At 39.5% G+C, this 567487-nt stretch overlaps 3 protein-coding genes, 3 non-coding genes and 2 pseudogenes across 11 annotated transcripts in view; 6 read left to right on the forward strand and 2 right to left on the reverse strand.

The window, feature by feature from the left end:
- The first annotated feature begins 39232 nt into the window (after positions 1-39232).
- PLCB4 (phospholipase C beta 4) lies at positions 39233-484169 on the forward strand. 6 transcript variants are annotated; one of them, XM_056121270.1, is made up of 39 exons: positions 39233-39524; positions 205352-205411; positions 310671-310769; positions 343376-343456; positions 344518-344577; positions 346174-346317; positions 368453-368532; positions 371215-371268; positions 377473-377554; positions 379664-379764; positions 380395-380452; positions 387955-388063; positions 392648-392858; positions 394087-394180; positions 397214-397293; positions 397983-398067; positions 401253-401343; positions 404755-404850; positions 411986-412086; positions 413999-414034; positions 418496-418637; positions 419261-419345; positions 419641-419765; positions 421776-421827; positions 427341-427443; positions 429486-429650; positions 432538-432742; positions 449913-450001; positions 450811-450961; positions 457854-457903; positions 458044-458109; positions 467802-467917; positions 469270-469345; positions 470963-471138; positions 473470-473571; positions 476704-476761; positions 477231-477317; positions 480485-480521; positions 482625-484169. In XM_056121270.1, exons 3-39 carry the CDS (start codon positions 310686-310688, stop codon positions 482711-482713), a joined length of 3621 nt encoding a protein of 1206 aa, XP_055977245.1. In that variant the 5' UTR covers positions 39233-39524; positions 205352-205411; positions 310671-310685; the 3' UTR covers positions 482714-484169. The 6 variants fall into 6 exon arrangements, with proteins under 6 accessions (XP_055977245.1, XP_055977250.1, XP_055977248.1 ...); XM_056121271.1 differs by lacking the exon at positions 39233-39524 and adding an exon at positions 39641-39781; XM_056121272.1 differs by lacking the exon at positions 39233-39524 and adding an exon at positions 64936-64955.
- LOC130030835 (uncharacterized) lies at positions 124795-124895 on the reverse strand (annotated as a pseudogene).
- LOC130030901 (U1 spliceosomal RNA) lies at positions 164272-164428 on the forward strand. Its single transcript, XR_008793561.1, has one exon. It is a non-coding gene; the product is annotated as a U1 spliceosomal RNA (small nuclear RNA).
- LOC130030844 (U1 spliceosomal RNA) lies at positions 363152-363315 on the forward strand. The gene has a single exon (XR_008793519.1). It is a non-coding gene; the product is annotated as a U1 spliceosomal RNA (small nuclear RNA).
- LOC130030932 (uncharacterized) lies at positions 471502-471696 on the forward strand (annotated as a pseudogene).
- A 31386-nt stretch (positions 484170-515555) lies between the features above and the next one.
- LAMP5 (lysosomal associated membrane protein family member 5) lies at positions 515556-534202 on the forward strand. Its single transcript, XM_056121622.1, has 6 exons — positions 515556-515814; positions 516349-516521; positions 516894-517025; positions 517163-517268; positions 519009-519197; positions 533340-534202. The coding sequence occupies exons 1-6, from the start codon at positions 515751-515753 to the stop codon at positions 533516-533518; spliced, it is 843 nt and encodes a 280-aa protein (XP_055977597.1). The 5' UTR covers positions 515556-515750; the 3' UTR covers positions 533519-534202.
- Positions 534203-546869: 12667 nt separating this feature from the next.
- PAK5 (p21 (RAC1) activated kinase 5) overlaps positions 546870-567487 on the reverse strand; it is a 340402-nt gene continuing 319784 nt past the window's right edge. The window contains exons 7-10 of the mRNA XM_056121629.1: positions 566249-566375; positions 553550-553675; positions 551435-551569; positions 546870-549055 (exon numbers count right to left, since the gene is read on the reverse strand). Of these exons, the coding sequence (XP_055977604.1) occupies positions 548900-549055; positions 551435-551569; positions 553550-553675; positions 566249-566375 (544 nt within the window). The 3' untranslated portion in view covers positions 546870-548899. The remainder of the gene's footprint in view (positions 549056-551434; positions 551570-553549; positions 553676-566248; positions 566376-567487) is intronic.
- On the forward strand, positions 556619-556832 carry LOC130030929 (small nucleolar RNA U3). The gene has a single exon (XR_008793577.1). It is a non-coding gene; the product is annotated as a small nucleolar RNA U3 (small nucleolar RNA).

Below are 567487 nucleotides of genomic sequence, written 5' to 3' on the forward strand. Positions count from 1 at the left end.
AGGGAAGCTTTGTCATTTCCAACTGATGGCTTCAAGAAGCCCCAGCATACTACTTTAGGCAGGACATAATGAAAAAGACAAAGAAACATATGAGAAATACTTATAGACAATATATAAGTATTTATATAATATCAGCGAGGGCTTGAAATCTTTTGTCAATGTTCACTGCTTTTCAGACAAAATATTTTGGTAACCTTAAAATTCATCTATTGAAGTCTATGTCCTATCACTTTCCCTTCAAATATGATTGTATTGAATGATAGAAGTACATGGGCCATGAGTGGGTTAACGTAGTGAAGATGAAATAAGAAAGCCAGCTTGATCTCTTTCTTTCTTTTTTTTTAAAAATTTTTATTAGTGAAACACCATGAGGTACAGTTGTAGACTTACAAGTTTTTGTGCTTGGGTTTCGATTATACAATGATCAAATACCCATCCCTCTACCAGTGCCCATTTTCCATCACCATGGATCCCAGTATCCCTCCCACCCCATCCCTCCCATCCCACCCTGCCTCTGTGGCAGGGCATTCCCTTTTGTTCTCTCTCTCCTTTTGAGTGTTGTGGTCTGCAAAAGAGGCGTTGAGTGGCAATCATGTTCGGTCTACAGTCTACCCTCAGCACGCATCTCCCATCCTGGGAGGATCCTCCAAACACCCTTTATTTGGTGCTTCCTTCTCTATCTGAGCTGCCTTTTCCCCAGGCATGCCCGGCTGTCCTCTAAGTCATGGAGTAATCCTCCTGGTACTTATCTTGGCTATTCTTGGGTATTAATCTCCTTATTTTGTTACTTTATGTTCCCCAGATGAATGCAATCTTTTAATGTCTATTCCTCTCTCTCTGACTCATTTCACTTAGCATGATACTTTCCATGTAGTACCACTTGTATGTAAATTTCATGACTTCATCTTTTCTAACATAGTACTCCATTGTGTTGATGTACCAAAGTTTCTTTAACCAGTCATCTGTTCTTGGGCATTCAGGGTTTTTCCAGATTCTGGCTATTTTAAAGAGTGCTGCAATGAACAAACAAGTGCAGATGTCATTTCGACTATACTTTTTTGCCTCTCTGGGATATATTCCCAGGAGTGGTATTGCTGGGTGAAATGGGAGATCAAATTCTAATTTTTTGAGAATTGTCCCTACTGTTTTCCAAAAGGGTTGAACCAGCCAGCATTCCCACCAGCAGTGAAGGAGGGTCCCTTTCTCGCCACATCCACGCCAGCATTGGTTGCTTTTGTTCTTTTGCATGTGGGCCAGTCTCTGAGGTGTGAGATGGTATCTCATTGTGGTTTTGATCTGCATCTCCCTGATGATTAATGATGTAGAGCATTTTCTCATGTGCCTTTTTGCCATTCAGATTTCTTCTTTGAGAAAGTTTCTGTTCATTTCATTGCCCCATTTTTATGGGGTTGGATGTTTTCTTCTTGTGGAGTTCAACCTGTAATTTATATATCCTTGATATCAAAACCTTGTCAGATGTGTATTCAGCAAATATCCTTTCCCATTCTGTAGACTGTCTTTGTATTTTGGTCACTGTTTCTTTGGAGGTGCAGAAGCTTCTTAGTTTAAGAGTCTCATTTATCTATCTCCGTTTTCACTTGCTCAGCCAGTGGCGTGACATCTTTGAAGATACCATTAGCTTCAATGTCATGGAGGGTTTTGCCAACTTTGTCTTCAATGTACCTTATGGATTCCGGTCTGATGTTGAGGTATTTAATCCATTTTTATCTTACTTTTGTACATGGTTGTTAGATAGAGATCTGAGCCCATTTTTTTTTTGCATGTTGCCATCCAGTTTTGCCAGCACAATTTGTTAAAGAGGCTTTCCTTACTCCACTTCACATTTCTTGCACCTTTATCAAAGATTAGATGATCATGTGATTGAGGGGAGAAGTCAGTATATTCAATCCTGTTCCATTGGTCTATAACTCTGCCTTTGTTCCAGCACTATGCTGTTTTAATTGTTGCTGCTTTGTAGTAGAGTTTGAAGTTAGGGAGGTTGATTCCTCCCATTTTCTTTCCACCAAGAATTGCTTTAGCTACTCATGGGGGCTTATTGTTCCATATGAATTTTAGGAGTGTTTGCTCCATTTCTTTGAAGAATGTCATGGGTCTCGTTACAGGGATCGCATTAAATTTGTACAATGCTTTGGGAAGTATTGCCATTTTGACAATGTTAATTCTCCCCACCCATGAGCAGGGGATATCTTTCCATTTTCTCATGTCCTCTTTTATTTCCTGAAGTAGCATTTTGTAGTTTTCTTTGTACAGGTCCTTTACTTCCTTAGTAAAGCTGATTCCTAGATCTCTTTCTTCCAGGAGTAGATGCACTGAGAACTTGGGTGTGTGCAGTGTGCATTCTCGACAGAATCAACTTTTCTGCTACCCTGATCTTGAACTTGCAGCTTCCAGAACTGGAAGGAAGAAATGCGTGTGTATGTTTTTATTAACCTTGCAGTCTAAACTTTGGTATAGCGGCTAATGGAAGATAACTATCTTTACAGTCACTTGGACACCCAGAACATCAAAAGAGTCTTGAAACAGGCTGGCCATCTGGGAGCCCAGGAGGAGTAAAAAGGAGAGAAAACAGATTGGTGAACACATACTCATCTATTGGTGATCAAATATTTACTCTGTCTTTCTTCCCACACAAGTACATATTCTCATTGTGAGGTACATAGTGCAAAGTATCATCCTATCATATGCAGCTCAGTTCCAGAATAGCAGATGATGGCAGAGGCCACAGATCTAGCGTGGATATTTAAGGCCTAGAGATCTATTATATAAAGAGATAAATTATCTCCAAACTTCCATAACACATATTTATACAATGATTCAGCAGAGATCCAATCCAAACTTCTCTTCAAAAAAGGAATTACCACGAGAGATGCACATAGAAACAATGAGACACTGCTTCTCAGACATGGAATAATGAACCCCGTACCCACCCAAATGTCCAGAACAAAGAGGCACGTTTTTATAAGCTCTAATTCTGTGTTTATGGAGCAACCCTTATTCACATTCCCCATGTCCCCAGATAATCCCTGGAAGAATCTGATTTTGTTCTTAAATTCCCATGACCATATCTAAGGTATTCAGAGAATATTGCTGCTTTCTTATGGAAAGAAGAATTTTATAGCTAGATTCTAATGCTGCCATGTTCAGATCTCTCAAGTTTGCATTGCTTAATTTTGTTTTGTGTTTGTTTCCCAGAATTTATTCACTAAACAGGCAAAGCACAGGGTACAGTGGTTTAAAAACACAGTCAAGTTTTTAATGTATCTTTTATTTTAGAGGAGACAGATTGAAGATTATTTCAAGTTCAAACAATCCAAACTTTCTCGGTCCTGGCTCACACTTTTCTTGGCAATGCAATCGCTTCAACAAAATGTCTAGTGTTCACGTCATTACATACTTCTGATCCTTAACATAGATCTCAACTCTGTTTACGAAAAACAGATCACTTGTAACCTTGGCCCACAATTTTTGTTTTTAGAGTGGAGGAGGGACACAGCCACAGTGCTTAGGCTCAGGGCTGACTCCTAGCTCTTCGCAGAGGGGCGATAGGACATCAGGGGTTGAACCCTGGTCAGTCATATGAAAAGCAAGCATCTTGCCTATTGTATTATCTTTCCAGCCTGTTCAACTTTCTTTTTTTGTCAATACCAGCTACTTTGGGGAGCTATAAAGTCATAGAATTAGGTGGGGAAAAGATAAAACCATTCATTTGTTTTAGTTTTGTCTCTGGATAAATCACTTATATCAATTATGAGACTGCCTGTAATTTTTGTAAACATAAAAATTTTTGTTGCTTTTACTATATAAGTGTCCAGCTTAATAGTAGGAATTCTCTTTATTCATCCTGATATTTTCTTTAAAAATAGTTATTTATTGTAGATGCTTATCTTGCTAAAATCCATCTGCATTTGCCAATACAACAAAAGTACTCACTTTTTCACCTACTTTCCCTAGAATAGCTTTGAGTGTCTTGTTCCCAAACTAACAACAGTGCCACCCAGAAAGCTATGAAAATGAAAGTTTTCAGTTCAGATCTACTAGATCAAAATCTCTGGGCATGGTGTCAATGATCTGCCACAGTGAGTAGAGAACCATTGCTCTACAAAAACAAGGACATGTTTTCCATGTTTTGAAGGGTGCTGCCTTATTTGGTTAAAACAAGGCACACATGTTGATAGAAGAATAACAAAAAGCTTAATAGATAAAGCGAGGCAAGCCATCTTTATGTTAAAATTATTATATGCAGTTTGGAAGCAACATTGGTAATATTCAGAGCCTATTCTTGATATAGTACTCAAAAGTCACTTCTGGTGGTGCTCTGATAACCATATGGTACTGGGGATCAATCTGAATGTCCAGCATTTGCAAAGTACATGCACTAGCCCTTTATGCACTTTTTCCAGATCAATTTGCAGACTTTGAGAAACCTACTTTTGAGTTTCTTGACTAAAATTTCTTAGGTAAGAATTGCAGGTTCATTGGCATAACCCTATTCTTTTGTGTTTTTTCCTACTTACACCTGGTATTGATGATTTCACTGTAGATTATGCCACTTGTAGGGTCCCCTTATCTCCTTGGGATTCATTTTCCCCTATATTATCTATGATCCAAGGGCTACTAACATTCAAGAAATATCACACCTTTGGTTACTAAGCAATATGTATGACTCAGACCTAGTTAAACCTACTAATCTAATCCTGTGACATAAGCAATTCTTTGGGCAAGGATACATAACTCAAGCACGGTCACTGAGAATCCATTCAGAGCCAGTGACTGAGATTTGGCACCAAAGGTCACAGTTGTCTGCTCACCTCCACAGTTCCAAGCACAACGCCTTTTCAAGTTAGACAATAAGGCTTTTGTCGCGACCAAGTCTATGAATTCCAGTGCCTTAACAACAAAAATGATAGTTTTGTAATTGTTTTGTTTCAGAAACAGAACCTAGGATCTCATACGTGCCCAGCTTGTGTTTCAACATTCGACTACCTCTTTGGTCATGCTCCATGTTTTCAGACAGCAGCTCATTTTCTGCACAGTAATTAAAGAACCCAGGTGTCTTCTGCTTCTTCCTCTTCTTCCTCTTCTTCCTCTTCCTCCTCCTCCTCCACCTCTTCTTCCTCTTCTTCCTCTTCTTCTTCTTCTTCTTCTTCTTCTTCTTCTTCTTCTTCTTCTTCTTCTTCTTCTTCTTCTTCTTCTTCTTCTCTTTAGTTTGCATTATAGTTTGCAATACAGGTTATCGTGTATGCCACTTTACCTACTTTTAGCACTCAATTATTATCCAGAGTCTTTGTTTTCAACTATCATTGTCATACTCGTCCCTTCTCTATCCTAATTTCCCCCCAATAACTTGTAGCAAGCTTCTGACAGTAGATCAGTCTTCCTGGCCCTTGTTAATACTTTGACTGCCACTTATTTGTTGAGTGATCTTGGGACACACACTTCAACATTCAGATAAAGCCTAAACTTTAAACCTAAGTACAGTATATAAATCACAATTGTGCTCTGGCATCCCATATTGTTCCCCAAGTTGGCCAGGCGTGATCCCTGAACACCAGGCCAAGAGTAAACCCTGAGCACAGCCAAGTGTGGTCCAAAATGAAATACATAAATAAGTAAACTCATACACCTCACATATGATAAAGGAACCAGAGTACAAGGTGAAGAAAATTAATTTTCTGTAGCAAATTGGGGATACTGGCTAGCTACATGAAAAGCAATGGAATTGGACCATTATCTCGCATTGTGCTCCAGAGTTAATTCAAAATGGATTAAAGACTTAAATGTTAGACTCAAATTCATTGAAGACAGCATCAAAAATATTTTATGATAGTTAGTTCAATGATCTACTCAGGATTCAACTCCAATGGCAAGAGAAACTAAAGTAAGAATAAATGAAATGTCTGGAGGGATTGTGGTCAAGGATTAAGGAATATGCCTTGCACGCGTCCAACTCTCAAAACCCAGCACTCCATATTGCTCCGTGCATTGCCAGTAGAATTCTGGTGGCCTAGATAATGCCTGGTATTGCCATGACAGAGCAGCACTACATCATTTGTCCCCTGAATTAAAGAGTCTTCCTGGTTGGCTGAGAAGCCCAGATGGGTTCCCAGAGCTCTCTACAACCCCCTTCAAAAAATAGAATCAAACCAAAAATAAGTGTTCTACACTAAGAAAGGAAAAATTACTAACAAAAAAGACATCTTTAAAAAAAAGACATCCTATTAAATTTAAGAAAATAGTTTTATTTGACAAATAGTTAATTTAGAATGTCTACAAAATATTCACAAAACTCAATGACAATAAAAGCAACTCTTTACAAATGGCAAAAAGATACATGGATATTACTTAGAAAAAGGCATATAGTTGACAACTATATAAAAAATAGCTCGATTTTAATGACAATCAAAGAAATGCAAATCAAAATGATAATGAGCTATCCTCTCCTACCAGCGAGACTGGCCCTATCAAAAATGCCAGGAAGCAAGTGTTGAGGGGATATGGAGAAAGAACTCTCTTTTTATTGTTGGTGAGATTGTAAAATGGATTAATCTCTAAGGAAAATAGTGTGCATATTTCTTTAAGAAAATCACTTGATCACTTGATACCCTGTTACTCATTGATTTACTCGAGCAGGTGCCAGTAATGTCTCCATTCATCCCTGTTGTGTGCTAGCGTAGCCCAATGGCATCTGCTTGTTCTAGGAACATGCAGAGCCTCAAACCGATCATTCAGGGTCTTGATGAAGAAGTCTGACCAACTTGTAGGTGGGCGTCCACACGATCTTTTGACGTCCTGTGGAATCCAGTCAGTAATGGCTCTAGTCCAGCGGTTGTCTCTAAACCTCATTACGTGTTCAGTCCATCTGATTTTTGATGCCTTGGCAAATGAGACAGCGTCCCTAATTATTTTATTTTAAGAAAATAAAATATGAAAATATCGCTACAATATGATCCAGAAATCCTATTCCTAGGTATTTATTTGAAGAATACAAAATCACTAATGAGAGAAGATATATACATACCTATGTTCATTGCAACAGGATCTGGAAACAACAACTATGTACATATATTGCCAGGATCTGGAAACAACATAGGTATCCCACATTAGCTGAGTGGATAAAGACAACGATGTTCAATGGTGTAATGGTTAGCTCTCTGGACTCCAAGCACATAAAAAAAAGTATACGTACACCATGGAATACTACTCAGCTGTAAGAGAAGATGAAATATTGCCTTTTGCTATGACATAGATGGAACTGGAAGGGATCTTGATAAGTGAGACAAGTCAGAAAGATAAGGACAAATACTAAATGGCCTTCCTTTCATGTGGTCCATAATGAAACAAACATAAGGAACGGCATGTCAAGTAAAAATTAGCCCTTAGAACTCTGGTCACCAGTAGGTGAAAGGGCTAAAAGAATCTAAGATATCAACTGTAGAGACTAGCAGAAACAAAAAAATGGGAATAAAGAACAAGAATCAATTCTGTAGATCACCAGAAGATCAAATCAGGGTAACATCAATATTATTCAAAATCCCTAGTGCAATAAATTTCAGAGTTAAAAATGTAAATAACAAAAGTGTTGGGGGGTTATATAGTACAGTGGGTAGGGTTCTTGCCTTGCAAGTGACCAACCCAGATTCTATCCATGGTCCCACTTATGAACCCCTGAGCATTGCCAGGAGCATAGCTGGTGTGTGGCCCCCAAACAAAAGAAAAAACAAAATAAAACAAAACAAATTTAAAAAAGCAACAATAAAAAAGACTGTGGAAGTCAATGAGCATTGGAAAAGAAGGGAGTATCAAAGTGGTGTGAACAAGGAGATAAGTGTAGAGTAAACTGTTTAAACTCGTGTATTATAAACCATTTGAATTGAATACCACAAGCTTTTGATTGTATACTGGAATTTTGAAAGAGGGTGAATGTGCTACAGGGTTCCAAATACTAAAAGAACAGTGATGTCTGTTTCTGGTTTCCTGGCTAGTATCATTATGCTCTGAAAGATGACTTTATAATTTTTCTTATTGGGCCTAAAATACTGAGCCTGCCTTAAGTCCCAAATTTCCAAGAGCCTCCACACTTCTGTCTTCTTGTCTGGATGTTTACATATTGTATATTGTCAGGTATATCTCCCAGCTGTCAACTGCCCCACTGGCCTCAACTTGTTTATTCTCCCCTATGATTAGCCCTGGAGTGGGTAGACCAGACCATGACTTCTATCAATCGCTGAGCCAACAAGCAAAGGCCTCTTCCACTGACACTTTGCCAGGGTTACCCAGAATCAATCACAATGTTCTTATTAGTTCTCATCTCTTGGTTCCTCCATATTGTCTTAACTATGTTCTACTGCTTGAGCTCTGACATGTTTATTGGCTACAGAAGTGCCTGAAGTCTCCTTGAATGACCTTTTCCACTTAAATTTTTGAACCCCCTGAAATTACACTTTTATGGATGTGATCCTTTGATTCACATTAAAATATAAATTCCCCATGGGAGACACCCTATTAAGCTTTGCAGGGAATTGCCAATTTACATCTTAATGTGAGTGAGGTTATTGAAAAAATTTTCCCTTTCAAGCAATTTTTGGTGAGGGTGAGGGAAAGGTAGAGAAATCATGATCATCAGATAGAGAATTATGTATGAGTTTCGGGAAGATTACTGTGGAAAGAGAGCAAGAATGCAAGAATGTTTAGTCTGTAGCATTTAGTTGAAACTTGGCTCAAATGCTTCTTCCAAAATCACAAGTAAAATTTCATGCTTTGTTTTCCTCATTTGAGATTGAACTTTTACTGGGTTATTTCTGATATTGAATGATAAAAAATGGAAAACAGAAGGATTAATGGGAAATGTAGATACATTCTTCTAAGAAAAATTCCTCAGCACATGAAAGATGTAAGGTGTGCAACATAATGGTTATATGTGACACATAAAATGGACTCTTGCCGTTCATTTCTCTTTTGGGTATCTTCCCCTGGAAACAAAAACATTCATTCAAAAATTGTATGTGTGCATTACCTGTATGCATTGCAGCATTAAGTACAATATCTAAGATTTGGAATCACCTAGATGTCCAAAGACAGATAAGTGAATCATGAAGATATGGTATATATACACAATGGAATACTACACAGCTGCTAGAAATGATAAAATTATAAAATTCAAGGCAACATGATTGAAGTTGGAAGACATACTGTTAAATGAAGTAAGTCAGAAGAAGAGGAGCTGGGGCCATAGTACAGCAGGTAGAGCATTTGCCTTGCATATGGCCAAATCGGGTTCAATTTCTTGGAATCCCTTATGGTCCCCTGAGCTTGCTAGGAATGACTTCTGAGCACAAAGTCAGGAATAATCCCTGAGTATCACTCTGTGTGACTAATATCAGTCACTGTCCTCCCATTGTTCATCGATTTGCTCGAGCGGGCCCAGTAACGTCTCCATTGGAGACTTTATTGTTACTGTGTTTGGCATATCGAATACATCATGGGTAGCCTGCCAGGCTCTGCCGTGCAGGCGAGATACTCTCGGTAGCTAGTCAGGCTCTCTGAGAGGGGCGGAGGAATTGAACTTCGGTCGGCCATGTTGGCTGCATGAAAGGCAAACGCCCTACTGCTGAGCTATCGCTCCAGCCCATCACCCTGTGTGACTAAAAACACAAAAAATAAAAAATAATCTCTAAACAAATGCCATAAGGAGGATAAACAAATTATGATATATTTATATGTGGTATTTAGAATAAGCTCCCGGGAGAGCACAAGGCAGAGTCTCCTACCCTGTGTCTGACTATCCTCGCCAGGGCCCAACAGCTGAAGACCTGCAGGCCCCAACCAAGGCCTTACTGGGGCCACTCTCCACACACTTGGATAAGCCTCAGACATAACAAAACTGGCAGAGGAACCCAGGTGTGTGGGACCCGGGGCTGAGATCTCCAAGCCTGCACGGTTTGGGACTGGACCTGTCAGTAACTAGACAGTTACACCCTCCAACTGCCGTGTAACCCCAACAAAGGCCAGGATCCAGAGATTATCACAACAAGCTCCCGGGAGAGCACAAGGCAGAGTCTCCTACCCTGTGTCTGACTATCCTCGCCAGGGCCCAACAGCTGAAGACCTGCAGGCCCCAACCAAGGCCTTACTGGGGCCACTCTCCACACACTTGGATAAGCCTCAGACATAACAGAACTGGCAGAGGAACCCAGGTGTGTGGGACCCGGGGCTGAGATCTCCAAGCCTGCACGGTTTGGGACTGGACCTGTCAGTAGCTAGACAGTTACACCCTCCAACTGCCGTGTAACCCCAACAAAGGCCAGGATCCAGAGATTATCACAACAAGCTCCCGGGAGCACGCGGCCTGCGGCCGAGCGACTATTCATTTACTTTTCTCTAAATTTTCAGGATACCTTAAATATCCTTAAATATCCAACCCACATGGCAGAGCCTGGCAAGCTATCCGTGGTCTATGCCAAATAGACCAAATTGATATGCCAAATCCAGTAATAAATGGATCTCATTTCCCTAACCCTGGATATGCAGAGTCGAGAAGGATATGGAAGGAGAGGCTGATAAAACACCAAGGCAGACATAGGCTACCAAAACGCAGAAAAACAAAAATGATTGTCTGTACTTTTAATGCTCGTACCCTGGCATCTGCTGCATCCATTGAAGACCTTATGGTACAAGCACGAAAGATCAAGTACGACATCATTGGTCTGACCGAAACGAGAAGACATCAATTCCATCATGCTGTTTTCGACACTGGAGAAGAACTGTTCCTTGGAACATGTGATAAAAGAGGCGTCGGTGGTGTCGGTATCCTTGTCAACACAAACTTAGTCACGAGCATTGATTGATTTGAATGCCTAACAACCCGAATCAGACGATTACACTTGAATAAATGTGGCTCACTACCGGCAGTTTCTATCTTTGTTGTCTATGCACCAACATCCAGTTATGGTGAAAGAGAAACTGAGAAATTCTACATGGAGCTAGAGAAGTTCTATAAAGAAGATCACACCTTCTACAAGATCATTGTCGGTGATTTTAATGCCAAGATAGGACCAAGAAGATCAGTCGATGAACTCCACATTGGAACCCATGGCCTGGAATGGAACGAACAGGGTGACAGACTGTCTGAGTTCATCATGTCAACCAAAACCTTCCATGGTAACTCACAATTCCAAAAGGCTGAATCTAAACGTTGGACATGGGAGTCTCCCGATGGACAGTTCCACAATGAAATAGACCACATCATATTCAATCGGCGGTTTTGCCTAACCGATGTTGCTGTTGTCCCAAAATTCCAAACGGGATCAGACCACCGTCTTCTTCGTGCAAAATTCTACCTCACAGAACGAGGAGAAAAGAATGCAAGGTTTAAGAAGAGGACTCCCAGAACAACCACCAACTGGGAACTCTTTGGCTCTGTTGCGGCAACATGGGAAGATGCCGTCATTGACAACATTGATGAAGAATACGATCGAATGATTCAGCACCTCCATGATTGTGCAAGGAATGCCAAGAGAGAGATAACCACAAAAAACCGTCTTTCTTCGAACACTCTTGAACTTATTCGCCAACGTGGCTTGGCACGTGCCTCAGGCAACCACAAGCAAACGTCCGAACTGGCAAAACAGTGCAGAGAAGCCATCAAGGATGACTTCAAAAACAGGAGAGCAGCAGTACTGGTAGATGCAGCAGAAGCTGGAAAAACATTCGTAATGCCCGCCTGTCCTTCACCAACTACAAAACCAAGATGACTGCCCTCCGACATCATGATGGATCTATCACATCTTCCAGAAGGGCAATGGAGAAGATTATTCATGACTTCTACTCAGATCTCTTTAATAGCCACATCCACTTGCCCACATACCACATACCACATGATGGATATGTCGTTCCCAATGTTCTCCCTTCCGAAATCCAACATGCCATCTCGTCTGTAAAGAAACAAAGAGCACCTGGCCCAGACAAGATCAGACCTGAACACCTGAAGAACTTACCATCAGTACTCATCAATACATTGGCTCGACTCTTCACACGCTACCTGTCTGAATGCAAGGTTCCATCCCAATGGAAAACCAGCAAGACTGTACTACTATACAAGAAAGGAGACATCCACGACATTGGCAACTATCGCCCAATCTGCCTATTGTCTGTCATCTACAAACTATTCACTCGAGTCATCCTGAATAGGATTAGCAGAACACTAGATGAAGGACAACCATGTGAACAAGCTGGATTCCGAAAAAGATTCAGTACCATCGACCATATCCACACAGTAACCAAGCTCATTGAGGTATCTCGGGAGTTCAAGATGCCACTCTGTCTAACGTTCATTGATTTAAAGAAGGCCTTTGATTCTGTTGAGATGGAAGCGGTCATAGAAGCCCTAGCCAATCAGGGCGTACAAACTCAATACATCAGGATCCTTCGTGAGCTCTATTGCGGATTCACTACCAAGATCTCACCATTCTACAAAGAAGTAATCATCCATATCAAGAGAGGGGTTCGGCAAGGTGATACCATTTCACCAAAACTCTTCAGTGCCACCCTTGAGAACATCATGCGACGGCTGGAATGGGAAAACATGGGAGTGAAGATAGATGGTCGGCAACTACACCACCTCCGCTTTGCTGATGACATCGTTCTAATAACACCAAACATCAACCAAGCGGCACAAATGCTGAACGACTTTGACCGTTAATGTGGAAAGGTCGGACTACAGCTGAATCTTGCGAAGACAATGTTTATGAGAAACAGCCTTGTTCCTGACGCTCCATTCGCTCTCAACGGAACCACCATCTCCGAATGCAACAGTTATATATACCTAGGTCGAGAAATCAACATGATGAATGACCTGGCACCTGAGTTGCGCAGGAGGAAGAGAGCGGCTTGGAATGCCTTCAAGAGCATTGAAGAAATAACTAAAAGGACAAAGAACCTCCAGCTACGAGCACATCTCTTTGATTCCACTATTCTTCCTGCATTAACATATGCCTCAGAGACCTGGACCCTACGAAAACAGGATGAGAACACTATTCGGGTCTCTCAAAGAGGAATCGAAAGAACTATGCTTGGAATATCACGATTCACTCAAATGAGAGATAGAATCCGGAGTTCTGATCTTCGTCAACGCTCCAGAATCAGGGACGCTGTCTCATTTGCCAAGACATCAAAAATCAGATGGGCTGGACACGTAATGAGGTTTACAGACAACCGCTGGACTAGAGCCATTACTGATTGGATTCCACGAGACATCAAAAGATCACGTGGACGCCCACCTATAAGATGGTCAGACTTCTTCGTCAAGACCCTAAATGATCGGTTTGAGGCTCTACATGTTCCTAAAACGAACAGATACCATTGGGCTACGCTAGCACGCAACCGAGATGAATGGCGACGTTACTGGCACCCGCTCGAATAAATCGATGAATAACGGGGATTAAGTGATTAAGTGATTAAGTGATTAAGTGATTTAGAATAACTGGATGAGGGAATACAAGGGATGCACTGATCAACCTTGGCCCCAGACTGTAGGGAGGAGAAAGAAAGAAAGAGTGGAAGGGTGGAGGAAAAAAATCCAGCTACAAAGTTGGTATTAAGGAATGATAGAACCAATATCCAAACCTCAGAGTCAACAATACTGAAATCAACAGACCCAAAGTTTAACAACCAAACTTTGAAAATGCCTGTCCTGAGGGCAGACTGTGGGAGAGAAAGATATGGAAGGGAACCTGGCAACACTGGTGGTGTGATCAGAGCTACAATATTATATGTCTAAAACTCACTATGAATAACTCTGGAGATCACAGTGCTTTAATTAAATAACATGGAGGAAACAAAACAAAGTGGATTTTTCAAAAGCAGTTGACTTCTCTCCTGAGACCATTTGGTCATTCCATTTTGGGGACTAGCCCTAATTGCTCATCTTCCTAAATGCAATATCTATGGCACATATAATAGATCAATCTCAAAAGACTAATGCGGGGGTGGAGTGATAGTACAGCAGGTAGGGCTTTGCCTTGAACCAGCCGGCCGGGGTTCAATCCCTGGCATCCTATATGGTCCCCCAAGCACTGCCAGGAGTAATTCCTTAGTGCAGAGCCAGGAGTAACCCCTGAGTATCGCTGGGTGTGACCTAAAAGGCAAAAAAAAAAAAGACGAATGCTTGGTTCTCTATCTCACTTTGGTGTCATGAATGGTAGACTTGTTTCAGTGATTACAATATTTTATGCATCATCTTCATCTCTCCATCTGCCCCGTTACTTTTTAGAATCATATAATTTTCCCTTTAGACATTCTAGGTCATTTCTTTGTAGGTAGTTTAATTCTGAGGCACTTTGGAAAAGTGTATTCATGAGAAACCAACCAGTCCTTTTCTCAAGCATTTTGCCTTTTTAATTCAGAAGAACATTTTTTTTCTCAAACGCAGTGCTTTGGACAGCTGTGTGGGCAACTACCTAAATATTTAGGTACTCTACTCAGTTTTTCAGTTTTTGTTCTTCTAATTACTAGGGGTCTTAAGGAGCTTGCTGGCATATAGAAATAAAAACAAAAAGTAGCAAACGAATCAACAGTGATCAGTAATTTGTGGTTCTATAGGGAGGACTGGGGGACGGGGAGAGGGAGAATTGGATAAAGGCAGTACAATGATCCAAACCCAGTTGCAAGTTAAATAGAGCTAAATAAGTACTGAGGAAACTAAAGAGAGCAGTATGATTTCTAATACTGCTTTATGGAGTGATTTATGGAACATTTGAATGTTGTTGAGAGAGTAGATCCTAAGATTCCCTTCTCTTTACAAGGAATATGACATTTCTTCTTCTTCTTCTTCTTCTTCTTCTTCTTCTTCTTCTTCTTCTTCTTCTTCTTCTTCTTCTTCTTTTTCTTCTTCTTCTTCTTCTTCTTCTTCTTCTTCTTCTTCTTCTTCTTCTTCTTCTTCTTCTTCTTCTTCTTCTTCTTCTTTTCATCTATACAAAAAAAGTATGTAAACTGACTTGGTAACCACTTTCACAAATGTTGGTTATTATTCCCTGCACAATATACAAGCTATATACTAATTATGTCTGATTAAAACCAGGAAAAATACTGTTGCACTCTCTGTGTGTTAGGTTGTATATTTAAATCCGTAACTCCATTGCAAACAAACTTACCAGGAGTCAGAGAAACTTATTAATTTGAAAAATACTGCTAACACTTGAAGATAAATTAAAAACTATGAAAAAAATCTAACTAAATCATAAGTGAAAATGATCTAACAAATTCTCATTGTATAATTCTTCAGGAATAAATCACTTAGTAAAGGTGTTACACCTGTGGGGGAAAAGGCAGTTCAGATAGAGAAGGGACCACGAAGTAGAGGACGCTTGGAGGACCCGCTCGGGATGGGAGATGTGTACTGAAAGTAGACTATAGACCGAACATGATGGTCACTTAATACTGCATTGCAGACCACAATACCCTAAAGGAAAGAGAGAGAGAGAAAGAGAGAGAGAGTAAAAATAGAATGTGCCTGCCACAGAGGTGGAGTGGGAGGATGGGGTGTGGGTGGTGGGAGGGATACTGGGAACATTGGTGGTGGAGAATGGGCACTGGTGGAGGGATGAGTACTTGATAATTGTATGACTGAAATGTAAGCATGAAAGTTTGTAAATCTGTAACTATATCTCACAGTGATTCATTAAAAAATAAAAAATTAACAAGCAAAATGATGCTAAGGATAAGAGTTCAATATACACTGAGGCTGAGTTTTTTGTTTCTTTTCTGTTGTTGTGTGGTCACACGTGGAAGTGCCCAGGGATATATCTCTATATATTTTAAACATATATTTGAAATATATGTAGCATATACATATATATGTATAAATATATGTTATGACACGTATGCACACAAACAAGAGTGATATGTCTTATAATATAGGCACAACAATAACTCTTGGGCCATATAATACAGGCCAATGTGTCTGGTACATTCATCATATACCAGAGGTGGAACAGACCACTTGATTTCCCCACCTCTATCTAAGCTAAGGTAGTAACCATAAAGTCTCAGCATTTTATTTCATCAAAGGTGTATCTTCCCCTCATACAAACTCTCTTTGAGGATCTTGTGAATTCCCAGGGCGACACACATAGGTCCAAGTGGCAACTGAGGAATCTCCAGCTTTCACATGATGGCTGAGAGATTTTGCAGTCAAGAAGAGAGACTTGAACTTGCATAATTAGATTGACTGCTTCTGACATCTGATCCTAATATCCATTTATGAATTCTATCTTAAGGTGTTTAATATTTGTCATGATTTACTATATTTGTCTTTCATTTTTTACATATCTCTAGTAAATATTTTCAATATTAACTTCTAAAAAGATAACACTTCTTTGAATCTGTTGGTGTTTTAAAACTCTTGATTCTTGAGTTTCTTTTTTTTTTTTTTTTTTTTGGTGTGGTTCTTTAAATTCGATCCCTGTGGGATCATCTTCATTCCAACCTCTCCTGAATTGAGAACATTTCTTTACAAACAACCTGCCCATAGGGTCTGTGTTCATGAGCTCTAACCTCTGGAGTTTCTTTTCCTTTTATCATCTTTTTAGTGAGATTTGAAATTTTCAGTTGGGAAGAATTTTTTTGGCAGTTCAAAATTTGCTCTGTAGCATGAACAGTTAAAAGCTTGTGCTTACTTGGCAATAACTATCTCCTCAGAAAATCTGACTTATGATCTTTTTTTCCCACAATCAGTTTCATGTGACCAATAGCCACAATCAATGTCCTTCTTATTTCTGATTTATATGCCTGTTTCCTTTCATTGACTCAGTACATTCCCATGAGCTTGAGGCTTTAGGGATTTGTAAGAAGGATACGTTCTTTGGTCTTCACTGTGTGTCCTTTTGTGCAACTGAGAACGGGATGTCACACTCAATCTTCTCCTTCCCTGGAGTTTCTCAACCTATAAGTTTAACCTGTATTATATTATATAATATTTTCAGCTCCATGTATTTCTTTAGAGACTGGGAGATTCACCTTTTGCAAACTTTGAGAGTGCTGAGTTTCTCGAATCTATATTCTCTTATTTTACTTTGTAGATTGGTAAATTTTATCTGAGCTTGTAGCTTCATGGTAACACTATTATCAAATATAGCCCAACCAATTCACTGCAACCAAGTAGAACTAAAGATCTAGTTTCCAATTTCTTACGAATTGATCTAAAGTTGATAAGGCCTATTTGTCTCCTCTGTTAGGCAGACTGTTAACTCTGAAAGGTATGTGTATTTTAATCCCCTGAACCTGAGACAAGGCTATTTCACGTGGCAAAGGGGAATCAATACTGCAGAGGGAAATAGATTATTAATCCTCGAAATTCACTTGTATCACTTGTCATCCCGTTGCTCACCGATTTGCTTGAGTAGGCGCCAGTAACATCTCCATTCATCCCTGTCACGTGCTAGTGTAGCCTAATGGCGTCTGCTCACTCCAGGAAGACAAAGAGCTTCAAACCGTTCATTCAAAGTCTTGATGAAGAAGTCTGACCATCTCATAGGTTGGCCGCCAGGTGTTCTTTTGACGTCCTGTGGAATTCAGTCAGTAACAGCTCTAGTCCAGCGGTCATCTCCAAATCGCATTACGTGTCCAACTCATCTGATTTTTGATGCCTTGGCAAACGAGACAGCGTCCCTGATTCTCGATCGTCGACGGAGGTCGGAACTCCGGATTCCTTCTCTCACTTGAGTGAAGTGTGATACTCCAAGCATAGCTCTTTTGATTCCTCTTTGGGTGACCTGAATAGCGTTTTCATCCTGTTTTCGTAGGACCCAGGTCTTTGAGTGTATGTTAATGCAGGAAGAACAGTGGAGTTGAAGAGATGTGCCTGGAGCCAGAGGCTCTTCATGCTCTTAAAAGCTTCTTTGATGCTCTTGAAGGCATTCCACACTGCTTTCTTCCTCCTGTGCAGTTCTGGCACCAAGTCGTTACTCATGTTGAGTTCTCGACCCAGGTACACATAGCTGCTGCATTCGGAGATGTTCGTTCTGTTGAGAACAAATGGAACATCAGTAACTAGTTACCTAATTATTATTAATTATTAGTTAGTCTGGAAAGATATGGATTCACAAATGTAGGGTCAAAATTGTTTGTTAAAACGGTTGTCAAAGAACTTGAGAGATACATACAATTTCTATTTCTGCTGCAAAAAATTATCCCAAATTTATTACTTCAAAGTTTTAAAAGCTGGTTATAATTATAATTATTATTCTAATTATATAAGTATAATTATATAGTATATAATATGCTATATTATAATAATACATTATATATTAATATTATTATATATAATATATTATGTATATTATATATATAGCACTGTAGCACTGTCCTGCCTTTGTTCATCGATTTGCTCCAGCAGGGCACCAGTAAAGTCTCCATTGTGAGACTTGTTGTTACTGCTTTTGGCATATCGAATATGCCACAGGGAACTTGCCAGGTTCTGCTGTGTGGGTGGGATATTTTCCGTAACTTGCCAGCTCTTCAAGAGGGATGGAGGAATGGAACTCGGGTCAACCACATGCAAGGCAAACACCTTACCCACTGTGCTATCGCTCCAGACAAGCACAGCGGTAGGGCGTTTGCCTTGCACGCAGCCAACATTATATATGTATATTACATATATATATGCTATCGCTCAATATTATAAGTTTCCAGATTTTAAAGGCTAACACATTCCTTAATGTGTGGTGCCCATTCTTCCTTAACAAAGTCAACAGGGGCATGAATAGTTTTTCTGTTGAATCTCTACAGCTCATTCTGCATCCCTCTTCCGCTTTAAACAACTCACATTACTAGACTAAGGTCACAAAGTTATGAAAGACAATTTAACAAATGTAAGTTTGAGGATTGGTTAACTAGTTATTAATTATTAATTATAATAATTATTATATATTATAATTATATATTTCATCTTCTTCAATTTTCCTCTTCTCCACTAGCATCCTTACGTGGAGGATGATTGAGGGGGGAAAGGAAGTGTTTCCTTATTGTCCTTCTCAAAAGCAGAAATCTCGTGTAATTTCTTTTGGTTGAAGGGTATCCCTATGGTCTTGCTGAACCAGGATTTGCTGCTGATGCTTCACACTAAGGAGCTATTCATTAGAATGCTGGTTAGTGTATTGTTTCCTTGGGGAATTGTTCAACATCAATCTCCCTCTATCCACTGAGGATTCCTTAGAAGGCAGCAGTAAAGTCTCTTTTTGCTTCTGTCGTGTCACTGAATTGGGCATTGCAATACTGAAAGTAACTACATGGTTTGCTCCCTTCTCTAATTTTCCTGCTTCTTTATGCATTGATGCCCAGCATCTCGGGCTGAAGCAATAGCACAGCGGTAGGGCGTTTGCCTTGCGTGCAACTGCCCCGGCTGAGCAGGGTTCGATTCCTCTGCCCCTCTCCAAGAGCCCAGCAAGCTACCGAGAGTATCTCGCCTGCACAGCCAAACCTGGCAAGCTACCCGTGACGTATTCAATATGCCAAACACAGTAACAACAAGTCTCATGATGGGGATGTTACTGGGCCCGCTTGAGCAAATTGATGAACAACAGGAGGACCGTGACCTCAGCATTTCATTTGGTGCCCAAAGCACTATCAGGAGTAACTGCTGAGTACAGAGCCAGGAGCACCACTGGGTGTGGCAGGAGCTAACAAATAAGCAAAACACTGAACAAGCTAAAAGTAGTGAAAAAAAGATTCCTATACCTCTTTTGTAAACCACAACACCCAAAAGTAGAGAGAGAACAGAGGGGAATGCCCTGTCACAGAGGCACGGTGGGATGAGGGTTGGGGGGTGGGAGGGATACTGGGATCCGTGGTGGTGGGAAATGGGCACTGGTGGAGGGATGGGTATTTGATCATTGTATAATTGAAGCCCAAGCACAAAATTTGTAAATCTACAACTGTACCTCATGGTGTCTCACTAATAAAAATTAAAAATAATAATAATTAAATAAATATTAATTTTTAAAGTAAAAAAACAAGATTCCTGATTTATCATTTATTGAATTCTTGTAAGTGCCTGGAGCTAAGAAGTTAGATGGTTAATTCTATGTGTCAACTTGGCTTGGCCTTGGCCTTGTCAAATGCAACTCTGGATGTCTGAGGAAATTTCTACACAAGATTAACATTTAAATTAATAGACTGTATAAAGCAGACTATAGTCCATAATGTAAAGGGACCTCATCCAGTCAATAAAGACCTCAATAGAATAAAAGGCTCAGTAAGAGGAAATTTCTTCTGTCTGATTGCCTGAGCTGGGTCTTTGATCTTTAAAACCCTTCACACTAAGACTGAAACATCATCCTGGGTTTCAAACCTGCTTGTTTTGGAAACTTATACCTTCAGCTCTCTTGATTCTGAGGCATTTGCAGACATAGACAAGAACTCTATGTTGGCTTTCCTGGGTATCTCATTTACTGACTACAGATAATGAATTTTACCAGTCTCTGAGATTGTGTGAGGCAGTCCTTAAAAATATATATCACTGTATCACTGTCATCCCATTGTTCATCGATCTCCTCGAGCAGGAACCAGTAATGTCTCCACTCATCCTAGCCCTGAGATTTTAGCAAGTAGCACATTGGAGGCTCTTTCTGGGTCAGGGGAATGAGACCCATCATTGTTACTGGGTTTTGGCATATTGAATACATCACGAGGAGCTTGCCAGATTCTGCCATGTGGGCAGGATATACTCAGTAGCCTGCCGGGTTCTCTAAGAACTAGAAAATAAGAGGTCGGGAGCTGGGTTTTTTAGTCCCTGGGTCTTGACCATTTATGGGATAACATGGCTTAGGGGGCAGTTGGTGGGTGTAATACCTACCTACAGGAAGATGGGGGATCTGGGTTGAGGAGGCCCAGTCCCAATCTGAGTAGGCTTGGAGATATCAGTCCCTTACTTATATAAGTATATATGTATTTATATACTTATTTATCTCTATATATTGTTTCTATTTCTGAGGGAAACTCTGATTAATACAATATTGTCTTTCATTTATTCTTTATGACAGTCCAATGTGTAGGATGATTTCATTATTACTCCCACATGAAAAAAATACAAATTTGTAAACTCATCAGACTCAAGTCACTGAGTTACAGAGAAATCCAGGCAGCAGGGACAGAGAAATAGTACAGAGGGCAAAGTGCTTGTCATGCATGAGGCCAACCCAGGTTTGATCTCCTGCATCCCTTGTGGTTCCCCCAAGTATCACCAGCAGTAATTTCTAAGGAGAGAATCAGGAATAACCTGTGAACATTGATAAGTGAGATCTAAAAAACAAACAAAATATTAAGAAAAATCCGGGTGGGCCTATCTCTAGAACTACCTAGCCAGCAATTTCAGGTTATAGGCAAGAAGAAAGAAAGAGCTGAAAGAATGTCACATGGGAGGAAAGAGGCATTTCCTTGAGTAACATATGATGAACTGAGATAAAGGGAAACTCCCTGATCAGGGATTCTAGATTCAAGAAACCACCTTGCCCAGGGACCCTCTGGGTTTTGCAATGAGTCATGCTGTGGGTATAACTTGCATGAGAGAAAATAAACATTACTGCAATTTTTTCAGAAGATTACAAGAAAAATAAAGTAAGTAATGTTATGTTAATAAATATTCTTGGGGATAAAATATTGCTAAGGAATGCTTTATTCAGCATTCACATAATCTGTTATCATGTTTGGGCGTTGAATTAGTCCTGATTTTTCCTGGTGTCAATATAGTTGTGCAGAAACTAGAGTTAGAGAAGATAACTTATAGTCACTGCATATATTCTCTAAAACTGCACCTGGAAAACACCATTGTATGAGTGACTTCTTCCTCTGTGTCTACATTTAATTCAGTTTAATTCATTTTTGTTTCTATTTATTCTTCTTTTGCTAAATTTAGCCTAAGGGCTAAATCTACCCAGTCTTAATGGCCATAATCAGTTGTGTCTGGCTCACTGAAAAAAGGGTTGCTATGCCCTCATGGAAATGGCATTAAAGTAGAAAAAAAGAAATGGACCAAAAGCAGCTCAAGTTATTAAAGATGAGGAGATGAAGCTAGAGTCATGCTTCTTTGGAAAAACATCAACGCAGTGTTAAAAATAGTGAGGGGCAGTGGCCAAAAGATGTTATCTTTCCCAGATGCCATTGCCAAGTCTCCAGATCTGCATATGGGGGCTAGGAACAATAGGACCACCTTCAGAATCAGTACAGAAGCTAGTGATGTTTCAAATAGACTTTAAAGAAAAATCCAAACCTTTGCCATATCCTGAAAAGAGTTTCTAAGATACTATTTGAGATTCTCAAAACTTTGTGTGGGAGTTCAAATCTTTATTATTTTTAAATGTAATGAATTTGGGATAAAGTGCTAATACAGTGAGTATGATGCTTGCCTTGCATCTGGTCAACCCAGGCTCAGTACTTGGCTAGCCGTTTAGGCCCCTGAGCCCCACAAGGAATGACTCTTGAGTCACTCAGAAGTATGTCCCCAGTGTTGCTGGGTGTGTCCAAAAAGCAAACAAACAAAAAAAGAATTTATTTATTTTTTCAGGTATCTGAGAGGGATTCCATTACCATTACCAGTAGTTTATCCCTTCAAATATCCTTTAAAACTAAATTCCAGATATTTTCTTTCTTTTCTTTTAATTCCCTATATCTTGATTTGCATAATTTGAGAATGTCACTTATGTTAACTTAATATTTTTTTTGGTGCAGGTTCTCTGTATTAAATATTTCCATTAAAGTTCACCTTATTTTCCATGATAAATTCTGGTTTCAAAAGATCGTTTTGGAAATGTCTCTTTTCAGTATCATAAATTTGAAATATTTCCTCATTTATTTTCAAGACTCAGAGTTAATTATTTTCAAATATCTGTCTCTCAATCTACCATATGGCGTATTTTAGCTTATATTTCATATTTATGTTCAAGCTATAGATTTTTTGCACTCAAATCTATATTTATATTTGACATAATGCAATTTACTAATTGGCAAGCATTAGTCTACTCTAGGAAATTCTTCAACAGATTTTTCAGTGTGTGTGTATGTGTATGTGTGTGTGTGTGTGTGTAAGGTCTCAGCTCAGGAGACCGGAGGCTTCTTTCTGATTCTCCACAAATTGGGCAGGTGACTCAAAGAAAGGGCTATAGATGCAGTACCAAGGATCATATGGGCCACCCTTGGGTTTTCAGGGACTTCCAGAGCCATACCTTGCTGTACTTGGAGGACCATGTAGTGCTGAAATTGAGAACAGACTGTAGGCATGTCTCTACTTATTACATTAGATACTTTATTCCTTCTAAAGCCCAGTACCAATGAATGAATCTTCAGATGTGCCACAATGAAAATTTCACCCTCACTCTGAAAAGCATAAGACTTTGCTTTAGCTCACAGATAGAGCAAGTACTTGAGCCCCATGAAAATGAAAAGCCTTGTGAGTGTCAACTACAATTTCACTATTACTGAAGCTCATTACACTTACTGTTTCCTTCACTTCCTTTCACCCGGTCATAGACGAATCGTCCTCTTCATTCACACCCCCAAAAGATTGTTCAAATTTTACTCCTCAGAATCTAGGACTGTATTTCTTAGCTGGTGTGGCTGAATTAAAGATTTTGAGATATGGAGCTTAATTTAGATGATCTAAATAGGTCCAGTATATGTACTGGACATCCTGTGGCTGACTTTGAAAATGAAGGAAAGGTGCCATGAACCAAGGAACAAGTCTGCCTATGGAAACAGGGCTGGTCAAGGGTATAGATTCTCTATGGGAGAATCTCCCACAGACAATTGACTATGGGAGTATGCTCTGAGGGGAACTGAGTTCTGATTAGTCACCTTTTTCTTTTAGTTTTCCACACCCAGCTGTGCTTTGCTGGCACAGCCCTCTGCTATCCGTCCATTTCTCCACTCCCTTGATGTCACCTTTAAAAAAAATTTTTTAATTGAATCACTGTGAGATAGATCCTTACAATGCTGTTCATGATTAGGTTTTAGTCATACAATATTCCAACACCTACCCCTCCATCAGGGTACATTTCCCATCACCTGTCCCTAGGTTCTCTCCAGATATTCCCACCTCCCTTTCTCTACCTGCCTCTATGGCAGGAGATATTCTTCTCTCTCTCTCTCCCTCCCCCCCGCACTTGGGCATTATCATTTGCAATAGAGATACTGAAAGGCTGTCATGTGTCCTCTGATGTTATCTTGATTTTACTTCAGTGAGACCCATTTTGGATCAGAACTTCGAGATGATAAAAAAAAATACGCTTGAGACTACCATAAGAAATTTGTTATGAGAGCTACAAGAAACAACAATCTTCCTCTCCTTTCTTTTTTTATTTTTTAGTAGATAGTAGCATTGTAACACTGTCCTCCCATTACAGAGTTGGTTTCGTCTCAACCACATTAATGATTCTGTGAGAATCAGCCAAAATCTTTTTGGCCTCCAAATTTATTGGAACAAAGCATTATAGCACTGTCCTCCCATTGTTCATCGATTTGCTGGAGCGGGCACCAGTAATGTCTCCATTGTGAGACTTGTTACTGTTTTTGGCATATCGAATATGCCACAGGAAGCTTGCAGAATACTCTCGGTAGCTTGCCGGGCTCTCTGAGAGGGGTGGAGGAATCGAACCCAGGTCGGCCGCGTTCAAGGCAAATGCCCTATCCGCTATGCTATGGCTCTAGCCCAGTAGATTGTAAGTATACACATTTAATATTTTAAAGTTTTTCATTAGAATTTTGAAATTGTTGATTAAAAAATGAAGCTTCTCGCCTACTCCAGATGGAATCCCAGTGACCAAGAGCTTCCTTAAGCAAGGCCCAGGTATACGGCTTCCAGGACTGACTCTCCAGGCCACACAGTGGAAGAGGACCCAGGCTATTTCTCCTTAGGTCCTCACCTGCCAAGTAGACTGGCTGTCACACTCACAATTTGCCTCTGGGAACCATCTTAGAGCACCAACAGCTGTGGACCTGGACACAGCGGCAAGTCCTAGAAGATACCACAGCAAGGGAGGTCTCTCTGGGCCCCATACTGGGCCAATTTCACTGGAGCATCCCAGATGGAGTATGTGAATTTTCCCTGCCTACTCCAGATAGAATCCTGGTGACCAAGATCTTCTATAAGCAAATCCCTTCCCCCAGTATGCTGGTTCCAAGACTAAATCTCCAGGCCACATGGCAGTGGAGGACCCTGGCTGCCCCTCCCTGGGTCCCCGCCTGCCCAGTAGACTGAATATCAGGCCCACAGTTTGTCTCCGGGCGCCATATTAGTGCACCAACAGCCCGGTCCAGAGACTCCTAATGAATCCCAAAATGGATTAGTGCCATACAGAGATGTCTCTGAAACCCAACCATTTACAATCTAGAAATTTACATTTACAATCACAGTTGTATGAGCTCTCGTGATATTCAAAATGAGCAATGGAAAATAAATTATCTAGCATTTGTCCCTGGCAGATAGGCTTGAATGGTGGTAAGAAATTTTGAGCAAAACATAGCACTGCACTGTAGCATTGTCCTCCTGTTGTTCATCTATTTGCTCGAGCGGGCCCAGTAACGTCTCCATTGTGAGACTTTGTTGTTACTGGGTTTGGCGTATCAAAATGTCACGGGGACCTTGCCAGGCTTTGCCATGTGGGCAAGATACTCTCGGTAACTAGCCGGGCTCTCCGAGAGGGGCGGAGGAATTGAACTTGGGTGGGCCAGGTCAGCCGCATGCATGGCAAACGCCCTACCCGTTGTGCTATCACTCCAGTCCAGCAACACATAATGCCTAAAATTAGAGAAAGAGAGAGTATTGGGGAAATTTTCTGCCATAGAGGCAGGGTGAGGACTCGGATGAGGGTGGTGGAAAATGTGCACTGGTGGAGGGATGGGCATTCCCTTATTGTATGGTTGAATATCAAACATGAAAGCTTTGTAACTCTGTCTCACAGTGATACAATTTAAAAAAAATAAAGTAATGTGGAGTTCATGCCCAATTTAATCAGCTTAATCAATGGTTGAACACATAGCAGCATTCCTACATTATTTTTAAAAAATGAAGCCTCAAATATAGAATGATATCTCCTTCGTGTGGATTTAAAAATACACAAAGTAGCAACAGAGAGTCAAAGGGAACACAATGGGAGAACTCATCCTCAACCAAGTTGGTGTGGTGGAAGGGGCTAGAAAGAGGAGCATTTCATCCCATTGGAATGGTAGGTTTGTTTGCATGAGGAAGCAGTCTCTCAGTGCAGAAGAACAGAAGAAAGAAACCCTGCCTCGGGGACATGGAAGGGAGCAGTGCTGGGGGCTGGATTGCTCAATTGGTAGACTGCATTCCTCATATGTAGGGACCCTTAAATTCTTTCCTGTCATCATATGCAGTAATCCCAGGAGCATAAGCATGGGCTGCTGTGGCTCTTGTGCCTACCCTGAATGTTGACTGAGTACAGATTACTGCTGGGCTTGAACATGGAACTATCAAGGCCTGTACTTCTGGTCAAGTATCACTGGGAAAGGCCCCATGCTCTCCAGTATCTCTTAAATGGGTTCTAGATATAAATACAAACAATAAAATCACAAAATTGGATTGACATAGTAAGAAGCACAAACAAAAAAAGCTCTTGATCTAATAACATGGGAATAAACATAGAAAATGCTATTAAGGAAAGCAAGAAAAATAGTGTATCTCTGGTGATTTTGTTTTCGCTCATTCAACTTGGTGGGCTTGTATGTGTTTTCCCCATTAAACCAATGTGTTTAAAGTCTAGTGTTCTCACTGTGTTTGGGGTGAGTCTTTGTACTTAGATCCCCAGGAAGATGCTGAGGGATAAGGTTTGGGTTCCTTTTTCTCTTCTCTTCCTCTCTTCACCAAATGTCAGGGAATATAACCATGAGCCACATGTAATTTGCTGAGTTGCTCTGTTGTGCAGCTTCATATGTGGCTCCGAGCTTCAGAAGTTGTGCATGGGCTGGTTAATATGGTGCAGGTTAGGTGTGGAAGCTGCTGGAACAAGCCAGAAGGGAGCATCTCTGCCTCCCATTCTGGAGAAGATTCAGCAATGTCAGCAAGATACTAGCTTCACCTGAAATGGTGGAGCAGCAAGCAGCTCAGGAGATGCTTAGACTGTTAAAAAAAAATAAAAGTTAAGAAATATTAGCAGATGTATGGAAAAACAAGCAAGGAAATTTAATTTTTATATAACTAGTCTCTAAAGTAAGGAAGCAAAAAATATAACATTTTAAAGTTATAATACAAGAAAATTTTCTATTTATAGCTTTGAATCTAACACTTTAGAAACCAGGCTATCTCTCATCAATAAATATTATTCCTGTTGGAAAAACATGCTAGTACTATTATTTTACTTCAATGGTAAATGAAGAATCCTTTGGGAATCTGGGTACAAATATTAATCACCCTTTAGGGGCATATATTATATTGGCCACAAACTGCCATACAGCAAGCTGGATGTTGAAAGCAAAGCTAACCAAGTGCTCCAGAAGGGTTTTAAACTGTCAAATGATTGTTTAAGTTAACAGCAAAAAAAAAGGACAGATATCTTGACATACAATCATTAGAAAATACGATTTCATAATCCCTTAGAAAATATATTATTAGATGAATAATGTCCAAAAACAAACCTATGAATAGAGAAAGTAAAGCAATTGGACTTCTGTTGGGCTTACTTAATATAAAAAAATAAAATAAAATGCCAGTTAAAATGTAAAATGTAGGGATAATGGAAGTTGAGAGTAAGAGAAAATATTCATAACAGTGAATTCAAAACTTTTAGGATCAGATGTCAAATATATAATAAACCAAGTAAATGAGGCATAAAAGTGAGTATAAATTTGAGACTATCAATATTAACACTAAGAAAAATAATGTAAGCACTTAAAATTTTGGGTTGTGGAAGGCAGGAGGAAAAGAAGCAGGAAGGATATGGGAACATATTACTTTCACTTCTTTTCATAGCTAGAAATTATAATTCTATAGTTGTAAAACTTGTTGAATGTCATGCAACATGTCCAAGAAACCAGAACAACTAAAAAAATTTAACTTATCTACATTTATCAACAGAAGTACAAAAGTAGATTACATTTTTAAAAACAAAATAGTGTGGAGAAGAAGCAATGCATATAAGAAAGAATCATGGGAAAGGTAAATAATATGTAAAAATATAATGAGTTATTCTCTGTATAAGAATGCTTGGGATGGGTTGGCAGTCCTTACTCTCATCGTATATTCTGTTCACATGTTTTAAATTTTTATCTTTTCCTTGTTTTGCTTCCTTTTAGAATATATACCATTGAATTTTTTCCAAGAAAAAAATGAGTTTGAATTTTGATTTTGTTTTCCAGTGTTTCACAGCCCTTTGGGGTGAACTAAATATGCTCCAGGATAATTCAAAGACAATGAGTTTTGTGCTATAAAATTAAAATGTGCAGAGTTCTTTAGGGAAACTTAAGAAGCTTACATTTTTCTGGATGAGTTAGAGAAGGTGAGTCTTGAATGAAAAGAAAAATGATTTAAAAGGTATTTGTAAATAGAGTCAATCAATACTACTTAATGACTGCTTCTGATATAATGTGAGAAGCAAATAAGGTCTTGTGCTTCTGGTGTCAGTTACTCAGTGGAGGTTTCAGTTACTCAAGTAGATCACATGATCATTCATTTCTAGTTCAGCAAATATTTTTAAGTATCTCAGTATATTCCAAGTCTTATATTAAACCATAGGTGTGGTTGCTTTTGTGGAATGTTCCAGCCATGTGCAGGTCACTTTGACCCTTTCTTAAATATTGTTCAAAGCACTAGCTTACCTGGGGCAATGGCATATTAGCTGCCTTTACACAAGCAGAGGTGTGACATGGCCTTGATGTGCACTGGTGTAGTAACTCTCTCTGTTAGCTCTGCCATGGCCATCAATCAGATCAATGTCAACCAGCCAAGATGAACACACTCATTTCTCATTACATTAAGATTATCTTGAAAGTGGAATATCTAATGCCACTCAGACCTTCAAACTACATCCAGTGGAGGTCAGTGAAAGATTAAGACAAACATGTAAAGAGACAAACATGTGTGAACTGTCCAAGCCTAGGGTCACCTGCCTATATCAGTGATCCCAGAGGCAGGTCATTTATTCAATATTATGTTGCTCTCCCTGCCAGTGACACATGAGTCACTATTTAAGTAGACTGAAATGTTAAGGACAGTCTGCACATTAACATTCAATAGGTACTTGAGGAGCTAAGACTGGTGTGTTTTATATAGTCAATTAGCAAGCATCAATAAAGGATAGAAGTCGTGACAGTTTATATTCTATTTTTTTGCCACGTTGCCCTTTACATCTAAAAGACCCTAAGCCTTTTTATTCTATGCCTTTTGGGGCCAACATTGGTAAACATTTTGCATTCTAAGACTTTAACTGTTTTACTAAGTGGAATATCCCCAATATCCCCACCTTGGGGGTATCCAGCAGGGCCATATGCTTTTCCTGTATATTTGACCTAATTAAGAAAATACTGTCTGCATGAGATAAGTCTGGTGACTGCTGCTTCCTCTATAACTCAAGCCTATATGATGATTTTACACAAATTGGATATAAGTTATTCTGTTTGGGCTATAGACACAGCCCACTGCAGATAGAAGACTTGACAAGGAACATTTCTCAGTCACTGTTTGCCCCATTCCATGGGTATCCTGCTTCTGGTGCAGTGAGTGATCTGTCCTTGCACAGGGAATGACTCTCCCAAAACAAAGCTCTTTAATATCATGTGGGTAGTAGAAACTCAGTCCTCTCAGTGACTAAGTAAGCATATGTTACAAAACCTAATGCTTTTTTAAAAATATTTTGTTTATTTGTTTTTTGCATCATACCCAGCAATGCTCAGAGGTTACTCCTGGCTCTGCACTAGGAATTACTCTGGGCAGTGCTTGGAAGATCATATGGGATGCCAGGGATTGAACCCGGGTTGGCTGCTTATAAGGCAAATGCCCTACTTGCTTTACCAGCTCTGCTTTCTTTTGTAAAAAAGAAAGAAAGAACTATAAATACAAGGAAAAAAGTGCATTTGTCCAAGAGGTAAATTCTAGGTTTTAGAATATTCTCTCAGGATTGAATTAATTTTGCCTTCGTTCTTTAGTTGTTAGGTATTACTGCAACAATGCACCTGCCACTTCTGAAGTGGAAATTGGGGTCCCAGAATAGTATAAGTCATCATGCTAAGCGAAATGAGTCAGAAAGAGAGGGATAGACATAGAAAGATTGCATTCATCTGGGGGATATAAAGTAACAAAGTATGAGATTAATACCCAAGAATAGCTGAGATCAGCACCAGGAGGATTACTCCATAACTTAGAGGCCAGCCGGGTATCCTAGAGGAAAGGGCTATTCAGATAGAGAAGGGAGCACCAAATAAAGGATGTTTGGAGGATCCTCCCAGGAGGGGAGATGCATGTCGAAAGTAGACTATGGACTGAACATGTTTGCCACTCAATGCCTCTTTTGCAGACCACAACACCCAAAAGGAGAGAGAGAACACAGGGGATTGCCCTGCCACAGAGACGGGGGGATGGGGGGATGGGGGTGGGAGGGATATTATCCATGGTGGTGGAAAATGGGCACTGGTGGAGGGATGGGTATCTGATCATTGTATAATTGAAACCAAAGCACAAAAAATTGTAAATCTACAACTTTAAAAAAAATAAAATAAAATAAAGGGGAAAAAAAAAAGTCAGGGGTCCGAATCAGAGTTTGTTATAAAGACCCTCTGAATGAAACAAAATGAATGAAATGTTGGTCAACTAGTTGAAATGATTGCATCATATAATTCTCTAAAGTGAAAAATTATAAAAATCCATTATTTTTTTATCTTCCCTAGGATGAATTCCAACAATAAAACTAATTGAAAAAGAAAGGCCAAATACATTTATTTCTGTATGTGGATGAAAATTTTGGGCATCCCAAGACAGAGAGGAACAATAAATTTAACTGAATTGTAAATTGTACTTCTGTTGTGTTTTCAACCACATGGAGTCAGTGAAGAAAAGAACATTGAATCTTGTTGAATGTACAATTGATATTTATATTGTAAGTCAATGCATTTTTCTAATCTTGTGGCATCATAGCAAAGATGGCAGAAACAAACCATTGTATTTACAAAACTGATTTGTTTATATTTAAAAAATAGAGAAAATATAAAAACATGCTATTAGGTCAACAGCTCAGCTGCCTGTTAAAAAAACAAACATATATAGTATATATTATGTAACTGTATATATACATATATGTGTAATATATACTATAAATATATCTTTGTGTGTACATATATGTGTTTGTCCCAAATGATCTCATTTTATTTTATTCAATCTTGTCATAAACATGAAGTAAGTAGGAATAGTGCAGTCATTTGTAAATCATATCCCACGGGTTAAATGTTGGCATCCATGTTTGAGATATTCTAGTTTAAATCTAACAGCATGTCTTCCTCATACTTCAAAAAAATGATTACAAATGTTTCAGCATCATAAAAATAACTTATTGTTCTTTAATTTATTGGGTAAATCCTTTATTTTTTATTCAGAACTATGTCACAATTTTTGTACTTTTTTTGCATAAAACACTTTTGAGTTGAGTTTAACATGACACTGAATAATTTTATTTCCACAGAACATAAGGAAGACCCATTAACACAAGTAATGAGTTCTTAGTCAACTTATTACATGTTCTAGAAATAAGGAATAAACGAAGGAGAATATCAGGTAATGGATCAGCTTCTAAGTGCTCTTTTATTTCAAAGTTTAAATCTTTACCATCCCAGTAGATGCTATCAATATATTTTCACACATTTGTTCTGTGATATCCTCATCACAATAAACAGGAATAGACTATTATTTACAAGTTTATAATATAGATGAGTCTCACAGACAAAATGGAGATTAAACAAAGGCAGCTATACAAAATAAGAGCATGTGATTTCACTTACAAAAAATTCAAAAACAGGAGTTGGAGAAATTGTATAGGGGTCTGACTCCAATTCACATACCTATACCATGTCCCCCAGGCTAGGTTTCCCAAAAAAAATGTATTCCAAAAGAAAACAAAGAAATTCTGTAGTGTTAGAAAGATGATTACTTGTGGCACTGGTGGGTCAGTACTAAGATAGAAGGGGCATTAGGGAACATTTTGGGATGCTGAGTATGTACTGCATCTTCATTCAGAATATGGTCACGTAGTTGTTTTATATAATAAAAATTCCTCACAGTCTCAGTTAAGAATTTCTCATTTTATTGCATATATTATTTTTCCATAATCATAACAAGTCATCAATGACATCCTTCTCATCACCATCATCATAACATGTTTGAACCTCTGCACTCTAGTCTAGAAAATTCTACTTCTTTGTTTCTTTGTTTGGGGCCACATCTAAATTTTCTCAGGTCTTACTCCTGGATCTTCACTCAGGGATCTGATTCTGCACTCGGGGATCACAACTGACAGGCTCCAGAGACCAAATGGGGTGCTAGGGACCAGGTTGGGTTGGCCACATTCAAGGAAAACACCCTACTTGCTCAGGTTCCTAAAAGATTCTACTTTTTAAAGCCAAGGTCTTTGGGATAGAATTAAAGTCTTGTCCCCGTTGTACTTTGCTTTCTGCTTTCTGTTTACATTCCCACTAACAGTTTAGTAAAAACTTTAGTGTTTTTTGGCTTTTCTGACTCTCATTAGATGCTACAAAAATTTAATTCTTGACCAATTATTCTTAGTCTATTTTTCTTTGGTTCTCAATACCTCTACAAGCGGTTTAGGTCCTCATTAAGCAGTAGAACAAGACTAAAGGTTTGGGAGGAAAAACCCCAAGGCCAAGGTGGTGGACATCAGTCTGTGAATGTCCCTCTTTTAAAGATGTATGTCCCTAATTAAGGCAAACTGGATAAAATTGGCCAGTAGTGATCTTTTTCATTCACAAAGGACAGCTGGTAAAGAGCTAGGTGGAAGTGTGATTAATGTATCCTGTTACATCAGGATGAGAGATGGGCTGTCCTTTTATAAAACAAATATAATGTGATCTTTTGCAAATACAGTTGTGACTGTTGTTGTGTGGGCCCTTGTTTTTAGCCGCCTTTTAAATCAAGAGAGAATAACAAGGCTATAGATTTTATAGGAAGTTACATTGATAGTCTGTTCCCTAGTCTTTCTTGTGGTGATTGTTAATCCTCACAATAAGACGTTGACTCAGAATTGAGAATTATAGCCTGAGCTGGAGCACAAAGGGGTGTTCGTATGAGAGAGAGAGAGAGAGAGAGAGAGAGAGAGAGAGAGAGAGAGAGAGAGAGCGCCTCCAGAACTGGGTCCAAGTATCTTCCTTGTGACAGAAGTCTCTTCACTTGTTTTTTCCCTTTCCTTTCAACCCTTTAGCTTGGCAAAGCAGGGCAATTTTCTGAATTTTCACAGTAGTCATTGTGGAAGCCTGATAGGTTTAAGTTTTCATGGCTGTTCCCCCTAATAGAGGATTTTGCCAGTCAAATGACCCCCATCAGTAAGAGGTGTGGGACGGGGGCCATCATAGAGACAAACATGGACTTGGAATAAAAGGAACTGAGCCAAGGATTGGGAGAAGGATAGAAGTTTAGAGCTTGAGAAAGCTGTTCAAGGATCTCAAATATTCTTTCATGGCAGAGAAACAGTATTGGGACACTTGCCATAGTGTGTCATCCGTCCTTTAGCCAGAGAAACCACCACAGTGAACAAAAAAAAATCACAATGGTCAGAGGTCAAAGATGGAGACTTCAATCCTTTTCCTTCTTCTTCTTCCTGCAATAAAGAGGGGAGACTTGAATGGAAGTGGTGCAGGGGGCAGGAGAGGACCTTTTAAAGGGCCAGAGTCTGTGACCAGTCTTCCATTTCAAGGAATACAGAGTTCATATGGAACCTATAAGAAGATAGGGAGAAAATTAGACTCAAGCCAAGCTTGGAGTAGAAGAGTTAAAATAATCTGAGTTTTAATGTGGAAAATTATAAAATAGGCCGGAGTAGAATCACAGTTGCTGTATTCTTTGAAAGGATTCCTTCCTTTGTGCTTTTAGTCCTCCAGGCACTTTACCCCTGTGAGAGTTCTTTAAAGTGTTTTCAACCCCTTCCCACTGCGGCACCCTTCAGACTGTTTCATTTCTGTGCTTCTCTTTATTCTGTTCGCTATGCCCCAGTCTCATGATGTGACTCCTGTTTACAAATAATTTTCACCTTCAGACCCATAGATTAGCCTGGGTAACCAGTGGGGAGGACATAGAAACCCTAGTTGAGAAAAGTTGCTCTAGACCGTTAATCAGAAACTCATCTTCTAATAGGCTCATATTACACTTGTCTAAGACCCAAGCCCTTTTCAAAAACTTATACCTCCTGGTTTCCTGCTGCCTTTGTCACCTCAGTTCCTCTCACTATGCTGTCCTAGGCTGTTCTCCCCCTTTCTGTTTCTTGAACAAGTAAACTCTCATCTCAAGACTTTGGCTATTCTCTCTGCTGAAAACAATGATTCAGTCACATCTCTCTTCATTTAGATCTGCACTCAATGTTACATCCTCAAAAAGTCTTCCTCTGACCTCTACCTAATAGAGTACTCTACTCCAACTTCAGAAGACTTATTTTATTGCTTCTCACCATAGTTCTCAAGTCAATGTATTATACTTTTGTGGGAAGTGAGGGGGAAGTGAACCCGGCAGAGTTCAGAGCTTACTCCTGGCTCTGTGCTCAGGGTTCACTCCGAGTGGTGCTTGGGACACCACATGTGGTGTTGGGATTGATCCTGTTGCAAGGCAAGCACCTAAATCCCTGTACTATCTTTCCCACTCCCAATATGATCACAATCATGATCATCCTGTTGTTCGTCCATTGCCTTGATCAGGCACCAGTAATGTCTCCATCTTCCTAGCCCTGAGATTTTAAAAGAACCATATTCAATGCTCTTTCAGGGTTAGGAGAATGAGACCCATCATTGTTACTGGTATTTGGCATATTGTGTACGACATGGGAAGTTTGCCAGACTCTGCCTTGCGGGCAGGATACTTTCAGTAGCCTGCCGGGTTCTCCAAAGGAAAAATGAGATAATAAGATGTCACGTGGCCACATTCAGGAGCTGGGTTTTATAGTCTCTGCGTCTTGGCCGTTGATGAGACCAACCTGGCGCTGGTGGCAGCTGGTGGGTGTGACGCTTACCTACTGGAAGGTGGGGGATCTGGGTGGAGAAGGCCCAGTCCCAATCCAAGCAGGCTTGGAGATCTCAGCCCCGGGACCCGCATGCCTGGGTTCCTCTGCCAGTTCCTTCATGCATGAGGCTTGTCTGGATGTGTGGAGAGTGGTCTCAGCATGGCTGTGGCTGGTTCTGGAGGTCTTCAGCTACTGGGGCTCTCTTAGGTGGGGGGAGGAAACTCAACCCGCTTCCCTCCAAGGGGCCCCAGTGAGGACAGCCAGGCACGGGGGGCAGGAGACTCTGCTGTTCTCTTCCGTGAGCTGGGTTTTATAGTCTCTACATCTTGGCTGTTGATGGGACCAACCTGGCACTGGAGGCAGCTGGTGGGTGTGACGGCTACCTACTGGAAGATGGGGGATCTGAGTGGAGAAGGCCCAGTCCCAATCTGAGCAGGCTTGGAGATCTCAGCCCTGGGACCTGCATGCCTTGGTTCCTCTGCCAGTTCCTTCATGCATGAGGCTTGTCAGGACATGTGGAGAGTGGTCTCAGCATGGCTGTGGCTGGTTCTGGAGGTCTTTGGCTGCTGGGGCTCCGCTCCGGGGCGGGGGAGGGGGCAGAGGGAAACCCAACCAGGCCCCCCTCCAAGGGGCCCCAGTGAGGACAGCCAGGCATGGGGGCAGGAGACCCAGTATGATATACCTTGAATATGCCATTTATAGTTTGCCTCCTCTGACATAAGGGCACAGATATGCCACGTTTGTTTACCTCAAAATCTGCCAAGAATAGTTCTTGGCAGACTGGGGAGATAGGTCAAAGGACTGCAGTGCATGGTTTACTTGTTGGAAGCCCAAGTTTGGTGCCCAGTACCCTAGGGTGCCCAGAACACCCTGCAGGAAGTAACCAATGTGTACTGCTGGGAGTGGCCCCCATACAAAAGCAAAGACAACTTGGCACATAAGAGATGTTAAAAGTTATTTTCTTGAATATATTTAAGGGGTTACTAAAGATGGGGGGGGGAGAAACTTCCACACAGAATGGGATTGAATGGAATTGAATATAAGCATTTAATGTGTTATATCGTATTGAGTTGAGATTCCTTAATGAACTCAATATTAGAATAGAATAACAACAAAATATTGCCATGTAGTGTTCTGTCTTCCTATGGGTAAATTAGTTTATTGTAATTATAAATTATAATCATAAAGCTTCAGCATATCCTAGAGTAGGGAGACCAGTTTGATGACCGATATTGTATTGGTAGACTGGCATGGGGGGGAGGTGGCAAGGGGTACAAAGTCCATAAGAAAATGGCTCCTACATTGCATCCTCGTCCCTTCCTATCAAAAAGTGAACTTATTAATTTTCCAGGATTTGAACCCGAAGATAACCACTACACTACGGAAACCTGGCAAGTTACCCGTGACGTATTCAATATGCCAAACACAGTAACAACAAGTCTCACGATGGAGACTTTACTGGGCCCACTTGAGCAAATCAATGAACAACGGGAGGACAGTGACAGTGACAGAACCCGGAGATATGGCTCCCATTGGACAACAGGGCATTAGCAAATGAAAGTGCAAAATGCTATTTTGAATGGGTGCTTTCCCTTCTTTGTAGCTGGGAGTCAGGAGGTCAGCATGAGAGGAATCAGTCAGAGGAGCACCCAGTTTTCCCTGTCCTCTAAAAGCTCCGTGCTCCCCATGCCCACAACTGCAGGAAGGGACTCAGCAGAAAACGGTGGAGCAACCACTAGTTCCAGCTCAAGGCTGATTCACAGAATTGTGAACTAGTGAATCACGGTTGCCAGTAATTTTGGTGTAGCTTTTACTAAGACTAGTTAATTGATACAATATGTTTGGGTGTAGTAGGCACTAACTTAAGAGGGACTGTTAAAAATGGCTGAGATCCATGGATGACAGCTTCCAGCTCATCAGTTCATGGGTGATGGGTGGGTGGGGACAGGGGATACAGGAAGATAGCTAGGAAAACGTGGAGAACTGGGTTTGAAACTAACTACGTTACTTATTGGCTGTGCTACTTGGGCACATGGCATAGCCTTCCTAAACCTTAGTTTTCTCACATAGGATATAAAGCACTGTAGCACTATCCTCCCTTTGTTCATCGACTTGCTCGAGCAGGCACCAGTAATGTCTCCATTGTGAGACTTGTTACTGTTTTAGGCATATTGAATACTTCATGGGTAGCTTGCCAGCCTTTGTCCTCTCCATAGCTTGCAGGACTCTCCGAGAGGGATGGAGGAATAGAGCCAGGGTCGGCTGCGTGAAAGGCAAATGCTCTACCCACTGTGCTATCACTCACTTCTGGAAGAGAAAGAAAGTATTTTTTACTATTTAAAAAAAATAGTAAAAAAGAAAAAATATATATGTTTTAAATCCCAAATATTTGGGCAGGAATGGGGGGGGGGGGAGGGGGTTGCCAAAGGCAAGAAAAACTCAGATAAACTAAAGTAGCAGCTTTGTATAGTACAAAAGACATGGAACTACTAGTCCAAACAACCGTCCCTTCCTCAGTAACTAACTACATGTGGATATAAAGAACAGAGCAAAATCATTGTCCTAACCCGTTGCAACTCAACCAGAAAAACCGCAGATCAGACAGGGGAATTTGGTTAGAAATGCAGAATCTCAGGTTCCCAATCCCAAACCTGAAGAATCAGAACCTGCTCTTTTACAAGATGTCCAGGTAACCCACCGTGCACATAAAGTTTAAGGAAAGCTGTCTTAGCATCCGAAGCCCTTCAAAATCGCCTGATCATGAGGACTTCGGAACACGGAAGAGTCACCCAGCTTTCCTCTGAGATCTGGGAGAGGAAACTTGGTCTAATCTATTTTTCTTGGCTTCCTCACTAGCAGACAGGCTTAACTGCTTAGGAGGATTTTGTTTTTTTTCCCCTCTTTCCCCTGAGCTAAAATTGCAGTTTAGCAGCTGGGGAGTGTCCGCGGGTTTTCAGCGTTTCCAGCTTAAGGATGACCAGTTGCAAGAACTTTTGTTCACCCCCTCTCAGTCTGCTTGGGAATTCCAGGATGTGGCACGCAGGACCCCGTCTTTAGCATCTACCCCTGCCTCTGCCCTTCAGGGCCAGGACAATTCTTCGCGCCCACATTTCCCCTCAGTTCCCTCACTGCATGGGCGACCCGGCACTAGGTCCTCCCGGCCAGGCGGCTGAGCATGCCCAGTTCAGCTGCGAGCGCGGCCCCAGTCCCCAACGCGCAGGTGCCACGTCTCCGGGTTTTGGTGGCCGCCGGCTGGGAGGAGGCGGCAGAGTGGCCTGGGGGCGGGGAGGGGGAGGGGGCGAAGGGAGAGTCCTCCGGGGAATCCTGGAGCTGATGGTCGTTAAGGGTCCACACAAAGAGTGATGCCAGCCTGCACCCCATTGGAGTCTGTGGGGTGAGAGTGATTGGGACCACCAGGGCGCTGGGGCTGGCACCAGCCGGACACTGACTGGCTGGGGAGCGCGCCTGCATCCCAGGGATCAAAGTCTGGGATGCATTTGGGGAAGACTTTTTGGAACCACCGATCGCCGAGGCTCCCGGTAATTCTCACCCCCCCGCAACTCCCAAGTGATCATAGGAGTTTTAGGATCACACGAATTAAAATCAAAACGCGTTTTCGAGCCGTGGCTGGAGCACTGCAAGCACTTTGCGTTTATTAAACAAAAACCCAAACACGAACTAACAGTCCTCGTCGTCGAGGGGGATTGGGGTACGTTTTTCCCTAGCGACCCCTTCGCGCTTTGCCCCCGCCCCGGTCCCCGGTCCTCGGCGGGCGGCGGCTCTGCCACCCGAGGGTGCTACTTCTGCCCGACAAGCTCCCACGCCCCGCGCCACCTACCCCAGACTAGGGGCACGTGCCGCGGCGCCGGGACCTCCAGGAGTTGGCGGGTGGGGTGGGGGGGGAACGCGGGGGGAGCGAGGAGACCCCGGAGTAGCGCGCCCCCCGGCGGCCTCCTGGGGACGCTCCACCCACCGTCTCCCCGAGGTCCCCCCCCCCCCTCCTCCGCCACCTGGGCCGCCCATCGGGGCCGCCAGGCTACGCCCGGGGCCCTCCCGGCGCCCCCCCCCCATCCTGCTCCGCGGGCCCGCGGGGGACCGGCAGCCGGCCCCTGCCCACCCCCAGCCCGGGCCGGCCGCGCCGCACTGGGCATGCTCCGTAGCCCGGGCAGGTTGGGGCTGCGAGGCGACAGCTCGGGCTCTCCAGCCGCCGGGCGCGATCCGAGAGGGCCACCCGGGGCAGCGGCGGGGGCCGAGCGACGCGCGCGCGGCGGAAACGCCACCCCCGGGCCCCGGCCCGCGGCGGAGGTGAGCACCGCTCCGGGGAGGCGGGGAGCTGGGGTGGGGGGGTGTGGGGAGCGGGGGGCGGGGGCAGCCGGGGGGCGGGGCCGGGCGCGCCCGCGGGGGGGGGGGTCGGCGGCGGGGGGAGGGGTCGGCGGCGGTGGCGCCGGCCGCGGTAAGTGAGCGGCACCCGGCGCGGTCGCTCACACCCCCGCGCGTCCCCCGCGCGCGCACACTCGGGCTTCTCCCGCATCCCCCGGCGGCGCGGCCAGGCAAAGTGACAGGTAGGAGAAAGCTTTTTTTTTTTTTTCTCTTTTCCTTTCTGCGCCCGGGTCCCGCCGGAGGATGCTCCCGCCGCCGCCGGCGGCTCGGGTCCCGGTGCGCGGGTGGCCGTGTGGGACGCGAGCGCGCGCGCCCGGATGCCCGGGCCGGGGCCGGTGCAGGTGCCGCGAGGCGGGCGCCCGGCGCGCTGGGGACCGTGCTCCACCGCTGCCGCCACCACCGTCCCTGCCACCCGCACACTCGCTCCCCACTTCGGGCTGGAAAAAGCCGGGCTCGACGTGCCTACGATTTCTTCGGGGCTGGTGGAAGTAGTTGGCACCGTGCGACGCATAGAAATGTGTATGCGTGGGGGATCCTCTTAACCTCGTGTGTGTGTGTGTGTGTGTGAGTGTGTGTGTGTGTGAGTGACTGTGTGTGTGTGTGTGTGTGTGTGTGTGTGTGTGTGTGTGTGTGTCGGGGAGGTGGGTGTAGAAATGATGGACCGTTTCCATTTAACCAACCCGGACAAGCGCTCTTTGGGGGCAACGTTGGGGCCTCCGAAGAGCTTGTACACTATGGGCAGGGAAGGTGATCTTATTTTCAGAATCTTTTGAAAGTTGCCCTTTTCTTTAACTTATTAGATCCTGGCTATCTAGCACCATGCTTCCGACTGTAGACTTTGTAGGCAGTGCGGTAAGAAATGTGGAATCTGGAATTCTCCAATTTTCAAGTGTGTGTCTAAGTGCAACTTCAGAAGGATAAAACTATCACGCAACTAGCATTTCTTTTCCCTAGCGGGAAAGGAAGAGGGAATTCCCTTACATTTTCATAAGCTTCCCTTATATTGGAGAAATGACCTTTTTTTTTTTTTCCCTTTTACACTTGTGATTCCAGCTCTAGTTCTACTATTTATGCTTTCATTTGAACCAAAACAGTCGTGGAGGCCGCTTTTTTTTTTTAAATAAAACAAATGTGATGAGTAATGATTTATAAATTATGAGTTTGTAGAGAACTATTGATTCTGTTTAGTTGACAGTAATGTCATTCAGACATGTGAAGAATCAAGTTTCTTTCTTGAAAGAGAAATCAGATTCATAAAGTTTACATGATCAGAAAAAAAAAAGCAACTGGTGACTACCTGGGCAGCCTAGGAGGAGTTAAGAGACTGAGGGCCTGAGTTTTAGAAAAGATTTTTTTTTTTGCTGTGTATGCACAAAAGATTTAACTTTATACCTAAATTGTTTCCAAGGTTCTTGATTTCAAAAATTTGTTTGAAATGAGTCTGGTATTATATAGTCTTAAACTTTAGTGGCCTAAATTATGGAACCACGCACAACAAAAATCTCCCTGGCCAGGGGCATGTGGCTTAATCTTCCATTATCCCCGTTATGTAATCTAGAATGCTGTTTTTCATAAGATAGTGTTGCATATTTTTCAGCTGGTATTTTTGATCTGTTCTGTCATCTTACCTTTACTTTGTAGAAATTTAATAGATGATTTCCAGCAGGGAAGAACACCTGTTTTCATTAAAAAATAAATCAAGTTTTAAATGAAATAGCGTATTTTAATTTTTTGTTGGGGTCCATGAGACTTTGTGCTGCCAAAATTGCATGTAACTTCATATGTAACATTGCATACTAGAGCCAACCTGTACCAATTACCCTTTCCACTTTCCTTCAATTATTATCTGAAATTAGTTTTGATTTAGCTTTGATGATATCACTACCCAGCTCTGCATTAATCATTGGTGAAAACACTATTCTACAAGCAGTTGTCAAAACAGAATTTCTAAGACTCATTTGATCATTGAGTATACAATTTTATCTTCAAGCTAATGCTACCTTTATTTTATGAATGCACACCCCCGCAGAAGAGCTTTGTTCTGAAATACTCTTTTTCTAAGTTTTACCTTTTTGTATCTGAAATGTGAGGGATGTTAAAGGACTTAACATCTTTGGAATCTTGAGGAGGTGTGTTTTTGCTTAATGAGAGAGTGAAATATGCAAGTTCAAAAAGTGCTATGCGGCTAAGGAGATGTTTTTGCAGACATGGATTTAAAAAAATCTGTATCATATCTTTAAAACATATTACCCCAGGCAGAGAACTAGCCAGTACCAAAAAATATCACCCCCAGCAGAGAACTCCCCTAGCCAGTACTGTCTGTTTGATCTTTTCTGAAAACAAATCCAACCATCTTTAGATTAATGTATACTTCTGACTTTTGGCAGTGCAGGACAGTTATATTTGGCAGTCCAAAACGAGCGTGATATTCATTTGGGGGGTTGATTTATTAGGAATTGAAATGATGACTAAGTGTTTGCCTACTTTATTCATTCTAACTCATCCTCCAAGTTAAACTTGATAGAATTGAGCCTTACTGCTGCTGTGTGGTTTGCCTTGAACTGAAAACACTGGACACCATCATTCTTGCCAGAATGGGATACAAGTGAAGTCAGATTCTGAATTTTGCATCTGCATTGTCAAGTTTCAGGTGTAGCTGGCAAATTCAAACATCAGAACTAATAAATGGTTTTTGTGTATCATCCAAAAATGCGTTAGTAATTAGCTGCTCAGTCCAATTTAAAAAATAAAGTTAACCTTTGGGATCAGAGCACATAGAAACACTTGCAGGAAAGAAAGAATTCTAGCCTTCAAGTTCTTCACAAATGGCCTTTAGAGTGAATACATATTTTTGAGGAAAGAAAAAAAGAAAACCAAATTACTTAGGTCATTACAAAATTATTGTCTTTTGTTACTGCTTGTAAAGTAAGGATGAAACAGCATGTTTTTTTAACACTGGTTGTCCAGGATTTTTAATAAACTGTCTAAGTGAGCCCTGCAAAGCCAAAATTTATGCAATTGATATGCAGAATGAGGTCAAGGACTAATGAGGACACTTTAATGATCACAGTTGGCATTTTTGTCTAGACTGGAGTTTCTAAAGCCGTTGCATTCATCTCATAATATAAACGTATAGGCCATATTTATGTCTGTCAAAAGAACTTTTCCACGTATTGAGAAATTTTTAATAGAGCTTTTCAACTCTGTGTTAGGTAGCCACAACTTTCTGTGATTGCTGATGTTCAAAAGTTTGCTGAGTTTGAGAGGACATTGCTTAATTCTTGTTGTTATCGTTCCTATTTTTGTTTCCTTGTAGCATTCAGGAAATAAAAGAACCTTCTGTAGGTCTTCTGTTCCTTAGTATTTGGTTTTCTGTATCACAGTTTTGTATGTGTGAGTGTGATAAAGTCTCCCTCTTTGAAGTAAAACACTTCCTCAAGGTGTAATATTATTTATTTAATAATGCCTTAGAGTGAGAGAAAAGCATTCCACATTCAGAGGCTATGAATCTTTTGTTAATCTAATGTAAAAATTGGCTTTCCTTCACCTCCCGTAGAGCACACTACTAAATAGATAAGTGAGATATTCACAGTATCCTGGTTAGAATGAAGCATTCTTTGGAAATAACAACCTAGAGTCAAAGGCCCATTTCACTCAGTCACAACAACTATTTCCAAATTCCACTTTTTCAAAGCCTGTTGGGGAACCTCAGGTTTTAGGATGTTTGTCAAAAGGTGAAGGTGTGACCGAGGTTTGGAGAGGAGATGAAAGCAGTGATGCCCTGCCTCTCAGGAGATGAGGATGTTCCACAGGATGAGTGACCAGCAGAAATATTATTTTCTCTGCATGAATTTCATTTACTTTTCCCTTTGTTTTCTTTGAGATATCAAAATACTTGACCATAAGTCAGAAAGTTTTTCTTTGAATACCTCTCTTGCCTACTCTTGCCAACTGGCCATAAAACCTTCAACGAGAAGGTTGAACCCCATGTGCACATAAGATAGTGTTATCTTTTCCTCTTAGCCAGGACAAGATTCTTCACAGCTCTTTTCCCATGAACCTTTGGTACACCAAGGGCTAGAAACTCCACCTCTAGCTACCGTGCTGCAACTACTTGAAGATAGATTGTCCTTCTGGAAGCATTTCCCCTCACACTCCTGAACCAGTCAAGGATGATTTTGGCTCCTGACATAAGTGAAGTAGCCATTTCCTTAGAAGAGGAGGAAGAAAGTTGCGCAATGTAATTTATTATAAGCAGCTCATTTAGAGAGATGAAATCACAGACAGTTAGATTGCTATTTGACATTTTGCTCTTTCTCATAGAAGAGGAGTTCTTTACCTCAGGTTCACCACATAAGGGTCCGAAGATGCGGTTTGTTGGGTCCAGGAATGTAGCTGATAAATGAATGACCTTATTTTAGCTTACTTCCAAATGACAGTTGAGGAAGATGTTAGAGTCACTGTTGATTTTGGCATTTAATGGCTTGAGAAAGAAATGTGTGTGTGTGTGTGTGTGTGTGTCCAGTTTAAAAAACAATTTTGATAAGTATCATTCAATGTAATGGGTTTCTTTTTTTATTTTCTGCACTTAAAATTATGCTGAGACAGAAGGATATGTAGCCTGACTCCTTAAACTGAGCAGCACAGCCCACTTTGGGGTGGTGAAGCATTGAATGTTCACACTGCAAAGAATGCGCCACAACCAAAAATCAACTGAAAGTCAGCCACATAATAAATTTAACTTGTTTCTCAAAGTGCTTATCTGAATTTCATTCCTTTGGCAAAAAAAAAAAAAAAAGGTGTGACAAAGAGCAAAAGTTGAGTTTAAGAAGTCCTGGTCTAGGGAGCCTGGAGCAATAGTACAGCAGGTAGGAGCTTGCCCCGCACGTGGCTGACCCAGGTTCGATTCCCACCATCCCCTGAGCACCGCCAGGATTACCTCCTGAGTGCAAAGCCAGGAGAGTAATCCCTGTGCATCGCCGGGTGGGAACCAAAAAGGAAAAAAAAAAGGAGTCCTGGTCTCCAGATTCCTCCATAAAGTAAGGTCTGTGTGCTGAGATTTTCAGGCATTATAATCAGGCCACATGTGAGCTTGAATCCTTACTATCCTTATATTAGCTTTGTGGCTCTGGGTGTCCACTCTGGGCCTCCATTGCCCCATTTGTGAAATAAAATAATGGAATAAGAACAAAATTCTTCTGGGAAGATCCTGGTCATTGAGTTGCTACTGCTGCTGTTGGTCTTTCTCTTCTGGACACGTCTAGAATTGCCACTAACCTAGTCATTCTCCTTCATTGGGGCAAATGCCATTGACCTAGCCACACAAAGTAGCTGAGTTAGTTTTCCATTGAACTTTAAGAAAGAGACATTTGTTCTGCTGCCCTGAAACCTCTTTGGACCAGTAGGAAGTGGAGATCTTCTGCATTTAAGTCTGTGACTGCAGTTGAGCCAAGGGACCTAAAATTATCTCACCTTTAGCCTCAAAATTATGAGATTGTGGACTTTTGAAATATAGTTTAGTGAGCCAGTTGCTTTTCCCAAGTGTCTCCCAACTAAACATTAGAAGAAAAAAAAAAGGATCACATGAAGGACTCGAGGCCTGCAGAGAGTGAACAATTTCCTTGAATAGTTTGGGGAGCCCTGGTTTTTAGCAGGAGGCCCTTCTGGCTTCAGTGGAGGCACTCAGCTACTCTTCTTCTCTGGGTTCCATTGTAATAGTAACAGTAGTAACAGAAAAACAAACTTTTCTGGTTCATAAAATGTTTCAGGCCTCTTAATCTTCCTGGTATTGTGTGTGTGTCTGTGTGTGTTTGTGTCTCTCTGTCTCTCTGTCTCTGTGTCTGTGTGTGTGTGTGTGTGTGTGTGTGTGTGATTATTAGCGAGTGTTTTACATTTGGACTGGAGTGATAGCACAGCGGGTAGGGCGTTTGCCTTGCACCCGGCCGACCCGGGTTCGATTGCTCCGTCCTTCTTGGTGAGCCCGGCAAGCTACAGAGAGTATCACGCCCACACAGCAGAGCTTGGCAAGCTCCTCGTGGCATATTCCATATGCTAAAAACAATAACAAGTCTCACAGTGGAGATGTTACTGGTGCCTGCTCCAGCAAGTCGATGAAGAACAAATCGACGAACAATGGGAGGACAGTGCTACAGTGCTACAGTGCAGTGCTTCTCTCATTTTCAGAGAAATGGGAAACCCAACTTTCTTCTCATTGCTCGATGTCATTGAAAAAATATTTTGAAATAAAGAAAAATGAAAGCCCTTGTCATCCCTAGGAGCGGCCAAACAAAATATGTGTGTGGAATGAATCCCAGGAGCTCGCCCTTGGAGTCTTGGTCAGCTCTGAAGAGCCTGGAAATTGTGCATGCTGGGAAGTGTCAGGATGTGTCTTCCAGAAGCCTCAGGGTCTTCTCGGTTCAGACCCCATTTCCCTGTGCAGATTTATTAAACAGCTCGGTTCTGCCACAGCGTTTCAGTGCCCATGATCTTAGATTCTGAGTCTGCCTGGCTTTTCTTTTCCTTATTTTTCTAATACACAGACTGGAAGAAGGCCCAGTAAAGTCTTCACTTCCATTGCACAGTGCTCCTTCGATAGAAGGGCACCCAAACGTGGTGCGGGGGACTTCTTTGATGGGGAAAAGACGGAGGGGTTTGTTCTTGATCTCGGATACTGATCCATGAACAACTGTAGATGCCCACGTTCGGTAACTTGGACTTACGGAATATAGGTTTGTCTCTGCAGCTGAGTGTCAGAGTGAATCGTCTCCTCAGCAGACTTCCTCTCCTTCTGGCTCCTAAACAAGAGAGCCCATTGGGTAGAGTGAAAGTGATGCCCCTTTGGAGAGGAAAGGTTTCTTTTACATCTGCTAATACACTGTCATTGGACACGTCACCAATCCTCCCTTTAGAACTTCTGTTAATATTTTGTTTTCAGTGGTTTTAATTAACAAATAAAACAAACTTTCCTCTGGACCTTTCAACTAGTGTTTAGGGGGCTTGGGGCGCACTCTTGGGGATTCTTTATGTTTTGTGTTTTTTGTTTGTTTCTGAGCCATCTGACTGTGCTCAGGGCTTACTCTCGGCTCTGTGCTCAGGACTCACTCCTGGATTTGTGCTCAGGGTTTACTCCTGCCCTGTGCTCAGGGATATCACTCCTGGTGGACTCGGGGGAATCGTATGAGATGCTGGGGATTGAACCCATTGTCTGCCATGTGCAATGCAAGTGCCCCGCCTGCTGTACTATCTCTTAGCCCTAGTTCTTGGTGATTCTTGATCAGCTAAGCTGAACTGTTCAGTGCTAGGGCCTGGGGATGCAGTGCTGTTTGGGTCCTCTGATGCCAGGGATACTGGTGCCACCGCTGAGGTACTTGGTAGTCCCTGGAGCCATACCTGGTGATGCTCAGGGGACCATGTGGTGTAAGGTATCAAATAGTACTGAGCACATGTGAGGCATGCATCTTTATCCTGGTACTCTTTATTTAGCCTATTTGCATTGGTTTTTCAAATTATGTATGTGATACATTACTATGCTTCAGTTGAAGTGAGAATGCAGAAATACAGAAGCAAAATGCAAAATGCTCTTTTCCACCTACATCCATTCCCAGATATAACCATTGGCAACAGCTGAGAGTGCCTCCTCTCTCTCTCTCTCTCTCTCTCTTTCTCTCCCCCCCTTTTCTGATCCCTTTGGGTGTATTACTTTTTATTTAACCATTCTTCTTCTTTCACTATTGGAAACTGAAAGGTATTTGTACATCAGCCTTTGTGCACACATGTGAGAATTTCTAGTGAAATTCCTAGAAATAGATATAGCTGGTCAAAAGAATATGCATGTTTTACATTTTGAGAGAGTACTGCCAGATTGCCTTTAAAATAAGGTCCCCATGGAATCTCTATCTTGCAGAACCTTAAATTATAAATGTATCCTTTAATTGAAGTATGCCCCACATTGTCACATTGCTTCACAAATTCAGTCAGATTTCAGTGAGGCACAGAATACCAGGAAATGACTCCAGATATAGTTAATGTCTTAAAAATTCCTTGAAAATGTAATGTGTGGTGAAAGATATTTTTTAGAGGCCAATTGAAGACTTTGGTAAAGAGAGATAGAATCAGGGTTCAAATTCTGTGTCATGATCCATTTGGCTAACTGGAAAGCTCCTGAACATCAGACGGTTCAGGGACATAAGTAAGCACGCTTGAATATATGGACAGAGAAGTGAGAAGCTGCATTTGCCAGTGAAGGTTGGCATCTCATTGGTTTATTTCATTGTCAAGCTTTCTGCCCAGGTATATGATGGTTTTAGACTTTGAAATAACTATTCAGCAACCTCTTTTGCCTTCTATTTAGAGAATTAGAAGGATCAGAGATAATGCTGTTTTGTTATCTAATAGGTACCTGAAGTTTTGAAATGATATTTAGAAACTCTGCTGTATTTAAATTTAGAGAGATACTAGGAAAACTAGAAATCTAGGTCACCGACTCCCACAAGTTTTCACAAATGAGAGCTTTGAAAACCGGGATTGTTATTCATTTGAAATATTATTCCTTTATTCTTTGACCGTTGTGACGTTCCTTGAAGGATTAAGAGCTACACACCACACCACCACAATATCAGGATGAGCAAAGTTTGCTGCGGATCAATAATTGCAGCGGATGAAATAGTGCTGTGTTTCCAGAGATGGATTCAGTTCGTTCATCTGCCTCACTAGCGATCTTTTTTTTTTTTTTAATTCTGGCTAAGTTGGCAGTGACATTCAAATTCTGATTGTATGCCTTCTGCATGTTTATTTTTACAGCACACTGAATTGTAGAAACACAGTAGGATTCAGTCATCTTTCTTGGCAATGGATCCTCGCGTATTCAAAAAAAGCGTGTGTTCGGTTTTCCTTACGGTCATGGTCTAGCATTTTTTTACAGTTTACAGATCATTTCCTTTGATAATATCTGTGAAAGCCACAGTGGAGAGCCCCACCTGGTCACTCTTTAACCTTGTGTCATTCAGGGCTTGCTGGGGAACAGATGGTACGTGTCAACTGAATCCTTGGGGAAGAGCTTAATCGAGGACCCTTTCGAGGGTGTGGGTAAGTATAAGGAAAAACAACCAGGGGGTGCTGAAGAAGGACTTAGCAACAGTGGGGAGCTATTCCTGCTCCAGGAAAATCATGAGAAGGGCCTCCTGGCAAGAACAGTGTCCTTTGGTACACGGGTACAGCCAGCCTCTGATACTCTGCACAGAGACATCAGGTGGTAAATATGCCTACCTCTGCCTACCTCTTGCCTCTGCATTCTGGCTGGTACTTTTCATTTGTTGAACCCAGACAAGAGTGAGGAAGCAGCAGTGGAGAGGGTTAGTGAATGGGTCTGGGGTTGAAACAGCAGAGTCTACCCCCTGACCCTTTTAGAGCAGAGGTTGTGTGTGGGTGAGAGACCAGGCCAGGCTGAAAAGCCTATGGTCTGATTTTGTGGACATACAAGAGAAAACTGTAGTTGGAGGGATTATGTTTCAGTTGCAGTTGGGATGTTCTTTAGCACCACATGGCTGCTATCAGTAAAATTTGTGGTAGGTCTTAGAGTATTATTAACGTTTTTTTGAGTTCATTTGTAATAAATACTATTTCTTGGAAAATGTAGAGAATGGGGAACTTTGTGTACTTATCTGAGGAACCAAAGGTGCGGTCTCTAAGATAGGGATTCATAAAAACTGTCAACATGGAGTTAGTACCTAAGTTATAATTCCTGTGCTTTTAGTATTTTATGAAAATATTTTATCTAAAATGTCAGTTACCTGGAGGAAGAGATTAAAAGGAAATTAAGGTTATTAACAGTAATTTTCCTTCAAAGAAGTCAATTTAACGGAATCATTAGCATCACCATGTAGAAATGAACAAGCTATATTTTTCACATTTGTTCAGTTGGGCAGTGAGTCTCCAAGACCTCAAGCTCATTTATTCTCTAGTTTTCAGGGCCTTGCTGTTTGAAAAGGGGAAGACTGTTCAGCTTGGTTTGTGTACTTGTTCTGAATGAACAAACAATGAAACTTGATTAGAATAATAAAATCATATTGCTGGAAGGAATCTGAGTTCATCTCATCTCCACATTTTATGGTATGAGAAATTAAGACTGTGGCTATTAGTGATTGCCGCTCTGCAGATTACCAGAGTTGGTAATTTTGGAGAAGTCATAACACTTCTCCATCCTGAGGGAATTTCAGGAGATTGTTCATTTTCCCTCTTCCCCTTACACAGACTCCTAAATTCCCTGGTTCCAAGGGCTTGGTTGTTGTCTCTATATTGTTTTATAGGTAAGTGCCCTGGAACTCTGTGGACATCCTCTTCTGCTTCCAGTCTCCAGTGGTATTTTCTGGCTGTCTCTGTGTTCGTTGTTCTTGACTCTTCTCACTGATTTTCTGTACAAGTTTGTACCTCTATTCATTCATACCGTTTTGTAGTTACCTGCTCGTGATGACTTCCGTATCTCTGAACTCTTGTCTATGCTCTAGTTATAACTCATTGTTTGCTGCAGATCTTGATGTCGAAGTCCATTGTGTATCTTTTATTTTTTATGTTATTTTTCTTATGTTTTATTATTATCTATTTTTTAATCGAATCACCATGAAATATACAGGTTACAGAATTGTTCATGATTGGGTTTCAGTCATATAATGTTCCAACATCTATCCTTCACCAGTGTACCTTTCTTACCACTGGTATCCCTAGTTTGCCTCTTGCCCGCGCCCCCCATCCCGCGCCTGCCTCTATGTCATTCTCCTCCACCTTCTCCCTCTTCATCCTCCTCTTCCTCTTCCTCTTCTTCCTCCTCCTCCTCCTCTTCCTTCTCCTCCTCTTCCTCCTCCTCCTCCTCCTCCTCCTCCCATTTCTACCTTGTGGTTTGCAATAATGTTACTAAAGGTTATCATGTGTATCATTCTACCTCCTTTCAGCATTCAGTTCTTGTCTAGAGTGATCATTTAAAACTATTGTCATAGTGGTCCCTTCTCCAGCCTAACTTCACTCCTCCCTCACTTGTAGCAACTTCCAACCACGGACCAACCCTCCTGACCCTCATTTCTACTGTCTTGGCATATTATTTTCACACTGTGGTTTTCTTTTACATCTGCAAATGAGTATGATCATTCTATGTCTGTACATCTGCCTCCGAACTCATTTCACTGTGCATGATACCCTCTACATCCATTCACGTATAAGCAAATTTCATGACTGCAGTTTTCCTAACAGCTATGTAGTATTCCACTGTGTAGATATGCCGTAGTTTCTTTATATAGTCATTTGTTCTCAGGCACTTGATAACCCTTGTCTCATCCTGTGTTGGAAATCCTCCTGAAGCTGGTCAAGCCACCAATCTGTTAAGTCTCTACTACTGAGATCTTGCATTTCTGTCTAATCCCTGATCTTCTTACCTCTGCTGCTTAAGTTGATGTCCTTAAGGTTTCAGGCCTTGATTGTTTAGTAACCTTGGAGTTTCCCCACGGCTTTCCTATTCATTCAGTCACTCCTATATGGTACTGACTGTTAAGTATTAGGGGCTATAACAGTGAACAAAGTTGAAGTCTTTGGATTTGCAGTTTGCAGGAGGAGCTAGATAAACAGCTATTCAATAAGTTGAAATTTTGGGGCCCCTTTGTTCCTCTCTCCATACTCACCCAAGTAATTTGCACAAAAATATCTTATGAGAGCATTACCTTTAAATTGCTTTGGCAACTTCCCATTGCTTCCAGAATGTTCAGTTTTCCTAATTTGCCAAATACAAGCCACCTACAACTGAACTTCTACAATGAAGGATTTTTTTATAACTTTATATATGGCACCTCAACTAAGCTATATTAAAAATTCCAGTAACACAAATACTGTGGGCATAGTGCTTTTGCTAACTTTGTACTCGACCCCTTCCTTCAACTGGCTGAGTTCTGTAGGCTGTTAGTCAGGTTACCATCTCTGAAACATCTTCCTTGGCTTTAGCTTTGGTCTTGGAGCTTTACCTTAGTCCTGTTAGTGAATATCTTCCAAATTTTAGCTGTGGCAGGACTTTCTTGGGAGAAGGAGGAATCTGTACATTTCACATATGAAATAAGTGTCTCTGAAATAATTAAGAAACTCAACACTTTTATTGCAATGTCTGCCTATTGGGCAAATTAGGAAAGCAGTCTGATGAATAAGCAGGAGAGGTGCCATGTTTAAATAAGTTTGAAGCCATCTGCAGATTGATGACATGGGGAAAAGGTCTTTCATGATTATTTATACCATCCATTGAGAAGTAGCATACCCACAAGAAGTGATTCAATTTGGAAAGATTATCAGCAATTTGAGAAATTTTTTTTTTGCTAAAAGTGACTGATACTTCAATGTGTGAGTGTACCAGAATTAGACAAGACCTTTCCTTGAAGGTAGTTTATCATTTATAGTTGTTGGACATAATCTCGCATTGGTTTTATGAGTTTGATCGTAAGCAAGTGTTGTTTATTCTTTTCTTAAAGAGCATCCGAGCCCTCAATCTAAAAAGTTTACTTATTTGGAACTTGACTAGAAATTTGGGGGGAGAAACCATTTATTTAATTAGATTATTTTGATTAAACAGAGCTCTTGGTAATATGTTTTATTGATGAGTTTATTTGGTATTTATTTTCTCGTTGCATCTCTCTATTAAATGATGTGTAAATTCATGAGTGTGAAAGGGAAAAAATATTCTGTTGAATATTGTTTTTTAAAGAGCATCCTTTGATTACCAAAATCAGAGAGAGGATTTCATTGCTGATCCTTAAAGCGCTTTGATGTGTTTTAAAACTTAAAGAATATTTTTGTTTTGGGGGTTTCGCACCTGGGGGTGGTCAGAACTTACTCCTGGTTCTTAGCTGAGGGATCACTCCAGGTGGTGTTCTGGGGACTATATAGGGTGCCCGGGATTGAACCCCATTCTGCTGTGTGCATGGCAGGTACCCTGACTGCTGTGCTATCTCTCTGTCCCCTTTTGATTGTTTCCTAAAAAATCTTATTAACCATACCTGCTTTGGGGAACCCTGTGGTCCTGGGGATCGAACCCAGATCTCCTGTATGTAAAACTTGTGCTTAGCCCTAGAACTATCCCTCCAGTTTTCAGCTTTGATGCCTCTTTACTGTGCCCTTCCCAAGCTTAGCTTGTCAGTCATGTGTAGAAGGTTTTTCTTAGGAATTTCCATCTTCCTGATTTCTCATTTTTCTTTGACTACTATATAGAACAAGTATGATGTTGGTGATTAGATATATCACTATTCAATTTCGAATGGAGACAACATTTAGAGGGATTATAGTTTCGTTGTTGTAACTGCTGGACAGTTTCATGGTAACACTTTGGAATTACAGATAGAAAAGATTTCCTTTGATTTAGAGCCTTTTTGGCCCTGGGAGGCCCTCTGAGAATCATACGGCTGGCCTCATTCTGTCCATTCTTCATTCCCTTTGAAAGAATTTCAAAGTAACTGGTTTAAAGTTCTTCCCCATCTGTCAGAAGTTACACCGAGATTTCTCAGCTACCAGAGGGACAGGAGGAAATTTCAAAGTGCAGATGGTTTGGTTATTAATGCCTATCCTGAAAGTGACTCTGAACCAAGCCCCCCTGAACTGTTTTGTCATGATAATTTTAATTTTCTCAATTTTCATGTATATACCTGATAGACCAACAGGTTTTACCTCAAGGTTGATAACTAGGAGGAATTAACTTTACTCTGAAGAACAGCAAATGCTCTTTTCTAACCTAGAAATGTACTTTTTGCCAAACCCATGCTTTCCCAATTCTGTCAGTAGAGTGACGACATACAGAGCATATATCTTCTGAATATGCTATCCGACCTAGAATGGATCTACAGAAATACATGTGCTCATGTGAAAACAGCTCTTGTTTTTTTAAATTCCCGAAGGAAGGTGATGCAAAGCATGCGGTACTACTCATTCCATGCTTTCTACTCTTACACAGTGTGTGGCGTGTGTGTGACCATCCCCTCCCTTGTACCATCCCCTCCCCAGTACCCTCCCCAGTACACACACCTCACACATATGCACTCATACATACACACTCTCCTCCGACACAAACTGTCAGCTCTCAGGCCACCCTGTAGGATGATGGAATTTGTGAAAAGTCACACTGTAAAGAAAATGAAGTCAGTTCTCTGATATTTTTGAGTCTTTACAGGTGACTTTGAGATATTTTAAAATGGTAGGATTTCCCAGGATACCTGTAGGTCAGGCCTCACGTCCAGCGCCTTTTAGATTTAAGCAGCGTGTTCTGGACCTTTCTAAATGACTGTGACCCAGTTTAATTCTCTCAGCCATTCTGTAGGTTTAATGCCCACGAATTGACACACAGAAAACTGAGAGAAGAAAGCATGTATCACAGGTTGCAGATTGTTCGGTGCCATGGACAGACTTCAGACGGAATTCTCCTTCTTTGATGCTGCACAGCTATTTTTCTGCCTCTGTGCTCAGCAAAATGTGTGGGCATACTTCTTCCTGCTTCCTGGCCGAATGAAGCTGTGATTTTTGTTTCCGAGAGGCAACATGGCTGCTTAAATATTCCCCTCTTAAATCTGCCCTGAAGCCAGATATGCATATATAACCCAGTTCTGGCCAGTGAGATGTAGACACATTCATTTATGCGGGCTCATCTAGAACCTGACTCCAATGGTTAGCTTGGGTTGGGGTTATTATAATGAGGACCACATACCGAAGGAAGACAGAAGCAGAAGTAGAGGAGGCCCAGTTTCTTGATGATTTACTTGAGTGACTTCATTTTCTCTGACTGCTAGTTAAAGTGAGCCTTTGATAAAGGTGCTTTAGTTTTACTTTTGGGTTTGGGGGAGCCACACCCAGCATGCTCAGGGGCTATTATTCTCAGCTCATGATCAGGGTTCAGTCCTGGCAGTACTTAGGGGACCTTGCAGGACAGAATATTGAATCATGCAAACTGTGTGCTTCAGCCCTTTAAGTTATCTCCCTGAGTCGGATTAAGTAGTTTTGGTGGGTGCCGGGGACCGAATTGTGTCCCTTCAAAATTCACATGCTGAGGCCCTCAATCCTAGTAACCCAAAATGTGGCTGTATTTGGAGATAAGACTTTGAAAGAGACAAATACGTTTAAAATGATACTATTAGATGTATCCAATCTGACCAGTTGTCCTTATAAGAAGAGAATATTAGGACACAGGCATGGAATGGGGGATGTGCACAGGCTTATAGATGAAAGGGCATGCGAGGACTCTGTGAGGTGGTGGCTCTCTCTGCACCAAGGAAAGTTCCTGGAAAACAGGCCTGTGGACACCTTGATCTTGGACTTCCAACCTGCTCAGCTGTGAGAAAATAAATTTCTGTTGTTTAAGCCACTTAGCTTGTGGTATTTTGTTATGGCAACCCAAGCAAAATGAGTACAGTGGGGCTTCTTTTCCATGCAGATGAAAGCACTTGCTCCCTTTATGGAAAATCAAAACAGGTATTGCAGATCAAAATGAAAAATAATAGCAATGATTGGAGTAATTAGATTTTTTTTAAATGAATGCTGTTCCCGTAGCACTCATGAGATGGTGGTTTGTTTGACTTTGGATGTCTGCCCTCCATGGGAACATCAACACTCAGAGGCAAGCACTCACCTTTGTGCATGCTCATGTATGCTACTGTGCCACTCCGAGCTTCTGTAGGCTGAGGTTCCCTGTTTTGATTCCCTTCCCTAACACAGCACTTAGCGTTTTGTAGAAAATGTGTGTTATTAAGAGTGCCCCACAGATATGTTGTACTTGTTTTCTTGAATAAATGATTGAATAGAGATATCTGGCAGTAATTAAGAAAAAAGAACAATCAAATCAGTGTAAAAAACAGAGCACATATGTGCTTTATCATGTCAAAATTATTTTGATATAACATGTATTTTTTGTTTCAAAAGGTGACTTTTGGCTCGGTTTGACTTAGTTTATAGGATATTTGCTTTCATTGACTTTTGTGTCAATTTGTTTATTGCCAAGGATAAAGTAAATCTTATATTTCCTTTACTTTGTCTACTTCGGAGAGCCCGGCAAGCTACTGAGAGTATTCGCTATGCCAAACACAGTAACAACAAAGTCTCCAATGGAGACGTTACTGGGCCCGCTCGAGCAAATCGACGATCAACGGGAGGGCCTTTACCTTTTTTACCTTTTACTTTGTCTACTTAGGAATCTATCCTCTTGTCCATCCTTGTGAGTGTTACATCCCCCCCACCTTTTTTTTGAGGAGTCTTAGGGATGAAATATGTCAAGTGAGCTGAAATAATTTTCCTAATTTAGGAGCTTGAATCACTGCCTAATTTATACTTTGATTAGTAATGTGTGCTTATTGAGTTTCTTGGCTATCAATGTCCTAGGATAGTTTCTGTACCACTGTCTGTAGCACTGTCCTCCCATTGTTCATCGATTTGTTGTTCATTGATTTGTTCGAGCGGGCACCAGTAACATCTCCATTGTGAGGCTTGTTGTTACTGTTTTTGGCATATTGAATACATCACTGGGAGCTTGCCAGGCTTTGCCGTGCCATGGGGGCGGGATACTCCCGGTAGCTTGTCAGGCTCTCTGAGAGGGGTGGAAGGTAGTTTTTAAAACATAGTGAAATTGTTTTTGTTTTTTCTTTTTTTCACTATTAAGTAGTCACAGAAATATTTTTATTTCTTTTTCATGAGCTAGTGCTATTGTAATATTCTTTCGTGTAGAGAGTAAATTTTATGAACTATGACTAAGTAAAACATAGTTTGTTGCTTGATTGGCTGCTTTTAAAACAGGACAGTACTGCTTTCATAGATAAATCACACAGGCAGATATATTTTGTTTAAAATAGTCACACCAGAAAGGGACATAGTTACTGTATAGATTGGGGTAAAAGAACTAAGAGGCTTTTGGTTCCTTTAGATGTGCAAATGAAATTTCAGTGACCATATAAAATCATATGATTTATTTGAATAAACTAATTTTGAACCATTTGGATATTTCTTTTTAAAATTTTTTTTTGATTTTTGGACCTTATCTGGAGGTGTTCAGGGGCTACTCCCAGCTCTGTGCTAAAGGATCACTTCCAGCAGTGCTTGGGGGACGTGCTTAGACCATTGTGCTCTCTCTCTCTCTCTCTCTCTCTCTCTCTCTGTCTCTCTGTCTCTCTCTCTCTCTCTCTCTCTGTCTGTCTCTCTGTCTCTCTCTCTCTCGCTTTCTCTCTCTCTCTCAGGACTGAATCACTCACTTTTTCAAGCAAACATTCCTAACTCATTCCTAATTTTCAAATAGTTTTTGTGTAGCCTTTAAAGACTTTGTAGGCTCTTCATCCAAAGTCTCCAATGGAGACGTTACTGGGCCCGCTCGAGCAAATCGACGATCAACGGGAGGGCCTTTACCTTTACCTTACCTTAGGCTCTTCATAGTGTGCTGCTATAGTGCATATATGAGAAAACCACATGTTGTTCTACTTCTCTTCTTTGTTTCATGATTTTGTTCATAATATTTTTGGATTTGTACATATTCTGCTGTTTCCAAAATTGGTATCTCAGCATTGCATTTTTTAGCATTCATTATTAAGTTGTATTTTACTCTCAGATTCCATGTGGGTCATATTATGTGGCACAGTGGGCATCAACGCCTTGCTGACACAAACTTTCCTGGGTTGAAAATATATTGATCTTGACTATAACCTTTCTTGACATTTAGGATAGTTGACTAGGCTCTGAATACATAAAACATTGTAATTGTAAATGTCTTTTCCCATAACATCCTTAGTGATATAAAAGTACTATGGAAAATTGTCAAGATACATGAACATTTTATATAGAGATTGGCTGTATACAACCTAGACTTTTGAGAAAGCACATAAGAAAAAGACCTTATTTTCTGAAGGCTCCCTCATCACACTGAAGGTTGGGTTTACAGGTCCAAGGTTGTGGCTCTGGTTATTATAACCACAATATTTAAGGAGTGTATTTTTCATTCTTAGAACAAAATAATATGTTTAAAATATTTTTGGAGAGACATTATAAAATGTGCTCAAACAGTGTGATTTATTTTGGAATGTCATTGGTGATATGAATTGTATTATCATAGAAATTTTTACTGTATCTGCTTCGATTCAGCCCAGTTGACCTTACAAAGAATTGGACAGAGTCAACGTGACAGAAGAGTGATCATCTGAAACTCGTTTTATCTAGATTGAAAGTGACAGATTTTATAGCTAAAGATTAGAAAATAATTTTCTAATTGCTCTCAAGTGTATTGCTTCAGTATTTTGGGTAGGAAAATCGTATTTTGAAGTGCTTACTGAAAAGGTATAGGTCCCTTCCACTGGAAGAAACTCATTTGGGAGACTATTTAACAAGAGACTGCCAAGTGTGTGTTGTGTTGTCCTAGCATTATTACTTACTTTATCAGTAACTTTGAACCATTGTCTTTAACTTTTCTTCCTCATGGTTATTTTTAACATTAGTCTGATCAGATGGCATCTCAGCATATAGGTAAGGAAACTGAGACCCACTTAAGTGTTGACTTAAGTCATTTGACTGTTGAGCTGTATAATTCTTAAATCTAAAATTAGTCCCAATTCAAGATCCCATTTTCTCTTTCTCATTCCACATGGTCTTTCCTCTCTGATACCATGTGTTTTGTACTGAGTTGATGGTTCTAGATTGGAGCACTGGTAGTAGGAATCAGCCTCTAGAAAGAGAATTGGGAGAAGTTACAACTAACTGTCCACTTGTCCACATTATACCCGCCAACATGGTATCCTATAGTAACAGATTTGTTTCTCTTTTCTTATATCCTAAGTGAAAGGAACAGGCTCGTAGATGTTAATATTTATTATTTTATCATCGTGAAGTGTTTCTGTTTGTCTTTTCTAATACTTGTGTTGAAGTCTATATGTATTATACTAATAGAGCTAGTTCAACTGTGATTTGCTAACTGTTCACATTGCATAACATTTTTTTTCAACATAATAATGTGTTTCTAAAGTGTTATCTTTTTGTTGACAAATAGCTTTATTATTCTCATGATAATTATTTTTATATTCATTCTAACAATTTCTGTAATTTGGATGGAATGTTTATTTCACTTAAAGTAGCTATTAGATTGGTTAAATTCTGTAATAAATGTTTATGGCATTTGGTTTTTCTGTGTCTTTTAAGATTTCTTTGTAATTTTTCTATATGCTCTTAGTTTCCTTTCTAATAAAGATAATATTGTTTAGAGGGACTCTGTGTTGGTTTAACTGATTTGTTGACTGGGTCACACAGTACAAAGAAAGTAGAAAATAGTTTCATTCCTCTCCCACGTCTATTTTGGGTGATGTTATTAGCAGTCTCCATAGCCTCGAAGTCATTGTAAAATTTGGAATAACCTAATTTTCAAATCTTAGATGAATGCTGTACAGTTTAAGTCAAATTCCATTCCTCCTTCTACTATTTAGCCTCTCCTCCTTTCCACCTTCAGGACTGAGCCCTAGCTTGGTGAATTAACTATGAGCAATTTCCAGTTTCACTCTCCTGTCTGAATTTCCTCTGTTTCTTCCAGAGTTGGCAGGGGGTAACAGTATGGCTGATATTGTTTCACTTAACTGGTGCTCCCGGAGTTCCTGAACATCTCTTCCTCATATAAACCCTGATTAGTTCTGTGCAGAGCCCACCGCCATAAAGTGGTTACCGGACATGGTCAGTGTAATTCTAGGGCCTCTTATTACCTTCAGCACTTGTTTTCCAGTAATGCATGATTGAGTGCCCTGACACCCTTTCTAGATAGTCCATTTGTGCAGACACCTCTCAGAGACATTGAAATTTACTACCCTGCATGAGGTTCACTTGATTCACAGCAATGTTCAGATGATGGCACTGTTAAACTTTCAAGAATTGCTCCTTGTCAGTTTTGCTTAGTCCCTGTTGCCTTGTCTAAGATTGCTACAGCATCACCCTAGCTGGAGGGTTCCGATCTCACACATGTGCCACAGAACAAGCAATAAATTTGTGTGCAAAGACTAGCAATTCATCCACAAAGAGAATATTAACATCTTGATAGCCCCATTGTATGATGGCTATTTGGGGTACTTGGTTTGAACTGGATGCGAGGGCAGGAAATTCTCTTTGTTCTTGAGAATTCTGCTTGAATAAGTACTTCTCTACCATACAAGATTTTCTCATACTGAGAATCTGCTGGGGGTGGGGGTATGTTGACCTCTGTCCTGGCTTGACCATGTGCTGCGAGTCTTGTGTGATTAAGTGAAGGAAACTTATCACCTATTCGCTTATTGTCTTTGGCTTTGAGATTTTAGCTGAACTTGGAAATAATAGATTTCTCATTATACTTTTGTTGTAAAGAATCTAGAAATTATTAGCTCAGTCAGCAAGATGCATAGATAAATATCATATCTTCATTTACATTTATAACTGTACACATATTACTAGAAACTATAATATACTTCCAACATAGTAATACGAATACTAAGTATAAAAATCGATTCAGTAATTAATGAATAAATTTGTGGTGATTATAGGATATTGGATTTTTTTTTGCAAAGTAAAGATGACTACTATAATGAGAGGGATACAGATTCTATTTTTAACACTCATTACTGATTTGGTTAAACAGTTGATCACTTAAGTGGAAGAAAATGTAATTTAAAACTGTTGTTAGCTTTGTCAAACTGGTGGTTAAATTGTCCAATGTAAGTAAAGCCTGACTCTACATTAACTTTTACCTCTGGTTAAACAAGAATATCAGGGCCAGAACGATAGTATGGTGGATAAGGTACTTCCTTTGCATGCAGTTGACCTAGCACCTCTAGGAAAGACCCCTGAAGACTTCCAGGTGTGTCCGCAATCTCTACCCCAGAATCCCCCCAAATACCCCAAAACATCAAACCCAGAGCAGTTCAAATAAATCCATAAATTATGGATTTATGTATATATGTATGCTTACATAGACTTGTCTATATGCTAATGTATAGACACATTATAAATATGTATTTTATTTTCCTAATATAGCTCAGGTGAAGAGCTGACTTCTGATGGGGTATTAAGTATATTCTAAGAGTTCATTAATGACACAAAGAAAAATAATTTGAAACAAAAACCAAATAATTTTCCCAATTTTTAGAATACAGCACTGTAGCACTGTCCTCCCATTGTTCATCAATTTGCTCGAGCGGGCCCAGTAACATCTCCATTGTGAAACTTGTTGTTACTGTGTTTGGCATACTGAATATGTCACAGGTAGCTTGGCAGGCTTTACCCTGTGGGCGAACTTGCCGGGCTGTCGAGAGGGGCGGAGGAATAGAACCTGGGCCGACCCGGTCGTCCATGTGCAAGGCAAACTCCCTACCCGCTGTGGAACGTGTATTGTACAATATATTAGTGTTCATTGGTAAACTTATTTTGAAGCATAAAGTAACCTAAAAGATTTTTATTTGATTTTGTACTAAAATATCATATATGGCACTACAAAAATTCATTTTAAAGTTCTGAACTTTATTCTTTTCCCTTTTTCTTATTTTTTGTGTTGTTGGGGAATCAAACTGGCCTCACTCATGCAGTGTATGTATTCTGCAACTGGGCTGTATTTCCCACCCTGAATTCTCTTTCCTCTAGTTATCGCTGTACTCTTAAAATATATTAATAACATGGATCGTTCATTGTACTGTCACATTTTATGTGAATGCAAGAGAATATTCTACCTCCAAAGTCATGTTTTAAAAAGTAAGTTTGAAACAAAGATATTACCTAATCATGACGAATATTTTGGAGAATGACCGAAAAGCACAAAAATGGCAGAAGCACCCTTAATTTGGGTGTAAATGGTAACCATTATCGACCAGAATGAGAAACACCAGATTGCTTTTTGTTTATTGATATTTTTCCCTATGAGTTATGAGAGATTAGTCTTTTTATGGCAGAAATTCCTTTGATCTATATTTAATCAACTCATTATTTTTCTATAAAGACAAATAAGCATTTCTTTCCTGGCTAGACCATATGTATAGAAAATTGTACTGAGATTGTAACCAGTATAATGACCAATCTGCTAAATCTAACTTCTCAAACTATTTGCAGGATTTTTTTGCCTAAGTTTTGGGAGCCTTAGTTGGAAGAATTACTGTAAGATACGGAAAAAGAAACTAGGAAAAAGAGATGATGCATAAGAAAGTTGATGTACAAGAGGTATTTTGATGCAGAAACTCATTTTTAAATCCATCTCAGGAACTGCTTATGGCAGTTCATTTAGTGTGGACCTCAATATTTCATTTTGTAAATGGAGCAGTGTCTGATTGTGGGGGTCAAATGCAAAGAGGAATACAAGTGCTCTGACCTATTTTTTATAGTTTACTTTAAGCACGGTAAGCATTCAAGGAGTTCTGATTTGCTAGAATGCTTGGAGTTTTCAAACAGGTTTAAAAGGGGAAGTTCTATAGAGTTCTGCTTTAAGGAATACTCTAGACTGTAAGAGTGTCTTCATTCTGTTGACCAGAGAAAAATGGAGTGCAGTAGAGCATTACTCATATATTTTTTCTGCATCACAATCGAGTATTGAAATGGTTACTGAAACAAATTAAAAGAATATTTGTATTCAGATAATAAGATGATATTACTTGAGTCACATACCATCATGGTAAGGTATATAAATGGTTAGCTGGAAAAAAAATTAAAAGAATGTTTATCTTCAGATTGCTAATTTGATCTTTATTTGGAATAAGATTTGAGGTAACATAGATATATTTTTTAAATTCATGGTGCTGCGGAAGGCTTCCAAGGCAGTGCTAACGGGACTCTGGGACCACACCCATGCACACTTGTCTCAGTAGCTCCATGCTAGGGTCTTGGATGCAGCGTTGCTTGGGGTCCGGGGCTTGCAGGGCTACATCATGCTACGCATGGGAGGCTGTCAGACAGCACTTGTGTTAGTTACGCCGTCTAACCACTGTACAATCTCCCGACCCAGGATTTAATATTATTAGAGTAAATCATTATGGGAAATCTTGAAAAATAGACAGCTCATATAAATGAGGAGAAAAAGTAAAACACATTCGATCATGTAAATATTCCCAGATAAATTAGATTTCTAACACACTTTTTAATTTTTAAAGTTTAAGTGGTTTTTAGCTAGCTGTCTAGATATAAATAACACACAAACTGCTTTGTATTGTTTAAAGGTGACAAGAAAAGTTATCCTAAAATGGCAGAGCCAAGAAACACGTGTTGAGATTTATAAACTGCAGCTAACTTTTCTGTTTATGTGCAGACGTCATAGACTCTGCGCATATTGTGGAAAAATAATTGCCAAATGTTTCGGGGGTGGTATGTGTATTTCTTTTCCATGACAATTTATGAATTTGTTAAGTGAGGTTTCCTTGGATTCATAACAGTTTATTTCATTAAGATGTTTACTGAATAAATATTTTCACTAATTTTCATCAACTTCAAAGAGGTATTATTTATTCAGTGAAAAGTGCTACAGTTTGTTGCAAACTGCATCTATATTTCCCCCTCTCTACCTGGAATATTTTTCCCTTTAGGTTCAAAGACATCTGCCTTTTACTGTTTCCATAGATCTGACGTCTGTGTGAAAGCTTACCCACTAACCAGGATATCCAGAGTCTTGATTTCTGAGAGAAATAGAAGCTATTGACTCATGGGCTTGTTGTGTATCATAGTTAAGGTTCTACAAGGACATAATAACTTTTATTTTTGGCTTTTTGGGTCACACTCGGTGATGCACAAGGGTTACTCCTGGCTTTAAACTCAGGAATCACTCCTGGCGGTGCTCAGGGGACCATATGGGATGCTGGGAATGAAACCCTGGTTGGCAAACACCCTACCCGCTGTACTATGACTTCAGCCCCAAACATAGTAACTTTTTAAAAAAATTCTTTTATATACAACCTTTTGTAATACCTGACAACTGTAAAATAAACTAGAGGAGATCACTGTGTCATACCAAACCACACCTGGTATATGACAGAGACAAACAGTTACTGTGCTTGCGGGTGCCAAGAACCACTTTCTGTGTCTGTCTCAGGCCATAAAATGGAAGATTATTGATAACATTGCTTCAGCTAAGAATGCATATGATGCATATATATTAGAATCAGGAGTAAACTCTGAGTGCTCAGAGCTTTCTCCTGGTTCTGTACATAGGGAATCACTTTGGCTGGTGCTAAAGGCACTATGGGGTATAGGGGATCTAACCTGAGCCTCATGTATGCAAGGAAAGCACCTTACACACTGTGCTGTCTCTCTGGCCCCAAGAATATTTCAGTAAATAACAGACTAAGGACACAGCATGTCTGGTAGAAAAGTGAGAGCAGACATTCCTGGTCCGGCATATCAGATTAGTTCTTACTAGACATGTGACCTTCACAATTTCGTTTTCTCCTCTTAGCTAGCCACCATCTTAAAGGGGAAAGTAGAGACTAATTGGGCCTCTGTGTGTGTGTGTGTTTGTGTGTGTGTGTGTGTATACAAGACAGACATCGACAGAGACAGAGGAGATTATAAAATACTGGATAAAAAATGTCTAACAAACAATCCTAGTTAATAACAGGGCATGTGTGTCTAGATTAATAAAATATTGAATGTAAAGTATCTCATATGTCATCTAGCTCTTAATCGCTGCTTATTAAGTACAGCTTTTTTCTCCCTTTCTAACATAGATATTTCTGTAGATATTATATCATCTGATGTTATTGAATAATGATGCAACGTACTTTTCTGGAATTGATAGATTTGTAAATTTTGAGGATTGTGTACTTTTCATGAAATCTCTTGGAAACGTTCTGTGTATGTTGTTCTGCTCCTTCATTTGTTCAGCATTAACGTTATACACCAACTTTCCAAAGTTCTTGTGTATATTCTAGCAAGAGAAATCATCCAGTAGGTGTGAAACTTAAGTTTTTAAATTCCATAGAAGGTATATTCCCAAAGCACTGAAGATGCCTACAGATCTGAATCAGCACAGCCCTTCCCCCTTGATGTTTGATTTTCCTCTTGTTCTTATTTATTGTTTTTTTTGTCTTAAATGTTTTGTTTTGAATGTTTTCTCTAGCCAGACCTCTAAAGGTTTATTTTTCAGTGTTGAAACTCAGAGGTTTTGAAGACTCATACTTTGGAAGATTCTCCATTTCTTGATTATTGAAATAATACTGTTCTCTTATTTTTTGTCACCGTTTTCTATTTCCCTCAGATGACAGAGCAGTGATCCATCAGAGGAGGTCACAGGGTAGAATGATGTGACTTGTTGTTTCTAATGGTTTCCTGATGGCTGTTCTCCCTTAAGCATATTGACCTTTTAGTGTTGAGGCATCCTCTTGACAAGTGAAAACTGTTGTTGAGGTCAGTGATGATTATGTAATTATGTTATTGCATGGTTATATGGAGCATCACAGAAAGTAAAACTAGGAGCAGCTGTTCAGAGTATGGAGAGGGAGAGATAAATCACATCTGATATTTGTTAGAATAGTTTTGGTGGTGAATTATAGAAAAGTAGCTGAAAATAATGTAAGTTTGTCACACCTGACATGAAATACAGGGTTAGGAATCCAAGTATTATGATTGGATGCAGTATTTCCTCAGGCCACTAAAGAAATTTAAAAAAAAGTCTGTCTTTCCATTATGTTTGTTCCCCACTCTGGGTTATGAGGTGACTCTGTATCCCCCAGCTTCTTGTCTCATTTCCCAGGAAAAAAGAGCACGGTTTTTTCCAAACCCTCTCTCAGTTGTCCTTATTCATAACTCTGTCACCTGGCCATCCCTAGGTGCTTGAGAATCTTGGAACAAACCATTTTAGGTTGGCATATTTTCATCCGTAAGAAAATCAAGATGATGAATGTTAATGAGAGCAGGGCTTCTTAAATCTTTTCTGCTGTTTTCTCCAAACGCTTTTGCCTGCGAAATTTTTTAAATTAATTTTTCCCTTTATTACACATACTGTGATTTATAAGCACTTTATTTATAAACACTGGGATTTAAAGAGTTGTTCATGGTACAGTTGCTTCAGGCATTCAGTATTCCAACACCAATCCCACCAACATGTGACCTTCCCTCCACTATAGTTTCCTTATTTTACCAACCACTCCCCAAACCTGCCCCCTTAGCAGGCAAAAATAATTCATTTTATATTGCTTGTTACAATGAAATGGCACATTAAATTATCAAAAAATACTCCAGTAAAAGAAAATTTGTGAAAATCATTATATCTCACCATAGAGCCATTTGTCCATGTTTGAGGGTTTACTCAGCTCTTTGTTGCTGTTGAGCCCTCTGTGCTATTGTTCATTGAGCATAGTTGGCATCTATATTCCTTACCCATCTAATTTCGTGTGTTCCTATTGGGATGTATTGTAGAATTTGGAGGAGCTGCATAGCACTAATGTGGCTGCATGCTCCAGTAACTCCAGCATAGGTATCTGGGCCATGATTATGTATGATGGCGGTTGTGGGATTGTGGGTGTAGCTTCAAGGGCTTTCATAACAACTGTATCATGCTGCTGGCTTGGCAGCAATTGTAGGGTGTCAGTGCAGCTGTCTGGGCTTTGGCAGGGTGGGGACTCGGTCTTCTCCCCTTACCCCTGAGAGTGTCCCAGAGTTTTTAGCTAGAAGACCAGTATACCTGTGAATTTTTGTGGCTTGTCTTGCATCTCTTTTGAGATTTAATTGTGAGTCTGTAAAGCTGGGCTATGGATTTGCTTACGTGGTGGCAGTTGTGGGTGTGACTGCCGGGGCTACTGGAGGTATGAGAGGTGGGGGTAGACTGCCCACTGCTACCCTGAGAAGATCCCAGAGTTATTGCCTGAAAAAAGTTTATAAGATTCTGGTCTGGGTATACAGGTATAATAAATAAGCATATGAATCAATACATTTACTGATACAAATATATGAATACTGATATATTTACTAATATTTAAATAAATACTTTCATTTTTTACTCAAATTATTTTAAAGTTTACATTGTTACATGACTGTATATAGGTTTGCAATCCATCGTTTAAGGGGCTGGAGGCTAGAGAAAGAGTGATAGGTATCATACTTCGTTATTTTGATCATTTTTAATGGCCTTAGAGCTCATGCTTTACTGAGTATTATTTTGTATCTCATCCATGTTAAATATTTGGCATGTGACAATCATAACTTTTAATATAGGTACTCCCTGAGGTTTTTTTTTTTAAGTTTGAGTTACATCACCTTCTCTCTTTTATGAAAGATCCACTCTGGTACCTATTTTTGCTAACTAAAAGAAAACCAAAGGAGAATTTCCACTGTAGGTAAGAAAAAGTGAAATTGGAATTTTATGCCATTTTAGCTTATGAAAGTTTTCACAGAAACCTACTTTTGATGGAAATATCTATGCCATACCCACTTTGACAAAACTGGACCTCAAATTATGACTGTGTGAATGAGAGATATTAGACGCTGAATGAAAATTAATGGAGGTTCTTATAGTTTAGGTAGTGCATTGCTGGAATTGAGACTTTTAAAGTGAAAACAGAATGTTGTTTAGCTGACTTCGTGCAGTTCATAATTAGTACCCACAGACTATCTTCTTAGGACTTTTTATCATTTTACGAATAAATTTGGAAGTCAGTATTCTAAAGTTGAGTGGCTCTGACCTTCCCATAATACTTCCTTTCCAGCTTTTATATGTTTATCCATTAAAATAGATAAATTTTCTTTTCAGAATTTGGCATTGTTTCTTTTTTAGAAAGGGAAAGGACTATGTTAGGCCAGGAAAATTTGAAATAGGAAATCATCAACCATGTGTGTGTATGCGTGTGCGTGTGTGTATGTGTGTGTGTGTGTGTGTGTGTGTGTGTGTGTGTGTGTGTTTGAACCATCAGATCTTGTGTTAGGATCAGAGTTGTATCTTGTGCATATTCCATTCAAAGAGAACCACAATTCTTTCTTACCCCTGGTTTGTTACTCAAGCAGCCTTGGAATATGTTTCCACCTGGTTTTTCCCTAAATCATGACATAAATTCTACTTTTTAAGTTTTGTCCAGGGTTAGATTTCTTGTCTTGTTTCCTGGCATGTCAGTGAGTCAAATTCTGAAGCTGTTAGCATGATTTTATTGGTTCTGTGACTTTCCTTGCTTGTCGTGAAAACTGAATTCTAGCCTTATATGACTTGCTCTTTCAAATTCTAGCCAAATGAATGGTCTAATCTATGGAGTCTCCTTCTTTTTTTCTGTTCCCATTGACAAATCACTCAGGTTGCAAATCTATTAGTTTGTGTGGTTCGAAGATTTGCAACAACAAAGGATTTATTTTTTAAATGGTCTTCTTGGATCTATTGTTTAGAAAACTATTTAGCTCATGAAATCGATCATGTTGATATTAATCACAGGCCATCCATTTTCCTACTTAAATTCGAGACATATTTAACTTCTAACACTTCCGGACAAGTATGAACTCATTTTCTGTTATTTGAGTCCTTAATTCAAACTGGAGTTACTTGAAATAACAAACAAATAAGGATATATTATTGCAGGTATGTATATGTGTATATATATATACATATATACTTATATATATCTCAATTTTCAAAATATTGAAAGAAAGCTTCAAGGCCATTATTACTTAATTTTATAAACGTATTGCCACAAACTGCTTATTTATTTATTTTTTTATTTATTTGCTTTTTGGGTCACACTAGGTGATGAACAGGAGTTTCTCCTGGCTTTGCACTCAGGAATTACTCCTGACAGTGCCCAGGGAACCATATGGGATGCTGGGAATCAAACCCGAGTCGGCTGTGTGCAAGGCAAATGCCCTACCCACTGTGCTTGCTCCAGCCCCAGACTGCTTTATTTTTATAGGTGCCACACTAGTAGTGCTTGGGGTGTGGGGCATGTAGGACTATTCATATGCTAGGCTTGTACTCTGCCACTGGTAGCACACCCCCAGTCATCAGATTGTTGACTGTTTAGTTACTCTAGTGTGAAATGTTATGTTCAAGTTTTTTGCTTAGCTCCCTACTTTTTCTCTTTTGTGGTTTGGTCTGTTTAGAAAAGAAGGTTGTAATATCTATGATCTGTAGATTTCACTCCACATTTTTACACATAATTTTCATTGCAGGTCATCTCTTATGTGTTTCGTTATGAAAAAAAATACCACATGACGTTAGTTCCAACCATTGACCAGTCCTCCTAACCCCATGTACACTGATGGAGGGATAGGTGTTGGAATACTGTATGACTGAAATCCAATCATGACCACCTTTGTAAGGGTATATATATCACAGTGATTCAATAAAAAAGTTAAAAAAAATACATGAGTGTAGAGCAAAGGTATCTTGTTTTACTTTTTTTTTTAAAATTTTTATTAGTGAGACTTCATGAGGTATAGTTGTCACTGTCACTGTCCTCCCGTTCATCGATTTGCTCAAGCAGGCTCAATAACGTCTCCACTGGAGACTTTGTTGTTACTGTGTTTTGGCATATTAAATACTTCACGGGTAGCTTGCCAGGCTCTGCTGTGTGGGCGAGATACTCTCGGTAGCTTGCCGGGCTCTCCAAGAGGGGCAGAGGAATCGAACTCGAGTCAGCCATGTTGGCTGCGTGCAAGGCAAACGCCCTACCGCTGTGCTATCAAGTTTTGTGTTTGGGTTTCAATTATACAATGATCAAACACCCATTCCTCCACCAGTGCCCATTTCTCACCACCCAGTATCCCTCCCACCCCCCATCTCCCCCATCCCACCCTGCCTCTGTGGCAGGGCATTCCCTTTTGTTCTCTCTCTTATTGGGAGCTGTGGTTGAGCAAAGGTACCTTTGTCCATCATTAAGTTACTAAATGGCAATACACCTTGCATCACTGAATTACTGAGACACCTGGTGAGTTTTGTTTCATCTGTGGCTTTTTCTCATTAACAGTCCAACTGGATTGTTTCAAAGCAAATTCTTAACATATATTTCTAGATGGCCAGTTATTTCTGGATGACTCGAATTGAGCCTCTCCAAAGAGTCTCATCCCAGTTGTTGTTACTATGCTATAGTAATTCTTTGACTCAAAATTTGTGATGTTCATTTATGGTTCATATAAATTATCAATTTGTCTTGGTTTTCTTTTGTTAACTGAGTTTGAGCAGCTATAATCTTTACTATTCTGTGTTCGTAGTGAGAGGGCCAAAGCAATGTGTACTGACACCTGAAGAAAAGCAAACCTGAGATTCTTTGGGGATACCTGTTTAGGAAATTGGTGTTGCTTTGAAAGAAGGAGGTTCCAGAGCTAAATATGGTCAAGGAGGGCTGTATTCTACTTTACTAATCAAAGGCCTAGATATTGCTGTAGGTCTCACCTTCCTTACAGTATGATGTTGCAAGACATTTATTAAAGGTTAGAAAGAACTTTTAGGGGCTGGAGAAATAGTACAGCAGATAAGCTTTTTCCTTACCCTCATTTGATCCCCAGCACCCCATAAGGTCCTCCGAGCTGGCCAATTGTGATCCCGGAGTACAGAGCCAATAATAACCTCAGGGTACTCCTGAGAGTGGCACAAAAACTGAGAGAAAAAAAGAAGAAAGAACTTTTTGTATTTGTAAAGATAGCAACTCAAACTAATCAGAAGAATTGCCATGTGGTGTGTTTGACAGATTCTTCTAGACTGATGTCTGTGAATTTATGTTTTGCCAGTCACTTCAAATTCTTGGATTTATTGTGAATCAGAAATTTTGGCCATTGTTTCTAAATCTATGTATCATTTCTGTTGGAAGTTGAATTCCTTTATACATAGACCCAAACAGATCAGGCTCAGAATAGGTACACATTCTTTTTTTTTCTTTTTCCACCACCCGGTGATGCACAGTGGTTTCTTCTGGCTTTGCACTCAGGAATTACTCCTGGTGGTGGTCGGGGGACCATATGGGATGCTGGGAATCTAACCTGGGTTGGCCTCATGCAAGGCAAATGCCCTACCCTGTATGCTATCGCTCCAGCCCTAGGTAACACATTCTTACACTCATTGTTTCACTGCTTTAATTTACTACCTTCCTTGACAAGTATATGCAGTTAAAATACTGGAATAATTTAATCTATACCTGTAGATCACTTTGAGTAGGAAAGTCATATTTAGTAGTTTTTAGTGGCTGGTAGTTTTCTGTATCTGTTTTGGGGGATGGTACTTGACCAAATGGGATGGGGGTTCAATAACTGTACCAGGTCATGTGACACTCTTTGGGTCCGGTGGTGTTTTGGGCCACTAGAATTACTTCCGTGATGCTATGATTATAGGTCCACTCCCTTGCAGTGCTTGAGGTCCGCAGAGCTAAAACCAGTCATGCTTCAGAGGTCATTCTGTTCTGGGCATCGAACTCTGGGCCCAATGCATGCAGGGCATATTCCTCTGATCCTATATGTTACTTATTATTGGAAGTAATAGATGTAAAATAAAATCAGAGGGATAATATTTTTAACTTTACCTTTGTTTCGACCTCAAAGTCTTAGCTGAGAAAATAGAGCCCATACATAGATCTATTGTCCTGGATGATAAAAAAATGTTCATGTTCAGTAGAAGGAGATAATATCTGTTGATCTGTTATCTGTAGTTCTTTTTCCAGTATAGACTAATACCACCTCTTCAGATTTTTCTTTCGGGAAAGTAGGGACAACAGTGGGTTTTATGCATTTTCATTAAGTTACTGATTTCATGGAATTTAATAAAATATTTGAGTTGATGTTATTGGGAGAAATGTAAATTGAATTAAATATTTTAATTCAAATTTGAAAAATTTCCATCTATTTGGACCACTTTCATTTGATTTTTCCCATTTATGCATTAGTAATCAGATCAGATCATTGAACTTAAAATATTGAAAATACTTCATTCAGGTAGAAATGAAGGCATACTTTAAGCCTTCCTTGAACGATTCTATTTGTTTAACATAGTAAGTGAATCATAACATTAGATTATAGAAGGTCTCGAAAGTTCACCCTTAACTACTTTCTGAGTTCATAACCTTCTGTTTAACTCCACTGGAAAAGATATTTTCTCTATGCTCTGGAATTCTGAAATGCGTTCTTTGGAAAAGTAGGTGGCTATGCATTTTATAATTTGTGACATAAAAGCTTCTGTTATCTTGACTAAAATGCACTTTGAACTAGTAGATCAAGAAGCATTTTTTAATGCTGCTGCGCTTGCTGTGGCAAGTTGAAGGAAAGCCTCAGATTTTGCTTTGTAAATTCAATATTGATATTGCCAGTCTTTTAAAAGGATGACTATTTTGAGAGAATGGTTGATGTCTGCAGCTGTCTAGACATGTGATATGTAATAAGTGAAATCTGTTGGTTGATTTTTTTATGGAAATAGATTATTTTCAGCCTCTGTTGATAAAATATGTTCTTTTTCAGTGAGTCCCACCATTATTGGAAGTCCCCCACCCCCAAGTTTGGAAGTGTAAAAGGATCTTTGGCCAAAGTTGTCATTATCTTGTATTGTTTGCTTTGACACTTTGTTTTCAGAGTGTCAGTTGTGTTTTGCTCAATACTTTGTTGACTGTAACAGAGTTATAAGCATTTTCAGGCTTCTGGAACCTTTTTATGTATGTTCTGTATAGTCTACAAGAAGTTTTTAAATTTCATTGCGTTCCGGGGTAGCAGTTTCTTTTGATCTGGTAACATTTCTGTAATATAGACCACCATCTGCCACCTCTCATACTGACACAGCTGTGCCTAGAGTCTTTGATTCTTTGTTTTTGGAGGAAGGGGCACACCTAGTGCTACTTGGCGCTACTCCTGACTCTGTGCTCAGGGGTCACTTCTGGCAATCCTGACTGCATACAAGACCTGCGTGCCTTCAACCCTATACTATCCTGGCCTTAAGCCTTGGATTTTGATGAGTGTGTCATGTCTTGAGTACCCTGCAGACACTGGGGAAGGTTTTATGAAGCTGTTTGTGGGGAGATGTGAAAGGGGGCTGGTGGCGTCATCACCTCAAGCCATTGGATCTCTTCAGAGATTTGGAAGTATTCTGAGATTACAGTGATCAAACCTGACTTTGAACATTATCTTTCAGTGTTTCCCTACAGTCCTTTGGGAGAGTGTAAGGTTTTCAGATACTTAATGATTTCTCGGTAGGGATGTTATGGCTTGGAAATGTACATCCTCTATTTTGTAATCACAAATATGTAATCTTTCTTTATTCTTCTGCCAGATTCAAAAATATTGATTCTGACCTCCAGATTTCAATGCACACGCCCCTCTCATGGGCCTCACTTGTCAGGAGTTTCTCAGCTCTCTTTTGACAAGCTCCCAAAGTCAGCCACCCATGTGCTACTTATAAAACACCACCTGCCTTTATGTAAACGGGGGGAAATGATGATATGCTCAGATCATTGGAACTTTAGTGTGAGAACAAATATGCTTTCTAGTTTGTATTGAACACAGGTTTTTCCTTGAAACTAGAATGATAATTGATCTTAAGTAAGCATAAACAATTTGTATTATACACATCAGCTACAAGGCAGACGTTAAGAAAATGTGACTGGAATTCTACTTTCCCTCCATCTTAACCTACTCCTCCTCGTTAACTTCCTTCTCCTCCTCTTCTTTTTCTTACTCTTCCTCCTCCTCCTCCTTGCCATCGTCCCCTCCTCCACATTTTTAGAAGATGATATTTCTAATTCTGTACTTTACACTTAGAATCTAATAAAACTGGCTGCCTCTGAACAGTTTAACATTTCTGATTCTTAACTGCTAGGACTATTGGCCTGTTTTATTTGTTTTCTAGAACAAATAGGCTACGAAATATTATTTATTCAGTTTAAGCTTATTGTCTGTTCTTCCTGTGTGCTGCTTCCCCACTTGGGCACACACAGCAGCTGTGTGACCATCTGTGCCAACGTGTGTGTCAAATCTGGGACAAGGTTTCCAAACCTATACATTGTCTTTAATCTTCATCTATATAGATGTGAACAACCAGCAGGCCCTAATGGGTGTTTGGGAGACAAATTTTTGGTGGTCATTTTTGTAACCCTTAGTAGAAATAATTCTGTAGAATTGTTACAGAAGTTGGTGTTACCTTTGTAATATGCTTATTTGCCCTAACATAGCCTTTCATTCATTGCTAGTTTTTAGCTGACATTTTCCTTTTTTTTTCAGTTGTCCATAATCTGAAATATTCTGAGTAGCAGTGTGAATTTTACATAGTTGGGTTAAGGCTTTTGGAGAAGCGAGGACACTTATTTCACTTCATTGATTTATACTGCTTACAGATTGGCATGGGCTGGAGCCATAGCACAGTGGGTAAGGCGTTTGCCTTGCACGCGGCCAACCCTGGTTCGATTCCTCCACCCCACTCGGAGAGCTCGGCAAGCTACTGAGAGTATCTCGCCTGCACAGTAAAGCCTGGCAAGCTCCCCGTGACATATTTGATATGCAGAAAACAGTAACAAGTCACACAATTTGTTGTGAGACATTACTGGTGCCCGCTTGAGAAAATCAGTGAACAATGGGAGGACAGTACTACAGTGCTACAGATTGGCTTAAGAGTTACAGGAGAACTTCATGCTTTAATGGACAACATTTTCCTAGGTTTTCAACTGTAGAGTCTACATTTTGAGTGATTTTTACGTGAAGGTATGATGCCAAAGTATTCAAGTTCAGCCTTTTCTATTCCTAAGGGTCTCATATAGAGTTGTATATGTAGACAACGAAGGTGGAACAGATTGTGTAAAATCACAGAGGAAGAAAAACCTGTGTTTCAAAAGTGTTAATAGTGGCAGTTGAAGATATAACTGACATGATATAAGTTAGTGTTTGCAGAGATGAGGTATCAGGGATTTAATGTTTCTGCTTCTGTAGTTTGTTCTGTTCTGTTTGTATAATATTTCCTCTTTTAAAATGTGGAAAAAGTCATGTATGCATGAGTTTATTAATAGAAGTTTTATGTATGGAAATGTATCTGAAATGTTTTAAGTCCTTTGGGGGAAGAAGTATTTAGCAAACATAAAAAAGTACTTAGGCTAAGAATTTCTTTCAGTTGCCTATCGTTAATATATCTCAGTATTTTTCTAAATTGAGCCTTATATCTTATATGCACATAAAACTGCTTGAGCTAAAAGATAAGGTATTTTTGGTATTAGCCTTATGCAACTTGTCACAGATGATTTGATTTAGGATCTCCACATATTAGCCATATTTTCTTGTATTTAAAGACATTATTCAATAAGCATTATGAATACAAAGGAAAGCTTTGTTCACAAAACTTTACATGAATTAGCCACCAGACTGTCATATCTATCTGAATTATGAAGGTATTAGAAGTTAGTACTTGTTGTAGTAATGCCACAAACATTCTTTTGTGGCATTCAGTTGTCACTAAAGTCCAGCCTTCTTTTGGACTTTGTAACACATTGACATGTATCCTATAGACTAGTACAGGGAATGGCTCAAAATTTTATAGTTCCTTTTACTTTTAAAACTTATTTACCTTAGTGGTCTTTATTATTTATGCACATTAAAATTTATTAATTTTAAGTGCAATGCTAAAATTATTACATGTTGAAAAAATTATAAATTTAAAAGTTTTGTATTTTTCAACACAAGGCAATTTTGACAAAAAAGAGTAGTCAGATTTTTATTTTATTTATTTAATTATTTTGTTTTGGGTTTGGGGGCTATAATTGGTGGTGCTCAAGCTTCTTCTTGGCTCTCTGCTCAGTGGTCACTCCTAGAGGGATTTTGGGGGACCATATCGGGTGCTGGGTTCAAATCTCAGTTGGCCTCATGGAAGGTGAGCGCCCTGCCAGCTCTATGATCTCTCCAGCTCCAAGAGTAGCACTTTAATATTTTTTTGCAAATCACAAATTTTAGCTTAGTAGAGATACCTAGGTTATCTTATTGGCTTCTGCAATTATTATAGTGATAAGCATATGAGACTTTCTAGAAAACTCCACCTATGAGAGAATAAGAGTGAATGAAGGCATGTATTCTCATAGTATCATTATAAAAATAGTCTTGATCCCATGCACTCCCCGGCTTTATCTTGGGGACCACACTTTGAAAACTGTTGCTGTTATACTAAATCCCTAGAAAAGGACTTTAGAATGTTCTTTGTCACACTTAAATTCTTAATGCCAGAAAATTCTCTTACCACCTATTGAGTTTGCTTGTAGTGAGAAATTAATTTTAAAGAAAGCATAATTCAACAGTGTCTTTTGGTTCTATCTATAGAAACCTAATTGGCCCAATAGAAGCTTGTGGGGTAGAAGTAAATAAATAAAAATATATATTCATATATATAAGTATTGGTAATTAGAATCACAATTCTTTATATTTGTAATAATTGCAGTGGGCAATTACCAGATTTGGAAAATGTTTGTTAGAGTAATTTTTATGAAATGACAGTGATTATTCATTATAATCATTTATTACTTATTCACTTGATTGTTTTTCTCTTGAGCATCTGTAAATTATTAAGGCTCTGACTTATTTCTAGGGTAGGCTCCACTGGACTTAGCTCTAGGTATGGTTTGTGCGTAGTGTTGCCCTTATTCTCTCTCTCTCTCTCTCTCTCTCTCTCTCTCTCTCTCTCTCTCTCTCTCCTTAGAGTGTTGGATAGTGATGGAAGTTTAAAGACAAAAGTAACAAAATAAGAGACTAACATCCGAGAACAGCTGTGATCAATACCAGGTTGTTCATGCCATGGCTTAGAGGCTATCTGCACACTCTACAGGTAAAGGCAGCTCAGATAGAGAAGGGAGCACTGAATAAAGGGTGCTGGGAAGATCTGCCCAGGATGGGAGATGCCTGCTGAAAGTAGTCTATGGACGGAACATGATTGCTACCCAATGTCTCTTCTGTAGACCACAGCACCTAAAAGGAGAGATAGAACAAAAGGGAGTGCCCTGCCACAGAGGCAGGGTGGAATGGGGGATGGGAGGTGGGAGGGATACTGGGATTGGTGGGGGTGGAGAATGGGCACTGGTGGTGGGATGGGTACTCGATCATTGTATAACAGAAACCCAAGCACAGCAACTTGTAAGTCTACAACTGTACCTCCTATACCTCATGGTGTTTCACTAATAAAGCAAAAACAAAAACAAAAATAAATAAATAAATAAAGACAAAGTAGAAACTTGTGGTATTTCTTAAGGCACATGCTTGATGTTGACCCACCATTTCAGTTTACATGAATAAAGCACATCACATGACAAGTTCAGTGGTACTCTGAAAAAGGAAAGTTTATACATTTACTTACATTTCGTGTTCCCTGTGCTCCAGCCAAACAATGGGCTCTTTGCTTTCTGTCTGTCATCATTTTCTTTTTCTTTTTCTGTAACATTATCCCCTTGAACTTTTCATATCCTAACATTCTGTACTGTAAATAAAAGCTGCCTTTTCATGGTGATTTCCTTAACTCTCAATCCTTAGTCTACTACCATACATTTTTAATGTGTCTTTTTTTTAAGAACTTCCAGTTTTTATCTTGTATGATCACACACACACACACACACACACACACACACACACACACACACATTTTAGCTCCCCACATCATAGCAATAGCACAGCGGGTAGGGCGTTTGCCTTGCACGCGGCCAACCCGGTTTCAATTTCTCTGTCCCTCTTGAGAGTAACGTGCCTGCACTGAAGAGCCGGCAAGCTCCTTGTGGCATATTGGATGTGCCAAAAACAGTAACAACAAGTCTCACAATGGAGACGTTATCGGTGCCCACTTTAACAATGGGAGGACAGTGCTACAGTGCTACAGTGTCAGCTCATAAAAGCCCCCTGCTTTCTGCAGGTCCTATTTTGTGCCACTCTTCTTTTTTCTTTTCTTTTCCTTTTTTTTTAAATGAATCATCATAAGCTACAGTTACAAAGCTATTTATGATCAAGTTTCAGTCATACGGTATATAGATACATATTTTAATAATATAATTATTTTTCTTGTCCTCAGGTTCCCTGCCACTCCCAATCTACCCTTGGCAGGCATAGAACAAATTTGTTTCCTATTGCTTGCTCCAAAAAAATGTAAGAAATTGAAGATGGAATTATCAATCAAAATATAAATCAACAAAAGTCATTTTGCAGTGATTGATTGTTACGTGATTTTACCCATGTAAATAAAGAAATTCAAATTATTTCATACAATATACTATACTGTCTGTTCTCATGTACATAAGTAAAATTTCAGTTTTGGCATCTAAAATACATTGCCTTAAACTTTATTTTGTACTTGGAGTTTATGGTGATGATCATCGTATCTTCCCTGTTTATATGGGAAGCTTTTCATTTTTTCCTACTCCTTGATCAGGCACGTAACCAATTTAAAATTATACACACACACACACACACACACACACACACACGTATGTATCATATCCAAAAAAAAAAAGAATGAGTAGAATTGTGAGAAACTAAATCAATAAAAGTCAGTTTGTAATGATTAATTGCCACATGTTTTGTTCACATATTTTAATCTAGTAGAAGATAATCATAGGCACATTAGTGAGTGCCATGTTCAATGCCACATGATGGAGAATTCCTCCTGTCCTTTTAAGGAGTCTTTTTATTGCTTCTTGCAAAACTGGTTTTAAGGCTATGAATTCCCAAGCTGTTGCCCTGTCTGTGAAGCTCTGTATAGTTCCTTCAAATCTGAACGATAATCTAACTGGGTTGTGAGGTGTTCATTCCATTGAGGTTTCGTACTGTGTCCTCCCCTCCTCTTGTAGAGTCTCGTTTGATTGATTAGGGGCTTTTCTTTGTCTGTAAGTTTCTTTGTATGTAAGTTCAAGTTATGAACTTGCTGCATTCAGTATTGTCTCTATTTTTGGATTTTGTCATTTCAAGTATAATATGTCTTGGAGTTTTCCTAACTGGCTCTATTTTCACTGTAACCCTTTAAAGTTCTTGGATCTGGGTGCCTAAAATCCTCCTCGGGGAAGTTCTTATCAATGATTTATTTCATTGTTGTTCTTTCATCACATTTGCCTTCCTGTTCTTCAGGGACTCCGATGATTCTAATATTGTTCCTCTTGAAAACATCCCATACTTCTCTAGTGTGTACTGTGCTTCTTTTCAGACCATTTTCCACCTTTTACTGTTTCCTAGGGGCTTCCTCCTCACCTTGGAGCTCCCCAGTCTTTTGCTCAGCTTCTATTGTTATGCTGTTCTGAGCTTCTGTTGACTTTTAAAATTTTACTTACCATGTTCTTTATTTCTGTCATTTCTGACTGTAGTAGTTTTTTTCATTTTGACTCTCATACTTTCTTTTCCTTTCTTTTTTTTTATTAGTGAAACACCATGAGGTACAGTTGTACACTTACAAATTTTCATGCTTGGGTTTCAGTTATACAGTGATTGAGTACCCATCCCTCCACCAGTGCCCATTCTCCATCACCAGTGATCCCAGTAACCCTCCCCCTAACCCATCACCCCACCCCACCCTGCCTTTGTGGCAGCACATTCCCCTTTTCTTATATTTTCTTGTGCTTTGCCAACTACCTGTACTATTATTTATTTGAACTCATTGAACACCCTCATCATGGTGTCACTAAAGACACTGTCTGAGAATTTACTGATGTTTTTATGTCTTGGGTGATATTGTTTGCACTCATTGAGCTTGGTGGGCTTCCACAGGTTTCCCCATCGGTGTTCTAGTGTTCTTGTTGTGTTGGTTGATGGTGAGTCTTTGTAGTGACCACCCCTCTAGCTCCACCTATGAGGATTCTCAGGGATTGAGTTGGAGATTGCTCTCTGTCTCCTCCGTCTGTCTTCAGAAAATGACAAGAAGAATCACTGTGATCAGCATGATTTGTTGAGTAGATCTGTTGCACAGCTGTGTTAGAGGCTGCGTACTACAGGGGCTGTGGTGTGGGTCCTTAATAAGTCGCAGTATGGAGACTGCTGGACCCTCTCAAAGCGGGGACTGTGCCTCCCTTTGAACTTTGTCTCTGTTCAGGAATTGGCCTGGTGAGATCAGTTGGAGGCAAAACTTACTTGGGATGGTAAAGCAGCAAGCACAAGATCAAGCACTGTATAACTATATTATGTTCCTTGGAAAAGGTCTTATTTCTTAATTTTTTGCTTTTTGGGTCACACCTGGCGGTGCACAGGGGGTTAATCCTGGCTATGCACTTAGGAATCACTTCTGGCAGTGGTCAAGGGGCCATATGGGATGCTGGGAATGGAACCTGGGTCGGCCACATGCAAGGCAAATGCCCTACCTGCTGTGCTATTGCTCTAGGTCCAAGGTTTTATTTTATTTTTATATTGTACTAATATCCAGTTGTACAAATACAGTAAAAATGGTTGTACTAAGAGCTGGAATTAATAAATAATGAAAATAATATTTCAACATGAAAATCTGATAAAGATAGTACAATTGTTGAGTTAGGTGCTGATTGTATTGGTATAATAAAAGTAATTTGATGAGAACTCAGTAATTAGAAAATGTTTATCTACAATGTTAGGAATATCTTTAAAAAGAGATTCCACTTACAAAAACAATGCAACTGTACAAATTTAACTTCCTAAAAATGTATATAGGAACTAAGTAAGGAAAGCTATAAACTTAATTATAGCACACAAAACCATTTAAGTGACAATATTTTATAAAAACTTGTGCATGGTATCAAGTAATATTACATCAACTTATATATCAAATTTAGTGTCAGTTATATAGAAAATGATAATAGTGATTATTTCAAATAGGTAGAGAGATACTTTGTTCTTAATAAGCTAAACTCACTGTAATAACTTCAAAATATCAGTTTTGCTCAATTAATGCAAATACAATGTTGTCTCATTCAAAACTCGGGAACTTGCCAAGTTGATTCTAAAGTTTATCTGGAAGATTGATCCTATAAAATACTTCAAGATTTTGAAGATATATTTATTAGGATACTTGGTATCTCAGATGTTAAAGAACATTCATTGTAAAATATTGATGAAAGTAGAGTGATACTGGTATAATACTGCATTGAGTATAATATAGAGTCTATACTTAGGTAAGCGCCTATGGTAATGCAGTATGTGGTCACTGTCACTGTCACTGTCACTGTCACTGTCCTCCCATTGTTCATTGATTTGCTCGAGTGGGCCCAGTAACATTGTGAGACTTGTTACTGTGTTTGGCATATCAAATATGTCACAGGTAGCTTGCCAGGTTTTGCCGTGTGAGGGTGACATACTCTCGGTAGCTTGCTGGGCTCTCTGAGAGGGCGGAGGAATCGAACTCAGGCCGGCCGTGTTGGTCGCATGCAAGGCAAACCATTTCATATTGGTGGGAAAGAGATGAATTATTCAATAAAAGATGTTGAGACACCTGGCTAGTCATCTGGAAAACAAAAAAGAATGCCTACCATGTAACTCACCCAAAAATAATTCAAGAGGAAAGGAATTGTAAGTGTTAGAAGATATAAATGTATAAGCATTATATATAGATGGATGTTTTTATAGTTTTGAGCTAGGAAAGGCATCTCAAATAGAATTCTTGAAGGAAGGAGTAAAGAAAAATCTGCATACAATATTTAATCTTTTTATTGTAGTTTAATGTATGGAAAATCATTTGAGGAACAATATTTCGTGAAAATATATGCACGGTATCAAATAATATTATCTGTATATCAAATTACACGTCAAATTTGTGTCAATTACATACGAACTGATGCTATTGATTATTTCATAATGTGATCACCAAAGGGCAGTAGGTTCAGCAAAGAGCAGAGGCCTCACATGTTAAGTGCTCGTACAATAACTCTTACTCAACAAGATGAAAATCTTCCTAAAGTCAAGGGAAAAACATAAACATGTAATTGATAAAATAATGCATAGGGATGTGCAATTAGAAAGATGTGCAAGCTGCTCTCAGTCAGAAGTGAAAATTAAATCATTCCCAGCATAGTTCAGTATATAAAATGATATCAAGTAAAGCAATGTCTCTTTCCAATCTGTCGTGGTGCTAATGTAGCTTTTCTCAAACTGTGACAGGGATCATTTTTCCTGTTCTGCGTTTGAATGATACATGTGTAAAAGACAGTAAAATATGTCACCGTGTATTTAAATAAAGTATTCATCAGATGTCAAATTCCCATGAGTGTTTGTAATGTTTGCTTTCAATCTCTGCACTAATTGTTTTGAACCAGTAAAAATTATAGTTTACTGTCATTCTGCGGGCCATTCTTTGAGTAGCACTGCTTGAATGTACTGAAGTAGAAAAAATGATATCGTACGACGAATCTTCATATAGTTACAACCCAGCTTCAACTCTTTCTCTCAAGGTCAAACTTGTTTCTTCCTTTGCATCTGATGTGCTATACCTGTGGGAAGGATGATTAAGAACTTTTGCAAAATAAAAAGGGAGAAAGGCAAAACAAGTTTAAAGGAACACTTACTCTCCCATTTAACAATGATTTACTTCTTTTGGGGGGCAGGAGCCCACTGGGGGAGTTGCTCCATGTGCTGGTTGGGGAGACAGTCTGTGCCAGGGCCTGTATTCAGAGCATGTGCTCTAGCCCTCTCAGCCATCTCTTCAGCCTTCATTTAAAATTTATTGATTGCTCTCCTACATTAGGCATGGCTGTTCAAGGATCTGGAGCTTCAGAAGTGAATTAAAAAGATAAAGGCTCAGCTTGATGCTTATATTCTAGTGGGGGAGACAGAATAATAAATCAGAATTACATGATAATTGATAATTATTACAGGGAAGAATTAAGCAGTGAAGGGAAATAGAGGGCACAGTGGGTCTGTGTTAGAAAGGATGGATAGGAAAGGCTTCTTTGAGAAGGTCTTTAAGTCAAGATCTTAAGATGCTAATGGAAGAATATGTGTCTCTTCTGGGGCAGACCTCCTCAGTTTATTCTGGGGTGGGTGGCACATACAAACACAAACTCTGTAAGTCGGAAGTGGTGCTGTTGCAACCCCACTTGTAAAGGAAGAGCCAGGAGACCTTTTTCGATGGAACAGTGGGACAGAGTATTGAAACATGAGACCGGGAGCGGTAGGGCAGACTAGGGAGGGTCTTACAGGCCGTTGTGAAGATTGATTCATTCTGAGTGATACATGGAGACATTGGAGGGATTTGAACCTGAGTAGTATGATGTTACTTATAGAAGACTCACTTTGCTTACTTTGAAACCAGATAGTTTTCTGTTTTTATTAAGTCGATTCATATGAGGTCTGAATGCAAATAAAGGGGCAAGTACAGAAGTAGGAAATGTAGGTAGCCAGCTGTAATTAAAACAAGGAAACCCATAGATGATATTGATTTAGAAAAGCATGCATGGGCAATAGAGGTGATCTAAAGCAGTCAGATTTTTGTTCTCTTTTGAATAATGAATTAATAGAATTTGCTCATGGATTCTCTGTAGGATATGAGAAAGGGAGAGGTGATTCCAACTTTGAGGTTTGTCTATCTGGAAGGATAGAGTTTCTGTTTTCTAGAATAGAGGAAGAATGTATTATTACCACATTGAATGGCAGGAGATTGAAAGTTAGCTTTGGCTGTGTTAAATTTGAGACTTTACTAGACTTCTAGTGGGAATGTGAAAATGTGTGGTAGAGATTATGAGCGAGAGAGACAGAGAGAGAGATGATAAGAGCTTAGAATTCATAGAGAAGAGGTCTGGACTGAAGGGGAATGAATCTAGGAGTTGCATGTCTGAGTGAAGCTACTAAGGGATTGCAGATGAGAAACCTAGAGTTCTGAGTACAGAACACTAGAACAGAGGCCCTTAAAGGACAGTGAGATTAGGAAGAATAAACATTCAAGATAAAAGAGAATGATAATGAAGTAGGAGGAGGAAACTGGGGCGTGGGTATAGGAAGCCAACTGATTAGTGTTGCACAGAGGGCGGAATAATCAGAGGGCTGTCAGGGAAGAAACAGAGACTTCACCAACAAGAGTCTGACCAACAGGATACATCCGCCGGGGTTTCTTATTGATGTATGAATTGTGAAGCATGGAGATGTTGCTGCTGATGCTAATTATTGTTATTTTAAGAATTCAAAAGGAACAGTCTCTTTTTGTCAGGAATGAATGTCAAATATATACCCTACCATTAAAATTAGATATAGCAGCCAAAAAGAGAAAGAGAAATAAACTAAAATTACTGAAAAACCATTTCTCCGTGTCCTGTCAGATAGTTTGAATTAATTACAACGCTGTTTCATGCAGATGCAGCTGTCCTAAATGGGATGTCGCATTGACAGGGCACATCTAGGGGGAGAAGGGCTGTGAAGAGAGTGGAGAGCGAGGGGATCCAGGAGGAAGATGAGGGTTTCTAACAGTGGACACTAGGACCCTCATAGGAAACAGAGAACCAGGTGCTTGGTCTACTTTGTTGAGTGCCTAAAAATACATGCTACCAGAAAAAATGTTAGCTGCTTTGAACAGTAGCTTTGTCCTGAATAGACTTGAAAACGCATTCATTCTTGGTGGATGAATAGGTTTCCTGATTCCTAAAACAGTGGACCAGGCTCACCTTTAAGGTAAACAGAAGTTTGACTTATGTCTCTGGGGACTAAAACATATTTTTTAAATGGTGCTACTGAAAGTGTGACCACATTTATGTCAAAGTTTCTTCTACAGGTAGTGATTAGATGAAAATTATTCACAGCTGTGCTACCTGTCTCTAGCAAATAGTGATAAAACATTAAGATTAAAGTTTTAAAATATAACTTTAGGGCTGGAGGGTAGGATGCTTGCTTTGTACCAGGTCCACTTGGGTTCAATCTCCAACATCTCGTATGGTCCCTGGCACACTGCTGGGAGTGATTCCTGAGTGTAAAGCCAGGAGTTACCTCTGAACATTGCTGGGTGTGTCACCCAAAACAGATAGTTTTCTGTTTTTATTAAGTTGATTCATGTGAGGTCTGAATGCACAAGTTAAGCAGAAATTAATATCTTGTAAATTTTTTGTCCTTTTTGCTATGGACACAAATGATCATTTCTTGATTGAATGAACGATTTTGAAACCTTCTCTCCACCCCCTGCAACCCATGAACAATACACACATTCTAGTGCTTATCGAATTATGAAAGCTGGGTTCAGATAAAGTAACAGGAGCATTTATTTTTCTGGCCACCGCCAGGAGTTATTTGGAAAACAGGCAGAACAAGTTAAAGTGCAAGCTTGATACAGTGGAGAGGAAGAATTTTTTGCCAGGCACAGATGGAGTAAGTTCATTCTCACATAAATATTATCTCTTTCATCCTTCTAGGACTGAGATGTAGTCATTGTCTTAATTAACTCAGGGAGTTTTCCATTATGGCTCCAAAACCCAAGTTTTCTCTCTGGAAACCCTCAGATGCTCCACATGGCCCTTCCTCGCAGGGTGACCTTCAGCGGGCCTCTTAGCCCACTCAGTCCTCAATATTGGGAATTAAGGCTATGCAGGGGCATGGTCTCTTTCTTCCAGGTTATGTTATTTTTATCTGTTTTTCAAACTTATGGACAAGTCTTAATAGAAAAACTTAGCATTTTTTAAAATTATTTGTAAAGAGGCTGGAGTGAGAGCTCAGTGGGCTGAGTATTTATTTTTTGTGTAGAAGGTCTGGGTTTGATTCCTGGTACCGTATGATACCCTGATAACTAATTGGAGTGACCCCCAAGCACTAAGCCAGGTTTGACCAAATCAACAATAACAACGATGAAAATAATAACAACAACAACAACAACAACAACAAAGCCCTCAATAAAACCAATCAATCAACCAGCCAACAAAACAAACAATCATACATGTGCATTTTCCTTAAGGCTGTCAGTCTTCCACAGGGTGTCAATTTGTAGAATAGTTTGAACCCTAGCATAGAAGATGAACACACCCTCAAGGCTAACATGCAGTTAATCTTTCAGTGATTTCATTGGAGGTTGTAGATGAAAATATTTTTACATTAAAGGTTACCATTGACAAAATTCTGAACTCTTACCATCATTTATTGCAGTAGAACTTAGATCTTTCAAACATATGCTTTTTAGATTTTCCCATTGATGCAGGCATTATTGTCTCAGATAGACATCTCTCTCGAGCTATGATTTTTCCTTTATTTACACTGCCTTCTGGGGGTGGAAAAAAAATAAAGAGACTGAACAGTGTTTAGATTATCTCTACACATTTAAGATTTCTTGCAAAGGTTCTGTGTCATGGCTGGCATCTGTGAGGATAAACAGGAAATTAGAGACGCAGAGGTTCTTCTTTATCTTTGCCAAGGCTGGACTTCTTTGCTTCATTTATTTTCATAGAACACCAGAAATCTGAGAATGGTGTTTAAGCTGACCACATTCCTTTTATAGCTGGTCCACACGTGGCAGTCTGCAGATTTCCAGGTCTTCCTACCCTGTTTTCCAAATCAGCAATATCATACCAAGTGTGTTTTCATTCCTAAATGATTTAAAAGAAAATTGAATTGAACTTTTGTGGCTTTTTTTTGTCATTCTAAAACAGAACATCTGTTTTGCCTAATGACAAAAGTAGTATGCATGTTAGTCATAGAAATTTGAAAAATCTTTATCTTGTGAAATGCCACAACCCAGAGATTACCACTATTGAGTTTTTTAATGCTATCAAATAAATTCTTTCTGAATCTACCTGTGTTCATTGAGTAATGGTATATTGTATGTCTGCCAAACTATTTCTGAATTAGTAAGAATGCTAAGGAGCCAAAGTGATACTATGGTGGGTCGGGCGTTTCCCTTGCACATGGCCAACCCAGGTTTGATTCCGGACATCCCATATGGTCCCCTCAGTATCACCAGGAATAATTCCTGTGTAGAGCCAGAAATAACCCCTGAACATGACTGGTGTGGCCTCCAAACAAACCAAACAAGGAAATGTTAAGAGGTGTTCTAGAGAGAGGGATAAAGCTTTCCATGGTCACATGTTTGGAAAATGCCAGTGGATCATAAATCTAGTGTTGTCATAGATGCCTTGGTCAGGGTCAGGTCTTCCCAGGGCTGTCTTCTACCTGGGAGTAATTTCAAGCACATCTCTCACTTAGTAGACCAGGAAACCTCTTTGGCTACCAGACATGCTACTGACATTCCTTGGGAGTGTCCTGCAAATGGCAAAGCAAATTGCATTTTGCCCTTGTGTGCTTCCTAACATTGAGTTCTCATGCTTTGTAACCTGCCTTTTTCCTCTGAGGATTTTATGAACAAACATATTATGCTTAAAAAAATCTTTTTTTTTCCCAAAAGTTGCATGTTTATTTTTAATATATTCCATTTATAAAGATTCTATAAAGAAAGTCGGGGTCTAACTCACGTGAGAGATCATTTTAGCCCTTGGTGATCGTTTTGAAAGGTCCAGTGGTATAAAACGTTAATATTCATTTTGTTTTTGCCCTCCTCCCACCCGTTCCCACAAACCTTTAATTTTGGACAACTGCTGTTGAAGCTTCTAGATATGCAGTTCCCAGAGTCACTGCTGACTTGTTTGCTTTGGAAAGACCTGACAAAAATAGACTGCTTCTAATGCAAATGGCTGATTTTCTGCAGTGGGTGGGCAGTTCATTTAAGAATAGTGTTTCATTTATTGTATTGTAAAAATAGCGTCTTCTAGAGGAATGGTCTACTCCTTATAACTCTCACTGGATTTTCTTCTGTACATAAATATTAAGTTCTAGAATAGTGTATTGCCTTCCCAAAGTATTTTTTTCTAGGAAGAAGGAATGTTTAATGTTTCTTAAAGTCCACTAATGGGAAAAGCTAGTAACATGCATGGTAGCATGTTTTCTTTATATTTTTTTCTCTAGCATGTTACTCCCATTAAAGGAAGATAGCACAATGGGTAGGGTATTTGCCTTGCACACAGCCAACCGAGGTTCGATTCTTCCGTCCCATTTGAGAGCCCGGCAAGCTACTGAGAGTATCCCGCACACACGGCAGAACCTGGCAAGCTCCCTGTGGCGTATTCGATATGCCAAAAACAGTAAGGACAAGTCTCACAATGGAGGCATTACTGGTGCCTGCTCAAGCAAATCGATGAACAACAGGAGGACAGTGTGACAGTGCTACAGTGCTACACTTTCCCTAAAATTTAGACCAAATTGAAAACTAGTCATCACTTTGGGTGTTCCTTCATCTCTTATATTCCTTGTCACAAAAATATTCTTGGCCATGAAGGTTTAACAGCTAGGGCCATTCCTGTCGGTTTTGAAGTGTTGAAAACCAAAGAGAAATGTATTTGTCCTTTTGAAATGCATTATTACGAATAAGGATTTCTATCCATTTTAGAGATCATTGAAATAAACACCTTTTCTTTATTGTTTCACCCTGACTGATGCTGTTAGTTTTTTTGACGTGCACAGTTTACTTTTCAAATTTTATAAACTGTGTTGTACTCTTTTCTTTTATAAACAACATATCTGGAACAGATCTGGAACAAATTCATAGACTCTTCTCCTCTCTATTTCCTGGGCAAGTGCATCACTTTTAAAGACTGGAACTGAAAAACCTAATACATTCTTTTGGCATGGGGATTCCTTATCGGGATATGCAAATTTCTGCAAGGAAAACTTGAATTTGCATGCTAAAGCTCTCACTATAATTATAACAATTTCCTAGCCCCACCTTTACAAAATTTTATTCAGCTTCTCAGTGTGCTAAGTATAAGGTTTCTCCTTCCCTCCAAGACAGGTCTGCTGAAAAAGTGACTGCAGAAAAATCTCATGCCATCTCCTGCAAGCAATTAAAAGGCTACATTTAGGGTTTGAAATGCCTTGATATTGGGGGCAGAGAGTGATGGTACTGAATGCCTGAGTTGTCATCCACTAGCTTATTCTTAAGAGAACAGTTAGTGGACTCACTAGAGAAAATGAAAGTTTGCTACTCAAATTTTCCCTTTTCTGAGGTCTATATTTACACTTTCATTATTTAAATTGTAATAAGACTTAAAATGCCAGAACTATTTGAGTTGAAGTCCTCTGCTTCTTTCGCTCATGCTAGCTTGCTGCTTTGAATGTTTTCTCAGATAGCAAGACAAACACTGGCAGACCCCAAGAGAACATTCTTTTGAGGACCTCACTGGATATTGAGAAGGGGCACTTCACATTCTGATAGTTCAGATCACAAACAAAACGTGTCTTCTCCATTCCAAGGAGGTTTGCTGTCTTCTACGGAAAGCATGCTGTTTTATTAACTTATATTTTTTACATTCCTGGTGTACATGAAAAATAAACACCTATTTTTTTGGTCAGAAAATATAGGAATTTTTTTCCAACATCCCATATGGTCCCCTGAGCGCTGCCGGGAGTGATTCCTGAATGCAGAGCCAGGAGTAACCCCTGTGCATCGCCGGGTGTGACCCAAAAAGAAAAAAATATATAGGAAATTATTGTATTATTGTATTTGGCAAAACCATACTTATTTTCTCCGTGAGTTCTTAGTTTTCTAATAATCCAAATTGGTAAGTGCTAAATTTTACTTGTAATAATAATAAACTGAGTTGCTAAATTGCTAAGCAAATATACAAGTTGTTAAAATGTATGTCAAAATAATAAACCAAGTGGTTAAATATGCTAAATTGTTAAAATAATGTCAAACTTACTTAAACTTCCACTTTATTCTGAACATTTGCCATTCATTCTGACAAATATCTGTATTGCATTTATGTAAAATCCTGGTTGTGGGGAATCTTCAATAATCGGACACTAAACCAATTCTATCTGGGTCGTGTATTTGGAATTGTGTGTCATAGAGTAGGGTAGGAGCAATAGCACAGCGGCTAGGATGTTTGCCTTATATGCTGCCGACTGGGCCGACCCAGGTTCGATTCCTCCGGCCCTCTCGGAGAGCCCGGCAAGCTACAAGGAGTATCTTGTCTGCACGGCAAAGCCTAGCAAGCTGCCCATGACGTATTCAATATACCAAACACAGTAACAACAAGTCTCACAATGGAGACATTACTGGGCCCGCTGGAGCAAATTGATGAACAATGGGAGGACAGTGCTACAGTGCTACAGGAGTAGGGTACAAAGGGAAGGCTTAAATCAAGTCTCTGGAGTCACTTTTGCTAAGGATGTGAAATCTAATCTGGAAGGAATGACTTCTATTGGAGGTGCAGATTTCTAATGAGATAATCAGGGATTGACATAGAACTAAGATCCATTAGTTACTTGGTAGATAAGCATATGCTCGGAGCTAAGAGGAGGGACTATAGGTGTACTGCTTAGTTTGTGTCTAGGCAGAACCAATTTGAGTAGTAACCAAAGGAGGTAGAAAATGAATGAAACTGCACAGGTTAGAGGGGAAGGTGCAGATTGAATGTGTTAGGGATGGTACTGGTAGTTTGAGCTCCCTACTTTCAGAAAAAAGTGTTCATTACAGCACTTGAAATTTGTTAGAAGTACAAAGACTCCCTTCTTTCTTTTCTCCTATTCAGCAAGGAATTGAGTGAGGACTCTAATGCAAACTTAACCATGAGAGGAAGAATATCAGGTTCTGTTTGTGCATCAGGGGAGTCGTATCTTAGTGCAGTGCCGAGCTGAGATATTCACAACCCTCTGGACAAAGGCATTGTCCAGGGCAAGGTCTTAACCTCATGTCACCTGGAACCCTCCTAGCTTGTTTTCACTGCCTGCTTACCCAGTCACAGACAAGTTTCTGGAACCATTCATTGCACCCAGAGTGAATTAATAGAACTTCTTAAGATGCCTGAGAAGTGACATTTTTTTCCCTTTATTTTATTTTATTTTTTTTTTACAGTTGTAGATTTACAATTTTTTGTGCTTTGGTTTCAATTATACAATGATCAGATACCCATCCCTCCACCAGTGCCCATTTTCCACCACCATGGATAATATCCCTCCCACCCCCATCCCCCCATTCCCCCTGTCTCTGTGGCAGGGCAATCCCCTGTGTTCTCTCTCTCCTTTTGGGTGTTGTGGTCTGCAAAAGAGGCATTGAGTGGCAAACATGTTCAGTCCATAGTCTACTTTCGACATGCATCTCCCCTCCTGGGAGGATCCTCCAAACATCCTTTATTTGGTGCTCCCTTCTCTATCTGAACTGCCCTTTCCTCTAGGATACCCGGCTGGCCTCTAAGTTATGGAGTAATCCTCCTGGTGCTGATCTCAGCTATTCTTGGGTATTAATCTCCTACTTTGTTACTTTATATCCCCCTGATGAATGCAATCTTTCTATGTCTATCCCTCTCTTTCTGACTCATTTCGCTTAGCATGATACTTTCCATATTGTACCACTTGTATGTAAATTTCATGACTTCATCTTTTCTAACAGCTACATAGTACTCCATTGTGTAGATGTACCAAAGTTTCTTTAACCAGTCATCTGTTCTTGGGCATTCAGGTTTCTTCCAGTTTCTGGCTATTGTAAAAAGTGCTGCAGAGAAGTGACATTTCTTCCCGTGCAAATATGCTCCTGTAAAAGGACACGCTTCCTTCTGGCGGCCTTGATCAACCTCACATTCAAGGCTTGGGAACAGTTAGTTGCATGGAGAAAGTTTCTGTGACAGCTACTGGTGGCTGATATTTGCCAATGAAGCCCTTCAGAGACTCTGAACTTCATAAAATCAGTCATCCCAATTTCACCTGCCTTCTTTTCGTTACTTGCTGAGCATTTGTTCTACAAAGAGTACCATTTGCGTACTCTTATTTTACTTGATCAAAGGTAAAGGACTTTGTATTTTTTTCTCTTTTCTAGTTACTTCTTTAGTTTAGGTAGTGAACCAGATTCTAAGGGCTAGGTTCTGAAAGGAAACATTGAGTCTATAGAACAAAACCTTCCTTAAACCTTACTTTGTTCATTGTTTATGTTCTCAAGTAATAAATTTATCATAGTGCTCACGCTTGAAAGAATGAAAGTCCAAACGATGTATTAAATATAGGCACATAAGTAGGAAATAGGTAGTAAGTGTAGGAAAAAGTGTATTTCCATATACAGCTCTTTAATAATCTTATTAATTTGAAATGCCTCCAAAATTTTGTACTATGAATAAAAGACTTTAACAAAACTTTTTATAGTATAATTAAAATTTCATTTCATTAAATTTATGTGATTATTTTATTTTTGCGAACTATTGACGGGTGTGACTCTTTAATTCCAGCAAATACTTAATAGACTGTTTAACATTGAAAAAGTTCATCCTGAATTATAATTTTTTGAATTATAAATTTTTAAGTTAAAAAATTTTTTGACTCTTATACCTTACCCTGGCCTTTTTCTGCCTGCCTCTTTCTCCATGCTGCTATGGCGTCCCAGAGACACTGGCTTGACTCTTGTTCGAATCTGTGCGTGTCCTTCCCAATGCAGAAACTTGCCATGTGCAGCTTCCTCTTTTGTGAACATGTCTTAGAGTTTATTTCCCTACCTCTTTCTATCGTTCATGCTTCCTGCGCCAACCTATCTGCCTAGAGAAGAATTCAATGTCCACCTCTTCTAAGACATGCCTCTTTTTTCTTGCCCTGCTTTATTTTATCCACATAATTTTTATTACCTGTCCCTTATTTCTTTATTTACCTGAGGCTTCTTCCACTAGAAGAAGATCAAGTCCTTCAAATATTTTGTGCTTTGGGGGCTGGAGAGATAGTATACCTGGTGCTTGTCTGTCATTCAGCAGACCTAGGTTCGGGCCCCAGCACCTCTTATGATTTCTCAAGTGCTGCCAGGAGTGATCCCTGAACACAGGGCCAGGATGGAGGAAGACCTGAATACCTCCCTCCCCCAACAAACAAACAGAAAATTGTACTTTGTTCAAAGTCTTGGTTATTTCACATACCAAATTTTCTAGGAGCATATTTAAAAAGCAAAAAGTAAAAAGTCAGATGATAAGTTTTTAAGCCAGTATACCTATAATTTCTACCTATTACCTATGTAATCAATATAAAAATACTGATATATTTTACTGTTTTCTCCAAGATTGTCTGGAACATTTGATATGTAATATACATATGAGCAGATCTCAGTTTGAATAACCACATTTCAAGTGCTCCCTAGCCAGTAGGGGTTGGTAGCCATTCTATGGGATAAGGTTGACTTAAAACAATCTAAGAATAAATGAATGAATATTTGCTGAAGGGACGAACATTATGTATTTTGAAAAAAATTTCCTTTATGGTATTTGTTGAAGTAATAAAAACCTCAGTTAAATTAAGAGTAAAATGAAGTTCCCCTGAAGGGTGATTTTTCTATCAGGAAAAAACAAGACGATAGCATAAATCATACTGAAACACTCATGCGGTATTTACGTGGTTTAATATAAATGCCTCTTTTATGAAGGGACTTGTAGTAATATCCTACTAGGTAATAAGTGCGAGAAAAAAGTAAGACAAAAGTATACAGTATGTCTAAGTTCTGATCAGTTGGTAAATCACTTGATGCCTGTGGAGGTGGTATCTTATTCAGACAGCTAGGTTTATCATGGATTAAATTTCCTGGCATATTAAATTAATATTTTTATTAATATTTAAACACTTAACTTCAGGCTGGAATAATTCTATTTGTAGATCACCCATTCACTTTTTATTGAATGCATTTAGCATTGTGCTAAAGTGCTAACGAGAGGAAATATTTGCTCGTTTTAATGTATATTCACTAGGTTAGATTCTTGAATTTCTTGCACTCATCTCTAAGCAATATTTTCTGTGCATTGAGCTTCTAAATGTATATGCCGTGTGGTCTTTCCTTCGTTTTCAACTTATAATTGGCAAGTTCCCATAGGAGAAAATCATTATTGGTGCTGTAAAAGCACTTCTTATCTGTCACATTTGGGAAATGAAACTTTCGTAGAGGTCAAAAGAAAGCGTGCCCCCAATTATGATGATGACTTGTACATCACAAATAGTTTAATAGCTTGGAACCTTTCTTGGTCTCCCTTTCAGAGTAAAAAGAAAAAGGGAAGAAAAATAAAGAACCACGTTATTCACTCATTAGCTCTTTTACCGTATAGTTTCAAGAAGAATGAAAAGAGCCCATTTAAATGCTTTTTTAATCAACATCTCTCTGTGTGCATTGTCTCTGTGATTTGCCACCATTTAAATTATGTATGCCCACACGTTTATTAGTTCACCTTTATTAATTGGTCAAGGTTAATGTCTACATAATGAGTGGAAGATAATTAAAGATTCGTTGCCATCCTTCTGCTCATGTTTACTCAGTGTTGTAAGTTTTATAGCTCTTCCTGTAGTGTTTCCTTAGGAGTTCTCTTTACCACAGAACCAGTTTTTAAAACACAGACCACGCTTCTGCCTTAGGCAGTGTAAGAAGTTTGTTTCTTAATCTTTCAGCACATGACAGCTTATTAGGGAGATCAGATGATGTGCCTCTCAGAAGCCCAGGGTGTGTTTACAGACACTGTGGAGTGTGGGGTGATGCCAGCTGGTCAGACACGTCACCTGGCTGTAACCCTTCCCTTCAGCAGTCTGCTGTGGAGGGCTGTGGGCCACTGGCCTCTGTGCTGATTCTGGGGTCCCAGCAGCAGAGCCGTGGGTGCTGTCCTGAGAAGGATGCCCCTTGCTCTCTATTTGATGTCAGGCTGATGTGTGTTATGGAATCTTCCAGCCATGGAACTTGTCCAGGTTCATGTGCAGTTCCAGTAAGTGGTCCACAAAGCAAATAACTTGGGACCAGGGAAATAGCATGGGGTTAAGGGTGCTTGCTTTGCAGATAGATGGTCCTCCCCAGTTCCATCTCTGGCAATGATCCATTGAAACATATGGTTCCCCAAGCACGGATGGGTGTAATCACCCCCAATAACCATCCCCCCAACTCCCACAATGGATATGAAGATCATTTTCAAATCCCATTTTATCTGAACTTGGTTGGCATGCCCCTTTTTAAAACAGCCCTCCCCCCAACATCTTCTTGCCATCATTCTTTCTCTCCTTCCTAGCTTGTAGTTGTCATTCTCTAAGCTAGTTCCCAAATTTCTCTCCCCTCCCTCTGCTTGATTCCTTTTTTCAGGGCCAGTATTCCCTTAGCGTTGCATTTCCCTCCAAACTGGCTTCCTCACATCCTCCTGCCTTCCTTTGCCAGTTTTCCTCCTCCACCCATCGTCTGGTGAGCAGGGATCTGAATCCATGGGTCTTGGTGAACATCTTCCCTGGTTTCTCGTTGCCATGGGCAATAAAACTAGAGTCCTGTTCTGAGCGAGTTGGCTCTACCTGCTGCAGTGCCTCCCTGGTGCCCTCAGTGCCCTGGCCTGAATGTGTGGTTCCTATTTAGCAGGGTGAGCTGCTGTTCCTGGCTGTGTGCCCGCCTCTGTGCTTCCTACCTCAGGAAGCCTGTGCTTTGCTGCGGGGAGCCCAGGAAACCCTCCACTTTACCATTGCCTTCCTGAAGCCTTACTCGTCTCTGATTTTCCCTTGCTGGTCTTGATGATCTCGACCGTCTCTTTCGATCTCTTGGAAAAACTGTTCCTTTTGTGGTGAGTCATCACATGTCATCGAAGACCCTATCAGATAGTATCCAGAAGGCAGCATGGTTTCAGGCCGTTTAGCCGTGCCCCCTCACTGTCCCCTGCATCTCCTGTGTCCAGAAAGCATTTGACATGCTCAGCAAATGGAAAAAAATACTTAACTCCTTGACTTGGATTATTTCTAGCTTTCTGCCTCCTACTTGCCCACATCCCTGTTCTCGACATCGGGGTTCTTTGTTGGGTTTCTGCACTGCACCAGCACCTTCGGTGATGAGAAATCCTCTCTCCAGATTCCTGACTTCTCCTGAGTGTGCAGGATCTGCTTCTGTGTTGCTCCACCTGCTCCCTGTTTTTGCCCTAGTTTCTCATCATTTCCGTGAAGGGTTTCTTCTGTGCTGCAGCTTCTTGTAGTTTCAGGAGTGTCATTATGATGCTGGCTCCAGAGGTCTGGTCCGATGTATGTTTCATCAACATGCAGAAGCTGACTTATTGTGCAATTTCTTAGGACAGACAGGTCAGTTATTTGATTGAACACACCCTAATAAAGAGTGCTATGAGAATGTTCTGAAATGTTGTTTTGTTCTGAAGTTTATTCCTGTGAAAGACAAAGACGTCATTGCAAGTGGATACAGCACTTTGATGAAGAGTTTTGCATAAACTGTGCCCAACACAAGCAACTGCAATAAAGATGGGAAAAGGAAATCAGTTTTTGGAAAAGAATATATACATATGTCATTATGTTAATTATTTCAATTTTCCACACTTATATGAAATTCTTTGTCAGTAGAGCTTCTTCCTGAAACCAGATCTTTGTCTATTAGATTATTGTTCTCTAAACCTTGAGAATACAATTTTCAATATTTGCTAGAAGGATTTCTGTCCTTTTTTTTAGGATTTTTTTTCTGAAAATGTTATTTATGTTTGTGCCAGTATTTTCTTTTCTTTTTTTTTAAAAAATTTTTATTAGTGAAACACCATGAGGTATAGTTGTAGACTTACAAATTTTTGTGCTTGAGTTTCAGTTATACAATGATCGAGTACCTATCCCTCCATCAGGGCCCATTCTCCACCACCACTAATCCCAGTATCCCTCCCACTCCCCACCCCCCACCCCACCCTGCCGCTATGTGTGCCAGTATTTTCACTTAGAGATAAAAGTATAAAGCATATTCGTTGGCTTCTTGGTTATGGACAGATTACCTAGTTAAATTTTTGGTGCTTTTTTGTTATAAAAATTTTTGTTGCACCTTCTCACTAACATAGACAAAAGGAACGTGAAAAAAACTTTTATGGTGTTTTTATTGGGAGGGTTGCACCTGGAGATGCTAAGGGATTACATCTAGCTCTGCACTCAGGAATTATTCCTGGTGGTGCTCGGGGGGTTTTTTTTGTTGTATTTAAATATCACACTGGCTGTTGCTCAGGGACCAGGTGGTCCTGAATTTTGATTTTATGGCTCCCTCACGAAGACAAAACATTAAAGCTCATTATACTTTTCTTTTCCTGTTTTTTGTTTCCTCAGTGGAAAAGGGGGCATGTATTATAAATAATTTTAAAAGTTTATTAAAACATAAATTAAAATTTTAATAGTGCTATATCACCACAAAACATAAGTACTATAAAATAATGTCACATCCGTCATATAAGACCTATGTTTTATAAAATTTGGGTACTTTGGATATATAACTCTAATTGTTTTAATGTTAGAGTGTGATTATTTTCTACACATTTTAAACTTTCACATGGCTTTTATTCTTTCCATACTTTTCTATCATATAAGACTATAACATTTCAGAATTATCCTATCTCTTGAATTTTTTTTTTTTTTGTCTATTACTTTAAAATGTCTTTAGTCACTGTCACTGCCCTCCCGTTGTTCATCGATTTGCTCGAGCGGGCCCAGTAACGTCTTCATTGTGACAATTGTTACTGTGTTTGGCATATCGAATACATCCCGGGGAGCTTGCCAGGCTTTGCCATGCGGGTGAGATACTCTTGGTAGCTTGCTGGGCTCTCCGAGAGGGGTGGAGGAATCAAACTCGGGTCGGCCATGTTGGCCGCTTGCAAGGCAAATGCCCTACCTTTGTGCTATCGCTCCAGCCAAAAATGTCTTTAGTAGCTCTTGAAGATGTGATTACTAAGAATTTGCCCTATTATAATGTAATTCAGAAGAAAACACAAATTAGTTGTATGCTCCTGATTTAAATATGCACTATTTCAGACAAGAGAAATAGGGAGATAAATTATGAGTAATGTTATATAATGTATACATTTGAAAATCAAATACATTTAAGGAAAGACTTAGTTTTGCTTGCTTTATTGTTGGCCCAAGTTTGGAGACTAAAGCATTTACAGACCATTAACCGTGAGACTTTACTCTTGAGAGCACTTGTCGTAATGAGCTGTCAATTATTGTGCATCTAAGTGTAGATAAAGGGACCATTGGGCTTGTAGTTTAAGAGCTAGTATTTATAAATTTTCAGGAATTGAATTATAGATGTGGTGGTCCAATGCATTGTTACTGCATTGTGCAATTGTCTGGATATATTTTCTGGTCTTCAGAAGGTTCTAACGTCCGCTTAACAATGAGAAATAGTCAGAAATGTACATTTGAGCTTATGTCTCATAGTCTTTCTGTTACTCAAAATGAATTTTGAGAAATATAGTTTTTTAAACCGACTTATTTATCAGTATTTATTGATTAGTAATTTATTGTGTGCAATGAATTTCAGCCAGTACTTTGGAGTGAGAGAGAAAAATTGAATGGTGTGACAGTGTCCCAATAAAATTGTATTCCTAAGCACTGAAATTTGAATTTTATATAATTATAAAAGTATAATATATTTCTGTGTTGAATATTTCAATCACTTAAATAGGTACAAACTTATTTTAGCATATGGTCATTATTGAACAGATGGATGGCAGACTGGATTTGGCCCATGGAGTTGCCAACCTCTTACATCAAATATAAAACAACAATAAAAAGAAATTAAATCCTTTTTAGATTTGAATTTCACAGTGGGATTGATGAGTTAAGGCAAATAAAGCAAAGAAAGTATTTTGCTTATTGAGTAGTCATTTGATACTTTATAAATAGTGAATGAAAGGAATTATCTAAGAAGGAAGAAAAGGTAAGAGAAAATAGACATAGTGGAGTTTCAAGTCCTGGGGGACAAAGGATTCAGTGTGATGACTAATTCACAAAGTCACATAGAAACTGCCCAGACAACAAGCAAGATCACTTATGCAGCATTCGTGGAACTGAACATTGTGTGGACCACTGCATTTTATGTGTCCTTTTATATACAAGCATTATTTTGCAGTGTTAGTTGATAAATATTTTTGTAATTGACAGTTCTTCTATGCTCTGAATTGATTTTATAAGAGTATATTACTCGTGAAGTTTTATATTAGTTATAGAAATAGAAGGCTTCCCTGGAAATACACTACAAGTTAAGCCTCTATAAATAAGATTTTTTAGAATGTTAAAACCAGCCTCATTCCTGCTTTCATGGGCAACTCTCTGAATGCCTGGAATGCTCTCAATTTGATCCATTCACAAGGCATGTCTCTTGATGGTAATTCTGCTTTCAGACCAATGAGAACACCGTGATCCAGATTTGCTGCCTTCCAGAGCAAATGCTGGACTTACTATAATAAAAGTAAAGCCCTGGGACACAAAGTGTGATACCTGTGAAGTTGTTATTTTCTGTAAAAGTATTTTCATGAAGTTAGAAAAAGTTTATTCAAGATCATCCTATCTGATATTATAGTCTTGGTATATGACTTAATATGTATGAAAATATGTGTGATACGTGTGGTCAGAAGAAAAAAATGAATTTGCTGTTGTTTTTTTTTTAAAAAAACCTTTTGTCCCCTTATTTTCCATTGCATAACTTAACAACTTGTAGGATAAAGGGTGTTCTGATGAGAAAGCCAAACATAATTGTGAAAACATACACAAAGTGCACAAATGAATACATAAAAATAGGTTAATACCTTACACTTTTAGATGAAATTCATGGTGTAAAATTTACTAATTATAGATAGGTACAAAGAAGAAATTGTGTGTGTGTATTTATATTTATCTCTTTGGGGGCCACATGTGCTCAAATGTATGCCCTGGTCCATGCAGTGCCACAAATTGAACCTAGTGCCTCCTGCATGCAAGGCATGTATATTAGCCTGTTTAACCTATGTCACCAGCTCAAGCATGTATATTTTTATGATCTAGCCATAAACAAATAATAACTGCTTTTGGAATACCTTTCAGTATCTTCTGTTTGTTGCTATACACATATGCATGCATACTTATTTCGTAGGTTTATATTTGTTACTTTTTGACTGTGGGTTCTGCATATTGTGAGGCATTGAGGACATAGATAGAAGTCAGAATGTTTTCCCTTTTTCAGAAGTTTAACTTGTTCTAGTGGGAGGACATAAGCAGTAACCAACATGCCTCTGGTGAAAGTGAGTGCTGTGAAGGAAAATTAAAAAAGACCAGTGTGTGATTCAGGGTGTGTTTCTATATTGTTTGTGTGTGCATTGTGGATATATATTATGTAGCACTGTGCACTGTCCTCCCGTTGTTCATCAATTTGCTCGAGCGGCCACCAGTAATGTCTCCATTGTGAGATTTGTTGTTATAGTTTTTGATGTATCGAATACGCTAAGGGGAGCTTGCCAGGCTCTGCCGTGTGGGCGTGATACTCTTGGTAGCTTGCAGGCTCTCCAAGAGGGACGGAGGAATTGAACCCAGGTCGACCTCATCAAGGCAAATGCTCCACCCGCTGTGCTATTGCTCCAGCCCATATATTATGTGAGAGTCAAAATAAAAAGTTTATACTCCTCTACTCATTTTTGTATTTGCTTTTGTCCTAGGAACCACAACAGTAAGAAAATAGTGGCCGGGGCCAGAGCTACAGCAGGTAGGGCGTTTACCTTGCAGGAGGCCGACCTGGGTTCAATCCTAGGCATCCCATATGGTCCCCCAAGCATCACCAGGAGTAATTCCTGAGTGCAGGGCCAGGAGTAGCCCCTGAGCATTGCTGGGTGTGATGCAAAAAGCAAAAAAAGAAAAAAAAAGAAAGAAAGAAAAAAAAGAAAATAGTGGCCCTATGGGTCTCTTGCTGTGCTTAGCAGATATGATACGGGGGTCACGCATAGTATCCTGGCTGAGTGATGATGGAGGCCATGCAGTGCTAGAGATGAAATCTGAGACCTCACACAAACAAGGCATGAGCAATATCCCTTGACCCACATCTGTGGCCTATAATTTGCACTTTTAACTTAAAGAACATATAACATGAAAATTTTTAGTGTCACTAAACATGCCCTTAAACAAGCATTATTTTAAATTGCATACGTTTGGTCACACAAATATTATTTACTTAAGTAGTTATTCATTAGCACAATTTTTCTCTTCTTAAAGCTATTATGAGCACGAGTTATAAGGAATATTTTACACACACACACAAACAGGCACACACACACACACATGTGCACACATCCTTGGGATGAATTCCTAGAAGTGGAATTATTCTATTAAAGAGTAATCATGCATTAAGGTTTTTGGATAAGTACCTAAAAGATTAAAATATTATGCAGTTACTTCATTGTACAGTTTGTTTTCCTTTCTCAGGTCCTGTTAGTCTTTCTCCTTTATTTTCAAATTTAAATCCAAGCAAAAGTAGGTTTGTATTGCCCACATTTAGAGATATCAGCACTATGATAACATATTACTTTAGTGGTGAATTTATATTTTGTTTCTGAGATCAAATTCTCTTTTTTGGGTGAGAGGGCTAATACACTTATAATTGCATCATTGCACAAGCTAACAGAGTCCTATTTGTTGCTTACTCTGTTGGTATGAAATAAAGACAAAAAGACATCAAAACACAACCAACCAGTGGCCTTGGAAATTTGAGAGGGTGAATGCAAGTTTCAACATGTTGTTTCATTTGCTTTATTTTTCATGGTCTGAAAAAAGCCTTAGAATATTGAACTCTATTACAAAGAAAGTATTAAGACTGGGGAGGAGAAAATAATTTCATTCTTCTCACTTGTCCCATGATGGATTTTATGTTTCAGCAAAAATAATGGATTTTAAATGAGTATTTCTCAATTTTATCTGTGATGAGTGGTAAATATGTTAACCCTCATAGATTTTCATTTTTCTTTTTTGGGACTACATCTGACTGTGCTCAGGACGTTTGCCTGACTTTGCTCTGAGATATTGCTTGTGGTTGTGCCAGGGATTGAATTGAAGTCAACTGCATGTAAAGCTTGCATCTTACCCCCTGTACAATCTCCATCTTGCTCACTTGTTTTCTTTCAGGGGACATTATATATATAATACCAGTTTTTGATATTTTACCCATTCTTGTCATATTCACTGAGTGCCAGATTACCTCTTTAAAATTTTAAACCAAAGATACTAGGTGATTAGAGTTCTGGTCATTTTCAGGCATCAGAGAAAGGGTCCTGGTAGAGCAGCAGTTTCCAAAGTCTGAATCAGGTAGGCACATTGTTAAAATGCAGATTTGGGTTCACCAAGTCTGGGGTCAGACATAAAAATCTGCATTTCTAACGAAGTTCTCAGGGAATGCTGGTGCTGCTTATCTATGAACCACAGCCTGAGGAGCAGAATATCGACTCATGGACATCATGAGTTCTGGAGGGCATCTTTGGTTCAACTCTGCCCGCCACACAAGCCCCTGAAACCAAGGGCTCGGAAATGATTCAGTTTCCTGATGTGTTCTTTCTGTTCTTCATTCTCCATGCTGCTCACTCTGAGAGAACTCCCCTTTGATGACAGATAACTTAGATTTTCTTCAGACTTTCATGTATGTTCTAAGTTTGCGGGCTGGAGCGATAGCACAGCGGGTAGGGCATTCGCCTTACACGCAGCCAACATGGCCGACCCGAGTTCGATTCCTCCGCCCCTCTCGGAGAGCCCGGCAAGCTACCGAGAGTATTCGATATGCCAGACACAGTAACGACAAAGTCTCCAATGGAGACGTTACTGGGCCCGCTCGAGCAAATCGACGATCAACGGGAGGGCCTTTACCTTTACCTTATCTAAGTTTGCATCAATGTTATATGTAGGTTTTGGAATCAGAACACTGTGAATAAATATTTTAACTAGAACAGTTTGCCTCCCCAGATCGCCTCTGATGGTTGTCCTTGAGTGTTTTGTACTCCATCAGATCTCTTTGAAAATCATTGAGGTAGCATTGTGAGTGGGTAATTAGAGCAAACCTTTTCCCTTGAGTACTGTTCAAAGTATTGTCATAAAATATCCATAGCATAAATGGACCACTTAACTATTTTAATGTACAGTTTATGGCAGTAAGTGTATTCACATCATTGTGAGACCATCCCCATTGATCATCTCCCAGAAATTTTGCATTTGCAAAATTGGAACTCTCTAGCCATGAAATGGTAACTTCCCGTTCGTTTCTTTCCTACCAAGTTTGGCAACAGCCATTGCGTTTTCTATGACATGAACTACTCTAGGATCTGCATATAAGTGGAATCAAAAAAGAATTTGTCCTTTTGTGGTTGTTTCATATCAATTAGCATCCTGTCCTCAGTTTTCATAGTGTGTGTCAGAATTTCCTTCCTTTTTGAGGTTGAATAGTAGCTCATTCTTTGACTATAAGACATTTTGTTTATTCATACATTGATGAATGAGTAAACAGTTGGCTTGCTTCCATCTTAAGGCTACTACAAATAATGCTGCTAATAATATAGATACGCACATTTCTCTTCGAATTTCTGCTCTGGCAGTTGAATTTTGATGCCCAATGTATGACTTCTTACATGCATGTTTTCTTATCTGAGTGAGTGCTTTCTCTGGCCATGTGTGATTTGCTCTGCCCATGTGAGTTTTGAAATCAGTGGTGACCTTCTCTTGAGAATAGCAATTGGTATTCAAATTCTCCAGCTTCCCTTGGCCCTCTGGTGGATATCTGCCCTATCTTACAAAGTTTTCCATTAAAGTTAAACCCTCGTCACCCGTAGTGATTACTTACTCAGTGCCTGGTATTTGCTTCCATCTCATTTCTCCTTTGTCTCATTGGTATTTTCTGGATCACCTTCAAATAACCTATTTGTTCATGAGTCTTTGACTTAGGGCATGCTTCAGAGGAAGCCCAGGTGAGAGGATTCCGGTAAATAGCTATTGATGCCCAAGAGATGTCCTATTTTTGAGCAACACCCACCTTGGAATTGGTTTTTTAGTGATATGCAGCTGCCGTTTCCATTCGGCAGATGTTCAAGAGGGGTGCACCTGTTCACATCGGTCTTTGAACCTTGTTGATGTAACATTTTAAGCATAAACGGTATTTTCAAAGCTTGCTCTTCCTCTTTATTGCCTCTTAACTCATTGACATATTCTCCTAATTTAATTACCATATATGGAGCTAGATCCCAAAGAAAGAAGAAAAACAGTTCTATGAGAAATAGATCTTTCGTTGATTAAGATTGTTGTTTTCTATATATAGATGTGTACTTCGTGCTTCTGCTACCTTGTTTGGCCTCTGAAGCTCGTAGTGGTATCTAATTTGTTATATTTGGCTCATTTTGACATTCTCTATTGTATTTTAAATATAACATTATGTATTTAAACAGCAAGCCTGAATATAGTTTCTTATTTCAGAATTACTGCTCAAAATGAAAATACAGTCAGGGGTGTAAGTCAACATTCAGCTTCATCATTTTGAGGGGAACCTGTATTTTCCCGAGTTGTGAGCTTTCCATTGATCTTTGGTAGATTTTTGTGTCATACCTAATTAGAGTTAGCAAAGAAGTGACCTAGTTTGAGCACTTCTGGGGCCAAGCCAAGTTCAGGAAGCTATCACAAAACTCTGATATAGAGTACGTTCTAGGCTTATCATAGACTTGTCATTACAGTGTTCCCTCCCTCCCTCCTTCCCTCCCTCCCTTCCTTCCTTCCTTCCTTCCCTCCCTCTTTCCCCTTTGTTGCTGGTCTTGGGACTTAGGACTTTGCTGGTCTTGGGACCTAGCTCTGTGCTTAAGGATCACTTCTGGCAGAGCTCAGGGGACCATATAGTGTTCTGGGTCTGCTGCATGTAAAGCAAGCCCCCTACCCACTGCACTGTCTCTTCAGCTCCAGGAAAGTGTGCTTCTGAAGACTTCCTGCTAACTAGCACTGAGATTAAACCAGCAAAAAATACTTAACTATCTATTTACTAGCACAGTAGATTTTGGAACATTCATGCATGCATGGATGCATGCATACGTGCATCAGAACATTAGCTTAATCCTTTTTTAAAATTTAAAATAATAGAGTAATTGATGTGTTGCCTACAGTAAACGAAGTTCTTTCAAAGTAGTAAGCAGTATCAGCTACATAAAATAGTATTGCTTCAAGTATTTCATGTTTAAAATCATTGAATATGTGTCACAGCAGATATATTGAGATTCTCCCCCTCCCCCATGAAGCCTGTGAATGATGTTTGCATTATGACAGGCGTGTTCCCTAATTGGGACAGACTTACCTGATTTTATATGTTGGAATATTGTAAAACTTCTCTGTTAACTCTCCAAAAAGGTAATGATTTGGGCAAAAATATTTTCCTGCAGGATAATCATTGAAGTTGTGATCATAAAAATAAGAAATTTGTATACAGCTCAATAAAACCAAACTTGGTCCTTGTTTTACTATATTAGCACAGAGCATTGTATTATTACATCTATCAAAATGCAAGGGTTGATTTGTATAAAAAGATAAGGCTTTTCTGCGTGAAAGGAATTTTTAAGATTTCCTGGGGAGAGAGCCTTTTAAGTCTCTTGCCTATCCTTTAACTGTAGGCTTCGTGGCTGGTATGTAATAGCATTGTGTAAAATTATATTAAGTTAGAAGATACTCAGGAGTGGTATTAATAGCATGTCTTGACATTTTTTCATGATTCAAAGAGCATATTACTGACTGTGATCCAAAGTGCTTAGTACTGAGAATGATACCTGAGTATGACTAATTTTTTTGTAGCTTATCTATCTATTGATCCAGTTATTTGATTTATTAACCTATCACATAACTGATCTCTCCATTAATCTTTCTCCTTTCTCCCCTTTCTTAATTCCTGTTTCCCCTCCCCGCCTTTTCCCCTTCACCCTCATTTTCCTAGTTCTCTGTCATGGAGGGGGGAAGGGAACTGGGCCACCCTTGATGTGCTCAGGGCTTACTCCTGTTTCTGCTCTCAAGAATCATTCTTGACAGACTTGATGCATGTAATGTAGTACTGGCAATCAAACCTGGGTTGGCCTTGTGCAACCCAAGTGTCCTACCTACTGTATTATCTTTCTAATCCCCCCCTTTTCTTTATTTACTTAATGTCCTTCTTCTAAACTGAAATATATAAGCTAAGGCCAGAGTCAGGCGATCTTAGAAAAGGAGAGTTCAGAATTAGGCTTTGGCCTCAGGCCCTGGCTGATAGGATCTCACCTTACTACAAGCTTCCCCCCCCACACACACACTCTCCAAATTGAATGAAGGGATGAGACAGCTTCTTTCAGTGGCTTCTTGCAGTGCAGATGATGGCTCAAGGCATACAGCAGGCCCATGATATAGTTTAGTGGTATGCACTTGCCTTGCATGTATGGGGCCCTACGCTTAATCCCCAGCACCACATACACACACAAAGACACACACAGACACACAGACACACAGACACACACACACACACACACACACACAGTCTCTACATCAGTATGCCTACCTTTGGTTTCTGGCTTTGCCACTTCCTGTCTGTGTAACCTTGGGTGACATATTTAAAAATCACAATACTTCACATTTTTTATATTAAATAATAGCATAATTGTACCTACCTGCTCTTAGGAAGATCAGAAGAGATAATATATGTAAATTGCTTAGAGCAGTGCATACTAAATGCTCTATGTAGAATAGACTTATCATAACAATCAAAATCTACCTTGTCTTTACATAAGATAGGCTGGACTCTTTTCCTCTATCCCAGTTTGCTTCCTCTATCCATCATCAGAGAGTTCAATCTGTTATTATGAAATGCATAATTACCTGTCAAAATTACAGGAAGAAGATGACTTATATTAAAATTATTTAAAGGATAATTTGCCACAGAGAGAGGGTGGAGGGCCACTGTAAGTTGAGGGAACTGTGTTTGGTAGGAAAGAGCAACTTGGTGCACCACAGTTAATTTGCTGTGATTGATATGCAGTTCCTTATGAGGGGATAGCAATAATGGAGGGAAGTGTGATCCCGCACCTCTGTATGTAACACATACTGTCTCTTATTCCCACCATTGTGGTGATTCCTGTGTATTGTTCTAGTGGAGCAACAATGATTCTCCCAAGGTATGGGGTCTAATTCCTGGGAATGCTTCAAGAGATGTGTGCATTGTTGAACTCAGTCGATTTTTTTTCTTCTAGTGATATGTGCTTCCTTCTTTCTTTATGTTAATACCATTTAAGGTGGAGACCTGTGTATCCATTGGCTAAGCTTTGGGAAATAAAGTGTTTGCATTTTTGTGTTAGAATTTCATATTCAAGCAACTTGGTTAGTGTATTGAACCACCGATGGAACTTTCAATCTGGTTTTGCTTTTGACCAAATGTGGAACCTCTGAAGCTGCCCTCTTTCTATTACTCATATTTCTTTATCTGTGACATTAGAGCATTGGTTTGGGTTCCTGTGGGCCCCTTTAGTCTTGTGAAAGTAACATCTGTAGGCTTCTTTTTCTGGTGACCTTTAAAACGTTAAATTAAAGTACACAGAAATACAAAGGAAATGATTATATTGAAATACAGATAAAAATATAGTAAATATATTTATAGCATGATATATATGTGTATTATATTAACATATTAAGTAATAATGGCTGTTATGTTTAATTATTGATGAGCATTACAGATATTTTGCAATATCTGTAATACTAATGTGATATGAAAATAGCTGGAATTTCCTTTGGAAGTCAAGTCATAGGTTCTAGAAAAACTGTTACGATTTTTATGTGCTATTGTAGAAAATGCCACACTTTATTTAGTGGTTCATGAAAAAATCATGAAATTACTTTTCCCATCCAAGTTTGTGTATCTCTGAATATATCTGTACACCTCTTTTTAGATGTCCATTGAAATCACATTATCCTTGGACTAGTGACTTCTAAGATGTTTCATTTTCTGATTGTTTGGGTATAAATTAAGTAAAATAGACTAAAAGATATCTTAATTGAAGAGTGCAATGCCATTTTCCAACACCCTTAATAACAAGTTATAGAGATGTAAACTATGTGTAGCTCATCTCATTACTCATATTCTTCAGTCCATAAAGTCTCCAATAAGCCATTACTACTAATGAAATCTAGGTTTAGGTTCCTGTGAATCTCTTGCCACAGCATTTTCATCAGTTGATCAATATGTCTACTTTTAGTTTTGAAACATTTAATATAAATTTTTGATTCATTCACATGAAACTCACAACTGGTACTACAACTGGTGCCTGAATCAAGCTTATGTAATGCACATTTTTTATAAGGCAAATCAGATCTTTCTATGCTTAGGAAATAACTGTACATGCAAATATTTCTCCAGGGGACCTTTGGGCGTAGATGTGAAATGCTGAATTGTGTGTGTGTGTGTGTGTGTGTGTGTATGTGTGTTTCTAACCTTGCTTTAGTTATATGACATCTTAAAACAAGATTACAGAATAAATCATTGTAGTAGACTTTTTTCAAATAGAACTAAATAAAAATTAATGTGTAAGATTGTTCTCTGAAAGGGATTAATTCCTTCAGAGAAGAATGGAAAAACGGAATTGACAATTGATTTGTATCAGATTATTTTAATCTAATGAATTTAGTTGCAGAATACTCAAATTTATCTAAAAGCTCAATATCTAAAGCAGTCAGGCTCTCCACTTCTCCTATACCTTCTGTCCTTCACCAGTTTTACCAAGACTTATGAAAAAAATCACTGGGCTAGATTTCCAAGGCCATTTTGCTATGAGGTCACGTTTTGGTCATTGGAAATGTCTTCACTGACCCTCATACAATTCTGAACCTATTCCTCCACCAAATTTATTTAAGAATTGATTATGATGAATTTAAATGAATCATTTAAACCTTTTATTTTATTAAAAAATTAAAGCAGGGTATTTTAATTTAATTTATATGCATGTATAATTAAATAAAAATATCTAAAAATATTTAATTTATTGATATCACCTTTTTCCAGAAATTATAAGAATTTTAAATCATGGTTTTGTTAATAGAGTTACCATAGTGTTCAAGTTTATTGTATTGATGTACAAGGTTATAAAATACCACCACAACCAAGTGCCCTTAAACATCCTCCCCTGCTCCCTGTATCAACTCTGATTTGACCATCCTTCCTCCCTATTATCTTTTCATTAATTGTGGATTAACGGTTGCATGTTCATTGTATACTGTTACCTCCCTTACCACCGCCCATGTGCTGGAGACCCACCATCTATGTTCCTGAGTTACTTCCAGTCATGTATATTCATTCCTTTCCATTCTTTCCACAACTATGAGATTCTCACTGCTGAAACTCCTCAACCTCTTCCAAAATGTGAAAGAAACTGGGGTCCTTCCCAACAGCTTCTATGAACCTTCTTATTTAAAACAGGCGAGGTTCGCTTAGGAGCTCATGTCTTTGTTCAGCCAACCTAGTCTGGATATCTTGTACCTAGGACTGAGTTTAAACCGTGAATTTCAACCCTACATGAAGTGTTGAGATCCCCCAATCCTACATGAATCTTACATGAGTGTGTGTGTATTGTGTGTTTGTGGGGGGGGGTCATAAAATTTTTGTTTCAAAATGAAATTTATTATCATTAAATGTTTTTTTTGAATACCTATTGTATGTACTTGGGGTTATGAAAATTTTCCTGGGCAAAAAAGAGTTAGTGAGTAGAAAGAGTTTTAGAAACCCTGATCTAATGGACTGATCTGATCCCCTAGGATTGAAACCAGGAATGACATCATTACTGCTCATGTCTGAAAAGTTAGGAATCAGTGCTCTAGCCTTACAATAAATCATTTACTTCATACACATCCAGTGTTTTCTTGTCCTTTCTTGTGTTGTCTTGCCTACTTTGCTTGAAAATTGACATGGTAGAGATGCTGTTCTCCTCAGAGAAATGTATTTTCATGATTGCATTTATAGAAATAATAAAATAACAAATAGCATGTATTTAAAAAGTCTTGAAATAAACTTCTAGTTAAAGGCAAACTGTTATTTGATGTATAACCATTGTTATGTGATTTTCCTTAGTCATCAATGCATGAAAACTAAGAAGATAATATGTAAAGACTATTCTTTGAAGGAGATTAATTCCTCTGAAAAGAGAGTTGGGAAGAATGGACTTGACTGTAGATTTGTATCAGAATATTTTAATCTAATGATTTTAATTGTAGAATCTTCATATTTATCTAAAATAGTGGTACTTTTTTAGTTTTTAGTGAGGAAATATTTGATCATGGGTATGGGTATTTCTGTCCCTTAGAGAAAAAAATAGGATTTTTCTCTGAAATGTTAGTCACTGGTGATAGAAAATTATTTCCATTTTTAAGACGAATAGCTAACTAAGATCTGGTTAAGAACACTACCTCTTTCTCTCAGCTGTCTTAATATTAACTTAGTAGACCATAGACCATTCCTTCTCACATGTGGACACATCATTATAACTCTTGCAAATTTAGAAAACATTTCTAAAGAAAATGCAATCTTGTAAACTAATACTATCTTAGTAAAACAAAATTCTGTTGTTGGATGTCCAACAATCAGAGATTTTGAGATCATTGAGTTTTAGTATGTCCTAGATTTTAAAATTTAGAAATGTTTCTCGACTGATTCTGTTATGAACTCAAATTTGAGAACCACTCATATAGGCAAGTAGGTAGATTACAGTTAATCATCTTAACATTTCCAAAGTAACTTAATATTTTCCTACTCAGTAATTTAATATTTCTTATAAATTTATAGTTTTAGTATAAAAATGAGTACTTTTAACTTCAATTTATAATAACTATAATTTAATATCTTTCTAATAAATGACATTGTATTACCTTTTTTGTTTTCTTCCTTCCTCCCTCCCTGTTAACCCGAAAACTATGAAGAAATATCACAGTGAAGCAGCTGACCATCCTTTGTGTTAGAGGAAATTGGAAGGAAACATTTTTTTAAGATAGCATATCCACAAAGGTACAAAATTAGAACTTTGCTCTTGGTTCCTGTACTGCCTCTACTGTTTCTTGCACTCACAAACACTATATTCTTTGTGCCTAAGAGAAAAAAAAAAGAGGTCACAAATAGTGCTTTCCAGAAGTTCATTGTTACTTTCAGGTTTTTTACTTTACTAGTGATTTATAAGAACATGCTAGTTTAGAAAGAGAAATGAGAAAACTTTTGGATCCCATCTAATCATCCTCCTTCCGTATTCACTCTGGTTCCCTCCAACTTCCTTGTACATGATTTTTGTTTGTTTTATATGAAAAAAATATTATTGAAAGGAAGTCTCAATCACTTGTCAGAAGATCTTACTCAGGACTGCTGGTTGAAATAATTTTTCCTATTATTTCAAACTTGAGAGCTAGAAATTTAGACATCATTCTGGACACTGCATGTCCAGAACTGAATTTTTTTAAAGGCATGTTATGAATGTTAGGGAACGAGCGGCTTTTGCTAGTAAGTACATAAGTACTGCTGAAGGATAACTGCTCTTTGCAGAGACAATGGCATTTGAGATGTGGACATAACTATTTTGAACTATAGCATTTTAGGTCACTGTATTCTATTTCAAGAGGAAAGGTTAGACTAGGAAGAGATTGTCAAGAAGATATTAGTGAGAGTAAACCAGCCACTTTTATTTTTCTGTTTAATAAAACTGAAACTCATGGTCACCGTTTATCAGTTAAGCATTGGGTATGGAATGTCATAGGCCCATATCTCTTGGCATTTCTGCTAAGTGTAGGGAATGAGGAAGTGAAATGATTTGCTCAAGGAGACATGGAGGCAGCCACACCAGAATTGTAAAGGAGATCTTTCTTTTATCTTTTTTTTTTTTTTTTTTGCTTTTTGGGGCTGGAGCGATAGCCAACATGGTCGCACACAGCCAACATGGTCGACCCGAGTTCGATTCCTCCACCCCTCTTGGAGAGCCCGGCAAGCTACCGAGAGTATCTTGCCCGCGCGGCAGAGCCTGGCAAACTACCCGTGACATATTCGATATGCCAAACACAGTAACAAGTCTCACGATGGAGACGTTACTGGGCCCGCTCGAGCAAATCGATGAACAACGGGAGGACAGTGACAGTGACAGTTGCTTTTTGGGTCACACCTGGTGGTCCTCGGGGGTCACTCTTGGCTCTGCACTCAGGAATTACTCCTTGCGGTGCTTGAGGGACCATAAGGGGATGCTGGGGATTGAACCTGGATCAGCCACATGCAAGGTAAAAGCCCTAACCACTGTACTACAGCTCCAGTGTCTCTTTTATCCTTTGAGATAATAGCTTAGGAGAAATTTTCAGTTTTGAGTGGTGTTATATCTTATACTGTGCTAATAGATATCACTAGATCTTTATACAGTATTTCTGAGTTTTAAAAATAGTTATTATAAATGTATGCTGTGGGGGGCTGGAGCGATAGTACTGCGGGTAGGGTGTTTGCCTTGCACGCGGCTGACCCGGGTTTGATTCTCAGCATCCCATATGGTCCCCTGAGCACCACCAGGAGTAATTCCTCAGTGCAAAGCCAGGAAGTAACCCCTGTGCACCGCCAGGCATGACACTCCCCCCCCAAAAAAAAAGCAAAAAAATGTATGCTGTGATGCTTAGGAAATTTGATTCATATTTTTTTCCTTCTGGATTCAGACCTGGCTCATGGTTATTCCATTGTTCTATGCTTTGGGGTAACTCTTGACCTTGCTCGAGCGACCATGGGGTACCAATGACTGCAGCCAGGCCTTCTGTATACAGAACATCTGCCCAGTCCATGAGCTGTCCTCTCCAGTCCTAAAATAATTTCTAATAGTCATTTGGTTGATAGGTTAAATTCTTGATTTCTAAAATTTGTTTTCTTCTTGGTGATACAAAAGTGCCTTTTTAAAAAAATTACCTGTGTTTAGAAATACTTTAAAAATAGGTCAAAGATGGAGTTTTATGTCAGTACAAGTTCTGGATTACACAATTTATGTCCCTGCAAATTTTTAGCAAGCCTTCAAGTTGGACAAGAAACTTCGAGATCCTCTCTGCACATATGACAAGTGAGGAAATTAAGGCCTGGGACTGTGGTGATTTGCTGAGATTCACAGAATAAATGCCAAAGCCACTTTCGAGACTGGAAATTAGCGTTGTATCCTAAAGTTGAGTGCATTTTCATTTTGGTGCAGAGAAAAAAAGAAAACTAGGTAGAGTTTGTACAACACAGGTTCACACATCCCTCATGACTAATCTATTTTCAGAGCTGTGGGTTAATTACTCACAGTGAGTTTGCTTGGCTTTTCCCAAAGCTGGCTTGAGACATGGATGGCAATGCTACTAACTAAATTTGGAGGTTTCCCAGAAAGCTCCACTAAAGGAGTGGGAAAGTGAGATAAAGAAGGATAAACAGCCAACAAGGGATGTGCTGATAGCTGATCCCACCATGGGCATTGAGGTTCCTGTCTGCTGGAATACTACCTACTGGAGAACAGGTAACATGCTGTAGAAGAGCTTAGTGGAGGAGAAGGGAGTTGAAGTCTTTTTCGCCAACTGTCTGAGGGCTTCTGGAAGTTTAGGCACTAGTCCCAGAAAGTCCCACAGTCAATGATGCTGGATTTCTCAAGAGCCAATACTTTTCCTGTGCTTCCTACTCTCTCTTCTTACCACTTTGACCTAGGGTATTTCACATGCCCTGGTTCTCACATTCCCTGAACCCTGCTTGGTAAGAAATTTTTTTTAACTCTTTCCAACCTTCCAGCTCTTTCCTGACTGTCCCACCATCTTTGAGCAGTTTGCTCCCTAGACAGAACTGGGTGAGATAAAATAGCCAGCCAGGGATGTTATGAAGATAAAAGGTAATGAAGTTTAAATTGTATTTGAGCCGGCAGATACTCACATAGGATGCAGGATGTATTAACCAAAAAAGGGGGGTATAGTTATTAAAGAAGAACTTTTTGGGGAGGCGTTGGTGTTTGGACTTCACTCAGTGGTGCTTGGGACTTTCTCCAGGCTTTGTATTCAGGAATCAATTCTGCCAATGATCATGGGACTATATGCAGTGCAGGTGATAAGCCAGGTTGGCTGTATCCATGGCAAACACTAGACCCTTGCACACTTGATCTGGACCTACAAACAACAACAACGACAACAAAAACAAACAAAAAACACTTTTGGGGTGTTCCTTAGGTACAATTGGTAGCTTTTATTACATTTCCAGTTCGGTGGGCAACTCCATTTAAACAAAAAATTAAAAATTAGAAGCCGTGTCTTATTCTGATTATGCATGCAGTTAATTATAATATATTTAGTTCTATAATATATTTAGTTCTATATGTAATCTGGTCAAACAGAGTAAAGCAAATCTATCCATTTGGACATGTCAGAGATTTCACTGAAGGAGTATAATTTCAGTTAAATTTTATCCTCTTCATTCCTATACTTTCTTCTTAACGGATGATAATCCACCTTAAAAATTAAAATAAACAGGTAAGAAAGATTTTTTAGGCCATTTAAATTAAGGCACTAGCAGCAACAGTCACTCATTCTATACACTTATTGATTCAGGCACTTGGCAAAACACCATGGATTCAGTAATAGATATCATTTTATTACTGCTTCCAAAGAAACCACAGTGTAGTTGAGAAAATAGAAGCCAAACAAATAATTATTTGAAACATTAAAGTATTAGAAGTATATGAGGGGAATTCTTTTGTATTTCAATCGGAATATAGTTAAGTCTTTGAGGAAAAGACAGAGAGGCTGATTAGTGAGAGACAGTCTTCATAGAGCAAGTGTCATTGAGTAGCCTTGAAGGACAATAGTTAGTTTACCAGTGAGGAAAAAGAGATATTGGATGAGGGAAGTGTGGGATTTCCTGGTCGTCAAGAATCACTGAGGTGTCTGACTTTTTTTTTTTTTGCCAGAATCCTGGTGGATTTTGGAAGAGTGCCTGGACTTAAGTACAAAGAACAGAAGAGTAGTTTCATTTTTAATTTGTGTCACTTAGAAGCAATAGATGGCACGCACTCTCAAAAGCAATTAGACATGGGCCAGAACAATATTACAGTGGGTAGGATGCTTGCCTTGAACACAGGTCACCCATGTTCAATTTCCAAACCCCACCAGAAGTGATAGTCCCTTAGCACAGAGCCAGGAGTAAGCCCTGAGCAAGTGTTCCCCTGCCCTCCCTTCCCCTAAATTGTAATATACCATCTTAGACAAAGAAAAACAAATGTTTCTAAGATTTGTTAGACATTCAGTGTATTCCTGGCTCTGATGGCGCATATGTTCTAAATAATGAACAACAAATGCCTGAACATCTTAAAGTATGGGGCAAGACCCATTAGTATCTTTTATTAATATGTGCTCAGATTTATGTGTGCTTGCATCAAAATTTTCTCTAGAAAATTAATTATCTTGCATCATTTTGTCACTACTTAAAATTTCAAAGTGTAATGGTTTGCATGGCAATTTATTGGGTCGCCTTTTCAATTACTGATGGAAGTGCTAGCATTCCGTTTTTTTCTTGTTGTGTTTTGTAGAGTATATCAGAGCTGCTAATCACAAGAGATACTTACCTTATTTCTTCTAATTCTCACTTTTAAGTCTTAGAGATTAGTAATCTTGATACAGTGAAACAGGTAATTGGCCAAGTGTTATTTTGGTGAGATGTTTTATTAATGCCACAGTTGTAGATACAATGAATTTCTGATTGCTGCTTCCTAAGTAGGGCACTGATAAAGAAGAACTCTGCAGTGGTAGGGGCCAAATGCTGAGATTATACAAGAGTTTTGTGCCAAAGATTTTAGGATTAGCTTACCCTTGAGTTGTTCATGTTAAAAAATGGTCAAGAACTGAGGTTTTTGAGTTTCAGACAGGAATAAAGTCTAACCAAATCTCCAGGACCTAGAGTAGGAAGGTTCAGAAATGAGCTATACTTTTTTTGCCATGAGGGGCGTGTACTTCTGCATTCTTTGTGAATCTGCTTCATTATTATGCTACCTGTCTCTATTTTTGTGTTGTTTCTTGCATTGTGGCATACGACACTAACCTCACTGACTGAAGCAGCAGCCCTGAATGGTTCTCCATCAGGCTTCTGTGGACTCACTTGGCTCAGCTGAACAGTTCTTTTACTTCTTGTGTTATTATTTGGGGCTGCAATGATCTGGGGCTGTTTCGAGTTGCTCTCCAAGATTACTCTCTCACGTGGTAGGAAATCGAAGGTGAGAATTTGGTGAGAATTTCAGTGGAAACACTCTTCTAAGTAACCTTTTACACAGGATTTCTTACATGGAGACTGGATTAAAAAGATGGAGTTTTACAAATGTTCAATAGTAAAATTTTCTTATTTCAATAAAACCTCAACACCAAAACCTCAACACTGGTTCACCATATCAGATGAACCAGTCCCAGTGCTTTCAGTTAGCAAAAGCAGTCCGTTTCCAGTTTGTGGAAGAGGAAAACAAATGATTCTTTCGACAGAAAGTTCAAAACATATGTTTTTGGAAATTAATTGCACATGACTTAATATGATGAATTTGTCCTTTACCCCCACCCCCAACATTATTCATATACTGTTCATCATCAGCTGACTGTAGCCTTTGTGTTTCTTAATGCTCTAAGTTCAGATCCTCCCAAGAGGCATTTGTATTGTAGCTAGCTGCCTGGTCATAATTTAATGTTGAGAGAGCAAGTCTTAATATTAAGGAATGGCTTTGTTTTTGCTTTTGGGGTCACACCCAGAGATGTACAGGGGTTACTCCTGGCTGTGCACTCAGAAATCACTCCTGGCGGTGCTCAGGGGACCATATGGGCTGCTGGGAATCGAGCTCGGGTCGGGTGCGTGCAAGGCAAACGCCCTACCCACTGTGCTATGGCTCCAGCCCCAAAGGAATGGCTTTGAGGGACCGAGACGGGAGGAGTTATTTCAAAGGAATTGTGATCGGGGTAAGCAATGGCAGATACATAGAACATTAGCGCATTGAGGATCATTTGAAATAACCTCTGAAGCTGCAGATTTCTTCTGTTGTTTCACAAAGCTGATTGACTTCTCTTTGGCCTAATTTCTTCCATCATTCTCTGTGCTATTTTGTTTGTTGGAAGCTGCACTGTTTTTAAGTGACTCTTTCTTGCCCCCATGTTCTCCCATGTCCCTGTGACAGGAAGGTTCCCTTCTCTCTCCATAGCTGTCATTTAACTTCTAACTTTCTCTTCAGATTTCAGCTTAACTATCACTTCTGCAGGGGGTCAGAGAGTCCATCGGGTGCTCTCATCCTGTTCCACGACCATTTCTTCTGTCACACGAAACGCCATTTGCATTTTCTGGGAGATGCTTGGACCAGTGGTGCTCATGGTTTAGTCCTGGTTCAGCACTCAGGGATCACTCCTGGCAGTGCTTGTGGGACCAGATGGAAGTGTCAGGGATTGAACCCAGGTTGGCCACATGCAAGGCAAGTGCCCAGCAAAGTATGTCTCCAGCCCAGTTTACAGTTTCTTTATGTGGCTGCTTGATTACTCTCTTCTCCTCACTCTGGGCTCTGTCATGCAAGGGAAAATTTCTTTTTCTCTTAGGCAGTGACTGTGCAAGGCAAATGTCTGTTGTTTTCATGAGTTGAAAATTTGTGGTAGTTGCTTTCACAAAGTAAGGAATAATGAGAGGTGATATTTATCTTCAAGAGAGATGTTCCAAGTAGCCTGTTTGAGAGACCATGCAGGCCTGTTTTGTTGGACCACCTGCCCAAGCAAAAGCGTTGCCTTGTGTGCAAGTGAGGTCCTGTCATTCTCCATTTTCTAGTCGTTTCATGGCAGTTTCTGAGAAGGGGCAGGACTACCTGTCTGCAGATAGACTAAGTGTCTGATTAAATGCCACCTTTTTTCTATTGGATTATACCACCATGTGGCCCCCATTCTATATCCAGATTTCTCAGTGATGACCAAATTGTCTAATTGTGAGCCTACACTGCTTGCCCCATTCTTGCTTATTCTCCCATGAAGCCAGTGTCTTGTTTGACTCCATGTCAGCAATCAGTAAGATTAGAAGCTGGGGTAAGACAGACTGCTGAGCATAATTGTTATCATGAGTGAACTTTAATCATCAGTTTTGGGTTCAGTTTTTCTATGATTGTCTAAAAACAAAGTTAATGGTAGAATAAAGATGGTATGAAAATAAAGAATGAGAAATAACTGAGACATTTTAATGCAGAGATTCAGTATCCCTTGAATTCTACTGATTTTTGGTTCTACATGTTTAGAGATGAAACAAAGATGGAGGGAAATGATTTCAATTTTTCTCTCTGAGGTACTTCAATTCAGTAAATATACCTAGGATACTCCATGTCAAACAAAGAATGGGAAAATGGGCACAGTCACAGTAGGACTTGAGGTTTACACTTTCCAGGAAATTTGCCATGTACAAGTGACATGAGGTCTTTAAGAAAGGCTCAGAGATAGTGAGCCTTGGTAGGGGCTGAACAGGGCCTGGGGTTTGTGTCAAATGTTTGTGTAAGGTGAGTGGAATTTTTAAAAAATTTTTATTAGTGAAACACCATTAGGTACAGTTGTAGACTTACAAATTTTTGTGCTTGGGTTTCAATTATGCAATGATCAAATACCCATCCCTCTACCAGTGCCCATTTTCCATCACCACGGATCCCAGTATCCCTCCCACCCCCAACCCCCCCTCCCACCTTGCCTCTATGGCAGGGCATTCCCTTTTGTTCTCTGTCTCCTTTTGGGTGTTGTGGTTTGCAAAAGAGGCAGTGAGTGGAATTTAAACTAAAAGTTTCTGTAGCTGAGTGACATTCGGAACAGCAGCACAGAGGGAGAGAACGAACAGTTAGACTCGGAAAGCTTCCTGTATGAAAGTTTAAGTGAGGTCATGAACAAACTAGGGTTCAGTGTTTCTGCACACCAGAGCAGCGAATGCCTGCAGGGTAAGAGTGAATAGTTAGAGCGGAAGGCTCTGCAGAGACCCACAGCAGTTGAATGAGCCTCCTTGGGGTCAGGGTCTAGAGCCTGAATGCTTGCAAGCGGCGCAAATCACATCCCCAACCTGTACTTTCCAAACATTATTTTAATGGCATTGGGAAAGCTGGTTTTGATGAGGGAGAAGTGGGAGGCAGTGAGGTTATCTGGGGGCTTATTATGGGTGACACCAGAGGGGTGTCCATCTGAAGCAAGCGGGAGGAGAAGTAGACAAAATAAATCTCAGTGGAAAAATTCATAGAACTTCATGGTAGATTCACAGTGGGGAGATACAGAAACAGGAACAGAAAAGGAATGTGGAGCCTGGTCAGTGGAACATTAGTGTTGAGATCACTCCACCATGTAACGAGCGGATGTTCATATTAAAATGAATGGCGCAGGGGAATGAAATATCTTAGGAGCAGTGGCAGGCGATTGAAAGTCAGTTGAAAGAAGAAGGCTGGAGATGTAAATCCAAACATAACCTGCACTAAATAAACCCAGTGAACAAAGAACACAAGTTGAGGTTTTACTGGGTATTTAAAGTAGTTAAGTCAAAAAAACTTCTGTCCTCAAATACTGGGATCCAGCTTATCTATAAAATCTTTGTTCTTCATTCAGATCCCATTCTTTACTCATATCCCCAATTTATCTTTATCCTTAGATCCCTTTATCAGCATCTTAGCTCATGTATCAGTTTCTATTACCATCATTCCTATCTGCTGATCCAGTCACTGTCTCCTTCATTGGGTCCTGAAGTTGCTTCCTAGCTATTCTTCCTGTTAAAGCTCTTGCCCATCAACAGGCTTTTTTTCAATTCAACACCCTGAGTGCCCCTTTCTATACGCAAGATATGTCACTCTGCTTCTTATCCTCACCTCATTCCGAACATAGCCGAGGACTTTATTAGGGCCTTTGGGGCTTGACCTGATCCTTCCCTTCCCTTTGAGTTCAGATGTTCCTGCCTCCCTTGTTCACTTCTGGCTAACCAACCACCCTTGTTAGGGCTTTGCCTGTTCTGTCTTTCCCTGGAAAGCTTGTCTTTTCTGTGTCTATAGGACTTACTCCTCCATCTTTTGCAAGCCTTGGTCTTTTGGGTTCTTTGTTTATCCTTCTGTTTAACATTGTCATTGCCCGGACCCCAAATCTCTTTCCTTCCATTCGTCTTTTCCCTTCAAGCCTTTTAGTGTCTTCTGCTATCCAGAGAGAAGTTCAGTAAGAGACAGGGGATTTCTGTCAGTATTGCTCACGGTGGCATTCTAAGAACCTGAAGCAGTGCCAGGTACTGAGCAAATAAACAGATTTCATGAATTTCAAGTAGAACAGCAATTTCCTTAAGATCTGCTATCAGTTTTTTCCTTTATATTCAGAGATAGTTAGTACTCAGTCAACACCGACTAAATGAATCTGAAATGTAGAATCCTAACATTGCACATTATCTAATTCCAGAAATTTCCATTGCTAAACAGAACATAGAGGAAATGATGAAGGAGGTGTGTTGAAGAGTGGTTTTGCTTCTTTAAGCCGACCTCTGGGCTACAGAATTTACATAGCTATGTGGAAATTCTTTCATTATTTCTATGAATATTAATTGGGTGTTATTTAAAAGTTTGACTCCTAAGCTCCCAGCTGATGTTGTACACAAATGACTGGGCCTATACTATGTTTTGCCCTCTGTTCTACAGGGTACAAGAAATGCTGGGCCTAACTGTAACTGTTCATAGTCAGTTAAGGAATAACATTGGCAGGAAAAACAGTCAATTCAATTGTGGAGTCCTGGTGGCAGTGGTTTATGGTATCTGGGAAATAGCTGCCTGGGCTCCTTTCCATAAAGAAATCTTGAGGGACCAGAGCCATAGTACAGTGGGTAAGGCACTTGTCTGGCACACAGCTGACCTGGGTTTGGTCCCTGACACCGTTTGTGGTTCCCAGAGCCTCTCCAGGAGTGATCCCTGAGCACAGAGCCAGGAGTAAGCCCTGATTATCACCAAGTGTAACCTACTCCCAAAAGTCGGGGGCGGGGGGAGGTGAGGGGAAATCTTGATTTGTTTATCTAGTAGGCACTTTTTCTCAATAAAGGAATAAACAACCCTGTGTGATCCTATTAGATACAAAGAACTTAAAAAGAACTGTAATAGAATTATTTTATTTGGAAGTCTTGACTTGCGAAGTCCTTTTGAAGTTTGCTTTCTGTTTATTTGATACCATTTTTTATTTCTTCCAAGGAGATGTAGATGTCTTTTGAAAGAAGGCATGAAGGAAAAAATAGACCGTAGAAAGCAGGAATTCATGAAAGTTGAGCAAGCTTACAAAGGACAACTCCTCCAGGATGCTTGGCTGCTACTGCCTCTTTAAGACTGAGCTTTGGGAGAACTGACTACCATGTACCTGGTCCTGCCATTGGTGTGGTTTGTGAATGCCACAGGGAAATGGCTAGGTTCATATTTAAGGGCGACTTTAGAAAGACGTCCAGACCCCAAAATCTAGGAAACATCAGAGGTAGATTATGTTTTGCTTAATATATGGATAAAAATTACCCTTAAAATTGATATTTTTCTGATTTGTGAAAAGATTGTATGACCCTTGTTTTCGAGTAGAGTGTCTAAGGGATTAAAAGACAAAATAAAAATAAAAGCTCAGAGAAAAAGGCAATGCACATAGATAGAGTAATATAATTCATGTGACATTCCCTAAGGCCGCTGCTTACATTTGGCAGTATGTTTAAATCAATGGCCAAGCTATTTTACTACTCACCCAAAATGTGCTAGCATATATGGGCTGTAAAGACGTATGAAAAGGAATATTAGAGATATGATCTTTGTAGGTTTAAGACATCCTTATCTAGACTTGCACTCATTTTGGTGCTGATTCAAAAGGACAGCTTCTGGGGTAACCAAAATAGTGAACTAGGTGTGCAAGGTGAAAGTGAACGAGGAGCAAATTTCTCTGTTGAGTTTTGTGATGGATGTAGGAAATTAGACCTCATGGAGCTTTAAAGAATGTCCTTGGCTATCTTTATTTACTACATTGAAGAAGGGATGTTTGTTATATAGCACTGTCCTCAGAGTGAATCCTCCATTTCAACAAGTGACTTAAATGTTTTTCTCTAAAGAGTAAAAGATATTTCTCAGCACATTTTCTCTTATTAGGAAAAGAAAACCATTACTGCATCCTACTTTTTTCTCTCTTTGTCTTTTATATGCTGAGCAAGTACCTTTACTTCAAAATATGTGGGTCTAAGTTCACAAGGATTACTCTTATTTAGAAATATATAATTAACAAGATTCTTTTTTCTTGTTTTCTTCTGGGATTGGTTAGCATCTGATTGGTCTATTTTTTATGTTAAACAACAACTAGATAGAAGATGAAGAAATTATATAGTAAAAATTACTCATACTGCATAAAATAATGTATCTTGCTTGCCCTTCCAACCATTCATCCATCTATCCATCCAGTGTTTACTGATCACTTAATAAGGAACAGACTTTATAGTGGAGTCTGAATCTAAGCTAGAATAGGACATCCTTCCTGAGAAAAATGATAGGCATTTGTAGTGGAAACATGTTCAAATCAGGAACATCCTATCTTATGAAGGTTTTGTAATATGTTTATATGGTTCAGATACATTTTCAGAAAGAAGTTTGGTCTCAACTGATTTGTGAAGGATCAATTGTAGTAATCTGGATCAGTTCAGTGTTTTTTTGCTGGAATGTGATTAGGAGTAAGAAGAAGTTTCTGGGAGAAGAAACTCCATGATCTAGTGATCACATTTTGCACGACAGTTCTCTTTACAAAGTCTCAAGTTCAGAATTCCCTTAATTCAAGCAATATTATACAGGGGAAAAAAAGTGGGTATTTCCATTAATCAGCTAACATGGTGCCACCCTGTGGCCACTTTGTAAACAGTCTGAAGTTCCCTCAGCCCACGCAGCATTGAAACAGATTCCTGAGAAAGTTTAACACTTTGTGCAAACTTACATTGATTCCAGTTCATGCAAGATCCTTTTCATGCTTTTAGATCAGGTTTTGAAATGGCATAATTCAAGTTAATATCAAGTAGAACCAAACTATGGAGAGTTCAGAGCACTCGCTCGTGACTCATTTGGCAGGATCTGAACTTGAGCAGGGATAGTGCATGTACCTGATAATAGAAGCGGGCTAGGAAGAAATAGAGCGGGGAGTGGCAGGAAAGGAGGTGGATAAGGAATGGATAAGGGCGCTGATTATCACAGACTTGGGAACCGTGCCGAAAAAGGAATGACTGGGACAGTACTGCTACGCATCCGTTAAAGGTGCTAAGAGACAAGAAAGTTGAAACTGGACTGAGGCTGTGGCTTTCAGATGTCTGTGAGCATTCCTTTCTCCATTTCTTTACTTTTATTGCTTTTTGCCACACCCGGATGTGCTCAGGGCTTATTCCTGGCTCTGTTCTCAGGAATCATTCCTAATGTGGTATCAGGTATGAGGACTAAAACTGGATTGCCTTGTGCAAGGCAGGTACCATGCCCTCTGCACTATCTCCCCAGCCATATTTTTAATTAGACTTTATTTTAAATGTTAGTAACTTTCATAAGATCAAATTTTGTTAAGAATTTTTTGCTAATTTTATTCATCTGGATTTTTGTTGTTGTTATTGTTAAGATATCTGGATCAAACTTGGTGGTGTTTGGGGCCCCTTGGGGACCTGTCCAGAAGATGCTTAAGGGACAAAGAGGTGATGCTCAGGATCTAACCCCTGACCCCCACACGCAGAGCATGTTCTCCAGCACTTTGTGCCTTCTCCTAGATCCCCTTTGTTTGTTTTGGAATGTTCATCTGCTCTCTTGAAAGATAAAATAATATATATGACTGAACTAGTGAATAGAGGCGTTGGGAACCTGACATGAAGTAGACAGAAGTGAAATGGATTTCCTTCACGTGGGACATCATAGAGCCTTAAAAATGTGGCTGTGTGCTAGGATATTTAAAGATAAAGTAAGGTATTCACTAGTCCCCCAATTTCTCTGACCATGAAGTTAACTTTGTTCTGAAAATAGTTTGTGCAGCCTCAAGTCTGGTCTTCTAAGGAATGTGCACCCGCTATATGTTGCCACACCAACGCTGAACAACAAACAGCCACAAAACCTAAGTGGAAAATTTAAGTGAAAGTCGATGCTTACATAGCTTGCAGATTCAGACTGGGCATCTGACCTCGATGTGGACTTGGATGATTTCAGCTAACCTCACTCCTCTGTTTGTGGTCACTGGGAGGCTGGAGAGGCAGCTTGTCTGATCTTCACTGGGTTTATAGAGTCTTCAGAGCTCAGCAAGCTTCAGGCTTATCAAGGATGACTTTAGTTAAGAAGACTGGGATGCTTCTTCACAGTCATATATGTTTCATCCTCAAGCATGCCAGGCATAGCTCTCCTGGATACAACAGAAGAATAAGAAAAGCAAGTTTAATGGCACATGTACTTTTTCTGTTTACTTATATCTCATCCTACTGGCCAAAAGAGGCCCCACAGCTAATCCCAGAGTGGGAGGACACTAAAATAACATGACAGTGAGTGTACACGGATGTTTCAAGGATATAGAGAGGGAGAACTGTTCTCTCTGTCTGTCTGTTTCTATCTCTGTCTCTGTCTCTTTCTCTATCCCTCTGTCTCTGTCTCAGTCTCTCTCTCTCTCTCTCTCTCTCTCTCTCTCTCGCTCTCTCTCTCTCTCTCTGTCTGTCTCTTTCAGGTTTTGGGCCATACTCTGCAGTGGTCAGGGCTTACTCCTGGCTTTGCATTCAGAGATCACTCCTGGCAGACTTAGGGGACCATATACAGTGCCAGGGATCAAACCCAGGTCAGTTGTGTGCATGGTAAGCACCCTACCCACATTCTTCTGCTCTAGCCCACAGTCTGTCTTTCATAGTGAGCTGTCATGCACCTTACCTTGAGACTTTCTGGATGAGATCACAGTCAACTGAAGGCAGGAATGAAGTCAGCTTTTTTCTTGATGCTATGGTCACAGACTGTATTTTTAATGTTGAGAAGCAGTCTCACAAATAGATGTTTGGGCCTTTTCAAGTGAGCGGAGTTCATCTGGTTCCCATAGTAACTTTCACTATCTTTGTAGCATCATCTCAGGACTGGAAAGATTGTGGGTATCAGCTAGTTGTTGAAAACCATACCCCTCAGAACTTAATTGATCAGTCTAAATCTCTGTCCATAGCTAGAAGCAGAGCTGATGCTCGAACTCAGATCATTTTCTGAGTCACTTAGTTTTTATGACTTTTTTCTTTTTTTTTTCTTTTTGCTTTTAGGCCACATGGGCCTACTCTTGGCTCTGTATTCAGAGATCATTCCTGGTGGACTCTGGGGGCCATGTGGGGTACCAGGGCCTTGAACTCGGGTCAGCCACATGCAAACATGCAAGGCAAGTGCCCCACCTGTTGTATTATCTCTCCAGCCCCCATCACTTAGGTTTTAGATACTTCAAAATAGTTTTTGTTACGGGCAATAACAGGGATGGAAGTGACTGAAATCTGTTGGCATTTTTTTTTTCATATAAACAAATCACATTCCTTCTTCAAAGACTAGAACATAAATACTTTTAAAAATAGATGTCTTTGGAGGGGCAAAATTAAACACTGAGTTACTGTGATGGCTGAAAAGACTTTCTGTTTTCCTATCTGTGAATATTAAAAAAAAAGCAAAATATGGAATGCTTCATGAATTTTCTCATCATCCTTGGGCTGGGGCCATGGTAATTTTTGTATTGTTTCAGTATTAGTATCTAACTCTGATGGGAGATCCATGTTGATAATTTGTTGTTTCTAGAATTTTTCTCTTCTCCCCTTTCCCTACCCCAAACATTTCTTCTGCATCAGAGAAGTCCACAAGGGCTTTTGCGAAGAGAGTCCAAACCTTGTGTTCTAATTTCTGTCTCGTCAAAACAGCGGATAAAATCATTATGGCAGATCCAGCCTTCCAGGATGGAAACTATATTAACACCTAATCTGCTTGACAGTGCTAGGGAACAATTTGTTTCACATTAGTCAACTTCTGATCATGAATTTCTACCTACTTAAGCACTCCTCAACTAAACGTGCTATTTTGTATGATGGAAAATACTTCCAGAATCTTGCACAAATCCCTCTGATTTACTACATAGAGAATAATTGTTACGTCTCAGTTACTTCCTTTTAGTTGTCACAGAACAACATGCTAAGGAAGTTGAAGACATTAGGAAGTCAGTATTTTATTAGAGGCTACTGGCTGCCTTCCATCAAACTCAGTTTTGACAGATCTGCTTTTTTCAAACTCGCATTTTATTTTCAGACTGCTTCTCTATACTATCTCATTGTCAGATGTATTATTCATACATCAATTCTGTGATCGTCTCTTCTGCTGCACATTACAGGGAATATTTTCTAGGCTCCTTTGCTTTTGGTGATCTGGGTGGGTGTGACCAGTGGGAGGCACTGTTGAATGATTAGGGATTTGTAAGGGAGGGGAGTTTCCAGGAAATAGCTGTATCTATCCCCAAACTTCTCCAGTTACCAGACCTCTCTCCTCTCTCTCTCTCTCTCTCTCTCTCTCTCTCTCTCTCTCTCTCTCTCTCTTGTTTTTTTGGGTCATACCCGGCAATGCACAGGGGTTACTCCTGGCTCTGCACTCAGGAATCACCCCTGGAGGTGCTCAGGGGACCATATGGGATGCTGGGAATCGAACCCAGGTCGGCCGTATGCAAGGCAAACACCCTACCTGCTGTTCTATCTCTCCAGCCCCAGACGTCATTCTCCTAGCTCTTCTAGTTTTGTCAGGTTGGCCTCGGTCTTTGGACTCCACAACACCATTTTCTTCTAGGATTCTTTCTGTCTTGTCAAGCTAGTCACTGTCCATCCTTTAGTCCCTGTTCCTGTCCCCACTGAAGCTGCATAGCCATCCCCATTCCATAACAAGTCCTCTGCTTTGGAAGATCTAGTTGCCATTTTCTAGTTGTCATTGACTACTGATGGTAGTTTCGTGAACAATATCTTTCACATTCTGATTTGTCTTTTCTTGAAATCCACTGTGAGCACACCAGCCTGCTTGCCCTCTTCATTTTATTGACTATGACATGAAAATGCAAACTTGACTGAAGTCTAGAACAGACTGGCTTAGCGCTTAGACTCTGGTGTTCAACGTCTTGGATTCCGTTCCCAGTTACTCCGCTCATTGGCTCTGTGACTCTTAACTGCTCTCAGACTCACTTTTTACTTTTTAAAGCTAAAAAATCAGTCAGTAAAATACCAGCACTCTCAAGATCAACCTCCATGGAGAGGAAAGGAAGGAATCTAAAATGGTAAAAAGGAAAATTTGAACACTGTTAAGTTGCAGTCTTAATCGAAACCTTTATCAGCCCCTCAGGGAGATCATGCCTAGGCTGCTCATTTACTCACCAATCCTAATGCGGATGGCAATGGCTAGGGTCACGAAGCTTGAGCGTGGCTGAAATAGCTTTGTCCAACTGAGACCAGTGATTTGCATTTCTCTTTCTGCTGCAACACTCCCAGTAACAGTTGCACCAGGTCTTCTCAGTCCTGAAAAATGTTCTGGTTATTACACGATTGTCCTCGACACAACTCCAGGTGTGTAGCTGAGGAAAAGGAACAGTCAGTCATGAAGTGTTTCCCTTGCTGCCTTATACTTTGTGGATGTGCAGCCGTTTTATTCATGGATCAAAATTCTTTCTAAATGGATTTAGTGATGTTAACTATGTGGAGAAATATATTTTGTTTGGTTTGGTTTGGGGACCATACCTGGTGATGCTCAGGGCTTACTCCTGCTCTGTGCCTGGGGACTACTCCTGGCAGCCTCATGAGACCATGTAGGGGGCTTGGGATCAAACCTTGCTCAGCAGCGTGCAAGGCAAACCCCCCACCTGCTGGACTATCACTCCAGCCCCACTATCTGGAGAAATCTTACTGACATCTGTGCGCGGCCCTTGCTCTTGAAGGTCCAGGAAAATCTGTACAAGTGCTTGGTTGGTAATAAGGTTCTTCCACTTGGATGGTGTTAAGCACCTTTATGCTTTTGTATGAATGCTCATGTGACATATTTAAGTGGTGTCTTACCTACATGTTTTTCATCTTTGTTTTTAAGATTCAAAATATTTTGCATTGAATTGGGTAAGAATCGATAGAACTTTGTGTGTGTGTGTGTGTGTGTGTGTGTGTGTGTGTGTGTGTGATCGCACGTGTGCGTGCACATGCACATGCAGTTATTATGTAGCTATAGGAGTACTCATGCATTGTCTTATCCATTCTCAAGATGACTCACAAAAGTTCCGTGATTTCTAGGTCTAGAGACCTGAGCTGAGTTAGATTAAATGATCTGCTAATTTCATCTAGCCAGGAAGTGGCAGCTGACCTCTGCCATGGAGGCTACAGTCTCGGACTTAAGACGAGCCTCCACGTTTTGGGGGTTTGTTTTTATTTCCATACCTGGCAGTGCTGGGGGCCACTCCCAGAGCCCAGAGTTGCTGAGGGACCCTAGGCTCTCCCTGAGTTCTCCCCAGACCTCCTACCTTGGAGGCATGTGTTCTTGTCCTTTGAACTCTCTCTCCAGCCCCTTCGAGCCTACACTTCTAAGGACACGTTTTTAACAATTTCCACAGCAGGAAGGAAAACCTTCTCCTCTGAAAATAACTCTAGCAATGTGTAGGTGTTGTTTTGGTAGAAATATTTCAGCTGCTACCATAAAAATCATCTCCCAAATGGCTTTGTGAGAGCAAAGCTGCGCAGGCGGTGCTTGTGTTTATGATGGGAACCTTATGGCTCAGCCACAACACAAATGATTTGTTCTCCTGGCCTCGTTGGCAAAGTGATTTAATTTCTGGATCTCCCCACGGAAAGAGCCTAAACAAATCAGTTTTTTTTTATGATTGGTTGTTTAAACAAGAGCCACCAGGTCGAGTCAACATGAGAAGCCAGGTTATGTTTTCATTTGCTGAGTGATGCAGTAAGGAGAGGCATAAATGCAGAGGGAAATCACTTGGAATTTTCAGTTCCTTAACGGTGCCTCTCTGCTCCCCCTCAGGAAGCTAAAGCCCTATAATCCAGTTGGGTTGTCTAGGTAAGGAGTGTTCATCATAGGTACTGAAAGACAGCAAATTAGCTCAGTTTAAAAAACAAAACAAAACCAAAAAAAAAAAAACCTAAATAAAAGTAATGGATTCTGTAGAAAAAAAATTTTTTTTTCCAAAATAGGTATGTAGTACTAAAGGAAAGTCTGGGAAGATAGAAGGTGAAATTATCCTAAAATTATGTTATGATGAGCCATAGTAGTTTTGACGTGTGTGTGTGTGTGTGTGTGTTATAACTGGTAGTGTTTGAGGGATCATGTTGTGTTAGGAGTTATGCAAAGCTAATATGTTAGCCTTTTGCACTCTCATCCCCGCCATAGTTTATACGATTTTTTAACAGAAAAGTGTAAAATAATAAAATTAGCGAGAGGGGATTTCATGGAATAAAAATCTGGCGTTAGGCAGACACGCCATGATTTCACAGTAGATCTGGAGCCCAGCTGCCTAACTTTCTGTTGCATGGCCTAATCATGAGGCTTCCATTTTCAAGGTCATTCATACGCCACTTTAATTTGGGTTTCACGTCCACAGTTCATATGTGCAACAGAATGAAAGTGGAAGAAAAGAACCCTCTTGGTTGGGACAGCTTCCTCAGTTTCTGCAGCTTTCTGGACATTTACACTCATTCCTACTTTACTGACAAATATGTTTGGTCACATTGTCATACCTTGACAACACAGAGCCTGGAAATGTCACCTCCGGTTGAGCCCACCTGAGACTATCTTCCTGATGAAGAATAGCTACTGAGTGATAAAGAGCAGTTTGGGCTTGTGATTACCAGCAGTTAAGATTGTGATACTAGGTGTGTCTACTAAAAACTTAGATATGTTGGAATTAACATATAAATGTGAACTTTTATAATCGTTGTTCTTCGGTAAACCCAGATGCTTTGAAACATATAGAGCTCTCCAAAGCAATTCACACTGGTTCCCCTTACTGAAGGAAATAATATTCACAGTAATATGTTTTGTCATTCAGTATTCATCAACCACTATGACTTATATGTTCTTCCAGAATTTATCAGGGTCTGAGCATGAATGATTTTTCCCATATTTATTTGGTCACAACCCTACCTTCCAGAGCGATAGCACAGCGGGTAGGGCGTTCGCCTTACAAGCGGCCAACATGGCCGACCCGAGTTCGATTCCTCCGCCCCTCTCGGAGAGCCTGGCAAGCTACCGAGAGTATTTGATATGCCAGACACAGTAACAACAAAATCTCCAATGGAGACGTTACTGGGCCCGCTCGAGCAAATCGACGATCAACGGGAGGGCCTTTACCTTTACCTTTACCTTTAACACTTCAAGAAAGAAAATGGTATCTTGAAAAACCTAATTTGATATATGTTATCCTGAAGTATTCATTAGCAAGGCATGCTCAGGATAGCTACTGAAAGCATCAATATTACTTAAGCCGTTACTGCGTAGGATTATTCATAAAGTTCCGTACTTTGAATCAATAAGCTTTTGTTATTATTCACAGTTCCTGGGTTGACTGGATAGTTCCTGTGGTCTTGATGGTGATCACTCATTGTACATCTGTGGTGAGTTGTGGATTGGGTGTTTTTCTGATCTTGGCTAGGTGTGGTCACTTGATTGTATGCATTTGGGGGTGATTATTGTAGGTTGACACTCAATTAGGTAGCTGGAATTTTCTCCATATGACTTCTTCATCTTCCTCACTCCATTCTGAGTTTCTCATGGTGATTCCATGGTCCACGAGATAAAAGGGAAGTGCAGGAGGCCTTTGGAGTGCAAGACATGGAATGAATACAACCTAACGTCTGCCAAAGCAAGTCACAGAATTGACCTGGATTAAGTTGAGGATATAGACGTAATTTTTTGTTGAAAGTAGTTACAAAATCACTCTGTGGAAGGGGTAGATGCTGAAGGAAGTAGAGAAATGGGATTATTTTAATAGTCAATTTCTTTGGTAGAAAAATTTAATCTGCAGAAATACTTGATCTTATTCTGCCACTTTTCTTTCTTTTTTCCTCTCAACATACCAGACAAAACTTCAGTTATTGGACATATTAGCACCTCTGTGGTGGAATTAAACCAGTTATGTTTATCTATGGGCTGGAGCAATAGCACAGTGGGTAAGGTGTTTGCCTTGCACATGGCTGACCCTGCGGACCCAGTTTCGATTCTTCTGCCCCTCTTGGAGAGCCCGGCAAGCTACCGAGGGTATCTCACCCGCACGGTAAAGCCTGGCAAGCTACCAGTTATGTATTCGATATGCCAAACACAGTAACAAGTGTCACAATGGAGATGTTACTGGGCCCGCTCGAGCAAATCGATGAACAACAGGAGGACAGTGACAGTGTTTATCTAACTCAGAGTGTTGGAATACCTGAAGTTTCACCATCAGACTTTTGAGTAGGCGGACTCAGTGATACCACTTGCCATATTCATCAAAACAGCAGAATCATTCTGTTTCCTATGTATTGTGTAGTTAATTTTGAAGGAGTACAATATGTTGCTCAGATATCCATAATGAACTATAACTGTAGTCCTATTAGACTATAATTCATATCTTCCCACTTGCTCCTCTCACCTTTGTGCCTCATAAACATGTAAGACTAATAAAAAGAATGTGGTGACTAAAGTGAAGTGGTTTGAGCCAGCCAGTAACAAACATCATGGGGAAAATTTGTTGTTCATTCCCCTATTTTAGTCTGATTAAGTGTTCTATACATATGTATTCTGGAAATAAATATCAACACTTTAAAATAATTATGGATTTTAGGAAGATCTTTATATGCATTCAGTGTCCTTCTGTTATTTATCATGGACTTTGGTACTTAATCATTTAAATTTGTTAAAGGAGGTGCAAAGGGGAAGATGAGATACTTTATCTTGATTGATAAGGTCTTAATTTGGGTCCCATTGCAGCCTTCTGAAATGTGCATAATTCTCATTCGTAACTAAGGCACATGGTAACAATTCTGTGAAAGTTTTCAGGAAATCATGTAAAGATCACAAAGATCACTTATAATACCTACCGTTGCCTTGCAATTAACCGTGTGTTGGGTATAGTTCTCAACAGACAGCTAACCTGTGAGATGGCTGCTATTATAATCCCTCTTCTAGGTGATGCAGTGGAGGCGTGATAAGGTTAAGTAATACACATCAGTACTGCAGTGAAGTTTGCACATGGTCACCTCGTAGAATGGTCTTGCCTCGAGAGTCAGGTTGCCTCGAAGCCAAAGAACTGCTATAGGTGTGAGTACTTGATTGCTTAGAACATAAAAGAAGTAAAAGGTGTAATTTTGTAAGAATCGAAGGGATAGCACACTTCTTTAGATTTTGAAAATTAACTCGAGCTCTTAAGAAGAGCCTGCCTTGGCAATTTACATAGTCATTTCTTGTAGGTACATTTGACATTTAAAAGAAATCAGATCGTATTATCTGTTCTTTGAGGGATTACTGGGCTCTCAGCATCTTGAAGGTTACATTTGCAATCAGCATTAATTTCATTGTTAGCCGCTTTCCTTCACATTAGTTATGGGGTGGGGTTTTTTTTTTTTTTTGCTATTCCTTGTTTTTTAGTCTAACTTGATTCTAGTGGAAATGGTAATTTGTGATATTAAATGGTGCACCTCAAGATCATTGTTTAGGAAGCTGTATAAACCACAGAAAGTTACTTTGGAACTTGGTTAAATCTTGTGGATTGCTAACCAAGAACCAGTGAATAGTAGCCCCTCTTCTTCCCAATCACTTTAAACCAAAATACCTATTACACTAGAGTTGGGGAAGCTGGCACATGCCTGGAAGAGAGAATGGTTCCCCTGTGACCTTTATGATTCATCTGAGGCAGTTAGATTCAACAGCATGAACAAAGTGAGACATTCTCCTGCAAGACACAGATAGCAGATCTCATGAAGAAAAGGAAAAGTAAGTCCTGCCTATTTTTAATTTTTGTTTCACTCCAGAGAATGTGGATTGTGGCTGCCATAATACAATTCCATAAATTTTGTGGCTTATAAACAGCAGTCCAATTTGTTTCTCATAGATCTGGAGGCTGAACGTGAGCTCAGGGTGTCTGCAGAGGTAGGCAAGAGCCTTTTCTAGTGGCAATCATCTCTGTATTCTCATGTGGTGAGATGGGCAAAGGAGTTTTCAAAGAAGTTCTCTGCAGTTTCTGCTCTAAGGGCACTAATTCCCTTCATAATGATTCACCCTCATGACTTCAACATCTCCAAAAGGCCCCACCTAGTAGTATTTTGGGGCGTTAGAATCTTATTGTGTTGTTCTCTCTCTCTCTCTCTCTCTCTCTCTCTCTCTCTCTCTCTCTCTCTCTCTCTCTCTCTGTGTGTGTGTGTGTGTGTGTGTAAGCACAAATTTAGACAATAGATACCTTCAAGCATTTTTTTGTTTGGAGGGTGATGCTCAAACAAAATTCCTGGTATAATAGCAGAAATAGAAATTCTTTCTGTATGCCAGGTGACATTTTAGAATACCTATACGTGGGAGTGATCAGGGGACCATGTGATGCTCAGGGGTTGAATTTCTGGAATTCCTTCATTCAAAGCATGTTCTTCAGGTTTTGAGCTGTCTTCCTTCCATCAAGTATATTATAAAATAGTTATTGTCTAAAGGGGTTCTCATTTATATAATAAGTCATCTACTGAAACAATATTCAAGAAAAGAAGCAATCCTGGCATATTCCACATGAGTTAGGTAGGATGTAAGACTATTGGAGGAACTCACTGTAAATATTCTGGTTGATATTATGCGGACAGTGACAGTGACAGTGAATATGTTGATAAGGAATATCAGCCTTGTTTTTAAAGCGTGGTAGTAGGAATATGGGGATCTGTAAGTTAAGAGAGAAGGCAGCTATCAAGGATTTCAGTGCACTACATCTTAATTTCTGGCTTCAAGAGAATCACATGGGTTTAAAATAGACCTTACATGTCTAGTTCAAATTTAAGAAAAACAAAATAACTTTTTTTTTGCCTATATACGAACCCATGATGGGGTTGGGGGGAGAGCTCAAATGAGTGAGGTGAATGACTTAGATACACAAGGCCCTACACATGGACCACCAAGCACTGTGGGGTATGACCTTGGTGATCCCCTCTACTAACAGGGCAGAACACTATGTTATTCTGACCACCCAGAATGATTATTGTGGGGGATTGCCCTTCAGCATAATTGGGGAACGCTTCTCAAAATGGCAATAAAAAATATCTTTACTTATCTACTATGTGAAATTCTTTCTGTATGCCAGGTGACATTTTAGAGCCTGGCTTGTAGCAACCTACTGGTGCTCACAGTGCCCTTTGAAATAGATGCTGTCATTACCTCAGTTTTTAAAGTAGAAAAGGCACAACGACCTTAGGTAACTTGCCTGAAATCACACAGGAAGGTAGTTGGAAAACTTATGCTCAAACCCAAGCTGTTTCAGTTGCAAACTGTTGGGTTTCCCAAATATAAGAAATTTAGATATTACCCTCATGATTTTTGCTATGGCTATATTCCATCTCTATTATTATTTAATATTCTTTACTTTAAAAAGGGCTGGAACGATAGCACAGCAGGTAGAGCGTTTGCCTTGCACACAGCCAACATGGCCGACCTGGGTTCAAGTCCCCCGCCCCTGTCGGAGAGCCTGGCAAGGTACCGAGAGTATCTCGCCTGGATGGCAAAGCCTGGCAAACTCCCCATGACATATTTGATATGCCAAACACAGTAACAACAAGTCTCACAATGGAGACATTACTGGGCCCGCTCAAGCAAATTGATGAACAATGACAGTGACAGTGACTTAAAAAAAACCACAAATCAATGAATATTAAGAAACCTTAAGTCGTTACCTTAAATGGAGACTCTTATGTGCCAAACATAATAGAGACATCTTATAAAAATTAAAATTAAAACCTAGTAGTGTTATTTATTGCTACATGAATGCCAGTGGCTAACATACACTCTAGGGGGAAGAAATAAGAGCGTGAGAGGTTACCTCTGAATTTTCTGTAAAATAATTAGAAAATGCCACAAATGAGCCTTGCTTTGTACAGTATACCCATAAGTTGAACTATCACAGCACTTTATGTCTCTTTCACATTCATGTTGGAGATCATTGGGAATAATGTGTTTTATTTGTGAACAAAATAAGATTCTTTATATGTGCACTCTCTGTGCCAAATAATAGGATTATTGTGTCTTGATTATGGTGAGTAAATTAAAGGTGTCTTTTAATTTTCCAATTTGGCATAAATTGTGAGACTTGGTATGTTTTCTTCTAATGAAGAGGCATTTTTCTTGTAATTCACAGGTTTTTATAAAAGTAGTCCATGGACATAATTAAGACTCATCAATGCAAACAATAAATTAATCTACATCTGAAGGCTTTACTGATTATTGGATCACATCATTTCAACATATTCTGATTATGTTTTTATGATGCCTTTTACATTATATGAATTCATAATCAAAATGATTCTGTTAGCAGTGTCTTTTCTGCCTGGTGAGCCTTGAAACAGAAAGAGCCCAGCTTGATGAAAGTTTTGCTGGACTTAAAGAGGGTGAATGAGACTGGCTTCATCTTGCTGAGCATCTGTATTTCTGTTTTTAAATATTCTTGTTAAATACTGTCACTGTCGCTATCCTCCTGTTGTTCATCAATTTGCTCGAGCGAGCCCAGTAACATCTCCATTGTGAAACTTGTTACTGTGTTTGGCATATTGAATATGTCTTGGGTAGCTTGCCAGGTTTTGCCGTGAGGGCGAGATACTGTCAGTAGCTTGCCGGGCTCTCTGAGAGGGGCAGAGAAATCAAACCTGGGTTGGCCAGGTCGGCCACGTGCAAGGCAAACACCCTACCTGCTGTGCTATCGCTCCAGTCCGTTAAATACCATATATCAAAATTAAGGATTAGAAATGCAAATAGACAGTAATATGGCTTGTGTGGCTGGCGAAATACTCCATGTGTTTTTTTTTTTGCCAGGTGCTGGTAAATCAGAAACCCATCAGATGTCTTTTCGGCCCAATTAGTTGATTAGGGAGAGGGACAAGGTGGGTATGCTATGAGGAGACATTTGAACATCTGCTCACACTGAGGGTGCTGTAAAATGTGTCTCCAAGGCGCCACCATTTTGTTCCATCCAGGACAGTATGGTGGACTGTATTGACCACTCTTTTGGCAGCCCACTTATGCTTTCAAATGTCATCTTATTAGTGTGCTTTGATGGATTTCATCTGATTAGTCATTGTGACCTGGGTTGGTCTTTTAACACTTTTTTGCTGTGACTTAAGTACATGCAGCTTGTAGTTAGTTAATTCTATCCAGGGTTAAATTTAAAAAACCTCAACAACACTGGTGGCAGGATAGATGATGGAACATTGTATGTCAAAACCCCAACTATGAATAAGTTTTGTAACTCGTGGTGCTTTAATAAAATAAAATTTGAAGGGAAATAACAAATAAACCTCAACTAGTCTGGGCTTTGAGAATAAGATTAGGGCTAGGATAGTTAAATCATCATGGGCTGTGTCTGATTAATATAAACCTGCTATCTGACAGAGTTGATTTCATGACAGGCACTTAGTGAATGCCATGACAAGTCAGTGAAGGGACAGAGTTAAATGGGGCACTTTCATTTTTGTTCTATGAGGATGTTTTTGGTGACAGGAAATCATGACAGAGTTCCAGATGTGTGTGTGTTTGTATGTGTGTGTGTGTGTGTTTGTATGTTTGTGATAATTTCCTTAAGAAATAGAATCAGGGCTCAAGGATGTAGCTCAGAGGTAGATCACATGCTTTGCAGGCATGAGAACTTGAGTTTGACCCCTGGCTCCACCCTACAACATGAAGTGTAATCCTCAGTGGCACTGCTACTCAAACCCTGGCCATTGTGCAAGTGTATGATCTCAGGCACACCAGAACCAAGTGTGTGTGAGCACTGCAACTGAGTGTGCAAGCACCAGACATTGAAAAAATAGAAACTATAAAGGGAAGGAAAGAGAAGGAAGAAATAGAATCAGTTTAAGTTTTTGTAACTAAAAAAAAAAATAAGCAGGCACTTATTTTGGAATGGCTGATTTCCCACAATAATAGTATCCTTGATTGAAAAAGATGGTCACAGGCTATTTTAGAGATGGTGAAAAAAGATAGTAATGGGTTCCGTTCCATTCCATTTTGTGTCTGCTTAAGAAGAAAGAAGTAGCAAGGCTTTTGAATAGTGAGAAGTCATGTGGCAAACAGCTTTCTTCCACATAGTAGGTCTCCAAGATTGGTAGAATATGGCTAGGAAATAAGGTCTTTTCTCTTGGGAAATTATGAATGCTGGCAGCTTGAAATAGTCTGAGAAAGACTGAGGAGTGTCAGGTGTTCAGATAGTTTTTGTTAGCGAGGAGAAGGATCTAAGGTCAGTGAAAGTAAAATAAGCCAGAGTTGCATTAGCAAGTAATCAAAGAAATGACGGCTGGGACAGAGGGAGCTGATATGCTCTTGGCATCTACTGTGTGTCAAACCTTGTGATGAACATACTAATATAAATTACTTTTGAGTCATCTGTTAATTGATATTTTATAGTTTTAAATAGACTATTATCACTATTTTGCAAATAAGGAAATTGAAGTCTTTAAAAAGCTCTGTAATGAATCAAAAGTCATAACACACTGGAGCAATAGTACAGGGGGTTAGGGTCTTATCTTGTATGTGGCTGGCCGGGGCTGGAGCAATTGCAAAGAGGGTAGGGCATTTTCCTTGCATGTGGCTGACCCAGGTTTGATTCCCAGCATCCCATATGGTCCCATGAGCACCACCGGGAGTAATTCCTGAGTGTACAGCCAGGAGTAACCCCTGTGCACTGTCGGGTGTCACCCAAAAAAGAATGTGACTGGCCTGGGTTTGATTCCCAGTACTGCATATGAGCACCACCAGGACTGATTCCTGAGAACAGAGCCAGAAGTAAGCCTTGAATACCTCTGGGTTTGGCCCCCAAACAAAAGACAAAAACCATCAAACAAACACACATACATTAAGTATATTAGAATGAGGGTTAGACTCCAGTCCTCGCTGATTTGGAAGCTCTTCCCTCAGGTTAAACATTTCTTTACTTTTCTTACGGTTGTTTTCTATACTTAGCAATTATCCTGAGTTGTTCACAACTTTTTACTGTTTTTATTTTTAAAAACTTAATTAATTAATTTGGGCCTGGGGCGATAGTACAGTGGGTAGGTGGCTAGTCTTGTACACGGCTGAGCCGGATTCCATCCCTAGAATCCCATATGATCCCACAAGCACTCAGGAGTAACCCCTGAGCATCACCGATGTATCCCCAAAGCAAAAACAAAACCCAAATTAATTAATTAATTTTTTGTTTTGGGGCAGTGTCCAGGGCATTTTTCTGACCCTGCCTTTAGGGCTTCCTCTGGGTGGTACTCAGACTATATGAGGTGACGGTGATCAAACACAAATTGGCAGCATGTAGGGGAAGTGCCCCAAACACTTTACTATTTCTCCAGTCCCAGATTTTTACTGTTTCTAAAGAAGAGCTCTATTCTTACAGAGTAAGTGGTGTTGGTTTGGGGACTCAGTGCTTTGAAATTTAGCTGTTGTGCTTCCATGTGCTAAATTGGAAGGCCTCCCGTGGTGGTGTGGTGTGACTGTCGAGCGTTCCAAATCCTCACTCTTAGAGTGTGGTCCCTAGATCAGCAGCATGGATGTCACTTGGTCCTTCTGAGCACAGTGCTCACCCCCACCGTCAGACGTTTGAATCACAGTCTGTGTTTTTAACAAAACTTAGAAGCTCTGGTCGAAACTCCTGTGATAGATAGATAGCAGTTGGTGTATTGTACAAAAGTAGTAAACATCAATAAGTTGTTATTATTTTAGCATACTGAGTAGTATATACCATATACTCTGTGTTTTATGTTTATTTTTTTTAATTCAATTTTTCCAGTATCCTATTAAAGCAGGTATTTTTGTACCTCTTCTAGAGATAAGAAAAGTAAACCTTGGCAAGGTTAAGTAATTGTTCCAGAATCAAATAGCTCGGATGTCAGCCCACATATATCCATTTCCAGCCTGATGCTCTTATCTACCATTTCATACTGTCCAGCATATTCCACTCACCAGAAGCTGTTTTTTTTTTAAACTGGTGCTGATAGAAAAATCTGACATATAGCACAGAGCATCGCCAGATTATGTCATCTTCTGTGAAATGAATTTATTTTATTGTCTCTAAGTGGGGAGACAAAAATGAGTTTGTTGCTTGTATAATAGCTGGCAATGTTTTGTCATACTTTGAATGTTTTTATGTGGAGTAGAACAAAATTCTCAAAAGAATTTAGGACATTTTTCTGGGTATAGGTCCTGAGGCTCCCAGGCAGTGTTCAGGAGGTCTCTCCTGGTGATATTTGGCCAAATGGGCCAGAAAATTAAGTGTTAAGGCCCAGCATTGTAGTGCTACCATAGAGCTACCCTGGTGAGAATCTGGGGCGTACAGTGCCAGGGATCAAGTTCAGGAGCTTGCTCATGCAAACTCCAATATACTCCCAATTTGTTGAGCTCTCACTCTGGCTTTAGGATACATTTATTTTGGGTGGGAGAACTCTGTAACTTCAGTTACAACTGGGTCAACTATTCAGTGTGAGGTGTTGAGGATATTCTGCTTCTTGAGCCCTCTCAGGTTATTCTGGTTGTCCTCAGGGGTCTGAGTTAAATTCAGCAATGCTTGGGGACCTTGTAGTATTGGGTATTGAACTGGGTTGGGGTGCATGCAAGGCATGAGGCTGTTTGTCCTCCCTTCCAGCCCCTCCCCCCGCTTCCCCCAGGATACACTTTTAATGTTCTGTAGATTCTGTCCTAGTTTTAGTTTTAAAGTAGCTACTATATTTATAAAGTTTAATTCAGTTATGCCGATATTATTAATGATAATCAGCAATACAGTAAAGACTGTGCAGTATAGCCAAGATTAGGAGTTAAAGGAGCAATGATGAACATATAGGTTCATATTTATTTTTTTCTTTATTTCTTGGAAAAATGTTTTTGTCAGATATTTTGGTTTCATGACTCTAGGAGGTGGATAAAATAGGTGATCTGAGTTGGCTTTTTTTTTGTGAGAATTTCAACTCTATTACTTAAAATAATGTTATGTGTTGATTTTTTTCCCTGGGAATAAAAAGTTCACTTCACATTAAGAATTAGTCTTGAGCAAGGTTGGATGGACCAGGAACTCTGTAGTGTAATTGTTTTGGTCTTTAATCCATAAACTGACAAAAAAGGGAAGTGCAGTATGTGACAATTCTGTGCCTGGAAGTTGAAGGGCCTGCGTATGTGTGTTCTTTTATCAGCACACAGATCTTCCCTGTGGTATGCTGATAAATGTTTCACAGTTGACTCTAAGAAAGAGAGTGGATAAGCTTTGTTTGTATAGCCTGCCAATTTCCCTGGTGTAAATACTCCCTTCGGGACTTGGGGTGGTAAGAGACACGTGGTTGTTTTTTCGCTGGCAGTGCAGGTTGGTGCTGAACATCCAGTTTGGCACTGAACATCCAGATTAGCAGCCAGATTAGGAAGGGGAGAGGTAGGGAGAGCAGGCAGCAGAGACAGGTTAACTAAAGGATGTTCCCAGCACCAAGAAATTTAGAGCTAATTCTGAGCAAATTATTATTAACAGAATCTCAAAGTATCTCCTTACTGAAACTACTGAGACGAAAACAATTACTAAAAATGAAAGGGAGGAGGGATCATCACTGAAACAGAAATGATTAAAGCCCAGATGTTAAGATCGCCAAACATGGTGATATTGGGAGCAGGTCCAAAGAAAATCTTGAGTTTGTCCCTCCTAGATTCACAGCAAACAGAGGCTGTTCTGCTCTACATGAGCTTTCTTTACATGGAAAAGAGAGTTGTATTTGGAGGAACATGATTTGTTCCCAATTTGAACTTTGTATTATTTCTTAAAAAATGAAATATGTTTTCTAGGTATTTCCCCCATAATTTAGCTTCATGGCATGCTTATTTTTTGGTTGGCAATTAGCTATTATAAATATGAATGATAATTTCACCAAGTCCTGTGTTCACAGATTTATCTGTGTAGACTGTTCCCGTTGATTCCTCAATTTGAAAATTGAAAACTAGCACATTCGTATTTACTCTTGTCATCCCTGGTCATTTCATATTTCCATATTATTGAAATAGTCATTGGTTCTGTGTTTATTTTATTTTCCAACCTAGTAAGATAGAACTTTTGTTGTTATGGGGCCACCCCAGCGATGCTCAGTGGAAACTCCTGGATCTACACTGAGGAATCACTCTTGGTGGGACTCGGGAGACCATATGAATTGAACCTGGGTTGGCCGTGTGCAAGGCAAGAGTCCTGCCCATTATACTGCCCTTCCAGCCCCTATTGGCATAGAACTGGAATATAACTTTAAATAAATATAAGGTGTCTGACCATTTGAATACATTTATATTACAAAATAATTACTATCATAAGTTAGTTAATATGTCTGCTATCTTACATAGTCACTGTGTGTGTGTGTGTGCGCACGCACGCACACGCTCATTAAGTAAGATTTGTAGCATTTGCATTTACTGTAACTGTTTGGCTTTTATTTCATATTTAAATAAATGCTTCAGGGGCTGGAGTGAGAGTGCAGTGGGTAGGGTGTTTGCCTTGCACAAGGCTGACCCAGGTTCGATTCCCAGCATCCCATATGATCTCCCGAGCACTGCCAGGAATAGTTCCTGAGTGCAAAGCCAGGAGTAACCCCTGTGCATCACTGGGTGTGAGGCTTCAAAATCCAGAACAAAGTAAGTATCAAAGCGAGAAAGCCTAACAAAATTAAATAGCAGAATTAAGAAAAACCACCTGGTTATTAGAAATCATTACGTTAAATGAAATAAACTCACTCATTATAAGGACATTATATTTTGAAGCTGAGTCATCTTAGAACAAAGGGATTACAGGCAAAGACAAACTAAAACTCAACAGTGATTGTTATTAACATGAAAGTTGCAGCAAGATTTTACTTTTAGCCATGCTCTGTACTATGTAAATAAACATGTTATTTCACAATTTAAGGCTCCTGTTAAGTTGCTTGTTTTGGGGTATTCTTTTGGCGGAGAGGTTAGGCCACACCCAGGGGTGCACAGGGGCTGTTCCTGGCTCTGTGCTCAGGAGTGACTTCTAACGGTATTTGGAGGACTATGCAGTTCTGGAGATGGAACAGGGTCCACTGCATGCAAGGCAAGAACCAGAACTCTGTGCTATCTCTCTGACCCCGTTTCATTTTGTTTTTGTCACGAAAGGTCCTTATTAAATAGAGACAGAACAACATTTCATCAATATAGTATGGAATTTTGATGGATATTGCATATTTATTTATCCAGATCTTTGGGTTTTAAATTTCTTGTTTTTGGTTATGCAGTCTTATGAAGTTATTATTTTCCAGATGAACCAGCTAATTTTTCTCAGGGAAACTAAACTACTTGTTCAAAATCACATCATTCCGTGTCTCCTGAATCATTTATTTAAAGTTTTTTTTTTGCTGTATATTATAGTGGTATCTTCAATAGAGAAATGTACTTATAGATTATCTATATTTATGTTTGGTTTTATTGGGCCACACCCAACTGTGCTCAGGTAAGTTTACACCTGGCTTTGTGCTCAAACCAAGGTCAGCCACATATAACGCATATGCCCTACATGCTGTACTATTTTTCTGACCCCAGATTATGTTTAGGAGCTAAAGAAACAATTTTTAGAAATGTGTTGATTATCTATTTTAGAATTAGAGAAGAATGACTCATTTTCTGAGATTGTCATCTTTAAACGAACATGGTTAGAGGAAGAACTTGTGCTGGAGTAGTTGGGTTTGAAAAATTTGGACAGAGAGTTGACGTAATTATCTCAGTGAGGCAGCTGTAAGCCACTGTTCTCTTCTGTTTCTAGCATGAATGCCCACTTCACATATAATGAGCAGGAGACTTCCTGAGGATTGTTGGGAATTGAAGGACTTCAGGATTTTATAAAAATGGAAACATGATTTTCAGCGAGACATTTTACCTGTGGTTTGCTCAGGGCATGGTGTTCAGTTTCTTCTTTAAAGTCTGCATGTAGACAGGTGAATAAAAAGAGCTCATCTGGATATGAATGGCATAATGCACTTTAAAATATAGTTACAGAATTAACATAGGGACCACACACAATATGTGTTATACCACTTGATCTCTTGAGCCCAGCTTTCGGTGGCTTTTTGGGGGTGGTGGTGAGATGATAACATCTTATTCTGCATTTGGGTCACTCTTGGTGGACTGGGAAGATCATATGGGATGCTGGGGATTGAACCCAGGATGGCCACATGCAAGGCAAATGCCTACCCGCTATACTGTCTCTTCTAGCCATGAGTGGTGTTGTTAATGGTAATTCTTGGATGAGTTGGCAGTATTATGCCTGCGGAGAATATTCTGTGGGACAATTTCTCAGGTCTGACATTCAGGGGCAAGTGGGTAATGATACCAACACAGGGTAGCTATTATCACTGCTAGAGATTCAAAATAAAGCATCTTGTTTTTTGAGGGAAGGCCCTGTGATATCCCATATTTTTTCTAACAATGTGAAGTCTGTAGGAGTTAAGTATCTGTGTCCTATGCTCCGTTCCATCTGTTTACATTAGGCAAAAATACTTAGCTTTATTGTATTGAGAAACCAAGAAATTAATCGTTTTGTGATTTTTGAGATTGCAATACAAGTTGGACAGATGGGAAGCTTGATACTTCGACAACTCATAAATGTTGTGAAATCTCATCACAGTGTCATGTGAGTTGATTAAAAAATGGCAAGTGGAACCTAACTACAATTGTTAGCATTTCCTAATCTCTCATAAAATGATTCCCCTCTGGATGTCCTTCAAATTAAGGATCCTGTGGCTAAATGCATTTGGGAAATAATGCTTGAAAAACTGACTTTAATTGATGATGAATAGGAACATATTACAAAGAGAGAGATCCCGCAGTGTAGGATTCAGTTGACTTGAGTGAATATTGACCCTGCTAAGATTTCTCCCTGGAATGTTTTGCAAAACATTTTACGTTCCCTGGCCCAGTTTTGGAAATGTTGAATTTTTGTTGTTGTTATGGTTTTATTTTTTTTGTTATGGATGGATAAGCCCAGGAAATTACAAATAAGTGTATGTATGTATGCCTTAGCATTTAAATTTGAGATTGAGTTAAAATTCTTGTTTAAAGTATTGCGTTGCACACAGCTAACTGGGGTTTCATCCCAGACACCACACATGGTATATTCTTAGCACCACCAAGAGTTATCACTGAGCACAAAGAGAGGACAAAGCCCTGAGCACAGGTGGGTATGGGTATGACCCCCAGTCTGAAAGCCAAACAACAAAATTCCCGTGTATATAAAATGGAATTCTTTATATTTTACTATATTTCCCAGAGTGTTAATCTTCAAAACTCACTTCCGATACTAACTTTTCTTTATTTTTGTCTATATAGTCCCACCAGGGCTGGAGCGATAGCACAGCGGGTAGGGCGTTCGCCTTACAAGCGGCCAACACGGCCGACCCGAGTTCGATTCCTCCGCCCCTCTCGGAGAGCCCGGCAAGCTACCGAGAGTATTCGATATGCCAGACACAGTAACAACAAAGTCTCCAATGGAGACGTTACTGGGCCCGCTCGAGCAAATCGACGATCAACGGGAGGGCCTTTACCTTTTTACCTTATATGTCCCACAACCAGGTACTTAATTTTTAAAAGAAAAATCATTCCCTCGACTCCTGTTTTTTTTTTTTTGTGGGGTTTTTTTTTTTTTGCAACTAACTGAATGTATTTCCTGAATTGGGCACATTTATCCTTTCCTTTATGCTTACAACTCAAATGCTTTGTTGCCTTAGAGAAAAACTAAAGGTTTAAGAAAAAGTTCAGGTGCAGACTCCCAAACCATCCTCTTCCCATTCATATCTCCCAATCTCTGATCAAGTATGAAGTGTTTCTTCTTCTGTTCAGGGTCTATTATTTCTGGGCAGCTCTTCAGCAGAATGCCTGTAAAAAGCATTTGCTATATTTGTTGTTCTGCTTAGAACAGAGGCAAGAGTCTCTCTCGGGCACTCTGGATATTTTGTTGTGTCTATGGGTACTCTTGGTACAGCCTCTAATTTTGTGGCCGAGGGGTGGGACCTTTGGCAAGAGGACTAATATATTCCATTCTCTATCTACGTGGGCTCGCTTCTCCTGAAGTCTTGCCCCCCACTTCCCTTCTCGAAAGACTGAGCTTTCCTTCCATCTGGATTGTTTTGCATTCCTCAGCCTGCCCCTGACATGCTCTCAGCAGCCTGTTATTAACCGGCTGAAGCCGAAATCCTACTCCCTCCTTTCCAGGTAAGAGAATATATTGTAAAATGACAGTGAGTAGAAGGCGCAATTGACAAAGGCGTGAAGTTTTGGTGTTATGTCTCTCGTAGCTTACAGTAGGGCTCTTGCAATTTTATTTATTTTTTCCATTTTTCTTTTTTTATTGACTCACCGTGAGATAGATCATTATGAATCTGTTCACGATCAGGTTCCAGTCATATAATGTTCCAACACTCATTCCTCCACCAGTGTACAATTTTATTTTTGTAGTATCTAAAGGTATGCAGGTAGAGGTTTATGGTGTGGTAGGAAATATTTATGTCTTTCTATTTTTCAGAGCACTCAAGCTTTTCATGTTTTATTTGTTGACTGTTATTTTTTTGTTTAGTTTTTTTAGGAAAATAAGAGAGAAACATAAGAGAAAATTAAGTCAGTATGTATCAGATGCTGTTATTTGTGGTAATCCTATAGATATGTATTTATTTCGATGTATCCTTTAATAAAAATCTCCCTCAATCTAAATATAACTCAAATAGATTTTTCAGTGAGGCTTAAATGATATATAATTGACTAGAAGAATTTTTATGTGTATGTAATTTCACAATTTCCACATTAAAAAGCTTAACTATGTATAAAAAAAACTTAACCATGTGCATGAGACAGGGATATATGAGAAATCTCTATGCCTTTTGGTATTGCTGTGAACCTGAAACTCCTCCAAAAATAGTATAATCTATTAAAAATTTAGCCAGCCTCTTAAAAATATTTTCTGTGAATATCTAAATGATAAAAATAGCTCAAAAAGTGTTAACCAATTTTTCCATCATGCATGAATTGTTGCAAAAATAAATTTTTTTCTTTTTCATAATTAGCAATAAGAATGTGGGACATTTCAGTGTTTTAGCTTTGATTACCACTTTTTCAGATGGCAGTATTGTCTCATAAATGTTCCATTTATTGCCTTCAAAAGTTAATCAGACATTATGTGAAATTATTTTCTGAAATACACGAGTGGAAATTAATAACTTAGAAAGTTTATTTGTGTACTTGGTAATCATTTTAAAAAGTTTTTCATGTAATTACACATATTCATAGACAAAGCAGTGATGCTGAATTATGAAACTTGCAACTGGTACGGAATAATTGGCTTTAGGTTGTTTTTGAAAACATATTTCATTACATGTGTACTTTATCAGAAATATTTTCGTATCTTTAAAGACATAGGTTATTTTGAAAGAATAACTAAAACATTTTACATTTGTTTAATCCATGACCTGTCAGATAACTCCATGTAAAACAGTACTACGACGACTAAAGGAAAGAAAATGTGATCATTAAGATAACTTCTACGGGAACAGAATGCAACATGCTGTGGCTGCTTTTAAGGGGAAGTAAAGAATTTTGCAGCTGTCTCATTTATCTGAAACAAGAACAGTGGCCCAAGAACTCCTTTGATAGGTTTACATTTTCTATGCATTTTACATTGAGGAACATTTGCGTGCAACAAAATCCGCTCTCCTTGGATACACAAACTATTTCTAGACCCATTGGAGAATAGGAAACTTTCAAGTGCTCAAAGCAGGTCCAGCTGTGTTGTGGATTTATAGATTCTCCAGGGACTGCAGGCTTCATGCAGTTCTCTTACCTGGGTGAGGGCCAGGTCTGAAACATTGCATAGAGGAAGTAGTTATCAGGGGATGGTGCCTCCAGAAGGTGTCCAGGGTTCAGTACTGCTTTCCTGATATCTAGCCTCTAATTCTGAAGTTAAAGTTGCACCTAAGTTTTTGAGATTTGGTTGACAAGGTTGTTGTAGGATCATTCCATTGCTTCTCGTACTTTCTTGTGTATGGAAGTCATCTGCGATTTGCCTAAGTGACAAATTTGCACATAGCTAGTGTGGGATAAAGTCTGAGATTCTGCATTGCTCATAAATTCTCACTACTCATGCTGCCGATGCCGGAACCATCCTCTGAGTAGCAAGAACAGCCACTCAAATCAGATAACTGCCCCAGCTATTATTCTTTTTCACATAATGAATGTTGTCTAGTCAATATGAAGCAGTCAGTTTGCAAAAGCAGTTTATGAAGCAGTTTGCAAAGCCAGTGACAAAGACTCTGATTGAGGTGAATTGACTTGCTGAAGAGATTGCTTCTTCATAGATGCTGAAACTCATGAAGTTTGAGCTGTTGATTGCTCGGGAAGGAGCTTGTGGCATTGTAATGCCTGACAGGCTTCCGTAGCTGTGCTTTTCTGGGACTCATTACTGTTGGCAGCCCTGTACCTTGCCTCTGAGTGCAAGGTTCTGTATTGCCAGGGTCCCAGAGGTCATGTCCGCTCCTTCCATTTACTGTCACTTCTCCCCTTCAGAAGCCTTTTGATGTGTTCCTGGGTTTGCTTTGTGTCCTGCACCTGAGTCTTCTAACAGCATCTTCTGCCCATCCTGACTCGCAGGTGCCCCACTTCAGCGCACTGTGTATATAAATATAGAAACTTTGTCTGTGGGGAGCTACTTCTTTCCTTCCCACTTAAGACGCACATTTTTCTAAGTAATTAACCAGTTTGGGGCAGTTGCTTTTTAAAAACAAAGAGCAGCATTTTCGTTTCTCCTTTTGTTAGATTAAAAAAATTAATATACTTCCAGGGTTTGGGATATCATATGAACTCTTAAAGGGAGTAGGGAATAGTGATGTGGCTATCAGAATCCTTCAGTAATTTTGGATGTTTGCTTTTGAATTTGGGCTACTCTTGGGGCTACTCAGGGCTCATTCCTTGTTTTGTGCTCCGGGATCACTCCTGGCGCTGGTAGGGGACCAGATTGGACTCTGGGGATCAACCCTGGGTTGGCCCCATACAAGGCAAGTGCCCTGCCACCTATAATATCTTTCTGGTCCCTTACTTTAGTAATTCTTTTCCCATTTCTTTTCTTTCTTAGTATTGATCTGGGGAGGGAGGGGGGGGTGGGGGTGTAGGATGGGAGATTTGCACAAATAGTGATCTGAAAGGGTATTTTTTGCCACATATCAGTGATTTACCATCTAGATTTCACCAGTATAATTTATTTTTCACGTTTCTGTCTGTTCTTATTCATTTATCCATTTTTTCACCATCTTATATTTGATACATTCAAAAATAAACCACAGGCATCAGTTTGCATATTCCAAATTGCTTGTTATTGACTAGAGTTCAGTATTCGTTGACAATTTTTCACATAGATTTATGTACAAAAAAGAATATATCCTTAATTGGACCTATGTGAAGATTTGAGATACGGATGTACCTGTGTAAATTACTACCTGGAAATACATAGAACATGTATCAGTATAACCTGAGACAGTTGCCTCCTGCCCATTCTTGATCCTTATATTCTTTAGTAAATCTTACCCCTAAAGTGGGGAGTGTCACAAAAGAGGTGATTGTGACCAGTATACTTTTTCCAGACTATTTTAATCAGTTATATTTCATTATTTCATGCAAGGTAACTTGCTTGGCAGTAGATATTGCAGGTGCAGAGGACGTGACTCAGTGGTGGATCACATGTGATGATGTCATGGGTTCGGTTCAAGCACTACAGAAAAGCTAGATTTCAACACTTTTTGAACTTTTTGACAAACTAATATTTAGTTAGGAGGCACTCAAGATGTTATTTCAGATGCTGGTTTTTATTCTTTGTTGTTCTTATTGTTTTGAAGAACTGGGATGGCGCGCTTTTTTGTCATTCTGAGGTCATACTCTTTGGGTTGTGGAATTACATATATTTGTGAGGGCTCTACTACTTCAGTTGTAATGTTTTCACGTATATAGGTGTGATTTTGAGTTCACACACTCTTATAGTATCAGGGATCCCATACATTGCTGCCGAGACTTTGTTCTTCGTTTGTGGGTGGCACCAAGAATCAAACTCAAGGCCTCATGCTTACAGAGCAAATGCTTTTTGTGACTGGGGTATCACCCCTTTGGTCCCAAGGTGAAAATTTGAACAATGGTAACTTAGACCAGTGTTTTTCAGGTTATACAAACCCATGGACCAGCACAGTTCAGTGGAATGGCACTGGTCCATCTACCTGTAGTTGAAACTTTTTGACTTAAATGATTTTGTTTTTTTTTTCTTGGTTTTGCCTGTGTCTTGGTTAATTCATAGTATTTTGGGAAATGGCTGGCAAGGTCTTGCTAATAAAGATGTAGAGACCTGGAGATTGTGTTCTTTGAGGTCCTCACCTAATTTCACCTAATTTCTCGAGATTCTGAGAGGAAAAAAAATCTTTCAGGCTAGCTGTTTCCCGTGAAGATTTCATTTGAGCTTGTATTTACCTCATGATTTAGCCTGGAAGGTATATTGGTTCTTGCTGCTTCTTCAGGCACAGAAATCTCTGTTCCTGTGATCATCCTAATTCCTGACATTCCATTTTTGTGTGCAGTGGTTCATGGCAGTTTTACCTTCAATTACTTCACAAGGGACAGGGTTGAATGTTTTATTCCCTGATATGGCAACACAGAGCTGAGTGGAGCATCTACGATCCCAATAGCAAAGCCAGCCTCTCAGAATGGCCTGTAATGAGAGAGTAAAAAAAATGTCTCTTTTGCAGCCACTCTAGCTAAAAAGAGATTGGTCTTTGATGTGTTTATTTGTTGTTTGTTTGTTTGCTTTTAATATATAGCAGGAAAGTAACATAGCAGAAAGGTTGTGGAAGCAGTTGAAGCAGTTCATTAAGTTGATGAGGACCTATAAAGTATTCAAATTGAGTTCTTTGAATATGCTATAGCACTGTAGCTCTGTCCTCCCTTTGTTCATCGATTTGCTTGAGTGGGCACCAGTAACATCTCACAACAAATTGTGAGACTTGTTGTTACTGTTTTTGGCATATCGAATATGTCACAGGTAGCTTGTCAGACTTTGCCGTGCAGGTGAGATACTCTCGATAGCTTGCCAGGCTCTCTGAGAGGGGTGGAGGAATCAAACACAGGTTGGCCGCATGAAGGCAAATGCCCTACCAGCTGTGCTATCGCTCCAGCCCTTGAATGTGCTATAAGACTAAATTTTATTTATTTGTTTTCACTAGTTTCTTTCTCCAATGGATTATGAGGCTAGTGTCCAGAAAACCCACACAGATCCTTTTGCTATGTCAAAAAGCTGTTTTTGACACATTTTGCTTTTTCATTGAAAACCAAATTATAAGCAGGGAGATTATTCATAAGCAGTGGTTATTTTCAGTGTGAAAAATTCATGTCCTATAATCCAGAGTTAAAAATACTATGCAGTAGATGCACAGGAGCTTCTTCTTATAGTCCTCAGCTAGAATATCGCCTAACAATTGAAAGTGATTTTTTAAATTTATTTTTTCATATTTTTTATTTTTTATTGAATCACCATTAGATAGAGCACTATAAAATTGTTTGTGATTGTGTTTCAGTCATACAGTGTTTCCACATCCATCCCTCCACCAGTGTAATTTCCCAGCACCAGTGTCCCCAATTACCCTCCTGCCTCTTCAAGCCACCAGTGACCCCAGCCTACCTCTATGGCAGGCCCCTCTTAACTTTCTCTCTCTCTCTCTCTCTCTCTCTCTCTCATTTTAGTCATTATGGTTTGCAATACAGATGCCGAAAAGTTATCTTGTATATCCTTTTACCTGTTTTCAAGACTTAGTTCTTGTCCAGAGTGATCATTTACAACTGATATTGTCATAACGGATCCTCCTTTATCTTAACTACCATTCATCTCCTACACCCTTGACCAGTCCTCCTGGTGATTTTTAAAAGTACATAGTTTAATATATTTTGTTTTCTTGATTGCAAAGAAATGTAAGGAAATATTCTAGCCGTTTTTAAAAACGTTGTCTAATCAGAAGAAACAAAATGAATAAAAAATTAGACAGATATATATTTAAGAAATGAAATCAGAGACAGATGATCAGCAGGAGCAATATTCTGTTAAAACCAATATGTAGACCAGAAAAAAACTTCCTCACCTGCGTGTTTACTCTAGTCTTGTTTTCTCAGATCTAATTTATGGTTTGTTTTTCTCTGCGGTAAGAGAACAGAGTAAGTCTTCACTAGTAAAGACTTGCTAAAATCAGTACTGACAGAATAACTCAAAGAGTCATTTTTTAAAAGAAAAACAACTTGGGTGACAGAGAGAGCTCAAGGGACTCGAGCACATGGATGGCACGTGCAGAACCCCACATGTGTTGTCCTGCTTCTCATGCCTTCCCACACTCCAAACATTGGTTGTGAAGACCAAGTTCCGCTAGATAACACAATAATACCAGTTCTCCATAGTAACACAATAACAGTGAAAAACAAATTTAGGTTATAAATCTAAGCAACTTTTTAAGGAGTAATGATACTGTAACCCTTCTATTTATTGAAATGTTTCATTTAAAAACATAACTGGTATATATGCGTATATATCTGCATATAGGTAAATGCAAATTTAATATCTGACAGCTGAGTTGCCGTTACCGCTTTTGGTGCATGAGGGTGCATGAAGATGGAACTTCACACTTAGAAGGCAGGTGCTTTGAGCACCCAGAGAATCCATATTGACAGAAAGCTGACTATGATTGCCTTTGATCAACAGCTCGAAAGAGTAGACGTGCAAAGGGCTCAGAATACCTCTGGGCCTAATAGAAAGGTTTCAGATTTTTATTTTGGTTTTGGTGGCACTGGTGTGCACATGTACGGAGACACAAAAATAACGTCTCATGGTGGACACACATTATTACATGCAAATAAAAATTCAGTTGTTAGGGGGCTGGAGAGATAGCACAGCGGGTAGGGCGTTTGCCTTGCATGTGGCCAACCCGGGTTTGATTCCCTGCATCCTATGTGGTCCTCCGAGCACCTCCAGGAGTAATTCCTGAGTACATGAGCCAGGAATAATCCCTGTGCATCGCTGGTTATGACCTTAAAAGCAAAATAAGTAAGTAAATAAATAAATAAATAAAATGAATTCAGTTGTTAATCAACAGTTAACTTTTTAAATAAAATCCACTGAATTCTTCACAAAGTTGGAGATGATCTTAGGGATGATCTGATTTTCTCAGGAGAAGCTTATATGGTAAATAGGAAATTTACTTTGGCTTTGTTGACAGCACAGGGGTGCGGGGAGTACAATTATTTTCTTATTGTGGAAGTAAATGGGTGATTTTTAAAGTCATCAGTGTGTTACCACATTAACCCTGTTGTAAGCATCAACATTTGGTAGAGGGGAAGAAGCTGGTAAATGCCAAAAATAGATTAGTGTTTAGTTTGCTACAATTTGAGCTTTGGAAGCCCATGGGATTGCTCTTCGTCTAGGAATTATTTCCTCCTGTTGACAAACCACGGAATCCTGTTTTTGAGGTAAAAAGTAAAGTGACTTTCCAGAGTTTACTGGAACTGAAAATGCTGGAAGAATATAGTTTATTAGACAGAACATCCTGGAGATGGATGATGAAAGAGCAGGTTGGTGTGGAGAATGAGATCACGTAGAATTAGCTCTTCTCCCCTAGTTCCTTTTATTAACCAGTAGTTCTTAAGGTTGCCTGTGCATTAGCATCTTGCAGAAAATCTGTAAAAGTGCACATTTTTTGGGACCCCCACCTCAAGAATTTCTGATCCAGTAGGTATGGGTGGGGGCTGGTATATTACAATTCTAGCAAATTCTCCTACCATGCTAAATGCTGCTGCTCTGGGGACCACATGTTGAGATTGTTGTATATCCTAGTCTTTCAGACCCATCATTTCACATAGTTCTTGAACAGTTTCAGGCACAAATTAAGTAAAAAGAGGTCTAGTTAATTTGTTTCAGAAGCTAACTATCAACGATAATAACAATAATAAAAGCCAAAAGAAAAGAATCATGATTCATGGAAAATATGAACAAATTATTCCTGCTTAAGATAAGTTTGTATATGGACGAGTTTTTCTCAATATCTAGGCTATTAAGTAGCATCTGTATTTCTGGCACTCATTTTATCATTTCCTTTTCTGTAAAAGTGTGTGCAGTATTATATTTTAGTGCTAAATAACAGTGTCATCAGTTTAAAATTGTACATGACTCTCTACTATTAGATAACAAAGACAAAGATAAGAATTGTGAGAGAAGTAGAGAGTGAAAGAAGAGATTATATTAAAAGGTAGAGAAACAAGAAAATAAAATCATAATAGAATAAAAAATTCCCCCAAAGGAGAGGTAACATTAGTGTTTGACAGATTAATAGTTGAGGAATTTAGGAGGAAAGGAAAGGTTTAATGAGAAGGAAGTTAATTCTATTAATTAAAAGAGAACAATATAAAAATAACTTGAAATATGAAATAATGCCAAGTAAAATGGAGAAAAAGCCAAATCAAAACAGCAGTTACTTATTTATTTTTTTTCTTTTTGGGTCACACCTGGCGATGCGCAGGGGTTACTCCTGGCTTTGCACTCAGGAGTTACTCCTGGCGGTGCTCAGGGGACCATATGGGATTCTGGGAATCGAACCCAGGTTGGCCGCATGCAAGGCAAACGCCCTACCTGCTGTGCTATCCCTCCAGCCCCAAAACAGCAGTTATATTTATATTAACACAGCATTGAGAAAACACAATGCAATCATATAAAGAGCGTTGAAAAGGGAGGGAAGGATCTTCAAATTATTGTCTCATATTTGTGGGACAAAAGTTCAACTCTCAAGAAGCAGAAACTAGTTGCTCAGTTGTTCAGTACTGTAAAGGATATACCTGTATAGATCTTATGCAGGAGGCTGATCTGGAAGGCAAGTGAGCAGAAAAATGCCTCTCCAATGATGTTCACATCCTGATCCCTAGAATTTGTGAATATCAGCTTACATGGCCAAAGGGACTTTGCAGATGTGATTAGTTTAAGGAGTGATTTAAGGTCGGGAGATGTATCTGGGTGGGTCTAGTACAAAGATTCAGAGATTCAATAATTACAAATGTTTCTATAAAAATGAAAGGGGAAGACAGTATTTGAGAAGATATGAGAATGGGAACAGAGATCAAGGTGGTGTTGACACAGAAAACCCAGAATGCAGAGCACATTGGGTAGGAATCTGTGGAATCTGAACAAGGAAGGACTTCATTCTCCGTTAGTGGCTTCAGGAAAGAGGAGCTGGTAGCCAGCCTTGCAAGACCTATTTTAGAATTCTGACTTCCACAGACATAAGATAATAGTTTGCATTGTTAGAAGTTCACTAAATTTATGGCAGCACGTTCTAACAGAAAAAGGAAACTTGGTAGGGGGAATATAAGGTTGAATAGAGAGACCTTAAGTTTTTTTTTTTTAGTTTTCATTTAAAAAATTTTTTTTCTTTTAGTAACTTCCTCACGGTGATTCAATAAAATTATAAGAGAGACCTTAAATTTTGTCCGAACTCACAGCTTGTTAAAAGATACACACAAAAATCTTTCCATTTTTTTTTGCATAAAGTTATCAAATGACTATATTGTGAAGACAAAGTATAACCACAACTTTACCTCTCCTTTGTTTTCTGTTTCTAATTGCTCAAATCCAACAATATGGCACAGTTAGACTAAGGACTTAAGAATGGGTAAAACAATGGAATAGACTCTTCTAACGCAATACTCCCCTCCAGACCGTGAACCATCTGGCCTTTAACATGCTCCTGTATTTCTTGTGAGGATACACAAAAAGCAAAGTGTAGTCTACTGTTTGCAACCAAGTCATTCAGAAACTAAACTTAAGGGTAGCTTTTTCTTTCATTCTAAATAATGGATAAGGTCACCAAGAGGATGCATAGATCCGTCTTGATAACCAGCAGGATTAAGTCATTATTTGAGAATAATGCATGCATGAAAAGACCTGGTAATGCGCTAAATGTTAAGACTGTTACTATAACATGACAAGATACATGGTAATAACTTTTTAAAAAGACACAAATAAACCTGATTTTATTCTTAGGACAAGTTGATAGACAAAAGAGGAGATGAAATTAATTAGTCATGTTTGTAGAGACAAGTAAAATCTCTTTATATTCAGTCAACAACTTTGAGTAAAGGATCTATCTTCAAAACACTAAACAAGAGACAGAAAATAAGAAAATAGCTAGAGAAAGACTACAGGTCAAGGTGCTTGTTTTGCAAGTGGCTGTCAACCCTGTTTTGATTCCCAGCACTGCATATTCCCCGAGCATCACCAGGAGTGATCCCTGAATGCAGAACAAGGAGTAAATCCTGATCTCTACCAGGACTGGCCCCCAAAACGTATGCACACATGAAAATGAAGAAGGACATACATATGCACATATGCTAGGGTTCTCACACAGAAAAAATTACAATATCACTAGGAAGACAGGAAGAGAAGGCTAAATGTCTAATTAGTATTTTTATCTCTACGAATAAAGTTGAATATTTATAGTTTAATGGCATGTGTTTAAAAGACAGAAGGAAGGACAGAGATTTAATCTAAGTAGTCAGTAAGCAGATGACAGATTTTTATGTTGAACCTTCAAGAACAGGTATTGTACGTACCCCTTTTCTAAATTGTGCCAATTTAGAGACAGGGTACGATATTCCACTTGATAGAAGTTGTTCTGGTGACTTTGTTCCACTGGTGGAATCTTGAGTTTTTAATTGATGACAACAACATAATCAAATCTACATAATTGACGATTTTTTTTTGGTCATAATATGAACAAAACAACCCTGTCAGTTATGGGAGTAAAAGGTTGATATTTATATACCACTGGGGCTTCAAATTAGGACAAGAGAAAATGGTTACCATTTCCCACAATAGTCTAATTTATGTTATACAATTTTACAAATAAATGTGGATATATATATGCAGATATTTAAATGCAGATATAATCCTGAGATCTTAACAAAATGTGCTGCTTCTGGTGCACAGTTAGGTTTGAGGCCTCAAACTAAAGACGTGGCAGCAATGATGCTGGGTCTATGGCTTTTGACATGCACCTATGTGAGCATCCCAAAGAACTCTGGCAAATGCTTCAACCAGAATGTGCCCAGCTACTGCAGAGAAATACGTACAGCCTCCAGTGAACATCTGCGCAGGCACTGCAGCCAAAGTGTGCAGTCCCCAGTGAGCTTAACGACCAGCTGTACAGGCACTGGAACCAAGTGTGTGTGATCCTCAGGCATCGAGACAACAGTAGCAACGAACAGAAGGAGGCGGGGGGTGGGGTGAGGGTTCACATAGATTGTGTTGCTTTTATGTAGATGGATCATGTTACTTTTTTTGTAATAGATTTTATATGAAAGGATCATGTGTTTGTCTAGTTTTTGCCTTTCAGAATGTTTCTGAGATCCTTCCATATAACTGACTGGTTTTTGTTTTTCCCTAGTATTTGTCATTCTCCTTACTATTTAATTTACTAAAATAACTTTTATTGTTTGGGTGTGTGTGTGTGTGTGTGTGTGTGTCTGTGTCTGTGTGTCTGTGTGTGGAGTGGGGGCCGCTTGGGATTAAACCCAGTGCTTCCTGCAGCTCAGCCACATCTCCAGCCCAAGTGATAAATTTTTAAGAAAAATAGAAACTCTGGCATGAGTAAGTTATGAGTATTTTTCAAAGTTGGGGGGTGGAGGGGAAAAACCCTGTAATAGGGCTTTGGTGTGAGCTCACTTGGCCATAGCCCGAGACCTATGGTTTTGTTCTGTGCAATATATAAGAACCTCTGGGGAAAGCTATGGCATAAGGGACCCAAGAGAAGGGACCCACTGAGCACATGAGAAAGGCCGGAAATGGACTAGAAGAGTGAACTCGCAGTCAGAGACAGACAGGTTTTGAAGAAGGCTCAGATTCGGGAGGAGTCAGTGGAGGCAGAGATGAGACATGATCACAGTGTTATCCTGGCACCAAGCCGAATGCAAAAATCAACCAATTGAAGCCAGTGCAACATGCTTTAAGGAAAGCTGGGATGAAAAAGGGGGACTGGGACAGCATGCGAAAAAACTCGTAAAATACAAACAAACAAACACTAGTTAGTAAGGGCTGAGTAATATAAAGAAATTTGTCTTTCACCCCTCTGAAATCCTGGATGTGTTGAATGGTGTTACTTGCTGTAGAAATAAAATAATTGTTTGGGCAGTTTGTTTTACAGAATTTTATCCTGTCGAGCAGCTGGCTGGTTAAACTGCTGCTGTTCATGTATGTCATATCGCAAGCCAGAGTCCCTGGGGCTGGACTGAGCCAGGGGCAAGGTGCCGTATAAATTTCAGTGACTCATCTCTAGTGTCTAAAATAGCAGCAGGCTAAGGGTCAAAGTGCAGCAAAGAAAGGAAGTCTTGAAATATGTTCTTGAAAGCAAAATCAGAGCTAGTGGCCGCAGTTCTGTTTGTTAGGCTGGGGTGGAGAGAAAGGCATAGCGAGAGATAAGGGGTTAGGAGAAAATGGAACAGAAGTGTGCTATATATATATTGAAAGGCGATCTGTTGTATGTGAATAAATCTTGGCTGTCTGCAGACAGGTCAAAATGGCCATAGGCTGAGGCCTCAGAAATAGCACAGGGATTCAGATACTCGCTTTGTGTGCTCCTGACCCTCGGTCACTTTCTACTGCTCATGTTCTTTTGAGCACTGACATGGGTGATCCCTGAGTACAGAAACAAGAGCAAGCCCTGAGCACTGCTGAGTGTAGCCTAAAGTACTCCCCCCCCCAAAAAAAATCAACAAACGAACCAACATAGAAACCAACATGACTGTAGGCATACCTTTGGACAGATATGGATGTGTTTTTAAATAAGGTCCAAGCAAGGATTCAGACTCTTAAGGGAATAACTGTTCAGGTTTTCATTGATTTTCGTCTGCTCTCCCTTCTTCCTTTTCACTAAAGGAAAGCATTCCTCTCATGGCATTCCTCTCATCTCTTCAGAATCTTAATTTGATACATTGGCCTCTGGTATAAAAAACATTCCAAGTGCTAAACAGATTGAAAGCATATTTGTATGATCAGTTGATAGGTAACTAAAATAGTTTTTATGATGGTTCACTGGGTTCTAAAACTCAAAAGAAGTTCAGAGATTTGTGTGAGATTTTTATACTTATCTACTGTTTTGGCCAAAAGGAATTATCTACTCAGTGCGTAGTGAATGAAAAATTAGAATAAGACTGATGCTAAACCTGTTTTATTTTAGTATTAGGGAATACTGTTACTTATCCTTCGAGTCTTGGGTTAATTTTTTCAAACACTACTGATACTTATTTCAAATCATTTTTTACTTACATTTAATCATTTTTGTCCAGAGCTATAGTTATGTATTTTTTCTGTTGTTTACTACTAAATAGTGCTAGATAATTCAGAATAAATTACTTCATTCTTAGGGACGAAACTTAATGCAAATTAAGTTAAAATTCTAAACCGCATGCATATTTTTGCTATGTGTAGGAATGTAAAATATATCCCCAATTAAAGTAATTAGAATGATAAAAATATAATGATTACGATAAAAATTTTGTAAGGGAGTAGAATTATGAGAATAGAATAATCATGTTAAAGAACTTTTGTACATTTGATTGATTATTCATCATTGCTGTGGACGGAGAGATAGAGCATCAGGTAGTCAACCCAAGTTCAGTGGTGACACCATAGATGATATCAGGAACCCCACCAGGAGTCATTCCTGAGGACAGAACCAGGAGTAAGTCCCGAGGACTGGCATTGTGGCCCCCAAACAGATGAAAATTATTGTTTTTATAATTTCCTTGTTCCTTTCCCTGTTGTTGTGGCCCTTAGGTTATTCAAAGACTGCACACTTGACTGTAACACACAATTGTGGTGTACAGAAATGCCGAATCACTGTGGCAATGCTGCCAAGGGTTACACTTGACATTGTTAGATGGTTGGTACTCCCGAGTCATCTTATGCCTTTCTTCCTGGACAGAATGTGTTCCACCCTTTCCATTCCTGCACCCCAAGCCACATCCCTGGACACAGAATTTACTTATTTTATGTGGAGACTCATGGATAGCAAATCTATAGCTTGTTTATTTAGACTTTTGCCTATCTAAGTGTTGTAGAAGTTGTTTTACTTAAAATGTTAGCTTTGTGACATGCCAGAAATGACATCTTTAACAACTCTCTTGAGTATATGAAGCAAAACATTAAGATTATTATCAGCGTCAAGTGGACTTCCAGTTGTATTGTTTTTCAAGATTCTTCTAGAGGGCTGGAATCCCAGAATTTGGAGGATCACAGTTATACTACAGTCAGGGGAACCACTGAAAAAATTTTGAACTGGGAGATTTACCTGGAAGGTCTGAAAAGGTATTTTGCTGCCCAGTGGAAGATGAATGTAGCGTGACAGAGGCATTGGCAGGGATGAGAAATTAGGAGCAAGTTGGTGGGAAACTAGGAGCATTTGAACAGTGGGTAGAATTTTGTAGTCATTTTTAATGATTTATGTACAATTTTCAATGTTTTTAGCAGCAGGTAATGGGAAACCTTTGATTTAATTTGATTTAAATCAGTGGTTTTCAACTTATTCACACCTGGGGACTGGCACCATTACCGCGTTACAGAGGAGCAGTTGAAAATCACAAGTTGAATTAACAGGAGACTTTATGTCACCTAATAAGAAACTCCCAGGTCAGCAGACTGCAGGATTGGTTCATGACTCCATCACTCTGGACTCCGTGTTCCCCTCATGACAAAAAATGTCTGGCACTGGAGCAGAGGGCTCACCCGAACAAGTGTGGACCAGTCAAGGCCAGTGCCAGTGGCTCGGGAAGACCATGGTTGACTGAAACTAAAGGCTGCTGCCAGAAGCAAATGGGGAAGGACTGTGGGAGACACCAGCCTCAGCTGGAGCAGAGCAGAGAAGCAGGAGCCAGAACATGATGGGGTGAGACTTGGGATTTGATGGATTCCCATTGCCTGGAGAGAGAGTGTACACAGGTGGGATGAATGCAGGGAATCACCCTCAGTTTCTGATCTGTTCCCCCTATCGGTTTGGAGGCCTTTTTCTGAGGTGAAGATCAGAGTGTGGGTGTATGTCAATGGGCAGAATATCATTCTCCATCTTCAGTGGATATCCAGGTCCTAATTTCTAGATTTCTCAATGTTAACTTCAGTGACACAACAGATATTTTAGTTATCATGATTTAATAAGTGGAGATGACTAGATTGTCCTGAGTAATTCGAGAGGGGGGGCAGTCTAATTACAGGAGTCCCTAAATAAAGAAAGAGAGGGGGAGAGGGAGAGAGGGAGAAAGAGAAGGAGAGAGTGGGGGAGAGAGGGAGAAAGAGAGGAAGGAAGAGGGAGAGGGAGGGAGGGACAGAGGGCAGAGGGAGAGAGGGAGAAAGAGCGAGGGAGAGAGGATGATCTGGGATGTTGGGATATATTGTAGGAGATAGCTGACATGTGAGGGGAGTTTGCTGATTCTGAAAATGAGAAAGGGAACCACTAGTCAAGGAATGTAAATGGCCTCTGGGTTCTGGGAAGGCAAAGAAAAAGTTTTCCTCTCTGCCTCTTACCTGCTGCACTTTCCAGAATAGAACACAGCCCTGCAGACACCTGGACTTTACCTTGGTGAAATTTGTATTGATCTTCTGGCCTGTGGCACTTTAAAAATTTACCTTTTGGGTCCAGAAAGATAGTGCAGGGGATAAGTCACTTGCCTTGGCATAAGGCCAACCCCAGTTTGACTCCTGGCACTGCTTATGACCCACTGAGCACCACCAGGAGTGATCCCTGAACACAGACCCGGGGACTAAGCCCTGCGCATAGTCGGGTGAGGACACAAACCAAACTGAAAAAGCAAACAAAATAAAATCAGAGCAAAGAAATTTAATTTTTCTAGAGAAAATCTTGCAGTTTCTTGCAGCTTGAATTGATTGAAACTAAAGGGTTTCAGGGAAATAAGTCTGGGCGAGAAGAAACATACTGGATGATCTTACTCATCTGTGGTCTACAGAAAAACAAAACAAGGTAATAAGCTGAAAGTGTCGATGACAAGCCCTTGATCTTGAATCGCAGAACTGAGATCTGGCACTGGCAGAAGCGAGGAGGGAGGGGTAGGAAAAGCGTGACTAGAAGGGACAGGGACAGTGGGGAAAGGTCTTAGGTCCTTTAGTGGTAGAGAAAGTGCAGTCATTTTGTATATCAGTAGCATTAAAGTTAGCACTATGAGAAGCATAGTACTTAAGCTACAATAAATGTAAATTTTTAAAAATTTTATCTTTAATTTGCCAAACCTGACAGTCGAATATTATCATTTTGTGTAATTTGTACCAAATCTATGAACCAAAGATGCTGTCTGAAAATTTACCTTCCTAGGGCTAGAGCAATAGCACAGTGAGTAGGGCATTTGCCTTGCATGCAGCCGACTGGGTTCGATTTCCAGCATCCCATATGGTCCCCTGAGCACCGCCAGAAGTCATTCCTGAGTGCAGAGCCAGGAGTAACCTCTGTGCATCACCAGGTGTGACCCAAAAACAAAAATTACTTTCCTGTCTTACCAATAATTTTTTTTAATTCTGAAAAAATATTAAAGAAATTGTTTGAAACTTCTAGGTGTGTGTGTGTGTGTGTGTGTGTGTGTGTGTGTGTGTGTGTGTGTTTAATGAAAATAATAGAAAACTAATATGGCAGGTTTGTCCAGGTTTTCTACTGAAGAAGAAGTACAAATGTGAGCCATCTGGGGTTGTAGATACTTGAATCTTTTTGAGAATAGCTTGCTTTAGTAATTGAGAGAAGGTAATTAAGAAGGGGCATTTTGTTTGAAGCTTATTTGTTTTCATTAATCTTCGAGTGAAGGGTTGGAGTCAATGATCTTAGTTCTCTGCAGCTTGAAATTCTGGCATCATTTGCCTTGCAGAAGTAAAGAAAACTCCAAATATGTCGCTACCAACACAGTCTGTTCACCGATGAGGAAAAAAAATCTGGAGAAGCACCTGCAGGAATTGCTGGCAAGTTTAGGAGCACAGCATTCATTAGAAAGTGTGATTATGGACTGTGCTTCCAGGGTCTCTTTTGGGAAAGTAGCATTTCTAAATGTTAATCGGAAATCACTGTCTGTTGCTGAGATCCCTTGTTTTTGCATCAAGGCAAATGTAGTAGCAGGTTCTTCATGGAAGCCAGTGTTGTGAAAATCGTAGGGGCCAAATGCACATCGTGATACAAATCTCCTTGTGTCCTGGCTGCGCCGTGGGTTATCACATAAAATAATCTGTGGTATACTAGAGAGCTCTCTTATTATAAACACCAGGACTCATTGTTCAGAGATTCAAATCTTAACAGGTACAATCAGCTACTGGGTGGAGAAGTTTTTGATTAGAATGCTGGTGCTCCTGTTGGGATTCTTGAAGCGCTCGAGGCCCCCTCCCGTCGATCGTCGATTTGCTCGAGCGGGCCCAGTAACGTCTCCATTGGAGACTTTGTTGTTACTGTGTCTGGCATATCGAATACTCTCGGTAGCTTGCCGGGCTCTTATTAGGCCGTGCTAGTATAGGGTTGCTCTAGGACAGAATATATGCAGTCTGTCCTCTTGCTTCAACTCAGATTAAGTGAGTGATACCAATGGAAAATCCCCTTCTGCGTAGGGGGAGAAACTGCAGTTTCTGTTTCGACACAGATGGGCATGCTGGCTAATTGCCGGAGAGACTGCAGGCACTTCTGCTGTCAGCTCATTCCCTGCCTTAAGACTGACTGCATGCCCATTCTCATTCATTTAAGATCCCAAGTGCAAATTCTGTAGGGGAAAAGGCTATTATTGGGGGGTGTGGAGGGGGGAGCCATAGTACAGTGGCTTGCGCGTTGGCCTAGCACCTGGCCAACCCGGGTTCGATTCCCGGCATCCCATATGGTTCCCTGAGCATCACCAGGAGTTGGTTCTTAAGTGCAGAGTCAGGAGTAAATCCTAAGCTTCACCAGTTTTGACCCCTCCCCCCCAAAAAGGCTGTTATTGTGTCAGTGAGGGAATCTTTTGTAGCGTTATTCCATCTAGATCAGCAGCTCTTGCTCTCTACAATGGATGTTTTCATTCTAACAGAATTCTTTTTTTTTTCTTTCCTTTTCTTTCTTTCCTTTTTATTTTTCATTGAATCACTGTGAGCTAGACTTACAAAGCTTTCATGTTTGAGTTTCAGTCATACAGTGATTGAACACTCATCCCTCCACCAGTGTATGCTTTTCTCCACCACTGTCCCCAGTATCCCTACATCCCCCCCATCCCACCCCTCCCCCTGCCTCTATGGCAGACTGTTTCCATCTTATTCTCTCTCTACTTATAGGCATTATGGTTTGCAGTACAGATACTGAGACACCATCATGTTTAATCCTTTATCTACTTTCAGCACACGTCTCCCATCCCGAGCAATCCCTCCAACCATCATTGACTTTGTGATCCCTTGTATAACCCATCTGCCTTCTCCCTCAGCTCATAAGACAGGCTTCCAACCATGGAGAAATCTTCCTGGCCCTGTCTTTATACTGCCCTTGGGTTCTAAGAGAATTATTGAAGCACTTGAACAGTATTTCAACATGTATCCTTGAGCATGTTATCCAGACATTGGCTTGGGTGAGACTCATGATTATAAAGCCCACTGTGAATGGGGCAGGTAAACTTCAAGGCACACATGTGCCTGAGTCTGTGGCCGGGGAACATCATATAGAAATTATGACCTGCACTAATCTTAATAGCTGATCAAGAGTAAACTATCAGAGATGCCAAAATGGTTACTATTTATCAAAGGCTGCCTGCATTGTTTACTTTTTTGCTTGTTTGCTTACTTTTTAAAAAATTCTTTTTTCTCCCAAGAAGTGCGCAGGGGACCTGGTTGCTGTTCCTGATAAGACCCAGCCAACTGGACAGAGGGTTCAATACTAGAGCTACGTGATGTGGCATTGCTTGGGTCCAAGCCACTTCTTTTCATCAAGACATGCGTCTCTAACCTCTGAGTTTCTGCCCTAGCCTTGTCAAATCTCTTTGACCTTTCCGAACTCTCCCAGAGTTGCTTATGATTTTAGTCTTATCAAGGAAGACTGACACTGATCCATTTATTTTCTGCAGACAGGCTGTCATTGTCAGGGGGCATCAGCCAAAGGAGTCTCAGGATGACAGGCATTGTTTTCACTTGTCATATCAATCACCATTCATGGTCTATCCCAGAATGAGTCTTGATGATACCCAACAATTTGAGAGCTTCCTTGTGGAGTATTTGGTTAAATATTTTTCCTCTGACCCTTCTAGGTGTGGGTGATCATTCCAGGCTGCTCACACAAAACATCTTACACTCAGTGGCTTATAAACAGTAAACATTTATGTTTTTGAGTCTTGGAGACTGGGATGTCCAAGATCAAGTGGCCAGTGGATTTGAGAATATGATGAGAACTTTGTTCCTGGTTTGCAGAGGGCTACATCATCAGTGTGTGCAAGTGGAGGCGGGAAAAATCTCTTTCAAACTGTAAGGACTATTCCCATCATGAGGACCCCACCCTTGTGACCAAATCTAGCACTAAATCTTTATTTTTCGGAGTTCTCGCCATGTAAAATATCATCTTAGTGAGCCAGGCAAAAATGTCAGAATTTGGGAGTAAACCATGTTTAGTCCAGAGCAGTCTCACTAAGACAAAAACTTAATATGTCTATATGAAATGTTCTCTAGAGGTTCTTAGAATAACACTGACATAGTATTTCAAAAGAGTGCCTGTTCATTAACCTTTTCCCCTAAATAAAGGGGATAAAGAGTAATAATAGAAAGAATTTTTTTTTCAGATCTTGGACTTACTTCCTGAAGTGATTTTGAGCAAGGAAAGATGGAATAAGAAATTAATTTGATACTCACCTGGCAGGGAAGAACCATGATCATGAAGGGGGTTTTCCCAGGGCAAGGCTTATCCATTGCACTCCAGATGTGCTGATCCCCACGATTTCCCCAAATGTGGGAAACATAACTGCACAATTAATGGGGGACTGCATTTGTGTTCTCTTCTGGGGGAGGGGGGGATAAATTTATTTGGAAAAACTGTTAATCTTTGTTTTGTTTTCTTCCTCTGACAGCAGTTCACTCCAGGCAGGTTTTGACAAAACACATTTTGTGGAAATGAATGAAGTAGTGGCTTGAGAAACTAGCAATTCCAAGTTTGAGAATTGATTATTTAATAGTCAGCTTTGGGCTCCAGGTTCAGTGTTGCTTCGCCCCACTTCCTAGAAATAAAGGGTTTGGAGTTTCTATTATTATTTACATCAAAAGGAGAAGGCCGTTTGGAAAGGAAAAGTGATGTAAGTCACTTGCATCTGAAACTCTTAGAGTTAAGGGAACTCTTCAATGATGACTAGTCTGGAAAGGACCCGTTAAGCCAGCCAGTAGTACGAAAGGAAATTTACTCTCTTTGAGCTCTAAAAGAGAAGGCTAGTGGGAATTTGTCTATTTGTCCATGAACCTCACCCAAGACTGCCTCTGTGTCCCTGGGTTATGACAGAAGAAGTGTTTGTGATTCACTTGGGCTTTTCATGGGCCTAACAGATAGTGACTGGAAGTGCTTGACTGAGAGGCATGGAGTTGGCCTGCCGCATCAGGGCAGTAAGCCCTCATTAGAGTGACCACCTGTCCCCTCCACCACCCCCAAGTAGGCAATCTTAGCCATGAGACAGCTTTCAAACAGTTCAGTTGGTCACATAGGGCGGACATACCCTGGCCCTCTGCTGTGAGTGGTAAGCTCTTGAGGGGGTGCTGTACTCAGTTGTCTCCTGAACCCTGTCTCTGTTTTGAGGCAACATCAGGCTGGAGGTCCATGTGAAGTAAAAAGAACAACCACTTCATTTTCATGACATCCAAAATTGCTTATTTAAATTCCTGTTTGCCAGGAGGAATATGTTTGATTGAACCAAAGGTTTTGTTCAGTAAGAAATTCAGGATAACATACCTTTAGGACCAACAGGCTAAATTGTTCTGCCTCCCCCGCCCCGCAAAAAAAACAAAATGGAAGACTGTATGTGTCTGTGATTTTTCTGTGTGATCAGGGTGCAAAACTTGCCCTGTTCTTGGAGGGTGCTTTTCACATAAGTACAAATGGTTGCCCAAAGTTTTTGTAGTGCCTGACCTAAGTGTTCTGTACAGCCGAGTCTAAGTGAATTCACCCAATTCACACATACTCTGTGCTGTTGCGTATTTCCTAACCAGGTGGTCTCCAGGCATGTCAGAGTGACTCCAGATGGAATCATTGAGCCCATTTTGACAACACAGCAGCATGAACTATTTTTCTCCTTCTTCCTACCTTACTTTACAGTTTGGTTAAGTAATGAGTGGGTTAGTGGCTCCTCCAGAACATATTAGTGGAAGCAACCTTTGAAACAAGAACGAACAGGTGACATATACTGTGATCCCTCAGGGGAGATATAAATCCTTTCTCCCACAGCCATTGAAATAAAAAAGAAAAACTTTGCTGAATTTTTGACATGAAGTTTTAGGGCACTAGGAAAATGGACTATCAAGACAGCCATTTATATAGACAGTAATGCTGGACTAATCTAATTGGTCATTACTTAAAAATTCTCTGGCAGTTGCAATTAGAGACTGATGAGTAATATTTGAAGTGTTTCTTAGGAGTTTGAGATATTTGATACACAGGTATATAAAGTTATATGAAAATTGAGTTCAGTTCGGAAAAATGGAATTTCACTTTCCTGTTCATGTATATTACTGAGAAACATGAGCTTGACTTCAAATTGGACATTTTGATTTATGTCTTGCAAATCTTAGGCTGAACCACAGGAATTTGATGTTTTTGTTAGATAAAATGATTGAATGTTGATAACAATGCTTCATATTAATAACTTATATCTTTGCTCTTAATTTCTTGATATAAATTCTCTGCAAGCCTCTTAATCTGTAGTAAATACATTCATAAACTGAAAATCTGCTTCAATATGAACCATCCTTCCTGCTCTTTTTTGCTGGTTCATATTTTTTCTGAGTTTCCTTTAAAAGATGTTAAGGGCTTAGAGCTATAGTATAGTGGGTAGAGAATTTCCCTTGCAAGTGGGTGACCCAGGTTCAAACCCTGGCATCCTACATTGTTCCCCGAGCACTGTCACGAGTAGTAACTGAGTGAAAAACCAGGAGTAACCTTTGAGCCGTGCCGGATGACCCCCTAAAGATAAACTAAAAAAAAATAGGTTAAGTTAATGTTAAAAATCTAAAGCAACTGGAATGTACTAGGGGATAGGAACTTTCAGAGAGAGAATGAAGATAAAGATGGAGGACTTTCTGTTTCATGGACTGGGTCAAACTCCCAGCATCTTTTGCAATAATTTTGGGGACAGTCCTTCATTAAAGATGATCAAGCATTATTGTGATAAAAATAAAAATATGGAAAAATGGTCAGCATTCCTTACTTTTTCCAGCGTGTTTTTATTTTAATTTGTATTTTTTTTTGTTTTTCATCATATCCATTGCTTTATTTGGTTCAGAATGAGATCAAGAGAGATCAAAATTGTGCGTGTGTGTAAATTTTTTTCACCTTAGAAAACCTTCGAAAGCACTTCTGTTAAAGTTCTAGGTGAAATAAACCCAGACGGTGAATGCCATGTGGTGATGTCACCGAATGCACTAGATTTGGGAAGCCATCCATAATTTCTTTAGTTATGAATAAAATTATTCAGAGTGGCAATGTTTCTATGACCTTGGTTTTATGCTGTGTTTTAAAAATACTAATTAGCATCAAAAGAAATCATTCCAGGGTCATCATCCAGCATCTTGCCTCAAAACAAATTTTTATAAGGAGGAAAGAACATTTTTATTAGGAGGAAAGAACATTTTTCTTCGAACTTTTTCAGAAAGCATTACTACTGTGGACTGATTTATGGGCTATCAGGTACTTTTATGTATTATTCTGTACTTATAACGCATACCTCTAGCCCTGGTTTTATTAGAAAGATCAGTATTGTGACAGTTATACTTGCTAATTTATGTATTGCTTGCCCTACTTGTAAACTGCTCTCTTTTCTGTTGAAACAAAATCACATATAGGTGAAACTTGCTGACCTTGAATGCTTTGCTTCTTTGTGGTCAGTCTTCCTGGAAAGAAATTCCTAATAAATAGAAGCTGCTAAGTTAAAATGCAATGCTTGACTGAAAGAACCTTTTCTAGACAATTTTGAGGTGAGATTTTAGCAAATGCAGATATTTATCCAGTCTTGTTCTTAGAATTATTCTTCACTCCTTTCCTTTTCTTGCACCAACATGGTATGTTGGTAAATCCTGTTTGTTGTACTATCAGAATATACCCACACAGAACATACTACCCTTCTTAAAAACTCATATTAAAAAAAGTTGCATTCAGTGTGGTCACCAGAGACTGAGCCACAAACTCCTTTTCCTGGATTATTGCTCAGTTTTCTACCAATCTTGTAGGTATAACTACATATGGTACGTATGACTACATATACATATATATTCACATATAGATGAGTGTATATATGTGTGTATATGTGTGTGTATATGCACACACTATGGATTTGTGCTGAGCTAATATTCACAAGGTTATATGTTTTGTTTTATGGGTTCAGTTTCATACTGCTTCAAATGTATGTTGTTACCACACTACACCTGCAACGGTGTCACTATGCCTCCAGTCTAGTGCATTGAACTCCCTTTACTACTTGAACTCTCTCTCCTCTGCCCACTGGTAACCTCAGTTCTGTGGTCACAGTGTAGGTATTTGCTTCATTTGCAAATCAGAAGTTTTATGGGGTGGGGGTGGAGGAGCAGTAACTGGTGCTTGGGGTCCTGAAGGTCCTCTCTGAAATTTTCATCCCATCAATCTTTAAGTTGAATTCCAAGTCCTGAGGTTATGGTGCTGCTTCATACCCTGTGGTGCCAGGGATTACCTCAAGGCTGCACCACACATGAGCTTCAGGGAGCCATAGTATCTGGGTTGCACACATGCTAGGCATGTGCTCTAACCTTTGTACTCTCTCTGGGCTTGCACTCTCTGAGTGTGGACTGTAACATCTCAGCCTGCACGGTCTAACCCTTTGTCATCTCCAGTTGGCTCACTCTGCTCAGTCACACTGACTTCTCGGCACTTCATTGTACACACAGGCGCGCTTTCACTGGAGGGGCTTTGCTTTGGCTGTTTCCTCTCTCAGGAATGCCTTTCCTTTCTCCTCTTATCTACATGGCTAAATCCCGTACTTCCTGCAAGTTTCTGTTTAATTATAAACCTTCCCTTTTATTTAACCCTTGTTCTTGACTTAACATTTTCCCCATTATGATACTTTTTACATTTCAACTTACCTTTTTTTTTCAGTTGTATGTCTCTGTATACTCCACATTAATACCACTATTGAAAGTCTAGATTCCATTTAGCTCCATACAGTTGACCCTCTTGCCCATTTTACCTCTCCCCACCCCCCTTGCTCTTGTGAACCATCACTCTGTTTTCAGAATCTGTGCGTTTAAGTTTGTTTTGTTTGTTCATTTTCTATGTTTCTTCATCTTCTGCACATTTGTTTTCCTCTGATATGTTTCACCTAGTAGAATACCCTCATAGTCTATTCATGTTGTCACAAATGGCAGAATTTTGCCATTGTTTTCTAAATGAATAGTGTTTCATTATGCATATATATCTTCTTCCATTCAATACACATTTATCTTGTTTCTAAACCTTAGCTATTCTAAGGAATGCTGCAGTGAAGTTAACAGCACATATCTTTTCAAACTGGTGGGTATTTTCTTTTTTATTCCTTGGATAAATTCCCAGTAGTGGAATAGCTGATCATATGCTATTTCTATTCTTAATTTACTTTAGAAATCTCCACACTTCTTTTTCCCCATGGTGGTACACCCATTTACATTCCTGCCAGTAGTATGCAAGAATTCACAAACCTTTTCCATATCCTCATCAATGCTTGCTATTTCTTGTCTTTTTTGTAATCGCTGTTCTGATTGACATGAAGTAGTAGTTCTTTGTGGGTTTTACTTTATTTCCCAGTAAGTGATACTACACTTTTTTTTCACATATATGTTATTCACCTATCTGCCAATATAGTGAAATATTTATTTAAATCCTCTGCCCATTGTTCAGTCCAGTTGTTGGACTTTCTGTTGGGTCCTGTAGATTGATTCATAAGGTAAGGTAAAGGCCCTCCCGTTGTTCATCGATTTGCTCGAGCGGGCCCAGTAACGTCTCCATTGGAGACTGTTGTTACTGTGTCTGGCATATCGAATACGTCACGGGGAGCTTGCCAGGCTCTGCCATGGGGGCGAGATACTCTCGGTAGCTTGCCGGGCTCTCCGAGAGGGGCGGAGGAATCGAACTGCGTGCAAGGCAAATGCCCTACCACTGTGCTATCACTACTTTGTATATTATCCCTCTATCGGACATATAATCTATCTATTGATTTTAGTGTTTACTTTCCCATTTCTAGAACTTATGTGTCATGGGGTAGGTTTGTTGACAGATGTGCCCCAAGCCCCTCGAACAGTGTCTTAAAGAGTGCCTTAAAGAGTCTTTAAATGCTTGTCAAATAAATTAATGTTCATGCAAAGGTGATGTATCAAATCTTTAGATTTAGGAGATCCTAACGTCATATTGAATTGGGTTCAGGCTTCACATTTTATGTAGATGTTGTTGACATATATTAAAAAAGTCATAAGAAAACAGCAAATGGCCAAAGTCATTGGCACCGTGGATTTTTGACTCTCAGACTGATCTTACAATGGAGTAGTGGGTGCTAGGAGGGGCCCTTCAGACATTGGTGGAAAGAAGTGTGCTCTCTGGTGATTGGGTGTGGCATTGAAATAATGCATGCATGGGAAGTGTAACTAACAATATTATAAATGCTGGCACTTCGATAAAAATGGATTTACAAAGCTAAGAACAAGTATTGGTTATGACCCATTCATACTGTTTTGTTCTGTTACTGACAGATTAGCCTCTACCAGCACAATCTAGAAACTTATATCTGATTTACGAGGCTTTTGGATTGGGGTGAGGCTCTTTTCAGGAAAAAGCCATTTTAGCAGCCATGCAAAATAATCTTGCACCTTTGATTCCACTTCTCTGAAACCAGCTGATAAACTGAATAAAAATGGCTGGGCATTGTAATTTCATGTAATGTTGCAAATAGTCCCTGAGGTCACGGGCTCCTGTTCAGCTCACTTTTCTGGCCTTTCTGTCTGACCATTTGCATGCATTCTGGGTGTGGGAAAACCTTGGGTGAACTCACCACTGCCTTTCTCCTGTTGACGGTGAGGCCCCTTTGCAGAGACCAGACCCTATTCTCTTGCCCATGTTTTTCCTGCGTGTAGCTTGAATCATTTAGTCATCTGACGCTTCTCTTCCCAACCTCCTTATCTAAATCATTTCCTGACTCTCTGTGCCTCCTGGTAAGGTTCAGGGAAGCCTAGAGGAGTTTAACCTTCTCTTCTGCTCTAAGATTTGTGTTCAGGCTGGCCGCCAGTCCACTCAGATGGCATCTACCCTGTTGCTCTAAGCACTGAGTCAGTGTTCTGGCCTTTTCTCTTGCTTCCTGCCATTTCCTTTCAGGTAACATTTATTTCAGTGCTATGAGAAGACTTGCCACTTGGCTCTTTAAGAAATAACCAGGGCACCTTCCCGTCCAAGTCTTCTCTATCTCCTCATCATTTGAAGATCCCACACTTCTGCACTACTCATTAAGACTGAAATTACTCTACTTTCTTTCCTCTGGTGTTCTTCAGTTAAGGCTAACAAAGATCTATCTTGACTTTCATACCAGGCTACGGCAGGCCAGGATTGTATATTCTTTGTTGCTTTCTGAGTCTTTTTGTAATGAGCTACTCTCTCTAAAGGCTATTTCATCAGAGCATGTAAGGTTACTGGTCGGAGGGACTCTAGATATTAAAAAGAAATGTTTAGTCTGAAGCTTCTCTAAGCCATACTTTTTTAAGTGTTTAGCCCCTTTATCTTCCATAAATATTATTGTCACTTTAGATGAAATACACAGATTTTAATTTAAATTCTAGTCTCCATAGATAAACCCCATTTAGTCGTTTGTCCCTTTAAATGTACAAAAAGTGATTGAAAGGAGTTTAAAAGGGTGTGTGATCCTAGCTACCTCCACTATCCTCCATACATATTTTTATGATAGCATTATGAAGTCATTTAGAAATGAGCCTTGTACTTCTCTATAACTTGATCTAAAACAGCTTATAAATGCAGCCTTGGTAATAAATCTCAATGCATACCCTTTGCTACTTAGTCAAACTTTCTCTCAACCACATTCAGGTATATAAACCATGTAATATACATACATGCATTCATCCATTTCAGCAAATATTTATGAAGTGCTAGTTTATGGAGTGCCAGGTACACAATATGACTAAATCAGACAAAAGACCTCATCCTCACTTGGCTTACATTCCAGGAAATGGAAGAAGACATACAGCAAACTGGCATCCAATGATAATTGTGATAGATGGTGATAAAAGTCATAGCACTATAGCACTGCCCTCCCGTTGTTTAACGATTTGTTCGAGCAGGCCCAGTAACGTCTCCATTGTGAGACTTGTTGCTACTGTGTTTGGCATATCAAATGCGTCACAGGTAGCTTGCCAGGCTTTGCCATGTGGGCGAGATACTCTCGGTAGCTTGCCGAGCACTCGAGAGAGGCAGAGGAATCAAACCTAGGTCCGCCTGGCCGGCTGCGTGCAAGGCAAATGCCCTACCCGCTGTGCTATGCTCCAGCAAACAGTAGCAAAGGAGATGGAGAATGCTGAGGCAGGAATGAGGGAGAGTATCGTGTAAAGTGAAATGAGTAAGAAAGAGAGGACGGACATACATAGAAAGATTGCACTCACTTGTGGAATATAAAGTAACAGAAGGCGAGACTTACACCCAAGAGTGGTAGAGATGTGTACCGGGAGGATTGCTTCATGGCTTGGAGGTCAGCCTCACATACTCAGTGAAAAGGCAGCTCAGAGAAGGGACCACCAAGTAAAGGGTGCTTGGAGGACCCACTCAGGATGGGAGATGCAAGCTGAAAGTAGACTATAGATCGAACATGATGGCCACTCAATGCCTATATTGCAAATCACAGCACCCAAAAGGAAAGAGAGAGCAAAAGGGAATGCCCTGCCACAGAGGTGGGGTGGGGTGGAGGGGATGGGGTGGGGGTGGTGGGAGGGACACTGGGAGCATTGGTGGTGGAGAACAAGCACTGGTGGAGGAAAGGATACTCGATCATTGTATGACTGAAATGCAAGCATGAAAGTTTGTAAGTCTCTAACTGTACCTCACTGTGATTCATTAAAAATAATAATAATTATTGTTATTATAATAAAGTAAGGTGTTTTACAGAGGCAGTGAAGAAAATGAACTCTTGGTTATCTACCTGACGATCATTCTTGGTAGAGAACCATAACACTAGGAGTGTGACTGTCACATGCAAAGAGCAGCAGGAATATTTTGCAAGTGGGAGAAGGTGAGGAAGAGCATTAATTGAGTGCAAATGTAGAGATATGGGGATTCTGGCTTCTTCTGTCTTTTAGAGGATGGTTTCTCATCTTAAAATATCTGCAGTAGGGGCTGGAGCAGGTACAGAAGATCCAGCAGGTAGTGTGTTTGCCTAACATCAGGCCAATCTTGGTTTGATCCCCAGAAACCCAGGTGGTTCACCGAGCCTGCCATGAGTGATCCCTGAGTGCAGAGCTAGGAGTAGGCCCTGAACACTGCCCTGAAACTAATAAAATGTCAGCTGTAATTGAAGTGGATATTCTGGATATTTCTTCATGGGGAGTCGGGTGCTGTCCCTGTCTCCAGTTGTGATAAGGAGTAATGTCCCAAGACATTTCTAGTTGACCTCTGAAGTGCCAAGTCACAACTGGTTGAGAAGCACTGTTCAAAAGTGGAGGCAGGACTTCAATCGTGAGAATGGTTCTTGTCGTTTCAGAATGCTCCTTTGGCTACTATGTTCAGAGTTATTCGAAGGTGGGCACAGGTCAGAGCAGGGAAGCTGGAGAGCTGGCAAAAATACAGGAAAAAGAGCATGCGTTGTACCAGGCTGGCATAGGCTGGAGTTGGTCAGGAGTCATTCAGTTTAGAAGATTTAAGTGAAGAACCATCACAGTTTGTAACACAGAGAAAGGGCAATAAAATAAAGCCATAAGGATTTGGTCCTGAGCGCAGAGTACAGGCAGGGCACAGGGTTCTAGGGACATCTGATGTTTGGTTCAAATCTGTTGTCTTTGTAAACACTGACCATGCTCTGCTTTCCCCCTTAAAATAACCTGACAGCTGGGTAGGTCCCCTCCAAGAACACAGATGGACATTGAGTCCCATAGAGATAAGTGACTTCCCAAATGCCCACAAACTACATAGGTGTTTAATCCAGAAACTTCTGGCCACCAACTGGCTACTCCTTGATGCACTTGGAAATGATTTTATTTGCTTTCCGAAGCCCTCACCATGAGGTCATGATATAGTATTGTATACCGTGAGAGGTGAATTCAGTTGAGTAATTTTCCATGAAGAGAAATTCTCCTAAATGCTAAGATTTCAAATGGAGATAGTTATGCCATTTGCATTTGATAGCAGGATTAAAGCAAATGCCAACCTCAGGAAGCATTCAGTAGAGTTTTAGAAAGAGAAAATAAATACCTGGCATAACAGGAACTAAGCTTTGCGATTAGTTTTATTTTAAGTGTCCCGAGTCACCATTTCTCAAAGTCTGTCCTGCTGAGCCATCCTTACCCCTGCCAGTGATGTGGCCAAATCATACTTAGAAATGCATTCTGATTCCATCTTCTGTGGGATCTACTGTGTATATCAGCAGACTATTTGTCTTCCTCAATTATTAATTATCTCAAAAGTATGTCGTTCATTTAATCTCCCGTGTTTGGTGTATTTCTGCAGACTCCTGTGCTCTGTGTCCTGGCGTTACCCCTGCATAATCACTAGGTGTACATGTCCCCGATACTGGGTCTGATAGTAGCAGGGCCATTTTGTTCCATTTTCATTTTGCTACTGAACCTGTCTGACCTTTTCTGCTATGTGCCTGCCCATCACACCCTGGAACAATGAACTGAATGCATTTTCTTGAAATGGACTGGGATACCAATGCATTTTATTGAAATGAACTGGGAGACCTTTTGCATCCTCTGGCCCCTAAAAGCAGGTTCTTTTTCTCTTTCAATTATATAATCTGTGTTTAAACTGGGATTCAACGGGGTAATTGAAAACCAGACATTATCAGCAGTTGGAAGCAAGGAGTGGGTGGCAGGGAGCTGTGCACCGTGATTGATTCTGTGGGTGTTCAGGACATCTGAAGGTGATGTGAGCTAAACCCCTCTGAAGAGCTGCCCGCAGGCCCTTCTGCTGTTATGAGTTACAAAGCATACTGGTGGCTTAACTTAAAATTATAGAGAACGCTGCTGTTTCTCTCCTTTCCAAGAATAATTGATGCCAAGGGATCTGTGTTAGGAGGTCTGTGATAGTTTCTCCTTGATGAAGACTTGGCAGGCCAGATTCCTGGGCATGTATTTTATGCGTTCCACAGTGTCATGGATTCAGAAGGGTTGTTTTTAGTTTCATGTTCTCTTGTCAACAACTTGAAATTCTTAATAACAAGGGATCCCATGTTTAGTTTTGGCAGATTATTATGTAGCTTGTCATAGTCCTAAAAGCTGGCCTGCAAGTCTTCATTTCAGAGTTTCCAGGAATTTGATTTCAGAGTTTTCCATGGTGATGCAAAGTTTTTGCAACTGAGGGAATTTCTTTGATAATGGCTGTTACCCAACATAAGTTGGAGTCCATGCAATACCTGGAGGTATTCTGGCCTGGTGGTGCTCAGGGGTTACCAGTGATACATGCCATGTTGCGGGGTTGGGTGTTGAGGGAGGTGGTGCTGAGGACCAAATTCAGAGCATTGCATAAGCCTCCCTTGAGAATATTTAAAAGCACTGTCCTCCTGTTGTTAATCGATTTGCTTGAGCAGGCACTAATAATGTCTCCATTGTGAGACTTGTTGTTAATGTGTTTGACGTATTGAATATGCCATGGGGAGCTTGCCAGGCGCTGTCATGTGGACAGGATACTCTGTAGCTTGCCAGGCTCTCCAAGAGGGACAGAGGAATCGAACTCAGGTTGGCCACATGCAAGGTAAATGCCTTATCCGCTGTGCTATTGCTCCAGCCGCAAGAATATTTAAAATGGAAAACTGAAACTTAAGCTTATCCTTTATATGCTCCAATTTAGGGTTTGAGAACTGGAGAATTCATCCATTGGCATATGAATAAAGAAACACATAGTTCTCATTAGAAATCCTATTTAGGAGCAGAGGTAGAGGCACAGTTCTCATAATTAGCACTGAAGCTCAAAAGGAAGTTGGGTGGATCCCTAGCTTTTTTTAAGGTTCTACTCTTCTCATTGAAACCAGTGCGAAACGTCTGTGTAGGATTTTAAAACAAGAATCTTATAGCATTTAAAATAGGTGTACATATAAAATCAACTTTCGGTTAAAACACAAAAAAGTTTTCAGATGATCGCATTACCAAGGTGAAGGTTAGCTATGGCATTTCATTCATTTATTGCACAAATATTGATTGGTCACTTGTGACTAGGAATTGTTCTAGAAGAAGAGAGTTGGTAGTGATTAGAATTAGAATTTCCCCTCCAAGTGGCTCTTGTGACAAAGATTTGAGTGCCCATTTGTAGTGCAGGTAATTCCAGGAAATAATGGCAGAAGAGTAGGGAAGTGAGACAATGAATAGAAAGGAAGCCAGTAAGGAGTATGTTATGGAGAAAGTTACCTCTATGGACAGCCAAGGATATAATTACCTAAGGCTTTCTGGAAGATATTCTACCATAGACCTTCACAAATGACACACACAAGGATGCAGGCTCCCTTCTGTTTCAAGTTGAGGACTTCAGGAGGATTTCTGGTATATTCTCTGTACAAGCAAAGAACAACATACCCTTGCTCTAGAAAGCTGTGCTAAAAGATTAGGAAATGCCAGGGGCTGGAGCAATAGCACAGCGGGTAGGGCATTTGCCTTGCATGCAGCCGACCTAGGTTCAATTCCCAGCATACCATATGGCCCCCTGAGCACCACTAGGAGTAATTCCTGAGTGCATGAACCAGGAGTAACTCCTGTGCATCGCCGGGTGTGACCCAAAAAGAAAAAAAAAGATTAGAAAGTGCCAGGAACATGGGGGTGAAGAATGATCCAAGTGGAAGTTGCCATTTTGGGTAGGATGGTGGAGGAGGTCTTTCTGATGGTATCATTTAACCAGAGATCTGAATAAAATGAGAACCACATGGATGCCTCAAGTGACGGAAATAAGGGCACACATCTTAACTGAGAACATGTGAGGGGATTTTCAGATGAGCAAGAAATTGGAATTCATCATGAGGAAAAAGGGTTGACTGAAGCAGCAGAAACATTTTGCTGCACGCTGAAAGTAGATTATAGACCAAACACGAAGGTCACTCAATACCTCTTTTGCAAACCACAGCACTCAAAAGGAGAGAGAGAACAAAAGGGAATGCCCTGCCACAGGTGTGGGGTGGAATGGGGGAGTGGGGGGGTGGGAGGGATGCTGGGAGCATTGGAGGTGGGGAATGGGCACTGGTGGAGGGATGGGTACTCAATCATTGTATAACTGAAACCTAAGCACAAAAATGTGTAAGTCTACAACTGTACCTCATGGTGTTTCACTAACAAAAATTTAAAAAAAAAATAAACATCTTGCACCCACCTCATTATTTGTTCACTGCCAGTGACTGCATAGTGGGGTGATGTTGTGCAGTAGGAAACTCACTGACAAGCCCAAGAGAACCAGAGTATGGGAGTTTGACTTGGTCTATTTTAGTTTTCTAATAGAACGTATAGAATCTGGTTTGTGTTTTCCTTTAAGAAATATCTAGAAACAATCAATTCTAAAATATAGAATCCATAATAAACAAAAGATGAGAATATATTGTGATTGGGGGAGTTTTATTATGTTTGTGAAAACCTGGTAATTTAGAGGTTGTATTTGGTCCTGTGATGGCTGGTGTTATCTTTTTAAATATCTTGATGGTGTATTTTTTAATATCTCATTTATATTTTCATCAATATTTTAGATTTTCTCACTCATAGACCTTTAATGGTTATTAAAATTCTCCAAAGCAAAATTGGAATTTTCATTAAAGTGAAGAAAATAGTATCCTTGAACATAATTTTTTTGGTAGAAAACTAGACCAGAGTGATAGTATAGAGGATAAGGTATCCGTCTTGCACCAGTCGACCCGGTTTTGACCCTCAGCATTCTATGCATGACCCCCTTGAGCACCACCAGGAAGGATCCTTGAGCACTGAGCTAGGTGTAAGCCCTTTTCACCACCAGATATGTCTCCCTAAAAGTAGAATATCTATATTCCTTTCAATGTATATTAATTATTAAGTTGATTTTCATGATTTCAAATAACTGATTTTAAGGGAGAGAAATATCACTATTGAGAAGATTAGGAAGTGAAATGTAAAATGTTATTTTCTTTGACTTTTGGGGACTATACTTGGCAGTGCTCAGGGCTTACTCCTAGCTCTGTGCTCAGGGATCACTCATAAGAATTCTTGGGGTACCACATGTCATGCCACAGAACAAACCTATGTCAGCTAAGTGCAAGGCACGTACCCTGACCAATGTACTCTCTCTCCAGCCCCAAATACAGCTTTTCATACTAAAAGATATGGTTCTCATTGTATTTGTTGGAAGAACAAGGCAAGGACTATTGTTGCTGATGAAGTAGTTTAATAGAATAACTTCAAAGTCACTCAAATTTTCTAACCAACACATAGACATTATTGTTTACAATGTTCCTGTTTTGCAGATGTTACCTCCAGTATGAAATAGCTGAAGTGGGTATGTTTTTCTGTAAAATTTTATTTAATCACTTTAAAATCAACATATGCTCATCTTCAACTCATGTAGTTATTTTAATAAAACTCTCTCTTGTAAGCCATCCTGAGAGAATTAACAGGGATCAGAAAAGGAAAATGCAGAGTGCTTATTAAATATGACACCTTTGTTTGCTTGACAGTTATTTTAAGCATTGTTCTCAAGCTCATTTGAAACATTATATATCTGTGTGTGTGTGTGTGTGTGTGTGTGTGTGTGTGTGTGTGTGTGTGTGTGTAAGTAGCATGGCCACAGATTATAAAGTGTAAGTAAAGAAGGAGATGGCAAGATCCTATCCTAGGGCCATGTTTGGAACGTTGGTTTTACTCTGCAAACGCTTTTATTTTTATTTCAGTTTTTAGGTTAGAGAAACAGGCTTCTAAACAAAACCCAACATTTTCTAGCACAAAAGGGAATTCAATGAAAAATTGCTGTTTGCATTAACTGTCCAGTTATTTATGAAATCGTAAGTCAGATTCTTTTCAGCTGGGTCTTGGACCAACCTGGTCCTCACACTTTAATGTGGATATGAATCACCTGGGATCCTGTTCAAATGCAGAATTTGCATTTAGTGCAATCCTCGAGATAGTGCAGATGTCTTCGTTTGCATCCACCTTATAAATTCCCAGGATTTTGCACAGCTTGCTTTAGGATTCACCTTGCTTGACTGCAGGGGAAAACGATGCCTTGGAGAGGGTTCACTGCTGAGGGATCAAAAAAAAACATGAAGGAGTTTTTTTTTAGAGGTAAAGTGTGTCTGAAATTTTTCCTGATACAGAAAACCATTTTCATACTAATGGGACTCCTGAGGACCTATATATCCCCAGAATCAGATAAAAGTGAATTGTGTCAATGGAGTTAGTCCTTGTTTTTTTGTTTTTTTGTAGTCAGATTTGGGAACAACTAAACTGCTGCTTCTGTGGCCAAACCTAGTTATTCAGGGAGGATTTCTCAAACTTTAGGAGGTTCTGATGTAACTGAATTTGAAATCATATTAGAGGGCATCAATTGTTAATGACTTCAAATGAACGTCATATGAAGCCTTGCACAGAGTGTGAAAAGAAGCTTCAGTTTTGAGCAGTGAGGAACTGCTGGTGTTAAAGTGAAGAGATGGCCGAGACTACAGAAGAATGTCGGGTAGTAATTATAAAGACAAAATTTTCTTCTTAGCAACAGTCTGTGCAAGGGAGGTGGGGCAGCAGCTTGGAATAGCAGAAGTCCCCACAGAGAAATCTATGTGCAGACAGATTCAAAAGCAATTGAAACAAGTTTGCACTAATGACTTTGGGGACCAGAGTGCCCCTATAATGGAAGAGGAGGGCCTTATTATCAGGGGTGACCTCTAATTTGCAATTGAAATGTCTCTTTAGGCATGTAAATGGACACCTGGGTGGGAGGATTATATAATGTGTGTGGTACTCTGTATACTTCTTACTGCAAACTTCGGATAGAAAAAAGTTTCTCTTCTGCTTCTTACCAGTTCAGTAGTGGTTGATGGCTTTTGCTGGTGTGCAGAATTCAGCCTTTGCAAAGATCTTGCATTTTCAGGAGAAATTGAAAGACAATAGCTATTATTATTGATAGGGGGTAAAGAAGGGTTAAAGAAAATCATGGATGTGAGGAACAGAGAGAAATACAGTGACCTTGAGCAGGTTATTATGTCTAGCATCAGTTTACTGTAGTGAAATAATAATCCCTCCTTAAGGTACATTGAAGCTGATATTCGTGAAGTAGCTAAGAATGTTTGATAGGTAAGTTTTCAGTAGCTGGAGTAGTTATTTTAGAAATTTAGCTTGAGATATGGCACATGATTAGATATCAAGATGAGAGCTAGAGTTGTGAGTTATATTTAAGCTTGAATTTAATCTATTGGATATAATATCAATGAACAGGTGTTATAAGAATACAAGATGTCAATAAAGTAATATGCTTATAGTAGTAGGAAAATTGAGAAGTTCGATTTTTTTAGAATTGTGACAAAATAATTTACTCTTGATCCATTGAGGTATTGGCTGTAAAACTTGGGTATTAGAAGAAAGTTTCGTGGTGGTTATTGTAATAACTTAGAGAATTTCCAGGTGCTTTCAGGTCTATGGAGCTTCTCCAATTGTTTTTCTTCTAAAACCCTTGTTACTGACCTTGTTGCACACATCTCATTAACTATCCATTGAACGGTTCCATAGATTTTCTCTTGGACCTGCCCCAGGACTTTTGCTGTTCTACATGGGAATTACTTGCTTATAGATTTTAAGTGTTTACCTTTGACAAGAGTAAAATAAAAACCAGATTTCAGTCTTAGTATAAAAAGTATTAAATATCTCACTAATAATTTCTCATTTATGTAATAATTCATAAAATAAATTAGTATTGTTTTAATTACCAGAGTAAAGGAAGTATTTTATCAAAGTTTCACCTGCTTTTATTTTTCTAAGGTGCCACCAGAAAATTTGAAATGACATGCCTCCTATGGAGCAGTGCTATTTTGGAAGGCATACTTGGGCGGAGTGATAGTATAGAGGTAGGCACTTGACTTGCTCATGGTCAACCCAGGTCAAATTTCCAGCTGCCAGGAGTGATCCCTGAGAACAGAGACAGGAGTGAACCCTGAGTACTGCTGGGTGTGCCCCCAAATCCAACTAACCAACTGACTGAACAAAAAGAGAATGTGCTGGGAACTATTGAGGAATTTCCTGGAGAGGTCAGAGGTTTAAATCATCAAACTCCCCTATTTCTACAGTTTCAGACTCAAAACTTGTGTGAATGTAAAGGAACTCTTACCTGCTATCATTTTTCAACAAGAGGAATTCTGATAATGCCAGCTAACTATAATCTCTAGGCAAACATGTTGGGCCTTTCTAGGTATAATTTTAAGATGTTTTCATTGTTTTTATATGCATTTTTAAATGTTCTAATGTATTTTTTCACATTAATTTTATAAAAGGCAATATTTCACCTAAAGGAGTCAGTCTCTAAAATATGCCTTCCTCCTGGAAACAAACAATAAAAGAACACTGAAACAAAATGAGGGAAATCATAGAGTGCTGTTTAATTCAGTACTTATATTGTAAAAATAAAAGAGATGGTACGTTAGCATCACTTGAGTGGTATTACAGTTACTAGTTCTCATTCTTCATGGAAAAAACGAAATCAACAAAGCAAATTTATTCTTTCTGGTTCTAAGTTGTCAGGGAGTTACTGAAAGGGAACAGCCGTCCTATTTCTGTAGCAGAACTAATGTGAGAGAATGGTAAATTAAATAAGGCCAAGATGATTTAGTCAGCTGCTTCAGTCTCCTGAATGATTGCTTATAGGATCCAAATAAATGTAGAGCTTTGTGCTATTAAATAGAGTTATGGTTTTCAACTTAGAGTGAATTCTGTGATGTGGCTGAGTAGTCATATTAATGGGATATTTTTGGTCACTCATTTGTCCTTAGATTATCTCAGCTCCAGAGAGATAGGGATGATTAACAGTGCCCTCTAATCATGAGAAATTGAGTGGATGGCGTGTCGATAAATTGGAATTGAAAAAGGCCTTCTGAATTATTTCACCAGCAATATCACTATGTGCCTAAAGTTTGATTTAACATTTTATTTCTCAGGCTTGAAGTCCGTTTCTAAAAATGGTCAAGGGATTTTTTTTATTATAACCCACATTCAGTCTTTGATAAATCCTTGAAGCTGAGATGGGGCATCTTGTGGCTGGTGATTTCATGGGAGAGCTTTCGTATTTCAAAGGCAATTAAACATAGCTTGGCTGTACTTCAATGTGCTTTGAGGGGTCAGAAAGGCAGGAAGGTATTACCCAGTGGAAATGTGTTAATAAGTGTTACTAAATATTTTATTTCATTCTGCTGGGGCGGGGGGTGAGTGGGTGGGGCACACTTAGCTGTGCTCAGGATTTATTCCAGGCTCTATGCTCAGGGGTCACTCTTGGTGATCGTGGAGGACCATATATGGGGAATTAGGGGTCAAACCTGAGTCAGGTGCATGCAAGACAAGTGTCCTACTCACGGTACTATGCTCCAATCCATAGAAGCATTGTTTACTGTAATGGGAAAAGATTGAATAAGTACTTAGTTCCCAGTTGGCTTTTACAGTTTCACCATCTCTGATGTACTCTTGAGAAAGATGTAAGCTTAGCCCTGTTTTCTCACAGTTTCTCAGGTAGTCAGCACTAAAATCCAGGTCTGTGGCTGTTTATAGTTTCAGTCATTCTTGTCTTTGAAAACTATCCTGTATTATTATTTTTTCAGTGCCAAAGACTGAAAGCATGTCAATGGAAATCTATGCCTTTTCCACTGAGCCAACCCCCCAGTCCATCTTATATTTTTCTAAATATAAATTTTCTGTCTTGAAACATTAGGTTATCTTCATAACAAATGATTTTAATCTTAACAGCAGCCTTTACTTTCTGAGAGAAATGGAAAAAAAAGTGCTGCTGAATAAAATTCTATTCTAAACTCTAGATCCTACATTTTTTTTTATTATTTCAGACAACTGATAGGAAAAATTTAAATCACAATTTACTGTATTTTGCGCCTTATCTCTTCCTGTCTGTTGGGCCATGCTCCCCACTGCACTGATCTTCATCTGTTTACATTTCAATCATTTTGTTGATCTGTTATTAATCCTTTCATCTTCAAATTTTTGTTAAACTCAGCTGCAGCAGCTGATATGGAATATATTATATAAAAGACATTAAAGGGCAGAAGAGAAAGGATGGTATTCTGATTTCGATCTTTATTCAGCGTTCTTAATGACTTTTCTCTCAGTGACTGTTCCAAAAGTTAGTTATTGGAAAAGACAGTCTCAGTTTCCTCTTTTCACTGTTGACTCAAGAATTTGATTCCAGCTAGTCAATACAATCATTTGTTTCAACTTCTTAAGATCCTTTTTTGGAATGAAGCTACTTGTTATTCCTTAGGCAGAGTGACTTTGTTTCTTTAACCTTTTTGATGCCAGTGTTCAACTTTGAAAACTTTTCCTTTTCTTTTTTTCTTGCTTTTTAAAAATTATTATTATTATTATTATTATTATTATTATTACTATTTTGGTGTTGTAGGCTACGCCAAGCAATGCTCAGGGCTTACTCCTGACTCTGTGCTCAGAAATCATTTCTGGCAGTGCTCACAAGGCTAATTGTGGTGCTGGAGTTTGAACCCTGGTTGGCTGTGTGCAAGTCAAGCACCTTCCCCACGTACTATCTCTCCGGCAGTATTTTCTTAAAATCTACCTACACAGCCATGCTATTGCCTCCACGTTCAAACGTTTATTGTATTCCACCATTTTTCCAGCGTCAGCTGGGGCCAGTATCATCCAAGTCACTGTCATTACTCATGGAGACTCTTTTATTTGCCTATTGATTGATTTCTCTTCTCCAATCTTGCCCTTCTACATTTGCTTCTTCAAACAGCACAATATTCCTTTAAGACATAGGTCGGACTATGAAACTCTGAAGCTTAAAATAGTTTAATTGCTTTCCATTTAACTGAAGAATTTAATTAATGTCTTTGCATGAGTGAGTTTCCTTTACTTTTTAAATTTTATTTTCTTCTGGTGTTCACCTTGCTCACATTCATATTGATCTCTTCAGCCTTGCAAAAACATATTCCCTCAGGCCCTTTGCACCTGTTATTCCATCTTCCTGAAATTATCTTCCCTATGATCTTCACAAGACTTACTTTTTTACTTCATTCACGACTTCTGTCAAATATTTGCTTCATTAAAGAGGACCATACAGACGCCCTTATGAAAAGCAGAAACTCTCCTGTCATACTCGGAATGTAATAAACATTTGTTGAGTGAGTTAAACAATAGTTTAGTGAACATTTAATTTTCTACTCCATTTATAGGAATAAATGAGGAATGAGTAAAATGATCATTAGCTACTAAGGACAGGTATGTATTATAATCAAGTGGAAAAAAACATCAGACATGGTAAAAATTGTAATCTAAAACACAAACTAATAAGACAGAGATTCAATAACTTACTGAATAACAGCTCTTCCTCAGAGCTTCTAATATTTATAATGATCTATTTCATTTTTGCAGTTATGTAATGCTGTTGGTGCAGTTTTGATTATCACTTGGTACAAAATTGAGTATTGTATCTTCTTCCCTTTGTGATATGATCTAAAACCATTAATCTGCTTAATAAACTGCCTTTTATCATAAAACTTATGTCTAGGTAAATAGCATATGAGCAGTTTTATGTATGTTTCATTTTCCAGTAAATTTATACTAATAAAAGTTATGATGGATTGTTTATCACTGTCATTGTCCTCCCATTGTTCATCGATTTGCTTGAGCGGGCCCAGTAACTACTCCATTGTGAGACTTGTTGTTACTGTTTTTGGCATATCGAATATGTCACAGGTAGCTTATAGATTATTTATTATTGTTAAGTGAGATTATATTATGATTATTTGTAGACGTTAGATACTTGTGGGACATATATTTATTCTAGAATCTGATCTTATGTATGTTATAATGGTATGAATTTACTTAACTGGCAGGAATTATTGTCTTTATCTGTAAAAGGAAGATAATGTATTATTGAATGTAAGATACAAATATATGTTTCTCTGAAATATGACCCTGAAGCTTAAACAAATTTTAACTCACAGAATGTTATCGTCACTCATTTAATGCCTAATATAAGAAAAAAGTGGTTCTAAGTAATTGAAGCTAATTTGGGAGTATGAAATGGTGCAACTACTTAGAAAGCAGAGTTTAGTAGTTCTTTACATCTCTGAGCATATGCTTCTATATGATCAGCAATTCTACTCCTTGTACTTAAATGAAATGAAAATTTATTTACATTTACACCAAAACATATATTAATATAGGGGTTTTATATACTAATATATAATATACATTAATACTATATATTGATACTGGGGTTCAGACAGTAGGCAACAAATCATAAAGAAAAATATATAAAATATATACCTCTTGGAGAGCCCAGCAAGCTACCGAGAGTATCCTGCACCCATGGACAGAGCCTGGCAAGCTCCCTGTGGCGTATTTGATATGCCAAAAACAGTAACAACAAGGGACCTCATTCCCCTGACCCTGAAAGAGCCTCCAATTGTTGAGAAAAGACGAGTAAGAAGAGGCTACTAAAATCCCAGGACTGGGGGGAATAGAGACGTTACTGGTGCCCGCTTGAGTAATTCGACAATCAACAGGATGATAGTGATACAGTGATTTTTCTGATTGTTCAGAACTAGAAACATCCATATGTCCTTCAGCTTGGGGATGAAAATGCAAATTTATATATAGTTCTCAATGGGATGACAAGTGATACAAGTGATATAGTTCCAGTGAAATACTATTCAGTAGTAAAAAGGAATAAAATCTTTTAATAAGCACTTCAGTAAGAGGAATACAGAACATGCAGTATGCTAAGTGAAAGAACCTGGAGTCAGCCTCAAAAGGCTACAAAACGTCTTAATTCCATCTACTTCAGGCAACATTTTAGATACAGAGATTCGTGACTGTGGGACCCGTAGGGACTGGCTGCCAAGGTTTAGCCTGAACCAGTTTGGAGGCAATGTAATGATTTTATGTCTTATTTATGTGGTGGTTACACATCTATGCACTTATCAATACTCTTAAAATAGTAGAGTAAATTGAATGTAACGAAAAAAGAGTAAATTGTATGTAAACAAAAACAAAAAGATGATAAAAGCAGGAAAATAATTATTGGGGAATAAAAATTTGTTCAAACTAGGCATGCTTCTGAATTCAGGCATTGACAAAGCCTGAGTGAATGTGGTTCAGGCGGGCGAGTACGTCTGACTCTTAATTTCTCATTTCGGTTCATCCCATGACTTTGTTTTCCTTGAGAACCTTTGTCCTCTTTCAGCTCACACTTTTAGCATACCGGGCATTGACTTTTATGGCAGAAGCAGCAATGGCAGGAAGCCTTTTTGTTTTTCCCAGAAGCTCTTTCATATCTTCAGATGGACCCTTCTAGCTGATTATGGTGATAGTGCTGGCAACAAAGTTGTAAATAAATTTATTACTTTAGTTCCTTCAATAAAACTAAAAAAGATAAGCAGAAAATAACAGCAAATCCAGCCACTTTTCATTCAAGATAACTCGGGACCAGTTTATTTGAGCCTCTAGACTATGGACTGGTGATAGTCTGTGGAAGTTTTCTGACAAAAATGTTATTGCCGCTTAACTAATCATCATTTTTAGTAACTAGTCTGCAGATGTACAAAGATTACTGCTGTCAGCTGTGCATTTGGAACATGTCTTTTCAATATGATACCAAGATCTATCTGGGCATCATAGCTGCTGATCCCCTGGGCATCAGCAGCAATGGTCTAAAAGTTGAAGACTTTGCAGAGTTCTATATTACATCAACAAAAATCAAGTTACTGCAGTAGCATAGTATATTGTACACCAGTGGGCTGGCTCATGATTTAATTTCTCATAGAATAAGTTATCTGAGGGAATGAAAAAAACCCAACTAAATAGCAACATAAATAGCAGTCTCAAAGTTACACAGTTTTGGGGGAGTATTTATGCCATTGAAAGATTCTTTGAAGTGGGATCCTACCTGGTGCCATTCTTTTTTAGCTTGCTGATGTGAATGTGCATTTTGTTTGTGAAGAATATAAATATACGAAGGTTCTTAAAGTTATGATTTGTGTGTGTGTGCGTGTGTGTGTGTGTGAAACCAGTTTTAATTTTTTTCTATATTATTTTGGGTCCTTCGCTGCTGTTTTGAAAGTGCCAGCAGATTACAGTGAATCATGCAGATTAAAATAAGATTATTTTTTCTGTGTCTTTAAAGAAACAACTCTTGAGTTTCTGATGTTCCTATTCTTAGCTAAATGTGCACAGATCATTTTCTCTATATGCATAGTTATTTGAGAAGAGCAATAAAGGAGTGAGAGAAGACTGTAATTGATCACCCACTCCAGATTGCAGGAATACGATAGGCACTTTTCATGAATTATTCCCTTGAACTTTACAACAGTGAGTGAGGAAGATAATTTTGCTGCTTTACAAATAAGAAAACTAGGTTCAAGAGAGGTTACTTGAATTTTATTCTCAAAGAGAGGTCTCTCATTTCAAAAACCACTCTCTTATACTCCTCAAGGATTCATTTGGGCATAATGTTTTCTTGTCTTTCTCATCTTATTTTCAGTTTCTCTGGAGGATGGATCTTGCACTGGTCTTTTTTTTTTTAATTTTTATTAGTGAAACACCATGAGGTACAGTTGTAGACCTACAAATCTTTGCTCTTGGGTTTCAATTATACAATGATCAAATACCCATTTGAGATTAAGCTCTGGGCTTTGTGTTAGACCTGGTCTGCTCCCGGTTTCACTTTTCAGAGTCCCAAGAGATTTGGTATGATTCTTCACACTACTATCTCGTACTTATCACTTATTTCTGTCTCCCTCTGCACACATTCCAAATGTCTGCCTATAGGAAAACATATCAAGACTTAGAGTTTCATCGTTCTAAAGAATAATCACACGAACATAAACTGGTATTTTAATCACTCCAGATAAATGGGAAAGTGGTGTTGGTATTGGTGACAGCAAAACTTACAAGGGTTTGAGGGTCATTAAAAATGTTCAACTTTGAATTTAGTCTATAATTTTTAGTTCCTGAAATGCTCTTAAAGAATTGTTTATTAGAAGATACAAAAATATTTTTTGATGTTCTTGTTTTGGGGACACATCCAGTCATGCCCAGAGATTACATTGAGCTTGATGCTCTTGTATCTGCTAAGGGAGGTAAGCTGGGGATCAAGGCCAGGTGATCTATATTTACATCTGAAATATGTATTCCAGAACTTTGAGCTACCTTTAAAAACAGAAATAAATTGCTTATTACTGTTTATCTGTAAATTGTAGTTTACAGATAAACAGTAATAAGAAAAATAAGAAAAAAATTCAGGCTTGTCTTTACAGTAGCCAGAATCCGGAAAAAACCTGAGTGCCCGAGAACAGATGACTGGTTGAAGAAACTCTGGCACATTTACACAATGGAGTACTATGTAGCTGTTAGAAAAGACGAAGTCATGAAGTTTACATACAAGTGGTACTACATGGAAAGTATCATGTTAAGCGAAATGACTCAGAAAGAAAGGGATAGACATAGAAAGATTGCATTCATCTGGGGAACATAAAGTAACAAAATAGGAAACTAACACCCAAGTATGGCAGAGATTAGTACCAGGAATTTTACTCAATGACCCGGAGGACAACCACACATGTTAGGGGAAGGGGGAGCTCAGAAAGAGAAGGGAACACCAAATAAAGGGTGTTGGGAGGTTCCGCCCACGATGGGAGAGCATGCTGAGGGTAGACTGTTGACCAAGCATGATTGCCACTCAATGCCTCTTTTGCAGACCATGGCACTCAAAAGGAGAGAGAGGGAAATGCCCTGCCACAGAGATAGGGTGGGATGGGGGCTGGGGGCGGGAGGGGATGCTGGGGTCCGTGGTGGTGGGAAATGCGCACTGGTGGAAGGATGGGTGTTTGATCATTGTATGGTCGAAACCCAAGCACAAAAATGTGTAAGTCTACAACTGTACCTCATGGTGCCTCACTATTAAAAAATAAATACAATAAAAAAAAATTCAGGCTTGTGTCATTGAAGAAATTTTCTCTCCCAATGATATATAATCAAATACCTGCCCAGGTTTGAAGGGTTTCATTTTGAGTCCTCTTTTTGTAAGAGACTTCCAGAAAGCAAAGATGTGTCATTTTAGAGAACATGTGCCGTTAGTATAAAGTACTTTTGCATCCCAATACGAGGGCAGCCACAGCCACATGAGGTCTTTGAACACTTAAAATGTGAATTGAATTGAAATGTACTAAAAGTAAAGTAAAGGCCCTCCCGTTGATCATCGATTTGCTCGAGCGGGCCCAGTAACGTCTCCATTGGAGACTTTGTTGTTACTGTGTCTGGCATATCGAATACGTCACGGGGAGCTTTCCAGGCTCTGCCGTGCGGGCGAGATACTCTCAGTAGCTTGCCGGGCTCTCCGAGAGAGGCAGAGGAATCGAACTCAGGTCGGCCATGTTGGCTGCGTGCAAGGCAAACGCCCTACTGCTGTGCTATCGCTCCAGCCTATAGTCATAAAAAAATATACCTTGATTCAAAGACTATAAAATATGTCAATTTTCTGGCAATACTACCGAAAGCATTGTATAAATTCAATGCAATCCCTATAAGGATACCCATGACATTCTTCAAAGAAATGGAGCAAACACTCCTGAAATTTATATGGAACAATAAGCCCCCACGAATAGCTAAAGCAATTCTTGGGAAAAAGAAAATGGGAGGAATCAACCTCCCGAACTTCAAACTGTACTACAAAGCAGTAATAATTAAAACAGCATGGTACTGGAACAAAGGCAGAACTGCAGACCAATGGAACAGGGTTGAATACACTGACATCTCCCCTCAATCATATGATCATCTAATCTTTGATAAAGGTGCAAGTAATGTGAAGTGGAGTAAGGAAAGCCTCTTTAATAAATTGTGTTGGCATCACTGGACGGCTACATGCAAAAAAATAGGCTCAGAACTCTGCCTAACACCATGTACAAAAGTAAGATCAAAATGGATTAAAGACCTCAACATCAGACCAGAAACCATAAGGTACATTGAAGATAAAGTTGGCAAAACCCTCCATGACATTGAAGCTAATGGTATCTTCAAAGATGCCACGCCACTGGCCGAGCAAGTGAAAACAGAGATAGATAAATGGGACTATCTTAAACTAAGAAGCTTCTGCACCTCCAAAGAAACAGTGACCAAAATACAAAGACAGTCTACAGAATGGGAAAGGATATTCGCCGAATACACATCTGACAAGGGGTTGATATCCAGGATATACAAAATACTGGTTAAACTCCACAAGAAGAAAACATCCAACCCCATCCAAAAATGGGGCAATGAAATGAACAGAAACTTTCTCAAAGAAGAAATCCGAATGGCAAAAAAGCACATGAGAAAATGCTCTACATCATTAATCATCAGGGAGATGCAGATCAAAACCACAATGAGATACCATCTCACACCTCAGAGACTGGCCCACATTCAAAAGAACAAAAGCAACCGATGCTGGCATGGATGTGGCGAGAAAGGGACACTCCTTCACTGTTGGTGGGAATGTCCACTGGTTCAGCCCTTCTGGAAAACAGTATGGACGATTCTCCAAAAATTAGAAATTGAACTCCCATTTGACCCAGCAATACCACTCCTGGGAATATATCCCAGAGAGGCAAAAATGTATAGTCGAAGTGACATCTGCACTTGTTTGTTCATTGCAGCACTCTTTACAATAGCCAGAAACTGGAAGAAACCTGAATGCCCAAGAACAGATGACTGGTTAAAGAAACTTTGGTACATCTACACAATGGAGTACTATGTAGCTGTTAGAAAAGATGAAGTCATGAAATTTACATACAAGTGGTACAACATGGAAAGTATCATGCTAAGCGAAATGAGTCAGAAAGAGAGGGATAGACATAGAAAGATTGCATTCATCTGGGGGATATAAAGTAACAAAGTATGAGATTAATACCCAAGAATAGCTGAGATCAGCACCAGGAGGATTACTCCATAACTTAGAGGCCAGCCGGGTATCCTAGAGGAAAGGGCAGCTCAGATAGAGAAGGGAGCACCAAATAAAGGATGTTTGGAGGATCCTCCCAGGAGGGGAGATGCATGTCGAAAGTAGACTATGGACTGAACATGTTTGCCACTCAATGCCTCTTTTGCAGACCACAACACCCAAAAGGAGAGAGAGAACACAGGGGATTGCCCTGCCACAGAGACAGGGGGGGATGGGGGGATGGGGGTGGGGGGATATTATCCATGGTCGTGGAAAATGGGCACTGGTGGAGGGATGGGTATCTGATCATTGTATAATTGAAACCCAAGCACAAAAAATTGTAAATCTACAACTGTAAAAATAAATAAATAAATAAAATAAAGGGAAAAATAAATTAAAAAAAATTAAAAAAAAAGAAAGTAGACTATAGACTGAACATAATTGCCACTCAATGCCTCTTTTGCAAACCACACTACCCAAAAGGAGAGAGAGAACAAAAGGAAATGCCTTGCCATAGAGCCAGGGGTGGGGTATGGGGGGTAATGGGATACTGGAATCATTGGTGGTAGAGAATGGGCACTGGTGGTGGGATGGGTACTCAATCATTTTATAACTGAAACCCAAGCACAAAAACTCGTAAGTCCATAACTGTACCTCATGGTGTTTCATTAATAAAAAATTGAAAAAAAAGTCAATTTTCATTTTGAATGCATTAAGAAAATTCTACAGGTACTGTGCTTAATATAGTGTTAAGAATAAATTTCCTTTTCTTAAATTTAAATCTCCAGATTATTGTAAATTCCCATGCAACTGCAAAATATAATACAAAAGGGTCCAGATAGAGTACAGCAGGGAAGATGCTTGCCTTGTACCTACCAGGGTTCAATCCCCAGTATCCCATGGTCCTTTGAGTCTTGTCAGGAATTCTTTCTGAGTGCTGAGCCAGGAAGATGCTCTGAGAACAGCTAGGTATGGCCTCCCAGAAAAAAGCGACAAGAGAGAAAAGGAATACAAAGGAAAATCTAGTTCCCCTCATATGCCGTGTTATAAAGCTGTGATGCCCACTGTCGTGACATTGGCTTTGATGCAATCCATTGACTTTATTCTCCAGTTTTTTGTGCACTCATATAAGTTTTAATTTGTGCCTGGTATGTGTGTGTAGTTCTGTGAAACCATATCACTTGTATAGACTCCTTTTACAGCCATAGCGAAAGTTCCATGAGATCTTTCCAATTGTATTATTAATATTTTTTTTTGTGGAGTAGCATTTCCATGCTTCTTAAATGATACTTCTGGGGAGTTTAAAATTGCATATATTACTCACTTTTGTGCTTTCATTGTATTTCTATTGATTCTCGTGTGTGTTTTTAATCTTTGTTGGGAGTAATCAACAAGCACATTTTCATAAAATTCTGGGCTTTCCTAATTTAAGTGGTGCATTTTGTTCTCTGAATCAGTTTGTTTGGAAATGAACGAGGGCACAGAACCTTTCATAGTCATTTCAGGAGAGTAACACCATTTTAGCTTCCTCCCACTGCCACCCACTCTGTGTTTTGGTCAGTTTTTCGGTAAATACCTTTGTATTTCTGCCCACAAAGGAGACTTTTCATAAGGTTAGGCAGCAAGAGGGGAGGGAGTCTTGCAGTAGCTGCCAGGATACTCAGTACACTGATTTGAGTCTAATTAAATGGCTCATATTTATCTGATATTTTCCCCCTTGGGAGATTCAGAAACTTTTTTTTTTCAATTTAATCTTCAAAAAAGAAACCAGCTCAGTTAGCTTATGATAGAAGAAGCAGGACACAGGGACAGTTCAGAACAGATTAGAACTGAGGTAAAGATAATACTATTTTCAATTAAAATTGTCTAGGGAAATTAGGTAGGCAGAGAACAATTACCTGGGCTGGCATTTCTCCAGTTTTCTGCAACGAAGACCCTGCTTGAATCTTCTAAGGGATCTCTGATGACCACAAGGCAGCCAGAGACTTCCAGGGATATGGGATCTGAAGTGAATTTGAGTATTCTGCCTGCAATATGCTGTGATTGTTAAGTCAGATTTGGAGGCCAGAGAAATTCTAACAGATCAAACCTCACAACACCCATAAGAGATGCCAAACAGCGTCATTAAGATGAGGTGTCTGTATGTCATTCTGAATTCACCCTCATCCCAGTCTGGGGGGCATAATTTCCCTTACTTTACTTTATGGAGCTCTGTGTTTGTGTGTGTGTGTGTGTGTGTGTGTGTGTGTGTGTGTGTGTGTACACATGAGCGTGAATATTTGTGCATGTGTGATTGTGCATTCTGTCCTTTTTTTTTTTTTTTTTTTTGCTTTTTGGGTCACGCCCAGTGATGCACAGGGATTACTCCTGGTTCATGCACTCAGGAATTAGTCCTGGCGTTTCTCAGGGGACCATATGGGATGTTGGGGATTGAACCCGGGTCAGCCTCGTGCAAGGCAAACGCCTTACCCGCTGTGCTATTGCACCAGCCCCTGTTCTTATGTTTTATAAATGAAACTATTGTACTTCACAAAACATCATAAAGTGAGATGTCTATGAAAAATAATAAATACATAAAGACACAAATACACACAAGAAATTTCATATGTAGAAATATGCAAAGATATTGTTACTTATAAACATGGGCTCTATTTATCATTAAATATATGTTTCTTTCATTTTTTTCTATATGAATGCCAGGACAGGTGAGCTGATATGTAATCATAGGACAGTATAGAGAACTGATTAGATTATAGTTCTTATCTCTGATCTCCTCAAACATAGAGCCCTGGCATGGTTATAAACACCTTGCAAATACTGGGAAAGATCAGGAGTAAATGGCACCAGACATGTGAGCTTATCCAACCTACTTAAATAAATGAATCATTGAGAGTAAATGAGCCTTTTGTGCAAGTGCCATGATGTAACATTGTGCCCCTTACCCCAGCTCTCTCCACTGATCCTTTCCTGCAACTGCTATGAATGGTGACCCCTAGTACAAGCTTCCCCTGTCTGGGCTGGATGGAATTGATGAATGGGTTCTGATTACTTAGGGGAAGATTCACTTCCTTTGAAATAGAAAGGCAGTCAGTGGATTTTCATCTTTGTTTCTAGTGTTAGCTTTTGCTTTGTTACCATCTTTTAAAAATCCCTCAATATCTAAATGAAGGACGGACAGTAGTAAAGGATTTTGAATGAGTGAAGAGGAAAAATGATTCAATTAGATTTTTCTCTTCTCTCCTTCCAGAGAATGAAAGTGGGTAGAAGAATGCCTGAATCATTTTCTTCCTAATGAGAACTTCATAGATTTGGTTGGACAAGACTGTTGTTAGTACAAAGGGTGTTTTTCTGCAAATTACAGAAGCATTCCCCTTCGCGAGGCGGCAGCCCCACTCACCTGTTGACCTTGGACATAAGCCAGATCTATTTGAGTGACGCGCACATGCACCTGTCCACCACCTTGTGCTACATGATCAGTTCACAAAGCGACCCTGTTCCACTCCTTGGAGCATAGCTGGGACATAGGCAGACGTGGTTCTTAAGGTGAAGGTACCTAAACCAGGACATCAGGCATTGAGTTCCTGGTCCTCTGTTACTTGCCCAGCGGCTCTGGACCAAGGATACTCCTACTGTGTATAACAGTTCCTTATCTGTTAACACACTGATACTAACTGAGATTTAATAAGTGAACATTGAGCTTTTGGTAGCATTTTGAGTGGTTTTTCATAACATCCAATACAAAATATATTATTTAGGTTCTGCTTGGGCCCAGGGATTGGGGTTCGGGATGGAAATACCTGATATTTGGTGGTGGGAAGGTGTAATGTTGGTGGGATTAACATTGAGAGTAGCATCAAGACATAGTTATTTCTCAGTAGTTGGTCTTTATTGTAATCATTATTTGCTTTGATCCTTCTGAACCTAGATATTTTTGCTCTCTAACCAAATGCTATTTTCTTTTTCTTCTTCTTTTTTTCTTTTTGGGTCACACCCGGCTATGCACAGGGGTTATTCCTGGCTTTGCACTCAGGAATTACTCCTGGCAGTGCTCAGGACCAGACATGTGAGCTTATGGAGGACCATAAGGGACCATATGGGATGCTGGGAATTGAACCCGGGTTGGCCTCGTACAAGGCAAACGTCCTACCTACTCTGCTATCTATCGATCCAGCCCTATTAATTTTCACTATGTTTTTGGCTGTTTTAATAGGGGCTACAACCAGTGGTATTAGACCTGGGTACCAGTCCCATTATACTCAATCCTATAGTATGGCCCTGCCAGTTCAGTAGTTAGGATCCAGCAGTGCTTGGGACCACTAGGTTCACACTCAGTGATACTCATGAGCCATTCGAGCTATACTTGGTGGTGCTAAATACCAAATACTTTAACACTTGGGGGTATGTGCTGAGGATCATAAGTAGGGCCTGACACATGCAAGGTATTTTTGCTCCACCCCCTTGAATCACATCCCTGGCCTCAAACATGGTTTTGAAGGTGCATTTCTTAGAAAAAAAACTCACCTTTTTCTTCATCCAAAGGAAACTCCTAATATGCCTTGTGCATATGTATGTACTAATCATATCTTTAATTATCTTTATCCTTTTTCTTCAGATATTAGTGTGGTTATGCATGTGTTTTGTCTGTGTAACTTTTGAATACCTAAGTGAGTTGAGTGAAAAATAATTGAATTAGTTGACACCATGGGGAAAATAAGGTATAATTTAAAAAGTTTAAGTCCATGAAGTTCTTTGGATTCTTGTTTTGAAAAGAAAGGGTTTTGCTGTTCTTGTCAGTATATGAGATATGTCATTATCATAATTATCTTTTCCTCCTCCTCCTTCCAGTTTCTTAAGGTTCCAGCAATGCCTTACAAGGATTAAAATTTGGTGGAATACATGGGATCTGAGAGCTAGATAATGAACTCGAAGAACATTAATAGTGAATAGGATAATCATTTAAAAATATCTAGTTTAACCTTTTCTATAATCTACTGGCCAGTTTTGCTTGACATGATTGGAGAAGAAAAGTACATGAGGAACACTAGCTTGTGCTAGGTGCGTAGGTAGCATTCTCAGAAAGCTCCAAGACTCCCACCTGCTGCTTCACACCCTGTGTAATCCCCAGGACTGTGACTGTGATGGCATGTCATCTTGTAACTAGGGATGGCATGTCACTCTTGTAACAGGGATATATTACTTGACACAGTTGAGTTCAAAAATGAGAGTAGCACAGAAAGTAAGCATCACACTCGCCTTGCAGATGGCTGATGTCCAGCAACACATCTGGTCCCCCTGACCCCTGCCCGTCATTATATTTTGGAAAGCAGTCAGGAGTAAGCCCAGAGCACCACCTCAAAGCAAACAAGAAAAACAAACAAACAAACAAAATCCAGCCACTCATTTTGTGTTTGTGTGGTGGCAGTGCGGGGGTTGGGGGGGTCGTGCAGGGCTGGCAGGGGTTGGGGGGGGGCATCTTCTTAATACACAGTGCGCCCTCCAATGGAACTGCAGAAAGGTGCAGAGAGGGAATCTCTTCAGGGATGATTCTCTATCACTGTTTTGAAGATTGGGGGGGGGGGGGGGGTGACAGAAGGTTTGAGTAGCATTTTGGAGCTAAGAGTGTCTCCCAGCTGTCAGTCATCAAAGACATGGACCTTAGTCCTATAAATGCAAAGAAGTGAGGTTGACCAAAAACCTGTGTGCGTGTACAAGAGAGTAGTGACTAGAAAAGTGTAGCAAGCCTATCTCTTCTCTTTCTCCTTCTTTTTCTCTCTCTATCCTTCCTTCCTTCCTTCCTTCCTTCCTTCCTTCCTTCCTTCCTTCCTTTCCTTTCTTTCTTCCCCTCTCTCTTTCTTCTCTCTTCCCCCTCTTTTTCTCTCTCCCCCCCTTTCTTTCTTGTGCTCGGGGCTTGCTCCTGACTGTGCTACTGGCAGGACTCCAGGGAACATAAGTGTTGCCAGGGTCAAACCTAAGTCAGTTGCTTGCAAGGCAAGTGCTTTACCACTGTACTATCTTTCTGGCCCCCTGACAAGCATTTTGAGTTTTAACTTTACAAGACTGTCCAGCTTGAGTTGGAATCCAAGAACTGTACATAGAATACCTGCAAGGTTTGAGAGATAGTACAGTGGGTATGGTACTTGCTTGCACATGGCCTAGCTAGGTTCCCTTGCACCCCATATGGTCCTCTGAGGCCAGGAACAAAATCCCCACAGAATCTGGAGTTAGTCCTGAGAACTGCCATGTGTGACCCAAACGACAAAGGAAAAAAAAAATTCTGACCTGCAGTAGTACTAGCTAATAAATGTGAGTTGTTTTAAGCCAGTGAGTTTGTGGCAACCAGGCAAGGAAATGTAGGTGGGTAATTGCAAAGCTATCATCATTATTTTGAGGCAAAAAATGCATGAAATAACTCGTACTAAGCTCTTATAGAAAGCTTCAGGTTGTACATTTTAGAGACAGTTAACCACAGTAAGTGACAGATGAGAAACTATAACTTTTCTGGGCAGAGTTTAGAGCATTTTCTCAAAGTGACACTTTTAGACATAGGAAGGAGCAAACAGATGGCTAAATTGCTCTCTTACTAGACATTTATTGCATGAGAGTCAAAGAAAATTATGTGGAATTGAAGGGAATCCCCATCATGCCAGGCTGATGTTGACTGTTGACGTCTGCCTCTGATGCAGGCTTCAGGGACTCCTGAGAGAGAAGTAGGGGGGTGGGACACAGGTAAGGGGATGATCTGGGTGGAGGTGGGGACTGTGCAGAATTTTCAGCTGGGACCCCTACCTCTGCTGAATTTCCATGACACTCTAGGTTCACGTTGCTGAATCTTTCAGATCTCCAGAGGGGCTTAAGCTAGAGATGTGCATGGAATCTCCCAGTTAGAAAGATTTCCATGGCCACACAGACACATGAATGGACCAGAGTCAGCCAGGCCCACCTCCTCTCGAGTGCAGCCTACAAGGAGTCACAGTATGTAAGCAGTTGGGAAAAGTTAGAGAACTGGCACTTAGGGAATTCACTGCCCTATCCTCAGTATTAAGGGCTGGAGCGATAGCACAGCGGGTAGGGCGTTCGCCTTACAAGCGGCCAACATGGCCGACCCGAGTTTGATTCCTCCGCCCCTCTCGGCGAGCCCGGCAAGCTACCGAGAGTATTCGATATGCCAGACACAGTAACAACAAAGTCTCCAATGGAGATGTTACTGGGCCCGCTCGAGCAAATCGACGATCAACGGGAGGGCCTTTGCCTTTACCTTTACCTTTTATCCTCAGTATTGAAAACATCATCTGGTATGCAGTGGGAAATTAAGTATTTGTTGAGTGACCCCAAAGGGACATGATCGACCATAGATGGCAATATTAATTGTAATGGTATTGATAAAAATGTTCTTAAGATCCACTTTTAATGTCTTGACGTGGTACCATCTGAGCTAATGCAGTGTCATCTGACTCAGCCTCACACCTCCCTTTTTTTTTCAAATTTTCAATATTTTATTTTTTAAGTATTTAAATATTTCAATTGGAGAATAATTATTTTATCATAATTTTTTCATTTTATTTTTTTTCTTAAATCACTGTGAGATGGACTATTACAAAGTCGTTCATGATTGGTTTCAGTCATACGGTGTTCCAACACTCATTCCTCTACAGTGTACATTTCACAGCACCAGGTTCCCTCCTGCCAACCCCCAACTCCCTCACACACCCAGCCTGCATATCCCTCTCTCTCTCTCTCTTTCTCTCTCTCTCTCTCCCTCTCTCTCACTTTTTCTCATTGTGGTTTGCAGTACAGACACTGAAAGGTTATCATGTATTTCTTTTACTTACTTTCAACACATCTGAACCCTGTTTGAGAAGTTATTAACTATCGAGGAGATCAAAGTGGGAATCTCTCTCTTGCTAACACTGTCCTCGAATTCTCCCATCTCTCATCTCATTTCACTCTAATCCGACATGGGTTCAAACATCCCCTGGATTTCACAGGTACGACTGTGGTATCAGGCAGGTGCAGGCAGGTCTTTGAGACCACATGGCTGGTTTATGACTGTCCTCAGCTTTGCCCGATCACCAGGCCTTTGCCCATAGTTGGTCTTGCTCCTCAGATGGGTCCCACAACCAGTAGAGTCAGCCTCACCTGGTAGATAGTTAATGTGAAATTGTCAGTTACACTTCAGACTTGTCAGAGATTGAATTTTAAAGCAGATGCTTTGGTGTTTTATATCAGAGTTTCTCAGTTGTGCCTTTTGGTAGCCCTCAAGGACCCTGGATATTACAAGAGACATTATGTAAATGGGGGTGAGGCACAGCATGAGAATAGGGGACCACCTGGGGGCATAGCTCAGGGACAGAGCGTTTGACCATAGAATAGGGCAGAGCATTTGACCACAGAATAGGGAACCAACCTGGAGGGCCTTTTTTTTTTTTTTAAATTTTATTGAATCACTGGGCCAGAGCGATAGCATAGTGGGCAGGGTATTTATTTGCCTTGCACATGGCCAACCAGGTTTGATTCCTCCTCCCCTCTCAGAGAGCCCAGCAAACTATCAAGAGAATTCTGCCCACATGGCAAAGCCTGGCAAGCTACCCGTGACATATTTAATATACCAATACATATTTAATATACCAATAAAACAATAACAAGTTTCACAATGGAGACGTTACTGGTGCCCACTCGAGAAAATTGATGAACAACAGGAGGACAGTGCTACAGTGCTATTGAATCACCGTGAGATAGTTACAAGTTTTCACGCTTGGGTTATAGTCACACAATGGTCAAACACCCATCCCTCCACCCATGCATATTCCCCACCACCAATATCCCCAGTTCCCCCCCTGCCCTACCCTCTCCCTGCCTCCATGGCAGACAATATTCCCCATATTCTCTCTCTACTTTTGAGTGTTATGGTTTGCAATACAGGCACTGAGAAGTCATCATGTTTGGTCCATTATCTACTTTCAGCACACATCTCCCATCCCGACCGATTCCTCAAGCCATCATTTTCTTAGTGATCCCTTCTCTATTCCAGCTGCCTTCTCCCCTCTGCTCATGAAGTGGGCTTCCAGCTATGGAGCAATCCTCCTGTCCCTTGTATCTACTGCTCTTGGGTATCAGCCTCATGTTATGTTATTCTATACTCCACAAACCCCGTTTCTTTCTGACTCATTTCACTTAGCCTGATACTCTCCATGTCTATCCATTTATAAGCAAATTTCATGACTTCATCTTTCCTAACAGCTGCATAGTATTCCATTGTGTAGATGTACCAAAGTTTCTTTAACCAGTCATCTGTTCTAGGGCACTTGGGTTGTTTCCATATTTTGGCTATTTTTGTGAATAGTGCTACAATGAACATGTAGGTACAGATGTCATTTCCACTGTGCTTTTTTGCATCCTTGGGATATATTCCCTGAAGTGCCAACCTGGAGGACTGTTGTAATGGAATTTGTGTGATCAATCACACCAGAAACATCTTTAAGTAACAAAGTAAGGAGATTTAAGCATTTAGCATCAGGATGGTCCACAGCTAGGTTATCACCGGAAATGCAGCCCCCGAACGCTTTTTATAGGTGTTTTCCTGCAGTCATTGCAGAGATGTAACAAAGAGAAGAAGGACACAAGAATAGAGTTATTTGAGTGGTTGCTTTATCACAACACACAAGTTGCATTAAGGGAGGAGGGACACAGCATGGACACAATGAACTGAGGGGAAGCTTGTTGCTGGGAACCATTGTGGTGGACACATTCTGTTTTAGGTCCCATATAGACATATATTAATTTACTAGTAGTTTTGGTGGCCTTGCTCCAGTTCCCGCTAAGGTAATAGGTGGGTTTGGGTCCTTTTGTTCTGTTCTGAAGCGTATCTTACGATTTATCATGGATTCATCTCTACTCGGTTCCCAGAATGGGTCACACAGAAATTCCACCTCTGGCTGCCTCCTGGTGACTTGTGCTTAGTTACATGCTCATATTTCTATGACAGTACATCAAAATGATGCATTTCTTAATTCCAATGGTACAGGGAGAACAGCTCATACTCAGCAATTTAACCTTTACATATCACAGAATACGAGGCTACAGGAAAGATCAGAGGGGTGTTGTGGTTGGAAAAAGCTTGAGAAACTCTTGCTTATATACAGGTTAAGGTTTGAGAAACACTGTTCTACTCCACTGCACTATAAATAAGTTATTTATTCATTAACTCCTATGGGTTTGGTTAAGCTTGTCTTTCACTTGAACTAGTCGTCTTTTCCACTTAGAAATATTTGATTTAAAAAAACTAACGACCCTATGGCAATATGGTAACATGATTATGATAAGTAGAATAAATAACTTTATTTATAGCTATCTACTTAAGTTAAGTGGGAAAATGGTACCAGTTTTCCTAAGTAGAAGTGCTAAGCTACTTGCACTGCACATTATCTCTCCATGTACCCTTGTTAAATAGCTATTTTTCTGTAAACTCTATTATTAATAATAAACTGCAAGAAACTGTAAAATTTCTTTCCATGAACCATTGATGATATCGTGTATCACTTTGAGAAACAATGTAGGATACATTGTATAAATGGTGATGAAGTCTTCCTCACGCTATCCCCCCAACATAGGGTTAAAACAGTGTCCATCGATAGGGGAGTTTGTCTCTCCATCCTTAGCATCTGCTCTCCATCCCACGACCTGCTTTACCCCATGCAATGTTAGCAAATGTGACAGAGCAAAGACTTGAAAAGTGCTTGAACTCTGAGACTGTCTCATTTGCAATTCTTGGAATCATGAGACCAGCATGTGAACCAAAATAAATGCTTATTGATTGAAGTCACAAAAGTTTGAGGTAGGTTGTTATGCTGTACAAATTCACTGCTATGTCTGTTCTATAATATTTGTTGGCAGAACAGTAATTAATTGTCAAATTTAGTAGATCAGAGTAGAGTAGCCTTTGTTTTAGTAATTTTTCCCTAGTTTTTCTTCACTTGAAAACAAATTCCCAAGATTGAATCTTTTGGAGGGTTTTAATTGAAAGACCCTTTGGGTCTATCCAATATATAAAAAATGACAAAAATCTGGTAATGACAGCTCAAATATTTGTCGGATTTTTGTTTTTCTTTCAATAAGAAAAACTTCACCCTTGCTGCATTAAGATAAGCTTGTATCTTAGAGTGTAGCAGCTGTCACTAAAAGTCACGTGCAGTAGGATGTACTTACTCTTATGATTTGGAAGCAGTTCCATGAGTGTTCTCTTTGTTGAGGGAAAATTCAACCGTGAATTTCCCCATCACAAGGAATCCCATGGAGAATTAACAATAGTAATTCTTTTTTAAAAATGTAAATATTCACCACTCACTGTTTCTTTGAAGAATGTGGGTAAGTGTTTTGTCATTTTTGTCATTTTGAAAGAGGAGTGTGAATAACTATTTTGTCATTTTGCTAGACTGGCAAGTCACTGAAATGCAGCCTCTTCCCTAACTGCTTTAATAAAATATCGCTTATGTAGTGTAAAATTCATCCACTGAAGATTTCTGATTCAGGGACTAGAGAGATAGCTTAAAGGACTGGGGCTCTTGCTTTGCATGCTGGAGTTCTGGATTTAGTCCTGGGTACTGTGTGGTCCCCTGTATATCACAGAGAATAATTCCTCAGCACTGTTGGGTGTGGCCCAAAAATCAAAGAAAAATTCAAAATATGAGTCAAGGGTTTTGTTTGGTAAGTATATTTGCACAGAGTTGTACAACCATCTACCCTAATCTGAATTTTATTATTCTGAAGGGGAAGTTTCTACTACAAGCCATCACGTAGCCTATATCCCCTGCTGTCCCGCCCTACACTACTGTCAGTCTTGTTAGATTCTCAAGTCTTTGTACATTTGTCATTGAAGGCACCATACACTATGCTATTTTTCATGAGCAATTACTTTCAATTGGTGTGCTCCCAAGAAGGCTCGTGGTGTCTGGTGGGCTGCTGTATGGTGCCAAAGGTTGAATTCAGTTCCTAACACATGCAAAGCATATACCCTAGAATGCTGAGTATTCTCCCTGTCCTCATTGTTTTTGCTTAATGTTTTACCAATTTGCCTTCGGTATTTATGCTTTGTTCTCTTTTATAGCTAAATAATATTCTACCATATGGATAGTTTACAGTTTGTTTATCCACTTATCAGGAGCTAGACATTGAAACGATGGTCACATTTTGGCTACTCTGCTCTGAAAAAGTACATCTGATTTTTTTGTGTGGACATATGTTTTCCATGGCACATACTTAGGAGTGGAATTACCATATGGTTATTCCAAGTTTAGTAGAATTATTGTATGGTAATTCCAAGTTTAATCATTTGAGAAATCATCCCATTGAATATTCTTGGCACTCTTATGAATGAAAAACAGCTTTTGTTTACTCCAGCACTAATAGAATTTGGGAATAGAGGATTTCATTTATCAATTAAGTTTTCTTCTTGTACAACAGAAGCATTCTTTGTGAGACATCAAATATATACACAAAGAAACAACGTAGATTATACGGAACTACACATAAACCCATACATTCAATTGTGAACATAGTTTTCACTTTACCTAAGGTTTCCTTTACACCCCTCAACACCTCAAGTAATATTAGAATAAAAGATTTGGTGGGTCTGGGACTTCTTTCAGATATTACTGTAACACCCAAATTAGTTAGTTACATTAGCTTGTAGCTAAATAGTTCATGACCAGGCTGAGCAGTTCATGACAAGGCTGTTTATATCCTTCACTTTTGTGTAATTCAGATTTCAACATTGGCTTTCCCAAATGTTGTGATGTCCTATCTCTGTACCAAATTAGAAAGGTTTGTGAGACAGTGCATCAGTTTTATGTTGGAGAGTCATTAGGGAGTTAAAGAAAAGGAAAAGCATTTGTCTAATCTGTAAGTTTTTACTAACAAAAAGACTTGGGAAGCACGTGGTTACTCAAAATGAGGAGCCTGTCACAGCAAGGTCATTAGTTACTGGGTTTTTTTGGAGCTCAGCCTGTTTCACAGCCCCAAGAGGTATAAAACGGTTATATATATAGTTTAACTTCGCAGCTCTACTTAGGCCACTTAATTAATCTTTCTGCAATGATTTATTGAACACCTATATGCTAAGCATAGTGCTATGTGCTGGGGATATGCATAATGGTTCTCAATATGCCCATAATTCCTTTCACCATGAAATTCACATCTCATATGAACACATCACAACATATGTGACTATAACATAGAAAATGCTGGGAAGCAGCAGCAGCCTGAAGACCGAATATGGGTCAGGGAATCTGCGTTTAAATAATAACTTAAGTTATAACTTCTCAGCTCGTGTGTGTGTGTGTGTATGTTTGTGTGTGTATATGTTGTTTATTTTTGGTTTGGGGTCATACCCAGTGGTATTCAAGGCTTACTCTTAGCTCTGTGTTCGTGGATCATTCCTGGTGGGCTTGGGGGAATTCTGAGAATGGAACCTACTTGGTTCTCATAATAGAATTCTGAGAATGGAACCTACTTGGGCTGCATGCAAAGCAAGTGCCCTATCCACTCTACTATCTCTCTGGCCTTGAGTTCTCATTGTTTTAAAGACAGGAATGTTCACAGCTTATCCATTTATATAAAGTTTTTATAATATTGAGTATAATAGGGAATTATTTGGAGCCTAGGTCATCATAGTAAATATTCACTCAATGAATAAAGTAAGTGTATTTGATACTCCGTTTTCTTTAATTCTATATCTTAGAAAGAGAATGTTTCTTTCTATAGTGAGTATAGGATGAATTGGATTATTTTCCTAAGTACAAATGCAATAAACTCATGTGAAAATATTGCGTAATGATTCTATGTCAGGTAAAATACAAAGGTATCTTTTCACTTCTTTTCAATATCAGAAATAGAACATCAGATGAGAAATGTGAATAAACAGCTTGTTAACACATACTGTGCCAAAACACACATCAGAGCTAGTGAATATGCGTCCCTAGTTTCAATTCTGTGGCAAATATTTCCTGTCTAGCATTGCTCCTTTTTGAAACACTTTTTTTATAATCATAGGCACTAAGAACATTTTTCTATTATTCAAAAAAAAAGAATGATTGTATTCTTGAAGATTTTAGATACCCTTATTGCTTAATTTTTTCTTAATTGTTTTTATAGGTTAAAGGGTTGAATAGTAGATTAGCAACGTGCTGGCAGGAACACACAAACCCTGTAGATTCAGTGCAGTATTTCTCTTATCCACTTAGAAACTAATGTCACTAATTTTTTAATGCACGTTTCTCGTGTGGTTTTTAAAGATATTATCGGTTGTGATTTTCAAGTGCAAAAGGCTATTCCTTTCCATGTTAATTCTGTAAGTGCTTTCCATTGATTTCTTTCTGCTCTGCGTCTGCTTGTTTCGCAGAGGCTGGCACTGTGAGACACACTAAGTGGACTTCATTTGCAGCTGGTCCAGAGCCGCCTGGTGAGTACTTTGTACCTTATGGTCGTGATGAGTTGTGCAGGTCTAAAACGTTAGCTGTCAAATTGACCTCTTCTCTCACACTGATACATCACCTGAAATGTCTCTTAAAACCAAATCACGTGGGGCTGTAGCAGTTGTACAGCCGGTAGGGTGTTTGTCTTGCCTGCAGCTGACGAGGACTTGATCCCTAGCATCCCATACGATCCCTTCTGCCCCGCCAGGAGTATTTCCTGAGTGCAGAGCCAGGAGTAATCCCTGAACATTGCTGGACTGGGCCCCCCAAAACAAACATTTCACTCGGTGATGTGACTTGGTGATAGAACACATGTGTAACGTATTGAGGCTTGGGTTGATTCCAAGCACTATAACCATAAAAGCAAAACAAACGGTTTACAGGTCTTTCCTTGATGTGTTGGAACAATAATCTGGTATCAAGTTTGTTCATCCTGTTCGCTTTGGACACTTCACTTTTATGTTTGAGTTTATCCTTGCTGTCTATGGAAGTGTCTGTGTTTAGTAAGCATATAATGTGATTTATATTATTTTCTGAAATTCCTTCCGAAGAGAAATGCATGTTACATGTTCTTTAGTTCTCTGTAGATTAAAGATTTTCCCAAGTGTAAAATATTGCAATTATCAGATAGAATCTAGTCTGTATGTTTTAGAATTATTTGCAGAGATAGTTTAAATAAAATCTTCCAGTGTACCGCCAAAGTTCCACATTACAGACCTTTAAAGACATGCTAATCTGGGAATCTGAAGTTTCTTTCTTTTGATAGCTAGCTCATTTTACTTATAAATTACAGCTTGCCCATGCTTCTTTATTCTAGAACAAGAATTTTAGTAAATGTGATTTTTGTTTTCTGATACTTTTTTTCTTCAAGTTGCTATTTTCTAAGTGCTGCCATAAGGTAAAAAAGAAAAAAAAGAAAGAAGAAAAGATATGAAGTTGGTCTGGGTATTATATCGTGGGATAAGTAATCATTTTCTTTCAGATGATAGGTGGACTTCAGCTTCCTGTCTGTCACACCAGACACCTCATTTCTTTGTTCTTTTTGAACCAGGCCTTTGGCCTTTCTGTGAAGAGAGGGAAAACCTGCTGTGCAGCCTAACACATTTTAAGTGATCAATACTTAATGATGGGCTGGAGTGATAGCACAGCGGTAGGGCGTTTGCCTTGCACGCAGCCAACATGGCCCACCTGAGTTCGATTCCTCCACCCCTCTTGGAGAGCCCGCAAGCTACCGAGAGTATCTCGCCTGCACGGCAGAGCCTGGCAAGCTCCCCGTGACGTGTTCGATATGCCAAACACAGTAACAACAAAGTCTCCAATGGAGACGTTACTGGGCCCGCTCGAGCAAATCGACGAACACGGGAGGGCCTTTACCTTTTACCTTTTATTTAATGATCAAACAAGGATATCAAGAAAGTAGATTTATTATTGAATGTTCCATTCATTTTTAGTAAGGTGCAGTATATTTCACTGCTCTCTAAGGAGAACTCATAAACCATGTCTTAGCAGGCAAGCCAGAGTTGGGGGCTGGGGGAACCTGAATAATTCTCCAGAGATTTTAAATCAGTATAGACATGACATCAATCTTTATTATGTTTCAGGATATTTTCTCTGCATAATTGTACCGGGTCGGCCATGTTGGCTGCGTGCAAGGCAAACGCCCTACCGCTGTGCTATCGCTCCAGCCGACCCGAGTTCGATTCGTCCGCCCCTCTCGGAGAGCCCGGCAAGCTACCGAGAGTATTCGATATGCCAGACACAGTAACAACAAAGTCTCCAATGGAGACGTTACTGGGCCCGCTCGAGCAAATCGATGATCAACGGGAGGGCCTTTACTTACTTACTTACTTACTAATTGTTGTACCATCCTTTTCAAAGAGGCCACTTTTCTTTATGAATTTTTTATTTGTTTTTATTTGTTTGTTTTGGGGCTACACTGTGAAGTGCTCAGGGCTCACTTCTGCTTTGGTATTCAGGGATCACTCCTGGTATTGCTCTGGTGACCCAGAGATCAAACTCGGGTTGGCCCTGTGAAAGACAATCACATTACCCACTGTACCCACTCTGGCCCCAATAAAAGATTATCTTTTTTTGTCATCTGTATTATAAGTGGGTACTATGAAATATTACGTGGATGGCAAAAATAGATGGTTGATTAAAGAATCAAACAATAGAAATTATAGCTTTGTCACCAGAGAGATTATGCAGGGATTATGGAGCATTCCTTGAGTTCAGTTTCCAGCACCACATGGTCCCCCAGGCATCACCCTGAGGATTCTGATCATCATGGTTTTGAAGCCCCCTAAACAGTGCGAGGTTGACTCATGTGATTTCCCACACTTCAGGGCACTGGCAACACAACATCACTGAGTCCTCACATTGAACCCCTGTCCCAGCTGGCCCCATAATGACCAGGAGGGTCCCTGTGCAATGTCAGCACTGCTTGGAGGCTCCTAAATAAAAATAGAATAATTAAAGAAAAGAAAAATTGTTTGATATTTCAAGACTCAAGGAAAATTTGTCCATATGAAGTAGTAAAAATGTTTTGATTATTTTACATTGATTTAAAAAAATGTCATTGCCTGCATGGAAAATTGCATTGGAAAATATTGATTTTCAAATTACAATGTATATAATCAATTTCATTTGATTGTTTTAGTCAGTCATTTGAAGAAGAACCTACATGTTGTATGTGGACTCCTCTTCCTTCCCTATAGGACCTGATTAGACATGGTGACCACTAGGTTTATGAAATTTATCTCTGTATTTATACTCCAAATTCTCAAGTATAGAATTCTTGAATATAATGTACTGAGATTTTAAGAATGTTGTATGAAAAACCTAATTAAAAAAATAATGTCCTCCCTGCCACAGAGTCAGGGTGGGATGGGGGGTGGGGGATGGGAGGGATACTGGGATTCGTGGTGGTGGGAAATGGTCACTGGTGGAGGGATAGGTATTCAAAATAAATAAATTAATTAAAAAATAAAAAATAATGTCTTTCCATGATGAAAACTGGAATCATCTAAATCCTCAAATCTGAACTGTTTTATCTCCTTATGATTATCAATCTGCTTTTTTTTAACTTTTTTTAATTGAATCACTGTGAGCTACAGTTACAAAGCTTTCATGTTTGAATTTCAGTCATACAATGATCAAACACTCATCCCTCCACCAGTGTACATTTTCTATCACCAGTGTCCCCAGTGTCCCTCCCTCCCATCCTCCCCCTCCCCCTGCCTTTATGGCAGAAAATTTCCCTCTTACTCTCTCTTACTTATGGGCATTATGGTTTGCAGGACAGATAATGAGAGGCCATCAGTTTGGTCCTTTATCTGCTTTTAGCACGCATCTCGCATCCTGAGAGATTCCTCCAACTGTCATTGACTTAGTGATCCCTTCTCTATTCTAGCTGCCTTCTCTCCCAGCTCATGAGGCAGCTTCCCAATATGGAGCAATCTTCCTGGCCCTTGTCTCTACTAACATTGGGTGTTAGTCACATATTATGATGTTTTATATTCCATAAATAAGTGCGGTCCTTCTATGTCTGTCCCTCTCTTTCTGACTCATTTCACTTAGCATGATATTCTCCATGTCCATCCACTTATAAGCTTTCCGAACAACTGTGTAGTATTCCATTGTGTAGATGTACCAAAGTTTCTTTAGCCAGTCATCTGTTCTCAGACACTCAGCTTGTTTCAAGATTCTGCCTATTTGTGAACAGGACTGCAATGAACATAAAGGTTCAATCTGCAGTTCTGAGTATACTTTAGTTCCAAGTGGCTTTGGTGGCTTTTTCAGACCTATTGTAACAATAGTATGTTGTCAGAAAATATTTTAGTGCTTGTAATGACTTAAGGCATATTTTAGATCTTGCTTATTTATATCATAATCAAATTAGCTTCTTATCAGTGTGAGACATCAATTCCTAAAGTAGAAAATATTTACATAGAGAACAAAATGACTATGTTGTCTTGATTTATTCTTACTTTTCTATTTCTAGCTTCAGAATGAGTCTTGGTAGAGAGGAATTTATTAGTCTAGTCAAACTCAAGACTATCTTCAAGTTTCATAAATAGAAAGAAAATAACCATGTGCTCTTCCCCTGTAGTTGGTGGAGTTACTGTTTTTGTTTTTATGAGGTCACACCTTGTGGTATTGGAGTTTGAGGATCACAGGGTCACCCCTGGATGTGCTCACCAAGATATATTATTTTTCAAAAAATTTTACCTTACATTGAATGTGCTTTCTTTCTTTATGAATGACTTTTTTTTTATTAAATACTGATAGTGTACAGAATAACACACACTTTACAATGTTCTGAGTTGTACATACTTTACAGTTTCCTAAACTACAGAACTTTAGTGCCAGATGAGAAGCTCACATTTTCACAGTACATTATCTTTCTTTTTTTTCTCTCCTTTGGAAAGTTACTCTCCTTTGGAAGTTATATTTTCTCTTGACTCCTTTTATACTTGGGATTATTTATGTTAAATCTAACCTACCTTCTAGGATTGTTGTAATGTTTCTCAGGGGAAAATGGTCCTTCTTGCTTATTAAATTAGATAGAATAAAGGAAACATATTTTAATCTTGATGTTATAGAATCTCCTACCTGTGGTCCAAAATTCTATTTTGATGTTTTTTAAGAGTCTCTCCATGCATGACAAGAGGTTTTTTAATGAGGTGTAGGGGATGGGGGACAGTTGATATAATATGTTTGATATTTTCTAAATGCAAAGTGGTTCCATAGTAAACTTTATAATGGAATTTCATTGACAGGGTCCTTTTTGTTTTTGTTTTGGGGCCATATCTGGTACTGTTCAGGAATTACTCCTGGTGGTGCAAAGAGGCTATATGGAATGGCAGGGATGGAAATCAGGTTCCCCCACCTTCAAGGAAAACACCCTACCTGCCACACTATCTCTTCAGTCCTAGTCAACAGGCTCTTAAGTTGAGCTATTCAGAAACAGACCTGAAATGTTGAGATTTATTCACAGGTGTTTTATGGAGGCGGTGCTCCTAGAAGGAAGTAATGAATTGGAGAAGGAAAAAGAGGAAGGAAAGAAGCCACAGGGAGGATGATTCACAAAGTTTAAAGTTCCTGTCTCCATCAGATCCAAGACACAGCTCTGGAGCAAAATTGCTCCTGAGATTATGTTCCCTTTGATCAAGGCTTTATTCATCCTGATCTTTATCTTTGTCCTGACTTTTATATCCTGCATTGACCATTGACTCTGAGCTGCTGGGAAGGGACTGTATCCTTGGGAGCACTGTAGCGTTTGCATCAACAGGTGAAGCACTTTTCATCATTGAAGTTACTCATTTTAAGAATTTTGTCTTGCCCAGTACCATGCTGTATTAATTACTACTGACCCCCAAGTATGTAGCATGGTAGCACGGTGCTCCCGTTGTTCATCGATTTGCTCGAGCAGGCCCAGTAACATCTCCATCATGAGACTCATTGTTACTGTGTTTGGCATATTGAATACGTCACGGGTAGCTTGCCAGGCTTTGCCGTGCGGGCGAGATTGCCCTGTGGACGAGATACTCTTGGTAGCTTGCCGGGCTCTCCGAGAGGGGCGGAGGAATCGAACTCAGGTCGGCCATGTTGACTGCATGCAAGGCAAACACCCTACCACTGTGCTATCGCTCCAGCCCACCCCCAAATATATGTCCACTTAATCTTTGACAAAGGAGCAAATAATGTGAAGGGGAACAAGGAAAGCCTCTTCAACAAGTAGTGCTGGGAAAATTGGATAGCTACCTGTAAAAAAAATGAACTCTGACCTCTGTGTAATGCCAGGCACAAAATTCAGATCAAAGTGGATTAAAGATCTCAATATCAGACATAAATCCATAAGGTACATAGAGGAAAATGTAGGCAGAACTCTCCATGACATTGAAGCTAAAAACATTTTTTAGAATGAAGCAGCACTGACCATGCAAGTGGAAGCAAACGTAAACAAATGGGACTGCATCAAACTAAGAAGCTTCTGCACTTCAAAAGAAACAGTGACCAAAATACAGAAAGAACCACAGAATGGGAAAGAATATTTACCCAATACCCATCTGATAATATCCAGGATTTACAAGACACTAGTAGAATTGTACAAGAAAAAAACCTCCAACCCCATCAAAACATGGGGAGAAGAAATGAACAGAAGTTTCCTCAAAAGAGAAATACAAATGGCCAAAAGGCACATGAAAAAATGCTCCACATCGCTAGCCATCAGGGAGATGCAAATCAAAACAACAATGAGATATCATCTCACACCACAGAAACTGGCACACATTCAAAAGAACAAAAGCAACCAGTGCTGGCGTGGATGTGGGGAAAAAAGGGACATTCTTTCACTGTTGGTGGGGATGCCCAATTGTCCAGCCTTTCTAGAAAAAAATATGGACAGTCCTTCAAAAACTAGAAATTGAGCTTCCATATGACCCTGCAATACCACTTCTGGGAATATATCCCAGGCTGCAAAAAAGCACAATAGAAATGACATCTGTACCTATATGTTCATTGCAGTACTGTTCACAATAGCCAAAATCTGGAAACAACCCAAGTGCCCTAAAACAGATGACTGGTTAAAGAAACTTTGGTACATCTATACAACGGAACACTATGCAGCTGTCAGAAGAGATGAGGTCATGAACTTTGCTTATAAATGGATAGACATGGAGAGTATCATGCTAAGTGAAATGAGTCAGAAAGAAAGGGATAGATATAGAAGGATCGCACTCATTTGTGGAGTATAAAACAATATAACATGAGGCTGACACCTAAGGAGAGTAGATACACAGGACAGGTAGATTGCTCCATAGCTGGAAGCCTGCCTCATGAGCAAATGGGAGAAGGCAGTGGGAATAGAGAAGGAATCACTAAGAAAAAGATGGCTAGAGAAATCGGTCGGGATGGGAGATGTGTGCAGAAAGTAGATAAAGGAACAAACATGATAATCGCTCTAGGTCTGTATTGCAAACCATAATGCTCAAAAGTAGAGAGAGATTAATGGGGAATCATGTCTGCCACAGAGGCAGGGGGAGGGTGGGAAAGGGGGGATTATACCGGAGATATTGGTGATGGGGAATGTGCACTGGTGGAGGGATGAGTGTTTGATCATTGTAACCCAAACATGAAAGCTGGTAACTATCTCACGGTGATTCAATAAAATGAAAAGAAAAGGAAAGGAAAGAAAAGAAAAGAAAAGAAATTTGTCTTGCTCCTCTTAAAAGCAAAGCACACAGAAGTGTGAAGCAGCTTGTCAAGGATGAATTGTAGGCCATGGGATGGTTCAAAGAGACCCAGTGGAATCTGGACAGAATATTATACCAGACATGTGCCTTCTCATTCACTTTTCCATGCCTGCAGGCCCATTTTCCATCCCTTGGGCCTATTTCTAATGCACGTTAAGAACTTTCAGGAGCTGTATCAATTCAGTCTCTTCCCTTGGAAGGAAATTAACTCCTACTTCAGATATCTAAGTCCCAAATTATTGCTAATGTGAGAGACACTTTGGTAATATTCAGTGAGGCTAATTTCTACATATCTGGGAGTCAAAAATAAGGTTTGAAATTTCAAAGCTCTCCTTAGGTTAATGTCATCATGGCTAATGATTTCAGTGCTCTAGGGGAGCCCCTCTTAACCCCACCCCCCAAATCCTCCGAAGGATGTTTGTTTGACAAATTTCCAAACATACTAAGCCTTAAGTTTTTCATTCACACTTTTTTGAATTCATACTTTTTCTTTGAAATTCCCTGTCCTATTACTTTTACCTTTGCCTTTTAAGTATTTTGTTTCAATAGAATTTTGGCGGAAGTAATGTTATTTCTTGTATGCACTCAGTATAATGCAAAAGTGAAATTCAACTAAAATATCAGGGAACAGCTTATGCAATCTTAAATTTTCAGGTAACCTCATTTGAAAATTGAAAGAAATGGTTTCATAGCCTGGAGACTGGGAAACTCAAGCTCACAGTTGAAAATAATATTAATCATATAGTGAACCCAGCAGATCATATGTTTATCACGTCATCATTTGTTAATAACTCAATAATAAAAATCAGCATTATTAAGAGTTTACCTTTTTCCATCTGGTGTATATTTTATAATTGAAACAAATAGCATTTCAAACTAGCTTTATTTCAAGTTGTCAGAAGCCTATGCAATACAATGGCTAGCAGCACTGTATTGAATAGTGCAGTTTCAGATTGTTATAATCAAACTTTAGGAAGAGGCTTACTTCTCTCAAGATAAAGACTCTTTGTTGACATGTCCGAATCTCTTCTCACCTTGATAATTCTATTCAGTAAAGAAAAATTCTCCTAAGAAAGGAGCTGAACTGCCTTTGATGAGCTACCAGAGCTTGTATTTTTTGGATCCTCTAGGCATACTTGTATTTTTGGACCTTTAAGGCATGAATTATGATTTAAATCATTGGGTTTGGTAACTAACGCGTCACTGATAACCATGAAGAGGACAAAATTCTTGGGGACATGTCTTGGAAGACAGTACATTTTCATTAAAGAGTGAAATGTAGAAAATTTTAAAGAGAAAAAGGATATCCTAGACAGTGGTAAAATTATATATGTGTATATATGTCCATAATATATATTGAGGCAAAGGGTTCCAAAAAGTTTGAGTATTTGCATATAAAATGATGAGATTAGTGTGCTAAATGCACAATAAAAGATTTAGTAGCTATATGAATACCCGGCTCAAATATTTGGATTTTGTGGTATCTAAAATCAGGCATCATCATGATTCTGTTTATTTGCTTGAATCTATTTTAGTTTCTTTTTTCTAATTACTGTGAAGGAAATTGCTCCCAAATGCAGTAACTCAAAACTCTCCCAATCACGTTTTTACTCCTTACTTTATTTCTGATGACTCTGTTGTATAGTTCTGGCTTGGGATCTCCATAGAGCTGCATTTGGGTGGCAGCCAAAGCCGCCAAGGTAAGGGAGCAAAGCAGTTGGTGTCTGATTCATCAGCTCTCTTGTTTCATGCAGTTCCAAGGTTTCCGTGTGCTTTCGTTTGGTCTGAGACATGTGGTTATTTCATCCAAGGCGATAGAAGCCGCGTCACTTGGTGACTTAACCTTGGAAATCATGCTCTGTCATTCCCATTTTGTGATTTGGTTCCTCTTGAGTCACAGCCTGTACAACTTCAGGAGGAAAGCAGGGAAAGAGGTATAAACGCTTACTTCTCAGTGGGTGGAGTGTTCAACCACCTTGTCAGGAGAAAAGGTTGAAAATAGCTTGTACTGTGAAGGCTGTGTTCCCTGCCACTGCTCACAGCTTACCTCACTTAGCCTTGCTCTGAGAAGGTTCTACTGTCAACATGCCATTCATTCCTGGGCACTTTTGGGCAGAATGACTCCCTTTTCTTTCCTTATTTGGGTAAGATGAATGGGCCTATAAGAAAGTTTTATTGGGGATCTAGAGAGATAGTTCAGCAGGTAAGGTGTTTGCTTTGATGTGGCTGACCTGGGTTAGATTTCCCCACAAATCATTTGGTCTCCCGAACCAGGAGTAATCTCTGAGCACAGAGCTAGGAGTAAGCCCTGAGCACTACCACAAAACAAAACCAAAATAAAAGGAAGTTTTGTTGATTTTTCTCCCATAGGCACTTAATGATTCACTCCTGGTCTTCAATTTATCTGTTTTTTATCTTCTTTTAGTCGTTACTATAAGTCTTCCCAAGATGTGGGGACACTAGACTCTGAAGTGAACTTTTCCTTTTATTGGGACCTGAGAGAGAAACGGGCAAAAGCATAGGAAAGAAGAAACTTTCTAAACCTTTACTCTGCTTATCAAGAATACTCTTTAACCACCTATAATATCTTCTTCAGAAGAGTCCATGGTCTACCTGGGCCAATTTTTTCTCAGTCTTTGCATTTTTAGGTATCTCTCTACTGTTGTACTTCTTGCCTTAACAGCCAATCACAATTTTTCCCCCAAGATGATTGGAGGATGGCCGGGGGGGGGGGGGGGGCGGGGCGGGAGGCGGGGAGAGATAAGGTGTGACCAGCACCACAATATTTTATTTTATTTTTATTTTGTGGATCATACACAAAGTGATGTTCAGGGGTTACTTCTGACTCTGTTACTCAGGAATTAACTCCTGGAAGTGCTCAGGAGACCATATTGGATGCTGGGGATTGCCTTGGGTCAGCTGCATACAAGGCAAGCCCACTATCCACTGTCCTATCTCTCTGATTCCTCACTTTAAAAAATAACTTCTCCTAGAACTTGCTAAGCACCACATTCTGCTAAATGCTGCTCTTCCTGCTTCTTTCTGGAAAGATCTCTCTTCTTTGCCAAATCCCATTTTTACATCACTATAATCTCTTTCTTACTTATCTTTACCCTTTTCGTCTTACCTAGTTACAGACTTTAATCAGCACAGATTCTGCTAGTAAACTAAGGAAACTTGAAGGTGAAAACTTGACTCCTGTTCCTTAGTTACCGTAGAGTTTTGAAGGGCCCTGTTATGCAGTGCTCAAGACTCAGTGATATTTCTTTAGCCACACTGGATGGTTCAAGCTGGGTTATCATCAGTGTTCAGTCCCAGTGGTACAGGAGGCTGCCACTAAGGCCACCTGTTGGTTCTCACAGGTCAACCAAATCCCATTCAGTACCCTTCTGGAGGCTGTGTGGTACTGGAGATTGAGCGCAGGTCTTTCACACTCAAGCCAGGTACCTCTGACTTCTGAGCTTTCTCCCCTCCTTCAGAACTAAGACTAGGGAATGGAATATTTTAGATGATGACAAACTTTTCACCCTGAAATATAGAACTAAAAATGCTAAGTACATGACAGAGCGGGTGGCCAAAATGACAAGGGGTCCGGAAATAACATAGAGTCACTGGTGGAAGATCTTAGGCACACGAATTTCCATTTAGGTGAAGCAAGATATCTTTACATCAAAATCGTAAGTTTGGGCTGGAGTGATAGTATAATCAGTAGGACTTGCCTTGCACGCAGCAGATCCTGGTTTGATCCCCGGTATCCCATATGGTCCCCTGACCCCCTCTAGGTTCCTGAGCTTGGAGTCAGGAGTAACCTTTGAGCACTGCTTGTTGTGACCCCAGAGCAGAACGAAAGCATTATTGTTAACCTGTAATCCTAACTGTAGTAATTAAATTTAAATGAACAGTTTACAAAGAAGGTAGACTATCTGCCATGGAGGCAGGGGGAGGGTGGGAAAGGGGAGGTATACTGGGGATATTGAGGGTGGAGAATGTGCACTGGTGGAGTGATGGGTGTTTCATCGTTGTGTGATTGTAACCCAAACATGAAAACTTATACCTATCTCACAGTGATTCAATAAAATTTAAAAAAAATAAAAAAAAGAAGAAGGTACACTATCATGGCATCATTGGTGGAGGGATTCTGGAATTTGTGCTGGGAATAAAATTGGAACATAGTGCATGTAAAACTTAACTTTTATTATTATTATTTGTGTTTTGGGTAACACCTGGAGGTGACCAGGGCTTATTTCTGGCTCTGTGCTCAGGAATAGTTTCTGGTGGTGCTCGGGGGACGCACGGGGGGTTGAACCCGGATTGACTGCATGCTAGGCAAGCACTTTACAGTCTCTACTATCTTTCACATCCCTCAAACTCTTTTATTAACAATATTAACAATATTTTAAACCGGGGAGACTAAATTGAACATTTTTTAAAGGAAAGAACTGCTGGGTAGAGGGGTGAATAAAAGGCACATTTATTTTTAATCCTGCATTGTGAAAATATGCACTTTTGAAAAAGTATTTTTATTATTTTTATTATTTTTTATTTGGAGGAGGCCTCCCAGGTGCTACTCAGAGGACCCGGGGCCATACTCCCTGATGATCAGCCAGTCAGACTGATGGTTCAGTGCTAAGGCCCAAGAATGCCTGGGCACTCGAAAGGTACACTGGAGGCCTCTAGGATCACACCCAGAGGTACTTAAGGGACTGTTTCATGCTGGAGATCAAAGCTGATCAGGTGGATGCTTAACTGCTGTACCGTCTCCTTGCCCATTTTATCTATCTATCTATCTATCTATCTATCTATCTATCTATTTATGGGTCACACCTGGCAATACACAGTAGTTATTGCTGTGCACTCAGAAATTGCTATTATTAACATTACTATTGTTATCCTGGCTATGCACTCAGAAATTACTCCTGGCAGTGGTCAGGGGACCATAGGGGATGCTGAGAATTGAACCTGGGTCAGCCGTGTGCAAGGCAGATGCACTCCCCGCTGTGCTATAGCTCTAACCCCACTATTTTCTTTATTTTTAATGCAAAAATGTTAGTGTAAAAATAATGAACCATAAAAATCATTGTGTAGAAAAAATCTTTTTTTCTACTCTAGCAAGTGCTTAAAGCTTATGTTTATTTGTTCCAATCAAAAAGTTTATTTTAATACTGTGATTACTCATTGCAGCTTGCTTCCACAAAGAATTTTAGAAAAAAACAGACAGTGCCCACAATTCCAGGATCAAAACTTGTGGCTATTTACTTTTCTGTGTCTTCGTGTTTTTCAGCTGGGCTATTTCACAAATTGTTTGTGAGTAGCTACTGTTGATGAGCCTGACGTTAAAATTACTGTTGTGCTGTCATTTCTCCAGGGCTATTGTGGTCGTGACTAGAACTTCTTATTTCAAAGACAGGTTTGCTTGCTCCCTCACAGGTTTCTTACTCTCCTATTTGGAGTTGGATGTCCTCTGTCTTTTTTCAAACCTAAAATAGAGATTTTTCTCCTAACCTGCAGTGGAAATCTTTGTTTCATTTGTTTCTATAAGAGAGGGAGACAAAATAGATAGATGACATTGTACTCCCTAGTCCTATTTTCTTAATTCCTTTATTTTGATTTTTTCACATAATGCCGAAAGCCCTTGGAAACTGTTGCTTTTGCTTTCTGTTAAAGTGAAAAGAGGCCCTTGACTCTTGGCTGTCCCTGGGTGGGCTAGACTTGGCTTGCTACTGAGGTCCAACCAAAGACGAAAATAAACCCTCCTGAGGAGGAACCAGCCTGTGACCTTGGGTTTTAACCACCTCACTGATCAGCTGCTGCCTTTCAAACTATATTTTGTGGCCTGTGGGGAGAATTGAGTGTCAGAGAGCTAAAAGGAAGCAGTTGGTGGGGGACTCTAGCAGCACTTCTGGATAAAGCGCTGACCTATTCTACTGCCTTGTCCCAGGGGCTCCAAGAACATAAGAACATGTGTTTTCTTTTTCTTTCTTTTTTTTTTTTGGAACTACACATTTTTTTTCCATATAAAATACAACTCCATTTCATATATATTTTTTCCTGAAAGTACGCATCTTTTTTTAAATACAGGCTATATTTTCTTTTTACTTTTGTAAGCATCAATTTCACATGGGTTGGGGCGATAGCACAGCGGGTAGGGTGCCTGCTTTGCACACAGCCAACCCAGGTTCGACTCCTCCGCCCCCCTTGGAGAGCCCGGCAGGCTACCGAGAGCATCCCACCCGAAGGGCAAAGCCTGGCAAGCTCCCTGTGGCGTATTCCATATGCCAAAAACAGCAACAAGAAGTCTCACAATGCAGACATTACTGGTGCCCACTGGAGCAAGTCGATGAACAAAGGGAGGACACTGCTACAGTGCTACCGTGCAATTTCACGTGCTAGTTAGAATTTTTAAGCCAGAAAAACGTTGTTTATGTTTGAGAAAACTGTTACATCAGTCGAGAACATGAGGTTTTGCAGTGAGCTCAGGTAGCTGCAGGGATGGGGAGGTGGCGGGGTGGAGGCAGTGCTCTTCATAAAAATAAGCAAATGCAAATGAATGTTTGTTTTTTTTTAAACATTCCTCAAGTACATAAGAATTTGAATGGATGCTGTACACTTTTTTGAGATCATAGAAAACATATGTTGTACTGATTGGAAGGCGCATGAATCTTCTGGAGACTTCTAATTTCCACCCTGGTTATTTGCGTTTTTGGCCTTAGAGGAAGAATATGAGTTCTGCAGCCTGGGGCCTTGGTTTTCCCCCACCTGTCAAATGAATGTTTTCCATACCCTCACCAACGTTTGTTTAGTTATTATAATAATAGAGAAATAACAATAAAATGAGTGCGAAGTATGGTTTTGTATTTTGTAATTGCTAATGATGCTGAATATCTTCTCATGTGCTTTTTTACTACTTATATATTTTCTTTGAAGAAGTATCTATTTAAGCCTGTAGCAAATTGGGTTGATTGATACTAAATTGGGTTGATTGCCTTTTTTGTTTGTAAATTGTAAAAACATATATTGCTACCCGTATCAGATATAATAATTGTAGATACTTCCTCCCACTCTGTAATTCTTTTCACTTTCTTGAAAGTGTCAATTATATTTGTGAGAAGCAAGATAGTTTTTATTGAATGAGAACTTAGATAGATGAGAGAGGGGAGGGAAAGAGAGGAATTGTGTATTCAAGAGAGAACGTGGCTTCTCCAGAGTAGAAAAAGCGAAGAGACGAGTGACAAGCTTATGAGATAAACGGGAGAACATTGGGCTTGAAGAGCAAGCCTTGAGAGTACATCTTTTAATGCACAAACACTGTCCTCCCGTTGTTCATCCATTTGCTCAAGCGGGCCCAGTAACGTCTCCATTGTGAGACTTCTTGTTACTGTGTTTCGCATATTGAATACTCTCAGTAGCTTGCCAGGCTCTCCGAGAGGGGCAGAGGAATCGAACCCGGCTCAGCCAGGCTGGCTGCATGCAAGGCAAATGCCCTACCGCTGTGCTATAGAATGGTGGGTAGGCGCTTGCCTTGCAAGTGGCTGTTCCCAGGTTCGGTCCCCGGTACCACGTACTTCGGAGTACTTTTAATGCACAAGATTGTTTAATTTCAATGAAGTAGAATTTGTCTTTGTTTTTATTGTTGCACTTACTTTCATTGTCATTTAAGAGCCATTGTCAATGCCAAGGGTTTATGAAGATTCGCTGCTGCTGTTTTCTCCTAAGAACTTTGTTTTTAGCCCTTACATTTCTGCCATTGATCTATTTGAGCGAATTACTGAATGTGATAGGAGGTTAGGATCCACTTTCATTTCATATTTATTCCACTATATATGGATGTCCAGTTGTTGAAAAGATAATTCTTTCTTGTTTTATGTGCATGTCTTTATATTGGCATCACATATCAATTACTCTCATTTGCCTCTCTTTATATTGGCATCACGTGTCAATTACTCTGGAGCACTGTAGTACTGTCCTTCCATTGTTCATTGATTGGCTCAATTGGGCCCAGTAATGTCTCCATTGTGAGACTTGTTACTGTGTTTGGACTATCGAAAATGTCATAGGTAGCTTGCCAGGCTTGGCCGTGCGGGCGAGATACTCTCGGTAGCTTGCCAGGCTCTCCGAGAGGGGCGGAGGAATCGAACCCAGCTCTGCCAGGCAGTCCACGCGCAAGGCAAACACCCTATCGCTGTGCTATTACTCTGTATTTGTAGTAAGTTTTAAAACCAGGGCGTGTGAGTATTTCAATGTTGTTCACCTTTTCCACTATTATTTGGTTATCCTGACTCCTTCTCTTACCGTTGTTGTCACTAATCTCGTGATTCTTGCAGTGTGACATTGCACCTCAGTAGAAACCAATTACCCAGTGAATAGTGATGTGAGTGTATTGCTTTTTATTATAGGTACACTAGAACCAGTGGCTTTGGATAACTCCCTAAGAACTGTGATGAGAATTGTATGAGTGATGTTGGAAAGAGACCTAGCATACAATGTTACATTAAAGCTGTTTGTCCGAGTTCCAAAGGGCTGTTTTCTAATAGCCTTTGGGAAAGAGCAAATGTACAATCTCCACATTTGCTATGATAACTTTATAGTGTTCTCATATATTTTTTATTACACTAGTGATTCAGTTATACAAACAACTTTTAAGCCCTTATGTAAAAGAAAGCTGTGACGCACTCATCAACATCAGGAAAAAGTCATCTGTGGTGAAATAGTGCAGAGAGCAAGAAAGTGATGCTGCATGCGTTAGTTGCTGGGATGAGTTCCCTTTGTGGCCTGTGTTATTGACCTTCTGACCCATCCCTTTGAGAGTTGTGGGGACAATGAGAGTTTTTCCTTTCGGAAATAGCTCTTATGTGTGAATACTCAGCAACAGCTCTTTAAGCATTGCCAGATGGACCTTTAAGTTCTCAACTAGTAGAAACTCAACTACTGGCCTCTGAAAGGGTGGACAACAGCTGTTTTGGCCCAAAGAAACTTGAACAGTGGGAACATCTATGAAAGAAACACATGCAGTTTTGGATGACTTTTATTAGAAGGGTGGAAAAGAAAGGTTGTGTGTAGATTTTTTTAATGAAAATGCCAAATAGCTATATGTGAGAACCGCTTAGACTTAACTGTATTAAACAAAGTAGCAAGAAATATATTAGGGCAAAAGCCTAGGACCATTGATGACAATGTATAGTAACTTCTTTCTGTCACTGTCACTGTCACTGTCCTCCCGTTGTTCATCGATTTGCTTGAGCGAGCCCAGCAATATCTCTATTGTGACATTTGTTACTGTGTTTGGCATACCAAATACGTCACTGATAGCTTGCCAGGCTTTGCCGTGCAGGCAAGATACTCTTGGTAGCTTGCCGGGCTCTCCGAGAGGGGCGGAGGAATCGAATGTATTTTTTTAAAATGGTGGGCTTGTTTACATTTTGGGGGCTTCCTTTGATTTACTTATCATTCTGGAATTTGTAAGATTATACCTGGTGGTGCTCTACTATGAGTTACATACATTCCAGTCCCCAGTGAGTTTGCAATTTGAACTGGTCTGGCTTGGAAGTTCAATGATCTAAATTGGGGTCACTTAGGGATGTCTAATCAATCTTTGGGTATGCTGTTCTAGGAGGGCTGGAACAATAGCACAGCGGTATGGCGTTTGCCTTGCACGCAGCCAACATGGCCAATCCGAGTTCGATTCCTCCGCCTCTCTTGGAGAGCCCGGCAAGCTACCGAAAGTATCTTGCCTGCATGGCAGAGCCTGGCAAGCTCCCCGTGATGTATTCGATATGCCAAACACAGTAACAACAAAAGTCTCCAAAGGAGACATTACTGGGTCTGCTCGAGCAAATCGATGAACAATGGGAGGACAGTGACAGTGACAGCTCTAGGATGGCTGCTCTAGGTACCTTAGTTGAAATATTAGCTCCTTTCTCTTTGTTACTTCTTGACTTCTACAGACTAGTTTGGGCTTTTTCACTTGGCAGTAACACACACACACAAAAGATAAGGCTTATAGTAGAAAGAGAAGAAGGGGGAGGGAGGTAGAATATGAATTTGTTCACAGAAAGCACCCACATCATTTCTGCTACAGTCTGTTCACCAAAGCAGATCATAAGTCATCAGCCTGAACTCAGGAGGTGAGAAAATAGACCCTTTTTGGAGAATGACTTTGAGACAGGATTATTTGACTGTAAAATATTGTGGCCTATATAGTACTTTATATTTACAATGAACTGTGAAAGTTCTATGGCATGTTGATTTTATATACAATTTTTTCTATAGTCATGAATCAGAAAATAACAATCTAGAAAGAATTACATTTAATAGAGGTGATCCTTTGTTTTAAATTGGAATGAATTATTTAAACAGAACATTTATTTAAACTGTTGGTGCCTTACTTTTCTGTGTGGCTTGGTCTGGTGACTAGATCTGGGATCACTGGGGGAGATCTCAGTTTGGAGAATGCTGAATGATGCTTCAGGTGTCCTCCCTTATTTTGTTGTTACTGACATTGCAGCTTCTGGAAATGAAGTCACTTAGTGGAAACTTTCAGCCTTTATCTCCTGGGGCCATAACAGGACACCTAACTCTCTGGGATTTTGTACAGGGAAAATGTTGAGAGAACTCAATTGCCGTGCTTCATGTAGCATAGCTCCTGTGCACTGACTTTCCATGGAGAAGGAGAAGAAAATATTAGCATCCTCAGGGTATTTAAAGAAAACTAGCATGTATGTATGCCTGAGATTTCCAATATTAAAGCTTTGTATTTGGAACACAGAACGCCCTATTTTAAAGTACATTTATCTAGAAATTTGAAAGGTTCTTGCAAAGTGAATGCACCATATAAATCCAGCAATTTTACTCCTCTATGGACTTTTGTTTGATTTTTGGACTCATCTGGTATTGCTCAGGATATACTCCTGATTCTCTGCTAGGGGTTCACTTCTGGTGGTGCCTGGGGGACTCTGTGGTGCTGGAGTTGGAACTCAGGGTACCTGCATGCAAAGCCTTTTGCTCTAGCTGTTTGAGCCCTGTCACCTTCCTGCCTGTTCTCCACCCACCCCCCCACACACACAGTAAAAACTTATATCACAGGAAGACTTGTATTTCACAGCTTTAGTAATTATTTCTCAAACTGAAAACGACCAACTGTTCATCCACAGGTGATGTATAAACAAATTGTTCTGCAAGCATGCAGTGACATATTGCCTAGCAATAAAAATGGAATAAATTACCAACACAAGAAAACCATTTGGGTAAACCTCATTAGATTTCAGAAAATTTTTATCAAATATATGGAAACTTCACTTAGATATTTAAACTGTGATGGTGACAGCTGGGTTAAATTAATAGTCATTTCAATATTGGATGCTGTGCAAAGGAGGAAATATCTGATTTATAATTCATAGATCATACATTCACATTAATCAGATCCTACTTTTTGATGAGAGGTAGAGTATTTCGGGGATGGAGAGGTGATGCAGTGGTTGGGGAACTTGCCTTACTCAAGGCCAAATCTTGTTCTACATATCCCTGAACCCTGAGTCCTGCCTTGGTTGATACCTGACCACTGGGCCTGAGTGCTGCTGGGTGTGGCCCCCAAACAAAACAAACACAAATAGCAAAGATCAGCATTTCAAAAGTGTTATATTACGCATAGCTGCATTTCTTAACTTTGTGGGGCCATAATGACCCACTGTGAGCCCCCAGGATATTTCAAGGGGCCACAGCTAAAAATTAGTAAATGGGTGGCCTGATATTGGGGGGTAACCAATAGGGCAGGAGGCCACAGGAAGAAAACAAGTTCAGAAGAGGACTGTGGTTGAAAAACAGTAGAGAAGCAAACATATATATGTACAGAACAAAAGTTCTAGAGAAGATAAATATAAATTAAAAAAGGAGAAAAAGCAGTTGTAATTATTGGATGTATCCAATCTAGTCATGCAGCAACAGCTGCTAAATTCCTGTTTGGGCCTGTTCGTTCTCTAATTATTTAAAAGATAAAGCTGAGGGAAAAAAGATTTTTGTCATATGTTTATTTGTGTTCAGTCAGTGCTGGATTTTACTTAGTAAGAGCAGCTTCTTTGAGCATCAAAAGATTTATTAATTCCCATATGTCATTCATGCCCTCAGAGTCTAGTGACAGTGATTTATTTTGTCAAAGCCTGGTAATGATAAAATGGAAACAGATTTTGTTTTTCTTCTTTGTCAAATTACAGTCCGCTTAGAATAACTCAAATATATTTCATTTTAGTTTTGTTTTGAAGTTTTAGACTTCAGACATTTAACATTTTAGTATTAAATAATAATGATGCAGATCCAGTAAAATTTTCAGAATTTTCTTTTCGTTTTCTTTTCGGTCATACCCAGCAGTGCTCAGGCAATAGTCCTGGTTCAGTGCTCAGGAGTGACCACTGGTGGTCCTTGGGTGACTATAGTGCCAAAGTCAAATAAATGGTAAATGCTTTGCCTCCTGTGCTATCTCTCTGGACCATCATTATTGTTTTCTAAGTGGTCTCAGCTTAATGTTTTTGATGTGTCTATTTGCTCAGCAAATATATATTAGGCATCTACTATGCACCAGGCACTGTTTTTAGCATTTGAAAGCTATGAACAACGTATTATATATGTGTGTATACACACATATATACATATATATTATGAAAAACATTTTTAATTGAGGGCAATAGCTAATAAAATAAATTAAAGAACAGTAATTTTTTAATTTCTGTTTATTTTTATTAGTGAAATACCGTGAGGTACAGTTGTAGACTTTGTGCTTGGGTTTCGATTATACAATGATCAAATACCCATCCCTCCACCAGTGCCCATTTTCCACCACCATGGATCCCAGTATCCCTCCCCCCCATCCCCCCATCTCACCCTGCCTCTGTGGCAGGGCATTCCTTTTTGTTCTCTCTCTCCTTTTGGGTGTTGTGGTCTGCAAAAGAGGCATTGAGTGGCAATCATGTTCGGTCCATAGTCTACTTTCAACATGCATCTCCCATTCTGGGAGGATCCTCCAAACTCCCTTTATTTGTTCCCTTCTCTATCTGAGCTGCCCCTTCCCCTAGAATGCCTGGCTGGCCTCTAAGCCATGGAGTAATCCTCCTGATATTGATCTCGGCTATTCTTGGGTATTAATCTCCTATTTTGTTACTTTATGTCCCCCAGATGAATGCAGTCTTTCTTTGTCTGTCCCTCTCTCTCTGACTCATTTCACTTAGCATGATACTTTCCACGTAGTACCACTTGTATGTAAATTTCATGACTTCATCTTTTCTAACAGCTACATAGTACTCCACTGTGTAGATGGACCAAAGTTTCTTTAACCAGTCATCTGTTCCCGGGCACTCAGGTTTTTTCCAGATTCTGGCTATTGTAGAGAGTGCTGCAATGAACAAACAAGTGCAGATGTCACTTCTACTATACTTTTTTGCCTCTCTGGGATATATTCCCAGGAGTGATATTGCTGGGTCAAATGGGAGCTCAATTTCTAATTTTTTAAGAATTGTCCATACTGTTTTCCAAAAGCGCTGAACCAGTCAGCATTCCCACCAACAGTGAAGGAGTGTCCCTTTCTCGCCACATCTGCACCAGCATCCGTTGCTTTTGAAGAACAGTAATTTTATTTGCAGATAGACATTAAGAACATGCAGTGAGATCATATAAGAGAGGCAGACTGGTGTGGGGAATTTTTAATAGATAAAGGTTGTTGTGCTATGAAAATGACATTTGAGCTGAGACCCAAAAAGCTAAGTCAGTAAAAAACTCGATGCAGACAGTTCTAGAGACAAGGAAAAAGTGCAAAGATTCAAGGAGACAGGGGGCACTTGATGTATTCAAGTCATACCAGTTAGAGGGGAATGAATGGTAGATAAGATCAGAAAGATCAGAAAAGTGGCCAGTGGCCAGAGAATGACAGCTCCTTTGTAAGGAGTTTTTCAGTTTTGATAGTTCTTATTTGGTTGCCTTTCCCAGACACTTTAACAATGCTAGTAAAAGCACTAATTGATAAGATCTCATTTATATCTTAGAAAACTACTTACTGGGCCAGTACAAAGCAGATAGTATGCTTGCCTTGCATGTGGTTCACCCCAGGTTTGGTCCCTGATACAGCATATGGTCCTTGAACCCTGCTAAGAGTGATGTCTAAGTGCTGAGCCAGAAATAATCCCTAAGCACCATTGGGTGTGACTCAAACCCCCTCCTTCCAAAAAAGAAAGAAAGAAGGAAAGAGGGGAGCAGAGAGGAAAGGGAGAGAGAGAGAGAGACAGACACAGACAGACAGACTATATTGCTTTACAAAGAATGAAATGGAGAGGATATGGAATTGGAGACTGAAAAATTGGTTATGGGTAATGTGGGGGAAAAGACAATGAAAATTACCATAAGGTATCAGATTTAACAATGGATGAGAAATAGGCAGAAGAGGGGGAATATAAGTTTGTACATGTGAACAACTATGTGCTCTTCTTTAATTTTTAATGTGTTTACTAAGCATTCAAGTGGAAATATTGGATAAGCCATTGGAAATAAAAGTCTGGAGTGGTTGGATATATGAGAAGTAGAAATGACAATGTGAGTAATGGAAATATACACAGCTTTTAGAGTTTGCGGACCATGTGTAATCATCTAGGAAAAGATATTACTCAGAAAAAAACCTGGGATCCTCGAACATAAAGAGGTTCAAACAGAAGCGAAAGAGGTCATGACTGAGGGCTAGAGACTGGTGAGAAAAAAAGTAGGAAAGTACAGAATTGTTGTTACCAAGAGAAGAGAACATTTGTAGAAGGCAAAAGTGACTAACTTGGTCAAAATTGTCTAAGGCTTGATGAGGTTAGAAAAATGACCATTGACTCCCACAAGAGAGAGTTCAAGGAGTAACGGCAGTGGGGAAATTCTGGTAGGAGTGGTCTGAAGAGAATTGGAGAAGGACTTTGGGGAGAGATAGATGATAATGACTGAAGTTGGCTTACATTGACACTTTTTTGAAAATAAGTCTATTTTGTTTATTTATTTTTATTCAATCATCATGAATCATAGTTACAAATTTGTTCGTGATTGGGTTTCAGTCATGCAGTCTTCCATCACTGGTCCCTTCACCAGTGTACATTTCCCACCACCAATGTCTCCAGTTTCCTCCTGCCCCTTACCCTACCTCCCTTACCTCCCATCTTTCATGTCTGCCTCTATGGCAGGCACTCTCTTCCTCTCTCTATCTCCCTTTTTGGGCAGTATGGTTTGCAATACAGGTACTGAAAGGTGATCATATATCCATTTACTACTTCCAGCACTCAGTTCTTGTCCAGAGTAATCATTTCCAACTCTCATTGCTATAGTGGTCCGTTCTCTATCCTAACAGCCTCCCTCCGGCCACAACACACAACCATACACAATTGGGTCACACTGATAAAGATCTTAGATCCCTAGTACTGCAGCAGTTTCAATAAGAAGAGCTTTGTTGCGGCTTGGAAGCCGGCCTCAAATGTTGGGGGGAAAGGCAGCTCACACAGAGAAGGGAACACCAAGTAAAGGGTGTTTGGAGGACTCGCTCAGGTTGGGAGATGCATGCAGAATGTAGACTATAGATTGAACACAATGGCCACTCAATGCCTCTATTGCAAACTACAACACCCAAAAGGAAAGAGAGAACAAAAGGGAATGCCCTGCCACAGAGGCGGGGTGAGGAGGGGGGATGGGATGGGGGTGGTGGGAGAGATACTGGGATAATTGGTGGTAGAAAATAGGCACTGGTGGATGTACGCATACTCCATCATTGTATGACTGAAATGCAAGCACAAAAGTTTGTAAGTATGTAACTATACCTTATAGTGATTCACAAATAAAAAAAACAACAAAACAAAAGAGATCTCATTAAACTTTTGTTTTCATTTTCAACACAAATATTTTAAACTCAAAAAAAAAAAAGAGCTGTGTTGAATAATACGCCATAGCCATGCCTCCAGACCCCACACCAGGGTGTTTCATTTGGGGCAACCTGGAGCAGGGTGGGACGAGGTCCCGCCCTGCTCCAGGGGACCCATCCCCAGCAGCTGAAAACCTCCAGAACTCAACCTCCGGACTTGCTCACAGCCTCACACTTGGAATATGTCTCACCTATGAGTGAACCTGTTCCTGGACATCTCATACTTTACACCACTAATATTCCAAGAATAGTTCTACCACATTTGGTTTAAAGTAGAAGGGAACCAATCTTAGGGGGAAATATAATATATATATATATACATACATATATATATACATACAAGGAGGCCCAACCTTTAACAACATGTTAGTAATCTCTTATAGAAGGGCTTAATGGCCCCTGGGTGAAATATAACAATCTTCACACACTTTCTTCTAAGAAACGTTTTTTCAATCATTTTTAGCAGATTATAACAAATAATACAAAATAAATTATTTCCGTTCTGTTTTGGGGGCAGGGGTTGGGGTTCAGGATGTAATATCCAAAATATGATGGTAGGAAGGTATAAAGGTGGTGGGATTGTTGCTTGAATATTAAATGTAATAAAATATTGTGAACTTCTTTACAAAAATAAAATAAAATTTTAAAAAATGAAGAGCTTTGTTGTAGGCAATATTATTACTGGAAAAGGGCACAGGAACACTGAAAGTTTGAGAAGACCAAATAAAATAATTATTTTAGAAAGCAGATGAGGGTGTGTACTGTAAAAGGGTTAATTGTATATTCGTGTAGTGGGTTTTTTTTTTTCAATTTTTGCTCATGAGTTTAAAGTGAAGACTGGTCATTTTAGTTGTTAGCTTTTCTCCAGAAAAGTTTCCATTCATAACCACAAGTGACTTAGTAGAGTAGTGAATTTGTTGTATTCATGTTGGTTACTCAGTCAAATAAATGTGATGGAAGGAAATAAAACACGGTTATGAAAAGTGGTTGTGAGTTTTGTAGCATAGTGCAAGTTAGGATGGCAAGAAAAAGAGTCCTGAGAATTTTGATGATTAGTGATAAATTAGGGAGTCAGTATATAGTAGGCCTCATTGAAACCCGGAATTGTTTGACTTGAAAATACTATAGTAGAGAGTATAACATGATTGGTCAGGAAAAAAATGTTTGCACCTGATTTTAAATATAATAACGCTGTAGCACTGTCCTCCTGTTGTTCATCAATGATTTGCTTGAGCCGGCCCAGTAACATCTCCATTGTGAGACTTGTTACTGTGTTTGGCATATCGAATACGTCACGGGAGCTTTGCCATGCGAGCTAGATACTCTCGGTAGCTTGCAGGTCTCTCCGAGAGGGGTGGAAGAATGGAACCCGGCTCGCCAAGCTGGCCGCGCGCAAGGCAAACGCCCTATCGCTTTGCTATTGCTCCGGCCCATAGATAGATAGATTATATGTGTGTGTGTGTGTGTGTGTGTGTGTGTGTACGTATAGCTGATATATCTATATATGATGTCCATATATATGATATATATGATATACATTATACAGTTGATTTCAAGGTCAAACAAATGCCTACTGCCATAGTTGACTAAAGTTTAGTAGGCAAAGATGTCATTGTAGGTTTAAAGGATCATGACCTCACAATTTTTTCTGTTTAGCCATAAATGTGAAAAGTAACTGATCCACATTTACAGAAAATATACGATTAGTGTCTAAGACACATTTGACTGTCATTGTTGTAAACTTACTTTAGATCAGATTTCTCCTCATAATGGAAAACATGACATGTCAGTCAACAAGTTATACATATTATAGTCTCTAGCACCCAGAATGACAAGACCATTTCCTAATTATTTTAAAAAATCCCTGGGAAGACACTGGAAGCTTAACCTTGATTCAGGGGCTTATGTAGGACCAGTCAGATTTCCTAGCTGAAGTTCTCGAATGTAGAGATAGGTTTGGGGCCGATAACCCCATAAATACTATTATAAGCATCAGTTGGTTTACATCATTCAAGGATAAGAAAGGCTCTGGCTACACACACTTCATGGACAAACTCTTATTGAAGAGGAATGGATGTAATTTAGACTCCACAGTCTCTGGTTTTGGCATCTTCCACAAGTGGTCTGGATCTTGTTATTAACTTACCTTTCCGGTTTAGCTCAGCAGGAAACTTAGCAGGCTGTGATTGGCTTTATCTATTTCAGGCCAAATATTTTTGTTGCCTAGCTTCCTTATTTTCTTTTTTTAAAATTTGTGTGTAAAATCACTTTAGTAGAATACAACTATCATAAAGTTAGAAAAAGATAGAAAACATAAATATGTAGCTTATTGGATTTTAATGATAAGGATGCACTTCAGTTGCCTAATTAACTGGCTATTTCCAACACCCCATGGCTCACCCCATGACCCCCATCAAGTCCTAAAGTTAACCTCTTTCCTGACTTCTTACAATGTAGATGAATTAATTCTATGTCTCATGTCCTGATAATTACACGGTCATGGTCATGGTGAACTAGATTAACTTGAGCATTGAAGTGACCTACAGGTTCATCCTTTCTTCCAAGGCCTGGAATTCTTGCTATTATCCACTTCTCATTCCCAGAGAAGGAAGAATAACGTTCCAGCATGAAGAACTGCATTGCCCTCAAACTCTACTGGTAATTATGTAAGGACTTAAATTGGTAGGATATAGTTCCTTTTCTACAATCCAAACTTTCCCTCTTAGTTGTCCTTCTTGTTTATTTTATTTTTAATGTGAACCTTAGGAGCATTTTTTTATGAGAGTGCTGCAGGGAACAACCTATTTAGACCAAGGCTAATTGGACAAGGCAGTGTTAATCTTTCATTTGTGTGTCCGTAATGGAGACAGTTCGTCTGATGAAGGTATCAGATGCTGACTTAATTGCTCTTCTGTCCTTCTGCAACAGAGGAGGGCTGGGAGATGTCAGACAATGAGGCAGGGTTTTCCTGGACTCATTTTGAATTGATGGGAGAAGCACTTAGTCCAGACAAGCGGCAGCATTCTACAAGAGTTTCTATGGAAACTAACAATGTCAGATGAGATCAACAGCTGAATGCTATTTCCTCCAGAGGAGACGTTGGTTATATGATTTTGGATCAGTCTTGCTTGGAAGAAACAAAAGAAAATGGAAAGGGACAAGCAAAATGATATTTTATTTACCCAGTAGCATACAGATTGCTCTTGTTACATAGTGCATAGAGTAGGTCATGACACCTAGGTAATAGTTTTATTCTAGTAATTAATTATTTTTCTGTGTTTGTGGATACTTTCATTTATGAAACCCGGGGGGGGGGGGAGAGAGAGAGAGAGAGAGAGACCCATAAGTAAAAAAATAACACATTTCTGAGTTGGGAAATGCAGGCAACTGAGAATGGAGTGTCCTAATTAATTCTTTAAGGATATATTTATCATGTCACAAAAATACATATTGTGCAAAAGTGAGTCATTCTCCCTTAGGTCTTAAGAGAAAACAAAAAAAAAAGACAAAAGAACTTCGAAGCATAGTACTTTATGTATTATGCACTGCTTCTTTACTTTTCTCCCCTGTGCGTTGAGTGTGGATTTCATAATGGAAAATGAAAAATCAGTAGTCAATATTTTATAAACTTTTATCATTGCTTTGCATCTGGATGTTTGTGTGTGTCAAGACAGTTTACTGGCTATTTAAACATACATATACATGTACATGCATACTCTGTGTTAGCTTCATTTCTTCTAGTATCTTGCCATCATATTTCTAAGCTGGCCCATTTTATTCAATTGCTCTTAGGGGGCAGTGAACAACCTTCAAATGTTGGGCAGCTTAATTTCTACACCCTCATATCTAGTGAGATTTTCACTGAATTGAATTTGAATTAAGAAGAGTTTCCTTAAACAGAGCGGGTTTGCACATCCATCTTGCAATTTAGAGTTAATAAGGATCTCCCCTAATTCAGATCAGCTGCTATTGCTAGCAATGCATTCATTTACTCATCAAATGCTTATTGAGCCCTCTCTATTTTTAAAGCCTTCCATCAGATACTGTCATCTACAGACCTAAGTCAGACACAGAAAATGCCTTCCTACAGTTTCTAGACTACAGTAGAAATTAAGAAATGCAAATAAGCAATTAGATCAGTATAGAAATTCTAAGCTGTGCAAAGACAGGGCAGCTAAACATCTGTTTGCTCTGGTTCTTGAAGCTAGAAGGCTTGGGCTTAGGGCAATAACGGAGACTGGAGGGAAGAGTTAGGATGTGGCCACACAAGTAATGATTATAAATGCTCTGAACATCTTGCTAATTAGTTTCTACTGTTCTCCTATAGGAACTGTTTCTCAGACTTTTCTCCTTTGGCCTAGAATATCAACCCCCTGTTCCCCTGATCTAGGCCAAAACTTTCCTCCCTCATCTCAGATGACATTCATATTCCTCTTCCCCTGGCCCTTTTCATCTATCTCTCAAATTGGGCTGGTTCCTGACACTTTGTAATTCTTTTCGGGTATCCTGAAAATCTCTTCTTTAATTTTGTGTTCATTTTTGGAGGGAGCTCAGGAGGCATCTTTGAGATAAAAGAAAGACAAAGATAAGGCCCATCCACACAAATGAGTTTCATCATGCATGCTCAAGTTAGACTTTCAGTCTGTTCTGACCCCTGTGGTGCACATTAGAGTAGTTAATCCATGTCCTCAGGGTAGCAAAAGATTGACTTGTTTGTCTCAAAGAAGTCTCATCTACCATTGAATCAGAGGCACTTCTTTCTCCATGTCCCTGTTTCAGGAGACCATAGAATAAAAAGATAGCTATAGAGATTTCTTTTCAATACCTATATGGTTAGTTTTTATTGAATTATAAGGCAAATGGGAAGTATATAAAAATCAAGTAGGAAATACTTTCCAGTATGGTTTGTTTAACTCCACAGGGGCAGATCCCTTGAATGGGGACTACTTTGGTGATTTCTTTGACAAATCAATGACTGTATGTCTCTTTCCCCTCAGTCTTGCACAGTCACATACCTCCTCTGCCTTTCTTCAAGCAGGAATTGATGAATCAGTCAGTTGGCCATTCTTTTCTTCATCTCTTGGCAAAACAGTAACAAGGCACATAGACCCAAAATCCCATAAGAAAAATCAGCAAGCCAAAAACAAAATTGGCTGAACAAAGGAAAAGGAAATGAAAGAACTATGAAAAGAACTATGCTCAGCATTGACCAATATTGAATATGATTGCCCCAATTCAGGCTTTTTGTACAATGAATCAGCAGATACATTCCAGAACCAGACTCAGAGTACCAATGGAAATGAAGGCTTTCTGCCAAGAACACAGCATGGAGAGGCAAAAAATGAGGGTAGTTCCTTTCCCTAGCGGTCTTGGTGGGACCCAAGTTGGGAGGAGCCTTGACAAGTTATTAGAATCAGAACATTGAACTGAGGCATATCCAAAATGTACATACTTTATCAGTTAATTATGATCGTATTTTTTTAATGAATCACCGTCATACAGTTACAGATACAGTTACAGACTTAGACTTTCATGATTACATTTCAGTAATATAATGATCAAGTATCTATCCCTCCACCAGTGCCCATTCTCCACCGCCAATGTTCCCAGTATCCTCCCGACCACCCCCTCCCCGCCTCTGCGCAGGCAGGCATGTTCCCTTTCTCTCTCTCTCTCTCTCTCTCTCTCTCTCTCTCTCTCTCTCTCACTCTCTTTTGGGGTATTATGGTTTGCAATATAGCTACTAAGTGGCCATCATGTTTGGTCTGTAATCTACTTTCAGCATGCATCTCCCATCCTGAGTGAGCCCTTCAAGCATCATTTACTTAGTGGACCCTTCTCTATCCCAACTGCCTTTTCCCCCAGCCTATGAGGCCAGCTTCCAAGATGTGGAGTGATCCTCCTGGCCATTATCTCTACGATCATTGGGTGTTAGTTTCCCATTATGTTACTTTCTAATTATGATTGTAGCATAGAGCTGCAAAATCAACACCCCAAAATGTCGGCTTATAACAACAAACATTTACTTTTGGTCACAAATTTATTACCAGCTTAGTATTTTTTGTTGTTGTTTGAGGGTTAGTTTTATGCATTTGTGCTCAATGAGGGCAGGTAAATCTCAGATAACCCCATGTGAGATGACTCAGTGATTCCTAGTAGTCTCTAGAGCTCAGTGCTGGTAGTCGGGTCTTGTCCTTCGTGGCCGAGCAGTATTTCCAGAGAAGGGACACAGTATGGAAGAACTCTTGAAGACTAGATTTTGAACTCTGCATATCACCTTTACTTTGATCTATGCATATCACCTTTTCTTTATTTTGTTTTATTAGACCAGAGGCAAACTCTAGAGTCAGAATGGAAAGAAACTTCAAAGTTGAAGGTCAAAGTCAAGGGGTAAGAAAGGTATTAGTCGAAGGTGATTACTTGTTAATTGGAGAAATCAGTGTGCCACTGGCTTGTGGCACATATTGTGTCTGGGAGATAGGGAGTTGTTCAGTCCATCTCATGGGTCGGGAAGACTCATCTGTGCTGCCAGGTGAGAGAATAAAGCAGGAATAGTCATTCTGAGACCCATCTTAGGAGTTTTAGAAGCAGAGTCAGAATGGTGTCCCCCCTCAGGTTCCTCATTGGGAACAAGAGACAGTTTCTCTTGCCCACAAATGAAAACAAAAGGATGGCTCTGGATCATTTGTCAAGCTTGCCTTAGGGTAGTATTTCATTTGAGTCATCAAGACAACCAACATTTCCATTTGAGGGGAATATGGAGTGACACAGAGTCTCCTGCCCGAATGCCAGGCTGTCTTGATGGGGACCCAAAATGGGCGGGGGGCGGGGGGGGGGGCAGGTTGATTTTCCCTCCCCGCCCCAAGCAGAGCCCCGGCAGCTGAAGACCTCTGGAACAAAGCCACAGCTATGCTCAAAGTCACTCTCCACATGCTCGGATGAGCCTCATGCATGAAGGAACTGACAGTGGAACCCAGGCGTGCGGGACCCAGGGCTGAGATCTCCAAGCTTGTTTGGATAGGACTGGGCCTCCTCCACCCAGATCCTCCATTTTCTAGTAGGTAGGCAGTCACACCCACAAACTGCCCCCGGGCACCATGTAATCCGTCAAGGCCAAGATCCAGAGACTATAAAACAAAGCGCTCAGAGGCCTCTTATTGTCTAGCTCTCCCTCTCAGAGAATCGGACCCAGAGTATCCTGCCTGCACGGCGGAGCCTGGCAAGCTCCCAGTGGCCTATTCAATATGCTGAAAACAGTAACAATGATGGGACTCATTCCCCTGATCCTGAAAGCCTCCAATGTGGCACCTTTGGGAAGGATGAGTAAGGAGAGGCTGCTAAATCTCAGGGCTAGGACGAATGGAGACATTACTGGTGCCCACTCAAGGAAATCAGTGAACAACAGGATGACAGTGATAATCCAGTATGATCGGAAACATGGCCCTCTTAATTCGGGACATTTTTAAATTTGCAATTAGCCTTGAAATCAAGAGACTTAAATAGTAGGAATAGATGAGACCCCCGCTTCCTCCTCTGCCCTGGGATCTTGCAGTTTAACTATGATGTTTTTTTTTTTTTCCAGACTTGAAGATGTCCGTTTGTCTGGTACTACCTAAATTGGGGGATTAAAGTAGTGGTTCTCAGTAAGTGGTCCTCAGACCAGCAGCCTTAGCATCAGCCAGCAACTTGATAGAAATGCTGATTATAAGATCTCACCCCAGACTAGTGAATCAGGCACTCTGGGGGAGGAACCCAAGAATTAGGGTTTTATCCGCTTTCCTGGTGATTCAGCTTCACGCACATATTTAAGGAGCTGAACTAGAGGATCCTATGTGACAGTGTCAGGTATGAGACCAAAAAGAAAGGTTTAGCACACACACACATAAAGTCAGAGTTTAATTTGAAATCACTAAGGAATCATTTTTAAGTAAACATATGCCTTTCATGGGACATATACCAAAATACTTGCAGTTGATCGGAAAGACAAGTTAACTGAGCATCCTGTATTTTATCTGGTAATCGTAAGAGAAGAGGCTTGTAAAATTTGTGAAAGGACTCCAAAAAGGGACAATCAAGATCATTATCATTTTTCATTTCATTTTCATCATCCTGTTAATCGTCGATTGCCTCGAGCAGGCCCCAGTAACGTCTCTTTCATCCTAGCCCTGAGATTATATTCAGGGCTCTTTAGGAGAATGAGACCCATCATTGTTACTGGTATTTGGCATATTTGGTAGGCCACGGGGAGTTTGCCAGACTCTGCCCTGTGGGCAGGCTACATTCGACAGCCTGCAAGTTTGTCCAAAGTAGGAATGAGATAATAAGATGTTGCGCGGCCGCGAATGCGGGATCTGGATTTTATAGTCTCTGAGTCTTGGCCGCTGATGGGATTACACGGCGCCAGGGGGCCAGGTGGTGGGTGTGACCCCCGCCTACTGGAATTTGGAGGATCTGGGTGGAGGAGGCCCAGTCCTATCCAAACAAGCTTGGAGATCTCAGCCCTGGGTCCCGCACGCCTGGGTTCCACTGTCAGTTCCTTCATGCATGAGGCTCATCCGAGCATGTGGAGAGTGACTTTGAGCATAGCTGTGGCTTTGTTCCAGAGGTCTTCAGGATAGAAATTCTAGAAAGAAAGGTTATTGAAATTGACTTGGTGAATGCAGATGGAGGACCCTGGTGGGATTAAGAATTTGGAAGATGTTATTTAAAAGGAATGCCGCTGAGCTTCCTTTGTGGCTGCTCAGATTAACTCAAAAGAAATCACTCTTAGGGAGAAGCCAGACTTCCTATCAGTAAATGATTTCAGTGGGGATTCTGAGTGATTCTGTGACTCCCACAGTAGCCAGACCCATTTGGAAATTCCATGTGATTGGGATACAGTCAATCTTCCAGCCCCTGGTTCCTAAAGGAGCACTTTAGAGAGTCATTTGCCAACAGGGGGCTGGAACAGATAATGTCTTGGAGTCCCTTGTGAATTCTCTAAGATAGTTTGAATTTGCAATTTTTGTTCCTTATCATTGGAATAGCCACAATCTTTTTCTGATTGCTTTTTTTTTTTATAAATGAACTAAATCAGAAAGGGTTGGGTTTTCAGAACAAGACTGTGAAGGAGGGAGATAGTAACAGACTTAAGAGGATGCTGAGAGGCATAGCAGGAAGCATGCTCTTTTACCCACTAGCTTCTCTGCTTGTTCATGCAAACAAGCGAACATTAGACAGATTAGTCAGAGAAGCAGAACACATGTAATTACCTGGGTTTTTATTGCACTAAAGGATAGATGGGGGCGGGGGGAGGGGGCGGGGAGTGAGGGAGAGTGAAAAGACTCCTATAGTGAGGAAAGAGGAAAGGGGGAGTCACAAGGTCAGGACCAGATGCTGTTGCTCTGACATGATAGATGTCTCTGGTAGAAAAAAATGATTCCTTAACATGATCCTAAATCTGGGTAATCTTCATATTCAGTTAAGCTTGTGATAAGTTTTCTTAAAGTGCATAGAACCTCTGTTCAACACCCTTTTGTTTCACATGCTCAGTTGCCACATAATGGATGAAGCCTGCCCTGAACGTCTTGGGGAGACCAAGCTCTGATCATCTGGGGGAAGTTTACCTAAACTTTATTGCGCTAAAATCTCATCTGGGCCTCTTTCTATCTATGTGATCTTTTTGTTTTTTTGTTTTTTTTTTTTTTGGACCATACCTGGTTATGCTCAGGGGTTACTCCTGATTTTGTACTCAAGAATTACTCCTGGCAGTGCTCTGAGAACCATAGGGGATGCCAGGAATCAAATCCCAGTCAACTGCATGCAAGGCAAGCACCCTACTCACTGTAGTATCACTCCGGCCCCCTGTGAACTTGAGCTAATTTGCGCTTCAACTTTCTCATCTGTGAGATAGGCATTGTTGGTTTATATAGCTCATTGTGAAGCTTAATTGTTTCAGTAATTTTCACATAGCTTATTGTGAAACTTGATTGACCTTATTTAAACAAAATGTACGAACTGAGCATTTGGACAAGGTGAGTTCTGCTTTAGTTTTATTTTACATTATTGTGGACTTGAATTTGTTTTCTATGTATCCTAGTCTTAGTGTTTATTTTAGCCTCAAATCAGGATTAAGTAGTAAATTCATTTTCACATATGTAAGAGGAATTCCCCCTTCTGGATAACAACTAGGGTCTTTCTTTGTGGCCCCTAATCTGGAGGTGTGCACTTAAATTCTCGGGATAATATTATGAAACATAACTGAATCATAGTTTTGAATCATTACTAATCCCTTTACTGAGATGAACTTTCCCACATCTCCAGAAACCCCCAGGAGACTTAGGTTCCATTTCCCATTGCAAATTGAATTCAATTAGAAAGCTGTAAAAGAATGCCATATAATGTCACAGAGAACATAATGACATTTCCAAAATATTTTTGAGGAACTTGAACTATAAATCAATTTAGTTCTGCTAGGAAGGACAAAGACTTAGTCATGGAAAATTTTTAATATGTTTTATTAGAATTATGGATCCAATGGATATTAAGAATGTTAATTTGGGGGGATGAAATTCAACTGATCTTCTTTAGTAACTCCCAATGGGAAAAATAGAGGCAAGACCAGTCGCAGACATGGCAAACTTCCAGTCTACTACATGTGATTGAACCATTGGATGATAAATTTTTTGTGAGATAGTTTTGTTAGTCTACATAGTACTAACATCAAATAATTATTTAAATATATAGTAAAATGAAGTTTTTAGCAAGCAACTTTTATGTTGCTACTTAAAAGTTTAAATTTATATTTTAAGTAGAATTTCCTTCGTAATTAAAAAAATAGCATGCATCTAGTCTTTCTATATTCAAATACAGTGATATTGCTTGCCCTTTTTTTTCAATAAAAATGCACGATGGGGGCTGGAGTGGTAGTACAGTGGGTAGGGTGTTTGCCTTGCACACAGCTGACCCAGGTTCGACTCTCAGCATCTCATATGGTCCCCTGAGCACTTCCGGGAGTAATTCCTGAGTGCAGAGACAGGAGTAACCCCTGTGCATCGCCAGGTCTGATCCAAAAAGCAAAATAAATAAATAAATAAATAAATAAAAATGCATTATGGTACCTATATCAGTGATTTAAGACATTGAACGTTTCAACTTAGTCTTGAGACTGTGGTGTGCTGGGCCATCTGAGAATGTAGGCTAACGTTAGGTAGGACAAAGTTTTAACTCACTCTCACCCTGGTGAATTAGATGGTAGTTCTCTGGTCAAGAACCTCTAGTGTTTGACCATTATAGACTTAGAATGTGTATGTGTGTAATATATGTATAAACAGTGTATTAATATGGGCATAGAAACTCATGACTCCCAGCACCAAAGCTCCAGTGACATCCCACCACCCAGAATAATTTTCTGTTTATTTCTCCAGTCCACATGCCTCCCTGTCTAATAATAGCTTTCTCTTGAATCTAAGGAGTTAGTTTTGTCAGTTTGATTGCTTTCGTTTTTCAAAATTAAACTAACTTTAATGTTGTCGTTACTAACTACACAAACTTTAATGGTATAGTACTGATGACTGCACCAACTACGAGTAGCTTTCTTTCTCTTCCTTTTAATCTCCATGATCCCAGATCAACAGTCTGAGTTGGTCTTATTGATGATGAGAAGTGAATACATCCTTAGTCTATAAGAGGTGCCACAGCATTAAAATTAGTTTCTTTCTTTTTTTTTTTTTCATTTTTTCATCATGACTTGGTTTTCTTGTGCTTCTGATTTAATCCAGTCTTTCCAAAGAGGGCAACACTGCCCAAACTTTGGATACTGAAACGTTCAGGGGGCAGTCGTAGCCTCAGATGCAGTGCAGGGTGGTGGGGCACTTTTTTTTGTTCACATGAAGGTGGCAGATTTCCAGAGAAGTTTGTGAATCTCATGTAATCACTGGCTACCCACTGTTCGTTCGTCTAAGGCGCTTATTGACCCTTGGTGTGAAAAGCTTGAAAACCACTGATGTAAACAAACATCTATAGCATTTCACAAAAATGTAAATGTAATCCAGTGCACTTCCCTCCAGTGTTATTCTTTGTAAGAAGAAAACTTTTAATAGTCAGGTCTATAGCAATAGTTTCAAAATTAGAGTGTCTACTAGATAGTAGTGACTTTCCATGTAAAGTCTAAAAGAAATGTTTAGTGTTTTTGTTTTTTAATAGAGACCAGAACCTAGGATACTAGGGAGAAATTGGGGTTGGTACTCAGAAGTGCAGTGCTCTGAGACCACTGGGGCCAGGCCATCCTGGGGTTTGGGTGGGCTGCAGTTCTGGTAACTCAGGGGATTTCATGCATGCTAAATATGGGCTCTACCACTTGAACCATCTCTCTGGAATCTATAGAAATAGATTTTAGCTTTATTTATTTTAACTGAACATAAGTAGTTTACGGTAGGCCCAATTGTAACTCATAATCAGAACTGTTAGCTTCTGTTTTTGTGCAGTGCCTCTCCCTGCCCCCTTCAAAGGGACATTCCTATGTCCCCAGTAGGCTAGTCACAAGTACACTGCTAACTACAGTGTGTCATTGGAGCTGCTAATGGGCAGAGTTGGACTTTGCCTTTTATCTGCTGGGAATGCTTCTAGCAGCAAGTGCTAAAATAAGTACCAAGTAATTTCAGTTTGAAATCCAGTGCTCATGAATGTGTGGGCCTAGGATCATTGATTATTGCCATATAGATATGATCTGGGAAGTTTTTATAAATTTAAAATTTAAGATTTCACCCTAGATTACCTGAAAAGTGACCTGCATTCTAATCAGATTGTCTAGTAAGTGATTTATAAGCACAGGAAGATTTTTAAAATACCAATTTAAACCATTATGTTGTTGTTATTATTATTATTATTATTATTATTAAGTAAAGTAAGTAAAGGCCCTCCCGTTGTTCATCGATTTGCTCGAGCGGGCCCAGTAACGTCTCCATTGGAGACTTTGTTGTTACTGTGTCTGGCATATCGAATACGTCACGGGGAGCTTGCCAGGCTCTGCCGTTCGGGCGAGATACTCTCAGTAGCTTGCCGGGCTCTCCGAGAGGGGCGGAGGGATCGAACTCGGGTCAGCCATGTTGGCTGCGTGCAAGGCAAGCGCCCTACCGCTGTGCTATCGCTCCATTATTATTATTATTATTATTATTATTATTATTCGGCAAGCTACCGAGAGTATTCGATATGCCAGACACAGTAACAACAAAGTCTCCAATGGAGACGTTACTGGGCCCGCTTGAGCAAATCGATGATCAACGGGAGGGCCTTTACCTTTTACCTTTATTATTATTATTATTATTATTTTGTCTAGCAAGAAATTAAGGAGCAGAAGACCCTATTTTGATATGTACTTCAGAGTGACACTCGGGACTCAGCATTTTTTGCTTCCTAATGATGATATGAATACCAAAGCCCTGTCACATTATTTTATCCTCTTCCAACCACATTAAAATATATATAAAGAGGCAAGGGCAAAGAACTGTTTTCTTATATGACACACTCTCTTTTTTTTCTCTCTCTCTCTTTCTGTCTGTCTATCTGTCTCTCTCTCACACACAGGGGATTGAGGGGTGGCACACCGGGCTGTGCTCAGGGCTTACTGTTGTCTCTGAGCTCGGGATCACCCCTGGCAGGGCTGGGGAACCATCTGTGGTCCCAAGTATAGAAAGAACCCTGCTGACCATGTGCTTGTCAAGTGCCCTACATTGCTGCAGCCCCTGACTTTTTCTTTTCAAAGGACATTTTTTTTGTTCTTTCTGAGAAACCTCTTGCAGTTTTACCATTAGTTTTCATTAGTTAGATATTTCTTAGAAACATATCCATTAGGCCAATAATTGGTAATGTGTAACAAGAAAACTCATGACTTTTGTCTTAACAAATTCTGTCCAGGAGAAAGAAAATGTTACCGACATATATGATTTAAAGTTTTCTGGTAACAACACTTTAAAAAAAATAGGAAAATTTAATTGTGATTTTATATTCAATTTAGCCTGGTTTTAGCTCTAGATTATTATTTCAGCATGTGACTAGTACACAGAAATTGTCAGTGATGTATTGTATATTCTTTGTTTTATACTGAGACTAAGAAAGCAAGTCATAAAAATATTTTATGTTCATGCCCAATATCAATTCAGAGGCTAAATTTTCATAGTTTCTTGATCTGTGTTTAGATCGATACCACAAAAATCACACTTGAAGAGGATTTGTGTGCCTGGATAGTTCCCTGCATAATTAAATGTTTTTCCCCAAATCAAATAAAATATTAGATTTTAAGTTATGTAACAAATGTGCTTTTCTCAGTCATATTTAAGCTGCTCAGTAGACATGGGTGACCACTACTTACAATAAACTGTAGAACTAGATCCTTCTACTTAACCCAAGTTGCCGTGAGGATCAGTTGTAATTGCATCATCTGAGAGCCTGTTGGAATAGAAGAATCTTGGGCTTGATCCTTAATCTATTCAGTCTGTGCCTACATTTTAATTCCATACAAATTAAAATTTAAACAATAGTCATCTAAAACATTCACCAAAGAATAGCCGAGAAAAGTACCAGGAGGTTCACTCCATGGCTTGGAGGCCAGCCGCACATGCTAGGGAAAAAGGCAGCTCAGATAGAGAAGGGAGCACCAAATAAAGGGTGTTGGGAGGATTCTCCCAGGATGGGAGAAGCATGCTGAAAATAGACTATAGACCGAACGTGATTGCCACTCAGTGCCTCTTTTGCAAACCACAGCACCCAAAAGGAGAGAGAGATCAAAAGGGAATGCCCTGCCACAGAGGCAGGGTGGATGGGGGAGGATGGGGGGTGGGGTGGGGGGGGGATACTGGGATCTGTGGTGGTGGAAAATGGGCACTGGTGGAGGGATGGTTACTCGATCATTGCATAATTGAAAACCAAGCAAAAAAAATTTGTAAATCTACAACTGTACCTCAAGGTGTTTCACTAATAAAAATTTAAAAAATAAAAATAAAAGGGTAGTAGTAAATAAAAAAATAATAAAACATTCTCAGATAAGTCCATGATTTAGAAAGTCAATAGGAACTTCAGAAAATACTAATGTGGGGCTGGAGTGATGCATAGCAGGTAGGGCATTTGCCATGCACACAGCCAACCCAGGTTAGATTCCCAGCATCCCATATGGTCCCCCGAGCACTGCCAGGAGTAATTCCTGAGTGCAGAGCCAGGAGTAACCCCTGTGCATCACCAAGTGTGACCCAAAAAGCCAAAAAAGAAAAATAAAGAAAGAAGGAAAATACTAATGCTTTTACCCCACCATAGAACCTTGTGGGCAGCACTGCCCTAGCTTTGAACACTGAAACATTCAGGGGGCAGTCATAGCCTCAGATGCAGTGCAGAGTGGGTGGTTGAGAGAGAGGCTGCCATATTTCTGTGGAGGAAACCAGGCATTGATATTTAGTGAATAATCTCAGATTATCCAGATTATCCTGATATGCAGCCAAGTTTTTTCCAGAGCAGTCTAACTCCTGCCCTCAGATTCAGAAGCATTACAACTCAAACATTATTGTAGTAGAATCACTTGGGTAGGTAACAGCACGGTTTACATATTTGATTCTCTCTGTCCTCTCACTGCAGTCTATAAGCTTGCTCAGGTCACACTCTTCATCTCCTTTCTTCATTCAATCATAGGTCACCTCTTCTTTCTTCTTCTCTGTGTCATTTCCATTGCTTATTTTTCCTATTTTTCTAACTAGTCACCAAGATGGAGCTCCAGCTCTTCTGTGCAGACACATTCTCAGCCTTGATCTGGAAACCTACCATGGATTTCCGGTTCCTTCCACCTTGTCCCAACCCCTGCCCCAGTGAAAACACATCTTGCTTCTTTGTCTTGTCAGTCATAGACTCTGCATCAGTGTTCCATAAACAGTGGCCTGTCCTTAATTCTCACTCTTCCAAGACGGTATCAGACACATTTCCCAAATTATTCCCTTCAAGTGTCTATAATTCTGCCTTTGTCTTGCTTGTCCTGTTTTTGCTTTTTATCTTGCTCATGAGCTTGAATGAAGTGTGCATAGAGGCTGCTCATTTACTGTGGCTTTGACTATAGGAGCTCAAAAGAGAAGTGATTTTATACTATTTTGGGTAATTTTTTTTTGTTTGGGGACCACACCTGGTGGTACTCAGACTTAACCATGACTGTACAGGAATCACTTCTGGCAGGCTCAGGGAACCATATGGGGTGCCAGAGGTTAAACCTGGGTCGGCCAAATGCAAGGTATGTGCCCTACCCACTGTGTTATCTCTCTGACCTCTCTTTGGAGACCTTTTAAACTGCTCTTCTATGAGTTCCTGAAGAACCAATATTTCAACATACTTCAAAATACAGGCTTGCATATTTATATGTTTCTTTTGTAAATGGAATCTATTAAATTTATCTTCTCAGGAAATAACCTTAGCAGGAAATTCTTTGAGAAAATGGGTGATTCTCTCAGGGAATCTTCACCTGAAAGGCTCTCCCCAGTGTAGAGCCCCATTAAAATGATAGAATATTAAATTTGTTCAACTCCAAGAGGTACTCTTCAGTTACTGTCTCTTTGACTCCTGAACAAAGGGGCTGATTTGTTAATCTCGAAGTCTTACCTGTTTCTTGGAAAAGAAGCTTCTGTGAAGGATACATTTCCCTGATGACTAATTATTATCAATTGCAATAAGGGGACTTAACTAAAATTTTGATTGTGTGGTGTTTAGGCTATGTAATAAAGAAAACAACTATCAGTCTATAGTTTAGTTGAAAAGAACTACATTTTAAGAGGATCCTCTCTGTTTCTGCAAATCATTATTTAGGTTTAAATGTTTTCAGTCAAAATTGCATAAATAAGAGTGTGATGACTAAATATTTGGAAAATTATAAGACTTAGGGCTGGAGAGATAATGTGTCGGGCACATGCTTTGCCATGCTCCAAGGAGACTAGGAGGAAACTCAGTTTGATCCCCAGTACAGTGTGGCAGTATTACATACAGTATGACTCACGGCTGCTTCGCCCAGAAGGGAGCATAAAAGGAGGCTCCCATAATCATGCCACTGGACTCCGCGCCAGACTGTTTTCACTTGGGGCACCCCAGAGGGGGGCAGGTGAGAGCCCTCCCCGCCCCAAGGGACCTAGCCCCAGCAGCCGACCTCCACTACCCAATCGCCGCCACATCCCAGGTTGCTTTCTGGACTGCACGGCCACATCATAAGACACTTCCTACCCATTTTCCTATTCCATAATTGTCACACCATATTTGATGGGGTTCAGACAGTAGGCAACAAATCATAATAATATATATTTATATATGCATATGTACATAAATAAATATAATATATAAATATCTTTATAGAAATATATTTATAAATCAATAAATATATATATATATATATGCCTCTCAGAGAGCCCGGCAAGCTACCGAGAGTATCCCACACGGGCAGAGCCTGGCAAGCTCCCCGTGGTGTATTCGAAAACAGTAACGATAACAGGTCTCATTCCCCTGACCCTGAAAGAGCCTCCAGTCGTTGGGAAAGACGAGTAAGGAGAAGCTGCTAAAATCTCAGGGCTGGGAGAAATAGAGATGTTACTGTCTCCCACTCTAGTAAATCGACAAACAATGGGATGACAGTGATACAGTGATACAGTATGGTACTCCTAACCCCTCAGGGAATCATCTCAGAGCACCGGGATGGGAGTAGCTCTATATTCAGTCAACTTGATTCCCATTGACCCCAGGGAATGTCGCCTGAAATAGCTGGGATTGCTTAGACACTTGCCAGAAGCAGCACTACAAGACTGAAGCAGCACCGTGTCCTTCCTTGGTGCTAGTAGGGCCTAGCTGGATGAGAAATTTAGAGACATGAATATGGACCTTCTGAGCACTGCATGGGAGCCAAAGAAATTAGCAAAACAATAGGAACCATCAAATCAAATGAGCTTTATATTACATTAGAAAATTAAGTCATTATTTTTAATAGATTCTAGTTTTTGTTATAGTTCTTTGGTTTCTTTCTTTCTTTAAATTTATTGAATCACCCCTGAGAGCAGTTACAAAGTTTTCAGTTTGTCTCAGTTATACAATAATGAAACATCCCTTCCTTCACCCATGCTCATTTTCCACCACCAAAAACCCCAGAATACCCCCCATTTCAAACCCTCCCCATACCTGTGTGGCAGGCAATTTCCACATTACTCTCTCTCTACTTTGATTACATTCAATATTTCCACACCAGACCCACCATTGTTATTTGGGACTTTACTGCAATGCTCAAATCTGTCGAAAATGCAACATTAGACAATTTGTTTTCTATTGCTGATTATGAATTTCATATGATGTCTTGATTTTTAAATCTGGAGGCATTTCTGCCAAAAGCTGCTGAGTTCCGAGACTTGTTTCTGGGTCTCTGGGATCATGGCTGATAAGCAGCTTGAACAATAGCCAGAGGGCTCATTTGTGGGCAGCAACTCGGAGTCTCGTAGCGGCGGGAGCAGGGGAAATTCTTTGGTTCCTTTAAGTGACAACTACAGTGACGTGTTTTAAAAGAAACTCAAAGTGATATTCATAAGTAATTTTCATAAAAGACTGTGGGTTTGGAATTTCATGGGGGCTGGGAGCTAGCTCAAGTGGTACAGCACAAGCAGGGTACATGTAATGACCTGAGCTCAATTGCTGGCAACACATGGTCCAGAGAACTGCCAGGATGGTCCTGGTGATCCCTGAGTACTGGTGAGAATTGTTTCTATAACATGACAAAGCAAGTTTCTAGGTTAAGAAAGTTATGTCAAGTTTGATCAAGCATTAAAGTCTTTGAATATAGATGACTAGAGAGGTTACTAAACTTCAGGTGTTTGTCAAGAATGAGTTTCTTGAGTAAGAATATGTTTATTTGGTTATGGTGGGAGGTCTGGGGCAACACCCACTGGTGATCAGGGATTATTACTGACTGTGCAATCCGGGATCACTCCTGGTTCTGCATAGCAGACCATGTGGGGTGTCAGGAATTGAACCCCAGGTCACTCACATTCAAGGCAAATGCCCTACCTGTTATACTATCTCTTCACTCTTGAATCAGAATGTATTCAAACACGGAGGAGGTGCAAAACAAGAAGTTCAGAGGTTGGTTATCCAGGACTGGTTCAAGATCAGAGTGATTTCCATAGAAATCCAGCCCCTGGCCATATGTATTCTCTGCATGGTTAGTTGATAAGCCTTTATTCTGATGCACTTTACCTCTAACTGAAAATTGGATGTTGAGCCTCAGTCTACCTTATCAACTCTCCTAGGATAGAACAAGAGAAGCAAGTGGGGTAGAAGTTTTATCTTCATGAGAAAAGCAGAACCATAGCCCTAAAATCTCATCATATTTTTTGTTGGAGTAAAAAGGATCACAGGGTTACCACAGCTAAAAGGAAGCCACAGGAAACAAGAAGTACGTTTGTCAGGTTTTATTTTCTTCACCCTCTGAAATCAGGTAAAAGCATGTTGGGTGGACAAGTTGCACCATCTGCTCAGGCATCTGGTCTTATTTTGGTGGCTGTATATTTCATTACAAAGATTTAACAGTATCCTCTGGGAAGCATACTATTTCAAGTAATTTTAGCAGCATTTTCCCCTCTGAATTGGAACATTAAATAATATTATTCACCTTTATGTAAATGTCATATAGTATACCTGCATAATCCCAATGGATTTTTGAAATTTACTTCTCTGAGATTATAGTTTTGGAGGTTTATTTTTTAGATATGACCTTTATCGTATGCGAATTAGCAAGACTTGAGAAAAGAACAAAGTGGAGGGATTGGAAAGATAGTACCCCAGGGAAGGGACTTGTCTTACATGGGGCCAACCTGGGTTTGATTCGAGCACCACAGATGGTCTGCAGACGCAGCCAGGAGTGATCCCTGAGTGTAGAGTCAGGAATAAGACCTGGGCATGACCCCCAAATAAAACAATGAAACACACATAGAATGAAATTGAAGTAAGTGAAAACCTCATGCACATTTACCTTTATTTTTTATTTTTTTTGATATTTGTTGTAATTTATTTCACATAACATAATATTTTTTTTAATTTTTATTAGTGAAACACCATGAGGTACAGTTGTAGACTTACAAATTTTTGTGCTTGGGTTTTGATTATACAATGATCAGATACCCATCCCTCCACCAGTACCCATTTTCCACCACCATGCATCCCAGTATCCCTCCCACACCCATCCCCCCCCCATCCCTCCCTGTCTCTGTGGCAGGGCACATTTACCTCTATAAGTTATCGAATTTTATTCTAATGGGGACATGATTGATTGCTTGTTGGAGCAAGAATTCATAGCCAGGCAATAGTGAACTCAGGATCTTTATTTATCTACTTACTTTTATATTTATAGTCACATCCAGTGATGCTTAGAGCTTACTCCTGGATCTGTTCTCAGGGATCACTCTTGGCGATGTTCAAGGGACTTCATCTGGTGCTGGGCTTCAAATCCAAGTTGGCTGCACTCAAGGCAAACTCTTCACCTGATAAATTAGCACTCCAGACCCTAGTCACAGTTTTTTAAGAGCTCCTCACGCACTTCCTTGACATAAGGCTCTGACACTTGAGTGAAAAACAATTAAATAGGCATACAAATTCTACGTTAGTTTTTATTTTTATATCTGAAGATTCTTGTCCTCCCCTAAGAGCTAATATTTATTGGGTTTCTGGAGATGGGGCAATTTCTAGCTCTTGCTTTGGCATAGAATACCATAATAATAAAAATAGGGCATTCAACATAATGTTGAATGCCTTATTTTTCGTTAGTAGACTATTTTAACATGGTACAAATAGGAACAGTATGAAAATAAATGTGCTCATTTGTTGATTTTAGACTTTAAATGTAAGTGAAATTAGTTTTTCCTCGACTAAAATCTGCAATGCTTAATATCTTTTATAAGTCTGTTTCAGTGAAGTCATTACAACTAAATTATAAGCAGGACCCTTTATTTGTCTGGTGACTGCCTTGGTATAATCCCCACTAGACTCTCATATTCCATACTCTGTAAAAACCTGGTTTTGTCTTGTTTATTTTGAGCGCCCCACCCCCAGCAGTGTTCAGGGAGCCTGGGGCCTCTTCAAATACCCTGCCCAGCAACTCTGGGGTCCATTAGGATTTAGCAGGCAGTGCTGGCCAGGAGTTAAACCCAGGGCCTCGGAATGCCAGGCATGTACTCCAGCCCTCTCAGCTATCTCTTTTGCCTAAGAGAACCCAATTTTGGGGTCTTTTGTTTTGTTTTGGTTTGGTTTTAGAGCCACACTCCGTGGTGCTCAGGGCTTACTCCTGGCTCTGTGCTCAAGGATCACCCCTGTTAGATTTGGGGACTCATATGAAGTGTCAGGCATTGAACTTGGGTCAGCTGCATGCACAGCATGTGCCTTATTTGCTCTTCTATCACGCCAGGCCCAACAATTTAAGTTTGAATTCAAATTGTTTCTGTTTCTTTGGGATCTTAGTATAGAAAGGTTACCAAAACATGTTGTGAGGGGACTAGAAATGGAATGGTCTGCATTTTGGTAACTATCAATGATGGAGAAGTCCTATATTAAGTATAGGGGTGTGAATTCTTTGACTTTAATCCACTCATTAACATGATTTAACAAAGTTGAATCAACAGAGGAGAAAACAAACAGATGAAAGGAAAGAGTTGGCATGAACAAACCTGTCAACTGAGACAAAGAAAGAAAGAAAGAAAGAAAGAAAGAAAGAAAGGAAGGAAGAAAAGAAGCCAGAGAAGTGATAAACCTTTAAAAGAATTCGAAATTTTATCAGAAATTTTACCTATTTCAGTATAGATGCTTTGGATGAGAAATACTTCAAGAAGAAGAAATAACTCTTACAAATTGAAAGATTATTGCTGATTTGAAAATAATAATGACTGATATAAAAGAAAAAAGCCATTTCTCAAACCCACCCTCCTAAGGAGCACAAATACAGTGTGAGGGGGCCAGAGTGATTGTACAGAAGGTAGGGCGTTTGCCGTGGGTGTGTGTGTTTGATCCCTGACACCGCCTTGACAGGAGCAGTTCCTGAATACAAAGCCAGGAATAAACCCTGAGCTTGCTTGTTAAAACAAAGCAAATACAATGCAAAAAAGAATGTAAAGTTGAAATGTTAAAAAATCCATCCCTTCATCCTACATCCCCTAATAAAGACTCTAAAAGAGAAATCTAAAGGAGAGGAAAATTTTAAAGGAATACTTTTTCAGTTCTCCACATCTTCACCATAGCAAGTAGTACAGTGGGTGAAGCATTTACTTTGCCTGCAGCTAATCTAGATTAGAGCCCCAGCATTGACAGGAGTGAGCCCTGAGCACAGAACCAAAGTATGCCTGCCCAACCTCCTCGCAAAGAAACTAAATTCTCCAAATCTTTGGATTACAGAGGCCTTCCGATTACAGAATAAGCTGAATAAGAATGACAATACAGTTGAACTAGTAACTGGACACATTTTCATGATAATTTCACCAAAGCACAGGAGAGAATTCTTTCATGAAGCAGAGGTTGGAGTGGAATTGGTAGGTGACAACAGTAATGATATTTAGAAGGCAAGAGAACAATGTTTCATGGTTTGGAGGGAAAATTATTTTTAGCCTACAGTTCTGTTCTCAGCCCAACGGCAAATTCACCATGAACGACAACTAAGTTTTAGACAGGAAGAACTATCAATGTGATAACATCTAGATCATTTCTTAAAGAATAATTCGGTGTGAAATTTAGTGAAGTATGATTTTAAAGAACACATGTAGCTAATATAAACCAAAGAATGCAATAAAACACCATTAGTGATTTGGCAAATCTCTCTTTATAAAAATACTTTATTTGGTTACTGTGAATTATACTGGAGGGTCTTTTCTTACTGTGGGTTTTCAGGCATACAATGTTTCCACCTCTAGTCTGGCCATCATATGCACCCTTCTACCACTGCTTGACCTAGATTTTTCTCCCACACCCGACATGATTCCTTGACAGTTACCAATTTTAAGTTTAATTGCTGTAGTTTGGGTCTCATGTTTGTGGCAGTGTTAGAGTTAGTAGTTTAGATACGTATTGTTACCTCAACTCTACACCATGGAGAGGACCAAGGCCCCTGACCCTTCCCCCAAAGACAAATCTCAAAAAAATCCAACTATTATTATATTCATGATACATAATTATTAATGGTATTATAATCTACAAAAATCTCAATCAATAATTTTAATTAAAGAAAATACAATTTTTTAAAAGATCTCTCCATGACATAGTTTTTCAGGAACTCTATAAAGTCAAAAAGAGTAAAGGAAACTTCCGTAACAAAATGTGGTAAGTCAGCATTTTCATTGAGCAGTCAAAGTTACACTGATTTTTTTTTTGTTTTATTTCTTTGTTTTATTTGGGGGGCATGCCAGGCAGTGCTCAGGGGTTATTCCTGGCTATGCACAGAGAAATCACTCCTGGTGGGCTCAGGCAACCATATGGGATGCCTGGAATTGAGTCCAGTTTGGCTGCATCCAAAGCAAGAGCCTTACCTTATATACTATCTCTCTGGCCCCATATACTGATATATATGTATTTTTATAATTACATTTATGTTTTTCACATATTCAACATTTTATTATGACATTATATGATTCATGTGGCATCAGCTTGTTAATCAGCCCATTTTAATTTTTATAACATACATGTATATCCTGTGTCGTGACTGAGCTGTCTTCTCTTCATCCTTATTTCTGGTAACAACTAGTTGAGCTTATGATCCAAAGTATAGTTTGTTTTATAAAATTAATTGTTTTTTTTTCAATACCTCATATGAATGAAATGATATAAGATATGATTCCATCTGGAACTCCTTCTGACTAGAGGAATTAAATTATAAATAACACGTTTATATTTTCCATTGTATTGGGAAAGGAAAGATTTTTGTTTGATATTTTATATATATTTAGGGTGATGGAAGCCTTCCCTACAATGCTCAAGTACTCTAGAGTCACTTATGGAGATACTGAACCTGACATTATGGGACTGATCATTTTATACTTGGGCCCAGTGTGAAGTGGAACTATTTGGATCACATTTAGATGTGCTTTGGTGCCAATAGGGCTATACCAGGCAATGTTCAGGGGGTCATGCATTGTGGGGACTATAGTCAGGACTTAAGACATTCAGTGGCAAGTTGCATAGTCTCCTATCTGTTGAGCTGTCTACCCCTCTACTTTTCATACATTATAGAAAAATTTTATTGAATATGTTGTAGTCTCAGAAGACTATTGGAAAATATATGAAAAGCATGAATAGTTAAGATAGCAAACACCCTTAATCCCCATCCAATTTAAGAAACTAAGTAAAGACAATCCACTGTTCCCTTTATAGATATTTCTTCCCATCTCATGTACTTTAATTTTTATTACATTTATGATAAAATAATCATACTCTTTTTTAGAAAAATTTTAAGTAAATACTAGCTAGTATAGATCTTCCTCACCCCATCCCCATTCTGAGAAATTTGGCATCAGTAATTTTAAAATGTGTATATCATTCAAATTAGTGATCCACTCCTTGAAATGCAAACTGTGAAGAACTTTGGATCGCTTGGTATCATTTTTTTTTTCTTTCTGAGTTACACCTGCTGAATCACAGTAGTTACTCCTGGTTTATGCACTCAGAAATTACTCCTGGCGGTGCTCGGGGGACCATATGGGATGCTGGGAATCGAACCTAGCTAGGCTGCGTGCAAGGCAAGCGCCCTACCCTCTGTGCTATTGCTCCAGCCCCACTATCGCTTGGTATCATTTTGATTCTTTTTGTTTTGTTTATCTGCGGGCCATACTTGATGATGCTCAGGGCTAACTCCTGGTTTTGTGATCAGGGATCACTCCTTCCTACCAGGGCTCAGGAGGCCACATGAGATGCCAGGGATCGATTCAGCCACATGCAAGGCAAGAGCCATAATCGATGTGTTATGTCTCTAGCCCCATAATTTTGAATTTTAAAAGAGCCAAATGTTGGGGGTTGGAGCCATATTAAAGTAAGTAGATCTTTGCCTTGTATGCCACTTTCAATCCCTGGCATACCATATCCCCTGAATATTCCAGGAATAAGTCCTGAGCCCAGCCAAGTTTGACCCAAAAGGAAAGAAAGGAAAAAAGAGTTGATTGTTTTACATTATGATTATGCATGTTCACATATACATTCACATGTATATGTTATTCACATATGAGTGATATATGTCCATAGATACAGAGTCATAGACCTATACAATAACCTTGTAACACTGCTTATTTCTTAGAAGTCTACTGGAATGATAGCATAGGATTTTGTGTTTCTGTTTTATAAGTTTCCAGAGAGTGATGATCAAGAGTTAATGAATTTATTGCTTGATTTTGACCATTTTTCATATTTTCAAAATGAAAAGTCTTGAAGAAATAAATATTTTTATATGTTCTCACTGACAGGGTCCTTTTACAGTAGGATACATGGAAAGTAGGAAGCAGTATGTTTAGCAATATTTTAAAAGTTACCAAAAATTGTGTTGGAGCTGTGATTTTCTTCTCCTCCGCCCTAACGTATTAGTCCAAATGGCCCATGCTGCCAATCACTAACTAGCCTTAAGTTGGCTCCCTTTTCTCCTCTTTCCAAAAGACTTAGGCACCATGAAAGGAGGCCGCTGTTTTCCTCCACTTGCTTCATTTCCAGGATATGATTTGAGACATGTGGGAAAATCATATTAACATAGCATAAAACACTGTGTTTTTAGTCAGATAGTCAAAAGAAGTTGCATACATCATTTATATTTATTCCATGTAGATTATATATTTATATTCAGCAGCATTTACTTTTTCTCTAATTATACATGTACATGTGCATCAAAACTATTTTCAAAAAATTAATAAACTTACAGCAAAGAATTAAAACTGATCCATCCTGTCGTCCAGAAAAGTCATTGATAATACTTTGTTGCATTTATTTTTAATTTTCCAGGCATATGATAAACTATATGGAGCAATAGCACAGCGGGTAGGGCGTTTGCCTTGCATGCAGCTGACCCCGGTTCGATTCCTCCATCCCTCTTGGAGAGCCCAGCAAATTACCGAGAGTACCCCACCCTCACAGCAGAGCCTGACAAGCTCCCCATGGCGTATTCAATAAAACAGTAACAACAAGCCTCACAATGGAGACATTACTGGTGCCCACTCGAGTAAATTTATGAACAACAGGAGGACAGTGCTACAGTGCTATGATAAACTATATTTTAAGCTTTATGTATTATTATGAACATATTGTATTATGTACACGTAGTATATATTCATTTTTTTCCAAAGAGAATTATCTTGTGAGTACTTTTTCTTGCTATTAAATATTCTTTTTGATTGTTTATTTTGTTTGGGGGCCACACCTAACCATGCGCAGGGCTTACTCCTTGTACACAGGGATCACTCATGGTGGTGCTCAGTTGACCATATGTAAATCAGGTTGGCTGAGTACAAGGCAAGTGACTTACCTGCTGTGCTATTTCTCTGGCTCTATTTATTCCATTTAAGCGTAGTTTTAATTTCTTTGAAATACATCATTGGAGAGAGAGAGAGAAAAAGAAAGCTAAGCATCCTAAATTAATCCCCATAAAACAAGGGAATTAGCACACTGCATTTTTTATTGTGGTTGGAATTATATACAGTTATACCTCTAGTTGGATTAGAGTGTATGATTGATAGACAATTAAGATCATAATGAAATGTTTACTGTGTCATAATCAGTAACCTTTACTTAAGTTGTTCATATGAAATGAATATTGTTTTGTCCTGTGGAAGTGAGAGACTTGCTCAAGGACACATCTTTGTTGAGAGCAGATGGGTTATGCACTTCTGAACCTACGACTAGGTGAAAAAAACTTCATTAATGCGAAGTGACGTGGAGCTATAACCTTGTGTGTTCAGACAAAAATGAATCTAGATTTTGTCCTTGTCTGCCGAGAGAGAAGCTTGCAGTTTTAGCTTTGCCAGGTTGCTTAACCTTGATGGATAAATAACTCTGTGGGCATAACCAGCATTTTTTTGTGGTGAATTCCAGCTCTGCCAAGTTTCATATCTGCCCTCAACAGGAGGATGTGGTGGGAGTATGTGTGCAATTGTTGTCCATGGTTAAGTGCATGAAAGAGGAAGGGCGGGTGAGCAAAGGAGAAATCTAGGAGCTGGTACTATATCAGCAAAAAAAAAAAATACACTAAATTTTGTTAAGTGAAAGAGGAGATATATTTGTAAGAATTTTAGCAGTAATGTTTTGTAGTGGCCAAGGAGATAATTCAGCAGTCACTGAGTTTGAGCCCTGGTTCCACTTGTTCCTCTTTCTTCCTGTCCTGCTAATGTAGCCCTGGAGTGAGGTAGCAATCCTGAAGTGACCTCTGTGGTCTCTGATACTGTAGAGCCCAAGCAGCTCCTCATTCCTGGGTCCTAGCAGAGAAACACCAGTTGACTGCATTTGCTGGGAGTTGCCCCTGATTTAGACGATAAAGAGAGAAATTTATTAAAATTTGAACTCCACATCTGGAAAGCTTGAGTTGGGCAGCCAGTTGTTTCTTTGGATATTGGAGCAGAGTCATCTGCAGAGGGGAGAATCACCAAACAAGAGGCAGGGTTTCTTTTTCCTTGGCTCATAAGGATAACAAGGCTGAAGGAGACAGGAAGGACGGAAGTGGGTTGAAGTTAACAGAACCTTAATTATTAGAGAAGTTTGAGGAGTTGACAGTGTCTGACATTTCCCTGGGGTTGGGGGGGGGGGGGGATGACAGATCCTCTTACAGGACTTGCAGAAGGTCACACGATTGTTCCAGGTAACCCCAGGAAGCAGCCTGCCACTGCTGGATATGGCTGTAAAGTATTAATTGCACTAAGATCCTGCCACTTAGAAACAAGCCCAAGTGTTTTGTAGAACTTCTGGAATGGCACGTCGATGGGTTCATTGACGAAAAGTAAACCCATTTTCTCATTACTCTGAAATGTGCAAGTGTAGTCCCCAGGTAGCTTTAGTAAGAAAAGGCTGGGGGGTTACAAAATATAGGGTGGTTTCCAGAAATCTAAGGAAAAGAAGGAAAGGATCTCAAATATCAACTAAAAATGATTTCAAGACTCAGGAAACAGTTGTTTTCCAGGGCTCCCTGAGCTTGGTTCATCCCATACTATTTTCGTGCATCCAAAACTGTTTTTTCCTAGTCTGCTTCTCTCCACAGAGGTTCAGTAACTGCCCGACATGCTGAAGGACAGAAAGAAGCTGATTGCCTCAGCATTAATCAAATATCCATCCTTCCAGGGTTCAGTCAACTCAGGCCAAGACAAAAGTCCCAGCACAAATAGGGCTGTTTGCACCCTTTTGAGAATCTGATAATTATTCTCAAAGGAGTTGCGGTTTTGGTGGACTCACCAATCTGATGTGCTACTGCTGATTAATCAGTGTTAATCAGAGTTTGAGATGTCTGCTCCAAGATGTCCAGAATTTTTAACTGAGTGGTGCAGCTGGAGCGATAGCACAGCAGGTAGGGTGTTTGCCTTGCACGCAGCCAATATGGACAACCCAAGTTCGATTCTTCCGCCCCTCTTGGAGAGCCCGGCAAGTTACTGAGAGTTATCTCACCCACACAGCAAAGCCTGGAAAGCTACCCATCACGTATTCGATATGCTGAACACAGTAACAAGTCTCACAATGTTACTGGGCCCACTCGAGCAAATCGATAAACAACAGGAGGACAGTGACAGTGACAGGTGCAGCTTTAGTTAAATTTTTAGCATGCTTATGGCTTTGGGGTGTGGACGTGTCTGCCGGGGCTTCCAGAAGTAAAAGGAGGTGGAGGACAAGTAGCCCATCTGACTCCGAAAAAGCCTGGTGATTTCAGTCACGAAACCCACCTACCTGAATGTTCAGCAGTTTAATTCCTCAGTGAGGTTAGTCCTGAGATGATGGAGTCCGGCCAGGGGCAACAATTTTGGAGTGTGGGAGCAAGGGAATGCCAGGGCTCTGGGTGGTCACGGGGCTGATCCCTCCTACTCTGGGGAGCTGTGGATGTCTCAGCCATGCACAGGATCGGAACATACTTACATACATACATCTACAATCCCTCTCTGGAGCAGGGATTGTAGATGAGCTTAGATGGCAGTGTAGCTCATTGGGTTTTTTGTATGTTCGTTTGTTTTTTCCAACCAAGAAGCATTATCTAGTTTGTTGCTATTAAAAAGTGTGATCCATGAACCAGTATCGCCCAGGGATTTTGTAGAAGTGTGGAATCGATGGCATTTATCCAGACCTACAGAGCCGGAGTCTGGCACTTAGCAAGATCCCCTGATAATTGTTAGAGATTCAAGTAGCAGCAAAAGGCCAAAGGCAACACAAAAGGAGAACTGATCCATGTAGCTGAGTTGCTGGGAAGGAAGCAGGATTGAAGGTGGTTAGTCCTGCGGGAGGGAGACTGATGATGAGTGCCAAGTGACAACTTTTTATAGTGGAGAAATTAGATTGCTTGTTTGGAATAGAGATACCCTCCAGAAACTCAGTAGGTACCAAAAAAATTCAGAAATACATATTACTAGTGGTTTCGAATTTCGATTTTGAAGTTCACAAGATAAATTTCAGGCACTCTACTTTGCAGGAATTCTGCAATCCTCCAGTTTCTTGTTTGCTGCTTAAAAGCTATGGGTACTAATGTGGATCGCTCTAACCTGCCATTATTATTAAGTCAAAGTAGAGGAACATTTATTATTTAGTAACTTGACTGGAAAATCCAGCAAAAATTTCTCTTAGAAAAATCCTGGCTTTATAGCTGCAAGAAATCACCAGATGAAAATATCAAGAATTTTGAAAGCCTATGGAAAAATAGGATGTCCGCTTCAGTGGAATTCTTTCCAGAGGAGTTCAGAACTTTCATCAATATCTATTTTGTTAAACCTGAAGCTTGTGACTTCACTTAGCAGGAGTTGGTTATGCTCTAATACCTTTGGTTTTCTAGGTTGCCACGTTTCCATATTCATTTAAACAATGTATCATTGTGTCTTCTGGTTTTGTTAGTTGGATAATTTCCCAGCCGGGCTTGCTTTAGGTGAAGAGAAGAATCTTGTAACTGGGCTAGACTTTGAAATTTGGTTTTATTTCTCCAGTCCAGTGGGTACATAAAATCATTTGCACTAAAGTCCTAATCTTGTTTAAATGTAGAGTTTGGAGATTTAAGATTAATCTCTGAACCTCTAGTATTTGGTGATTCTCTGATACTGCTGCTGTTGGCATCAACCCAAAAATTTCCAGCAGGACTTTGGAGAGATGCACTAAAACATTAGATCCATTGTCTTCTCTAGGCCAACAGCATCACAAGCACATGATCAGTTGCTACAAATGCAAGACCTTGAACACTGTATCAGTCATTAAAACTCTAGGGGTGTGTGTGTGTGTGTGTGATAAAAGTAATTCTGAGAAAAAAGAAAGTTGAAAACATTTTATTATCAACACATGCCCTCTACTATAAACTTTTAGCAGTTTATAATATAATTTATGTGTTAGCAGGCTGATTCCTGTTGAAGAGAATTCCATTTAAGAAATACTGGTTTAAACCCTTGCTAAACAAAATGGGGTCTCATGATCTTAGCCATCAGTATCAGAATCCTGGTCCCATTCCAAATGAACTGAATCAGATTATAGGGGGTTCTTTTGTTTCTGCTTAACAAAAATCTCCTGATAACTGATTTCCAGGTTCAAGTGTGAAGAGTACTATTCTAGATAAGTATTTTAAAGCCATACCAGCTTTTCCTTACCTTAAAGTATAAATTACATACCCTTTACAATACATTCCAACAATGCATCTGAAATCATATCCAGGGAAAATAGATTTTCTGCTTATTTCAATTGAATAATTTGTTCCTGTTATTTTCGTTATATGAAAAACTCAATTTGAGTTTTTTTAGCCTTCCCCCTTCCTCATTAGGGCTTGAAACACATTCTTTGTCAGAATCCCTATATTGATTGGAAAAAAATAAGTTTATATTTCTTAGTTCGGGGGATAGCTGTACGGGTTGAACACATACTTCTCATGATGGACTCTCTTCGGGCTGCAGCACCACATGGTCCCCTGAGCTCTGAAACAGCAGTAGCCCCTGAATGCCTTTGCATGTAGCCCTAAAACCAAAGCCAAAAGTTAAATGTATTACTTTGTTATATGGCCTACTTGCCTAAGGTGGGATTTTCAGACTATTGGTGTACTGCTTTCTTTGGGTTAAGATTTACTGCTATATCTGTATCAGGGTTTTTTTTTTTTTTTTTTTTTTTTTTTTAGGCCAGGGAAGGGAGTTGGGGACAGAGTCACACCCAGCGAAGCTCAGGGCTTACTCCTAACTTTGAGCTCTGGGATCACTCCTGGTGGTGCTTGGAGGACATATGGGGTGCTAGGAATAAAACCCCAGTCTAGCAAGTGTAATGTGCACACCTTACCTGCTGTACTATCCTTCTGGTAAAACTAATGGCAGAGAATTTATATATTTTTTTAATCCTAATAAAATTATAACTGAGATTAACATTAAAGCACAACAAACTATAAATAAGATCACCATTAAGTTGCAGAATTTCCTTTTCAAAGCTCAAACATTTATTAAGATTCCCTGATGCCAATTTACCAAATTTTACACTATCAATAAAAGAAGCAGAATTACATGTGATGACATTAGGGGAGGAAAATTGTTTCAAGTCAAAAAAGATAAATTGGAAAATAGGTGGTAAAAGGAACATAGTAGATAGTATGAATTTTTTTTTCCTTTTTGGGTCACACCTGGTGATACACAGGGGTTACTCCTGGCTCAGCACTTAGGAATTACTCCTGGCGGTGCTCAGGGGACCATATGGGATGATGGGAATTGAACCTGGGTCGGCCGTGTGCAAGGCAAACGCCCTACCCCCTGTGCTATTGCTCCAGCCCCAGTGTGGATATTCTTATGTATCAACTTAAAAAAAAAATCCTTTTAATTATCTTACTCGTTTGGTATCCCTAGCTTCCAGGTTATGTTTAGTCTTCTGTCACTGTCACCGTCACTGTCCTCCCATTGTTCATCGATTTGCTCGAGTGGGCCCAGTAACGTCTCCATTGTGACACGTGTTACTATGTTTGGCATATCGAATCCATCATGGGTAGTTTGCCAGGCTTTGTCATGTGGGCGAGATACGCTTGCTGGGCTTTCTGAGCTTGCTGGGCTTTCTGAGAGGGGCAGAGGAATCGAACCTGGATCAGCCAGGTCATCTGCATGCAAGGCAAACACCCTACTTGGTGTGCTATGTTTAGTCTTCTAAAAAAATAATATAAATTCTGAAAAATGATCATGGGTCCAAAACACAAGATGAAACAAAAGCATCAAAATGACTTTTTAATGAGCAGTCACCCAAATAGGGCTTTTCATCAACTGTGACATTATATCAACTTTTCACTTAAATCATCCTCATATTCACAATCACAAAATCACAAATCATTCTCTTAATCGTCGATTGCCTCGAGCAGGCCCCAGTAACGTCTCCTTCATCCTAGCCCTGAGATTATATTCAAGGCTCTTTAGGAGAATGAGACCCATCATTGTTACTGGTATTTGGCATATTGGGTACGCCACAGGGAGTTTGCCAGACTCTGCCGTGTGGGCAGGGTACATTCGGTAGCCTGCCAGTTTGTCCAAAGTAGGAATGAGATAATAAGATGTCATAATAAGATGTCATGTTGGTATATATATATATTTTCTGTGAATGTTATTTAATAGTTGGATATGATTTGGAGTGTTGCATCAAAAAGGAAAGAAGAGAAAAGAAATCCTAGAGATACAAATACCAGAGGACATTCATTTGCCACAGTTAATTACTTCCTTTTTTATCTTAGATTTCTTTATATCTATTTGTTCTGTTTGAAAGTAGAAGCATTTTTTTTTCTACGTATAGTTATAAGACTGTGTGGTAAGGGCTGGAGAGAACTAGCTTTAATTCCCAGTATGACATATGGTCACGGGAGTGATCCCTGAGCACAGAAATTATAGAAATAATATACCATGAGTGTCACTGGGTGTGACCCAAAACACCCCCCCCCAGCAGAAAAGCTTTAGTTAATTTGGGAACATTGGTTCTCCCTAGAAGAACGAGTTTTTATATCTCGAAGGATTAGAACTCAATTTGAAGCTTCCATGAAATATAAAGGATCACTGCTTTACATAAAAATTCAACAGTGGCTCCAAATATGCTTTTTGAGCAGAAGATTAGTATTTCAGCAAAGGTTCTTTTGCTGGCAAAAATAAAACAAAGCAAAAAAACAAAATTAATAAGTTGATTTCAGGGATTGTAAGAAGAAAAATGCTGGTTCCCAGAAGGATATTTCAGGCATGTTTAGTTCCAGGAACTCTCTCTGTTAGTCTTATGCGCTAGTAATTGTTTTGTTCTTTGTTTCTTTTTTTTTTCTTTTGACTCTTGGGGATATATTCTGCTATGTTTAGATAGTACTCTAACTTCAATGCCAACTATTGATGGTTCCATAATACTAAGCTAAGCAGAAGACAGATTCAACTTCCAGGTAACTTAAAGTATCAGAATTGAGTCTGTTATTCCAGATAGTTCAGATCCAGTATTCTGCCCATTCCTGAAATAGGAGCACACCATTCTCCATCCATAGGAAATCATAGTCTAGGTTATGGGCCTCCCTTCTAAAGTTAATATTACTGGAACTTCAGGATCTGTGATCAGGAGAGGGGAGACTTTAAGGTGAATGTCAGATCACTTATCAGTAGAAGGGGCAAAGGTGTTAAAGGAAGAAGACATCCCAAAGCCTTTGCTATAAATAATCCCTAGAGGCCAACTGACCATCTAATTTGTTCAACTGACCCTTTTCATTCCTGGAGAGCACAAACCAAACCCACATCTCATCATTCCCTTCATTAAAATGTACTGTGTAGCTCTGTGCAGGACATTTTTAACTATATCCATGTTCCTTATGGTCACTGGTGCATTTTACTATTGAATCTTGTCATTGTACTTCTTGTGCAAATGCTATTCCTGTTTCAGCATTTGAGAAGGTGAATAAGTGCATTTAAATTGCTCAAATAGTTTCTCCAGAGATGTCACAATGCAGGTATCTCAATCCCTAGGCATCCAAAATTAGCTTTATTTCTGATACTCCCGGCTATGTTTGCCAAGACCCATGGGAAGGGTTTTCTTTTAAACAAGTCTGTCACACTTATTTTAGGCTTAACTAATGTGGTTCATTGTTAGCAGAGGATGGATATATACATTTTAAAGTCATAAGTTGTGAACATGTGAAAATCGAGGAAGAACATCTTAGTTATTGATCTGTAGGGCAAATATTTTACCACCTCCCCTCATTTGTTACTGAAGAGAAGATCACCTACCAAAACTCACATATTGTCTTTCCAGTACACTGAAATGTCTAGATAACCTTCACTTGTCTGGAACTGGAGGGTATCATATTAAGCAAAATAAGTCAGAGGGAGAAGGAAAAATATTAGATGCTCTTGCTCACCCGTGGTATGTAGAAAAGAAAAACAAGAAATAGACAGTACTGAATGATGACTATCCTTGGCCCTGGATTATAGAACTGAGAACAAGTGGGATGGGGGTGTGGGGTGAGATTAAGAGGTGGACGGGAAATTACATACTGACAGTGGTGGAGGTCTTGAACCTTTTCGTCATGGTGAGGTGTGGTTACTCTGTACATCAAAACCATAAATATTAACACCATTGTAAACATGTAACCTAAACTAGAAAAATTAAAATTCCCAAAAAAGAAAAAAAATCAAGGAAATTGATGTTCTTCACCTTGGCTATGAATTAAAATGAAACCTTTGTGGAAGTACTAAATATTTCTGTTTTAAAAATAAACTGACACTTACTGGATTAATGCAGGAAAATATTTACTCCAGATGTTTCCAGCAGAAAAATCCAATATAGGGGATTGGGTGCCTAAAACAACGGTCTAAAAGGCTAGAGAATGAATAATGATGTGACTGTCACTGAACCCAGTTTCAAGTCCTGGCACCATTGCTCTTGCTGTGACAATTTCTAAAGCTTCTCTCTTTCAAGCCTTGTTTTCCAGGAGCAGTGGCAACAGAAAGTGGTCACTTCACGTGTGGCTTCTAATTGATTCCAATCTCATTGAGATTCCACCTCAGAAGAGTCTTAGAAAGTTAGTCTTTACCTTTCTGCCCTCTCCAACTAAGGAACTGTGGAATGGAGAAATACGTGTGGATAGATATGGTTCTTAAATGTGGCTTATCTGATCAAGAAATTAAAAAATATAATGATAGGATGGATTGCACATATGTGAATTTAAAGTGTTCATAAAAGCGGAGAATAGAAAGATGGTTGCTGGGTCTCTGGAGTGGGAAAAATGGAGAGATGTTGCTGAGAATTTACTGTTTTTGTTATATAGAGTGAATACATTCTGGATATAGAATGTATAACTTAAGGGTCAAAGAGCTAGTACAGTGGGTAAAATGCTTATCTTGCATGCAGCTGACCCAGGCCATGCCAGAGGTGATCCCTGAGTTCATAGCTAACCCTGAGCACCACCAAGTGTGTCCCCAAGAAATAAAACTCTGCAACATGATGAAGATATATCTATTTGCATAGCTGTTGTAATTATTTCTCTATATACATATCTGTATATATATCACATTATATACCTTAAATATATACAATATTCATTTGTTAATTATACCTCAGTAAGGGCTGGAATGATAGCACAGAAGTTAGGGTGTTTGCCTTGGATGCGGCCGACCCTGGTTCGATTCCTTCATCCCTCTCGAAGAACCCAGCAAGCTACCGAGACTATCCTGTCCTCACTGCAGAGCCCGGCAAGCTCTCCGTGGCGTATTCAATATGCCAGAAACAGTAACAACAAATTACACAATGGAGACATTACTGGTGCCTGCTCGAGGAAATCGATGAACAATTGGAGGACAGTGCTACTGTCATACAGTGCTATCTCAGTAAATTCAGGATAAATAGGTTCTACTGAGATTTTATTTATCATGTCCTGTTTGTTTAAAACTTCTGCTTTAGGGAACCCCCAAACAGTGCACAGGGGGCCCCAGAGCCACTCCCATTGGTACTCAGTCAACTGGACTTAGTTTTTCCATTCTAGGGCACCAGGTTATGGAGATAATCAGGCCTTATGTTACCAATGTCACCCCAGGGGGCAAAATCACTGTTTTAGAAAATTAATTTTTAATTATGAAACATGGACTTATAAGAAATATGTGTTTGCTTGTTTAGGGGTGCAATTTTGTCCCTGCAAACTCACTACCAAATTGTCAATATCATTCCCCCTCTACTCCAAGAACTCTTTTCATTCCTCTTCACATAGTTCACCACCTCATTAACCTCTCTTCCATCTTCAGAGTCTACAGGTTTGATTTTATTGACCACTGTCTTTTATATTGCTGTGCTTCTTTATACACCATCGATGAGTAAGATCATCTGCTATTCTTTCCTTTTCTGGCATATTTCACCTTGCAGTATACCCTCTGTTTGTGTCCATGTTATATAGCCAAGGGTAAGATTTTATCTTTACTTGTAGCTAAGGAGTATTCCACTGCGTATGTATTTCACATCTTCTTTATCTGCTTGTCTTGAGCCACTTGAGTTCTTTCCATGTCTTGAATATTGTAATCATTGCTCCAGTGGACATAAGACTGTCTGCATTTATTTGGGGATTTGCATTTTTGTCATCTTTAGATAGATGCATATGAGTAGATTGCTGGATCATATGACACCCTTGTTTTTAGGTTTTTTGAAAAATCAATCTGCTGTTATCCCTTGAAACAACCAGTTTACAGTCCCACCAACAGTTCCTTATGTCCACATCATTCCTGCTGACACTGTTTGTTTCTGGCCTTTCTGACATCAGCCATTCCCGTTGGTGTATGGTGATATCTCACTGATATCTTCCTTTGATTTGCCTTTTACTTGTACCTTAAATATTAGCCCTTTGTCAGATGTGTGATGTGAAAATATATTCTCTCGTTCAGTAGGATATCTTGTTGTCTTAGTACTAATTTCTTTTTTCTTCTTTTTGGCGGAGGGAAGAGGGGCACATCCAGAGGTGATCAGGGTTTACCCCTGTCTCAGTGCTCAGGGATTTTCCTTGTCAGTACTCAAGGGACTATATGAATTACTGGGGATTAAACACAGATCAGCTACATCAATACTTACTTGCTGTATTATCTCTAGTTCTACTGTTAGCTTCTTACATAATGCAGAAAATTTGTAGTTTGATATTGTCTCTTTTGCTTGTTTTTTTCTCCTTGCCAAGGGAGTCAGATTACAAAAACACCCTAGCAGTCAATATCACAGAGTGTTTGCCTGTTTTCTTCTGTAATTATTATGGATTTGGGTCTAACATCTAAATTGGTAATCCATTTGAGTTAACTCCTGCACATAGTGTGAGATAGTGGTCTAATTTCATTCTTTTGCACACAAACCCATACCAACTGTTTGTTTGAAGAAAATATCTTCATTTTTAAGTAGTATGAATATTATTAAACCCCACTTTGCTTCTTAGTTATAATAAATAAAAAAGGTAAATGATTTCACATTACTGGGTGACTTTAAACTTAGGTATTACTTTTGATATATAATCAATATTTATCAATATATGAATCTATATAATGATTCCTGAATAGATAGGAGAGAATTACATAAACATAAAGAAATAGAATTATTTTTATTCTAATATTTAGGCCAGCTGCCTAGAGTGTAGCAAGTATCTAGTCATATCACTAAAATAAAATTTCTAAAAGATAAAATAGTTTTAAAATGAATAAGTTTTTGATTAGTAGAACATTTGAATCAAAGGCCATTGAAATTTTGAAGAAGTGCAGTTATTTTTGGTTGTCTATAGAGGACCTTTCTTCTGGATATATTTCAGCATGTTTGGATGGTTTGGTGTGGAATCTAGTTTATCAGTTACAGAAGATTCCATTAGCCAGTGGCTTAAAAAAAAAGAGAAAAGCTAATAAAATTCAGTTATGTTACCCAGTTTCAGGTCTTTTCTTTCATGTCTTTTCTGAATGATTATCTCAAAATCTCAAATTGTCCATTGTATGTGATACTTGAAATGAAGAATCCAAATAGCACTTTATTTCCATGTGCTATTCGGATTCTAGACTCAGATGTGTAGTTGGGGTGAAGAGACAAAATTTTACTTCTCTTTATTCCAAACATTCTATGCATTATATTAACTTTCTCATAAGCTTATTAAAGAGGAAGTATTATCATCAACATTTACCAGTTTAAAAAGTTGAGGTTGAAAGGATAGTTTGAACTCTTTCCAAATATTCACCTGATTTGTCAAGAAGACCTTGAATCCTTGGTTGCCAGATAACAAACTCCATGCCTCAAACCATGAAATTTGCAGTTTGCGTTTCGTTTGCATGTAATCTTGAGGTCATTTTGTATTCACTTAATTTTGTGCATCTATAATTTAAAATGGCTATTCTGAGTAAATAAAGCATGTCACATAAAATGTATGTCGACTGGTAAGATAACTGACTAAAAACATGGAACATCTCCCAAGGAGGTTTCTCTAAATGTAAATATAGTGGAATTGTTTTATAGTCCTTGTGTCTGGAGTCAGGACTCTCATTTAACATCCAGGCTAGCTTCATGTGATGGCACATTTGCAAAGGTTCCCAGCCTTACTTGGTCTACCATTTCCTTTTCAGAAAGAAGAAAAAAGAAATCACTATTTGTCCTATTGATAATCTGCCTTCTTAAGCATGCAAAAAAAAAAAAATGCCCTCTAGTGGTAATGTAAAATGTCTGCTAGGTTCCTGGATTATTCCAGAGTTCCCCTGGGAGGGGATTACCCACATTGGAAAACCTGGTTTGGAGTGCATATTTTACAGGATTTTAGAGGGATATGTTTTGAGCTGCTGTATAAAAACTTTCATAATAACAGAATCTTGTTGTAGTGGATTTCTGCCTTATCATTTCAAAATAATTTGTTGAAACTAAATCAGATCAGTGCCTCATATGTAAAACATTGCAGGTGCCTTGGCAAACATTAAAAAAAAAAAGAAAGAAAGAAACTGCTTAATGAGGATGCTGATTGGCAATCAGAAATTCCAGATGGAGCATTACTAATGCTTTATAGGCTGTCACGTTGATTATCATAAAAGGCTTACAAAAGGGCTGCACCACCTCCAGCTTAATTTGCTTTTCTACTTATTTGCTTTTCTAAACCTGGACAGTGTCGTTTTTAACACTAAGTACCGTTCATTGTGGGAATTCACATGAAATTCACATGAAAAATCTGCTATACCCAAGGATAGTAGAGATAAGAACCAGGAGGATTCCTCCACGGCTTAGAAGCTGCCCTCACATGCTGGGAGCATGGAAAAGGCAGCTGAGATAGAGAAAGGACCACCAAGCAAAGGATGCTTGAAGAGCCTGGTTGGGATGGGAGATACTCATCTCCCATCTGAAAGTAGACTATAGACCAAACATGATGGTTGCTTAATACCTCTACTGCAAACTACAACACCCTAAATGAAAGAGAAAGAGAGTAAAAGGGAATGTTCCTGCCACAGAGGCAGTTGGGGGCAGGGGGCTGTCGGGAGGACTACTGGGAACATTGGTGGTGGAGAATGGGCACTGGTGGAGGGATGGGTACTGGATCATTGTATTACTTGTATGACTGAAACGTAATCACAGAAGTTTGTAAGTCTGTAAAAATAAATAAATAGACGAATAAATAAATGGAAAATTTTAAAAAATGAAAGAAAGATAAATCTGCTATGTTCTTCTGTGAGGAGCAAATAAGCTACAGTCTCTTTGCCTTTGGGACTGTTCAGCTTGTTTTGGAGAGTATTGCACTCTCATGGATGAGTAAGTATCACACAGTTCATGAGTAGGATTCCCTTAAAATAAAAAGATGGTTTTGGTTCATATTGGGCAAAGTAATTTGTTCTTTGGCCTAATGAAAAAGTCCTCACGGTTTGTTTACTTGATTTACCTTATAAACTTCTGGTTACAAGAATTATTTATTCATTTTTTTAATTTCATTTTGCCTCTTGGTACCAATATCTTATATATAGCAGGTGTTTCATATTTGTGGTGTATAGTTTTATAATACAAATATGTGTATTCATATTAAAAAAAGCCTGACTGTTGGGCCCTGATCGATAGTATAGTGGTAGGGCATTTGCCTTCACAGGGCCAACTCAGGTTTGATCCCTGTATCCTAATATGATTCCCTTAGCGCCACTAGGAGTGATTCCTGAGTGCAGAGCCAGGAGTAGCCCTGAGCATCCTTGGATGTGGCTCAAAAAGCCAAAACAAAACAAAATGAAACAAAAAAACCTTGAATGTTATGTGGGAGGAGATCTATCCATGTAATTCAGAGAAATTAAAAATCCTTATGGAAGATGGGAGAACTCTTTGTTTGATTTTGATCCTTAGTATATATTTGTTAAATGACAATGCCTAAATGTTTTTCATGAGTCAAATGTAATACAAGAGTAATGATTATAATGTCTGCATTTGCAAAGTGTACATTCTAAACTCAAAGAGCTAAAGCTGAAGCATAGAAAAGGTTTACCACCACTTAGAGTATTATTCCTGCCTGATACTTTCTGAGCAGTAGTTGGATGGCAAACTCATTTTTTGTTTGTTTTTTGGAGCACACCTGGTGATGCTCCCGGGTTCCTCCTGGCTCTGCACTCAGGAATTACTCCAGGTGGTGCTCAGGGGACTCTTCGAGGTGTCAGGGAATCGAATTCCAACTCTGCCACATACAAAACAAGAGCCTTACCCACTGTACTCAGCCCCGGGATGTCAGGCTCTAATTTTAAGCCATTTCTATATTAATTCATTTGACTAAAGTAGAACAATTCTATTGGACAAAAGAAACAGAGGTGCAGATAGGTTTAATAATTTGCTATAAACATTTATAAAGTGTGTGCCTGCGAGTTGATTCAGGCAGTGTGACTCCAAAGTCACACTGTATATATGCTTATATATATTGGAGTCACCTTGTCAGCTGAGAGCAGAGGATCACAAATGTGAACACCCACCACCACCACCCACACATTTGTACCAGAGTTGGGAGGTGAGAGAGTTATGAGATCTCGGTGGAATCCGTGACAGTTGTAGAAACTCATGTATGCTGGGTAGAAATGACCTCTGTGGAGAAGGATATGAGAGCACTCAGCTTTGGTGGACTCTGTAGACAGAACTGATCATTGTATTTGGGAACTATAGGTAAGGAGGTTTGTGGGTTAGGTAGATGATAAAAAGATGATAAATGGAATTTGCCCCAAGGGCCAAAATTTTCATTCAAAAAAATACATTGCACTCCTATGTTCAATGCAGCACTATTCAGAACAATCAAAATATAGAACCGACCCAAATATAAAAGAAGAGATCACTAGATAAAGAACCTTGGTACATACACAATGGAATTTGTTGCAGTGTGGAGAGTATCATGCTAGTGAACTTAGTAGAAGAACAGATGGAGAATGATCTCCCTTATATGTGATATATAGGGAATATATTCTATACTAAGGAAACTAAGGAAGATTAAGGACACAACAAATACTCAAAGGTAACAGAAACTGAGAAATGATCTTTAGGAGTAAAAGAATCACTGTATGGTGCAGGGCAAATAGGACAAAGGCAGATGGGCATTGGGACAGTGGTTGAGGGAAGTTGACATTTTGGTGGAGGGTCTAGTATTGGAAAGTTCTGAGCATGAAACCCTACCATTAGGAGTATTATAAGTGACAGTTATATATATATATATATATATCATTGTCATTTGCACATACATATGTGTATGCATATATATGTATATATGTAAATATATTTAAATATATGTATGTATGCACATATGTGAGGAATGAAACACATTATGTAATTCTTTATGAAACTGTCTTACTAAATGGATTATGTAATTCTTTGTGAAACTATCTTACTAAATGGATTTTTATTTTGTAGATAGTAATCAGCCATTGAAGGTTTTCAGTTAGATGACATGATAAAGGGTTGGAGCGATAGCATAGCGGGTAGGGCGTTTGCCTTGCACGCGGCCAACCTGGCAGACCCAAGTTTGATTCCTCCACCCCTCTTGGAGAGTCCGGCAAGCTACCGAGGGTATCTTGCCCACACAGCAGAGCCTGGCAAGCTGCCCGTGACGTATTTGATATGCCAAACACAGTAACAAGTGTCACAGTGGAGACGTTAATGGGCCCGCTCGAGCAAATCGATGAACAATGGGAGGACAGAGCAGTGCTACAGACATGATTGATAAAATGTGAACCTGTAGAACATTTTATATGGCATCTATGTAGAGAATAGAAGGAAGAGTGTTGGTGGGCTCAGCTAGAGGCAGAAAGTTCGCAGGAGGCTTTGTGACAACCTACATATAAAGGATCCAGACTCAGAGGAGATGAGAGGAGGAAATTATTGAGAGGGTCTTAAGGGGGTTAAATCTATAGAGCTTCATAACAGATTGCATGAACAGGAAAGAATAGTTAGAGGGGGAAGTTATCTTTAGAGTATTTTAAAGAGTGAAATACAAGTTTCACAGCTTTTTTTCCAGACCAGCATTTTATTATTCTTATTATTCATCGCACTATAGAAAGATAAAAATAAGTTAAATGTAAGATGATTGATCTGACCTAGTTTTCTTTTGACATTTTGTCCTTTGACTTTAGATTGTTGTTGGCTCTTCAGTTACTGCTACTTATGGCAAATTCCTTTAGGAAACTTTTTGTTCTTTCAGCCTCTGAAGAACAGTAGTGCTAAGCCCACTAATTTGTCATTAGAAAGAGAATGAAATAAAACAGCAGGATGGATGGAATTATTTCAGTCTTCTCTATAATGGGTCCATATTCCTTGGGTATAAAGATTGAATTTGCTTTGTACTTAAATGACACTAGAGGGAGTTGGGTGCTTGCCTAGGGGACCCAGGTTTGATCCTTGGCATCCCATATGATCCCTTGAACCCACCAAGAATGATTCCTTAGTGCAGAGCCAGGAGCATCTCCTGAGCACTGTTAGGTGTACTCCCAACACTCCTTCATTACCCCCCCAAAAGGAAAAAACAACCCTCTCTCCCCACAAAAATAGGGGGGGAAATGAATGAACATACTTTCTACCATCAATTAATGGAATTTTTAATAGTCTTTGTGGATCTGGAGAATAACACCAAAACTATTTTTTTTTTTGCTTTTTGGGTCACACCGGTGATGCTCAGGGGTTACTCCTGGCTTTGCACTCAGGAATCACTCCTGGTGGTGCTCGGGGGACCATATGGGATGCTTGGTATCGAACCTGGGTCAGCCACGTGCAAGGCAAACGCCCTACCCACTGTGGTCTTGCTCCAGCCCACCAAAACTGTTTCAGTCAATCCTAGGCAATACATTTTTGTAATGAGAAGTGCTGTCCTTAAGCAGTCTAGGATTCCTAAGAGAAAAGTGTGGAAAATGTGAAAACTTTGCCTAAATTTTTCCTTTGCAACTTTGTTATTGATATGTAATATCAGGGCAGTAGAAACTCTATTTCTTTGACTATTTCTCTCTTGGCTGATAAATTTTATCCACAGATCAAGAGACCAAATAAATGTATTATATAAGTATCTTTGTTATCTGAAATTCATATCCTTTTTCACACGTTCATTTAGAAAATTAATTGAAAATTTAAACAATTCATCTCTTTGGTTTGGGGGACATACCTAGCTATGCTCAGAGCTTCCTCTGTGTTCAGGGATTACATCTGGTGGTGAGAGACTTTCATCTTTCTACCACACATAAGAAATGGGTTCTTTTAATGTTGATCACTGGCTTTGGCTTGCTGAGTAAAAGCATATTGTATGCAAAATAAACGTATTTAACCTAGGAAGGACTGCTTGGAAGCATAATATTGAATGATCACTGAGCTGAATTTTTGAAAAGCATGAGCTGTTTTCCTAGATAAGCCAAATGGTCCTGAGCAAAATAGAAGGAAAGAGAACTTTGATTTGGACAATGATTTCTAAAATGAGTAGCTTTGTTTCTTTTCCTGAGAACACAAGATTACCAAGTTACAAGCCTTAGCCCTGAATTTCCCCTGATAAAGTTTATAGGTAGGGCAAAACATAGGAGGGGCACCTTCTCTCAGACCCTTAGATGCTCAACTTCACATTTCTCAAGGAAGACCATGTGCCAGACATGGGCTATTAATTTTTTCACTCTGATTAGAAAAAGTGACGCTGGTTAGATGCTTATTCATTGATGAATATCTGGGAGGGTCTTTCTTGAGACCCTTATGAGTATCATGTTAACATTTCTTTTGATGTGCAGTAACTATAGAGGAGGAAGAAAGAAATAAAATACCAAAGGATGCCAAAAGTGAAGATGGATGATAATGATTCCAACCTATAGCTCAAAGAATATAGAGACTAGCAACCACTGTTTTGAGCTAATCAAATCAAATTGTCTTTATAAATGTGTGCTCTCTTGATCATTTGCTTTGGGTATGTGGCTTTCTTTGAAAGAAATAAATAGGGACCAGTAAATGACCTCATGCTACCACCACAACATGCCCATTCCCTTATAAGAGAACTTCATGCTATTTTTACTCCAGAAAATTTCACACATCACTCAAAGCAAATGTTTTTGTCTCGCTTTCTTGGAGATTAGAATACTGAGAACAGAAACTTGTTTAAGGTCAGAGCAAGCAGAATTCCAGTTGTATGAACTTTCCCAGTTAGAACTTTATCAACTCATTATAGCCAGCGCTTTGCTTCTGAACTACAAGACTTTAATACATGCCAGTGACCTTCCACCATAAATGTCAATGCTTAACAGATCCAGGCAAGTGTTTGCCTTTCTCATAGAGGTGTTTTTCACTGTAGCAGCATGGGGAAGGAGATGGGGTTGGTGTTGCGTTGGTAAGATTTGCAGATAGTTTGATTTATAATAAGATCAAAGCCTACATAGAGATTGTAGTCAGTCAACTTTGCTTACATAACAGGACCTGAAATTGATGTACTGTATCAAAGTGTTCAATTATTTTATTCAAGAGATTCATAGAAAAGTTCCCTTCATGAAGTCACCTAGACTACATTTTAGAGAAAGTTTATTATTCCCAACCAATGACATAAATTGTAATTTCAAACAATGACTATTCCAACCAACTCTCATAGTTATTATAGCTGACTTTTACCACTGGTCATAATCATTGCCAGGCAACGTACTTAGTATTCTGTATGCACTTGTCTAATATTATCCTAACAAAGGCTGACCAAATAGATGCTATTCCTCCAGCATATAGCATGGGCTCTCATGGCTGGCAGACATGGAATAAGTGTCATCTAATGTACTTCGTGGCTATGAGCTCTCAGTGACAGCTGACATGCAAAATGAAAATCATCTATGTGCCAAATACTGAGTGGTTTGTAACTCACAGTATCTTAATTTACTCTTTCATTCTTTTCTTCTTTTTTTTTCCGGACGGTGGTACAGGGGATGGGACACCTGGTGATGCATGCTCAGGGCTTACTCCTGGCTCTGCACTCAGGAATTATTCCTGTTGCTGTTCATGAGATTATATGAGGAGGCAGGGATCAAACTGGGATAGACCACATGCAAGGCAAATACTCTATCCTCTCTGCTGTCTCTTCAAGCCCAGCCTTTCATTTCTTTTTTAAACTTATTTAGCATGTAGCTGGATAAACTTACCTAATACAAGGAGGACACAACAATGAAAAAGATTCATAGGTCCTGTCCTCATGTATTTTCTCATCTCATCTAGATCACTTGATCACTTGACATCCCGTTACTCATAGATTTGCTTGAGCGGGCACCAGTAATGTCTCCATTTGTCCCTACCACGTGCTAGTGTAGCCCAATGGTGTCTGCTCATTCTAGGAACACGAAGATTCTCAAACCGATAGTTCAGGGTCTTGACAAAGATGTTTGACCATCTGGTAGGTTGGCAGCCACGCGATCTTTTGACGTCCCTTGGAATCCAGTGGGCAATGGCTCTAGTCCAGTGGTCATCTCCAAATCTCATTAGGTGTCCAGCCCATCTAATTTTCGACGCCTTAGCAAATGAGACAGTAATTACAATGGGTCTCATCTCATCTAATACTAAAATTGTATTGTTTTTATTCCTTGGTGGTTGCATTTTAGTCATAGTTTGATTTTATGCTGGATGACCTCAGGTAAGCATGCTGACAGAAAATTTTATAAATCTCTGGGTACCAAGACAAGGGATTTAGCACTTGGCTAGGAGGAAAACTCCTTAAGGACAGATTTTAAACTTAAAATTTAATAATTTTCTTGCTACCATGTTCCTTTAGCCTTCCATTTCATCTGTATTGCTTTATCTGTTTTTGTTGATTGCTTCCTGTAACACTGCACTGTCCTGTAGCACTGTCCTCCCCTTGTTCATCCACTTGCTCAAGCGGGCACCAATAATGTCTCCATTGTGAGACTTGTTGTTACTGTTTTTGACATATTGAATATGGCTAGCTAGCCAGGCTTTGCTATGCGGGCGGAATACTCTCAGTAGCTTGCTAGGCTCTCTGAGAGAGATGGAGGAATTGAACCCGGGTTGGCCGCATGCAAGGCAAACGCCCTATACCCTGTGCTATCGCTCCACCCCAAATTGCGCAGGGTTAAGAAAGATAAACTTATCTTTCCATGCTAAGTTTATCTTTACCCTGCACAACCCATTTTTTTTTTCCAGGCCTGAATCTCCATTTGAAATTATTTTAGTGGCAGATGAAAAAGTATATAGTCTTGGGTACATGTAAAGATTTATGGAATTCAAAATTTGGGGAAGAAATAATATTTGATTCAGACTGTAAAGTATAGACAAGATTGTGAAATGTAGGGACAGAAGAGGCACAAGATTCTGTTTAGGCCGAGATAAAAATTGCAAATAAATATGGAGAATGACTAGGAAAAAAATCAGCTGAAAGATTTTTGAAAGATACTTCAGAGGTATCAACAACTTACTTATTAAACAACTTCTCAAGATCTTATCACCACTTTGTTCATCTCTGATAAAGATTGGAGTGCTTTTAAGTCTAGGAAAGATGAGCTCTTTAAAAAATAAAACTTGTTTTTACATAGAATTTTAAAAAGAGAGAATTTGGCACAAAAGAAAAAACACTTGTCATTTGAATGAAGACACTGGTTAACACAAATATTTTTCTTGGAGTCTTTTTGCATATTGTTTCTGTGCATCTTTGTGAATGTTACAATAATGTATTATGATCTGCCTTGTTATTGAAATACTACCATCATTTATCTATGATATGGAAATCTATTTGAAATGGTCACATTCAATGGCCTTTGTATTATTCCATCCATCCTTTGGCTTTGTCAGTTAATTTTCACCCCACCCTATTGTTGAAGGATTAGGGTGTCCCCTGGTTTCCACTGCAAACACCCAGGCCTTAGCTCACAGACCATTTGTGTTTTGCACATGGTAAAGCCAAGATACTAATAATAAACTAAGATGTGATTGACTTATTGGGTTGCGAGGAGTCAGAAGGAGCCAGAAAATTCACATATACAAAAGTCAGCCTTCAGGTTTGAAGAGAGAAGCCTGTGGAATTTCTGAGATAAAAGATTAATTACCTATTTAGATCATATTTCCTTGGAAGTCTGATCTGTAGTTTTCACCTTATACCCCCAGGAAGATTCATTAACTTTCAGTCACAAAGCCTTGTCATTACCCTTTCCCAAAGGAATTTGAATGTTAGTAAAGGACCCAAACATTGGTTCTTTTTCACGTTTGTTTTCCAATTTGGGAAGAGGAGGCAGAAGCCTTATGAAAGGGCTAAGGTATTTTTGTACTTTTCTTTCTCGTGAAAAATAAAAGGGGGTGGGGGACTGGAGTGATAGCACAGAGGGTAGGGTGTTTGCCTGGCACACGCCTGACCTGGGTTCCATTCCTAGCATCTCATATGGTCCCCCGAACACCACCAGGAGTAATTCCCTAATGCAGAGCCAGGAGTAACTCCTGTGCATTGCCGGGTGTGACCCAAAAAGCAAAACAAAAACAGAAACAAAACAGAAAGATAAAAGGGGTTAGAAAGGGAGATAGCACTGTGAGGGAAGTTGGAATCTTTGTCCAATATGACCATGTTTATTCACCTCCTGTTAGTTGGAGTTGGTCCCAAGAAGAAACATTCTCCTTAAGAAGAAAATTTATGTCTGACTTGCTGTGATTTTTTAATACTGCCAAATACCCTTGTTTAGAAATTATTCACTGGTCTGAGTTGGCCGCTTCTTCCACGGTTCCTTGTTTTCTCATGAAAGTTCCCTCTGAAAGGATATAATTAATTGGAGGGAAACACAGGTCCTCACCCAGCATGCTGCAGTAAATTTAACTATCAAATCTATCATAAATCCCGGCAGACAGAGGTGTTTTAGAAATGTGGTGTCATGTGATCTGTGTATGTTCTTAATCAGTGCCTGGAGGCTTATTCCTAGTGTGGGTTAGCAAAGAAAGGAGGCAGGATGAGACTGTTAGCTAAGGCAAAGGAACAGAGATTCTGTTCTATGAATTTCTGCTACCACCCCCCCCGCTGCCCCTCCCCCGCAAAAAAAAAAGAGAAAGAAAAAGAGGTAAATAAGATATAGCATATTTTAAATAATTAATGCTCTTTTAAAAGTTTTTTTTTTATTTCATTGTTCCATTGTAAATAATGCTCTAAATAGTCTCAGGCACTTCATTTTCAAAAGGACCAGTCTGTTGATTTGGGTGGTGGGGGGGGGAAGGGAACGGACATTTCTTTAAAGACACACAGCTGAGGCTATGATTCAAATATTGGCATCATCAATTAACTTTTGACTTTGGAGAATGATTTTATTACCTAAGGACTTTATTCATTTCCCTAGCTGGAAAATAGGCAGAAAATTACCATATGGTATTTATATAGATTAGATATGAGGAAACATTTGACTTAGGTATTGGGCATAAAGTTTGATAATTATAAATATCTCTATTGGGCCAAGGAGATAGCTCAAGGGCTAGTGAGCATGTCTTATTCATCAAAGTCCCAGTTCAGTCTTCTGCTTCATATAGTCCCTGGAGTATTACTGGGAGCAGCCCCTGAGCACCTAGGTAATCTTTGGGCACCGCCAAGGATACCAAGCAAACCAGAAAGTGATTTTTAATATTGTCTGACTTATTATTGAAGTGATTATATATATACATATGTGTATGTATATGCACATTTTTCCATAAAGTTCAGGCATGAATACTATGCATATTAACATATTCAAAACAATTCATGCCATATTAGGTTAAAATAGTAGAATCAAATCTCATCAAGCTGGAGGAGTTTCAAATTTATTCAGTTAAACTGTGAAATGAAAATATGTGTAAATACAACTGAATCCTAAGCTGTTTTAACTTTTATTTTTATGTTCATCACTTCTTGTTACTGTTATAGCACAGTGGTAGAGTGTTTGCCTTGCGAGTAGCCAGCCCGGCTGAGCCGGGTTCGATTCCTCCACCCCTCTCAGAGAGCCTGGCAAGCTGCCGAGAGTATTCAATATGTCAATATGTTCATCACATAATATTTTATTATCCAGATTGGTGCTAAAACTCCAGGTTCTTATTTTTAAATGGTTTTATTTTGCTGAAAATGTGGAACTAAATGATTTTGTAGGTTAAATTGGGAATGTGTTAAATTTTAGTCCCTAGAAAAAATTGCCTGTCATTATATATTATTTGTTATTTAGTTATTATTTTAAAAATGTAGGCATTGAAGCATTACATTTAGAATGTACTCTAAAATGTTAATGAATATTAGAATGCTGTTGTATTTACCTGCCATAAATTTAAATACAATACTAGCCTGAGGTAAACAAGAGGTAAGATATTCAGAAGTGAAAAAATGCAACTAAATGGTTGTTGTTCTTTTTTGGTCAGTAGTATAAAATGCTACTGTAAAATCCAGACCGATGTCCTTATCCAGAGCTTTTGTGATTCTTTGTATATGAAATCCTCTATTGATTCCTTCATATCAGAGACATTAAAAGTAGGAGGCATAATACATAATCCTGTGACTTTGATGGGAGACATAAACAAACATAAACAACAAATACAAAATCATCAATATATTAATATGTTTTAAGCAGAAAAATACAGCAGAGAAGTGTGATCCTGGTAGTGTCATGACAATTCATGAGTGTCTAGGAGGAGCTTTCAATTACTGGGGCATAGGAACATTAATATTTTTGTTTGTTTTGAGTTTTGACCATACACAATTCTGTTACAGGCTTTACTCTGGGCTGGGGGATCACTCCCAGCATTGCTCATAGAGGGGCGCTATTTGCAGTGCTGGGGATCGACCCTGCATCAGCCACATGCAAAGCAAGTGCCTTAGCCATCATACTATCTCTCTACCCAAAAGTAATTTCAGGTAGAAAGATACAGAGATAGGGCAGAGAAGTCCTGACTGTGGCTGAATACAAATAGCCTATATGAAGAAACTTCACGAACAAACTTTATATTGTTGGAGTTATGTGAGCATAGACAGAACAGAAGAAAAGAGAGAGGCACAGGGATAATGAAAGACCTATCTCACATAGGCTGCCATATTCTGAGAAAGAGGAGAAACTTCCTGAATAAAGAATAAGGAATCAAAATAATGAAATTACATTGGTTTAGGGAGAGAGATGGAAGGAGAAACTTCATTATTTTTTTAGTGGAGTTAAATAGTTTCTTGATTATTTGTTTTTTTGTTTGTTTAGGGGCCACTCATAGAGTTGGTCCAAGCTGACTTCTGACTCTATACTCAGGGATCACTGTTGGTGGTGGTCAGGGACCATACACAGTACCAGGGATTGAACTGGGGTTGGTCACATGTAAGGCAAGCACTTTAGCTCCTCACCCTGCCCTTACTATCTTCCCAGCCTTAAAAAAGTTTGATATTTAGAGAAATATGGGAGAGATAAGAGGGGGTGGGGGAAGAGAGATATATGATCAGGAGAGAATGTGAATTTTTCCAAAGGGGGGGAAGCAAAATAGATATCATAAAGTTGAGGTGCAACCTCCAAGATGAAGAATGAGCTATAAGAAAATTTTATTTTATGTCCTGAGCTATATTTTTCTCCAACAACATATAGGATTCTCGCTTGTTCCCTAATATTAAAAACATATTTCTGAGATCTTTGATGTTGCTTAGCAATAGGGTACTTTCTTTGCATGTATAAGACCCTGGGTTTGATCACTGGCACTGCAAAAACAAATAAAAACACCAAAACCCCCAACAGTTATACTTCTAAGATTGACCCTACTGGCAGAAAATATGCAGTAACACCTTTATTTCTATCAGAAGAGTCAATCTATAAGACATATAAACTATAGAAATTCTACTGGCAAACCTTGTCATGTCATTTGGTATAATTCATGTTAAATGATCCATATTTTGTACTGCTTTAATTATAATTTGTTATTAAGACTATTAGTTTTTGTACCTAGATATTTTTATATCAGACATGTTGGCTAAACTCAACTAGCTACATGCTATAAATAAAAAATAAGAAGTTATTTAACTTTTTTGTGGGGGGAGGGTGTTGGGGTGTTGGGCCATATCCAGTGATGCTTAGGGGTTATTCCTGGGTCTACACTCAGGGGACCATATTGGATGATGGAGATTGAATCTGGGTTAGCCACTTGCAAGGCAAATGCCCTAGTTGCTGTACTGTTACTTCAACCCCAGCAGTTATTTAATTTTTTGTTTGTTTTTGCTCTTTGGGTCATACATGGCGATGCACAGGGGTTACTCCTGACTCTACACTTAGGAATTATTCCTGGTGGTGTTCAGGAGACCATATGGGATGCTGGGAATCGGACCCAGGTCGGCCTCATGCAAGGCAAACGCCCTCCCCACTGTGCTAGCACTCTAGCCCCAGTTATTTAACTTTTAAGAGCCTTTTTGGCAGAGAAATGAATATTGACTTCCTGAGTGAGAAAAGAGCCTGAATAAAGAGACATTTTTAATGAAAAAAATGCCTTTTGAAATATATAATTAGGAACCAGAGTAATAATACAGCGGGTAGGGCATTTGCCTCGCATGCAGTCGACCTGGGTTTGATGGTCAGTGTCTCACATGGTCCCCCGAGCACTTCCATGAGTGATTCCTGAGCGCAGAGCCAGGACTAACCCCTGCGCATTGCCGGGTGTGACCCAAAAAGCCAAACATAAATAAATAATAATAAAATGAAATATATAAGAGCCAACATGTTTTGTATAAAGTGTGGTAGAATATTTTTATTACAAAAGTAGCATATTGTAGTAAATGTAAACAATACAGAAATGTATAGCACTTTAGAAATATGTAGTCACACCATACTGACTATTTTATATCTGTCAAATAAACCTTGTTATGAATGCACTTATACATTTCTAAAGTAATTTGGTTATGGCTGAGTTATTGGTTTTGTGTGACTAATACTGGCCTGTGTGCTTTGTTCAAAGGAAAAATTGAATTATCTCTTTTTTTTTTTTTTTGCTGTGGCCTTCAGTAAATAAAACCTGATCCCGGTCCCTCTATGCATAATGTAGTCTTTCTAATACAAATTCATAGAAAAGAGATTAGCAGAAGTTTGAATACTCTGTAGCTGCTAATAGCATTCATATCTGTTATGAAACACAAGAAACACAACAGTTCTTATCTGTATGAGAAGCTTCTTTCTTCTAAGTGTATTTTGTGTATGTCATCTCTTCTACTTAGGAGTCTTTTTTAAAAGGGAATAAAAGTAGTCTGCTTTCAGATAGGAAAACTCAGTGAAAAATGTGCAGTACTCTTTTGATTTTGAAGTAGCTAATTAACCAGATCTTGAGATCTGTCCTTTCCAATACTGATAACTCATCTATAAGTATATATCCACCCACAAACCTTCACACTTAGTGAAAGAATATGCTGAGTGGTGAATCCTTCCCTAACATATGATTAGGTCACTCTGACTATGGTAGAAGTAATTAATCAAAGTTTGGAAGGTAGAAATTAACGTTTGGAAGATAACAAACTTCTTGTTTCTTCTTCTTATTATCTGTTTCCTTATTATCTGTTTCTGCAGATTTGAGCTTCCGTAATTTACTCCTGAAAAATATTTGAAAATCCACATTTATTTCATGCAGTCAAGAGAGAGGATGCCAGTTCTATAACCAATCACTTGAGCTTTAGAATGTGATATACCACTTTAAGGAGAACTGAAAAATGCCTCTTAAAATGATCTACGTAGTTAAAAATTCAACTCCAAAATCTGGTGGTAAACAGATATATTCAGATCATGCCAGGGATGTGATGACGAGTCAGATAAGAAGTCATTTGTTATTGATTAAAATCTGTGGAGAACCGAATAAGGGAAATTGAATAAGGTGCAATTTTCCTAAGTCACTGACATCTGCATGTACATCCTCCACCCTGGGGGGTGTTGCTGTATTCCTGTTTAGTTATCTAGCCAGAAAGGCTTTTTTGCTATCTTCCTGGGCACTGAGCTGTGAGCTCAGCATTATCTGAAATGTTTTATAAAGTCTCTCATCTGTGAATCTAGAATGATTCTATTTGTGAAGCGTCTATTGAGAAAGCAGGTGCTTTATAAACTTCAGATAGGATTTTTATTGACCCAGAAACAGCATAAGTTGTTGACTTGTTCATTAAGAGTTAAAAAAAATTCTCAAAAGCCATTTCAGTAATCTTATACCTTGCCAAATAATCAGAGTCTACTACCCAATCATAGCAGATAAACTTGACAATTCTCTCAGAATGTGTGAGTTTAAAAGCCTTAAGCAAATAGAATACAAGGTCTCAGGATAGTCGTCATATGAAGTATTTCTTTTTAGTTATTACTTTAATCAGGGCTGAAGGTAATAGGAGACAGAATTCTGTGATGATAATTAAAGTTATTAATAACAACGGAATTCAGATTTGCCCTGAAAATGTCAGTTTGCCTTGACCCTAACCAAATTTCTGACTGCTCACTTTGTGGAATGAAAGCACTAATATAGAATGAAGTGTTTTGCTGAGCTGTCTCACAGTTTTATAGTCTATTTAATGTTAATCTTTAAGAACTTGTATGTAATGATGCCATTTCCCTGATTTTATTTTATATGAGCCACAGTTTTATATTCTACTGCTTATCTAATTTGAAGATGGTTGTAATGTTTGGAGAAAGTTAATTTTGAGTTATGCCAAAGCCTTAATAAACCTAGTCTTGAACTGATATTTCAGGCTCATAAGGGATTTCTGCATGCTGATAGATTTTAATATTACAGAAATGCAACAGTGACCTTTCCATAAAATTTTAATAAAATTAGTTTGTGATATAAACTGCAGAGGAGATAGGAACTTCCTTAAACAAATGTATGTGATTTTATCTGCATTTCATGGTTTATAGCACAGCGGTAGGGCATTTGCCTTACACGCAGCCAACATGGCTGACCCGAGTTCGATTCCTCCGCCCCTCTTGGAGAGCCCGGCAAGCTACTGAGAGTATCTCGCCCGCACGGCAGAGCCTGGCAAGCTCCCCGTGACGTATTCGATATGCCAGACACAGTAAAAACAAAGTCTCCAATGGAGACATTACTGGGCCCGCTCGAGCAAATCGATGATCAACGGGAGGGCCTTTACTTACTTACTTACTTCATGGTTTATGGTATATCTCATTTCTTTAGATCTCTTGTGTTTTTATTTCTTTTTTAAACACTGTGACTTCCATAATTTCAATTAAAAACATATGCATTTTTTATGGGTTTTTTTTTGGTTTTTTTTTTTTGGTTTTTTATTAGTGAAACACCATGAGGTACAGTTGTAGATTTACAATATTTTGTGCTTGGGTTTCGATTATACAATGATCAGATACCCATCCCTCCACCAGTGCCCATTTTCCACCACCATGGATAATATCCCCCCCACCCCCATCCCCCCATCCCCCCCTGCCTCTGTGGCAGGGCAATCCCCTGTGTTCTCTTTCCTTTTGGGTGTTGTGGTCTGCAAAAGAGGCATTGAGTGGCAAACATGTTCAGTCCATAGTTTGCTTTCGACATGCATCTCCCCTCCTGGGAGGATCCTCCAAACACCCTTTATTTGGTGCTCCCTTCTCTATCTGAGCTGCCCTTTCCTCTAGAATGCCCGATTGGCCACTAAGCTATGGAGTAATCCTCTTGGTGCTGATCGCAGCTATTCTTGGGTATTAATCTCATATTTTGTTACTTTATATCCCCCAGATGAATGCAGTCTTTCTGTGTCTATCCCTCTCTGACTTATTTCGCTTAGCATGATACTTTCCATGTTGTACCACTTGTATGTAAATTTCACGACTTCATCTTTTCTAACAGCTACATAGTACTCCATTGTGTAGATGTACCAAAGTTTCTTTAACCAGTCATCTGTTCTTGGGCATTCAGGTTTCTTCCAGTTTCTGGCTATTGTAAAGAGTGCTGCAATGAACAAACAAGTGCAGATGTCACTTTGACTACATTTTTGCCTCTCTGGGATATATTCCCAGGAGTGGTATTGCTGCGTCAAATGGGAGCTCAATTTCTAATTTTTTGAGAATCGTCCATACTGTTTTCCAGAAGGGCTGAACCAGTGGACATTCCCACCAACAGTGAAGGAGTGTCCCTTTCTCGCCACATCCGTGCCAGCATCGGTTGCTTTTGTTCTTTTGAATGTGGGCCAGTCTCTGAGGTGTGAGATGGTATCTCATTATGGTTTTGATCTGCATCTCCCTGATGATTAATGATATAGAGCATTTCCTCATGTGCTTTTTTGCCATTCGGATTTCTTCTTTGAGAAAGTTTCTGTTCATTTCATTGCCCCATTTTTGGATGGGGTTGGATGTTTTCTTCTTGTGGAGTTCAACCAGTATTTTGTATATCCTGGATATCAACCCCTTGTCAGATGAGTATTCGGCGAATATCCTTTCCCATTCTGTAGATTGTCTTTGTATTTTGGTCACTGTTTCTTTGGAGGTGCAGAAGCTCCTTAGTTTAAGATAGTCCCATTTATCTATCTCTGTTTTTACTTGCTTGGCCAGTGGCGTGGAATCTTTGAAGATACCATTAGCTTCAATGTCATGGAGGGTTTTGCCAACTTTGTCTTCAATGTACCTTATGGTTTTTGGTCTGATGTTGAGGTCTTTAATCCATTTTGATCTTACCTTTGTACATGGTGTTAGGCAGAGTTCTGAGCCCATTTTTTTTGCATGTAGCCGTCCAGTGATGCCAGCACAATTTGTTAAAGAGGCTTTCCTTACTCCACTTCACATTACTTGCACCTTTATCAAAGATTAGATGATCATATGATTGAGGGGAGATGTCAGTGTATTCAACCCTGTTCATTGGCCTGCAGTTCTGCCTTTGTTCCAGTACCATGCTGTTTTAATTATTACTGCTTTGTAGTACAGTTTGAAGTTCGGGAGGTTGATTCCTCCCATTTTCTTTTTCCCAAGAATTGCTTTAGCTATTCGTGGGGGCTTATTGTTCCATATAAATTTCAGGAGTGTTTGCTCCTTTTCTTTGAAGAATGTCATGGGTATCCTTATAGGGATTGCATTGAATTTATACAATGCTTTCGGTAGTATTGCCATTTTGACAATGTTAAGTCTCCAGACTCATGAGCAGGGGATATCTTTCCATTTCCTCATGTCCTCTTTTATTTGCTGAAGTAGCGAAAAACATATGCATATTTTTTAAAGGCACAGTTTTCTTTTGCACCAATGTTGTTTAACTGTGGCTGAGATGCCTATTGTCTTGATAAAGGTAAAGGTAAAGGTAAAGATAAAGGCCCTCCCGTTGATCGTCGATTTGCTCGAGCGGGCCCAGTAACGTCTCCATTGGAGACTTTGTTTTTACTGTGTCTGACATATCGAATACTCTCGGTAGCTTGCCGGGCTCTCCGAGAGGGGCGGAGGAATCGAACTCGGGTCGACCATGTTGACCGCTTGTAAGGCGAACGCCCTACCCGCTGTGCTATTGCTCCATTGGGCTGGAGAGATAGCACAGCAGGGAGGGCATTTGCCTTGCACGCGGTCAACCCGGGTTCGATTGTCTTGATAATTCTAAAAATATCTAATATTAAAAGAAGTTTATAAACTAGAAAATTTTACGTGTAATTTTTAGCTATTTAATATTAAAAATACCATTTGGGGATAGTATGTACCCATTGTTTTTCAGCAAAGCCATATGCTACCTTTTATGACAAGAGTTACGGGTACAGTACCCAAATTATAAAAGTTTAAGGGATGACAAACTGCAAATTTCCAAAATTAAAATAATGGCAGATATCCTGAAATTTAATTTTTTTCCTCAGAGATTGGCTTACAGATTATAAAAAAACATTGGTTTGTGCTTTCTCCTCTTCCACAAAGAGTTTAGGTTTATTGGGTTATGCACATCACAGTGCTCCCAAAGTATTTCCATTTCCTTGGTATTCATCTTTAACTTCTCTGTGCTCTGCTTTCTCTATCTGTTAATCACTAATTTCCCCTAAGCACTGACTTGTAAAGTGACATGTAAATTCAAACTCCTCAAAGATATCTATATTTGTATTTATAAGTGAAATATCGCTTTTCTCTTTTGTGTCCTTTGCATAGTTTACTTTAGATCAATGTCCTTTTTGTATAGACACAGGAAGACAGTTATGCTCTGAGTTTGTAACATGGGAGTTAATTGACTCTGAATAACTTCTGGGGATCTGTCATATTTACTCGACTTAAGCTTCAGTTGCCCTTAGTTCCGACCCCTACCAAAAGTAGGGTCCCAAGGAAGGGACTGGATAGACCCAGGGCAAGCTGTGAGCTACCCTGGCATCGAAGCAGGACAGACCAAGTGCCGTAATACTTTATAAGTTAAGAACACAGTCATGGAGAAATTCTGTCATGATACAAAGAATAACAGCTGGATAAGGACCCTGCTAGGGTTAGAAAAGAGCTATCTGCCCTGAGTACTGTAGTCTGGGATCTATAGCGAGATGTCCCCAGGAGTGTGTCCATACAAAATGATTAGATAGAAAGATTAGTAGCACTGCACTGTAGCACTGTCCTCCCGTTGTTCATTGCTCGAGCAGGCACCAGTAACATCTCACAACAAATGTGAGACTTGTTGTTACTGTTTTTGGCATATCGAATATGCCATGAGTAGTTTGCCAGGCTTTGCCGTGTGGGCAAGATACTCTTGGTAGTTTGCCGGGCTTTCTGAGAGGGGCAGAAGAATCAAACACGGGTCAGCCACGTGCAAGGTAAACGCCCTACCCGCTGTGCTATCACTCCAGTCCAGAAAGATTAGTAAGTAAATCTAAGATGATTTTTGTTTATGGACTAGGGAAAGAAGTTATGTCTTTAGATAAAAACATGCCCTTGAGTGGATCTCCTAAAAGATCTTTGTCTTAGGAGAGCTTCCTGGAAAGGAAGGGCTTTACATATGTTTATTGTGCTACCTGAACTAGGTGTCATTGGTTTTTCCCCCAGCCTTTGGGCAGGTAGGGCACTTCATGAAGACGCTGGGACTGAGCACAGAGAGACAAGCATGCTGGACAGGAGGAGACGGGAATGAGGGGCAGTGTGAGACAGGAACAGGCACGTGAGGAGAATGGAATAAATAGCATCCGATCACTAACCAGCCTGGTTGATCTGTTCCCTCCTTCATGTGTCTGTTGGCAGTAACTGCAGCCCAGGGTGGGGGAAGCCACCAAATGCACATAGTGGGAAAGAGTCTGCACCGTGTCGCTCAACTCACTTATTTTGTGAACCCACACAGATGACCAAAAATGACCAGATCTGAAACCCAGAGTTTTAATATTTTTTGTCAGCTCTGCCTTTAGAAAAAAGTTTTAGTAAACGTAGTTAGTGTGACTCATTGTTCCCAAACTGCCTTTTGTGTTCTTCTCGTTGGCTTAGCTCCTTCAGGAGTCTCGTTCAGGTCCACAAGTCAAACACAAGATAATCTCTGTTAAGGAGTAGAAAGTTGTGCTTCTTATTAAATCTAAGACTGCAAGTGTGAAATTAAGACAGTCATTCTCCCATCAACCCTCTGTGTCTAGTTCTTAACTACAATTTTAATCAATATTTTTGTGGAAAATAAAAACCAAAAGCTTTTCATTGTGTACTTGAAGTATTCTTATGTCTTTGGGATAAAGGCATTTAAAAAGTGTCTGGTAGGTCCTAGAGATCTGGACTAATTTCAGCTCTACTTTGTGAAGGAGACTGAGTATGTAATCCTTCTCTCACCCTGTAACAATCCTACCCTTACCCTATAACAATCCCTTTATAACCTCTAAGAATAGAGCAGTTTCTAATATTTAACTTGACTGGAATCATCACTTACACTGTGCGTCTTCTGATTTCATAGTTAAAATACCTTATTTTCCTGATGTTGATTTTAAATGTATAGTCCTGAGATCGTCAATCTTTGCCACAGAGTTTTTCCTCTGACTGAACACTATATTACTCCCTCATCTATGTGGATGGTTTTCAATACTTGTTGTGAGTCAGAATATGATGAGGTAGATATTGACCTGTAATTCAAAGAAGTCTTTCTGTCATAGCTTCAATAAAACTATGGGATATTGCCTAATTCACTTGTTCTTGACCTTTCTTGTCTCATAGTTAGAGGAAAAGCTCAGGTTAACTCTGGAATCTTTTATTTTTGACTATTAATGTTTTTTAACAATTTTCTCTATCATCCTATTAAAGTTGGAGCTCACCAAACATTGCGTTTTTATATAGAAAGCAGTTCTTATTGTGTTATAGAAGATTCTTTGTCATAAACTTTTGTGAGATCTTTGTGTGTGCCAATTTTGCATGGATGTTGCTAATTTGATCAATTCTTTTAGATAGTTGTTTGGTAATACTGGACTCAGTCCGGGACCTCTTTGAGTATTTGCAATGCTAGAAAGAGGTGAATATGTCTTAGCAGTAAAGTGAAAAGGGGATGGAATTCTGGAGTGAAGAAAATGAGTATCCTTACAGAAAAGTAAAGAATTGTCTTAGAAAGTGGAACAGACATTGAGGACCAAAAGTGACAGAACAGTGGTGAGGGACAGACAGCTAATGGGAAGGGGATCTGTAGGGGTTAGGGGGAAAGTTGTAATGTTCTGGGAGGGGTTAGTAAAGGTCCAGTCAAGTCAAAGACTTGAGGATGATAAAAGGTCTAAACACTCACAGAAACATTTTAGACAGAACACACATGTTAGGTTCCATATTTTCTACAAGTACAATCATCTTTTCGACTCCACCGTTCTTCCTGCACTAACATACGCCTCAGAGACCTGGGTCCTATGAAAACTGGATGAGACGCTATTCGGATCTCCAAAAGAGGAATCGAAGGAGCTATGCTTGGAGTATCATGCTTCATTCAAGTGAGAGAAGGAATCCAGAGTTTCAACCTCCATCTACGATTGAGGATCAGGGACGCAGTCTCTTTTGCAAAGGCATCGAAAATCAGAGGAGCCGAACACGTAATGCGATTTGGAGACAACTGCTGGACTAGAGCCCTGACTGACTGGATTCCACGGGACGTCAAAAGAACACCTGGCTGCCCACCTACGAGGTGGTCAGACTTCTTCATCAAGACACTGAACAAACAGTTTGTTGCCCTTCGTGTCCGTGGAGTGAACAGATGCCAGTGGGCTAAACTAGCACATAACAGGGACGAACGGAGACATTACTGGTGCCCTCTCGGGATGACAAGTGATACAAGTGATACAGTCAGCTGATAGGAAGTGGGAATATTGCGATCAACTTCTATTACTTACAATAAAATGTATCCCAGAATAGTGTGACACATAGGACCAACATATAACCTTCATTTTCAATCAGATTTTTCTGAAACCTTCAATGGTTATCTTAGCCACAAAATCTGAATTAAATTACCATTACCGTTCATGTAATAGTCATAATCCAATCCCATTTCCTTTTTAATTTGCTGTTTTATTTTGGGGATTGGTTATTATTAGGACAGGATATAATTAAAACTGACATATAAATATATATAACATATATATATTTATATGTATTTAATGTAAATATATATTTAAGTTTTATATATTTTATGTACATATATTTTAATTTTATATATTCAATTTTAGCTTGCTCACACTTCCGCTTTCAGCAAAACTAAATATAGCAGGTTCATTAATTTTATTAAAATGCCCACCACAGATACTCCAAAATAGCACCATGCCAACTGATGTCATAGACTAAATGTCTAAAGTCTAATGTTTTGATAATACTAGGTTTTCTTCACCACATTTACAATACATTAAAGACAGTGATCCTTGTGAAAAATATTTTATGAGAACCCACAAAATAGGTTTTTTTTTTAAGAATTTATTTTTCTTCGGACTGGAGTGATAGCACAGCAGGTAAGGTGTTTGCCTTGCATGTGGCTGACCCGGGTTCGATTCCTCCACCCGTCTCTGAGAACTACCAGCAAGCTACCAAGAGTATCTCGCCCGCACAGCAAAGTATGACAAGCTCCCCGTGACGTATTCGATATGCCACACACAGTAACAGCAAGTCTCACAATGAAGAAGTTACTGGTGCCCACTCAAGCAAATAGATTAGCAATGGGAGGACAGTGACAGTGACAGTGATTTTTCTGTGGGAGATTTTAAAGTATTTCCAGATTTTGGAAGCTGAGTTAGTAAGGGTCTCAATCCTCAGGTAATTTCAGAGGGAAATTAGAGAGCAATAATAACATAGGCCTCTCCTTTGTGAAGGCAGTCCTTGATGTGGGTCTAACTCCTCATTAAAACAACAACAATACAATTCCAGGACAGCGTAATTTTCTCTCATTTCAATCAGATGCTATATCTTCAAAGAGTTTCATTAATTGAAGGAACTCCTCTCAGCAGAACAAGGTTAGGCAGTGAGGCTTTATAGCCAGGAAGTTTCAACTCTGCTTCTGTTGTAATTTAAGGGAGGCTAGACTGTCTTAGCTCTGTAGTTGAGCTAGGAATTTCAACCTGACAGGCTCAAAAGATCGCACTTTCTTTTGATGGTTTTGACACTTGCCTTGCATACAGTTGATCAGGGTTTGATTGCTGGCACTACCTATGGTCCCCCAAGCACTGCTAAGAGTGATTACCGAGCACAGAGTCAGGAATAGCTTCTGGACATTGCTGGGTATGGCCCCCAAACAAAAAAATTATATATAGATAGATAGAAATATATAATGTATAAATACATATTTGTATGTATATTTGTATAGTCTTCCCCTTTCTAAAAGCTACACTACTCCAATTAAAAATATAAATGAGGACTGGAGCGAAAGTACAGCGGGGAGGGCGTTTGCCTTGCACACGGCTGACCCGAGTTCAATCCCCACCATCCCATATGGTCCCCCAAGCACCAGCAGGAGTAATTCCTGAGTGCAGAGCCAGGAGTAACCCTTGAGCATCGCTGGGTGTGACCCAATATATAAAAGAAAAACTGGTTTTAAAAACATTTCAACATGAAGAGAGGATGTGAATACGTATTTTCCTTAGTAAAATGTAGACTCTTACAGTTAGATGGAGATGGGGGGTACTTCCATGGAGTGGCGGGATCACCAGCCAGTAGCTTCCAGCATGTGCATTTAGAGCTGAATAGTGGCTGGAGCTCCTTTATTTCTCATCAGTGCATGGAGTCTAGATTCTCTCTCCTGATGTGATTTTCTGCCTCCTCTCTCCAGGTCAGAATGTTAACTTCCCTCTGGAGTCTTTGAAAGTTGCCTGAAATCTTGTAGCACTGGAGAACATGCTGGGCCAAACTTTACCCCATAAGAAACTAAATAATTAATTGATTGCAGACACAAGGAATGAAGCAGTTTTCAGTGACGGCTTATTAGTGCCGACACTTGGGGGAACCAAGGGCACGTCTAAATAGGGGTCAGGGAATTTAGTTAAAGAAATTCCCTTTTTTTCTCTGCTCTCTTTTTCCCAGCCTGATGATATGGTTTGAATTAGAAGTTAAAGACATTTGCTAAAATAAAATCCGGCGTGAACTCTTGGGAATAGCTTCACATCCGACTCTCTGACCTCTGATATCCTTCTTCCCATTGCCTCTGGGCCTTGTTCGAATAAGGGATGCTTTTCAGTTTCTATAAAAGCAGTGGAAGCAAACACATTTTAAAATAATCCAGTAAAAGCACACATCTATGAAAGGAACAATTATTTGACGACTGTTGACCTTACCAGAATTGGGCAAGCATTTGGCATCTTGAAAGTCGGCTTTGATACTGAAGAGCTGTTCTAGAAATGTCACCATGTTATTACCCTGTCAGTTGCTCTTCAATACACAATAGTTACACATTGTTTTTAATCTTACTCGGGGCCATCTGTGTGCAACTTTCATTTTAGGAAATGAAATACATCTCAGGAAGGACATATATGGTTTTACAATAACATCTGCATTTATTCAGAAACCAGATAAATCACTGCTTAATCAAACTAGTTTGAATTAGTGAGGTTAGGAAAATGACTTTTTGGGGATATGTTTTTATATATAAGGGAAATGAAAGCTCCAAAGTTTAAGGGGAGTTTTTAAGATTATACAAGTAGTTGAGGCATTACTGGGACTGGAATTCAGTCTCCCTGGATTCATCATCCATCTCTGATTACCTTCTTTTTCCATTCCAGCAGACTGTAGAGTTCGTACTTCATGTTAATTGTGGAAACACTATAATCCATAGTTAAAGTCAGACCCATTTTAGCTTATGGCCGTATTACAGAAGAGTAAACTTTGAATCATTCCAATGTAACGCTGAAAGACCTATTTTAAATCATGTGACCATTGCTTTCTTGGGTAAATTAAGGCACCATCCAACAAAGATAACATATATAGCCCTGCTTTTATCTAGGTACTTTTTGTTTCTTTGATTGATTTTGGGGCCACGCCCAGTAGTGCTCACGGCTTACTCCTGGCTCTGTGCTCAGAAATCACTCCTTGCAGGCTCAGAGGACCTTATGGGTTGCCAGGAACCAGACCTAGGTTGGCCATATGCAAAGCAGATAGACCTGTATATAGAGTACATCTGCTTTACTACCTCTCTGGCCTCAGCTACGCTCTAATTTGGATGCATTTCCTTTTAGACTGTATTTTGTGCATCAGATAACATAGAAAAAGAAGTATTTGTGCATTTAAAAGATTTTTCAAAAATAGGAAAACATAATTAAACCTCAAATTCCTCATCATATTTTTTCTTTCTGTCTCTGTTTTAGTAATTCTTTCACTTGATTCAAGCTCTTAATGAATTGCAATAGAACAATTTTTAACTTTATTCATAAGAGGATCAGTGAAGATGTGGGAAATTTGAGGTTTATTTAGTTTACATCTCTTTCAGCATGCCTTATTTTCGGGTGATGTATTACTCCAGTGTATTTGAACATGTAAGAATTATTAGTTTTGTATATATTTTAGTTTAAAAGCCTAAGAAAAATTATTTTGTTCTTTATGGTCTGAACCCAGTTCCATTATACATGGTCTTACACTATTTTTTCTCCTCTTATGCCTACTGTATATTAAATAGCAAAAGTTTATCAAATTTCTGGAGAATGTTTAAATACCAAGAATATAGATTAGTATTAAGAGTGCAGTATGTATCTATGTGTATTTTAATAAGAGGATGATGATTTTTAAAATAATTCCTTCTTCAAACCCTCACCATTGTGCCTGCTCTGAATCTAAAGCAGTTGTCTTGTTTTCGTGAGATACTGTCTTGTAATCCTGACTTAGTCCACGCTAATGCCGGAGGCAACATTCAAATAGATTTTTCAAGCAAAGATAAAACTCGTTCCTTTGAACACTGAGATAATTAAGACAAAACTGGTCTCTAAAGGGAGTTTTCTCTTCTGACACACATGATTCATGCTGGTGATATTTTGCCTCGTGATAATGACAGAGTAAACCCAAGGTAAATGGAAAGCAAAGTGTGGAAGTTTTCACATGAGAGAAAACTGGGGGCCACGTAATGACTAGCCCCAGTACTTTCCTATAAAGAGGAAGTCTCCTTGGATAATAAAACTGCACACCACATGAGAAGTGTTCAGGATGTATTGCCACGTCTTGTGACCCAATCTGTAAAGATCTCTCAGGGTTAGTGGGCAGTGATCTGAGCTAACAACTGGTGGGGTGTACAGCAGTGGCGATATTTATAACCACAGCCAGGCTGTACAGCTGGGTAATGATTAGAAACTCATCCTGTAGGCTGTGTTGGGAGATGGGGAATTACTAACATGTACATTTGGTAACAGAAGAGAAGTTTAGGACTGAAGCGATAGCACAGCGGGTAGGGCGTTTGCCTTGCACGCGGCCAACCCGGGTGATCCCCAGCATCCCTTATGGTCCCCCGAGCACAGCCAAGAGTAATTCCTGAGTGCAGAGCCAGGAGTAACCCCTGTGCATTGCTGGGTGTGACCCAAGAAGCAAAAAAAAAAAAGAGAGAAGTTTATCATCCTCTACCTCAGTTGTTTTATGGTTAGTTGGAAACCAACAGGAGTAACCTCTTTGTTGTCTGTTTTTCCATTCACTCAGTTCTTACTGAGAATGTGGTAGGTACTAAGCACAATGTTAACAGATGAAACTAGCCTTCCTAGACTTCCAGTAACAGTGAAGATACTGGTAAAAAAATTGGTTATAAAGTGTAACACAGGTGCTTCAAAGAGAGACATACAGAATGCTTCAGTAAACATATAGGAGGGATACCTTACTGTTTCTCTGTTAATACCTGGGGGGTGATAGACCAGTGTAAGATAGAAATTTCGGAGTGAGAGAAATATCCAAAAGGCTCAGTATACTAGGGGAATCAGTGATGCAAATCTGAATACTGAGAGAATGTATGATAATGTAATAAGAGAGAATAGAGGTGTTGTATTGTGATTCTCCATGGAACTGAGGGCACATTTCTTCTAGAACTCGTAGAAAGAGTTTTCACATAAACCATTCTTCTCAGCTTTCATTAATTGCAGCACTGCAATAACTGTTTGCTGGTTTAGTCTTCATTTATTCGGTTTTTGCTTTCTGAGTTCCTGGCAGAATGTGTTAACATGCATATCTTACAAAGGACTATGAAGGTCATTTCCAAAGAAAAAAGGTGTTAAGCTTACCTATTTAAGAGACTTCAATGATACATCCTGCCATATATCATTTACATCGACTCTTTGTTCATGTCGTTCATTATTGACTTTTAAGTTGCCCACTATGCTTGTGTCTTCAGACTTAACTTTTAAGGATGAGACTTGAAAGAAAATATAGGACAGTAACTAAAGATATTAAAGTAACATTCTGTTATATAAAATTTACAATTTCATGTCAAATTACCCAAGTTTTGAAAAAAGAAACAAAAAGAAATAGGCAACCTTAACCTAGACCTCCAAGAAGACTCTGGTCATTTCCACACCTTCAAATTCACAAACTATAAATTTACTCCCAAATTTTCTGCTTAGATGGTTTCTTCCCTCAGGGGAAAAACATTGTTGCTATTGATTAGTAACTTGATTCCCAGAAGAAAGAGGGAGAAAGGAATAAGTTTTAGTTCAGGGGAGAAGGAAAGAAATAAAAATGGCTAAGAATGGTAATATACCTATTTTGTTTAGGATTTCAGTAAGTACTCTCTCTCGGTTAGAAAACAAGTAACAGAACTCAGGTTCTTTATCTTCTTGATTTCCATGGCCTTTTTCAGAAGAGACTGCATTGTAGAGCAAGTCCCCAAGCTGGAAATACTGCCGCCCCTACCTGTGCTTTAGGAAGATTTTCAGGGGGACACAGAGTAATCTTATTTTTTTCTGAGAGTGGGGAGCAGAAGACCAAATATATTAGGGAATGCTTATCTTGACAAATAGCATGTCTTCTTTATGTATCAAACTAAAGTCCCAAATGTTGAAATGGTCTTTACCTGGTGGGCTGGTCTTAGCCCTAAATGAAGATCAGAAGTTCCCTTTTCCTTTTTTTTTCTTTTATCTTTTTCTCATGTACTTCTCCATGGTCATGATCTCAGTTTCTCAAATTAAGCTAATAATGACTGCCTGGATCAGCCATGAATTTCTGGACCTTGCTCTGCATTTTCTGGTTCAGAAGGTCTGAGTGGGGTTTGAGAACTATTGGTCTAAGGTAAGCCTCTGGGCTCCTGATCTTCTCTAAACTCCCTCCTAGTCCTCCTGACTTAAATTTCCCCCAGTCTATACAGATTATGCCATCTGTAGCTCTAGTTAAGAAGAGATTAAGGCTAATAGAAAGGTCAGGCCAAGTCATCATTTACATCTTTCTCAGCCTAGACCTCCTGGACTCTCTAAGGACAAAGCCCCAGGTTTTATTTCAGTTGCACAACCAAGAAACAGGATCTTGGAGTCAGTTATTTGTATAATTTACTTATGATCTCCCCATGAAATGGTGGTTAATCTATCATGTTACAATTTTATTTTTTCCCCAGTTGTTATCAGAATGTCTGTTGTCCCAGTGAGAAGGGTAGATTGTAAATAGCTAATGGTCACTAATCAAGGAGAAATTGCTTTTATACCCAGTAAACTGTATATCCACCATATATTCCCTTTTGTCTACTCTAAGAAGAGTAATGGGTTCTAATTTTCAGAGCAAAACTGTTATTGATTTCTTTTTTACAATTATCCTAAGATTGCCTAATGACCTTGTTTCTCAGGCCTGTTGTATTTCTCAGTCCTGTTGTATATCTCAGGCCTGTTGAAGTTAACTTAAATACTGAATTGTCATAAAATACTTTCTCTTATTTGCTGCACTCCATTAGTGAGAACAGAAGTACTTTATGAAGTATGGGGGGAAAAGTCTTTACATTGCACAATTTTATATGTAAAAAAAATTCACTAAAGCAACATTGTCAATACATGAAAGTAGGAAAAATAAAAAACAAACAGTGATATGCATTACTACTCTGGTGCCTAAGACACACTTTATTCAGGAGGCTGTTTTTCCATTTATTTTTAGCAGTCACACCTGTAAGCCCCTACTGTGTTTAAGGCATGAAACCCTATCATTGTCAGTATTGTAAACCATCAAGCCTAAAATTTAAAAAAAAAATGTGAAAAAGCATTCATAGGCAAATTACTTTTATCCTGAAATATAAGATACTGATAAGATAAAGACTTACTAAATCTTCAGGAATGTTATACCTCAGAAGATGCCCTTGTGTCTCAGCTGCACAAAGCTAGTGTCACTGCACCTCCCTCACTATCAGTGTGGTCTAAAGTCTGGCAGATGGCTTAACTGTGTGTGGAGAGAAGAGGAACAAGGAATTCAGTCCAAGAGTTTGAGCCACTGTTAAGTAAAAGGCACTACTTGTAGTACTAGTTCAACTAATTTACACATTCTAGAGGCTTGCATTTGCCTTTAAGGAAGTTACATTTGCATTTTTAATTTTAATTTTTTTTAAACAGAGATCAAACTCAGGATATATCTCATATATGTAAGGCAAATGATCAACCACGGAGCTACATTCCACTCTAGATTTCCCTATTAACTTTTTTTATTTAAAAAATAATTATAGTGGAAATTTACAAATCAAAATCCTAACACTAATTGGTATAATTAAGTAATTTCTTCCTAAGAATCAGGCAGAGCTAATATGTGAGGTGTGATGTTTTCCCAGAGTACAGTTCAGATTTTGTTCAGATCTTAAAAGGCAAAGGAAACTATTTGATAGCTTTTTTATTAGACTCTTCCTGTATTTGTTCTTGCCAGGATTTCTGTTGAATACATAGACATTATTTTAAAATTGATTTATGTAAAAAATAAAATAAAATCCTCATTTTATATTCTCTTTTCTTTAGAGAATGATCTTTCCTGAACACATGTTATTGTAGCTATGTGTCTTTGAAATTACATATAACACTAAAGAAAAACAACTAATACTCCATCACCTTAATGTAACTACTGCTTGTGTTTTGGTTACATGCATATGTATGCTAGTCCTTTACCCCTGTTTAAAAAAAAATGCTTGGGTTGTGGATGTTAGCAAATATATATATATACATATATATATATATATATATATATATAATCACTTGACATCCTGTTACTCATCTATTTGCTCAAGCGGGCACCAGTAACATCTCCATGCGTCCTTGTCATGCGCCAGTGTAGCCCAATGGCATCTGCTCATTCTAGGAACATGAAGAGCCTCAAACCGATCATTCAGGGTCTTGACGAAGAAGTCTGACCATCTCATATTTATAATATATATAATAAAGGTTTGGATAGTACTGGCGTGCAATTTTTGTAACCACGGCTTTTTACTTGTTTGATAATATGTTTGTTCAATAAATAGCTATTCATCTAAAGCATTGTTTTAATAAATAGAATATTTAATACCTATAGTATACTGAACCAATTGCTTCTAAGGATGATATTTTTCTACTATAAACAGCACAACAGTAAATATATTTGTGTATAAATTTTGTATGAATCTAAATATCATTAATAGAATTATTAAATCAGAGTGTATACATTTAGGCAACCTAAATGTATTGCAGAATTCTTTTTCAATAAGCTATGAAAGAATGACCTAATGCTCAACAGCATTACCCATTATCATATTATTAACCTCCGGCTTTGTGTACTTTTTGAAAAGGTTATTCAATGGTTTGATGAAAATTAAGCTATTTTTAGAAAACAGGGAGAGATATCATTAGTGATGTAATATATCAGTGTCAAAATGATTCTTAAGAGTCATTTAAATGAAAGTTCTGAATTATCTTAAATTATCTGGTGATAGCTGTCAATCTATTTTTAAAAATACAAGGTTTAAAGATTGAAATGTAACATAATGAATAAGCTTGATAGAGTCAACTAACTTTTCTGCTAGTGTAAAGTTTATTCCAACTTGTGTTCTGGTGGAATTTTTGTTGTTGTTGTTTGGTTAAAAGGGACTGTATAACTGGATAGGAAAGGGATTGATTTCTCTAAATTATTACAGTTAGATAACATGCTTACAGTGATGTTTGTTTTTAGTGTTGATGAACTACGTTATGGCGTCCCACCACCAACAAAATACCCATGACCCTCCATCATTGTTCCTTTGTCATCTCTGGGGAATTCTTCATTTCATACCATTATTTCTTCTCCACTGTGTGTTAAAAGGTTTCCTAATTCAAGGCTTAGGATTTGACCTCGTTCAATGCTGTCTATTCCTTTGTTTTGTCTCTCTATATGAAGGATTGATTGGAATTTTTTGTTTGTTTGTTTCTTATATGGCTAAAGATAAACAATGAAAGTTAACACTTAAGAAAATTCATAAATTTGGGCTGGAGCAATAACACAGTGGGTAGGGCATTTGCCTTGCATGCAGCGGACCTAGGTTCGATTCCCAGCATCCCATATGGTCCCCTGAGCACCGCCAGGAGTAATTCCTGAGTGGATGAACCAGGAGTAACTGCTATACATCACTGGGTGTGATCCAAAAAGCAAAAAAAAAAAAAAAAGAAAGTTCATAAATGAGCCTTGTTATATTTTTGGTATGCTTCCAAGCTATATGTTATCAAATAGAATCAAATATTTTTAAGCATTCATTCACATATAGAAATGATAAAACAAAGAATGTTCTGGTACGTTTAAGGATGCTGTAGAGTTGATTTGAAGTTTTTATTTCTTGAATGATGTGACATTACTAAAGACATATAGACTTGGTGAAAAACAAATTACAAAACATCTTTGCCCTTCAGAAGAGCTCTTTAGCAGAAAGATAGAAGTTATTTGCATTTATTTATAATAACATCCATACTGTATTTTCCTTTTAATGATAAAAAAATATTTATTTTACAATGTTATGTAGATTACACACTGGAACACTACAAGGTACTAAAATAGCCCCTAAAAAGTAGACTATTACTGCATCTGCTTTTAATATTGTGTATTTCCTTGACATTCCAAAAAGCTTTCTACATTCTTCTAAATGTTACCTAATTTGTCAGTGCCGTCCTTAAATACAGATGCCCAGAAGGAAACATCTGCTTCAAATGGAATAGCACTTCCCTTTTTCTAGATAATATATTTTTATTAATGTGACCACAATCTTCTTTGACTTTTTAAGTAGCCCATGCTTACATTCTTGCACATCACATTTTTTTGGTCTTAGACGCGGTAGGGGTTGCATGGGACTGGCTCAGCCCACCCGGGTTCTATTCCTCTGCCCCTCTTTGGAGAGCCCAGCAAGCTCCCGAGAGTATCTCACCTGCATAGCAAAGCCTGGCAAGCTAACTGTGACGTATCCAATATGCCAAACACAGTAACAATAAGTCTCACAATGGAGACGCAACTGGGCCCGCTCGAGCAAATCAATGAACAACGGGAGGACAGTGCTACAGACTTTTATAAAACTTCCAGTTCTAGCATGCAAGTGAAAATATCTTTTCACCCTTTTCCCTTACCTAATTGGCAACCAAGAACTACGTGGAAGATTTCGTCATTGTTTCTCGTAGGACTCCATCCTGTGAAATTCACTCCAGCTTTGTCCTAGCCATTGAGGTCATTTTCCAACATGATTTAGTCATTCTGTTGAGGTGTAGTGCCCATGGAGGGACACTGCTTTGATGTTCAAGATTGAAGTTACCCTTCATCTGCATGGCATGCTGTTTTCCTGAGAGACTTGTCTGTGCATACCTTCAGACTTGGACAAGGCTTCTTTGTATGTGTATGTGCAGTTAAATTTAAAATAAAAAAAATAAAATTTAATGTGGCATCTACCCTGAAGACATTTTTTTCGTGTAATATACAGCATTATTAACTCTAAGTCATGATATACTATATATCTTTAGAGCTTTTTCATCTTGGCACGACTTCTGTGTTTTAAGGATTCACTTGAACGAATATATGTCCAATACCCATCCCTTCAAAACTGAGTTTTTCATTACCATTTCTCATACATATCTGGCGAATTGATAGGCCTTTAGATAAAATTTCCAGCTTCAGGAACCTTGTTTTCTTGGACTGATGTAGATAGATGATAGATAGATAGATAGATAGATAGATAGATAGATAGATAGATATTTCAAACTGTAGTGCTGAAAAGGACAGAAATAAATGTTCTTTCAGACTGGAGACCTGAAGTCTGAAACCAAGTTGTCTATGGAACGAAACATCCATCAAGCTCTAGGCAGGGTTCATTCCTGCCTCTTCCAGTTCCTGGAAGCTACCCAGTGTGCCATAACTTGTGGCAATATCACTCTAATTTTTGCACCACATTGCCTCATCTTCTGTCTGTTGTTAAGGCTCCTCTTGCTCCCCACCTCTCTCCCCTTTTTTGGTATTTGGGCCAGAACTAGAGGTACTCAGAACTTATTCCTGGCTCTGAGCTTGGGGCCACTCCTCGCAGTGCTCAGGGGACCAAATGAGGTGCTGGGACTTGGATCTGAGGCAGGTGCAGGCTAGGCCAGCACCCTACCCACTGTATTCTGTCTCAGCCTCCAGACTTTATTTTTCTAAAAGTACTTGTGATTTCATTTAAGACCCACTGGAAATGACACAAGGGAATCTGTCCATTTCAAGATACTTAGACATGTATGTAAAGTACTTTCTTCCATGTAAGATCAATACAAAGATTTCAAAACCTTAATGTTTGTATTGTTTGGAGGTCAGAGTTTACCTATCTATGTATCGGAGCTTAAAAATACTTGATTTCCTGTGAGTTCACAAGGTAAAATGCGGGGGCTGCTGCTGGGACTTGTGTGTTCAAAGGCCCACGTTGCCTCCCCATTGTCCCAGGCCTCCTCAACAGAGAGACAAAGGGAGAAAGGGAACCACAGCCAAATGGTGACAATGTCCCATTTAATGCAGAGCTGCTAGAACAGCTGAAGAGGGGTTAGGTAAGGACATAGGTGTGATTCATCATTTACATAGATAAATATTTGGTGGAGGAAATTCTCTTGGGGAAATTAACTCTACGAGACACTGTCTCCCAGGGACATCTACATTGCTTTTATCTTAACCTCTAGTTGCATAAGTTATCAATAATTGCAGTTGTTTGGATAAACACAGTAAGAGACAAAGATCCCAATGCTTAGTTCTCTGGGCTGAGAGCAAGCAAGGCTTTTACCATAAATCCCAGACTATGTTCTCTGGCCAGTTCAGCTTGTCCTTCCCCATGGAAGTCCTGTTCTCTAAATTCATAACAGCTTGCATCAAGATCATGCATTGATGGTTTCCAGAATGTCCCATTTCTATGCCATGATAGCTTCGCCATTTGCCCTGGGTCCATCCCAGTCCCATGGCGGTACTTCCCTTCTGGGGTATTAGGAACCACAGCAACTGAACCCTGAGTCAAGTAAGTATGACCAAGTAATTATACCCAGGACTAGATATATTTCAGAGACAATCAACTCCCAAATATTAGGAGCTAGCATTGACGGTCTTTCTGTGTTTAACATAAGAGCTTTGCTCTAAAATAAAATTCAAAAAGTCCATAGGGGAAATAGAAAAGCAGGTACAAATACACAGCACTTCAAATACAAAGCAGTACAAATACAAAGTTCAAATTACCAGAAATTTTTGGCTCATAAATAATCAAGACTGACTTGGGGAACTGTGACAATGAGAGGTAAAATACAAAGGAAAGGTTAGTTAAACATAAACTTGAACTAAATGAGGGGTATTATCCAGGGCACAATAAGTTTCTCTGAGAGGAGGAAAGGGGCAATCCACAGATGAAGCCTAAAACACTTTGGGTTAATATCCAACAATTTCATACATTTCTCCTTGTCCAGTTGCTACCAGAATATGAAGCATAGGTCCAGAAACAAAAACATCATTTGCCAAAGTTTTGGTAAAGCCAATTCCTTACTGAATTAAGTATCTCTGGGAAATGTGATCTGGTAGATCTTGTTGACTAACCTGTACATATGCCAAGCCAAGGACATAAAACAGCATGTTTGAAGATGCATGACAAAGGGGGCGGGGGGGCGCAGGAAATGGCAAATCGCTGGCCTTCCTTCCTTGCCCTTCTCAACTGAATGGATGTAAAGGGTGAAAAATTATCTTCATGGTGATGTACATACCCTGCTTGAATGTTGGCTTTTGATAGCCTACCCCAGCACCCATTGTATTTCATTTAATTTTTTCAGTCTCCCATCATCTTTAGAAAGAGCTTTTTGCCACCTGCTATGTAACAGGCCTTCTAGGTCAACTCTCTTGCTTACCACACTGCAGTCCAAAATGTTGTTTGGAACCAGAGCAATAGCTAATCTGTTCCAGTTACATAAGAATTTGGAAACAATAAAACTGTTGAGAAGCCTGCTGGCCTCCGTCCAGTACTCTTCAAGGTGTTTAATCTGGAAAGGTGCTGAGCTGTATATCCATTCTTTGTGTTAATTCTCTTTCCCTTCCTGTGTTCCTCAAGGAGAAGGCAGACCTTTTCCTGCAGGCTCTGTGTGATGCAGCGTGTTGCTCATCATCTAGGAGTCAGAGGAATCAGCTGAACCTTAAACTGTCTTGTAAGTTTGGTCCTAGAAGGCAAATTAGAACATTTGAGAAGAGGAATATTTAGAATGGCATTCTGAAACCTTAATGTTTTCATCAGTTAGCTTTGAGATGGCTTCAAAAAAGGGTAATTTTAGAAAGGATAGAAGTACCCCCTCCCCCCCACCATTTAAATGAAGTAATTGTTTCCTATCTTTAACTTTCTCTGGAGTCAGTTGAACTGCATCCTATTCTTTCACTTGTTTCTATTTTAAAATCAGTTACCTGGTGTGAACAACTATTAAATACCATTGGCAAAGTCATTTTTTGTAGGTCATAATTGAGCTATGTAGAAAATGTAGCTGGAGAGTTGGAGAGATAGTATAAGGTTAAGGCATTAACCTTGCATGCGGCCAACACCATTTCAAATTGCAGAATCTCCTATGGTCCCTTGAACCCCACCAGAAAAGGTCCCCAAGTAGAGTCAGGATTAAACCCTAATCACCACCATAGGAACTATAACAAGAAATAAACAAATGAACTCTAGAAAATAAAAACCAATCTCTGACCCTTAGACAGGCTTTAGACTCTAAAATTGGAAAAGCTCAATATATTCTTGTGTCATTTTTCAAAAATATTCATTTTATTTTGAACTCTAAATTTTCCTCCCAAATGTAAACCATGAAAGCTTCCATCTTCACTGCAAAATTCTTTAGAAATTAAGAGCAAAATTACCCTCTTTCTATAGATATCCTTACTCAAGCCCAATATCCTTCATATAATGGGACCATCATGATGGAATTAATACCAAAGATAGAGATGACTATTTTAGTATTTTAATAGGGAGGATAAAGAGAACCTGGGAACAATTTTGAACCAAGAACTTAACTTTGTGTATGTCCTTTCACTGAAAAAGGGAAGAACTGGTTGCGGTGCATAAGGCAGAGGTAGAGAGGGCTTCTTCAGTCTGGGGAAGCCAATGCTCTCTCTTGAACACATATTTATTCTTCTCCCTCTCCTCCTCACACTTCCAAATTTCTTTCAATAAAAACTGTTGGCGTCACAGTAAGGAAGAAAGTGCGGAAGGGAAGGTAGTTTCCTGGGAGAACCTGGATTAACCCAATAAAAGAGGATGCAAGTTGATATAATTTTTCTTTCTTTTCCTTTCTTTACTTTATGATTTTGGGGATACACCCAGAGGTCCTCAGGGGATGCTCCTGACTTTCGCTCAGGGTCCTTGCAGTACTCAAGGGACCATCTGGAGTGCCGGGTATTGAATCTAGGTTGGCCACATTCAAAGTAGACAGCCTACTTCCTGACTATCACTCTGACTCTCATTGTCATTTTTTATGTGATTTTTTTCTCTTTTTGTATTAAAATTCTTTTGTTGTAAGTCTCAGATTCCTGTTGCCATGCTCCACAAAAACTGAAGGGAAATATTGAAAGGGGTAGATGGCAGGCATGTACAAATCAGCCTAGAGGAGATACCTTGGCTGCCATTGTTCAAAGACTGGGTGATGGGAGGCCACCATGTTATTTTTCATCTCATCTCCCTTTAATGTTAATGCTTAGGTTTATGTAGCTGATTGATCCCATTACGGTTTACTGAGTGGCACAGCTCAGACTGTGCCTGTTACTACCAGGTGGGCCTATTATTCTCTGCAGAGCTTTCTTGTGGCATAAAGGCATTTTATCATATTAGAAGGTTGCTTATAAAGTCGCGTTGGTTGAAAGGACTGTGTATATGGACACTGAGAAATGAACGTGGAGAGATTCATGAAGGAAGATAAACTGAATGGGAACAGAGAGAAATAGGAAAGAAAAACCAATGACAAAAATTGTGGGAGAATACAACACCCTACACATGGACTAAGATAAAGCACCTCTTCCTTCTTCCAAATAGGAAAGAAAAAGCAATTAGCGTAATTGTGGGAGAATGCACCAGCCTACACATGGACTAAGATAAAGCACCTTTTCCTTCTTCCATTGTTTGCTTCCTGACTCATTTTTAGTGCTGATGGATGCTTCCCACCTCAGCAAAGGCTGAAGAGAATGCCTTTCGTGCGTCACCTTTTTCCAGAGCAGGAAAGTAATGGAAGTAGTTTCTCCCTCAAATATCAACAGCTCCTGTTGTGAGGGAGCAAATATACTCCTCATCTGCCTCAAATTGTTTGGAACTAAAGAATAATAACTCTGCTGTCAGTATACTTTCAACCTGATTTTTTTCTTCTTTAAATTTGCACCCTTTATTTACACATGTAGCATATTAAATGCAAGAATATATTTCTGTGATAAAAATGCTCAACTCAGGCATTGCGTTAAAGGTACCTTAAATTTTCCCCCTAATATATATTCCTGCCTCAGAAGTTAACAGGGTCATGAATTTGAAAGGTCTCCCCCAAAGTTATTTACAAAAACATATATGTACCTTGAGAAATATGTAGATTTGCCTTACATATGTATTTACATAAATAGCATCCCACTGTTCATATTTTATGTGACTTCTGTTTTCATTTAATTTATAATACCTTACTTTGGAAGGTATACAAGGATATGCAGTTCCTGAACATTTTTCCTTTTGTCTCTACGTAGTGAATTGTATTGATTCATTTTTAATGTTGAAACATGTAATACTTCCAGTAATTTCATGAATACGATCCTCAAGTTTATTTTTTAGCATTACAAAGAATCTACCTTCTGTACTAGGCTTTTTGGCTTCCTGTTAACAACCCTGAAGTGTTTTTGTCACATCCTGATCCTAAGACTTTTGAAATGAGTTGAGACACAGTTTTTCTTTTTCTTTTTCTTTTTTTTTTTAATGTCCTGGAATCTCCACAGGATTTGATAGGTAAAATGCAATCTGTATAACTATAAGGTCCTGATCTTGTATTATTTTTTTTTCTGTTTTTTCCAAGATCAACAACGTGTTTAAGTATTCTACTTATATTGGAGCCAATTACTTTAACATCTTAAAATAACACTTAATTTCAGTCTTCAAATATTTTGATTATAGTTTTACATAATATTCTCTTACAATTTTCACATCTCATTCTTCATAATTGTATCCTTTTCACTGTGAATGTTAGAATTTTGTGCTTCCTCCGCATTTCCTTCTTTCTCCCCTACACACTTTTCTCCCTCATTCAACATTTCACAAATTTTTATTTTACGTAAGAATATTTAGAAAACAACTTTTTATCATCATTTTATTTTTAGCTAATTATATGTCTAGATTTTGCTGTATAATACTAATTATATATCTAGGTTTTGCTGTATAATGCTCTCATCTTTTGCTTCTAAGAAAGTTGTAACTTCTGCATTATTTATGCTAAATTTAAAAGCATGTAAATGCTTAATTTGGAAGGTCAGAAAGGTAGTACAGTGGGTAAGACATGTGCTTTGCACATAGCCGACCCAGGTTCAATCCCTAGGATCTCGTATGGTCCCCTGAGGAACACCAGGATGAATCCTGAGTGCAGAACTGGGAGTTAGCCCTGAGCACAGCAAGGTGTGGACCAAAACCCAGGGAAAAACAAAAAACCTTAATTTTTTTATATGATCTACTCATGACTAAATTTTAAAATTGTTTTATATATATTTTATATTTATATATATATAACATATGTGGGGTAGTTGGAGTAATGCAAAGAGCTTTACAAATAAACATGAATAAACATAAATGACAAAGAGGAAATTAAATTCCTTAAGTACTGTTATTTAAATTATGTTAGAGTCACCTAAATTTATTTGGGTAAATTAAGCATAAAATTCAAATCCTCAGTCTTTTCTGCTTCCATATTTTTCTTCCATTAAATATCCAAGATCATTGTCTCCAAAAATATTTGTGATTTTGCTACTTTCTCTTTGTCTTTTATTAGTTTTTCAATATGTTTCGATGTGGTCATATGATTAAATATTAATGGCCATAAAATAATTGTGCCTGCCCCTTTTAAAAATATCATTAAAACTTATTTTTCCTTAAAATTTAATTTGTTTAATAGTATTACTTTATCTAATATTATTAGAAAAAACTTACTTTCTCTCAACATATGCTTGTTACATCTTCTTATTACTTAACTTTTAAACTTCTTATGTAGTCTTTTTATTTTGTAAAAATTCCTGATAAGCACCCACAGTGTACCTATTTGAATATATCTGTTTTTCAAAAGTGCATTTGATCTATTCATTTTTTTATGATTGATAACTTATTATAATTATAATTTCATTTTGTGTTTCTGTGTATGATTGATTCTTGTTTCTTCTTCCACCCCAAGTCTTTGATTTTTTTTAGGGATCTAAGTTTCTTCACTTGATATTTATGCCTCATTTGAAATATGTACTTATTTTTACTTTCCATAAAAAATTTCTTAAGTTTTTGCAGACAATACTATTTCTTTCCTAGTTATATTGGTCAACATCTTTCATCACACAGTTAAATTTTTTGCATATAATGAGAATTTTTAAGAACTATTTCAATCAGTTTTCAAATATATAATACAATACTATTTAACTTTAGCCACTACTCTTAAATGTGTGATTTTCTGGTTTCTGACATTACACTGTGTATATTTTCTTTTTTGTGCTAGTGGTATTGTGTCCTTTTTTCTTTTTTAATTTAATCACCATGAGATAACAGATTTACAAAGCTATTCATGGTCAGGCTTCAGTCATACTGTGTTCCAACACCCAACCCTCCACCAATGTACATTTCCTACCACCAATGTTCCCAGTTTCCCTCCCGCCACCCTCCCCCAGGCCTGTCTGTCTATATTTACAAATATATCTCCCAAAATGGTTTTATATATATATATATATGTTGTTTTATACTGTCTTTCCTTCAGCCCACTTCAGTTTCCATAGTTCATTTATGGATATGATTTGGGTACTACAGGCTTTTTCTTTTTCTTTTCTTCTTTAGTATAGTACAGTCAGACTTAAGAGTACTGTAGTGATTCTTTTCCCCCCTTTTACTTACATCATTCTTCTCTTTTTTCAACATTTCTTCCCACGGTTCTCATTTACCTGTATTTATTTTTCATATTTGCAGAGAATATTAAGCCTTTCAGGAAGGTCTTTAAGTCTTTGATTCTTTGCAAGTCCATAAATACTTGTATTTTCACATAAAAATGAAGACAGGGGGCAAAGGGATAGTATAACTGGTAAGGCACTTGCTTTACACAAGGCTGGGTTGATTCTCCAGCATTCATTGCAGTCCCCTGAGCACCGCCGGGAATGATCCCTGAGCTCATAGCCAGGAGTCAGCTCTGACCACAACTGGGTGTGGCCCCAAAGCAAAAAAAAAAAAAAAACCCAAAAGTGTTATAAATTATTAAAGCGGCATATATTGTACAGTGATAGGTACTAAAAAGACAGTAATGATATTAAGACATTACTGAACAGATTCCAAGTTTGAAATTTCCTTCAGAACTTCAAAGTTTTTGCTCTGTTGTACTCTCTGCAATATTGCAGATGATGTGTATGATTTTTGGTATGATTGTTATTTGCCTGAGAAATCCTGTCATTTTCTTCTTTGATTTCTTTCTGCTTTTGTTCTTGGTGTTACCCCAAGGGAGATGAATGTGTGAACATCATGTTCTCCCATTTATACTGCTTACAACCAGTTGAGTTTTTTTGGTTTATTTTTTATTTTGTTTGGAGGCCAAACCCAGTGGTGCTCAGGGCTTCTTACTGAATGCAGGGCCAGGCAGGGCTCAGGTGACTGACTATATGGGATGCCAGGAATTGAACTGGGTCAGCTTCATGCAAGGCAAGTGCCCTACTTGTTGTGCTCAATCCAGCCCCACAACCAGTAATTTATTTATTTACTTTTTATTGAAGACTCGAATGCTCAGATTTCAGAGATGTTCTCTATTATTATTATTATTATTATTATTATTATTATTATTATTATTCTCGCCCTCTCATTGGTTTTATATCACCTTCCCATAGAATTTTTTTGTCTTCTAATAGAGCTTCCATTAGGTAGTTTTGAACCTTATGTTTCCAGATTTAATTTCAAAACTTTCAGTCTTGTTTTCTTAGATGTTTGCATTGCGTTCTGTGGTAGTTTGGGGTCTCTGCACTTTCTCTGAGATCTCTTTAGGATTCAGCTCACCTATGAAGAGTTTATTTCTACAGTTTGATTTAAAATTGTAGAATCTAGAGTGCATTACATTTTAGGAACAGAACGAACTTTCTCTTCCCTCTAAGGACATCATACACACTTAAACCAAACTCAGTTTCTGTCACTGATGTCCTTCTACTTACTGTGTTGTATGTCTTTGCTTCCTTGTTCTTAAGATTGCTTAAATATTTGATGATTCTTGGTTGTGTGCTCACCTTTTCATTTGAGACATTCTGTTTGCAGCTATTGCATATGCACCATTGATGCGTAATGCAAAGCAGGGTGGGTAAAAGGTAAAAGTGTTGAGTTATGTGTGTGAGGAACCATTATTAATAGCATTGTAAACCACAGAATCTCAATTTTAGTAATGTTTGTAAAGGAAGAGCTCCCCAAATGAGGCTTCTATTATGAACAACTTTGTAAATCCTGGTGGTTTAATTATAAATAACTATACGCACACACTATATACACACACATATGGGGGGGTGGGGGGAAGGAATAGCTTTCTCTCCTAGGTGTGGGCAGCTAGCCTGAACAATGCCTGAGTTCTCTTTAGTTGTAATACTGTGGCCAGAGTGATATACAGCTGACAGGGCACTTGCCTTGTATTCGGTGAATTTGTGTTCTATCCTGGCATCCCATAAATTCCCCTCAGTCCCTCCAGGAGTGATCCCTGAGTACAGGGCTAGAAGGAAGCCCTGAACACTGCCAAATGTGGTGCCCAAAAGAGACAAAGCAAAATGTCATTATACTGCCTACAGTAGAAAGCAGGCATGAACCAAGTGAAAAAGAGGGAAGTAAAGACTAAAGAGAGGGTCAAAGATAATTTTAAAAAAATGGGTGGGGTTGAGGGGACAGGAAAGATGATAGAACAGTAGGTAAGGCTTTGCTTATGCCCAACCCTCGTTCAATCCCCAACATCATAGATGCTCTTCCATACCCACCAGAAGTGATCCCTGAGAGTAGAGCCAGGAGTAAGCCTGAGCACAGCCAGTAAACTACACACAGCAAATATATATATATATATTTTTTTTTCTATAACTGCTTGATTCTACTGCCTATCACTGTGTACTTTCCTACTCATCAGTTAAGCTTCAGGCATGAAGTGAAGACTTGTTGAACCATCTGGCTTTTGCTGCAGGCCTCTCCTATAGGAGATTAGGTTTGCAAGTTACCTTTTTTATCTAATGCGGTCATATTAAATGGTAGCATATATGTACATGTGTAAATATGTAAGAGTATACATACACATATATATGTTTCTGTGCATGATTATTAAATAAGATTTGAAGAGGAAGTGAGAAGTGCTTCCCAAACTACCCTTCTGTTATTTTTTTGGTAATACTCTTTTTATCAATTTAGAGACAAAGAAAATGGAAGTTTGGGTCTGTTGAAGGGAAAAAAAAGAAGAAAGATAATTTATACACTTATTGCATGTGTTATAATAAAATCTTTTGAAAACAAATATAAAGTGAATAATCTTTAATCTTAAATTGTTCTTTTAATTTTGTAAATTAATGATATATTCTTTTCCAGTTTTAGGTCTTGAACATAATCATGGCCAAACCCTATGAATTTAACTGGCAGAAAGAAGTTCCTTCCTTTTTGCAAGAGGGAGCCGTTTTTGATAGATATGAAGAGGTAAAAAAGTGTTAATTATCATTTCTCATAAAACATTCCAATAATTATTTTATTGTATTAAATAAATAATCTTTGACATAATTTAGAACAATTGGGAGATTCATAAGTTGGAATAGTTATGAGGAGGCAAATTATGAAATATAATGATTATATAATACTATAATTTATTTAACATACCATGTAAATACCAGGTATAGTATTAATAATGCTATAACTTATTGAGTGCTTATAATGTGCCAAACAGCGAAGTATAAGGTTGTTCTATTATTATTATTATTATTATTGACTTGTAGGGTTTTTTATTTTTTTTTCATTTTGGGTCACACCTGGCAATGCACAGGGGTTACTCCTGGCTCTGCACTCAGGAATTGCTCCTGGCGGTGCTCAGGGAACCATATGGGATGCTGGGAATAGAACCTGGGTCCGCCACATGCAAGGCAAACGCCCTACCCTCTGTGCTATCTCTGCAGCCGCAGACTTACAGATTGGTTGTATGTAGTGCCAGATTTCGCTTAAAGATGTAGTTTGGGCATAATTTCTACAGAAAGCTTTTATTTGTTATAAATTCTGTAATAATTGGATTTTGTGCTGGTCATTTTGCTCTACTCCTTTACTTTTTTCTGTTTATACTTAGTTTGACCGAAGTTTTATTTTCTGTTTAGATCTTTTATTGTTTAGATGATTGCAAGGTGAAATGGGTCTAGATTTTACTTAGACTGTATATGAATTTGAAGTGCCTCGTGGGGGACACCTGTGATGAAGTTTCGTTGTCTCTAAGGCAAAGAAAAGTGTAAAATCCGTTGAGTTCCTTTAGAGATATAATTGGTTTCTTTCGAAATCAAAAATTTCTAGTTTGGATGGCTCTCCCAGAAGCCATTTCAGCCAGTTTTGTGGTCGAGGTCTGTGGACTGATGTGACTCAAAGCCTGTTGAGTTGAATATTTTCAAATTGTGTATCTTAGCGCACCTTATATTTATACCATAATTGTTTTATAAATAAACAAAATTGGGAAAGGCATACGATGGGTCTGAATGTGGCCACTGTTCCTTGCACTGAATTCAAGGCTTGACTCAGAATCGTTATAGAACTAAAATGTCACTACTTCCCCTAAGAACAGCTAACTGCATTCTACTCTGAGAAGAAACAGAAAACAATATTCTGCCACCAGAGAAACTGATGTAGGCAGGTAGATAGGGAAAGGCTCTCTGCAATGAAACAAAGTCTCATAGGAGAAGAATTCTAGGACCAACCCACCCTGTGGAGACAGAGAATAAGGACTTGATAAGACCATCCCCAGACCCTGAAGATATGGGCCTCCTCCCCATGAATTTCCTCCTTCCCAAAAACCCCCCTTTCAATCCGGTTGACTCCAGCGACCCAGCCCCAAGGTGATTCCAGGACATTCCAAGTCAGATGATTCTCGAACCCCTTCCAATCCGGTTGACTCCAGTGACCCAGCCCCAAGGAGATTCCAGGACATTCCAAGTCAGATGATTCTCGAACCCCCTTTCAATCCGGTTGACTCCAGCGACCCAGCCCCAAGGAGATTCCAGAACATTCCGAGTCAGAAGGATCTATAAGAACCAGCTCGAGAGCCCACTTGGCGCTCTCTCCACCCTCGGAGAAGCCCGCGTTCCCTCTGGATCTTCAGGGTCTGGGGATGGTCTTATCAAGTCCTTATTCTCTGTCTCCACAGGGTGGGTTGGTCCTAGAATTCTTCTCCTATGAGACTTTGTTTCATTGCAGAGAGCCTTTCCCTATCTACCTGCCTACATCAAAACCACTCTTATTAATTTTTTTGGCTTCTTTCTAGCCTTTTTTTTGTATTTTCTTTCTCATCAATACTTGTGATCATTAAATAATGTTTCAATAATACAAGTTGGAATCTGTTCTCCATTTCAATATTTCTACACAGGCACGCAGGCATACACACACATAGGTGTGTGTGTGTGCCTGTGCGCAATTTTAGCATAACAATTTGCTTAGAATTCCTGAAGTACCTCTTTTGTTACAAGTCTGCATGCATATGGCTCCCTCTTTCTGTAATGCCCATTGTTTGACTGCTAAACTTCTACCTATGCTTCAGAAACCAGAGAAGTAATCTTAACGTTTTTGCTGTCGTTCTTAACCCATACAGTGAAATTCAGTAGCCCCTTTGAGTCACTGCTAATCTACCTGACAGGTATTCTTCTGCATTCACATTTTGTTGACTAATTTTTGTATCTTGAGGTCTGTACCTTGAGTTCAAGATTATATTTTGTAAGCCTTTCTGTTTTTCTTGCAGATTAGCAGAATGCTTGCAAAGCTTTCTGTAGATGTCACAATTGAAGGGATTTTTAGATGAGTCCTCCTATAATTTTGTTAATATTCATTTGTTCATCTTCTGAATAATTAAATGGTACGAGGATTTAATAATTCTTGATAACCTTGAGCTTTAACAGATCCAAAATATTAGGGTAAGTTATGTGGCATTTTCATCTTTTTAATTAAAACTTATCACTATCAGTGATTTGATGTAATTCAAACCTATACAAAGAAAGTCAATGCAAGTGACTACCTTTGTTTCAGAATCACACCTGGAGATGCTCAAGACTTATTCTTGACTGCACTCAGGGATCACTTTTTGGAGGGATTCAAGGGACCTTACAGTATGCCAGAGACCAACCTGGGTTGACATGTGCAAGGCAAGGGCCCTATTCTCCCTACTATCACTCTGGTCCCACCTCTACCACTATTATATTAATGAAAATATCCTAGAGTGGGAAAAGTACTATTTTTAATGAATAAAATGTGATTTGGTAATCAGGACTCTCGTAATTATTTTAATTGTCTTTTCTTATCATGATTTTCTGTGGGTTTTAATTATTACAACTCACCTTCACAAAACACTGATTACCTGGCATTCTGAAAAACATTGGCATTTCATCCAAGTTCTCCTAAAAATGCAGTAAAGCTAGAAATCAATATTGAAAATTAAATACAGTCTAAGCTTTTACTTTCTAAATGTCATATTTTTTATCAAAATTCTCTCAGCCAAACCAGGTTTAACTTCACAAAATCAAGTTTCTTTATAATCCATCAGTTCAGAAAATCAGATGTTATTGAACTGTAACCAATTTTATTATTTTATTATTTGCCAATTTTATATTTACCAATCCTATAAAATCCCATTCTTTGGAACCACAGTCATTAATATATTTGAAGCAACAAGATCTGAGCAAACTGAAGAGTTTTGTTTCTACAGTTTATGTGTGAACAACCATGAAAAATGACAGCTGACAGCCAGTGGGAAAAGCAGGAGTTGGAGAAAATACAACTCAAAATTCTCGAAAATTCACGGCAAAGGGGCATTTGTGAAGGAATGGAATGTATTTAGTACCAGATACAACAAACTTTACCATGCAGTGCTGAAGGATGAGGTGAACACTAATTTACATTCCATATTTATTGAAAGAAGGCAGGGGTGTGTTTTAAGCAATAGGTGACCACTCGCTAATGTAACAAAATGTACTTACTAGCTACTGTTGACAAAATGCATTATTTTGTCAATAAATTTAGCAGCGCAACTGCTTTTAAGCACCCTTTGGTTATTTCTGCATGACTAAGGGATTTCTTTTGGAAAAACCAAAATTTCAGAAACTGCATAACAGAATAATCCTTCTTTGTACTCCCGTGTCACTCTAAATCTGGTTTTGCTTTGACGACTTAAAGTTACTTAAATGTAAAATATATTTTCTTTCCTAAGCAATGCTCTATTTTAAATCTACTCCTCTCTCTTTGTCTCTCTCTCTCTCTCTCTCACTCTGTCTCTCTCTCTCTCTCTCTCAAAGGAAACAGCAGTACCTTTAGAAGACATGCAGCCCAAATGTCTCTACTCAACCACATTTCTCACATTTCTTACTTACCGTTACTATCCAAACATGCAGATCCTGTCCACTGCCACACAGGACTCATCCCAGTCTTTTCTAAAATTTACAGGGGAGGGGCTGGAGCAATAGCACAGCAGGTAGGGCATTTGCCTTGCATGTGGCCAACCCGGGTTTGATTCCCAGCATCCCATATGGTCCCCTGAGCAGTGCCAGGGGTAGTTTCTGAGTGCAGAGGCAGGAGTAACCCCTGTGCATCGCCAGGTATGACCCAAAAAGCCAAGAAAAAAATAAAATAAATGAAAAACAAAATTTATAGGGGAATATTACCTCTTATCATGGCTCATATTTTCTGTGCTTTTTTACCACTCTGTTCCCAGTACAATATCCTACTCTAGTTTATTTTTCTCTCTAAATCCATAATATCATCAAATCCCAGGAACAATAAATGGCATGTGAAATAGACTTTTACTAAAGATTTAGTGATAGCCCAGGAGAGTTGTAACACACAGTAGATTCAAACTCTGAAAGTGATTGGGTTGGTTTTTGTTTGTTTTGTTTTGTTTTTGTATTTTTCACTCTTTTTTATTAAATCACACTCCCACCAAGGCATATGATCCTATTTATTTTTTAACTTTATATATGTACATATATGTGTGCATATATGTGTAATTATATATATAAATTTGCAATGCCTGGGGTTGAAGCTAGGATTTCATAGTGTGAAGCGTGTGCTAAACAACCAAGCCATATTCTCTGCCCTCATTTATGTTTTTATCTACCCTTTGAGTCCTTCCTTAAGTCCTTTTTCAATTCAACTCTTTTTTCTTTTAAATGTTCTTATTCATATTTGAGAAAAAAAAACTTCCTCTCCAGCCAAAAGAGAATAATGGAAAATTCTACTTCCTTCTCATCTTGAGTGGTTTGGCTCTCTTTTCACTTTAGGCTATTCCATTTAGACTTCCCTGAGACATTCTCTTTAGTCTGACCTTTCTGGACACAATGTGTACACTTAAAATTTATAAAGCGCTTTCTCTTTAGGAAGAATTCTGCTTTCCTTCTAAATAAACATTCATCAGTACAACTCAGCAGTGATGGAAGTGAACTCTAACTGTGGCTGTTCAGCATTTGAAACATGACTAGTGGAACTGTGACACTGAATGTTTTATTTTGTTCAGTTTTTTTTAAAGGTATAATTTCAAACATATTTTTTGTTTAACTCGGTTTATTCTGTTTTGGTTCGAGGGGGTCACACCTGGTGGTTCTCGGGTCTTGCTCTGTGTTCGGAATCAGTTTTGGCAGAGCTCGGGGAATGATCTATGTGGTGCTGGGGAGCAAACCCTGGTTAGCTGCATGCAAGGCAAGCATAATGCATGTGGCCCTGTCACTATAGCCCAAATTCAATTCATTGTAAACTGGCTTGACTGCATACACACGGATCGTGTCTCTCTTGATAAAACAGCGAGTTCTAAGACACTCAGTTCAAGCTCCAACCACACTTTAAAATACTACCCCCTCGAGGCTAAAGTGATAGCTCACTGAGCTAGAACCCATGCATGCAGAAGACCTGGGTTTAATCCCAGCATGGCACACTGTCCCTAAGAACCAGCCTTGAAGCACCAAAGCCAAGTGTAGTCCCTGAACACCCCCAGGTGTGCCACCCCCACAAATAAATAAAAGGAAATTTAAAAAAATTAAAATACCATGCTCCTATCCTACCTAGAACAGAAAGTTTTCAATGTGCTTAATTCCAAATCTAAAGTTTCCCTGGGCCTTTTCTCTTTAGTGACAGGTGGAGCAGAGATTTATATGTTCTGTAGATAATCCATCTCAGCCACCACATGCATCAATCACTTGGCATCAAATTCCAGCTGCAGCCACCAACTTTTCTCACTCACGGGACTTTAATATATCTGAGACATACTGTCCAGATGGAGTCCCTCATTTTTCTCTTCTGCAGTTCTTATGCTCTAATTGCCTCACATTCAGGTCATGATGAGGGAGGTGAGGGAGTTGTCCTCGTGATGTGAGAAGACCGGAAGGTACAGTAGGTCTAGACGCCTGACTGAGGAGACCTTAAGCACAGGCCTCCTTAGGACTGAACCCCGATGGATAGATAGCCAGATAGAGTGTGGGTTACATGAGGGTCATGCATGCAAGGGGAGTGGTAAGGGAAGGGGAGAACTTATCTAGCTGGGGTAGGGGGAAGGGTAGTAGAGTCCAGAAGCTAAAGCTCCAGATACAGGCAGTAAACGGTTTAAGTTTCCAGCCCAGGGCATTAACACTAGATCCTGAAATCTATACTGAGGCCTTGATAGATTTTCCCCAGCTAAGGTTTGACTGGCTGGAGTGATAGCACAGTGGGTAGGGCGTTTGCCTTGGATGCGGCCGACCCAGGTTTGATTCCTCCATCCCTGTCCCTCTCGGAGAGTATCCCGCCCGCATGGAAGAGCCTGGCAAGCTCGCCGTGATGTATTCAATATGCAAAAAACAGTAACAAGTCTCGTAATGGAGACGTTACTGGTGCCCGCTCGAGCAAATTGATGAACAATGGGAGGACAGTGCTAAGGTTTGACTAGTGCCTCCAAAGCAGGCAAGACTTTATTTCTGGAATAAATACTCTGGGATGGTTGATATGGGATAGAAGGATTTCATCTGCAGTGAGTTCCACGGAAAATGGGGAGAGGTTGAAAAAGAAAATAAATTAGAGGATTTTCTAATCTCCTGGATGTAGAAGGCTTGGTAGTATAAGGGTGTAAAGTGACACAGGGATTTGCAGCACAGAAATTCTGTTAGTTAGGAGAGAACACAGAGAGCATACCAAATAGGAGCAGATTAATGCATTCACTTATGCCATTCCTCTTCCTGAAATGACTGGTACTAATCATGTCTTTAAGATGTCTTGGAAATACTGCACATATAATCAGAGTCATCCAACTTCTAGTATAAAATAAACTGTGCATGAAGCTAATTGAAAATCATAGCAAACTCTCCAAGATCATGAGAAAATGGATGTGTTTTTCTTCTTCTTTGACCCCTCACTCTAGAGCCACTTTTGGTTTCCTGACTGGAGTGAGCATCAGGAGTAGAAACATGGTGAAAACATAAGGTCAGAAAATGGACAGTGGTTCCAATGTATAAAGCAACCATTTTCCAAGAGTGGACCCCAAAACCATGTCATCAACATCACTTGGAATAGTCCATTAGAATTGGCATTGTCAGACCAGAAAGATGGTGCATTGGGTAGACACTTGGTTACATGTGGATGGCTTGGGTTCAATCCCTGGCATCAGTTACAGTCCTCTGAGCACAAAGCCAGTAGTAAACCATGAGCCAGGTATGGGCAAAATGGAAGGAAGGAAGGGAAGAAGGGAAGGAAGGGAAGGTGAGGGAGGGAAGGAAGGAAAGACGGGCTCAGGCATGAGCAAAACTACTTGGATTTCTTTCTTGGTTTTTATGGGATTCATGGCCAGATGTGGTCTCTTGCATTTTGGAGACAGTTGAGACAGTTGCTCTGGTAGCGTTGTTGCAAAATTTTTGCCAGGTGAGCAAAGTGTATGTGGGACATAGTGAGAGTGCTAGGAAAGAGCGTCAGGAGTTTAAGAAAGGCAAACTGTAGATGTATTCCTTCAACTCCCTTCTTCGATCTGTGTAGGCATTTTTTTCTTAGCATCTTTGTGCTAGAACAGTTAGGATGGGTGGATCTGAAGAGAATGTATTTTTACCTGAGCTTCTCTGATTCTTCACCCACCTTCCTTCAGTTGTTTCTTTATCACAGCCAAGCCGCTTCTTCCTCACAGAAGAAAGCAGTGGGGGGTGTCTGGGCACTTAATCAACCGGCAAACATGAAACTACCCAAAGCTGGGGGAGCTCGCTTGAGCTCTTCACAGTAACACCCATGCTGGTTCCTTCCTGTAGACCAGCCTTTGCATTAATAGCACTGATAATTTAATTTGTGCTCTCGGTGTTACTCAAAGCAAGAGCCTTTTATGGAAAGATCTTTATGGTTCGGAAAGTTTCAGAAAGAAAATGGACTGAAAGACAAAAAGGCTTGTGTTTGGACCGGACAGTCCTGAACTTTCATAAGTCAGTACCTTAGTCAAGTCCTTGAGCATCTAACTCACCTCAGATAGGTATCATATTCCCATCCCAGGGGCTCCTACTTGGGGTGAACAAGGCATAATGTTCTTTAAAGTGAAGGCTGTGCCACAATTTAGATCGTGACTGTTGAGTAAGTAAAATGTTAGGCATTAACTAGTGAACACAGTTGCCAACCATAAAGAGTTAAGGTCAGTCAGCTCTTAATCCTAATAATCAGACACCTGAATTTCTATCAGTAAAATGACTTTCTACCTTCTCTCACCTTTTATCCTTTGCTTCAGAGTAAGAGGTTGATTCGCCGTAGGGTAGGAATAATCCCTGATTATCACTACAAGATGCCTGATACACATTTGGCACGTGTGCTCCCTTTCTTGTGAGTAGGCTTCAAGGAGCAATTCCAAATCACAGCGCTGGCTGACCTTACCAGTCCCTCTGAGCTGGAGAAAGAAAGTGTTTTTTATCAGGATCATAAAAGAAAGAGTGCCTTGACTGAGGCAGTGAAAACATGCGGCAGCCTGTGCTAACCACCAGGGCCTCACAGGAAATGGTGGCTTAATTAACACAAATTGAGGCACCAGTGTGGTGTTAAATGAGATGTATACCGAGAGAGGGTGACAAGACAGATGTATGCTAGGATTTGGAGAATAAAGAAATGTAACAAGTATGGAAAGGGTTAGAGTCAATTTTCAGTTCTGGGGTAAACTAACTGGCTAGTTACAGGAACAGAAGGCACGATTGAATCTGGGTTTGAAGTTTTACATAAGACATCCAATCTGTAAGGAAGCGATAAGGGCTGAAAGGGAGGAAAGGACGTGTTTTGAAAGTGAAATGACAAGGGTTTTAGGGGAATCACTGATTGGCCAGTAACTGCATCAACTTCTGCGGTGTCACAAACCACTCAAACACTTTGTGGTACAGGAGATAAAAAGCTTTTTCTCAAGCCCTCCTTGGTTCAGTGGCTGAGGGTTGTGAGTAAGCCAGACTCACAGGGTAAAGGACACGTACACTTACGGCTACTAAACTTTTTAGAGGTACAGGGGCTTCACAGAGAAGTGAGTAGGCTCAGAAGCTTATTACATTTGAACAAAGGATGGTGCATTATGGCAAAGGGACTCGACAGGGGAGAGGGAGATGGAGACAGAGGGAGATGGAAGCTAGTAAGGGTGGTACATTGTGGGAAGGTAAATATCACGGAAAAGCTAATAGGAACTCAGTGTCCTTTAGTTGGGTTTGTCTGCGCCGAGGCCTCTTGATGTGGAGCTGCTTTCTTTATGGCCATAAAAGACCCCAGGGAGGGAATTTATGGCACTCCTCATTTCACAGAAGTTTCTAGTTTTCATCAGATAAGGGAGTTTCTAAGAAGACTCTTCTGTGCTTCTGTTGATTCTCACTTGCTTTCAGCTCAAAATGATACATATGCCAAAATGGTGATATTTCAGGGATGTCTAATCTAATCCCCTTCCGTGATTTAAGGCAGCCGCCATGGTGATGTGACCCAGGATTATGTGAGTCAGCCCTCTAGACTGGACTTCACTTGTTTGGTCCAAGTGGGGGCTGGCTAGTTTAGGGTCACCTTAGAAGGACTGTCTCACGTTCGCTTTACCTGATCAGTTATTCTCCTACAGGCAGAGAATTGGTTCACTCTAGCACCCAGCCAGGTGTTTGCTGCCAATGTTTCTCTGGACCAATTCCAGCCAAAAGCCAGTTCAGATTCACGGAGTGCGGACAGATAACAGCTCTTTCTGGTGGGGACAACTCCAAAGTTTCCTCTCAAAGGGTATAAATACAGGGAGGGTGAAGGCTTGTTTACTTCTTTGCAAACAGAAAATGTCACTCCATCTCATGTTGCAAAGGTTTGGAACTGGGGTGAACATAAGTTTTCTATAAAGGACTACATATGAAATATTTTAGACTTATCAAGTGGCGCTGTGGCCATTCTTCTACCCATTTGATCTTCAGGCAAAAAAGCAGCCTTGAGCATAGTCTATAAGTGAATGAATGGACTGTATTCCACTAAAATTTCATTTTCAAAACACAGGCCCAGACAGATTTAATGCATGGTCCATGATCTACTGATTTCTAGGTTAGACAACAAAAATGTGAATGTAGTAAGAAATAATAGGTTATTAGTCTTGGTGATGTAGTTAAATTATACTTTCATTTCAGAACTCACTTTTTTGTTCATTTTTACTCATGAATGTTTTATTAGGTATTTTGATCACCCTTCATTTCTTTTCTTTATCACTATATTTTTGTCAGTTTTTCCAGCATAGCATAACCAATCATTTTTGTCTCTTTTTCTTTGCATCTGGGTTTGTTTGGGTTTGCTTGGTCTTTTCATTTTCCTGGGTCTTGGGGGGTTTTTTTGGTTTCTTTTTTTCTCATTGAGGGTTTTTAATTTTGTTTTTTTGGTTTGCTTTTCTTCACAAAGGTAGGAGATAACTCTATTGCCTGGAGGAATTGAAGCATCTCACCCATGAAATAACATTTGAATCCATCTCATGGAAAACTGTAACATTTGGGATTTGTGCTATTCAAGGAGACAGGAAGGACTTATTCATAGGAAGATGTGAGCTGCATCCACTAGAAAAACAGAGAAGGAAATCTGAGATTAGCATTAACATTTATAGGGTGCTAAAAGAAACAAAGCAATATAAACAAAACACAAAGAAAAGTGAAAATAATGAGCCAATGAACTTCAAATACAAGGAACTAGATAAGGAACTTTTTCTCAAGTATTATTGTGCTATGTTAAAGAATGTGCTTTAAAATTCAGTGACTCAAATGGCAGTATTAGCTTATGACTTCTTTTCTATATGAAGTACAAATAGAAATTTTTTCTGTATTACCTAAAAGCCATGTCTGTGACTGCAGATGAATAAAAGTTTTTATTTTAAAAAATTATTATAGTTTATCTAACTTTATTTTTAATATTATTATATTTTAGTTAATAGGATTACAGTATAGTATATCTTTAATTTTATAGTTTTGATGTACTTCTACACTCTTTTTTTTTTTATTTTGGGGCCACATCTGCCATTGTTCCGGGCTTCCTTCACGCTCTTCACTCGGGGATCATTCCTGGTGGTGCCCAGGGGAACATAACCCACTGCCAGAGATCGAGCTGTGAAGGGCCACATGAATACATATGCCTTAATGCTGTACTACTTCTCTGGCCCCTCCAGCACCTTTTAATTAGGTTTGACGAGCATAGTCCCAGAATTGTCAGGTTAATGTTAAGACAGCCAGAGAATTCCGGCTGCATTTTCTTGGTAATTATCTTTGGGTTTGTACTCGGTTAATGTATTTGTCCTAGCTATGGAATTAGAAAGTTCACTCAAGTATAAACAAATGAATAGTCTAATGAAAAATATATCCCAGTGGAAAGTAAATAATTTTGAAGAACCTTCTCGACTAATAAAGTCATATTTCTTTAAACTCAGCTTTGCATGAGTAAAATCCTTGTTCCAAAGAGTTATGAGAAGAAATGTTTCTGGTTTAGGCTGTTTGGAGGGAAGATGCTTTTTAGTGCTGACTGTTGAAATATCTGCCACTGTGAGTGCTCCCTTGGTACTCCACAAATGGTTTTCCTGTGTAAATTCTGTACAAATACTGTCATTTAACCCTCATAGAGCGCTGGTGGCAGGGCCCTTACAAGGTCACCGGAGTAACACAAGTGGTATATAAATCTTACATGAAACAGGATTATTTCTCTTCAGGAGCAGTTTTCTCTAAATAAGATAATGCTTGGCTGTTAGGTTTTAGAAAAGGGGGATAATGTAGAACCTGCCTTACTCTACACATGCGTGAACATAGCAAAGACTCAGATTGTACTAGAAAAAAAAACTGGAAAAGAAACAACTTCTTTTGTTGGGTCACTTTATAGCTCATAAAACTTAGCCTCATTTTTTAGGTTGTCAAACTGAAATTTGAAATGATGAAACACTTTCCTTGCCGAGGGAAGCCTAGTTGATCACTTACCGTGAAGAAATGTACCAAACAAGTGAGCCTATAGTAATTCTCAGAGTGTGTCCCCCACCCACCCACCCACCAGCAGCAGCAACAGCAGCAGCAACACGTGGAAGTTTGTTAGAAATTTCTCCAGTTCCACCCCAGACCTATGGAATCAGAAACTCTACAATGTGTCATTCTGTGTTTCTGATGATGTAACACAAGTTTGAGATCTGCTAAGGAGAAGGCAAGGAGAGGCATTCTGTAGTTCCTTTGATAGAAAAGAATTAAAGTCTATTTAAAGTTCTTTACAAGGCAGCTGAAATACAGAAGCGATGATACCAAGTAGAGGATGCTTGGAGGGCTCACTCGGGATGGGAGATGCGTGCTGAAAGTAGACTATAGACCAAACAAGATGGCCACTTAGTACCTGTATTGCAAACCATAACACCCAAAAGGAGAGAGAGAGAGAGAGAGAATAAAAGGGAATGTGCCTGCCAGAGAAATAGGAGGTGGGGGGGGAGGGTGGTGGTACTGGGAACATTGGTGATGGAGAATGGGCACTGGTGGAGGGATGGGTACTCGATCATTGTATGACTGAAACCTAAGCAGGAAAATTTGTTAGTCTGTAACTGTACCTCATGGTGATTCATTAAAAAATAAAAATAAAGTTCTTTACAGTTCATTGCCCCCAAACAGGCAATATAGATAGATAAGAGCAGAGGGGCAATTGTTTCATGAAAGTTCTTTTCCCAGAGGAGAGAGATTGAACCCTCCTATGTGCCAGGTACAGGACTGCACACTAAGAATCAATCATGTCTTTGTATGCTTTAAGAATTCGATGTGATCTTATTCCAGATGAAGAAAGAGAAGCAGCCATGTTGATACTAGCACGTACCACCAGTGGCTCCTTCTGACTAATAGCTTAGCTTACATGAATTGCAGTGCCAGAATTAACATGTTTAATTCATTTAGAAATTGACTACTATCCAACATAGATTGACGAATGACGCAAGTTTCCAGAACCAATGTACCGGTAACACAGGACGTGCATGAAACACAGCTCTCTGTACTCTCACTTGGAGTGTGCAAATGAATAAGTTTAGGATACTCTGTCTCCCAAATATGGCACCATGGCAAAAAAAGGAAGGAAATTGAAAAAATAAAATAGCAGAATTAGAAGAGTCATTCTGAACACCTCCCCCTACCCCTGAAATATATTATAACTTCATGTGTTTGGGGTACCTTCCCTGCAGCTGAAGAAAGGAACTGTCTTATTTTCAAAGACAAAGGAATATAAGAAGAATCCCAACAAACTGGTCATGCAAAAGTCCTGCAGTTTACCACACTCTTCCCATACTCTTTGAGCTGTGCTTACTGCTATACAACTTCCCAGTCTTTGTCAGACCTCCTCTGAAAATACTCGCAGCTGCTTCTTTGTCTTCTGATTTCCTTGTGAAGTTCCTGGGTCACATACATCTTATATTAAATTAATTTGCATGCTTCTCTCCTGCTATTTTGTTTTTGTCAATTGCATTTCCAGACCCAGCCAGTGGTGATCCAGGAAAGCAAAAATGTTCCTTTCCTACAAAGAAACAGTGGTATATGTAAGATGTACACATATTAGATTAGACTAATTACACTTCCACCTTCTAAGAGTTTAATTCAATTTGATTCTTTGAGGAAAATTAGGTTGGAAAATATTTTTTACAGTTTTTCTTAAGAAAACAAACAAGTGCCCCATAAATGCCCCTAACAAATGTAATACCAAAGTCTTATGAAAAATTAAAATCAGCCTGTGAGGACAGAAAGTTATTGTCTAGAACTTTCTTCATTTTGAATAATTTTGGGGAGGCAGATGCTGAACTAAAATGAACTCCATGAAGTCAAAAATCTATTTTACTTCAATCACAGAAAAGAGACATAAAATATCCACAGTAAAGAAGCCACTTGTGTTTTTGGAGGGAGAGTTCACACCCAGCAGTGCTCAGGGCTTACTCCTGTTTAAGTGCTCAGGGATCAGTGCTCAAGTTCCCATATGTGGTGCTTGCAATTGAGCTCAAGACAGTCACAGGCAAGGGAAACACCTTTTCTTCTGTTCTATCTCTCCTGTCTCCTCTTTAATACTTAATATTGATTCTTACTAACACATAAAAAAGACGTGATTTTCGAGTTTTCATTCCTAAATCCATAAATAATAAATAATTTCTTGGAACTCATGCCCATCAAAAACCTTTAATGGGGCTGAAGAGGTAGTACAGTGGATAGAGGCTGACCTGGGTTCAATTCCCATCACGGTAGATGGTCCACACATTGTCCAAAAACCAAAGCCAAGAAGAATGCAAATAGCCCAGGTAGCTCCCAGGTGGGTAGGCTGACATATTACTAGGAACATTTTGTAGGCATCTCCTTCTTTTCTGCTATGGGTCATCTTTTCTTTAAAAGATCAGTGATCACTTAACTTTATTGAGATGCAACGGAAAAGGAGTTTAGTTTTTACATGCTCACTATAGCCAGGTTGCCAGGATATTGTTTGCAAATAAAGGAAGGATTTTTTTTTTTAAGTAAGTACTATGTAGCACTAGCGCTATCCTCCCGTTGTTCATCAGTTTGCTCTAGTGGGCACAGTAACGTCTCCATTGTGACACTTCTTACTGTGCTTGGCATGTCAAAATATTTCACAGGTAGCTTGCCAGGCTCTGCCGTGCGGGCGATATACTTTCGGTAGCTTGCCGGGCTCTCGGAGAGGGGCGGAGGAATTGAACCCGGCTCGCCCAGGTCGGCTGCGTGCAAGGCAAATGCCCTACCTGCTGTGCTATTTAGGATAAAACATTTTTATCTTTGAGAGCTCTTCGTTAAGAGTTTGAAATAGCACTCAGGGATCACTCCTGGTGGTGCTTGCAGGACAATATGCTGTGTCAGGGATTGAATCGTTAAATTGGGCTTGGTGTCATATAAGAGTAATGCCTTACTTCCTATACTGTCTCCGCCTGGTCATGACCTAGTTTAAAACCACTAAGCATAAAGCCGCAGATTTCTTCTTGTTTGAAAAAAATGGAAGTTACCATACTTACCTTTGGGGCCGGGATGAGGATTACACTGGATTTTTTCTTAGAATGTAAATCAGAGTGTACACCTCTTTTTGATTTAAATCTTTGGTGATTTTTGTCTCATTTTTAGAAATCACCTTTAGGGTCCTTCTTATCCCCCTGAGGAATTTGCTAGAAGACTTGGCTCATTAGTCATCCTTGGAAATGCCAGGGTCAGTTGAGGCCCAGCCTGTGTACTTGTAGTTCCCGCTCTGTGTGTCTGTGTGAGTTTATTTATGTATGTGTTTGTGGTTTGTTGGCCACCCACGGCAATGCTCAGGACTTACTCCTGGCTCGGTGCTCAGAAGTTACTCCTCTCAGTGCTCATATATGGCATTGGGAATGGAGCCAGGGTTGGCTGTGCACAAAGCATATGCCTTAACCGCTATACAATCTCTCCAGTCCCTTGGTTGTTTTTAAAGGTGCCTGTGAAAAGCCTACCTCCTCCACCACCACCACACACACACTAAAAGGTCAAATCCTCTTACATTTTTTTTATTTTTACACACTCCAAGGTAAAGTCCTTTTACATGTTTTGATTTTTATGATTTTTATGTCAATTTCTAATAAAATTTATTCATTTTTTCTATTCACTGCAAAGCCCTCTTCTTAGAATACAAGCCAAGAGAAAGGAATTGTTGCTTTTATTTACTGTTGTATTTCTAGGAAAGCATCCATTTGCCATACAGTGTATAGTCAAGAAGTTTCTCCAGTGATATAGTTCCTTAATTATTTAAGATTCCATTTGATTGTTATTTAAATCACACCCCAAAAGCCTCAATGAGAAGTGCTTCAGGGAAAGAGAGGGACAGGAAGAAACAGACACAAAGAGTTTGGTGTCTTAAACAGGCAGACCTTAAAAACTAGGTCACGAAACTTTAATATCTTGACATGGAAGTACAAGAGACGGTAAGAATTTATAACTGTTTATGACAGTAAACAGCCAGAAGCATTAAGTTTGATCACTCTCAGGTGCTCGCTGAAGCACTTCCTTCTTTCCCATCCCTACTCCGAAATCCACATCCTAATTAAGCCAACCAAAATCACAATGAGCCAAGAACATGTCAGAAACCTTGTTAACATCAGGCTGTATTTCACCCTCTTCTGTAAGTATAACATGAGAAATCTGCAAAGGCTTAGGTTCTTCCTGTTGCTGCTCTCAATAGACTTGATCCTCTCTTCCAAGCCAGTTGGCTTGGGTGACTGATGATCTTTGTTTTCCAATGCAGCAAAAAAATGAGTGGATTAAAACTTTCTGCTTGATCCTGGAATAAGGACTCACAGTATCTCACTTTTGCTGCGGAACCCTTGAAAGATCTTTGGTTTCTTACTGTGAAAGAGACATTTTCCTTTCTCTGTATGTGAAATTCAGAATCCAAGACAGGTCTAACCCCCTGTAAACTGGTTGAGTAACTTGCTTGATGCCTGTTCACCATCAGTAGTGTTCAAGGAAACCCTCTTCTTAAAGTGGGGATCGTCTCCTCTAGTAGCTAATCCCTCACATACCCATAAGGAGCAAATAAACTGGGTGAGAGATTACTCAATGGGTTGGAGTACTTTGCATGCCAAAGCCCTGGATTCGGTCCTAAGCATTGCCTGGCTCCCCAGGTTCCAAGAACCCACTGCCAGGTGTAACCCAAAATAAGAAAGTAAATTTTTGAAAGAGGCAAGAAGCTAAAAATTGTCTTAGGATATCTGTCCTCTACTGCAGAGACGGAGGTACACATGAGCAAAGAAGAATTCCACCACCTGAATTCCCTGTGCACAATCAAATATTGTAGTGATCCTAGCTCACTGATCTTTTAAAAATAAATTCCATTTTCTCTTGTGCTTACACTTTCAGTTTGCACTGGGTTAGTGGGAGTGAACACACATTTTTTTTTCTCCTGTTAGAGCACTGTAGCGCTGTCCACCCATTGCTCATCGATTTGCTCGAGCAGGCCCAATAATGTCGCCATTGTGAGACTTGCTGTTACTGTGTTTGGCATTTCAAGTACATCATGGTTAGCTTGCCGGACTTTGCCCTGTGGGCAAGATAGTCTCATAGTTTGCCGGGCTCTCCGAGAGGGGCGGAGGAATCGTACCCTGGTCAGCCAGGTTGGCCATGTGCAAGGCAAATGCCCTACCCCTATGCTGTCGCTCCAGCAGCATAATAAAAGTGCATTCCCTTCCAAAGAGCTGGAGCGATAGCACAGTGGTAGGGCATTTGCCTTGCTCGCAGCCAGCCCGGCCGAGCTGGGTTCCATTCCTCCGTCCCTCTCGGAGAGCCCGGCAAGCTACCGAGAGTATCTCACCCACATGGCAGAGCAGAGCCTGGCAAGCTACCCGTGACGTAGTCAATATGCCAAACACAGTAACAATTGTTTTTGGCATATTCGATATGCCAAACACATTAACAACAAGTCTCAAAAAAAAAATGGAGACGTTACTGGGCCCGCTCGAGCAAATCAATGAACAACAGGGAAGACAATGTTTGTTGCCCCTTCCAAAACCTACCTGCACTCTCCTCTCTAATCTACCAAATCCTTATATTTGCATCCACTTGGGAAACTTGCTATACTCCGCTTGAACATTCTCCTTGTAAGATGGGGATGTTCGTGTTGACCTAATTTGTTTATTCCATAATTTTTAGCAATCTTTGTAATGAGAACTAATTCTGAGTTTGCTATTAGATTTCCGGTCAGTGTTCATTTAGTGGTTTTACATTATATATAAAGCACTGTAAAGTGCACAAAGGTATAATTTGGATGGGAAAAAAATATGTTTTTCCCATTCAAAAGTGGGTTCTGCAAAGGAATGTTAAAAAGTATTTCCATGTAAACTGATAGGAATAGTTTACCCAGTAGTAGTAACCTACCACACTATACTAAATAGGAACATTCTACATTTGGAGATGAAGAAAGGAATGCTCAGTTCATTCTGCAAACATCTAGTCACATTTGGATCAGGTCTGTCTGACTCTAAAACTAGTGGAAAATGCCCAGAGTTTCTGGCTCCTGTGAAATGGTGTTTGTGCTAATTTACATGTTTCTTCTACATCCCAATGAAAGCTGTACTGCAGAATTATATACCTCCTGATAAAATGAATAGAATGGGGATTTTAGTTAAAGACAGAAAACAAACATGGGAAAGTACAGCTAATTAGGGACACAATTAGCAGGCAGCCACTCTTCAGGCATAAAAATATTCCACAGTCGAAAGAATGAGCTTCAGATTTGTTGGTGGTGTCCCTGGTGGCCAGAGCAACTCAGGGGAAGGAATTTGAGTGCTGTAGAGGATTTGTCCTTTTGATTGAAGGGAAAACAAAAGACCAGGAAAAGGAGAAGTCATCTTTCAGTGGGTCTCATTTCTAGGACCCAAGAACAAATTCTGATGTAATCAATGTATGAGATCATGAAAAGCACCCACCTACAACAAGACAGTAATAAAAGTAATCTGTATGCTTGGCAAGGTTCACAAGAGAAGCCTCCAGAAATGTGGTAATTAGAACTGAAACATTTCTGTAGTTCTTCTAACAATCATGATGGCTACTGTCATTCTTTGACAAGGAGAATAACAAGTTCTCCATTAGATTTGATTGCTTCCTGGTCAGTCTCCTAGTTCTATTCCCGAGCAATGCCATTCTCACTTATCATCTCAAAACAAATGTTTTTTTGATGCAGCCAACAATCCTAACTCTGCTCTACGAATCACATGATGCTGGAGAAGATAATTATGTTCATGTCTCTATGGAGGCTATGGCCTCTGCTGTAAAATGAGACTGATGATAATATCTCCTTCATGAGATTATCAAGAGTTAAGTTCATATGTGAAGATTACTTACACTTGCACATGCTTAGTAATCACTAAGCATTTTGACTAGAATGATGCCAGGTACCACAAACCTTTGGCTTACATGTCAAGGTATTAGAACTGTATACTCTCTTGAGTTCCATCTGAATATCAACTGAAGGTTTTCTTGCAGGAGGAAAAACATAAATAACTTAACCCATTGGGGACAAAGAGTCAAGGGTCAAGGAAAGGAATGCCCAAACTGAAAATGCTCTTACATTGTTTGTGACAGATAGATTTCTTCACAGGGTAGTATCAAGGATTGGCAATAGAACAGAGCAGCCAGGGAGCTCCCATTCTCTATGGAATGTGAGCTTAGTTGCCCAGTGCCAGTCACTTGTAATGTCTATAATTAGAAAGAATATTAGCTTCTGGAATTAAAGTTCTGGATTTTTTCAGAATTATTCATAATTAAATGTTCATGAACCATCATTGTACACATCATTGTACAGACAGATTAAGGATGCCTACCCATCTTTTGTAGCAGTTCATCAATCATTCTGATAGTAAACATGTTATCACTATAGCTTTATTTTTTAATTAAAATAAAAACAAACAAAAATGTATGGTTTTATATGAGAGAAGTGATCATGCAGAATCCAAAAGAATTTGATAGATAAGAGTTTAGGGAATTCCTGAGAATAGAAAGTGGAAACAAATGACCGTGATGTATCATCTGGGCTCTGAACTTCCAGAATTTGAATCTTGGGTTAGTTCTAATATGGATTCCATCCATGTGACCATTTTAAAGCTAATCCCAGGATCTTCTGTTTTGGTGATAACAACATACAAAGTTATCAAAATCTGAAGATCCCTCGTGGCCATTTCCTAACTAATTTTTTGTTTATCTCTATCATCCATAATAAGGCATGTTTTTCTCTTCCAGTTTTTATTAAACCAGGAAACAAAGTGTGGGTGGAAATCACAAAGTGGGGGGTGGCAAGCACAAAATGTTGGTTTGGCAAGTACAGAGTAGGGGTGGCAAATATATAGACACTAAGGTAGAGTCACCAAAGCAAGGTTCATTCACTAACAATCTAAAAATGTGTTCGTGATAGGCAGACAAGTATCTGCTTGTTTTGGATTGCATAGGATAGATTCAGCCTTTGGAATTAGAAATGAGTTTAAATCCTTAGTTGGCTTCTTCAACAATATCTTCAATGGCTACACTTTCCTCTAAATACTCTCCACCACCCTCACCCCCGCATTGTCCAAGATGGTAACCACTAACCTCATACGCTTATTTAAATAAAATGAAATTTGTTGTTTAACACCTTATGTTGGGTTATGTTCATCTAACACATTGGCATCATTATGAAAAAAAATATTTCAGACACTATTATATAGTCTCAAATTTTTAATTGTAATGGATTTGAATGAGGTAGTGTTTGTGAAATACTGCACATTCCCTATTAAAATGGTGCCATTTTCGCATACCTATTTTCTTTTTCTTTAATTTTATTTATTTTTTTTATTAAATTACCATGAGATAGACCATTACAACGCATTCATGATTGGGTTTCAGTCATACAATATTCCAACACCCATCTTTTCCGCAGGGTAGATGTCCCTCCACCAATATTCCCAGTTTCCCTCCCACCCCTCTACCATCACCACCCCCTACCTAATTCTATGACAGGCACTTTCTCTCTCTCTCTCTCTCTCTCTCTCTCTCTCTCTCTCTCTCTCTCTCTCTCTCTCGCTCTCCTTTTTCACATGATGGATTGAAATACATGTGCTAAGAGATCTTTGTGTTTGTTCAGGATGCTCAGTATTTTTATTGTGAAGGTACAGCTGGAGTAGCTAGCTTTTTGTAACTGGATGGCAGCTTTGGGGTGTGGACATGACTGCTGGGGCTTCCGGAAGTACTGGGAGGTAGGGGGGAGGTAGCCCATCTCAACACTGATAAAGTCTGGAGATTTCAGTCACAAAACTTGCATATCCAGATTTTCAGCAGATTAATATCTCGGTGAGGTGGTGGACCAAGATGATGGACCCCATGGCTAGGGTCATGTCAGCGATTTGGATTGTGGGAGTAAGTAGCTGCCGGGGACTGTTTGGGTGGGCAGTGGGCTGACCTATCCCCCTCTCATTTACCCTGGTCTGTTCAGCCTTATATAGTCTGAGATCATCTGTGGCTTTTGATCTCTTTTTGATCTCTTGAGATCTCTGAAGCAAGGCCAATAAATGAGCTTGTATGGCTGAGCCAGAAGTGTTTTGTGGGCGTGGCTCCCACATACCTAACTTTTGGCAGTTTAATTTCTTGCAATATTGGTTCTGAGTTGTTGGTGTCAGCCAGAGACACAGCACGATTTGGGTGGTATCAGGAAGCCTGAAGACTCCATCAGGCTGCTGATGTACTCACCTTGCAGGTACAGGTTGACCTGCTGGTGAAACGTGGTACCTTCCCTCCTGGGCTCTAGTGTTGATGGCAGCAACAGCCACAGCAGGGACCAGGACCAGGGCCAGGGCGGCTCTCGGCAAGCTGTGCACTCTCGGCAGGCTGCAGCCACCAGTCCTGCAGAGCCTGACTAGGGGACACACGCCCCCCACCCCTGGGTCTTTAGACAGGTACTCAGGTGCTCAGGGAGATTTTTCTCCATAATAGCTGCAGTAGGCACAGGCTGGTCCCAGGATAAAAAGGTGGTGGGGCCACCCTGCAGGCCAATCAGCAGAGGCTCCATGATGGGAACTTAGGGCACCCCCTCACCTTGGTGACCTGCCTCCTCAGTAGTACCAAGTTGGACCCAAAGTGCCCTCTTCAGACACGATAAGACTCTGCTGCCACCCATGGCACTCAGAGCTGTGGTAGCTCCTCCCACTGGCTTCCATGCCACCACCATCGTCACAAGGCCCTAGGCTGGTGCTCTGTGGTGGGTGACATTTTGTTTAATGATGCTCTCCTTGAGACGTAAAATCCAAAGGACACCCACATTTACTCACACAGAAATTTTATGACCACATGGGCTGTTGAGAGAGCTGAGAGCTGCTGTCCCTCTGCCAGCTCTTGTGCTTGCTGCTGTGCCGCTGCCATCGAACCAGAAATCTTTCATACACTATTTTCTACATTCCACTTATCGTAGGTCTTTACTCTTTCTCACTAACCATAGTTATCTGTAACTAGTTTTAGTATCCAGTGAAGTGGTTTTAAATCTTCCAGTGTAAAAATGGGGGGGGGGGGGGGAAATGAAGTCTCACAAGACTACATGGCACCACGATGCAGGTTCTCAAGCAGATCCTTGGCAAAAAATTGGCATTAGAATCTGGGAATGATAAGTTAGAAAGCTTGGGCTGCAAAAAGACCTCCCAATGCTTCTTGTTCTCAGAATGCACTGGGCTCATGATAGAACAGGATGGCCCTCACATAGTCACCTATGCTCACTGCATCACTGTTCACAGCAGCCGAAATCTGGAAGCAACACAAGTGCTCGAGAACAAATGACTAGATTAAGAAGATATGGTACGTGTACACGATGGAATACTACATAGCTATTAGAAAAGAGAAAGTCATGAGATTATCAGATACATGGATGGATCTGGAGAATATCATGCTGAGTGAAGTTAGTCAGAGAAAGAGGGACAGACAGACACAGAACGATCTCATTCATTTGTGAGATAAAGTGTAGGAGAGTTGCATACAAAGACAATAGAAAAAAGGTTAAGAGAACTGGGCTTTCTGATCTGTAGTCAGATGCCTCTCAGTATCTGTACTGCAAACCATAATGCCCCAAAGTAGAGAGAGTGTGAGGAAAATTGTCTTCCACAGAGGCAGGGGGAGGGCTAGGATGGCACAGATAATGGGAACATCGGCACTGGTGGAGGGATGCGTGTTTGATCATTGTATGACTGAAACTCAAACATGAAAGCTTTGTAACAGTCTCTCACAGTGATTCAATAAAAAATTAAATTAAATTAATTTTTTAAAAAAAGAGAGAGAGAGAACTGGACCTTTGTGGGAACTTGCCACTCTGAGGAAAGAGGAGTTAGGGCAGGGAAAGAACCTACAATAATGGTAGAGGAAAGTGGTCAGTTTGGATGAGAACTGGATGCTTAAAGGAGATGAAGTGGTGTGCATAATACATTTTCAGTAATAATATTGTAAACCACAGTGCCTTAAAAGGAAAGGGGGTAATGGGAAGTGTATTGATTTCCTAGTTCAAAATAAGTATCCTAGCTGAAAATAGGATTTGACTATCTAGACTCCAGAGTGGAAAGGTTTAACCATCAATGTTAGCTTGGACAATGATGGTAATTAAGAGGACAGGAGAGAACTGGTAAGAAATAACCAATCACCATGAAAACAGAAGTGGCTGTTATTTACGAGTTCCACCCAAATACTCTCTGCTTCATGAGTCAGAGTAGTTAGCCTGTTCAGTTCTTTGACATTCTTTATAAGAAGAAATCGGATTATGTTTATTTAGCCAAATTACTTTTAAATTTTACATAAAGGGATTGGAGGTGGTAGGCGGGAGATGCCAGAAATCCAACCCCGGGGCCTCTCATTTGCAAGTCCTTTACTGCCGCACTACACCCCCAGCCCCCAAAGAGAAGCTATATTTTTTATTAGTGAGACACCATGAGGTACAGTTGTAGACTTACAAATTTTGTGCTTGGGTTTCAATTATACAATGATCAAATACCCATCCCTCCACCAGTGCCCATTTCCTACCACCATGGATCCCAGTATCCCTCCCACTCCCCACCCTCCCACCCCACCCTGCCTCTGTGACAGGGCATTCCCCTCTGTTCTCTCTCTCTCAAGAGAAGCTATTTTAATGTTAGTTTTTGAGATAGTAAAGTTAAATTTTTGAGAGATATGATCCGATGTTAAAAACGTTGAAGTTGTGTATTTTAGGAGGGGAAAGACACTAAAAATAATGTTGACATGCAAGGATTTTAAATATATCCTAACTTTGATGAGACGGGGGTGGCAGAAGGCCTAGTGTCACAAGCCAGCAGAGCAGAGTTCCTTGAACCGATTTCTAAACTTCTGTCCCTCTGACTCTTATCCTTGAGGAACAATGCCTAATGGCAGTGATTCTAGCTAAAGCAATTCTCTTTATCTCTCAAACAGAATGACCCCCCCGACCCCCCCTGTAACCTTCAGCTTGTCTCCATAGTTTCACAAAAGGAGTATTTGTTCCTTTTATCCCATCTCTCTCGAGAATCCAAGGAGAGAATGGGATTGGACTGGAAGAGCTAACTTTTTTTCACGTCTAAATTATTGCAGTGATTATTTATTTTTCCTTTTGCTTTTGATATCACCGTGTAGCTATTTATATTTAGATATCACAAATTACAATAATGTTTATACTAATCTTTTGGGAATGCAGTGTCACTGAAGCACACCCACCAACATCACTTAGTGATGGAAGGTGCCGGCATTCTTCCATCATTAAGCCATTAAGTGTTCTTTCTTATCTCTCCACCTCTCTTAGCATAGTCAGTTCTATCAGTGTCTCAGTGCCTGTTCCCAATGGCTGTTTTTTAATTCTCTTTTTATGTGCCTTTATTCTCTACCTATGAGTGAAAGGTCATCTGTTATTTAGCCTTCTCCTTATGATTCCCTTCACTCAGCATGATTCCCTCTATGTCCATCCAAGTTGCAGCAAACTGGGAAATTTCATCTCTCTTAAAAACCTGAGTCATCAGCTATTGTGTATATATACTACAAGTTCTATATCTACTCACCTGTTGTTGGACACTTTGGTTGTTTCCAGATATTGGCTATTATAAGTAATGCTACAGTGAACATAGGTGTGCAAAGACCTTTTTTGGATTGTCTTTGTTTTGATTTTTGGGTCACATTCAGCAATGCTCAGGGTTACTCTTGGCTCTGCACTCAGGAACTACTCCTGGGGGTGCTCAGGAGACCATATGGGATGCTGGGAATCAAATCCCAGTTGGCCACATGCAAAGCAAATGCCTACTCGCTGTAGTACTGTTCCAGCCCCGGATTAATGTCTTTGAATTATTAGGGTAGATGCCTAGGAATGGAATCACTGAATTAAATGAGGGTTCTACTCACTTTCTGAGAATTCTCCATACTGTTTTTCATATAGACTAAACCAGGCAACTGTGCACAACAGTTGAGAAAGTTTCCTTTTTCACCACATCCCTGCCATTGCTGGTGATTTCCAGACATTTTGAAGTGAACCATTCTCACTGCTTTGCAATATAATAGCTCATTGTTGTTTTGATTTGCATTTCCCCTGTAATAAGTGATGATTAACACTTTTTTCTTATGCCCGTTGGCCATCTGTATGTCATCTTTGGGGAAACAGATGTTTCATCTCCTGTTCATCGCTTCTTCACCCAATTTTGATGGGGTTCTTTGTTTTAAGCTTTGTGGGTGCTTTTTAAATCTTGTATATTGCCCCTTGTCAGAAGTGTAATGAGGAAATATTTCCTCCCTCTCAGTATGGTGTCTTTTTATTTTAGTTGTCATTACTTGATGCAGTTCCTTGTGTTTATTTTTTTTCTTTTACTTTCTTAATATATACAGTCAAATCCCTGAAGATCTCTCTGAAGTCAGTATCGTGGATAGTTTTTCTCAACGTATTTTATGGATTTGTGTCTATTAGTCAAGTCTTTCATCCTTTTTGCGTTAACTTCGGTATCTGGTGTCAGATAAATGTCTAAATTCATGTTTTTTCATGTCTCTAACCTCTTTCCCCAGCACCATTTGTTGAAGAGGCTTTCCTTGCTCCATTTTTTGAACTCAGTTCCTTTGTTATAGGTCAACTGAATATCCATCGTAGGGTTTTATCTTTAGACTCTTAATTGCATTCCACTGGTCCAAGAATCTACAGTTATTCTAGTGCCAAAAAGTTTTATCATTTTCTGATAGTGTCATTTAAAGTCAGATATAGCAGCCCCACCTCACATCTTCTTTTAATTCAAAAATCACATTGGCTATTCAGAGAATTTCATTATTTTATATCAATCTTAGCATTATATGGGAGTTTTGGGGGGGACTGCGTTCAGTCTGTGTAGTTTTTTGGATAGTCTCACCATTTTAACACCATTTAATTAATCTAGCCCATGATCAAGGAAAATGTTTCCATTTGCAACAGTCTTTATCTCCTTCTTTTAACAGTGCCATATAGTTTTCTCTGTATGCCTTTTACCTCCAGGGAATCCCTGTTAGATGTGGAACACTGTTTTAATGCTACTATAAAGAATTCACTTTCAAAATAGACAAAGAAATCTTGACAAAGAGAAAAAAGTAAGGCAGGAGAGAAAAATAAGTTAGAATAAAAGACAGCTTTCATAAGTGTTTTTCTAAAGCTGCACAGAGATAAAAGGGGTTAGCAATTTGTTTCTGAGTGATCTAGTGAAAAATTAAAAAAAATTTATCAGTGTCCAGGTGCTGAATATTTATAGCTGTTACAAAATTTAAAAATGAATCAGTTTTTAGCGGCTGGAGAGGTAGTATAGTGGGTAGGGCGCTTGCCTTGCATGTGGTTCCATCCCTGGTGCATGCCCTGTATGGTCTCCTGAGCCCACCAGGGGTAATTTCTGAGCTTAAAGACAGGAATAATCCCAAAACATCATCAGGTCATGTATTTATTTGAATAGAAATTCTCCCGTTTAACCTTAAAGAAGCCTAAACTGATGCGAAAGGCAAGGTTTTCCAAAAAATTTCCCAATAAGTTGGTAGACTGTAGGGGCAGAATTTTAAATCTGTATTCAAAATGCCTGTCAGAATTAGTGAGAAAATGATAAGGGGGCGTGGCAGTCAGCTGAGAGGAAGTGAACCACAAGAGCTGAGGCATCTTTCCACCTCTCACTGATACACACAAATTCCTGACTCTGCTGAGTGAAGGCACAACCTTCTCCCCAGCCCAAACAATAGGTTCAGTTTTACATGGATAATTAATGGCCAAAACTTTGACTGGGGCTTTGTGACCAGACTGAGGCAAAAATATCCTTACACTCAACGTGAGAAAAAACGTCCTCTCAGTGTTGGACACATTAGGGAGATCCTCAGAGAAAGCCGGGCTCTTTCTCCATTGCCAATCTGTTTGCTTCACAGGGGAGGAAAAGTAAATAGTGACAGAACTTCCAGGGAGCTCAGGATGTCACTTTTATGACAGGTAAAATTAGTCACTGTCATCACTGTCATTCTTTGGAGCTGATATCAGTAAATGCAGGGAAAGTGTCTATTCACAAGATTCAACATAGATTTGTGATTAAAAACTCTCAAAAATGGGGATAGAACAAACCTTCCACATTGTGGTAACACTCATATATTACAAACCCACAGCTAATATAATACGCGATGTCATAAACAAACCTTTCACCTAAGATCAGACATAAGGTAAGGATTTCTGCCCCTACCGCTATTCTTCAACATGTTTTGGTAAGACCTCACCATAACAACTAGGCAAGAAAGAGAAAGTATTCAAATAAAGTCAAACTATCACTATTGATAGATGCCGTAATGTACATTTTGAAAAGAAATAAAGAATCTACAATAAAATTCTAGAACCAATATACCAACATAGTAAATTGGCAGGCTCCAAAATCAATACACAGAAATATGTGGCATTTTTATATGCAGACAGTGAGAGAGAAGAAAAAGAAAATTTTTAATCCCATTTACAATTGTTTTTCCCCACATCAGGTATCTGAAAATCAATTTAACAAAGGCACACTCAACCTTTAAAATGAATCTGGGACAGGAGAGATAGCACAGCAGACAGGGCACTTGCTTTGCAGTGGAGGATCTGGGTTTGATCCCCAAGTACCATCAGGGGTGATCCCTCAGCACAGAGCCAGAAGTAAGCCCTGAGCAAAGCTGGAGATGGTCCTAAAACCAAAATAAAACAATAAAAATGCATCTGCATAAATTAGGAGAAGTTACCTCACTCTCCAGGCAGACAGTGTATATGTGGTGCCTTTGTGTTCATTTGTCAGTTCATGGCAACCCACCAAAAATTGACTGATGGTTTCTGGGCCTGGTGCACCCTTCTCAATTTGAGTTCCTTCTTGTTTGCTTGGTTTATGTATTGATCTACTGCAGAATAATTCATTTGAATTTTTTTCCATGTTTAGTGTGTAACTTTAGTGTGTAAATTTAGTTTTAGAGTGCCATTGCTTTGCACCCTAACATGTTTAAAATAAAGACGTTAGAAAAATTGTTTCAAAAACTCTGTCTTCATACGGGTTATACCCTGGTGTCAGAGATAGGCAATGAATCAGTAAACAGATTATGCGATTGTAAGCTGTGATTAGTGTAAGCAGATGAATAATCAGGATAGACAATAAAATAAGAGACTTATTGATACATGGAAAACCCTTTCAGAAAAGTGGGTAATTATGATAAAACCTTTAAGATTTAAAAAAGACATCTCTACTACAGTCAGTAGGAAGGGACTTTTGGTGGTAGGGTAGGAGAAATTGCCAAATGCAATGCCTTAGAGGCTAGAACGAGCTTGACAAATTCAAGAAAAATAATCGTTGTGTGGTTGTAGTGAGTACGAGGGAAAAAGGAACAGAAAGTGGCTAGAGATATAATCTGAAGAATCTTGTTGATTTAGTACCTTTCAGGTCGTGGTGAGAGGTTGGAATTTTATTCTAACTATAATGGGAATCCATCAAGTGGGTTTAATGAACTAAAAGTTTAAAGAGTCAAGCCGGCTGCTGTGAGAAGGAAGTAGAAATAGGAAGAGTAATTCGTTCATTGATGAGATGATGATGGTTTGGAAAAAGGTGGTGGTGATGGTGGTGTTAATGGTGATGGTACAAGGTGGATATTATAAAAAAATTTGCCAATAGAAGTGAAGGGAATGGATGATGGAAAAAGTCAAGGTCAGTCATTTTAATAAGTGGATAGATACTAGTGACATTTATTGAACCATGAACATCTAATGATAGAGAGGCATGGGAAGGAGGAAAGGAAGAACTAACTCAGTTATGGACACGACAGTTTGAGACATTGGAAAGAAATAAATATCTAGATTTGGAGCTCTGGGGCTAGAGCAATAGCACAGTGATAGAGTGTTTGCCTTGTACACAACCGACCCGGGTTCAATTCCCAACATCCCATATGGTCCCCTGAGCAACGCCAGGAGTAATTTCTGAGTGCAGAGCCAGGAATAACCCCTGTGCATCGCCAGGTGTGACCCAAAGAGCAATAAATAGAAAAAATTAAAAAATAGATTTGGAGCTCAGAGGGAACTAGGCTGCTACTGTAAACTTGGAATTTATCAGCAAATAGATAGGCTTGTTTGAGGAACATAGTAGAAATGAGAATTCTCAGAAACAAGTTTTAGAGAATATGTAGAATTTGAATGTAAAATAAAAAGAGATTAAAATGATGAATACAGCCAGAATTACAAGGTTTCAATGACAAGGGGATAGAAATAGGTCAAAGGAATCTACGCTCTGCTTTCAGCAGCATAAAAGTCATGGTGAACTTCACCATTAACATTTTAAAGACACACACAAAAGTAATTTGGGACTTGAACATAGTATGGTGAATGATATGCTTGCCTTGCATGCAGCCAGTCATAGTTCAATCCCTGACACAAAATCCAAGCACAAAACAAAGAAAATTCTTAAAATTTCAGAAGGTGATATGAACACAAAGCAGATAGAAGTGGTTAAAGTTGGTATGGGAGAGGCATGATGGAGACAGTGACAATATAGATAAATTTTTCAAGATGTTATGCTCTGAAGGAGATTGGGGATGTTGAAGAATAAAATGAAAACAAGTAAAAGATAATTGTGTGCCGATAGGAATGGTAGAATAGAAGGTAAATAAAACTAGCATGTGGTGCTGATAAACAGAGGACTGGAGTTCTTACATGAGATTCTGATATAAAATAAGATTAAATCTGTAGCAGAAGTGAGAGCATTGACCTTTGCTGGAAGGAAGTATGTTTTGTTAACAGGGAAGAAGGCATCAAGTTCTCTTCTAAGGGACTCCCATTACTCTGTAGGCATAGTTTTATGTTTGTCTTTTTGCTGTTGTTAAGCACAGTAATTACCTGTATGGGCAAATAAAGGAAACTTAAGAACAACCATGAAATAACCCTTTCAAAGAGTAGGGATCTTTTTAGGACAAATTATAAATTTGAAATGCATTAACAGGTCATCTTAAGACTTGAAATGTCTGAATCTGGAGCAATAGTACAGCCAGGAGTGTGTTTGCCTTGCATATTACCACCGTGGGTTCGATCCTCAGTATCCCATGTGGTCCCTGAGCACCACCAGGAATAATTCCTGAGTTCAGAGCCAGGAGTAACCCCTGAGCATCACTGGGTGTAACAAAAAAAAACCCAAAAATAAATAAATAAAATAGATTTGGAATGTCTAATATTAAATTTAAAGTAAATCCAGGGAGTCTGGTTTTGTCATTTTCTACATCAAATTTCATAAGAAATGGATAGATTGAATTTAGGGGATTTTTGCCAAGGAAACAACATGAGATATGTGGGCTGAAGGAATTTTTAGAGCATTAATTTTAATATAGGACCACAGAAGTAAGCTAGATAAAGATGGTGGTGACAGAACAAGTCCTGTTCATTAACTACTAATCTCTCACTTGCCGCCAGACTTGTCCCTTTACTACCATCTTTATTAGTTTATTTGTGTGTTTTGGAGCTTTGGAGCCATATCCAGCAATGCTTGGAGCATAGGGCTGGCTCTGTGCCCAGGGATCACTCCAAGGAACCATATGTGGTATCAGGGATCAAACCCAAATTGGCCAGCACCTTATCTTCTGCACTATATTTTTAACGCCCAAGGCACCAAATTTTTCTAAAAAATTGAACCATGTATGTTTTGTGGGTCAAAAAAAAGCTCATATTGTAAATTGATAATGATTTGTTACCACAAACAAAAACGTGAATCATAAAGTGTTGGTGCTAATTACCATTTGCTGAATTGTGACTTGCGCTAAGTACATGATATCTGCTTTTTCACTTTGTTTCCGTAAGCTTGTGGTTAGTGTGTATATTTTTGCTTATTAGATAAAGCTTCTTAAATTTAGCGTCTTTAGGAGAAGTTAAGTACAGGACATAAATGAATTTGTATTCCCAAGGCAAAAGATGTTATGCTGTTCATTACTGCGTCTATATTTCTTAGCCCCTGCATGGGATGGAGTTGAATTATATATGTTATTTTCCTTTTAACAGAACCCACCCAAACAAATGTTAAGACAGTTTATGTTCAGGGTTGGGGTTTCTAATTGGATACACTTTATAGTGTTACATTACACTTCTAGTGTCTTAATATTAAATTTACCTTGATGAAAGTGGCTGAGTTTGCAGTTCAGTGAAATTCCCAGGTGATATTGATGCTACTACACCTGGGACTATATTTTCGTAGATCAAAATGTCTTTTGTGCCCTAGAAAGATAACCAAATGATGCTGAATATAAAAGACAAAGTCTCATATATTTTCTGAGTAAAACCTCCAAATGCTGAATGTATAGGTTGGGACTGAGATTTTTTTCCACTTGTGAGCTCTTTTTTCTCATCTGATAAAATTTTATTTAACCCCAGATATAAAGGTAATGGGCTAGAGTGATAGCACAGTGGTAGGACACTTGCCTTGCGTGTGGCCAGCCTAGCCGAGCTGGGTTTTATTCCTCTGCCCCTCTCGGAGAGCCCAGCAAGCTAAGGAGAGTATCTCACCCGCACGGCAAAGCCTGGCAAGCTCCCCATGAGGTATTCAATATGCCAAACACAGTAACAAGTCTCACAATGTTACTGGCCCACTCGAGCAAATCAATGAACAACAGGACAGTGACAATGACAGTGATAAAGGTAATGAAAATAACAATATATTGCTAACAAATCTTAAAGAAATTTATTTTAAAACAAATGTTAAAGTTACATTAGCTCATGTGGGTCATTGTCCAGCTCAAGGAACAAGTGTAGATAAAACAAAAACTATAATTTAAAGAGTATCTTCTGATTTTTGACATGTTAGGTAAGATCAGTGATTCCTTGTATATGGTGGTAGTAGACCAGATGGCTGAAAGCTGGAAATCCTTTTTGAGTATTCTTTTTCTGGAATCTTAGAAAAAGATTCATCTCTACGTCCTTCAGTGTGTCACTGTGTTTTGTTCTTAAAGAATCTTTAGAGAAGATGCTATCTAAAATTGGTAAGATTTCAGTATAAAAATTAATGCAAAAAGTTTTTTTTTATTGAATCTCCATGAGCTACATTTACAAAGCTTTCATGTTTGAATTTCAGTCGTACAATGATCTAACACCCATCCCTCCACCAGTGTACATTATCCACCACCAATGTCCCCAGTATCCTCCTCCTGCTTCCACTGTCCCACATCCACCTCTCCCCCTGCCTCTGTGGCAGACAGTTTCTCTCTTTCTCTCTCTACTTATGGGCATTACTGTTTGCACTACAGACTATGATAGGCCATCATGTTTGGTCCCTAATCTACATCTGCTATCCTAAGTGATCCCTCCAACATCACTGACTTAGTGGTCCCTTCTCTATCCCAGCTGCCTTCTCCCTTCTCCCTACTTCTCCCTTCTCCCTCATAAGGCAGGCTTCCAACCGTGGAGCAATCTTCCTGACCCTTATCTCTACTGTCCTTGGGTGTTAGTCTCATATATGATATATTGTATTCCACACAAAAACTTTTAAAATGAATTATTCTATAATATAAAAAATGGGAAATAAGTTCAGTAAGCATAATTGTGATTTTCATTTTTCTCTTGTTTAAAGGCTGAAATCTTGCTTTTTTATTGATATGAGTCATGCAGATAAACATATTTCTTTTTAACAGGAATCCTTTGTGTTTGAACCAAACTGTCTCTTCAAAGTGGACGAATTTGGCTTTTTTCTGACCTGGAGAAGTGAAGGCAAGGTATGGCATAAAAGCAGCAAGTTATTTTCTACTGTCTGCTTTCAGCTATTTATTTCTCAACAAGTAGATGAAATGCTTCTTGAGGGCATGGAATCTACTCTTCCTCATTCAAGATTTTTAAAAAATGTGCTTCATGGGTCAAACATTGGGGATTGAGTGGTGGTCAAGGACATTACACTGTACCTCTTAGATTTGATTCTAGTTGCAAAGGAAAGCATCAAAGAATGAAGAAAAATGTAGACATCATTGAGTGTTGTGAGAGAGAAGGTCAAGTTGTTACACAAGCTTAAAACAGGCAGGTCTGATTTAATCTTGAGTTACAATGGATTTCTCAAGCTCAAATCTCACAAATTCATGGAGTGTATCCTCATCTTGTATCCTCAACTTGAATCATAAGCACATAAGTGGAAATTTAATGATAAGCACACTTAGTGAACTGCTGAGCTGAATTTAAGAAAAATAGAATTGAAGTTATACAAATGTTGGCATGATTTTCACCTATTGTTTCATATGCATATGTATTTTAATGGTATCATTAATATGTGTATATAAAAGTAACATATTTTTTAATTGCTTAAGTTCCAATTACATGTAGGTGTTTTTGTATATATAAGGGCTGGAGTGATAGCACAGCGGGTAGTGTGTTTGCCTTGCATGCAGCCAACCCAAGTTTGATTCCTTTGCCCCTCCTGGAGAGCACGGCAAGCTACTGGGAGTATCCCGCGCACACGGCAAAGTCTGGCAGGCTACCAGTGACGTATTCAATATGCCAAAAACAGTAACAAGTCTCACAAAGGAGATGTTACTGGTGCCCACCGAGCAAATTGATGAACAACAGGAGGACAGTGCTACAGTGACAGTGCTACAGTGTATATAAATTGAATGCAATATTAGAGTTTGTAACTTTCAGTAGACTATTGGAACTATTTTTTTTTTACTTCTTTTCCCACCTACTTTAATCAGCATTGCCTCCATCATCATAAACAGCTTCTAAGTACTTTCCCTGTGGCATAGGGTTGGTTGAATATCACACATTGCTATGTTATATTCTCTCTTTTCAGGAAGGACAAGTGCTAGAATGTTCCCTCATCAACAGTATTCGGCTGGGAACCATACCAAAGGTACCTCTGATTAGTGTTTACTCTTCTTCTGAGCATAGATTTACCTAGGATTAGAAATTGTCTTCAGGATTCCGTTTGCCTACAAGTACAAACAAATAATCAGCTAAGAATTCAGAAGATACCATTTAGAAATAACATCTTTAACTTGGGTTATTTGAATTGTTATATTTCATTATATTTGACATTTGATTAATCTTTAAAAATTAAGGACTTCCAGAGAACCAGCTTCAAGAAAACAGCTCCTTTAACTCAGGAATTAATTTGACAAACCGTGTTGTCTGTTTTTTTCCGCAAAGAGTGGGTCACTCCTGGTTTGTGGTTGATGTGGAAATTTAAATGGCTCAGGTAGTTAGTTCCTTATTTGTTCACCTGTGCATGTAGACATTAGCTCTCTCCTTGAAAGTGTGGTTTTGTCTCTGAGAGATTGAAGAAAAATGACAAAGTGAATAAATCAGGCTTGTTCACAATGATTGATTTGTTTGAATAAGAAGCTGTTACATAAGGCACTAGGAATTTAAATTACTTTTTCTAGAATATTCTAGCATGAGGTTTATTTCCGTTTCTGTAATAACCCTGCACTTGTTTTTAAGTATTCAAACAGAATTGTGTTTGTCATTGTGTTTTTTGTTTTTAAAATTAATCTCTTTTTATGTTAAACTTTCTGTGTAACTATGTTGGCATTTCCCTTTGAGCATCCAGGAAGGATCAACACGCTATTTTACTTGCTAATTAGACAAACCTGTACACTCTTCACTTAAATGAAGATGTCCTGGCTTTTTTTTTATGCCCTGGCTTTTAGAGATGGACATACTGTCTTTGTATTCAGACTACCTGAAAGGTTTAATCTCCTTTTTAGCGACCTGTGGTTAAAGGTTGTGGTAGTGTTCTTATATGTATGAATTATGAGTCTCTGAGAGAATCCTTTTTCCTTTGTTAACTCAGACAGAGGCCCCATCTGTCTTTCTATATTCCAGGTCATTCAGTGACCAAAGATTGAAAGAATGGTTGTCACATCTAGCTCTAAATTAATACTAATTTTCTTGCCAAATGAGTTCAAATAATATGTAATCTTATAGATTCTGCTTTTACTTGTTGTGTTATTCTTTATTTTAGTTTATAATTTATAATACTGTTTATTATTTATGATTTATAATAATTTATAAATACTGTGATTTAATAATTTATATAAGTTATAATAATTATTATAAATAATAATTTATAATTTATAATACTGTTCATGACAGAGTTTCATGCTTAAAGCATCCCAACATTACAGCTCCCTTGAGAATGTCTATTCCCTTCACCATTGTCTCAGGGCTATCCTCCTGCCCACTCAAATGCAAACTCCCTCTGTCTCATAGTCCGGGTAAGCACTAATCTGTAGACCAGTTGGGTTTTGTCATTTATTATTCTCTTTCTATGCTTCCTTATGTCCCATACATGAGAGAGATCCTGTACTGGTTTTAGAATATTGCTCATTCTCTGAAATTTGGATAGAAAGAATTTGCCTATTTATGTCAAGCATGATTTTCCTTTATTGGTTTCTCCGTGATCTGCAGTGTAACATATTTTCTGTATATGTCTCCCTTTACAAAGGATCCCAAAATCCTGGCTGCTCTTGAAGCTGTTGGAAAATCAGAAAATGACCTGGAAGGGCGAATAGTTTGTGTCTGCAGTGGTACAGATCTGGTGAACATAAGTTTTACATACATGGTGGCTGAAAATTCAGAAGTAACTAAGGTATCCTCAATGAAACAACTTCCTTCCTTTTTTTTGCTCTATTGTCTGTATGTGGTATCTAGTAGTTTATTTTTAATGTATAATATAATTTTAATATTTTAATCATGTGTCAATTTAATTTGAATTTTAAAATACTTGCTGGATATTAGTGTAGAAATTCAGCAAACTAAATATCTTTTTATCTTGTTACGTCTACCAGCAATTTCCAGTACCTTCTGCAATTTGTTTTAGGAAAAAGTAGCCCAGCATCTCTCAAACTTGAATATGCATAGGAGTCACCTGGGAATTGGTTAAACTGCAGGCTCTGTATCGGTAGGTCTAAGGTGAAGACAAGGTTCTCCCTATCCAGCCAACGCCTGGTTGGGATATACTCCTCATCTGACACCAGAGTGTGAGGAGCAAGGAACTAGACCAGCCCTGCCCTGTAGAAATATAAAGCAAGACACAGATACCCTTTAAATGTTTCTGGTTGTCATACTTAAAAGAAACAGGTGAAATTCATTTTAATGCTTTATTAAATCCAACACTTCCTAAATATTGTCATTTTAACATATTTTACATTCTTCTGTTTATACTTAGTCTTCAGAGTCTGATATTTCCTTTCCGTTCAGACCCAGTTACATTTCATGTTCTCAGTAGCTACTATATTTTACATTCTTCTGCCCCTACTTTATCTTAAAACTCTGATGTGACCTTTCAATGAAGACTACTTGCATTTCAGATTCTCAGTGGCTACTGGTTAACATATTAGACAGAGCAGTTCTGGATAGTTAACATATCTAATCTTCCCTCCTCAAGCACCACCAATAAATTAGTAAAAGTATAGGCTTACTCAGTGCCTCTTTTGCAGACCACAACACCCAAAAGGAGAGAGAGAACAAAAGGGAATGCCCTGCCACAGAGCTAGGATAGGATGGGGGGGATGGGTGTGAGAGGGATACTGGGATCCATGGTGGTGGAAAATGGCACTGATGGAGGGATGGGTATTTGATCGTTGTATAATCAAAACCCAAGCACAAAAATTTGTAAATCTACAACTGTACCTCATGATGTTTCACTAATAAAAATTTAAAAAAAAGTATAGGCATATGATCCAACTTTTAATACCTTTCCCAAGGCACCATTACCCTGAGAAGTAAGTCTCAAAGAGATTTTGGTTATCATAGAAGGCCTCTTAACTTAAGTCACTTTTCTGCAAGTCAGTTTCTTTTCTTTTCATTTTTTAAAAATTTTTATTAATGAAACACCATGAGATACAGTTGTAGACTTACAAATTTTTGTGCTTGGGTTTCAATTATACAATGATCAAATTAAATACCCATCCCGAGCGATAGCACAGCGGTAGGGCGTTCGCCTTACAAGTGGCCAGCATGGCCGACCTGAGTTCAATTCCTCCGCCCCTCTCTGAGAGCCCGGCAAGCTACCGAGAGTATTCGATATGCCAAACACAGTAACAACAAAATCTCCAATGGAGACGTTACTGGGCCCGCTCGAGCAAATTGACGATCAACGGGAGGGCCCTCCACCAGAAATCAGTTTATTTTCAAGGTACTTTTGCTTCTAAATTGAAACCTCTCCATCACTTCCTATATTATATATGAGAAGTTCTAAGTCTTTACTTCCATTGTAGACTTGGGTTTAAGGGCAGGCATTTCACTTTCCCATTTTAATTCTACAAGTTGAAATTTCAATCAGATTAAATGAGAAATTCCATTATTAGAAACATTAAGTTTGGGGCTAGAGAGATAGTGCAGTGGATACTCAGTGCTTGCTTTGCATGTAGCCAACCTGGATTCAGTCTCCAGTACCACATATAGTACACCAAGTCCCGCCTGGAGTGATCCCTGAGTACAAGCCGGAAGTAAGTCCTGAGCACAGACAGATCTGACCCCCAAACAAACAAAAAAACAAATATTGAATTTTTGGCTTCAGGAAATGTACTGACTGGTAAGGTCAGTTGAGGAAACTGAAGTTAGGACACTTAACCAAGACCCAAAGATAACTTGTCAGAATTGAGTTTGCAGGCTTAATGCCTATACACGCTCCTTTACTCACACAAAGTGTGGGCAAGGGGCCACAATTTAACATCTAGGACTTCCTGTTGGAGTCCTGTATGCGTGAGAGTCTTATACCCCTAGAACTGCAGATCTCTAGACCTACAGACACAGACTCTTCATTTTCAAAAAATTTCCTCCATGTGATTTATAAGTGACAGAAAGTTTGAAAAGCTCTCAGTTTTATGCCTTTAGGACCAGAAGTGGATGATACATATTCCATAAATGCTTTGCTTAAGTTCTTATGGCTTTGTTGCATTTTTGTATGGTTCTGTTACCTCACTTTAGGAGAACAGATTTTCTAGACCCTTCAAGTTCTTTAAAGCATTTCTTGAAACTGCCTGATGCAAACCATCCTGATTTCTTCTTCTTAGTGCTCACACCTGCATGCTTGCTATTGATAATGCAAAAGTAGACTTTTCTGTGCTGGAGCATTCTTGAGAATTACAGGAGATATTTGCATATAAAACTTGGAAAGTTAAGTAGTTAGAGTTTCTTGTACAATTTAAGTAGATGGCTCTGAGTCTCTCCCCAGATGTTCAGGTCTCTCCTTTCCCCTTGTCCTGTCCCTGGTACTGACCCATATATTGTACAAAGTCTCACTCCTGTATCATGTGGTCTACCAGGCCCCATCGCCATGTCTCTCTATCCTGTGTACATGTTCGTGGTCTGAAATCATGTCCCTGACCCTTTCCCAGACTGCACCCTAACAGTTCCCTGACATCTTCCCCTGGCTTTTCTGTCTCTGACCATCTTGATGTGGGTGAGATCCCTGTGCTGTGTACCTATCACTGGACCTCTCAACTGTACCCCAGTTGTCCTGTGAATTATTTCTGGCACATAGCTCTGGTGCACATGGGTGAAAGTCATGTTCTTAGTATCTGTCCCTGCCTGAGCATCTAAGTCCTGCATGAATCTGAACTGTCCTAGGCATGTGAAGGTAATGGGAGTAGACTCCGACTTCTCTGCTGCCATCTCCACCCTCACTATCCCATTATCTGTTTTGTCTACTTGTCCAGTGGATGACATTTAAAGTGAGGACAAAATTTAGCTAGCGCTCCATCCTTCCACTCCTGCTGTATCTGTGACGGTCTTTTCAATTAATCTCCGCTTGCACCATCAATTCCAGGTATTCGTGCTGGCTATTCATAAGGGAAAAGAGGGCATAAATAGTTTTGTTGTAAAAGTTTAAGTAGATGGGTCTGGGTCCCTCCTGCTTCAGGGCATATGCTTTGCATGAGGGTGGCCTGGTTTAATACCAGAGTGTTCCACTGAGTACACCTACCTCAAACACAGAGGTGACCCCAAAACATAAAGGTAAGGTAAAGGTAAAGGCCCTCCCGTTGATCGTCGATTTGCTCGAGCGGGCCCAGTAACGTCTCCATTGGAGACTTTGTTGTTACTGTGCCTGGCATATCGAATACTCTCGGTAGCTTTCCGGGCTCTCCGAGAGGGGCGGAGGAATCAAACTCGGGTCGGCCATGTTGGCCGCTTGTAAGGCGAACGCCCTACCCGCTGTGCTATCGCTCCAGCCCCCAAAACATAAGCAAAGTAAAATTTAAAAAACCATAAAGAAAAGACTTGTTCATCTAATACAAATGCAAAAATTTGCCTGAAATGTAAGAAGATGATTTTGTAGACTTATTAACAAGCATGGGGCTGGAGTGATAGCACATCGGGTAGGGCGTTTGCCTGGCATGCGGCCGACCCAGGTTTGATTTCTCCACCCCTCTCAGAGAGCCCGGCAAGCTACCGAGAGTATCTCGCCTGCACGGCAAAGCCTGGCAAGCTACTCATTATGCCAAACACAGTAACAACAAGTATCACAAAGGAGACGTTACTGGGCCCACTAGAGCAAATTGATGAACAACAGGAGGACAGTGACAGTGACAGTGACAGCTAATGAAAAATTACATGACATTTGTTAATTTTAGATCCTAGATGATGCTGACCAGCACCACCAGAACCATGGGATCTGACCAGTAGCACTTCTCTCAGACAGGTTTTGTTTCTCTGCCTCATCCTTGCCTTTTTCTCTAATCTAGTCTCAAAATGGCAGCTTCAGAAATGTCGTATAAATGTCATTCAATGTGATAGAGACACTAGCTCATTCTATAGCGGTAATCATACAGTAAAATATGTAAGTGTAGCAAATTTAAAAACATGATGTACATCTTAAATGTGCTTGTTTTTTATGTCAATTTTATTTCAAAAATAAAAATAATAATATCATTCAAATTTCATTTAGCATCACTCCACTTCTCTAAATCCTTTATGGCTTACCACGTACTACAAAATGCATTTCTCAGTCCCTTTCATCATTATGCCTTTATTCGCCTTCTTTTTATTCCTTATATTTCCTCTACCCTCCAGGACTTTGCATGTTCTCCATCATTTGCCTTCTCTTTCCCCAGTAACATGCGCTTCTCTCTCCATCACATTTCTCAGATCTCTGCTGAGGTAACATCTAAGCTGGAGCTCCCCCTACCCCACCTCTCTACAGATCCTAGTTCCTTGTCATGCTGCACTTCATAGCACTTAGAGCTCTGTGTGTAACATACACTCATTTATGTTACTCCTCCACAAAAGGGCCATATCCCGTTCACTGCTTTCTCCCAAGGTCCTTAAAAGATTCTAAGCTCAACATTTAGGAATTGGTCAATACAATGACCTGTTTTGTCACTATATTGATGTTAACCAAATCAATAAATTAAAACTTGGATGATAAACATGTATGACCCTTAATGTTGTACACTTTAATCTGCTTATATTTTAATTTGAAGGAAAGTTAACCGAATATCTTTTGACAGGGAAACATAAATAATAGTCACAGGGTCTGGGATACCATGGTGTTATTTTTAGCTCCTTTTTCAGGATATAAAGGGGCTCTTGCTAAGAATCCACGACGAGACTGAAGGGCTTAACCCTGGTGTCTTGTCTGCTTTCCAATTTAGAACACTATTTTCTGCTTACCTAGATCCTTCCTGTTGATCCAGTTAGAAAATTTAGCTTTCATTTTCTCTTCTTAAAAACCTTCTGTTAAAAAAAAATAAACAAAAACTGCTGAAAATTTCACAGCCCTTTTCCCTCAAACCCAGTGTGCTTTTGAGTAATAAGTGAGTCTGATATTTCACAAAGCTTAAACATTTATGAGTAAAAGAAAACACACAAGGAAGGAATTTTCCTAATTTTAAAAACTGTAATAAAATTCCCCTTGTTTTTTTTTCCCCCATGAATGATTCTCTTGGCCCCTACCATAAACTATACAAATAGCAGGCATTAAAACACCTTTCTTTACTTACAACAGCTACTCCATTTCTCGTATGTTTTCTACAATGCAAGAAGCTCAGGATTTTGTTCTCCAGAGAATGGAAGGGAGTACAGAAGTCTTTCATTAAGTTACAGCTGCTGCTCTACAGCGAACTGAAATCACAGACTCACAGCACATAATGCAAACTTACACAGTCCTCATTTCAAATTTTCAAAATAAGTCTCTTATTTTATACCAACTTGAATTTTTCTTTGATTGCAAAAAAATCCCTAAGCTATTATTATGAGGTTTAAAATGCAGAGATTTGGACTGAGTATAGACAGTTTCCACATTGGTCATTATACTTTATGCAGGTTGTAAATGTTTGACTAACTCCCTAAATTACACTTTGTAACCAAGTCAACAAATCACTGCATGGATAATGACCATCAAAATTAAATGACAAAAAGGTTAAGTATTATTTTTTTGTATACAAAAAGATAAACTTGGCATTTTATTATATATATAATAAGATCTAATTTGAGCAAACTGGGACGGATATCAAAATGGATTTGCTGAACTTGAATCATGTTGAGTGGAAGATTTATAGTAAAGGTGCATGGAGGAGCAATTTATTCTTTCTTTGGCCAAGGGAAAAAGAAAAAATAAAACATATCCAGTTTACTCTTTGCTCAGTCCTCCTGGGGCTGCTGAGCTTCCCCTTTTACAGTTTTATGCTCTTAACTAATTCCTCTACAATTACTGAAGCTTCAAAAATCAGATTTGGGGGCCGGAGAGATAGTACAGCAGGTAGGGTGTTTGCCTTGCATGTGGCCGACCCGGGTTTGATCTCTGGGTCCTATATGGTCCCCCCCAAGCACCTCCAGGAGTAATTCCTGAGTACAGAGCCAGGAGTAATCCCTGAGTATTGCTGGGTGTGACCCAAAAAGAAAAAATCAGACCAGGGCCCTCTACCTCATCACGTGCTTCTTAGAAATGCAAGTTCTTACTCTCCACTCGGCCTATTGCATTTGAAATTCTGAGTGGAAATTCCAGAAATCTTTCCTCATTGCCTCCTAGGTGATTTTAATGCTGGATATAAGGTTGAACACCTATTGGTTCAGTATACAGGCAAACTTAGTCTAGTCCATTTCAATTTTGAACCCAGCTCCACAGATTGGTAGCCCTCTGAATTCTGCTAACATTGCCATTGACTAATATTTAAGAACAAAAACGGAAAAGAATGGATTCATTTCTATGACCCTGGAAATAGGTTCGCTCCAAAATAACCTCTGCAAAGATGCCATGGAAAGTAGTTTTCATTGACTTACATAATCCAGAATTTCTCAATGTGTGGCTCCCAGACCTTAGAGATGAAGGATCTCACCTGATCAGGCCAACGAAAGCAGTAATACCACACTGTAGCCAGCCCTCTCTGAGTGATTGTGGTGAAGCTTGAAATCATGGCCCTGTAGAAACCTATGCTCCGCCTGCCAACTAGTCTTTATACTCTACTTCTCTTTGCAGAATTTGTGTTAACTTCCTAGTCTGCTGCCCAAGCTCTCCTGGACTTCTGTCTGCTTTATACTGAAGTAGTACTGTCGCATTGTCCTCCCATCGTTCACTGATTTGCTCGAGTGGGCACTAGTAACATCACCATTGTCAGACTGGTCTCACAAAATCTCACAATACTGAAATACTAGCTTACAAATCTGAACTTCATGTTTATCATTCAAACAGGAATGATTTGTTTCTTCACTACATACAGTCTCACAGAGTAGGGTGAAGTGTGTGTGTGTGTGTGTGTGTGTGTGTGTGTGTGTGTTTTCATATTTCCAAGTTTGAAAATCGCCGTGATTCGTTTTGGCTTGAATTTCCTTTAACTTTAAACCATTCTAAATTTAAATTTATGGCAGATAGACCAGCAAGGGGTAGTAAAAAGCTTTAGAATAGAGGACAAAGCTGTGAAGCAGAGTAAATAATCTTAAATTTAAGTTGTTTAATCTTAAATTTAAGTGTCCATCCCTGCCTCTTGTGGACAAATAAAGATAATGGGCTTCATTTGTTTTTACTGCTGGCTTAAGGTTAGAGAATGCTGATCTCTAACCGGAAGGAGGGCTGTGTCATTCATCAGTAAATATTTGGCACGCAGAGCTGGAGAGACAGTACAGCCAGTAGGGGTCTTGCCTTACATAAGGAAGCAGACCCAGGTTCAATCCCTGCCACCCCATTTAACCCCCAAGCATCTCTTCGAGTTTTCTCTGAGCACAGACCCAGGAGTACTCGCTAAGCACTGCTGGCGTGACCCAAAAGCCAATAAGAAAATAAATGAATAAATAAATAATAATTAATGGAGTTTGGGCTGGAGTGATAGTACAGCGGTAGGGCATTTGCCTTACAAGTGGCCAACATGGCTGACATGAGTTCGATTCCTCCGCCCCTCTCGGAGAGCCCGGCAAGCTACCAAGAGTATCTCGCCCGCATGACAGAGCCTGGCAAGCTACCCGTGACGTATTCGATATGCCAAACACAGTAACAAGTCTCATGATGGAGACGTTACTGGGCCCGCTTGAGCAAATCGATGAACAACGGGAGGACCGTGACCGTGAAATGGAGTTAGTCAAACTTGTGCCTGGGACCTGCCTCTTCCTCCCTCTTCTCCACTTTCATCAGCCATATTTCTTCTTCCTACTCTCTTAGCTTCTCATTCTGCCCTTGAGACTCTCCTCAGTGTCTGGCACTTCAGTGGCTTATCCTGATGGCTTTTCAGAATGCTGGTCTTCACCCAAGTCCTGTTTTAATTGCCGTGCTCTATCATTCACAACCTAGCAGCTTCCCTGAGAAAGATACTGCCCGTGGTGGCCTAGCCCATGGCCACTCAGTTTCCCTAATTGGGAGTGTTATCAAATGGCTCCAGCAAAGGAATGCAAACTGAACTGCTCTAATTGCAAAGAAGCATAATATGAAGTTTCCAGGTCACCTTTTGGCATCTGGGGGAAAAAAATCACAATCTTTAAAGCACTTCTCTATTGACTACCGAGTTCTAATTTTCACTGCCTGCAAAAACTGCCACAGTAGTATAATATATGAGTAATGTGGGGTCACATGAATTCTAATCTTTCCTAGTCTTTCGGGTACATGTAGAAGATAGCATGCATGAGGAGGTGAATCAGACCTTTCACCTTTCGTAGAGTTTGCTGCCTCTAAGCACGAAGATCTAGAGAAAGTAATTTAATAATAACCATGATTAGGAAGTGGCTAAGTATAGCTTATGGAACAGATCAGCCCTCCTCTGGATTTTTTTTTATTAACAGTGAACTTACTATTTTAAAGACTTCGAATTTTAAAGAATATTAAATCACTTCTTAAATTTTAAATCCATTTTTACAATTTTAAAGAGCTTACAGTTTTAAAGAATTTTAAATCACCGTTTTAAGAGTTGTTTAAAAGCATCCACATGAAACAAAAGATAAAAACAATATGTGAGGAGACTCCAATGTGGCCCCCAAACCGCGAAATACTCACTGACTCCAAAATACCATAATAAGAACAGCTCCAGTGAAATCTTTAGTTCCAGACAATGTTCAACATGCTTTATACATAGTATCTCATTTAACTCTCACCTTTAACTTCTGGAATAGGTATAATTATCTTGATTTTTACAGAGGAATGGGAGGCCTAGAAATTACTCAAGAGGTTGAGTGATTTGGTAAAGGTTACACAACCAGGAAATGGCATAGTCATAAGTCCTGAACCCTGTCATTGGATCGCCACCACCTTTATATCTCACAACTTGGTCCATTTTTTTCATGTACTTAAAGAATAGAGTGGGGACAGTCACTAACCATCTGTATCATAGTATGAATTTCTGTTTTACTTTTTGGGAAATGTTTAATGTCCTACCTGTGGGAAATGTAATCAAACAGTAGCTGTTGCCAAACCAGTGGTCTGCAAAAAGTGTTCCTCCAGAGAATCTACACTTAAAGATGATTCTCTAGTCAAGTCAGGTTGAGAAAATCTTGTTAGTTTTCAGTTTTAGTTTACTATAATGCTCGCATATCAATCTCAGTAATCTATTTCAAAAACATTAATTTATTTTCATCCATTAAGGGGTCACAAATTCTTTTAAAACAACTGTTTTACATATTTTTTTAAAAAGTCAGCAAATGATGTCATAAAGGAATTATTCAGCCCAGTAGTTTCCCAGAAGTAGCAAAACAATGTAATCTAGGAACTTGATTCCTCTTTACCATAAATACTGACTTTATTGCCCAGTTTTTCTGCTGCCACATTACTTTTCTTTTTTTCCCTTCATTTTTCGTGACAGTGAAAAGTGTAGCCAGGAGCTTTGTCTTTCTTTTGTTGTTGTTGTTGTTGTTGTTTTGTTTGGGGGCAACTCCCAGTGATACTCAGGGCTTACTCCTGGCTCTGCTCTCTGCATTCCTGGCATGCATGCGCTAGGACCATATGGGGTGCTAGGGAACGAAGTCAGGTCAGCTGCATGCAAGACATGTGTCCTACCTATCTACTTTCCTTTGGTTGGTGATGTCACTGCTATTCATGTTGTGATAGTGTTGCTAATGTTTGAGCTCACATGTGCGGTGTCCTCCACCAGCAGTGCCAGAGGTCACACTTGTGTCCTCAGACACACAAGGCAGATGCCCTTATGGCCAAGCTGTAGAGGGGAGTTGATACCTATCAGTTTGCTTTGTCTAAGTTGAAGAAGTTGATGGTGCCTTGATAAAGTTGGCCAGAAACTCTATTTCTGTCAGAGAAGATGCAGCTGGCATGTGTCTGCGTGTTGAAATACTATTCATTTTGTCATGACTTAATTTGCCAATATTGTCAACTGGTGCATGTCAAGAGCAATGTGACCTAGGGGATTAGAAGTATAGACATCAGCCAAAGAAACAACTTTATGAACACCTTTTAATTCACCAGCTGTTCACTTATGTCTTACAACCAGGATTTTGCAATTTTGGCAGTTGGGATCAAAAATGGTGCTTTCTCTCACTAGTTTAGGAAGATGTTCTCATTTTTTGTAAAAATCTAGAATTTTTTTAAAAATTTTTATTAGTGAAACACCATGAGGTACAGTTGTAGACTTACAAGTTTTTGTGTTTGGGTTTCAGTTATACAATGATTGAATACCCTTCCCTCCACCAGTGCCCATTCTCCACCACCACTGATCCCAGTATCCCTCCTTTCCACCCCCCCCCATCCCCTCCATCCCACCCTGCCTCTGTGGCAGGGCATTCCCTTTTGTTCTCTCTCTCCTTTTGGGTGCTGTGCTTAAAATTTAGAATCTTAATCATTATTTGATGTTATTATATTAAAGTAAGATCAGATGAACCAAATATCTCATTTTCTTTTAAAATAATTTTTGGAGTTTGTGGGAATGTGTCTGCTCTGGACTTTGGAATAGTAAAGAACTTTCATCATCGTTTCCCTGCAGTCAGTAAAGATGAGCAAAAAGCATGAATACGTTCTGAATGAACATATGTATATTCATTTTCTTCTTTACAATTGTTGGTTCCCTATTTGACCTGCCAGATAGGCTGATAACAGACAAATGAGCAGGGGAACACATACACAGTTACCATTTTTTAGTTTTTCATTCATGAGGCCATCCCAGGAAGAAGTAAATAAATACAAAAATAGCAGTGAGACTATGTTTACATGGCATTCGAATAGAGAGAGGAAAGAAGAAAAACCATTTCTGAAAGGCCAAATAATTTCCAAGTAATTTGGGGGATAGAAAAATGGGAGAATGGATCAGAGATAATGAGAGTTTTTGAAGATTTCACAAAGTAAAAGTGTGGTATCAGTTTTCATCATCCAAAACAGAAGATTAGCATTGTTCCTGGGGAGGAGATTTATGACAATTGAGTTTTTTAGTAGGCTCTGTGTTAGGCAGATAAGGTCTTTCAGGAAATCAGAAACTTTCTGTTCAGTAATTCTCAAGCTGAGAGGGCGTGTTTAGTGTAACATTTCCTTATTACCTTCAACATTATATTTTACCAGCAATCTCTCTAGTAAAATAACTCCAGATATCTAATCTAGATTTAGATGTGGTTATTTGGGACGTGATTCTCTAGGCTCAATACGACAGTGCAACAGGGTATCTGTAGTATCAGACTTGTATAAAAATCATCTCAGGAATGATAAACAGAAACCTATTTGGTATGAGAATTTGACACTTTCATTTCTGACTGATGACCAAAACTAGCAATGGATGTCCTTTCCTTTCTTGTGATTATTTAGAGGTTCTTTTTACCCCAATTCCCCCCTGCTGATAACCAGCCAGGCATACAGACTGTTTTGACTATCTGTGAGTGACTCAACTAATTTTAACTGGGAAAGTATAAATATTATTCAGGCTCATCTCATTCTATCTTTCAAACATAGTTAAACATATTCATATATGGTAGCTTATTTCCTGCCCCGAATTTCATTTGCTATATTCCAAAGGTGATCTAAGAATTGCAGAGTAGTTAATAAACTCCTTCTTTAGCCTTCATCACTTTTACTTTGTCGACAAAAAACAGCAGGTGAAAAAAAAATTGTATTTTGGGGCTGGAGACCCAGATTTGATCCTTGGCATTCCCTGTGGTACCCTGAGCACTGCCAAGAGTAATTCCTGAGTGCAGAGCCTGGAACACACTCCAGAGCACAGTAGGGTATCTGTAGTATCAGTATCAGTGTCTGACCCCAAAAAGGGGGGCAGGGAAAAAAAAGAAAATCTGTTTTTCTCTAAAGAGACATTATGTCAAAAAAAGAAAAAGTTTTATCTATTTCGACCCCACCCTCACTCCTGGTATATGTGTTGGGGGGAGGGGGGGTTCTGATTGTTGTTGCAAACCTCTTAATAACTTCTTGGCCACCAGTTTTCAATAGTTTGCTGTTGGTCATCATCCAACTGGTTTTATCAATGTGATTGTATCTTAATTGCAAACTTACCTCTTTTACTTTGCAGGAAATTATCTCTATTATCTGCACTTTTCTTTATGGGGCAGCAGTTCCGGGGAGTTTAGACTCCTTTGCCTGATCTTTTCTCACTCTCTCTCATGGCTATCATTGTCTGCTGTTGGCCTTTTGTCCCTTAGCCAACTCTGACATTCTGTCCCATGAGACTGACACTCAAGGATTTATAGCGGCTCCTCTCTCTTTAGTAGAGCCAGAAGTAGTTGACATGAAAAGGAACTGCATTTCATAACATAATTTAGATATTGGTTTGTGAGATACAAACAGAGATAAAATATTCAACTATTTTGCCGAGTCCTCAGTAAAACAGTAGCCTCGCTGCTTTTTCTGCCATTATTCCTACAGTTTAAAAATTCTTGAATCATAGTACAACAGGTAGAGTTCTTGCCTTGCATGTAGCTGACCCTGGTTGGATCCCCCAAGACCACACATGGTCCCCCAGAGACTGCACGTGACTTCCTCCCCACCCTCCCAGTACTGCCAGGAGTGATCCTTGAGCATGGACCTAGGAGTAAACCCTGAAAACCTCTATGCATTTGGGAAAAAAGGATTGAATAATTAAAAAGTACAATTAAAATCCCTGGACCAGAACCTGCCTCAGACCTGGTCTTAACATCCAGGACAAAAATCTAAAAAAAATAGAAATGCTGGCACTCAGTTTCCTCAGCCGCTGTGTTGATTTCAACCTGTCCAAGTCCTCAGGCCTAGTCAGTCTGAAGCTGGTGGGCCTTCAGGTTCACCATATTCTTTCTGATCATGTTTCCAAGTTCTGGGAATCAGACTTCCCTCTTGTTTTTATACCAAATTATCAAGTCAGTGTTCTCCTAAGAAGTGCAGACCTTCCCTATCAGGACATCCTGATTTTAAGTTGATGTCTCTTAAACAGGAGGGAGCTGTTACCTGGAAGAGGCTTCTGCAGGCCCATTTCCTGGGCCTAATAGCTAGGTCCGGAGTCCCTGTAACTGTGGAATATCCTTCATCTTCCCCGATGTTACCTACATTGCTCTTAGGTATCTTACTTGTAGTTTTCTTTAAATGACTCTAACACACAGAAGAGTGTGTGTGTGTGTGTGTGTGTGTGTGTGCGCGCGCGCGTGCGCGTGCGCGTGCGCACACGCATACCTTTACATACACATCTATGTCTATATCTGCATGTCTGAGTTTGTCTTTGAGAATTTAAATCCAAAACTAGGCAATGAAGATTTAAAGATCTTCATTGGTAGTCCTTACCCTAAGGATGGTTGCTTAACATTAAAAAAGGCTTGCCTTAGAATCCCACACACCATCCAGTCTATGTAAATTATAGCTCAATAGAACAAAACCAGAAAACCTTTCATCATCTGGAGGGCAGTTAAGTGTTGATTAATGTACAAGATCTGTTGCCCGTAGATGAATAGGGCATAAAAATCCAGATCCCAGTGCTTCATGGCATCTTCTGGAAGCTTATCAGAGAGGCAAAATATACCTGAGACATACCTGATGACATCTGTGTCAGCTCTTTAACAGAATCCTCAGGGGGCATTAATGCACATTCATGTTTTAAAAATACTGACTTAAGTGCTGGAAAGATAGTTCAGGCAATTGTTCTGCATGTGGTCAACCCCTGTTCAATCCCTGGCACCATATATGGTCCCCTGACCATCACCAGTAGTGACTCCTGAGCACAAAGCCAGCAGTAGTTCCTGAGCACTATTAGATGTGAACCCTACCAATGACAAAGAAAAAAAAATATTTAGCAAATATTTTCTTGTAACTGCAATCTAGTCTCTAATGCCAGCCACATTGTCTACCGATGGTAGACCATCTGAAAGTGTCTTCCCCTAATCTAACCTCAGTGTTAAATATTGACCATCAAATACTGGCTAATACTTATGCTAACTTTATTCACCTTTCTTATATACACCAGAGATTCCAAAACTTATTTGGCCTACCACTACTTTCCAGAAAAAGAAAACCACTCAATACACACTGGAAAATCTATCTTCTTTATGTGAACAAACAGAATGCATCCCTTTGTTGTATTTTGGCAACTACTGCCCCATATTTTTCCAGTGACTCCTGGGGGACAATACTGTCCACTTGGAGAAACACTGGTATTGACCCTTTAATAACTATATTGTTTTACCTATAGCATCTTTAATTTTTTTTTTGAATTTTTTTATTTTAATTTTGGCTTTTTGGGTCACATCTGGCAATGCACAAGGGTTACTCCTGGCTCTGCACTCGGGAATTACTCCTGGCAGTAGCTCAGGGGACCATATGGGATGCTGGGAATCGAACCCGGATCGGCCGCATGCAAGGCAAACACCCTACCCGCTGTGCTATTACTCCAGCCCCCAAAGCATCTTTAGTTTTTGGATCTGAACCACTGCCTATGTTTTAGAGGCTGTCTAAAATTCAAATACCTTACTAAAGTGAAGTTTCTGGTTTATTAGAAGGATGTAGTTAGATACTTCACTAACCATTATTTTTCTTGGGATTCATAAAATGTCACAATTTTTCATTAGAAACACCTTGTAAAGAATGTTGTCTTACTACAATACTGTCACTGTCACTGTCACTGTCCTCCCGTTGTTCATCGATTTGCTCGAGCGGGCCCAGTAACGTCTCCATTGGAGACTTTGTTGTTACTGTGTTTGGCATATTGAATACGTCACGGGTAGCTTGCCGGGCTCTCCAAGAGGGACGGAAGAATCGAACTTGGGTTGGCCATGTTGGCTGTGTGCAAGGCAAATGCCCTACCTCTATAAATCTTTACTTGAAAAGTCCTTTCAATGTATCAGAGTTAATAGGGGCAGAAGGCAGGGACCACAGACACATTAGCCATGGAAAGTCATGGTACATCTATATATCTGAGCTTACTCCAGGCTCCGCACTCAGAGATCACTCCTTGCAGATTTCAGGGACCATATGGGGTGCCAGAAATTGAACCTGGCTCAGCTACATGCAAGGAAAATGCCCTACCCACTGTACTATCTCTCTGCCTCCATTTTGCCTCCTCTTGCTTGTACCAACTAGCATTAAATAGCAATTCCCTCCGTGTACTTGCCTGAATTTCTAATTCCAGTCAGTGTGATTTGTTTAGGTTCTGGGGAGGGATTTGACAAAAGCAATGAGCAAATCAGGAACCAAAATGATCAGAAACTTTTCAGATCTTACGGAAAGATCAGGTAGACCCAACTATTGACACCACACCATAGGAGCATTCATCAGCTCCCTTAGGAAACCAACTCAAACCATCCTAGGTGAACAATGGAAGATAGTCTGTAGGGGCCACTCTTCTAGACACTATAAATCTTAACTTGAAAAGCCCCTCAGTGTATCAGAGATAATAAGGACAAACGGCAGGGGCCTGATAAGATATAGCCCAGGTTATATGCTACTTATGAGGTATATATAGCCCAGGGTTGACTATTTAAGCTCAGAATCTGCAGATTTCTGCCTCTCATGACAATGTGCACTTGAGTCTCCTGGGAACCTAGTAAATACAGATTCAGATTCAACTAGTCCAGGATAAGACTCGAGATTCTGCATTTCTAACAAGCATCCTAGACACCACCTTTGACAGCCCAATTTGAGAACTGTACTTCTTAAATATAAGTTTGCAAAATAATCTCTTGAAAACCTCATCAAAAACACAGATTTCTGTTTCCTGGCTCTAGGGACATGTTTCCCAGGTAGGACCCAATTTGCATTTTAACAACTCCCTGGTGATTTTGTTGCTGCCTGGCTTCAGTAGGAAGTCTCTAGTTAACTTTTAAACAGATTTAGCTACGATGTCTCTACTTCCCCCATCAAGAGCCTCCTTTTAAAAAAGCAAATTGCTGAACGCCAAAAGATTGAGGATGCTATTAGGTCTTTCCCTTGAAGAACATTGCATACCAGATTTGCAGAGTATCACGGGGAATCTGGCTTTAATTTTTGTTTTTGTTTTGCTTAGACTAAAGACTAAAAAAAAAAAATACAAGAAAACCCAGAAGTGAGACTGAGTTCAGGAGACAACGCTACCTCAAGTGGTACTAAGTAGGCATTGCTGAGCCATGCTAAGCGTGGCTGAGTGTGAGTCCCCCCCCCTCAAAAAAAATTTATTTATTTTTAGTAAATTAAAGTTTCTGCGGAACTAGAACTTATAACAGGACTAGAAAGTATCGGAGAGAGTACAGTCCTAATCCAAGGCTGATAGGCCCTTCAACGTCAGGACATCACCGGTGCCCAACGGCTCTCTCCTGTCCATAAGACTTAGGCGGGTCTAGAAGACCGCTCTCAGATTCAGTGGCTGCGCAGAAAAGACTGGAAGTCCGGGACTTCCGTAAGGGGCGTGTCGTATGCAGATGACAATACCGCAGAGTACCCTGGTCCTGCCCTGTGGGCACGCTGTGACCTCGACTAGGAACGAAAGTGTTTAATTTCCGGCCGAGAGAGATTGCGGCGAGGGTCTTGACTGTCAGAGTGTGCGGAGGGCATGCGGAGGGCAACCGTGCTAAGTGGGCATGTGTGTAAAGGGAGGTGGTGTCGGGGGTGAGTTGTGCGGCGGCCGAGTGAACTCATACTTACCTGGCAGGGGAGATACCATGATCACGTAGGTGGTTTTCCCAGGGCGAGGCTTATCCATTGCACTCCGGATGGGCTGACCCCTGCGATTTCCCCAAATGTGGGAAACTCGACTGCATAATTTGTGGTAGTGGGGGACTGCGTTCGCGCTCTCCCCTGGTAATTTGGTTAAAAGTTAGAATGCGTTTTCCTTTTATGTTTCGTTAGTTTGTAGTGAGAGGCAGAGACTTGGATTTTTACAGTCTTGAAAGAAAAATGATTTAAAGAAACTTAGAAATGGTGGTACCGGTTGTTTGAGTAAATCCTGTGGCCATTTTTTTCTCAGTATCCCAAATACACGCCTGTGTGGAAAGTGAAAGTCACAATACTGGGAGTGTTTGCTTTGATGCTTTATACCTTTTTTTTTTTTTCTGCAAAGAAATTAACTTTGGGGGGTTGGAGCACAGCAGGTAGGGTGTTTCCCTTGCACGCGGCCAACCTGGGTTAGATTCTCAGCATCCCATATGGTTCTCTCAGCAATGCCAGGAGTAATTCCTGAGTGTAGGGCCAGGTGTGACCCAAAAGGCCAGGAAATAAAAACCAAAAAAGAAAAATTAATTTTTCCCAATAATTAGGTTTTTACTTCTTTATTTGATTTAGGGGCCACATCCGGCTGTGTTTAGAGCATTGGATGGGGTGCCCAAGGTCCAACCCCTACAGCGTTTAAGTCCTGGCTCTGCACTCAGGAATTATGTCTGGTGGGGTTCGGATTGCCTTGGGATCAAACCCCAGGTCAGCTGCATGCAAGGCAAATGTCCCTCCTGCTGTGCTACCTCTCTGGCCCCAAGAGAAAAGAAATAAATAGCCATTAGAGAAAAATGTATGATACTGCTGTGTATGTATGTTTGTTTCTGCCTGTCTTATACATCTTTTTAATGGGAAGATTATTTTGATCTGTGACATTTTATTGTTGTGGGGACAAAGGAGAAGGTAATGGTGAGACCCAGCCATGCCAGGAAATGAGTCGGGGCCAATAAATGGTAAAAAGAATTCTAGGGAGTCCCTGAGGAGAAGTGCAACATTCCCAGGAGGGAGTTGAAGGCAGCTCCTCTGTTGGTCAGTTCCCACAAACCATCTGAAGCACAAGCTCTCAAGAGCCCTTTGAAGGACCTTTGCTTTTGTTTATTCATTTGATTTCTCCTTTGAAGGGCTGAAGTAAACTCAAAGTCCGATTTGACAGCATTGGAAAAGACCGGAAACACGAGAACACAGTGACAAGTACAAGTGCTCTCTGAAGCACAGAAACTGCCCATTTGTGTATGTGAGCAGAATGGCCCTGTGGTCTGGCTCCCAGCATCCCTTGGGATGGGCAGGTCCAAGGGAAAAGACCAAGTCCAATAGGAATCATAGCCCCAGTGTGTTATTGTTGCGCCACTCTGTGTTCAACAAGGGTCAGAGAGGCATCTTTTCAAAACAAAGCAGCCAGAGGCTTCAAGATGGACCTCCAGGGCGTTAAAAATCTGTGCATATTTTCAGCAATCCACCCCTCACCCCCCACCACCCTCATGTTTAAAAAAAACTAAGCCTTAGTTTCTTTTGTTTTTAATTTTCTTCAACATGTTAATCCCGGCAAGCTACTGAGAGGCAAGCTACTGAGAGTATCTAGCCAGCTCCCGCACAGCAAAGCCTGGCAGCTCCCCATGATGTATTGGATATGACAAACACAGTAACAACAAGTCTCACGATGGAGACGTTACTGGGCCCGCTCGAGCAAATCGATGAGCAACGGGAGGACAGTGCTATAGTGCTATGTTAATCGGAAAACGAGGAAGTTGATACATGCATTTATTTCTCTACAACTTTCCATCTTTACTCTAGGACTCTACTGACACCTGCTGGCAGTTTTTCTATATTAAAAAAAAAAAGAGTAGCCAAATACTTGTTTTCTGTCGTTATTAAGCCTTATGCTGGGAGTACTTAACCTAGAAATAATAGAAGGAAAGGTTTAATAGAACTTTTTCATGTCGGTAAGGGAGACCAATGAACAAGTTGTCGCATGAAGGGCAGGACAGAGTCCTGTTTCCTGGCTGTTCTGTGCAGACTTGGAGACCCTGAGCCAGATACTGACCTCCCCGTCACCACAGGGAGAAACAGTCACTTACCTCCCAGTCCCAGGAAGGGCTCTTGAGGATCCCTGTGGCTTTATCCATCCACAGAAGCTGGAGTGTGATCACTGGAATGATGACCTCTTAGTTCAGTCTTAGGGACTCTCTGTCACAGTAACAAGGTCCATCACCAAAGTTGGGTATTTTGGGGGACTGACGAATTACATGGGCTGGAGCACCAGCACAGCGGTAGGGTGTTTGCCTTGCGCGCAGCCAGCCTGACCGAGCCAGGTTCGATTCCTCTGCCCCTCTTGGAGAGCCCAGCTAGCTACCGAGATGCTCTTGCCCACAATATGCCAAACACAGTAACAAGTCTCAAAAAATGGAGACGTTACTGGGCCCGCTCGAGCAAATCGATGAACAATGGGAGGACAGTGACAGTGTGACAGTAAGGGATTACATGGGGAAGGCATAGTTGGGCCACACCCAGCAACTCTCATAACCAATACTCCTGGCTCTGTGTTCAAGGAACCCAACTACCTTATCCCCTGACTATGGCACTGTTTTAAACAGGTGGATTCAAGTTGTCCACGCTTACATCTAGGCATCTCTGTCATTTTTTTCTAAAACCCATAGAATAAAAGGACAGAAAAATATAAAACAGCAGACATTCTCAGAAACTGTCTACTATTTCTTTAGCCCCAGGAAATCAGGGGCTTTTGTGTTTTGGAACTTATAACAAGCCTTCAGGTCGAGAAAAAAATGCTTCCCAGTTAATGCCAGTGAAATTATTTGTGCTTTTTCTGTCTCCTCTTGGGAAACTGTGTGGGCCTGTGGTTTGTCAGACCAATAACAGGATATTTGATGGTCCCCAGGGAGCTGCAGCCAATAGTCTGAACAGGAATGCGGGCTGATGATGAAAATAATCGCAGTATTTCTTTAATACAACTATTTTATATCTTTTTCCTCCCTTAGACTCCTGACTTCACTGTCATGGTTCCTGAGGCTCTCGGTGCTATTTACAGTTCTCAGAAAATGGCCTTTTCTAGTCCTGAAAGGAAATGTAGCTCTTATAATGCCTCTGCCCTCCCTCAGAAAGCTCTTAGATATGACTAGAGCACAAAGGGGAAAGCAAAAGCTCCCTTAGTAGCAGTCCTGACGGCCAGAGAGTTATCAAAACAAACAAAAACAGAAACAAAACAGGAAATGATAAATGTCGGTGAGGATGTAGAGAAATTGGAACATTTGTGTGCCAATGTTAAAGAGACAATAAACGAAATAGCTGCCATGAAGGAGGGTGGGAAGGATGGCTCTTCAAAATTTTAATCATCAATTAGAATTAACGTGATTAAGAAATTCCACTTTAGGGACTGGAGAGGTAGTACAGATTGTAAGGTGCTTGCCTTGCATATGGCCAACCAACATCCCATAAGTTCCCCCCAAGCACTGCCAGGAGTGATTCCTGAATACAGAACCAGGAGTTACCCCTAAGCATCATTGGTGTGGCCCAAAAAATTAAAATTTAAAATTTTTTTTTTTATCATTTTACCACAGTTAAACAAAAAATCACACACGCGCGCGCGCACACACACACACACATTATAGGACTCAATCATCACCTCTGACTTTTATAAGGACTGACTCAATCGTGTTAAACCTGGTTATACTGTTCAGTGTTGTCTGGTAGAAACTGATGCAGTAATGAAAATATTGTGCTGTCCAATATAGTAGGCCCTATTTCTATTTTTTGCTGGGTAGAAGGACTTCCAATCAGTACTCATGAGGCCTGGGGGCCTCTCCAAGTCATTCTTAGCCATCTGGCCTGTGGTGCAAAGTAGGGGCTCAACATGCAGTGCTCTTAGGGTTCTGCGGGGCCATATGTACACAGTGACTCTGACCTCTAATGCAGTACCCAGCAAAACTGGAAGGAACACATGGTCCGGTTATCAAGCCACGTTCAGCCATATACAAGGCGTGTTACTTAATTCTTGTGCTATATCTTTGACTCCAGTTTTATAACATTTGCAATGTAACTAACTGAGCACTGAATTTTATTTTTATTAAAGTTAGATTTAAATAGCTATCTAGTGACTGCAAAACTGGACTATAAATATCTACTACAAAATGTTTCCCTTTTGCAGAACACAAATTTAGTAATCTATAAATTTAAGATTAGGTATCAGTTTATGTTTATGTGAGGCCTCCAGTGGTATAGACACCCATGGTATCGATTTGCTACAAAATTGATACAAATTTTTACAAAATCGATACAAAATTTTGCTGAGAGTTGGTTCTTTATTTTACAAGTTGATGTTGCAGTTATTGATATCAGTTGTTGGATCCAAGGAAAAAGTGACCTTCATTCACACACTAGCCTTCATTTCCAGTAAAATGCCATTAAGAGACTCAAATTCCTTTCTGCCATGTAAAATATTTCTTCACTTGTCCTTGTAAATCCATGGAGTGATGTTATGAACTAAATTGATGTCCAAATCCTTATATAGAAATTGTATAAACACATCATTGCTTGCATACCTTGGCAGTTGGTGCATATTTTACTTTTTAAGGCCTCGCTAGAAAACATGGACAGGTAAGATATATTATTCTTAGGCTGAAGTAGAGTCACCAAATAAAATTTATGAACTCCTAATGCAGTCATTGTCTGAAGTGGGAACAGCGAAATATGTCATCATGTAGCCTGTAAGCTTGTTTAGAAATAATTAAGATTGCCAATGACTGCACAAGGGCTTAAATTCAAATAGGCTACAAATAGAGATCTCAATAAGTCAATCAGAGGTCAGCATTCCTTCGTGACAACCTTAGTGTTTAATGACACTACAGAGGGCACATTTCTCTTCATGAAAAGAATAAACACTGTTTACTAAATAGTAAGATGAGCGTGCCGAATGAAGATGACTGTGTGGCAAGAATTTATGTTCTTATTGCAAAAACTGGTTCCTCACTGTCTAATTAAAACCACTGTATTTGGGAGCTGGAGCTATAGCACAGCAGGTAGGGCGTTTGCTTTGCACACGGCTGACCCGGGTTCGATTCCCAGAATCCCATATGGTTCCCTGAGCACCACCAGGAGTAATTCCTCAGTGCAGAGCCAGGAGTAACCCCTAAGCATCGCTGGGTGTGACCCAAAAGAAAAAAAAACACTATCTTTGTGCAGATTTGCTCACCAAGAACACCTTTTCTTTCTCTTTCAGCAATGGGTCGAAGGTCTGAGATCAATCATACACAACTTCAGGGCCAACAACGTCAGCCCAATGACATGCCTCAAAAAACAGTGAGTAGTGAGTTATTTTTGCAGCTTTGTTCTTGGCTATAATCAGCAATTGGTCATTTTACTATTGCAATAGATAAGTTACATCACGTGTATGTCCAGGCAAGTTTTGCTTGCCTTCCCTTCCAAGTTTCTGCCTGTGGAGAGGTCGACCGTTGTCCGCCAGTTCTGTTCACGCCACCTTGCAGAGATCGTGTGATACAGCTACAACCGGAAACTGAAAGGAAAGAGTGGCCGGTGGCAGGAAAATTGTAAAACTTCAGCCCCTGCTTCTCCCTCAGCCCTGCCCACCAAGTGTCTGTTGGATTGTGGGGTCCAGCTTTTGTGCCCCCAAGCTCAATTTGCTGATAAATAGCTCTTCATGCACTTGTGAACGCCTCTTACGGTAATGAAGGTCTGGAGAAAGGGCTCTAGTAGGACACAGGTATTCCAAGTGAGAGCCCGTGGGCTCTCTCTCCAGTGCCATGCCGCTCCTCAGCTTGTCTAGGGGCAGCACTTGTGCGTGTCACCCCATCACAACCGAAAGGGGAGTGTGGGGGAATCTCTGATCCCTGGTACTATCTAAGGGAACCCAAGGGGCCTTATTCAGTTCAGGAATGGATTTTGTAGTTCAGTGTACTGTAGTGGTAGAATTTTTGGTTTTGTTTCTATTGTTTTCGGGTCACTCCTGACTGTCCTCAGGCTCCGCGCTCCAGGGCCATTCCTGGAGGTGTTCAGGGGAGCATGTGGCGTGTCAGAGGTCAGACTTGGGGCAGCTGCAGGAGAGCAACGCCTCTGTCGCTCTAGCTCCGGCTCCCACCGTGGTCGACTTTTAACGCTATCCAAGCATCCTCCCAAGGTGACATGAAAGTTATCCAAGCAGAAATCCTAGTCAAAATCAAAGTTAGCCTGTCTGGGGGGCAGTGATTTATGGAATTTGCGGGGTGCAGAAGGGAACCGAATTGAGGAACTGTGGTGATCACCCTATGTCTCTGAAAACCATGCCGAGCATCAGGAGGGTGATTATTGTACTGCTTGGGCACTTTACTCCATTTTCTGGTCCTTAAGACTCTGGGTACTAACCCCTGTTTCCCTAACCCACTAACTTAGTGACTGGGTAACTGTCTGCAAGTTGTAGCTGGGTGCCTTAACATCAGCTTCTTCAAATGGAAGTGATGGCTTCATTTCTAAGAGCTCTTATTGCCAAATCACCACGCAGATGAAGTAAGGTCATTGGGTTGCACCTAAGCCAGTACCTGGTTCCCATTTCTTCTTCTTTTTTTTTTTTTTAGTTTCTTTGACTTTTTTGCCGTTTCTCCAATTTTCTTTCCAGATCTGAGAGGGGAATCATTTCATTATTCTTGTGTCTTTTTGCTATGCTTATTTTTTTTATCTGAAGTGGCTGTGACATGTCCTCTTAAATGTAAAATGAAACCCAGGGAATATTTTGATGCTACTCTAGAATCCCAAGCACTAGTTTCCTCCTAACATGGACATTCCATATCTGGACAGCAAGCTGTACACGCTCTCAGGTGTCTTACCCAGATATCTTTAGGGAGCTGGCGGTGACTCATCCACCCTCTGCTGGATGGTTTAGGTTCACTAAGGCTTGACCCTAGAGAACAGACTTCTGCTGAAGGGACATTCCCCACAACTGGAGTATGACAGTCTTCCCTCCTCCTGACGGAATGTCCATAGCCAACAGCAGGCTGAAAAGGGTCCAACAGGCCATTTCCATCAATTCTGATGCAAATCATGAGCCTGAGAACTGAGGCTAAAAACAAACCATAGTTTTTAAGCCCACCATGTTATGTAACTGTTTGCCTGCCCTCTCTGCTTCCCTCACACCTGTAATCCGTGCAAGCATTCTCTTCATTCTCTTTCTCTCTCTCTCTCTCTCTCTCTCTCTCTCTCTCTCTCTCTCTCTCTCTCTCTCCCCTCTCTAACCCCTCCCCATAACAAATATTCACACCATGCTAATTGTTAGGCTATTATTAATTGACTGCAGTGCCAATGGAAGAGTGGGATCACTGGCCAAGAAGAGTTCTAACAACAAAAATACAAAGTGTTCTGGATCCCCTTGCATCCCCAATGTCTGGAGAAAGCAAGGGATTTCTCACCATTCACTTGAGCATTTATTTGAGTTGATGTACTTCCTTAACATTATAAATTAAGGACCCTCATTTTAGTTTCTACTTTTGATGAAGCTGGACATTGAAAGCTGGAGAAGTCCCCCTTAGGTACTGAAGACTAATTTGGCTGTTGTTATCATCACAATGTCACCATCTCACCACATTGTTATATTAATAAAAAGCAACAGTTAAAGACCAGGAAAACCACTGAGTAACTATTGGCAGTTGTTTTTGCTCAAAGCAAGCCGTGTATTTAAGTCATCTGGAGTTGTCAGATAAAATAGGGATTCTCAGTTAAATTTGAATTTCAAATAAATGGTACATTTTTTTAGTGTAAGTATGTCCATGCATTATTTGAGACCTATTTGTAGTAAAAAGATATTTTCATGTGAAACTAACTGAGAATTTTTAATTTGTTCTGACAACTCTGAATTCAACTCACAGGATACTTACTCTCTCTGGTTTTCAGAATAAATGTTCTTTGTCTGAATACATTCTATTTTAAAGTTATAACTGGAGCGAAGCTGTTCGTCCTGAGAAACGTTAAGACAATGCTGTTCTTGTTGTTTTGCAGCTGGATGAAATTGGCATTTATGACCAACACCAATGGTAAAATTCCAGTGCGGAGGTAAGTGCTTTGCTCCTATCTGCTTCCCTGTCTAGTATCACCCTCATGACATCAGATGCTCAAGAGGGTCCTTCCTGAGCACTTGTCGGCTAATTCCTCTAAGCAAGAATATTTCTGGAAGCTTGGTTTAAATCATTTCATTAAATTCTGTATTTTGGTCATAGAGATTATTTCCATCGCTGTAGGTCGCAGTAGCTCTAAAGAATGAAAGAACACCTGAAAGGTATCATCAAACCGGTGCCGTTTTAGATTTCTAAATGCCTTTAATCTACTTACTCTGAGCAACCAGCAGCTAAGATTAAAGCAGTTTATGTGTAATCTAGTGGGAAAGTAGGTGGACTGGTGACTTTTGACCCTTTCACATCTATGAGCCGAACACAAGTCAGTTGACCAGTGTCACTGGTTTTAGACCGGGTCTATGGAACATGGTACTGGACTAGTCACTCTTGTCCTGGGTTTTGCTGCCCCTCTGCTGCCCAGGGCAGTGGGCTCCTTTGGCTTCTTGCCAGTGCTGACATCACATTCTTTAGGATTGCTTCTCTCATCTTTACTCTGTCCAAAGTGACAGGGACAAGGGGGTGGGGGAGGGGGGAGGGAGAGGAGCTATAAAACATGGGTGGCATCAATAATGACGAGGACAAGTCCCAGATATTTCTCCACAATCTTCAGTTCTAGGGGTGACTTGTTTCACCCTCTGAGGGTACCTTTTGCCTCCCTTTTTGCTGCCCTTCACTCTCTGGCAGGTAGGAAGGTTGTCAGTGGTCAACAGGTACAGGTGCAGGTGCCCTTGCAGTGGTGGTAATGGGAGTTCTTAGCCTGTCTTTTGGTGGGTGGTATTTCTAAGTGCTTCCTGGAGTTCTAGAAGTGGACCAGGTCCCCGAGCTTCTGCTGCCCATCGGAAGCCGAGAGTGTATTTGGGATCATGAACTTAAGGGATCATGAACAGCCCAGATGATGTAACACAGGGAGCAAACCACTGAGCAAGGATTCTCCACACAGGCTCGTATTTGCTTCTTCATATACCACTTTAGCAAAGACCACAATATGCAACATCAAAAAGAACCCAGTGTTACTAAGTAATTGCAATGTTCTTTTAGGAATGTTGCTTTTCAGAAGTGAAGTGAACAGATCAGCAACTGTGTGACACCTAATAGCCTTGAATCAGGGGCTCGCTGACCCCTCCAGGCCATCTGTAACTTATACCTCTTTCCTCTGTGAGCCCGGCCACTTTACTGTGACTGCAGTTTCCATTCTGCATCTCTGTAAGAGTAGTTCCATACTCCCTCGATGCTGTTCTTTTCACCTTTAACAGATTTGTTCTAGAAATCATTGTTTTCCTTAATGCTATGTATTATACAACCATAAACTGAAGTACCCATATGACATAACTGAAATATTAAAGAGGAAATCAAAAATATGTGATCCATCAAAAAGATCACTGGGCACTATTATTTTTACTTAATTTTTAATTGGGTATTTACAAGGTTGTCTCTCTCATGCATTCTTTAACACTTTATAAATCTATATGGAGGAGTCTCTGCTTTTTGTGTGGTAACTTACTAACAAGTCTATTTATGTCAACTTCAGAAGTTTGAAAAATGCCCTCTTAGCCATCTCAACAATTCTGTCAAATGTGAAAAGAATAGTGGCCAGGGAGTTGGGAAAGATACTTTATACTGATAGCTATTTAAGTACTTGTGCTCTTTTGAGAGTAGAAGATTAATCCTTTTAATGTGTCCTAACATCTTATAACTATTTCCAAATATATAGTGCATTTCAATTTAAAATCAGGATTAATTGCTGGAGAGATAGTACAGCCCCATTTCTTAGCATCTTATTTTCTTCCAAGCACCTCCAGGAGCAACACCTAAGCATAGCACTCCCAGGTACGGGTCCAGTACCCCCACCAAAAAAAATTTAAAAGGTAGTATTGAAGTAATGTATTAGTTCGGCCTTAAAGAGCACAGCTAGGCTCAGGAAATGGACAAAGTGGAAATATATAGATTGTAATCAGAGCACCTCTAACTAGCAGGTCTGGTTACATTTGTATATATCCTGTTGATCAAGCTGTGGTTAGACAAGCATCAGGACCTATTCTGGTTCCAAAGATATTTATCTAGCATGTTAGCATACAAAAATTATTACCCCATTTTTTCAAAAGAAATATCCCAGGTGTTTTATCATCTTGGTCTCTTTGACATGACTTCTTCCTCCCCACTGGTGTTAACAGGTGTTTGAAACAAGACATCTGTGCTTCGGGAGTAGTTTGTTTAAGATTTGTTTTGAGTTGATACCATGCCAGAAAAAAAGGAGACAAATCTCTAGGCGGATGAGCTGCCAAGGTGGAAATTGTTCTGGATGTTTTAATGGATATAAAGAGTAAACACTTTTAAAATATCATTTCATCACTATCATCCTGGAATTTTTTAAATGGAAACTCTTAGGGGCAGTGCGCATGCTGTTAGAAAGGAATCTGGCTCCGTAGTCTTGACATAGCCTGGTAATGGTTCTGCTCTGTAGCATTAACCAAAATGAAGTATCCAGGAAGTTGGAGGAATGACAACTGAAGAGTGGGTTCATCTGTTGCACAGTTTCACACAGTCTCCTTTCTCTCTGACTTACATGCTTACACTCCATGTATCTTCCCACTCAAAACAAAGCTTTTTATTTGTATTCTCCCATTCTTTGTCACCAGGATTCCGAACCTCTGGCCAGAGAGTCAGAAATGGTAGTGAGACAATAGTTATGGACTATGACTGGGAAAGGTCCCCTCTCTTCCTTAAGAAAGTTGTCATTATAAAGGCCGCGACCTCAAGTATGGTGACAGCAGCCCTCATGAGTCATCTGCTGACATCCTGAATACCCCACCTGCCTTCCAGGAGACCTGGCCCTGCAAGGATTGTTACATGAGTCTATCCCAGCTTTTCCCATTATATAGAACACTGATAGTAACATGAGGACTTGGGGCAGGGGTCTTGAACACTTCACAGGTATTGAGGTTGGATAACTGTACACATCAAAACTGTAAGTGTCAACACTATTGTGACATATGTGGTCTAACTGACAAGAATTAAACCCCAAAAGTACATTTGATAAGGAGATGGAGTGGAATTGGGAGGGAACCCTGACTCAGAGGGACAGTGATATTGGGGCTGGGTTCAGAGTTAGAACACTGTACGCCAGGAACTCTTACAGCCTTGTCAATCACAGTGCCTACATAAACATTTTTTTTAAAAAATTAAGAAACGATTATACAGATTGCAGGTCCTTTGAGAGCAAGCAATGAGTAAGAAGCCCTTCCTAGAATTCTGCCATATCTAGGATATTTTTGTCCTCATCACCTAAAAGGTCCCTTGGAATGTGGAAAATAACCAGGCCACTTGAGTACTTTTTAGCTGCACTACATGCTAGTTCGTGGGTGGGAATAAATAGTTGAATAAATCAATCGTACTTCCTTTAAAAACCTCTATTCTTCTGAAGTGCCATTCTGTAGACTCTAATGGTGGTTTTCCAACATCGCCAGCCATTGAAAAGTGTGTTACTCTTAGAACCCTAATTAAATGCCATTCTACTGAACTTCTGATGCAACTAAAATCAAGGAATTCACCTTGGCTGCACAATCTCCTTATCCTTCAGTAAGTCTTGAAAATCAGGAGTGATGCAGAAAGCTGACTGGATAGAAGGCAGTAATCGAGGGAATGGCCCACCAAGCTTTATTGCACTTGTTTTCCCACTTGGACCTCTTTGATTACAATTCCACCTATTTTCTTTATTTTTTTTTAAGCTTTTGGTTCTCAGAGCTTAATCATGGCTCTGCACTCAGGGATCATTCCTGGCAGTGCTTGGGGTGCCCAGGTTTGAACCCCAGTCAGCCTTGAGCACGGCAAATGCTCTGCCTGCCGTACTATTGCCACCTTTTGCCATCTTATCTTTATCTTGTGTTAGACTTACATTTTCTCTCTCCGAATTATTTTTATTTCTTTTCTTTTTTCCTGGGGTTTGGATCACACTCAGCTGTCTTAGTACTTAGAGATCACTCCTGACAGGGCTTAGAAAGGATCAAGCCAAGTTGACTGTGTGCAAGACAAGCACGTTCTCACTGTTCTACCTCTCTAGTCCTGGGAATATTTTTCGATATGAATTTTATTCTACCGTGGCACTGGAAACCTTTTATTTCTCTACTGTCTCTTTTATCTACCTACCTCCTACCGTCACTGCCAGTGCTTAGACCGTTTTAGTCCCAGGGAAATTCTTGTTCTAATTCTTATTTCTTAGCAGTTCTCAAAGCCCTAGCCAGAAAATTATACTCACATACACTCTTCCCTCTTTTCCATCTCACCTTCCACAAAATTTCAAGTTTTCTGTCATACCAAAAGGCTCCAGTGTATTTAGAACCTCCTACATTCAGGTTCAGTTTATGACCTCCTGCATCCCTGGCCTGAAGGTCAGCTTTTATCTCTTGACAAAGCCTATCTGACCCTAACTGGTGCTCAGTTAGCTGAGATTGCTCTGCAAAGATTGGCCTCCTGATTATACTCTAAATGCCAGGTATCAGTCCTAGTGCAGGACTATGATTTCTAATCACACCTACTAAACATAACCTAATACACACACACATAAACACACACACACACACACACACAAAGAGCATTGAAGTAGATTTGAAGTAGATTGAGATAAGTTAGATCTCAGTCTAATCCAATGTATATAAATTCCATGAACTCTAGAGAAATACAAATAAAGGTAGACAACACCTTTATACTAGAAACCAGTTTGTTTGATGCCACTTAACATAGGTTGTGCTTGCCAGTAAATTGTTTAAGAGAAGTCATAGACCTTCTTAGATCTGAATACAGCTGCCTCAAGCATGCTTAAAAATGTACTTCTGGAAGTAATCTCGGACCAAGAATGAATCACTTATGCTTTGAATGAACATATAACAATTTACGTACTTATAGCTAGTCCTTCCCAATCTATTTTGGGGATTTGTGCTCTACAGTTGAAGTGGTGCTTTAACCCACTCATCACGAATACCTGACTCAGTGCTTACATTGGGAACTTGCCTTCCACTTAATGTGAACGTTAGAAAATATGGCAACGTGGAGCAGGGGGAGGTATTCTCAAAAAGTCTCTTGTGCTCGTGGGGAAGGAATTTCAAAGTCAGCCTTCACAAAGGAAACTAGGCCTTTGTCGATTACTAATGTATTTATCGTGAGGAATTTCTGTTTTCTACTCTTGCGTGGTACTCAGAAGGCCTAAGGGATCCAACTGCTGATACTAGGCTCACCAGGAGTTCGATGATAGGACCTGAAGATGTGATGCTGTTCGGACTCTGTGGTGCTGGAGGTACCCAGGCCATCCTAGAGGGTCTAGAGGCCTCCAGGGCTACTTTTTAAAAGTTGTTTTAGTTCTCCAACCCAGTAGTGCGTGGAAGACCTGTATATAGTATCAGGAATTAAATCCAAGTTGGATGCATACTAGGCATGAACCCTAACTGCTGAACTAAATCTTGGCCACTCTCTTTCCCTCTTTCATCATCACTGGGAGTATGAAACATGTTCACTAGAGTTTTATCCATTTTACAACTTTGAGATGACTGAAGCTTATTGAAAAACGAGTATCGGAATTCAAAAATATCTTGTCTCAAAATCTGGTGACAAGGTTCTTTTGAAATGAATATGTGATCCCCTCTTTCTATCCCCTTTCACTTACATAAATAAAACCCCCACCTCTGAGACAGCTAACATATAGCCAAGAACTGGAGGGTGTTTCACTTGGAAAAACTTTATGTGTCTGTTCAGTACATGAGAATTCAAGATAAGTAATCAGAGTTATGGGGTAGGTGCTAAAATTCCTCCTTCCCAACTCTTGCTTAGGTACAGATCCAGCTATGGACCCATCTACCACTCTCCTTTTTTCTTAAGAATGAAATTTGGTAGGATTACAAGTTACCATGGTGTTTTCCATGATGTTCACAGGCAACTTCTTGTCTTCAAAGCAAGTTTCCTCACTAGTTCACTAGATTATAAACTCTAGTGATCTGAGAGAGATTTCAAGAGCTAATTTGTGAAGTGAAAAATACCTGAACATTTTGTTCTCCTTTTCATCTCCTCCTTGCTTCCCCAACCTGGCTCTTCCCTGTTATTACTGGATCTTTGCATCAGGAAAAATGGAATTAATAATTGTGGTTCTCTTCTGTCCTAGTATTACTAGAACCTTTGCTTCGGGGAAAACGGAAAAGGTGATCTTTCAAGCACTCAAGGAGCTAGGCTTTCCCAGTGGAAAGGTAATCATTAATTGAATGATGTGTTTCTATTTTGTGTTTATGTTCTTATATGTAATAAGGCAGATCTTCAATGTTAAAATGATCTCAGGTTTAGAGAGTAAATCGTTGATAGTCACCTTTTTTTGTTTATTTACTTTGTTTTGGGCCACATCATCCAGTACTCAGAGTTTACCTCCTGGCCCTGCACTCAGGGATTATTCCTGGTTGGCTTGAGAGACCGTATGGGGTGCCAGGGCTTGAACCTGGTTAGGCTATGTGCACGGCAAGTAGCTTTCTTTCTGTACTCTCTCTGGCCTGATGGTTATTTTTTTATCGCTTATTCTTATTTTCTAACAACAAGTCTCACAATGGTGACATTACTGGGCCCGCACGAGCAAATCAATGAACAACGGGAGGACAGTGCTGCCATCTCCTATTTTCTAGACATTTTAATCTAAATATTCTCTAGCTCAAGTAATATAATTCAAAATGTTTTTTTGTCAACTGGATTAAGGAAAGGAGTGACAGACTGCTCTTTTGCATAGCTATGTAAAGCTTACTTTTTACAAAACCCCTGCACATTGGATCCTAGAGTGTTAAAGTGAATAATTAACTAATAAATTCAGTTGTTTGCGACAGCTGTCCAGGTGTTTTGAAGCACCTCTCCATAAGCAAACCATTAGTGCTCACTGCCCTTTGGATTTAAAATAATTAGCATTAACTTATTTACTGCAAAAGAAAAAAAGACCTCCAGCCTGTGACTCTGTGACTGCTTTAATTAGTCCTATTTGAAATAGAAAATTCAGTATGAAAGGAAAAATATTTTTTTTTCTTTTAACTTTCTGAGTCATACCTAGCAATGCTCAGGGGTTACTGGCTCTGCACTCTGGAATTACTCCTGGCGGTGCTCAGGGGACAAGATGGGATGCCAGGGATCAAACCTGGGTCGGTCGCATGCAAGGCAAACGCCCTACTCACTGTACTCTCTGTGGCCCCTGGAAGGAAAAAATCTTATACAGTTGTCATGAACTCCTTTTTCTGGTCTCATAAAAAATAAAAAAAAAATAGCAAAAGTCCGTACTGGTTTTGTTTTCTTCATCACTTTAGACCAATGTTTCTCAACATTTTTCTGTCTGACAATGGGCTTCTTCTGACCTTTTTTTTTATCCTGTATCTCACCCCACCCCTTCCTTTGATCTCTTAGTCTTTTGCCACTACCACCATCCCACTCTCCCCCTTTTAACATCCTTTTCACAAGTCATTTGCTTGAATTATCCCAGGCACCCACAAGGGGCCTTATGTCTTCTAGTTGAAAATTGCTGGCTTAGATAGGCACTTCCCCTCTTTCCTCCAGTAGAGGAAGAGTCCAGATTGAGATTTGTTCTATGGGGTGTTGCCTGAAGTAATCCCAGATGTAGCCCATGTTTGAACACACAAACCCACACAAACCATGTCTACATTGTAAGTAGAAATGCTCATAGACAAGTGCTTTGTTCTAGTTGGATGGCCCACCCACACCTGGTTCTTTGAGCAAGAATCAGAGATGGGGAGTCAGAGCAATAGTACAGCAGGTAGGGGGTTTGCCTTGCGCGTGGCCAACCCGGGTTGAATCTCCAGCATCCCATATGGTCCCCCACACACCGCCAGGACTAACTCCTGAGTGTAGAGCCAGGAGTAACCCCTGAGCATTGCTGGGTGTGAACCCCCCTCCAAAAAAAAAGCAAAAAAAAGAAGAAAGAATAAGAGATGGACGTCCTGGGCTTCTAAATGTAACATTATCACTCTGCCTCCTGACTTTACAGATTTTTTTCCCCAAAGAGCACTGTAGCACTGTCCTTCCATTATTCATCGATTTGCTCAAGCGGGCCCAGTAACATCTCCATCGTGAGACTTGTTATTACTGTGTTTGGCATATCGAATACCTCACGGTTAGCTTGCCAGGCTTTGCCGTGTGGGCAAGATACTCTTGGTAGCTTGCCGGACTCTCCGAGAGGGGCAGAGGAACCGAACCCGGGTCGGCCAGGCCGGTTGCATGCAAGGCAAACACCCTACTACTGTTTTATTGCTCCAGCCCTTTCCAAAGAGAAAAAAAATATTCATTGACTTACGAGACTCTTGCATTCTTTACAGAATGATGAAATTGAACCTGCAGCATTTACTTATGAAAAGTTCTATGAACTGACCCAAAAGATTTGTCCTCGGACAGACATAGAAGACCTTTTTAAAAAAATGTAAGTTGCTTTATGAGAAAGTGTCATGGCAATGTTATCCTGTTAGATTTTTAAAACATTTTTGTCCTAGTATTTGAATATAGTATGTTGATAGTATCTAGAAATATTTAGTCAGGGTTACATTTTCACCCCTTAGTTTACCAGTGTAAAAGTTCACTTTGAATTTTGGAGAAACTTTTACATAAGTTAACTGGAACTTCTCCCCACCCATCCCCTTGCATCAGCTTTACTAACGCCCTACAATTTTAACCTGCTCTGTTAGGTATTAACTCGTTATGTGAACTAACTAAATTCAATTTGGAATGTTATTTTGTTGTTGAAAAGTTCATTCATTCCAGTTATTTCAAATGGATGACTTACATGTTGTTTTTAAAGTAACCTCTTTTGGGTAAGGCTAAAAGAATTGCAAACAATTTCTGTGAGCTAGTAGGAATGTTTTCTTTCCTTTGTTACCGCTGTTTCGTTTTGTTCCTTTTCCTTTTAGTCTCTTGGCCATTTTTAAGAATGCACCATTACGTCAGGGTTAGAAAATAAGTTTAGAATTGTCATCAACAAAATGTCAACATGTAAATCGTACCTACTGTAGCGTCATATACAAAAACTTACTTTTTCTAATAAATTTCTTTTCAGCAATGGAGACAAAACTGATTATTTAACGGTAGACCAATTAGTGAGCTTTCTAAATGAAGTAAGCTTTTTCATACATTAACTCCATAAAGTTTGTGTGTGGTGGCTTGCCTCTCCAGTGTTCCCATTGCATGCCCACATCTTACGCCCTCATTCGCTTTGCTTCTGACCTGCTGATCTTTCCATGATGGCTTTACCAGGTGCAAAAATCAGCTGCTGCCCTTGCGTTCCTGCACTTCCTACATGTCGGCTTTGCACACTGCTTTTTTCTGTTGTTGGTTTCTTGCTGTGATGTATAGCTCTGGTTCTGTGTGTGCGTGTGAAGTTTCATATTATATTCATTGACTTTAATGTGTCTGTGTTTGTGCAAGATGATATTTAAGGTACTTATTTATTTTCTATTGCTCTCATTGAATAGAAAGAGAATGGATTGAGTTTACCACACTATTGTTGGATTCTCCATTGCTAACTTTTTCTCATACCTTTGCATGGACTGGAAAGCTTTATTTTTTGTCTTTTAATGGATTGCATGTAAGAAAAATAGGTAGGTTCAAATAGAATGTTTGCAGAACAAGCACAACACTGGAGTTCCTGGGTGAAAATCTAGCGCATACTAGGCCAATTGGATTACAGGTTAAATTTTTATTTTTTATTTTTATAATAAACACAGTGCTAATTTTAGACTATGTTTCACGTGACAATTAAAACTGCTTGATGTAATTTGCTTAAGCATAAGAGAAAAATACTTTAGAACACGTAAAGGTTGCAACTTTGATTCCAACTACAGTGAACTTTTTATCTACATATACATAAAAGTATGTTCTATTTAGTGAAACCCATTCGACTCTAATGTACCCCCAAAGGAAAATCCACTTTCTTTTTCTAACATAAATAGTAGGAATTGAAATGAGGACAATATATTTTAAGCCAAAACTGTGTAGGTTATATCTAATGACACCATGTAAAAAGAAATGGCATCCACACACGAGGTCTTGACTCAAGAAAGAACAACAGACAAATGGAATGACTGTCAGTCTGTAGAGAGAACCACATCATTGCCAAGGAGCTTCTCTTTCTGTCCCAGACAGCGTTCACCAGCCCTCAATTTATAGGATTGCACATTAGAAGCCCCAGTGCAGAAAGTAAGCACTCTGTTTATCAGTACAGAAGCCTCCACTTTTAAATAATCCAGCCAATACATTACAGTATTTATTGGAATTGAAAATATTTCAAGTTTTCCTATTCTACTAATGTTGAGTCATTAAAATATTATATTCACAATCTTTACCCAGATATTATCCACATTCTTATGCCACTAGTGCTCAGAACTTAAATTGACTTGCTTTCTTCCCTTAACCCTTTCCTCTTCTTCTGATTAAAAGGAATATATATCTTATTTTAGCTTCCTCAGCTTCTTCCTACCCTGTGGGCCTTTGAACATCTTAAGTCTTGGTAAGATGGGCAGGAAGCTTGCTTCTTACAAAGGGAGGCAATTGGCCTAAGCGTCACATGCCGCTTCCTCAAAAAATGTCTTTTGTATGCCCAGAGATGTCGCTGGCACCAGACAGTTCTTAAGCCTTATGAAGACTTCAGTATGCCTTTTGCTGTTTAAATATAGAAACGGTTCTGAACTCCTGAGATTAGATACTGCCCTTGCCTTTCCTTCTATGGGAAGGCCTATCCAGTAATCACCATTTATTTTTTATATTTTAGGCCTATCCAGTAATCACTCTTGTTATTCTTAGAAGTCTAAGCCTTGACATTTTATTTATTGATTCATTGATTCATCACATGGGGGATCTCCTAGTGATTCTTAGTCAACAGGGTGGTGGTTCAGTGCGAGGACCTGAGGACGTGTTGCTGCTCAGGCCCTGCTGTGCTGAGGATGATCTGGACAATCTGGGCAGAACTCAGGGACCTCCAAGGTTACTCTCAGCAGTGCTCATGAGACTATGTAGTGTCCAGAATCAGACCTGAGTCAGCTACATGCAAAATGTGTACCTTCACTGCTCTTCTAGCTCTCTGGTCCCTAGACAGAAATTTCAACATCTTTTTTTTCCCCCACACCTGGCTATGCTCAGGGATTGTTCCTAGCTCTATATTCAGGAATCACTCCTGATGGTGCTCAGGGACCATAAGGGATGCCAGGGATCAAACCTGGTTGGCCACATGCAAGGCAAATGCCCTACCGGAAGCTATAGTATCTCTCCAGCTCCTGAACATCTCTTGAAGAAGTTTTGTCAAAAGTTTTGCTTGTCCTTCCTCCTGTGGTGGTGGGGGCAGGGTTTTTAGGGGTTCTACTATTGTTTCTCTCATCTGTCAGAAATCAAATCACCCTTTACACAGGGTTTTTTAATCCCTACTGAGAGGAGACAGAAGTAGCTCACTTAAGATGGTGGAAGCATTATCATGTAAAGATCTGTGATTTCATAAGCTCAGACCAAGACATTTCAAAATGCTTTACCCACAATCTGACAAGATGAAATTCAACCTTGTAATAAAAGCCCCAGATTATGCAGTAAGACCAGGAAAAATAAAGGAGTTGTATGAATACAGAATGACAAGAGCTTACTTTCATTATTTGCAAATAGTGATTGCCTGAATATTAAAAACTGACAACTGGAAAACTCACTGAATTAGAAACAATTCAGCATGGCTACCAGAGAAATGATCAACAAAGCAAAAATCAATAGACAGACACATACCACATATGCATTGACCAATTAGCTAGGTAGTGGGGGGAGTCTATATAATCAAAAATCATATTAAACATTTTTAGAATGCTTTATTCTCCTTCCACCACTCAGTATGTAAATGCTCTTATGCTTTATGTGAAAATTTATGTTCACTGTGTACTACTGTGTATCTTCAGGAAACTGGAAGGAGAGAAAAGATTATCAGCCCTTTATTGCTTTGGTCAAGCTACCGAGAGTATTCGATATGCCAGGCACAGTAACAACAAAGTCTCCAATGGAGACGTTACTGGGCCCGCTCGAGCAAATCGACGATCAACGGGAGGGCCTTTACCTTTACCTTATTGCTTTGGTCATTGTAAAGGGGTTTGTATTGCCATTATTTCTTTAATACTTAACTAGCAATTCACGAGGAGTGTTAGATTTACTGCCCTCTTCTTCTGACTATCCCCCTTGTTCACTACTCCTAAAATGTGTGTACCAGCAGAAGAATCTCAAGAGACCCGCTGAGTTATGATCTGTGTTTAAACACTTCAGGCGGGTTCTCTGTACATTCAAGTGTCCTTTCTCAGGGCTGGTGTGATAGTACAGCAGGTAGGTCATTTGCCTTTCACATAGTTAACCCAGGTTCAATTCCCAGCACCACGTATGGCTACCCAAGCCCTTCCGGGAATGATGCCTGAGTTCAGAGCCAGGAGTAAGTCCTGAGCATCCCTGAGTGTGGCCCGCAAACAGAACAAAAAAATCTTTTTAAGGTTTACTCTCCTAGTGGATAAGCTGTGTTCCTCCTTGAATTGCTTAGTGGGCTTTGGAAACAAATGAGTATCATAAATCTTCTGATATTCTCCATAACGAATTTAATCATGAAAATCTGTCATTCTAATAGTAAATTCTATGATACTGGTGGCTCTTCATCCTATCTATTAAATTGATAAAAACTTTCTTTCTTTGCTTATAGATTAGGCAATAAAAGAAGAATCTAAGAGAGTTAATAGAGGCCTGCACTATGAACTCAATGATTAGATACTCCTGCCTACTTCACTTGCTGTGTAGTGAAGATCTCTAATTCTAAGTCAGTTTCACCTTTATTTCCCACTTTGAGAAGCTAAATTGATTTTAGTTTTGCTCCCGTTCTCTATTTGACTTCTACAGAGACTATTCAAACTGAGAGGACTGCAGAATTGCATGAAGGACACGAGATGTAAATCAAAATGAGAAAGAGATGGAAAATTCTTAGATGCTTATAATAATCAAGAATTAGCTTGATTTTCTTGTTCCCAGTAATCTTCTCCCTGACTTGCACACATCATCATGAGTGCTAAAACTGATTTTTAATTTTTTGTATTTTGCACCTGAAAGACTATAAGAAAAAAAACCAAGATATCTTACCATTTATAGTATCTTTATTTTTTAATACATAGGCAAAAAGAGAAAAGAAGGCATTCGGTTTTGTGAGTAAACTTACCATTGCAGATAATTCTTTTATCATCTTTATATCTCATTAGAATATTATTTATATATCTGTCGGCATCTGTCCTTCCCAATACTGCTTGGATTGATGCCTTTTCTACATAAGAATAAATACATAATAAAGGAGGTATGATCATTATCATCATTCACTTGGCTCCAGTTCAGTGAACCATTTTCATCAGAATCTCATTTTCTGAAGCTCTGGACATTAAGTGGCAAATGCCCCAGTCACACTGCTTCTCCAAATCACAGTGAAAAATCCTTAGTCCAACAGATTGGTGAACACATTTGCTTCACTCTTCTTTCGTTCCTGTGGAGCTCTTCTACAAACTTTTTGCTCTGAGGTTACCTGGAAATGATCTTTCTTCCTTTCTTCGTATGTTTTTGCATATACAGATTTTAGTTTGGGTAGAGGGCTGGAGAGATAGCACAGCGGTAGGGTGTTTGCCTTGCGCATAGCCGGCCCGGCTGAGCCGGGTTCAATTCGTCCGCACCTCTTGGAGAGCCTCGCGAGATAACCCGGCAAATTACCGAGAGTATCTCGCCCGCACGGCAAAGCCTGGCAAGCTACCCGTGACATGTTCGATATGCATATTCGATATGCCAAAAACAGTAACAACAAGTCTCACAATGGAGACGTTACTGGGCCCGCTTGAGCAACTTGATGAACAACGGAAGGACAGTGCTACAGTGGTACTGTTTGGGTAGAAATACACAACTTTCCATTCGTTTCCTTGCTTTTACAGTACCCCAGGCACTTCCTACAGTACCCCAGGCAATGCTACAGTACCCCAGGCACTTCCTTTTAAAATGTGAAATTTTTAGGGAAAGCGCAAGATGATGCCATCTGATAGAGTAGATCAAACACAAATGCAATTTCATGTTGTTGGCTCTTGATGTGATTTCTTACAAATGTCTGGGATAAGGAATGATGGTACATGTATCTTAAGACTTGGTTTTCCCTGCTGATGCTTCTGTTGATTGAGGTAGGTGAGGTGTAGTAGTGAGTATTAGACCCCTGGGCTAAGTTTTAATATGATTTCATTGGAAGGGCATATCAAATCTTTAGCATTCTTCTATCCTTGCAGGTCTTAGGTAAATTTAATGATATGCAAATATATTAAAATGCATACCTTTACATGTTGGAGCAATGCTTCTTAAACTGGAACATATCAAAATCGCCTGCAAGGCTTGTTAAAACACAGATTCATGGGTTCTACTCCAGAAAATCAGATCTGGTAGGTCTGGGGTGGGGCCTGAGAATCTGCACTTCTAACAAGCCCTCAGGTGAGTGTGATGCCACTGCTGCTATCGACAGAACGTGCCTCAAAGTAACCCAGGTTAGAGCACCCTCATATGTGTATATAAACAAAAACACCTAACAATGTCTGGATTCCCTCTGCTTTTGTTCCTAACTTCCCACCAACCCTGCTTTCTCTCACTTTTTGATTCATATGGATTTGCCCCATCATCTTCATGAGTCCAGAGAACTGTATGTATATATACTGAGTATATATTCATACTGCATAGATCTCGAAATCAAAAGACTTAATTTTAATAAGGAAGAAAAGGAGTGGCCAACCATGAACTGCAGTGGGTCTGAAAAAGGATCTTTTTATCCACCATTATCTTCTTCCATGATATTCGTTACAGAGACGGGAGAAGGAATGTGCCTGGATTTTCTGTGTGTGTGTGTGTGTGTGTGTGTTTTAAAACAATGCATTTTCACCAGAGAGTAGTGCCTGCCATCTCCTTGAATAGCGGGTTCTTTAGTTGCATGGCAGCCATCCATTTCTTAAACAAGATGTAGCATGCTTTCACGTGCCTGGCCTTCCATGGTCCACCTCACAACTCTCTACCTCTGTGTAGCCCACAACTTTGTTTATGGTCTTAAGGCTGGTACTAACTTAACAGTTTCTGCCCTCCCACATGCATGGATGTGAGCTGTTGTGAGCTGTAATTTCTTAGATTACAACAGAAGCATGCTTCATTGGGACACATTGACAAAAAGATATTAACTCCTTAAAAGTTAACCATCTTATGGGGAAGGGAGAGAGTCAGAAGAGACTAGCCCACAAATGCTTCAAGAAATTACCTTAAAGCGACCTGTTGGCCAAAGACATCCATTTTGTGCAGCCCACCTTTGAAATGATCATTTGAAAGCAAATGGGAAAGGGAAATCCATATGAACCTTTAATTAACAGTTGTCTCTTAAATACTTTTGCTGGTGTTTGTAAAGTCTGTGCATATATTTGGGTAAAGAGTCATTCCCAAGATCCTAGCTGTTGACCAGGTCTTGCTTACACTTAATGATCTCCCACTCTTCCATTAATTATCTCCCACTGTTCCATTAATTATCTTCCACTATTCTGTGTAGTTGATGACTGACCAAGGACAGTGTTTGATCCTCTACTCCACAATGAACAGTAAGGAAGTTTAGTGGGCCCAGTACCTCCAGGTACAGACACACACAGACACACACACACACACAAACACACACACGCACACATGCATACACACTAAGTTAGTAAACTAGACTTTATTCAGAATTGCCATGAGGTTAGGAAAAGAACTGCAGGAGCAGCATTGGTCCTTGTGCTTCATATAGTCCCAGGAGCACACAGGTGCTTCTGATATCATCAGTCTCATAAGTGCCATGATCATTCCTACTTACTGTCTTGAGAATTTCAATATTGCAGACCAAGTTAGATTTCACAGAGAAAAAGACTTTCCAAACTACAATATTAAAATTCAGACTTTCATATTGTTTTTAAGTGGTCAATGACCTGGTGCTGATTACTTTCCATCATTATTTTCGCTGGTTCATTCCGATAAATATTTACACAAGAAAATGAAGTCTGCAGAGTGCCCAATATTTTATTGATATAGAGTGGGCCTAAGGATAATGAACAGCAATTGCCTATTTGAAATTTTTTGTTATCATTATTTTTTTTGTTTTGACATTTACACGAACTAATAATAAATATTATTTTATCTATTTGGGGGACTTTAGGTGTTACTTTTGTATTTCCTCTTAAAAAATATGTTGACCTCTCTTGGATTTTGATGCTAAATACTCTTCCCTGTGCTATGAGAACTAGAAGATAATACAGATAACATACACCTCATGTTATGTATCCTTCAACTATTACAGGGGGGAAAAGTGTGTTTCCATAGTCTAATTCACTAATCAGTGAGAGAAACCAACAAAATACTCCAGGATTTGGATTTTTTTGAAGATTTTTAGGAAGAAAGAAAGGAAGACAGTGAAATTCTATATTTGTAACTATAAATATGATATTCTAGACAGATCTTGCTTTAGAAATTATATGTTTGATTAATGTGTAGTGTCCCAAGGGCAAGAAATGTCGACCTAAATGGAATTCTTTTCTCATCTTAGCATCAACGAGATCCTCGACTGAATGAAATTTTATTCCCATTTTATGATGTTAAAAGGGCAATGCAGATTATTGAAATGTACGAACCTGATGAAGATTTGAAGAAAAAAGGTAATGAAAGTAGAAAATATAAAAAGAAGTGATTATTTGAGTTATTTTAAGTTAAAGGTTTCCTTAAATGCTGTGGACCTCCATAAACCAAAAATGGACTGTTTTTTTTTTGTTCCTGGTATAGATACAAATTTTACCTTGCATCAGAATTTTTCCACACCACCTAAATCTCATGCTAAGCTGTTTTATTAATACACAATAGTGATATTGACCCATGTACTTTCATATTTGATATTTCAGATTCATAATGTTTAAAATGCCTAATATAGACCTGTAATCTTTGAAAAGAATTTTCTTCCCTATAAATTTTACCACTTCCTTTTTCCCATTCATTTAGCCAAGTCAAATAAATTTAATACAGGATCTGATGAGCCTTCTCTCCCTTCATTTGACCTCTGGTTGGGAAGATAAATATAACTGATACAAAATTAAATACAAATAAATTGTAGTAAATTATGGGGGATTCTGAACCTTGGCCAGTTTAAGTGAATGTTTGGAAGTTGTGCATGGTCTGTTTCAATATTTTATAAAGGAAAGACCTGGAGAGGAAATGTAAGCTGGTCCCAGAGCAGTGGAAAACCATCTAATATACTGGGACAGGAGCGTGGACAGATATCTGAGCTCCTGGCCTCAGACTTTTTTCTACAGTGAAGAGATGTAGGTTCAAGTTGCCTCTGTTTCATTTACTCAAACCTGTTCTGATCTTAGTTTAGAATAAGTCTTCTTTTTTCTTTCTTATCTCATGCTGGCAAATTCGACTGAAAGGTTTATACATTCACTGAAGAACTAGATTCTATTTATGTCTCTGCGTAGCGCACCACATCACATAACCTCACCACGTGTATTTTCCTAAGCCATGAGTTTGCTCTTATCATTGTCATAATTTTTATAATTTCTGCTAGGGCCTCAACTACCTGTTTCACCAAGAGTGCTTTATTAATGAATTCTATCAGTGTTTTGACTATTAAAATATTGTGATTTAAATAAAAGGAGGAGAGAAGTAATATCAAATGTAGCACTTTGTAGTGCTACAAGGCACTTTAATTTATTTGCTACCATGTCATTGAATTACCATGATCAAAGAAACATGTTTCTTGGTGCCAGTCTCTTTGCTTATGAGTCGACCAGGTTCATGCAATCAGTTAGCTATTTTCCTGTCTCCTATCTTAATTGTGAAAGTTTATAAAAGGCTGGCTGAGCACCAAGCATTGTGCTAAATTCTGAGATTTCAGGAGTAAAGCAGCTGTAATCTATTGAAAGAAAAAAGACAGACTCACCACTTCCTAGGGAGTGTGATGAATGTTCTCATAAACGTTCTATTTCATTTCTAAAGTCCTTCTGAACTCTAAAAGTCTATGAAATGACTATCAACATCTTTTTTACAAATAACTAATTTATTTTTTGTTTGTTTGCTTGTGGCCCACCACCCCATGGTGTTCAGAACCTACTCCTGCCTCTGTGCTCAGAGATTACTCCTGGTTATCTCTAGGGGCCATATGTGGTATCAAGGATGGAATGCTATTTGGCCATACGCAGGGCAAACATCTTACCCACTGTACTATCTCTCCGGCACCAATGAAACATTCTAAAGTCTGTGACTCTTTTTTTTTTCTTTTTGGGTCACACCCCGTGATGCACAGGGCTTACTCCTGGCTCTGCACTCAGGAATTACTTCTGGCAGTGCTCAGGGAACCATATGGAATGCTGGGAATTGAACCCAGGTGGGCCGTGTGCAAGGCAAATGACCTACCCACTGTGCTATTGCTTCAGTCCCAAGTCTGTCACTCTTAAAGTATAGTTGAGGCTCAAGTGCAAAAGGCATTTTTTAAAATCTTATTGTGGGAGCCTAGATTGATATAATCAGCAACCTTGATGAATGTTTTGACAATAGCATAATGGAAACTATGCCCTCCTTCTGGCCAGACTTTCTGCTTCCAATGATTCACCTTGGAGAATTTCTGTAATTTCCTGCTCTGAATGCCAGAGATGTAGGTTCATTCCCTAGATTTCTCTTTCAACTTTGCTCTTTTTTTCAGGTGAGCTCATCCAGGCTGATGATGTTCAGTTTCTTTTATTCACCTTTGACTTTCAGATTAAGCGTTCTGCTTTCTCTGAGCTATTGCTTTGCCATAGAACTTTTGTTTGGATGTTGAAAGGACATTCTCGGTATCTGTGCACATACTCCTTGATCACAGGAAAGGGTACTATCTTAAACCCAGATTTACACGCCAAAACTCATGAACCAACTTCAAATCACCATCTCCATCTGCAAACTTTTCAAGATTGATCCTGAAAACACATCACATTTCACCGCCGCCACCATTCCTAGAGTCCTCATCGTGTTCCCAGGAGAATGCCCATTCCACTACAAATGCCAGTGTCAATCTAGACACCTCTTTTCTTTTTTATACCCTGAACTTCATATGGCAGTCAGAGTAAACAACTAATTATGCTAGTTCACTCTTCAAAACCATCAAGACTTTTCAGCACACTTAGAATAAAGTCTTAATTACTCAGAGACGTTTAACATACAACTGATGTAGCCTTTGACCCTCTCAGCTACTGTCTTCCCATCCTGCTGTCCTGCATCAAGGCCTTTTTTTTGGCATGTGCTGATATGTCTCCCTGGGGCATGTCACTTGCTCCTGATGCATGAATGGGACCTATCTGGAAAGGCTCTTACTGCACATGACGCACAGTACTCTGCTAATTCCTTATCACTTTTGTTTCCCATTACTGTTTCCTTCTCCCATTTTTATAACACTATACTTTTTAAGTATTTGACATTTATTCTTTCAACCATAATCTATATTTTTAAAAAGGTAGGGCTTGTCAGTCGGTTCAATGACTGCATCTACTCTGATAGCTTTAAAGACGCTTGCTCTAAGAATGAATGTGCCTAGGCAGCAGATACATGCATATTTACTGAAATGATTTTAATTATAGTTAGAAATGATCTCGGTATCTACCAAGAGAATAGTGAGTACTAAATTATGATATATTTATATATGGTTAAACTATTATACTTCCTACTCACTACCTACCATACATGTTACTATAGATTGTTTATTAAAAATAAATGAACATGGCAGATTAATTGAATAAATTCCAAGAATATATAGGGGAAATATAGCAAATTGCAAGTACAACTAATTGGATAACTAAGATATAAGGGTTTTTTAATATTTAGAACCACATATTTGGATAAGTGCTTTCATAGTCAAGTTATAAAACTACTTTGGGGAATATTAGTAAAGTAAAGTAAAGTAAAGGCCCTCCCGTTGTTCATCGATTTGCTCGAGCGGGCCCAGTAACGTCTCCATTGGAGATTTTGTTGTTGCTGTGTTTGGCATATCGAATACATCACGGGTAGCTTGCCAGGCTCTGCCGTGTGGGCGAGATACTCTCGGTAGCTTGCCGGGCTCTCCGAGAGGGGCAGAGGAATCGAACTCAGGTCGGCCATGTTGGCTGCGTGCAAGGCAAACGCCCTACCGCTGTTAAACATAAAAATTCAGGTTATAATTGTGAACATGGCAGTAAAAATATAGAATAGAATGGATTTGAAGATGGCATACCAAGGACACTATAATGACATCTGTAATTCTATGTTCCTTAAAAATGTCTTGTGTAAAATTCACCAGAACTTTGGTATTGAATCAGTTCATTATGCTGTCATCTATGCTGGAGCGATAGCACAGCAAGGAGGTTATTGCCTTGCAGGCAGCAGTCGACCTGGGTTCAATTCCTCCACCCCTCTCGGAGAGCCCAACAGCCTACTGAGAATATCCTGCCTGCACAGCAGAGCCTGGCAAGCTACCCATGACGTATTCTATATGCCAAAAACAGTAACAACAAGTCTCACAATGGAGATGTTACTGGTGCCCACTTGAACAAATCAATGAACAACAGGAGGACAGTGCTACAGTGCTACTGCATTTACCACGTAGACCCTGCCCCATGTCCCAAAGCTGTGATTGAAATGAATGGTGGTTTCTGCAGCCATACTTTAGCAAACATTGCATACACTTCTCAACCATCTCACACTCAGTTTTTGATACAAAATAGGAAATGTCCAGGGGTTTAAATCCTGAGAGACTGTCAATCCCTCTTCACTCCTGTGAGACAGTAATGCCCTTTATTTGTACACTATCCATTTTTAAGCTTACCTTTTTATATATATTCTCATTTGTCCCCCCTGCCAGTCCTGGGCAGGAGGTGTTGCCATCATTTTCATCCATTTGACAGAAGTATATGAGACCCAAATACATAAGGAATGAGTGACAGAAGCAGGAAGACACGGATCTCCTTGGTCCCTGGTCACAGTTGCTCAAAATTCAGAGTGCTTCTGAATTTTGGGAGTTGCCATCTTTTGCCGTAATGGATAAAAAAGCAAGTTATCATCTATTTGTGAAATGCATTAAGTTATTTAGAATGTACAACTCCACTATTTCATTCAAGATGTTTTTTTTGTAAATGAACACAGAAGGTGACTTGTTTTTGACATATATTAAAGTTGCCTCAACTTCCATGAAAAAAATATGGGCTGTGTATGTAAGTCTACTAAGATGTTCTTTCCTTTCCTAGGCCTTATATCAAGCGATGGGTTTTGCCGATACCTGATGTCAGATGAAAATGCCCCGGTCTTCCTAGATCGTTTAGAGCTGTACCAGGAAATGGACCATCCTCTGGCTCATTACTTCATCAGTTCTTCCCATAATACCTATCTCACAGGCCGGCAGTTTGGTGGGAAATCTTCAGTAGAAATGTACAGACAGGTGCTCCTGGCTGGTTGCAGGTCAGAAATTCAACCCAGATCTCTGTCTAATTTTTTCCTTATGACACCCTTGGGCTGGAGCGATAGCACAGCGCGTAGGGTGTTGTTTTGCACGTAGCCGACCCAGGTTCAATTCCTATGTCACACTCGAAGAGCCCGGCAAGCTACCGCCTGCATGGCAGAGCCTGGCAAGCTCCCCAAGGTGTACTCGATATATCAAAAATGGTAACAACAAGTCTCACAGTGAAGACTTTAACTGGTGCCAGCTTGAGCAAATTGAGAACAACGGAGGACATTGCTCCAGTGCTATGACACCCTTAAATTTAATGTTCTTTTCTTTAAAAAGTCATGTCATATTTAGAGTGAAAAGGACATCTGTTCTTCCGTTAGTGAATTATGATAGCCATTTAACCTTGAGAAAAGAAAGACATATATCTTTCATAAAGGTCTGGAATCTTACTGTGCATCAAAAGATGTATTTTGCTGTAAATTTAAAATATGTCCTGCACAATGCAAAATGATGAGTTTCCAAATCACCAGAGACACTTGCAAATTGAACTTTATCTAATGTTAAAAATTCTGAAATTTTCTCCTGAGACTCAGAAAGATTATTGAAAGTAGTTTTCTTTTTTTCAGAAACTGGTAGATCCTTGAAGGTTCAAATATTAAAAAATATAGAAAATTAAAATTGAGAAATATAGTTTTATTCTTAGGCTGGAGCGATAGCACAGCGGGTAGGGCGTTCGCCTTACACGTGGCCAACATGGCCGACCCGAGTTCAATTCCTCCGCCCCTCTCGGAGAGCCCGGCAAGCTACCGAGAGTATTGGATATGCCAGACACAGTAACAACAAAGTCTCCAATGGAGACGTTACTGGGCCCGCTCGAGCAAATCGACGATCAACGGGAGGGCCTTTACCTTTACCTTATTAGTTACATATATACATATACATATATAAATAGTGTTTATATACTTTAGAAGAAATTAACTCGGTACTTCGGTCTCTGAATAATTGAATCATAAAAAGCTAAAATAATGAGTCTGTGAGGTATTGCAACATAGCAAAACAACAACATCTCACCTAACAAAGTTAAAAAAGAAATCTTATGATCACCTAAAATTCAACCCATATACAAGCTTGTCATTTTCCCTGAGTGTCATTTATTGCAGTTTTGTCCAACTAGGATTTGTCCAACTGATTTTGACTTTTTTTTAAACGCACAATGTTGTGATTTCACTGTGTTTGTAGATGTGTTGAACTTGACTGTTGGGATGGAAAAGGTGAAGACCAAGAACCAATAATAACTCACGGGAAAGCAATGTGTACAGATATTCTTTTTAAAGTAAGTATTAAAATTACACAGCCACAGCCTTTTCAAACTATTGTAAAAATTCAAATTATTTTTTCAAGCATTTTACCTTCTATTCCTTCCTTCCAGTTTTGAGAAAGAAAAAAGAAACATTTTCTCCATTTAAAATCGCCTTCATTCTACTTTCCCTGCTTTAAAGTGTGATGGCACTTATAATGAAGTTTCTCTGGCAAAGTCCCCCAGCTATATTTACTTAAAAGCAGTCTTTTATTTTCTTGTCTACTAATTTGCTTTCTTTGCAATTTTCCCAAAAGACTTCCTAGTGTCTTAAAAATAAATTGAACACAGAAATTAAAATAGATTGTAAATAATGTCTATAAGTGTTAGAAGATAAGATAATGACCTTAGAATTTATAAATTCTTGTCAACCTTAGAATTTATAAATTCTTGTCAAGAAGTTCTACAAACTGTCTGACTCTCCACAAATTGGAGTAAAAACCATCTAGAATTCAGTGCAAAGAGGGACACGTGATGATACACAGGATTCATTAAAAAACCAATAGAGTAATCCATTATTGCCTGCACAAACCAGAATGTTTCCCCAGCCCTGTAGAGGGAAGATCATTTTACAAAGAAGCATCTCACTAATGACCTTTTGGTAATCCCTGTGTACAATTTAAAGACTGGTTTTTTGGGCACCTTCTTCAATAGACTCCGATGATATTCTGTCCAAAGTGGAAAAAAACCCAAAGTCCTGGGGCCAGAGCCATAGTACAATGGATAGGGTGTTTGACTTGAACTTAGACAACCCAAGTCTATCCCTGGAACCCCAGATAGGCTCCCGAGGAGCCCGCCAGAAGTGATCCTTGACAGCAGAGCCAGGAGTCAGCCCTGAGCACAGCCAGGTGTGACTCCCAAATAAGTGAGTAAATAAAGTTCTGTGGTTGCCAGATATGCGAGGTACATTGGTCAGTATGTGATATTATCTCCTGATAGATACTGCGACGTCTGAGCCAGTGGTTCTTGATTTACCTCTGTGTGAAAAGTCACCAAGTGAAACATTTAGAATCTCAGATGCTAGGGCCAGGAGTTAGTTCTGGTGGGAGAGCATATTCCTAGCATGTATGAGGCACTGAATTTGATTCCCAATACCACATGCCCACCCTCAGCCCCTAACACTACCAGGTGAGACCCTGGGAACTCCCAAGGATCTCTGGGTACAAGCACCAAATTCTTCTCAGGTCTACACTGCCTGTCTGAACATAGCTAGCCTAGCTGAACATTGCTAGGTCCTATTAAAAAATAAGGTGAGGTTCTATTAAAACATAAGAAGACACCCAGATGCTTCCTAAACTTATAACATGGCATGCATATCACTTCCTTCAGCCAAGATGTTGGGGAGTTCTGAGTCGATGTGTTTTGAGCATCAAATAAATCAAAATTATGGGGTTTTTTTTGAGAAGTACTGAGAATACATTTGAGTGGGAAGCCAAGAGTTTGCAGTTAGACAACTGTCAGAAAGAGCTGTTGTCCTCTTGAATTGAGGAGCCAAAAAAGGAGACTTAGCTCAAAAGAAGACTCTTCTCTCTTAGCTGGAAGTGATCAAAGGAAAACCCCAGCAGACAGACCCAAGATTTCCTTAAGGAGTAATTCTGATCTGCTCACATGGACAATCAATGTCACAGGCATTTTTAACTAGGAAGAAACTGAAAAGCAAGAATTAACTAAATAATCATCTGAATCAGGTTATTAGCATTTCAAATTGGCTTCCTTAGATCTCTCAGGCAATTTTTTTTTCTGATTAACTGAATAGCAAGACTTACACTGTGGTTAAATTATAAACCAGTAAGAATATGATGCTCTGCTTATAAAAAACATTGATCTGAAACTATGCCTTTTAAAACAGAGTCACTGGTCTCTTAAGGCTTCTCCTGTTCTATAGCAATATTAGGAGGCGGATATGCTCAGCTCATTCAAACATTATTCACGGCTGGAGAGATAGTCCAGAAGATAAGATCTTACTTGCCCTGTATGCAGCTTTCTAAACTTGGCACCCTTTTTGGTCCCGTAAGCACTTCTGGGACTCCTCTCTGAGTGCAAAGCCAGGTGTAAGTGAAGAACATTACTGGATGTGACCCAAATAACAAGTACAAAAAGCAAAAAGTTATTTCAAGGGCTTGGAGAGATAGTTCAGGTGTTCAGGCACTCATTCTGCATGTAGCTGACCTCAGTTTGATCCCTGGCACCACATCTGGTCCACAGAGCACTACTAGGAGTAATCCCTGAGGACCGAGTCAGGAATAATCCCTGAGTACTGCCAGGTGTGCCCACCTCTCTCCCAAGTTACTTCAAGTATCTAAGTTCTCTGTTTAGAGGAAGGATCGCAGTCTGTTACCCTGTGTTATCTCAGGGGAAGCATTTGACGGAGGAGGACTTCCTTTCTACTGACTTCTTTACACCAAGTTAACACAAAATAACAGGGAATAGTAAATGCTCCATCATCTCTTCGAAGTTTGCATTGCATTAATGAAATATTGTGCAAGACTGATCCTGACTTCCAAGCACAGAAGAACGTCTGTAAAAGCTTTCAAGCCTTCAGGATATTTCCAACGTTTCTCCTTAAAGCAGGGGATAGAAGACGGGTCTGTTAGAAAAAGTCCAGGGAGCCAGAAGGAGCGCCAGGGCCTGAAATGCAGGATTAACATGCAGAAGGTCCTGAGTTTGATCCTCAACACAGAGACCCAACACTGCACAGTATAGCCCCAGTGTCCCCCAGGACCAGCAGGCCCAAGCAGCATGAAATACTGTTTTGTAGTATCATACATTTGGAGAAGTAACAGATAGCTCTGAAAAAAAAATCGTCATTAGCCAGTCATTAACTCTCCCTGGGTCTAACCACTAGAGACTAACCGTAGAAGTGTAAAAATAAATAGGTTTTCCAGGTCTGAATTGCCTGCATTGATTGTCTGAAAAGCACAAATTAATAGTCTCTGAATGGTTTCAAGTGCCTTGAACAAATTTTTCTTTTTTTGCTCTTCTATCTCATCAACACTCTTTGTCTTTAAGGATGTTATTCAAGCCATCAAGGAAACTGCATTTGTCACATCTGAATATCCTGTAATTCTCTCCTTTGAAAATCACTGCAGGTATAATGATTCTTTCTGTTGCCAAGTTCCTAAGCATTGTTTCTCAATCCCCAGCACCCCCACCCAACTCCTATGTTCTATCTTTTTAATAGCAAATTGGAATTGTTTATTTTGTGAAATGGTGAGGACATTATGTTATGCAAAAAAAAGTTCTCCTTTTTTTTCCTTTAAAAAAACGACTACCTCCAAAAGGACATAAAGCTGTCTTAATATATTTTAGAAATGCTTCCTTTAAACCTGTTGCTTTTAACTTTTTGATACCTAACTTTTTGGTACCTATGTGTCTTATGCCTGGACTTGTGGTGAGTAAACACGCAGCAGCCAGTTTTCAACCTTTTCATGCTTGGGACCAACCCCATCTGTGCTCAGACTAAAAGCTAAGAGACCGCAGCATCTTGCTCCAGTCTCATTAAATTGGAAGAGCAGGTAGTATATTTGAAATCAGGCTTCATGAACTTGACATTTTTAACTCTATGTACTGGCTCTTAAATTTGGGGACAGTGTCCATTTCTTTTTAATTACATCAGTTAGAAAGTTTGTGGTGTTTGTGATGTTTCTCTCACACTCATAGCAAGAGGGCAAGCATGTGTTTTGCAGAGTGGGATATTTTAATTGCTTAGGAACTTTTTTTTAATTCTTGGATGGTTAATGAATGTTCAAATTTACAAATGCCAGTTCTTTCTCTCCAGCAAATATCAACAGTACAAGATGTCCAAATATTGCGAAGATCTATTTGGGGATCTCCTGTTGAAACAAGCACTTGAATCGCATCCAGTATGTATTTTTAGCAAACCATATTTCTGACATGAATGGACTTGTTTTGAAATTTATTTTTAAAGGTTCAAGTAGTTCTGGAGCACTGATGCTAAAGATCTTATTTATTTAACTGTGTTGGTAGAGAAAGCTTTCATTGTGTTCAGAGGGATGTGTAGAGGGATATAAAATAACCATCTCATCCTCTTTAATTTACAAGATCTTAAGGTCCTTAAGTTTTCTGAGATCCCTGACCTAAAATTCCCATTAAGCACCCACTGCTCAGGACCTCAGAGCGTGTTTTCTGAAGGTGCTCCGGGGAAATCAACTGCACACACAGGCTGCAGTGCCCACAAGATCCTAAGCCTGTTGCTCTGAGAAGTCCCCTGGGTTGAAGTCACAGGAACCTGAAGTTCAAACTCTCAACTTTTAAAATAAACACTTGGGCAATGTTTTCTATAGACTTTTTTTTAGCTACCATTTTAAGTCTGTTATTTCCTACATATAGTAACAAATTTTTAACCTTTGGGTTACAAATTTTGTGGATTCTGTGGATTTAGAATAATGCCCTCAAGTTTGTTTTTTTTTTTTTTAATAAATATGATCATTCCTAAAAGTTCATTCGTTTTATAAGGATTCTTACCACCAGGATGAACATCTGCTATGTCAAATGTTAGCAAGTCAGCTGAATGGGATTAAAGTATAAAAGCACTCTGCGGTAGTCAAATATTTTGCCCGCTGTTATCTAGTAGCTGCTGATAAGCCCAAACATGGAGCAGGACTTCCAGCACAGTGGCTGGGACTGCATGGCCGAAGATGCTTTGTGCTACCTGGGAGCACATTCTGAAGGCATTTCAATGAGTTTCCTTGAAACTCTGTGCATCTCTGGAGACTGAGCATAATAGGAGACAGGGATATTTCTCTTTTCTTTTTTCCCCCTTAGCTTCACCTCCTGATGCTCTGTTGCTATTTCCCATCTCCTCTCAGTATTCCTTCCGTCCTGTCCTGACTTTCCCCTGGCAGTGTCTGTTGCTTTTGGGGTGAGCCGGGTGGAAATGAGCTCTGACAACTGGACTTTACTGTGCCCACACACCAAAGGGAGGCCCAAAGTGCCAGAAAACTGGCCCTTTCAGACCCCCCTCATGGCTCTCTTCACTTACTGGTTCCCACAGCTCCCCCATTCTCCAAATGGCCACAGTAACAACTGGCCCAAGCTCACACTCCTGATGAATGGTATGACCATTTTCTCGCCTTCCCACTCCTGTGGGAGTTTCGTGGGGCTGTCTCCCAAGTAAAGTCCCAGAGCATTCATCTTCATCTCAGAGACAATGTCTCGAAGAGGTAAATGGGAGCAACAGGGGCAGGGGGCCTTGGACACACCAGAGGTGTTGAGATGTGGTATATGTATATGTCTAAACCAGAGAGTCATCAGTACTGTAACCATGAGGCCCAAACCATGATAATTCAACCATAACATATGCCTGTTAAGGAGGGAAATTGAGGGCTGGGAGGGAAACTGAATACGTTGGTGGAGGGAAGTTGTGGTGGTGGGATTGATGTTAGAATGTTGTATGCTCAGAACTCTGTCAGAGACACATTTGTAAATCACAGTGACTATTAAATAAATTTAAAAGTTTATTTTAAAAGACATACCAGAGGGTATGGCATTTGCCTTGCACACAGCCGACCCAGGTTCAATTCCCAGCATCCCATATGGTCCCCGAGAACCACCACGAGTAATTCCTAAGTGCATGAGCCAGGAGTAACCCCAGTGCTTTGCCAGGTGTGATCCAAAAAAGAAAAAAAAGACATACCAGACAACTGGTAAACATCATTAATAAATAGTTAAAATTTTCAGTAAAGAAAGTAAAATTAAACATTTAAAAATTTTAAATTGTTTTGAACACGGGTCGAACTTCCCTGGGAAATTATGGACACATGGCAAAAATCTCTGAATTCAAGAGTTGACATGTCTGAAAAACATTTCTAATATTTTAATATCAACCTCGCTTTTTAATGTTCAAGTGCTACAGATTTTTTTAAGAAGAAAGGAAGAAAAAAAGAGAAAGAAAGAAAGAAAGAAAGAAAGAAAGGAGGGAGGGAGGGAGGGAGGAAAAGCAGGCAGGCAGGTTCAAACTATATAGAATGTTAGAATATAGACCCAATTTGTACACTTATTTATTGATTTTTACCTTTGTTGATTTTGATTTTGGTTGGATTCAGTTGCTCAATTCTTGATTCACTGCATGCTTTGGAAAGTGATAGACGTATACAGGAAAGGTGCTATGGAGAAGTGGGGGAAACAAAACTGGGAGCAGGAGTCCTCCCAAGAAAAGAGTTCTGTCTCAGCAGGGATAAGATAAAGGACATAGATATAAATACGTAATTATGAAAAAAAGAAGCTGTCCTGCAATGTGTTGGATATTTATTGGAGTCTGTCCAGATTCAAGGGAGGACACTGGGGAATGGAACAGATAGTAGCAGGCTTCCCTAAGGGGAAGCAGAAGTTCAGCAAAGGGTTATTTCAGGGAAGACTGCTATAGAATGCAATTTCTTGCATGGAGTAGTAGTGCCCAAGTTTGTTTTATAAATGAATACCTATTTATATGGCGAATACGTGGCAGGGTATATAGCTAGGTGGGTACCAGGGAGTGGCTGGATAGAGCACAGATCTGTGAGTTGCAGGCAGTGTAAGAAAGGAACTCCTTGTTTGCAAGCAAATGAATCCACAGCAGCATTGAGATATTGATAATCCAGTTCCTTCCTGAGTTCCGTATTAAGTCCACAGAGCCACAGTTCTAAATGTTGCCGTTGAATCAGTCTAGAGTCTACGGAGCTATTCTAGAGACCAAAAAATTAGAGAAGGGGATCCGGAAACTCTCTTAACTTCTGCTTGGAAAAGCCAGTTCTTATCCCAGCAGCCATGCCAATCCCTGACACTGTATCAGCAAGGACTTAGACCAGCTCCGATGAAGAAGGTGGAGCACTTAGCATGAGCACTTAGCCTGCCTCTGGAGACGGGACTTCTCTTTGTGACGTTAGTGTGAGGCTAAGTAGTATGTAGTGTGGAATGAAAACAGATCCTCTGGGTGCCATCTGGTGGCTGTTGAATTTATGACTTGCAGACCTCCCTGCCCCTTCTGGTCTGGGAAGGAGAATGAAGAAGTGCAATCTGTCATAATTCAATCTCTCCTGTTTGCCTCCAGCTTGAACCAGGCCGAACCTTGCCATCCCCGAACGACCTCAAAAGAAAAATACTCATCAAAAACAAAAGACTGAAACCTGAAGTTGAGAAGAGTAAGTCAGATATACATATCAGTGAGCAAACCTACACGCATTGCTTATTGCATGTTCGAACAGTTCAGATATCTAAAAGAAATATATTTTAAATTTTAGCTTTGAGGAGTAAGTAGGTACACTAATGACAGGACATGCAGTTTTGGACTCCTAGTTGATGTATTTCCATTGATATTTAGTGTCTGTATCAACTTATTCTTACAGTGTGAAGGTAAAACACGTAGCAGAAGGGGTCCCAAGGATAAATAAGAAGAAAATGAAAGTGGAATTACAGAATTGATCAAGGCATGAGCTGGGTCATTTATAAATATTATGAAGTTCTCTTTCAAAGTTTTCCTTTGCAGTTTGTTCACATGATACATATCTAGGAATTGGGGTTAAATATGAGTGTAAATTATTTACTGGTATTGAAAGATCAAGAGAGAAACAATTCTATAAAGTTATATTTTCTATATTCTCCTGACAATTTTTAATGTATTTGTTTCTCCAAAGCTTTTATGTTTTAATTTATTTCAATGTAGAAAGTACTGATACAATTGATACAAGTATTGATGCAATTCTAGAATTAAAATTGATTATATAACAAAGTTGCAGTATTAAAACCCCTGGGTATGAGAAATCAATTTATGTGAAAATTGTTATATCTGATCACATATATATGTGATTGTTAAGCCTTTGTCTGAGAATTTATTAAGCTGTTTGCTGCTTTGGAGGTGTCCACATGGCTGCATCAGCGGTGGCACAGCCCAGAGATCTCAGGATCGATGGTCAGGGCCACTGAGTGCACAAAGCAGTGGCTGTGGAAGGTAGGCACAGCTGCCGGGACTTCCAGAAGCATGGGAGGGGGTGGCCAGTGGGAGGCTCGCCACCCGACTCCAGATAAAAACACCAACTGGGGCTGGAGAGATAGCATAGTGGGTAGGGTGTTTCCCTTGCACGCAGCCGACCCTGGTTCGATTCCCAGCATCCCATGTGGTCCTCTGAGCACAGCCAGGTATAATTCTTGAGTACAGAGCCAGGAGTAACCCCTATGCATCGCCAGGTATGACCCAAAAAGCAAAAAAAAAAAAAAAAAACCAAAACCACTAACTGTGCATTGGGTACCAGAAATTACTCGCAGGTTGGTATCTCTGCAGAGAATGTTCGTGACGCTGTGTAGTTGAGCCCTTGGAGCTAGGGTGTGGGTGCCGCTGATGGAGCCGTTCTTGGTTGGGTATTCGGCCTCCCAAGGGCACCTCAGAATTTTCAGCTGAGGTCTCGGTGATTCCATTAATTTTAGCTGCTTAGCCATGTATCTTCTTTCACCAGAATTTTAGGTCAACAAATTAGTAGCATTTAAAAAGTGGTGTGGTTGAAGCCAGGGGATAACACAGTGGTTAGGTCACATCCCTGGCTTATAACCCAACCCAGGTTTTATTGGCACCGAATGCCTCTCGAGGCTCCTGAGCACTGTATGGTGTGGTCCTGGAGGCCCCTAGGGACACAGAGATGGCACGAGTATCCCCCGAATTGCAGGGACCTAGCAGAACCATGCATATCTTCAGAACTTTGCAATGAACCGCTGGCCTGGTTCACTGAGAATTCCAGATGGGTCCCTTGGGCCTACAAGCACCGCTTGAGAGCCACCCCTCTGAAAAATATGAAAGAAATTGTCATATTTGCATTATTTTATCCCTAGGCATCTTAATTTTAATTTTTTAAATATAATTCATTATATTTATTGTAAAATCAAAATGCCCTAGGAAAGTTTTTTCATTTTATTTTCAGAGAGGTCAGATTGAGCCACACCCAGCGGTGCTTGGGGCTAATTGCTGATTTTGTAGTGGGAGATCACTTCCTGCCATGTTCAGAGGCCTTGTGTAGTGTCAGAGATTAAACCAGGGTTAGCTGCTCACAAAGCAAGCACCTTGAGCCCTGTACTATCTTTTTTTTTTCTTTTTGGGTCACACCCAGCGATGCACAGGGGTTACTCCTGACTCTGCACTCAGGAATTACTCCTGGTGATGCTCGGGGGACCATATGGGATGCTGGGAATCAAACCCAGGTCAGCTGCGTGTGCAAGGCAGACGTCCTACCTGCTATGCTATCACTCCAGCCCCGGAGCCCTGTACTATCTGGCTCCAGTAAAGTTTTATTTTTTTAGTATAAAAAAACAGCAAAATAGCACTAGATTATATATTTGACCTTTTACCCATATATATACTGTGGAAATATGTATGTAGCAATCTTTCTTTGGACATATACAGTGGGCAAGGTGCTTGCTTTGCAAGTTGCCAGCACGGGCTCAACCCAAAACCTCAAAGGTTCGCAAAAGGCCCTCTGAGCACTTCCAGGAATGATCCCTCGTCATATACACACATTGTTCTTAACACAACTGCAGTTATGTTATGTATACTAAATGTTAACTTTTGCAATTCAACCAATTGATGTGCACTTATTTCCAGTAGGATATAAATCTGCATACTAAATTTAATTCTAAGATATGAAATATCATGAAAATCTTGCATGGACTATGTTATAATTTAACCAAGCCCAGATGGTGTATTTTCATTGCTATAAAAACAGCAAAAATAAATACATTAGCATACTCATTGTGTTGGGCTGGAGCCATAGCACAGTGGTAGGGTGTTTGCCTTGCATGCAGCAGACCCGGGTTCGATTCCTCCGCCCTTCTCGGAGAGCCCGGCAAGCTACCGAGAGTATCTCGCCAACACTGCAAAGCCTGACAAGCTCCCTGTGACATATTTGATATGCTAAAAAAACAAACAAACAAAAAACACAGTAACAACAAGTCTCACAATTTGTTGTGAGACGTTACTGTTGCTCGCTTGAGCAAATTGATGTAGGACAGTGCTACAGTGCTACATTCTTCATTCTGGATTCTTATAATCTTCTTTACAAGTGTCCAAATAAGAAAAATGGCATCTTAATTTTATTCTCTTTAATGGTCTATATATCAGTTACATTTCTCTCATGCTTTATCCCTTTTAGAATTATTTCTTTTCTCTTTCGTTTTTATGTGCTAACCCTGATTATATGAGTTGCAGGTTTATTTCCTAACATTTTACCAGTCTTCAATGTGCTTTAGATATCAAGTATCAACTATTTCTGGGTATGAGGTCCACCTTTAAAATGTGCTGCCCAGAGTCTGAGGCAATTCCCCCCGTGTTTCAATAGTTTCACTCATCTCTGTTTGACATGCTTGAGCCTGGCTCCTTAGGTCATCTGCTACGAGACAGATGAGACACTGACCTCCCCAATCTTTAGCGGTGGACCCAGTATCAGCCTGACCGCTGATACTTTCGCTTCCTTGCCCTTTCCCTCTCCTTCATACTGATCTTAAAGCCCAGGCTTTGTAAATGATCTAACATGTGTCACCATGTCCTTCTTGTCATTTGTTTGCAATTACAGAGCAGCTTGAAGCTTTGAAAAGCATGATGGAAGCTGGAGAATCTGCAGCCCCAGCAAACATCTTGGAGGATGATAATGAGGAGGAAATAGAAAGTGGTGAGTTGTAATGTTTTGAAATTTCTGTTTCACAAAAATATGAAATACATCAAAAGCATGAATTTGTCTAGGTGGGCCCCTCTATGTAATATGTCATTTTAGTTCCTAATAGATAATGGTTTATGTGATTGACCTTAATCCTATAGTAATTTTTGGTATTTTTTCCAAATTATTTTACTTACCTGGGCACAGTAACAACAAGTCTCATAATGGAGACGTTACTGGACCTGCTCGAGCAAATCGATGAACAATAGGAGAACAGTGACAGTGACAGTGACCTGGGCACCAGACTTTAGGAATTTATCATCACCCCTTCTTTTGTATTTTCAAACTATTCAGCAGAATTTTACAACCAGACAATCCTTGAAGAATTTTCAGTATAAGTCTGGGAGTAGAATTTTAAAATACAGTTTGGAGTCCCTTTCTAGAAACAAAATCATGAACTCGGTTTTATGAATAAATTTAGTAAAAAAGACAAGTTTAAAGGGAAAGAATGGAATAGAGACCCACAGGTAAATCATTGGTTTTTGTACACAGGCAGCATGGATGGAAATCCAAAGCCAATATTGAAGCTTAAGTTGCTTCAAATAATCAGTTCACCAGAATGGTCAATCTAGGTAGATTTTGGCACAGTTACTTAAAATATTTGAATATTTACTATTATTCTCTATTTCGCTTTGCACTGTAGCCACACTGTAATGTTTGATTTCTCCATGAGTTTTATTTGAAAGATTTAGAATGTTTTTTGCACAGCTATTTTTTTCCAATATGTTTAATGAGAATTACTGACTTGGATTTGCATTGTTTGTCTTAGTCGAACAGTTTCTTGGATTTAAGTATGTCCTTTGGCTAAATCCATTAGAACATTCATTAGAACATTCATAGAATATCTTTACTACACAAGCACGAAAAATAAGTGTAGGTTTTTTGGGAAACATTTGATATTTTCAATAAAACTTGGAAACTCTGATAAGTAGTCTTATTCACAACTTTTTCCTAAAGATTCTTGACTCGGGAGCAGCTTCCTAAACAGTATTTATGCTGTATAGCTAACCCATGGGTTTAACCTTGGTCCCAAAGAAGAGCTCTAATGTTTTTGACTTGTTTTATATGGTTGGGAAGGTTTAGGATGCCAAGGTTATTTGCTCTTCACTTGCTGAGGCATCTGAGAGCTGATGCAGTCTTTCTCCTGGGAGCTCAGCTGGGTCTGCCAACTAGATCACCCATACTGTGTGAGTTTCTCACAATATGGAGGGTAAGTTCTTGAGGACATGCCCCCAGAACCAATGTTTCAAGAAGCAGAAAACAGAACTGGAGTGAGAACTCACTGTCACTGTCACTGTCCTCCCGTTGTTCATCAATTTGCTCTAGCAGGCCCAGTAACGTCTCCATCATGAGACTTGTTGTTACTGTGTTTGGCATATTGAATACATCATGGGTAGCTTACCAGGCTTTGCTGTGCAGTGAGATACCCTAGGTAGCTTGCTGGGCTCTCCAAGAGGAGCGGAGGAATCGATCCTGGCTCAGCTGGGCTGGCCTCTCAAAAAGGCAAACACCCTAACTCAACTGACTAAAACACACACTTTGTATGTAAGAGGCCTGAGTTCAATCCCTAGCAGTATGAGTTACCCAAGAGCCACCAGAAGTGACCCCCCTCCCCCACTCACACAAGCTAAGAGTAACCACTGAGCACCACTGGTTAGGCCCTCAAAACAAATGAAAAGGAAAAAAAGAGAAAGCAAAAGCATTAATCTGTTTTGGAGATATTCCTGGAACTGTTACATCATCAGTTCCTTTATAATTTTTATTTTATTCGCCAAAATCGTCTTAGGATGCACCCAAATTCAAGGGTGTCGGTGAAGCAAAAAAGCATTTTGGAACACAAGGAATGCCAGGTCTGATTGAATAGGCTTTTGCAGACTATTAGCCAGCCATGCTGCCTTTAATTTGACACTTTCACAACTAATGAGTGTAAAGAAAACTTAAGAATAGAATATTAATGGGATACATTTCAAAAATCTAAAAGATAAACCTATATAATTTGAAAAGATAAGTAAAAAGATAAATGTTTAGTAAAATTAGTTTTTAGATTAATCTTCATATATGATCATTAAAAACAATCAGAGCATTACAAAATGCTATAGTTCAGTAAAATAGACTTCAGACTATCAATAATAATAATAGTAATTTCGTTTTGCCAGCTATGGATCAGTTTGCATCACGACCTCATCTAATCTTTATGCAGGCTGTAGAATATATGTTATTACATTCAGGCTTCAGATAAAGAAAGAAGAACTTTGAGTAACATCTTTTTCACATTCTCCCACCCATGGTGAATATAGCATTTCAGTCTTAGGAGATCCAATCACTAAAATTCAATCTCACTGTTGCCTGACTCCAGAGTCAAGAAATTGTACCTTACAATATTGTCTTATAATATGCAGGAATATATAGAGAACACAGATATCAAAAATGATTGTCAACAGATTTTTCAAAGATGAAACCACATATGATAAAAAGCAAAGATGTGGAATTTCTTGTGTATATAATCTGAAATGATGGTCAGTAGGAGTCCTCCTGTCCCTGAGGATACTTTCCCACTTTTGATGCATATGTTAATTTTTTCCTACAGACAAAAAAAAAAGAAAGTTGTACCTAGTGGTTCCCACATTATCCCAAAGCATATTCAGTTTCTAATTACACTTTTCAGAAATAATAGTGTAAGATAGTATAAAAGTAAAAGGGAACCCAAGAAGATAAAATCATTCACCTGAATGTCTCCTTGCAGGCAAAGATATAGTATGTAAATATAATATTCTAATATATTTATAGTGTTCACTTATATATATAAAAGGTAAAGGTAAAGGCCCTCCCGTTGATCATCGATTTGCTCGAGCGGGCCCAGTAATGTCTCCATTGGAGACTTTGTTTTTACTGTGTCTGGCATATCGAATACTCTCGGTAGCTTGCCGGGCTCTCCGAGAGGGGCGGAGGAATCGAACTCGGGTCGGACATGTTGGCTGCGTGCAAGGCAAACGCCCTACCCGCTGTGCTATCGCTAGCACAGCGGGTAGGGCGTTCACCTTACTTATATATATAGTATATATTTATGCATTTAGTAAATAAATATATAGCATATTAAATACAGCAAATTAAGTATAGGACAGTGCTATAGTGCTACTTTAAATATATATTTACACATTATACATATAATATTATGTTTATATTTTCAATATTTATTAATGTAATATTATTTATATTATACATTTAAGTATAAATACATATTTATATAAATAATTCTTAGGGTCCCTTAGTAATACTTAGCATTAGATCTGGTCAACCAGTTGGTTATAATTACCTTGTGTCATAATATGATCCCATTATATGTGAATGATTAGAGTCTCTAATTAAAATACTTCAACTCAGCAGGTGGAGAAAACCATGCATAGTTGAAGAGGGCAGGCCGGGAAGATGTAAACATAAAATAAGCTCTAGTTAGTGAAAGCAGTGTCCAGTTATTAGACTGAATTTAGAGTCAGGTAGTCCATGTGTCATTATGTGGATGTGGATTAAGTGTGTGTGTACAGTACACTGGAAATAGCAACATTTATTCATGGATTTCTCAGGGATTAAGTCTCCTACTTCTGTTGCCTTAATTTCAAGTGATTTACATCTGGTGACAAGGTAGACCAGAAACATATACAAATGAAATTTAATAGTAAGGAGATGAGTTCTCAAAACCTTGGTTTCAAACTGTAGGTCATTAAAAAAACAGTGGTTGCAGAATCCTAATATGACACTATAATATGGAGCAATAGCACAGCATATAGGGCGTTTGCTTAGCACGTGGCCAACCCAGGTTCAATTCTTCTGTCCCTCTCGGAGAGCCCGGTAAACTACCGAGAGTATCCCACATACATGGCAGAGCCCAACAAGCTCCCCGTGGTGTATTTGATATGCCAGAAACAGTAACAAGTCTCACAATAGAGACGTTACTGGTGCCCGCTCGAGCAAATCGTTGAACAACAGGAGGACAGTGGACAGTGCTACAATATGACACTACACTGATGTTGTTGTCAAAATATGGAAAAATGTACCATCATATTTTACTCAGATATAAATAAGTCTCTGAATCTATTTCATCTTCAGAGACACTGGGCTGCAAAATTAGAGAAAGAATAAGAAGGATGGTACCTGACACAGAGGCGGAGAGTGGGGTGTGGTGGGAGTGGTGGGTGGGACACAGGGAACAATGGTGGTGGAAAATGCACTGGTGGAGGGATGGGTACTCGAGCATTGTGTGGCTGAAAAGTAATCATGCAAGTTTGTAACTCTATCTCACAGAGATCCAAAAAAAACTTCTTTTTTTTTCTTTTTGAGTTACACCTGGCGATGCACGGGGGTTAATCCTGGCTCTGCATTCAGGAATTACTCCTAACGGTGCTCAAGGTACCATTTGGGATTCTGGAAATCGAACCCAGGTTGGCCGTGTGCAAATCAAACACCCTACCCGCTGTGCTATTGCTCCAGCCCCCCAGTCAAACATCTTTAAAAAATAATAAAGAAACTGGGCTATATTACTTAAAGACTTAGTCAGATTTTCAAGTTCTTTTTTACCCATCCAAGACTACATGAACTGTTTTAATTTTTTTTAATATCCCTTCATTGGATTGTTCCTTTAGAGAAGAATATCTATCTCTCTTGCCTCACGTTTTTGCCATGCATGGAAAAGCATCCTGAAAAAAATCAGTCCTCAAGAAATTTCAAACTCCTGATACCATTTGCTGAAAGAGATCACTCTTTTTTATGATTAAGAAAAAAATGTTTCCAATAATTGGAAAGTTTCATCAATTGAAGAATCACTTGTAACATAGAAATATTTTAATGCAGTTATAAAATTCCATTAGTTGAGGGATATGCTGCAATATCAGAATATTAAAATGTAGAAAATACTATTTTAGAATCATTGAGATACTTTTTTATGTTTGTTCATATGTTCCCTTTTGCATTTTTATATATACTTTTTAAATTTTCTGATTTAAGGGGTAGGGGAGTTGAGCCAACCCAGTGAGGCTCAGAATTTACTCCTGACTTTGTGATCAGGAATCATTCTTAGAAGTGCTCAGAGGACATTATAGGAGGCTGTGGGTTGAGCACATGCATGTGGCAGCTTGCAAGAGAGCACCTTACCCACTGCAGTTTCTCTCAGGCCCAACTGCTCTAACTTTTAGGGATCTACTCATACTAGGAAGTTCATACTCATTTTTTTAGTGGGAGATTTGGCGGGTTGTTTGATTTTGCAATAAGGATCTGTTACACTGTGTTTTGATAGCATAGAATTATTTTAGCTTTGTCCAGAGACCATGAATTTGTCCTGATCCTGGATACCTTGGATCCTTTTGCAAAATACAGTTTTCTCGGGACTGGAGCAATCATACTGTGGGAAAACCATTTTTCTTACATGTGGCTGACCTGGATTCGATCTCCAGCATCCCATATGGTCCCCCGAGCACCACCAAGAATAATTCCAGAAATAAGCCCTGAACATTTGGGTGTGACCCGAAATTAATTAAAATTAAAAAAAATCCAGGTCTCACTCCAGCATGCAGGTTGCCTTCCAATGGGAGATCCTGTTTCCATCAACAGCCTTGCATAGATACTGAGTTTTTGTGACTTTTCTGGACCAGTGGACTAAGTGCTTCTATGCCTCCTTTATCAGCTTAAGCCGTGCTCCTGGAAGCCAGATTAATTAACCCACTTCCATCTCTCCTTCGAACAAAAGTATATGAGGGTTATTTCAGAAAGTTTGAAACCTCAGCCAATCTGATCTCTCCATACATGCTCAGATCGGGACTGGGCCCCCTCCCCCCAGGTCCCTAGTTTTCCAGTAGGTTGGCAGTCACTCCCACAAACTGCCCCCGGTGCCATGTAATCTCATCAGTGACCAAGATCCAGAGACTATAAAACAAAACTCCCGGAAGAGAGTGACGCAGTATGTCCTAGACCTTTTATACTCTAGCCCACTGATGTACCTAAAGCAGCACATAAGTGTTTGGTTTTGATATACTTGCTTGTATTCTCTTATACGGGCTTAAATGGCCCCAGAATGAAATCAACAACCTTCACACACTTACCTCTTATGTGGTGGGAAAATGCTTGCTGATTGGGTGGGTGTTTGAATATTATCTGTAATGAACTGTTGTGAACTACTTTATTAAAATAAAATGTATAAAAATCGTAAAAAAAAAACCTCAGCCATGTTTGACAGATGGCCTACAAGAGCAATGGTCAATTCTTCCAAGCTCTTTTTTTTTCCATTACCCACCACAAGTCAGTATGTTCAGAAAGTTAAGTGGAAATTCTAATTACTTTTTCAAAATTATCAAATACATTTTCCATTGCCTAACTATTCTCTACCTTTTTTAGGGCTCTTACAAGATCAAAATATCCTCTTGAGTATCTTATTCATAAGGTAGCTGGGGCATTTATTTTTATAATACTGGAATCCAAATAAACATCTACTTAATAAAAAATTATTCATTGTATTACTGTATCACTGTCATCCCATTGTTCTTCAATTTACTCGAGCAGGTACCAGTAACATCTCCATTTGTCCCAGCCCTGAGATTTTAGCAGCCTCTCCTTACTTATCTTTCCCAACTATTGGAGGCTCTTTCAGGGTCAGGGGATGAGATCCATTATTATTACTGGTTTTTGGCATATAGAATACGCCACGCCTAGCTTGCCAGGCTCTGCTGTATGGGCAGGATACCCTTGGTAGCTTGCCGGGCTCTCAAATATATATATATATCTGGGGCACCCAGAGTGAAAACAGCCTGGCTCGGAGTCTGGTGGCATGGCTATGGGGCCTCATTTTATAAAAAATTATTTAACACCAATTATATATCATAAAGATTGTCTTAGAAGCATTATATAATGAATAAGATGTCTCATAAACCTTAAACTGTTTTTACTGAATGCTTTCTTTAAAAAATATTGTATTTAATTGATTTCATTTTTTTCTTCACTTCTTCCTCTTTCTATAGTGCTTCTGTTCTACTCAGTATTACTGAAACAGTCTCACTTATCACTGATAGTTTTGCCTCATGGATTTTTCCTTTTGTCTTTCACACAGCTGACCAAGAAGAGGAAGCTCACCCTGAATACAAATTTGGAAATGAACTTTCTGCTGATGACTTGGGTCACAAGGAAGCTGTTGCAAACAGTGTCAAGAAGGTCAGACTTGGTGTCCATTTTTTTTTTTCATTACTCCCAAGAGGTAGGAGCTGTTAACTATGAAATTTTAGAAGTGTGACAACCACAAGAAAATTAAATGGCTTGAATCCCCTTCTAAATTGGGCAACCAGGAAGTAAACTAAGATAAATGGAAAACATGCAGTGATCATTATTTAATGGTTTATGTGCTTATTGTTTACTATATAACCATGTAATTATTTAATCTATAATTATATAAATGCAATTCATGATAAATGCTACTCTAAAAATAAAATGGACTGCTGAAATGGAGAATAATTAGGTGGGAGGAATTTGAGAAACCAGAACCCTAGTATCCAGAGGAGTACAACATGAACAGAGAGAAAAAACTTTCCTGCAGGGGGGCCTCAACATTAGCAGAAAAAAGATTGTGAACAGAGAGTATTGAACGAGGGCTAGAGTAAAGCGAACCAGATCGGACAGGCATGAGAGAACTAGACAATGCACAATTTTGAAGGCCCCTCTGAGATAGTCAAGAAATCCAAATGTTATTATAAAGTGAATTGAATTTTTGTTTGTTTGGGCGTCACACCCAATGATGCTCAGGGCTGACTCCTGGCGCTGTGCTCAGGGATCCTCCTGGCTGAACTCAGGAGACCACATAGGGTGCCAAGGCTTGAACTCAGGTTGTTCATGTGCAAGGCAAGTGCTTTTATCCACTGTACTATTTCTGCAGTCCCAAAATTGAATTGGCATTTTAAGGAATTGAACAGGTACCAGAGAAATAGCCCAATGGGTTGAGTACATGCTTTGCATGTACTCAACCTCCAGCACCTCCTGACCTGGGTTCAACCTCCAGCACCTCCTGACCTCCCATGCACTGCTAAGAGTGAGAGCTGTGCACCATTGGATGTGGTCCAAACAGCAACAAAATGGGACAGTGTAACCTATTTGTAGATTTTTTTTAAATCACCTTGGTTACCTTGTGGAAACAGTTTTAAAGGAAGAGGCAGTAGATGCAGAAACACCAGGTAAACTAGTCTTTTGGAGTAGACCAGAGGTAAACCGATCAGAGGCGGGATTGAGCAGATTCGTGATTCAGATTCAAGTGACTCATGGATGGAATGTGAGGAAGTCAGGGAGAGAGGAAGTGCGATGACTCGCTTGAACCTGTTTGAGATGCTGAATAGACAGTAAAGAAAATCAGAAGAATCCGCATTTCAAATGGGACAAGTTGATTGAGGTCTATAAGATTCTCAGGGAGGTGCCCTGTCGGTGTCTGTGTGATCCTGGCAGCTAACTCTGGGTTCTCTGTCCAGCTGCAGAACCTTCAGTGAGTTAGTTGAACTGTCTGTGTTGGTTGTCTGATCTGTAAAAGAAAGATAACACTCATTTCACTGATCCTTTACAAAAACTGCATGGGGATCTGGCACATAAAGAGCTTACAGTTGGTTGTTGACTTGTGACTACTATGAGATGGATGCCTGCGGAGACTCTGCTAACCTTTTCATTGTTTTGCCACCTAAAGCCTTGATCAATCAATTCACATACATGCTTGTTGTATCGCTCGAGTAACTGTTCATACTGTCTGCCCTTTCCAAAGAAGAGGAGGTGGTCTCAGTGATTATTTCCCAAGTTCCACGAGCAAATTATTAATTAAATTACTACAAGGAAGCATCTAAATAAAAACTACCAACAAAAATGCAAGATACCATTAAGATGATTAGCCTTTCTGGTATATGAGACAGCCCACACGATACCTATTTTTAGTGCTTGCTTTTCTCCATGACTTCATTTAATCAATAATTTCCCATCTTAATAAATAAATAGAATAATAAGTTCACATGTCTATTTAAATATTTACATATATGTGAGAAGCAAATTTGGAGCTCTGCTCTTTAGGGAAATTATTGATTTTCTTTCTCCAATTTAGGCTTCAGATGACCTTGAACATGAAAACAATAAAAAGGTAATAAAATAATTTTCTTATGCATTTAGCTTTTACTATGAGGAACCATATATGTCCCTCTGATATTAGGTATGCACTAAGTATTATAGCTGTATCTCCCCCATCCCATGGAATGTCAGACTTGCTGTTATACATGCATATACATGCTTGATACACCTAAGTCTACATCTTCATAAGAAGGACAACAGTGGGATCGAGGAGATAGATCAAGTGGTAGAATACGTGGTCAGCATGGGCAAGTTCCCGTGTTCAATCCCTGACCCCGCATGGCAACTGAGGACAGCCAGGAATGGGCCACCAGGTTGTGACCACTCGGTCGTCACGAGTGACCTCATTTCCCCCAATTCCACTGGGAGTGACTCCTGTAAATAAAAATAAAAGTAATGAAGGGATCAAATGCTGATGAAAAATCATCAAACTAGAGAAAGTGAAAAGACGATTTTCCTAAAAATAGGTGTTCAATACAGCTAAGCATCCTCATACTTGGAATTAGATATTTCATTCCTAAAATAGGAGTATATAGTCATTAACACATTTTCAAATAAAATGGCTTAAAGGGAAAACATTTTAAATACTTAAGAGGTCAACAGATCTAATAGTCTTAGTTCCAAGTACATAGACATCCTGAAGGATCATTCATGTTCTAGGATTTTCATATTTGGTGCCATTACTAATTTTCTTTATTTCACTTTATTTTGCAAGAAGAGTAACATATTTTTAGTTTTATGAATCGTGATCAAATTTATTCATGATATGAAAATTATCTTGGCGCTGAAGTGATAGTACAAGGGTAAGGTGTTTGCCTTGCACATGGTGGATGGGTTTCTACCCCAGCACTGCATATGGTCCCCTGAGTGAGTCAGGAGTAAGCTCTCAGCAAAGTCTGGATTAGCCCCAAATTTATGTGTGTGTATATATATATATACATATATATATATATACATATATATTAGCAAAAACATAGGGCTGGAGTGATAGCACAGTGGTAGGGCGTTTGCCTTGTGTGCGGCTGGCCCGATCGAGCCGGGTTCAATTCCTCCACCCCTTTCGGAGAGCCCGGCAAGCTACCGAGAGTATCTCCACCTGCACAGCAAAGCCTGGCAAGCTACCCGTGAAATATTTGATATGCCAAACACAATAATAAGTGTCACAATCGAGACGTTACTGGGCCCACTTGAACAAATCGATGAACAGCGGGAGGACAGTGACAGTGACAGCAAAAACAGAAAAGTCATCATATTTAGTACATGGCTAATATGGTAATAAAACTAATAGCAGTCACAAATAGGAAATTACCTTGTAATTTAAATCCTATTATCCAGAGCTCCAATAAATTCTACCTTGTCTGTGTGTTTCTGTCTTATTGGCAAGATTCCATTTTCTTATTATCTAAATATAAAGTTTGGAATAGCTATGAATAATTCTCAACTCAATCATCTCACAGGATATTTGTGAAATTATCTCATACTACAATTTCATAAGGTCAGTGTGAGCAAAGAGATAATATTTAGTTACCTGTATTTAGTAGCTAATTAGCTGTGAAGAGGTGTAATTCTCAAGGCCTCCATCTCTTATAAAGTCAATAGTTAGAACTCTTTGATCCCTTCTCCACGCAATTGCTGACAATAATGTATTGGAGAAGCCAGCCCAGTGGTCAACACATGGTACTACTGTTGCATAATTTTATTTAGCCCACAAGACAGGAATTAGTAGGCTCCCTTTCCCTGCTTGTGAACACAAGATATATGACAGCATGAATTCTAAAATCCAAATTGCATCTTTTATCTCAGACTTTTATGGGTAGCGTGAGTATAATGACTTAAGATGCTCAGATTAAGGCATCAAATAAGAAAAATGGGCTGATCTTTTTTTTTAATCCTCGTGAATTGGTTCATGTATCTAAGCAGTTTGTCTACCTGTATTAATCACAATCACGATCACGATCATCCTGTTGTTCGTCGATTGCCTCGAACAGGCCCCAGTAACGTCTCCTTCGTCCTAGCCCTGAGATTTTTTAAAAAGTGCCATATTCAAGGCTCTTTCAGGGTTAGGAGAATGAGACCCATCATTGTTACTAATATTTGGCATATTGGGTATGCCACGGGGAGTTTGCCAGACTTTGCCGTGTGGGCAGGTTACATTCAGTAGCCTGCCAGGTTGTCCAAAGTAAGAATGAGATAATAAGATGTTTCTTCCGGGAGCTGGGTTTTATAGTCTCTGGGTCTTGGCCATTGATGGGATTACACGGAGCCAGGGGACCAGTTGGTGGGTGTGACCCCCGTCTACTGGAATTCGGAGGATCTGGGTGGAGGATGCTCGGCCCAAATCCGAGTAGGCTTGGAGATCTCGGCCCTGGAACCCGCGTGACTTTGTCCCTCTGCCAGTACCTTCACATGTGCAGAGAGTGGTCTCAGCATGGTGGTGGCTGGTCCTGGAGGTCTTTGGCTGCTGGAGCCCTGGTAGGGGCGGGGAGGGAAACTCAACCTGCCCCCCTCGAAGGGGCCCCGGCGAGGACAGCCAGGTGCGGGGGCAGGAGACTCTGTGCTGTTCTCTTCCAGGAGCTGGATTTTATAGTCTCTGCGTCTTGGCCGTTGATGGGATTACACAGTGCCAGGGGGCCAGCTGGTGGGTGTGACCCCTGCCTATTGGAAGATGGAGAATCTGGGTGGAGGATGCTCAGCCCCGATCCGAGCACGCTTGGAGATCTCAGCCCCAGGACCCGCATGTCTTTGTTCCTCTGCCGGTAAAGTACCTTCATGCATGTGGAGAATGGTCACATCCACCAACTGGCCCCCTGGCGCCGTGTAATCCCATCAATGGCCAAGACCCAGAGACTATAAAACCCAGCTCCTGGAAGAGAACAGCACATAGTCTCCTGCCCCCGTGCCTGGCTGTCCTCGCCAGGGCCCCTTGGAGGGGGGCGGGTTGAGTTTCCCTCCCCTCCCCGACCAGAGCTCCAGCAGCCAAAGACCTCCAGAACCAGCCACAACCATGCTGAGACCACTCACCTGTATCAATGTATTCATAAAAATAGTAGCTTTTCAGAGTTCTCAAAAAATACATCCATCACTCCTGAAGGTGTTATTAATGTTATTAATCTGGTTGGTGATGTTAATCTTGTTTATTTCTGACACCAAGAAATAAACTAAGCTTGTTGCCTTTTATGTCTCTGTGCAAAATACTGTTGTTTGTATGTATGCGTCATGTATCATGGGTTATCAGATATCTGGAACATAAGAGTTTTTCTTTTAAAAACTACTTCTGTCTTTAACTTATATTCTAGGGCACTGTTCATCCAAGTGTGGTCTCAGCCACATCATTAGCACTTAGCGTCTAGTCGAAAATGTATGGACTGGAGATATAGTACAGAGGGTAGGGCGCTTACCTTGCAGGTGGCCAACTGGGTTCAATCCCTTTCACTCATACTGTACTCCAAGTTCCACCAGGAGTGATTCCTTAGCAAAGAGCCAGAAGTAGTAAGTGCTGAGCACTTCTGCACGTGGCTGAGGAAGGGAGGGAAGGAAAGAAGGGAGGAAGAACAGAAGAAGGAAGGGAGGAAGGAGAGAGGGAGAAGGAAGGCATACAGGCAATGTTTGCTCCTCACACGACTCTCACTTCACTTCAGCAGAAGTTCTGAGATTGATAACCAGGAAATTTGAGTACAATAGCCATTTACTGAGCCAGAGGCAAGCTAAAATTGAAGAAGCACCTTGTTTTGTTTTTTCTTCTCTTTGTGCCTCTATTTGTGGAAAATATGAGCAATAATAGTGCGGTAGGGCATTTGCCTTGCACGCAGCCGACATGGCCGACCCGAGTTCGATTCCTCCGCCCCTCTCGGAGAGCCCGGCAAGCTACCGAGAGTATCTCGCCCGCACGGCAGAGCCTGGCAAGCCCCCCGTGTCGTATTCGATATGCCAGACACAGTAACAACAAAGTCTCCAATGGAGACGTTACTGGGCCCGCTCGAGCAAATCGACGAACAACGGGAGGGCCTTTACCTTACCTTTCAATAGTGCCTTTGTGTATTATTTCATACCGTTTATTGTGAACTTCCCTGACAGTCTCTTAAATATTTTAAAGGCCTTTGAAAAACACAACGAAAAGGCCCCAAAATGGTAAGATTGTCTCCTTGTCCATTATTTAATGCTAGTGTAAACATTAAACCTTAAAATTCTCCTTTCATATATAATTGAGGAAGGAGGGATTGGTGAGATGCCAGAGCAGGTAGGGCGCTTGCTGTGCATGTGGCCGACTCACGTTTGTTTCGTGGCATCCCAGATGGTCTCAGGAACCTTTCCAAGAGTGATACCAGGGCAGAAAACCAGGAGTATGCCCGAGCACGGCTGAGTGTGACCCAAAAGACAAAACATTGAGGAAGAAAGGAGAGGTCTTTCCTTTACTGAGGAAGACTGGAAGTCACATTAAAGTCATTGATGTGTCTGTTCCCCCCTGTGCTTGTAGGGCCTGGTTACCGTCGAAGACGAGCAGGCGTGGATGGCATCTTACAAATATGTAGGCGCCACCACCAACATCCACCCTTATTTGTCAACAATGATCAACTATGCACAGCCTGTAAAGTTCCAAGGTTTCCATGTGGCCGAAGGTAACACCAAAGATTAAATTCTTCCATCTTGGCTGTCTGCTTCTCTTTGATTGGCCTGATTTGTCTAAATTACTGTTTTTTGTGTTTTTTCTCTTCTGGGTACTGAAAGGTGTCTTACACAGTGTAGCCCTTGTTTTTGGCCTGCAGAAGCGCTGTGCTGTCATTCCAGCATTGTCCACAGGGGGGCTCTGTGAGACTATGGATTTATTAGCATTTGCAGTGGAGTGTCTTATTTATTAGACATATTTCGTATGTCCTCTTTTAATCACCAGCTGGTCTCCAAATATATAAAAACTGTTTGCGACTTTCAGTAATCATTTATGAGCCTGTGAAACAAGCAGCAGCATCATAATCATCATCAAATTTACATATTTCAGGGTGACTATGTATACAGAATTTGTTAAATGACTCCAAATTTAATTCTTCATGCTTCTTTTTTTCTTTCTTTTTTTTAGCCATCTTTCTCCATCTGCAGGTCATTATGAAAGTAGGAGCTGCTGATAGAATAATGTGACATCTACCTCCAAAGATTTGTGTTCTGTAATGTAATAATAGGCATTGCTTGTCTTTTGGTGAAGACTTGATGGCAGTATTTCTGATTGTGTCTTTGCTTTTCCTCACAGAACGCAATATTCATTATAACATGTCTTCTTTTAATGAATCCGTTGGTCTCGGCTACTTGAAGACACATGCCATTGAATTTGTGAAGTATCCTTATAGATTAAGCAAGAGCCTCTAAAACAGATGAATGCCTATTATGCAACTGTGGTTGTAGAACTAATAAAATGATACCTTTGAAAGATCCAAGAGCAGTGAAAATCTAACAAATGCATAATTTTTTATAACCTATACATAAGCTATGGTTTTCTCTTAAGCATCATTTATAAATGTAACGTTTGCTCTCCTTTGTCCAAATAATATGTCACTGTTGATCTAGACCTGTTGTATATTGATCACTGCTGGAATACTCTTTTTTCTCGTTTTTCCTTAATACATTCCCCAGTTATAACAAACGGCAAATGAGTCGCATTTACCCCAAGGGAGGCCGAGTTGATTCCAGTAATTACATGCCTCAGATTTTCTGGAACGCTGGCTGCCAGATGGTGTCACTGAACTATCAGACCCCAGGTAGGAAGTGATGTCCACTGACCTCAAATTTCATGAGAAAATGTTGACAGGATAGTGCCAGCAGTTGCTGGAAGTTAGCTGTGGGCGTTTTTTTAAAAGAAAGCAGACATATGGAAAAACTGTGTACTGTTGGATTTATATAACAATGAGGAATTCAGAGCCCAAAATAGAGCCATGAAACAATGGTTGTAGATAATATGCTTTGACTTAATTTGGGTATTTCTTTCAAAAATGCCATCACTACTCTGTACCCTTTTCAGAATATTCCTAGATATTCCATTTGGATCAAACTTACCTTCATTCCCAGAGGCAGAATTAGATAAGAATTGGAGTATCCTTGTGCAGTGTTAACCAGGACTCTGCTCCTTTGCGAAGTCCCCTCTTGGTGTTAACATTCAGTAGCTATCCATGATAAGGTCATGCTGTCTCCCCTTACAAGTGCTGAGTTTTATGAAGTAAAATCTCATGGTGTTAAGGAAATCATGTCTTCTTAGAGTTATTGTAATTGAGTCCTCAAAAATGTATTCGAAGTTAGATTTCCAACATTTAATAACACCCCCCCAAAAGGGGAGGGAGAAGAGTAAATGTTTATAAATGCATTAATAAAAATTTCGAAGCCTTTGGGGTTTGCTTAAAAATTAATGGTCACAGTATCAAGATTAGAGATAGCAAGATAAAAGAAAGACTCTGATTGCTCACCTAAAGCAGATGAGAAATAGGGAATAAAAGTTATTTACTTTCATCCAGAAAAACAGTACAGTGTTTAAGACTCTGCGTACATCTGATCCCAAAGCACCACCAAGAGTGATCCTCAGGGACTGAGCCACGAGTAAGCCCTAAGCACTACCAATATGCCCAAAATAGCCCCCTCAAAAAATATACTTACTTTGTATAGTTAATTATGCTTAACTATACAAAACTGGTCCTTATTAGTTGGTCATACAGAGAAGAGCAAAAATCTCTGTTCACATCTTTACTGTATAAATTGTTTCCCATTAGGGAGACATTTTTCTTTGCTATATCATGTGACATACACTGATATTTTCTGTCTTGAATCCTATTATAGGACTGATCGTAACATCCTATTGATGCATACGTGAGCCCTTTCCCTTCCCTTAAAAGAAATGCCTTTAACCAGAAACTAGAATCAAGTTTCTCAGTATCCTCATCAGTCCATGTTATAATGAACTATAGCAAGATACTCGTACAATCCCAAATGTTTCTGACACTGATGCCCTCACACCCCCCAAAAAAGACACTACTTATTTTTCTCAAAAGACATCTATTTATATTGCTTTACGATGCTTTAAATTGCTTTAAATCGTAAAGCAATTTATGCACTAGATAAGCTTATGCTTTAAACTATAATTTCATTCAGCTACACATTTTTTAAGCAAAAATAAGTTCATCAGCTTATCCTTTTTTGATGATGGTGAGGAGAAAAAAGATCGTGTTCAGTGCAAACAAAAAGAGCAATCATAAGTTATTCTTTGCCAGTGTTGAATCACCCACTAAAAGAATTCTCCTTAAGTCTACAAGTAGGGACACAGTCACTAATTTTTACGTGATACTTACCCAGTTTATTCTTTATTTTTTAAATCAAGATTTTTGTTTATCTAACTCTATTGGCCATTTCCAAGCATAGCCTTTGCTGGGGGGAGGGGGGGATTATAAGGTATATCTTCTCGAACTAGATCAAACTAGAAAGAAACATGTCCACCTTCATTGAAAATTGAATAATTTTGTGACTTCCATATTAAATCAATTTTAATGACAGTGCTATCATGATCTTTATAAAAAAACACTTTTATGTCTAAATTAAACCCAAAGTCACTTTAGCATAAAAAAGAGTTATTTGCCATAGACAGACCCAGAAGTACCTTGGGGGGAGTGTTAAAAATGACCTTTGAGCCCAGGGTCAATATTTTATTCCCATTGTTTAAAATGACCCCATCAGGACTATCTTTGTCCTGGGAGACAAGATGCTAAATTATTTTTGTCTCTTGACAGATTTAGCGATGCAATTGAATCAGGGAAAGTTTGAGTATAATGGATCGTGCGGGTGAGTAATGTGATTTAAACTGTTGTCACCATGTTCCAGATCTCCGTACTACAGCTGTAATGAAATTGTGTCATTTTTAATTAGAGACTGCTGGATTCAAGTTTGATTTGAGGGATGGGTTAGAAACAAATGAATTTCCTGGATAAATTATATTTGCAAAGACACATTCTTTATCTGCCACAATTTTACTGAACATATTCTCTTTTTTAATTTTAACTCATTAAGCAGTGTAATTCTCTCCAATTAAATTCAATAGCAGAGGTTTTAATAAATATGAGATAATGATCCCTGCTCACTTGGACATTTGCTGAAGGTTTAGACATTAAATTATGTACATTTGACCTAGAAGAAAGGCAGGCAGGAATAAAGTTGATTTTATGTATAATGAAGTTATAGGTGCCAGGCTGAATTTGCTGCAACTTGGAAGAAAGCTTTGCCCTCGCTTGATTCCTTTGCGTGTCTTACAAAACAGAATGTTATGAATGTTATTCTAGTTTCTTTAAATTGTTCTTGAAATCTGTTGGGTAGACAAACATCAAGGCTGTTAAAAAAAAAATAAAAGTACATGTATAGTTAAATAAATCTCCGAACCAAAGTAACAAAATAGCAAATTTCAGTTTCACGGAAATTCTGAAAGATTAAATGAAATCATGAAATTGAAATTCAGGAGAGAGGAAGAAATAACTTGCCATCTTCCCATAAATCTGTCCCCAAGCAGCATTGCAGGTAAAGAATCCCAAACCACCATCCTAAAGCTTCTAGACTCGGTGCCATAAAATTGTATTTCACCATGCTATTCTCCAGAAGTTCTTGGACACTCTAGTTGAATACCTAACCTTTGTCAGTAAAAACAGTCAGAATAAAATTTGGCAACACTGATAGGCTCTGAGCACACACTCCCACTTCCTCCTGCTTTTCAGATAGTTCTCAGTCAATGTATCTACACACATGAATGATGGTTCTGGTACCTGAATCACACGCTATCCATTAGCTCAAGCATAAACTATTTTTCTCTGTGGGGTGTCATAAAAGAAATACAATTATGTAGTTGGAGGAGTCAGATATATTTTACAGAGGGTTTTATTTTAAAGCAGTTTTGTTTTAGTTTTAAACAAAGTGTTCATAACTAGGACTTGTTACATGTAAATTGATGGATGGACACATCGGGGATAGTCTTAGGCATGCCAGACGTGTTGCTCTGGGAAGATGTGTTAGACTGTGTAGACCTTGATTTTCTGCTTGATAAAATGGAATCTGGACCCTGTGTCACATAGGGTTTGTTTTTAACAGCTCGGTAAGAATGAACATGTGTGTTAACATAAGCATTTCTTGGACTGCACGTTCCTATACAAACAGGAGGTTTCAGAAAAGCTTAAAATGATAATGTAATAAGCCCAAACACAGAGACCTTGGAAGAATAAAGGTGCTTTCTGTTGAATTTGGGCCTTGAAGGAGCCCATGGAAGCAAGAGTGAGGCCATAGTATAGAGCAGGCTTGTCAGGCTCAGCTGTGCTCCTTCCTCAGAACCTTCCAAGGGACCCATTGATGCCAAAGTCCTTTCCATTCTGCCTCAGTCCTCCCGCCACTAGTCCTGACACCAGGAGGAAAATTGTTTCCGGATAGAAGTGATCCAAACAGAGTAACTATAGTTAAATAAATCTCTGAATGAAAGTAACAAAATAGAAGATTTTATTAGGGTTTTATGCCTAACAGAAATTTACTTTCAAAGATTAGTGAAAGTCTAGAAGCTTTGGATGTTGGTCTGGGATTATTTAGTGCAGTGCTGCTTGGGGACAGATTTATGGGAAGATGGCAAGTCGCATGCACTTGCTGCAATTCCTTTTTCATCATTTTCTTTTAGTCATTGTTGACATGTTCAGTGTGTCACTTCCTACACCATTCTTTATTTTAAAATGTACTCACAATCAAGGACACGTTACATTAACCTGAATTTTGTGCTGATGTATTTAAGGTGTTAGGACTTTGAAAACTGAGTCCCATTAGAGGACTGAAAAAGTAATACTGTTCGGGAATGGCATCCTGGCCAGGTAGGAGGCTGGACCTCATTGGTCAGTGCTGGGTCCCCCAGTTTTTCCCTCACTTCCCTGTTGCTCACACCTAGCCTAAAGACATAGGTTGACACCTACAGGGCAAAGAGAGAGAAATGTCTTTTTCACCTGGATGCTTCTCTGTCCCTTCGTGATGAAAGAGCCTTTGACTGATAGATTCTCACCTAGCTCTCTGCAGGATGGTTGACACAGATCAGAAGTGTCAAGCTGCATTGTGACTCTCAGGGCATGGCCTTTGTTCTTCTGACCTTTAAAAAAAAAAGTCCTTACAGGCGAAAGGCTGCAGTTCTGAAAAAGGCATTCTGTGCTTTTAGGCCTCAGTAAGCAAGCAGTACCTGTTTTTTGCATCAGGTACACACATGAATCAAGCAATAGTATCCAAATATCTGAAACCCATCTAGGAATCATTGTCTGCTCAGAATCCAGTCTTTTGAGAAACCTTGTCATTGAATTCAGTAAATATTATTTTTACCAAGTGGCATAGGGTAATAAACTTGTTTTCCAAGATGGAAAAATGGAAAGTGTGTTTATAATTCTTAATGAAAAAAAATAGAGTGAATTCATTTCTCAAAGATTTTGAGGACATTAGAGGAAATTAGATGAATATTATGCTAGTAAGATACTCTATTCAAAGATGCATAGTTTTTATATTGTAGTCTCATTTAGAATATGTCTAAAATCATGTGTTCTATAGTTATAATCAGCAGCCATATTTGCTTTGTCACTGTTAAGTAGAATAATACAGTGCTGAACAATGACTGGTATCTTGAGGGTGACAAAATTTAAAAATGTACATCCTTATGACTTCATACTCTTGGCTCCTTCTTTGATTATGTTGTTTCATTTTGCTTTGTTTTATTTTGGGGTCATGCCTGAAGGTTCTCAGGGCTTACTCCTGGCTTTGTTCTCAGAGATCATTTCTGGTGGGGCTCAAGGAATCATATAACGGGCTGGGGATAGAACCCAGGTCAGCCACAGGCAAGGCAAGCATCCTGTCCATTGTTCCAGCATAACTCTTGGTTCTTATGGGTCATATCTAGCCATTTAGCTGAACACCCTCTCTTCTGCTCCCACCCAATTCCATAGCTCTACTTACTATGGGGTTTGAACTGTACTTGGTCACCTCACAGACCTGGTTGTTTATAATGAAGTCTCTTTATGTACCAAAAACAGCTAAGTAGGATCAGCTTTAGTTTCCAATGCCCATTGCAAAATGAAAATGAGGGACTCCTCCTTGTTCCTACATTATTTAGAATTTCAAGGCAACAGATGTATAGCATTCAATCAAGTACAGATCCTTTCTAGGGTCAGGATCCTGTGCAGAGCACCCCAGCCAGAAAATCTGCTCTGGCACCATGCTTCCAGTTCAGCATCCTTTCAATGCATGTATCTAGTAGATCTGCATGGCTACCAGAACTGTGAGTGCCAGCCTCAGTCACATTCACACATTGTCTCAGATCCAAGGCAGTCACTCCCAGACAAACTATCAGCCCCAAACTGGGCTTCGTCATCTATCTAAAACTAAAACATTAGGATGAAGGCTGCCTGCCTTGGAGAATTTGCCTGCGGTTTCTTGCCCTTTGCTCCTGACATTATTTTGAGTTAACACCTTCATAGGTTCATTTTCATCTAAGTAGATCTGAAGTCAAGAGAATGTAGCAGATTTTTTTTTGGTACCTGAACATCATCAGTGCCACATTTCTCTGCTTTGGAGGAGAAGGGCCACTGACCCTGAAGAAATAATTGAGATAGCTTGAGGACAATCTGGTGACTGCTCAGTGCAAAGATGATTGTAGTCTCATAGAGATACCAGAGTCCCAGCTTGCTCACGACACAATCTCTAGTTCACGCAGCTGGAATCTAAGTGCAGCCTCTGCTGTAAAAGGCTCAACCATCATTTGTTACTTAAATGTATTTGTTAATTCTTACAGTCTTTTTAGTAGAACCTTTCAGTAGAATCTAAGCACAGCATCATGTCTGAAATGAGACAGTCTGCGTTCTTTCCCATTTCTATACCCTTTATTTTCAGTTCCTAGGATAATTGCCCCGAGAAGAATCAAGAATAATCACTTCTTTATTTTCATCTTCCTGTAACTTAAATTTCACATTGCCTTTGACTGTGTGAACTGATGACAATCTCTGGTAATATTAGTGGTTCCTGTGACTGTCACAATATAAATCACAAATATTTCACTAACTAGTTACCATTTTTATAGAGCTCTCAAAATATTTTATGCATATCAGCACTTTAATATTATGGTAGTTTAGATCTGGAGCCATAGAACAGCAGATAGGGAATTTGCCTTGCACGTGGTTGATTCCCAGCATCCCATATGGTCCCCTGAGCACTGTCAGGCATAATTTCTGAGTGCAAAGACAGGAGTAACCCCTGTGCATCACTGGGTGTGACCCAAAAAGCAAAAACAAAAACAAAAAAATTATGGCAGTTATGAAACTTGGGTCTAGATAACATAGGTTAATGCATTAAGACAAAAAAAGTGTCATCTTTTACATGTTTTAGAAACTATAGCTCATACAGTTGTTTTTTGTTAGTATTTTTCTGTTTTATTTTTGCACACGTAAAAGCAAGAATCATATGTGGGATATAAATAAACACACCAAGGGAACAACAAATGGCCAAAGGAAACAACCTGAGAACTAGTCTATAGAACTGAATTTCCGCCATGGGGAATGGATTTGGGGAGCGGGGGGGTAGAGGTTAGGTTAAGGGTGGGGACACTCTGGTAGAGGGTGTGACATTAGAATATTCTGTCTGGAAGCTTATCATTAACAGTATTGTAAATCATGGTGTCTACAATGAAAAATAATGTTTTATAAGTAAATTTTAATAATTTGTATTAAAAAGCAAATATTTAAATATATCATGGCATTAAAATTTCAAGGGGATGTCATAGTTACAGAAACTCCCAGAGGTGACTGAGTCTAGGATCCTGCTGCTCTTTAGGATGACTTATGTGGCAGGGAAATTCTCTTTTATCTGTGGGATCCGGATGGGAGCTGCCTGCTGAAAGTGGACAAAGGACCAAATATGATGGCTTTCAGTATCTGTATTGCAAGCCATAATACTCAAAAGGAGAGAGAGAGAGAGACAGAGAGAGAGAGAGAGAGAGAGAGCGAGAGCGAGACAGAGAGAATAAAAGTGCCTGCTAAGGAGGTAGGCTGGGGATAGTGGGTGGCAGGAGGGAAACTGGACACACTGGTGGGAAACGTACACTGGTGGAGGGATGGGTGTTGGAACATTGTATGACTGAAATCCAATCATGAGCAGTTTTACAACCGCATTTCACAGTGACTCAATTAAAAAAAAGTAATTAATAAAAAAAAAGAAATGGGGAAAAGGAAGTGGTTACTCACTGCCTAGAAGAGTTTACTCTTTGAAAGCAACTAAGAAAATTAACTCCGTTTATGCCTTCACTCACATAGGTACCTTCTCAAACCAGATTTTATGAGACGACCTGATCGAACATTTGATCCCTTCTCTGAAACTCCTGTTGATGGGGTTATTGCAGCTACTTGTTCAGTGCAGGTAAGACACTTACCTTCATAGAATAGGGTAGAAGTGTATGCAGATAAGTCTTAAGAAATCATAATATATTCCATGTCAAATTGCAGTATCTAAAGGCTGTCGACTTTGAGTTAAAATTCACTCTTTTTCCTTTATGAGCTATTTTTTCTTCACTATTAAAATTACTAGCTACTTCTAGAAGATGTGGAACTGCAGGAACACTCATTTATTGTGGGTGGAATGTAAGATTGTACTGAAACTGGAAGACAATTTGTTGATTTCTTATAAAACTTAATCATACTCTCACTTTTACAACTCAGCAATCGTACTTCTTGATATTTACCCAGATCAGGAAACTTATGTCCACACTAAAATCTACACAAGGAAATTGATTGAAGCTTTACTGTTATTGCCAGAATATATAGATTAACAAATAAATGAGCATATCTAGGTAATTGTTCAGAGCTAAAAAAAATAGGAACTAACATATCACGAAAAGATAGGGGAGAAACTTAAATGATTCTAAAGTGCGAGATAGCAATGAAAAGGCTCCGCAATCTATGAATCAGAAATTATGGGAAAGACAAAAGTGAAGCTAATTTTTTAAAAATCCGCAATTTCTGGGGGGCTGGAGTGATAGTACAGCAAGACACTTGCCATGCACACATCCAGCCCTGATTTGATTCCTGGCGTGCCATGTGGTCTCTTGAGCACTGCCAGGAGTGATCCCCTTTTACAGGGCAAGGAGTAAGCCCTGAGCCCTGAAATTATGGTCAAAAGAAAAAAATCAGTGGCTCCATGAGTTTGGGGGAAAGAAAATGAGTAAGTAGTGCACAGAGATTCAGTGGGCAGTTAAACCAATATATAAGATACTGCAAGGGTAGATGTGTGTCATTAGATGTTTGTGAAAATTCCTAAAATGGACAATAACAAGACCGGTATAGCAAACTATTGCATTATAGTGATCCAGGCATGTCAATGTTGAGCCATTAAATAACATGTCAATATGAATGTCATTAAGTGGAACAAATATACCACTGTGATGCAAGATGTCCATTGTGAAGGAGATTGTAGATGGAGGGACAGGAGTAGATAGGAGCTTCCTTTATATTCTGATTAATTTTTCTTCTGGCCTAAAATTATAAGTTAATTAGAAAAAAAGTACCTTCTATATGATTCCATTAATCGAAGATTCCATTAATAGAAAATTCCTGAAATGCAAACTGATGCACAGTAACAGAAAATAAGCCAGTGGTTTCCTCTGAGCAGAGATGGAAGGAGGAATAGATTGCAAAAAACAATAAAGAGAAACATTATTATTTTAACCAAGGTGATGTTTTATGGATATGTTTATATATCAAAACCCAACTATTCATATTTTAAGTATATAGTTTATTATGTGTCATTTATAGCATTTAAAATTACCTCTATGATCTAGAGAAGAAAGATAGTGTAGTGAATGAAGTGGTTGTCCCAGTCTGGTCCCTGGAACCATATTGGGTCCAAGGGATTTTATCCAGAGTGGTCATTTTTATGTAATGTTGTAGTAATGGACCATCCTCTATCTTAACTACCATTGGCCAGTCTTCCTGGCCCTTTTTCCATGGCCTTGGATATTCATTTCATAATATTTTTTTTATATCCCACTAATGAATGCAGTCATTCTATATCTGTCCCTCTTCGGCCATTTATAGGCAAATTTCATAACCTCATTTTTCCTAACAGTTTTATAGTATTCCATTGCTCATCACTTCTTTTTATAGGCATTGGAACTTAGGTCAAAGAAAACTGTGGTGCAGATTATTTTTTGTATTATATGATTTCCTTCTATTTCCTTTTTTTATTTTTTAGGTGACTCTAAAAATCTCTGCCTAGCACAGTGCTTCACATATAAAAGTTGTTCTGTGATGTTTCATGAAGTGGTTATTGTGAATGAATTTAATTCCCGTAGATAACTCTAATTTCTAAAGTTGAATGGAGGCTTTGTTATTTCCTGATTATCCTCTACTGGTGGTGACTATACAGACCTCATTTCTCTTTCATCAATTTCTGGGTCACTGCAGGTCATATCTGGTCAGTTCTTATCAGATAAGAAAATTGGCACCTACGTAGAAGTTGATATGTATGGGCTGCCCACCGACACTATCCGAAAGGAGTTCCGCACTCGCATGGTGATGAACAATGGGCTCAATCCCGTGTACAATGAAGAATCATTTGTGTTTCGGAAGGTAAGACATTCTCAATGTTTCAAAATCACTCTGGTCCACATGAACACTCGGGAAAACTTACTGTTGCATTAGCAAGTTAAGAAGAGACTATTGCTTATCCTTTCCCCTGTATGTATGGGAGGAGAAAGACACCGTTGATGTCTTCCCTTTCTCCTTTCTGACATAAATAGGATAACTTCATGAGTTTAATACAAATAATTAAAAAAATATTAAATGGTCATTTGGATATAGACCAGGGATGATTTTTTAGTACATAAAATCTCAGAGATATATTTAACCAAGTCGTTCAGATAAGACTGAAAATACTTTGGAGTTTTATGAAGAGTTACAGTTTTCCAGCAATTTGTGCTTCTAAACATGTTTATTCATTTTATACACTGTGATAAGTGTTGAGTTACACAAGCAAATGTAGGAGACGTCCCCTTTCTTTAAGGATTTCAACCTAACAGTTTGTACTCGATAGGTCAATAAATGTGGGAAGTGGACAGGATCCTCGGGGTGTCAATTCTCTTTATATACTAGATAGATGCTGCTATAAGCTATTTTTGAATTTGATATGACTGCAACAATATTTTATTACTATAAATTCAAGTTTCATTTTTGTTTTAATATTATTTCTCTTATTTGTGAAACTTATAATAATAATTGTTAAAATTGAATTCATAATTTTTCATTAATAAATGGCACTGGTATCTCATTTAAAAAAAGAATCACTGGTCACTTGAGAACCACTTTTTTGCACAATCCATGAAATAGAAATAGGGACAGTTAATAAATGCAAAATATTTACTCTTTTCTTTCTTCTAGGGGGTCAGTGCTATAGCTTTGGTATTATTGTGGTTTCTGTTTGTCCCTTTCCTTCTTTTGGCCCACCTGTGTAACAGTGTCCTATCTTTAGTCCTGCAGAATACTTGGAATGTGTTCTCATTAACTGACCCTATCATACACTAAGAGTTCTCCCTGCCTGGGTAGTATCTAGTAACAACACTATTCCATTATTCAAGAGGACAAGTAGGATGCTGACATTTAAAGACAAATATCCTTGAATAGTCATTTTGCATTTTCCTGTATCTCTAGAAAGTAGGGTCATTTTTTTGATACCCACAGGTTCTCTATTTTCTAGTTCATTTGTAGAACTGGACACTGGATTTTATAATCAATCAGTCATTCTCTCTAATAATTATAATAAAACAAAATCATTTTCTCTAATCTTTCTGTCTGATTCAGATGGAAGAGCCATGCATTAGTACTGCAATCCCCAAAAGTGTGCTTCCCTCTCATTTGTTCTGTAATCTTAACTAAAATATTATTTGCTGGATGTGGCTATCCAGTTTTCCCAGCCCCATTTTTTACCCTGCCCCATTTTATAGACCCAGATCCTTTGTCAGAAGGGAATTGTCCATAAATCTGAGGATTTAATCTCTGGATTCTCAATTCTGTTCCATTAGTCTGAGAGTGTATTTTTAATCCAGTGCAGCACCATTTTTATTAATCTTCTCAAAATGCAAAATAGAATGGCCAGAGAGATTATACATGGATAAACACTCTTGTCTTGCACATGGATAACTGCATTTTGATACCCGGCACCACATTCTTTCCCCTGAGCACTGCTGATATAACCCTCAGACTAAAAGATAAACAAATGAGACAAGTTTCCATATGATCCAATAATTCTACTGCTTTGAGTCTGCCCCCAAACACAAAATATTCATTCAGACAGATAGGTGTACACCCACATTCATTGCAATGCTTGATGCACTAGCTAGAATATGGAAGCAATGCAAGTGTCCAAGGACAGGTGAATGGGTAAAAAGAAGCTGTGGCATATGTGCACATAAAATGTTATAAAGCTCTAAAAATAGGGGAAATCCTGCAGTTTACTGCAACTTGGATAAAATTAAGATCATAGTAAGCAAAACAAGTTAGACGGAGAATAAAGAGATGAATTAGAAGTAGTGGCAGGACATTGGTGGAGGGTCTTGAGCACTTTGGTGATGATGAGATACAGTTACTTTTTACATTAACACCATAAAGGTTGACAACTATTGGAAACCGAAAAGATATGTCGAAACCTAAAATATAAAAATTAGATGAATAATTCTGTAAAATATAAATTATTAAAAGTTATAAGAACATTATTTAAATCATTATAATCAAATTATTGCATTTTAATTAAAATATAAAATTATACTAATATACAAAGGTGCTAGTGCTAGTTGCTACTTTAGGAATAGGTAATCTAAGGTGTTTCTGCTCCATTTGCTTATTATCACAGATATTAAGCCTAACCAAGTAGAAATTAACCACTATCCTCTTTTTTTGTTTGTTTTATTTTGTTTACCACTGTCCTGTTCATCAGAGGCTAACTGATTAATGGAGCCAGAATATTGAAAGATCAGTGTAGGGGCAGTAAACCAAGATGTTCTAAACTATAGGTTTACCTGTGACGTGAGTACCATTAGCCTTCCAACCTCCCACCATTAACTCTACCGCCATCTGTGTGGTACAAATTACATTCCCACCTATGATTTCCCTTTTGGTCTCCCCTGCCTCATTTGCCCAGATTGTTCGAGCTGGATCTTTTCTCATTATGGCCAGTGTTCTGTGGCATAATGAATTATCCCTACACACATTTCTAGCCATGCAGAACAATGAGTGCAGGCATTCTTTGTTCCCAAGTAAGAACATATCAAATCTGGTTTTTGTAATGCTAGTGACCCCAGAAACAAAATGCCAATCCCAGGATTCTTCACTGTTTCCTAGAATTGGTCTTGGACTGATTTTTATCATAAAAAATAGTTTTAAACAATTTGGATATAATCCAGGTTCCTCGAGTCAAAATTTTTAGGAGCAGCATTATAAAATTGAGTGAAATTACTATTTGCAGGTGATTCTCCCTGACCTTGCAGTCTTGAGAATAGCAGTGTATGATGACAACAACAAACTGATCGGCCAAAGGATTCTTCCACTGGACGGCCTCCAAGCAGGCTATAGACACATTTCCCTCCGAAATGAGGGGAATAAACCTTTATCTCTGCCAACAATTTTCTGCAATATTGTTCTTAAAACTTATGTGCCTGATGGATTTGGAGGTAAGTTGGACATTTGAATTCAAAGTGCAATATTAATTTATTTCTACATACGTTATTCTAAATTATTCAGTTATAAAATATTTCACTAGTAGTAGGGTTTTTTTGTCTAGTTTGGTTGGTCTTGAGTCACACCTGGCTATTCTTTGGGAATTACTCCTGGTTCTGGGCTCAAGGATTATTCCTGATTGTTGGGGCGGGGGACTCGAAACATGGAATGCTGGAGGTCAGACTCGGGTCTGTGCATGCAGTGCAGGTGCTCTACCTGCTGTATTATCTCTCTGGCCCCAAACTGATAATTGAAAAATTATTTGTTTCTACCTGTGTTGCTATCCCTTATAGAACAGTGAAAACAAATAACCTCATATTTTGTTGTCTGAAATGATGAGGCTAACAGTAATTTTAAGGATTCAATAATTTAGTTTTATCACTAAATTTCCATGTGAAGTGTATATTTACATCATTATTTAAAGGGAGAAGGAGCCACTGAAATAGTACAGTGGGTAGAGGACTTGCCGTGCAGGCAGCAAACCTGGGTTCAATCCCCTGAGTCCACCAGGATCGATTCCTGAGCACAGAGTGAGGAGTAACCCCTGGGCACTGCCCAGTGTGGCTCGGAAATAAAAAATATAATTATTTTTTAAATAAAGGGAGAAAAAGAAATAGTGTAAAACCATATGTAGTTTGTTGATTGAGTTTACTAAAAGACTTAGAGATTAAGTTTACTAAAAGACTTAGAATTAAGTACTAACATGCTTAAATTGTCTTCCATCCCTAAGTGAGTTCACTTTTATAAAAGTTTCCAGTAATCACAGAACACTTAGCCAGTGGGAGGATTCAGTACTAAAACAAGTCAAAAAGATTTGGACAGATCCCAAACTCAAACATATAAATATGTATAACCCCTACTAAGCCAAGTACTTGAAAAGAAAACAAAGATTCTCTTTATTTTCAGAATCCATTGAACCATAAGGAAACAGTATATTGGTGTAGTTGTGTTAAATTACCAAGGATTCAAATTCTAATTAGGCACTATTACCATATGACTTTGTGACTATGATATAATCTCTTAAACCCCAGTCCTGTAAAGGGATACTCCCTTCCTCCTTGAGTTCTGGTGAAGTGTGTTCTCCATTGCAGAATTTGACATAGCTAGGCTTAAAATAGTATGCACGTGTTTGTGTGTGACTCTTGATACTATTTTACCACATAATCCTTGGTGAAATGATGTACATTTGCCAGTATTCCATATGTCCTACTCTTGCATCAAAGGCAAGTTAGTGACAAATCATTTCTAGGTAACTGGCACATTTTTATATATTTTTTATAAATTTATTTATTGAATCACCATAAGGGAAGTTACAAAGCTTTTGGGCTTAAGTCTCGATTATACAATGATGAAACACCCGTCCCTTCACCAGTACACATTATCAACCAACAAAAACCCCAGTATACCCCCAATCCCACACCCTCCTCCTACCTGCACGGCAGATGATTTCCACATTACTCTCTCTCTACTTTGATTGCATTCAGTATTTTGACATCAGACCCACCATTATTATTTGGGATTTTACCCCATACCCACATCTGCCAAAAAGTCAACATTAGACAATTTGTTTTCTATTGCTGATTACGAATATCATATGTCCGCACGATTTTGGAATTCTGAAATCTTACAAATTAAATCTGGAGGGATTTCTGCCAAAAGCCACTGGGTTTCAAGACAAGATTTGTTTCTGAGTCTCTGGGATCTTGGCTTAAGCTGTTTGTTGCGTAGCCAGAGGTTCTGTTCGTGGGCAGCGACTCAGGGTCTCGTTGGGGTGGGGGAGGAAAGACATTTTTATTTTTAAGTAAAAAAAACTTGACATCATGGTCACTATACACTTTTTTTTTGCTTGTTTGTTTTGGGATCACACCCTGGAGTGCTTAGGACTGACTTCTGGCTCTTTGCTCAGGGGTTACTCAGTCTAGAAGACCATATGTGGTACCCTTATCAACCCAGGACAGCTGCATAGAAGTGAAATGTTCCCTGTGCAGTATACTATCACTCCAGTCCCCACACCCCAAGTTTGTTTGTTTATTTTTTGCAAAAACAATTTAAAATGAAATTTGTGAAAATTAAGTCATCTAATTTCTGCACTATACAGAATTATATAGCCATTTTGTTTCAGAAACATGGGGTTATTTCATGGCTTGTTTTTAATGGTTTCTCTGGAGGGCGTATTTTTCTGCAACTGATCCTCAGCTATAATAACCTGTTTGCAGGTTGGAGAAATAAAATGAGCCCTGATAATTTTTTTGCCTCAAAAACCTAGAGAGAAGGCTCCCCTTTTTTTCAGTTTGTTTTTCTTTAAAAATATTGTAGAAGGGCCAAGAGGGAAAGGGTGTTATGGGTTTAAGTAAGCAGATCCAAAAAGAGACCAGAACCTCACCATGTATGTTCAGTGTTTGTCGTGGCCTCAAGGTATCATCAGATTCCACATAATTCAAAAGCAGGAAGTGTATAATAAATTGCAGAGGCACTTGTATAAACAAATATGTTGGGAGATTTAAAAGTTTTGCCTCTTCTTGGGTTATATTTCCAATGCTTCATTCCAGGGAACTGAGTCATTTGAATAGAAAAGGGAAAAAAATCATTTGTTAAGCCCCTACATTGTGCCAAATACTTTACATAAATAGAACCAAGAAATGTGAAATTGTCCAGAATGAATGTGAACATATTCAAGTCTCTGCTGAAAAAATATCTGTTTATGATGTGGCTTATTATCAATGGCTATTTATATAAGTATTAATCCAAATTAATCTCTTTACAAATAGTCCTGCAGTTGTTCTTTCTTAACGTGTTATTGTAGCCACTTGCATTTTATCAAAATCATTTGAAATTTCTCTATTATTTTACCATTAATGGGATCCTACAATTAATACCTTAGCCACAGGCTTGACAGTCAAAGACTATTTAAAATTCTCTGATAATTTCTATTGTGTATGAAAACCAAGGGCAGACATGAAGAATTTTGAGTCTTCAGTGAAGATAGCAAAATAAGCACATTAGAATTCTCTTTTTTCAAATCTCTGATCTTTTTAACCTATTGATTTATACAATTTGTTCATATTTCATCAGCTTAAATAAATCACCACATTCACATAAGTAGTTATATGCAATACATAAATAAGAATAATCCATTATATAAATACACAGTGGATATTGTAAAGCTGGAGAGTGTTTGGAACATTGAATTAAGGGAGAATAACCTGAATGAGGATGAAAGAGACCATAATTGCTGTTTCAGCCTTGAAAAGTGAAAGACAGTGGAGTAATAGATCAGCTTTCTTACGACACAGCAAAGCAGCCAGGCTAAAGCCTTGATGTAAAAAGTGCTGGATGCATTTGAGGAAGCTGAAACACAGAGCATTTGCTCCCACAATTGAAAAGATCCAGTGTGTCTCATGATGTATTTTCCATATCTAGTGGAGTCTGGGGCCCGAGTAATAGTACAGGGGATAGGGTGCTTGCCGTACATGCAGGCTAAGCCTGGTTTGATCCCTGGCATTCCATAGGTTCCCCCAAATCCCACCAGGAGCAATCCAGAATACAGAGACAAAAGTAAGCCCTGACCACTGCCGGGTGTGCCACCCCTCACTCCCAATAAAAAGAAGTCACCAGGAGGACCAGTGGAGTGTGGAAGAGTGTGCTGTTCCTATTGAATAATTTTAGCCCTTTAAAAATATTCCCATGTTCGAATTATATCTCCTCAGTTTTCACCTGGGTCAGACTGTCCAAAACCACTCCACAAGTTTGAAGCGGGTTATAGAAATTTGAACTCCCATTTCTGACCAAACTAGTCATATAGTAGACCAAATACTTTTATAGTAGACCAAGTACTTGTAAGTTATTTATCTAATTAGATTGTTGAAAATAATCACATTTTTTAATGATGCCCATATTGTAATGGCATGCAACATTATTTGTTGTAAAAATATTGGAAAAATAACTTGGATAGACTTGTTTGTTTGTTTGTTTACTTTGCTTTTTGGGCCACACTCAGCAATGCACAGGGGTTACTCCTAGCTCTGCACTCTGGAAGTACTCCTGGCAGTTCTCAGGGAACCAAATGGGATGCTGGAAATCGAACTCAGGTTGGCCGCATGCAAGGCAAATACCCTACCCACTGTGCTATTGCTCCAGCCCCCAACTTGGATAGATTTACCCAGTCTATCACTAGTGACTGGTTTAATATCTTACTAAATTAAGTTTGGATTCTGTAGAACAGTATTCAAAATAGCATCCATTTGAAATAGTGATTTGGTTAAAGGTGACTATTATATATCATTGAGAAGAAAAGAAAACTGCAAAAAGATCCCATTGTTAATTTACCAAAGAACCAATGCTTATCTGTGTATGCATGTTATAAGATGAGTAGAAATTGCTAGAAGGTTATCCATCCACCTTGAATAGTAATTATCTTTCTATTGGTAAAGGTAAAGGCCCTCCCGTTGATCGTCGATTTGCTCGAGCGGGCCCAGTAACGTCTCCATTGGAGACTTTGTTGTTACTGTGTCTGGCATATCGAATACTCTCGGTAGCTTGCCAGGCTCTCCGAGAGGGGCGGAGGAATCGAACTCGGGTTGGCCAAAAGTTTGAATAGAATTCATCATCGGCTTTAGACAGGTTCCAGGAAGATCACAGAAAATCTGTGTGCAATGTAGTAGCCTGCTATCATAGGACTCTATTTAATAGTTCCTGATTGTTTAAATTTAAGCGTGCACATAGAAATTCTGTAGATTTTCAAAATATATTTTTTCCTGTTTTTCCTTTGTGGGCAGGTAGGCAATTGGGCCATGCTAACTGTGCTCAGCAATCACTCCTCGAAGTGCTCAGGAGACCGTATGTAGTCCTGGCATTTTAACTGGGCTTGGTCAGATGCAAGGCAAATACTTAATCCTTGTAAGTTAGCTCTACAGCATTGCCCTATTTTTCTGTAATATTAAGGTAATATGAAAAATAGCATGTATGAGAACTTTATAATTATGATTAACACAGATCCCACCAGGTGTGGTATTGGGGGTGTAGGACCTCGCCTGGTGGTGCTTAGCCTGTTTGGGTGGGCCTGATGCTTAGTGCTCAGTGAGCCTGAATGGGAGTGGAAGGGAGGCATGGGGGGGATTGGACTCAGGGCCTGGTACGTGATAGGCATGTGCTCTGTCATTCTCCACCCATAGAAGAATTTTTTTCAATAGAAATTTATTTTTGAGTTCAGAAGAGAATTAAGAAAATTATTGTCCTACGGATCCTTTATAAAACTTTTTGTCCATGTTTTTGGGCCGCAACCAGGAATGCTCAGGGATTACTTCTGACTCTGCACTCAGGAATTATTTCTGGCAGTGCTCAGAGGACCATATGCATTGCTGAATCCTCTTCAGCCACATGGGTTCAAGGCAAGGACCCTATCCACTGTACTATTGCTCCAGCCCCCTTTATAACCTTAAAAAAAAAACAAAATTCTGCAAGCAGGTTATAAATTACAAGGCCTACCTGTTATATATTGATATGTTTATAAATGTAAACTTTATATTTCTCTGTGTATGTGGGATGAGGAGCATTAACGGCAGCCCTGCCTTGTAGAGAAATTCACAGAACAATGCTTGTTCTCAGAACAATGCTAGCAACCTATTCATTGTTGTGGGCTTATTATTATTATTATTATTATTATTATTATTATTATTATTTCTTTTAACCAGCTACAGAAAAGTCTTTCGGTTATATTCTTTTCCCAAATTTTGCACTTACTATGCTGCAGTAAGCTTTTTTGTCAAAAGCAATCATCATGTGAAGAAAAAATATCTCTTTAGCCTGTGCCTACTACAGAATTCAAATGCGTTACTAATGTTCCCATGATTGTCTTTAAGCACCAACAATTCTATGTTCTATATCATTTTAAAATATGTTTTTAGTCTTAGTAATATCACGTGGGTGGCATCATTTTATAGAAACAAGAAAAACTTTTCTGAAAGGTTTTTCCAAGTGAGGACAATTTGTTCAGGAGCATTTAGGAATTTGCAGGATCTTCTGATCACATCCTTACAGAGGTTTTGTACTATGCAAGGGGATCATAGAATAATGAATCTCTCCTGATGAGACAACTTGGTACTTAAGAGTCTTGGAGATCTGATTCCACTATTTCTCAGGGGCCCAAGAGAAAAGGTGGTGGGTAGAGAAAAGAGCTTTATTGGCAACAAGACAGGGTTTAGAAGACAGAAGACACATCCTAGAGAACTTTCCTTCCTACATGCTCACAGGAAACAACTTATGTATAAAATGTAACTGAAGAATCTATTTTCAGAAAGTGAAGTATGAAAAGAGTTTGTGGGTGCCAGGAAGGTTAATAAAACTCTGTTCTCTGGGCACAGGTTTTGACTTATATGCGCTCTTACTTGCAAAGTCTTTGGGGGGAAGAAAAGATATGAAAAACAATCTTCATATTCTCAACAATCTAAGGTCAGAGGAATTTGCTGGTTTTGGTGTTGAGCTCTTCGTCCCTTTGGGACCAGTTTTGCTTTTTCAATTGCCCATCATTGCTTCACTGGATGTCTCGAACTTGGTTTCAGGGTCCTACCCAACTTGAGATAGTGCTGCCGTCCACGTTTCCTACCAAAACTTATCCTCATCCACTCCTTCAGGAAACAGTGGCAGTATATTTTAGTGCAGTTGCTACTGCTTCTCCTTCTCATCACCAACATTATAACAACCCAAGACACACAAAGAAATAGGTGCTTAAAACCTCCGAACTCTTCACAGAACAGACTGTTCTTAAGCAGTCTAGACATAAAATATCTCCAGACAGAAGAACATAAGATGAAGATTCACAACTCTCACAATTTTGCTGTAAAAAAGAAAATGATAGCACTTAGCAGGAGTAGGAATGAATCAGAGTCTCCTAAATGTCTTGCAATGTTCTTTTGCTCCTGAACACAAAATAAAACCATCTAATCTCATTCCCACATTCAAACACAAAACAAGGGTAACTGGGTACATTTTTCTTTGTCAAATCCAGGGAGATTCAAAGTACTGGGGTTGTCTCTGCTGCTTAAATTGTGGGTGCAAATGCCCTGACCGTAGCACTTTGGTGTGTCAGTATTTCTTTCTTCTTACCCACCCACTTTTGATGGAGTTTATCATTTGGATCTCTTCTGTTATCACAGAACAGTAGGGAGAAAAAGAAATTAGTGAGTTGTTTCTGTGTTTTCTGACTAGGAGTGTCAGGATTGTATGCCAGTGTCACACTGAGTTGTATTTCCTGATTTCCTCAGCACTCTTCTCCTCCAGCAAAGCTTATCACAGCTCTGCACTGAGAATTTCATCTCTTCTTGTACGCCAACAGAAATGAAACAGCCCGTGTTTGCTTTCCCAGCTCCCCCTCTCTCCCATATATATATGTATATATATGTATATATATGTATATGCACACACACACACACACACATATATATATATATATATATATATATAGTTAAAATAGGTAAAGGTACTTCTTGGGGGTGAGCGGAAGTTCTATATCGTACAGCTCATTGTCTTCAGTTCTTCACTTCTCACTCCAAGATGCTATTCCAGGGAGAGAATCTCAGAATTCCAGCTACAATGGGCAGTTGTTTCATTCCCTTCTCTCCTTCATGATTGCTAAAATATCTTATGATCACTACCAAGTTTTTGTTGCAAAACCAATTTGCAAAGCCGTGGCATTATTTTTATGGTCTTCTCTGAACTACGAAAACTAATAGTTAGGACTTTTAAGAAAAAAACTCTCCATCCAGAGTCTAAGTGAAGAAGCTAGCTCAGAGGCCTGGAGAGCATTCCTGATATGTACAAGGCCCAGAGTTCAATTTCTTGCAATACAACATTAAATTGCTAGGCCATAGCATTAATCCATTAGATTTTCATAGAGGGGTTTAGTATCATTAGGGTGGTCCTGCTGACCTTAAAAGCTTTTGGATGCACTTCCTGATCCCCTAAAAAATAACTCTAGAGTGGAAGGAAGCAAAATGAATTATGGATGAACACAATGGGAATTTATAGATACACAAATTTGAACACATTGTTTACTGTCTTCCATAAGCTGCACTGGGAATGCCCACAAACTTTGAGCTTTCCTGCTCTTATTCAACTATAGGATCCTTTTATCCCCCAAGGCTTATGGTACCTTTTTGGATATGTTGTTTGGGAAACGTTTAACTCATTTCGTAAAATCGCCAAACCCCAATCACCATGAAATGTTTTGGATTTTAGAGCATCCATATCGAGTCACTAGATATGATAATGATGCTTACAGAGAAGTATAATGATACTTTTCCGTAAGTATCATTATACTTCTCTGTAAGCATCATTATCTATTAGGAGAGAAACAGTGGTGCCATTCTGTAGTGTATCAGTAAACTGCATGTCTCACATATGTGAGGCCATAGGTTTGATCCCCAATACTGCACACACAAAAAGAAACAGAGAGGTAGGGAAGGAGTCCGTAGGGAACATGGGCCACAACTGAGCACATAGCATGGGGAGGGGTCGATGCTGCATTGCTAGCACCGAGGGACATTGAAAAGGCTAAGCAGATACTGGAACAGCTAAGGGCTCCAAAGACAACAAGAAACATTTCATTTCTGTTAATTGCTTGCAGGTATTTAATCTGACGCTTTCAACTCCATATGGAAAAAGGAAGGCTTGGAGTGAGGAGGGTAGGATATGTAGACCTCTAGGAAGCACCAGCCTTTTGGGAAATGGCTCTCACCCTAGAAATTAATGATCTTACGAAAGTACAGGCAAGTAGGCTTCAGTTAAGTGTGAAAGAAACAAATGAGAAAAAAGGAAATTGCTCTTTTTTTTATCTAAACAATAGGAAGTTATTGATAAAAGGTTAGTTTTAGTGAATACAAACTGCTGTGTAAAATTAAGTCTTAAAAATACATCCCCCCCCCCACCCCCATGGGGAGAGGTTCTGGGCCATACCTGAAATTGCTCTTTTTTTTTTTTTGAAAAAAAGAAAAGTTGCAGAGAGCCTGCACTAGGGCTTCCAAGTGCCTCGGGAATGTTTGCTCACCCTTTTATGTTCCATAGACTCAAAGACTGTGCATGAACGTCTCTGCTCCATCAGAAGGGCAAAGAAAGACCTGAAAGTACCTATTTATTCATGTGCCAGTTCGTATTTATCAGAATTTGCTTTCACTTGTGAGGTGGGGGTGAAAGGGCTCCCAAGCAGTACTCATCTGGGACCGATCCTTCACCCCCACCAATGATTCATCACCAGCTGGGTCAGTGGTTCCATGCAAGGACCCAAGGATGCAGTGCTGCTCCAGCCTGCAGTGCAAGGGATTCCAGGTCCACTTGGTGTGCGTGAGGGATAGGGCTGGGGAGCTGGGAAGGGGGTGGATGGACAGATGGGAGATTCTCAGATGCTGCATCTAGTAGTGATCAATGGTTGATGAGACTTGTGGTGTCAGGAATCAAACAGGTTGCACACATATTACGTATGCATCCTGCTGCTGTACTGTCTACCGTCTCCTTCATCCCGTTGTTGCCACAGTGGCTTGTCTTGCAGTACACTGAGCTACATAGGAAACAGCCAGCCACAAGGGTTTCCCAGTATAAGTGAAGAAAGCCTGTAGAATGTCAGGTTGACACTTAACAAAGGAAACATATTTACTTGAATATGCTAAACATTCTGTCATATTTGTTTAACTGCTTACTTGAATACTTTTTTTGGAGTTGAGAAAAGGTAAGTACAAAATAGATTTTCAAATAGTTACATAGGTACAGAGAGAGACGGTGGATATTTGGGGCATGGCTTCTTAATCTTATGTTATTTTAAATGGAATTATGAAAAATATTTTATATTTTGTTCTGTGACAGCATCTATGCATATCTGTATAAAACCTCAGCATGATGCCTTTGATGAGAAAATAAAATGAGTAATTATAGAAAAATTATCTAAAAGAGGTCAGATCATGACTTTATTTTGAGTCTTAGCCCCTTTTCCCTTTTGTGATGTCCCAAAAGTACATTTTCATTCTTTCTCTTGGTTCAACCTACTGAAGAGCACTTCTCATCACATGGAAAAATTAAATGTCCCAGATGCATGTAATCTGGTATTATTCAAAATTTTCAGGAAAGAAGAAACTATTTCAAATTACCTGTAACCTAAGCCTTGGCGAAGGCATTTTTCTTCTGCCATAAACTCCTTTGTGTCTCCATGTGATTTAATTTGAACAAACCTCAATTAAATTGTGTGTGCTTTTGGTGCCATTTGCTCAGGGGCATTATTATATTGTATCAATATTGAATTCTATTATTTTGTATATTGCATTTTAAGGTACATCACTAAAACTTAAACTTAAAAATAAGGCACAATTTCAGGGTGTGATGATTCCCCAGCAATTCTTAGAATTATTAATACTGTTGATTTAGACTAGTTTTAAGTAAAGGTACTTATCCACCAATGGATAAATCCATAGCATTTTATTTTGATGTGAAATTTAGTCTCTATCTGTGAGAGCCTCTAGCAGATGGTTGACAAAAGTATCTCCGTAAACCTCCTAACTGTACAAAACATTTCCTGACCTAGTTTACATATTGTCTGTAACTATATGGTGAAAAGCATAAAACTGAGTGTCTAGGAGAGAATAATAGTGTAGAACCAACTCTTTGCTGGGACCAAATATTTTCGCAGTCAGTAGGAAGATGACTCCAGGGATTAAAATGCAGGTCGCAAATTGAGATTTGACAGAAACTTGGGAGGTCTCAAGAGGCTGGTTGATAGTGTCTGCTTCTTAAAAGTGATAAATCGAGCTTTATAAACATTAATACATGACTTCAAGGAAAGTTATCTATCTTAGATGTGGCCAATGAGACAGAATAATAGGTAGGGAGCTTTTCTTGTACCTGGTCAACCCAGGTTCAATTCTACCACCACATATGGTTTCCTTCGCTGTCAGGATTAATTCCTGAGCATAGAGCCAAGAGTAAGCTCTGAGCATATGGTCTCCCCAGCCAGGAATGTTCCCTGAGCACAGATTCAGGAGTAAGTCCTGCAAACAGCCTGCTATACCCATCTCTCTCTCTCTCTCTCTCTCTCTCTCTCTCTCTCTCTCTCTCTCTCTCTCTCTCTCCCTTTCTCCCTCTCTCTTCCTCTCTCTCTCTCTGTATCTGTATTAATTTAGCAGAATTATTTTCTCTCAGTTATCACTGGTAACCAATTTACCACAAACTGGGATAATGGAAACTATACAGTTTTTTTCTCAGAGTTCTACAGATGAGACATCTGAAATCGAAGGTAGCTTTTCTTGTGCAAATCCTTCCTTGTTTCTTGCTAACTCCTGGCAACTCTCAGCAGTCTTTAGCGTCCCTTGCCTTGTACCTACTTGCCATATTCCAGTCTGCCTCCATCGTTACCTGCCTTTCTTTTCTTTGTGCCTGTATGTTCTCTCTTATAATGACACCGGTTATTGCATTTAGAGTTCACCCTAATCCATTATGGTCTCACTTCAGTCCCTAATTAATTACATGAATAAGAACATACTTCTAAATGAAATCATATTTTGAGACTCTTGTAGACATGAGTTTTGCAGAGCACTCTTCAATTTAATGCACTTTCTTAATTCTGCTTTATTTTCTTGGTACTCATTTCCTCCAATTACCATTCTCTAATAGCTACTTTGGAAGCTTGTTAGGCACAGATCTTGTTAAGAATGCCCATCAGGCATATAAATTGCAGTGTTGTGTACCTGATCCACTAATTTTCTGATAAAAGAAAATGAAGAGACCCTTTTGCACTAAGATATTTCTCATAAATTTATCACTAATAAAAAATTAAATGTCCATCTAGATATCTTAATTTGGCATATCTTACCCAAATAATTTTAAAACTACATAAAATGTAATATTTTTAATAACAGTATTTTTAAAACTTCCTGTAAAATATGAGATATTGGAAAATTTACAAAGAAATACATGAAAACATGTTAGTGAAGATGGAAGGATTATGTGTCATTTCATTCTTTCTTTCTTTCTTTTTTTTTGCTTTTTGGGTCATACCAAGCGATGCACAGAGGTTACTCCTGGCTCTGCACTCAGGAGTTACTCCTGGAGGTGATTGGGGGACCATATGGGATGCTGGGAATCAAACCCAGGTTTGCCATGTGCAAGGCAAACACCCTACCCACTGTGCTATCGCTTCAGCCGTGTGTCATTTCATTCTTTAATGACTATTGGTTTTATGTTTAATTTTAAGTGAAAAAAGTATTATCTGTTATTTCTACTGAAATTATTTCTTTTAAAATGTCAAATGTTCTCTGCAGGCCCCAAAATGATTGTGTAGCTTGAAAGATAAGAAAGTCTGTTCTTGTTAACAAGCAACACTGAATCACTCATTGAATCCGCCAGTGGGAAACCAAGACAAAGTGTTTCCAGAGTGGGTGTGTGCTGGGAGAACTGGAGAGATCAGTGGGCACTGTTTTGTTTCTTTTTGACACTGAAATGCATCTATGAGTGGAAAGGAACAGTTGGAGTCAGAGACAGATGAGATCAGTCCTACAACTGCTCTTTGAGTTTAGCACCATGACAAGGGGCACAGCTAGGGCCTACATGTAACCTATATGAAGTCACAAGAAAAAAGTATTAAGATTCAGGATGTAGCACATTTTACAGGATAACTTATCTGTCTCTTCAAGTCTATTCATTATGAAACTAGTTAGTAAAATTAAACAAAAATCTATTTAATACATAAAAAGGAATGGTATATAATTTGTATCTTAATTAAAATCAACATTAAATAGGGATAATATTAAGATGAAATGTGTATTAAAATAAAGAATGATTGTCAATTTTGTTGATACAATCTTGGAAAGGATGATACTAGGGGAGAGCTTCTTTTTTAATATGCATATAACAAAAGCAGAGAGAAAAATAATTGGCTATAGTAAAGTTCAATAATTATAATAGTCATATTTCCTTTATTCATCCTTCCTTTATATTTCTCTTTCTTCTCTCAGCTGAAATCTCTTCTTTGCCACTTCCACAATGGCTGGTGAAAAGGCTTCGAAGCGAGAGAAGTACCTCTGAAATCTACCATAGGAGGATATTTCTTTTTCTTTCTTTTTCTTCCTTCCTTCCTTCCTTTCTTTCTTTCTTTCTTTCTTTCTTTCTTTCTTTCTTTCTTTCTTTCTTTTTGAAAATGTACCCATGATTTAGTGAAGTGCTTTATAAAAAAGTTAGAACACGAATTTGTGAGGCTGCATTCTGTTTGTAAGAACAGTGATGATAGCCCTGGAGTTCAGGTACTTAGGCTCTGGCCAGCTACTTCAGGAAAATCCCGCTCTTGCTTCTGTGGTGCACTGTGAGGATGATCAGAATGGTCCCTGAGTGATGTCGACTTCTGGATTCCTCACTGACTGACTGACTGAAGAGCTTTTTGCCTCGGCTCATAACTTACAAGGCATATCCTCAGTAGGATAGTTACTAGGCAACTTGCAGTTTAACTACACAGATACTGCCATTCTTGTCACTACCCACTGCCTTTGGGACCATAGCCAGAAATTTATTTTTCTTTTCAATCCTGGATTTGTCTTCTGGGTACTTCTATTGTACAGGGCCTTTCTGTAACACAGTTAGATCTGGAATATCAACCCACCCCTTGGACTAGGATGGGTTTCAGCTGTAGTGGGGCTTTCTCTTCTTTGACTCTTAGTCTTGGGGTGATGCTTCGTCTTAACCCAGCTCTCTTCTGCATCTACCATCTTGGCTAAAGGTTTCTTCACCTTAGAAACTGGCCATTTTGAGGCAAAGTTTTTATAGGGAAATTTATATAGCTAGAATAAAATTTTCTGAAATCTTGGAGATCTCAGAGCATGATATTAAGAGAATAAATTAATGCAACTTTTGTGGAGGACAGTTTGGCAACCACTTCCAAAAAGGACAAATACCTTTATCTTTTATTCTAAGTATTTAACCTGTAAATATAGGCATAGGTATGTTGTGAAATATTCCAGAAGACAGTCAGTGGGGCACTGTTTTTAATAACAAAGAACTGAAGTACTTGAATAATCCATCAATAATGAACTATTAAAGAAATCACAGTCATTCACAAAATAGAATATTTTCACAGCCCTTAAAAACAAAGTTGTAAAAAATTTTTTGTAGATATAAGTCACTTATATGGAAATGATTCTAAGATATATGAAATTTAAAATATAGGTAGCAGAGTGATAGTACAGAAGATAAGGTGCATACATCTCACCCATTTTAGATCCCCAGCACCACACACGGTCCCCTGGGCCCCACCAGGAGTGATACATGAGTACAGAGCCTGGAATAAGCCCTAAGCACTGCCAGATGTGGCCACCAAACAAACAAATATACATGTATATGTATGCATATTATACATATGTATATGCATATATAGAGAAAGTTATGCATCCATCTAGAGTTTTAAAATAATTACACTAATATAAGAAATAGGTAGTAGTAGTTACCTGCTGGATTTAAGATTGGCAAGAAAGAAAATTTTACCTTTCAGTTTTGTATATTTGAGTGTTTATCACATGGTTATAGTATATTTTCTGTTACAAAATAAAGGAAAAATTTTACTGAGAAAAAAATTTCAAGATTATAATAAGGAAGGTGATTCTATTAGGGAAATATGATGCATTTTAATTCATTCATTTTTTAGTTTATAGTTTTGGGATTATTTTCGATCACGATCACGATCATCCTATTGTTCGTCGATTGCCTCGAGCAGGCCCCAGTAACATCTTCTTCATCCTAGCCCTGAGATTTTAAAAAGTGCCATATTCAAGGCTCTTACAGGGTTAGGGAATGAGACCCATCATTGTTACTGGTATTTGGCATATTGGGTACGCCACGGGGAGTTTACCAGACTCTGCCGTGTGAACAGCTAATATTCGGTAACCTGCCAGGTTGTCCAAAGTAAGAATGAGATAATAAGATGTTGCTTCCGGGAGCTGGGTTTTATAGTCTCTGGGTCTTGGCCGTTGATGGGATTACATGTCGATGGGGGTCAGATGGTGGGTGTGACCCCTGCCTACTGGAAGATGGAGGATCTGTTTGGAGGATGCTCAGCCCAGATCCGAGCAGGCTTGGAGATCTCAGCCCTGGGACCCGCATGCTTTTGTTCCTCTGCCGGTACCTTCATGCATGTGGAGAGTGGTCTCAGCATGGTGGTGGCTGGTTATGGAGGTCTTCGGCTGCCTGAGCTCTGTTCGGGGCGGGGAGGGAAACTCAACCCACCCCCCTCCAAGGGGCCCGGCAAGAACAGCCAGGAGCGGGGGCAGAAGACTCTATTTTAATGTAAAAAGTTATTATTCTTCCTATAGTATTGGTAAATAAGAAAAATTGTATAAAATTCAGTTGAAAATACTAGAATCTCTTTAAATAATGTTTTATATTAGAAGAAATTTTACTGTTTTTTTTTAAGTGCAAATTACTGTGATTTCCCCCAAACCCTGGAAGGAAGTGTCTCTGATCCTAGAAAGGAAGGTTCTAGAACTCTTTTTTTCAACAGAAGGCCAAAGAATCCTTTTTCTTTCTTTTTCTTTTATCTTTTCCTTTAAAAAAAAAAAGATTTTATTATGGAATCACTGTGAGATAGACCCTTACAAAGCTGTTAATAATTGAATTTCAGTCATATAGTTTTCCAGCAGGCTGGAGCAATAGCACAGCGGGTAGGGTGTTTGCCTTGCAAACTTGCAAACTCAGCTGACCCAAGTTTGATTCCTCTGCCCCTCTCGGAGAGCCCTGCAAGCTACTGAGAATATTTCGTCCACATGGCAAAGCGTGGCAAGCTACCCATGGCGTATTTGATATGCCATATAACAAGTCTCGCGATGGAGACGTTACTGGGCCCACTCAAGCAAATCGAAGAACAACGGGAGGACAGTGCTGCAGTGCTATTGTGATGAGAACAATAAAAAGAATTCAGTTTATCTCGCAAGTAAAACTGGTTCCCTTTATGTGTTTATTTATTTTAGGTTTTTACTAAGGAACTGTGAGTTACAAAATTACTCACAGTTGAGTTTCAGGCATACACTGTTCCAACACCATTCCCATCACCAGCGTCAACTTTCCCTTCACAATGTCCCCAGGGCCCCTCCCACTCCCCTGGCTTGCCTCCTTGACAGCCACATTTTTACATTTTTACTCTGCTCCTTGTTACTTCCTCCCAATTTTTTTTAAATATGCATTAAGCAATGTAAATAAAAATAAAGTCCAGGGGCTGAAGCAATAATACAGTTGGTAGGGTATTTGCCTTGCACGCAGTTAACCAGGGTTTGATCCCCAGTATCCTGTATGTCCTCCAAACACCGTGAAGTAATTTCTGAGTGCAGAGCAAAGAGTGACCCCTGAGCATCATCAAATGTGACCCATAAAGACAAAATGACAATAATAGTAAAATGTTAAAGGAATTTTTTTTAAATAGAAAAGAAAGTGCATTGGCATCACAGTGCATCAATCAAGATTCCCATATTTAAATATTCAGTTGGTACATAAAGAAATAATGTTAGATCATGAAAAGGAACTTCCAGGAATCCATTCTAACTTCACTGAACTTGCCATGTACCTCCAGGCACCAGAGTGCTAATATCAGGTCTAATTGTCAGATGAAGAAACAGATTGAGCTTAGTCAGCTTGCTGAAAATGACATAGATAAAATGTCAGCAAGCAAGGCAATTCACTTGGTTTTGCCCTACCTCACTGTCCTCTTCATTTGTGGGGAAAAAAACCAGCAATGAGGGGCTGGAGTGATAGCACAGGGGTAGGGCATTTTCCTTCCATGCAGCCAACCCAGGTTCAGTTCCCAGCATCCCATAAAATCCCCTGAGCACCGCCAAGAATAATTCCTGAGTGCAGAGCCAGGAGTATAACTCCTGTGCATCATTGGGTGTGACCCAAAAAGAAAAAAAAGCAATGAAAACATTAGGGAAAAAAATTATCTGACTTTTGAGCCTTACCGTAACTTTTTTCTTCTTTTCCTGATTAACTGCTTTCCTGTCTTTATCTTCTGTTTTAGGGTGAAATATAACAGAAAGTATCAAGATTGTGGATTATTTATTTTGATTACATGGATCTTTTCCGAAAATCAGTATTAACCACTCAGTGATCTATTTCTTTCAGATATCGTGGATGCTTTGTCTGATCCAAAGAAATTTCTTTCCATTACGGAAAAGAGAGCAGACCAAATGAGGGCTATGGGCATTGAAACTGTAAGTAGCAATAATCAATTAAAGAGAATTGAGCCAGGAAAGTAGGGATGTCAACCAAACATCTTGATTACAAGATTAGGACAAAGCATGTTTGTACATTAAACAAAGTATGTTTCACAAAGTTAATGTAGCCTGTTATTAGAGGGGTTTTAAGACTGAATTTAAATCAGTTCAAGAGTCAAAACAATTTCAAGAGTCAGTGAGAGTGACATATATTTAATAATGTGTTTATTATCTGGAAAACTCACTTCATTACTAATGACTTAACTCATACCTTAGAGTGACTTCCCCACAGGCAACTAAGTGGAAAACAGGATGATTTGAATAAAATTTAAAATATTGAAAGCTTTACTAGATACACTGAAATCCCAATCTACCCAACTGGACAAATTGATGAAATTTGTTTTCTAGCCATTCAGATTTCACTCAGTGCAACAATTACGTGGGTTGTTTGCCTGTAAATACTACTTTTACTGTATTTTGAGCTTAAAACATAGGAATCAGTATCTCCAGTACTTTGAAAAGAGAAGGACTGCTCTGCATTAAAAGGAGAATTCAGTATCTCCATTACTTTGAAAAGAAAAGGAATGCCCTGCATTAAAAGGAGATTACTCTTTTTTCCTTTCACCACCTTCCTCAGAAAGCTTTATCATCTTTATTCCATCAGGAAAAATTCTAGTGAGAGTCGAAGGCCAGTAAGATGGGAAGAAGTTGGGAGGCACAACAGCGTTCAGGAAAATAAAGAATGTGCACGACATTGGACCTTGAGAAGGCATTCACCGGGATTAATATCGGTGTTTTTGTTCTAGAGCGACATAGCTGATGTGCCCAGTGATACTTCAAAGAATGACAAGAAAGGGAAGGCCAACACTGCCAAAGCAAACGTCACTCCTCAGAGTAGCTCCGAGCTCAGACCAACCACCACGGCTGCCATGGCGTCTGGCATGGAAGCCAAGAAGGGTAAGGCAGGCTTGTTTGGGTTCCTTTTCTGTGTTGGAGACTTTGCATTCTTTCTAAAGTCTTACAAAAATGTTTGGAATTACTGTTGGTTTTTTTTTCTAGTTTGCATTATTCCACAAAAAACTCAAAAGTAACATGTTTACTCATGCATTACACAAGTTGCTGAATTTCTCTAAGAAACTAACAGGGAATTGGCATATTCTCCTCTCATCTGCTAGATCCATTACAACTTGGTTAACTGCATAAAGTACATATTGTTCTAGAAAATATTTATAATACATTGAAGCATCCAAACCATGGACAGCATTTAGTTCTATATTCAAAACGTGCTTCTCAGGCAGACCAGCAACATATGGTGCTAAAGAATCAAGATATTGTGGTTTACTGTTAAATTTAATTAAATTAATAAATGCAAACTAAAATTAAAAGACACACTGCTCAATGGGAGAAAATATTTGCAAATCAGACGTCAGATAGAGGACTGCTATCCAAGATTTATTAAACAACAGAATGAAGAACCCCATCAAAAAAATGGAGAGAGATGAACAGATATTTCCTTGAAGATAGCAATCTCATTGCCTCTTTTTTCAGGAAAATGCAAATCAAAACCACAATGAGACATTATCTTATGACAGTGAGAATGGGATGATCAAAAAGACTGAAAACAACTATAATTTGACTGTCATTCATGTCCAGTTGGAATATCATCTGTTTCTTCCTTTATGGAAAATATTATGGAGATTTTATTAAAAATTTAGAATAGCAGTTGCATCTGACCCACAATTCCACCTCTTGACATTTAAACCAAGAGCACAAAAATAGTAATTTACATATGTGTTCATTGTAATAATTAGTATAATGGCCAGGGTCTAAAAACCACCCAAATGTTCAATGACATTGGATAAAGCAGTTGTGTGTGTATGTCTGTGTGTTAATTGAATATATATTCATTTACATATGTAGTTGCATATTATGAAGCAATAAGGAAAGATGAAATCTTGTGATTTCCTGAAACTTGGTTGGAGCTAACTCAGAGGGAGAAAAACAAATCTAGGATGTTCTACATCTGTGACTTAGTGAGAAACAAAATAAGATACTCGGCAATTACAAATGAGGACAACTGCTCGACCATTTTTGCAAAACTGAGATTTCCAAGTACTGGGGTAGTAGGGAGAAGTCAGAGAAAAAGAAAGAAGTGGTCTAGATATGACATAAGAACAGAGGTGCAGGGTCTGTGACTGTTTGCTGGTGATGACAGTGCAGTCATTTTGCTCATCAAAACCATCACAATTAAGAGCCAGAGCCAGAGAGATAATACAGTGAGTAAGGTACTTGACTTGTAGGCGGCTAACCTGCGTTCTATTCTTGACACCCGAGAGGATCCCCTGAACTCACCAATACTACCCCTAAGCACAGAACCTGGAATAAGCCAACTGCACAGCTAGATGTGCCCCCTAAAAAAAAATAAAACACGGAAATTAAAACTGACACAGTCATATTACATGAACAACAATGAAAATAAATTTAAAAAATTTTAATGGTCAAAAAGGAAAAAGAAACTAGACTAATATAAACAAATTATATTTTTTGGTGCATATGGTATATTATACTTTGTTGGTGAATATGGTGTAGTAACATTGTACTCCTAAAAAATATAAACATTCATGTTCTAATAAACTGATGTTTTTTTGGATAAATTTTAAAAATGTAAATGTTTTATAAACCAATACAAAAATGTTTAAGAAATTACAAAGGCTAGCTGATTGAAAATGAAAGCATACACAGATGCAAAGAATGATAATATTGTGACTTACTGTTAACTGGAGCTGTAGCACAGCAGGTAGGACGTTTGCCTTGCACGCGGCCAACATGGCCAACCCAAGTTTGATTCTTCCTCCCCTCTCAGAAAGCCAGGCAAACTACCAAGAGTATCTCACCTGCAGGGCAAAGCCTGGCAAGGTATCCATGATGTATTTGATATGCCAAACACAGTAACAAGTGTCACAATGGAGATGTTACTGGGCCCGCTTGAGCAAATTGATGAAATTGATGAATTGATGATGCTCAAATTGATACCCATCCCTCCACCAGTGCCCATCCCCCACCACCACGGATCCCAGTATCCCTCCCACCCCCCATCCCCCCATCCCACCCTTCTGCTGTGGCAGGGCATTCCCTTTTGTTCTCTCTCTCTTATTGGGTGTTGGGGTTTGCAAAAGAGGCAATGGGTGACAATCATGTTTGGTCATAGTCTACAACGGGAGGACAGTGACAGTGACTGTTAAACTTAAATATTTTAACATTTAAGTTTTCCCTTATGTCATGTGACTATAAAATAATAAACCAACATTAAAACATGTTTTAAACTTTATAGTTTCTTCTTTCAAATAAACAATACATTACATAGCCACAAAAAAGCAAACATGTCCATGTCTATAAACAGCAACCAAGAAAAAATTTTTTTGGCCATTTGCATTTTTTGTTGTTTTTATTTTATTTTATTTTATTTTTTAATTTTTGTTAGTGAGATATCATGAGGTACAGTTGTAGACTTACACATTTTTGTGCTTGGGTTTCAATTATACAATGATCAAATACCCATCCCTCCACCAGTGCCCATCCCCCACCACCACGGATCCCAGTATCCCTCCCACCCCCCATCCTCCCATCCCACCCTTCTGCTGTGGCAGGGCATTCCCTTTTGTTCTCTCTCTCTTATTGGGTGTTGGGGTTTGCAAAAGAGGCAATGGGTGACAATCATGTTTGGTCATAGTCTACTTTCAGCGTGTTTCTCCCATCCTGGGAGGATCCTTCCAACACCCTTTATTTGGTGTTCCCTTCTCTATCTGAGCTCCCTTTTCCCCCTAGCATGTGTGGCTGGCCTCCAAGCCATGGAGTAAAATTCCAACCAAGAAAAATTTTGAGCTCAAAGGGTATCCTCTAAACTTTCCCACTGTGAATTTCACTTGTATAATTCCCCATTTCTTCCAGAATATTGTCCTATATCTTATCTGTAAAGACAAAGGGCTCATGAACAAATTGAATCACAGTCGTTTAGATACTTCTATATTTCTTTGAAAGTTTTTGCCCATTTACAAATATTTAGCATCCATGGTTATTTATGTTCTTAAACTTATCAACTGCCATTTATTTAAAACCAGTTCAGTCATGGTAGATTCATCATTAGGACTGATGTGTGCACTTACTAAAATTCAGCTACTTTATAGGGGAACAATCCATGGGTCATTTAAAATGAATGCCTCTATCCTTATTGTCCATGCATCCATTCTGATTTCATACAGCCTTCCGTGAAATGCCTTCTTTGATCAAGAACTATTAACTAAATTAATTCTTCGATAGCACAGCGGTAGGGCATTTGCCTTGCACACAGCCAGCCTGGCCGAGCCAGGTTCGATTCCTCCGCCCCTCTTGGAGAGCGTGGCAAGCTACCGAGAGTATTCAATATGCCAAACACAGTAACAAGAAGTCTCACAATGGAGACGTTAATGGACCCGCTTGAGCAAATCGATGAACAACGGGAGGACAGTGACAGTGACATAGATAAGCATACTTGCAAATCATATGTTAGTTTGATGTGGCCTGGTATAAGAAAATCAAATTGTTCATACACTTAGGTACGTATAAGTGCTGCAGTTTTAAGGTATGATACAAGACATCCCCAAACCAAAGCACCACAGTAATTTAGCAGGAAATTAAGTGTGCATTTGGCTTTGTGAAAAAAAATTGGGAAAATGAGACTGCACAAAAGTAGCCCAAATTGTCCTTTGCCTACAGCTGTGTGTCTGTTCTTCCCTGGAAAGAACATGGATTAAGGCAATAATGTAGGCTTTGGGCATTCCAACTGTCAGTGGACATTATTAATGTAAGACACACAGACAGAGATAGACAGTGGAAAATGGAAGTGTTTTTAAGTTCTTGTATCTTGCCTACCAGGACATTAAGACTATTTGGAATGAGTTAAGTGGGGAGCAGTTACAGTGTGACCAGTTTAAAGAATAACCCAGGGTTCTAGTCCTAAAGGAGGACTTGCTTATGTTCAGGACCACCTTCTGATTCTACTGAAGACTGCTTTTGAAGGAGCAAAGCAGTCCTCACCTCTTTTCCAGTCTCCTGGAGAGACACATTCCTTTTGTTTAGTAATCAGGAGACTGGAATCCTCTATTCGGTGAGACAGCTCTCTCTCCAATGAGCAATGCCTTCATACCGCACCTGACTGAACGGGTTAGATAGGGCAGAGGCCCACGCAGAGCTGAGTCAAAACTGGCTCTTAAGAAATAGGACAGGGGGATATTATTTGTTCCAGTAGGTTTCCCAGAAAATATTTGTGGATGATATCCTAATTGAGTTGGACCTTGGCACAGAGAAAGAGAAGATTAAGGGCCAGAGCTATAGTACAGAGGGTGCTCGCCTTGCAGGCTGCCCACCCACTTCAATCCCCAGCACCCTGTATGGTTCCCTAAGCCAGTTCAGGAGTGATCCCTGAGTACAGAGCCAGAGTGAGCTCTGCTGGGTGTGTCCCAAAATATGAGAGAGATCAAAAAATTAGAAATTGAGCTCCCATTTGACCCAGCAATACCACTCCTGGGAATATATCCCAGAGAGGCAAAAATGTATAGTCGAAGTGACATCTGCACTTGTTTGTTCATTGCAGCACTCTTTACAATAGCCAGAAACTGGAAGAAACCTGAATGCCCAAGAACAGATGACTGGTTAAAGAAACTTTGGTACATCTACACAATGGAGTACTATGTAGCTGTTAGAAAAGATGAAGTCATGAAATTTACATACAAGTGGTACAATATGGAAAGTATCATGCTAAGCGAAATGAGTCAGAAAGAGAGGGATAGACATAGAAAGATTGCATTCATCTGGGGGATATAAAGTAACAAAGTATGAGATTAATACCCAAGAATAGCTGAGATCAGCACCAGGATGATTACTCCATAACTTAGAGGCCAGCCGGGTATCCTAGAGGAAAGGGCAGTTCAGATAGAGAAGGGAGCACCAAATAAAGGAAATTTGGAGGATCCTCCCAGGAGGGGAGATGCATGTCGAAAGTAGACTATGGACTGAACATGTTTGCCACTCAATGCCTCTTTTGCAGACCACAACACCCAAAAGGAGAGAGAGAACACAGAGGATTGCCCTGCCACAGAGACAGGGGGGGATGGGGGGATGGGGGTGGGAGGGATATTATCCATGGTGGTGAAAAATGGGCACTGGTGGAGGGATGGGTATCTGATCATTGTATAATTGAAACCCAAGCACAAAAAATTGTAAATCTACAACTGTAAAAAATAAAATAAAATAAAGGCGAAAAATATGAGAGAGAGAGAGAGAGTGAGGGAGAGAGAGAGAGAGAGAGCAGCAAAGAGGATAGTCAAGGAGAAAACAGGAAACAGCATTGAAAGCAACCCAGACTTAGGAAAAGGGGTCAGACCGAATGCTGACAGAGAGCTTATTTTTCCTAGTTTGTAAAAGAATATGAGACTTCTCTGAGAAAAACAGGAGGAATGATAATAAAATTAAGTGTGTGTGTGTGTGTGTGTGTGTGTGTGTGTGTGTGTATGTGTGTTTTGAAGCTACATCCAGCTGCGCTCAGGACTTCTGGCGCTATGGTATTACTTGAGAGCTCACATGTGGAGCCAGGAATTGAAGCTAGGACAGTCTCCCTACCCTCTGTACTCTCTTTCCAATCCATCCAAGCATACGTTAAGAAGATGGGTAGTCTTACAGAAAAACTAATTCAGAAAGAGAGATAAAGTTAAGAATTATTTAAAATTAGTACACTGGTGAACAGACAGGTGTTGGAACTTTGTATGACTAAAACCCAATCATGAACAGCTTTGCAACTGTATCTCATTGTGATTCAATTTTAGAAACATTTTTAATTATGATATATTAATTAACTGTCCCAGTTATAACATCATACATAATTGTATATACTCTTTCTAAGTGGTAGCCACCAAGAAAAGGCATTATTGCTGGAGAGATCACATGTTCCTCATCAGTATGGCTCTAGATCCACATCTAGTGAAGATCTAGCAGTCTCTTCACTTAGAAGAATGATGATTAATGAATGATCCATACTACTGGCAATGAGGACCTCGGTTAAACTGAAAGTATGTGAAGAGAAAAAGAAGGGAAAGAATTAAATTAAATTGAAATTTGGATATGGGCCTTCAGGAGAAGGAATCTCAGTGGTAACTATTGAACTTCAAGGGCAGGTCACAAAGACAAATGGTCCCATTGAGAGAAGCAGTGGAGTCATGAGAACTGGCTTTTTGGCAGATGGCCTTTGTCCTGGACACCACTGATTTCATGCCATTGATGATACATCTGGGCAGAAACATGTGAGAGCAGAGCTGTGGTCAAAAGAAAGAAGGACTGAGAGAGAAAGAAACAGGAAGAGACTGAGATCACTTAAAAATGTAAACTTGTCTCATGTTCCAAGAATGAAGAAAAAGAAAGTAAAGCAAAGAGATCTTTATTATAAGAAGATCGAGTTTTACGAGGTATTCTAGACCAGAGGTTCTCAAAATTATCAAACTATCCCAGTTTTTTATAAAAACAATAAAAATTCAGCACTTCCCTGGGAAGCTACTTATATTTAGTGAACAAACAGAAAGTAAATCTTGTGCACATCACACCTTGTCTCAGGCTTTTTTTTCAACAGGGTACCTCACCTAAGATGATAAGCACTTTAACTAATTTTCAAGTAATTGCTTTGAATTTAGAACTTATGGTGTGTATAACCATAACATTACCTGTGCTGCTGCTTCAAAGTCTTCAAATGAAGCTTCAAAAATGTTTATTTTACACTATTGATTATTCTAATTTTCTCTAACAGCAACATTATTTCTTTTTTAAGGTATCGAACTCATCCCTCAAGTGAGGATAGAAGATTTGAAACAGATGAAGGTAAAATAGCTTCATCATTTTGCAGGCACTGTCACATTGTGCCTCTTGGTAAAACCAATATATTTAAGCTTCTGGTATAACCATTGTTTATTGGTTTATAAACCAAAGTTTATTCTGAGTTCTTTTTATTTCTTCCACAGGCTTACTTGAAACATTTAAAGAAACAACAGAAGGAGCTAAATTCTTTAAAGAAGAAGCATGCAAAGGTACAGTGTTTTGTGTGTACAAACATATGTGTGTGATTTTAATGTGTTTTTTTATGTTTAACTCTGATGAAAATCTCAAGCTATTATTTTTTTTTGTTATTCAGCGATGAAGTTATTCTCTTCCCAAACTTAATAGAGCAGGTGGAGTGCTTACTTTGCACACTGCTGACCAGGTTCAATGCCTGGCATCACATATGGATCCTGAGCCCACCAGAATTGATCTCTGAGCAGAGAGCTGAGAGTAAGCAAGTCCTGAGCTCCACCAAGTGTGACCCCCAAACAAACAAAAAAAAAGAAAAGAAATGTAAACTATATTTGTGATTGACTGACAAAAATTGATTATCCGCATTCCTAACAATTATTCCAAGTGCATAAGAAAGCTTCACCCATTTAAAATTTAACTAACAAACACTAGGATTTCATAGTCCCTCCTCTCCAATGTACCCCCCTCTTCATGGGTTGACTGTTGAGTACCAGTGGAGGATCTTTTTTTTTTTTTGAGTGAAACACCATGAGGTACAGTTATAGACTTACAAATTTTTGTGCTTAGATTTCAGTTATACAATGATCAGGTACCCAGCCCTACCCGTGGAGGATCTTAGCCTCCTGGTCCCTGATTTCCTGGCTCACTTCTTGCAGACACTTTGTACACATTGTGTAGAAGGAGACCCAGACAACTCCGTCAGTAATGCCATGGAACCGAAAGAGAGAGCTCTTCTGGCTTCTTTCTCATTACAGAAATTCAGCTCAGTAGCCTACTTCTAAAATACAGTTCTTTTTCCTCTTCACCCTTGAGAATTCTGTTAACAGTGATCTTAAGAATTTATCAGAACGAATTGCAAATTTAAGAAACCTGTAGGTGGTAGCCTTGGGAATTCTCCTGTCACGGAAAACCTTCAGTGTGCTCACACATTGTACGACTTTCTGGTCTCCTTCCCAGAGACACAGGGAAATGGGGTGTCTCATTCTCTCCCAAGAGGCTATTGCAATAGCAACTGCTGCATGAGGGATAATAAATGTCTTCTTCCATGAAGTGCAATGAAGAGAAACTTAATTTCTTAGTTTGAAAAACCCTCTGAATTCATCTAAGCTAATTTTGCAGTGTCGTTTTTCCACTCTGACCCAAGCCTCAAACCATGGCCATGTCCTATAGAATTGAACTCCACTGAGTGCCTCTGACTCACTTCAGATATTAAAGTGCAAAGAGCCTGGCCTGTAGCTGTTATTTCTTCAGCAATTTGTGTCCTTTGAGAAGTTTGTTCTAGTACTATTTCCCCCGTACTATTGAGCCGATAGTTTAAGAAGCACAGAGTAACTGGAAAAAGGGCCTGCATTTTTTTTTTTTTTTTTTTTTTTTTTTGCTTTTTGGGTCACACCCGACGATGTACAGAGGTTACTCCTGGCTCATGCACTCAGGAATTACTCCTGGTGTTGCTCAGGGGACCATATGGGGATGCTGGGAATCAAACTTGGGTCGGCTGTGTGCAAGGCAAATGCCCTACCCGTTGTGCTATCACTCCAGCCCCAGTGGCTGCATTTTTGACTTGGTTCTTGCCTGCCATTTCTTTTCACACTTGTTACCAGAGAAAATAGTAATATTATTTCATCCCCAATTAATCCCAGCTGGTTGATAGACTTCAAGTTCCCTTTCTTTCCAGGAACAATGTTGAGGTTTTTGGAGATTTAAATTATACTAAAATCAACCTAAAGAATATTTTAAATGTTCCTAAATTGTGCCATCTGAATCTGTGTGAACTTTCATAATAGAGTCAGTGTTTACTTTTATACAGGAAATCTCCAAATGTCTTCAGGCCAAATAACAGAACTACAGTACCTGTCCATTATTTTGCAAAGTGCATTTTTTTCTAAACCAGAGAATACACTTCAAGCTTGTTTTTCACATTCTCACATATTTCAGAAGTTTAAATTCCAAATATATGATTATTATCTGAGCAAATTCATTCTCTCATATTAATTTCACAGGAGAACCACTTTTTTATTCATACTGCTTTGGCAGTACAATTTATGAATTGCCGGGCTTTCCGAGAGGAACGGAGGAATCAAACCTGGGTTGGCTGCGTGCAAGGCCGACCCTCTGTGCTAATGCTCTGCCTTTGATATAAAACTAATAATAAATATAGTAAACCTAATATTCAGTGCCACTTTTCAGTTACACATTTTTATATATTTTTCAAATCCTCTAGCATCCCTAAAACAAATACTAGTATCCCAGATTTTGGACATGAATAAAATACAATTCATAGAGGTAAGTTTGATAGCACAGCACTGTAAGGCGTTGGCCTTGCACGCAGCCTACATGGCCGACCCGAGTTCGATTCCTCTGCCCCTCTCGGAGAGCCCGGCAAGCTACTGAGAGTATCTCGCCCACTCGGCAAAGCCTGGCAAGCTACCCGTGACGTATTTGATATGCCAAACACAGTAACTACAAAGTCTCACGATGGAGACGTTACTGGGCCCGCTCGAGCAAATCGATGAAGAACAGGAGGACAGTGACAGTGACAAGTTTTATAGCAAACATAGTATATCGAATAAAAGTTAATTCTGGTTGCAGTTAAATTCCTCTTATCTATTTTAACTGTTCAAGAACTTTGCAAACAGAATGTTTCAGATAATTAGACCATTTAGTCTACAAACTATAATGTTTCAGTCTGTATAAAATTTTCTACTGTCATCTGAGCTAACTTCTAAGATCAAGGATATATACATAATATATGTCTGTACACACATCTTTGGATATTTATTTTTCTAATATGTACTGAGGCCCTTCCTGCTATCATACTTGTATTTAAAATGAAAAACAGATGGCAATTGGGGGAGGAAGGAAATGTTAACTCTATGATTATTAAAAATACTTAGTGCATGATCTGTATGGCCTTCGTTTGACCTGGTTTATCCTAACACAAATTTTTCTGCCCACACTTTTAAAATGATAGAGCAAGTATACATTGAGGTATATCTGAATAATTATAGGTTTTTCTAATTACTCTATAGGAAAATTCTGAATTTATTAGCTTTTTTATTGAACAGATCACTCCAATTTTCATAGCTTGAAATAATAACAATATATGTATCTCATAACGTTGTGTGTCAACAGTTTGGAGCTCAGCTGGGTAATTCCTCTGATTTCACTTCGATTCAGCCACATATCTGCTGTCCTGACAGTTTGGCAGGCAGTGAGTGGGTGGAGTCTTGATGGCCTTGCAGATCTAGGAAGGTCTTTGCTGAGCCATTTTCTCTCTTCATTTTGGAGTCTCTGATTTTCCATGATACAGGCTCAGGCTTATTCATATGACAGGGTCCCTAGAGACCAAGCAGAAGTATGCCAGTTTTCTTGAGTCCTGAGCTCAGAATTACACACCATTACTTATACTCCATTTCTAACATGAATCATAATACAGGTCATAATTTTTTAAATTTTTTAACTGAATCACCATGAATTATAAAATTACTCATGATTAAGTTTTAGGCATACAATGTTTCAACACCAACCTCTTCACCAATATCCACTTCCCTCCACCAATGTTCCCACTTTGCCTCCCACTCCGCAGCCTGTCTCTGTGACCCTTCAATATATTTTGCAGCGATCTTAATGAGACCAAGTTTTTCCGATCCATAACCTTGAGTTTTAAAATAACCTTCCCAGAAGGAAGCTGGTTATTGTCTCATTCAGTCAGACACAACTTAATGATGAGAGCAGAACAGTACATAATCCATATTCAGTGATTGTGGGATTATAGGAAATCAGTGATTATAAGAACTCAGCTCTTGTACATCATTCTAGGGAGATAATGCTATTTTTCAGACTCAGTAGGAAACAAGGTGTTCTTGAGCTATTGTCTGATGGTTTGAGAAATAAATGGAGGGTCCAAAAGGAAGACTGTTTTCCAATGTAAAAGTTAGCTGTGAGATGGAGCAGGAATTGCACCATGAAGGTGAGGTTCTACCTTTTGTAAGAGGGCTTTGGGAATAGTTATGTGATCTATTGTTAGTACAGTGAGGAGAACAAGACAGGAGTAATGACCATTCCTTTCCCAAAAGAGATCAAGATGCTAGTTAAAATGTCTAATTTAAATGATAATGTCACTGGTTAGGGGTTTTTTTACCCTTGAATGAAACTAGCAATCACTTTTAGTTCTCTCTCACTCTATGGAACCACCTCTTCAATTTGAAATGGAAACCAGGGGAATGATTTTCAAGTGTTCATTAGATGAAACACATATAAACAATTAAGAAACAGCAATCCCATCCTACTGCATGACTCATTGGGGCCAGAAATGTGGGTTGCTTTTCTTAAGAAACAGACCTAATTTTCAAATGCCCAATGTAATCAGTCCTGGGGGAAAAAATCAGCTAAACCCAAAGTTGGGTAAATATCCCCAATAACAAATGAGAAGTAGAATTCCAAGTCAGATGCCTATAGGATCCAAGCAAAAGGTAAACATGGGAAGTCAGCCTGGTATAGAAGACAGGGAGCCCCCATTCTTGTCCAAGGCTTAAGTAAAATTAGTACCCACCATATGGGCCAGCTTCATTCTTAAAACTAGAATCATAAAATGTGAAATTTTATATGACACCAAAACATTTGAAGACTGGGTGCATCCATTAGACTACCAGTTTGTAACTTGACCATTTGACAAGTTGGTTAAAATGCCTGAGAAATTGACTGAAGGTACATTTTAGAAAAGCAACTAATGGAAATTTTTCTTCTTTCCAGGCAGGCAATTTAGCTGTTAACTGGAAGGCTGTTATCTCTTCCATTATAATTTATAGTTAGAAGGCAGTAACATGCCCACAACTGGCTCTGTTATGGAGTAGAAAGGAACAGAGATCAGAGCCACACACAGACTGGGTTTATTGGTAATGTAATTAAGACAGACTTTTAAGTCAGTAGTGTATCTAATATTGGTACTTTTCCTCTGAATGGATGAGGGAAATATATATATATATGTATATATATATATATCACACCCATAATATCTCATGAGTTAATTTAAAAATAAAATCAATAATATATTTTTAATTAAAATAGGCTTAGAGATCGTTTCCTACCTTCTCTAATTTACACGTCAGAAAACTGTGTCTTGGTCCTTTTGACCTGAGGATCGGTAACTAAGATCCTCATTTCTTAATGAAAGAAGTGTTATCTTAAAAGCACATTACCCCCAAACACTTAGTTAATCCCTGCCTACCACATGTGGGTATAGTTCTGATCACAGAGAGAAGCACAGATCATTTTTAAGACCCAATTTATTGTTATTTGTATTAATTAATTATTTCAATTCAATAGACTTGTAATTTTTTCAAAGTGTTTTTGTAGATATTAGGTAACTGAAGCTCATAACCAGCCCACAGATTACATTGAGCAAATGGATCATGTTTATTTTTTAAATAAAGTGAGGCTGGAGAGATTCATATACATTTCATCAGGCTACTTTGGGTAGTTATTGACTGCACTGGGACTAGAATTTAAACTATAATCTAAGACATCTTATTTTTCAGTAGGATTTTATTAGGGCTGGAGCGATAGCACAGTTGTAGAGCATTTGCCTTGCGCGCAGCCAGTCCAGCCAAGCCAGGTTTGATTCCTCCACCCCTCTCAGAGAACCCAGCAAGCTACCAAGAGTATCTCACCCACAAGGCAGAGTCTGGCAAGCTACCCGTGACGTATTCAATATGCCAAACACAGTAATAACAAGTCTCAAAAAAAAAAAGACGTTATTGGGTCCGCTCGAGCAAATCAATGAACAACCGAAGGACAGTGTTTTTTTATTTGTTTTGTTTTTTGTGCCCACTGGGCAGTGCTCAGGGTTTCTGGATGTGTGGCAGCCGCAAGGCAAACACCATAATAGTATACAGTCTCTTCAGCCCCTCAAGTGGATTCTTTTTTAATCAAACAACAAATATTTATTGAGCATGTGCTTGGGTAATTTGTCCAATGCCTGCAATAAAGACTTGCCCTGACCTTTTAGGGTATTTCTTAGAAAACTGGCCCATAATGAACACCTTCGTGATACAGAGTCCCATTTCTCATATCTAACTGGGTTAATAATGTTTCCTAGAATAGTTCCTGAGGAAATCATCTATACCAGTGAATTTCTAAGTCTCAGTGTCTCTGTTTCTGCTCTGCACTGGAATATTTAAGGAAACAATCTTTTCCACCCCCCATTCACTGATATTTAAAGAGACATATCATATGCCACACTGCCCAAGAGATAATACAGGAATTGATGCACTTGCCATGTAAGCAGTTGCCCCTTATTTTTTCCCTGGCACTGCGTATGGTCCTCCAAGCACTTCCAGGGGTGATCTCTGAGGAGATTCAGGAGAATAAGTCTTTGAGCATATTCAGACCATACCCCCAAAACAAACAGAATAAAGGAACTGTAGCATCTCTAATATTTCTTCATTTTAGCTTGCATATAGAGTTCTTTATGTATTTTTTCAGGAAAGTTTACCCATATGCTCAACATGAGTGTGAAAAAGACTAGTATTTGATAATTCCAGTAGTATCCCCCCATGATAATGTAAATTAAGGCTATTCAAGTAAGAAAATATTAGATTTAGCTCTGAGGAATAGTTCATTGATTCTGGTTTTTGTCCTTCCCTTATCTTTTTTTCTGTAAATTATCATGGGTATTGAATAGTATAAATAGATCTCTATGTCACTGTATTTTTAATGAGGCATAAAGTTATTTGAAATATGACTTACATTCTATTTAATTTTAACCCCAATGATCCTGTGAAGTAGGTGTCACTATCAGTTTTAAAGATGAATAGTCCAAAAAGTAAGTAACTTCTCAACCAGGATTTGAGATTTAGGGACTGAAACCTTTAATCCAGTGGTGTACTACAAAAAATCCTGACTGAAATTTGTTCGTGACACAGAGTGTAGCACTGTAGCATTGTCCTCCACTTGTTCATCGATTTGCTCGAGCAGGCACCAGTAACGTCTCCATTGTGAGACTTGTTAACTGTTTTTGGCATATCGAATGCACCACGGGGAGCTTATAATAATACAAATGGCTGGGTTAAATTAGCTATCTTAACCACAAAGCCAGATATTGTTATAGATAGTCCCCTAGCACCAAATCCAGATCAAATAGTGTCACCCTGCGCCACCCAATTTTCCCAGTTGTGAGCTCAGACACCAGGAACCCAGAATCCAGGAACCCAGAACCCCTCTCCCCCAAAATGTTTATATCCAGTGAACAAGAAAGCTGGGACCCTGAGCACCAGTGTAATTCTGATTAATTTATACATATATTATAGATAAATTTATATGTAAATTATAAATTAATTTACATTTATAAAAATTATAGTTCATATTATAGATAAATTTATGTGTAAATTATAGATTAATTTACATTTATAAAAATTATAGTTCAATTTATAGCACTGTAGCACTGTCCTCCCATTGTTCAACAATTTTCTCGAGCGGACCTAGTAATGTCTCCATTGTGAGACTTGTTACTGTGTTTGGCATATCAAATGCATCACAGGGAGCTTGTCAGGCTTTGCCGTATGGTTGAGATACTCTTGGTAGCTTGCCGGGCTCTCGGAGAGGGGTGGAGGAATCAAACCAAGGTCTGCAGGGTCAGCCGCGTGCAAGACAAACGCCCTACCTGCTGTGCTATCGCTCAATTTATATATATACATATATACATATTTATATATGTATATATATAAATTATGGATCAAGGCCTATATTAATTTATAGACATTGCTGAGAAATTAACTTTATCTTTTATCTAATGCTAAAAGTAAATCCTGTTTATATTTCATGAAATCTTTTGAAGAGATTCATAACGTAGACTTACTCAGGGGTGAGGCTGTTAGAAAAAAATTAACCTTTAACTAAATCACTCACTTTAAAAAGAAAACAAGTAAAGTGACATATGTATGTGAAGATGGTTATAGGACCAAAACTGGTGGTTTTTAACTTTTTTATACCTGCAGACTCTCACTTATCCACTGAATGACACTTGAGAACCACTGATCTAAACAACCATTCCACACTTAAATACTATGCCAGTTCTCTCCATTTCTCAGATAAGCAGAATGTTATATTCTCCATGTTAGAATATAACATCCAGTATCATTTAGAGTTGGATAATTCTGATAGTATTGATTTCCTCTTTTTAGGGGCTAAGCAGCCAAAAATATCTAATTTGAAATATGTCATTGGCTGTGGTGGTATTATCAACAGGAAATAACGACTATTGAGAAATACATATTTTATGTCCTTGATTATTTGATTTTTCTATTGAATCATCATGAGATACACAGTTACAAAGTTGTTCATGATTGAAGTTCAGTCATATAATGTTCCAATACCTATCCCTTCACCAGCGTACATTTCCTGCCATCAGTGTCCTCAGTTTCCCTCCCACTCACCTCCACCACCCCCAACCTGCCTCTATGGCAGATACTTCTCTCTCTCTCTCTCTCTCTCTCTCTCTCTCTCTCTCTCTCTCTCTCCCTCCCTTCCACTCTCTCTTCTTCTCCCTCTCCCCTCCCCCTCCTCCCTCTACTTTCTTTAAGCACTGTGATATGCAAGAGACCACAATGAGAAATATTATTTTTAAAACCTTGAAGCCCAAAATCCAGTGATTGAATAAATAAGCAGGAAAACTGTTTCATTTTTATATTTTGGCTTCTGAGCCACATCCAGTGCACACATGTTACTCCCAGTTCTGCCATCAGGAATTAGTCCAGGTGGTGCTTGGGGGACTATATGGGATGCCAGGGATTGAACTCAGGTCAGAAGCATGCAAGGGAAGCACCTTTACCTGTTTATTATCTCTCTGGCCCCATAAAAATGAAAAACTGGAACCCTGACCACTCTATTCCTCTTAAACGTATCCAGTTAAGAAAGCTGGTGAAACTCTCAACTAATGGGGATTTCAAGTCCACTGAGAGTGACAACCACTGTGACAGTTCCTACTGTGAAATGATGGTATGTTCCTATGATTTAGAGATCACTGTCACTGTCACTGTCCTCCCTTTGTTCATCGACTTGCTTGAGTAGACCAAGTAACATCTCCATTGTCAGACTTGCTACTGTGTTTTGCATATTGAATACATCACAGCTTGCCAGGCTTTGCCATGCAGGCAAGGTACTCTAGGTAGCTTGCCAGGCTCTCCAAGAGGGGTGGAGGAATCGAACCCGGCTCAGCCGGGCCGCACACAAGGCAAACGCCCTACCGCTGTGCTATCACTCCAGCCCTGATTTAGAGATCATATCATAATGAATAGAGATGGCAGCTGGAGTTTGGGACTTGAGAACATATGTGTGGAAGGGCAAGAGTGTAATTAAATGTCTCAAGACTGCAGAACAAATGGAGAGAGGTAAAAGTTGGAGGAGATATTTAAGTGGGGAAGAAAGGGCTGTTGGATGGTTGGCATTGCTCAGAGCAGAGAGGCTGTCTTTTGAGGTGAGCAAGTCTGTTTGAGTGAAGCTAGAGATACCTTCATCGTGGATATCTCTGTACCAAACACTCTTCTCTTGGGTGAAAGATTGGACATTGTTTTACTTCTCAGACTTGGCTATTCCTTGATTGTTCAAATTACAACTTTGGGAATGATACTAAAAAGTATGCCAGCCTAACAGAAGGTCAAGTTCATTAGCTACCCTAATTACCACTTTGTAACTGCAAATTCTTCTTGTTCAGGAGCACAGTACTATGCAGAAGCTACACTGCACACAGGTTGATAAAATCGTGGCCCAGTATGACAAAGAGAAGTCAACTCATGAGAAAATCCTAGAGAAGGCAATGAAGAAGAAAGGGTAAAGCTGTTTATTTCCTTAGAGAATCCTTTTGACTTTTCATATTGTGTCTTTTCCTACAGTTCAGCTACATGTCTAGGCCTACTTAGTCTTGACTTTGCTTTCATCATTAAGATTTGTAGCACTGTCCTGCCGTTGTTCATCGATTTGCTCGAGCGGACCCAGTAACATCTCCATTGTGAGACTTGTTGTTACTGTGTTTGGCATATCAAATATGTCACGGGAACCTTGCCAGGCTTTGCCGTGCGGGCAAGATACTGATTTAGAGAAATTAAAAAGACTCAATCAGTTGAAGGGAGTGATTGAAGTAAAACAAGAGAGGATTATTTAGGAATGACAGTTAATGTTTGTTAATGAATCTCAAAAAGGTCAAAAGGGAGAGAAGGACAAGGTAAAGCTAGAAAAATTTAAAATTATAGAAACATTTTGCATCATGAGATAATATCAAATTGATGCACTAGGAAAAATGCAATATTGATTTTTAAAATTGTAAGAATTGTTAGTTCATGCTAACAAGATTATTCAATAAAATTCATCATCTCATTTATTATGAAAGATTTTGTATAGAATTTGCCAGGGGGATGATTTTGCAGTGTTCCTAGTTCAGTGAATGACGCTCAAGAGGGGAAAAACATTCAGTGCCAGTCATTGAGAAGTAATAGATTTGATGACTTTTAAGACTTTTATATTAATGTCTTTTTTGGAGGTACTCTCAGCTAATAATGTAATGTAGTATCTAACTTAGGGCTATAATAAGTCAAAGCATGAATGCTGAAGACAGGGTCTGTTCTGATTGCAGCAATGATATAAATATTCCTATTCTTGAAGAAAAAGTAATCAATTCAATAAACATAATGGCTTCTGGGTAATTGCTAGTATATATTCCCTATTCATAAAATTATACAAAGCCAAAATCACCCCATGATGCCAAGAAAGTCTATTTTCTCTCTTTCTGGCATGTGTAAAAGACAAAGATTTGGCTTTCCAGCCAAAATGAAGAACAGAAAAATCACTTCTAAACTAAAGTTTTCATCCCAAAGATTATTTCAGAATAAGTGAAAAATAGACTGAATAAAAGCAGGAACCAAAATGGAAACTCCGACAACAGTCCCTTAACAATGAAATAATTGTTAGATTTAAAGTGTTTCTTTGTGTAGTGATTGAATTGAATCACCCCAATGCAGATAGTTTATAAAGTATACATCGATTACTAGAAAAACTTAGGTTGCACAGTGATCTATGACAGCCTGTTTGGTGAACTAATTGTCTTCATTAGAAATCTATGTCGAAAAACCTGTGGTAATGAGAAGATATCTAATGGCTTATATGCACTTGTGATTTTCTATTTTCAGGGGAAGTAATTGTCTTGAGATGAAAAAAGAAACAGAAATCAAGATTCAGACACTCACAACAGATCACAAGTCTAAGGTAAGAAAATGGCTGTTTTAACAGCAACAACTTACAGAATAGTCTTCATAATTTTTCAAAAGCTTTTCTACCTGTGTATTAGATATAATGGCAGTTTGAGGCTAATCTGAGAAGTCAGAATACTTAAGGACTCGTATTTGTCCTTTCTCACTGACTTTGAGAAGAGTCATTCCATGGAACAACATCTTTTCCTTCATTTGTAGAAATATACTAATAATATCTCTGTTTTCTGCCTCAGAGGCCTCAAGTGGAATAAAAAAGCACTAATAGAACTACAAAATATTTACCATGCTTTCCTATAGAAGTAACATTGAACATATCACAGGATGTAAACCAACTTAGGCAGTAACTAACTCTTCAATCTACCATGCTGACTTTTCTGTGGAACTTTGTAATGAGAAGAAAATCAGAAGTCCAAATTCTGGAGATAAACCTCATTATCTTGTTTCCTTAAATGCATAAGAAAATTGAAACCTGAGGAATTTAAGGTTTCAGTAGCACCAGAGAACTAAGTGGTAATTTCCAGACAAGAACATAAGCAGTTCTCCCAACCAAGCTATTCTACATGAATCTCCTTAGTCCTCTTTATTTTGTGCTTCTTCTTCTGCCATGAAGTCTATGAAAGCAGTAATCCATGAGTCTCTGAGAATTGTTTCTCACTGTTTCTTTCTTCTTGACTGAAGTCATTGCTATTTAAGACCTGTATAATGTGCCATATATTTTTATCTGCATTAATAAGTGGAAATTGTGACAACTACATGAGTTCTTTTGCTGCAGAGTAACACAGGACAACATTTATTAGCTTAATATGGGCTACTATATATTACATCATAATTCAATTGACCTGAATTTAGGCTCCACTCAACTAGGTGGTTCTACTGATCTTGGCTGGCTCATATATATATGTCAGAAGTGATTGATGACGTTGACCAAATATCTAGCACCAGTTAACTGGTTGATTTTTATTACTAGACCTCTCATTCTCCTGTGGGATAGCATATGCTTAACCACAGGGCACTTTTGGGATTCCAAAATTCCAAAAGGCTTAGCAAAAAGATGAGCACATGCCAGGCTTCACTTGCAAAAATTTGCCATTATCTTATCAGTTAAAGTAAGTATATAAGGTCAGCCAGATTCAAGGAGGTGGAGAAATAGATTCTAGCTTTTGATGAGAAGCTGAAAACCATATTGAAAAGTGTATGGAAACTGAAGCAGAAATCCTTTTATCCCTGTGTCTGTTGAGGTTGACATAGTAAGTCCTGATCCAGGATAGAACACACAGTATTTTGTTCAGACTTCATTGTGCAGATGACACTGGAAAAGCAGGTGATGATGAAATCGCTCATGGAATCAGTAAAGGAGCTCAAGGCCGAGGAACAAGAAGTTAGTTAGTGAAAGGCCAGGCCGTGATTAAGAATATCAAGCTAAAGTGATGGATTTTTTTTTAATAAACTATGACTTTCATCGATTAGTACATTCTTAATTTTGCAGGTAATAAGTCTCCATCAATTCATTAAGTAATTGGGAGGAGGGATGTGAAATGTATGGCAAATACTATGCTTTTAAGACATGCCCAACTCGTGAGAACTCCTTTCCACCACCCCCTTTCCCACACAGGTCAAAGAAATAGTAGCACAGCACACAAAGGAATGGTCAGAAATGATCAACACCCACAGTGCGGAGGAGCAAGAAATTCGGGACCTGCACCTCAGCCAACAGTGTGAGCTGCTGAAAAAGCTCTTGATCACTGCTCACGAGCAGCAAACCCAGCAGCTGAAATTATCTCATGACAGGTACTAAAGTTAGCTTTGCCGTTCCTAATCATTTTTTAACGTGCATGTATGAGAGCCAAGTAAGAAGCAAAATCAACTTTAAGCTCATATGTCTATATGGAACCAATGGTGTGTATGAGCAAAGTGAATTGTCAGAAGTGACTGCTTCCATCAAAAGACATTACTCATAGGAGCAAGGTATGCAATTAGCAGGAAAATGATGGCAAACTATGAGGATGACACATGCTAAAATGTCAGAACCCCAAGAGGTAGCTCATCTAAAAAGGTTCTTCAGAGTCTTCATGTTTTTTTTTTCTGATTTCAATAGGGCTCATACTTTCTGAAGTCTAGATGAAGACAAGCTGATCAAGAAAGAACAAAGAGAAGGCTATCCTTCAGGGACCATTTCTATAACTCATTACTAGAGAAGTTTCTCTGATAGAAACCAGGAGGAGTCAGAGCATCCTCTCCTGAACATGAAGCTGGTTCTAGGTGTTGCTTTTGCAAAATAAAAATCTTTGATGATCCCTCTTCTCTTTCCTTGGAGGGGTGAGAGGAAGAGGATGCAGACTGAGTGGTTTCTAGGGGGGGAAAATAGAAAGAACAAAGAAGTGGAAAATTTATATCAGTTTTTCCCCACCTTGGTAAATTGAATATTATACTGAAGATGATACAGTGGGTTGAAGTTCAATGACAGAGTTCTTGTCTTACGCTCACATACAAGGCTTCTGTTCTGCTTTGGACAACAGAAGTAAGTAAATAGATGATTAAACTAATAAAAAAAAAACCCTTAACTTCTTCCACAAGCAGAGGAGTGCTTATGTCAGTGGTTTCATCCTTCCATCGCAACCTTGTTGCAGTTTGATTGTTTCTCCCTTATGCCTCCACCAGTATACATATCCCATAACCAGTGTCCCCAGTGACCCTCCCATCAGCTCCCCATGCATGTGTGACACCTCTCTGTCTCCTCTCTCTGTCCCTCCCTCTTTCCCCTACCCTTTCTCTCCATTTCTCTCTCTCCCCATCTCGGTCTCTCACATGCTCTCTCTCTATCTCTATCTCTATCCCTCTCGCCCCTCTCTCTCTCTCCTTTTGGGCATTGTGGTTCACAATACAGATACTGAAAGGTTCTCCAGGATATCCCTTTACCTACTTTTAACATTCAGTTCTTGTCCAGTGTGATCATTTCCAGCTATTATTGTCATACTGGTGTGAGATGGAGGGTAGGTAAGATACTTAAAACCATTTTCTTTGGACTTCCACTGTGTGTCCTTAGCCTTTCTGGCCTGATCCTAAGGTCACTACTGAAGAAGTCTGTTTCGGCACTGCCCATCCATTACTTATGAGGCAACATAGAGACTACTTAGATAACCTGACTTCTCCAGCATTCATTTACAGGTGGTGTGATTCCTGGGTATCTCTATAAATTTAATGGGAAAAAGTTAATAATATTCTAATTTTAGTATTCTGAATGCCTTTCATGTACACATAAATACTCTAAAGATGTGAAGATTGTCAGGCACACATGCATCCATACAGTGAGCTATAAGCATTCTTTTTCGGTTCACCCTCTGCATACTTCATTCCCACTAGTTGTCAGAAAATGGGAACGTCCCCTTTGGGGGATTAGAATTCTCTCCTCTTGCTCTGTTTTTGTTGTTGTTTTGGAGCCACACCCAGGGATTCTCAGGGCGTCCTTATTCCTGCCTTGTGCTCAGGAATCACTTCTGACAGTGCTCTGGGGATCTTATGTGTTGCTGGGAATTAGCCCTTGCAAGGCAAACAACTACCTTAACCCCTGTTCTCTCCCTCTAGTGCCCTGCTTTCTCTCTTTCTCTTTTTCTTCCCTTCTTCCCTTATTTATCTTTATTGCTTTCCTCCAAGTAACAGAACAAAACTGGAAAATTCTTGTAGCTTCTAGACAAAAAAAATTATTTTTCTACCCCATCCCTGTTTCTTTTTTTTTTTCTTGTTTTTCTTTTTCGGTCACATCCGGCAATGCACGGGGGTTAACTCCTGGCTCATGCACTCAGGAATCACTCCTGGCAGTGCTCAGAATATGGAAGGCTGGGAATTCAACCCATGTCAGCCGCATGCAAGGCAAACGCCCTATCAGCTGTGCTATTGCTCCAGCAAATCCAGCCCTGTTTCTGATCACTAATAATCCACAGAAGGAACATTCACATGAATTGGGGATCTTGACCTTTTCACAAGATGCAGGATAACTTGATGAGTTCAGTAATAAAAAAAAACATTGCATTAGCAGAGATTTTTCACTTTCTGCAAATAAAATTGTGTATCCATTAAATACTGACTCCCCATCCCCTGTGACTGTTTGTTTCTAATTCATAGGGAAAGCAAGGAAATGCGAGCACACCAAGCTAAGATTTCTATGGAGAATAGCAAAGCCATCAGCCAAGATAAATCTATCAAAAATAAAGCCGAACGGGAAAGGTAAGTCTAAGAGTGATCACAATGCCAATGTACCATGGACTTGTTCGCTTTTTATTTTTGGACCACACCTCACTGTGCCCAGGAATCACTGCTGGCTGGCTTGAGAGATTATGTATGTGCTAGTAATTGAATCCAGGTTGGCTGCATGTAAGGCAAATATCCTACCCACTATACTATCACTGACACCCCTATATTGTAGACTTGAATGCACAATTCTTACTTGTTCAACATTGGAGATATAAGTTACCTTGTGAGTTTTAGGTCAGAATTCCACTGAAATCCATGTTACTCTTGCTATAAAGTAGTTGTCTTCTTTTTTTCACTATAATCAGGAAAATAAATTCATGTCATATATGTGTGTGTGCACATACATATATATTCTCATCAAACAGATTACTTAAAATGTAGCAATAATCTGATCAGAGATATGTTTCCCATATTCTGCTAGGTCATCCTGCAGGCATCTCACCTGGGCAAGTATAAGGTCATTCTGGGGCAGGCCGGGGGAGAGAGGAAGGCTCGGGGAAGTTCTGAATAGCCACGGTGTGCAGAAGCATCATTTTTTGTCCTTGATTGCCTGTGCTGTCTCCTCATCTCAGAGCACACCTGCCTGTCATTTTTCAGGCTGTCCTTGTCTTAGATTATGCTCTCCAGAAACAGAGACTAAGACAGAAATGTTGGTGCATATGAAGTATTGAGGAAGAGATCTTCGGAAAAGGGGAGCCGAGGAAATAGAAGGGGTCAGACAGGGATTGGTTTAGATCCTGGTCCTCACATGAGTCCACCCATAGTTAAACATCTAGTTCTAGAGTGCACACTGTACCACAGATCTGTCCTGTGAGCCCAGTGTGTCTGGCTTTCGAAATTCTTTAGTCATCGGCAAGTTGGGATTCAAGGAAGATTCATATGACTTTCCAAGAATGTCCCAGGTACAAGTCCTTTGGTGAAAACCAGAAAAGGAAATTTGAAAGACCATTGGATGGTAATAATAATGCTCGATTTCCAGGATCCATAAATAGTATCTTCACCTTCAGTAATCAGTGGGAGGCAGAGGAAATGGACTCCTGTCTTTCTAGATTCTTCTTTAGGTGGTCAAGCAATCAAATTAGTGTCAGGCAGATTAGTAAGAGAAAATAACCAATTTCCTTATATTTGAGAGTCAGTTTGGAATAGAGTCCTGATGTAAGAAGAAGGACCTGGGGAGTTCAAGGACATAATAGGGGGTAAGAGGGGAAGGTCACATTTGATGAGCAGATGATCTGAATTAAACATTTCTTCTGCCATATATACAGGGGAATTTAATAAAAATATTATTTCTGGTGAAAATCCTGACTCTAGGTGAATACCCTTGATTTTTATTCTTCTAAGCTGTTACAGAGTGTCAAAAGTTTCGGTTAAGGAACAGGGTTCGAAATAGTGGAGCATATAAGCATTGGGAGACCCTCTGGATACTCCGTTGCATTGCTTGTCTCCGCCCCAGTACCACCAGCCTTTGATAGCAGCTGAGTAAAGAATATTAACAAAGAACTTGCACATTTAGTTGAAATGGACAATTGATTAGAAAAATACAAATATCAAAATTAACTGGAAAAAGAGAAAACCTAAACTTAAAATGTCAGAGAAATTCAGTCAGTTATTATCTGTATTCAGTAATAAAAAGGCCACATCTCACCATTAATGACAGGAATGCACATTTTAAAAATATGGCCATATTACAAAGCTAATCAATTAACAAGCATGTCAGTTTCTGATAGTACCTAGAGTGGGCAACACCCAGACGCTAAGAAAGGGAGTGAAATTGGAACACTAGCTATGGATTTTGATGAAGTTGTTAATAGTCTACTAACCTGCAGTGTAGGTACACATCCCAGAGAAATCTGTGATCATATGCAAACAGATGTACCCTACATTTCATCTGTTTAGTCCAGCTTTGGTGGGGGGTTGTATTTAGGGGGATTCAGGAACAGGGTTGAGTACCAGCTGTATTCAGGTCTTACTCCTGGCTCTGTGCTTAGGGATCACCTGGTAGACTTAGGGAACCATATGAGATGCCAGGGATCAAACCCAGATAGACTGTGCAAGGCAACTGCCCTTCCCACCATAATATTACTTCAGCCATTGTAGATTAGCTGCCCTAGATCATTATGTACTGTTAGGTAAAGGTAAAGGTAAAGGCCCTCCCGTTGATCGTCGATTTGCTCGAGCGGGCCCAGTAACGTCTCCATTGGAGACTTTGTTGTTACTGTGTCTGGCATATCGAATACTCTCGGTAGCTTGCCGGGCTCTCCGAGAGGGGCGGAGGAATCGAACTCGGGTCGGCCATGTTGGCCGCTTGTAAGGCGAACGCCCTACCCGCTGTGCTATCGCTCCGGCCCGTTAGAAATGTAGAATCTTAAACATATTGCAGTCCCACTGAATCGAATCCTTTGGAGGTAGGCCTAGCAGTCTGTTCTTGGTAATGCCTTTATGTGACTTGTATCCATTTAGAAGTTTGAGAAACATTTGTATGTATTGCATAAGGATTCATCCATGTGTAGTAAAAATATTAGTGTGTGGGTAGGGATTCGGGTAAAATAGTTTTATGGTATAGGACATGTTTCATCCTCACCACCAAAAAAAAAAAAAAGAAAGAAAAAGAAAAAAAAAGAACAACAGCAAAGGAAAAACCAACAAGAGAAGGTCCACACAAAATTCTATATTCACAGTAGTAGTTTCTTCTGGAAAGAGGGAAAGGAAGGATATAAAGGGAACTTAGTTTTATCTATAAAACTTGATTTTCTTTAAACACACTGTGTCCTGATCAAAAACATACTTTTTATCAGGGTTCAATTCCTGACATCACATATGTTCTCCAGGCACTGCCAGGATTAAACACTGAGCACTGTTGGGTGTGCCTCTCCCCACAAACCCCCTCAGATGAAACTAACATGACAAATCACCAGTAGTGACTAATGGAATTACAGATACACAGATTTTATTTTCCCTCTGTGCATTGTATATTTAAAACTCCACAATCAGAGAAGGAAAAGAAAGTAATGACCCCACTTGTATAGCTAAATGTAATATCAATTTTATTTAATGTCTTGTCACTTCTATTTGGTATCAATTTCTATTTATACCTATTACTTTTAGGCGAGTCAGGGAGTTAAACAGCAGCAACACTAAAAAGTTTCTAGAAGAAAGAAAGAGAGTAAGTATTTTGAATTTTCTTGGCATTCTTTCTTTTATAAACTTTTATTATTAAAAATAGTTCATACTTAGATAAAACACTGGTATCTAATTTGCATAATTTGATTTTTCTGTACATTCACTCTTCTAGTTTCTCTTCTCCATTCCCTGAAAGTTAAAGTAATCTTGCACTAAAATCATTAAGGTAGTTATTTGGCAACACTTTAGAAAGAACATGAAGCTAGGTTTTAATTGTGCATGAATACTCTGTTATTTTCTAAGATTTTTGGCAAGAAATAACTTCACAGTAAGAATTATAATTTAAATGCTTCCAGTTTTTAATTTTTCTTTCTTCCTTTTATTATCATCCCATTAGCTTGAGTTGTAAAGTCATCCATCATTTCTTATCCCTGTGTTTAATATTAGAACTTTAATACAAATTTAATTTTTTAAAATTATGATCTAAAGTTTATCATCATTTTATTTTACAGCTTGCAATGAAACAATCCAAAGAAATGGATCAGTTGAAAAAAGTTCAGCTTGAACACCTAGAATTCCTAGAGAAACAGAATGAGCAGGTATTTTAACACAAAGACACACAAAGACACAGGCAGCCGGCTTCAGGAGGCAAATGTTGCAGGAAACAGTAACCCTCCCATGAAACTTAGTAGTTGAGTAGTATCAAGAAATGTGTGAGGGGAGGAAGGGGATACTCTTATGGTATTTCCCCTGTTGCATCCTACAGGACCTGTAAATATTTTTTAACATGGGAGAAATGTGACAGGGGGCTAGGAATGGAGGAGGATCAAAACTCATCATTTCATAGACTGTGGGGATTCTAGGAGTGACGTTCCTAAGGGGGATGGGAGAAGTTACTACATTTTCTTTTAGAGTTTTACAATTTGCAAGTGATGTTAAATGATGTTAGGTTTGAAAGCAAATGAAAGGAGTTGCCTATTTTCAACCGCTGTCTAAAAATGTAATAAAAGCCTTCTTTGGTCTTAAAATCTGAACCCAAAGCCATCAGCCACCATTACCTACAACCTAATTTACATGAGTGGGTAACCAGAAAGACTAAACATTAAATTACGGTGTAGAAACAAAGAAAAAGGTATCAAAAAATAAAAATGCAATTATTTATGTAAACCATCACATACTATATACCAATACCAAGATTTTGGGTTTACTTTTGACAGGTGGGCTACAGCATGTTAATAATGCAAAGTCTCCTTTCAATTGGATGAAAATACCTCTAACTTTTATAGCAGAATGACCCTCAGCAGATCAAATCTCATTTATGTCAGATTAAATTTCACTCTTCAACTATAACTGATTTGGAAGTTATTATTTCTCTTCAGTCTCTTCAGTGCAAAGGATTTTGATGTAAAAACGTGCAATATTTTTCTTTCCTATTTCTTCTCACCTATAAAACAGTTCTTTTTGATGCATTTTTTTGGAGTAAGTGTGTCACACTGAAGTGCACTAAATAGAATTTACACAAAAAAGTACCTTGGAAAAAGTAAAACAAAACCACAAGAATCTGTTTGTCACAATTGAATAACAAGTTATTCTACTGTCTAGTTCCAAATGCCTTACTTTTGGTGGACAGAAGTTTTATTCATCAAACATACTTATATGTTTCCCATTTTCTTGTCAGCAAAATGGTTTTATTCATTAGCCGTCCGTAGATTCCCAAAGGGAGACAATAAGTGTTTTTTGTCCCATGGGCCCAGTTCATTTGACTGATTCATAGACACATCACATTCTGGTATTAATTACCTTCTTGTTTTTGCTCTTAAAGCACTTTTGAGAAAATTTTCTAGGGGTGAGTGGCGGGGGCAGGCAGTGGGGGTTGGAGAATGGGAAGATAAGTAAGATTAAAATCAGCCTTACCACAACATCAGGATTTTTCTTGGTGATTCAGGGCTGGGGGGGATAAGGATGCGTTAGAAGAAGGCACAATAAAGGTAAGGCACAGTTATGTTTCAGATAACTAAATTAAGAAACTACTCAGAAATTATTGTGTTGCCTAGCAACAAGTTTGACAAAAGAATGTAAATGTGCTAAAAATTACCCATCTCTACAATAGGGGTGTGTATCAGACCAAAGAATACAGTTGCCTTGTGTTTTTAGTTTCAGAACTAAAATACAAAATTTAAACAGTCACTTTGAGCTTTTTATGCCAAGATGTGGATACTCCAAAACATAGCCAAGTTCTTACATCGAAACATTGGCTTCTTCAGAGCTGTGTTGATTCAGATCATTTTGGAAGGATAGTGACTCTTTGTTCTAAAATTCATATAGTACCTTTGAATATGTCATAAATTATGTCTACCACCCACAACTGATACTACTTTGAGTCATAGACACTGAGCAAAGCACAGAATATGAGATCATTTGAGATTTGATTTAATCTAGGATTCCGTGAAAATTAATTTAAAATATCAGGTTGATGTTTTTGACAAATGAAGGTTTGGACTTGAAATTTACTGTTAGGTTATGCTTGGTAAACTTTACCTGTTCGGTAGTAAATTAATCTTAAATCTCTGTAGAAATAGTACAGCAGGTAAGGCATTTGTCTTGCACACGGCCGACCCAGGTTCGATCCCCGGCATCCCATATGTCCCTCAGCACTTCCAGGAGTAATTTCTGAGTGCAGATCCAGGAGTGGAGTAACCCCTGAGGATCACTGCGTGTGACCCAAAAAGCAAAAACAGCAACAACAACAATAACAAAAATAAACAATCTCTCTAGTAGTATTTTTTTTTAGTTTAATGGTCAAGGAGGTTTGAATTTGGTCATTTTATGTATTATAACACGACCCTGCCTTAGGCACAGTACGAAAGATTTTGAGTCCATGTTTTCCCTCCTAATAAGCAAAATCTAAAACCACGTAGGAGATCTCCCATCATAACTCATTAAACATTTCCTTAGCTAAAAACCATTATCTATATCCAGACAATCCCAAACTTTTATGACCAAACATTATTAAACCCCCAATCTGTTTCTGTGTCTGTTTCTAAATCAAAGAGAAAGTAATTTTAGCCTTTTTCTGTAAGATCTCCCATTAAGTTCTCTTACTGATATCCTGTGAATAATCCTATGTGTTTTCCCAGTCCCTCCACAGAAAAGCCTGAAATATACCTTTATAAGTAAGTCAGTATTAAAAGCACTGAAGAAACATCTTAAATTCTAATATCTTTTGGCCCTAACTGCGGGTCCAAACTCATGTGTCCTATTGAAGCCTCCTGATAAACTTGCCTGTCTGGTCAACAAACTATTAAAATAAAATTCCAAAGGCAAGGTACTCTTTTCCAACTTAAGTTTTCCCCTAGGTGTTCCAGTGATACAGTATCTCATCTGTCTAACATGTACCATTTCAAACATTCACAGCTCCATTATTGTTACACACAAGTTTTCAAAATTGATTTTTGCCATCAGTCGTATCATTTAGTAAAGAGAGGTGAGGGGTCTCGTTGAAGAGAGTGTCCTCTACTCATTGCCACAGGAGAGAGTCACAGCACAGGCGAATAGGCATCAATTATTTGTTTTGTTCTTTTCTTTCTGTCGAGATCAGCCTAGGAGAAATTTGTCACAGATGGGTGCTTACATGTTTTATTCTTAGCCTTTTGCTTTTCTGTATATGGTTTTACATTCATTTCTCAAATTCACTTCAGTATTCATTTATTTTTCTTTGTTTTGTATGTATGACTCAATTTTGACATGACTATTTTTGTACAAACAGCTGTTGAAATCCTGTCATGCAGTGTCCCAAACGCAAGGTAGGACTGAACCTCGGATAAGCAAGACATTGCTTTCCTTCTCAACGATGTCAGTGATTCTCGGTGCAGTCTCTATTCATGCTTTACTTCTGCTCATAACTAATTAATCTCTCTTTCGGATGTAAGAGCTTGATTATTTCATGCTTGATTTCTAATGCTATATTCTAACCAAAAGTGCTACACTTTTAGAGAACTCTATCTCATGGAGTTTGAGACAGTGTTTCCAGTTGCAGACCTGGATAATTCAAGTCATGGTAATGAAGACATTCCCCAGTTTGAAGAACAGTGATAAATGTTTGCCATTTGAATTTACCACACTTGAGACCTGGGTCACAGATCACATCTTTCACAAGTACTGATATAGCATCAGTTAATTTTTAAAGAACCCCATGATAAGTTCACTGGTGGTTTCTAAAGCCAATTATGGTCTGCAAGCAGAAACAGTATACAATGTCATTGTACAGTGGGTTCTGATGCAGTGACTTGTCATGCTGTTTGCTAGTTCAGGTCTGCCAAGGGCCCAAGCCACCCCTTGTAAGTAAGTTGACCATATAATTTATTGTCAAAACCGGGATATCACCAAGCCAGGATTTTGTCCAAACCCGGAGGGTGAAAGGGAAAGCTATTGTATCAGTCAGGATTATGGCACAAATCAGAACTGTACCTGGCAAATGGGAATGAATGGTCACCTTGCTCATAAGAGAGCTTAGCTGTTGGGATAGTCCTTCAGTGTTATCTGCTTTTTCCTTCTAAATTATGTGTAATATTATCTTTATTTCTAGAGGAGGAAAGAATAGAAAAACTTTTTTTTAATTACTGAAGATAGAATTATTTAATTCCCAGAGCCTGTAATGTTTCACTGTCATCTCTTATGAATAGTGTTTGTGTCATAGTTTCATGTTTGTATATTTTTCTCCATTTTGTCATTTCTTGATAGTATATAAATATCCTTAAAGAGGGAAAAATCCAAGAGGAAGGAACCGTTCATCCCAAATTTAATCAGAAAAGTATCATTGTTTGGTTGTGTTATATTAATTCTTACCAAAATGAAATCTAAAGCCACAATATGAAAAAAGGATGAAAATTACTGTATGATCAGTGGATCAAACTCCATTTCTAACCGGACTTAATCTGGCATATTTACATAGTTCTCCACATCCTCTAATTGATTTTCCATTTAACTGAAAAAATAGCATCACAGTGCTTCAGAGTTCTCCTCTTAGTCAAACTTTTAGATAATCATTTTTCCATGCATGTCACTAAAGAAGGAAAAGCGTGCTTTATTTTTCTGCCAAAAGATAAATGTTTGGGATCGAGCAGAAGCATCCAATTGGAAAATAAGCAATGAAAATAAAAGAACTGATTGGTTTCCCTGTATTATGAAAGAGCTATTAGAATCTACCCCTTATCTGTGTCCTTTCTAACTCCCAAATCAGCTGATTGTTTACATGACAGTCTTAATTAATAATATTGTATTCACCATGGCATACTTTTGGGTTAGCCTATGAATTCTCAGAGAAGTGTGAACTCCTAGGTGTCATTGTTGCAGATCTCCAGGAATCCTACCTATTCCTATAATATTCTATTTGCAGGATATGTTAGCCAAACCAATATGGTATGCTTCTACCTGAACCCCTATATCAATTCAGTTATCAAGGAAATGCTTTGAATTAAACTGTAGAATTTGGAGGAATTCATTTATAATTTAGCAACATGTAGTCAAAGCAAGTTTTTAATTTATAAAAATGAAACCCAGTTAGTTTAATATGCTATAAGATCATTATTGAGTTGACTGGATATTACCTCAGACTATTTTATGTTGGTTTGCACTGTGCAGACCAATCTGTCCCAAATTTTGATATTCATAAATATTTCCTGGGGATCACATTAAAATCCAGACTCTGATTCAGTTGGTCAGGGGTCTAAGACTCTTTATTTCTCACAAGGTCCCAAGAGATGTTGATGCTGATGTTTGCCCATGGACCACACTTTGAATAGCAGCAGGTAGACAGTGGTAGCATAAGGTTAACCAAAGAGTGATCAGGGATGCTACTTGCTGTCAAGAGAGGATTTCAATATGTAAGACTGTTTCTGGTGTTACAGGCGAAGGAGATGCAGCAGATGGTGAAATTGGAAGCCGAGATGGACCGCAGACCAGCAACAGTAGTGTAAACCTCCAAAATGCAAACTGAAGTAGCATTAACTCATACATCATCAAAAAATCACTTCCAAACTTCTGAACCAAGTTCCAATGAAGAAAGCCGTTGTTTTTTATGTTCCCTTGAAGTACAGACAAGAAGTTACCCGAATCCACCGAAACTTACATACTTCTATTTAATGTTTTGCATATTGAATTTCTTTGACCAACCCAAAGTAGCTTCAAATTCATAAAATTTACTATTCTAATAAGGCAGAGTTTTGACCATTAATAATACAACTTAAACATGTTTGTTATAAAATACCATCCCAAGTAAATGAGCTTGGTGTTCACAACTTGGCTTTGTGATGCATTAGGACATGTTTGAACTACAACAAATATAGTGCATTAGCAATTTAATAGCAAGTGCATGCACTAGACAAAAAATAACTCTGTCTACAAATTCATTAGCAGAAGTGGTGATCTGCTAGACAAATAATTTTGCAGAATTTTTCTACATTTCAGTACCTCATCAGTAAGTGCCATGTCTCTACCTGCCGTAAGAATCTAATTTCCTGTAAAATTCATGGAAGTTATTAGAACAATAGAAAACAGAACAGAACAGTGTACCTGTGCCAAAATTTATCAGTGCTCAAACGAGAACTCTGTTAGGCACGATAAGAAAGTTTACATCTGATATTGCTTTATAGGAATTGTTTTGGCTAATTCCAGATATTACAATTCACTGTTACACCATAAAGATTGTGAAGTGGTTATTGGCAAACATTTGTAAATGTGACCATGTATAAAGTATTTATACTCTTTAATTCACACTGTTATAGAGTAAAATCATCTAAGTATTGCCACATGATAAGATTAGTAAACAGGACTACTAGAATTATGTTTGCATGATACACAAGCACCAATTAAGACTACTCCACACGGGCACAGTTAACCAAATGCCAAATAAATACTGGTTAAATAATGTATGGCACAGAATACAATTTGACTATCAAGACTTTCAACATAAAGAAACAGTCTATATATATATATATGTGTATATGAATTATGTGGGCATTCTTGATACTCAAGTTCTAGTTTCAAAAATACATAACTAATTTAATTTTACACAAAAATATTTATGCAGATTTTCAGAATTTCATATCAGGAAATAACCTTTTTATGTCTGTTAAATATCCAAACAATTTGCTACAGTGTTAATCTGCATGGTTTTAAGCCTGCCGTAGTTGTATTGCCGACAGTGCATGAAAAACTCCCGCTGGGGATTGAGCCATGCCACCAAAGCCAAGAGGAGCGCATGGAAAGCTGGTAGTCTAGAACTAATCAGATTACTGATTTTAAGACACAAAACACCAACTGAACTGTTGTATATGCTTGTACAAATTGATTCTGTGTGTTCCTCTGAACAAAGCAGAGAAAATTCTGTTATCATCAATATTGAAATTGAACTTCTGACTTCTCTAATAAAACAATAAAACACATTTAACACCTGTTACAGTGTTTGCTCTTGAACGCACTTTACAGCAATTTATTCTGCTTGTTTTCTTTCCAGAAGTGATGGTTTCAGTGTTCTATAAAGGGTTTATTCACCACCCCAATATACTTTTCTCCCAAATGACACAGCACAGCATACATAGACAGGTTGACACCCAAGTGTTAGGTGCTAGTTTTTCTTCTCATAAGAAACTTTTCTAGTTCCCGATTTCCTTATCTGTAAAAACACAGAAATTTACAAGTCTTTCAGCACTAATACTTATAAAATACTCTGGCTATTAAGCTAGTATCTCTTTTGGATTGCCAATTTCAAAGACTCCTCGTGGTTCATCTCAGCTGAGCTCATCATGCAGTAGCTTTTCACTAAATCCATCACCTGACTCCTATTTTCTCCGCTTCTGAGAGGTCCTCCTAGTTTTCCATCATAGTAGAATTAAAATTTTCAACAAAAGGATGTATTTTTTATTTCTATTTAAAGTTCGTAGTGTATTCAAACCCTGCATTCTAATTTCTTATGAAGAAAAATAAGTCTTGCTAATTAAACTAACTCATTCTCCTCTAGCTTAAAAAAACTATTTCAAAAGTTACTTCATTATTTTTAAATTAAACTCCCTGTAAAAAGAGAGAGAGCACAGCGAGTAGGTTGTTTGCCTTGCATGCGACTGACCCTTCCGCCCCACTCGGAGAACCCAGCAAGCTACCGACAATGTCTCACCTGCATGGCAAAGCCTGGCAAGCTACCCGTGCCGTATTCGATATGCCAAACAGTAACAATAAGTCTCACAAGGGAGACGTTACTGGGCCCTCTTGAGCAAATCGATAAACAATGGGAGAACAGTGCAGTGCTATGGCAAAAGTTCCCTCCCCATTCAGGAACTCTTTCTGCTGCTTTCCACAATCTCCCTGGAAAAGGGTATTTTTTTACAGTGGCAAAGTGTATTTGGTCTCCCCACAGTTGAACTGTCCTCTCTGCCATTGACTACAGTGCTGTAAAATGTTAAGAGAAATAAGTCAGAGGAAAAAGAACAAATACCTGATGATCTCACTCATCTGTGGAAAATAGAGAAACAAAACCAGAAAATAGACAGTATCAAGCAATAACGAGCCCTTGACCAGGGTTATCAAGCAGTAGGGGGAAGAGTGGAAGAATGATGATCGGATTGCAGGGGGCTGGAGCAATAGCACAGCGGGTAGGGCATTTGCCTTGTATGCAGCCGACCCAGATTCGATTCCCAGCATCCCAATGGTCCCCTGAGCCCCACCAGGGGTAATTCCGAGCACAGAGCCAGGAGTAACCCCTGAGCATTGCCGGGTATGACCCAAAAAGGAAAAAAAAAGATTGGATTACAGGTGAACAGGGACCCTTGGGGGGGCGGGGGCTGTAAACTTGGATACCAATACGTATGCCCTTAACTTTAACTGAAACACCATTACAACCATGGTACTTCAGGTATAATAAAAGAATCAAAAATTTTAATGCATTTAGGTCTAGAGAGAATAGTGGGTGAGGCATTTGCCTTGCATGCAGCTAACATGGATTTAATTCACAAAACATGTGACCCCCCCCTTGAGCACTATGAGAAGTAATTCCTGTGTACAGAGTCCTAAGCACAGCCAGGTGTTGTGTGTAGCCTAAAACTTCCATGAAATTAACTACAATGCATTCAGTAATCCCTTGGGCACTACATCAAAACACCCTAGTCTATCTTAAACATGCTTAGATATGTATTAGCCTATTGTTCTTCTTACGACCAGTAAGCACAAACATAATTCTATTTTATAACCATGTAGAAGGTCACATGTCATATTTTAAATAGAGTAACTGAAAGTGAGAACTTAGAGTATTAGCTGTTTACCATCGGAATCTCCATACCTGAGCCAGAATTGGCACTCATGGTTCTGCCCAGTAACAGGAGAGTTTTATACCACATAGTACTTGGCCCAGAAAATATCAAAGTTTCAGGAATAATTTCTGTTCACTGTATAGTGTTTTCACACCTTCAGCACCATAAAACTGAAAAATTATTAGACCATTCGAAGTTGGGAACTTCGAATTATTAAATCACATCTATTTAATAAATCTATTTATTTATTAAATCACACATCTATTAAATCACAAATTATGACATACCATCCAGTCATTATGTGGCACATCTCAGTTTTAGCAGTGTCTAAATTTGAAGAAAAAATTATGAATCTTGGAATCCATGAAGTATATAGTATTTCAAAATTATTACATTAAGTGTCCAGACCCCAAATCTGAATAAGTTTTATAGAGAGCACCAGAGAAACATTGTGTTTTAAAACCTAAACTAAGAGACATTACTGTAATTGAGTTTAAAATTTAGTAATGAGAACCAGAGTGAGAGCACTGATATAAGACATTTGTCTTGCATGCATGCGATCAATTCTGGTTTAATCCATAGCATCATACGTTGTCCCCTAAGCACAGAGCCAGGAGTAAGCCCTGCATGGGTACAGGCCAGTATGGCAAAACACAAATAAAAGTAATTATATAATTAAAATGGAGCTGTTAACTTCCAAGAAAGCAATTCAGAATGACAAACAAATCTTATATTATCTCTTCAAAGACTCTTGTTTACTTCCCTAGCTGTTTCATCTGATCATACACCTTTAATTTTTTTAATTTAATTTTTATTAGTGAAACACCATGAGGTACAGTTGTAGACTTACAAATTTTTGTGCTTGGGTTTCAATTATACAATGATCAAATACCCATCCTTCCACCAGTGCCCATCCTCTATCACCACGGGTCCCAGTATCCCTCCCACTCCCCATCCCCCACCCCACCCTGCCTCTGTGGCAGGGCATTCCCTTTTGTTCTCTCTCTCCTTTAGGATGTTGTGGTTTGCAAAAGAGGCATTGAGTGACAGTCATGTTTGGTCTATAGTCTACTTTCAGCATGCTTCTCCCATCCTGGGAGGATCCTCTCAACACCCTTTATTTGGTGCTCTCTTCTCTTTCTGAGTTCCCTTTTCCCCTAGCATGTGTGGCTGGCCTCCAAGCCATCGAGCAAAACTCCTGGTACTAATCTCGGCCACTCTTGGGTGTTAGTCTCCTATTTTGTTACTTTATGTTCCCCAGATGAATGCAATCTTTCTATGTCTATCCCTCTTTCTGACTCATTTTGCTTAACATGATACTTTCCATGTAGTACCACTTGTATGTAAATTTCATGACTTCATCTTTTCTAACAGCTCCATAGTACTCCACTGTGTAAATATACCAAAGTTTCTTTAACCAGTCATCTGTATTCAGGCACTCGGGTTTTTTTCCAGATTCTGGCTATTGTAACGAGTGCTGCAATGAACAAACAAGTGCAGATGTCGCTTCGACTATACTTTTTTTGCCTCTCTGGAATATATTCCTAGGAGTGGTATTGCTGGGTCAAATGGGAGCTCAATTTCTGATTTTTTGAGAATCGTCCATACTGTTTTCCAGAAGGGCTGAACCAGTCAGCATTCCCACCAGCAGTGAAGGAGGGTGCCTTTCTCGTCACATCCACGCCAACCCCCGTTGCTTTTGTTCTTTTGGACGTGGACCAGTCTCTGTGGTGTGAAATGATATCTCATTGTGGTTTTGATCTGCATCTCCCTGATGATTAGTGATGTAGAGCATTTTCTCATGGGCCTTTTAGCCATTCATATTTCTTCTTTGAGAAAGTTTCTGTTCATTTCATCACCCCATTTTTTATGGGGTTGGACATTTTCTTCTTGTGGAGTTCAACCAGTACTTGTATATCCTTGATATCAACCCCTTGTCAGATGTGAATTCGGCAAATATCCTTTCCCATTCTGTAGACTGTCTTTGTATTTTGGTCACTGTTTCTTTGGAGGTGCAGAAACTTGTTAGTTTAAGATAGTCCCATTTGTCTATCTCTGTTTTCATTTGCTTGGCCAGTGGCATGACATCTTTGAAGATACCATTATCTTCAATATCATGGAGGGTTTTGCCAACTTTGTCTTCAATGTACCTTATGGATTCCTGTCTGATGTTGAGGGAGGTTGATTCCTCCCATTTTCTTTTTCCCAAGAATTGCTTTAGCTATTCATGGGGGCTTATTGTTCCATATAAATTTCAGGAGTGTTTGCTCCATTTCTTTGAAGAATGTCATGGGTATCGTAATAGGGATCACATTGAATTTGTATAGTGCTTTGGGAAGTATTGCCATTTTGACAATGTTAATTCTCCCGATTCATGAACAGGGGATACTTTTTCATTTCCTCATGTCCTCTTTTATTTCCTGAAGTAGCGTTTTGTAGTTTTCTTTGTACATGTCCTTTACTTCCTTAGTTAACACCTTTAATTTTTGACATAGAATTTTCAAATTCAAAATTTCACACAGCTTCCATAAGCTCTGATTCTTACTCTCAGATTTTCAAAAATAAGTGACTAAAGAATACACTAATTAAAAATAGCCATCTGGCTTATAATTCATTTTAACCATACCAGGTACTAAATTTGGCATCATATCATATCTATTCCATCTCATTTACTCCCATAACAAATCTGTTGATAAAACCTTTATCACGTCTATGGACTCTACCATGTCTTAGAAGCTCCCCGCAGGAAGGGACTCTAAATTATTGTTGGTGGTAACGCCGACTGGTCCATCCTTTTTCGAAAACAATATGGACATTCCTCAAAAAAATATAAATTGAGCTCCCATATGACCAACAATACCACTTTTAGGAATATATTCCAGAGATGCAAAAAATATAGTAGAAAGGACATCTGCACTCATATGTTTATTGCAGCACTGTTTACAATAGCCAGAATCTGGAAACAACCCAAGTGCCTGAGAACATATGACTGGTTACATTGTGTACATACATCTACACAATGGAATACTATGCAGCCATTAAAAAGGTGAAATCATGAAATTTGCATAGAAATTGATGGACATGGACACTATCATGCTAAGTGAAATGAGTCAGAAAGAGAGGGACAGACATGGAATGACTGCACTCATTTGTGGAATATAAAGTAATATAATAGGAGACTAATTCCTAAGGACAGTAGAGACAAAGGCAAGAGGATAACACTATTGCTTGGAAGTGTTTTCACCTGCTGGGGGAAAAGGCAGCTGGGAAAGAGAAGGGACTACTAAGTAAATGATGGTTGGAGGGATCCCTCAGGATGGGAGATGCGTGCTAAAAGCAGACTCTGGACCAAACATGATGGTCACTTAGTACCTGTATTACAAACCATAACACCCAAAAGGAGAGAGAAAGAGAGAATGTGCCTGCCACAGAAGCAGGGGGTAGGATTGGGAAGGGGTGGTGGGAGGGAACTGGGAACATTGATGGTGGAGAATGGACACTGGTAGAGGAATGGGTGCTCGATCATTATATAACTGAAATGTAATCATGAAAGATTGTAAGTTTGTAACTGTATATCTTGGTGATTCATTGAAAAAAAGCTTCCCCTCATTTGCAATTTTGTATGTCAATGCCTAGAATTTTTAATAACTTCCTATTGAACTTATTTGCCTATCAAATCCTTTCAACACATAGGTTTATCTCCCCAAATGATTATTTTGATACAATTACCATTCTTCCCTGGGCTGGAGCAATAGCACAGCGGTAGGGCATTTGCCTTGTGTGCAGCCAGCCTGGCCAAGCCGGGTTCGATTTCTCTGCCCCTCTCGGAGAGTCCGGCAAACTACTGAGAGTATCTTGCCCGCACGGCAGAGCCTGGAAAGCTCCCCGTAACATATTCGATATGCCAAACACAGTAACAACAAGTCTCAAAATGGAGACATTACTGGGCCCGCTTGAGCAAATTCATGAACAACGGGAGGATAGACCATTCTGCCCACAAACAAAACAAAATTTTGATTTAAGAATAATGCTGTGCTTTCTGTGCCATTAATGAACCTAGTGGAAATCCTAAGCCGCCTCTCCTAATACCTGTTCGGCAGCTTGACTTTATGCAAATGATCAAATGCTCATATGTTCAAGGTATAAATATCTGTTGGTTCTTATTGATAGCTTCAGTGTATGGACAGAAGCTTTTCCAATCTGTACTGAGAAAGCCAGAGAATGGCTTGGTGTTTCTGTGTCCATTAGAAAAATCTGGACACAGGAAGTCATATTACCAACCAAACCTGTGGGTAGAGTTATTCCTTTTCATTTTTTAATGATAGATATGGGTATGGCATTATGTTGCTTTGGTTTCTATTGCTTTAACTCTTGTTTTTTAAGACAGCAAACAACTCTGTCCTTACTGGGTCAGAAAGGAACTTCTACTCCTCCAGTGTCTAACCATTTCAAAGTGATATCCCTCAGTATAAGTGAAGTGATCTTTTCTTTCAGATAACTTCAGAAACCCAACCAATTCATTGGCTGGGGCCCATTATAAACTAAGGTAGTCTGAGGTTTCCCCCTTTCACAGTCAGGGTCTGCGCCCCTTGTCAGCATGAAGCAGCTTCAGAAGATGGACCACCGACCAATTTCCCCTTAAAGATTTAAGGTGGTGAAATCTCTAGGGGGGATATGATGTAGGCAGATAGACAGGGAAGGCCCCCTCCCAAAGCAATGACAAAAGCCAGCCCTGCAGAAAATAGGAAAACAGGAACTAAGGCTTAATAAGACCCTCACCTGGCTCCAGCAACAGACCCAAAGAAGCTCCTGCAGGAACAAAAGGCCAGGAAAGGAATTTCAAAGAACACCATCACCACTCCCATCCTCCCTGGTAACCTCCTTAGCAACGGACTTTTACCTGGGAAGAAACCCCATGTGGGGGCAGGTTGGAGAAATCCTATAAAGGCCACCTTGAACAAAGGAAGCGTGTGCATATGCTGCCTGAGCCCATGTGTGCTTGCGCCCACGTGGCTGAGCACATGTGGTGTCCAAGCATATGTGTCGCTCGCATCTCCCCTCTTGAGATGTGTACTTTCATGCTTTCGTGTCTAATGCTAGGACGTGTGTAGGGGCTCTCTCTCTCTCTCCACCCTTGGAGAAGCTCGTGTTCTCTCTTGAGTACGTTTCTCTCTCTCTCTCTCTCTTTCCTCTCTCTCCCCCCCCCCGCACCTAAAAATCCTCCAAATAAAATCTATTTGTTTAAAAAAAAAGAATAATGTTGAGGTTACCAGTATCAACTTTTGATTTGTCCCCATTCTGCCCACTCAGCAAGCCAGTCTGAACACATCACTAGTTTCTGTCACACTTGCATAACACACATCACGTAATGATGTTCCAGCAATCCTGGGGGAAAAAGGCAGCCTTCAATAATGCCACTATCAAAAAGGATTTCAAGTACTGTTCAGCTGTGCAATTTCTATTGCACCAAAATCGGGTGTGTGTAGAGCAAAATTCAAGAAAAAAATGTGTGAGCCCTGGCAAACACAACTAAAAGTATGCAAGGACCAAAGTCAGGCATGTGACCTCAATGAGCACTGCAACCAAAATATGTGAAATCACCATAAATCAAGTATATGACAGTGTGTGAGGACCAGAACCAAATGTGTTCCATCCTTTTGAATGCAACAGTAATCAAAAGGGAAGGACAGAGAACAAAAACTATAAATTGCAAATAGTTTGATACAATTTAAAAGTTAAAATTTAAAAACACCTGGGACAAGTGATCCTTTAATAAATTATTGATTGTTTATTAATTCAATGCTGCTGATTCAGTTGATCAGTTGTTAATAATTAATGCTAATACTAATGCCGATGCTAAATGTGTTCAATTTAATTTTTGTATGGCAGACAAGTTATGTAAAAATGTTCACAATATAGTGTTATTATCATGTTCAACATGCTGTTTTAAGAACCCCACTCTAAAATACCAAGCTTTTACAAGAAAAGCAAAAGATAAAATATAAACAGCCATGTGACTTAGGAGAAAATTAAATACTGTACACTGCACAAAAGGGGTACTTGAAAAGTATTTGGGGCTGGAAAGATATCTCAATGGACTGAGCACATGGTTTTTATGTTGGAGATTTGGGACTCAACACCCCACACTACACCTAAGCACTGTGGGAGCCACCCCAAACACCATCAGATGTGGCCCCAAAACCAAATCTCCCCAAAAGCAAAAACCTAATAAGTATTTTAATGGCCGAGTACATCTCCTTATTCAAACTATATGGTAGCAAAGTTCACGAATGACCCAGAGTCGAATTAAAATCATTCTTTATGGTTTTTGGTAGTTCTAATTTAGAGCTATTAGGGAGGGACAAGGATCAACGTTACGCTTGTAGAGCACCTGCTTAGCACATTCTAGGCCCAAAATTCCATCCGTGTAACTCCCCCACCCCAGCACCTTAGCAAAGAACCATTCCACACATTCTTAAATATTGGATAATGGCTTATGTTTTTAAAAAAAACTGTTGGGTTGTGGTTTGAATAATTAGGAATACAATAATAAATTGGCCTCCTTGGGAAAATTTTTCCAAATTTTATCTTGGTCAATAAAGGGGCTCAAAAGTTGTAGGATGAAGTCACCTGGGGATTATACACACACACACATGCACACACACATGCACAGACACATGCAAACGTTTGCACACACACGCACATGCACACGCGCATGCATATGCGTGCACATACACACACACACACACACACACACACACACACACACTTGGACCTTTTGAGCCATACCTGGCTGTTGCCTTGCATGCAGTCAACCCAGGTTCAATTCCTCCATCCCTATTGGAGAGCCCAGTAAGCTACCGAGAGTATCCCACCTGCACGGCAGAGCCTGGCAATCTCCCGGTGGTGTATTCCATATGCCAAAAACAGTAACAACAAGTCTCACAATGGAGACTTACTGGTGCCCCCTCGAGCAAATTGATGAACAATGGCAGTGAACAATGCTACAGTGCAGTGCGACCTGGCTGTGTTCAGTGCCTACTCCTGGCTCTGCCCTCAAAGATCACTCCTGTTAGTGCTTAGGAAGGAGAACAAAGATCAACTGTGTGCAAGGAAAGCACCCTACCCACTATCCTGTAGGTCCAGCCCCCTCACAAAAAAACATTTTATTTTTGTTTTGGGGCCATAACCGAACATATTCAGAGCTTACTACTGGCTTGACACTCAAGTATCATTCCTGATGGTGCTCAGGAGACCATATGGGATGTCAAGGATCAAATCCTGATTTGCCACATGTAAGGAAAGTGCTCTAGCATTGTAAAAATTTAAGACAATAACACTAGAAGAGAAGACAAAAGGCGTTCTATCCCATATTGAGAAAGGCACAGGTACCTTTTATACATTTAATGTAACAGCAACAATGCTGCTATTTTTAAACCATCTTTTCTTCCTCTCCAATATATGTTCATTATTCTAAACTATGGCGTGGAATACTTTTCACAAAATATTATTAAAGATAACTCAAAAAATTTATCCTGGAGGCACTACCAAGAAATTTTTATGATATTAAAGATACAATTATTAAAATTCATGCTTGGGTTTCTGTCAAATGCCAAGAATAAAGGAAAAGTTTAATGAAAGTGTGGTTTCTGTAAGAATGCTTCAGTGATAAAGGAGAAGTCATTGAGAGTTAGCTTGAAGCATCGCTAATATAACCTCCATCTGAAATAATTCTTCTTATCCTCTCTTTATCCTCCATAATGACAAAGTTGCTGAGTACACAGTGCCTGCTGGTCATTGTGGTAGTCACATTTTCTGTTTTGAAAGAATACCAATAATAATAATTGATAACAATTTTTAATTAACAAGTCACAAAAATCTTACTTTAATACTTCAAGTTTTCAAAGACTTCACTGCCCAGAGGACCACAATTGCAAGTCTCTCATTTTTGTTTCAAAGGAGATAATTTAAACAGTTATGTAATCATTATTAATTACCTGCTCTTGGAAAAACAAGTGAGTAATGCCTGTAAATATATTATTCTGTGTATATAGAAGCTATGTGCTTAAATTTTAAAAGTATAGATGTAAGGGCTGATTACCTCTTCCTTGGGAAAATGGGGCAGTGCCAAAGAGTCAATACTTGGCCCTCACCTGCAGGCAAGACTTTTCACCACTGAACCATCTCCAGGTACCCACAACCATCATTTTAAACACTACCAGTGTGTAGATCAGTGGCATTCCTGTTCCAGTTTTGCATGCTTTCTTGGGTTCTTATCCTTTGGTAGAACCCTGGTGCCCAGAGACAAAGTCTAAGCTTGGCCATGTAATTTTCTTTAGCCAAATGAATAGCTAATTTGACATACACACAGACAGTTTTCCTTCAACCCATTTAAGAATACCTGCCATCTTCTTGAGAACAGTATATGGTGGATAAAGAGACTCCTGGAAGATTGTCATCTTCTCCATGAAACTATCTGAGAGCTGACTTATGAGTATACATAGCAGATCAGACACACAGCTAAACTGGAAATGAGTGAAATAGTAAATAGATAATTATTCTGATCAATATGTTTTGTGGTAGCTACAATAACTAGAGGATACAGATAAGTCTTAAGACTATGAAGATGAAGAGAAAATAAGGCTAATTTTGAAGTACACGAGAATGTTTCCTCTGAGAACCTTCTGGGATGGTAGGAATTATCTCTATTACTGGTTTTAAAAATTTGCAAGAAGGATCTCTTTATAAACCCAATGTAAACCCAGGAGAATTTTAGACGGCTTTGAAGTCCTATTATCTCGGAGAAGCCAGATTTCTCTATTCAATCAATGAAATTAATATATCACAAACAGACTTAATAAATAAAAATATATCAGAATTCATATGACTAAGCTAGATACTGAAAAAAGTGCAACAATATAAATCAAAGCCATTATTTCCACAAATAATTCAGAAAATAAAAACAGTTATTGTAAATAAAATATATTATTTTTTCTTTACTTTTTTGGGTCACACACGGCGATGTACAGAGGTTACTCCTGGTTCTGTACTCAGGAATTACTCCTGGCGGTGCTCAGGGGACCAAATGGGATGCTGAGAATTGAACCTGGGTTGGCTGCATGCAAGGCAAATGCCCTACCCGCTGTGTTATTGCTCCAGCCCCAAAATAAGGTAAAAAGGTAAAGGCCCTCCCGTTGATCGTCGATTTGCTCGAGCGGGCCCAGTAATGTCTCCATTGGAGACTTTGTTGTTACTGTGTCTGGCATATCGAATACTCTCGGTAGCTTGCCGGGCTCTCCGAGAGGGGTGGAGGAATCGAACTCGGGTCGGCCATGTTGGCCACTTGTAAGGCGAACGCCCTACCCGCTGTGCTATCACTCCAGCTCCAGCCCCAAAATAAAATATATTATTAAAATATATAGCCATGTTTCCATTTCTAACATATTAATATGATAGATTTAACTTGCTAAGCAAAAACTTGGCTAAGTGTAAAAGTTCCTGAGAACAAAGATTTTGAGAACTGCTGATCTATAACTTAAGCTGAGTGGTAGTTACATAAGAATGTGGGAAGGTAAACTCTGATCATGATGTACAAATGAGATTTTTGTGCTTTGTACTGTACCATGAATATGTATCTAAATTGAAACTATGCTTTAAATATAAAAAATACATTTTTACTGTATGAAGTCAATTAACATATACAAAACATATATATGTATATATATACATATATATTGGGAAGTCTTTTATACAAAACATATCTATTGGGAATCAGCTAAGATGAGTAACTATGTAGAAGGATTTTATTATGAAATTAAATCAGCAGACTATTCTCCTCTATGCAGAGGTGGTCTCTCAGGGAAAGAAAGCTTGGAGCTGAGCAATGGGAGGCAGAGAGTTTGCTTCAGAATATGTTGTCTTAGTTCTGCCTTCCACTGTGTATATGTACCAAGCTTCTTTATCCAGTCATCTGTTCACATAACCTTAGCACACACAGGGCCTTAATGCACCAGGCAATCATCTTTGACATGGACATTCTCAAGGGGAAATTCTCAATGGGAAAGAGAGTAAAGATAAGAAGTTACGGTACCCCCATTGAGCACCATTCTCCCTTCAGGAACCAGCATTTAGGGTGTAAACTTCCCATTTCTCTCCATCCTGTCTGTCTCCTTTATCTATTCAGTGTCCAACATATGGAAATTATGTCTTTGAATAACAAATATTTTTTAATTTTGATGATCTCCAATTAATTTTGTTCCATATACAAGAAATCATTACTTAATCCAAGGTCACAAAGTTCATACCTATTTTCTTCTGAGAGTTTCATAGTTACAGCTCTTACCTTTAGGATCTTGATCCACTTTAAATTATTATTTTCTTATTTTTGTGAATACATATCTATTCTGTGTGCTTATACCTCATGGTTTTGGGACCATTTGTTGAAAGGACTACTATTTTTCCATTACATTCCTTGCACTTTTTTTAAATACTAATGATCAAAAAAATTCAGGTAAATTTACTTTTAAAATTCCCAATATGCCACGGACATGGCTCAAGATACGGATGACCTTTACCAAGTCAAATCCAATAGTCACTTTGCATGCTCATCAAACCTCTCAGGGACATTTGAAACAGCCATTTCCTCATTCTTGAAATACTATCCTGTTTTTGCCTTTATGACCACAGGCTATATGGAGTCACAAATTCCCATTTTCTCATCATAATATAGCAGTTTACTTTTTTAATCCAGCAGAAGAATTTCTCTTTTTATATCCTTCTTCTCAAGAGATTAGTGAGTACAATTTTCAACATGGTAGCACTGTAGCACTGTAGCAATATCCTCCAGTTCATCAATTTGCTTGAGCGGGCACCAATAGTATCTTACAACAAATTTGAGACGTGTTTTTACTATTTTTGGCATATTGAATACATCACGGGTAGCTTTCCAGGCTTTGCTGTGGAGGTGGGATACTCTTGGTAGCTTGCTGGGTTCTCCAAAAGGGGCGGAGGAATCGAATCCGGGTCAGCTGCATGCAAGGCAAATGCCCTACCCACTGTGCTATCACTCTAGCCCTTCTTTCATGTCAGTACTTTTTAAAAAAATAAAGCTTTTCTTAGGTACACAGGTAAAGGCATTGCTGCATATGCAACCAACCCTAGTTTGGATCCTTAGTAACATATATGGTTCCCCTGAGCATCACCAGAGTCCTGCCAGTTATGAGGCTCCCAAAACCAAAACCACTGGCCAGTGAGATAGTACATGACAAGAAACACTTGCCTTATAGGTGACAATGCTGACGTGTTCAATGTTTTACCCTGACTCGAATCTCTGGTACTGCCAGGTGTAACCCAAAATATCCTCAATATAACAACCAACCCAACCAAAAAAAGCTTTTCCATATTACTTTTACATGCCCCTCCTCCCCGCGACTTTAGGGGCTATTTCCAACTCTATGATCAGGGGGCCATGTGGTCGTATGGCAGGAATTATTTTCATTTTACAGATAAGAAAACGGAGGCTCAAAACAATTACAGGATATATCTGAGGTCACAGGGCCAGACAAGGTGGGGATTTGAGCCCAGATTATCTAGCTCCAAACCCTATTTATATTTTTCTACTACATGAGCAACACAGTAACCAGGGTTCAAGGGTTTTCTAAGAATGTCTGCAGGCCCACAACTAGCCAATGCTGACCTCAGTCTGGGCTCATGGCACAAGGATTGCTTTTGTTTGTTTGTTTGCTTTTTGTTTTCTCTTTGTCTTTGAAGTAGTATGTAGGCCAAGTTTGAAATCCTTATGTATCCTCCTCACACTGGTTTGGCCTTCAAGAATAATCTTAGTGAGTTGTTGCCTGACAGGCGGAGGCACATACTTGCTAGTGCGGTTTCTGTCTGGGGAAAGAATAGTATTTTATGGAGGACTGTGTGGCCAGAAGACAAACCAAGTTCTCTTGATAAGAATTTTGCTTGTATTTGTTTGTAAGAATGCCAGCTGCATAAAGGATAACTATGGTAGACGTTCTCAGTTCAACATAGTACAGATGGAAAAATTATTTTTTTTAGTTGTAATTTTGGAGGGTTTCTTGTGAGGGTGGTGTACCCTGCAGTGCTCAAGGATTACTCCTGTCTCTGCACTCAGGGATCACTCCTGGTGAACTCAGGGAAGCATATGAGGTGCTAGGGATCAAACCAGAATTGGACACATGCAAAGCAAGAGCCCTGCCTACCTTATTAACAGTTTGGTCCAATAGAAAAGTTTTTGATGGACAGAGCACCACATAGTGGAAGATTAAAGGGTAGAACCCATTTTTCTAAAGTATCCAAATTTCCCTTCTTTAGTCAAAGAGGTAGCTCAATATGGCTAAGCATATGCTTTGAATGTGAGGGCTCCTGGTCATATCCCTGGCACCACCTGGTCCTCAGAGCACTGCTTGAAGCAAACCTGGAGCATGAGGTCCAGAGTAGCCCCTTAATTCTACCTGGTTTGTTGCAGAACAAGCAAAGATTAGAAAACAAATGTTTCTTCTCTATAGAACACCATCATTGACATAAATCATCATATTTTGTATAAAAAAATGATCACAGTATCACATGATATCTTAGAATTACAACTAGAAAGCATTTAGGTTTTTGATAATCTCAATAGACTATCAAATTGCCATAGTCAGGTAATTGTCATGGTAACCTTTTCAGGTGGGTTTATAATTTCATCTTCAAATTAATAAATGATTAAGTGCCACAGCATAGTACACAGCACAAAATAAACCAAATAAAATCCTATCATGAAATCATAATTAATTTACTACTACAAAATGCAAAGGAATAGTACTCCTGCCCCAGAATGACTTGTTAACAAAACACCAGAACTTGGGACTGGAGAGAGGGTACAGTAGGAAGGGTATTTGCCTTGCACAAGTCAACCCATGTTTGATCCCTGGAGTGCCATGTGGCCCTCTTGGCACTTTCAGGAGTGACCCTGAGCATAGAGACAGGAGTAAGCCCAGAGCACCACCAGGAATGTCTCCTTCCTACCCCCCAAACAAAACAAAACACAAAAAAATATTATCAGCACTTGATCACTTCAACAAATTACTAACACTTTATATTGAAAATACAAATTTAAAGAAATCCTAAAGCCTAGCAAAATCTAAATAAGAACTTTACAATTATTTCTTTCTTTATTCTTTACGGGGCTGGGGGAGGGGGGGAGGTTTGGTGGTTGAGCCATACCCTGAGGCGCTCAGGGGTCATTCTCCTGACCACGTGCTCAGGAGTGACCCTTGGTAATACTTGAGGGATTATATGTGGTAACCAGTAATTTGAACCAGCATCAACTGTATGTAAGGCAACAACAAGTACCTCACCTGTTGTACCATCTCTCTGGTCCCAGATTTTTCACTGAAAAATTTGTAGTCTAGGAGTCATGACCTATGAGCTGAATGTAGCTTTTCTAGGAGAGAGAGAACAAAAGAGAATGTCCTGCCACAGAGGCAAGGTGGGATGGGGGGATGGGGACGGGAGGGATAGTGGGATCCATGGTGGTGGAAAATGGGCACTGGTGGAGGGATGGGTATTTGATCATTGTATAATCGAAACCCAAGCACAAAAATTTGTAAGTCTACAACTGCACCTCATGGTGTTTGACTAATAAAAATTGATGAAAAAAATGTAGCTTTTCTATTCCCAAGTAGTTGGGAAATCATGTAATAAAAACTATTTTTTCACTTTGAAATAATTAAAAATTGAGATTAATTTGTCCATATATAAAATTGCATTGGAACACAGCCATGCTTATCAATTTTTATATGAGCAATGATTGTTTTCTTGATATCATTGTAGATTTAAATCATGACTGTATGACCCACAAAGTCAGGTTCACCATCATTCTTAGGATGCTCCTGACTGCTGGGGGTTAAGACTGCTCAGGAGGCTCTGGGGTCCTACCAATAATTCTTAGCTAACTGAACCAATGGATGAGACTCTGCTCAGGCTCTGTGGTGCCAGGAATATTAGGATATGCCAACAGTGCTGGAGGCCCCTGGGGTCACATCCAGTGGAGTTCTGAGGGCTGCAGTACTGCACCAGCTGATGCTCAGGAGACAATATGGTGCCTGGAGTGGAACCTGACTACTGTACTAGCTCCTTGTTCCTGTGCTATATTTTAATAATAACATAATCTCTAGAGACATGAATAAATCTTGGGACTTTCTGTTTGCATTTCTTAAGATTAAAAAATAATTGCAAGGAAAGAAAAATTTCCAGTTGAAATAGAATGCAATCAGCTATCCATATTTTTGAGGCTTAAAGGGCTAGAATAAATGATCCTTAAGTGGGTCATGAACACTTCTGTCCATTAATCATCCCAAGCCCAATGCATGTTCATAGTAAGTGCCAAGAAAGCCACAGGACTCTGTCTCAAGGACAGTATTCATTTCTAAATTTACTCCTCTATGTGAAAGTCTAATATTTTTTATTTGTAGAAGAAAAGGACCCAAAGAGTTGGGATAAAGCAGTGCAGTTCTACCTCGAACTGACAAGAAGGACTCTTAGCAATTAGATGCACAAGTTTGCGTGTTCAGCATTTCAAAAATAGCTTACTCAAAACAGAGAACTCCTGAACCTTTTGGAGGTTTACTTGCTTTTTTGTTTGTTTGCTTTTTGTTTGTTTGTTTGGGGGCCACAACATGCAGTTCTTAAGAATTACTCCTGGCTCTGTGCTAAGGGATCATTACTGGCAGTGACATATGGAGTGTTGAGGGTTGACCTCTTGGGTCAACTGCATACGAGTACTAATCACGGCACTCTCACTCTGGCCCCTGGACTATTATTTTATGTTTTAATCCCACATTTTTACACTTCAGTTATAAATTGCATTGCTTTCTTTCCAGTCTCATATTAAAATTCTAAAAATAATATTTGACTACTGTTTTATCAATAGATAAGACGAGCGGATCTCTCTCTAAATCATGTCTGAAACTAAATCACTTCTTAACATTGGGAAATCCAAATAATGGAATACACTCTTCTGGATATATATAAAAGGTAAAAAAAGGTAAAGGCCCTCCCGTTGATCGTCGATTTGCTCAAGCGGACCCAGTAACGTCTCCATTGGAGACTTTGTTGTTACTGTGTTTGGCATATCAAATACTCTCGGTAGCTTGCCAGGCTCTCCGAGAGGGGTAGAGGAATCGAACTCGGGTCCTCCCGTTGTTCATCAATTTGCTTGAGCAGGCCCAGTAATGTCTCCATTTTGAGACTTGTTGTTACTGTGTTTGGCATATTGAATACGTCACAGGTAGCTTACCAGGCTTTGCAGTGCGGGCGAGATACTCTCGGTAGCTTGCCTGGCTCTCCAAGAGGGATATATATATATATGTATGTATGTATATATGTGTGTGTGTGTGTGTGTGTGTGTGTGTGTGTGTGTTTACCTATAGATAGATCTTCTCCTTCCATTTCCATTTTGAGCCCTTTCTTTACATAGTAACTGAGTGATCCTCTACATATAAATGAAAGCATGTACCTCATCTGCTTCAAATCCTCTAATGCTTACCTCTGCACCAAAAGTAAAGGCTAGCTCCTTTTCTTGAGCTTACAAACATTTTTCAGTTAGCATCCCCCAATACCCCATTTGGTCCCCTAAGCTCTTCCAGGAGTGATCCCTGAACACAGAACCAAGAGTAAGCCTTGAGCTAGGTGTAATCCAAAGATCTTATCTTTGCCACTCTGGTCATTTCGTTGAAGACAAGCAAACAAATCAAAAAGAGGTTTTTTAATTAGAACCCTACCTCACACCATTCACAAAAGTAAACCAAAGTGGGATTAAAGATTTCAGGATTAGACCAGAATCCATAAAAATGCATTGATGAAGACAATGACAGAACTCTGCAAGAAATTGACCATAGTGGCAAAGACGACAAAGACAAAAGGAAACAAATACAATAAAATAAAATCTGAAACCTTTCACAAAGAGAAAAGAAACTGGAGCTAAAATAATAAGATAGACTACTGAATGGGATAAAATATTCGCACATAAAAAGCAGGCAAAGGGCTGATATCCCAGATCTAAAAAGAACTCACAAAACTCAACAATAACAAATATGCAATGACTCCAATCACAAATGGAACAATAAATGGTAAATAAATATTTAGTTTTCCAAAGAAGACATGCCATGTTCAGCAGACATGTGAAAATGTGCCATCATCACTCATGAGTTGGGAACTGCAAAACCAAAACAACATTGAGATATAATCTCACAACAGTGAGAATGGCACATATCAAAAGGTCTGAAAATAGCCAGTGTTGGTGGGGTTGTGGTGAGAATAAAACCTTCTTCCTTTGGTGGTGACAATGTCATGCCATCTAGTTCAGCCTGTGTGGAAAGCAATATGGAGATCTCGCTAAAATTTAGGAATAGAACCCCCTATGATGCAGTGATAACACTTCTTGAGATCTATCTCCAAAACACATAAACATGAATTTGAAAGGACATATGCTCACCTATGCCCATCTCCACACTTAATATAAAATTACCAAGATATAGAAACAACCTAAATGATAAATGGACCAAGAAGTTGTGGTGTATATGCACAATGGAATACTATGTCACTCTAAGAAAAAACAAAATCATGCAATTTATAGTAACATGGATGGAGCTAGAGGGTATCATGCTGAGTGAAGCCAGTCAGAAAGAAAAGGATAGATACAAAATGATATCACTCATAGAAAGACCTAAAGAAGCATAGAAAAACAACAGCAGGAGAGCTGAGCCACACAATTGAGGTGTTTGGGGTGGGGTATTGAAGGGGTGTTGGGTTTCTTGGGGGAAGGAGGTAGCTACACTTGTGATGGGTGTGATGTTGGAATTATATGCATGGGAAACCACCAATAACAGTATTGTAAATCACAGACCCTCAATCAGTTGAAAAATAAAGTTCCTAAATGACAAAGAAAGTAAAACCAGAAAATTGCCACTCATACACAAGACATCTTTTGCATTTGTTGTTGTTGGGACTCTAAAGAAGCACTTAGAGAAACTGGGGGCCACTCCCTGAGATACTTAGCCAACTGGGCTAGCAGTTCAACACTAGGGCCCACGGATGTGGTGCTGTTCAGGCCATGCAGCACCAAGAATATCCATATTGTGCTGGAGCTCAAAGCAGGATAACCACTGTATCCTGTATCCTGCCACTTGGATTTGCCTTGTGACCCTACATGTCTCCATGATGGAACTTGGCCTATCATTTCAAAAGTAAGGAAGGTACACTAGTGATATCTGCCTTTAAGAAAGGATGGAATAGGGAATCAAAGTACATAGCTCTGACTTTATCCCTCAACCCCACCACCATATCTGATCTTTTTCTATGTATGTTACTAGAAAGTCTATTTCTCCTGATAGAAGTATAAATTGTCACATGAAAACACCAGACTTCACTAATTCTTATTCTAATCCAGTGAAAAACAAGAGCAACTTAGAAAGTATGCACCTTGGGAAATGTATTATCGCCTCAGTCTCCTCCATAAGGTCAACTGCTGATCTCTAAATTAGCATTCAATAACATGCTTCCCATTTATAGAATTCAATGGACAGATTCAATTTTGATAATTTTATAGACTAAGAGCTGAATATAAAAAATTTCCTCCAAGGGAAGCAGAGCCTAGGTAAAGAAAGTAGAAGTGGACATAGGGGTAAGAAAGTAAAGTTAAAGGTAAGCTAAGGTAAGGTAAAGATGTCCACTAAATATTTTTTTAAACATGTACCAAATCAACAATCACACTATGATGGTCTCATATCTCACAGCTCCTAAACAGTTGACATACTCATTCTTCTTAAGTCCTTTCACCCTCCTCACAGCCCTTGCCTCATCTACAAAAAGAAACATACACACAACTATTTTAATGTTTTGATTTTGTATACCTCTGCACAGTTTCTAAGGGAACAGCAAAATTCATTCTTTCCAATTGAAGTAATCTTTAGATTTGCAATATTTACAACAGAAACCACCAGATATTTGTAACACTTAAAATATGGTCATTCAGGGGCTGGAGCAATAGCACAGCGGGTGGGCTTTTGCCTTGCATGCTGCCAACCTGGTTTTGATTCCCAGCATCCCATATGGTCCCCTGAGCACTGCCAGGGATAATTCCTGAATACAGAGCCAGGAATAACCTCTGTGCATCGCCAGGTGTGACCTAAAAAGCAAAAAATAAAATAAAATAAAAATAAATAAAGACCCTAGCCAGTCTTATAAAAGATAAATAAATAAATTAATTAAATATGACCACTTGAAATATGGCCATTCCAGACTATATGTCACTAAGAGTTAATCTAGCAATAAAATACAAAATAGTTTACCACTTTGATACTGATCAAATGCCAAAATAGCTAATGTTTTAAATGTATTTGAATTATTGAAAATTATTTTATATTTAAACATTATAATATGGCTATCAGAATATTTTTATTAGAAATGTCTTGCATTATATTAGATTGAACTACTGTTGAGATATCTGACTTATTCTGAGCAGAATATTCATTTGGCATTAGAATTCTCTAAGCATGATACCCTCTGGGCTGGTTTGATATGCAAATTTTCAGAATCAGCATGTTAAGAAACAAACCCTCCAGGTACTTTTATTCAATAGCTGCCCTGAGAAAACATAAAGCTAGAAGCACACTTGACTGTTGCTTTCTCAAAGGGATGGGCTAGAAATAGAATCACTAGGCATGGCAAAATCAAGTGAAACAACTTTGCTAGATTGCTAACTGATTTAAAATATGTATTTTCTTGTTGACACTATTGAAAACAATTTATTAAAGCAAAAATAAGCAATTGTACCCAACAAGAGGACTGATGTTGGGGAGAGGGAAGAAGAAAATGAGATCCATTAAAGCAGGGTTTGCTATGTTGGTTTAAAATGAAAGACTGGAAGCTGCTGGAGCTATAGTAGTGGGCAGGGCACTGTTCTTGAATATAACCAATCCAAGTTCGATCTCTGACACCCCTATGCTCCCCTGAGCACCGCCAGGAGTGATTCCTGAATACAGAGCCAGGAGTAACCCTCGAGCATCAAGCATCACCAGGAGTGACCCAAAAACAAACAAAAAATTTAAAAAATAAAAAAATAAAAATGTACATCACATTAAAAATAACCAAACAAAAAAAATTGAAAGATTGGAGCTGCAGAGATAATTACATTGGTTATGGCACTTGCCTTTCATATGGCCAACCTGGGATAATCCCTGGCACCCCATATGTTCCCGCAAGCACCACCAGGAATGACTCCTGAGCACAGAGCCAGGAGTAATCCCTGAGCACAGCTGGGCATGGCTACAAAACTAAAGAGACAAAGATAGAGACAGAGAGAGAATGAGGCCCTGAGGGGCAGCTTCATGAGAGAATTTCTGCTTTGCAGTTATGAGGCGACACATGAAATGTGATCCCTGCAGCATAATCCTGCAGAGCACAGTCCCTAGTTTGTGATTCCCTGGCAATACAAACAAATATGTGGGGTGCATCACAACAAAAACAAAAACAAATACAAAATGGCAAGAGGATAAAAATAAGAAAGGAAGACTGTATAAACTCACATTTGTTGTCTTTGGGATTCAACACCTCTGTGATAGGCCTTATTATCAACTCTATTTTATGGCCAGGGAAACTGAAAGACACCAAGGCTAATTAACTGGCTCATGGCCACATTTGCTGCAGCTAGAATGATTTAGGCATTAGAGCCCAGAGGCCTTATCCATTGTACTTAGTACCTTCCAGAGCACCCAGACCTTCCCAGAGCTAGTCCACAAAGTGGATTCCTGCCTTTTATTAGTATCACCTAGCACTGTAGCACTGTCCCCCCGTTGTTCATTGATTTGCTGCATCAGGCCCAGTAACATCTCTATTGTGAGACTTGTTACTGTGTGTGGCACATCGAATACGTCACGGGTAGCTTGCCAGGTTTTGCCATGCAGGTGAGATACTCTCGGTAGCTCGCCGGACTCTAGAGACACTTAAAAAATTTCACTGCTTTGTGAGTACTTTCTCTTGAATATTGATCTCTTTGCTGCTATATTATGTAAAAGTATTTTCTCCTATTCAGTAGGGAGAAATTGAATTTTAGCTTGTTTTAGTTTTATTTTAGTTTTGACTTGCAGAAACTTTTATTTGATGGAATCTCATTTGTTTAGTTTTGTATTTGTTGTCTTTGTCAATGGAATCATATCACTGAAAACTAAGACCTTTGAGGTTCAAACCCTGGAGTATTCTGCATATATTCTGTAATGTACTATTTTATGACTTATAGTCTAATTTCAGAATCTTTGATCCACTTGAATTGATATTTGAGTAAGATGTGAGATAAGGATGAGAAGTCACTGGTGGTAGAAATGTGAGCTATCTGTATTTATATGACCTCCAAGAACCAAAAGCTACATACAACAGTTAAAACTGAGCCCGTTAAGAAGAGGAGCTCCTGGGGCTGAAAAGGGAGGGAGAAAACCTGGGGACACTAGAGGTGGAAGTGGGATTAGAAAATTGCCTGAGATTCCATCGTTGGCAACTTTGTAAATCATGATGCCAAAAAAAAGGAAGGAAGGAAGGAAAGAAAGAAAGAAAGAAAGAAAGAAAGAAAGAAAAGAAAAAATCAATAGAAGATAAATTTCACTCTCACCTAGGCTCCAACCAGAATTCTGGTTTTGGGGCCACACCAGGCTGTAGTTAGAGCTTATTCCTGTTTCCGTGTCCAGGAATCACTCCTAGTTGGGCTCAAGGGACCACAGGCATGCCAGGTGTCAAACCCGGTGCAGGCAAGGTAAGCGCTTTACCCTATGTTCCATCTCTCCAACCGTCTAGCTGCATTTCAATGTCATTGGTCTGAGCTGGTCCAACAGTGCTTACCTCAGTATCCCATTTGACAGCTGAAGAGGAAGACACAAAAGAGAACAAGTTGGCAGTTGCTAAACTCATCGGCTGTAAATCAGATCAGGGTTTCTCCCACTGGATACGCACAAGCTCCCAGGCTGGACCTGAGCTGCTGCAGTGTCCAGGTGCGGGAGTGGGCTATGACCCTCACTGGGACTTCGAACAGTGCACAGCCTATAGCCTCCTGACCCATGGGGCTCTACTTTCCTGCCAGTTGGGGACTGGGTATGGGTGCTTTGTCCATAGGTTGAAAACAGGGCTCTCGCCTTGTTACAATAATTCCCATCCTCTTAATATCTTTCAAGGCTTAGAAAAGGATAACACCTGAAGCATAATTCAGTGTTCTGAGACAGAAGGAATTTCTGGGAAGTTGAATGGGGGAAATCTGTGATTAAGAAGAGCATGGCGGGGAGAAGAAGAAGAAGAAGAAGAAGAAGAAGAAGAAGAAGAAGAAGAAGAAGAAGAAGAAGAAGAAGAAGAAGAGGAGGAGGAGGAGGAGGAGGAGGAGGAGGAGGAGGAGGAGGAGGAGGAGGAGGAGGAGGAGGAGGAGGAAGAGGAAGAGGAGGAGGAAGTGGAGGAGGAAGTGGAGGAGGAGGTGGAGGAGGAAGTGGAGGAGGAGGTGGAGGAGGAAGTGGAGGAGGAGGAAGTGGAGGAGGAGGAAGTGGAGGAGGAGGAGGACGTGGAGAAGGAGGAGGAGGAGAAGAAGAAGGAGGAGGAGGAGGAGGAGAAGATTAAGAAGAAGAAGAAGAGGAAGAGGAAGAGGAAGAGGAAGAGGAAGAGGAGGAGGACAGGAGGACGAGGAAGTGGAGGAGGAAGTGGAGGAGGAGGAAGTGGAGGAGGAGGAGGAGGATGTGGAGGAGGAGGAGGAGGAGAAGAAGAAGAAGAAGAAGAAGAAGAAGAAGAAGAAGAAGAAGAAGAAGAAGAAGAAGAAGAAGAAGAGGAGGAGGAGGAGGAGGAGGAGGAGGAGGAGGAGGAGGAGGAGGAGGATAGTGTCAGGGATAGGGAAAGTGGATAAGGTGCAAATGGCTGACTCAGGATAGATCCAAGCAATTCATATGGTCCTCAGAGTTCCTCCAGTCAGAGATTGAGGGGGAGTGGGTGGGAAGGGAAAGAGAGGGAGAGGAAGGGAAGATGATGAGCTAGGAGAAAGAGAGATGGAGAGGGAAAAGGTGAAGGAAAGATACTGGGACAGAGACAGGGACAGGGAGAAGAGAGAGAGGAGAGGGAGAGGCGACGAGGGACCCCCAGTTATCTAAATCCCTTCTCCTGTTCAGCTGCCTCCTGACTAGGTTCAGTTTGGAGCTCCCCTGGGCCCATTAACCTTGACCTCCGCTGAGGTAGACAGTGGGGTGGGGGACTGGCCTTGATGAATGGTGAGTAAGAAGGATTCTAACGTTTCCGTGTACATTTTTCCTCATGCTCGACACCAGGCTGCTGCCAACCCTAGTCCCGACTCTTGCGCCTCTTTCCTACTCAGCGGCAGTGAAAAGCTCCTCCTAGAAGGACTCATGGGGACTCCCCCCATATTTTAACTTTCCAGTACCCTCACGCCCACTCCCACGGACTCTTTCCAGGAACCCTGAGCTGGTCCTGCCTTCGTGCTTTCTAGGAAGCGCGCGGACCCCGCTGTGTAGCCGGCTGCAGGGAGCAGCTGGCACGCACCGGCACCCGCACTTAACAGCACAGTAAAAGAAAGGGTTTCCTTGGGGTTCGGAAAAGTGGGGGTTCCGGGTTTCCCCCAAGTTAGAAATACCTCATTCTCCTCTCCCCTTGCTCCTCCCCCCTCCCCCCAAAGCCGAGCCTCCTACCCAGCTGAGGCGGTGGGCCCGCTGGATTCCCACGCCCACCCTCACCCTTCTGGTCTCGAGTTCCAGCCCATCAAGCAGGAAGATGGGACCATCCATCACCGGCCGCAGGCGCACGGCCCGAGGCGTCCCCATCTGCGCGGCCCCCGTCCAGCCACCCCCGGGATTGCCGGCTCCGCGGGCCTGGTTAGCAGCGGCTGGTACACTGCGACCCGGGCGCTTTCGGGGGCGTGAGCCAGGACTCCTGCCGCGGCGGCTGCAGCTTCCAGCTCCAGGCGATTGGTCTCTCCGGTCGCTGAAAGACATTTCTAGAATTAGGCCCAGAAAGAGCATGCGGGGAGGAATGGGTTTGGGACTGGGGTCTGTCTGTGCTCGGGTGTTGACCGCCCCCCCCCCCCCCATGACTGGTTAAGGGGGTTATGCAGACTGGATCATAGATTTTGAGGAGCGGGCGGACGTCTGGGAGAATTTCACAAGCTGGATGATTAGGCAAATTTGCTTTTCAAGCAAGTTAAAAAAAAAAAAAGAAGTAGCAAGGAGTCGCGGTGGAGGAAATTCCGCGGGAATTGTTTCGCTTACTTTCTTGGGACAGTTAGCGTCATGTTTTACTATGAAGGGAAAGCGAAGGCGGGCCTCGCTGGGGGAGTTTAGATGAGAGTGCTCCCGGGAGTTCTTATGGGGCGCGGTCCACTGGGGCAGAGAGGGGCGGAACCAAGCAGTCACGGCTAGGGACAGATACTCCACTTTGAGTTGGGGGCAGGAGCTGGGTGGCACCCCAGGTGGCACTGGCGGGGGAAACATCTGCTGGAGGCAGCCTAGGGATGGGTGTCAGGGTCCGCCTGGAGGGGGACACCCTGCAGAGAAAGTCCTGACTTAGGTTCGCCCCTGGAAACTCCCACTGAGGCTGAGTGGGTTTTCTTGCAGCTGGGACCTGAGCGGGAGCCTGCCCTCTGCTCCCGCCTCCACCCCCTATTTAAAAAGTAAGAATGCAGTTGCAAAACATCCTAACCTCACAGCTCTAGGCTTTCTGCAGCGCGGGACGCCCGGAGCCGGTACGAGGTGGGTGGAGGTGGGACTTCTTGACCAGAGCAAGGAGCGAGCAGCCGGAGCCGGCAAGAGCCTCTGCAGAGAGGCCCGGGAGAGCGTGTCCTCATCCTCCAGCGTCGCCTGGGGTTCAGCCTGCGGAGAAGAGGTTCGGCGGTGCTGCGAGCCTCCGTGGCCGAACTCCTCTCAACAGACTTGACTCTCCGTCTGCAAAAAGTTCGCGCGGATCCCCGAGTTGCCCTGGACCCGTCAGGCCGCGGCTGGGATCCCCGCGCACCCCCAGACCGCCGGGCAACTTCGGGAGACCTTTGCCCAGCCGTGAGCCCCCTGACCAGGACGGAACTCTGCCAGTTTCTCAAAAGGAAACAAAGAAGGGAGGCTCAGGGGAAGCAGAGAAACCTCTAACTGGATATCCGCCTTCTCTCTTGTTTAGCACCCTGACATCTCCACCACTCCCGCCCAAGTCTGATTTCTCCCAGGGCCTCACACCCATCCTCCCCTCCTGAATGTGGGGCTGGCGGATACTTTCTAGGGCCTAACAGGTCCGCGGGAAGAAATCTACACGGGGACGCGCCCTCTGTCCCAAACTTCCATCCTTTTTGGGCGTCTTTAAAAGATTAACTTCCTCCTCCAAATATTGAAGACTCAGCGGTTTCTGGTGCCTTAGTGGCCACAATTTGTGAGAATCCTAGCTTCTGGGAATTGATCTCTCTTACCGGGTTTCGGGTCCCGCCAACTCTGCCCGGGAGCGGATGCGCCGAAGCGCCAGTAGCCCAACCTTGGAGTCAGGCGCCCAAGTCTCTCGCAGCCTGAGGTCGTCCCGCGCTCCGGGTGTCAGGCAACCAACCAGCCTCCCGGCCAGTGCGCGCTTCTCCGCTGCAGTTCTCTGGGCTAGAATCCAAAGCCTGTGCGTCCAGCGGAGCTGCATGCCTGAGTAACCAGGCCCGCCCTCCTCCGGACCACGGAAAGGTAATGCAGCACGCCGCGGTTCCTGTGTCTTGATCAGCAGGCCCAGGGTGCTTGTAGGCGTAGTATGCTTTAATAATGGAATTTCCAACAAGTTTACTCCTAAAAATGAATTGATCAGTCACTTACTAGCTAGATAAAGTGACTCAGTGAAACGGACATTTAGTCCTGGAACAATCTGGTTGAAAACCCTTGCTAAAGGCAGGAGAGGTGAAACTACCCCAAGGCTGGTGGAGCAATAGAGTCATAACAAACAGATTAACTTCTTAGATTCCCAATCCACTTGCCTTTGCCATTCACCAAAACCTCTCCTCTCTCCATTTCTTGGTTATCAGAGCATCAGGCAATATTCTCACAGGAAAAAAAAAACTAATCAGAGCAAAGGTAATTTATAATCTGAAGGAGGTGGGGTGGTGCATTTTCGAATTCCTGCTCTCTATGGGAGCTTCTTTTCAAGTACAACATTCAATAGACTGGCCGCTGCCCCGCTCTCTCTCCTCCCAATGGTCATTAATTTCAAATGGACAATTGAAAGAGTAGTTAAGTGGTGATAAGGAGCACCTATGATGTATTAGAAGAGATTTTTAAGGAATTGCATTATCTCAGAATTCAGTAGTAAACTACTTTAAATTATGATCTAAAACCCATTGAGGTCATTGTTATTATTTGGAACAACAACAACAAAAGCAAAACTCTTTTAAATGAGATTTTTATTTTTAATTCTAATACAGAAATGCCCCCTGCCCTTGTGTTTAAGATTTTCATCACCACCATGAAAATAAGGAGAATTGTACTCCATGACCTAAAATCTCACCTCAGCTAGTGGTAAACAATATAAAACAATGTTAGAAACAGCTACTGGTTCCAAAGAAAACAATAAACATGTATTTTTAGACTTAGATTTACTGAACTTTTCGTCTTCATTCCTTTATGAGCAAAGGGCATTCTAGGTAAACTTATAACTTTTAACATTTAAGACTTGGTATGAAAATTAGCTAATGAAAAGACCATTTTTCTATTCCCTTTATGGTTTCCTTCATTGCAGGAATCACCCTGGTTCCGTTTAAATTAGGTGCAGGAGACACCAGTGAAATGAAAGGATGAATGGAATTTCACAGAGGTCATTGTAATCTGAGTGTTTCAGAGGCCCGAACTCTCTTTTCTGATTTTTTTCTACTATTCTATGAATTGGCAATTTACACACAAAATATTCTTCTGTATACTCATCTTTCAATTCCTACCACAAAAGATTTCTATACTAGAGAAGGTTTTAATGATAGAAGGCGGCGATAAAATCAAATAAAAATAATTGTTCAGTGATAATCTGATTATGTTTTAGTAAGCAATAATACTGGCTTAACAATGGCATATATGTCATTCTCAGTTAAATTATGCCTGCTGTTATCTATCCGTTTCTTTGTGTTTATGTTAGGGAGGGAAATGGAGAGGCTGTATCAGCATATGTTATTGAACTTCCATTGCAAGGTGTGCTGAAATACCGCAAGTCAAATTTCAGCTGCAACACAGCATCATTCCATCTCCTTTTGAAGCTCATAAAGGTTTTCTAATGTACATTTCCTCTATTTTTGTAGATTTCCTTCTTGAGCCTACAAATAAAAGTCAATTACTTGTGGAAGCCAGTATAAAGAAATGCATGAGATGATGAAAATATTTTGTTTTATTAATGATAAGCTCTGAGGATGCTATTTTTTGCACATGCCGCATGTGGGCAGGTTTTAAATAAAAAATTAAAATAAGAATTCTATCATCGAAATAGTAATGAGACTGGAGGCCTAATTTATTGCAAATTAATAAATATGAAAGGTAAAGTGTTACATCTTTGACTCTCTTAACACATATTTTTTTATCTGTATTTCCTTTCTTGTCTTTCAGATTCAAGATCCATCTTCTTCAAGAGGCCATCTTTGGTCAATTAACCCAAAAACTACTGTCAACCCCCTATCTTCATGCATCTCCAAATTTTTCACATCAAAGTGGAAATTATAAAAATGCAGGGAACTTTCTTTCAATATCTTTGAAAAGGCAGGCATACAATGGTATGGGATTCATAGTGGCTATTTTATTAAGTCCATATACAAGTTGAAGAGAATTGTTTGAAAAATTTAAAGCAGATTCTAAAGCTAAGGGTATGTAGCACATTTACTTCTGACATTTTATTATGTCTAGCAATAGGAATGATGACTTTGACACAGTCATCGTCCATACACAAGTGTGCATATTTATGTCAGTTTTTCCTCTTTTCCCATTCAAAAAATGAAGGATGGAACAAATTCTGGAAAACTTAAAAGTCTCTTAAAAGTCTGACTTACTGGCAATATTTGCTTCTATATCACCTTTTCTGGAAATTTTAAAGAAATGAACTTTTGCTGAAAAATGAAAAAGTTATTTAATTAATGTAGATGAAAATAAAAATAATAAACACTATGCAACAACTATTGCAACATAAGAATCACTTGGAATGCAAAACTAAATAAATGATTATTTGTAAGTAGGTTTAAGATAAATAACTGGGAAAATCCTTACTTGTGTTTTGAAGATGATATTCCCATGAAGTGTTAAAATTGCTTTCTTTTTGTTATTTAAACTAAGTTCAGTACTTTCTGTTGTCAAAAGGTGACCATTTATGTCAGATCTGGAAATAACCCATTTCCAGTGTTACTACCATGTGATTTAGAAATCAAATACAAAAATATAACTGTACATGACTGCTACCATTTACATTCTAATATTTTGTTACAAATGCAGTATTCAAGTACCTAAGTCGATTTTTAACATCTTAAAATTATTATAAATACATTAATATATAAAAATTATCAAAATAATTTACATATATCTCTTCTACTTGTACAATGGTACCTGTTCATCTTTAGGTATCCAAAGCACCAAGTATAAAGATAGGGAGCGGTTTAAGTGGTAGAATATTATCTCATATTTTTGTATTAAGTTAACCTGTCTTTTATTTTAAATGCGTTTATATTCACTGACTCGCTTGATTAATTAGTCAGTTCCTGAGCTCCCAATGTTTTAGACCAGGCCAAGAAAAAAAGTCTGTACAAGGTCACAAAAGAAATACATAGGGAATCATTGTCCGAAATCGATTCATTTATTTCCTCATTAAAGTACTGGAGGGAAATTAATATAAATGCCTCTTTACAAATGTCCAATTGTTTAATTTTTACAATACAACAGGGGAATAAATAACAGCAATTGCTAACAGAATATATTATCATGTGTATATATATTTTTCAATAAATAATTATTGATTTCAAATCAATCACATTTCCGCAATTATTCTAGATATAACCATTAGTGTAGTTTGTGAGAATTGTTTTTATGCAATTCAAAAAGCAGACACAAAAATAAGAATACAAAAATAGTGTAATTTTAAATATTACTTTATAATTTGAATGGCTGTTGATATAGTTATTGGTACAGAAATGGGCTTAAATAGAAGAATAATTCATTGCTGAAATATTATACATTAGATAGAGGTATATATATTTCAGCAATGTGAATTAGTGTTATGAATTTCAGTTTTCATCTTGTTATTTGGTCTTTGAATAAAAATTTTATGAAAACAAATATATGGTATATTTTAGAGGCAAGATGTTATATAAGGGCTAATGATGATCTCTATAGAGCTAAAGCATGTGATATTTTCTATTTTAATTCTCACTGACCATGTGACATTTGGAAGGTCACTTAATATATACAAGCCTGTGTCTGGAGGTATGTACAATCACAGTGAAATATATATTCTTTGCCTACCCTGTAAGGTAGAAAAGCAGATAAAATTTAAGAATGCACATGAAAAGACTATGTGGTTTCCCCCTTAGTATGGCATTGCTCATTTTATGACATAATATATTATTTATATAATAGAATGCCTGCAAGAAACGTCACCACCAATGATTGAGGACAACACTATTGCTAAAAGATCTGCATACTGATTTATTGAGCAAAAAACTTATAAAAATAAGCAAGTTACCAAGTACACAAATTCCAGAATTAGTCTAGCAGTATTTGTTTCTCTGCCCACTCCCCAGTTGCTGCAGAGTAATAACGGTGTGTGTCATGTGTATATAGCCATGATGATACTGGTTTTGAGGCCCTATATAAACCTCAGAAACTTCAGGCTTACTTACGTACCTCTTGAGAGTGCAGCCACAATCTTATGGTGGATGACCCCAAAGTTTAGAGACCCCTTGAGCCAGAAATCTGAATTCAGAAAACTAGACTGAATGGTTATTCTGCAACGACTACCCCATTTGAGGAGGCGTCAATTTAGGTTTAAATCCATGAGCTCATTGTGAGCAGGGGAGAGAAAGGGACGTCTCCAAATTCAGGGAACTGTTGCCATAGCATTTTCCTTCTCTCTTTCTGCCTACTCCTCCTCCTTCGAAGCCGTAACAATTTGTGCTCTATCGTTTTCTTTCAAGAACAAGATCATTTTGAAAAAAATCAGGATCCCAGCAATGAGATTACCTACACTACCTAGTAACTGTCTCTGGAAGGGCTATTGAATAACTCCGAGGGCGCTATTAAGTTTCTCATGACTGAATCATCTTTGCGGCTGCGATTGCAGAACAGGAAACAGACTCGCGGAGAATTTTAGCACCCCCTCTTCCCTCCCACTAAATCTCATTGGCCCTCAACACCGACCAAGCCACAATAGCTCTCCCAACACTACCTATTCCTTTCAGCACTCCCAGCCGTGGACAGCTCCCTCGCGGCGCGGTGCTTTCCTCCGCAGAGCGAATCCGCGGGAGTTCAGACAGCCCCAGCCGGCGGGTGCGGCATCCTCCAGGACAACCCCTCCGGGCTTGCGCTCCTTACAACGCGCGCTCCCCTCCGCCTCCCTCTCGGAGCCCCCGCCCCTCGCTTACCCGGGCTCACTCCAGCGGCAGCGACTTGGAGGGATTCCCTCTCCGGCGGCCTCCGCAGCGGCACAGCTGGTCTTATTCGCTGCCAGGCGAGCATGGGTCTCCGAGGAAGAGCCATTTCCAGCGTGTACAGACTTCGAGTTCTCCTGATGCTGTTCCGTGAGTAGCGTTTCAGTGACCGCAAGGACAGGTGTCCTCTTCCTACAGAGTAGAGCCAGTAGTCTGAGGTCCAAATGTGCCCCCCTCCTGACGTTTTTGCGGACCTCCCCCTTTTCTTTGGAGGGAGACGGGGAGGGGTAAGCCTTACTGCCAATGCCAAAGGATCACACCTGTATGGTATATTCCAGAGTGCTCTATGGGCCTGTTTTGTAGGATTGAGCATTGGCAGGTAAGATTGGGTTTAAAAGCTTAAACTGGGGGGGGGGGGGGCGGTCAGAGGGGGAAAAATGCCAATAGGCTTTTAAATTAGGAAGACTTTCAAAGGAAAAGAAAGACGGTTACAAATATGCATTAACAGGGTGGAGATGTTGGTATCAGGTTAGAGAAACGGTTTGCAGAGCGCACAGCCGTCAGCAGGCAGCAGGGAACTTTTGCAACCAGAGCCTGTTTGCAGACCATGGCATCTCCCCACTCTTGTGCCCTAGACACAGGGGCTTGCTGAGCCTGGAACCAATAGGATTTTTTTCCCTGCAGATACAATGACTCGAATCATGGCTGAACAAGAAGTGGAAAATCTCTCAGGCCTTTCCACTAACCCTGAAAAAGATATATTTGTGGTGCGGGAAAATGGGACGACGTGTCTCATGGCAGAGTTTGCAGCCAAATTTATTGTCCCTTATGATGTGTGGGCCAGCAATTATGTGGATGTAAGAAACCTTTTCCCCTCCAGCTTGCTCCTAGGGCTCCGGGGCCGAAGGGTACCCTCCCTCCAGGCCCTCTGAAGACCCAGGTCTCCCGCCTTCCGCCCTGTGCCCCTGCAGGCTGCTCCTGAATGCTGCATGGGGGTTCCGGCTTGTAACGCCTCTGCTCGCCCTGCCTGCTTTGAAAGTAAACCCTCTCTCACTCGGCTTCCCTACCGCGGGGGTCTGCACGTAGAGCATCTAACCGCATGTTCCCGGACCTGGGAGCGGGCGCAAAGGAGCGCCCAGGCGTGCAGCCCGGAGTTTGGACGCGCTGCCCTTTACCGTCCCTCCTGGGGCCGGGCGCGCTGAGCGGGGACGGGGCGTCTGTGTTCCCAGTTGATCACCGAACAGGCTGATATCTCACTGACACGGGGAGCTGAGGTGAAAGGCCGCTGTGGTCACAATGAGTCGGAGCTGCAGGTGTTCTGGGTGGATGGCGCATACACGCTCAAACTGCTGTTTGTCAAGGTAACTGCCTGCGGCGTGCCCACAGCGGGTGCAGACCTGGGAAGGGTGTAGACAGTGGTCACCCCTTCCCCAGGTTCTTGCCCCCAGAAGTCCTGGGCTGCTGACGCTCTGTTCTCCCCTCCTCCCCCATCCCGCAGGAAACTCACAACACTTCCAAGGGACTTGAGGGGACTTGGAGACTCAGCAAAGTCCAATTTGTTTACGACTCATCAGAAAAGACCCATTTTAAAGATGCAGTCCGTGGTAAGTAGAGGACAACAGGACTGGGAAGAAAGCTTGGGGGAAAAGCAAAGGAAGTGCAGGGATGAAATTGTTAAATTCTCTCCCAGACCAATTCCGACCTAAGTTTTTTTTCCCAAGGTGAAGGAGCAATGGTCAGTTCCTCTTCTCTCTCTCTCTCTCTCTCTCTCTCTCTCTCTCTCTCTCTCTCTCTTTCTCTCTCTCTTTCTCTCTTTCTTTCTTTCTTTCTTTCTTTCTTTCTTTCTTTCTTTCTTTCTTTCTTTCTTTCTTTCTTTCTTCATCACACCCAGCGATGCACAGGGGTTACTCCTGGCTCTGCACTCAGGAATTACTCCTGGTGGTGCTCAGGGGACCATATAGGATTCCGGGTATAGGCTGCATGCAAAGCAAATACCCTACCTACTGCTCTATCTCTCCAGCCCCAATGGTCAGTTCTTTGGTCTCATGATTAGTAGGTTTTCCAGGATCCGTTGGCCTGAGGAGCTGGGGGCCTTATCCCCTTGGCCTGAGTCTGGATGAAGCTTCCCCTATGAGCCCATCTTTCTGGATTGCTACAGGATCACAGACCAGGCGTTCTTTAATGGAGTACAGAGAAGGAAAAAACTGTGTTTCATTTTCTTCTACATCCTTGGTTTTCTTCTCAGGCCTGTCCCTTCAAAGGGCATTATGCCATCTTTCCAGTCTGCAGATGATGGGTGTCAGTATTTTTTTGTTTATGTCTACAGGGCTCAAAGACTCTCCTCACTGATTTAAGCCATCCTAGAGGGGATTCTGATTAGTTCTAGTTTATGAGCTTACCTGCCCCACATGTCAACAGCTCACCCAAGTCCTCAAAAAGAGCATGGCAAGAGGAATAAGCTGTCACCAAATATCGTGCTCCCTATTGAGGGCACCATCAAAGACCATGTTTCATTCATTCATTTATTCGGCATATAGTCTGATTTACTCATACTGAGACCTTCAAACATTGGAAAATTGATTAGAAAAACGTTTTTTACGAAAGAGATGAGATGACAAGAGTGTGTTTTCTCATCCATTTAATTCCTTATCATGTTAGTAAAAAGGACATTTTCCTCTCTTGATCAAAATTCATATTCAAGTATTTGTGTTAATGTAGATCACAAAAAGGTTGTGTCATAAGAATAATCTTAAGCCAGAAAAGGAGAAAAGGAGGCAGACTTCCGGAGGGCAGCTATGTGCTCAAGGACATTTTTTCCCATAGTATTGTAGTCAGCCATGTTTTGTTGAGACTATGTAAAATGTGCCAAACCAAATCACAGTTTTGTGTCTTTGAAATATCTGTTGTTAGATTTTTATTCAGTAAAAGTAGTTGCATTTTGTATCATTGTTATTTTTGGTGGGGGAGAGTTTGAGTCACACCTGACTCTCCTCAGGGCTTATTCTTGGTGGTACTGGGGGAGCTATATATGGTGCTGGGGATCAAACCCAGTTGGAAACCTGCAAGACAAGTGTCTACCTGCTCTACTATCTCTTCAGTACACACTGTGATCTTTCCTGTATTAAAATTAATATTTAAGGAGTGCCTGCTCATCAAAGTGGGGACATTTGTCTTCCATCACCACTTGATGCCATCTGAAAAATGCCAGCCTCAGCAAAGCGAGTGCCACAGAGTACCTGGGGTGGAGAGGAGGGGTGGGAGCAGAGAAGGGCAAACTGTGGTTAGGAGCAGGGGATGTTCTGCAAATGAGCAGTCCTAACCATTGCTCGGGGCTTTCTCTGCAGCTGGGAAGCACACAGCCAACTCCCATCATCTCGCTGCCTTGGTCACCCCAGCTGGGAAGTCTTATGAATGTCAAGCACAGCAGACTATTTCCCTGGCTTCCAGCGATCCACAGAAGACAGTCACCATGATCCTGTCTGCAGTTCACATCCAGCCCTTTGACATCATCTCTGATTTTGTCTTCAGTGAAGGTAGGTTTATAAGGAAGGGAGGAGGAAATGGGGAGAGGGAAGGGAAAGGTTAACTTCAGGTTAGATGTGGAAAAAGCCCCAGTTTTTTACCACTTGATTCAAGGTTGGCATGACACTATTGCTCCATATAATTTTTTTCAGTGATGAAAACCAATGGCGTTGCACCAACTTTCCTCAAGAGCTATTCCCCCTCCCCCACACCCATCTTTTTTCCTTTCACTTCTTCATTTTTTTTCTCATTTCCTTCCTTCTTTAACCACTTTCTTCTACTTTTTTTTAAATTTAGATTTTTACTAGTGAAACACTATGAGGTACAGTTGTAGATTTACAATTTTTTGTGCTTGGGTTTCAGTTATACAATGATCGAATACCTATCCCTCCACCAGTGCCCATTCTCCACCACCACTGATCCCAGTATCCCTCCCACATCCCATCCCCCCACCCTGCCTCTGTGGCAGGGCATTCCCCCTTGTTCTTCTCTCCTTTTGGGTGCTATGGTTTGCAAAAGAGGCATTGAGTGGCAATCACGGCTGGTCTAGAGTCTACTCTCAGCACACATCTCCCATCCTAGGAGGATCCTCCCAATACCCTTTATTTGGTCCTCCCTTCTCTATCTGAGCTGCCTTTTCCCCCAGCATGTGTGGCTGGCTGCCATTCTTCTCATTCTTCTACTTTTAATTTCCTTTCTCCTCTTTTTAACATCTTATCATCTTCCCTTGTTTACTTTCCAGAATGCAGGGATAGAGGTTATGAAAATAACCATCTTTAAAAAATTGATGCAAATTTTCCAGGGCAAAACAGTCAAATGACTCAAGTAGCTTTTTAGAGAGTACAGGTTGACTAAGGGCCTTTGCTTTTCTAGGTTTCAGTTTTCCCCCATTTTATCAGGCCTTTCTATCTGTAGTTCTACTCCAGAGCCTCTGTGGTTCATAAGGCATGTATGTGTGTGCTAGACACACAATATATATACATATATATATATATATATATATATATGTCTTAGAGAAGCTTGCTTCCTTTAGTACTAGCCTTTAAGGGGAAGAACATGAGACCCCCAGAAGGAGGAAGGGAAACTGATATTTCTTAGATGTAAAGGAGAATTCTTCTGAGACTACTCTAGCCTCTGAAAGGGGATCAGGCAGGATATACCTGGGGCAAGGTCAGGACATCTCATGGTTCTCTGCATCCCAGCATGCACAAGACTGAAGGGAGGCCACATTTCTGCAGTAATGTTTAATGGCAAGTGTGAGGTAAAAGAATTCCTCAGTTACTTGTTTTCTCCTTTTTCTGAAGAAGATTGTTAGTCTGATATTTTGTTTATTTCTTTTGGTGAAAATGGAATAGAGAAATGGAGAAAGATTCTGTTTTCTGTATGGGTGATTTCCTATTTTCTTGGGGATATCAGGTAAACCCAATTATTAAAAGTATAGAAGGAAGTCACCAACTGTTTCACAAGCAAATCATTTTCCAAGGAATTCAGCTTTCATGAAATACCATACCCCCTTTCAAACTCTACTGAATAGAATCCACTCCCTCCATGATTATTCAGAAGTCATTGTGAGAATTCCTAAATTCAATTGTCCTTAATGCAGACTGAACATTTTATTTCTTGTTTATCTTGTATTTTTTAATGGTACAGCACTTGATATACAGCAGATGTCCAGTTAATGTTGACTGAATTTTGTATTCTGAAGTTGTGTATTCAATTAATATGACTTTTAAATGATTGGAATGCTGAACAGTCATGATGAAATACTTTTAATAAAATAGTGACACATGTTTCTAATTTTATGAAAGGATGCTATTCTATTTTAATGTACTTCTTATGAATTGAAACCAAATCTGTCATGACCCTAACATTGAAAACTAAATGTAGAAGCATTTATAAAATGTAAAAATCAATATCTTCCTTAAAATTAAATGCTCAGCATGTTAAATGTAATTTGGCTTGTGATTGTTGACATTCAGAAATTTGTTATGAAAGTATTGGGCTGTGTAGTTATCAGGCCACACCGTAGGTATTTTGAGTTTAGTGGGATACTTTTAAAAGTTTCTAATTGCTGTTAGATATCTTGCTTTTTTGCCGTCCTTATTTCTTGGTGATATGTGGCTATAATTCCTGTCTTACAAGCTCTTCATCATAAACACAGCCTTTCTTGAGTTCTTTTAGTTCCTAAGAAATCAAAATTCCTAGATGTTTAGGATTCCAGAAACACTTTCTTTATAAAAACAAGAGCTACTTCCCTAGAAATTAGTGAAGTTCATGATGTGGAGTTAAGACTTTCTTTTGTTTAAAAGGCAGCATATAGCTCCTCAACAATCCCAGACAGGAGGAGTGACTGTTGAATTGAAAGGGAGTTTGTAAGCCTATATAACTACCAAAAAGCAGATATATTAAGTGCAAGCAAATTGCACTTGTCTCACCCGGGTTTTTCTGGGTAATAATTAGGATGTTCTCTTCTGTATGGTGCCCTGGGGCTCAAGTCTCCAGGCTCCTGGGAGGAGGCAAGCCTCATTCAGAATCACTCACTGAATCGAATTGCCTTTGTGTGACTCGGGTTCTTTTGTTCCTGGCTCCTCCTATCTGTGCCTCTCAGCACCTGCCCCCCACTGTGTTTTGTAATAGATTATTTTATTCATCTGGTAGAATCCCTAAAATTCCTTTTAGGGTGCCTTCCCAGGAAAAGGACAGGGTCTTCCCCATAGTAGACATGCTCTGGAGACTCTGGATGTTTTGACCAGTTCTCTGTGTGTGTGAGAGTTGAGCCTGACCGAATAGAAGAATCAGGTATCTGCATACCCATTGCAGGGGTGTGTACAGATGTATGTGTGTGTATGTGATGTGTGTGTGTGTGTGTGTGTGTGTGTGTGTTCACAGCCATGGTCCAGTAGAATCTACCACATAAGGACTTCCAGTGAGGAATCTAAACTTTTTGTCAGGGATTATATCAACCAATTGCCCATTTTACATTTGTCCCCTTAATAAACTTGGCAAAAAGCTAGAAAAGGTCTGCGCCAGAATGATGGTAAGTGGCACTGTAAGTGGCCATCCCCTGTATTTGATCCTTGGTACCATATATATGGTCTCCTGATTCCTGTCAGGAGAGATGATCCCTGAGCCCAGGGCTGGGAATAAGCCCTGAGCACTGCTGCTGGGTATGGCCCCCAAACAAAACCGACCAATATAAACTAGGAAAGGTTCATTAAATGAGTTAGTGGACATTGAAGAGGGACTAAAAGCAGCCTAAATAAACATTGATGCTTTTATTCCACAAATTCCTTTCAATACACTGAACTTAGCTACTGCACTGATCTCCAACAAAATTCAATTAATATAGCTATCTCCATTTGAGGATACACAGAAATCATTAGGTGAAGCTTATTAGCAAGCAGTATCCCTTGTTAGGTCTGGGAGCAAGGACCCAATATTCCTTTTCCAAAAAGTTCACTGGTAAGTGCTATTGCTTGTTTATGGAACACTATATAAAGGGTTCCAGTGATTTTGAGCTCATCAAGGAAAAATATAGATCAGTAAGATATAATAAGCTTGCATTTAACATCTTAACATACAACATCTTAACATATAACAAGCTTTGTCAGGTGGTACTTGGTCAAGGTTGCATGAGAATAGAATCTTGTCACATCATAAAACTGTCCATAAACATTCTCAATACTTTGGGGACCAGCATATAGAAAAGAGAGAGGTCAAGGGAAGTCCTAGACTAGAGGACAATATAGATGAGGCTTGCCAATTTATGTACTCTTAGGTTATTTTTTATGTTTGTTTTTTGGTTTTGGGGCTATCCAGCTTTGCTCAGGGCTAACTCTTGGCTCTGTGCTCAGGGATCATCATTCCTAGTGGTATCAGGTGGGGAGAACTAATGTGGGTCAGCCACATGCAAGGTAAGTGCCCAATTCATTATACTCTTGATCTGGTTCCAAATATACTGTTGTTTACAGGAGTCTCAGGTTTAGAGGTTTAGAGGAGCAGTAGTGATTGGGGAAGTTGCTGTTTATAACTTCAAATTCCAGTAATTTTGTTTCTGAGGGGTTACCTCTAGTAGTGCTCAGAGTCTACTTCTGGCTTTGATTGTGTTCTCTCAGAAGCAGAGTATGTTGACACAAGTAGTTTCTTTATAATATTAAATATGTAAAACCACTAGTAAGTAACTAAGCATGAAAGGGAGATGTAAGCAGGCAAGGCAACCTGCACAGATGCGTTAATAGGAAGTCGACCATTGTGGCCTAGGGCTCAAACCGGAAATGTAGAATGTGTATCAGAGGGTTAGGGAAAATGTATGTAGTCTTACCTGAGACTTAGCTTCTATTAACCCTTCACCATTGGTAGTCAGTAAGGTAGGAAGAGGTTGATTTTCTGAGCCTTCCAATATTGGTAACCTTGTCTGTCAAAACCTATTAGTAGAACATGTGAGAATGGTGAATGGTAGAGTATAAAGACCATACCACTGTCCCTTTCTGTTATTTGTAGGGACAGGTTTACTTGAATCTCTGCCCTATACATGGCTACAGTCTAGTAGAAAACTGCTTTTTTATTGTTGCTTCATTTACAAATTTTAACTTTGAAATTTTTTCTCAAATTTTTAAATAAATGAACTAAGGTAAAGGTAAAGGCCCTCAAATTGATGGTCAATTTGCTCGAGCGGGCCCAGTAACGTCTCCTTTGGAGACTTTGTTGTTACTGTGTTTGGCATGAGTGTAAATGTTTGTATGCTTTAGGGACACAATATTACCACAGCATACACACTATCAAAATACTACTATCCCTTCACCACTATCTGTAAGATTGTTGCTGTCTACTTCCTAGCCCTTGGTGATATTAGGTCCATTGTTAAATGCAAAATTTCATCTTTTTCTATAGCTGAATAGTATTCCTTTGTGTATTTATGTAGCATAACTTCTGTACCCACTCATTAATCTTCGGATATTTGGTTTGTAAACAGATCTTTGCTACAATGAATACAGGTGTGTATCTATCTTCTCAAGTTGGTGTTTTTGTGTTCTTCGGATATTTTCCTATGAGTGAAATTTCCAGACATATAGTAGTTCCATAGGACAATGTGAAAACCTACGTATGAAAACAGCATGGAAACTTAGTGTTTCCTATGCATATTAAGAAAAAAGTCTATACAATGGTTTCTTTTGTATGTCTTATTTATAGCCAATACATAATTGCTTTCAATGCCCTTTTCTAATCACTAGAGGTTATAGTTAGGTGAATGTCTGCTTTTCTCCAAAGCTCACTTCTCAGTATACAGCATATGTTTTGCTGAGGTTATGAGGCCAGTATTCAGACAACCCAGAGAATATCAGGAAAAATGGGCAAATGTCTTCCTCCAGCTGCTTCCTCATACAGTGGAGGGAAGTTCAGCCCAGAAGGCTTTTGCTCCTTGAACAGGAGTATTCAGAGCAGGAGACAGTAGGGTACTTACCTCTTGAATCACTACTCCTCTCAAAGCTCTTTATTTGGGGGTACAGTGAAGATTTCTTGTAGTCTGTTTCAGGAAATAAGCACAAGTTATGAACTGTGGTCAACAAAGAAAGCTAAACAAAATGAAATCTTATGTATACCTAGAAAGCAGAACCTAAGAAGAATTAGAATCTCAATAGGTATTTTTCCTTGGGTTTATGATACTGAGGGATTTCCATGGCACCTGGTAACTAGAAACAGATTGCCCTACTGTTTTCTAATATGTTGTCATCTGATACTTTCCAATGACTAGGATGATTGTTGCCTTACCCATCATAGACCACCAACCTTGTGCCCTGTTTGGAGCACTCAAGAATCCTGAATGCGGTCAGTGCAGGTGTATGAGGAATTCAAAGACCTATGTCTATGGACAGGGAGTTTGACATTGTGAGCATTCAGATTTGGATGCTTGACTAGGCTAAGGAAATGGATGTTCTTCTTTCTGGTGGAGGGATAAGGTGTTACTTCTAATCCAAGTTCTATAATCAATTATATTGCACAAAATTTTAAGCTCTCGATCCCATAGGATTTGTGGATATAATTAAGAGTGTTGCAAATTTCAGTGGAAAAACTAGCATCTTTATTTTCATTAATTTATGATTAATATTTCACTTTTCCTTTCATTCTATTTGAAGGTAGCAGCCCAAAGAGGTATTAGAGTACCTAAGACTTTGTCTCCAGTAGAAACTATAGGCATTTTATTTATCTATTTGTGCCTATGCTTTGTTTATTTGTTTTTGGCCACACCCAGCTATTCTTAGAGTTTAAATATGGCTCTGCATTCAGCGATCACTCTTAGTGAATTTGAAGGACTGTATGGTAATCGAACCTGGGCTAGCTGCTTGTAAGACAAACATCTTACCCACTACACTATTTTTCCGACGCTAAAATTATAAACAGTTTAATATCATATAAGTTTTTTAATATATTTTCAAAGCAATATTTATTAAAAGTTCTCACTGATTTTCAGTTATGACACAAATATACAAGTGAAGAAATACAAATTTCTATATCCCCACTATTCTTAAATTATTTTGAGGGTTATAAAGTTTAGTACAGTGGTTACAGCACATGCTTTGAGTGGAGCCAACCCCTGTTTGATCACTGATAATATGTGGTCCCCTAAGTATAACCATGTGTAGCCCTGGAAGCCCTTGAGCACTGCTGTGTCTGATTTGGAGGCCCCTGAGCCCTACTGGGGTAGCCTTCATAATTCCAAGGAGTGATGGACCTTAGCATCACCATATCATTTTGTCCTCACATGATCTACATGCCTGCTTGGCTCAGAATTGCCTGGATAGGCCCCTCAGGAGCCCCAGTGGGGAGTCCCCTCCCCCCAACAAAAACAATTTTTTTCTTTTCGGGTTACACCCAGCAATGAACAGGGGTTACTCCTGGTTCATGCACTCAGATATTACTCCTGGCGGTGCTCGGGGGACCATATGGGATGCTGGGAATCAAATCCAGGTTGGCCATATGCAAGGCCCTATCTGCTGTGCCATCGCTCCAGCCCCAAAGAACAATAAATTATTTTGATAATCAGACTTCCAGAAAATTTGTTTCCTTGGTAATCCAGTCTATCTTATCTTTATCCATTTAATTTATATAAGTGTTCCTCTGAGGAGGATTTCATAGCTTTATCACAGTGGCACAAAAATGATGGCAACTTCTGCTTTAGTGAGTTGTGACCAGCTATTTTAACTGAAAGAGAATAATGTAGAGTATAATGATGATCTATGGAAAGATAACTATTATTTTGTAAAGCCTTGGTTTTAGTTCTCTGCATATGTGCATCTTCTGAGTTGTAATGTACTATATTACTTTTTGGGGCGTAGAGACAAGCTTGAGAACACTGACTTTCCAAAATAAAAAAAAAACAGTCAAATAAAAAGTCAGAAGAAACTGAAAAATAGCAAAAGCTAAAAATGTCCAAGAGAAATTGTGCGTGGGTTTTTTTTTTTTTTGCTTCTTGGGTTACATCGGTGATGCACAGGGGTTACTCCTGGCTCTGTATTCAGGAATTACTCCTGGTGATGTTCGGGGGACCATATGGGATGCTGGGAGTTGAACCCGGGTTGGCCAAGTGCAAGACAAATGTCCCACCCACTGGTCTATTGCTCCAGCCCAGAAATTCTGTTCTTTTATGGGTTTAGAATATCTCTTAAATGCCTTTAGTGATATATTATTTTAAAATTTAGAATCCTTTTGACTTTAAAAAGGTGTGACCCAAAAAGAAAAAAAAAGCTACTGCAATGAGTAGTCCAAGCATTATGAAAGACCCTAATGAGTAGAGTCCTACATAAATGAACATTAGTAACTGTTTCCTACAGTAAAGCACAGGGTCATCACCATAATTGGGATGAATAAGAAGCAGGACTAGCCTGACATTATGTCAGCTATTTATGTACTTTTGGAACAGTATGAACACACTTTTGGTTTCCAGAGCAATATGGGGTTTGGAATAGATCATAAGGAAGAATCAAGTCAGGAAACCATTTTTATTTGAGCACTTAGTGGATGGGGTGGTTAAGGGTGGGAATTCAATATTTTTCTTGATAGTTTTAAAAATCTATTTAATTTCCCAAGAACTGTTGAAGTCTATAGCTCCAAATTTCCTTGCTGTCACCCACTTTCAGTGGGATGTTTTGTTAATTTTTTTTCAAATGGCAACAGCAAAACAAATTTTTAAGAAATGAAACACAGCAGCACTTCACCATCTTTGTAAACCAAGATGCATCATGTTTTGTTTCTATCTCTTCCTTAAGGGATGGAATGTAAGATGTTATTTGATAGAACAACACCAAAATTATTCATTGATGGCTCAATGGACTGGAGTGCATGCTTGCATGCAGGAGGAGGCCTGGGTTCAAGCTGCTGCACTGGATGGTACTGAAGAGGCAGTGGCTTCTGAACACTATCAGATGTTAATCACTCAAGCCCCTCTGCCCCCAAATGGAAAGGTTAATTGAAAGGGTATTACAATTATGATCTGATACTAGTTATGAAGTGTGAATGTTTTTATCACACTATCAAGTACAGCTATTGGGTGTTCTTCAGTCAACTCCATTCTGACATGATTCACCTGGAAATCAGATCTTAAGGGCTCACCCTACAAGGTTGCTTCCTTTCTTCAGGTAATTATCTGGGGTTCCTACTGACCAGGTATAGATAGGTGGTTCCCACAACCTTGTTGGGTTTGTAATTTGCAAGAGCTACTCACAAAACTAAGAGAGTTTACTTGCTAGATGATCCAATATCATTACAAAGAACAGATAGATGGAGATTAATTGGGCAAGGTATGGGTTGCGGGTGGGTAGGAAAGTAGTTTCAATGACTTCTCAATTAACCCTTCTGCCCATGCATCTCCAGGGGTTCACTAAGACTCACCCAGAATTCTTCTGTTTGGGAATTTTAGGGAGACTTTGTTACAGAGATACAATTTACTAAATGATTGACCACTGGCAATTTAACTCAATTTCTAACCACTGCCACCTCCCTAGAACTTAGAAGGTTGGGGCTGAAAGTTCTAATCCTTTATTTCAGGAATGACCTCATGACTTTCCCAAAGTCATCTATTAACATAAACTTGGAGATAGTAATAGAAATTTATTATGAATAACAAAATGTTTGCAGCTAGCATAATGGGATCTAGCAAGTCCTGCCATGATCCATGTTGGTCCACATTACAAGGGTGACTGTGTATCTATGCATGGAAAGCAAATAAGCTTTGATGTTAAAATGTCTTCTCCAGGAGGCCTCAGTTTTATTCATTGCTCAATCCAAAGAGACACTGTAGTAGACTAGAAAAAAAAAAACACCCTCTACCTATAGAGCCTGGGGCATGTGTCTGCCTCTCATACTAAGAGTCCCCTCTCTGGAGTGATGAGTATATTGACTACAGACTGATACTCAAGGAATGAGACTCTTTAGAAAGGAATCTAATAAACAAAGTTTCTCTATTAATTATTTTTAATGTCTCTGTAGTAAGTAGAAAGGAGCTAACACAAATAGCTTCTTAATTTTTGCAAAAATTTTGGCTAAAATATTTTTTTAATCTATAGAGACCAAGTAAAGAGTTCAAGGAGCTAGAATGTATGGCTGGCATGAAACTTGGGGTCCTGTGTTCTATCTCAGTCACAGCACGGACCCACAGAAATAAGGTATCATTTCATACTAGTAAGAATGGCATATATCAAAATTATTAGAAAAAATAGAGTGTTGGTGTGGGTGTGGTTAAAAAAACCTCACTTCCTATTTATGAAAATAATGTCTTTTTGGGGGTGGGTGGGCACAACTGGTTGTGTTCTGGGCTGATCTTGGCTCTGTGCTTACAGATAATTCCTGAGGGTGCTCTGGGTACCATATTAGGTTCTGGGGATCAAACTGGGGTTAGCTATGTGCAAGTCAATCACCCTACCTGCTGTACTGTCTCTCTGGCCAGAATGTTGTCTGGTTTAGCTGTTATGGAAACATTATTGAGACTTCTCAAAAACTAAGAATAGATGGGGGCTGGAGCAATAGCACAGCGGGTAGGGCGTTTGCCTTGCGCGCGGTTGACCTGAGTTTTATTCCCAGCATCCCATATGGTCCCCTGAGCATCGCCAGGAGTAATTCCTGAGTACAGAGCCAGGAATAATCCCTGTGCATTGCCGGGTGTGACCCAAAAAGCAAAAAACAAAAAAACAAAAAAACAAAAAAACCAACCCAAACAAACAAACAAAAAAACTAAGAATAGAGCTTCCATGATCCAGTGATTTCACTTTGGATTATTAACCCCAGAAGTATAGAAATACTAACTTGAAAAGATACATACATATCATTGTATGTTCATTATAGTGCTTAATTCAGTAGTCATGTTATGACAACAACCCAAATGTTCAACAAAAGACCAATGGATAGAGAAGGTGTGGTGCATAAACACAATGGAATACTGTAGTGCCACAAGAAAAAAAAAATAAAACATGGAGTTCATTGCACCTTGGATGGAAATGGAGAATGTCAAGCTGAGCAAAGTAAGCCAGAGGGAGGACAAACACTGAAATATTTCACTCATCACTGGAAGATAGGAAAATAAAACAAAAGATATAGACAGTATCAATTAATAACAAATCCTGGGCTGTAAATTGAGTTTCACCATATTAGTGGGAAGTAGGTAGACTGGAGGTAAGTCAGGGAATGGGAGATGTGGGTGACACTTTAATGGTATTAAGGTGAGGTAACTGACCATGAATGTCAACAGTTTTATAAACATGTAACCTAAAGTAAAATAAAAAAAAAAAACAAGCAAAAAAGGTCAAAACCAAACAAATAAAAAAGAATGAATCTGCTAATAATAACATTGACCCTTGAACAACATGGTGATGAGGGCAAGAGACCCCTGCAAGTAGCCAATTGAATATAACTTAGAAGTGACCTTTTGAAATTGTGTGTTCTGCTTCTCCAGATTTAACTAGCTGATATTTTTAGCTGATTATATTTGTGATTTCTGAACCTATAGAGTACATATATTTGTACACACATATGTATGTATATAAACATGAACAAGCTACTAAAACTATTCCATATAATTGGATCCACATAGCTGAAATTATGTCATTCAAGTCAACTGTATCTGAATTGGGGGATAAATGAAGCAATTTTTGATTTATAATTTGAAGATAAATGTAGGAACCGGATACATTAAGTAGAGTTAAAAAAAACTGTTGCATACACATTACCATATTCTTACTATTTTTGAGGAAAATCTGAAGTACTCATGTTTCATCCTCTTTTCTGTGGGTCTCAAGCGAGGAGAGAATAACTATGTCAACGAGGATTCTGGAGAAGCCTGGAAAAGAGTGGGGCATAATGAAGGTTTACCAGGTCTTCTAGACTCAAGACCTTGGTCCATTTAAGGGGATAAATACCTATGGCTTGTTTTCTCAAGTTCTGACTTCAAAGTTTGGTGAAAAGGACAAATTACCTACAGGAGCAAAGGAGCCTGAATCAATACGTGCCTGTTTCTGGAAAGTGGTTCTGAAATTTTGTGAGCAAAAATTATGTTTTATGATTATATGGAACAAGGTACTAAAACTATTCTGAATTTTAGGAAGCATAGAAGGAATTAACCCTGAATTGCTGGTTACATGAGATATTCATTTGTGAAATTTCTTAAACTTTACAGTTTCTTTAAAAAAAACTTTAGTGTAAAGTGGATAGGGCATTTGCCTTGCATGCGATCTGGGTATGATCCCCGGCATCCCATATGGTCCCCTGAGCACTGCCGGGGGGGTGAGTGCAGAGCCGGGAGTAACCCCTGAGCATTGCCAGGTGTGACCCAAGAAGCAAAAAAAAAAAGTTGTAGTGTAGCGGCTGGAGAGATAGCACAGGAGTTATGACAGGTTCAATTCCCGGCACATCATATGGTCCTCTGAATCCTCCAGGAGTAATCTCTGAGTGCAGAGCTGGGAGGAAGGCCTAAGCACAACTGTGTATAAGTCCCATCCCCCAAATTGTTGTATAATTTTACATATATTAAAGCACAAACCCAAAGTTTAAGCTCAGTGTATAATTTGGTGGTGTGACTCTTAGGCAGTGCTCAGGGAGTCTGTGAGCCCACTCCTGAACAGAGGTAGTTTTACCTGTACTTGCATTTGTGCAACCTGAATATAGATCCAAATATAGTATGCTGGGGCCTGAGTAATAGTACAGTGCATAGTATAGGCTTGCCAACTCTATTCTATGCCCAGCACCCCATATGGTCTCTTGAGTCAACTTGAGTGCAGAGCCAGGTGTAAGCCCTGAGCATAGCTGACTGTGGTCCCAAAACAACAAAAACAAGATATAACAAGTATGCTTTAATACACATGAATACCTGCATCTTCCTTCCCAGATGTAGGCATTTCTCTGATTTTAATAACCATACACTTAATTTCCCTGCTCTTGAACTTCTTACAAATGTCATACACTGTTATACGTCAGACAACTGTCTCTCAATTTTTAGTGTTTTTGGGATAATGAATTTTGCATCACTGTAGCTCATTTCATTTTGTTGCTGATAAATATTCCCTTGTAATAATGTACCAGTTAAGTTTTCCATTCTAATTTTATGGGTTATTTTGGCCATCTTTCATTTTAGGTAACTATGAATAAAGCTTCTATAAAGACTGATTAAGTCTCTATATGTTTTCATTATTATGCTTGACTTGTGCTGGAGCGATAGCACAGGGGGTAGGGTGTTTGCCTTGCATGCAGCCAACATGGCCAACCCGAGTTTGATTCCTCCACCCCTCTCCAAGAGCCTGGCAAGCTACGGAGAGTATCTCACCTTCACAGCAAAGCCTCACAATGGGGACGTTACTGGACCCGCTCGAGAAAATCGATGAACAACGGGAGAACAGTGACAGTGATTATGCTTGAGTTAATTACTAGAAATAAAGTGCTGGCTTATCTATTTGCTTTTTTTAGAAGCTCATATATGTTTTTTATTTTTTAAACAAAAATAGTTGTAACTTTTCCTACTGTGTATGATTTCTAGTTGATCCATATTATTGGCAGCACTTATCTTCAGTCTTTTTCTAAACTGCATTTATTTGCTTGCCATTCTCTAAATATATACGTACACATATATATTTAATAAAAAAGCTTAAAAACAAAATAAGGAGGGTAGAGAGGATAGGAAAGTAGGTAAGCTGCTTGTTAGCAAGTGGGTAAACTGGGTTCAGTGTCCAAATGGTTCCTCAAGCCCCCCCGGGAGTGATCCACAGGCCAAATCAGGTGTAAGCCCTGAGCAACTCTGAATGTTGCCCAACAACTGAAAATAAAGTCCAAAAATCAACAATAAGGAATATATTAGTATATTGGTTGTATCTAAGGCAAATTTTTGGAAAGTTAAATAAATTATCTGGCTATTTTGTTGTTGACACCTGCTCTAAAAGTGATACTTTTTGTTTATTTAAGTGATAAATTTTTAGTTGATATTATGCAGAAATCTTTTTTTTTTTGCTTTTTGGGTCACACCCGGCAATGCAATGCATAGGGGTTACTCCTGGCTCTGCACTCAGGAATTACCCCTGGCGGTGCTCAGGGGACCATATGGGATGCTGGGAATCAAACCTGGGTTGGCCATGTGCAAGGCAAACGCCCTACCCACTGTGCTATTGTTCCAGCCCCTATGCAGAAATCTTAAAGCAAGAAATATGAGGGGACTATTGGGGAAATATATTTTCAAAAGATGGGATTGGTATTCAAATATTATATGTCTAAAACTTAACAATTAATAACTTCATAAATCACAGTCCTTCATGAAAATTTAAAAATTATTTTTAAGAAGGAGCGATAGCACAGCGGTAGGGCGTTCGCCTTACAAGCGGCCAACATGGCCATCCCAAGTTTGATTCCTCCACCCCTCTCGGAGAGCCCGGCAAGCTACGGAGAGTATCTCGATATGCCAGACACAGTAACAACAAAGTCTCCAATGGAGACTGCTACTGGGCCCGCTCGAGCAAATCGACGATCAACGGGAGGGCCTTTACCTTTACCTTTAAGAAGGAAGTCTTTCTAAAGGTTATTCGAGAAATCTTTCCCAATATTACAAATAGTTTATTCATAGGAGAACTTGTGATTCATAATATTTTGACAGGAACTCATTGCTTTCTTCCTCTTTCTCATTTCAGAGCATAAATGTCCAGTGGATGAACGGGAGCAATTGGAGGAAACCTTGCCCCTGATTTTGGGGATCATTTTGGGCCTTGTCATTGTGATTACGCTGGCAATCTACCATGTTCACCTCAAAATGACTGCCAACCAGGTGCAGATTCCTAGGGACCGATCCCAGTATAAGCACATGGGCTAGGGCCATAATGGCAGGGACCCCCAAGTTTCCTTCCCCAGCTGGATCAGGTAGAGAAACAAAAAGCACTTTTCACCTTATACATGGGATCTATCAACATAGCTATAATCCCATAGGCCTGGTTATCAAAGGCTTGCTTGACCTGCATCCATGCTTAAAACCAGGGATGGGGTAGGGATTCTTCTGAATTTCTGGAGCAAATGGCAACTCTCATTGTTGGGACGATGGAGGGAGGGTGTCAGCCATCTTTCATGCTCATGGTGGCTTGGCTTTGACTCTCCAAAGAGCAACACACACAACTCGCGGAGGTATCTAGCTCCAAAGTTTAGGATTTGGAAATACACTGCTTTGGGGAAGATACTCCTTAAGGTTCTTAAGAACAAGGAGTGATTGCTTCCTTAAACACAGCTGGCTTAATCTACACAATAAATACAGCCTCATGCTCCCTGCAGCAAGATCCTGAAAGTGATCCCTGCTTCTGGCTGGCATTCTGCATGTCTAGTGATTGTCTTGGGAATGTTTCACTGCTACCTGCACCCAGTGACTTTGCAGCACAAGAACCCGTTTAGTGTAACTCTGCAGAGTTGCTTGGACTTCATAGTATGTCAGGTATAAGTAAAGGAACCTGAAGAATCAACCATGTGAGTTTGTGTTTTTCCAGATGAATTAAAAACCTCTACTGTCTAATGTCTGGTTGCTTTCTTGAAACAAGAACACAAAATGTAAAAGCTTAGTTTGGCATCGAGAGGAGAAAGGGGAATGGAAGAGAGGATTTTGCACTTTTCCAAGAAGAAAGACAAAAAAAAATTCTTTTAAGTGAAAAAAATGGATATATTTTGGCAAATATAAGTTACTTAAATAATGGCACCTCTTGAAGGATTAGTCTAATATTTTTTCAGATGCTTTGATAACTTGGCATTTCACTGTAAAAAAAAGTGCCCTGAATTAGGTATCCTAGATTTAGTTTTCTTTGAAATGTGAAGTCAATTGCAGAAATTTCTTAGAGAAATATACATAGCTGAATTTCACTTGATCACTTGATCACTTGACATCCTGATACTCATTGATTTGCTCGAGCAGGTGCCAGTAATATCTCCATTTGTCCCTCCACTACCCAGCCAAATTTCACTTATTTTCTAAAAATTGGTTTTGTAGAAAAAGTGAATGTAGGTAGTAGATATCCTTTTTCTCTGGTTCAGAATGGGAAACTCCTCCCTGCCACACACGTCAACATATGAGAGACAGCCCATGAATTCATCTCCCTAAATCCTTAAAAGATTTTTTTTTTGTCCCAGAAAGTTCTAATTATTCTAACAGTTCTAACAGCTAGTTGCTGTTTCAATGACCAGTTGTCTATTGCTCTGTTAAACTCCATGTTTGACCTTAAATTGTTTACTAGGGAAGGGAAAGGTCTGATATCTCATGAAAGTTGACCATTATACAAGGAAAAAGAAAGACCTTTGGTGCTGGTCATTGGTCCCAACTGTTTACTCCTATTATCTGTGAACTTCTCATGCCCACACCTCAAACTTGACAAGTTGGATATCAATAAACTTGACAACTTAGAGTCTGTAGTAAAAGAACTGACAGGAAATCAAACAACGCATACACCTGCCATTCTAAAATGAACAAAGTGCAGTAGCTCCTTGTAAAAGCGTTATTGTGGTCAAATTCCTGTGTCTAAGCTGACTAAATCTTTCTAGAAACCACATTTCCTTCTTGCTCTTGTTTCTGTGGGAGATCTCCATAAATGTTGGGGCCTCTCAGGCTACACCTACAGTGCTCAGAGAATCATGTGTGCTAGGCATAGAACTGAGGCCTTGTGTATATAAGGCATGTGCCCAAGCTCTTTGAGTTATCTCTCTGCCCTACACCCACTGTTTTGGGGAGCATGGTGTTTGGGGTCACACCTACTGTGCTCAGTGGCTATTGCTGACCTTTTCTCAGGGGACTAGCTGTATTGCCAGGAACTGAACTTGAATTAGAGGCTTGAAGGCAAGCATCTACCTTTCTATTATCTCTGGTTCCCCCTTCACTGTTTCCCTTTTTAAAATAGAACCCACATCCACCTGCGTCCAGGAAGTCCACAGGTACTGGATTGATAGGTTCAGGTTCTAGGAGTCAGCAATCATGTTGGCGTCATCAAGGTCACTCCTAGGAGGCTGGGGGAAGTGGTTCATTTAGTACCAGGTCTTTCACATGCAAGGCATGTAGTACGTCATGTGAACTATAGTTCTAATACTTGGAATCCATAATTCGTGTGTGTGTGTGTGTGTGTGTGTGTGTGTGTGTGTGTGTGTGTGTAGTGGGCGAAACCTGGTGATCTTCAGAACCTTTCTCAGGCTCAGTGCTTGGAAGTGATCCCTGGTGGTCCTCAGGGATCAAATGTGATGGTAGGCATAGAATTGGTGTAGGCAGAGTCATAAGGCAAATGGCTTTACTCTTATACTATCTCCCCAGCCTAGAATCCAAATCTTTTAAGTCTCAAGATTAATGGAACTTTTCCTACTGTGATATGCAGTGTATGTAATAAGCTACATTATCATCATTAGTTAATATTTTGTTTCTGTTTTTGTTTAGGGGCGCTGTGCTCAGGGTTTACTCCTGGCTCTGAGCTCAGGAATCACTCCTGCTGAGACTCAGGGAACTATAGTGGTGCTGGATTGAATCCAGGGCTTCCTGTATACAAGGCAAATGCTTTTTCCCCTTGTACTATCTTCCAGGTCTCACTCTGGCTGTTATTATTAGTCACATCATCTTTATATAACTCCTGACATTAGATCTCATGAACCTTGCCTTATTTCTCTCAGTTCTGTCTTTTTCTCTATGATCACCTACAAAAAAAGAAAAAGGAGCTTCCTGACTAAACAGAGGGTGGTGGTTTCTGGGAAGAGAATGTAGGGTGGTCAGAGAGGCAGACTCTATCCTGAGCCTCAGTCCTACGCCCCATTCATGCCCACTGTCACTCTCCTGCATCTCTCGCTGCTCCTGTACCCAATCAATCTCCCGTAGCTGCACTGCTTCTGGAACTCAGCAATGGCAAGAAAACCAAATAGAGAAACCACAGATGCTCAATTACTCCTTTCTCTGTCATTTTTCTTCTTTACGGGGGTTTTAAATGCAAACACCTCCAGGCACAAAAGGATGGTGGGATTGACTGCTGGTCGGTTTGTCTGGAAAAATCAGGCTGCATGAACCACATACAGATTCCTTTGGAAGGGGGTGCGGAGTGTGAGTTTGATTTAAATTCTAGTCAGAGTACTGGAGAGACAGGACAGCAGGTAAGGCACTTGAATTACATGCAGTCTACTGGGGTTTGATTCCTAATGTTGCATGTTTTTCTGAGCCCTGCCAGAGGTGAACCCTGAGCACAGAGCCAGGAGTAAGATCTTAGCAACACTGGGTGTAGACCCCTAAAAACAAACAATACAACAACAATAAACAAATAAATTCAGGTTGGAGTTCTTTGCAGGGTCTCCCATCCCAGGGAATTAGCTTTCAAAGAAGTGGTCTAAAGGGCAGGGACCATCTATTTTCTAGAATGAGAAATAATTTCATTATAACCATCTCTTATTCCACCAGCTGTCCAGTCTTTTCATTAACAAATGATTTGGGAAAGCTGCATGGGGAGACATCAGAGAACTGTGAATGAAGAATAGAAGGAAAGACAGCAACAAGCTTCCATGTCTGTTAGAGGCAGCAGTCTGTGTGTACAGATGTAGGTGAATTCCACATGCCCTGGGCACACACATATTTTCTTTCTTTTTTCTAGGAATTTCTTTTTTTAAAAAAAAAATTTATTAGTGAATCCGGGTAGACCCTGGAAAGATTCCTGTGTCGTATTCGATATGCCAAAACCAGTATAATAATAACAGGTCTCATTCCCCTGACCCTGAAAGAGTCCCCAATCGTTGAGAAAGATGAGTAAGGAGAGGCTGATAAAATCTCAAGGGTGGGAGGAATAGAGACATTACTGGCGCCCACTCGAGTAATTCAACCAACAATGGGATGACAGGGATACAGAGATACAGAGATTAGAGAATCACCATGAGGTACAGTTACAGATTTACAAACTTTCGTGCTTGTGTTTCAGTCATACAATGCTTGAGTATCCATCACTCCACCAGTGCCCACTCTCCACCACTGATGATCCCAGTATCCCTCCCACCCCCCACCCTGCACACAATTTTCTAAGAACAAACACTCTAAGTAACCTGAGTCAGAGAGACTCAGACTGAGTAACCTGAATCTGATTTACTTATTTTACTTTTTGGGCCCCACTCCACGTGCTTGGAGCTTACTATTGGCTGTGAGCTCAGGGATCTCTTCTGGAGTGCTCAGAGGATCATATAGGGAGCTGGAGATGGAACCAGAGTTGACTTCAGGCAAGATCAACACCCTACCTGGTATACTATCACTACAGCCCTGAGAGACTTAGTTTTTAAATTTTTATTTATTTTTGTTTAAATTTCTTAATTTCCCCCCCCCCTACTTTTTTATTTTATTGAATCAACATGAGATAGAGCATTACAAAGCTGTTCATGATTGGGTTTCAGTCACATAATTTTCCAACACCCATCCCTCCACCAGTGTAATTTTCCATCACCAGTGTCCCTTGTTTCCTTCCCACCACTCCAAACTATCCCCACCCTTCTCTCCCCGCTTTCCCCTGAGAGACTTTAAAGCAGTGTCTCAGGTGCAGTTTACAAGAGACATACATCAGACTTCCCAGATCTATTGAACAACATTGGCACTAATATATCTATCATCCTAGATTCAGTGGGAATATTTATGGTGGAACCTGAGAATATACTATGTTCACCATATAATTATGAGCAGTAGTATGAAAACATCAAGTTTAAAAGTCTTCAAACCAGTGAGATAGTATAGAGTGTAAGGCACTTGACTTGCACATGGCAGATCTGGGCCTGAGTCCTTGCTTCTCATTTGCTTCTTCCACACCCCATCCTCCAAGCCTGCCGGGACTGTTTTTATTTATTTATTTATTTATTTAATTGAATCACTGTGAGATACAGCTGTAAAACTTTCATGTTTGAGTTTCGGTCATACAATGATTGAACACCCATCCCTCCACCAGTGCACATTTTCCACCAGCAAAGTCTCCGTCCTAAACCTTCCCCTGTCTCTATGGCAGACAATTTTCCCCATATTCTCTCTCTACTTTGGGGCATTATGGTTTACAATATAGATACTGAGAGGCCATCACGTTTGGTCCTTTATCTACTTTCAGCACACATCTCCCATCCTGAACTATCCCTCCAATCATCATTGATTTAGTAATCCCTTCTTTATTCCAGTTGCCTTCTCCCCAGCTCAAGAGACAGGCTTCCAACTATGGAGCAATATCCCTGGCCATTGTGTCTACTGTCCTTAGGTGTCAGTCTCATGTTATTTTATATTCCGTCAATGAGTAGAGTCATTCTATGTCTGTCTCTCTCTTTCTGATTCATTTCACTTAGCATGACACTCTTCATGACTATCCACTTATAAGAAAATTTCATGACTTTATCTTTCCTAATACCTGCATAGTATTCCATTGTGTAGATGTACCAAAGTTTTTTTTTAACCCGTCGTCTGTTCTTAGGAACTTGGGTTGTTTCCAGATTCTGGCTATTGTAAATAGTGCTTCAATGAACATACAGGTGCAGATGTCATTTCTACTGTGCTTTTTAGCACCCTCAGGATGTATTTCCAGAAGTGGTATTATAGGGTCAAATGGAAACTCAATTTCCAGGAATGCCCATAGGGTTAATTCTTTAGTGCAGAGCCAAGGGTTGGCCGAAGAGGCCAGAGTGATAGTTCAATGGGTAGGAAATTTGCCTTACATGCACCTGACCCAAATTTCATCTCCTGTATCCCGTATGGTCCCCAGAGCACTGCCAAGAATAATTCCTGAGTGCAGAGCCACAAGTAATCCCTCAGTATTGAGAGGTGTGACCTCAAAAGCCAAGAAAGAAGAGTAAGCCCCATGGACAACCAGGTATGCCACTACCCCCCTTACAAACGTTTTACAGTTTTTTCTATCAATTAGGGACATAGTACAGAAGTTAATGCCTTCCATGTGGTGGCCAAAACAATGATTTGAATCCTAGTACACATACAATCCCCCCAAGCACTGCCAAGTGTTGTCCCTGTTCCTAGAGGCAGAAGTGGCCCCTGAGTACAGAGTCAGGTGCTGGTTCCTGATAACCACTGGGTGTACCCTTTCCTGTCCCCCAACACATAGTCCTTGCATCAACTTGTGTGCTAAATTCACCAATTTTTAAAATTAACATGAAAACAGAGTTTGCTTCCTATACTTAACACTCTTTGAGGATTTGATAATGGCACACTTATTTCTTCAGAAATATCTGGCACAGGAGCCAGAGTGATAGTATAAGGCACTTGCTTTGCATGTGGTTTAACCCCTGGCACCCTATGTGGTCCTCCAAACCTGACAGGAGTTATCAAAAAACAAGAGTGAGCAGAGCCAGGAGCAGGCCCTGAGCACCACCAGGTGTGCCCCCCTCCTCCAAAAAAAAGGAGATAAAGAAAAGAAAAAGAAGGAAATGTCTGGTATATTGATAAAGCTCTACAAATATATTATCAATGGCCCTTTTCTATCTTGATGCTTTTTGAGTGAGCTGTTTAAAAGATCCCGAGGACCTATCATGGCTATTAGAGGAAGCTGTTCAGGCCTTGCCATGCTGAGGGACTCTAGGTGCCAGACGCAGTGGGACTGGCTGCATGGAAGACAGGCACCTTCTCTCCTGTACAGTCTCCCGGGCCTTCTAGCTCAGTTCTTAACATGTGTCTTCATTTTACCTATGACACGATTTTTTTTTTTGCTTTTTGGTCACATCTGGCGATGCTCAAGGGTTACTCCTGGCACTGCACTCAGGAATCACTCCTGGTGGTGCTCGGGGGGGGGGGGGGGACCATATGGGATGCTGGGAATCAAACCCAGGTTGGCCGCGTGCAAGGCAAACACTCTATCCGCTGTGTTATTACTCCAGCCCCACCTATGACACAATTTTATGGAAGATCCAAAGCAACTGAGGCAGGGGTTTATGATCCAGCAACCACTTGATGTCATTTCCATGGGTCAGTTTAACTTTATTTGTCCAATCCTCAATTAGCGAACTAGGAAATGGTCAGTTGCAGGAGAGAAAGAGAGGGTGTTGGAGTCTATGAATTTGAATGGGAAAAAATGGACTACACCTTTAGCTTTTACTAATGTCAAATTAAAGGTACATTTCCTTCCATTATAAACATAGGCATCAGAATTTTGTCATATATGTAGTACCTGTATGTTTGTCATTCATAGAAATCACTTTAATATAAGAAGCCAAAAAAAAAAACTGTTGCTTCGAAATGGCACCAACATCTTGCTATTTTATGCATTAGAACAAATCTTTTTATATATTTCAATTTACAATACCCAGAGACATAGAAACAAGGACCAGGAGGACTGCTCCTTGGTAGGTCCTAGCTTGCCACAGAAGGAGTGGGAGTGCAGTTTGGAAAGAGAGGGACCATTATGACAATGCTAGTTGGAAATGAACATTCTGGATGAAAACTGAGCACTAAAAGGAGGTAAAGTGTGGTGCATGATACCCTGTCAGAAACAGTATTACAAATCACAGCACCTAAAAGAAAAATAAGAGAGAGAGTGAGAAAGAGGGAATAAAATGTCTGCCATAGAGGAAGGCTGTGGGGACAGGGTCTCAGGGCGGAGGCTGGGGTGGGGAGGAGTGTGTGTGGATGGTGGGAAGGAAACTGGGGACATTGGCAGTGGGAAATGTGCACTGGTGAAAGAATGGGTGTTGGAGCATTGTATTACTGAAAATCAATCATGAATAACTTTGTAAATGTATATCTCAAGGTGATTCAATTTAAAAAATGTCAGTTCACTATACTTTAGGTCCCTTTGCAAGAGTACATATTCTGGTTCAAGCATTTCCACTTTTTCTTCCCAGAAGAGCCTATAGATTTCAGCAAGAGCAGAGTGTCCAGAGGGCAAAATGAGGCCAAGAATTCAAGGATTAACAAACCACTTCAGTTGTCTTTTTTCTTTTAATCTTCCAAGGAGTTTATTTTATTATTATTTATCATTATTAATAATAATAATAATATAATAATAATAATAATAATAATAATAAGGGCCCAACAGCTGAAGACCACCGAGGCCCAGCCAAGGCCATGCTGAGACCACTCTCCACACACTTGGATGAGCCTCACGCATAAAAGAGCTGACAGAGGAACCCAGGTGTGTGGGACCCGGGGCTGAGATCTCCAAGCCTGCACAGTTTGGGACTGGACCTGCCAGTAACTAGACAGTTACACCCACCAACTGCCGTGTAACTCCAACAACGGCCAGGATCCAGAGATTATCACACTCAGGTCCCGGAAGCGCGCGGCCGCGACATCTTATCATCTCATTCCTAATTTGGTCAAACTGGCAGGCTACCAAATGTAACATGCCCACACGGCAGAGTCTGGCAAACTCCCCGTGGTATACCCAATATGCCAAATACCAGTAACAATGATGGGTCTCATTCTCCTAACCCTGAAAAAGCCTTGAATATGGCACTTTAAAAAAAAAAATCTCAGGGCTAGGACGAAGAAGACGTTACTGGCACCTGCTCGAGGCAATCGACGAACAACAGGGTGGTCGTGATCGTGATCATGATTATTATTATTATTATTTTGCTTTTTGGGTCACACTCGGCGATGCACTGGGGTTACTCCTGGCTCTGCACTCAGGAGTTACTCCTGGCATATGAGATGCTGGGAATCGAACCTGGGTCTGCCGCGTGAAACGCAAACACCCTACCCGCTGTGCTATCTCTCTAGCTCCTCATTTGTCTTTTAAAGTGACAAAACACGGGAGAGATAAGACAGCAATTGTGTTGCACGTGACCTATCTGGGTTCAGTCCCCAGTCCTCCCAGTACCCCATATGTATCTGCAAACCACTAGGAGTGATCCAGAAGCACAGAGGCAGGAGTAAGCCTTGAGAAATATTGGGTGTGACCCAGACCCAGAAAATAAAAAAAAATTAAAAAAAAAAGAGAAAGAATGTGTTATGTCTCCTCAGGAAGACCTCACAAAGGTTTTAGTGACAAATTAGATAATACAGATTCTAAGAACGAAAGTCCCTAAAGTACCTGTCTAGCTCTGTCTCTCTGTCTGTCTCTATTTCCTTTTTTGCATATTTGACAGGTATATTCAGGTAGTATGATTAATGTGCTGCCATTGGCTAAATTCTGCATGTTTTGTTAGTTCAGGTAAGATGGATCATTAAGATCCCAGAGTCCCATGCAGTTCCAGTTTTAGCATTTGCTATGTCATACAACCTTGCAGTGAAAGGAAATCCTTTGCGGTTTTTTTTTTTAATAACACAGCGAATAGGGCATTTGCCTTGCACGCGGCTGACCTGGCCAACCTGAGTTCGATTCCTCCGCCCCTCTCTACCGAGAGTATCTAGCCTACACGACAAAGCCTGGCAAGCTACCCGTGACATATTCAATATGCCAAACACAGTAACAAGTCTCACAATGTTACTGGCCTGCTTGAGCAAATCGATGAACAATGGGAGGACAGTGACAGCGAATTTTTTATTGAATATCTGTGAGATAGACCATTGCAAACATATGTTCATGATTGGATTTCATACAATGATCTAACATTCACCCCTCCCATCAGTGTATATTTCCCACCACCAATGTTCCTCATTTCCCTCCCACCATTCACCAACACCTGCTGCCCCCAACCTGCTTCTATGGCAGGCACTTTTCTTCTTTCTCTCTCTCCTTTTGTGCATTATGATTTGCAATACTAAGAGGTCATCATGCTTGTTCGGGGCACTCAGTATTTTTATCATGAAGGTAAGGTTCAATAGCTTTTTTTTTTTTAATAGGGTGGCAGCTTTGGGATGTGGACATGACCCCTGAGACTCTCAAAAGTACAGAGAGGTGGGAGGAGCTAACCCATCCTGATCCTGAGATAAGCCTGGAGATTTTAGTGACAAAACCTGCATAAATGACTTTTCAGCAGATTATATCTCAGTGAGGTTCGTCCTGAGATGGTGAAGTTCAGCTGGGGACATGGTGGTGATTTTGGATTGTGGGAGCAAGTGGTTGCTAAGGGCTCTGCTTGCGTGGGCACTAGGCTAACCAGCCCCACTCTGATTTACCCTGGTCTGTTCAGCCTTGTATGGGTCTGAGATTAACTGCGGCTTTTGATCTCTTTTGAGATTTATTTATGGGTCTCTTATCGAGGCTGATAAATGATACTGTATACCTGAGCTGGAGATGGTTTGTGGGCATGGCTTCCACATACCTAACTTTTGGCACAGCATCAATTTTAGGGTATCAGTAAGCCTAAAGGCATCATCAGGCTGTTGATGCACTCGCCCCATGGAAACAGGTTGACCTGCTGGCGGCAACACATCCCCATCCCTTTGCTTTCCACTCTCCCTCCCCTCCAATACATTTGCTATTAAAACACATTAGAAATGAGGGCCACAAAGACCAGTTCACAGAAAGAAACTTGTCACAAATTGTGGGGAAGTGCATTTAGGATCAAGATGGGAGAACTATTAGAATGATAATTGAAAGTGATCACTCTGGACAAGGACTGAGTGCTGAAAGGAGATAAAGTCATATAAATAACCTTTCAGTAACAGTATTGCAAAACATAGTGCCTAAAAGGAAGGGGAGTGAGAAAGGGAGAGAGAAGGAGAGGGAAGAGAGAGAGAGAGAGAGAGAGGAGAGAGAGAGAGAAGAAATGTGTTTTCCATAGAGTCAGACTTGGGGTGGGGAGCGGGAGGGAACCTGGGACATTGGTGACAGCAAATGTACACTAGTGAAGGTTACTGGAACATTGTAAGGCTGAAACCCAATCCGGAACACCTTTGTAACTGTGTATCTCACAGTGCATTTTAAGTTCTGTTTTAATTAAAAATAAAAAGTAAGAATTTTTGAAAAAGTGTATTTTGATGCAGAAATTAGAAACCCAGGTCTTTATTCCCCACTGTGGAGAAGTCCTTGTTCTCTCTTGAACATATTTCTCTTTCTCTCTTTTTCTCCCCCCTACCCCCATTTCTTTAAGTAAATTTTCTTAAGCCTTAAAAAAATTATCAGTGAATAGACAGACTTTCTTAAACCCTCTTTTTGCCTCTGCATTTATTCACATAGGAGCTCTTGTTAGTTTCCTACCCATGATGTCTCACCTGTCAAACCCTACCCCTAGGGCCTGCGCTGGTAGTTTCTGTGTAGGCCCATGACCTCTTGTGTTTCTTTACTTCTGTCAGATGTAATAGACTTGGCCAATGCACTGGAAAAAAATGTATGTTTTGTGAGTTGATGTTCTAACAGCAGTTAAACCATTGATGGATAGGAGCTGGTAGATACATGGGCATATAACCTTTCTGTCAGTCCTTTCCATTTCCCACATGTCCCAAAAGGAAAATTCTAGAATGTCTCTCCAGGAAGGGCTACCATGGGATTGGGCCTGGGGTTACTCAGTAATAACTCATTCATAAAACACTCTATTATTATTATTTCACATCTTCTGCCTCTGTTACAAACTCCACTATATTGAGTGAGGTTCCTTGTATCTTTGTGTAAATAAAGTATGTGTCTAAGTCTTCTCTAGATTCACTTTGAACATAACCCACACTAAGTTAATATATTCATTTGACTTGGAAATACAACACAAATTGCTTCATTTCCAGACTCAAGTTGGCTGACTTCCTGCACAATTTGTTGCTTTCACAGAATCGTTTTGCTTTTGTATTTTGTACCTGCTTAAATCAAATTGAGCTTTTCTCTGCCTGGAATCTCATTACCATTTTTTCCATAAAACAACGCTATTAAATTGACCCATTGTATCAAGGAGTCTGAACTCATTGAGTTGTTAACTTCATGGAATTATTTCATTTTTAATAGAATGTTACTGGTAACATTAGAAATTGCTACTAAGTATGTTTGTCTCAGTGGTTAATGAAGGAACACTACCATAACTCAGTCTGATTTGATCACTCTAATCTGTTTTTTAAAAATGATCTAATTCTAATTGAAAATAATTTGGGTTATTTGGGTTAAGTTTGTGTCAGAGGAAGAGAAAGAGACAATTAGGGATATGAAATGGCAGCAGACGTGGTAGGCACCTATTTTTCCTTTTCGTCTTCTACATCTTTCTCAACTCTCACACTAACTCATGTTCCATGGGAAGCAGTTTTGGAGTGTGTTTCTGGTCAAAGAAGTGACTGCAGTTGCCTAACTTGTATACGCTGTTGGAAAAGGGGAAGATGTCCGAATCTACTTTGTTTCCACCTGAGGACTACAAATACTGTTCTTCAGAAGGGTTTTGGTATAAATGGCATGTGTGCTCTTAGAGCACTCTTCAGCCACTTCCTATTGCTGAAAAGTAGTCACCTGCAAATTTCTCACATGGCGCTTGCCTTGAAAACTTTCTAACTTGGGCAATTCATTGGTTAGTTAAATGGGCTGGTCTGTTCCCCCTTACCTCTTCATGCTCCATTGTAACCAAGACAAAGTGCATGAGAATGAGATAGGATATAGTGTATCTTGTACAGGAGAGGAGAATCATTGGAGGCAGCCTCCCTCAGATGAGCTGTCCTTCACGGGGGCCGGAAAAGAGTAGATTCTGCTCATATTCTTTCATCTCAGGCTGTTTGTGAGGTTTGTCACTTTTCAAAATTTCTGGATGAGAATCCAGCCTCTCAATGACATAGGATAAATGTTGGCATCTTCCTTGTCATTCAAATGAGAGAAAATTTCCAAAATTCTCTTCTGGGCTACCTGAGATCTTTCTCTCTACCTTAGATACTAAGAATATTCTTTTGTTTTGTGTTGGGTCATATTCTGCAGTTTTGGGCCACCCCCTGTAGTACTTCAGGGCTACTCTCAGTTTTGTGCTCAGTAATCACTCTTGCTGCTACTCAGGGAACCATATGGTACTAGGGATAAAATTCTGTTTGCCTAAACGCAAAGTATGTGTTCAGCCCTTTGAGTTCTATCCCTCTCTTCCATCCCCAATACTCTACTTTTGATAGCTTTTGTTGGTAAAAGGCCTTCAGATGAGCATCATTGTAATAGGGATGTGGAGTGGAATCTTTGATGATAAATATGACTTCCTTTAAACTTGGCACTCCAGAATTTAATACTTCCTTATGCCCATCTACTCCATAGCTCTACACTCTTTGTGAGCTCCAAGAATGGGAATATTTGTCTTTCGCTTCTTGTTGTCTCAATGCTGCACGTAAATTTATACCAACTTATTTGCATTTCCTAAAAAAATAAATTTGAAGTACCAATAACACAGTGGAAGAAAAGGCAAACATTTATTTTTATTTGCAAGTGCAGTTTCTGCCAATAGTGCTCACAAAACCTTTTTAAGCTACAGTAACTTTTGGTAAACTCAATGACTACTTTAAAAAATACCCAGCAATAAGAAAATTACAGAAAAGTTTCTATTACACTCTTAAAAATGGTTGGAATCTCAAATCTACTATTTTTGTAATGGTTTTAGTATTTGTTCTGATTATAAAAAGTTTTTTTTTAATTTCTAGCCTATAGAGTACTAGTTACATTAATAAAATTTGTTCTGCGAACTTTTAGGACTGTCATTTTCTGGATTTAGATTTTTTTCTTACTTACTTATATTAATATTTTAAGATATCAAATAAAACATTGACTCGTGTTTTATGAAATAAATTATAGATCTTACTTATGGTGAGGCCTTTTCAGTTTGGGAGAAAACTGAAAATCTAAGCAGTAGAAGGTCATCTTATGCCTTTTTTTCCTTTTTTAAATGATAATAAATAATAAACAACCTATTAATTAAAATTCTTAATTATGCTTAGAGCAACCAGAGCATTTTCACAAAATTAAATTCATTCTTGTTACAGTATATGAAGTCATTATGAAAAACCTCTGGTTTTCTAGTTTGGTACAAATGGCTTTTGTCTGACACATACGTAATAAAAACTAATGGTGACTATGTAGCTCTTTCAGAGTTTTAAAGGCAAATCTATATTGGCCTACAGTTAACATGCAAATTCATCCAACAAGCAACACAAAATGTATTATAGTAGTCATTCATTTTTATCAACATTCAAGAAGATCTAGACAGCAGCACAACTCTCCTATGTTAGAAACACATTATAACATGATCACAACTGAAGTCAGATCGTACCTGTAAAATACCCCCTTTCCTATTCTTCCTCTAGAGTCAGTTCAGGCTTCCAGCACAATACATGAACAATAGCAATTAATACTGTGGTACAAAGGTAAGTACAGACAAGAGTTTGGTGTGCTAGCATACAGAGCTTTGAAAACAGTGACAAATGAAACCAAACATCTTGTCCCATTCTCTCTCCTTTCCCTTTGTGATACTACAATTCTCATGACCTGATTGAAACATACAATTTGAGGAACTGAGTCTCATGATCCCAGCACTGAAATTGTTCCTTGGGAGGGCAATTTGGTCACAAGGAGCATATCTTGCCCATTCAAGAGAGGGCACAAGGAAAAAACCACCCTGCTTTGCTAGTACTAGCATAAGGACTGAGCAATTTTCCAATATATTTAACTTTACCCCAAGGAGTAGTTTGGTGGTAAACTGTGACTCAAATTTTATTTTATTTTTGGTTAAATAAATGAAATGTGCACCACCATCACCATCACTCTTAAATCTTCGTCCATCACATAAGACACTTGTTAAAGATAAGAAAGATATTCTACTAAAGCTGACGGTGATTGAGAGTCATTCAGTATTCAAAGTTCCTATAGAATCGTTGGGTCTCTGAAAGGGATAAAAAAGTAGGAAAGGCTTTGTTCAAACTCTTGCTAGTAAACAAGTATTACTTTAACTGATACAATGGCTACGTGACATCAAAGTACTATAAATTATCAAAACTATTGTACAGAAAAATTACAAATTCAAATTCATTGCAAAATACATTACACTGCTACCATTAAGAAAAAAGTGCTTTTTGTTTTCCTTTCTTTTTTTGCCAGAAAAGTATTCTTTCAATATAGAAAACCCTACGCATTACCCTGCATGTGGCTAGGATATATCATAACGGAGTTTGTACTGAGTCCTTTCTGATTTGCTGGATGAAGGGTTGAAAAATATAATAATGACTTTTTAAAGTGATGTTCCAAATGATTGTGCCAGCTGTCAGTGGAGAGATGCCTGTTTAAGACACAAGAAGATGCCCTGGTCTGTCAAACCCTGCTGGTCATCACACTGTCCCACCAATCAGCTGGTCTTTTGCATGTCCTGTGGTTTCATGTTCTCCTGAATTATGCTCATGTCCTCTAGCTTTTTTTTACTGATGTGACTCCTCTACTCAGTGATGCCTATATTGTCTCATGAGGGGAACAATACAAGAGGGTGGGCCCGCCAGTTTCAAGAATGGATGTCCGAGGAGTTCCTGGGCTGTGGCTCTTTGAGATGGTTCTCTCACCAACATCAGGTCTAGGAATCCCCGGAGCACAGAAGAAACCTGTCAACACCCAACACACAGTGATGAAGACCAACAGAGAAACCCAATTCAGCTCTTTAAACCGACCTTCCAGCTAATATTCAGGAAAATGACTACATCAACAATAGCAAATTTTACAAAGTTTCCATAAGGGGAAATATGTTAGAAAAACAAAATCATGTACTGATTTAATTAACATGTGATGTTTTCAATCATTTCTTAAATGTTGAAAAGGTAGAAATACACAGTTATAATGAAAGAGGATCGATTTTTTTCAATATAAATGGTAACAATAGTGATGAACACATCACAGAATACCAAGAGTGGGTATGTATACATAGATGCTGGTTGCAAAAATTTGAAGTAAGGTATAAACATGGAATAGTTTTATGTTTCTAACACTTGCAATCACCCAGGCTCTGCAGAATCCCCTTTCTTGAAGAGGAGCTTCTTTAAGGATATTTGACGCAGCATTTCCCCATTAATTTCTTATAATTTATGTTTTAGAAGTATCTTACATACAAATTCAAACATATTATATGCTTATTTAGAAGTATTAAAACCTTAAAATAATTTTATTTTATTTTAAGGCATGATTGGTTGACAATATCATTGATATTAGAACTCCGGGCACACAATGTTCTGACATCAAACCACCATCAGTGTTAACGCTCCTCCATCATCAATGTCTCAAGTCCCCTGTCTCTCCAACTCTTTGACAAACTTTTCTAATGTAAATTTATACATCTTTAGACAAAAAATTATATCTCTTTATTCCACATCAAGATATAAACTATATATTTCCACTACACTAGGAGATGATCTCAGTCACCTTACCTGTTAATAACCAACTCCTTTTAAAGGGTTACCACTATCCTGACTTCTAATAGAAAAAAGAAATTTTCTTTCTTTTGTTCTTTATAGAAATAGAATCACCAATGGTCAAATGCTCTCTTTTTCAACATTATATCTATGACATTTTCATCAGTTTCATTGCTGTATAGTATTCACTGTTGAATTACTGTACTTATTATTTATCCATTCTGGAAGCAGCCTTGGAAAACTTGGTTTCCAGTTTTTTATTATTAGCACTGAAGTTTTTCTTGCACATGTTTCTAGAATATTATGCTCAATTATTTTGTATTTAGGTGATTCAAGGGAATAAAAGTTTGATTCTTTAGGTATTCTTACATTTTGGGGGCAACTTTTATGAATTGGGGCTCGTTCTGAAGACTGAGGGGTTAGGGAAGAGGATATGCTACTGTAATGAACTGTTACTCCACTAAAAGTAGTTCACTTTCCCTCTGCATCCACAGTGCAGATGGGAGGTGAGATGTGTACGAGGTTAGTATTGAAGCTACTGGATCTGGAAGCATTCCCTCTTAGAAAGCTCTGCCCCTACTGTTTTTTCCAACAGTAGTGCTTCTTTGACATCATAATTTTTTTTCTTAACTTAACCCCATTTTCAATCCTCAGAGAGCAGGATTTTTCCCTTAACCATGTTCTTACTTGTCCTGCATAATTTATTATCTATCTACCTTCCTGCATGATCTCTCTTTTACTACTTTGCTCCATCCCATAAATTTCCCTTTTAGAAATGTAGGAACACTACTGTTCTCTTTGCTTGAGTAATTTTTCTCCCCTATCTCTTCACATGGCCTACTCTGACATACCATTCAGGTTCCAAAACATGAATGCTCACAAAAAAAGAATTTCTTAAGGTCAGTGGTGGAGAATCTTGGGGACGAAGTTGGTGGTGGTGTGCAATAACGGTCTATATTGATGCTAAAAACTTGATCACTATGCTAACAATATTATCAAAACTATAATAATACTTTGGAGAATTCAAGATAGAATTTCAAAAAAGAGAAAATCTCTTTTCACTCTTCAATCTGAAATAGATCCAACATTACCTCTCTTGCACTCACACTACACCATAGTGTTTTTCATTCAATGCAGAGTAGATACCACCTTCTGACATTATTTTACTGATCTGTTTGTTTGTGGTTTGTTATATGTCTCCTTAACCTGAATACAAGCTCTATGAAAATCAGGAAATGTGGGTCTTTGCTGAGTAACCCAGCAACTAGAACAGCCCCTAGTACATTATAAGTTTTCCAAGATGTAGGACGGAGTGAAGGGCCAAATTTATATTAGTAGCCAACCCTATAAGAGAGGTGTAACTTGTATCCCATTTTACAGATAAAAGGAAAAGGATTAATCATTTACCATGGAGTTATAAGGAAGAGCAGAGATTTGAATGTAGGAGACTAATTTTCAAGTATATTCCCATAAACAAGTATCTACTCAGAGAAGTGATAGGTAGGTTCTTAAAAATATAGAAACTGAAGACTCCAAGAATCCATAACTTTGACTTCAACCACATAGTTCAGTTCTCACCTTGTGTAGATCCTTTACTCTTGGAGGTAAACTGTCTCGAATCCTCCTCATTGCCTGGAGGGGAGGTTCATTGAAGTAGGGCGGTTCGCCATCTATCATTTCTATCACCATGATCCCCAGGGACCATATGTCCACCTGTTAGGCACAACCCATTGGTTAACTGAGACAACAAGAATGCTCTGAAGTGTAGATGTCTAGGAAACTCAATAGATTCACTCATTCACAAATAAATGTGATATTTGTAACCTGTCACGAAAACTGGTTTTGAGTTATGGGTCATATCCAGCAGTGCTCAGGGCTGCTCCCAGCCATGCTTAAGGAACAATGTGACTTTGGGCACCAAGTCCATGTTTCTTGCATGCAAAACATGCTCTCATTCTGTCGAGTTATCTCTCTAACCCCCAATTTCTCAAAAATTACAATATATATTTATGGACTGAAGTGCTTAGTGATTGTATTTTTGCAAACAATCTTCATTTAATTTTTAACAACAACTTCAGTAAATGTACTACCAATTACATCCACAAGACTATCTTAACATTCTGAAATTTATAACTATTTTTTATACTTTTAGCTTTGACATTAAATTCTTCGTAGAGCAGATGATAAAAACCCTCGAAGCTTTATATTATGAACATGTAGGAGAAACTTGGGTAGAAACCATTAGAAAATGCCAAGTGTTTGACATAGTCATAATAAACAACAGAACTGCACTGCATAATGCAGTAAGTATTCATTTTCTATTGTCAATTTGATTTTTAAAATTATTTCTTTCCTTCTTCTTAGAGTTTTCCTTCCTTTGTTTGATATTTTGAAGTGACATACACAAAGCCCTGCTTTGTAAGCCATTTGCAAGGCATGGAGAAAAAATAAAAAGAAAAGGAAGAGATGACAAGCAATTCTTTCTGAGTAAAGAAAATAGGAAGTCAGGACAACGAGAGATCTTTAGCTGTGCTATAAATTCCCAGTTAGCATCACTTCTCTCTCATAGTCTCATTATGCTCCTTATCAGTTAGCTGCATTCTTGTTATAACACTTGTAGTGACCTTCACTGAGCATTCATGCTCTTGGGACCACGGTGAGAAAAACAAGTTGACGCTGATCCAAGGGCAAACAAATAAGGGAAAGAGAGCAAAGTCTGCCTTAACGCTAATATCCCTAGCTTACTGATCCGTGACGTCTCCTCCATGCCTCTCCTCTCTGTGAACTGCCATCTGGGCTGTAAAGTGTGGAAACACGTTATGCCCAGTTGGCACAAGCACCTTGTCTCCCTGGGAGTGTACCTCAGAGCTTCTGCTCACACTCTTCTCTCCCATCACAGTCTTTCTTTCACTTCTTCAGCTGCCTTAGGTGTGCATACCAAACTCTACTAAGACATAGTGGCTTCTTTTCAGAAGAAAGAGAAATAATGCTATATTTTAAATAGTAAAACACTCATATTTCCTTTAGAGGAAAAAGCACAGGCTATCTGAACAATACATTTGTTTTATTCTGACTTTCTATTCCTTGGGACTGGAGTGATAGATAGCACAGCAGGTAGGGAGTTTGCCTTGCATGCAGCTGACCCGAGTTCAATTCCTCTGCCCCTCTCAGAGAGACTGGCAAGATACCGAGACTATCCCTCCTGCATGGCAGAGCCTGGCAAGCTCCCCGTGGCATATTCAATATACCAAAAACAGTAACAACAAGTCTCGCAATGGAGACATTACTGGTGCCCATTCGAGCAAATCATTGAACAATGGGAGGACAGTGCTACAGTGCTACAGCGCTTCTCTCCATTGACTTGCTATGCCTGCTGCTCATTTGTGCCTCTCCAGCCACTTTTCAAGTGGCACTGTCGTGCTTTATTTGCGGCCTCCTGCCAAGGAGAGTAGGATCTGAGTTTGAGTGGCTTGTCCTGAGTAACTCAGGAAATGGCACCTAGATCAATGTCATGTAAATTTCCTCAGCAGTGGTCAGTGTCCTTCTGCCACAACCTATTCTGTTAGAAGTGTAGTGGATGGGGAATCACAAGTGGAATCAAGAGACATCTCCCAGGTTGCCTATGTCCATCAACTACGTTAGAACCCCTGTCCAGGCTCTGTGGCGTCCAGGCATTGATTGTCACTTTCTTACCTCTGTCCCATAAGGTAGCCTAGAAATCACCTCAGGAGCCATCCAGTAGGGAGTGCCAACCAGGGATTTCCTCTTCGGCACCTCTTTGGAAACTTGAGCACAGAAACCAAAGTCAGATAACTTTATCTGAAAAGGAAAGCAAAGCACACATGGCAATTCAGAAGACACCAGCAGCAAGTTCTAGAAAGAGTATTTCAAATTCAAAACAAAACAATCTCATTAAGAGGTCTTGGAAAAATCTGAGTATTTCAGACACTCTTGCAAAGGCGTGGTAATTTTAAAGGAAAGTGTGACAGTCTATTCAAGATTGACTTGCAAATATTTAAACTTCTGCCTACATATTTGATAAAATTACAAATACAAAACAATTTAAAATTAAATACACCCCCAAATAAAAAAATTGTTAAAATTCCAACCCACAACTTTAACGTAACATACTGTGTTTGCATATAATTTAACAGTATTCTCAATGTGAGTTTTGTACAAATTGCTGCTGTTTCTTTTGTTTTGAACATATTTTCATTTCTAAGTACCATGAGAGGATTCAAATAGCACTGTAGCACTGTAGCACTGTCTTCCCATTGTTCGTTGATTTGCTCGAGCAGGCACCAGTAATGTCTCCATTGTGAGACTTGTTGTTACTGTTTTTGGCATATGGAATACACCACAGGGAGCTTGCCAGGCTCTGCTGTGTGGGAGGGATACTCTTGGTAGCTTACTGGGCTCTCCGGGAGGGATGGAGGAATCAAACATGGGTAAGCCACGTGCAAGGCAAACACCCTACCCACTGTGCTATCACTCCAGCCAGTAAATTCTTTTCTCTACTTGAGTTATTGTAATAACTATTTATTTAGGATACTGAGATAATTATTAACTCTGCTTATCCACTATATCCCCTTCCATCTTGTCTTTCTGTTTTGCTCATAAAATTGAAATTGTCAGTATGAACAACATAAATGTAGATATGGGCATGGAATCTGGTTGCTAGTATTTGGTTATTGGGGGTTTAAGGCAGATCTTAATGATCCAATATAATGCATATTATATTGTCCATCACTGAAAATTCTTGCACCAAGCTTTACAAATTCACAATCATAACGCTTCATTAGGTACCCACCCTGATAGTTTATGTATTCCAAGTGACTAGGATTCATTTTATTTTGGGGAGGGAAGATTTGTGGTCTGGCCTGAAATTCAGATGGACTTACTGAAGAAAACTGCCACTATGGATTTTAGTGATGATGAAATATATTGAAAGAAAATAATGCTACAGGTATTGATTGGCAATGTTTCAGAATAGCAATTTGGCAATGTTTCAGAATAGCAATTTTAAGTTAAATTTCTATAGATTAAATGTATAGTCTCCGTAGAATAAATTCTTCCTCAGCTCTCTTTATAGCTCTCTGAATATCTTATTTCAGTTTTCTTTTCTGATACTACCTCTGGTACTCACATAGTGAGCATTAGGATGCCCTATGGCCTGGCAGAATTGCTTTTTCTTCTTCCTTTTCCTTCTTCTCTCTTCCTTCTTTCTCTCTGGTTTTTAGAACACACTGGTGATGCTCAAGGAATACAGGCATAGGCTTAGTTTGTTGAGCTCTCTCTCCAGCCTCTTTTTCTGTATTTAACTTTCTATTGTTAGATAACCTTTTCCTTCAAACTCGAAGGCAAAGACCTTTCCCCTCCATTCTAAATCTATTTTTCTAATAACTATGGGTTTCCTACATGGACATAATTTTTGTTAAGGGTACAAATTCTTTTTCTAGATATACTTTAATTTATCCATGTGGAATTAGGTGTTCTTAATCACTTAATCACTTAACTTCCCGTTAATCGTCGATTTGCTCGAGCAGGCACCAGTAATGTCTCCATTTGTCCCTGTCCCGTGCTAGTGTAGCCCAATGGCATCTGTTCACTCTAGGAACATGAAGAGCTTCAAACCGATCATTCATGATCTTGATGAAGAAGTCTGACCATCTGGTAGGTGGGCGGCCACGCGGTCTTTTGACATCCCGTGGATTCCAGTCAGTAACAGCTCTAGTCCAGCGGTCATCTTTAAATCTCATTATGTGACCAGCCCATCTGATTTCTGACACCTTGGCAAATGAGACAGCGTCCCTGATTCTTGATCGTCGACGGATGTTGGAACTCCGGATTCTTTCTCTCATTTGATTGAAATGTGATATTCCAAGCATAGCTCTTTCAATTCCTCTTTGGTAGACCAGAATAGCGTTCTCATCCTGTTTGCGTAGGGCCCAGGTCTCTGAGGCATATGTTAATGCAGGAAGAACAGTAGAATCAAAGAGATGTGCCTGGAGCCGGAGGCTCTTCGTCCTCTTAGCTATTTCTTTGATGCTCTTGAAGGCGTTCCAAGCTGCTCTCTTCCTCCTGCGCAGCTCGGGTGCCAGGTCATTTGTCATGTTGACCTCTCGACCTAGGTACACATAGCTGTTGCATTCCGAGATGGTCGTTCCATTGAGAGCGAATGGGGCATCAGGAACGAGGCTGTTTCTCATAAACATTGTCTTCGTAAGATTCAGCTGTAGTCCTACCTTTCCACACTCACGGTCAAAGTCGGCCAGCATTTGTGCTGCTTGGCTGATGTTTGGTGTTATTAAAACAATGTCATCAGCAAAGCAGAGGTGGTGTAGTTGCCGACCATCTATTTTCACTCCCATTCCTTCCCATTCCAGTCGTCGCATGATGTTCTCGAGGGTGGCACTGAAGAGTTTCGGTGAAATGGTATCACCCTGCCGAACTCCTCTCTTGACATCAATGATCACCTCCTTGTAGAATGGTGAGATCCTGGTAGTGAATCCGCTATACAGCTCACGGAGGATCTTGATGTATTGGGCTTGAATGCCCTGATTGGCTAGGGCTTCAATGACCGCTTCTGTCTCAACAGAATCAAAGGCCTCCTTTAAATCAATGAACGTTAGACAGAGCGGCATCTTGAACTCCCGAGAAACCTCAATGAGCTTGGTTATCGTGTGGATATGGTCGATGGTGCTGAATCCTTTGCGGAACCCGGCTTGCTTGCATGGTTGACCTTCATCTAGTGTTCTGCAAATAACAATACTTTCAGGAATCATTTCTATAGTTCGTAACTAGTGAAGTTTCTCTGATAGTGTAGAATACCAGAAACCATGAGAACAAGCCAGAGAATCCTCTCCTGAGCATGAAGTTGGTTCTAGGCACTGCTTTTGCAACTGCCTCTTACCTTTGGTGATCCCCCTTCTCTTCCCTTGGAAGAGGGAGAGGGAGAGGTTGCAGTCTGAGTGGTTTTGTGGGACCCCCCACCCTACACCACTATTGTTTTATTGTCTTTATTTCTTGGTCTAAGATCAGTTTATTATACTTGTGTATATACATATATATTCATATAGTAACTGGGCCATATAGATCATATATAATATATGTATGTTTATGTCCTCAAGACAGTACACTATTGTTAATATATATTGTCAATATATTGTATATATTATATACAGTCTATATTACTTGATTAATGTAGCTTGACTACTGTGGATATATATGTTCATATAACTTATATATATGATATATATATATAATTCATACATAATCATATAATTGAGACAGTCCAGTATTGACAATATGTAATTGTCAATACCACACTGTCTTAATTACTAAATCTTAAAATTTAAGTAGAGTCAGTCTTGCCACTATGTTGTTGGCTATCTTTTTTTGGGGGGGGTCAACTTTTGTCTAACAAATTAGAATCTTGTCACTTTTCAAAAAAATACCTTATTAAAATTTTTGGTTAGGTTTTTATTATGTTTGTAGATCCAATGATAAAGAAATGGTATATTGACACTTTTGAATCCTTCTATCCATAAACATGGAATACCTCTCCATTTGTTCTCCAATTTTGTAGCTTTGATTATAAGGACCTTTTACATATTTTACTTGGTTTATCCTTGAGCATTTCATTTTGAGGGGTGCTAGTGTAAATGGTTTTGTGTTTCAAATTTCAAGTTCCACTTACTCATTGCAGCAAATATGAAAATAATTTATTTATGTATATTAACCTTACAAATTTGGCAAAATAACCTTTAAGTTATAGGAGATTTATTTCCTTTTCTTTTGGATTTTCTACAATAATCATATCATGTGTGAATAGTTTTCATTTTCCCCTTTTAGACAGAAATATATCTTCTTTTTTGTAGTATTGCATAATTTGGAAGGAATAAGAGGGAACATTTTTGCCTTTTTCCAAATTTCAGTGTGAAAATTTATCAAAATTTTTAGCATAACAAAAGGATTCAATCCATTCTTACTTCCTTCAGATTTTTTTTTCCTCAGGAGTTCATACTAATCACCTCTACAAATATGAGATAATTGCATCATTCATCAAATCTTGACTTCTTTTAATAATTACAAACAAATTTAAAAGTTGAGATATTATGATCTATAATACTGTTAATGGTTTCTCATGCACATTTAAAAATCACACACCATTAAATCTTGAACCCTTATCTGGTGACGATTTTTCCTCTCACACTTGAAAATCTAGACTCTTTGCCATTTAATTTCTTTTGGTGGGGGGGGCATCCCAGGTGGTACTTAGGGTTTACTACTGGCTTAGTGTTTAGAAATCATTTATGACAGGGTTTGTGGACCATATATGGTGCCAGAGATCAAACCAAGATCGGCCAAATGCAAGACAAGTACTTTACTCCCTGAATTATCACTGACCCAAATCTTTACATTTTAACTGTGAAGATTCACATATCCTTTCTTGATAGATAGTAGATACTGACAAAAACACAGCCGACTAGAATGATTTTTATTTTATATTGACACAGGCATATATCATGACAGATCATATATAAAAGATGATAAAAAAACTGATAAAATTTTAGTGGTGCTTTTTCTGAAACTGTTGATCTTTAACTTACTGAACACAGATGTCTCACGAATCAAATCTGGATTACAGATGAAATGGAGGTAACTTTTTTTTACATTATAAAAATGACTTTTTTTTCTGTTTTTGTTCATAAACTTCTTTATAATCAAATCAAGGCTAGTGATGGTTTGGCAGGGCCAGGTGATGATTGCATTACCTCAGGTGCAATGAAAAAGATAAATGGCTTAGTGGAGAGATGGTTTCCTTAATGTTAACATATATAAATTTGTTTAATATATCAAGAATGAAATTCAAGACCAGAGAGACAGTACAGTGTAGACACTTGCCTTACACGTAGCCAACCCAGATTTGATTCCCCTGTACATGCTTGGTCCCCCAAGCTTTATCAGGAGTGATCCTTGAGCAGAGAGTCAAAAAAAAAAGCTCACACATAACTGGATATGCCTCCTCCACCAAATTATATACCAAAGGTAAAAAAATTCTCATGTGGTATGAAGAGGGTAATCCTGCTGGTCTATAATCCTTAATACCATACTTAAAAAGGACTATACAATTTAGAGAAGTAAAAATCCTAGAGTCTGCCATTTTTAGCCTGGCACTATCATCTGAAAAAAAATTAAAAGCACTTTTTACTAATTTAAATAGAAGGACATGGATTTTTTAAATATCTAAGTGGCATATACAATCAAGGGAGAGGAAAATTCATATGTGTCTGTGTTCAGAGGCAATATTTAAGACTTTTAATTTTTATCTGGAACCATATAAATGCAAATATTGCATCAAGGAGTTCCCCAGAGTTATCCTAGAGACACAGTCATGTCGAATGAGGTTGCTGGCTTTCAGTAAAGGATGTGATGTTGGTGCTAAACCAGGACATTAGGATGAGATTGTGAATGCTTCCCTGCATGCTGGAAGCAGAATGGGCCCCACTTTGAGTTAAGTGGACAAGCTAAGGTTTGTGAGTCCAATTGACCTGGGGAAGTACAGCATGCTCTCATACACCCGCCAGGTCTTAGCTTATCTTAGCAGTACAAAGCAGCAGTTTTCCCCTCTCTTACACATCTTTAACCTGGTGTGACCTTTAAGTATCAGTATGAGTCTTCTCTTTCTTTGTATATGTGTGTAACTGACCACAAGAATGTGGGGGATGTAACCTGTAGAGGCTACATGTCCAGCTCCATATCTTTCTCCGATGTTTAAATCATTATAACATAGCTTTGACAAGACAATGTATACCCTGATGTTCTTTTGATGAATGCTTATCCTATAACTGTATGTACTCTCCTTAGTGATTCTTTCTTCATGATGAAGACATTAAGATGTAACTGATAAAAAAATAGAATAAAAGGAGGCCTCTGGAATTTGTTTTTTGTCATGAACCAGAGCGCTGTATGACCTCCGTGCTTTCTACATTCCTCTCTGGTGTCTTATCTCTGTACCTCCGACCAACTGATATCACTTCATGCAACAATGTGGTAATGGGGAATGCTTCACTGTAGCACTGTCCCCCCATTGTTTATCAATTTGCTTGAGCGGGCACCAGTAATGTCTCCATTGTGAGACTTGTTGTTACGGTTTTTTGCACATCAAATATGACATGGGTGGCTTGCTAGTCTCTGCCATGTAGGCGGGATACTCTCAGTAGCTTGCCGGGCTCTCCGAGAGGGACAGAAGAATCAAATCCAGGTTGTCCATGTGCAAAGCAAAACGCCCTACCTTCTGTGCTATTGCTCCAGTCTGGGAATGCTTCAATAACTTAAAATAGTATTTGTTGACCAACAAGATTGGAAATATTGTAGTATTTTCACAATGGTAGTATTTGTTGGCCAACGAGCTTGAAAAATATTTCAATATTTTTCATAATATTAGTATATATTAGTGAATATTGGGTAAACATGGTTATGTGTGTAAGTCAAATTCAACGTCTTTTGTGTGGTTTAAGACACCAAAAGCTCTTCAAAATTTTGGTAAGTAAATGAGGAATTGTTTGGCATCAGTCCATGCTTCAGAGAATATAGGCTCAAGGATGGTTTTCAAGGCTTAGAGCAAAAGACTGGAGCTGTGAAGTACAGGAGAGGTGCTCTCCTGAAAAAAATCTAGGAGGCGACTTTTATCCTAAAAATCTTTTAGGATAAAAGATTAAAGGGATCTTTTATTCTAACCTTGCTATCAGTCTAGGTAGCAGAAATGCCAGCTGTGCCAAGTCACAGACCAGAAAAAACAGCAGATAGGTCATATTTCTTTTATCCAAAGACCTCATAAGTTGCATTTGCTTCTTATTTTCCCAGAATCCATCTTGAGAAAGATGGGGGTGGGAGGTGGGAAGAGGAAGTAGGTGGTGGTCAAATTGGAGATTGAGATTTGAAAGGTAAACCTTATAAAAATGAGGTTGATTGCTGAATGACAATGCTTAAATTAGTCGAGCCAACTCAATTTAATAGACAGTTAAAATAGAGTGCCTTAAAAATACTGCTAATGGAGAGACATTGGAAGATTAAGTTTGTTACGGAGACAGAAATTCTACCTATGTGTGAGAATGTGTGTGCTATGTGTGCATATAGTTGTTTCCAAAGCTCAAATGTGAGTAGCATTGCAACTGTGCTATACAGCAGAAGAGGAATAATTTCTTCAATTAATTCTGTTTGATTTAAGGAGGTGAATGCACCAGCATGTTGGAACTGGCAGAAAATTTTTTTTTATTTAAAAAAACTCTAGTATGCCTTTCTCTTTCCAGATATAAAAAACTCCAAAATCTGACAGACTAATAATTATCTCTCTGACAAAATGTAAAATGAGAAATTGAAACTCAGTACTCAGAAGCTAGGTCTGTTCTTCTGTTGTAGGAGTATAAGTGCTTCCGCATGATTTTTACTCATCTAAGTACACAAAAGAGACAATTTTTCTAAAGGAGCATAATTGCCCACAACATTCATCCAAATAAATCTGCAAGTAGATAATGAGAACTCAAGTAATGAGTATAATAATGCATTGTAGGCTAATCTTAAAAGCAAGTCAAACTGACTCTAAGCTGTGCCTTTACTAGATAGAATTGTACAACTTAGCTACTTGAGAAACCACCTTTGTCTCAATAAAGTAGTTGTGCTAAGAGAACTGGGGTAGTACATTGGCTGCTTCCCGCAAGGAGGAAACGCGACTTACTCCACAGGAGATCAGACAAGAACCTACAACTTAAGTCTCAGACAAAACTGGTCTTTAAACCTGAGACCTTCTTCATCTTATTGTGACCAGGTTAAAATCAGGGACCTCACAAAAACATGAAGAGTGAGCTGGAAGAGTAGGCAATGTATGCATAAGATAGCTCTAGTTTTAAAATAGAATAGAAAACTCTTGTATAAATTGTGTGCATTCAATACAATTCTTGTTCTTTTTTTTTTTTTTTTGCTATTTGGGTCACACCTGGCAATGCACAGGGGTTACTCCTGGCTCTGCACTCAGAAATTACCTGTGGCAGTGCTCAGGGGACCATATGGGATGCTGGGAATTGAACTCAGGTCGGCCATGTGCAAGGCAAATGCCCTACCCATTGTGCTATTGCTCCAGTCCTCAAAACAATTCTTGCATCTGCTCTAAATTTAGCTCAAGTAAAATGATGGTTGCTTTTGTGCCAGGTTTCAGGGTACTTTAGGAAAAGGGTACTCAAAGTGTGAAGCATCAGCACCCCATTAGGAGCACCCTATAAAAATGCAGAGTCTTGGGAACCACCCACTTGACCAAATCAGTCTCTGGAAGTGGGGCTTAGGAATGTATTCTATGGTAAGCTCTTCTGCGGTTCTACTCACCAAAGTTTAAGAAATTTTATTTTAAGGAGAGAAATGACCTAGGGACAAAGTCACTGTCACTGTCACTGTCCTCCCGTTGTTCATCGATTTGTTCGAGCGGGCCCAGTAATGTCTCCATTGGAGACTTTTGTTGTTACTGTGTTTGGCATATCGAATATATCACAGGTAGCTTGCAAGGCTCTGCCGTGTGGGTGAGATACTCTCAGTAGCTTGCCGGGCTCTCCGAGAGGGGCGGAGGAATCGAACTCGGGTTGGCCATGTTGGCTGTGAGCAAGGCAAATGCCCTACTGCAAAGAAACTGAGAAATCATACAAGGGACCAAACTAAGGATGGTACTTCCAGATTGAGGGCTATATCTTTAGTTGTCAAACCCACGAGGAGTGCATCAGAGTGTTTAAGCTGATATGACACAGACACTTCAGTCAGCCCCCCCCCATAATTTTGGGGGGTGCAGAGTAAAGTTGCAATTTACCCAAGACTGTACCACTGTATTAAAAAGGGACCAAAGAGAGGGTCTCCTGACTTTTCATGTGACCCAAGAAAAGTAACCTGTATATAAGAGCAGGGAAGGGAGTAGAGGTAGAGGCAAGGTATAGTTCAGATCAATTGTCAACACAACATTGTTTTGCATACCAAAGTCTCTATTTACTTAAGAATAGCATCAGAGTGGTTGGAGAGCATATAGGGGTCAAGGGAACATGATTTGCATGCTTGGAACCCTGGTTCAGCCCCTGACACATATGCCCCCTCATCCCCAAGCACTGATAAATGTAAATGTGGAGATCCCTAGAGCACTTCTGGGGTGCCCTGGTGGTCTCTGTCCAAGCAGGGCCTGAACAATGAGCTCTTCATTCAGGGGCCCTAGTACTGTCTTCTTGGTTATCACTGGGAGTTGCCCCCAAATCCCAGAGGGTTTGTTTGGCAGCAACCCTTCCTAAATAAAAATCTTTACAATACAGCATCTGTTCCCTCTACCTGAAATGTTCTCTTTTCTGGATATCCATAGGTACCACTTGATGGGGGGAGTCTTTTGTGAATTATAACTAAGCTCTACTGTCTTCCCTTCAACACCTTTAATTCCATGCATTGTTTAATTATAAAAATTTTAGAATGTAATCATCTTTTTGTCATTTTAGTATAATTTTTAATCTATTTATCATCACATATCCATACTCTAATTATGCTTAGTAAATGTAGTGGTTTTACCTTGTTTAGCCCTTAGGAGTAAGATATGTCTTGGCCCACAGCCATGTAGTTGCATTTATTGAATGAAGGAGTGAACAAATTATTAAGACAAAAATCACTTACAACACAAAATATCTGGTCCTCTGATCTTTTGTGGGGCACATAGTTACATGCAGATTATCTTTGGAATATAGGTTCTGCCCTTGAGAATGAAACTGGATGATTTAATAGTCTTTTGGACATTGTGGGAAGAAGAGATATTTAACTAATATGCTGAAACAATGAATTATTATCTTAATCTCATGTCTGGCTTTGACATCTGATATATACTTACAGCTCAGAAACCTTCAATTTAAATTTCAAGCAACATAAATTCTGACCTGAAATTGACTAGCTTAGACTTCTCTGTAAGCACCTAAACACAGAGATAAATCTGTACGCCACTGTGCTACGCCACTCTGCTGAAAAGCACAGTGATTTGTAAATTGTGCTCATAATTGCTGGTGACTCCTGAGTTAGACCAGGGAAGGATTCCACTTCTTTATCATCAGTTTCCAAACTTTATGGTAAATTGTACAAAAATAGAGACAATTCTTCCTCTGATGAATCTATCATCACTTTGCAATGTGACCATCAATCTTCTCTCACCAAGAGTTAAAGTCTATTTACCCCCCTCACATCTCAGCTTGACTATGTGACTTACTCTGGTCAAAGGGACTTTAACAAACAATACAGGCAAAGAGTTTCAAAGATACTTTCCTCATGCTTCTTTTATCAGCCTTGCCACACATACGAGATGAATAAGGCTAGTCTCAGGAATATGAATCATAAATTTCCTAGTTACTTCTATTGTTCAAGGCAAGTGTCAAGCCAGTGAGTGAAGCTGTTTACTTTTGGCTGATTGATCCAATATGCAAGAGTGAATGTAGCTAATGCCGTATTGGGCAGAGATGTGTTGTCCTGGCTGAGATCAGTGCAACACCAACTTGCAGAACCATTAACAAATAAATGGTTGTCATTTTAAAACATTAATTGGTGTTGAGTGGTTTGTTACAGAGCAAAGACTGACTGATATCTACTCCCATTCACTCTTGGAAAAATATTTTCAGTGCGAGCAAAGCAAAAAGGAGAATTTAATTGTGTTTACTAAACACAATCCCAAGTTCAAAAAAATATATTAAATATAATGAAATTATAAAAGAAATGGAAAATGGGATTAAGAGCAATATTTTACATGCCATATTATATACTTTATATTATTTTAGTATTATATAATGATCTACTTTATATTTAAATCATATACTTTACATTTTAATAAGGGACATATATTTTGTACTTTTATGAATTAACTCAATTTTATACAGTAAAATTTGCAATCTTTTCAAAAGCAAAAAAGAAAAGGCAAGTGCTTGGACAGTTTCTTCTGATTACCCTCTGATCATTTTGATGTGACACTTTCTTCTGGCTACCCTCTATCAGATTTTGATGTGACATGAACAATTTCTATGTGGCTGAGGTTGTTAGGTTGTAAAAGACAGTTACATCAAAGGGACAAAAGACTACAGTCCTTACAGGCAGTTACATCTGGTCGGAGTTTGAAGAGATTAAAAGGGCCTCAATGGGGGCTGGAGCAATAGCACTGTGGGTAGGGCGTTTGCCTTGCATGCGGCCCGACCCGGGTTCGATTCCCAGCATCCCATATGGTCCCCTGAGCGCCGCCAGGGGTATTCCTGAGTGCATGAGCCAGAAGAAGCCCCTGTGCATCTCTGGGTGTGACCCAAAAAAGAAAATAAATAAATAAATAAATAAAAATTAAAAAAAATAAAAGGGCCTCAATGGTAAGAATCTACATCTCAAAACTTTTCCATCTAATTGAGCCTTCCTCAGAATGCAGACTCATTCATATCTTGGTTGATGTATTATATGTTTACATGTACCTTGGAGTGGCTGCTAAGTTTCAACAGAATCTCATAAGCATGTTACAGTGATGACAGATGAAGAAATGTGAATTTGGAAATACAGTTTTATGATAGATATCCTCTAATTATTCTTCCAGATCTATTCTCTTCCTTCTGTAAACTCTTGAAAAATCAATCTATATTGGCTTCTCTGAAGACTTTTGACTAAGTTCAGCCAATAGAAAATAGTAGTAGGAGATGAAAAAAAGGAGAAATATGACTTTCTATTTTTTTTCCCAACTCCTGTCCTGCAAGTTAACTATGGTCTGGCTCCCACGAAATTTCAGATCTCCTGTAGGAATCCTTCTTCATACAACAATCTCTATTTCAGATTTCAGTAACCAGTTCCCTGCTTTGCCACTGCAGGGCTGAGATAGAGTGAAATTCTATTCTAGAACCCTTCACTAAGCCATGTGCAATTATCTTTAGCACTTTTATTGACTCATCACATTTTTCTTTACAGTGTTTGTCATCTATTTCCTACAGAGACTCATGGAGATACAGCAAATACACAGAGTCACATGAATGGTGAGTTGGGGGCATGACAAAGCTCTATAAAAGTCCTTTCTCCTCCTCCAACCAAAATAAGATGGCAGAAAAAAACAAAAAAAAATAGTCTGCTTCTATTACTTCCTACCGTCATTGTTATAGCAGAAAATTATCCATCAAATTCAGGTCACAGGTAATTCTGACTAACAGGATGACACAGAGGATGGTAATATCCTCTTTGTAAGCCTCCTGGGAGGACAGTGGGTGACTATGACTAAGTAAAACTATAATTATGAGGAAGTGTTCTTAGGAGGATAATGCCCATGACAGATGAAGTGACAAGGTGAATTGTGCAGGGGACCAAATATGAAAATCTTACCCGGCCATCACTGGTCAGGAGGATGGAGTCACTCTTTATGTCTCTGTGAATCACTCCTTGATTGTGAAGATAGGAGAGAGCTTTCAGAACTGACAGACAGACGGTAGCTATCTGTTCTTCATTCATTCTAGAAAGGAAGCAACATGCGTGGAACTAAGACAGGTTTAAGACATCTCTGAAACCATCAAAAGAGGATTGTGCTTTATAATCCATGCATAGAAAATCTATAAACTAGAAGATAAAGTTTTTGGTGTCTTAGCCTGTGAGACTTGCCATCAAAGATCACATGTGTCAAATATAAGATAAAGGGAAGAGACTAATGTTTATTTTTTAGTCATTAACTTGAATGCATTTCTTTGGTCTCTTATAGAAAATTATTTAGCTACTGATAAATCTCCAGGATCCTGTGAAAATAATACATTGATTAAGTAGCCTGAAGTTCTAGGTGTGGCTGTTAGTTGGCTTTGGGCAAGTCTTTTAGCTTTATTGGGTTTCCCTTTCCTTATTTTGGGTAGAGGAAGAACAATGATTTTCTTTAAGACTGAGCTCTGGCCAAGTATACACTTCCTAAAGAGCAAAACATTTTGGATCTTGAGGAATCTAGGTGGGAAGAACCATCGGAAAACAAGGGGCTGCTCATTGTCCTCAAAATTACTCTTAGGGATCTGCCTAACTCGTGTAGGTGTAATAGTCCCTCTGCCTTCCTATTACAGAGGTATGTGAGATATGTCCAAATTAGATAGCAAATGTGGCTAAACTTTTATTTTAAAATTAAAAAAAATAAAGACATCATACCAACAGAGGAGAAACAACTTCAGGAGAAACAGTGGGTCTAAATGGCAAGCACCAAAATTTAAGAATTAACTTGGAAAATTCAGTGAATCTAAATTAGCTCCTCAGGACAAGGAATAGATATCTTTGAATTTGCATTTGTTTTATTAATACAAGCTAACCCAGAATAAATCTAGAATCTGAATTAAAAACCTAAGGAAATAGTCATTTGACCAATAATTGAAGATGCCCTTCTCAGCAAAAGGATTCTAATAGTTGTAAACTAGTCTTATAAAAAGGCATGCAGAAGAAAGACACTTGTTGGAAATGGAGTAGAAACCTACAAATTCTGTGTTTTCAGTTATGTGGTTGGCAGGTTGATTATTTGTGTTGACTGTTTTCAGTTGGCAATTTTCATATGTGTCCAAAGTCCATCCTTCAGAAGTATGGGGCAGCAGCAGGAATAGG

This window comes from Sorex fumeus, unplaced genomic scaffold (genome assembly GCF_029834395.1).
Source record: "Sorex fumeus unplaced genomic scaffold, SorFum_2.1 ptg000044l, whole genome shotgun sequence".
Taxonomy (NCBI): domain Eukaryota; kingdom Metazoa; phylum Chordata; class Mammalia; order Eulipotyphla; family Soricidae; genus Sorex; species Sorex fumeus.

Excerpts from the sequence above, each read along its gene's own strand:
- PLCB4 (XM_056121270.1), top strand. The coding sequence starts at position 310,686 with ATGGCCAAACCCTATGAATTTAACTGGCAGAAAGAAGTTCCTTCCTTT. Across the intron at positions 412,087-413,998 it reads TTGCAAACAGTGTCAAGAAG|GCTTCAGATGACCTTGAACA; the intron begins GTCAGACTTGGT and ends TCTCCAATTTAG. Across the intron at positions 419,766-421,775 it reads ACTGAACTATCAGACCCCAG|ATTTAGCGATGCAATTGAAT; the intron begins GTAGGAAGTGAT and ends GTCTCTTGACAG.
- LAMP5 (XM_056121622.1), top strand. The coding sequence starts at position 515,751 with ATGGGTCTCCGAGGAAGAGCCATTTCCAGCGTGTACAGACTTCGAGTT. Across the intron at positions 515,815-516,348 it reads AGTTCTCCTGATGCTGTTCC|ATACAATGACTCGAATCATG; the intron begins GTGAGTAGCGTT and ends TTTTCCCTGCAG. Across the intron at positions 517,269-519,008 it reads TTTTAAAGATGCAGTCCGTG|CTGGGAAGCACACAGCCAAC; the intron begins GTAAGTAGAGGA and ends CTTTCTCTGCAG.